Here is a 550,335-nt window from a genome sequence, read left to right as displayed (position 1 = left end):
TTAAGTGTTTTACAATAATGTAACTCACATGAGATGAAATGGAATGGGCTCCGATTGATAGCTTTGTTGTCTGTTCTGTAAATCCACATGTGTGAATATTGATGGCTGGGTAAGCTGTCTTCTTTTCCCTTCACACCTCGGCCTGAGTTGTGGCCTCAAGCTCTCAAGGGTGTTTCATTCTCACAGCAGACAGACACTAACTGTGCACTAGCAAGGCAAGAGAAGCCCAGGGCAAATGTTTTATAATGGTAGATGTGTCAGAGGAGGAACATATTTGTTCCTTTCTTATTATTGTTCAAGTGAATCAGTTTGGCAGAGTGTTGGCAATAGGGTCCGTGTCTCTCTCATTAATGAGGCATTTGTCTTAAATGGAGCACCATATAAGCCTGGAATAAACATTTGGTTTATATACCTAACAGGGCAAAGTAAACTCTCACAAAAAGAAGATAATATCCTCATCCACACAATACAGATATCAGTAAGTTAATCTGCTATTGTCTGATTTTTATCCTATGAACCTCTTTGCCAGAACTTCTGGCATGCAGAAGAAATAAATTTCTGCCAAGACTAGAGGTGCAAGTAGATTTAGAATCCATTTTAACTTTTTGTTTCAAGGGCTAGTCCTACCCTGATTTGTAGATCATGGTAGTGACCTCCAGGCCCATCAGTGTTATATTTCGTATTATAAATTGGAAGAGCCAATTATCACCCTTAAGTTGGTTTTAATAGCATTTGATTCATGTGATTAATTTATATAGAAAACCGGATACTCCAGAAATTAAGAGGACGTGTTTCCATTATAAGTTATCAAGTGATTGCCATGCCTTTCATGATGCTCACAACTGCCCCGTGATGCAGCTAAGCATTCATTAAGGTTTCTTGGAGAGTAAAAGAAGCTATTAAGAGCAGGAAGTAAGAATATGCTCAAAGGAGATCTATAGATCACCATATCTCTTTAGTCTTAGGAAACAAATGTTTTAAACATTTTGTTACTACGAAATAAAACATATACCCTTGGGCATACTAAACAATGTACCCAATATTTATCACAAAGTGGACACAGTGTAACCATTTGGGCCAAGAAAAACATTTCTAGACCCACAGAATAACAGAATAATATTCCTAGATCTTCAAGAGATGTTAAAGAATGGGTAAGGAAATAACGTAGGTTTAACATTTTCCAGTTATCATGTAGACTTGCCTGTTTGCTATGGGTAACATTAACTGCCCCTTAACTCAAAGGTGTAACAAATTAGTCTGTAATTAAACTAGAAGATTTTTGGTAGCAGAACACATTATAGGGGCAAACCTACCTATAGCAGTGTTTTCCAACATAGAAAATAACAATATTTGTGTGGCACACTGGGGTAAACTGGAGGAAATTTGAAGACATCTGTATGGAGCTGGGTGAAGAAATTCATAACATTTTCTTTACATGATACAATTATGATAACAAAATAAAATATAACATTTTGGGCAATACATTAAATTGCATATTAATAACTTTAAATTGAGAAATCTGAATATGCTTTCACCAATATAAGTTTTTATCTGAAGTTTTATGCTTAAAAAGGCTATATATCATTTCTAATTAAAACATTTTAATGACAAATGATCTTTTTATATTCTTAATAGCTGCTGTCAATGAAACTTTTTTGCAAAATTCTATTTTAAATAATAGAGCAGTCTTTTTATTTTCTTGACATATTTATCATTGGAGTTTTATATGAAAATGCATATAGATTCAGAATCCATCTAAATTTTACAGGTCAAGTATGACAAAATAATATTGAAATTGTAAATTGGAAAATACACACACCTTTTAGAGAAGTTACCATCTACCAACTTTACCACAAATTGAGAAAAGTATCTAGTATACACAAAGACTGATATTGGGGTTACCACTTAAAGATACACCTGCCAGAAGTCCCTGAATTACTTTCTCTTGATATCTCCTCCCATGACCAAATTTTGGTGGGTGTGCTATGCTAATTAAGTACTTAGAGTATGAACTCCTCCAGCAGATCCACAGACACTTTTCACATGATGGAAATAGACATGCTTGCAGCAGGTTGCTGAAGTAAATACAGCATCAAGGTGGTGGATACGACTTGGTTGAGTTCCAAGAGCTCAGCAACAAGCTACTCACCTGGCCTTCCCAAGTGATTAGAGACCAAATATCTTGAGGGACATCTTTAATTCTACTGGTTGGGATGCTCTGACCTATAGAAATGGAAGTAAAAGAGTAAAAAAAGCAAAGTCTATACACTGCAAAGGCTTTGAGGTGGATGAATAATTATGAAGGATTTTTGCTGAATGAACTAGATAAACACAAAATCTTGAATTTAATGTAGAATTGAATTGAATTATTAAAATGAAAGCAGTGAGTGCCATAAATTCCACTTGCTAGAAATAATTGATCTTTTCTAATGAAAATGGATAATTAAATGTGGCCATATACAAGTATTTAGGTTCTTTCTTTAACAGGTTCTTTTAAAATATGCATTTACTGAGTAAGTTTCAGAGCATCCCTGCTTCTGCTTGCAGGCAATGCTCTTGCTTCCTCTATGCTCTCAAACATTGCCATTTTCGTATTAAAATCTCAGTGCATAACTGCTGTCTCTGCTCCTGAAGTATGTCTTTCTATGAGAATTATAGACTTTAGTGTTGAAAAGTGACCTTGAATATTATACAGCTCCTTGCTTCTCAAAGTCTTGTCCACATACCAGCATTATAGGCATCACTTGGAAGCTTGTTAGAAATGCAGACCCTCAGCCCCCACCCCAGAACTACTGAATCAGAATCTGCATTGTTAATGAGTCCGTAGTGATTCATACGCAATTAAAGTTTGAGACACACTGATCTACTTAACATGCCTGGTATACATGACACTCCTCTGTGATATTTTTTAACAAGTTGTTAGGCAATTCCTGGTCTCCCAAAGCAACCCATTCTTTGGTTTGGATTGGCTGAAATGGTTACAAAGTCCTTCCTTATAATGATATTATAAAACCTTTCCTCATTACTACCTCCAGTCAAGCATGCTAATTTTGCCCTCTAGTACCACACTGACAAGTCTCAATCTCTTTTATACATGATAGCAATTCATACTTCGAAGGCAGATTGTTATATCTTGCCTAACTTTTTTCTGCTCTAGGTTAAACATCCCCAACCTTTTTAACACTTTGGCATTCTGCTTGCTATTGTCCGGATAGGGTCTTTCAACAGAATTTGTTAAATGTGGCACCCAGAATAGAATATAGTATAGTTGGCCAACTAAAAAAAGATAATTTATTTTTCCAACTTTTTATTTTGAAATAACTTTATATTTACAGAAAATTAAGAAAAAACAGTACACAAAACTTGTGTATACTGTTCATGCAGCTTTCCCAGGGGTTTACATCTTGTGTAACCATATTACTATTAGCTAAACCAAAGCATTAACATTGATACAATATTCTTAACTCATTTATAGACCTTTATATTTTTCCAACTGTTCTATTAGTATATCTTCTTTTATGGTCCAGTATTCAATTAAGACTCCCTATTGCATTTGGTTATTATGTCTCCTCCAAACTGGGATATTTTATCTTTGTCTCTCACAACATTAAAACTTTTGAGGAGTACTATTCAGTTATTTTATATTATGGTCCTTAATTTTGGTTTGTCTGGTGTTTTCTAATGATTAGGCTGGGATTAAACATTTGTAGGAATAAGTGATGTTTTGTCATTTTCATTGACTTGTATCAGGAGGTACATGGTGTCCATATGTCTAATTACTAGTGATGTTATCTCTGATCACTTGGTTAAGATGGTATCATATCAACCAGATTTCTCCACTGTAAAGTTACTATTTGAAAAATAATATTTCGGTGTAAAAATTATTGAAAAACTCATGATGCAGAGAGCCATAATGTAGTAATACTCTCCAAATTTATATTTTTGGAGAAAATGAAAATAATTTTACTTTCATAGACATTTATGTTTGTGATATTCATAACTTCTCATTCCACATGTCAGGAGATTTTTCTGTGAGATTAAGTGAAATAATCCATTTAAGATACTTAGCAGAAGGGTGAGGACAGAGAAATCGCTTCGTTTACTACTATTATTAATGCTATTAACCTATCACTTTCCACTTAATATACTGATATATTTCCATGTCAATAACTGTTCACTGGCATAATTTATAATGGTTGCATAGCTTTCCATTAAATGTGTTAAGTATACTTCAACTTATCAAGTAACGGAAGACACTTAGAGTGTATCTATTTGTTTGGTTACTATACTTTCAGGTAAAGTTGGTTGATTAAATATATGTGTCTCCTTTCATGTCCCACTAAAACCCCTCAAAAACTACAAAGAAGGGATTTTTTTAAGGACATAAACTTATGAAATGGGGAGAACAGGAGTGGAAGCAATCACAAAAAATTATGAAAGCAAAAAAGCAACTAATTTAGCAGACCCAAGAAAATAAAATGTTAATCCAGCAGCAAGGAAAGCCAAGAACTAACCCTTTCTATGCCTCAGAATTCCCCATGACTTAGGAATTAGCAGGCACCAAATAACTTGACATTAGGATGCAAATAGGTTGGAACATAAAAAAAGATTGCTTTAAAGTCTGTTTCAAAAGCAATCTTCCCCAGCTTCCCTCATCACTCTTTATTGCAGAAAACTATTCCTTTGTCACCCAGCAAAGAGACTGAGGGTGTTTTCCCCAGAGACATCAGGCACAGTTAAAGGTGGAGGCTTCACACCCCCGAACCAACTGTAAGAAATTGGTCACCTCGGGGTTGCTTTCTAGCAGGTGCCACTGAGGGATAAATAATAATGGACTGATCCTAACTTCCCCTTTGTTTCTTACCTCCCTCCAGTGAACACAGGGATTAATCTGCTTGTTGTTTAAAATAATATAATCCTTGAAGCTGTTGTAAACAAGTAGAGGAAAGAAGACCTTCAACAATTGTCCCTAATTATGGTTAGAAGAGGGACCAATCCTGATCCCAGTTATGACAGGCAAAAAATTGTACAATCAGTAAAACTGAAAGAGAAAACAAAGGTACTAAAGCAGAAGTGGCCCACGGCACATTACTTTAAAAGTTCTAAATAAGCTTCTGATACTGAAACTCAGGAAATAGCTAACAAAAATCTGGTTTTCTGGCTTCTCTTTATAAACTAGAAAATGTTAGTCTGGAAACAGTGACCCCTACAATTCTCAGACACTGAGACAAAGTATGAATTTCTGCAATTATGTTTATCCCACCTTTTTTTTTTCTTATAATGGAGTTCAGAAATCCTTAACTCTATAAAGGGAAAATAGCAGAGAGAATTGAGGGTTTGGAGCTTCTCTCTTATGCCTGCCTTATTCCACTCAGTTATGGTATCTGCATGTCTCCTGTGAGCATCCGTGTCTCTAGCTCTTTCCTTGGACCCTGCTGTAGACTTGTACCTCTACTGTTCAGACCTAGCCACGCTGCAGCTGTAGCTGTTTACTCACAGCAAGAGAGAGAGGCTAAGACCAGCAAGCCCAGTGGGTACCCCAACTCAAGCAAACATGTATTGGCCAGGTCTGAGTTGTTACATGCCAAGGAGAGGAGCAGGTAGCAAAAGTTTCTTCTAAGCCCATGGACTTGGGAAAGTGATGGACTTGTGGGTGGGGGAGGTGGGTAGGATAAATGGCAGCAGGGTGAGGGGGTCCGTTTAAGGCTACTCAAGTTCTTCTGACTCTCCAGTCAGAATTACTCAATAATTTATGGTAGGGCCATACATACACATGGGGGAAATGTCAGGGTTTGGCGTTAAGAAAGCTAGGAAAGAAATAGGTATGGGAAAGTATTTCATGGGTGCAATGGTTGATGATCCAGCGTCTACTTTCCTAGTGCTCTACAGCTGGAAAAGGCAGAGGCAATGGCTTTAATTTTATTTGCAAGGCTAGTTAAGAGTCGATGGAAGAACTGACACTATTTGATAAACTGTGCCCAAACTCTGGATGAACACTATTTCAAAGAGCATTAAGCACAGATATAAGAGCAGACTCAAAACAGACCACCTGGATTTGATTCTCAGCTCTGCCACTTATTAGCTGGGAACATCCAGACACATTTTGAACATGTCTTTGCTTTGGTTTCCTCATTTACGGAATGAGGGTATAATAGTAATTTACCTGTTGAAGTTATTATACATAACATACTTACAACATTGTCTGGTACAAGTAAATGATAGTTATTTTTATTGAGAAAATAGCACCCTAGTTACATAATAGTTTCTTACACAAGTTTGTCAAATTCTGGAGTAGGGAGGCATCTTGGACAGAGAGATGATTTCAAAGTGTAAAACTGACTAGCTCTGGCACTCAATTCTCACCTCTCTTTCTCCCTTTTTTCCTACTCACTAATTTTTGGTGTGTTCCCCTTCCTCTTTTTTTTCTTTCTCTCATAATTCTATACATTCCCAATTGACTTTTCCCATAAGCCCGTTGAGAGAGCCAGAGCAAGTTTTATTAACTCCAGTTCACTAAAATGCAGGCAAATGAAGTAGTTTATCCACGGCTCACAGGGTGAACTTCACACATCTGACTTGAGAACCTGATCCTTCCTCTTGGAGCAATTTGCTTCTGATTTCTTGGTGGAGAATCAGTAGCGATGGGTTTAAGGGCTCTGGGAAGACTAGAAAGTTGCCCTCTCTAAACACATTTATTGAAAGTGGCACCTTAGAAAAGAAGGGACTATGTAAACTCAGTATTATTAAGTATGCTGGAAAAGTATAAAGTATGAAGAAAGCAGGCATTAGTACGTTTGACATTCAACATCAGTAGAGGTCAGATCATGAGGCACACAGAGAAAATAGTCAAAAGGGGCACTTTTTTATAATGTGCTTGCTACTCCACCTTGCCCACCTCCTGGTATTAGAAATAGCCTTTCTGTGATTATGCCTATGGGTGATTGAGTAGTAACACAATGACTTCATTTCCATTTCCCAGCTTCCTGTGGGAAGGTTTGGATCCAGCCTACAAGAGCCATGATTGTGGGAGTATAATGATAACTGATGTTCATACAGTACTTTACAATTTTCACAAGGATTTCCATCTATTGGCTTCTCACTACACCATTATTACCATTCCCACTTCACAGGCAAGTAAACTGAGTCACAGGTAAGCAAGGCTAACAGAGTTTGCATAGATAATCTCACAGAGCTAACACCAGAACTCAGGTCTGTAGTGCTTCTACCTTCCACTTATGTGGAATGGTTTGATGTTTAATATTTTAAGCAGGTAAGTATTTGAGTCCTCTCTACCCCTTACCAGCACTGTTACCTGGAATAGCTCCTGAATCTTCAGCTTCCTCATGAAACAGAGGAAATAATACTATTTATGAGATTTGAATGGACTAAATTATGTAAAGCACTGAGAACATGGCTTAGCCCATAGTAAGTACTCAATAAAATCTAGCTGTCATTATGATTGGTCTGTCTTCTGCCATTTTCTTTGCTTTGCATTAAAGAGAACTGTCCATGATTTTAGATTACACTCAGAAGCCCTATGTTTCTAGGTTTATGTTATCCTAAAATATTATTACCATTTGTTGCTTTGGTAAGACTAGGAACTTGGAAACTACGTGAGTTAAATGGACAGTATCCCTGGCATTAATGCCCAACGTATTGTAGGACAATCATTTTCAAATGGTTTACTATGCATAATACTTACGTGGATTAAGTATCAAGGTAGTTTAAAATGCAGCTTCCTAAGCATCGCTCCTCCCATTCTGATTCTGGAATGGCCTGAGGCCTAGGAATCTACAAACTTCTACAGGTACCCTTGGAGGTCGTAAGGAGCGCTGTGAAAAGCCTTAACTGGCATTGGCCCTTACCCTACCACTGCTGCTGCTGTTGCTGCTGCTTCACTTTCTTCTTCTCCTCTTCTTCCTCCTGATCTACCTCCCGCTTCTTTTTCTCCACTTCCTCCTCTTCCTTCTTTATTATTGTCATCACCATCATTCTCTTCGTTCTCTTTGTCTTCCCCTCCATTTCTTCTCATTCTTTTCTTTTTTCTCCTTCTTCTTTTTGTAACCATTTCTAATAGACTACTGGAGGTTATTTTCCACTGTTAGGGTAGCTCTATTATTATCTCTTCAGAGAAAATGCCACTGAACCTGGGGGAAAAAAACAGAGTAATGACTCAATGAAAATATGTTTATACATAACTTCCCAGGAGCCAATTAGGAAGATAATCATTAGGTTCAGGTGATCCTTTGCTCATGCATACATCTGTAAGGCTCTGGCCCTCTCACCAAGAGTAAAATAGCCCATTCTTGTTTCCAGAGCTTATTAATGCTGGATTCAAATATAATGCCCTGAAAGTATATTTTAAAACCTTTCCTATGAAGATGCATAACTAGACACAGGATCATTATTCTTACAATCCAATAAAACTTATGTATATCAATCTTTTGCTTCAAGCCAGCCAGGCACTCCAAGAACAATGTTAACAGTTTCTACATCCTGCCCCAACACCCAACCTATTACATCTAGATTCTGGGAACCTAGTCAAGAAAGCCACATGCCAATTATGAAGCTACTTAAACTAATCAATTGTGATCACCAATTTGGATACTATATCTGTATAGCTTCAAAGAAAGTATATGTTTTGTAATCACCGAATTTAAAAAGTATAAATAGGCATTGAAGTAACTTTATCAGTGGTTATCGATTATTACTGCACTTAGTATCTTGAAAACAACACTGATGTCCTGGCCCTAAGCCCACAGATTGTGATTTAATTGGTGTGGCATGGGTCACACCAGGTGATTCTATTGGGCATCATTGATATACATGAATCAAATTTATTTAACAATTGCCTACGCTGTATATCCTTCTGCAAGTCACGGACAGAGATTAACCCTAGAAGTAAAATGAAGCAGAGAATTTTAAGAATACTTTAGTCTCAACTACATGCATATTTTAGGGAAAGTGAAATATTAGTCTAGCATTTCTTCTTAACTATCTCAATTCTCTATTTCATGTTGCTAGGGTATACTTGATCTTGTCAAAATATTTCCAGCATCTAATAACACATAGAACCTTAAGGGCATTCCAAATGAATCACAGCAATATAAGAAACAAAGGAAAAAGCAAATTAAGTTTGGTCAACAATTTCTTTTGGTTGAATCAGAGATGTCACAGAAGCAGCCACAGGGGTTGAGAGTCCACCCCACCTTGCCCCTTATGGAGCTTGTAAAGACTAACTGGACTGACTCACATAAAGGGGCATTCTTTGCACTAGTCTGTGAGTCTAGGTTATGCCTTCACTTCTCATCAAAAATAGGTGCATTGAGATCATGACTTGCTAATAAGCCTCATGTAACAGATTTTTCACTGTATTGGTGATGGAAGTAAGACTCATTTAATTTAGTGTTTGAGAACTTGCTACCTGCCTTGATGTTCTGACACTTAAAGTTTTACTGTTTTCTATGTTTTGATGTTTAAAGAACTTTATAAATTGAATTATTCTCTCATTTTATCTCAAGCTGTACAATTTGCTGGTTTCTGTAATTTTAAATATCCTCTTTCCTTCAAATATTACCACCAAATCATTGTCTATAACAGACAAAAATTATTCTTTATCTTATTTACATTTTTTCTTTATGCCAAAATTTCTGAAAATTTTTTCTCAACTAGAATTATTTTCTCCATCATGTTGTTAATTTCTAAAATATCATTTTTATTTTATAAATGTTCCTTTTAATTTCTTCCTGTTCTTTTCTCATGGTTATAATATCTTCTCATGTCTGAGAATATTAATGCTAGGGGGTTTTATTTGTTTGCTTGTTTTGTTTTATTTATTTTTTTATTTTTTGCTTTTTTTCCTGCAAAAATAAGGTAACCACTTTGGTGTTTTTTCCCCTATGGTTCAGTCCCTTTTCTCATGGTAAAGACATTCCTCAAATTTCCAGTTATCCATGTTGCTAGATCACATTTGAGAGCGAGAAAAGAAAATCCGTAATCATTTAAATGGGAACTGGCAACTGTGAGTTTTGCTGCAGGATGGCCTGGCCAGATAGAAGAGTTGAGAAAACCTCAATGCCAGAGTCTTTAAGTCTTTGCTCTTGGGTTAGTTGGATTCCAGAGAGAAGACTCCCTGACCTGCAATCTTCAGCAAAAAGGGCCAGCCACCAGAGGAAAAGGACAAGAACCCTGAGGACTGCACTCACTGTGCCTCACTTAGTTCTGTGTTTCAGTGTGAAGCCTCCACACTTAACTGTGCCTGGTGTCTCTGGGGAAAACACCTTCAGTCTCTTTGCTGGGTGACAAAGGGATGGTTTTCTGGCAATAAAAAGTGATGAGAGAAGCTGGGGAAGATTGCTTCTGAAATAGACCTTTAAGCAATCTTTTTTATTTTCCCATCTATTTTCATCCCAATTTCAAGCTGTTTGGTGCCTGCCAATTCCTAAGTCATGGAGAATTCTGAGGCATAGAAAGAGTTAGTTCTTGGCTTTCCCTGCTGCTGGATTAACATTTCATTTTCTTGGGTCTGCTAAATTATTTGCTTTTTTGCTTTCATAATTTTTTGTGATTGCTTCCACTCCTGTTCTCCCCATTTCATAAGTTTATGTCCATAAAAAAATCCCTTCTCTGAGTTTTTGAGGGGTTTTAGTGGGGCATGAAAGGAGACACATATATTTAATCAACCAACTTTACCTGAAAGTATAGTAGCCAAACAAATAGATACACTCTAAGTGTCTCCCGTTACTTGATAAGTTGAAGTATACTTAACACATTTAATGGAAAGCTATGCAACCATTATAAATTATGCCAGTGAACAGTTATTGACATGGAAATATATCAGTATATTAAGTGGAAAGTGATAGGTTAATAGCATTAATAATAGTAGCAAACGAAGCGATTTCTCTGTCCTCACCCTTCTGCTAAGTACCTTAAATGGATTATTTCACTTAATCTCACATAAAAATTCTATAAAGAAGCTACTGTTATTGTCCATTTTATAGATGGGGAAACTGGGGTTTAGAGATTAAGCAATTTGCCCAAGGTCACAGTGTTATTGGCCCAGATTTGAGAAGACTATCACTGAACTCTAAATAAAAGAAATAGAACTTACAGGCAGCAATGAATTCTGTTCATAAGCTGTATCAAGCATCAAACGGGTAAGAGAACAACATTGACAAGGATGCATTTGACCAAGCATGGGCTCTGGTGTTCTCCTACTTCTTCGCAGAGATGAGACAGTGGTCAGCAGCTTGTGCAAGTGAGATATCTGACAGGTCTTTAGAGGCCCACAAGAGTGGTCAGGCTTACTTTCTTTCCTGCTTTTCAGGCCGTTTCATTGCCCAGAGATAACTTATTCTACCATGTAAGGTAATAATTCTCCTAGTCAGTAATCCTGACATCCGGGTCTTTGTCTGGGTTCTGGGTCTGGAGATTCTTATTGTAACACACTGATGTGATTTAACTTTATTGTGAGCCTGAATTTTGGGAATTTTCCATTTATATGCATTTAGTGGTTCTCTATAGACAGGTCTGCCACAGCCTGTTTTATACAGTTAATAAGCAAAGTTTGAGGGATATCATTCAATTCATGTAAAATAAAAGGAAACGTTTTTCTGTAACCCGTATAAAATTCTTTTTGAAATTTCAAAAAGTGTGCATCTAGCTGTCCTTAGGATGTGTGTTAGAGTAGCAGACAGTGTTATCGGTTTCACTGTTCTTGCAGTCTGCCCTTTACAGCCTAATGTCCATGATAAAAACATTTACCAATGCCCATGGAGGAAGGAAACTCTTCCTTTTCTTTCTAAAGAAACACCTTGGCCATTGGTCCCCAAAATGAGCATATATACAGACTTAACGATGGTAAATTCAAAACATGCAGAGTGAGACTGGTTGAAGATTAAAAAATAAAGGCAATGTGGTGAAATCCCATCTCTACACAAAATATAAAATTTAGCTGGGCATGGTGGTGTGTACCTGTGGTCCCAGCTACTACACAGGCTGAGGTGGGAGGATGGCATTAAGGCCAGGAGTTCAAGGCAGTAGTGAGCTATGAAAGAAAGAAAAAGAAAGGCTTTATGTAGCAACTTTATCTTCTTGCTCTGCAGAAAAGAACTGGACTCATTGCCCAGACACATAATGGGTCCCTTTTGAATGTATTCTAGACCTCCATGGGCAGTCATCTGAAATGGTTCCTGTTTTTCTAACTTTACCTCTCTTTTCCTCTTCATACAGTTTCTTCATAGATTTTAAAAAATCTTATCTCTTCTCTCAGTGTTCCACTCTTCTATTTTGGGAGCATGCCATGGCTTACTCTGGAATTTTTAAGTTCCCAGTCAGGTCTTGTCCTGTAAATTTCCTCAGTCTTGTGCATTTTTTGCAGATCACTGGCATTCTTTTTTCTGCTGTTTTTGATGCTGGTTTCTGAACAAAAAGAAGCCCAATGTCCATCCCATGGTATGTGTGAATCTGGGTAAACCCGGGGGTAATGGAGGTGAAGTGTTCTACTTAGAACTGCAAAATCATCTTTTTCTTTTGAGGCAGGGTCTTACTCTGGCACCCAGGCTGGAGTGCAGTGGCGGATCTGGGCTCACTGCAGCCTCGACCTCCAGGACTCAAGCAATCCTCACACTTCAGCCTGCTGAGTAGCTGGGACCATAGGCATGTGCCACCACTCCTGGCTAATTTTGTTTATTTTTTGTAGAGACGGGGTCTCTCTATGTTACCCAGGCTGTTCTCAAACTCCTCAGCTCAAGCTCAGACTTCCAAATGATATAGTGACTCTCTTTAAAGTGCTGAGATTACAGGCATCAGCCACCATGCACAGCTGCCAAATAATTTTTAGTGTACAAAAAAAAAAAAAAAATCACAGAACTCCATAGATTACCCTTCTGAGAAAACCCCTCATTTGGTCTACATAAGAATCCTATACTCTTATTGTTAATATAACTTGACTTTATTGTGGTACAAGAACTATTTTTTCATAACCGTGTATTACATTGCAAACTGCTCTACCATTAACATGGCTTTAAGGGATATCATGGCCAATTGTGTCTCTGTAATTTTGGGGCTTTTTTCTGTGTTTGCAGAAAGGAGGGATTGGACAGCCCCATCACTTGTATGTTTGTGGCAAGATGAAATTTTGAGATATTAACCAGGGTTCCCCAAGCTCCTTTCCTACTCAGTCAGCAGCAGGAATTGCTTCAGAGAGGATGCAGGGTTTTAAGCCAAGAACACAAAAGGAAAATAAGCAGTCAGTGCTCAGCTTTTGAATCTCTAAAAATAAAATTTAAATCTCACTGTGGAGATGGAAATCTATAAAGTCAAGGTCATTGATATTCAAGATCCAGTTTCTTTTGAGCAGCAAGAAGCCCAGCCCAAAGGAAGTCAGGCATAAGGTTTGTGCCATAAGCAATGGAATGGAAAGAGAATAGATGAAGAGTCAGGCTGCCGTATCCTAGAGACTGGATAAAGGTTGCCTGGGCTAGAAAAAAAGAGTTACCTTGAAGAAAAAGCATCTGTGGAATATGAGCATGCCACTTCAGTTTCTGTCCTCATCAGACCAACATCTAGAGAAGAAAGAGGGTGACTGAGCTTCCTGTCGTTTGGGGGATTTGGGAGGAAAGGTAGGATCCTAAGTACTCAACAAACAGAAAATCACAAGCACTGGCCAATTAGAAGAGATGCCCAATTCATCCAAATGATCATTCTGGTGCATGTTGGTTAAATTACAGACCTGGAGAGGGCATGAATGCCTGGCTCCCATCAGAGAATTCAGTGTGGCAGCACTCTTGCACAGGTGCTGCACAGCATGGTGGCAAAGGAGGAATGAAACAAAATGAGCCCAGGCGTAAGAAGCCATGAGACACAGCTTTGAGTTTCTCTCAGACTTACAAGTGATACAGTGACAGCTGAAAGCATGCAGGCCCTAGGGGCCTTGGATGTGGCTGAGAGAGCACCAGTGGACTTGAGGAAGCTTAAACCCATGTTAGGACCTCAGGCAGTGGCAGAAGTCATGGGCATAAGGACCAATTTCCAGAGGCTAGGAAGTTAAATAGCAGCTGATGCCAGCAGAAGGCACAGAATAGCCACTGACTACATATACCCAGCACACACACGTGTGCACACACACTCATCCACATACCCATCCACACACTCACACACATCCACACACGTGCCTGCATGAGCCCTCTGTGGAATTTAAATGTTACTCACGGGCAGAAAATAGACAAGGGCAGAACCTTAAAATTGCCTGAGTTTAAAATGAAAATGACTGAGGAATAATTTGACTGGGTTTACTTGGGAACACTTGGTCAAAGCTTCTGATTTTAGAAGGAAACATGAGTTACAATAAAAATTACATTTATTTATAGAAAAGTAAAGTATATGTTACCCCTTGGATGTCTACTCAAGCATGTGGGAGTTGTGTGTATGTAAAATATATCACATATATTTTTAATATATGTGATATCAGCTGAGGTGCCCTGTCAGTGACATTCTAATTAAATTGGCTCTAATGCTGTCCACTGTGTGTTGAAACCCCATGTCCACTCTGATCTTTATGGAAAACATAAGAAGTAAAAACCTGCCCTGCTAGAACAGCTCTGTCTTACATCAGTGATTTTCAAACATTTTGAGAGCTGGAGACATCATTCTGGATGGAACTCTCATAAGTTTAAAAAAAAAAAAGATAAAACCAGGGCCATTCTGGCTGCGCAGAGATGAGGGACAAGAATCAGCTCAGGGCATCTGTCTGGAATATTTTTATGCAACTGAAATGCCCTTATAAAGAAAGGCATTTTGAAAGCTACTGCTCATTGCTATCCTAGGTGAATTCCAGAAAGCGTATTAACATGTCTGGGGGCTATAAATCTTAAAGCCTTAGGTTTGACTCCAAATGGAACAGGAAATCTATGCATAAAATATTTCTAATTATGTCCCTTGAGGTTTTGAGGCTAAGTGTTTGTGATGCTAGATTTAAAGGATAAGTGAAAACAAGTGACCAAATGTTTTGCTCTGGCATTTGAAGACCATCCTGTCAGCTATCCAAAAAGCAACTTGCTATATTTCATTCATTCATTCATTCATTCACTCAACAAATGTATATCGCGCTTTTATCAAGTACTAGGCGCTGTGCTAGCTGCAATGGAAAGAGTTTCCGTGCCCCCTATTGACTGTTATAGCTTTACATGAATTCTTTGAACTATAATGTTTCTGCTGCTTGCTGCCTTTTCAGAACAGAACAAACTGAATGTTTGAATGTATTTCTGTTAGTGTGCAAACTCTTGAAGCTCTTGGTGGGTTTAGTCACTTCCAGGAAGATCAATACAGACACTCTAAATATCTAGAGCATGCCCAGGTTTACCATATTCACGTAAGGGAGGAGTCTGGTCTAGTATACTGGACCGTAAACATCATATCACTGATCAAAAAATGTAGTCAAGCAGAGCTCTTCAAAGGCATTTCTATTTGCTGCCTAACTGGATCATATGCCATTTAAAAAATGCAACCATTCCCCAGACCTAAACTCCCTGGATAAATTGTGAAGAAAAATAGTATCTTTAAAAATACTTAGTGCTTTATTTATTTAGTTTATACACCTAGTTAGATCAATTACTTCTGCTAGGCTTATTATGAAAAGCAACAATCCTCTGCCCTCCCCAGCCTGCCCCATATCCAGCTTCTCCAAGACAATCATCCCACTTTCATAGCTTTCAGCATTTTGCCTCCATATCTCTAAATAATATCATTTTCCTTTTTCTTGATAGTTTTTAGTTTTAGGCATTATGTAGTCTAAAAGCCTCTCTCTCCTTAACCACCAATGCAGTCTTGCCATCCACAGTAACTTATGCCCCTTCATAGTTATATCACAATTCTGCATAGACGCATACCCAGTGTTCACATCAGGGGTCCCCAACCCTAAGACCATGGAACAGTAAAGGTCCGTGACCTGTTAGGAACCAGGTGAGCTGCCAGTAAGGTGAGGTGCCAGTAAGCAAGCATGCCCACCTGAGCTCCGCCTCCTACTGCACATGCGAGGAATCTGGGTTTCATGCTCTTATGAGAATCTAATGTCTGATGATCTGAGATGGAAAAATTTCATTCTGAAACCATCCCCCAACCCTGCACACCATCCAAGGAAAAATTGTCTTCCATGAAATCAGTCCCTGGTGCCAAAAATATTGGGAACCGCTGGTTTACATGATTAGGCTATGTAAAGCCTATTCACTCCTGAGGTATATAATTGACTATGATTGCTTTTTTCTTCTTAAATACTTTGCTATGTGTATTTTTGCTTAGTTTTCTATGTATTTCTCACCAATTCAACCCTAAATTCTCAGCCATTTGTCCAATCTTCTCTCACTATGTTCAAATGCGTTATGTAATCCATCAATGCCATCTTCCTGGGAACATTTTCCACAGCCTGCTGGCCTGGACTGTTTGGACAGGACTCTCTTTATGTCTGTTGCACCTTGGTATGAGAACCCTTCACCATCATCAAGGATTCTCTTACCACTCTCTTAAGATGGATTCAATATTCTGGACCCTATATCCCCTGCCATCTTGGTATTTTCCCTTGTTTTTATGGAGCACTTTTTAAAGTAGATTCCTGAGAAACAGTGTATGTCTGAAAATGCCTGAAATGTACCCCCATATTTGATTTCTCAAAGAACTAAAAATAGAATTACCCTTTGATCCAGCAATCCACTACTGGGTATCTCCCCAAAGGAAAAGAAATCATTTTTATCAAATGCACTTGTATGTTCATCACAGAGCTATTTACAACAGCAAAGTCATGGATTCCACCTAAGTGCCCATCAAGAGATGACGACTGGATTTTAAAAATGTGATATCTATCTATCTATATATCCGTATCTGGAGATAGATATATAGATCATGGAACACTACTCAGCCAAAAAAAAAAATAAAATTATGTCTTTTGCAGCAACATGGGTAGAACTGGACATCATTATTCTTAGTGAAATGACTCAGAAGCAGAAAGTTCAAAACCTCATGTTCTCACAAGTGGGAGCTAAACAATGGGTACACACAGACATACAGAATGAAATAACAGACACTGGAGACTCCAAAAGGTGGGAGGGTGAAAAGGAGGTGAGGGTTGAAATACTACCTATTGGGTACAATGTACATTATTCGGGTGATGGATATTCTAAAAGCCCAGACTTCACTACCAGGCAATATATCTATGTAACACAACTGCACGTGTCCCCCTAAACCCATATAAATAAATAAATAATCCTCATATTTAATTAAGGGATAGGCTAGATATGCAATTCCACATCAGAAATATAATTTTCCCTGAATAATTGCAAACATTGCTCCAATGCCTTAATGCTGACAAATTTTTTGTTGAGAAGTTCATGACTATCTTCTGTATTTTCTTTCTGAAGGCTTTTTAAAAATTAAAAAATGCACTCCTAACATTCTGAAATTTCACAATCACGAGCCTCAGCACAGGTCTATTTTCATCCTCTGTGCCAGACATTTAGGGTATCTTTCAATCTGGAAGCTCATTTTTATTTCTGAGTCCCAGGTAGCTAATCTTAGCAGTCACTCAATAAATGATGATTGAATCAGACTAAACTGAATAAGAGTTCATATAAAGAAAATTCCCTCCTCCTGGGATGTCCTGCTTCTACAGCATCTTCATAAAGTGACATTCTGCCCATCCACCAAGATCTGACCTATGCCCTCCTCGATTCCTCCAATCTTTCCTTGCAGCACTTAATTGCACCTACCATTTGCTCCTGTGATATCTGTTTAATTGCTTATATGAATTCTACGTAATCTTAGACTGTACACTCCTGGAGGGCAGACACCTAGTCTTACACATCTTTGTGTACTATCTACCACCTCCATACTACTTCCAAGAATCTAACCCAGGGCTTAGCACTATGCAGTTCTTAATAAATGTCTGTTGAATGAATAAATAAATAAGTAAAGTAATACATAAAAGAAATTAGAAAACTAGTGCCTTTCAGAAAAAATCCTGTCACACAAACCTGACAAAAACAAGCAATGAGGAAAGGATTCCCTATTTAATAAATGGTGTTGGGAAAATTGGCTAGCCATATGTGGAAAACTGAAACTGGACCCCTTCCTTACACCTTATACAAAAATTAACTCAAGATGGATTAAAGACTTAAACATAAGACCTAAAACCACAAAAACCCTAGAAGAAATCCTAGGCAATACCATTCAGGACATATGCATGGGCAAAGACTTCATGACTAAAACATCAAAAGCAATGGCAACAAAAGCCAAAATTGACAAATGGGATCTAATTCAACTAAAGAGCTTCTGCACAGCAAAAGAAACTATCATCAGAGTGAACAGGCAACCTACAGAATGGGAGAAAATTTTTTCAGTCTATCCATTTGACAAAGGGCTAATATCCAGAATCTATAAAGAACTTAAACAGATTTACAAGAAAAAAACAACAACCCCATCAAAAAGTGGGCAAAGGATGTAAACAGACACTTCTCAAAAGAAGACATTTATGCGGCCAACAAACATGAAAAAAGACTCATCATCACTGGTCATTAGAGAAATGCAAATCAAAACCGCAATGAGATACCATCTCACGCCAGTTAGAATGGCGAGCATTAAAAAGTCAGGAAACAACAGATGCTGGAGAGGATGTGGAGAAATAGGAACACTTTCACACTGTTGGTGGGAATGTAAATTAGTTCCACCATTGTGGAAGACAGTGTGGTGATTCCTCAAGGATGTGGAACCAGAAATACCATTTGACCCAGCAATCCCATTACTGAGTATATACCCAAAAGATTATAAATCATTCTACTATAAAGACATATGTACATGGATGTTTACTGAAGCACTGTTCACAATAGCAGAGACTTGGAACCAACCCAAATGCCCATCAATGATAGACTGGATAAAGAAAATGTGGCACATATACACCATGGAATACTATGCAGCCATAAAAGAGGATAAGTTCATATCCTTTTTCACGGACATGGATGAAGCCGGAAACCATCATTCTCAGCAAACTAACCCAGGAATAGAAAACCAAACACCGCATGTTCTCACTCATAAGTGGGAGTTGAACAATGTGAATACATGGACACAAGGAGGGGAACATCACACACTGGGGCCTGTTGCGGGGTAGGAGGCCAGTGGAGAGATAGCATTAGGATAAATACCTAATGTAGATGACGTGTTGATGGGTGCAGCAAAGCACCATGGCACATGTATACCTAGGTTACAAACCTGCACATTCTGCACAGGTGTCCCAGAACTTAAAGTATAATAATAAAAAAAAAAGAAGAAGAAAGAAAAGAAAAAATCCTGTCACAGAAATTCCGAGTAACTAAGGAATGACTTCAGCTAATGAACAAATATGATCCCTACAGTTAAAAAGAAAAAAAAAAACTGTTTATTTCAGTTAAGGAAGAATGCGTATACAAAAACGGACCTGCAAGGTGTGATGAAAAGTAAATCCTTGAGTCATGTTTCTGAGTCTCAAAACACAGCAGAAACAGCTACTCGAAAATGTCAATTGGATTCTTGTTTTTCTGTTAATTTTCACCACTGTGTGTATAATGCATTGAATTTTGAACTCTTTTGGCATTAACTTAGGCAGAGTTACTAATGTTATTTAAGGAAAGTGTATAAGCAATAAGATTTACAATTGGTCTACAAAATTATTTTCCAGATAAGCTTTATTTTACCTATGTGTAGTGAAATGTAATATAATGCTTCTAGAGAAGACTGTAAGTATTGTAAATTGAATCATAAGGCAATAAAATTTCTTTAAGAAATCAAGAGTGGACTAATATAAAAAAGAAACATGCAGTCTTCAGTATATCACAATAATGTGTCAATGTAGCTACAGGAAGTGTGTCAGGCATTACCATCGAGCACTGATAGAAGAGATCCAGTGTGGTTTTCCTATTGACCTATTGACTGTGACTGCTGTGCTCCTCTCAGTGGAAATGTTTAGCTCAGTCTGCATGTGATAATTGTTTCCAAAGCATGCATGGAATATGATTCGTTGACTTTTTCAGGTAACTAGACTCAATACAAAATGTTGATATATTGATCTAATCAGAATAAATGCTTTGGCATCAAGTAAAAATCTTAAATCTTAAAAGTAATTCTTCAATATACCAAACATCCTTAAGACAAAGATAGACAAAGTAGCATATTTGTTACTCCATATTAAAGCTCTAGCCAGATTGGAAGAAAAAAAAAGAGAAAAATTTAGAAAATGATCTACATGTATCCAGGCCAAAACAACAATACAAGCTGGCCTTGGTTGGTTCTACTGTGCAGGATTTTTGACCTGCAAGACCTGCATAATTTCCTCAAGATTTCTTTCTAACTTATATCCATAGATAAAAATTTTTTGTTTTGCCTAATTCTCCAAATATATCTTTTTCTTTTTCAACTGTTATATAAGACGAGGTCTTAGAGCTATTGTAGCCTATCTATGTGTCGTTCTTAAAACTAGCTCCAAATTAATGAACCCTACTACATGGTAGCCATGTAATCTATGTTACCTCATTAATCCTGATAACATTCCTTTGAAAGGTGTCATCAGACCCATACTACAGACAAGAAAACTGAAACCAGAGAGATCAAATAACCAGTCCAAGGTCTGAAATTAATGAGTTCCTAAGCCTATATTTGAACCTAGGTCCAAAGTCAATTCCCCTTTAAAATGCTACACTGCTACTTTTATGTTATTATTAACACAAAAGAGGTGCTGGTATTGACTGGCAACAGTCCCAGCCCTATGATTTTATTTTCCAGCAGTTCAGTCATCTCATGACACCCTAATATTTGTAATAAAAATAAACACTTCCGTGGCTGTCTGCTAGAGGCAGCGGTGCAGTCTTCGCCATACACATCAAGGCAATTGTTGAGTGTCTGTCCTATACCCGGCCCTGTGCTGAGTCTAGTGGGAGCTACTCAACACTGGAAGACCCAGTTCCCTTCCTTGGTAAATTAAGCTGAACAGAGATTGTTTCGTTTGAAAATTCCTGTATTTCTCAAGTGTTTCACCGGTGGCAATTGGAATGATTTTAGGCGGCTCATTGATCTCTGAATTAAGTAATACTGAATCTCAAAGAGAGATGTATTCCCTGTTCTATCCTTTCAATAACCATCAAAGATAATGACTCAGTTCGGTGCTAATATGCTTTTAAAACTACTGCTAATCTCTTTTGCCAATAAAATGAAAGCAAGCATTTGGCTCAGAACCTTTGGCAAGCAACAGAGAATTTATTTTATTGGCATTTCTATTTATGACAATTGATGCTAATTTTCTATTTGTGATAGTGTTAAAATTTTCCTTTCTAAATGAATTTAGCATAAAAAGTGAGTCAATTAAAATAAAGGTATTTTAAAAATAATAACGCAGGCATATGGCAATAATACATATTAAATAACACAAGGATATGGCAAGAAAGTTCACTCTGTAAGATAAACTGAAACACGACCCAAAGGGAGTAGGCAGGGTCTTAGGAAACCTAGCCTGCATCCCCTCTTGGGACTCGGCTCATCCCAGCTCAATTGTAGGGAAAAGCTGTCTCCAACTTCTGTGAAGAAAGAAAAGTCAAAGATTCTTTTCAATAGAAGAGAAATTGTGCACTAAAAAATCATTCATGTGAGCTTGTTCTCAGTAATTAGATGCTATCATAAATAAGCAGAGTGACCAACAGGTGACTTTTATTTTGGGTAAACTCTAAACGTCTTCTGGAAACAAGAGTTGTTTATACAAGATACAGATAATAAACCTTGGCAACATGGTTCCAATAATTAAAAAGAGTTTCATTTGAAGAGTTCAGACCAGAATAAGCAGGAAATCCATTTGCTACTTAGTTGCAACAGCTAAGGAGGGTCTTACCTCCTGGTTAACATTTCTCCTTTCCTGAGCATGTCTACAACCTTTCTCCTCTCATGAGCATGTCAACAATGCCGAGCTCTGTCCATGCAGGACCTCAGTCCTGCCGTTCCCTCAGCTCCCAACCCTCTCCTTCCTGGCTTTTCGCATAGCTTAACCATCGCCTCCTCACAGAGGCCTCCGTTAAGCAACTTAATTCCATCTTCCCTCCATATTTTTTCTCTTTTGCTGCATACTGTTTTTCTTCGTAGTTTTTACCATAGCTTGGAATTATTTATGTGTTGATTTGTTCTTTTTTTCTGTCTCCTCTTGTATACCTTAAGGTCTCTGATGGCAAACGCTGCATCTATTTAGAGATGATCATATCTCCAGCACCTGGCCCAGGAGGCCTTCAACATGTGTTGCTGAAACAGCAGACAACGAAAAATTCCCTCTGGGTCCAAAACAGAAAATGAAAGTGAGGAACAGGGCTGGGTATAACATGACAGAATAAACTTCCCCTCATTCTCGGTATTTGTAAGACAATAGGGAATAGAGGGGATATCTAATGACCGAAGGATGACCCGAGCCCCCTAAAGACAGTGGATGGAACTTAGCTCCATCTAATACTTGTGACAAAGAAAGAAGGAGCCAATAGGACCAGACGTTGATTTCTTCAAGAAAAGCTAGACACCTAAATGTTTATGTGAATTCTGCTTATTTTTAATGCTGGAAACTAAATCAAAGTGTTTAAAACTTTGTAGGGGCCAATATTTAGTGAGCTAAACATACATATCTGAGCTTTCACATTGTGACCCATGCTATCATGAAAACCTCTATTCCCTTTGCAGGTTTTCCTAGAGGCAAAATCTCTTACAAGTATACAGTTACAGTAATATATAACTACTCCTCAGCACCCACTCCCACCATTTGGAAATCTAGATGGTTTAACATTCAACTTGTCCAAGAACACAAGAATATCAAGACTATTATTCTGAATTCTCTGACTAATCCATGTTGGTTTGATAATCTCCCTTTAATATGCCCAACATATTTCATTCATTAATTTACTTAAACAATTGAGTGCCTACCCTGTACCAGGCACTGGCATAAAATTGTAAGTGATGTGGACATATTCTTGGCCTCCTTGGGCTTCTGTCTCATGAGGGATCTAGAGAGGTAGTGATATAGTCTGGCTGTGTCCCCACCCAAATCTCATCTTGAATTGTAGTTCCCATAATCCCCACTTGTTGTGGGAGGGACCAGGTGGAGATAACTGAATCATGGGGGCAGTTCCCCCATCCTGTTCTCATGATAGTGAGTTCTCACGAGATCTGATGGCTTTATAAGGGGCTTTTGCCCCTTTTGCTTGGCATTTCTCCTTCCTACCATTGTGTGAAGAAGTATGTGTTTGCTTCCCCTTCTGCCATGATTGTAAGTTTCCTGAGGCCTTCCCAACCCTGTGGAACTGTGAGTCAGTTAAATCTCTTTCCTTTATAAATTACCCAGTCTCGAGTATGTCTTTATTAGCAGCATGAGAACAGACTAATGCTGGTAGACAGCAGTTATATTGCTACCACCCAGAGGTTATTAGCACCCTCCCTGATTTCTCCTTCTCCATCGTTCCTCACACCAAATCAATCCTCACATCTGACTAATTCTTAGATCTCTCAAAGCTCCCCATTCTTCTTTGCTTCAGACCCATTTCCATTGCTCTAGCCCAAGTCAACATCACTCTTATTTAAACTACCGAAACAACACTTTAAGTCACCTATCTCTCTTTCTACCCTTTGGCCATCTGCCATGGTCTGCCCTCAACACAACAGTCAGCATAATCCTCTTTAAAAAGGAGCTAAATCATGCCATCCTTCTAGTCAAAACTCTCCAATAACTTTCCATGTCGCTCGGAATACAGCTCTTAGATTGACTAACGAGGCCCTGGATATGGCTACGTTCTCTCCTCGTCTCCTCCCATGTTCCACCTCACCTATGTTGCTCCAGCCACCCTGGCTGCCTTCTCAAATGTACTAAACTCACTCCTACCTCAGTGCCTTCGCCCTTGCTCTTCTCTCTACCTGGCGTAGTCTTCTTCCCACCTGCACACTTTGCACAAGCAAATCTCTTGGCATTCTTGACTCTCTTTTCTCTTCCAATTTGAATTACATTTTTTGAAGGAGTCTGGATGGTCTCTTATCTTCCTCAACCCAGAATGAACCGTCACTGTCCTCCACTTGGAAGCCACCACACCTAACAAAAGGATGGTGTGGGGACACATACCTGACCAAGGCCACATAGGAAGACAGCTGTCATTTTTCCCTATTAGGGGTTTATGACTCATTTGTGCAGCTTGTAATTGGGTTTTAAAACTTAACTCATTTCATTCTTTTTACATTCCTGATTTTGCTTTGGAAAATTAGTGAAGGATGATGTATATTTACATAAAAGGAAATTGTCAGGATAAGTCTTGCTGCTGTCTGACTTCATGGGTTAACAGCTTGCCCAGTCTGTTTTCATATAGAGCAGAGATTGGGAAACTATGGCTCCAGGACCAAATCTGTCCAGTCACCTATTTTTGTATAGCCACAAAGCTAAGAATGGTTGTTACTTTTTAAAATAGTTGAAAAAAAATGAGACTAATAATAATATTTTGTAAGACAGAAAAAGTTAGAAAATTCAAATTTCAATGTTCATAATGAAATTTTATTGGAATGCAGCCACACTCATTTGTTTATATGTTGTCTATGGCTGCTTTTACACTATGCTGGCAGAGTCAAACAGTTGCAAAAGATACCGTATGGCCTGCAAAGTCTAAAATACTTCCTATCTGGCTCTTTACAGAAACTTAGATCTAGAGAAGTCATTACTACACTTTGAGATTTCATGAATCCGTAAAATTTAAGGATGGAGGAGGAGGGTAAACACATAGTTGCCAACTTTCAGGTTTTTGCCAAGGAAAGACACAAACAAATCTTGCCATCTGTCATCACCAACCACAATTTAATAAAAGAAAGAATAGCACAAAAAAGTAAGAATGGATATAATTTCAGAAGAAAAGGGAATCTTACACAGTTAGAAGCTCAGGCCTTTAGCATTAATTCTAACTACTTGGAGTCCAGGGTCCAGTTTTCTCCATGTGTGGGAAATGGGCCTCATTGTGCAACCCTTTTAATCTTTAATGTCCTTGATTTAAACTTTTAAGGGATGTCATAAGAATTTTCAGAATTAATTCTTTTTTAGTATTATTAATTACTTCAATAAGCTGATAAGAGTCTAGGTTCCCCAACTTTCGCACATCATCTTTATCCAGCTCACACCCTCAGATCTCACCCTACTAAAATTGCCCATAACGTGGGAGTGTATGACAGTTTTCGGCATTCAGCATATATTGCTTTTAATTATTTATTACCTTTATTTATGCATTCTAGGTACCAAATTAGTTTTAATGTCCTTGAAGATGGTTTGAAGGTAGAGACTAAATGTGTAAACTTTTTCATGTTTTGGTACCTAATGTGATGCCAAGAATAAAGTGAGTGCTTCTATACTGTATACAGTTTGTCCCCAGGATCGAGCAATATCCTGGCTCCCAACACTGTCCCTTCTGCTTAATCCATGGAAAATGCTAAGAGTGAGAAGTGAATAAAATCATCAGTTCTTTCTCCTTAACAGAAATAAATGTCTGCTTTCTAGGGCTGGTTAGGGTGCTCCCGTCTTGGCAATACGAACATGACTGAAGGCCTCCTTGTGTTAAGGAGATGACCACCCTTTTTATATCATTCATTTCTCTCGTGGTCATATATTGTAATGTAGATCTCAAACTCAGGAGCATTTTGCATGCCAACCATGTGGCACAAAGTTAGGTAAAGTCCCTGTCAAAATGGGGCACTGGATGAATAAAGCCTGTGATCCTCCAGAAATAACATCAAGAGGAAAATTAATATAGTAGTTGAAATGTATAATTTGCTGACTTAGAAAAAAGTGGGCCATGATGGCTTTTAAAAAAATTAAGTATAGTAATTACAGGATTCAGCTGCTTAAGCTTTAATTCAACAGAGGGCCAGAGAGCCCTCAGAACTCCCACGGAGTTTTCTCTCTTTCTCTCTGCTGGAGCTAACCCTGCAGAATGATTAAGAAATAATTTCTGAGTAGCCACATGTAGGCAATCAGACCCAATATAGGAAACACCTGCTTTTACTTAATTCTGGACTGCTTACTAATAGAACATATTTGTCTTGGGACATTGTGTTTGCTTGTGTAATTATGCATAGCACATTTTCGGATTTTACTGCAGATTGGCTCTGAAATCAGTTTTGAGTGTGTCTAGGTAAGCAAGACACAAAAAGCCTCCCTCATCTTCTGTACAAACAGACGTAAGCAGAATAAGGCTCCATCTTCCCTTCTGCCCATACCATACGGTGCAAACAGGAAGCAGTCAGTGAACAGCTTTGGTCTTTCCAGGCTTAGCAACCAGTGTTCTTTAGTTAACAATTCTAGACCCATCCAGCCAAAAGGGGTGGAAAATACACAGGTCAACAGCTAGACAAATAGCGCTGACAAGTAGCCCTGACGCCACTGAAGTAGAAGAGGCTTTGATCCAGTGGGATGATCCTCTTCAAGGGGTTGGAGTTTCAATGTCCTGCATATTAGCTGCACTTTGACAAGGGTTTTCATGACATAACCCAGAAAAAGACTATTATGAGAGTCACAAAAGAATGAGAAGAGTCACTTGAGACCGTGGAGAACATGGACACAGAGAGAAGAATTATAAGGAGAATATGATTAGAAAAGAAATAAAACTCAAATACAGGGAGGGGAACATGACACACTGGGGCCTGTCAGGAGGTTGGAGGGCAAAAGGGAGAGAGCATGAGGACAAATACCTAATGCATGTGGGGCTTAAAACCTAGATGATGGGTTGATAGGTGCAGCAAACCACCATGCACATGTATACCTATGTAACAAACCTGTACATTCTGCACATGTGTCCCAGAACTTAAAGTAAAATAAATAAATAAATTCTAAGTACAAAAAAAAAAAAAAAAACCAACCCTCAAATCTAAAGAATCAGGTTAGAATTAAAAGTGACATTCGATAGCTCTGTTTGCATACTTAAATTGAAATAAGAACAGAGACAATGGAGTGGAAGAAATCATGCTTGCATAAAGTAGCTGCATATTTACAGTAAAAGTATTTTTAGGCTTCAATTATCTCACATTTTCCTCAATTTTATACTTGTTTGAGGTGGACAGAAATATGTGAACATATTAAACATAGTCATGATTTCTGTATAAACTACATGTCCATCGATAGACCACAAATTTTTTAGATAATAGCTTTATTGAGGTATAAGTCACATACTATAAAATTCACCACTTTAAAGTGTATTATTTAGACGGCTAGTTGCATTGTGTGCGACTATCACACACTACCTAATTTTGGAACATTCATCTCCCTCCCCCAAAACCCCATACCCATTAGCAAGCAATCACTCTCCATTGCCTCCTCCTCCAGCTTCTGGCAATACTAGTCTGCTTTCTGTCTAGAGACACTGGAGATATTCCACACAAATGGAATCATACAATATATGGCATTTTATGTCTAGCTTCTTTCACTTAATGCAATGCTTTCAAGATTCCTTCATGCTGTAGCATATTTCATTACTTCATCCCTTTTTATGACTGAATAATGTCCATTTTATGGATATCTCACATATTGTTTACCCATTCATCAGCTGATGAACATTTGAATTGTTTCCACTTTTTGTCTATTACAAGTAATGCTACTATGAACATGTGTAGACAAGTTTTTATCTGGACTTCTTTTTGGTTATCTTGGGTATATAACGGTAGAATTGTCGGATCATATAGCACCTCTATATTTAACTTTTTGAGGAATTTTCTAGAACTGTTTCCACAGCAGCTGCACCATTTTTCATTCGCATCAGGAAGGTAGGAAGGTTCTAATATCTCCACATCCTCACTAACACTGGTCATTGCCCATCTTTTTAATGATAGCCATCCTAGTGAAGTTTTTAGATTAGATAGAATGATTCTGAATGAAACCTCCAGAATGGCCTACCGAGGTAAAACATGCCTGGGTCTCTCATTTTGTTTTATCATCTGATCCGTGTTATTTGAGGGTTTTAGACTAAATTTACTAAATTAATAATATATTTTTTATCTTAACTTGAGGGTAGTTTTCCCTTCTCAACCATTAGTCAGTGAATATCACAGGTTATGTTTTAATACATACCATAGGCACAATACAAGCATGCTTTTATTTGAGAAGTCAAGTTTTGTGCTAAGTGCTGATGTACATCAAGTGATTAAGTCCCAGCTTGAAGTAGATAAGTGCTCCATTTGCCTGAGCATGACCAACGCTGACTGTAACTGCTCACTAACCAAACAGAGCAGCGCAGGTGGACAGCACTAATAATGGCTGATTAAGCCTTTTCCCTATGGAAGTACAATGAAGCAGTATAGCATGGGGTCTTGAAAAGAGCCCTGGCCTAGGAATCAAGGAATCTGGATGCCAGTTCTGTGAATGAACTGTACCCAACCCTGTTCCCCAGCACTGACTCTTCCCAACCAGGTTAGATATATCTGCTGTTTGCTTACCATAGTCTTCATTTACTTACCCTAACAGTGCAAATTTTTACATTATTGCTTTCTTAATTGATTGCTTTTGGCCCCTAGATTCTAAGCTCCATGAGGTCTGGGAACCACTTGTGTTTTGTCTACTATCACTTCTTTGGCACTTTAGCCCAGCACTTTACATCAAGTAGCTAGTCATTAAATATTGTGGAGATCTTGTATAAGCCACTAAACTACAATTTCCACTGAATATTAGTACAACAGGTTATCATTTACTTAAATAGTACCTCTCCTCTACAAATAAAGATTCTTATCTATAAAATGTAAAATAGGCATATTAGTAGTACATGCTTTCTTGGGTTGTTATAAGGACTTTATTAAATATAAATTAATACACTTAAATTGGCAGCATACAGTAAATAATCAATAAATATTCATCATCATTATTATTTTGACTCTCATTCCCAGGTATCCACTTCTCAATAAAAATTTAAAAGGGTTAAATGAGAGTCTCCCTAACGTGCCTTTCTGCACCGATATTCTGATACATTTGCTAGCAAGATGATATGGTTTGGCTCTGTGTCCCCACTAAAATCTCATTTCGAATTGTAATCCCCATGTGTCAAGGGACAAACCTGGTGGGAGGTGATTGGATCATGGGGGCAGTTTCCTCCATGCTGTTCTCATGATAGTGAGGGAGTTCTCACTACCTGATGGTTTTATAAGTGCTCTGCAGTTCCTCCATCCCTGTCTTTCTCTTCCCTGCTGTCTTGTGAAGAAGGTCCTTGCTTCTCCTTTGCCTTCCGTCATGATTGTAAGTTTCCTGAGGCTTCCCCAGCCATGTGAAACTCTGAGTCAATTAAACCTCTTTCGTTTATAAATTACCGAGTCTCAGATGTTTCTTTATAGCAGCATGAAAATGGACTGATACACGTGATAACGTGTATCTAAGATATTTATTATTGTTTCATATCTGGGAAAGGTGGTAAGGTGTCCCAGGTAGACATATGTATACAGCAGCTTGACGACAATGTAAGTGTTGAATTTTATTCATGGAGACAAATTTACATTTGATGGCAGCTATTTTTCTCTAAATCATTTGTAATTTGAAACTCAGCTTCATTTCTCTCTTGTGTAATACATTGATGGTGCACAGTGAATTAGGGCGGATTTGGAAAAGGTCCAGTAAATGTCAAGTGTTCTTTCCAGTGAAATCAAATCCTGTGTGTTGGTTGTTTTTTGATTTACAAAAGGACATTATCATGGAGCATTTCAAATTCTCAAAGTTAACTTTGAGAGCACACAGCTTCTTGGGGAAACCACACTGCAGGGAAAACACAGGTCCTTCCTGGTTTTCCAACTATGCTCTGCAACTCTAAGCTTAATTTCCTGATCTTATCCAGGACATAAACACAATACTAATTCCTGCCCTTCTGAAAGTATTTTCTTAAAAATACTTAACCTCCATTTACAGGAAATGGCTGTTTCACAGATTCAGTCTATTCTGACTGATATAAATTTGTGTTAAAGGACTATTTAAATGGCTTTGTCAGTCATATTTGGATTAGTGGGGTATAGAAGGTGGTACCCCAATTAAATCCCACAGATCGATTTCACCCCCCTCCATCTGTCTCTGCTTCTTCTTTGCCTTCCCTACCCATAACTAAACTCTCCTTCTCTTCCCCTTTATCTTTCTTTCTTTCACCACCTCTGTTCATTTGACTTTCATTTTATCTTCACCTCTTATTCTTTTTATGAACCTCTTGCATCTTTAACTTCTCTATTTTGACGTGAAGACACAGAAACAGATAAAGTGAGTCAGAAGTAAAAAGTGGGAGATGGAGAAGAAAATTTTGGAGGAGGATGTAGAAGCAAAGAAGATGATTATGATTGAACGTGAAGTGAGGGAGAAAACAGGCTACCAAAATACTTTGAGAAACATGCGTGATAGATTTTCTGGGAAGACTAGATCTAAAGGTTTTGTTTTGTTTTGGTTTGGTTTTTGTTTAAGATACCCAGGCTAGATGTGAACACACTTTTACTGACATTGAGAAAAAAAAACTACAGAAAACGTTCTAGTAAAAGAAACATGCTATCTAGCTTTTTAAAAAACGTATCTTCCTTTTGAAATAGATATTATAAACTGTTTTTCTATGTTATTTTTCTCTCACTATTACTCAGGAACTCCTTTGTTCAGTCAAAGATGACAGTATTTACTGTCTGTGACATATTGAAATGGGGCCTCATATAAAGGGTCATTATTTAATTGAATTCAAGGTCCAGGCCCAAGATACATATACAAAAGGTATTTAATAAAAGTCCTGGGTTTTACATAGTTCATTCTTACATGGTATTGTCAGTATACTTGAGATTTTTCTCAGCTAGTTCTACTCAGGTCAAGGAGCATTTAGCCAAAATACCACTGAGCAAATCGCATATTACATGGCTTTGAGCCATTTGCAGCCCAAACATTTAATACCCACAAATCAATCTTGGTTGAAATGACAGAAAGAGGGAATCATTTTTAATTTCCTTTTTCAAATGGCACTTTTACTGTGAAATGTAATACAGTAAAAATTGTCTATTCTTCCAAAAAAGTGCATAAGCATAAATGTATAACCTAATGTATATGGTAAACACCTGGGCAGTCATTAAATAGCTCAAGAAATACAACATTGTTGGCTACAGATTTGTAATGGCCTTGACATCCAATACAGCAAGTGCTCCCAAGTTGTTCTTTGGGAGTATTGTAGTTCTTCTTCACTCCTTGTTATTCCACTTAAATCTTAGGCACAGATTTTCAAGTTCCTAATAAAAATCCTGCTGGGATTTTGATTTTGACTGCATTGGATTTATAGATCAATATGGCAAGAATTTACTTCTTTATAGTATTGAGTCTTCTAATCTATGAACACAGTATATGTATCAATTATTTATTTAGGTCTGTTTTTCTCATAAATTTGTATAATCATCTCTGTATAAGTCTGGCATATCTTTTGGCAGATTTTTTTTCTAAGTATTTGATATTTTATAATAGTGTAAATGTTCTCTTTATTTAAATTTTATTCTTTTTATATTTTGTCATTTACAAATAAAATTGAATTTTGTATTTTTGTATATTTTTTATCCTGCAAATTTGCTCAGCTATCTTTTCAATTATAATAAGGACACTGTGGATTCTTTAGATTTTTAAATACACAAAACCATACATGTACAAATAATGATAATTTTGGCTCTTCATTTTTTATTCTTACACCTTTTCTTTTCTTGCCTTCCAGCACCAGGTAGGGCTTCCAGCACAATGTGAAATGGAAGTGTTGATGGAAGACAACCTGTCTTGAAAGGGAAACTTTCAGTATTTATTTTTTATTCACCAAATTCTTTTTTTTAGCTTTCTTTTCATTAATACATAATAGATGTACATATTTTCAAAGTACATGTGATCATTTAATGCACTCATATAATTTGTAAGGATCAAATCAGTGTAACTGGGATTTTCATCACCTTAAACATTTGTCTTTTCTACTTTCAATATTTTGACCACTGAGCAGAATGTATGTTGTAGGTGTTTAGAGATATTCTTTGTCCAATTGAGGATGTTTATTTTATCCTTAGGTTACCATGAGGGTTTTAAAAAATCATGATGGATATGGAATTTCTCAAGATCTGGAACTAAGTTGCTCATTATTACTGGATTCTCATTGGTTCTAACCTTTTCAGTGAGCAGATCTAGGAAAGGGCACAGCCATATATGTACATAGATCTATATCTATTTCTATATCTATTCATCTGTGTGTGTATATCCATGACTTGAGTTTATAACTGATACCTCCAATTCCAATCCAACATCACAGAATTCCTTCTAGTCTTCATCCTTTCCTTATTTGCAATTCCTTTCTCCAACAAGACTTCTGGACCACATTAGCCACAATATACATACTTGTTTTCTCAGTCATAGAGTACACATAAAGTAATTTTAGAATTTCTAACGCATACAACTGTGAAAAATAAATTCACTAACTAGAGTACTATCTCTATAGTTCATTTTGTCCTTAGCCTTAGAGTTATTAATTATTTTACAAAGTTACTTAGCTTTGTCCTTCTCTCCCCTCCCACCTCCTTGACTGAGATTATATTGTTGATTAGTATTTTAGTTAGGTATATTTGTTCACGTTTTTATTCCATTTGGGGTTGCTTCCACATCTGAGATGAATTTAATTTTTCAAAACTGGAAGTACAATAAGATTTTGAAATAAAATGAGTGTGAAACATGACCATGGTTCTGCAAGTCAGAACTGTATGAAAGAGCACATTCAGAGCAGAGCCACTAGTCACCTTCTGCCCTGCTTCAGTCCCTCGTGCTTGCCACCCTATTCCCACCCACACTTTGTAGTCATTATTTTCTCTTTTATTCTTCCTGGGTTGTTTTTTGTGTTTGTGTGGGTTTTTTTTTTCCACAAACAGGCAGACAAACTAAGATAGCTTACCATAGATATGCTTTCATACTTTGCTTTTTATATACTTAATGGTATCCTGGAAACCACTTTCTATCAATTCATAAATATCTTCCTCATTAATTGTATTACTGCTGTATAGTACTCCATAATTTATCCAACTACTCTTCTTTATGTAGAAACTTATAATACCTCTAATATTTTGCAATGCATGCAATGGAATAATGAATAACCTTCTGAATGTGTATTTGTATTGCTGGAGGTATAGATTTCTAGAATTGGGATTGCCTGATCAAAAGGTAAGTGCCTATACAGCTTTGCTAGAAACAATCAACTTCTCTTAGAATGGTTGTACCAGTTTGCATTTGCACCAACAATTTATAATACTTTTTCCCTACATCTTTGCAAAAGAATGTGTTGTCATACATTTTAACAAGTGTTGATCAGATTGGCAAGAAATGTAATCTCAATGTTTTAATATTTATTTATCTAATTATTAGTGACTTTGAACATCTTTTTATTTGCACAAGAGCTATTTTCATACCATTTTTTTCTGTGAATTGTCTTCCCTGTCTTTTCCTCATTTTCTATTGGTTTTGCCCCTTTGTCCCTCAAGTTTTAAGAGTTCTTTGTACATTAGGGATGTTAGTCCTTGGTCTGTGATATATGTTGAAAATATATTCTATTAGTATATAAGTTGTCTTTTGACTTTGATGTGGTTTTTGCCATGCAATATTCTTTGTTATTGTTGCTATCAAGTTTTTTTAATTGTTTCGTTTATTCCTTCTGTATTTTGAAAAAGTTAGAAAGACTTTTCTCAAACCAACACATCTTCCCCTTCTCTCTGACAACATGGAGAGAAAAGGTAGAAAAATGTATCTTTCCACTGGCCTTCCACAGCTAGTTGGGGAAAATAAAAGATAAAGGGGATCTCGTCTAAAATAGTTGCCTTTGAGCTTTAGTTAAACTAAAAATAATATGTGCTTGACTTACGCATAAACTTAAATTTTGTCCTGGCCCAGTTACTGACTTAAATAAACAGATTCCTGGCTAAAAACACATTTAATGTTTATAACTATTATAGAAGAACACTGTCTCTATGTCTTGCTCCAATACTGAAATAGACAGCAGGTGACAGGGAGACCATAGCTATGATTCATTCACGAGTATTGAGTATTGTGTCTAAAAGTAATTCCTGTGGCAACTCAACCACAGAGTGATTTCACATTTTTAAATAGATGGTAAAGTACATCAGCGTGATTAAACGCACTCCCACGAGAACAAGTGTTTGTTCTCAGTATCATCATGTAGCCTATACAACTCTAATTTGAGAGTCTAGATGTTCAAAAACACCTGTCACAATACATTGAATATGATTATATTTTGTTCAGTGGGATGGTTTGTGAAAAGCTCAGGCTCTTGACTGAAGAATAAAATATGAAGTGATCTCCTTTCTCCAATAGGAATTTGACTGCCAATGTGATTTTTTTTCCTATTGGCTAGGAATTTTTAAAGATTAGAAACCAATAGTTTGCATTTTTAGAAAACTTGATTATTTTATTCCTGTTGGATTATTCCTCAGGTTGTTGACTCTGAGGGGTCAATTACAAACTGACATGAGAATTCCCCTTTTCTCTTACCAATGGAGAAAACAGAATGCATTGAAAGAGAACTGTCAAAAATGATGTACAGATAATGCACACATACGTATATGCATATATACATATGATTTACATCAAATACTGTTTTCTAGTTGGATGATACAATGTGGTCTATTGAAAAGTATCTCTGTAAGGAAGCATCCCATGCCTAATAGAAAGGGAGAAGAGAGAGAGAGGGAGAGAGAGGGAGAGGGAGAAAGAGAGAGAGAGAAATATATATATATGTGTGTATATATATATAATATATATGTGTGTGTATATATATATAATATATATATACACACACATATATATATAATGTTTGTATAAATTGTCCAAGGAAGATACGTGCTTAAGGGACACTAAAATTATTATAAACATGATGTAAATTAAAATGCAAAATGTAAGCATTACATTTTAAAAATAAATTAATATTATATCTACTTTGTTCTATTTCATTATATTTCAGACGTTTTTAGTGTGGTCCTCTTTGGCAGGACCCAAGATCCCGGGCTCAACTTTCCCACTCATTTTCTACTTCCCAGATGAAAAATTAACTAGGTGAAAACAAAAAAAACTATCCTTAATAAATAAATGCTCACACACACACACACACGCACGCACAGAAAACTCTGAGTTTTTAAATGGTAGAATGGATGACTCATATTGAAACCACAGTTATATGTCTTTTATATCAAAAAATATATAAAGGCTAGTCATTACAAAAATTATGGAATTATGGCCAACAATATTGCCAATGCACATATGGATCATCATGCACTATAGCAGTAACCAAACTACCACAATAAATAAACAGATAATGGTAAAGCTAAAATAATGATATATTAGAAAGGAGAGGAAACAAGACCAGCATCTGAAAATCACATATATTCTAAGACAACACTGGTGCTGTATCAATACCAGATTTCCGGTATTCAAATTATGAATATGCCTGAAACATTTCAGAGCACTGTGTGTCAACTGGTCTTCAAAGTAGAATACTGAATTTAAGTCCTTGGTATGCTTAGTTAATGTGCTAATTTATTTTAGGAATAGCATATGTGAATAACTCTAATAGCTTACCCATTAATTTAGTCATAAATAGCCTTTGATTCTATGTAAAAGTAAAAATTTATAGATTTGCATATCTTTTACAGAGACTTGCCTTTTGAGAGAGTTGTGAACTATATTAGTAGTCTGCTTAGGACCTCCAGCTTACCTTAAGAGTCACTGGTGTACAGGACCAAAAGGAAAGTACATAATAGTACATAATATTTTTAAGTACTATAGCTATAAATCTAATATACGCAGATGTTGCAAATTGTTGAGATTCAGTGCTCAGTAAAACTGATAAAAATGACCTTAGGGCCTCTTCTCACAAAATCACATTCCAGAGTTGAGAAGGGCTTTGAGGTCATGGAGATAAGACATTCCTTACAATAGTCCTGCAGCCAGATTAAACAGACTTGGAGATCTTTGTAATTGTGTAGGATCACAATAGCTCCAAGCAATTTGACTGACAGTCACAAACCAGATTGAAGACAGGTCAAATTTGCACAGTTCTATAATTTCCAAACATTGAATCAATAGCTCCCAGACTCATATTCTTCAGATATCAGGTGACAGAGAATAAAATATTTACCAAAATGTTTACCAGAAAATTCACACTGAAGCCATACCTCACCATAAACCTAAGTGGCCCCACTGAGATTACCATAATACTCCTGGATTTCCTCAATCTTCAGCTAAAATTACATTCTCTCTCATCCTTTTACAATTGAATTCCAATTTTAAAAATTAATTTTGCTTGAACTAGCTAAAATATTCATGCAGGTGTGATCAGAGGAGTTTGCATAGCATGAATTGAGATGCCTGGCATTTTTATGTAAAAACGACTGCTACACAAACTGAAGAATTTAGAGTTGTCACAGACACTGAAAACTTTATTAATCTGGAAAGCCAGTTTGCTGCACTACATTTGTTGCCAGTCCATTCCTGACTCCTACCAAATTTTAAAACTGGTTGAGATCAAAAGAATACTTAAAGTGACACACAGAAAATCATTCAAGATCTTGGTCTTATTTCAAACAAAAACAAGATCTCAATTATCCTGTCTTTTGCCTGTTTAATTACCTTTTAATTATTAAGAAGTTATTCTTTCAAATGGAGTCTGTGTGTGTGTGTGTGTGTGTGTGTGTGTGTGTGTGTGATTTGCATATGCATATTGGACTGAATAAGCTTTTAAATTTAGCTTACATTTTTTTCCTACCATTTCTCAGAAGATCAGCTAAAGACACATGCAGGCTCATGCCAGCCTTTATCTGGACAACTATCCACAGCTATTATTTTAGAGTTACGTACATCTTCCAACTTCTAGCTTTTACTCTCTAATGCAAAATAAAATTATTTGCTTCACGGCTGTATACTCTGAATTTGCGACTCTGATTTAGGCAGAAGAATGTCCTTAACTCTACCTGGACTTCAGCAGTATTTGGTACAGCAATAATACACTCAGCCCAACTCCTCTAACTGGGGTCTACAACTCCTGTGCTTTTTCAATATCAAAAGTAGAAAGACCTTTCAGCAGAGGTGAGTGGAGCAAATTGTTTACATGAGCTCCAAAGATAAGATACACACAATTGTGGAACTGCCTGAAAATCTGATGCTATGACTAGATTTAATCTGGAAGGATGGCAAATATATGGTAAGATGCCTCAATTCCTCCCTCCCATGTTTATGGAAGACATCTATAATCCATCACACCATTCTTTCCAATGTCAGCTCTTTGGGGGGCAAGTATTGATTGATTGGTTAACTGATTTTGCTCTTGTGTGTGTTGCTATATTCCCAGGACCTAGAATAGTACCTTGAATATCACATTGTAGGCACTCAATAAATAATTGTTGAATAAATGGAATAAATGACTCAAAAGTTGTTTCAGAATTCTTTGCAACACAACACTCTAGGCAAGCAAGATACAGTGTATTTTCTCTCCTTGGATAAGCCAGCCTCATTGTGAGGAGACAGAGCAAGAAGGCAGCCAATTGTTTCCTCACAAAGCAGGCTCAATATATTTTCTAGCTCTGATCTACCCCATGTAATGGCTTTAGGTCTGACTTGCTCTGAGGAAAATATTAATACTAAGGTTGGTACCTCTAATGTAAGAAGGTATGATACAATTCTAAACAATGTAGGCATGATCAGTATTTTAGATTCCAAATCTAATTACCAAGTGGGTCTGACTTAGAACAATAGAAGTATATACTGTCCTGGTTCTTGAGGCTAGAAGTCTGATATCAAGTGTTGGCAGTATCATACTCTCTCTAGGAGAGAAGGCTTCCTTGCCTTTTTCAGTACATAGCAGCCCAAAGCATTCCTTGGCTTGTGGAAGCATAACTCCAATCTCTGCTCCCATAGCCACATGGCCTTCCCTGTATGGGTCTCTGTGTCCAGTTTCCCTCTCCTTTCTCTTGTACAGACACACTGGACTAGGGGCCACCCTAATTGAGTATTACTTTATCTTAACTTGATTACATCTACAGAGACTCTATTTCCAAATAAGGTCACATTCAGAGGTACCAGGGGTTAGGATGGGAACATGTCTTTTTGGAGGACACCCACTCCAGTCACTGTCCTCATGGATCTTACAACTGAGGGTGACAATACAGATGAGTAAACAGGAAATTACAACTGAGTGATAATGTGTTTTCATAGGGGAAGTAAAAGATACTGTGAGAAAAATAAAAGGAGCTCCTAATCAGATTGCCTGAAGGGCTCAGAATTGCACTGGATGGCAGATAACAGAAATCTGACAATAAATTATATCACATTACATAACAAGAAATTGGAAGCAGGCAGTTTATGTCTGGTGCAACTGTTCCAGGAAGTCATTGAGAATCCAGGGTCCCCCTGATTTCTTTCTCCTCCAGTGTGACTCTTGTTCTCATGGCCACAGAATGTCTGCCAACACCAGACATCACCTCTGCATTACAGATAAGAAGGAAAGGAATGGGGAAAGACACATGTGAACAGAGCCTGACTATATCGGGAAACCAATAGCATCCCACGGGCCACACCTGGTAGGCTTCTCCTTACAGGTCACTGGCCAGGACTGATTCTCATGGCCATTCAGTCTCTCCTGGTTTCCGAGAGACTTAGGAGGTGAGTACAACTGACTGGGCGCATGACTGGTCTGTACAAAATTGGAGTTCTGTTAGTAAAGCAGAAGGGAAGAGGGGATGTAGGTGGGTAACTAGCAGATTCTGCTACAGAAACTGTCCCAATGATGGTGATGTAAAAACTGAAACTCAGAGGAAGAGTCAGTGTCCTCCCAGTGCAGAGGGTTTTTCAGACAAAGGGCAGAGCATTTAGAGAGACTGAGAGGTAAGAAAGAGCCAGGTGAGAAAAGACTTCCAATATAGCTGAACTGCAGCTTGCTATTGGGAAGTTAGGCTGAGATGAAGCAGGGGAGAAAAGGGGTGAAATCCTAAAAGACCCTGTAAGCCATGTGGATCAGTTAGGGCTTTAAGATGCAATTAGGAGCAAATTTTGGCCATTTTAAGCAGAAAATGAGAGTATTAAAATGTTCTTGGGCAGCTCACAGAATTTTCTAGGACTGCCAGGAACGAGGTCCAAATTATGATGCAGAACTGAGACAATGAGGCTGCTGTTGCCACCACAGCTAAGCACTGACCCCGCTTGCACCACACACAGAACACCACTGCTACCAAAACCCTAGCCTCTGAGGGCCCAGGAACTTTCCTGCCCTAGAACTTCCTTGTCATCCACAGAAGCTTGTATCATCTCCATATTCAAAGTCTGAGCAACAGTGTCTAATGATGGGGGGGGGGGGGTGAGGGATGGGGCCTGTTGTGTGCCTAAATTCTAGCCACAAGGAAGTGTGAATATTTGGCATTTATTATTTCTGACATAAAATGTGGCTCTCCTTCTCATCAAGAAACTCCTCCAAACATGGGAAGAGGCCTCAGATGCTGAGCAGCCAGTGGATGACAATGGGCAGGTTTATTCTGAGTGCAGTGGGGTGTCCAGGAAGAGCTCGGAAGGCCATGGAAACTTCCAGGCCCCCTGCTTGTCACATGAGTAACCAGCATTCTAGTAGGGGAGTAACCAGCCTTCTGGACAGATCCTTCTGGCTGCATGGTAAAAAACAGATTCATAGGAAGAAAGTGGAACAGCCAAGGTACTCTATGAGATACCGTCTTGGATATCTCGAGGGACTTATTCTCAGGGAATGCCTTTGAATAATGAGATGGTGTCAACATGGGGACCAGAAACTAAGTCTGGATTATGCCAGACTGCCTTATGGAAAGAGACAAATAACTATGCTATTTAGCCTTTCTGTGCTGATTAATATAATAAGAATAATAATACGTAAAACTGTGTTGTTTTGGTGAGAAGAAGGTAAAAGGAGGTAGGGCCTCCCCTGTTCTCTTGCCCTTTGGTTGGGACTACTGGGCCAAAAGCAACAGGCATGCCATACCTATGGCAAAGCACCTAGTCAGTCTCTCCTCATCTGTCCCTGCCCCCAGAGTGAGCCATGAGTGCAGCTGGCCAGTGGAGGTTCTGTCAGAGAGGCCCCTCATCCCAGTCTGGGGAAAAATGAAGAACCAAGACTGAGTGAGTAACTGCGGATACCCCTGAGATCATGCCTTCCTGGCTTTGCTTCCCGTGGTAGCATCTTCATCGAAAATGAATTAATAAGGAGTTATTACCATGGTACTTTTCTCCCTCAGCACCTGAGGAACTAAAGTCTCTAAATCCCACTAAGATTAAGCCTTAGCTCCGGTTTCAAAGAGACATAAATAATGACAATCTCTGAATGTTGTCCTTTCAGTCTTGCACCAAACGATGAGAAAGAAACCTGGGTATTGACGTTTTAGCAGCTTTCAAGCCCAGCAGCTTTTCCTGTGAAATAGTACAAGGACAGAAAATTGCAAAACAGGCCAGATGCGCCGAGTACCCTGGTGTTGTCAGGGAAAAGAGCCTCTGTGTAGAGGTTTGCAGCAGTATGGGGTTGCCCTATTAAGCACACAGATTATTTTGGCGAAATCACTCAGTCCATGTGTAACAAGCAGGGGGTCTGGAAGTTTCCATGCCCTTCAGTGAAGGGATGTGAATTGGCAATGGTTTGGGGATGGAATAAGAGGCTGCTACAAAAGAGACTACAAAAGAGGGGACCTGTGGCTGGGACTTCAGATCCAAGAGTAGGTGGCAGCTCACCTTCTCAAACTGCAAGAATGACTTGTTGCAGGTCAAGGGTCACCCATGCAGGCAAAGAGTAGACCAGCCATATCACAGAAGAGAGAAATGGGGAGCCAGGGGACAGTCAGTGGATCTAAGACTCCAGTTGCCCTGCCTTAGAAATGCAGATCGTTTCCCTTCATATACCAGGACTCCATTGCTCCATCGTGAGCAGGAAAAGAAAGCCATCCAAAAGCGGCTGTTGAGGCCCTTCTTCACTAGCTGTTGAACATTCAGAAACAAGGCAATTTAAACTAGAAGAAACTGAAAAGCTATTGACCAGCAAATCTTTTCCCTGCTAGCAGGGACCTCTTAAGTAAAATCAGTTCAGCCATCGAAAATAAAGAAGCTGTTGTTTTAGTGCACATTGGAGACTAGAGAAAGTAAGCTTAATATGCAGCTACATTTTCCATTAGAATTATTTTTATTGATTTTTTCATATTTAAGACTTTGTTTATTTTTAGATTACACCAAATTCATTTTCCCCATTTTTATGCTTGTTTGCATGACTTTATTATTTTGTAACAACATTCATTCGAAAAAGTCTCATGGTCATATGATGCCAAGTTCACCTCTTATCTGCCCTCCCAGCAATATTTCTAAAGTGATACTAGGAATTATGAAAATATTTAGGCAGAACTGTGGGCAGGAATTCCTTAAAAAGCTGGAACAGAACAACATCACTCTTTGCCTCGGCCTTTCTTGTTCTTTGCTTTTACACCCAAACACATGAAACATTCTTAAATGTAAGCTGCAAGGAAAATTATAAGCACGTTTCAAATACACCCAGTTCCTTGGCTAGCCACTTCTCTATACTTAGCCTGAAAGAGTAGCCATATGCATATCCCTTAAGACAGTCCTCATGTTCTTAACAAAGTATCTTAACTTTCAATACACTGGAAGAGAATTATGAAATTTGAGACCTTTCTTTTCTCTCATCCTCCCAAACACACACATGTACACAAACACTCTTAAAACATCTCCCTGCACATGCACTTCACAGTCATCTCTACATGAGTTGACAGTTCTTGTCTTAGTACAGCAGGAAATACTTTCAACATCAGTCATGATGTGGATGGCAAAAAAAAAAAAAAAAAAATACAGCGCTATTATCAGAGCCCTTTTAATTAAGTCCAAAGATCTCAGCTAGACATCAATTTTCTGTTTCCTTCAGAGTTGTTGATCTATCTAGTAACTAACTGGTAGATCAATGTGCCAAAAAAAAAAACACACACACACACACACACACAAATTATCACAGTCTTAGCAAATCCAAAAGATTACTTTTAATGTTTCATAAGGCAGAGATAGAGTCTGCTGATAACTTGCAGGGCTTCCTTGGTCTAGGTAGGATGCTTATTATACCAGTTTAATGAGATTTCATCAGGCGATATATAGAAAGATGCAAGGTAGAGAGAAATAGAGATATATGCACGCACACACACACACACACACACACACACAGCTGGGGCATTTCTGGTCTCTCATGTGTGTGTGTGTTGCCATCCAGTTTTTCTTTTATTTTCCTAACTGAGCCATCAACTTTGGTTAACTAGTGACTCTGTTAAGCTTTCTTACACAGTAGTTACTTCTAGGGCTAATTCAGCAACCACTTTCACAATTTGCTTTAACAAAACATTGTTATCAGCAATTACTCTTACCATAGTCACCATGGTATTTTGACCCATAGTGCTTCAACATTCAATAACGATGTCCAGTACTCCTAGGACATTATGTTTGCTCTCAATGTGACTCCTGGGATATTTTAAGACATGTTAACACAAAAATCCCCATGTCCTTTTTGTCTACTCATCATTATCCCATCATTTCTTTTGCAGGTGAGAATATTCATTTTCTCTCACCAATCTGACTTAATTATCCAGGTTGCAAGTGCCGTGTTGGAACATATAATCAAGGGTTCTAAAAAGAGGATCAAGGGAACGAGAGAGGATCAGAGAGTAGGAGGGTAAACAGGCTTGTTGATTTTCCTCATCAAGCAAACCTTGGTAAGAAGACACCTTCAGATATAGAGACTGGGAGGTGATAACTAGGCCAGAGGCAGTGCCATTAAAAAACACATGCTACCCGGAGACACAAACCAAATGTTCAAATATCCATTTTCATGCCCCTGATTCACATGGCTAATTTAAGCATTTCCTTTTAAGCAGAGATATAAGTATATTTCTGGATAATTGATTACTTAAAATCCTTATATATCTTGCTCTTTTTTTAGATAGATTAATATTGTCTAAAAGCTCGCAATTTTCACGATTTATTACAATTTGTTTTGTCAAAATCAAGCATTAGTCCTTTTCTCATACCTTTAAATAAATGAGTGTATTATCTATCCTAAGAAAGTCCCAATAGGGAGTGATAGTATCCGCAAGAAGTAAAAATATTTATTTCATTCTTACTGTGAAAAAAACTTATAGAATTAAAAATAAGTGCATTTCATGCCTCATTTTAAATCACATTAAATTTGTGTGTCTGAAATATTCCACCGACATTGTATGATGCATATTTGATGCAGAATGCATATTGACCAAATTATAGGATTCAGATGTAAAGTGAAAAATACCCAATTATTTGTTTCCAGCCTCCTTGTCACACTCCATTCTTGTTTTTCTGTGCTGTCACTTCTCTGGAACGTCAACAGTCCTTATCATTGGTTATGGTAAAGCCTTACACCCTTTCACTCTTTGCTCTTTCTGTTGGTTAATTATTTGGCTGTGGTTGCAGGTGGTGCTTAATATACCTATACACAGTCTTTAAGAAACCACATTAAATGGATTAACATAAAGTAGAAAGACCATTCTCTCTTGTTTCGAACATCTGAATTTCTTTACTGACTTTTACCTAATGAGAAGTATTTACCACATGCCCTGAGCATGACAGGTGACAATGATATGTAGGAAGGGTCTGCACCCTCCAGAAACCATAAAATGGGCACTGACATTGGAGCTCAAAGCTCAACTCGGCCACTGCATATCTATATAATTAAAAACTAGTCTTAGTCTCTTCACTATTACACAGGAAGAGCACTGGCCAGGTCACAGGATAACTGATAGACTCAATTGAACACATGAAGTGGTGCATAGGGTAGGAGGTGAGAAAAGAAATAAAGTGCTAATTGGGTGTAACTGGGGAGGAGAACAATCATAATAATTAAAGCAGTAGAAAGTGAGCACTGAGGAGGAGCCACATAAAGTAGGAGAGCAGCTGGCAGAGCCCAAATCAGGTCTCCCAGTCATCCAGGAATAGAGGGCATTTGAAAGCCTACGTGCTGACACCTGCTTAGTACAGGCTCTTCCCACGGCACTTGGACACTCATCTCTGTCAAGTCCACTGAAAGCTCAAAGTTCAATGTTGACACAAGAACTCATATCACTGGTAGCTGCTTCTGGATCTGATTATCTAATGTAATTAGTGGACAATCAACTTTGTGACACTAGCTCAACAGAGCTCCTTGAAAGTAGAAACATGCATAGTGAGGATGTTTGGAATGAAGTTGCTGTGAAGTTAGACTTTGAAATATACTCAATCATTCAAAAAATATCTAGTGAGTAACTACCATTGTCCAGGCACTCTTTTTTTTTTTTTTTTTTTTTTTTTGAGATGGAGTCTTGCTATGTTGCCAGTCTGGAGTGCGGTGGCTCAATCTCAGCTCACTGCAACCTCTGCCTCCCAGGTTCAAGTGATTCTCCTGCCTCAACCTCCCCAGTAGCTGGGAGTATAGGCATGCACCACCATGCCCAGCTAATTTTTGTGTTTTGAGTAGGGACGGGGTTTCACCATGTTGGCCAGGATTGTCTTTATCTCTTGGCCTCGTGATCTGCCCTCCTTGGCCTCCCAAAGTGCTGGGATTACAGATGTGAGCCATGGCACCCAGCTGGCACTCTTAAAGAGTAGATAATGTCCCTTGCCTCCATGGGCCTTACAGTCTATGGAGTGGGGTGGGAATTGTAGTAAATTATAGGAAGAAAAATACAGCTGAGGCCTAAAGAAGAGTAATATTTTAACAGGCAAAGGAGGGTGGCAAGAGCACTCCAGGCAGCAGGAGCAGCACACGAAGATCCTCTAAGTTGAGGGAAAGCCGAGCCCTTTGGAAGATCTGTGGGGAGAGGGGATTCTGGGTTTATCAAGAAAAGAAGCTGGAAAATTAAGAAGAGACCAGAACAAGTAGGCAATTTTACGTCATCTTACAGAATTTGCATTTAATCCTAAGAGCTTTGGAAAAACATTAACCATTTCGGTGGGGAAAATACAATGATCAAATTTACAGTAAAGAAAGATGATTCTATCTGTAGGACGGAGCATAACTGTAGGGAAATAAGGCAGGTTGGAACAATTAGCATGCTATTGGGGAGGTTCAGGCAGGGAAATTTGGTGTTCAGGAATATGGTAGTAAAATGGAAACAGGAAGAGTAGAATTGAATACAGAAAATAAGTACAATGTAGAGGCATTCAGAGGAATAATAGTAATCTGTTTTGAATTATTATGAATAAGGAACATAGGGTGTGTTTGGATGACTGGCTTGGGAAAGAGAGGATGTACTCGATTCTAGACAGATTGATTTTATAGTCCCTGCCATATATTGAAGTAGATATGTCTTGTAGACCATTGTCTCAATGGGTCTGCTCCTCCCATGAATAGGCTAAACTGGAGATAGAGAAAGGAAAATTACTGACACTTAATAGAAACTGAGGTTATGGGGATGAATGACATCACCAGGGAAAGTGAGATATGGCCTAGAAATGAACTCTGAGCAAGAATTACATGTAAGAAACTAGCAGAGGACAAGAATTCCATCCAGAAGACAAAGAAAGAGTGGTTTAAAAGGTTGGAGGAAACCCAGATATTGTGGTACCATAGAAACAAAAAGAATAAAGTGCTTTAGGAAGAACAGGGTGGTCTATACTGTTAAGTTTTACAGAGAAGCAACCAGTGACCTTTTGAAGCAGTTTCAGTGAAATGCAACAGGCATAAGCCAAATTAGGGAGAGAATGGATTAGAAAGGATGGTGAGCAAATGGAGATAGCAGGAATAATTCAAGTATTTTGGACATAAAGGTGAAGAAAGAATTAGGGCAGTAGTTATGGAGGGGACAGATTATAGAGCACAGATAGCCAACCAAAGAACAAGATTGTCACTGAAGCTAAAGTTATCGAACCTAATGGATACCTTTCACAGTCTTCTCAGGAGACAGGCTTACAGCCAAATTGGCATGTGGAGAGAAAAGCTCTCAATCAAAGTTTTTTTTTTTTTTAAAGGAGCTCCTCATTAGAAGAAATAATCACTAACACTCACTCATCATAGCATTGTCCTGTGTCCATACAGTCTTGATGTCCATTTCTCATGTGTCACACTGCACAGCTGCTTCTGTCTTTGCATACTGACTGTGAATCTACTAAAAAAAAAACACCCCACAAATAACCATGTCACAGGTAGCTCTTGAGATAACAGCCTTCTTTTAGATCCTTTAAACACAGTTTTGATATTTTCTAGCATTTTAAATAAATATGTTGATATCTAATTTGTAACACAAGAAAGCTAATTTTAAAATTCATTATTGCCTACCCACTCTAAGAGACAATTTGAGCTGAATCATTGAAAAGCTGGATTGTTGCTTGCTTGTGGTCCAATAAGAAACAGATGTATCCTAAGTGAGAATGTATTCATTTACAAAGCAAGCCATGTTTCAGTCTAGTCATAGCCATAACACTTCAGGAACTATCTTTAACATGATCTCTCCCTGGGAGCAAAGCATCTTTTCTCATGAGAAAATCTGTGTAAGAGATTTGGTTTCAAAATGGACTCAAACAACTTTCTCATCTGGAGAACACATGAAAAGGGAAATAAGTGGGAAAATGCTTTTGAAAACTTCCAATAAAGACATATATCTTCTTGTAGTCACAGAAAAGATTAAGTTGGTGGTGTTTAGTAACTAATGGCAAGACCCTATTAGTTAAAAAAATTGCCTACTCATGCCTGCAGGGGAAGTAATAAAGTATTATACCAATAAAAAGTAATAATCAAAATCACTGTGGATCTATAAACCATTATTAAATATCCCTTGACAACTTAAAAAAACTCTAAGTAATTATGAAGCCTCGTTTTAAATTAAAACCTGGCCTTGGTGCCCCACATCACTCTTACATGAGCATGGTAATGAAGGAGATTTATGATGCCTTTGTGTATATTGCTGCAGAGTTAGCTGGCTGGCCACCCTTATGATATAATCTCTTTTCTCTGCAATTTAATTAAAACAGTGAAAGATCTGACCTTTGCTGAAGATTTTCTTATCCATAGCACTAAAAATATCCCCTGGAAGAAATCTGTCAATATGGTCTTTCAAACACAATCCTGCTCATACTGGGGAAGAAGAAAAAGACAATGAGAAATACCAGAATCCAAAAGGTTAACACAGGTTAGTACATGGTTAGTTGCCATGAAACTGAAGTCAGAAGGCTGCCTATAAAAAGGGTAAAAAATGAATTAAAGCCACCTAATTATGTGAAGCAATGAATGAAAATTCCCCATCTAGTATCCAGCTTATAATAAGGATACAATAATGAAAATTGTCTCTTATTCCTCCAGCTCTCTTAGAGGAATTATCCTGATGTCTATTATGCTTTGTATGGTGCTTATAGGCATTAGTGCCTTGATATATAGATACCCATGGGAGTCTTACCTGTTCTCATAACTCCCAGAATTCTATGCATTCTGTAGTAAAATATTTTGCAATGAAGAAAAAAACTCCTCTTTATTGATGATAACAGATCACTACCAACTCTGATCTGGTGATTGTCATGTTCCTGTCTGGTCATAGGATAACTGTCATTTATCTTCATAGCTGTGGTGAGAGAGGAAAGTTCCTCCTTTTCACTGTGTGAACGTGGCCTTCCATTCTGAACTACAATCTGATGGATGAAGAATTGAAGTGCTAGAGAGAAGTAGAGTATAACCCAAGGAAAAATGGAGCCCATGATGGGGAAAAAAATCCTGTTAAACATTCACTAGGAAATGGTTAAAGGCCCAAATTTGAGGTCAGACAGATCTGGGTTCAATTCCTTCACCATCCTAGTCACTATTCCTTGGAAAATACATCAATCACTTCTGAGCTCTTGGCTCAGCCTACAAAATAATAATAGTGTTACTTATTTTGTAAACATGTCAAGATAATAAGTTTTCTATATTATACATTTTATCATTTCATGTTTAATAACAAGTAGAAGAAAATATCAATGGTCAGCAAAAGAAAAAACAACACTAAAGAAACTATGGGTCAAGCTAGTAAGTCATAAATTTCCATTGAAATGTAAATGTAAGTTAGAGCCTATGAACCTCAGGTGTGGGCAAAGGCTATGAGAAACTGTGTTGTATTAATCCTTTTATCTGGAGATGATAGTCAAAATCTTTAACAACCAGTATGGAACAAACATCAACAAATAAGAACGGGTGCTGACCATAGACAAGTAAAATAGCTGTGCCCATGTATACTGGATGTGTATCGGTCATGCACTTTTCCATGCCTAACACTGCACTTTGTACCTACTAAGTTCTCAATTAATATCTATTAGAGTAAATTCACACTGTATTAACCTGGCCATCTCACAAAAGTGAGGTTAATTTAAAAAACACTAAATTAATAATGATTTAGATTTATCATTAATAATAATGATTAATAAGGATTTATCAAAGAATTATTCTGACTTTTTATTTCCAGGAAAGTTTTTCACTTTTCATGGATGAGCTTCATTGTAAGTTGTCTGGCTTCAATCTGATCTTTCGTTGTTTTTTCTTTTAATGAAATAACAATTTGGATACTTTACATGATAGGCTTTTTGTTGATTGATTATAAAAATCGATTTGTATCTTGACTCATTCTAAAAGAATATAAAATAGCTCTATCTTGATTTATAGTTTATGAAGAATTTTATTGGGATTCTTGTGACAACCCTTCAAAAATAAGAGGACAAGCTCAGAGAAGTTAAATGATTTTCCAAAATCAACTAGTGAAGTGCTGAGTCAAGACTCACACCCTAATCCTATGTTTCAAGTTCAGTGTTCTGTTCCCTCTACACCACGCAGCCTCTTGACCGCCTATGTGAACTTCCCACGAGGCCTTATCTGGGGCGGATTCAAGCCTTACTAGCAATTAATTATCCTTAGTGCTGTGTCTACCTTCTTGTACTCCAAACTTCAGAACCTAGGACAGCACCTGCATAGCCACCTGTTTAATAAGTCTGTAGCTGTCAATGTGAGCATGATTTTGAGGACTCCTGCCAGCCTTTTTACATGACCACAACTCTCTGGTTCTGATGAGGAGATTGAATTTCTCTAAGCCTACTCCTCTCTTATACCCAAGGTTGCCATTACCAATGGCTGTGCCTGCCATTATGACTAAGTTTCCCCAACACACTCCAGTTGTCACTCTTACGCACACTTTTAGCATAGCTAATGATTTCATATGACTAGATTAGAGTTGTTGGAAAAGTAAAAGCCAACACAATTTTAATTGTGATTAAACACTATACTTTGCCCTTCTACATCTGTTTTTAAATCAAGTACAAACTTTAATAATACACTCAGCAGAGGCATCTGGAAGATGTGTTGATCCTAGCTGGCAGCAGACACCAGATGGGTTAGTCAATCTGGAACAGATGGTAAATTGATATTAATTAATTATAAGCCTGGACTTTTCCACCATTCATGATTCTCAGTTTCTATGAATGTTCACCATTTTTGGTTAATCTCGGTTTACTAAATTCCTCTTTCTAACCTATGTGATTGTAAGAGAAAAAGAGGAGAAATTTTCTCTCTCACTAGAGAATATGTTGAGCTCTTGAAACACTCTGCAGTTGAAAAATGAACTCCAACGAGCTCATAACATCATGGTAGAGCTGGGAGGCTCATCATTAGCATGATCACAGACCTAGGATTTTTCTATTCCTGCTCTGCCAATTAATGCCACTCTCTTCCCACAATTCTCCTCCCCTACTCTGTACTGTCAATAAAAGTACCTGTGAGAACTCTATGCAAAGAACAACAACCAAGTAAGTGTAAAGTTCACTCCCATCAATAGCTACACACATATCCACTATTCAAACGTAGAGCTCTCTGGAAGGCAAAGATTGAAGTAAACAATTGAGAATTAAGTTCTGAGCAGAACTTCTACCACTTCTTATATTGTAATCTTGGGCTAAATGCATGGAGTAAGAAAATTGAGAGAAGTAAGGAGTGAGCTTTCAGGTTCTGTGGAGCAGCTTCTGATTCATGTTGAGAGAAATGGTCAAAATGTCACAGAGGATAGGCCATGGCACCACTAAGTCTCATGGATTGAAAAGTGAGTGTGGATTAGGGAGTGCTTTCTTACCTGAAGGAACAATACAAACACTCACAAGTCAATGTTGCCCAAGTTGACCAGTCAGATCATCAACTCCTCTTCTTTGAAGTGTGGAAAGAAAGATGGTAAGTCCTCACGTGGAGTGATGTTCAGAGTTCTAGAAAGTTATTACCATCTTTAAAATTCTTATTCAACTCCCTGATGCCTAAGATTCTGCTCATATAATCAGCTTGCAATTTTATTTTAAATATTTTTGGTTAAAATTAAAAAGTAAAGCTAAAAGTAAAAAATCATAGAGCTGATTTGGTGGTCTAAAGAAGAGAGTAACAAGGCAGTGGGTACCAAAAGTGGAAGAAAGGATAGAAGGGAGAGAAGAGACACCCAAATATGAATAGTTCGAACCTGGGACTATTGATGAAAAACATGTTTTGCCTCAGGCTGGCCTTAGAAGTCAGAGAAGATATGGCAGAATCTTCTTGGTAATAGTCATATCAGCTGTTTAATTTATTTGTTGCCTACCCAAAGTGTACTTGTTCCAGGGAGGAAGGGAGAGAGCTCAGAGAATATATAATTCTTCAGCTTCACCCCAGTCAAAAGTTTTTCTTTCTGTATTGAAAATAGACCACTCAGGACTCATGGAAGCATCCTTATTTGTGAACCATTCACCTTACAATTACTGGGGGTGTACAAAGACACACTACAACTAAAAGTTAAGGTTTTCTTTTGATCTCTTAGATTTTGTTGTATTTTTCCCTTTAATTGTACCTAGAGACAACTACAGAAATTAGATTGGTGGTCCCTGAGACCACAGCAGAGTGCCTCTGGACTTCCAGAGAGGTCCAAAAAAATACAATTTGCCTTTACTAAGTTAAACAACAAAATTAATACAGAGTAGATCAGGACAGCTATATAAAAACCCACCCTAATAATAGACAATGTGTTCAAAGGTAGGAGAGAGATAATGAAAAACACTACTGTGTCTAGTCAGTAGTGAGCAAGGTGTGGGGATGTGCACTTGAGCAACAAAGAGAATTTAGGATACTAGTATGGCAACGTACAGCCCCAGAAGCATGGTCCCAGGAAGGGAGGAGTAATCTTTCCCAATGCAGGAGTAACCTCATGCTTCTGAGGAAAAGGTAGCCAAGTCTGAATTCCCAGATCTAGAAACAGTTGTCATCTGCCATTGGAAACTCCTGAGCACACACTCCAGACAGAGACACACCATTTTACTAGGTAGAGTTTTGGCCTCAAATCCATGTGTCATTGTCTACCTTAATGAGCAGAAACAACCAAACCCTGCATGAGCCTAGATGAGAGTTTTTAAAATTGTTATCCTTAGAACACTAAGGTTTCATATAGTTATCTTATGGGGGACTGCCAAGGAAGTTGAGCAGACAGAGCGTCTCCCTCCAGCTGTCTCCTACCCTCCACTGCATCAGCATTTCTACCAAAGCACTTCACTCTTGTCTGAAGATTACACTGGAGTTCTATGTAGGATCTTTTGGGTTGGGGGGGCAGATTCTGCCAGTAAAAAATGTACCAAGATGCACTTACATTGATAACACAGGCCCTTAGAGCCTGCTCCTTGATTCTTCTCCATGTACTCTATCCTGATCCCCAGGTAGCCTCCTGTGAGACGTCCTGGTTATCATATCATATCTATGACATGGACCTCTAAGAGATTATCTAAAGAAAGAGAAGCACAAGGCCAAATAATCTAAGAAAAAAAGCCAATCAAAAATTGTGCATGCTGCGTAAAAGGAAAAGGTTTTATAATTTCTTGACTCTTTCCAACTGAGGCCCACTTGTGGACCTTAACTGGGAGTAGACTCCTTCCCCCCATGGGGCAGTGAAGAGTATGTGAGGGAGCTTTTGGTTGTTGTAAAGATTGGAGAGCATCACTGTAATCTGTAGTAGGGGTCAGAAAAGAAAAACATCCTGTAATATGTGGGGCAGTTCTGCACCACATATTACAGGTTGTGGTTGGACCTCCCCACCCACCACCAGAATGTCCATACCATATGTGTTTAAAAATACAACAGAGCCACGGCCTATTCTGCAACATAGTAAAATAATGGGTAATATTTCCAAGACTCTCCCTCGAGGCTAGACAATGCAGATATGTGTATTTTATATGAATGAGTACATCATACTATCATAGCATAATAACATTTAACATACAATAAAATCACTATTTCGGAATCCCATACTTTCTGATCTTCTGATGCCTTTTCCATTTCCCACATCAGTTATAGTTTCATCATAAATTAATACATAAGCCATCTGATGTTTAGACATTGGTCTCTCATGAGCTTGGGTTAAAGTGAGTTGGTCCATGAGACAAATCTATTCTCAGACACTAACTGAATCAGGCATTAATGCCTATGGAACAAGACTCCTAGACCAAGGATAAGGATAACTCAAGTTTAAACAACTTCAGAGGGCTTTGGATAGCCACTGGCCTCTCCTTGTGACATTTCTCCAGTTAATTTGACCTTCTTTAAGCCATAATTTAAATATTCCTCTTGAAGAAAGTACTTAGATAAGGGCAGATCCAAAATTTTATTCTGGAGTGTGACTTCTGAAATCATGTGAATGAAACTCAATTTCTATTCTGTCATTGCTGTAAATCAGGGTGGCATCACGAAAGGGCACCAAACACATAATGTTAAGCAGAGGACTGGGGTATATGCCATTATACATTAGGAACAAAATGCAGACATTTTTATGTAAGATTTTTCTCCAGCATTCCACTAACCGTTAATAACTTCCTCCCATTGCTTTTATGTAACTTTACTCATGGGAATTTTATACAATGTGACTAACTCATAAAATTTTAATAGAATTGGACATATGGCTAAAAATATCATCTGTTACTGTAATTATTAAGCAACTTTATGCTTCAGAACAGAATCAAGTGAGGTTGGGAAAAACAAGCCCTTAGAGAAAAGTTACTTGCTTGCTAATTCAGTGTGTATGGACAGAGTTGTCCTTAACTCAGTAGTCTAACACAGGTTTGAAGTAAGCATAAGAGACTTAGAGAATTTTAGTCCCTTTTCCTGGGGATTTAGTGTTCTGTGACAAATAGAACTCACATATTTCTTCTTGCATGATAAAAAGTCACCACCAGCATTTAATGATATCCAGAATTTTTAAAAAGAAGCAGCTAAAAAAACCCCTAAGTATTTGCAAAATATACATTGATGAACCTTCTCTTCCCTTATTTTACTATTTGTTTCATCTTATATTTTCAATGTCAAAAAATGCAAAACTTCAAAATAGTGACAGCTTAATAATAACTGCCATTTCTTTAATGCTTAACAAGGCACATTGCCAAATACTTTACATATTGTCCTGTAGCTAGTGAGATGTAACTTTTTTCAGTCTTGAGAAGCTTCCAGATAGTTGTGTCTGAATGGAGGCAGCAGATCCCTTAGAGTAGATCTTCACTGGAGAGGACTCCGTTTCCTTTCTTGGATTTTTGAAGGTATGCAAATGCACCATGAGTAAGTGGTAATCATTGTCTTCGAGGAAGGATGTAACAGAATCTTCTACAACCGAACAAAGTCTTCTCTTCTCAATGTCCTGGCATTAAGAAAAGTTTAGTAAATTTACTCAGAAAATTAAAAATGCTCATTTGGGGAGAAATAAGAACAAGATCCAAACTCTCTCTTTTTGAGGCTCAACTCTACTAAAATTTCAATGATAAATGAAAATGGCACAAACCAAGATATTTATGTAGGAAATGATAGCAAGGACCACAAAAGGCAACTTGGCTTTAAGGAAGAGGGCATAGAATGGAGACCTGGATTTGACACCAGATCTGACCACTTTTGTGCAAACTTGACTTCAGAAGAACTTGTTACTAGTAATTGGATTCAGAAAGCTCCTGGAAAACCCCTTTAGTTTGCACAGCACATGCTCAGCCATCCAGCTCTTTGGACAGACTAAGGAAAAGAGAGGATTGAAGAGGATAATTACAAACTCTTGTCTTGTTTTTTGATGTGTAGATTTAGGTTCCAATAGAGACTCATCACCACAATTATTTCTGTTCTGCTTTTTAAGCCAAATTGAGGCAGATCAAAGGATGCCTGAAGAGTAACTTGGGCTGGCATCTTCTTCCATCAGTAAAGAAATTCATAATGGCAGCAGGGCTGCATTTACAAATGAGCTGATTGAGTAATGCACAACCACAGAGAGTGATGTCCTCATTGATTATGAAGGGAATAGCTCTCCTGGTTGATAATTGTGTATAATTCTCTACATTTTCAAAATTGCATATATTATATATATGCATACACAGACTTACATATGCTACACAAATCCATAATCAGGAGAGGGTAGAGGACCCAGGGACACTCAATATGAGCACATATGAATCCTGGCTCATATTGGATGTAAAAGTTATGTAGGACTCAATTTGCATGCTTCTCTTCTCCTTCCTGTCTTTCCCAGCATGACCCCCTCCCCAAGACTATCAAAAACCACAGCTGTCTAGGGGATGTAGCTCTTCGTGTTTGCTGAGAGGCTATAAAGATACTACTTAGACAATAGGCTCCAACAACCCCGTGAAGATGCCCTGCTCTCTCTACACAGCTGGGCTATGAGACGGCATTCCTGTCACATAGATACAGAGGCCATTAAACTGACTGTGGGTTATTAGTACCACTTAGTCTAAGAACAATGAATTTGAGGCTGTGAATAAGAAAGGAGCTATGTTTTTGAGATGGACTTCATCCTCTAGAAGTCACTTCTATGTAATTTTAGATAGTAATGAAGAGGATAATGCAGCAGTAGACTGGACTTTGTAAGAAATGACATCTGGACATATGTGCTTTCTGGATGCTTTACACTTCTACAAAGCAGAATTCTAGCTTCACAAAGCCAACCACTGGCAAGGGCCATATAAGTATGATCAACAGTTGCCAACACTCCCCTGCTTCTTTCTGTTCTTGGAACAAAGTTCAAAATACCTAACATCCTCTTTTGTGCCCTGCCTTATCTAGGCCCACTTACCTTTCCAGCCTCCTCTGCCTGCAGTTGCCCACCTGCCATACACAAAGAACCCAAGTGGCCCCTAACCAAGTGATCCAAATACTCAATACAATCCCAATACAAATTTCAGCAGAGGGGTGTTGTGTGTGTATGTGTGTGTCTGTGTGTGTGTGTGTGTGTAAACAGACAAATTGATATAGTAATCCAAAATGCATGTGAAATGCAAAGGACTAAGTATAGAAGTCATAGTCAGTCTAGAAGAAGAACTGCAAAATTGGAAGAGGAGTTCTATCCACTGCCAAGGCAAATTATAAAGCTAGAGCAACAGTGTAGTATTGGCATAATCATACACAAGTAGGCTAATAGAATAGAATAGGGAGGCCAGAAGCAGACCCACATATATAAGAATACAAATGACAAAAATCATATAGCAGAGAAGTGGGGATTTGTCATCACAACAATTTATGTTAAATTAATTGCATTACCTATATAGGAAAAACATAAATCTGAACCTCCTACCTGATACTACTAAAAAAATCAACTCCAGATAAATTGTAGATCTAAATATGAAGTGCAAAACAATAAAACTTTCAGAGGAAAACATGAGAGATTATTTTGGAATAAATGAAAGTTTATTAAATAGGATACAAAAGGTACCAGAAATTTTAAAAATAAAAATGAAAAAGTTGTATTTATCTAAAAAACAAAACAAAAAACCAGTGGCCATGAAAAGGTAAGTCATTCAGTGGGAAATGGTATTTGCAACACAGATGTCTGACAAATGGCTCATATTTTTCAAGCATATATAACTCTTATAATCAATAAGGAAAAGACACACAAACCAACAGAAAAAAATAGGCGAAAGAAGCACTTTACAAAAGAGAATATTGAAACATGAAAGTATTCAATCTCATTAGCCAGAAATTGCAAATTAAAAGTACATGTGATATATCTGTACACTCACCAGAGTGAGATAAATTAAAAAGACCAACAATACCATATCCCAATGAGGTTATGTACCACAGGTGGCAATGTAAATAGAAATGACCATGTTAGAAAACTGACGGTATTTACTTAAGTTGATTATATTCCTGTGACACAGTAATTCCATCCCTAGATATATGCCCAACAGGAATGTAAATAGGAATATGTGCATAGGAATAGTCATAGTAGCAGCATTTGTAATAACCCCAAATTAAAAACAATCCCAATGTCTATCAACAGTAGAATGATAAATAAATTGTGCTATATCCCTACAATGGTGCACTATATGCAATGAAGGTGAATGAACTAAAACTACAATGAATCTCTCAAACATAATTGGCGAGAAAGTTGCCAGATGCAACCTTGTACATAGTATACAATTCAATCACTTATAAGAAGTTCTGAAACAGGCAAAACTAATGTATTGGGACAGAGCCAGTATACCATTCATCTCCAGAGGAGCTAATAACTAGAAGAAGGCACAGGGGGACTCTGGGATGCTGGTAATATTCTGTTTCTTGACCTAGGAGTTAGTCACAGAGATACACGTAGTTAATAAAGGATCCTTGAGCTATACATTTTATTTGTGTATTTGTCTTTATGTATGCATGCATGCATGCTTAAATAAAATAATTCACCTTTTAAAAAAGCATTTTGTAGGAATCTTCAAGGCTGCCACTTACCCTCGTCTGAGGGAGGCTTTGATTCCCTTAAAGCTTGACCAGTTGAAGTTGCAGGGAAGTCCTATTTAGAAGATAAAAAATTAAGAGATCCGTGGAAAGTGACAATTGCTTAAGTTGGGTCTTGAGTATATTTCATTACTTTCTATTGTCTCAATATATTAGTCTCTCTAGTTTTGTATGTTTTACATTTTCTATAATAAAAGCATTTTTTTCCTGAAAATCTATGGAAGTTTTGCGTCCAACTCATATCAGCTACTGGGGTCTATTTCTATTCTATTTAGTATGTTAGCCCCCTAAGAAAACATTGTCATCAAAGCTTTTCGCTTACATAGGAAAGCTCTCCTCCTAGTTATTTGAATCTTTGGAAGTTATTTCTTGTGTATTCTGGTTTCTTTTTCTTCCTCTTAAAAAGAAATATGATCGGGATTTCCTCTTGATCAAGACACCTACCAGCCAATTACCTTTCTTCCCACCCTCCTGTCATCACATAATGAATGACCAAATGACAAAAATAAACTCCAATGGAGAACACACATGGAAGTAGATAAAACTAAAAAATACGAGCTGAGAAGAGGAGACATCTATGTCTGGCTAAAGAGAGGCCCCATGCCAGATTAACTGAAAAGGAAATGATTAATTACAGCAATGTAGCAATAGAGATGCCCCAAGCGTTTCAGTGAAATCAAATGACGCAGGTTAGAGTCCAAAATAACAGGACGATTGACTTGGGAGTGGTGAAAACACTTTTAAAAATGTTTATGTCACATAAAAATGGCCCCGTTTTTACAAAAACAACAAAAAAATACTTTAAAAGGTCAATACAGTAAAGCTACAGATAAAAGCTACAGATAATTTTATTTTCTATACACCAAATGTTCTTCCTAAATTGGAGGATAGAAACAGTGCTTTATAAGTCACTGATTTATTTTTTTAAACCATGGAAAAAGTGGTTACCATTCAGGAAGTCACAGATTCCTACATGTAAAAATATCTAACTCTGATCTATTTTTATTTTGGAATTACCATTTTTATATTCGTTTCATAACATTTTTTATGCCATTTTCACTTCTCTTTAAGGTTGAACTTTTGTTCATTTTTTTCTCCTCTTCAGCCTAGATAAAGTGCTGTGCCCTCCCAGGTAAGGAATAGAGTGAAGAGTCCCTTTGTCCTGCAATCTAGTTCTACCGCCATCTTGCCTCTTCACAGAGAGAGAATAAGGAAAAGTGGCTCAGCTTTTTCACTAATTAAATTGCAACTCCCCAGTTGGAAGTTGGGCAGGCTGCAAAAATAAACTCCATTGTAGCTCAGTCCCTTGGAAATTCTAAACCAGTATGTATCCCCACCAACCCAAGCATCATGCTGGGTGTACTGTGAGACTCCAGGCTTGAATCTCAGCAGGAAGGAGGATTAATGGTGTTACACAGGAAGTAGTTTAGAGTCCATGTTTCTTTGCAATGAAGAAATTCATTGAAATTAACCAAGAAAAGCATCAAAATATAAAACATGCCTGTTCTTTCTCTTCAGCAGTGCCTAAACTTATTTTAGGCCAGGAACGGTGTCTCATGCCTGTAATCCCAGCACTTTGGGAGGACAAGGTGGATCACCTGAGGTCAGGAGTTCGAGACCAGGCTGGCCAATATGGCAAAACCTTGTCTCTACTAAAAATATAAAAATTAGTCACTCACGGTGGTGCACACCTGTAATCACAGTTACTTGGGAGGCTGAGGCAGGAGAATCGCTTGAACCTGGGAGGCAGAGGCTGCAGTGAGCGAGATCATGCCCCTGCACTCCAGCCTGGGCAGCAGAACAAGACTCCGTCTCAAAATAACTAACTAACTAACTAACTAACTAAATAAATAAACTTATTCTAATCCCTCGTTGAATGGAGGTAAAGGACAGAGAAGAGTTGGGGATAGCCCAACAAAAGCAATTCCAAGCAAACAGAGGCTGAACCATTCCCCAGATAACAAGAAAAGAACCTCAAGTTTCTCAGAGGCGATGAACTACTTTGTAGCAATGCAGTATAAAAGTAATGGTAACTTGTGGTGGGTAGCTTTCAGTATGTATGAAGGACCCCTCCTTATCCATAACTTTAAAAGAGCCAGAATTTAAAATAAGAGTTATCACTTAAGCTGAGGTTGAGATTTATTTTTTCCTGTAAATGATAGTAAAAGTTTTGATATAAAGACATGGTGGCAAGGAGAGCATGGAATAGCAAGAACAGAATCAGACACTGAGGAACACCATTGGCTTTATGAAAAAGCCTACATGAGAGGCTAAGAATATTGTACACAAAGACTCTTGATATTCTTTAGCAAATCCCTAAAAATGAAGCATATAAAAAGCATACAGAACAGATTACAAATGACAAGCTGGCTATGGCTGAAGTGGAACCAGATGTTAAAGAACTAGAAGACCAACTTCAAGGTGGCCCAATAGAAGAGCGATTCTTCAGGCTGCAAATGAACAAAGTCTGGCAAGAAAAATAATGCAGTGGAAATTATGGGAACCATTAGTATAAGAGTTCCCACCAATCAGTGGGAATGACCAATACAATCATTAAATGATTTTAGCAGGTGGATGGGAACTGATGTAACTAAATATTCTGTTATATTAAAAGTGTGTTGGCCGGGCGCAGTAGCTCACGCCTGTAATCCCAGCACTTTGGGAGGGCAAGGCGGGCGGATCACGAGGTCAGGAGATTGAGACCATCCTGGCTAACACAGTGAAACCCCGTCTCTACTAAAAATACAAAAAAATTAGCCAGGTGTGTTGGTGGGCTCCTGTAGTCTCAGCTAGTTGGGAAGCTGAGGCAGTAAAATCGCTTGAACCCGGGAGGCGGAGGTTGTAGTGAGCCGAGATCGGAGATCGCACCATTGCACTCCAGCCTGGGCGTCAGAGCGAGACTGTCTCAAAAAAAAAAAAGTGTGTCCATGTTATCAATATATTGTAATCAAGAAAACTCATGCAGAAAATATTTAGCAGACTTGTTAAAATAAGTGACTTGTAATACTGTTTTGTAGATCAACTGTTTTTTGTTTTTTTTTACTTTAAGTTCTGGGATATATGTGCAGAACATGCAGGTTAGTTACACAGGTATACATGCGCCATGGTGGTCTGCTGCACCTATCGACCCGTCATCTAGGTTTTAAGCCCCGCATGCATTAGGTAGTTGTCCTAATGCTCTCCCTCCTCTTTCCCTCCACTCCCCAATAGGCCCTGATGTGTGATGTTCCCCTCCCTGTGTCCATGTGTTCTCATTGCTCAACTCCACTTATGAGTGAAAACATGCGGTGTTTGGTTTTCTGTTCCTGTGTTAGAGTGCTGAGAATGATGGTTTCCAGCTTCATCCATGTCCTTGCAAAGAACATGAACTCCTTCTTTTTTATGGCTGCATAGTATTCCATGGTGTATATGTGCCACATTTTCTTTGTCCACTCTATGATTGATGGGCATTTGGGTTGGTTCCAAGTCTCTGCTATTGTAAATAGTGCTGTAATAAACGTAAATGTGCATGTGTCTTTACAGTAGAATTGTCTTGTGGATCAATTTTTGATTTGTATTCACAAAAATTATTTCAAGATAATATTTCTTTGAACAGAGAGGCTGTGGGAAGATTTGAAAATTAATTAAAATAATTGCTACAGATCTTCAATGCAGAGGCCATAATCAAGAAGTGAAGTTTCTTTAGCAGTATTTTCAATGTCCTTTAATTTTTTTATTGTCCTGAAAAAGAAAAGGCCTTTAATTATTATTGTCTAAATAAATTTATAGGTCACTGTTTGAAGTAAAGTAGTAAGAGTGAATATTTTCATATGTGATAAAAAAATACAACTGGCTGGTCATAAAATTTGAAATTAACCTCCTTGGCTGTAATCTTATGTCTATAAAGTAAAATTTAAATGTATAATTGTGTACTGATTACAAAATCCATAATAAATGTCATTTTATTTTAGTCTTTATTTGAATTATTCCATTTACTCTATTTTCATATAGTCTTAATTTTATCATATATTGTTGTTACTCTATTATTTTCAAAAATCTTCAAATTATAATTCATTGTACAGTTGAAGAAATTGGTACTTGAAAGAAATATTTCTTATTGCACAGGGGTAGTTGGAAAAACTTTTTATTGCATTTAAGGAAATTAGCTTTCTGGCCCCTTGGCTTCTAATTTTCTTGATCAACCCTGTTACATCAAGATAGAGGTGGAATTTCTATAAAAGAAGAGACATTAACAGTTCCTGAAGTTTTTCTGGCATATGGATAGGCTTAGACTCAAAACATTTTGGTCATAAGGCTGCAAATTCAAAGTGGAATCACTAAGTAGTTTTTACTAAGTTTCTAATATGATTGCAGGTGGATATCAAAATAAGACAAATGCTGTCCAAGGAAAGAAAACATTGGCAAGCTTTTAAAGAAAGTGTGGATAGAACTTCTGCTTATACAGCACTGTGAAACATCTATTATCATCTATTCTATAGATGAAGAAACCGGTTAGGTTACTTGCCCAAATAACTTTTTTATTTATGGAAAATATTCGTCTTTAGAATTAGCATATTTATTGCAATTTGGGAGACAAATTAGACCTAGAAACGCTGTTTTGTTTTTTTTTAGGGGTGTTAGTGCTGTATTTTTTTTTATTATACTTGAAGTTTTAGAGTACATGTGCACGACGTGCAGGTTAGTTACATATGCATACATGTGCCATGTTGGTGTACTGCACCCAGTAACTCGTCATTTAACATTAGGTATATCTCCAAATGCTATCCCTCCCCCCTCTCCCCACCCCACAACAGGCCCCAGTGTGTGATGCTCCCCTTCCTGTGTCCATGTGTTCTCATTGTTCAATTCCCACCTATGAGTGATAACATGCGGTGTTTGGTTTTTTGTCCTTGCCATAGTTTGCTGAGAATGATGGTTTCCAGCTTCATCCATGTCCCTTCAAAGGACATGAACTCATCCTTTTTTATGGCTACATAGTATTCCATGGTGTATATGTGCCACATTTTCTTAATCCAGTTTATCATTGTTGGACATTTGGCTTGGTTCCAAGTCTTTGCTATTGTGAATAGTGCCGCAATAAACATATGGGTGCATGTGTCTTTATAGCAGCATGATTTATAATCCTTTGGGTATATACCCAGTAATGGGATTGCTGAGTCAAATGGTATTTCTAGTTCTAGATCCCTGAGGAATCGCCACACTGACTTCCACAATGGGTGAACTAGTTTACAGTCCCACCAGCAGTGTAAAAGTGTTCCTATTTCTCCACATCCTCTCCAGCACCTGTTGTTTCCTGACTTTTTAATGATTGCCATTCTAACTGGTGTGAGATGGTATCTCATTGTAGTTTTGATTTGCATTTCTCTGATGGCCAGTGATGATGAGCATTTTTTCATGTGTCTTTTGGCTGCATAAATGTCTTCTTTTGAGAAGTGTCTGTTCATATCCTTTGCCCACTTTTTGATGGGGTTGTTTGTTTTTTTCTTGTAAATTTGTTGGAGTTCATTGTAGATTCTGGATATTAGCCCTTTGTCAGATGAGTAGGTTGCAAAAATTTTCTCCCCTTCTGCAGGTTGCCTGTTCACTCTGATGGTAGTTTCTTTTGCTGTGCAGAAGCTCTTTAGTTTCATTAGATCCCATTTGTCAATTTTGGCTTTTGTTACCCTTGCTTTTGGTGTTTTAGACATGAAGTCCTTGCCCATGCGTATGTCCTAAATGGTATTGCCTAGGTTTTCTTCTAGGGTTTTTATGATTTTAGGTCTAACATTTAAGTCTTTAATCCATGTTGAATTCATTTTTGTATAAGGTGTAAGAAAGGGATCCAATTTCAGCTTTCCACATATGGCTAGCCAATTTTCCCAGCACCATTTATTAAATAGGGAATCCTTTCCCTATTTCTTGTTTTTGTCAGGTTTGTCAAAGATCAGATGGTTGTAGATATGCGACATTATTTCTGAGGGCTCTGTTCTCTTCCATTGGTCTATATCTGTGTTTTGGTACCAGTACCATGCTGTTTTGGTTACTGCAGCTGTGTAGTATAGTTTGAAGTCAGGTAGTATGATGCCTCCAGCTTTGTTCTTTTGGCTTAGGATTGACTTGGCAATGTGGGCTCTTTTTTGGTTCCATATGAACTTTAAAGTAGTTTTTTCCAATTCTGTGAAGAAAGTCATTGGTAGCTTGATGGGGATGGCATTGAATCTATAAATTACCTTGGGCAGTATGGCCGTTTTCTTTAAAAGGATAAACCTCAACTCCAATTAGCTACTTAGCTCTTAGCCATGTAATTGCTATTGCATGTAATTGCATTTTCCCTCTAGAATTCAATATCAGGTTTAAGGCTATGGATCTCTGACTTGAATAAAGTAGCAGTGTATAATAAAATATGTCAAGCAATAAAGATCAAGATAATACAATTGTACCATTTTATTTGTGGTAAATAATTATCTTGTTAACTAGTGATGCACCATTCAGATTTTCCTTCAGTGAAACAATGAACATCTTGTTGTCCTTACTGTTGCGAGTATGTCCGCTGCCACCCTTTCATAGCCAGCCCCTCTGAAACTGTGTTAACCCAGACTCCAGGTCCAAGGCTACATGGCTCACATTCAGTGACTGATGGACATGGGGCTACAAAGGACGAGTTATTTCTTTTGAACTCAAGACCACTATGGAGGACCATTCTTCTTCCAAATTTTTCCTGTGGGCTCAGTTTAGGATGTAGCTACCCAACACTTTCTTTCCCTTCTCCTTTACAGATGTTGATCCCAGAAATTTCTAATAAACACTGTGCAGGAAAAAAAAAAAAAAAAGAAAAAAGAAAAAAGGAAAACATTGGCAAGCTTAGGGTTAAACGAAAATAAAATGAAAATAAAATAAATTTAAAAAAAGAACAGAATCAAACCAGAAATAGTCCTCTTAACCACACCTGCTAAACCTTTTTTAACGAGTTCCCTAGTGTGGAAGAATTGGGTAAAATATATAAATGAACATCAATCCTTTTCTAGACATTATATTTTTCTTTATATGAGCATACCTCTGAGATATTCTGGGTTTGGTTCCAGACCACTGCAATAAACAATTGCAATAATGCAAGTCACAAGAACTTTTGTTTCCAAGTGCATATAAAGTTATATTTGCACTATAGTGTAGTCTACTAGGTGTGCAATAGCATTTTGTCTTAAAAAACTGTGCATGTCTTAATTTTAAAACTACTTTATGCTAAAAAGATGCTAACAATTATCTGAGCCTTCTGTGAGTTGTAATCTTTTTGCTGATGGAGGGTCTTGCCTCCACATTCATGTCTACTGACTGATCAGGGTGGTGGTTGCTGAAGACTGAGGTGGCTGTGGCAATTTTTAAAAATAAGACAACAATGAAGTTTGTCTTATTGACTGACTCTTCCTTTTGTGAAAGATTTGTCTGTACTATGTGATGCTGTTGGATAGCATTTACCCATAGTAGAATTTATTTCAAAATTGGAGTCAATCCTCTCAAACCCTGCTGCTGCTTTATCAACTACATTTCTGTAACCTTCTAAATCCTTTGTTGCCATTTCAACAACTTGGCTAACTGGTGCAAGAGGCCTAGCTTTCAGCCTATCTCAGCTTTCGACACAACTTTCCTCACTAAGCTTAATCATTTCTAGCTTTTGATTTAAGCTAGATCAACATGTGAGTCTTCCTTTCACTTGAACACTTAGAGGTCATTGTTGGGATATTAACTGGCCTAATTTCAATATTGTGTGCCTCAGGGAATAGGGAGACCAGAGGAGAGGGGCGGGTCCTTGGAGCAGTCAGAACACCCACAACATTTATCAGATAAGTTCGCCGCCTCATATGGGAGCAGTTTGTGGCTCCCCCAAAAAATTACAATAGTAGCATCAAAGATCACTGATCACAGATCACTATAACAGATAAAATAATGATGAAAACGTTTTGCAATGTTTTGAAAATTACCAAAATGTTACGCAAAGACAAAGTAAACACATGCTGTTGAAAAAGTGTGCCTATAGACTTGTTCAATGCAGGGTTGCCATAAACCTTCAATTTGTAAAAAATGCAATATCTGCAAAGCACATTAAAGAGAAGCACAATAAAACAAGGTATGCCTGTATAATTAACTGTATGGTAATATATTTATTAACAGTTCCACTCTATAGTGGCTGCTCACATATTCTACGCTACTTTGTTTTGTGCTGTTGGTAGAGGGATGTTTGTCTGTAATTGATGTCAACAACATTTGGATCTAGTTGTACTGGTTCTAGGACTGACATCATCAATAACCTAGGCTTTTCCACCTTTCTGCTCTTCACCATATTGATTTTCATCTTCAAGCTTGTTCACTTATGGTCACAGAGGGTGGTCTCAGTTTCAGATATTGCTTTTGTGTGCAATCACCTCCAAACACAGGAAGGCTAATTTCTCTCCTTATGTGTCCCTTTGTCTCAGAGAAAAACTTTTCTAAGAATCTCCCAGTGACTTTGTCTTACATAATATTAGCCATAACAAAGTCATGTGCTTAAATGTATAACTAATCACCGTCTCGGGAAATGGGATCGTAGCTGTTAAATGCGTAACTATGAAGTTCTAAGAACTTAAATGTGGGTTGTGATAATAGTCATGGAAATAGATGATGGAAAAGAGATATATTTTAAAGAACAATGTCAGATCATGTTGACTACAAAAGTCAGGAATGAAGATGAATCCAATGGCTAGAGCTTAGGTGACAAGAAATGCCTGGCTACTCCTCCCAGAGAAGTGGTGGCCCCAGGGACTGGAGGTGGAGTGGGCTGAAGAGTGTGGCACCAAGTGCAAATAAAAATAAAGTTAACAAAGTCAGGTAGAGTGCCTGGCTGAGGCGTCAACCTGAAAACTTCGGCAGAATGGCCATATCTAGATTAAAAAGTTATGGGTCGGATACCAGAGGCATCAGACAAGGAAAGAGGTTACTGAATGAAAAGGCCTGAGACAACTATAAAATATTAAATAATACAGGACAAAAAAAACTTAAATATGTCAGTAACACAATAAATGTACATGGGCTAAACTCTTTATTTAAAGGTTAGAAGTATAGATTTTTTAAAACTCTTATCTATAAACAATTAGTCAGAGACATAACTAAAAAATAAAACAGGCATAATCATCTCATACTAGTTAAATATCAGTCAAAAAAAAAACTTGTGGAGCAACGTTAATATCTGACAAAATTTACTTTAAGATAAAAAGCATTACTAGGGATAGAAATGGTAACCATGCAATCATAAGAGGATCATTTCATCAGAAAGATATAAAAATTCTTCATTTGTGATAGCTGCAAAAATACAAAATGCAAAAATTGACCAGAGGAAAATGTGTTTTGTTTCTATATACACCAAATAAATCCCATTTTTTCTAAAGTAGAATAAACAGAGATAAATAATGCAATGAACCCATCACTCAGTTTAAGTAATATTCAAAAGGAAATGGACAAATCCACCATTAGAACAGGAAATGTTAAAACACTTCTTTTGGTATAGTCATGTGCCACATAACAGTTCAGTCAAGGACAGACCACATATACAACAGTGGTCCCATAGGATTATGATGGAACTGAAAAATTCTTATTGCCTAGTGAATTGTTACAATTGTCTACAGTATTCAGTACAGTAACATGCTTTGTAGCGTATTGTGTGTAGGTGTGTAGTAGGCTATATTATCTAGGTTTGTATAAGAGGTGTACACCTATGATATACATACAACAACAAAGTCATCTAACAGCACATTTCCCAGAGCATGTCTCTGTTATTAAGTACACAGGACTTTATTTTTCTCACATAAAAAATAGTCCGCAAAGATTTGGAACATTTGAAAAAACACAATTGGCAAGATTGATGTGATAGTTCCACCCTGTAGATTTAACCTTTTTTCTCTCACAGTACTCATAACATAAATCCTGTACTTCAAATCTCTGACTACTTTCTCTTCCATCAAATAAAAATAACACATAATTCTACCCTCTTGCCTTGGCCCACATTGTTGTCCAGCCTCCAAAGGCAAAGAATATCTTGACATGTATTGTCATTTGTTTTTCTCTGGTTGCTTTTGTTTATATTATTATTTGAACTAGGTTGTAAGCTGTCTGATAGCAGAAACAGGATCTCAGGACAGGACTGAGTTCATAGCAGTGTTTCTTTTTTAATTAAAGGATTTTAATTTTTAAAAATTCTTTAATTTTGATTTTTTATTTCTTAAAATTAAAGATTAAAGAAATTGTTTAATTAAAAAACAATGCATGTTCATTGTCACAAATGAACAATTCAAAGATGTATAAAAAAAATTAATGCTTTTCCCCCATCCTACTCTGTTAAGATAATCAAGGTTAGCAAGTTACCTAGTTCTTTCTTTCTTTCTTTCTTTCTTTCTTTCTTTCTTTCTTTCTCTCTCTCTCTCTTTCTTTCTTTTTTCTTCTATCCATCTAAACATTGACCTCTATATGCTTTTGGGGGTGAGGTGGGAGTTTATGTTTTTTACTAAATATTAGATCTACTATATGTATTACTTAGAAACATTTGCAAGCATAAAAGACTATGGAAATTTTTGCCAGATTAATCAATATGACTCCAACTCACTTCTTTAAATATCTACATGGCACTCTATAATATAGATGCCCCATAATTCTTCATCTCTCTTTGATTCATGGTTCATGGCTTTGGGTTGTTTCCAGTTTTTCTGCCATCCAACAAGCTGGTGCTTTTCATTTCTGTGAGTTTAATTGCAAAGAGGAGGACTTGGGGGTCTTTTCTGATTTCTTTTTAAGCTTAAAAAGCTAGTTGTTGGTTGCCTTACTAAAAGGCTACTGTAATTTACATTCCCACGAGCAATATATGGAAGGCCTGCTCCTTGTCTTCAGAGTACTGTAATACCTTTCAATCTTTTTAAATTAGAAATGTAAAAACTGGTATCTCATGTTTGCTTTAGTTTGTATTTCACTAGTTACTAGGAGTTTCAAGCCTTTTCCTATATTGATTTTCACTTATACGTCCTTACCCATGAATTGTTTGTTTTTACTCTTGGCTCATTTTCCTCCTTTTTGCCTCGGAAGTACTTGTTCACAATATATTCTCCTATGTAAGGTGAAGGTGAAAGGGGTTGGCCAGCACAAATCCTCTTTGGCCTGAATTATTTGAGCTCTGCCTTAAACCTCCCTTTTTTCTTTGGCTGTGAAGACATGGTTCCATTTCTCTGGGAAATTGAATGCCCCCATTAAAAAGAAAAAGAAAAGAGAAGAAAGGGGGAAAGAAAGCTCTTACCCACCTCACATAATCCTCTTTGCTATCCACAAAGGCTGCTGCTGCTACACAATTCCCGTGGGATTTCTATTCCAGCAACCAAAGAGCATGGCATAAAACCCACCCACAGAGACCTCACAGTCTGAAGTGCCAGTGTTCAGAAACCATCCGCTTAATGTCGTGCTGCTCTATTGAAAAATGCGGACTCCTTCTGATAGTCTCACTTGAGGGAATAGAAGCCCAAGCGCAGCAGCCCAAATGACAGGGCTCACGCCTTCCCCTCCACCATGCTTTTATCCCACCTTTCTAACACCTCCACCCTCTTAGTCCTTTCCCTGGCCTGCACCCCACCTTTCATATTTCGTAAGAGCGCTTCACTCTCATTCCTGACATTAACGAGCTTCAAGCTGATTTTTGCAAAAAAGAAGAAGAAAATGGAAAAAGAAACCTCATCTTGCAGCCAATATGCCTCCAGCAGGCTTTCCCACAGAGAGAGAAGTGACTCTCCAGGCTGCAGGGAGGCTGACATGCAGGCCAGAAGGCAGCTGTCTGCTTTATTGAAATGCCACCTTGACCATTGTGTGCTTTCTCTGAGGGCCGATTGATATTGTTTGAATGCACGGCCTATGACATGCTTTGTTTCTTATGTCCATTGGTCCTCTCAGCAGGCCAGCTGGAGGGAGGAGAATTCGAATCTTGCTGCCAGTCCTACCTTATCACTCTCCACCCTCTCCCCAGCGCTATCTGGCCCCATCAGCTTTTTCAAAAAGACCTCACCGGCACATCCAGTTCAGCACAGATATTGTCTCTTTTCTCATTTCCCATACACGATGGCAGTTTATCCTGTGAACCTGTCAAAAAAAAGTCCTCCAAAGAATTCCAAGAGGTAACACAGATGTGCTTGCACATTTCCACCCACACAGGAACCAGCTTGAAATGTCAGATGATCACTGTGTTTGAGCAAATATTAATTTCCTCATGAGCAGATTTTAAATTTGCAATCATATCCCAAGGAAATAGTTTGTGCTTAGAATACTTTTTTTTTTAACCTAACGTGTTTTTTTGTTCATCTTAAAGACAGACCACTGCCTAAACAACGTATTCCTCTTCCCCCTTCTCATAGATTTATTGAGGTATAATATAACCATAAAAGTCACCCACTTGAAATGTACAATTTGACAAGATTTGGTAATGGTACACACAGTTGTGCAACTGTCACCACAGTCCACTTTCCCCAAAGTCTCATCATCTCCAAAATTCCCTCTTGCCATTTGCTGTTGATTTCTGCTCCCACCTCAAATCCAGGCAACAAATGATGTGCTTTCTCTATCTGTTGTTTTGCCATTTCTAGAAATTTCGTATAAATGGAATAACACAATATGTAGCCTTTGTGTCTAGTGTGTTTTTGAGGTTCATTCACGTTGTTGCTCATATGAGTATTTTGTTATTTTTTAATAGTCAGCTACCAGTGTGGCCATTGTGGGTAGATCACATTTTGTTTATGCATTCACCAGTTGATGGATCATTGATGTATTTCCAGTTTTTGACTATAGTGTCTCTGCTATGAACATTTCAATATAAGCCTTTGTGTGGACACATGTTTACATTTCTCTTGGGTAAATGTAAAGGAGCCGAACTGCTGGATCAAATGGTTAGCATGTGCTTAGCTTTCTAAAAAGCTGCCAAACTTCAAAATGTTAAAAAATAAAACCATGCCTCATTTTCAAGGTTGTATTGGCCATGAAATCACCCAATCTCAAAGAATAAATAAAAATTTTGAGCATAATTTAGCAAAGATTTTAGACACAGAATCATGAACAATAAAAGTAGTAGAACTTTAGCCGGGCATGGTGGCGGGTGCCTGTAATCCCAGCTACTCAGGAGGCTGATGCAGGAGAATCACTTGAACCTGGGAGGTGGAGGTTGCAGTGAGCCGAGACCCGCCACTGCACTCCAGCCTGGGCAACAGAGTGGGACTCCGTCTCAAAAAAATAATGAAAATAAATAAAATCTAAGGAAAAGGAATATTATTAAATCCTCTTCTGTCACTGCTGAATCTTTAGCCCATAGAGAAGGGCCTTTTTTAGAACTCTGCTGACAAAGGAAAGGCATAGAATCACCACTGGTTCTCAGTTCCTTTGCCTCCACTTTCTGTGCCCTGCTTCTGTGCACTGAGCCTGAAGGGGCCTCTTTCAGAGATCTTAGGCTAAAAGGACCCAGTTGAGGCTGCTCCTGAAGAGGTAAGAGCAGAAGGGTTTTGGGTGCACAGGCCTTGTCAGTCCTACTGCCACCAGCTGGGTGGAAGCTACATCCACAGGCTTCATCAACAGGGCACCTTATGGGTTTCCTCAGCCTCCTTCTAACAGCCTTCTGAATGCCTGGGAAGTGATAGACCAGGATTTCCCTGACCTTGGAGTACCTGAGGATTCTAGATCCCTGGGATCAGAAAAGAAGCTAAACTCTGCCCTGGTGGTTTGGGATGACAAGGCCATGGCACCAGAGAAAGAAGAGATTTTTCCAATTTCATTTCTGCTACCTACAAGTTTTATGATCTTAAGCAAATTATGAACCTTTCTAGTTTTCCATTTTTCCCCATGAGGATAGCTGTGAGGATGAAGTGGGATAATGAGAGGCTGCACATAACACAAGCTCTTTGATGGCAGGAATATTTGTATAGATCCCAAGAACCTAGAACAGTGCCAGGCACGTAGTAGGTATTTCAAAAATGTTCATGGAATGATTGAAGTACTTAGCAGAATTTCTGAAGAGATTCTTGGTTCATTTGTTCAATCTTTTGCGTAATATTTATTGAGCACCTACTAACGTTTTAAAGAGCTAAGCTGAGGCACCAAGTATCAGAGCAGCTGATTAAGACAATTAAGCTCAAATGAAAGTAACAATCAAACCTATAATCCCTTACTATAACAGTATTAGCAAGAGGAAGTTGGAGGAAGCACCAACCCCCTTTCTGTTTCATTTTTCTCTGTGGAATGACACCAGTGAGGGTCAGATGGATCAACACATATGTAGGGAACTGTCTCACTATAAGGGAGTCCTGACCAAAGATTCCTGCCATCTTATGGAACCGGGGGAGGGGAGAGGAAGGGAAAGAGCTAATGTGGGAAAGTACTGAGTCAGAGTGGAGAGGCTTCTCCTCCCACTATGAGGAGGTCTCAGCAGTGGCACCTGAGAAAGTCTCTACTGAAGGACCCCAGTAAAAAGACCTCCACATAGAGGCTTCCTGGGCTAGGAATGCAGATACGTCTAAGAACAAGGCTGGCCAGGGGGCCTGAGGCTTTGACTGCAATTCCCTCAGAGGCTGCAATGCATGGGCCCATACACCAAGCCTGGTGTGGGGAGGGCAGCTTCCATATGAGGCCTGGAAAATCACACACAGGTTTTGTCCAGGAGCCAAACTCCTAAAGATTGCTATTGAAGAGCAGATATGTCCTCTGCCCTCACTAAACTGTGCAAACTATTGAGTAGGCACACCATAACCAAATAAACACACAAATAAATACATAATTGCAAATTATGATGAGGGTGGGGTGAGGGTGGAGGGGATGAAAAACCAGAGCCCTCGGAGAGGATGACAAAACACTCCTGTATTGGCCTGAATGCTCAAGTCAGCACCCACGGAGGGGAAATCCAAGCTAAGACCTGGGGATGAGAAGGAGCCAGCTGCATTCACGTCGGGGAGAAGAGGTTGGGAGAAAAGGGGCACATAAACTAAATATTCACTCTACCCTGTGTTACATCAGGCTGCCACACTTGAGGGGCCAAAGTGACTTACCCTGAGCTTCATCCAAATCTGTGTAATAAGTCATCACTTTGTAACCATTTTTTCTTTGATGTACGAAACCAGATCATCCAGTCGAATCTTACCTGCGGTTAAACAGATCTTGAATACATATGAGTCAGGTGTTCCCAGGATCTCAACAAACTTTTATAAATGGGAATGAACCCACTTTGTGTAGGTCTGTGGAGAGCACCAGAAGAATAGTTTTCGCTGAATGAAACTCCTTAGCATTGTTGAGCCCTTTCTGAATATTAGAGCTGGGAGATGCTGCAGAAATCAGGGGTTACGTTTAACTTTAGGGAGAAAGGATGAGTCTATGACTATTTTCCTCACCTAAATAGGACTCTGAAAATTACCCAGGGTGCTCTGTCCTCCTGGGCCTGTATTTGAAAGCCTCTGATGCAAAGGTTATTGTCAAGAGTGGGGTAGGCTTTCCAGTAATTATGAAAAGCCATTAACACATAGCAAAGAAACACTAGCACTTATTGTAAATCTGAGTTTGTATCAAAATTTTTTAATCCACTCCCTTTCATGATCATTGTTTACTGTCAGTAGAAGGTGCCAATTCATTTCACAGAGCCCTAACACACATCTAAATTCTCAAAACTTTGTTTCTAGAGTTCTTTTTGAACAACATTGGATTGTGCCACTAAACTAGTTATATCCCTGACTTATTATTATTATTATTATTATTATTAATGTTATGTAGAGACAGGGTCTTGCTAAGTTGCCCAGTGTGGTCTTGAACTCCTAGCCTTAAGGGTTCCTCCCACCTTGGCCACCCAAAGTGCTGAGATTACAGAAGTGAGTCATTACACCTGGCGTGTTTTTTTTGTTGTGTTTTGTTTTGTGTTTTAAATGAGAAAATGATGCTGCAAAAGGAGAACGGACTTTGGAGCAAGGCAGGCCCAAATTCTAATCCTGACTCTGTCCCTTCCCAGCGTGTGACTCAGGCAACATCCTTGTTTCCCTGATTCTCAGTTCCTTCACAATTGGATTGGCTGCCTCTCCCAGGGATGTGGTAAAGATGAAAGATAATTCATTCGGAGTACCTAGTACTTCATATGTGTTTAATAAATTGTAGCTACGATTATAATAGGAGTAGATTGCAGTCACCATGCCTGCAACTTAAAGCATACTGAATTCACCACACTTTAAAATTTGAGACACCCAGTTGAATTTTGGGGAGTCCATAAAGTGAATTTCTGGAATTTTGTTCAACTCTCTTCTTACCCTAGATATGTGATTGGGAGAATGCAGCTTGTAAAGAAAAATTCTCTTAAAGGCCCATAGACAGTCTTATTGGCTAGTTAGGCATGGGGTTAGAGAGGCGCTACATCGGGGAGGAGGTATTGTGGAAGTTGGAGGGTCTCAGGAAGGCACAGTTCTCCTTCCATCCCTCCTGAGAATAATGCCACCTTTGTTTCTTCCTGGGTCTTAATTAGAGTCATAAGCTTGTAAAGTGAAACATGGCAGAGTAGTTAAGGGTGCAGACTTATTAACTAAAATGGAGGGGAGAAAATATTGCCTTTGCTACTTTCCGATCATGTGACCTGAAGTAAGTTGCTTATCCAATCTATGTCTCACTTCCTTGCTCGTAAAGAGGAATTTAGAATAATAACATTTTCTATTTCAGATGGTTGTTTTGAGAGCGATTTAAACAGTTAATACATGTGCTTAAAATCGTCAGGCCACAGGTAAGTGATATCATTATCATAGGTGTAAAATTATCTTTCAAAGTGAATCCCAAAATATTCTCCATTGTAATTTTGAAGTTTCTAAATCTGTAATTTAAAGATAAAATACTTTAAATAATCTCTGTCACACATCGTGCAAAAGAGAAACAGCAATTACGATCAGCAAAGAACAGACCCAGTAAATAGCCAAGAGGGCTACAGTCTGAGGAATAGGTCTTTGCAACTGGTGAAGTGACTGATCCATGCTTCCCTGCAGCACAACAACGGAGGTGTCAGGGTTAATTATTGTAAACTATCTAGTGGTTCAAATCCAATTTTAAATGGTCTGGATGTGTATAAGGCTCTGAATTTTAATTTGTCTTTGAAAAAGTACTATCTCAATTTTTAAAATCCCCCTGAGCTCTGTGACTCATACCACCAGAAATCTGACCTTTCAACCAAAGGGGGAAAAATCTAAGTTGTTACCTTGACAACAAAAGGTAAGCAGGATGCTTTGAGCTCTGGCGCTTCTGCTATAAATAATCCATCTTTGGCCAAAGAAATATAACATGAGCATGGAGGGGAATAACCTGGATTGGCTATGGGAACAGTCTGCATTTCAGGAGATCATTTTAATCACAACTTTTAGGAATCATTCCCAGAGGCACTTTTGTGGCAATTAACCAAGAAATCAATAAGAAGGAATGAATTCAATTTCTAAAACGGAATTTACACAAATCAAGACTGATAATGCTTTTTCATGTGAGAAATTTCTCTGTATGTATTTGTACCGTTGTCTAACTTCTGTTGTTTTTCTTTAAAATAATTGTTCTCTGGTTTCCCAACAACCTCTAAACCAGAACAAAGAGATGCTAACAATGAACTTTGGTCCTTTAGCTGTAATTTACACGGTCTTACCCTACACAGTAGCAGGAAAGAAGCAGCAATAAAGTTGGAGGACTTTTATAACGTTGTGGATTTTTTTTTTTAAATAAGAAATCAAAGTCCTCTTTTGGTAGAAAGTCACAATATACTATTGAATTTTTTTAACCCAGCTGTACACATGGATAGATTTAAGATTTATAGTTGTGATTATCCTTTTGCTTGCTGACGTAAATTAGTCTTCTGGGAAGTCCAAGTTATTTCTCAATAAGCTGTAATAGTCTGTGAGTCAGAGTAGGTGCTGCTGATGAGTCTTGCAGGATTTATAGGAAGGCAACTGAGAAATTGAGGGGCACATTCATCCAATGGCCTTTGGAAATAGTGCATAAAAATATTTCCTGAATAAGAGTCTTTGCTCCAGTAGATTCTAGCTGCTTTTCAGTAAATACAATTCACCCAGGAAAATTTCCTAAAGTAACCTTCCAGTTTGATGATATTCTCCACGATTATTAATGTTTCTTATTATTGTAGCAGGGTGAGAATATCTACGCTGAAGCTCTGGTGAGCAAAATAGGATAATGGTTTATTTTTTTCCCACCGATCTTGTTTTGTTCTTAAGTTCCTACTCTTGATGATAGAAGGGGACTGCTCTAGATTAAAAGACACTTAAGAGACATAATAACAAAATGCAGTATGTGGATTAAATCCCCATTCAAACAAGCCATCTGCAGAAAGGCAATCCAAAACAATCAGGGACATTTAATATGAACTGTATATTAGATAATTCTTGAAACAATTGTTAATTGTTTAAGATGTGATAACAGCACTGTGGTAATGGTTAAAATTGCCTATATTTTTTGACATGCACACTGATGTTTGTACGAATAAAATGACATTATGTCTGATATTTGATATTAAATAGTCTATCCAAAAAAGGGGTGGATTATAGAAAAAACAAGACTGAGAAAAATCTAGAATATGAGTGAGGTATATGTGGGGTTTATTATACTATTTAATTTATGTGTATCTTTGAAAACATTCATCATTTTTTACAAGTCTCTTCCAGCCTAAAACTGTCCCTCTCTCCTCTCTCTGATTCTAATCCACTCCTGGCTTGTGTGGTCCACACTGTGGCTCTCAGCCACTGTCACATTGCTCCTCCCATAGCCTTTGTGTTTCTCCTTCATGAGTTAGTAAAACAACAAAACAAAACAAAAAACACATACAAAAAAACAAAGACTATATTCTTTATTTATTTTTTTAGACTTAATCTCGCTCTGTCACCAGGCTGGAGTGCAGTGGTGTGATCTCAGCTCACTGCAACCTCTGCCTCCCGGGTTCAAGTGATTCTCCTGCCTCAGCCTCCTGAGTAGCTGGGACTACAGGCGCCCGCCACCACGCCCGGCTAATTTTTGTATTTTTAGTAGAGACGGGTTTCATCATGTTGGCCAGGATGGTCTCGATCTCTTGATCTCGTGATCTACCTGCCTCGGCCTCCCAAAATGCTGGGATTACAGGCGTGAGCCACTGCACCCATCCACAAAGACTATATTCTATCCACAAGGTTTGAAATATAGTATGATGCTAGCATATTGTGTTATATTTCACCAGCAAGTACTCTCAGCTATTTCTGCATGCCACCACCCCTCTCCTAACCCCTCCTCTCCCAGACATGCAGGAACTTCTAGATCCCAACACTCCAGGGGAAAGTCTTGGAGAATCAGTGGAATAGAAAGGACATTTTATGCTATCCTTCAAGCACCTTTCTTAGCCAATTTTACTCTACTCCTAATTGCTCTGTTGGAGATAGTAGCTCAACACTAGCCTCTGGGCTTCTCTGAGAAGCATGCAATCTTTCCAGAATGACCTAGAGAAAGACAAATCAAGACTTTGGTTCCAAAATCACCCTAGATTTATCTGAGTGCTTCTCTCTCATCCTCCGAAGCTTGGTCCCCAGAGCAGCAGAGAAACGAAGTCCTTCACATCCAACCTCTTGCTCTTGTCTTTCTTTTCCTCCTGGCCCGGTTACCTGGCACAGAAAGCCTTCTCAAAAGGAAATGGCATTGAAAACCATATGAGACTATCCCATTTGAGTATGTGTTCATTGTCTGTTTTCCTCACTAAAATGAAAGTTCTGTGAGTGCAGAAATTTTAATCTGCTTTATTTGCAGTTGTATCTCTAGCACTAAAGCAGTGTTTGATATACAGGAGGTGCTCAATAAATATATATTGAACAGTAAACGAACAATCACTGTATACAGTTTTCCATAGTACTTATTTTAGAAATTGCACATGTATTAGTATAAACTTGATTAATGTTGATTTCTTCCACTAAAACTGTTACCAGTGCATGCCTAGTAAAAATGAACTTGCATGCTTGGTAGACATACAATTTCTGATTCTTTCCCTGAGATTGTGATTCTGTAGGTCTAGGCTGGAGCTTATAAACCTGTATATTTTGCAAGTGCCTCCCACCCTCAATCAGTAGGCCACTTCGGAAAACATGGCTGTAAGACATAAGTCCTAGAAGGGTAGTAGGGCTTATGACTGGAGATATATGGCACATAGTATAACCTCATTAAGTTTTGTTAAATAGATGAATGACTGACAGATAGTGGTCTCTTTGTGACTTGGTATTCTCCTTTTAATAACTAGACAGATCTTTCCTATAAAAATTGGGTGAGTTAACTAATGAAAAACCATCATTTGATTTTCTAGCATCATATTATACTTCAAATCTTGTGGGTAGAATGTAGTCTTTTATTACTACCTCATTAACAAGAAACACGAAATGTGACTATCAAGATATCAGCCATGTTCCTTTCCAAAGCTGAAGTTAAAGTATTTACTAAACCATAACAATTAAATCCTTAGTATTAATATCAGTAATTAAATCTTTAGTATGAATAATCATGAAAGAGGAAGTAAATCTCCTGTCACCTTTTCAGATATTAGGAACACAAACGAAGATTTTTTTCAGTTTTGTTCTGAAAACATGTAGCAGATGAGTAATTAGACATAATACATAATGGCTATCATTTCTCTATTACCATCTTGATATTTCTGTACTTAAGATCCAAGCACTATGACTACATGAGCAGGGAGGCAGCCTGAAACCACAGAACAATCATGGAACTTGGGGACAGAAAATCTGCTTATCACTCATTTGGGTCCTGATTATCATTCATTCTCGGGTCCTGATTATCACTCATTCGGCTGCTAATTGGTTGTATGACCTTTGTCAAGTCTTGTTCCCTCTGCCAGCCTGGTTAGTGGGGGTTGCATTAGTGGATTTCTGAAATGTATCCCAGTTTTTGCATCCTGTAGCTTCTGTATTCATGAGCAAGCCACTGCTGTAGGCACTGGGGCTACCACAGCGAACAGAACAAACACATATCTGTCCTTGGAGAGTTTATATTCTAGCAGGAGGAGACAGACAATAAAAAGCACAGAAGTTAAAATAAATAGACAGATAGATGGGTTCCATGGGGAAATACAAAGCAGGGAAAAGAGTGCAAGGGTGATACCCTTGACTAGGATGGGCAGGGAAATCTCCACTGAGATTTGGGTAAATCAGTTACCCCCTAATAACACATAAGTCACTGGTCAGGTGCATTAAGCAAGACTGTGGCCAGAAGCAGACAATGTAGCTAAAGGCAACTGGGTATAAATACAAATTCCTATAAGAGCCACAGAAAAGTAAGCCAGTCAAGTGCTACCTCTGGAGAAGATGGTAGTTACTCAGCTCCACCCTCATTGCCAGTCTTGCCAGATCTGCTCTGTTCCAAGAGAAAATGAAAGTCTGAATTTTTATATAAAAAGTCCTGATTTTTTTGAAAAATCTTAGCTTATTTGTTTCCTAGGGTTGCCATAACAAAGTACCACAAACTGGGCAGCTTAAAATATCAGATATTTATTCTCTCGCCGTTCTAGAGGTTAGAAGCCCCACATCAAGATGTCTGCAGGACCATGCTTTCTCTAGGACTGTGGGTAGAATCCTTTCTTGCCTTCTAGCTTCTGGCAGTGGTCAACAATCCTTGCCATTCCTCGGTTTGCAGCTGCATGAGTCCAATCTGTGCCTTGGCTGTCACAGAATACTTTTCTGTTGTATGTGTAGGTGTCAGTGCCTCTTCTCTTCTGTTTACAAGAACACCAGTCACGTTGGATGAAAGGCCCTCTGTGCTCCAGTATGACCTCATCTTAATAACTACACCTGCACTGACCCTATTTCTAAATAAGGTCACATTCTGAGGTATTGGGGGCTAAGGACTTCAACGCATATTTTTAGGGGCACAATTCAACCCATAATTGCTATCAGTTAGTTTAAATATTTTTTCATACTGCATTAGTTAACATTACGTAGGACAAACAAATTAAGTACGTGGTTCACAGGTTATTCATTTATGAGTGCTGGACCAGAGGTTAAGGAGCCTGCAAAAATGAATGTAAGCTTGAGGAGGGCAGGCATAACTCTGTCTATTCACCCTTATACCCAGTACCTACCACAGTGCCTGCCCAAGTATTTGCTTATTATTTCTAATAAGTGAATGAATGAATGAATGAATGAATGATACTTCTTTTATATATCCAAATATCTGGAAGGGTATTCTATTGCTAGAGAGAGAACCCAATCTTACTTGTAGTTGATCAAAACTATACTCAAATTTAATCATTTCTGCAGATTTCTACTCAAATTTAAATAGAGCTATATAAAATTATAACCCCCACCCTTAACCCAGCACTCCCTGCCTTGGATCCTACTGTATCATGAGACTTATGCCTGTGTCTGAGATGCCCCCCAGCCACTCTATTGTGTTTGTGCTATTTCCTCTTCTTTGTTTGTTTGTTTTTTGTTTCAGACAGTGTCTCGCTCTATTGCCCAGGCCCAGGCTGGAGTGCAGTGGCACAATCTCTGCTCACTGCAACCTCCACCTCCAGGGTTCAAGCGATTCTCATGCCTCAGCCTCCCAAGTAGCTGGGATTTCAGGTGTGCGCCACCATGGCCAGCTAATTTTTGTATTTTTAGTAGGGACAGCATCTTGCCATGTTTCCCAGCTGGTCTCAAACTTCTGGTCTCAGATGATCTGCCCACCCTGTCCTCCCTAAGTGCTGGAATTATAGGTGTAAGCCACTGTGCACGGCCAGTGCTATTTCTTAAATGTCAATCTTTCTCTTTTTCTGTGGTAGAGATTGTCCGTGGTTTGCCCAATACCCAATCTTCTCTTTTCTTAAACGCAGAAGGATGGGAGTGCTTCAAAAATGAAAAACCCAGGACAATTTGCCCAGCTGAAAAATAACACTTTTCAGCTGATTTTGTCAACAGGAATAGCTAATTAGACATAAGTTGGTAGTCCTGGGGATGAAAATATTGGGGAACAATGAAGGAGAAAGCGTATGGAAAGCTCTTTTTGTCCTGTCCATCTAGCCTGTTTCCTGCTTGAAAGGTGAGCGTGATAAATGGCACAACAGCAGTCATTTTGGGACCATAAGTGATCTTGACAATGGCAGCTACACAGTGTGAGTGGTAAAGCAGAAAGACAGAGAGGTTTGGCTTCCTGGTGCTATCTTGGAGCCACAGTATTCACGTCCAATATCTTCCAGATTTCTTTTCTGTGAGAGGAAAAGCAATCCCTAATTTATTTCAGCCTCAGTGCCAGTAATATTTCTGTTTTCTCCTAGACTCACTCCTGCCCTTTTCAGTTCCACTCTGCATTTTAGGAAATGATGTTTCCCAGGCTCCCTTACCTTCTGCCTTGCAGCAAGATTTAGTGAATGGGTTGGGTACCAGAGAGCAAGAGACAGGGAAAAGCCAGAGCATTTCTTCCCCTTCCTCCCTGCTCCTGAAGAGACTCTGGCAATGGGTACAAGTGCTCGACTCATACACTTTCCCTGCCCTGAGACCAATTCACCCTTCTTTAAATTCTGTATTGGATCAAAACAAGAGTCCAAAGTCCTCATTCCTCCAACATCTTCTGTAGGAAATCTTGGGTGGAACCACTGATAAACTCTCCTATTAAAGCATTCTTCTAGACTTCTAGTGAGACATAGTCTATTCTCTCACTTTATGGCCCTACACCACTCACCTTATAGCCCTTGACCACAAATTTCAGTGCTTGATCGCCTCTACCCACCTTGGTTTTTCTCTCTTAAGAGGATATACCAAGTGGCCCAACAGCTCAGGCTGGGTCTGAACATGATATTTTCTGTAGCAGTAGAGAGATGTTGGCTTTCTTCCCTTGGCATGGCCAGTTGCTCTACTGCAATTCACTAAAGCTCCCTCCCCCTATTTTGGAAGGCATAATCCCTTGCAAGAATAAGCACAAATTTATTTGTAAGGGATCATAATCATGCACGGAGTTTAGAGGATGGGTCAAATTTTTTTTTTTTTATTATTCATTTGAAGGTTACCTTTAGTTTAGAAAGAATTCACCAGGAATGGACACTGAGAAACTCTTTTCCCCTTTGCCACTCTCTGTCCTTTCCTCAGGGCATAAGTGCTTCTCCTTGTGATTAATACCTGTACCCGCCTCTAGTCCAACAATCAAAGATGGATCCTTAAATTCTTCAGCGTGAAACACCTATAAGGTAAACAAACCTCTTTTTGGCTAATATTGATCACTTATAATATAATACAATTGCAAAGTATGCTTGTTCCAAAAGACATCCCTTCCCTTCTAGGGCAATAATGAGGACATTGAAGGTGACAGAAGACTTCATTCTGCTACAGAAAAGAATAAGAAAATGGATTAATTTTATAACAAAGAAAATCAGTAAAATTTAAGTTTCTAAAAGTTTTAGGGAACATGTAATTGGAATAAATAAAGATAGATAAGTCCAAAAGATTTCTAAGAAATAGCCTATATTTAAGGGTTTTTTCCTTTAGTCTTTTTCTATATAATTGTTGTTTTATAAATAATATTTTTAAATTTAGTGTGCCACAATGCTTTTTAAAGAATTTCTATAAAGATAAATAGCTAGCTAGCTAGCTAATGACAGATGGACAGACAAGTAGATAAACCAGCAATACATACCCAAGAATATCAATAATGATTTTGCATCAGAGTCACTAAGTTGCAGAAGAATTATCTATGAAGAATAAAGCATCTCCTTAGATGGTGGCCATGCATTTCAGAGGGCAAAAATAATCATGTGCATATTCTTTCTATAAAAGCAATTATTTTTCTTCAAGTGAAAATTGTTTCAAGGGACATACAAATGCTGTGAACTGAAATGGAAAAACCAATACATTGCTCTGTTCAAAACATCTCTGCTCAGCTCAACGATCTCCCACACTCCTGAATAACATGGTAAACTTTCCAGTTACGTGAAAATAAAAAAAAAAATGAGAGTTGTTTGGAATAATTTCTTACATTTTTGGCATGTTGGTTTTTTAATTACTATGGAACAAAGAAGCATGTTGATGCATCTTTTGACATCCATTCTCATTTATCATGCAGAATTAGGAAGGTGAAAAAGTCTACGTGTCAGTTAGTTTCTTAATGGTTGTTAGAGTTGTTTTGCAATGGCAGGATGATGTGCCCTAAATGACACAATGTTTTTGAAGAAGAAATGCAATTAATTCACTCTTAACTCCCTCTCCCCGCTATCAAAAAATTGTCCTTGTTTGATGAAAATGCTGGGGAACAATGAAGAAGAATGTGTATGATTAAGTCAGTTGGCTAGAGTTCACGACTTGACAAGTTATTTGACTCAGCTCTAAAAGAAACGCACTTCTACTTCTAACATGCATTTGTATTTTGGAAATATGACACACTATTCTCACAGTGAAATAGGATGCTCCTGGGGAAAATGCCCAGCTCTACTTTTTAGACTCCCAAAACATTAGATCTGAAAGGAACCACAGCAATGATTTTCTTTAACCCCTCAATGACATGACGAAGATGAGGATGGAGGTATCCGCCGACTGTTTCCAGTGTGCACACTAGGGTGAGCAATCATCTCGATTTCCCCAGCTCTCTCCTGGTTTTAGCAGTTACAGTCTCATAAGCCAAGAAAATCTTCAGTCTTGGAATGGTTGGATTTCTTAAAAGTAGATCTAGATTTCAGATCTTCTGATTACTAACTCAGTAATGTTTGTTCTACACATCTTTGTTTTTTTAAACTAAGAATCTAGTTTTTCTACTGTTAAAAGACAATTCGTATATATGTTTAAGTACTAATTACATGTTCCTTTCTTATTTAAGCAATGAAATACAAATGCTAGCTTTGGTTTCCCATATTAGACATGACCTAAATATTATTTCACTTCATTTTCTCTCCCATCTCTTTCCTTTTTATGCTTGGAAAGAAGTAGATTTGTGTTGTTATGCATGGCTTAGGCTGATAAATCAAATCAGGAGACGTTTCAAATAAACAAAATGAATTTGAGAGGTTATAAGTGTTTGCAAGTGTCACCGTGGAGACCAGAGAATGGATTGTTGCCATAGAGACTTACATAAACACTCTGACTGTGATTATTTCCATGTGAAATCAGATATAGAGGAGATTTGGGAAGGAGGATACATAAATGGAGCTGGCACTCATTGTAGCTGGAGACGAGTTGTGTCAGAAGGCTGGAGGATGCTAAAGCAAGTTGACAGTGTGAAATGTGTCTGTGCTCATTATTGCTCCATCAATGAGCAGGAAAACACCTTCAGGGAGAACCAAGTTTAGAGGGTCAGGTGGGTGTGCTCCATCAGCTACTAAAATACTATAGGATTGGAGGTGATTCCCATTCACTCTTTCCCTCATTCATTCACATTGGCACCTACCATTGTTATAATAACAAGTTCTATAGCGTTGTGATACAATAATAATGACAGCATGTCTTTATTAAAATGCTTACCACATTACAGAGACTGTGTTAAGCCCTTTGTGAATATTATGTCATAGAAGCTGAACAACACTTATAAGGTAAAGCAAATATTATTCCCATTCTACCAACAAAGAAACTGAAACATAGAGAAGTTAATCACCTTGCCCAGGGGCACACAGCTAAAAAATGGTGAAGCCAGGATTCAAATCAGGTAGTCTGTTGGCAGAGCCCACATTCTTAAATATCACACTCTGATGAGAAGATGAAGTCTTTGTCTCTGAAGTATTTTACATCTAAATTTGGGAGAAAAAAACATAGTAGTGAAGACTAACACTAGGATGACGATATGTAATTCTAGTCATCTATACACATTCTAGCTAGTATTTAATTATAGATTAACATCAACTTGAACCTCATACCCTTCCCTCTTCCTCCTCTACAGATATTATATCACTGAGATTCATATTTACAAAGAACACACTAGCTAGCCAAAAAGAAAAGAAATGCATTAGCATATCAATTAGATTATGGGATATCTGGGAGAGTGAGAGACTCGTGCTTCAACACCTTCCTACTTCAGTGTACACACAATTGTGATCAGCTTTGAATAAATTTTACCCTAAAATGTACATTTGAGCTTTCAGATGAATTGACTCAAGGGTGGGGCCCATTTGCAATAACACTGAGTCTTCCCTATAAGCTGTATATCCTCACAGAACACCTGTGGACAGCATCCCATGGCCAAGCAGTTATAATGATTGCAAAGGTTTAGACATGGGATTCCTGGTTACCGTAGCAGGCTTTGTTTGGGGCCAACCAACCTTTCATGAGAAGGAGTGATATTGAACCCTGCTCAACAGCAGGCATCAAAAGAGTTTATTGTAGTCTTAAAGAATCGCTGTGAGGGGCCTGTAATCCCAGCACTTTAGGAGGCCGAGGCGGGTGGATCATGAGGTCAGGAGTTCAAAATCAGCCTGGCCAAGATAGTGAAACCCCATTTCTACTAAAAATATTTTTAAAAAATTAGCCAGTCATGGTGGTGGGTGCCTGTAATCCCAGCTACTCAGGAGGCAGGAGGCTGAGGCAGAGAATTGCTTAAACCCGGGAGGCAGAGGCTGAGGCAGAGAATTGCTTAAACCCGGGAGGCAGAGGCTGAGGCAGAGAATTGCTTAAACCCGGGAGGCAGAGGATGTAGTGAGCCGAGATCGCGCCACAGCCCTCCAGCCTGGGTGACAGAGCGAAACTGTCTCACACACACACAAAAAAGAATGGCTGTGAGTATCAATAATTTTAGTTAATGTCCTTTGATTCAAATTTTCTGGAAGATTTCTTCACAGATTATTGATACACAGAGGGTCAACCTTCATTTTGCACAGATGAGTACTTGGCAGAGAGTGAAATATATAGAACCATCTTTCTCTGAAAAGAAATAAAAGACAATGTAAAGCCCACTGGTTTGGGACCAAAACAGGACCAAGTTATTATGAATATTAAATTAGAAAACAGGTATAGAGGCTGGCACCAAGCAAATATGCTGCAGCTGGTGGTTCATTTTGTCCACCATATCTAACCCAATGGCTGCTCTGAAGGTGAACAGAATTCCAGACTCGGCTTGTGTAAATCAAATTGCAAGCAGCTAATTTTGTCTTTAAGTCTTTGGATGCTGTCAGTTGTGTAATTGTTTTCCTTTCCATTTTCCTTTTAATTGAAAGTTTGTCGCAAAATATGTGACCACCTCTATCTAGCAAATGCATAGAATTTCATGGCATGATTTTTAATATACTCCACACCTAGCTTCGTCTTACTTTTTTTCTTCAAGATGGGGTCTCACTCTGTTGTCCAGGCTGGAGTGCAGTGGCATGATCTCAGCTCACTGCAGCTTACATCTCCCGGGTTCAAGCGATTCTCCTGCCTCAGCCTCCCGAGTAGTTGGGACTACAGGTGCTCGTGATCATGCTTTGCTAATTTTTGTATTTGTAGAAGGGATGGGGTTTCGCCATGTTGGCCAGCCTGGTCTCAAACTCCCAACCTCAGGTGACCCACCCACCTTGGCCTTCCAAAGTGCTAGAATTACAGGCATGAGCCACTGCACCTGGCCTTACTTTCTAATCCTTATTTTCTCTTTCCCTTTTTAAAAAAACTATTTATTTGTATTCTGTCTCACTGTGTTATATGAATGTTTTTGTATTTAAATCCCTTTTTGGAAAAAAGTTGTCCAACCCCTTGGCTACTCCCATAATATCCTCAACAAAGCACCCTGATGTCCAAGATCCCCTCCTAGTCTTCATACGTCCAGGTTTTGTACTTGAGACTCCCTCAAAACCATTCCCTTTTTTGCCTGAGTTTTAGGCCAGCTGTGATTTTCTTAAATACAATGCATCTTTTATCTTTCAGAGGTTTCTCATTATTTCTAGTCCCTAAGCATCTCCCATTCTGTTTCCCAACACTGATTTGGATTTATTTTACTTTCTATTTGCTTCTGCTATGTCCGAGGGTGGGAGGGAGAGAATGGAGAATGTGCTCTGTCTGCTGTCTTCCTACAATGTCCTCTGCTCCCTTCTTCAGTTCAGATTTGTATTTCCAACAATGTTCTGAACACATACACTCAGATGCCCCACAGGGGCCTCAACTCATAATGTCCAAAAGGAATGCTTCACCTCAACCAGACCTGACTCTGAGTGTATGTATGTCTGTGTGTCAGTGTGTGTGTTTGTGTCAGTGTGTGTGTGTCTGTGTGTGTTTGTGGCTAGGTGTGTATGTGTGTGTGTCTGTGTGTGTGTGTCTGTGTACCTGTGTGTGTCTATGTATATGTGTGTGTGCTCCCTGCATAACCAAGAAGGAAAACATGTTGACATGTTAGATTCTGGTTTTTCCCCCTCTCAAATCTCTTTTACTGAATAAATGTTTAACTATCTGGTTATGCCATTCTAAATATTGAAATTCGTAGTTCTTTGTCATCATTTCATTGCTATAACATAATCCACCTACTGTGCATGACAGAATCCACCTACTATGTACAGGCACCATTCCAGAACCTGAATGGAGCATGTTGACTTCATTCTTATTTTTAAAGTATATTTAATTTAATAGCTACCTCTATAATGTTTACTAGGTGCCAGGAGCTCTATTAAAATTCCATGAAATCCCATTGTAGTAGAAAACACCAATTAGTTACTTGAGTCCTTCAAGACTCAGTTTAGGGCCTCTTGGAACCTCTTCTGAATCTTTGGAAGATTCAGAAGATTCAGGCTGCGCTAAGCCCAACACATCTTGTATAGACCACTACCCCAGCATGTTATGTTTGCCTCTTCCATGGACTGTGAGTTCCCTGAGGTGTGCTCTTCTTTTGATCCCTAGAACACTGCTCAACACCAAATAGGAACTCAGTAAGTGTTGATTGAACACCTGTCAAACTAAGCCAATTTGATCATCTCACTCTGCTGCTTAAAACCCTTCAAAGAGTCACCACTAGTAAAAGCATGAGTCCAATTCCTCAGCATGGCACACAGTACTCTGCAGGCTGGCCCCATCTGTCCTTCTGGCCTCACCTTACCAGGACCCCAGTCCTTCTCCCATTGCTCCAGGCACACCAAACTCTTTCTCACATTCCCAAAGTAATGTTCTCCATAGTTTCTCAAGGCCTAGTATGCAATGCCCTACCTGACTTGTGTGTCTTTAATAAAGTCTTCTATTTTGTTCATGACCAAACTCAAAGATCACATATCCCCACATGTCACATGTTCCCCATAAGACTTGTGACTCTTGTTCCCACATAGTCACTTAGATTCATTTATCACATGATATTGCAATGATTTATTTATTTGTCTCTCACTCTTTCTCTCTCCTCACTCAATAGACCTTGAGTTCTTCAAGGATAAGAATTATATTTTACTCATCTTTGAATTTTCTCTGCTTTCATATGGCACATAATTCCTAGAATATAGCAGATGACCAAGTAATGTTTGATGTAATGAACTTATGAATGAATGGATTTGTGCAGCTCTTCACTGTGCTATATAAAATGACTAGGCCGGGTGCAGTGGCTCACGACTGTAATCCCAGCACTTTGGGAGGCCGAGGCAGGCGGATCATGAGGTCAGATCGAGACCATCCTGGCTAACATGGTGAAACCCTGTCTCTACTAAAAATACAAAAAAATTAGCCAGGCGTGGTGGCGGGCACCTGTAGTCCCAGCTACTTGGGAGGCTCAGGCAGGAGAAGGGTATGAACCCTGGAGGCAGAGCTTGCAGTGAGCCGAGCTCGTGCTACTGCACTCCAGCCTGGGCGACAGAGCAAGACTCTGTCTCAAAAAAAAAAAAAAAAAAAAAAAAGACTAGAGAAAGGTCAAACCTCTGTTTATTTAATGTTTCTTCAGAAGGGAGGATTCAAGGCCTTAATTCTCAAAATTCTCAAATCGGATTGGGTACTTTTATTATCAAGTGCCTCTTCTAAATGAACACATTTGCTTTCTTGGCTAGCCACCCACTCTCCATGTTTGTTACTTTTACAATGTAGAAAATTATGTGTCCTTGGAGTGTTTTTTTCCCACTTCTAGTAGAATCCCATGTCAGAACCATCACCTACTTATTACCTCCTACACAGTCTATACATAAGACATTGTTTGTTTCTTCTAGGCAAATCTCTATTAACCAATTTACAACAGTTTTAGGACGCTGTAGCCTATGTGAAGTCCGTATATTGGTAAAATGAATGTTGCACAGTTTAAAAAACAATAGTCATTTGTAAAGAGACTTTAAGAAAATGTAGCCTATGCTTTTCCTGGGCCTCCTGAACCTCAGGGTGAAAAGGGGTCATGTTAATGATAATAAACTTTCTCTAGTGCTGACCCCCACTAACCATCATAGGACCTCAAACTTTTTGCAAAACTTTCCATTCCATTCGCAGGTATTTCTGGAGGGTCCCCACAGAGCTTTGCAATCAGCCCTGCACTGCCTGCCTGCCTGCAGACTTCTTCCACCCGAGAGAAATTAGCTCTTATCTTTAAAATAAACATAGTTATGAGTGATCCCAGCGGATATTTCTCAAGTGGCTGAGGAGCCTCCCGACATGGAAGTCATCCTAAGCAAAGGGAGAGTCGGGCACCCAAGCTTAGTGTGGTCACTGGGGCGAGTGGGGTGAGTCTGAGGATACTGAACATATTTCAAAATAATAAGTTATTTCAGCATTCATTCAGCATCCACCATTTCTCCTGGCCCCTCCTCACCTCTGCAGTTGCCTGCTGCTGAAGAGGAATGACTTTTGCTGCCCAGGTTGTTGGTCAAAGGGCAGCTATGCCACCTCTAGTGCTCCCAGTGCTACTGGAAAACCTCCATCCATTGGCTCAGCCTCCTGCTGCCTTGAAAGCTTTCCTCACCTGTGAGAGTTACTGGTGCCAGGAGGAGGTGCTGCCTGGTGTGCCCACACATGGCACTGCTGCTGACTGGTCCTAGAGCCACTGCCACCACCAACACTCTCTCCTCTTGCTCCCCATAGGGATGCCATGCAGGACCCCAAGCTGTGTGGAAGGTGTTCCCAATCTCACCAAATATCTTAAGAAACATGAGTTTCATTTTAACTTTCAGACTCTTCTCATATTGTTATTTGAAACCAAGAAAGTCAAGTTTTGGAAATAAGCTAAGTGCTACATGTTCAGTATCCTCAGACTCACCCCACTTGCCCCAGTGACCACACTAAGCTTGTGTGCCCGACTCTCTCTTTGCTTAGGATGCCTTCCATGCCGGGAAGCTCCTCAGCCACTTGAGAAATATCAGCTGGGATCGCTCATAACAATGTTTATCTTAAAGATAATAGCTAAGGTGGAAGAAGTCTGCAGGCAGGCAGTGCAGGGCTGATTGTGAAGCTCTGTGAGTTGGTCACAGCCAGGACTATATCAGTCCTTCTGCTCTTCCACATTCAACATGCAATGTCCACTGCATGGCCCTGGGTTGCTGTTGGAGCTGTGGGCACTGTAACTGCATTCCAGCCACCAGGAAAAAGGAAGGACAAAGAAAGATGTGTCCCTTCTCGAGGACACTTAACATACATAGAATTTACATACATTTCCAGTTAACCTCCCATTGGGCAAAACTTGGCTGCAATGAATGCCACAATTAGCTGCAAAAGAAGCTGGGAAAGTAGTGTCTATTACCAGTATCCCGGTCTCCAGCTAAATCAGCAGTTCTACAAGGAAGAAAACAAGAGTATACATGTGAGGATAGCTGGGAATCTCTGCAAGAAGATATAGGTTTCTTTTGTCCTGCCTTTCTATGGATTTAAAACTAGTACAGGGAGCAGGGATAGATCATTGAATTTCTTGGGTCACACAGACAAATGTGTGACAGGACGACGTACTGAGAATGTGATTCACATTTCATTCTCATACTGTTCATACAGTTCCCTTCCTCATACTGAAAAGGCCACTAAGCCGTGTGTTCCCATGCCTAATTGACTCTTGAGTTTTGAGGCCAAAAGCAGAAGTTGCCAGGTATCTGGCAGATAAAACTGGTTTCTGATTTGTTTTCAAGGCATAAGCTCACGAAGACAATGACAGTGAAGTATCTGAAAGTGGAAGGAAACTTCAAAGTCTGAATAAAGCAAACTTGGGTCCATTTGAGAAGTAGAGGGGCTTTAATACTTCCTGGAGGCTGAAGGGGTCAGGGACTCAGCATTCCAGCAGGGAGTGGAGACCAGGGCCACCATACTCATGCTTGGCACTCTGGGACACCCACATATCCCATATGGGGACGGCCATGTGTTATGGCCCGGGAAGTGGGATATTGGCCTTGAAGCATCTCCCAACCTTGGAAATGGTTCCTATGCCCAAGCTGCCTATTTCTCAGAGAGCATGAGCAAGGGGAACCCAAAACTAGAGCACCCTGCCCCTATATTCTGGATCTACCAGTCAGTTGAGACTGCAATTTAATACTAGGGAAGTAGAGGTGGCCCCCAAAAATGAGACCAAAGATGTATTTCCCACCACCACAGGCAGACAGAAGCTTAGGGAGAATCTTACTTTTCAAACACAATGTTTTAAGCCCACATGTTGGTTAATATTGATTCTTGCTATAAAGGGTAGAGCTCAAGTAGAGCTCAGGCCTCCTGGGTATTAACCTTGTGAAATGTTCTTGCCTAGCTCTGTTGTCTCTGAGGCTCCAAGACGGAAGTGGGAATGATATTGATTACTGAAGAGTGATTTGTCTTCACTCCTCATCTTGCTTCCTTGGCTCTTCATGTGTTCTGTTTTTCTACATGGATGTAATGCCACACAGTCACGTTTTAGGCTGTAAACTCCTTGAGGGCAGGTCTATTCTGTGACATGGATCACAGGTGTGTTACATTGCTTAGAGAGCTGGTCATTTCACTGATGCTTTGTCAGATCATAATGGCTGCTGCAATACGTGAGCCAGGATTTTTTTGTTTGAGCTGAATTACATACAGTACTTAGAAACCAGATCTGGGGCAAAGCTCTCTCTTTGGCAAAGTTGGGGTGCAGATGGAGGGATTGCTCTCTATTGGCTCTCATGATGGTTCTTTCCCTGTATCTGAGGCTTCTAACAGATTTATATGCCAGAACCAAGTCTCCAAGGGAAACCCAAGGTGTTACAGCCAGTGATATTGATGATTTAGTAGGTAATGTTCTTTTTGTACATTTTAAATGAAAACAGTGGGTTATGAGGAACCATCCTTCAGCTGAGTCATAAAAACCAGTTCCTGCCCTCTTGCAGTTAAAAATTCATGAAGCATTTTCCAAAAGGCTGTTTCGAATGAGGCTTGATTATTTTCTTTCTCTCTCTACTTAAATATTATCTATATGTTAAATACTTTTAGAGGTCTTTACTTTTGCCAACGAATTGTAATCCGGTGTTTCTGGATAATCAAGTATTAATGATTATCCTACTTACCATTTAGTTTAGTTAAAGAAAAATATAAGCATCATAGGAAACCAAACAACAACAAAAAAACTGTAAATGTGAGTTAGCTTTGCTGTGCTGTGCTGCAAAGGTTGGAAATCTTTGAAAATTGGCGTGCTGAGGTTGTCTTCCAAAGGTGGATAAACCTAATTGTCAACATGAGGCTGAAGACATTCATCAGCTGCTGTTTTTATTGTCTAGTGATAGTTCCTTCCAGAGGGAACTTTGGTCCAGAGTGTGGGTGTAAGTGAGAGTGGGGTGGCAATTGATCCCCCTGACAATGAAAACTGTTCTGTCTGGTAATTGGCACACATGCCATCGGTTGGTGATGCCTGCACTAGTACCTCATAACTGGGTTTCAAATAACAGGTTTCACAACTGCAGTGTTCTCAAGAGATTTTTTCTTCTACCCTTCTAGGTTCTGTGGCTGTTCTAAGAATTAAATTAACATAAGACAAAGTAACAGGAGAAAAATAATTTTAATTTTGTATGTATCCATGGCAGTCTCACAAATACATGAGACTCCAGGAAGCAGCCAGATGACTGAGACTTATATAGCATTCTGAGCTACAGGAAGGAATAGGGGTTTGGGGATTTGGAGAGCAGGGAGGAAGGTGCAGATAAATTATGGGAAGGTAGAGGTAGGAAAGGTATGGTGAATAAAGGATGCCTTGTAATGTAGATAAAAGTCTCTCAGGTGATAAACTTTTCTCTAAGTAGTTCTTTTCTTGGTACAGTACCTTTACTAATAAAAGTTTTCTTTATAAATATAAATCTCCTTTACAAAAGGGGAAACTTATACTTTCTTTTAGGTAGTTGATGGGGAAATAAAGAGCTTTTCCTTCACTGGTTTGTTCTCAATTTCCTTTACTTCAAAATAGTCAATATGCCAAAGTGGCATATTTGGGGGTAACATGTTCTGAACCCATTCAGTCACATAACTTGCTGCCCTATTGCCATTAAAAATTAGTGAAGCATTCTCAGAAAGGCTCTTGGGAGGCAACACTGGACCCCAGGTTGCTCTGTGCCTTAACCCTTGTAAGCCAAAGTGTCTGAGACAGATCTCAATCAACTTAGAGGTTGATTTTGCCAAGGTTGAGGACACACCCAGGAAAAAGAGACACACGTTATAGTAGGATCTGTGGCCTGTGCTTTTTCCAAAGAGGGTTTTGAGGATTTCAATGTTTAAAGGGCAAAGAGCAGCAGGAGAAGGAGAAAAGGAAAATGGGGGTGGGAGTGGCAGGGGTAGGTAGTGAGGCAAGTGGTCACATTCTTGTGAGGTTGTCTTAGCACTCAATGAGTCCACATGTTACCTGTGAAAGGAGCAGGGAGAGAAGCAGTCAATTATACATTCATCTCGTGCTCAGTAGATCTGCATTTTACATAGGATAAAGTAAGCATAGAGAACAGGAGTTAAATATACATTTATCTCAGGGTAGGTGGAGGGATGATTTCTAGTCTGTCTTCATTCTGTATCTGTGAAGATAAGCTACACATTTACATTATCAAGGTGAGATTCAACAGAACTGTGTTTTAGGGGGCCAATGAGGAATTTCCTTGTGAGTAACTTGTGAGGGAGGCCACCTGGGGAGATGTGTGGCCTTCTATCACTCCAGCTATCTGTTTAGGAACAAAAAGAAGGCAGCTTTTGCATGACTCAGTTTCCAAGCTTAATGTTTTCTGTTAGCATAGTGAGTTTGGAGTCCCAAGATTTTTTTTCCTTTCACCCTCTGATCTCAAAGGTCCTAAATGTGGGGTGTCCTGTGGAGATTCTGAATTTGTCCCTTCCCTTTGCTCATGGAGAAGTTCAGTAAATCCCTGTCTATTTTGTGAGCAGTTCTGACTCCTCCCTCTACAGCAGGCTCATAGGTGATAAAAGCTAATGTCAGTATCGTTAAGAAAACCTAGAATAGTAATACACAATTAATAATGTAATAGTAATAGCAACAATAATAATGCCACTGCCCTTCTGAAACCTCTCAGAAAAGCAAGAACACTTCTTTCCCAGAAGTCTCAAACAATCACCTTAAATCTCATCAAACCAAATTTGACCACAAACCCATTCTAGAGCCAATATCCATGGCCATGAGGTGGGACTATGCTGATTAAGCTGGGCTTGAGCCAGGGCCCCCATGACTAGAACCAGAGGCATTTTGAGCCAAGAGTGTGTAGAGCTTCATTCAAACTTACAAAGACCTTCTAGGGGTAGGGATGCAAACCCAAACAAGAATGGCGTCATTTCCAAGAGAAAAGGGGATGAATGATGGGAAGATAGCCATAAAGTCCATAGCAACTAATACTATTTATTTAGTATTCATTGTATGTTGCCACAGTTTTAAGAAGTTTTTCACTTCATTGTCACAAAGACAATTAAGTTTCTTGGACAGATTCCAAGTTTATGCACATTTTCAGATGAGAATATTAACATTCAGAGAGGCTAAATGACTTGTTAAAGTTATACAGCTAGGAATTGGCAGAGCTAGTATTCAAATCTAGGTGGTCTGACTTCAGAGCTCAAACTCATTCAGCCTCATTCATAATAAAGCATTTTTAAGCTTAGCCAGAGCACGTTGAGGGAGACAGTGTCATCCTGGGCTTAGATCAAGGGACTCAGAGAATCAGATCCAATTAATTAGCACAACTTCCTCCCCACCTGTGGCTCTGTCATAGTCACCTCTCCAGGCAACCATTGGCCCCCCTTCCACTGGGCCCCTCCTACTTGCATTTACACCTCCCCTAGGACCAGAAGAAGGCCTTACAAGGTAAGTATTTCCTGTGAGCAATATCCCCGTGTGATGGAGCAGCCTGCAGGAGGATACTGAAAAGGCTTCAGTTGGCTCACAAGATGGTGGGGGACAAGACTAGATGCCCACCCCGAGCAGTTGCTTTCCCTTGGATGTGATAAGACAAGCTCTGATTACTACACAGAAATAGCTCTTATTACTACATCAGAAATAGGGTATTATGATAATTTCTGAGAATTGTTTTCATTAAAACAAAAAATTATAGCATGTAAGACATTAGCTAATAGCATTTGTAAGGTTGGCACAAGTGATTATTTCTAGTACCAGGAGATAATAGAAGGCTCTTGTAGTGATGACTAGACCACACAAAATATCACATCCACAGTCATGAATAGTATCTTATTCTGCCTGTCATTTCTCAAGTCGTATTTCTCTGCATAATCCAGTTTTTGTCCCTGTTTCTTCCCCGAAGAAGTGAGTGTTGGGAATTAAGCCAAGAATCTGTAGCAGGACAGTTGACATAAACCTGGTGACTACGACTCCTCCTGACAGTGAGATCTTCTCAATCCATCTGATCTATTTGGTGACATTTATTTGGCAGGTTTAAAGGAGTGAAATACAGAGAGCTGTCTGGGTTTTGCAGGAAACTCTTGCCTCTTTATTATTCCTGTGTTCTCAGGTGGTGTCATGATTCATAATTCATTTTAAGCTGAGTATTTGTGGCTCTTATCAAACAAACCTTGTTAATTTCATCAAGTTGGGTCAAGTAAGGATAAAAGGAAGAAACTAAGAGAAAATTTAGTTGGAGCTATAAGCCTATAGACTGTTAGGAGTCATTCAGGAAGTGATAAATGCCAGTTAAAAGGTACTCATATTGTTTTCTGGTCTAAGCTGTGTTCATAAGCATTATAATCATTGGGGTTTTTTTTTTTTTTGGTTTCTTTTTTGTTTGCCAGTTTTATTGCAGTATAATTGATAGATAAAAATTATACATTTTAATTGAGCCGTGTTTAGGCTTCCAGTTTAAAAAATTAAATAAGCAATAAAATGAGTTGTTACAGTATTTTTGAGACCTGTTTAAGGCAAGTTTCAGATGATTATAAATAAGCTTTTTGAGATTTCAGCATTTATTTATTTTGACCCATTTATATGGTTCGGTTATATCTCCACTCAGATCTCATCTTGATTGTAGTTCCCATAATCCCCACGTGTCATGGGAGGGACTAGATGGAGATAACTGAATCATGGGGGCAGTTTCCCCCATCCTGTGATACCCTTGTGATAGTGAGTTAGTTCTCACGAGATATAATGGTTTTATGAGGGGCTTCCCCTTTGCTGGGCACTCATTCTGTCTTTCGCCACCCTGTGAAGAGGTGCCTTCCGCCATGATTGTAAGTTTCCTGAGGCCTTCCCAGCCATTCAGAACTGTGAGTCAATTAAACCTCTCTTATTTATAAATTACCCAGTCTTGGGCATTTTTTCATAGAACCGTGAGAATGGAAGAATACAGCCATTCTATATATATTTGGTGAGTTCTTCCTATGTGTCCAGCACCACGCTAGTGTTGGAAAAGCTGATACATATGATGAAACAGTTCCTACCTGCAGTGGACCTCACTATCTAATAAGAAAGAGAAAAAGAAATAAACATAATAATTTCAAATTTGTAAAGTTCTATAAGGTTTAATAACAGAGTGTCAAGAGACAGACTAACGTGTGAGGGAGGGAGGGAGGAAGGGAGCAGCCTTAGGTAGGGTAATCACGGAAGGCTTCTCTGGGGAGGAGGCTTGTAAATGGAGAAGGAGCTGGAACCATAGGAAGGATGAGAAGCCATGCAAATAGAGAAGAAAACAGTATTCCAGGAAAAGGAAACAGGATGTGAAAAGACCCTGCAGAGGTAAAGAGTCCTTTACTGAGCTAGAGAAGCCTGAATACAGGCACTATATTAGAGAGGGTGATACTGGAAACCAATAATTGAAATATCTATGAAACATTGAAGTGGAAATGTCGAGTAGGCAATTGGATAAAGAGTCTGGAGTCCACAAATAAGTTCAGGGTGATGCACAGTAGAGACCTGTTAGCATGTCCATAAACACTTTAAAACAATGTAGTGAAAGATTGCCCAGGAAAAGAGTACAGAGAAGAAACTCAGATATTGAGCTATCAGTGCAGAAGTAGGAGCCCACAGAAGAGTCAGCCCAGGGGAGAAAAACTGGAGGAACGGCTTCTTTGAGAAGCCAAAGGAAGGGAGAGAGGGACCAGTTCAGAATGGTGGAATGATGAGCACATGCATTTCTCCCCTTTCTATACCAAGACTGTAGCCAAAAAATAGCAATTTTTTTTTAAATTTTCTTTTGAGAATGGCTCTTACTCTGTCTCCCAGGCTGGAGTACAGTGGCGCAATCCTGGCTCACTATAACATTGACCTCCCTGGGCTTAGGTGATCCTGCCACCTCAGCCTCCCTAGTAGCTGGTACTACAGGCATGCACCACCATGCCTAGATAATTTTTGTATTTTTTATACAGATGGGGCTTTGCCATGTTGCCCAGGCTGGTCTGGAATTACTGAGCTCAAGTGATATGCTAGCCTTAGCCTCCCAAAGTACTGGGATTACAGGCATGAGTCACTGTACCCCACTGCAAATAATTTTTTTAAAGACAAAAACCACAACAACAAAGACATCAGGAGACAAGCCATCACAATGGCTTCATGTCAATGATTTCTAGAGGATGGAAAGCAGATGGAAGAGTGATTGAGTGTGACAGAGGAGGCCACAGCTCACAGAACACATAGGGGTGGCAGGCTTAAGGAGAGACCCATTCTGTCCTGTGCAGCCCTGGAGCAGTCCAGAACATGCCACGGGTGAAAGAATAGAAGCAAGACTTGGGCTGGAAACAGGGAGATTGATTGGAAGGGAATGTACAGAACTGTTGGTATACCACCACACTCACCCCCACATTTTGAATTTCTGACACAAAAGAAAAATCCTCCATAGAAACTGAGACCTACACTCTCCAGCTTCTAGAGATTGCCTAGTATAAATAACATCTACCTTCCTAAGAAGCACTTTAATGTAAAATCTATAAATTGGCAAGGCCTACCCATGTACTAACAGCTTTCAATTAACTTTTTAGTGTCTCATTCCTAAAGATAAATAGACAATTTAAGATCACAAGATTTTTTTAAGGAAAGCCTCCTACATAAAAGAAAAAGATCAAGATAAATCAACAGGTAAAGATGACACTGGAGGAAGTGAAAATTTGACATATGGAATAGAAGAGAAACTTCATTAAACTTTCTTTCATGTCTGCAGAGAGATTTAAGAAAATATTGCCTCATAATGCAAGAAAAGTTTGCTCTGAAAAAAGGAACCCTCAAAGCCTAAGAAAGATGTCTTGACTATTAAAATGTGACTTCAAAATAAAAAATTCAACAAAAGGAAAATTCAATGGGAACTGTACTCAGAAAGTAGGACGAAAAGTCAAAGAGATAGAAAATACTTAAAAATAAAAGTTAGAGCAGGCGTAGTGGCATGCACCTGTAATCCCAGCCACTTGGGAGCCTGAGGCAAGAGAATTGCTTGAGCCCAGGAGTTTGAGTCCAGGCTGGGCAACAAAGCAAGACCTCCCCATCTCAAAATAACAAAGTTAGACATGTAGACTGAAAACCAAAGGATATTTCCAAGTGTTCCAACAACTGACTAATGGAAGTTCCAGAAAAAAAAAATGATAGAAAATAAATTATCAAAGAAATAATGCAAGGATATTTCAAACAACTGGGAGGCCTGACTGCAGATTTAAAGGGCCTACTGAGGGCTTATTGTGATGAATGAGAAACAAAGACTCTTGTCTTTGTTTGCACAAGATGTTGCACATCTTGTTGAAATTTAGCATCACTAAGAGTATAAACAAGGTCTGAAATTCTTTCACAATCAGGGTGTAAAGGAAACAACTTACAAAGAATCAAGAATCACCTCTCAGTCAGAGCATGGTGGCTCATGCCTGTAATCCCAGCATTTTGGGAGGCCAAGGCCGGAGGATCACTTGGGCCTAGGAGTTTGAGACCAGCCTGGGCAACATAGTGAGACCCTGTCCCTACAAAAAATTTAAAAATTGGCCAGGCATCCTGGCCCACACCTGGAATCTCAGCACTTTGGGAGGCCAAGGCAGGCGGATCACCTGAGGTCAGGAGTTCAAGACCAGCGTGGCCAACATGGTGAAATCCTGTCTCTACTAAATATACAAAAATTAGCCAGGTGTGGTGGTGCACACCTGTAATCCCAGCTACTTGGGTGGCTGAAGCAGGAGAATCACTTGAACCTCAGAGGCAGAGGTTGCAGTGAGCTGAAATCGTGCCATTGCACTCCAGCCTGGCAATAAGAGCAAAACTCCATCTCAAAAAAAAATTGTTTTTAATTAAAAAATCAGCCAGGATGGTGGTGCACACCTGTAGTCCCAGCTACTCGAGAGGCTGAGGTGGGAGGATTGCTTGAGCCTGGAAGGTTGAGGCTGCAGTGAGCCATGATTGTGCCACTGCACTCCAGCCTGGGTGACAGAGGGAGACCTGGTCTCAAAAAAAAAAAAAAAAAAACAAATAAAAATAGAATCATCTTCTTGCCGACAAAATAGCAACAGTGAGCACTAGAAGACAACAGAGCAATGAGAAATTTTTAGTAGAAATTATTTTCAAACTATAATTCCATGTTCAGCTAACCCTTCATGTGTAAAGATGGAATTAATGAACTTTTATATATGCAAGGACTCAGAAAAATTTACTAACATATAAATTTTGTGCTGTAAGAAAACAAAGAGGTAAGAAACAACAAAAACATAACCTGGAATCCTGAAAGCAACAGCTGTAATGCAGAACTACCAAGGAAAATCTCTGGATTAGAGCTCAGAGAGAAAAAAGAAGGCCCACAGAGGAAAGTCTTCAGTACCAAACTAGACTAATAGTCCCCTGATTGTGTCCCATGAATCCCTGGAGAACACCAATAACTTTTCAGGGAGTCTAAAATCAAAGCTATTTTATAATAATATTAAGACATAATATGCCTTTTTCACTGCTTCGAGATTTGCACTGATGGAGCATAAGCAATGGTGGCCAAAACTGCTGACACTTAGAAAAATTGCAGATACTTTAGCAAACCACGGCATGGTGGTACCAAGCAGTACATGTAGGCTCCAAATTTTCGGACATGCACTTCCATAGAAAAAAACAAAATGCCACTTTTCATTCAGATGGTCATTGATGAAGCAGCAAAAATATTAACTTTATTAATCCTGACTCTTGAATATATTTTTTTTATATTCTCTGTGTCAAAACAAGAAGTGTGCATAAACTTCAGTCTACTCAAATATGTGAGTGTACCCGGGGATAGGCACTTGTGCAATTGTTTGAGTTGTGAGCTGAATTAGATACTTTGGCCACCCTACACCGTTTTTAATTGATTGGACAATTGCTAGACTATGGTTAGTCAAACTTAAAGTGTTAGCAGACATTTCCTAAAATAAATTAAATGAGCCTGTCACTTCCAAGAAAACAATTGACAGTATATATTGTCAATGATAAAATATAAACTTTCAAGCAGAAATTAGAATTTTGGAATATTTGCACCCACCAGCATGAACCTGACAGATTCCTAATACTTAAAGATTTTTCTGATGAGCTCAGTAGTAATAGTAACAAATGTTATCTTTTGATAGTGTAAAATGAAATGTGTCAACATTTGGAGGATCTGCAAATCACATTGAATCGACATTTTCCAAATAACCAATGCATGATGTCACAAAATCATACACGAGCAAAAATCTATTTAAAGTATGAGATAGATTGATGGATTTAAATGTAACAGAGTATGAAAACTGCAACTATATGATGTCAGATTCCATATCACAGGTAACCTTTAAGAAACCGTTACTTGTCCTGTTTCGGTGAAGTATAAAAGAAAAATAGGCTGGGCACGGTGACTCAGGCCTGTAATCCCACCACTTTGGGAGGCTGAGGTGGGCGGATCACGAGGTCAAGAGTTCAAAACCAGTCTGACCAACATGGCGAAACCCCGTCTCTACTAAAAATACAAAAATTAGCCAGGTGTAGTGGTGCGTGCCTGTAATCCCAGCTACTCAGGAGGCTGAGGCAGGAGAATCCCTTGAACCCAGGAGGCAGAGGTTGTAGTGAGCTGAGATCATGCCACTGCACTCCAGCCTGGGCGGCAAAGCAAGACTTCATCAAAGAAAGAAAGAGACAGAGAGAGGAAGGAAGGAAGAGGAAGGAAGGAAGGAGAGAGAGAGAAAGAGAAAGAAAGAAAGAAAAGAAAAGAAAGAAGGAAAGGAGGAAGGAAAGAAAGAAAAGGAATAAAGAAAGAAAGAAAGAGAAAGAAAGGGAAAGAAAGAAAGAAAAAGAAAACCACAGTAGGCATTATTGGCTCTTCAGAGAACAATATTTACAAAGCCACAATAATGTAAACATTTCATTGACTTTCAGTTTTTGGAATCAACTTGTAGGCCTAATTACTCTTACAGAACAAATGGCATATAGTATCAACCTTGTAGATTCAATAAATACAGAAAGCAGAGAATGAGAGGAACCAGTGGAAAAAAGAAAACGTGGGCAGAAGCCTAATTTCCCCACCTTAGCAAAAGTCAAAGAATGTTACCTAAGGTTGATGTAATAAGAATATGACAGTGTTGGCATTTTGCTAAATATTGTAAGGAAACAATAATTGGCACAGCGAATACTGAAAGCATAAGGAAGAGGGAAATGGGAAGAATATAAGGGAGCTAACTTTTCATTTATCATTGTGGAAGCAAAGATAAAATGTAAAAAATCAGTATTTTAAAAATGTTATTTAGAAATATAGAGCTAAGTGAACAAACAGCTTTTTAAAATTAGAAAATATTGCCTCTGGGGAGGAAGAAGAGGCATAGGACATGGTGGCATGAGTTGCCAGGTAAAATATAGGAGACTCAGCTAAATTTGAGTTTTATGTAAATAAACAATTTTTTTTTTTTTTTTTTGAGACGGAGTCTCGCTCTGTCGCCCAGGCTGGAGTGCAGTGGCGTGATCTCAGCTCACTGCAAGCTCCGCCTCCTGGGTTAATGCCATTCTCCTGCCTCAGCCTCTTGAGTAGCTGGGACTACAGGCGCCCGCCACCAAGCCCGGCTAATTTTTTGTATTTTTGGTAGAGACGGGGTTTCACCGTGTTAGCCAGGATGGTCTCAATCTCCTGACCTCGTGATCCTCCCGCCTCGGCCTCCCAAAGTGCTGGGATTACAGGCGTGAGCCACCGCACCTGGCCAAATAAACACTTTTTAAACCTAAGTATGTCCTCAGTGGTACCTACTTTTATTTGTTAAAACCGACAATTGAAGATACTGTTGTTTTGTTATGAGGAGCCCTTTAGTACATTTAAATCTTTTAACTATATGTTAAATAACCATATGTTAAATATTTAAGGTTTTTTTTTTTTTTTTTTTTTTTTAAAGAAAAAGGAGGAGGAGGGCTGGGTGCAGTGGCTCAGGCCTGTAATCCCAGCACTTTGGGAGGCCTAAGCGGGTGAATCACCTGAGGTCAGGAGTTCAAGACTAGCCTGCCCAACATGATGAAATCCCATCTCTGCTAAAAATACAAAAAATTAGCCAGGCGTGGTGGCAGATGCCTGTAATCCCAGTTACTAGGGAGGCTGAAGCAGGAGAATCACTTGAACCTGAGAGGTGGAGGTTACAGTGAGCCGAGATCGTGCCACTGTACTCCAGCTTGGGCGACAAGAGCAAAACTCCGTCTCCAAAAGAAAAAAAAAAGGAGGAGGACAGTGGAACAACACTATCCAAAGGCAGTGAGATGTTGAATAGATGAAGTTGTAGACATGTCTGGTGTATTTGCGACATGGAGATCAATGATGTCTTTGACAAGAAAATTTTACTGGAGTGATGGTGATGCAAGTTGGTCTGCAGAGGATTAATAGGCGAATAGAAGTAAGGAAGGAGAGGTAATTATAGAAGTGGAAAAGAGTAAGGTACAGGTATGGCATTTGAAGAAAATCCATGGATTTCCAGAGTGATGATACATTTTTCTTTCTCTATATTCATCACATTTCTCAAGTAAATCTTTTTTGAGCTGTCCTATTAAATCTGTGCATTATGACAGCTTGGAAATTCTAATCATAATTTGGGATAATACCATGAGAAATGCTCCCCTCCCAAATAATTGAGTAGGTAATGGTCTGACATTTTGATGGAGGGATATTTGTAACAGTATAAATTTTTTTTATAGAAAGAAGGAAGCAAGTAAGAATATAACGTGTGATTTAAATCAGATATGGGGCTGGCATGGGAACTTCTGATCTCATTTCCACTGATAAAAGTTATTAAGCCAAGCTATCTTCTCCTATAAGCACCCAGAACTCGAATTCTCTTATAATTTGAATCTACCCAGTGCTCAAATTAAGCACTTAATTATGTATGGTCTTGGAGAAATACAAATACGACTAAAATATGGAGGCTGCTTCTAAAGAAAGGAAGCTTTCAATACAGTGGCTGGAATATTTGAACTTCCCTGACTACCTGCTGCCTTGTTGGCTTCATGCCAGACTGAAGCCCACCCTTGCTGAGCTCTGTCCCATATCCTCTTCACCCAACTCAGTTACCATCCTTCACTTCACCCAAAAACTACTCTTACTCACAACTCTATTTGAACTGGATTCTTTACCAAAAGATATAAAACCAGTCTGCCTGTTTTCAGCAGATTTTATTAAAATGTCTGAACACATTTTGCTAAAGTTGAAGCAATAGACTACCCCTCCTGCCCCCATTTAAGCTTTCCAAGTACTCTCTGTTCCCCTTCAGTTGTGCTATGATTTGAAAAAGCTATCTAATTTGTATTGCTGGAGTCACATATGTGTATGATGAGCCATTGATGGCCTTGAGATGAGAACTTTTTATTAAAACACTTCAGTTACTATACTTCTGTGAGCAACACAGGAAGAGAAAAAAAAAATCCTATCTTTTCAACTCCCATGGCAACTGACTCATCATTTCCTCTCCAAAGAGGTTAACCTCATCTCATTTCACTGTTCTCCATGTCACTATAGACTCTGCCATCTTTGAAGCGGCAGAAAAACAAAGGGTGGATAACTTTCTCTTCCTTTGTTTTAGAAGTGCTGCTTCCAGGAGTAATCTGATTGTCACTCGGTCACTTGGGCCATGGTTCTTTCTTCCCAAGACCAGTGTCAGCACATTTTCCCCAACAAAACTGTAGATACCTAATTTTTATATTTGCTAATGTTTTTGAAGGGGGGAGCAAAATTATATTGTATATCATGTAGCAAAAGCATCCTTTATATCCATATTGATCCTGTCAACTCCTCCCCTAAAATATCTCCCTGCAGTAGCTTTCATGCTTTCAGCCCTCTCTTTCACTTGGCCTCATTCTTCTCCACCTCTCTAGTAGGGAGGCTCTATCTGTTTTCTCTCCCACCCCTCTGAAAACCCCAGTCAGAGCATGCAATCTACACACAAGGCAAACACTGGTTAAACAGCCAGCAAAAGAAAAACTATTTGTTAGACAAACCAGGTCACCTGGTGTCCTTCAAGCCTTCCAGCGAGTAGCTTCCTTTCAAACCTCCACATAGGTTATCAAGAGCAGTGTCAAGTTCTAGGGATGGGCTCTTTAAAGGGATACAATTACCAGTTAATTTGAAGCATCTAGGAAAGGAGGTGAGTGAATAGTAATTGATAGAGGTATGAAACTACATAGCGATATGTGGATATGATCCTTATATCATACCTATCTGAAAGTAAAAGAATTTTACTTTTCTCATATTTATCTGTTAGAAAAGATAATGTTTGGAAAGCCTTTTGGAAATCAACTTGCTTTGGACATCACTGAAAAGCATGTAGATTAAAAACAACAAACACTAGGCTAGCAAAGTAAATGACCAATTACCTAAAAGCATTTGAAGATGTTATTAAACTTTGGAACATCTCTTGAATTTCTGAATTGATAATATAGTCAGAATTAATGTGCAGATTTGGAGATGTTCAAGCAGTTAAAAATCGTCCTGGACTAACCTCAATCTTGTTTTGCAACATCTGTTTTTTTAAATTAAAAAAAAAAAACAGAAAATGTAACATTGAAACACCGTCTCTTCACTCATACATAAGACCCCCCCACACACACACACCGCTCCCTCAGCTACATGATCTTCTTGTCAGAAATGAAATGAGCTTTGGGATACTGTCTCTGTATCACATCATAAGACATAGAAATATCAAGTTACTCTAATTTGCAGTTTGGGGTTTAAAAAAAATCTCAGGAAGTGATGATCAAAAATCAATATCAAATGACTCAGAGAGGTACTCTGCTGCTGTCATGTCACCCAAAGAGGAAGCACTTCATATTTGGTCAATATGGTAGCAGCATATCACTCTGAATTGTATAGGAAATAGACCACAGAACTTTCATTATAAAGATCTTGCTAAATCAATGACTAACATATGCAGTTAAAACAAATCCAGACTCTGTTCTCTCTTATTTGTATTTTCTCATAAAAGTATGTATGAAGACAATCACAGCAAATGTCAAAATATCACCATTTTTTAAGATTCAGCAGAACTGACTCATAGTGTTCAAAGTTCAGGGATATAGTGAGTTGTTGAGAAAAACCGAAAAACTTAAGAGTCAAAGTCTTGAAACAACACACTTAGAGCCTATTCTAATGGGTAATGCAAACTTTATATCATGCCAATTGTTTGAAGTGGCAGCTTTTATTCTGTTATTAAGTGCATAAATATTTAGAATTGCATGTCTTCTTAGTTAATTGACATTTTATTATTTTGTGAAGTGACAGTTTTTATTCTAAATAATTTTGTTTTTTGTGAAATTTACTTTGATATTAATATAGCCATTCAAACTTTCTTTCGACTCATGTTTCTATGTCATCACTTTTCCATCCTTTTACTTTTAACCATCGCTTTTCATCCTTTTATTTTTGCTCTGTCTTGTAAAGTTCTATAGGTTTTGACAAACATGTCATGTCATGTATCCATCATAATAGTATCACACAGAACAGTTTCACTGCCCTAAAAATTCCCTGCGTTTCACCTCTTCATCCCTGTCTCCTCCCCTGAACCACTTATATTAAAAGTGAGATTCCTTGTATCAATAATAAATAAATAAAAAGTGAATCTAAAAGAATCGATTTCTCATGGACAGCACATAGTTTGATCTTCCTTTTTAAACCTAATCCTGCAATTGCTGGCTTTAATTGGTGTATTTACACCGTTTACATTTAATGTGACTACTGAGATGGTTGGGTTTAAGTCTACCACCTTGTTTTCTATTTGGCCAATCTGTCCTTAGTTTATTTTTTTCTGCCTTTTCATAAATTAATTATTTACATGATTTTATTGTTTCTTCTTTGGTGGCTTATTAGACATAGCTTTGTTTAATGGCTGTTTTAGTATTTATAGTATACCTCTTTATCTTACCATAGTATAGCTTCAAATATATGTCGTATAAGAATCTTATAACAATATATTCCCATTTCTCCCCTCCTAGCCTTATGCTATTGTTGGCTATAAATCTGTTTATACATATTAGCTCCACAATGTGTTGTTTCTATTTTTTTCTTTTAAACAGTTAATTATATTTTTTAAATATTTAAATCATAAGGAAAAAAGTCAGCCCATGTAGTTACTGGTCGTATTGCTTTTCATTTCTTTTTATAATCCCTATCTCCATCTGTTATCATTCTCCTTCTGCCTAAAGGACTCTTTAAAACATTTTTTTTTCCTTATCGCACATTTCTGATGTTTATGGATCCTTTCAGATTTTGTATGTCTGAAACAGTATTTATTTTACCTTTATTTTTATTCTTGCAGTAACTTTTTATTAATGACTTTATTTTTAGAGCAGTTTTAGATTTACAGAAAAAATAAGCAAATAGTACAGAAAGCTCTCATATATCCCCACATATACAGTTTCTCTATTATTAACATCTTACTTTAGGATAGTACCTTTCTTAAAATGAGGAAACCAATGTTGATACACTATTATTAATTAAAATTCATAGTTTATTTAGATTGCTTTAGTTTTTACTTAATGTTCTTCTTCTGTTTCCAGATCTCATCCTTGATACTACATAACTTGTGGTTCTCAGGTTTCCACAAGTTCCTCTAAGCTCTGGTAGTTTCTCAGACTTTTGTTGTTTCTGATGACCTTGACAGTTATGAGGAGTATTGGTCAGCTATGATGTAGGATGCTCCTCTATTGGAAACTGCCTGATATTTTTCTCATGCATAGTATAGAGGTATGGGTTTGAGGGAGAAAAATTACAGAAGTAAAGTGCCCTTTTCATTGTACATACTATCAACAAGATTGATCGCTGATGATGTTGACCTTGATCTCCTGGCTGAAGTAGTTTTTGTCAGGTTTGTCCACTGTGAGGTTACCCTTTTTCCCCCTTTCCCATGTGCTCTTTGGCAAGAAGTCGCAATGCACAGAACATCCCTAAGGAGTGTAGAGTCACGTTTCCTTCCCTGTAGAGTGGAATATCTACATAACTTACTTGAAATTCTTTTGTATGAGAAACTTGTGTCCTCTCTCATTAATTAATTTATGAAATTGTTTATGTGTATCATTATGGTCTCATGAATATCTATTTTATATTTTAGATTATAATCCAATACTACTTTATTTTTTGCTCAAATTGTTCCAGCTTTGGCTACTAAGAGTTCTTTCAGGTGACTCTTGCATTCTTTTAACATACATCAATGTGTTTGTCATTTAAAAAAAAAAAAAAATTTGAGCACTTCTTTGTTTTTGACACTACAAGTTGCTAGGCTGCTCAGGTTCATATTGCATATTTTCTTCCCCAGTCCTAGAAATGGCCATTTCTTTTCTAGACTCAATCCCCTGACCTCCTAAATGATGTTTTTAATTTGCGTACATGAAGGTTTGTTCTTTATGTTTTAAAGCTCTACAGGTTTTGACAAACACATCAGGTCATGTATTCACCATTATAGTATTATACAGAACAGTTTCACTGCCCCAAAAACTCCACTGTGTTTCACCTATTCATTCCTGTCTCTTCCCCTAAACCTCTGGCAACCAGTGAGTTTTTACTGTTTGTATAGTTTTTTCCTTTTCCAGAATGTCACATAATTGAAATTACATAGTATATAGCCATTTCAGACTGATTTCTTTCACTTAGCAATATTATTTAAGCTTTCTCGGCATTGTTTTAGAGCTTGATATCTCATTTCCGAATTATAATGATGAATAATATTCCCTTGTATGCATATACCAGAGTTTATCTGCTCATCTATGGAAGAACATCTTGGTTGCTTCCAGTTTTTGGCAATTATTAGTAAAGTGGCTATGAAGATTCATGTGTGTGTTTTTGTGTAGACAGCTTTTAAATTCAATTGGCTAAATACCTAGCAGTGCAATAGCAGGATCATATGTTAAGACAAAACTATTTTTGGAGGCCGGGCGCGGTGGCTCACGCCTGTAATCCCAGCACTTTGGGAGGCTGAGGCGGGTGGATCACGAGGTCAGGAGATCGAGACCATCCTGGCTAACACAGTGAAACCCCGTCTCTACTAAAAATACAAAAAATTAGCCAGGTGAGGTGGCGGGCGCCTGTAGTCCCAACTACTCAGGAGGCTGAGGCAGAAGAATGGCGTGAACCCCAGGGGGCAGAGCCTGCAGTGAGCCGAGATCGCGCCACTGCACTCCAGCCTGGGCGACAGCAAGACTCAGTCTCAAAAAAAAAAAAAAAAAAAAAAGACAAAACTATTTTTAGTTTTGTAAGAAACTGTCAAATTGCCTTCCAAAGCAGCTTTACCATTTTGCATTCCACTAGCAATGAATGAGAGTTCATATTGTTCCACATCCTCACCAGCATTTGGTATTGTCAGTTTTTTATTTTAGCTATTCTATTGGGTGTGTAGTGGTATCTAATGGCTGTTTTAATTGCAGTCTTTTAATGACAAATGATTTGAACATCTTTTCATATGATTATTTGCCATAAGGCACCAAAGATGTGTGTATTTTCTTTCATGAGATATATGTTCTTATATTTTGCCCATTTAAACTTTTGTTCCATTTTGATTTCTTATTGTTTAATTTTTAAGTGTTATTTATATATTTTAGATACAAGTTATTTATAAGACATATGTTTTACAACTAGTCTATGGCTTGTCTTTTCATTCAATTAACAGTGTCTTTTCCAACAAACTTACGAAAAAAAGCTCATTATCACTGGTCATTAAAGAAGTGCAAATCAAAACCATGATGAGATGCCATCTCACACTAGTTAGAATGGCGATTATTAAAAAGTCAGGAAACAGATGCTGGAGAGGATGTGGAGAAATAGAAACACTTTTACTGTTGGTGGGAGTATAAATTAGTTCAACCATTGTGGAAGACAGTGTGGTGATTCCTCAAGGATCTAGAACCAGAAATAACATTTGACCCAGCAATCCCATACTGGATATATACCCAAAGGATTATCAATCATTCTACTATAAAGACACATGCACACATATATTTATTGCAGCTCTTTTTACAATAGTAAACACTCGGAACCAACCCAAATTCCCATCAATGATAGACTGGATAAAGAAAATGTGGCACATATACACCATGGAATACTATGCAGCCATAAAAAGAATGAGTTCATGTCCTTTGCAGGGACATGAATGAAGCTAGAAACCATCATTCTCAGCAAACTAACACAGGAACAGAAAACCAAGCACCACATGTTCTCACTCATAAGTGGGAGTTGAACAATGAGAACACATGGACACATGGAGGGGAACATCACACACTGGGGCCTGTGGGGCTTGGGGGGCAAGGGGAATAACATTAGGAGAAATATCTAATACATGTGGGGCTTAAACCTAGATGATGGGTTGATGGATGCAGCAAACCACCATGGCACGTGTATACCTATGTAATGAACCTGCACATTCTGCACATGTACCCCAGAACTTAAAGTATAATAAAAAAATAAATAAATAAAGTGTCTTTTACAGAACAGAAATTTTAATTTTAATAAGTCCAACTAATCAATGGTTTTTTTCATAGTCTGTGCTTTTGGTGTATGTAAAAATTTATTGACAAACCCAAAATCACCCAGAATTTCCCCTACATTATCTTCTAGAAGTTTAATGGTTTTAATTTTACATGTATGCCTATGATCCATTTGAGTTTGTTTTTGTTTGTTTGCACTTGGACATCCAATTGTTTCAATACCACTTGTTGAAAAGATTATTCTTTCTCTATTAAATTACCTTTGCTCCTATGTCAAGGATCAGTTGGTTATATTTGTATGAATCTGTTTCTGGGCTCTCTATTCTGTTCTATTGATCTATCTGTCTATTCTTTTGCCAGTACCCAATACCATACTCTCTTGGTCACTGTAGCTTTACAGTGAGTCTTGAAGTGAGGTAATGTCAGTCCTCCACCTTGCTTCTTCTTCAATGTTGTGTTGGCTATTCTGGGTCTTTGCCTTTCCATATAAACTTTAGAATTAGTGTGTCAATGACTAAAAACAGCTTGCTGAGATTTTATTGTGATTGCATTGAGTCTGTAGAGCAAATGGGGAAAAACTGATATCTTGACAACATCGAGTCTTCCAATCCATGAACATGGACTATCTCTCCATTTATTTAGATATTCTTTGTTGTTTTCTATTATTTTTTAGTTGTAGGCATATAGATCCTGTACATATTTTGCTAGATTTATACATATTTCATTTTATGCTCATGTAAATGTTATTGTGTTTTTAATTTCAAATTCCAATTGTTCATTGCTGGTATAAAGAAAAGTAATTACATTTGTATATTAACCTTGATTCCAGCCACATTGTTATAACCACTTATTAGTTCTGGAAGGACTAGAATGACTTGTTGATGATGACTCTTTGGGATTTTTTATATAGATGATCATGTTATCTGAGAACAAGTACAGTTCCTGTACTATCTGTGAAGTGGTATAGTGTTATGTAAGACTGGGATTAGATTAGTTGTAAATTTATATTATAATTTTAAGGAAACCATTAAAACATTAATAAAAAAGAAGTATAATTGATAAGCTGAGAGATAAAAATTGAATTATATAAAATTCTAATCAAAACCACAAAAGATAAAAGGAGATTTAAAAAAATAAGTGCAATGAATAGAAAAGAGTTAAAAATATGGTAGATATTAACCCAACATATCGATAATCACCTTCAATATGAAAGGTCTAAGTACAGCAATTAAAAACCAGAGAGTTTAGGAGTGGATAAAAAAAAACACAACTATGTTGCCCACAGGAAACTCACTTTAAATATAAAGACCCAGATAGACTAAAAGTAAAGTTATGAAGAGAGATATATTGTAACAACACTAAGCAAAATTAAGTAGGAATTGCTATATTAATTTAAAAGAAAGGAGACTTCAGAACAGTTAAGATTATTAATGACAAATGGGGCATTATCTAATGATAAAGAGGTCAATTCTCCAAGAAAATACACCTTGGAAATTGTCTCCAGGAAGTAAGCTGGGGCAACTGTAGAGCTGACTTTCTTTCTCATCTCTCAAAGATCACTGTCTTTTGTTGTCTGATGTCCAAAGTCTAGAAAACCATTGTTTTATATATTTTATCTGGTCTCTTAATTATTTCATGTAGGAGGATAAATCCAATCAGTGTTACTCTATCTTGATTGGAAGCAAGAATCTCATAAGTATTCAGCAAACCAAGCAAACTTTTAATAAGAATCTGCATTTCCACATGGTGGGTATGTCAGCCCTATGGACATGGCCTCATTGCTGGACTTTCCTAGATATGAAATGAAGCAATGATATGGGGAATGCCTTGACAAAGGCATTCTTTCTGTGAGTTTACAGATAGTAGGGCTGCCAGAATCATTATTTGCAAGGAAGGCAAATCCATATACTGAATTGTTTCCATTCCAATAGAAATAAATCTCTGCCTCTCCATGATGGAAGAGGTCTAATCAATGTGCCACCAAGTGATTTGCCAGTTTCTCCAGGTAGTGATGCCATATCAGGGCTGTGCTGGTCTCTGCTGTTGATAGATTAGGCAGTCATTAGTAATGTTAGACAGGTCAGCCTTAGTAAGAAGTCTATACCATTAAGCCCATACATAGCCTCTATCCATATCACCATGACCGCTTATTTCATAAGCCCATTAAGCAGCAACTGAAATGGCCAAGGAATGAGGCTGACTGACATACATGGAGTGTGTCAGTTTTCTTCACTTGATTGTTAAGACCTCCTTTGAAGTGAATGTCCTTTGATAACCATTTACATGGCATACAAATACCTTCACCATCTGTGCCCATTCACTATCTTTAGTCTAACCACATCTCTTCCCTAGACTTCTTTGTCACCAGTTTCTCAACCTTGTTCCTTCTAAGTCACTGACCTTTATCCAAGCAGTTAGCCATTGCCTGTGAATACATTAATTTTTTGTTTCTGGCCATCTCTTACTACTGGAAAAGTGGATAATTGAATTTACTGCTTAAAGTTCTGCCCACTGGGAGGATTTTCCTTTATTATAATCCTGTAGGGTTACCTCTGAGTGTGACTGTAGTATTATAGCTGTCCACTCTTGCATAGTGCCAACATAATGTGCAGACCCATCCATAAGTCAGATTTTTTTTTCTTCTTCAGATAGTTGGTGGTTTGGAACATCCCAGGAGGCCAAAGTCATAACTTGAGGGAGAGATGATGCAACCCTAACCCAGTTTAAAAGGTTCTGAGTCACCTGCTCAGTTTACTTATTGGCTCTGCCCAAGCCTGGTCTTTTATATTTTATTTCCACTTGATTATATATTGCTTCTTGCCCAGTCAACCTTATAGCTAGGTGTGTCGGAAACACCCAGTTCATAATGGAAAGCTGAGAACACATAGTTACCTGACGTCCCATGGTTAGAGATTCTATCTCTCTTCTAAGCTTAGTATAAAGACAGAAGCTGTTTCTCAAAATGGAAATAGTTATCTGAAAAAAAAATGTGCTCCAAAATCCTACAGGTATTCTCTGTGACTTTCCCATTAATGCCTGCCAGAAGATCCACACAGTATCTCTATTTGTCACATACACTTCAAGTATCATTGGATCTGGTGAATCATAAGGTTTTTTATGTGACTCTATATGGATCAAAGAAGCACACTCAAATCTGGCATATAATGCCTCCAAAATACAAAAAGGCCCATCGAGTATTGTACCTTTTTTTCCACTCTATAGTTCTCACATGTCTTCCTAAGTGATTGCTATTTGTTGTGCATCATATTCAATTAACATAGTGTCATCAAAATAGTGAACCAATGTGATGGTTTCTGAAATGCAAAAATGATCAAGATCTCTCCAGACTGTAGTATTGCAGAGAGCAGGAAAACTGACATAGCCCTAAAGCAAGGCTTTGAATATGAACAATACCACACCAGGTAAAAGCAAACTGCTTTGGATGATCCTTGAAAATTGATATGGAGGAAAATATATTTTCCATGTTAAGGCTGGAAAACAAGTACTAGAGACACTATTCACTCTATGCAGTAAAAATATTATATTTGGGATAGCACCTGTGTATTCCCTGGGGTTCTCCAGAGAAACAGAACCAATAGGATTGATTATGGAAATTGGCTCATGAGATTTAATTATGGGTCCCAAAAAGTCCCATAATATGCCATACGCAAGCTGAAGAACCAGGAAAGCCAGTGATGCAATTCAGTATAAATCTGAAAGGCCTGAGGACAAGTGTAACATGGTATAACTCCCAGTTCAAGGCTGAAGGCATAAGAACCAGAAGGAAGGAGGGTGCCACTTGTGTAAGTCCTTGACTCTGAAGGCCCAAGGACCAGCCCAAGGGCAGGAGACAGATGTCCCAGCTCAAGGAGAGAAAGAATTCACCCTTCTTCTGCCTTTTTGTTCTATTTGGCCCTGAACAGATTGGATGAAGTTCACTAACACTGGTGTGGACTATCTTCTTTACTCATTTTATTGATTCAAATGCTAATTTCTGGAAACACCCTCACAGACACACTTAGAAACAATGTTTCACCAGCTGCCTTGACAACTTATAACTCGGAGTAGTTGACATATAAAATTAATCATCTTAAACTGCAATTGTAGTCACTCCCTGATTAAGTTTGCGATAGTCCACAGTCATTCTCTGAGATCCTTTGACTTCCGTGCAGGCCAAACAGGTGAGTCAAATGGGGTTGTGATAGACTACTGTCCTTACTTCTTTCAAGTCTTTAATGGTGGCATTAATCTCAACTATTTGGGGGGTGGGGTACAGTATTGCTTTTGGTTCACAGTCTTGGTAGGAAGTGGAAGAAAGTTCCAAGGTCTGAGATCCAATATGGGAATTCTGCCAATAACAAAGTATGTCTATTCCAATCTACATTCATAAACTGGGCAAATAAACACAATGTAAGTCTTTGAGCCAACTTGAGCTAAGACTCCATCTATTACCTGCAATCATAATCTCTCTGTTTGACAGACAGGCCACAGTGGCATTTTAGGTCCCCAGAAAGTAGACAATTCAGAGTGAGTATCCAAGTAATCTTCTCAAAGATCTGGGTATTTCTTTTTCTCCAGTACAAAATCACCATAGGTCCTCTAAGAAAAGCCTGGAGAAAGATTTACATTTATGTACTTTCAATTCTCAATGAGGCAACAAGACTCAGACCCCTTTTTAATCAAAAAGGATTTGGGGTTTATGAATTGACTTAGATCTGAAAACTGAGTGGAGGCTATGATTCTCCAATGTGGTAACTCAAGTCAGGTTTTTGACAAACATAGCTATAGATTTTTTAATATTATATGGATCAACCAGTACTCTAGTAAATTGCCCATCTGTTTTGTTCTTAGGGGCACTGTGATCAATTAGCTACCACCAAGGATCCTGCAGAATAACACATTCTGATTACCAGGACTTTTTTGCTGTCCTTTGTGGTAGATGCACCCCCCGCCCCCCACCAACCCTTGTGTTTGGCTGTTAAGTGCTGCTGCGGGCCTCTGCTACTCTGGGTGTCATTGTCCTCACTGAAATCAGGAAACTCCTATTTCAAATCAAAACCCCCAATGACAATACTCTGCCTACCAAGGGGGAACAACCCTAGAATTTTCAAGGATGCTGGTACTCTTCTCTCTAGTTTATTTCTCAGTGCCTCAATAAAGGGAGCATCTTCTGGGTAGGGCTGCCAGATTTAGCCAAAAACAAACAAACAAACAAAAACAAAATATTTCCAGTTAAATTTGAACATTGGATAAGTACCAAAATTCAGTATAAGTATGTCCCTGCTCTAGCCCTGAGTTTTCCCCAGGCCAGAGTTAGTTCATAGCTGTCAGGCAGAGTACAGAGAGTAGGGCCAGGAAGCAAGGACCAGGCCTGGCAAGCCTGAAGGTGAGCATCACTGGGTGACCCACATGCTACTGGCCACTGCAAGAAAATTACAAGGAACCAGGAAGAGAAGCCTCCTTACTGTGGTGACCTTCCAGCACTCTATACTGGCAGGCAAAAATCTACTAGCTTACAGGAGTCAGCTCCAGTATCTCCAACAGGGCAATAAAGTGTAGAGTGAGAGCTACAAGGCAGCTGGTTTTAATTAACTGGCACAAGCACAAATGATAAAATTCTGTGCTACTAGCACATGAATACACAAGTCAGTGGTATGGACCAAAATTTCAAAATAGACTCAAAGGCATGTTGGCATTTGGCATACAATGAATTAGGCATTTCAAATAAATGGAGGAATAGTGATTATTCCAAAATTGGAGCCATCAAAAATGAAACAAACTAGGCCCTTACTTTATTTATTTTACTAAAATTATAAGTAGATAAAAATAAATAAATGTTTAAAAAATTAAACTGAAGATGGCCAAATAGGAACAGCTCTGGTCTATAGCTCCCAGTGAGATTGACACAGAAGATGGGTGATTTCTGCATTTCCAACTGAGGTACCTGGTTCATCTCATTGGGACTGGTTGGACAGTGGGTGCAGCCCATGGTGGGCGAGTGGAAGCAGGGCGGGGCATCACCTCACCCGGGAAGCACAGGGGGCCGGGGGATTTCCCTTTCCTAGCCAAGGGAAGCCATGAGTGACTGTACCTGGAGGAACAGTACACTCCTGCCCAAATACTGCACTTTTCCCATGGTCTTCGCAATTGGCAGACCAGGATATCCCCTTCTGTGCCTGGCTTGGCAGGTCCCATACCCATGGAGCCTTGCTCACTGATAGCGCAGCAGTCTGAAATCGACCTGGGACATGGGAGCTTGGGAGGGATGTCCGCCATTGCTGAGGCTTCAGTAGGCAGTTCTGTCCTCACAGTGTAAACAAAGCTGCAGGGAAGCTTGAACTGAGCAGAGCCCACTGTAGCTTAACAAGGCCTACTGCCTCTCTAGATTCCACCTCTGGGGGCAGGGCATATATGAACAAAAGGCAGCAGACAACTTCTCCAGAATTAAACATCCCTGCCCGACAGCTCTGAAGAGAGCAGTAGTTCTCCCAGCACAGCATATGAGCTCCGATAACGGTCAGACTGCCTCCTCAAGTGGGTCCCTGACCCCCGTGTAGCCTGACTGGGAGACACCTCCCAGTAGGGGCTGACAGACACCTCATACAGTCAGGCACCCTTCTGGAATGAAGCCTCCAGAGAAAGGATCAGGCAGAAATATTTGCTGTGCTGCAGCCTCTGCTGGTGAAACCCAGGCAAACAGGGTCTGGAGTGGACCTCCAGCAAACTGCAACAGACCTGCAGCTGAGGGGCCTGTCTGTTAGAAGGAAAACTAACAAACAGAAAGGAATAGCATCAACATCAACAAAGAGGACATCCACACCAAAACCTCATATGTAGGTCACCAACATCAAAGACCAAACGTAGATAAAACCACAAAATGCAGAGAAACCAGAGCAGAAAGTCTAGAAATTCTAAAAACCAGAACGCCTCTTCTCCTCCAAAGGAACACAACTCCTCACCAGCAAGGGAACAAAACTGGACAGAGAATGAGTTTGACGAGTTGACAGAAGTAGGCTTCAGAAGGTTGGTAATAATAAACTTCTCTGAGCTAAAGGAACATTGTTCTAAACCATCTCAAGGAAGCTAAAAATCTTGAAAAAAGGTTAGACGAATGGCTAACTAGAATAACCAGTGTAGAGAAGAGCTTAAATGACCTGATGGAGCTGAAAACCACAGTACGAGAACTTCATAAAGCATACACAAGCTTCAATAGCCTATTCAATCAAGTGGAAGAAAGGATATCAGTGATTGAATATCAAATTAATGAAATGAAGCAAGAAGACAAGATTAGGGATAAAAGAGTGAAAATAAATGAACAAAGCCTCCAAGAAATATGGGACTATGGGAAAAGACCAAATTTACATTTGATTAGTGTACCTGAAAGTCACGGGGGGAATGGAACCAAGTTAGAAAACATTCTTCAGGATATTATCCAGGAAAACTTCCCCAACCTAGCAAGGCAGGCCAACATTCACATTCAGGAAATACAGAGAACATCACAAAGATACTCCTCGAGAAAAGCAACCCCAAGACACATAATTGTCAGATTCACCTAGGTTGAAATGAAGAAAAAAATATTAAGGGCAGCCAGAGAGAAAGGTGGTGTTACCCACAAAGGGAAGCCCATCAGACTAACAGCAGATCTCTCTGCAGAGACCCTACAAGCCAGAAGAGAGTGGGGGCCAATATTTAACATTCTTAAAGAAAAGAATTTTCAACCCAGAATTTCGTATCCAGCCAAACTAAGCTTCATAAGTGAAGGAAAAACAAAATCCTTCACAGACAAGCAAATGCTGAGAGATTTTTGTCACCCCCAGGCCTGCCTTACAAGAGCTCCTGAAGGAAGCATGAAACATGGAAAGGAACAACTGGTACCAGCCACTGCAAAAACATGCCAAATTGTAAAGACCATCGACACTATGAAGAAACTGCATCAATTAATGGATGAAATAACCAGCTAGCATCACAATGAAAGGATCAAATTCACACGTAACAGTATCAACCTTAAATGTAAATGGGCTAAATGCCCCAATTAAGAGACAAAGACTGGCAAATTGGATAAAGAGTCAAGACCCATCTGTGTTCTGCATTCAGGAGACCTATCTCGCATGCAAAGACACACACAGGCTCAAAATAAAGGGATGGAGAAAGATCTACCAAGAAAATAGAAAGCAAGAAAAAGCAGGGGTTGCAATTCTGTTCTCTGATAAAACAGACTTTAAACCAACAAAGATCAAAAGGACAAAGAAGTTCATTACATAATGGTAAAGGGATCAATTCAACAAAAAGAGCGAACTATCCTAAATATATATGCACCCAATAGAGGAGCACCCCGATTCATAAAGCAAGTTCTTAAAGACCTACAAAGAAACTTAGACTCCCACACAATAATAATGGGAGACTTTAACACCCCACTGTCAATATTAGACAGACCAATGAGACAGAAAATTAACAGGGATATCCACGACTTGAACTCAGCTCTGAGCCAAGCAGACCTAATAGACATCTACAGAACTCTCCACCCCAAATCAACAGAATATACATTCTTCTCAGCACCACATCGCACTTATTCTAAAATTGACCACATAATTGGAAGTAAAACACTCCTCAGTAAATCTAAAAGAACAGAAATCACAACAAACTCTATCTCAGACTACAGTGCAATCAAATTAGAACTCAGGATTAAGAATCTCACTCAAAACCACACAGCTACATGGAAACTGAACAACCTGCTCCTGAACGACTACTGGGTAAATAATGAAATGAAGGCAGAAATAAAGATGTTCTTTGGAGCCAATGAGAACAAAGATACAATGTACCAGAATCTCTGGGAAACATTGAAAGCAGTGCGTAGAGGGAAATTTATAGCACTATATGCCCACAGGAGAAAGCAGGAGAGATCTAAAATTGATACCCTAACATCACAATTAAAAGAACTAAAGAAGCAAGAGCAAACAAATTCAAAAGCTAGCAGAAGACAAGAAATAGCTAAGATCAGAGAAGAACTGAAGGAGATGGAGACACAAAAAGCCCTTCAAAAAATCAGTGAATACAGGAGCTGGTTTTTGAAAAGATCAACAAAATAGACTGCTAGCAAGACTAACAAGAAAAGAGAGAAGAATCAAACAGACTCAATAAAAAATGATAAAGTGGATATCACCACCAATCCCACAGAAATACACACTATGATCAGAGAATACTATAAACACCTCTACGCAAATAAACTAGAAAATCTAAAAGAAATGGATAAATTCCTGGACACATACAACCTCCCAAGACTAAACGAGGAAGAAGTTGAATCTCTGAATAGACCAATAACAAGTTCGGAAATTGAGGCAATAATTAACAGCCTACTAACCAAAAAAAGTCCAGGACCAGACCGATTCACAGCTGAATTCTACCAGAGGTACAAAGAGGAGCTGGTATCATTCCTTCTGAAACTATTCTGATTGATAGAAATAGAGGGAATCCTCCCTAACTCATTTTATGAGGCCAGCATCATCCTAATACCAAAGCTTGGCAGAGACACAACAAAAAAAAGAGAATTTTAGGCCAATATCCCTGATGAACATCTATGGGAAAATCCTCAATAAAATACTGGCAAACCGAATCCAGCAGCACATCAAAAAGCTTATCCACCACGATGAAGTTGGCTTCATCCCTGGGATGCAAGGCTGGTTCAACATACACAAATCAGTAGACATAATCCATCACATAAACAGAACCAATGACAAAAACCACATGATTATCTCAATAGATGCAGAAAAGGCCTTTGACAAAATTCAACAGCCTTTCATGCTAAAAACTCTCATAAACTAGTTATCAGTGGAACATACCTCAACATAATAAGAGCTATTTATGACAAACCCACAACCAGTATCATACTGACTGTGTAAAAACTGGGAGCATTCCCTTTGAAAACCAGCACAAGGATGCCCTCTCTCACCACTCCTATTCAACATAGTATTGGAAGTTCTGGCCAGGGCAATCAGGCAAGAGAAAGCAATAAAGGTATTCAAATAAGTAGAGAGGAAGTCAAATTGTCTCTGTTTGCAGATGACATGATTGTATATTTAGAAAACCCCATCGTCTCAGCCCAAAATCTCCTTAAGCTGATAAGCAACTTCAGCAAAATCTCAAGATGCAAAATCAATGTGCAAAAATCACAAGCATTCCTATATACCAATAACAGACAAACAGAGAGCCAAATCATGAGTTAACTCCCATTCTAAATTGCTACTAAGAGAATAAAATAGCTAGGAATCCAACTTACAAGGGATGTGAAGGACCTCTTCAAGGAGAACTACAAACCACTACTCAAAGAAATAAGAGAGGACACAAACAAATGGAAAAACATTCCATGCTCATGGATAGGAAGAATCAGTATTGTAAAAATGGCCTTACTGCCCAAAGTAATCTCCAGATTCAATGCTATCCCCATCAAGCTACCACTCACTTTCTTCACAGAATTGGAAAAAACTACTTTAAACTTCATATGGAAACAAAAAAGAGCCTGCATAGCCAAGACAATCTTGGGCAAGAAGAACAAAGCCAGAGGCATCATGCTACCTGACTTCAAACTTTACTACAAGACTCCAGTAACCAAAACAGCATGGTACTGGTACAAAAACAGATATATAGACCAATGGAACAGAACAGAGGCCTCAGAAATAACACCACACATCTGCCACCATCTGATCTTTGACAAACTTGACACACACAAGCATTGGGGAAAAGATTCCCTATTTAATAAATGGTGTTGGGAAAACTGGCTAACCATAAGCAGAAAACTGAAACTGGACCCCTTCCTTACACCTTACACAAAAATCAACTCAAGATGGATCAAAGACTTAACTGTAAGACCTAGGACCATAAAAATCCTAGAAGAAAACCTGGGCAATACCATTAAGGACATAGGCATGGGCAAAGACTTCATGTCTAAAACACCAAAAGCAATGACAACAAAAGCCAAAATTGACAAATTGGATCTAAGTCAACTAAAGAGCTTCTGCACAGCAAAAGAAACTATCATCAGAGTGAACAGGCAACCTACAGAATGGGAGAAAATTTTTCAATCTATCCTTTTGACAAAGGGCTAATATCCAGAATCCATAAAGAACTTTAAACAAATTTACAAGAAAAAAAACAACCCCAACAAAAAACGGGCAAAGGATATGAACAGACACTTCTCAAAAGAAGACATTTATGCAGCCAACAGACATAAGAAAAAATTCTAATCATCACTGGTCATTAGAAAAATGCAAATCAAAACCACAATGAGATACTATCTCACACCAGTTAGAATTGCGATCATTAAAAAGTCAGGAAACAACAGATACTGGAGAGGTTGTGGAGAAATAAGAGTGCTTTTACACTGTTGGTGGAAGTGTAAATTAGTTCAACCATTGTGGAAGACAGTGTGGCAATTCCTCAAGGATCTAGAACTAGAAATACCATTTGACTCGGCAATCCCATTACTGGGCATATACCCAAAGGCTTATAAATCATCTATGATAAAGACACATGCACACATATGTTTACTGTGGCACTATTCACAATAGCAAAGACTTGTAACCAACCCAAATGTCCATCAGTGATAGACTGGATTAAGAAAATGTAGCACATATACACCATGGAGTACTAGGCAGCCATAAAAAAGGATGAGTTCGGAGGGTGGAGCCAAGATGGCTGAATAGGAACAGCTCCAGTGTACAGCTCCCAGCGTGAGCGACACAGAAGATGGGTGATTTCTGCATTTCCAACTGAGGTACCATGTTCATATCACTGGGGAGTGTCGGACAGTGGGTGCAGGACAGTGGGTGCAGTGCACCCAGCATGAGCCAAAGCAGGGTGAAGCATCGCCTCACCCAGGAAGTGCAAGGGGTCAGGGAATTCCCTTTCCTAGTCAAAGAAAGAGGCGACAGACGGCACCTGGGAAATCGGGTCACTCCCACCCTAATACTGCACTTTTCCAAAGGTCTTAGCAAACGGCACACCAGGAGATTATATCCCACACATGGCTTGAAGGGTCCTACGCCCATGGAGCCTAGCTCATTGCTAGCATAGCAGTCTGAGATCTAACTGCAAGGCGGCAGTGAGGCTGAGGGAGGGGTGCCCGCCATTGCCGAGGCTTGAGTAGGTAAACAAAGCGGCCAGGAAACTCAAACTGGGTGGAGCCCGCTACAGGTCAAGGAGGCCTGCCTGCCTCTGTAGACTCCACCTCTGGGGGCAGGGCATAGCCAAACAAAAGGCACCAGAAACCTCTGCAGACTTAAATGTCCCTGTCTGACAGCTTTGAAGAGAGTGGTCGTTCTCCCAGCATGCAGCTGGAGATCTGAGAACAGACAGACTGCCTCCTCAAGTGAGTAGCGTAACTGGGAGGCACCCCCCAGTAGGGGCAGACTGATACCTCACATGGCTGGGTACTCCTCTGAGACAAAACTTCCAGAGGAACAATCAGGCAGCAACATTTGCTGTTCACCAATATCCGCTGTTCTGCAGCCTCCGCTGCTGATACCCAGGCAAACAGGATCTGGAGTGGACCTCCAGCAAATTCCAACAGACCTGCAGCTGAGGGTCCTGACTGTTAGAAGGAAAACTAACAAACAGAAAGGACATCCACACCAAAACCCTATCTGTACATCTCCATCATCAAAGACCAAAGGTAGATAAAACCACAAAGATGGGGAAAAAACAGGGCAGAAAAACTGGAAACTCTAAAAAGCAGAGCGCCTCTCCTCCTCCAAAGGAATGCAGCTTCTCACTAGCAACAGAACAAAGCTGGACGGAGAATGACTTTGACGAGTTGAGAGAAGAAGGCTTCAGAAGATCAAACTACTCAGAGCTAAAGGAGGAAGTGCGAACCCATGGCAAAGAAGTTAAAAACCTTGAAAAAAAATTAGACAAATGGCTAACTGGAATAACCAATGCAGAGAAGTCCTTAAAGGACCTGATGGAGCTGAAAACCACAGCACGAGAACTATGTGACGAATGCACAAGCCTCGGTAGCTGATTCGATCAACTGGAAGAAAGGGTATCAGTGATGGAAGACCAAATGAATGAAATGAAGCAAGAAGAGAAGTTTAGAGAAAAAAGAATAAATAGAAATGAACAAAGCCTCCAAGAAATATGGGACTATGTGAAAAGACCAAATCTACATCTGACTGGTGTACCTGAAAGTGACGGGGAGAATGGAATCAAGTTGGAAAACACTCTGCAGGATATTATCCAGGAAAACTTCCCCAATCTAGCAAGGCAGGCCAACATTCAAATTCAGGAAATACAGAGAGCACCACAAAGATACTCCTCGAGAAGAGCAACTCCAAGACACATAATTGTCAGATTCACCAAAGTTGAAATGAAAGAAAAAATGTTAAGGGCAGCCAGAGAGAAAGGTCGGGTTACCCACAAAGGGAAGCCCATCAGAATAACAGGGGATCTCTCGGCAGAAACTCTGCAAGCCAGAAGACAGTGGCAGCCAATATTCAACATTCTTAAAGAAAAGAATTTTCAACCCAGAATTTCATATCCAGCCAAACTAAGCTTCAGAAGTGAAGGAGAAGTAAAATACTTTACAGACAAGCAAATACTGAGAGATTTTGTAACCACCAGGCCTGCCTTACAAGAGCTCCTGAAGGAAGCACTAAACATGGAAAGGAACAACTGGTACCAGCCACTGCAAAAACATGCCAAATTGTAAAGACTATCGATGCTAGGAAGAAACTGCATCAACTAACGAGCAAAATAACCAGCTAACATCATAATGACAGGACCAAATTCACACATAACAATATTAACCTTAAATGTAAATGGGCTAAATGCTCCAATTAAAAGACACAGACTGGCAAATTGGATAAATAGTCAAGACCCATCAGTGTGCTGTATTCAGGAAACCCATCTCACGTGCAGACAAACACAGGCTCAAAATAAAGGGATGGAGAAAGATCTATCAAGCAAATGGAAAATGAAAAAAAGGCAGGGGTTTCAATCCTCGTCTCTGATAAAACAGACTTTAAACCAACAAAGATCAAAAGAGACAAGGCCATTACATAATGGTAAAGGGATCAATTCAACAAGAAGAGCTAACTGTCCTAAATATATATGCACCCAATACAGGAGCACCCAGATTCATAAAACAAGTCCTTAGAGACCTACAAAGAAACTTAGACTCCCACACAGTAAAAATGGGAGACTTTAACACACCACTGTCAACATTAGACAGATCAACGAGACAGAAAGTTAACAAGGATATCCAGAAACTGAACTCAGCTCTGCACCAAGCAGACCTAACAGAAATCTACAGAACTGTCCACCCCAAATCAACACACTATACATTCTTTTCAGCACCACACCACACCTATTCCAAAACTGACCACATAGTTGGAAGTAAAGCACTCCTCAGCAAATGTAAAAGAACACAAATTATAACAAACTATCTCTCAGACCACAGTGCAATCAAACTAGAACTCAGGATTAAGAAACTCACTCAAAACCACTCAACTACATGGAAACTGAACAACCTGATCCTGAATGACTACTTGGTACATAACGAAATGAAGGCAGAAATAAAGATGTTCTTTGAAACCAACGAGAATAAAGACACAACATATCAGAATCTCTGGGACACATTCAAAGCAATGTGTAGAGGGAAATTTATAGCACTAAATGCCCACAAGAGAAAGCAGGAAAGATCTAAAATTGACACCCTAACATCACAATTAAAAGAACTAGAAAAGCAAGAGCAAACACATTCAAAAGCTAGCAGAAGGCAAGAAATAACGAAGATCAGAGCAGAACTGAAGGAAATAGAGACACAAAAAACCCTTCAAAAAAATCAGTGAATCCAGGAACTGGTTTTTTGAAAAGATCAACAAAATTGATAGACCACTAGCAAGACTAATAAAGAAGAAACGAGAGAAGAATCAAATAGACGCACTAAAAAATGATAAACGGGATATCACCACAGATCCCACAGAAATACAAGCTACCATCAGAGAATACTATAAACACCTCTACACAAATAAACTAGAAAATCTAGAAGAAATGGATAAATTCCTCGACACATACACCCTCCCAAGACTAAACCAGGAAGAAATTGAATGTCTGAATACATCAATGATTGGCTCTGAAATTGAGGCAATAATTAATAGCTTACCAAGCAAAAAAAGTCCAGGACCAGATGGATTCACAGCCGAATTCTACCAGAGGTACGAGGAGGAGCTAGTACCATTCCTTCTGAAACTATTCCAATCAATAGAAATAGAGAGAATCCTCCCTAACTCATTTATGAGGCCAGCATCATCCTGATACCAAAGCCTGGCAGAGACACAACAAAAAAAGAGAATTTTAGACCAATATCCCTGATGAACATTGATGCAAAAATCCTCAATCAAATACCGGCAAACCGAATCCAGCAGCACATCAAAAAGCTTATCCACCATAATCAAGTGGGCTTCATCCCTGGGATGCAAGGCTGGTTCAGCATATGCAAATCGATAAACGTGATCCAGCATATAAACAGAACCAATGACAAAAACCACATGACTATCTCAATAGATGCAGAAAAGGCCTTTGACAAAATTCAACAACTCTTCATGCTAAAAACTCTCAATAAATTAGGTATTGATGGGAAGTATCTCAAAATAATAACAGCTATCTATGACAAACCCACAGCCAATATCATACTGAATGGGCAAAAACTGGAAGCATTCCCTTTGAAAACTGGCTAAAGACAGGGATGCCTTCTCTCACCACTCCTATTCAACATAGTGTTGGAAGTTCTGGCCAGGGCAATCAGGCAGGAGAAGGAAATAAGGGGTATTCAGTTAGGAAAAGAGGAAGTCAAATTGTCCCTGTTTGCAGATAACATGACTGTATATCTAGAAAACCCCATCGTCTCAGCCCAAAATCTCCTTAAGCTGATAGGCAACTTCAGGAAAGTCTCAGGATACAAAATCAATGTGCAAAAATCACAAGCATTCTTATACACCAATAACAGACAAACAGAGAGCCAAATCATGAGTGAACTCCCATTCACGATTGCTTCAAAGAGAATAAAATACCTAGGAATCCAACTTACAAGGGACGTAAAGGACCTCTTCAAGGAGAACTACAAACCACTGCTCAATGAAATAAAAGAGGATACAAACAAATGGAAGAACATTCCATGCTCATGGGTAGGAAGAATCAGTATCGTGAGAATGGCCATACTGCCCAAGGTAATTTATAGATTCAATGCCATCCGCATCAAGCTACCAGTGACTTTCTTCACAGAATTGGAAAAAACTACTTTAAAGTTCATATGGAACCAAAAAAGAGCCCACATTGCCAAGTCAATCCTAAGCCAAAAGAACAAAGCTGGAGGCATCATGCTACATGACTTCAAACTATACTTACAAGGCTACAGTAACCAAAACAGAGATATATTGTTTGGTATATACTGTTTGGTACTGGTACCAAAACAGAGATATAGACCAATGGAACAGCATAGAGCCCTCAGAAATAATGCCGCATATCTACAACTATCTGATCTTTGACAAACCTGACAAAAACAAGAAATAGGGAAAGGATTCCCTATTTAATAAATGGTGCTGAGAAAACTGGCTAGCCATATGTAGAAAGCTGAAATTGGATCCCTTCCTTACACCTTATACAAAAATTAATTCAAGATGGATTAAAGACTTAAATGTTACACCTAAAACCATAAAAACCCTAGAAGAAAACCTAGGCAATACCATTGAGGACATAGGCATGGGCAAGGACTTCATGTCTAAAACACCAAAAGCAATGGCAACAAAAGCCAAAATTGACAAATGGGAGCTAGTTAAACTAAAGAGCTTCTGCACAGCAAAAGAAACTACCATCCAAGTGAACAGGCAACCTACAAAATGGGAGAAAATTTTTGCAATCTACTCATCTGACAAAGGGCTAATATCCAGAATCTACAATGAACTCAAACAAATTTACAAGAAAAAAACAACCCCATCAAAAAGTGGGCAAAGGATATGAACAGACACTTCTCAAAAGAAGACATTTATGCAGCCAAAAGACACATGAAAAAATGCTCATCATTACTGGCCATCAGAGAAATGCAAATCAAAACCACAATGAGATACCATCTCACACCAGTTAGAATGGCGATCATTAAAAAGTCAGGAAACAACAGGTGCTGGAGAGGATGTGGAGAAATAGGAACACTTTTACACTGTTGGTGGGACTGTAAACTAGTTCACGCATTGTGGAAGTCAGTGTGGCGATTCCTCAGGGATCTAGAACTAGAAATACCATTTGACCCAGCCATCCCATTACTGGGTATATACCCAAAGGATTATAAAACATGCTGCTATAAAGACACATGGACACATATGTTTATTGTGGCACTATTCACTACAGCAAAGACTTGGATCCTACCCAAATGTCCAACAATGATAGACTGGATTAAGAAAATGTGGCACATATACACCATGGAATACTATGCAGCCATAAAAAATGATGAGTTCATGTCCTTTGTAGGGACATGGATGAAGCTGGAAACCATCATTCTCAGCAAACTATCGCAAGGACAAAAAACCAAACACCGCATGTTCTCACTCATAGATGGGTGTTGAACAATGAGAACACATGGACACAGGAAGGGGAACATCACACAACGGGGCCTGTTGTGGGGTGGGGGGAGGGGAGACGGATAGCATTAGGAGATATACCTAATAATGTTAAATGATGAGTTAATGGATGCAGCACACCAACATGGCACATGTATACATATGTAACAAACCTGCACTTTGTGTACACGTACCCTAAAACTTAAAGTATAATAAAAAAAAGGAAAAAAAGGAAAATAAATAAAAAAATTAAAAAGAATGAGTTCATGTCCTTTGCAGGGACATGGATGAAGCTGGAAACCTTCATTCGCAGCAATCTATCACAAGATCAGAAAACCAAACACTCATGCTCTCACTCATAATGAGAGTTGAACAATGAGAACACATGGACACAGGAAGGGGAACATCACACACCGGGGCCTGTTGGGGGTGGGGAGGTAGGGGAGGGATAACATTAGGAGGAATACCTAATGTAGATGATGGGTTGATGGGTGCAGCAAACCACCATGGCACGTGTATACCTATGTAACAAAACTGCATGTTCTGCACATGTAACCCAGAACTTAAAGTATAATAAAAAAATTAAAGTATAAAAACATGACAATATATATGTCCATATATATATGAGGACATATATGTCCTCATATATATATGAGAATATATATGTCCTCATATATGAGGATATATATGTCCATATATATGTATATATGTGTATTATATATATGTTTTTACATATGTATGTAAAATATCAAGAGTAGACAAGTCCTTTTAAATATAATGGAAAATTTAGAAGGCGTTAATAAAACTTTTCATGCACACACACACACAAATCCATAGGGTAAAATATTATAAAAACTCAAGAGAAATGACAACTGAGAAAAATATTTGCAACTTATATCACAGACAAATCAGTAAGAAATTAACAAACTAATAAATTATCAAAATTACATGAATAAGATTTCATAGAACAATACAAATGCCTCTTTAATGTATGAAAAAAATGCTCAATTTCCCTCATAAGGGAAATGCTAATTAAAACCACAATGAAATATACATCTTTGCCTCTCAAACTGAGTACCAAGCAAAAAACTTGATAATACATTGTGATAGTAAGGGTGTGGGGAAACAAGAGCTGTCATACATATTGGGCGGGAGTACAAAATGATACAGTCTTAATCATAAGCAATTCTGCAAAATTATCAAAATTACGTGTACACACACTTACTCAGCACTTGCACATCTATAAATTTTACTATACATGTACTTGCATAGGTGTGAAATGACATATGGGCAAGGATACTCATTGCACTATTGTTTGTGATAGCAAAACATTGAAACTGCTTCCAATCTCCAGGAAGATGGGGCTGGTTAAATGCTTATGATATTTTCATTCAGTGGAATACTATGTGGCTCATAAAAAAAACAAAATGAGGCAGCTCACTTGGAATGTGGAAGGATGTCTGACAGGATTCATGATATACTACCCCAAAATATTTTAAGCTGAAGGAATTTGAGAAAACAGCAGAAGCAGGAAGTTTTCTCTGAACTTTTCCTGCCCTTCTTTCCTGAAGGAGGTCATAAAACTTAGGAAGGATTTTCTGTCCTCCCTCTAAAGCAGGTTATAAGACCCTCAAATGAGAGGTGCCCTCCCTATACCTGGAGGAAAGAAACATCCTTAACTCTGAAGACACGGATATGGCAAAAAGAATCTGAACAAACAGGCCTGCTAAGTTTACCCCAGTTTATTGCCATTAGATCATACTCTTTTCGTCCCATTATAGTTCTTCATAACTATTCACTCTTCAACAAACCTCCCATAAAAAATAGTTAGGTTTAACTATTTCTTTGGGTCACCATTTCCTTGTGAAGGCTCCAATGTCACATGAAGCTTATATTAAATACATTTGTATTATTTTCTCTTGCTAATCTGTCTTTTGTCATATGGTTCTCGGCCATGGACCCAGGATGAGTAGGAGGAAAAATATTTTTCTTCCCCTACATATGTACAAAATCATTGTAAGTGAAAAAACGAAGTGCATAAAGTTTGCGTAGTATTCCACTATTTCCATAAGTGCTTATATATAGCTATATAAGATATACGCTTCAGATTCCCTGAAAAGAGAAACAAGAAATTGGCAATGGTAGTTTTCTCCAAGGAGGTGAACTGTTGACTGGGGCATGGAAGTGGGAGTGAAACATACTTGTCACTGTGTCTATCTTCAGATACTTTTTGAATTTTGTACCATATTACATGTATTACTTATAAAAAAATAAGCATTCTTTATTTTTAAAAATCTAAGATTACGGTATACGGTATACGGTTCACTGCCGCACTTACTGAATTCCATTGCTAATTGGATTTTAAGGAGCACAGTTTTGCAAACAGCCTCCTCCAACGAAGCCCAGTCTGGCAGAGGACATTGGTGAGGTCTTCTGAGCCTAAACAGCCCTCAGCGTCTGATCTGATCTGCAGATACAAAGACGCAAGTGTTTTCTTGCCTTTTGCTTACCATGTTAGCAAGACTCAGGCTGTCAGCAGGCTATGAAACGTATTCATCTTAGAAGGTGCTGCTTTAATTTATGAGCTATGCACTGACACAGGCTCTGTAGGAAGGACATTCCCAGGCCATTATAAATATCATTTTGGCTGCATGATGAGGTCCTGTTTCAGGAAGTATTTCATAAAGAACCCTGACCGCTGCATAATGGCTTTTGCCTCTACTTCTGAACAATGGTTGATATGCAGGAAAAAGATCCACTTTTATTAACCCACAGTCACCAATTACCTTCATTTTATAGGAAATAGGTACAGTGAGGAATCCTTTTATGCCCGACCAACTGTAAGGATCACAGAGAACTTATGTTCAGTACCTTTTTGTTCTTTTGCTTTGGAATTAGAACAGATGAATCTCTCAATATATCGATTCCAGAAAAAAGGTTAATTGACAACAAGATCTTCAAGCTGACTTTTTCACTTGGGCTGGCTCTGATTCCAAGAAAGTTTTCTGAAGTGTATTTTGTTTTCCAGATATTTTTCCTTTTCAAAACAGAATCCCATTCTACTTGCCGGAAAATGTGTTGTATTAAAGAGGATTAATACACATTCAAAGTGCAATCAGACTTTTATCCAGATAATACCTTGCTGTAACAGAAGTCCTTTATGTTAGCCACAGCTCTGAATTGCTGAGACATTCTATTGGATAACACATCTGTGAAGGCTCCAACTTAAATGTCACCTATTTAGCGGGTTTCAGTGGCTCATGCCTGTAATCCCAGCACTTTGGGAGGCTGAGGTAGGCAGATCACTTGAGCTCAGATGTTCCAGACCAGCCTGGGCAACGTGGCGAAACCCCATCACTACAAAAAATTAGCCAGGCATGATGGCATGTGCCTGTAGTCTCAGCTACTCAGGAGCCTGAGGTGGGAGGATCACTTGAGCCTGAGGTTGAGGCTGCAGTGAGCTGTGATTGTGCCACTGCACTCTAGCCTGGATGACCAAGTGAGACCCTGTCTCAAAAAAAAGTCACCTATTCTGCGAAGTATCTACGAGCTCACCCAGGCAGAGTGGAGTCAGTAAAAAGTGAATTAAGCTATGCCCTTAGTTTACTTTTTTAATTAAAATTCTAGGTAGATCAAAATAAATAAATATTTTAAAAATTAAAGTATAAAAACACATGGGAAAGGTATATGTGTGTGTGTGTGTGTGTGTAAAGTATCAGAGTGGACAAGTCTTTTTAAGTGTAATGGAAAATTTAGAAGCAATTAATAAAAATTTTCCCACACTAAAAAAAAATAGCCTCTCCTTATCTGAACTTTCAAAACATGCCCATACCTCAATTAAAATACATATCATATAGAGAGGATTTTAAATGATATGATAAATACAAAGAAATAAATATTTGAGGTGATAAATATGCTACTTAGCCTGATTTGATCATTCTACAAGGTATACATGTCTCGAAACGTCACATTGTACCCACATATATATATACAACTAATATTTTCCAATAAAAAACAAGATAAAACAAGTAGTACATCACATGGCATTATAAGCATTTATTCATACACCCTTTTTGCCTCCTTATTGGACACATCCCCAAATCATACTGTGAATGACTAGGGTACAAATTAGCAACTACACATGCTATTTAACATGATCCTTGGACCACTATAATTATTCTGCAATTAAATGAATGAGTGAATAAATGAAGTGGTACTGGGTCCACTCAGTGTAAGCATTTAAAACAGTGGTCCCCTGGGTGAGCTGGGAAGGGGACACTGAAAATAGACAATCTAATTTTTCCTAAGGCAGCCTGCCAGGCTAGAGAACATGTAGGAGAAGACCGTGAGGGGAACGGCCATCTCCCCATGAGATGTACTGGGCAGAAGGGAATACCTGCTCTCCTACAGGGTAATTGGTGCTCCAGTCAACCTAGAAATCCTATATTCTCTCTTCCTTTTAGTAGAAAGCCTCTCTGCCTGGCTAGAATTTCAACAGGCATATTTCCAACTGGCTTTATAATCGTGACCCAGATATAAATATCATGGCAGGAGCCCATGAGGTGGGAGCACAATTTATCCTATCTGAAAATAGAGGCAGAGAAGCATCAGCCCTAGTATCCCTGATACTAGAGTGAGGTTTCCATAGCAACCAGCTGAGTCACTAATGAAAAAGAACAGTTGCACTATGACTAGGCTGACATTCTGTGACATTCTCTTATTTTACTGTAGCTCTAATGATGTCTTCAGTGGGAATGACAGAGAGAAAAGGTTCTGACCTCTCAATTAAACCTGTAGCTGACTTGACATGCTCTGCCTTTAGCCTAATGAACGTGATTTTCTGTGTGCAAATTCTGCCTTGGAGAAAAGCAACTTTGGAATTTGTCTGAATCATATATTAGACTTGTTGATTCCATTGTTCCTTTAATGTAGTCCCTTCTTTTCCAAATTAAGATGGCAATGAAACAGATGGGTCCCAAAAGCAAAACAGGAAGGGAAAACATTAGTGAAAAGACGTGACAAGGTGATGCTAATCTATCACTGATGACGCAAAATTGAAGAAAACAACCAGAAGTGGTTCTCTCCCTTCTTCAAACAGGATGAACCACAGGTTATAAAGCAAGAAAGGTAGGAATCTGCAAAGATGGAGGGGACCTGCTGAAGACAAGGTCTGAGAGGTCCATGACCCACTGTATTCACTTACTAGTCACCATATTCAGAGCACTGAGCTAGGCACTACAGGGTGTTGCAAAGCAGAATACCTCAAGTCATTTAAAGTCTAAAACTAAAGGAGAGGTGAGATCGATTCGCAATTTTAAAATGCACACAAACTACACATGACCCCTTCTGCTGACAAGAAACATATACAGAAACCAGCACATTGATGATACAAGTTTTAAAAATTCAAATTAATAAAATAAAAAACTGCCACAACTTTGAGCATAGAAATGGAGTTTTAAAATAATCAAGATGGTCATTGAGTTTGTAAAACACTGAGAGTGCTTTACTTATGTTTTAGTTTCGTTTTGCTTTGTTTTGTTTCAAATGTACTTGTTTGCAAACACGTACCAACTTGTTTTAAGCCCAGCATTGGGTTCCTTTCATCTGCACAAGAAGGGCCACGAGGGCTGGTGTTAGCATTTGCTGCAAATTATATGGGAGTTTCTGCATTTGAGTGTAGGCATCTGCATCTCCTTATCAGCAGAAAAGAAGAGAGCTCATTCATTATTAAAACAGCCTTCTAGCTACTCTCTTTCCTCAGCACAACACTGCCAGACAAATTTTCTTAGTCTAAGTAAGACTTGAATCATGTTCTTCCTCTCCTCAAGATCTTAATTTACTGCTTTCTTCATGGCACTCTCCTAGTTAAGAAGAGATGATGGTTCCACATTACAAATCAAACCACACCCAACTCTGCTGCTTGATTTATAATGCCCCCCAACAGCTTCGCCTCAGCATATCTATCCATGCATATTTCCTATGCCTCCCCAGTGGTAGTCCTTCCTTCCTGCCAGACCGTCTCTTTCCTGACCACAAAAAGGCATTATTACTAATTCTCAGCTCCATTGCATTCCACCAGCAGGAATTGCCTTCTTACTACCTAATCAGTCCTGATTCATCCTTGGAGAAAGTGCAAATGCCACTTCCTCCATAAAGGTGTTCTCTGAGGGGCTGCTGCTTGTGTAAACAGGGACTTCCATTCTGTTTGTACTTAACCATTTTCCTAACCTACTCTTATTTTTTATGTTGACTAAATTGTTGACCCCTTGAGATCAGGCTTCCCATTCTTTTCTTCTTTTCATGTATAGATGCCCATAGTACATTTACAGCCAGTCACGTATTAATTCAGTAAGTATCTATGGAACATTCGGCCAGGAGAGATATAAAGACCCATAAGGAGGCTTCACCTGGACGTTTAGAGATTGTAGTTGGGAATGTAGACAGGGGATGACAGGGACAAGGTAGTTCAGAACCAGACAATGTTGACATTTTAAAGCCCCCTCATGATTTTGGCCTTTTAATCTGCTTTGTCAGAGCTTCAGAGTTCCATGGAGGAGGAGAGGGTGGCAGGGGAGGCAGGATGCCTTCTTTATCCTGATCAGAGCTGCTTCATTTTTATCTGCTTCAGGGGTTTAGATTTCTTAGACTTTGGATTAAAACTTCATCTAAAAGGGTACTTTTTGACTGAACAAAGGCTGAAAACCTCTTTTCTGGGTAGTGAAGATCCTTTCGCATTTTTAGGTGTGTAAGAGCAAGCGTGTATCTGATGCTGGGTTGAGACTTAATCCATACCAGAAAGTTGGTGGATTGCTTAAACCCCCGTGACTCTCAAACTGTCATACATTGTTGACAGATGTTCTTTCATCTATTTGTTTGCTATTAAGAGTCAGAAGGCCGGACACGGTGGCTCACGCCTGTAATCTCAGCACTTTGGGAGGCCGAAGCAGGCAGATCACTTGAGGTCAGGAGTTAGAGACCAGCCTGGCCAACATGGTAGAACCTTATCTCTATTAAAAATACAAAAATGAGCTGGGCATAGCAGGGGGTGCCTGTAATCCCAGCTACTTGGGAGGCTAAGGCAGGAGAATCACTTGAACCGGGGAGGCGGAGTTTGCAGTGAGCCAAGATTGCACCACTGCACTCCAGCCTGGGCGACAGAGCGAGACTCCATCTCAAAAAAAAAAAAAAAAAAAGAAGAAGAAGATAAGGGCAGTTGGTTTATATCCTTAATACTGAGGGAGTTTAAGAATATTCTGGCATTATATTTTGCCTCTGATTACTAAGAAATAAAGGTGCTCCTTCTTTGTGTGCATATTTTTTTGTTTTCATGGCAATATTTACTTTTTTTCGTTGTTGGACAGGGGAGTTATTTAAAGGAATGGTCAAAGAAAACTAAAAGGACCAGCTCTCCACCAATAGCTGTAATAACTAAATCTATGCCTATGCAGAATCTTGTGAGAGAAAACCAAGCAGAAGGGACAATGGAAGTTGTATGGAAAGACAATAGCATGGATGAGAAGTCAGCAGTGAAGCAGCTTTTGCTGTTGTGTCAGAGCAGAAAATAGAAGAGTGGGCTGGCACAAGGCAGCAGCTACACTCTGCTCAGACCAACTCTTCTCTGGACATTGCCACTCCAGGAACACAAACCCATGGTGGCCACCTCCTCAGCTGTTGCTTTGACACATTTTAGGATCATGAGTGGAAGGAACTCCCTGAGCATTTCCAGGTACCAAACCAATACAAACAAACTTCATTTTATGGAATTCCTCCCGGCTGAAGTAGACATTCAAAAAACATTCGTAATGTCCCAGCTCTTGGAAGAAACAGATGCAATGAGAGACCTCCCACTCATGGGTCTGTTTCTGCCACAAAGGTATAATGTGTTTGACAATCAAGAAGTATCATGTCAGAGTGGGAAGCACTCATGATGAAAAGTCAAACTGACCTGGGTTCAAATTCTGGCTCAGCTACTTGAAGATAGATGAATAATAAACAGGAATAATTTATATATTTTTTAAAACGAAAGTCTACTGGGAAACCCACTGAATGCAATATTTCTAAGACCCAGATGCCAATCCTATGCCGCTGTTCTTACAAGCCACTTCTCTTTGCACCTGTTGCTGTTTGCTTCCCTCATCCCAAACATACCAGACTGTGCAGGCTCCCCTCCTCTGAGTCCCCATTACACCCTGTCAATTTCCACATCCATCTGCGATTTCCTGGTTTGTGATTCTCAGTTTCTTTTGTCTTACTGCTAACCTAGAAATACTAGAGTTTAGGAAAGTCTCACTTGAAGGGACTAAAAGTCTCAACACAGCACTAAACAAGTCATCCATAGCGACAACACAATCACTGATCCAGTACAATATCTTATGGTGCCTAGAAAAGCACTCACAGCTATTACTTTCTCCTCAGCATTGTTTTACTGTTTATTGCCTGCCTTCCCTCTTATATGTGCACAAAGCACATTTCTCCTGTGAGTCAGTAAACTAGACATCTGATTCGGCAGGGGTTTAACATTGTGCTTCACCTGTTTCATTCCCACAGAGAAGGTGGCACCTGGAGCTCAATCACATTTCCCAGTCTAAGACCTTCTCAATCTAATTCCATCTGACTGACATCATAGTGACAGGCTGTATCCTCAGAGAGAACAACAAAGAAAATCGTACCCTGATCTAAAATCCGTTGCTCACTTGTGAATGTTTCACAGCACCGTGGTTGAGAACCACAAGTTTATGAACTTGTCTGTCTGCCTAACATGACAATAAGATCCTTAATATCCTTAGGAAGAGGACTTGTCTTTTTCACCACTGTGTGTATGCCATGATGCTGGGCAGAGTAGGCACTCAAAAAGATTTATAAAATGAGTTTCAAGAGCAATAAAAATAATAGCATTTAGGTATTCACAGCTTCCCCCAACCATGTCAGCTGGTGAAGAAGGAAATACTCTTTGGTAATCATGGAGCCATGGCCTGGATTACTGTTGTAGATATCAAGGTAATGGAAAGAGTGGCTGAAATGAAAGGATTAGGGAAAAGCTAAATTAGTGTACATTAGAATAGCCTAGAACTCAAAGAAGGGCAATTAATAATAAAGGTGAAATTAAGGAGAGAGAGGGAGTGAGGGAGAAAAGCCAAGAAAAATAGAGATGAAGAAGGGATGGATGAGAAAAGAGACATTTGAGCGGATTCCTTTCTGTAATGAATACAATGAAAATAGAATGAAGGTAAAGAGGATGCTTAAAACATGTAGAGTGTGCCCTATAGCGAGTTTCTCCCCTGTAGCATTTTTCCAAACAACTTCGGTAAAGATTTAAATTAGTTTTTACTACTTTAGGAAAAATATTAAACTGGTATCTCTTTTGAATGAATGCAATGCTGAAACATCATAAGGTAACCCAAGTTTGAGTCACCTTCAACTCAAACCCAAGTTTGTTTGAGTTATAGATGGAACTGGAATAATTTCCTGGGTAAGTGGAGGGTGAATGCTGTCACAGACCAAGCAATCCAATGTGAATTCCTCTGACTTTTTATTGGCCGTGTCTGGTGCTCTCTCATAAGTTTGAACACTGTTATGAATTTGGGGCAATTCTGCATGATGATATTACACAAGGTAGAAACAAGTATATATTCAGAGGAGCAGGATGTAGCCAGCAGAGCTTCATTCTGGTGACTGTTGGAGTTTTCTTGACCTCTGACATTGAATGTCAAGCATTGAGGAGTGGTCCAAGAATCCAGACCTATCATCTGCAATGAGTCTGAGCTCAAAGCCATCTCTAATGTATTCAAATCTGGACCTTATTCCAGCTCCAAACCCTGCAGGGCTCTTCACTTCCGTAGAGATAGGCAGTGCAGGGAGGGCTAGAGGGTCTCATAAACCAATAGCCTAGTCACTGGTGCTTTTAAAAAACACCACAGAGGCTTAGTCTGATTGCTCATTAATACCTCTCCACTTTGACCAGTAGAAACTGCTCCACCCTTCCTCACACAAGCATTCTCTGGGCATCCTTTGTTAAAAATTTTATTTAGTATAACAATACTATTAATTTTCAAAATATTTCATAGTTATTGATGGGGCTTGTGGCAGAATTGAGTTATAAAGAAACACATGTGTTCTGATCTAGGTCCATTCCTCTAAAGATGATCATAGTTACACAGTTAACTGAACCGACCATTGAATGGAGCTAGCATGCTTGATAGGTTTTCTGTTATCAACAATCATTCCAGGAAGCAAAGGGGAAAAGAATCACAAATTTCCAGTAGATTGCTCTCTCACATCTGTCAGGTCTCCATTCATTTGTGATCTCTCTAGAGGGGGTTTTTGACCAAAAATAGCATCTTGTGCCACCTTCTATATCCCTACCCTGTTTTACTTTCCTTTGTAGCTCTTATCACTCTGTCATTATAACGCATGCTTATCCACTTACTTATTGCCTGCCTCCCCAAATGGAATGTGAGTTACATTAGGGTTGGGACTTTACTGATGCACCCTAAAACAGTTTCTAACATATACAAAGTGCTCAATGTGTATCATTAAATATATTGATGTTGAGTGAATAAATAAATTGTCCAATGAAATTAATAGAATGAATGAATGGACACATATAATATGCCAGCAATGGTGGATAAATGGTTTACAAATAATAAACATTTAAATCAAGTTCAACCCCGTCAGGGAAGTGTTGCTTTCATCTGATTGACAGATGTAGAAAATGAGACTCAGAGAGGTAAAATAATTTGCCCAAAATATATGCACACAATAGGTTGCAGAACTAGGATTTGAATGTGGCTCTTTCCGATGACACAATTTGTGCTATTTTTTTTTTTTTTTTTGAGATGGAGTCTCACTGTGTCTCCCAGGCTGGAGTGCAGTGGCACGATCTCGGCTGACTGCAACCTCTGCCTCCTGGGTTCGAGCAATTCTCCTACCTGAGCCTCCCGAGTAGCTGGGATTACAGGCACACACCACCACACCCAGCTAATTTTTGTATTTTTGGTAGAGACGGGGTTTCGCCATGTTGGCCAGGCTGGTCTCGAACTCCTGACCTCAGGTGATCTGCCCACCTCGGCCTCCCAAAGTGCTGAGATTACAGGTGTGAGCTACTGCACCCTGTCCCAACTTGTGCTATTTTTATAACACTCCACTTTGTGCAAAAGCTATAGGTCAGGCTAGTTTAATATCCTTCAAAACTATAATGCTGAAGAGAGTACTTAAAGGAAATGATTTAATGACGCTTTAGTGTTGGACTTGGCATCTCCTGGCCTTTTCTTCCATCTCCTACCTCCTCCCAATTACATCTGACTTGGGCATCAAAACAAGACTCGCCTGGGTCCCTGGGCTGAAAAATAAAGCTTGCTTGTGCTGGTCTCTACACCTTGGGCAGGTTTTCTCTTTCCTCAGGCATGTGAGGAAAGCAGAACAGCCACGAGTCTATCAGAGCTGAGGGAGCTAGCTGTGTGTTTGTCTACCAAGTGTTGGCATTCCTGGGAAGTATGGATGCACAGCATCATGCACAACCTGGTGGGACTCAGTAAGACAAAAGGAAGGAAGGTTAAGTGAGTAACAAGTGTGTTCACAACAAGATAGAAGTAAACCAGGCAGGGAGTCCAGTGTTGACAGGAAGAAGTTACTCGATGACTAATTGGAGAGAAGGACAAAGCTATGATACTGAAGGACAAGAAGGAGCAATGCATGATGTAAGTAACTGTGTGGTTGCTGAGTCTACCCCATAAGGTAGTTGTTTACCTTTTATGGTTTATGTTCTTGGATTGTGCACTGGGTTTGATGACTCAACTGGGTAAGGGCCGGATGGTTTTCTAACATATCTTTTGTCTCCAGAAGGACAGAAATTTGAGCTTTAAGGCATCTTGAGTTACCTTGAAATGTAATTTTTTCTTGTTTTTTTGTTTTATTTTTTATGCTTTGTTATTGAGGCATAATTTACATTAAATGACATGCACAAGCCAGACATGGTGGCTCACACCTGTAATCCCAACACTTTGGGAGGCTGAGGCAGGAGGATTGCTTGAGTTCAGGAGTTCGAGACCAGCCTGAACAACATAGTAAGACCGCGTCTCTACAAAATAAATAAATAAATAAATAAATAGCTAGTGTGATCGTGCATGCCTGTAGTCCCAGACACTTAGGAGGCTAAAGTAGAAGAATGGCTTGAGCCCAAGGAGATCAAGGCTGCAGTGAGCTATGATCATGCCATTGCACTCTAGCCTGGGTGGCAGAGCAACACCCTGTCTCAAAAAAAAAATGACATGCACAGATCATAAATGCACAGTTTGGTGAATGCTGACATAGGCATATCCACATGACTCACACTGCAAACAAGATAGAGAATATTTACATAAATTTAAACAGTTCCCTTGTGCCCCTTCTCAGACAATCCAACTTTCTCAAACAACCACTCTTCTGATTTCCATCATGAGGGATGATTTTTGCCTGTTTTAGAACATCATATAAATGGAATCATATAGTATATTCTTTGTTTCTGGCCTGTTTTGATTATTATAATGTTTTTGAGATCTTCTATGATTTGTCTTCAGTATTTGATTCATTTTTATTGCTACGTAGTATTCCATTGGAAATACACCAAATTTGTTATCCAAACATCACACATTTGCCCACTTTCTAATTGGATTGATTCATTTTGTTCTGTTGGGTTTTGATAGCTTTTTTGTTTATCTTAGGTACTAGTCATTTATTGAACATACGGTCTGCTAATCTTTTCTCCATTGTGTAGCTTGTCTTTCATCTTTTTTCAACATGGGCTTTCACATAGCAATCGTTTTTATTTTGATGAAGTTCAATGCATCAATTTTTCCTTTTATGGATTGTATTTCATGCGTGGAGTCTAAGAACTCTTTGCCTAGCCCTAATTCTCAAATTTTCCTGTGTTTTCCTAAAAGTTTTGTAATTTTACATTTTACATTTATGCTTACAATCCATTTTTGGTTAATTTTTCTTTGAAGCATGAAGTTTTCTTGCCTATGTTCATCTTTTTGGATATGGATGTCCAATTGCTCCAGGATTTGTCAAAAAGACTGCTATCCTCCCACCATTGAATTGTTTTTGTACCTGTGCACCATACGAAACAGCACATTCCTATGGGTTTATTTCTGGGTTCTCTATTATGCTTCATTGTTACATGTGTCTATCTCTCTGCCCATGCCATTCCAAATAAACCATAGAATAGGTTTGTATATTTAATTAATTAATTAATTAATAGTGAAAGAAATTGCATTAAACCTATAGATCAATTTGGAAAGAATTGAAATCTTTATTGGGTCTTCTAATCTAGCTATGTGATATGTCTCTCCATTTATTTAGTTTTTAAAAAATTTAATCTGCATTTTATAATTTTCAAGATATAGATCCTATAAAATTTTTGTCAAATGTATATTTAAATATTTTAATTTTTGGAGGAATTGCAATGGTATTGTATTTTTTCATTTCAGTTTCACATGTTATTGTTAGTATATGAAAATGAGATTTATTTGTGTGTGTTGGTCTTATATGGAGTCATTTCTGAATTCACATTAATTCTAGAAGTATTTTTTGGTACATTTCTTGAAATTTCTACATAAACAACCATATCCTCTGCAAACAGAAATAATTTTATTCTTTTTCAATCTTTAGAATTTTATTTCTTTTTCTCAACTTATTGCAATGACTAGGACCTCTAGTACTATGTTGAGTAAGAATGGACAGAATGAACATCCTTGCCTTGTTACCGATCTTGGGGGAAAAGCGTTTACTCCTTTACTATTAAGTATGATGTCAGCTGTAAGATTTTTGTAGATGCTATCTATCAAAGTGTGGTAATTCTCCTCTATACTAACTGGAAATTTTTATTATGAATGAGCATTGGATTTTTTCAAATGCTTTTACAGTTTTTGTTTTTTGTTTTTTTTTTAAGACGGAGTCTCACTCTGTCACCCAGGCTGGAGTGCAGTGGCACAATCACTGCTCACTTTAGCCTCACTCTTCTGGGCTTAAGCAATCCTCCTACCTCAGACCCTTGAGTACTTGGGGCTACAGGCACGTGCCTCGATGCCCAGCTAATTTTTTAATCATTTGTAGCAATGGAGTCACACTATGTTGCCCAGGTTGATCTTGCACTCCTGGGCTCAAGGGATCTTCCCACCTCGGCCTCCCAAATTGCTAGGGATACTGCACCAGGCTTTCAAATACATTTTCTGCTTCAATTGATATGACCATATAATTTTTCTTGAATGTTATCAACCTTGTTGATATGGTTGATTATACTGATTGATTTGGGAATGAGGAACCAGCCCTGCATACCCAGAATAAGTTCCACATGGTCATGGTGCACAATTCTTTTAAATCATTTTTAGATTTGATTTGCTGGTGTTTTGTTGAGGAAATTTTTGTCTAATTTCATAACAGATATTGTTCTGTTGTTTTCTTTTTTTACTATCTTTGTCTGATTTTGGTATCGGGGCAACACTGGCCAGATAAAATGAGTTGAAAAGTGTTCCTTCTTCTATTTTCTGGAGGATGTGGTTATAAAATTGGAGTTAATTTTTCCTTAAGTATTTGGTAGCATTCTCCAGTTAAATCATCTAGATCTAAAGTTTTGTTTTGTTTTGTTTTGGTGACAGAGTCTCACTCTGTCACCCAGGCTGGAGTGCAGTGGCACAATCTTGGCTCACTGCAATCTCCTCCTTGGGGGTTCAAGTGATCTCGTGCCTCAGCCTCCGGAGTAACTGGGGTTACAAGCACACATCACCATGCCCGGCTAATTTTTATACTTTTAGTAGAGATGGGGTTTAGCCATGTTGACCAGGCTGGTCTCGAACTTCTGGCCTCAAGTGATCCACTGGCCTCTACATCCCAAAGTGCTGGGATTATAGGTGTGAGCCACCGCACCTGACATATATCTAAAGATTTTTTTTCATATTTTTTATTATGAATTCAATTTTTTTAAATGTTGTAGGGCTATTTGTATTACCTATTTTATCTGGATTGAATTTTGGTTGTTTGCGGTATTTCTTTTTTGTTTTCGTTTTTGTTTTTTCTAATTATACAGCTTGTAAGTGGCCCTAACTGACCTTTTTCCAGTTTTATTTTTTAAGTTCCAAGGTACAAGTACAGGATGTGTAGGTTTGTTACATAGGTAAATGTGTGCCACGGTGGTTTGCTGCACCTAACAACCCATCGCCTAGGTATTAAGCCCATCATGCATTAGCTCTTTTCCCTAATGCTCTTCCCATCCTTCGCCCTCCCACAACAGGCCCCAGTGTGTGTCATTCCCCTTCCTATGTCCATGTGTTCTCATTGCTTAGCTCCCACTTACAAGTGAGAACATGTGGGTTTGGTTTTCTGTTTCTGCCTTAGTTTGCTGAGGATAATGGCTTCCAGCTTCATCCATGTCCCAGTTTGTGGTTTTTCAGGAATTGATTGATTTATATTCTAAGTTGTTAAATATATGATCATAAAGTTGGCCACAGAATTCCGTTATTATCTTGTAGGATTTGTAATGATCTAACTTTACTTTCTGCCTTTTCATTTTTGTTAGTCTTGGTGGAGGTTTATCAATTTTATTAATTTTTTTTAAGAATTAGTTATTTTCATTGATTTTCTTTGTCATTTTGCTGCTTTAAATTTTATTTAATTCCACTCTGATCTTTATTATTTTCTTCTTTCTGCTTGTCTGGGGCTTATTTTTCTCTTACTTTTCTAGTTTCTTGAGGTAGGAACTTAAATTATTGATTTGAGACTTTTCCTTGTTTTTAATGTAAGCATTTAGTGCCATAAATTTCCCTCTCAGCACTACTTCAGATAGATCCCACATAATCTCATATGTTGTATTTTCATTTTCACTCATTTCTGTATATTTTTAATTTCCTTTGAGACTCCCTGTTTGACGTATGAAATATTTAGAAGCATGTTATTTAGTTTCCTTATTTTTAGAAATTTTCCTGTCTTCTGTTATTGGTTTCTAGTTTGATTCTATTATCAACATACTCTGTATGATTTTAATTCTTTCAAATTTGTTGGTGTCTGTTTTATGGTCCAGCATACAGTTTGTCTTAGTATATGTTCTGTGTTCTCTTGAAAAGGGTACATAGTTTACTGTTTTGGGATGGAATCTTCATTGTATTATGTTGATGCAAAAGTAATTGCAGTTTTTGCCATATATATATTTTTTGACATTAACATATATGTCATTAGATCCTGTTTGTGTATTGTGTTGTTCAGATCTTCTATATCCTTGCTGATTTTCTTTCTAGTCTTTCTGTCAGTTGCTGAGAGAAGGGTATGGAAGTCTTCAACTATAGTTGTGAGTGTGTCTATTTCTCCTTTCAGTTCTATTGGTTCTTGCCACGTGTATTTTGAAGTACTGTTGCTTGGTATGTAAACATATGACTTTCTAGTGAACTAATTCTTTTATCATTATGTAATGTCTCTCTTTGTTGTTAGCAATTTTCTTGGCTCTGGTGTCTAATTTATCAGATATAAATATAGCCAATTCTGCCTTCTTTGTTAATGTTTGCATGATAATCTTTTTCCATTTTTTTTTTATTTTCAACATACCTATGTCACTAAATTTGATGTGAGTTTCTTATGGACCGCTCACTATATGAGCGGTCCATAAGAAAATAGGTAATACAATCTCACCTTTTGATTGGTATATTTAGACAATGTACATTTAGAGCACTTAGGGCTTCCATTTTACTATTTGTTTTCTGTTCATTTCTCCTTGTTTCATTTCCTCTGTTTATCTTTTATTATCTTCCTATGGGTTACTTCAGAAAAAAAATTAAAATTTAGTCTTGACATATTTACTTCTTTACTGAGATTTTCTACTTTTTCATTTGTTTGAAGTGAATTTGCAATTTATTGTTGAAACATTTTCATGACAGTTGCTTTAAAATACATGTCAAATAATTCCAACACCTGACTCATCTCAGTGTTAGCATTAGTTGATTATCTTTTCCTGTTGAAGTTGTGGATGTTTTAGTTCTTGGTGTAGCCAGTGTTTTTAAATTGTATGTTGGACATTTTGTCTATTTTTTTAGGAGATGCTAGGTCTTATTTAAAGCTATTTTAGCAGGCAGTTACCCTATTTAGGTTTAGCACAGGTCCTGGCTTACTTTTGCAGGCTATGATTCCAACAGCTGTTTAATTTTCAGAGCTTTGGCCTGTTATTTGGTTTGCTTGGCTTACCTGTTGCTACTGGAGCTTCCACTGGTTCCTGCTAGTATTGCTTGAAGAAAGTGGAAGGGGTTTCCCTAGACTAGGCTGCTTCTGTCTCTCCATGGAGGAAGAACTCAGGTCTCAGGGACAAAGAGGCTTTCTGGGGCAAACCATTTGTGTGGCTGGGTCCTTTCTGCTGGTTCTGCCTGCCTGTTCCCATGTGTCCTAGTGGGGAAGGAGTCCCAGGCACGTGGAAGTGGAGGTGGGGAGCTTCCTAGGCCAGGTACCTACTGTGGCATAATCCTCTTACAAATATGCCCCAGTGCTGCCCTGGTGTCCCTGGGCAGGGTCTTGAGCTCAAAGAGGCTTCCAGAGGCCTGGCCAATTGTTATGGCTGCATCCCTCTTGCCAGTTTCTCCCTCTAGCTTAGGTATATTTCGGCACAGGAGAATAGTCACCACCTGGCAGAAAAGGGGAGTGCTTCCTAGACACTTATTGTTAGTAGGGGTTCTAGCTCTATTCCTCTTGCCCTTCGTGTCACCTGGTTTCAGAGGGATATTTTCAGAGAGACTCTCTTTTGATGTGGGAGAGAAATTAGCCAACTTGGGCTATCTTCTATTGTAGGTTGGGGGTCAGGAAATGCCAAGTCTAGGTTGCCTTCTTGTGGCAGCTAGGGCCCATAAGATGCCATTCCGCTGTGCTATTCCTCCTGACTAGTGTCCCACACCAGTTTTCCTTGTTCTTATCACCTTTCAGAGTTCTCTTTCAGCCATCTCTTGAGTAATTTCAAGGGTTTACAGTTCGTTGTAGTTCATGGGGCAGAACAGGAAGAAACAAATTTACAACATCTTGTCCAGAACAGAGGTTCAGTATACTTTTGAAAAACAAATTGTCTTTGGCTCTCAGATGCCTTCTACTGCATTTAGAAACTTAGAAATATTATGGGCCTAGTCATCATTGCAGTAATGATTTTCAGGCACCGCTGCCGTGGGGCAATAACACAGTCCTAAGCTGATGTCTGGATCTATCATGCAAGCAGCTGGTGAGAACAAGGGGTCAAGAGGTGATTATTTTGTAAACAGGATCAAAGTCACTGTAGTACTTCCACATACATAGATATTTTCATGTAAGTGTTGTACATGATATCTTCTTCCTTCTCTTTTCCCATAAGGCTAGTCTTAAAATTAATCTTAACTGGATTTAATATGTCCATAAGACAAAGGAAAGTGAGTATAATGGGACTAATCTGGTGCCCTACCACACGTCTTTATTAAAAATTTTATATTAATTTCCCCAGAAACTGGGTAATGAGCTTCTACACTAAAATGTAGAAAAAGTATCGTAAATCAGAATTATGAATTGAAATAAATGTGATGAAATTTAATGAAGATAATGACAAAATATTGCATTTAGGGACAAAATGTTCATGATTAACTAAAGAAACAGTTTACCAATAGTTTATTTGAAAACCAAATAGAGAACTTCGTTACTATGATCTACAAAACTTTAGTAATCTTAATGTAAATACTGAAGTCAGCAGCAGGAGTTATGGGCCCTTAATGCTCTACTACAGTGTTTCTCAAGTTTTAATGTGCATGCAGATTAGCTGGGTATCTTGTAAAACTTAAGATTCCGATTTAGCATATCTGGAGTAGGGCTTGGGATTCTGCAGTCTAATAAGCTTCGGGCGATGTTGGTTATGTTGGTCAATGGATTACATTTTGAGTAGCAAGGCCCTGCCTTATACGGATCACTTCTAGGGTGAGATATTTATTTATGAGAAAGCATCACATCTTAAGAGAATCACTGAAAAATGAATTTGTTTAGAAAAGGCAAGGCAAGGTAGTAAGAAGCTAGAAATTGCTATGGTATGAATGTTTCTGTCTCCTCAAAAATCGTGTTGAAATCCTAGACCCTAAGGTGATGATATTGGGAGAGTTATGAAGATGGAGCCCTCAGGAACAGGATGACTGCTTCTATTGAAGAGGTCCAACGAAGCTCAATTGTCCCTTGCTCCATGTGAGGACACAATGAGAAGGCACCATCTATGAGAAAGCAGGCCCTCACCAACCACTGAATCTGCTGGTGCCTTGGTCTTGGATTTCCCAGCCTCTAGTACTGTGAGAAATAAGTTCATGTTGTTTATAAGCTACCCAGTTTATAACATTTTTTACAGCAGCCTGAAGGGCTAAAACAGAAACTAAGTTTTAACAGTAACAGTAGAAAGGTCAACCTTTAATTAGCTAAGAATTCTTTCAAATTTATAATATAAACCATCCAAAGAAAAAGAGGCCAACAAGTTAACCAAAAAGAGAAAAAAAATCACAGAAGACCAAACACAGATAACAAACAAACATATGAAGAGATGTTTGACCTCAGCAGTGATCATGGCACACAAATTAAAATAACAATGGGATATTTTTTTCAGCCAGTACATAGGCAAAAGTTTGATAAAATCCAGTGGGAAAATAGTCACCATCATAAATTGTTGGGATATGAATTGCCACAACCTTTTTGAAAAGTCATATAGCATTATCTATTTAAAAAAGTCTTAAGTGCACACATATACTTTGGTTTGTCAATTCTACTTACAGGAGTCTTCTTTAATGAAATAAACTGAGAATTACATATATACATACAAATATGTTTACTGCAAAGCCTTAAAAACAACCTGAATAGCCAGGCACAGTGGCTCACGCCTGTAATCCCAGCACTTTGGGAGGCCGAGACGGGCGGATCACAAGGTCAGGAGATCGAGACCATCCTGGCTAACACGGTGAAACCCCCGTCTCCACTAAAAATACAAAAAATTAGCTGGACGTGGTGGCGGGTGCCTGTAGTCCCAGCTACTCAGGAGGCTGAGGCAGGAGAATGGTGTGAACCCAGGAGGCGGAGCTTGCAGTGAGCCGAGACTGCGCCACTCCACTCCAGCCTGGGCGACAGAGCGAGACTCTGTCTCAAAAAATAAATAAATAAATAAATAAATAAATAAACAATCTGAATACCCATCAACTAATAATTGACTAAACTGTAGCACATGCAATATAAGAGAACTTTCTAATAAATTCCTGCCTCCCAAGGGTGGGATGAGGAATTAGTAAACTCTGCAATAGAATGTTCAATCCGAGGTCATAAGAAATACTGTTTGGGAAATTCTTGCACAGGACATCTTGCAAGACACCAGCCTGCATTATTTCTAAGTTTCCTTCTGACTCTAAAACATAGGTCTACAAATTAGGCAGAGTGACCTTCTTATGGTAAAGGAAAAGAAAAAGAAGAGAGGCAAATTTTTCACTTTATTTATATCTGCTCTCCTCATTTTAGAATTGAGGTTTTGTGAGTAGGTTTAAGGGGTAAAATATTTTCATTAGTATGTATAGAGGCCACAGACTGAAGCTATTTCATTTAGATACATAATAAATTTGGAAAAATGGTTATTGGTTTCTTTATCTCTAATTGTTCAAACAAGATCCGTATTTCAGAAAATGCCTCCTTCATATTCACAGTCACTCGTTGAAAGTGACTAATTTATGACTGGGCAGGGACACAGCGTCAAACACTCTGAGCATATGGATAAGTGACTCGCTGTGTCTAAGATCGATGGAGCCTGACGCCTGCTCCCTTGCCAGGAGCGTGGGCCAGCATAAATGTACTCAGGAAGGGGAGAATGGCATCTCATTATGTACTGGGACGGAGTGAGCAGTGCGCGGCTGGAAGCCTGCATTTCCCTCCATTAGCGGTTTGCAAACTGTAACCCTCCCTCAGAGTTGTTTCTGGGGCTCAGCAAGCATTTATTACAAGTGTTTAAAATATGTTTAAATAATTATTTTTAAAAAACTAATTAAAAACCAGAAAACACATTCAATGGAATATATGCCAAGTTTTAACACACTAGAAACCATTAAATATTAATATATATTCCTATTGATAGGCTGTTTAGAAAAGAATATGAATGTCAATGCATAAGTTTGTATAGAAAATACTGTTTTACCTATTTTGTGATTCATGATTTCATGATCTGTGATTTCTTTTGGAAAAAGCAAATTATGCTAGAATTTTTATAGACCCTTCCCAAAATCACAAGTTAGGGAAAGACAGAAAAGTAAGGGTGAAAGGAACAGAGCCTGAGAAATCGCTGTTAGAATGATTAGTGCATATATTGCCCAAACTTTTAATGGTTTTTATGGCTGTCCTTCAGAACGCCGCACCTTAAAAAAGTCTTTATTAAACTTAGAGCATTTAAGTGTATTTTATTCTTTTCAGAATTGGATAATTTTCTTTTCTTATTCTTTTTTTTTTTTACTGTATTTTTTTGGCTGGGAGGGGGTTGATGCTAGGAGTTGTATTTGAATTGAATTTTTGGTAATAAGGTTTAATATGATTACTTGCTTGACAATGTCTGTTCAAAGGAGGGGGCTCTTCTCAAAACACTCAGTTCTTTCTCTATTATAAACATATTTTGAGACATTAAATGAACTGGGAAAGTTTCCAGGACAAGGTCTGGAGTTTAAGCACATATGTTCAAATTCTAGATCCACTATCTTTAAAGTAAAGCTTAACATGGGCACAATTTCGAAGTTCTGGCTCAGTTTCCCTTTTTGTAAGATGAAGATAATAATAATATTGACACTATCAGGCTCTGGTAAGGACCAATGGACTCAATATATGTAAAATGTTTAACATGGTGTCTAGCACATGATAAGCATTCCACAAATGTTAGTACCATTATTATTTTCGTACAACTTTTTGCCCACATTTACTATGAGAACTGTTAAGTAACAAACAGAAAAATAGAGGGGGAGACTAAAAGAAAAAGGAGATACCGTGTGCATCCATTTATGTCATATACTCGTCAAAAAGACATTTGTATTGTTACTTGATTTTTCAGTAAATCCTGTGAGCTGTCCATTTCAGTAAATCCTGTGAGCTGTCCACTAGTGAGAACCAAGGTATTGAGAAGTTAAGACACCAAACAGCAAGTGGTAGTGGTAGAGGGGGTAGACAGAAACAAGGGCTTTTGACTCCAAGTCCAGTACCCTTTCTTCCATGGTGTTCCTTCTCTCATAGACGCCAAGATTTATTAATGTTAACCATGGGTTGCCAAATTTTTATTCTCTTCATTATTTTTGATAGGTATGGAATTCCAATGACCCCTAGGTCAGTAGTCGCCAATCTTTTTGGGACCAGGGACCAGTTTTGTGGAAGACAATTTTTCCACAGACAAGGGGTGGGAGGAGATGGTTTCGAGATGAAACTGTTCCACCTTGGATGATCAGGCATTAGTTAAGTTCTCATAATGAGTCCACAACCTAGATCCTTGGCATGCACCGTTCCCAATAGGGCTGGTGCTCCTATGAGAACCTAATGCCGATGATGATCTGACAGGGGACAGAGCTCAGGCAGTAATGCTGCCTCACCACTCACCTCCTGCTGCATGGCCCAGGTCCTAACAGGCCAGGGATCAGTATCGGTCCATGGCCAGGGGAGTGGGGACCCCTGACCTAGATGGTAACCACCCGTTCATTCACTCCTCTAATATTTGTTTTGTGTAAATATATATGACATTGGGCGGCACCTAAACTAGGTGGAGCAAAGTAGGAAAGAATTTAGCAAAGATATTGTATCAGGAAAACAAAACAAAATCACTCCAGTTATTTTAACAGACAAAACGTCATATAGGAAGTTGGTGTTAGAGGTCTGAAAAGGCAAGTAGGAACATGGACATAATATGGAGAAAGTGAGTGCAGCCTTCACCTCTAGGGATGGGAGAAACACAGGGAAGAAGCTGGGGTCATTAGAATCCAGAAGTTTAGAGCAGGAGTCTTTTCAAGTTAAACTCAAACTTCCCAGGAGAAGGCAGCTGATTAGTTGGCACTGGTGTTTCTGTGGGTGTATGAGGAGGAGGCTTCTGCAAGGGAGAAAAACAACTGGAAACTGGAACAACGCAGGCTGCCAGGGCGAAAATGCACTGCTGGGTGATGCTGCAGGAACAGGAAACAAAAAGGAAGGACTCGGTCACTTCCCTTTTCTCGAGTTTCCCGTCTCCCTCTAGCACCCTTTGGCAGAGTCTAGCAGGGCACCATCAGGCCAAGCTGAAACGTGGTTTGCAGAGAGCCAGCCCCAGCATCACAGGTGAGTTTGGTACTGAGACAATAGATTAACAACTGGCAGATATATGCACATACTGTTATGGCTAATTGATATTAATATGTAAGTTGTGCTACAGAGGAAGAAACTATTTTTTTTACTGGGAAACTCCTAGACTCCATTATATCTAATCGGACTTTACGTCCTGATTTACTGTTTATCTTATATATTATCTCAGCTTCTTCAGCCCTTCTCCATTCCCACTCACAATGCTCCAGACTAAACCTGTATCATGTCTTAGTTGGCTTATTCCAGTTGATTTCCCCACCTCCAGGTTTACTACCTCCAGCCCATCCTACCTGCCAACAGAACAATTCCTATTACTCCACTCTTAAGGCCCTTAATTAACCTTTAACCTACAGAATAATATCTAAACTTGTTCATAGAATACAGGCTGCCTCTCCTTCCAACCTGCCCACCTCCTACCTCAGATCTCATCTGTACTAAAACTGCTCAAAACCTTTGCTTTAATATTATACCATAGCAAAGTTGAGGGGTAGGCTGGGGAGCTAAGGAAAAGCAATATGTGTTTAGAATGAAAGAATTACCACAATCAAACACATCTATGATTAACTGCACCCAGCATTCTCTTGCTGGCAAAAGCATTAGGGGCTAACAGAAAGAAGGACATTGAGAGAGTTGCCCAGTCACCCAACAACTCATAAAATCTGCCTTTTTTATTTTTTTGGTTCCTAAAGGGGTCTCAGAGTCACTAGAAGTCTCCTCTAGATCTCGCTGTAAGAAATTGAAGCTGACAAAAAGGAAGGAGAAATAAGTGAAAGGAAGTAGAGGAAAGAACCTTAGAGGAGCCAATTTTTCGAAGATTTTAAGCTTTCTAAAAGGCCAATAAAACTTCACATTTTTCTCAGCAAAAATCATGCCAATAAGAAAGCAAGGTAACAGAAGGACTGAACTATATAATTAAAAGAGGTTTCTGTGAACTGATAAAAACTCCCAAAAACAGAACCCAAAAGAGAAAAAGTAGAAAGACCTTAAAAAAATAGCCTGAATATCAACTTTTAATTAAGCTAACTTCTGACCCCAGAGCTCTTAAAAATTTTTTTTATCAAGCCTTATCCAGGCGAAAAGCAAACATTCTTGTTCTTGTCTTTTCCTTGTAGAAATTTGTACCAAGAAGAAGTTGCATTGGGGCGGGGGTCATTGGAGGGTTGTGGGTGGATATTTGTTTAACAGAGGTTTAGGTTAATTAATTACTATTTTAATTTTTCTTTCTCTTTTTTATTGTTTAATGAGTAGACAGTCTTATTTTCAACGTCTCAATTTCTTACAATATCTGCAAGCATCCTGAGATAGATAGATGGGCTTTAAACTGTTTTTAGAGGCACATTGCTGTTTTCACAGTGCCTCTATAGCTTTGTCAATCAAGGAAAATGATGAAAGCAAGTCTTAGTCATTTTAGGAGATGTATTTGCCATAGCTAAAAGCACACCCAGGAGACAGGTCTCTGTCTTTCTCCAAAGATGATTTTGAGGGCTTCAATATTTAAAGGGGCAAGGGCAGGATATTGAGAACTACACAATTTTCATGTGAGAAGGGAGTCAGGGAAAATAGTCATTCATGCCTTTGTCTGGATGAGTGAATCTACATTTTTATATAAGATAACATAGACAATAGTGAGAGGTGACAACGTGCTAGCAGCCCTCACTCACTCTCGGTGCCTCCTCAGCCTTGGCGTGCTTGAGGAGCCCTTCAGCCTGCCACTGCACTGTGGGAGCCCCTCTCTGGGCTGGCCAAGGCTGGGGCCAGCTCCCTCTACTTGCGGGGAGGTGTGGAGGGTGAGGTGCAGGTGGGAACTGGGGCTGCACGTGGAGCTCATCGGCCAGCGCGAGTTCCGGGTGGGCGCAGGCTCGGCAGGCCCTGCTCTCGGAGTGGCCGGCCAGCCGGCACTGTCGGCCCCCGGCAGTGAGGGCTTTAGCACCTGGGCCATCAGCTGTGGAGGATGCGCCAGGTCCCCCAGCACTACTGGCCCGCCCGCGCCACACTTGAATTCTTGCCGCGCCTCAGCCACCTCCCCACAGGGCAGGGCTCGGGACCCGCAGCCTGCCATGCCCAAGCCCCCCTACTGGTGGGCTCCCCAGTGGCCTGAGCCTCCACAACGGGCTTAGCCCCCTGCTCCGCGGCACCCAGTCCCATCAACAGCCCAAGGGCTAAGGAGTGCAGGTGGGTGGCACGGGACTGGTGGGCAGCTCTGCCCATGGCCCTGGCACAGGATCCACTAGGCAAAGCCAGCTGGGCTCCTGAGTCAAGTGGGGACTTGGGGAACTTTTATGTCTAGCAAAAGGATTGTAAATGCACCAATCAGCACTCTGTGTCTAGCTCAAGGTTTGTAAATGCACCAATCAGTGCTCTGTGTCTAGCTAATGTAGTGGGGACTTGGAAACTTTTATGTCTAGCTAAAGGATTGTAAATCCACCAATCAGCACTCTGTGTCTAGGTCAAGGTTTGTAAATGCACCAATCAGCCCTCTGTAAAACGGGCCAATCAGCTCTCTGTAAAATGGGCTAATCAGCAGGATGTGGGTGGAGTCAAATAAGGGAATAAAAGCAGGCTGCCCCAGCCAGCAGCGGCAACCAGCTTGGATCCCCTTCTGCACTGTGGAAGCTTTGTTTTTTAATTCTTTGCAATAAATCTCGCTGCTGCTCACTCTTTGTGTCCATGCTGCCTTTATGATCTGTAACACCACAAAGGTCTGCAGCTTCACTCCTGAAGCCAGCAAGACCACAAACCCACCAGGAGGAATGAATAACTCCAGGCATGCCACCATTATGAACTGTAACACTCACTGCAAAGGTCTGCAGCTTCACTCCTGAAGTCAGCAAGACCACGAACCCACCAGAAGGAAGAAACTCTGGACACATCCGAACATCAGAAGGAACAAACTCCGGACACACCACACCATCTTTAAGAACTGTAACACTCACTGCGAGGGTCTGCGGCTTCATTCTTGAAGTCAGCGAGACCAAGAACCCACCAATTCCAGACAGAATAGTATAGAGGAAACAATCAGATATGCATTGATCTCAGGTGGGCAGAGGGATGACTTTGAGTTCTGTTCTATGTCCCTGCACCTGAGAATATAATCTATCAATTTACATTGCTATGGTGAACTTTAACAGAAATGCTATAGTGTAAAGATCTTGGGATCCACAAGGAAATTCCTTGTGGGCAAAATGTGAAGCAGGCATGTAGCTTTACATCATCTTAGCCATCTTATTTAAAAACCAAAATGAGAGACAGGTTTGCATGACCCAGTTACCAGCTTGACTTATTCCTTTAGCTTAGTGAGTTTGGAGTCCAGATATTTATTTTCCTTTCATAGCTTAAAGAAAGGAAAAATTTGTTAGCCACAAATAGGGAACAATTTACATTTGTGTCCTGCAATATTCTCTAGGGTGTCAGCTTCTCAGCTGAAGATCTATGCACAAAGGCCGACCTTCCTGTGTGTCCCATAGATGGAAAATTAAAATAGACAAAAAAGAGAGTGAGAGAGAGAGGAAGGAAGGGAGAGAGAGAGAGAGATGAAAGAAAAAAGAAAGAAAGAAGAAAGAAAGAAAGAAAGAAAGAAAGAAAGAAAGAAAGAAAGAAAGAAAGAAAGAAAAGAAAAGAAAAAAGAAAACTCAAAGCTGTTCATGAAGGGGAAAATGATAAATAACAAATGGGTCCCTGATTCACAAGAATATAGATTCATAACAAATGATTTAAACTAATTCACATAAATGTCTGTTCTTTCTTTAGGTTTGAAGAATTTACATTTTTAAGAAACTTATGACTAGGAATTAAACCCAGGCTGAAGTGTTGACAGAACCAAATCATAACCACTAGACTACAGGGTGAAATATAGCTTTTGTAAATATTACAGGAAATCCAAAACAGGCATTTGGGAATTTAAAAAGTTTAAATTTTGTCTTAGGTCACTGATATAGTTTGGCTCTGTGTCCCCACCTAAAGCTCATGTTGAATTGTAATCCCCAATGTAGAGGAAGGGACCTAGTGGGAGGTGATTGTATAATGGGATGGATTTCTACCTTGCTATTCTTGTGATGGTGAATGAGTTCTCACAAGATCTAGTTGTTTGAAAATGTGTTGCACTTCCCCCTTTACTCTTTCTCTGCTGTTCTTCCATGTGAAGACAATGGCTGCTTCCCCTTCACCTTCCACCATTATTGTAAGTTCCCTGATTCCTCACCAGCCATGCTTCTGTATAGTCTGTGGAACTGTGAGCCAATTAAAACTCTTTTCTTTATAAATTACCCAGTCTCAGGTAGTTCTTCATACCAATGTGAGAACAGACTAACATAGAAAATTGGTACTGGGAGTAGGACATTGCCATAAAGATACCTGAAAACATGGAAGTGATTTGGAACTGGGTGATAGACAGAAGTTGAAACAGTTTGGAGGGCCCAGAAGAATATAGGAAGATGAATGAAGGCTTGGAAACTTCCTAGAGACTTGTTGTGTCATTGTGACCAAAGTGTTGATAGTGACATGAACAATTAAGTCCAGGCTGAGGAGGTTTCAGATGGAAATGAGAAACTTATTGGGAATTGGAGTAAAGTCAGTCTTGCTATGCTTTAGCAAAGATACTGGTGGCATTTTGCCCAGCTCTAGGGAATCTGTTGAACTTTAAACTTGAGAGAGATGACTTAGGGTATTTGGTGAAAGAAATTTCTAAGCAGCAAAGAATTCAAGATTTGACCTGGCTACTTCTAAAAGCCTATGTTTATATGAATGAACAAAGAGATGATCTGAGACTGGAACTTATACTTAAAAGGGACACAAAGCATAAAATTTTGAAAAATTTGCAGTGTGGCCCTCTGGTAGGGAAGAAAAAACTATTTTTAGGGAAGGAATTCAAGCAGGCTTCAGAAATTTGCATAACTACAGGGAAGGGAGGTACTAATAGCCAAGACCATGAGAAACAGGCCCTGAAGATATTTCAGGGACCATCACAGGAGCCCTCCCAGGCCCAGGTACTTGGAATGCTGCTTCAGAGAGTGAAAACCACAAGCCTTGGTGGTTTCCACATAGTGTTAAGCCTGCAGGTGAACAGAGTGCGGGAGTTGAGGCTTGTGATCCTCTGCCTAGATTTCAGAAAATGATGTATGGAAGAGCCTGGGTGTCCAAGCAGAAGTCTTCTCCAGAAGCAGAGCCCTCATGAAGAACCTCTACTAGGGCAGTGAAGAGGGAAAATGTGGGGTTGGAGCCCACACACAGAGTCCCCACTGTGGCACTGCCAAGTGGAGCTGTGAGAAGAGGGCCATTATCCTCCAGACCTCAGAATGGTAGATCCACCAAGAGCTTCCACTGTGTGCCTGGAAAAGCCACAGACACTCAATGTTAGCTCATGAAAGAAGCCACGGGAGCTATACCTTGCAGAGCCTTGGGAGCCTGCCCCTCGTATCAGCATGGGCTGGATATGAGACGTGAAGCCAAAGAAGATGATTTTGAACCATTAAGATTTAATGACTTCGTGCTGGATTTTGAACTTACATGGGACCTAATAGCTCCTTTGCTTTGGCCAATTTCTCCCTTTTGAAAAGGGAGTATTTACTCATTGCCTGTACACCATATTTACCCAAATGCCTGTATCCCCATTGTATCTTGAAAGTAACTAACCTGTTTTTTTATTTTATAGGCCTATAGGCAAAAGAGACTTTGAGACTTTGGACTTGGACTTTGAGTCAATGCTGAAATGAGTAAATACTTTGGGCTACTGTTGGGAAGCCATGATTGTGTTTTGAAATGTGAGAGGAACATGAGATTTTGTAGGGACCAGGAGTAGAATAAAATTGGCTCTGTGTCCCCACTCAAATCTCATGCTGAGTTGTAATCCCCAGGAACTAGGGACAGGCCATGTTCAGGATGGCAGCTTCATCTTCTGTCTCTGCCAGCCACATGTATAGTAAGAAGCAGAAGAGATGGCACCAATCAGCTGGAAAGCCCATTTGCATAAGAAGATTAGGGTAGGGTTACTAGCCTTCCCCACGTGCTATGTAAATGTCATACCTGATCAAACTGATCTGTGAGCCCTACGTAAATCATACACCACCTCCTCAAACTGGACTATAAAACCTGGTGCATTCGCTGCCCACTGGTCCTTTCTATTTGGAGACCCCTTTCTCTATGGACCCCTTTCTCTGTGGTTTCTCTTTCTCTTCTCTTCTGCCTGTTAAACCTCTACTCTTAAATCCCTCATGTGTGCCTGTGTCCTAAACTTTTCTGGCACATGACAATGAACCCCAGGGTATATATACCCCAGACAATGTAGCCCCTTCACCGCTATTTATTGTTGCCTTTTTAGAGATGAGGTCTTGCTATGTTGCCCAAACTGGAGTGCAGTGACTATAGGCAGGCATAATCCCACTACTGATTGTCACAAAAATTGACCTGCTATTTCCGACCTGGGCTGGTTAATTCCTCCTTAGACAACCTGGTGGTCCCCCACATCACAGAGGTCACCATACTGATGCCAAACTTAGTGCAGACATTTGATTGGCAGAGCATGCTACAGCCCAGATCTCTTGGACTCAAGTGATCCTCCTGCCTTAGCCTCCTGAGTAGCTGGAAGTAGTTCATGACCACTGCACCTGGCAAAATGCTGCTATTTTTATATACTTAGAGACAAAGAAACTAAAGATAGTCAAACATTGATGTTCTTGTCTGAACGTGGATTTAAGTTTCAATTCCTATAAAAGTGTTCCCAGGGACTTTTATAACCGTTTTTCTTTAGTGCCTTATTTACAGGCACAGATATTTATAGAAACCAGATGGTCCAGGATGGTGCCAGAGCTTCTTGATCCCTGACAAGATATCAAAGGGAGAAAGGCCCTCAAACTGGCCCAAACTGGAAGAAACAACCACTAGCTGCCTTTTGATTATTAACATATAATTATAACACTAAAATTCTCTCCTCCTAAAAGAAAATCTTTGTCATTTTGTATACAAAGGTTGTATGAAGATGTATGTTTGTAAATTTGAAACTGCCTTTGGAAAAATCAACAGGGAGATCTGCTGTAGCCAACATCCCCCAACTTTGCCTTTAGCTTTCAAGCTGCCTTAATTATCTTTGGGCTTCAGCCCAAGCAACTATCAGAGACACTTAGGTTATAGTTTAAATGATAATAGCCCTTCCACAAGACTCAATTGCCTCTGTAAATCTAATGAAAGGCCAGCAGGCTAGGGGGAGGAGAGGAGCCTAAATTCTGCTAAGGTGTAGACATCAATAATTGTCAACCATTATTTTGGAAGTCCTGCAGATAACATCACTGTTGTAGAATCTAAGAGTGGCCTTTTGAGATATCTTTTCAGAATTTTTACACATTTGACACTCGTGGCTCCAACTGGACCCACTGACAGATGACTCCTGTGGTCCCACCCAGAATAAATTTAGCACAAGAGAACAGCTTCAACTCCCTACAACTTCATCTCCACCCCAACCAATTAGCAGCAAGCACCCATTTCTAGCTATCTCCACCTTTTCCCCTAAACTACCTTTGAAAAACTCCTAACCTATGAGCCTGAGACAAGATTGATTTGAGTAATAACTCTGTCTCCTGTGTGGAGTGGCCAGCCTTGGGTCAACTAAACTCTTTTGTTACTGTAATGCCATGGTCTTTATTTGTGAAGTGGGCAGGAAGAATCTTTTTGGTGGTAATAAATTGAACCTGTGCATCTGGAGTCCCACACTGCACATGCTAACATTCCTGTTCCTCCTCATACCCAGTCCTCAAAACCTCACACCCTTTATTGCTTGGGAAAAAGGAGTCTTCTGAATAAGAGCTCACTCCTTCACCATTTCTGTCCAGAAATAAAACCTGCTTGGCTTTTGTTCCAATTGGATGGTCTTTCTTTATGATTGATACAAAGTAGGGAAGGAACTCAGTTGACCAGTGAGGAAAGAAGTTCTATTATTGATACAAATGTAAATATCTCTCATCGCTTTTAATACTTTTTTGTCAGAATGAAACTTTCCTCAATAAATTACTCTCTTTAATAATGTTGGTAAAAATACACTTGATTATTACAAGTAAGCATTAAGTTTCACATCATGTAATCACAAAAGTTATCTTTATTTTGTATATATTATTAAAATATGGATAGCATAAGGGTAAATACAATATCTAATAAAAATGATTTTAAAAAAGGGAGTTACCTTTTTCTTTGAGCATTTACTTTGGAAAATTTCTAAAGTCTTCTTCTGCCTCTTTCCAACGTTCATAAATATTTTAAAAGTGAAACGACCCTCTTTTCAGTTTTACAACCCAGGAATATTTCTTCAAGGGTCTAAGAGCCAACTCTCTAAAATGTTATCAAGAGGAAATAGCCCCTATCTCTCAATTTCTTCTGGAGTCAAATGTGTGCCTTGCTCAAGTTGCAAAGCTACTTTCTATCATAAAGATATGAGTTTAATTTTTTTGACAAAGCCAATTAGCACAAACGGTCACCCCAATTACTAGGTAAATTTAGGTGGAACTACATGTGACAAATGGTACTGTCAAGTCCTCTTACTTGAGACTAGTTATGGCTTACCTTGAATACTTGTATGCAATGGATTGTATCTGCTTGACTATATACTAGGGTAAGCTTTCTTTCTGTCTCTGCAATCTCTTTAACAATTGCCTAGACAGAATGTGCTGCTCATCACATTCTGGCTTATGCTTATCCAATAATGAAGCCGTTATTTTTCTCTTCTACCTTTGTGGAGAGGAATTCTGAGTTGGCAGTAGATAGTGCTTTTAATATTTCCCCAGCAATATTCTACATAATTTTATATTTCAAATCTTTTTCCTGGTGAAGATCTTCAATGAATAGGGACAGTATACATTTAAACTATTTTTTTTTTTTTTTTTTTTTGCTGAAATGGGAATACGCAAATATTAGAAAATTGAAAATTTCCATGAGTTAATATAGAACATTATACATTGCATGTTAAAGTCGTACAATATAAAAAGTCACACAACTAGTACATTTAACATTTACAACAGCATTATGTGGAGACATCTCATACATACTATGTCATTTTCTCCATAAAATGAGTTTTTCCTTAACTGTATATAAGTTTATGTTAGCAGTGGCAAATTTGTACAGGCCTGTAGCAACCTCAATTCGAGGTGGCAGAAAGCAGAACGAGGAACTGAGGTAAGTTTTAGAGCAGGAGTGAAAGTTTGTTAAAAAGCTTTAGAGCGGGAATGAAAGGAGGTAAAGTGCTCTTGGAAGAGGGCCAAGCAGGTGACTTGAGTGATCAAGTGTGCAGTTTGACCTTTGACTGACAGTTTTATATGCTGGCATGCTTCTGAGGTCTTGCATCTCCTCTCCCCTTTTCTTTCCTTGGAGAGGGCTGTCTGCAGGCACACAGTGGCCTGCCAGCACTTGGGAGGGCAGCATGCTCAGTGTGTTTACTGGAGTTGTACGCATGCTCACTGGAGACATTCTTCGCTTACCAGTCAAATGTCTCCAGAAGATCATATACCAGTTAAACTCCACCATTTTGTCTCTTAGTGAGCATGCTTGAGCCCAGTTGCCCACTCCTGAGATTTTATAGGAAGGCTGTTGATCACCAGTTTCATGTATTTTTTATCTACTGGGAGATTCCCTTTCACTGGTGCTAGCTGTGATCAATTATAATTTTAGAGAGTGAGTTTAACAGCCTCCTGACCATCACCTGATGGTTGCCTAACATTCCTGGTGTGTTGTAGTGGGGACCCTCTCCTGTCCTGCTCATGTCTGACTAGATTACCTACTGTAACATCCGCATATGCAAAATATCAGGCAAGTCCTTAGTAGACAACATGATCTATACAGAATAACCTAAAACAGCTCTTTCTCTTTTGCTTTTATTTTTTCCTAGTCCCAGGACTATCCTACTCTAAAGATTTAGATACTAGATACAAACTTTCATGCGCATTCGTGTGAAGAGACCACCAAACAGGCTTTGTGTGAGCAACATGGCTGTTTATTTCACCTGGGTGCAGGCGGGCTGAGTCTGAAAAGAGAGTCAGCAAAGGGAGATAAGGGTGGGGCCATTTTATAGGATTTGGGTAGGTAAAGGAAAATTACAGTCAAAGGGGGTTTGTTCTCTGGTGGGCAGGAGTGGGGGTCGCAAGGTGCTCAGTGGGGGTGCTTTTTGAGCCAGGATGAGCCAGGAAAAGGACTTTCACAAGGTAATGTCATCAGTTAAGGCAAGGACCGGCCATTTACACTTCTTTTGTGGTGGAATGTCATCAGTTAAGGTGGCGCAGGGCATATTCACTTCTTTTGTGATTCTTCAGTTACTTCAGGCCATCTGGGCATATATGTGCAAGTCACAGGGGATGTGATGGTTTGGCTTGGGCTCAGAGGCCTGACATTCCTGCCTTCTTATATTAATAAGAAAAATAAAACAAAATAGTGTTGAAGTGTTGGGGCGGCGAAAATTTTTCGGGAGTGGTATGGAGAGAGAATGGGTGATATTTCTCAGGGCTGCTTCAAGCGGGATTAGGGTAGGCATGGGAACCTAGAGTGGGAGAGATTAAGCTGAAGGGAGATCTTGTGGTAAGGGGTGATATTGTGGGGATGTAAGAAGAAACATTTGTCGTATAGAATGATTGGTGAAGGCCTGGATACGGTTTTGGATGAATTGAGAAACTAAATGGAATAACAGAAGGAGAAAAACAGGTATAAAAGTTCTAAGAATTGGGATGACTCAGGATATCTGATTAGAGAGTGCCTAAGGAGATTCAGCATAGTCCTGCCAGCAAAGATTATTTATTTACTTCAAGAGTTAAGAGTGGCAGTTTGGGGATAGCACCAGGAGATATCAGCTGTGATGGCTTGGAAAAACAGTGTAAACCGGCCGTGTAAACAAGAGCAGGGCATGTATGAGTAGTTGAGAATGGTGAATAGGAGTATGACTAGACAGAAGATAGTAGGGATGACAAGTTTTTTGGGGGGCACAGTCTAAGTTGGTCTGGTGTCTGGAGTGAGACTGGGGCCTAATAAAAAGGAGTGTCTATACAGGAGCTTAAATGGGCTGTACCCTGTAGCATTCCGAGGACAGGCCTGAATTGTGAGAAGGGACAGTGGTAAAAGTATTGTCCAGTCCTTTTTAAGTTGGTGGCTGAGCTTGGTGAGGTGCGTTTTTAATAGACCATTAGTCTGTCACTGAATACTAAGAGCCTGAAAAAATGCTTGGCTGATTTGACTAATAAAGGCTGGTCTGTTATCAGACTGTATAGAGGTGGGAAGGCTAAACTGAGTAATTATGTCTGACAGAAGGGAAGAAATGACTGCGGTGGCCTTCTCAGACCCTGTAGGAAAGGCCTCTACCTGTCTAGTGAAAGTGTCTACTTAGACTAAGAGGTATTTTAGTTTTTGTGACTGAGGGCATGTTGAGTAAAGCTAATTTGCCAGTCCTGGGTAGGGGCAAATCTTCAAGCTTGATGTGTAGGGAAGGGAGGGGGCCTGAATAATCGCTGAGGAGTAGTAGAATAGCAGATGGAACACTGAGAAGTTATTTCCTTGAGGATAGATTTCCACGATGGAAAGGAAATGAGAGGTTTTAAGAGGTGGGCTAGTGGTTTGTACTACAGCATAGCCTGCCTTTGCTGGTGTGTGGCGATTAGGCGTGGTGGAACTGCCATCAATAAATCAAGCGCAATCAGGGTGAGGAACAGGAAAGAAGGAAATATGGGGAAATGGGGTGAATGTCAGGTGGATCAGAGAGATACAGTCATGGGGGTCAGGTGTGGTATCAGGAATAATGTGAGAGGCCGGATTGAAGTCCGTGCCAGGAACAATGGTAATTGTGGGAGACTTAACAAAGAGTGAGTACAGCTGAAGGAGCCAGGGAGCAGAACGTATATGCATCAGGTATAAGGAAGAAAATAGATTTCTGAAGTTATGAGAAATGTAGAGAGTGAGTTGAGCATAGTTTGTGATTTTCAGGGCCGCTAAAATATTAGGGCGACAGCAGCCGCTGTACAGAGACATGATGGCTAGGCTGAAACAGTAAGGTCAAGTTGTTCGCACAGAAAGGCTACAGGGTGTGGTCCTCGCTCTTGTGTAAGAATTCTGACCACACTAACCATGCCTAGGAAGGAAAGGAGTTGTTTTGTAAGGGATTGAGGTTTGGGAGATTAATCGGACACGATCAACAGGGAAAGCACATGTGTTTTTATGAGAATTATGCCAAGATAGGTAACAGATGAGGATGAAATTTGGGCTTGACTGAAGTAATGGAGGCTGTCTGTGAAGCCTTGCAGCAGTACAACCCAGGTAATTTGCTAAGCCTAATGGGTGTCAGGTTCAGTCCACGTGAAAGCGAAGAGAGGCTGGGAAGACGGGTGCAAAGATAGTAAAGAAAGCATGTTTGAGATCCAGAACAGAATAATGGATCGTGGAGGGAGGTATTGAGGATAGGAGAGTATATGGGTTTGGCACCATGGGGTGGATAGGCAAAACAATTTGGTTGATAAGGCTTAGATCCTGAACTAACTTGTAAGGCTTGTCTGGTTTTAGGACAGGTAAAATGGGGGAATTGTAAGGAGAGTTTATAGGCTTTCAAAGGCCATGCTGTAGCAGGTGAGTGATAACAAGCTTTGATCCTTTCAAAGCATGCTGTGGGATGGGATATTGGCATTGAGTGGGGTAAAGGTGATTAGGTTTTAATGAGATGGTAAGGGGTGCATGATGAGTCACCAAGGAGGGAGTAGAGGTATCTTATACTTGCGGGTTAAGCTGGGGGAATACAAGAGGAGAACGCAAAGGAGGCTTTGGATTGGGAAGAAGGGCAGCAATGAGATGCAGCTGTAATCCAGGAATAGTCAGGGAAGCAGATAATTTAGTTAAAGTGTCTCGGCCTAATAAGGGAACTGGGCAGGTGGGGATAACTAAAAAAGAGTGCATAAAAGAGTGTTGTCTAAGTTGGCACTAGAGTTGGGGAGTTTTAAGAGGTTTAGAAGCCTGGCCGTCAATACCCACAACAGTTATGGACGCAAGGGAAACAGGCCCTTGAAAAGAAGGTAACGTGGAGTGGGTAGCCTCCGTATTGATTAAGAAGGGGACGGGCTTACTCTCCACTGTGAGAGTTACCTAAAGCTCAGCGTCCGTGATGGTCTACGGGGCTTCGGAGGCGATCGGGCAGCGTCAATCTTGAGCCTCTAAGTTGAGAAGATCTGGGAAGGAGTCAGTCAGAGAGCCTTGGGCCAGAGTTCTACGGGCTCTGGGAGTGGCTGCCAGGTGAGTTGAACAGTCCGATTTCCAGTGGGGTCCCGCACAGATGGGACACAGCTTAGGAGGAATCCTGGGCTGCAGGCATTCCTTGGCCTGGTGGTCAGATTTCTGGCACTTGTAGCAAGATCCTGGGGGAGGAGGTTCTGGAGGAATGCCTGGCCGCTGCGGTTCAGGCGTTTGGAAGTTCTTGTGTGCTGGGGATGTGGCTGGGGTTTGTCTCACAGTGGAGGCAAGGAATTGCAACTTTTTTTTTTTATTATTGTACACCTTGAAGGTGAGGTTAATTAAGTCCTGTTGTGGGGTTTGAGGGCCAGATTCTAATTTTTGGAGTTTTATTTAATGTCGGGAGCAGATTGGGTAATAAAATGTATATTGAGAATAAGATGGCCTTTTGACCTTTTAGGGTCTAGGGTTGTAAAGCATCTCAGGGTTGCTGCTGAACGAACCATGAACTGGGCTGGGTTTTTATATTTGATGAAAAAGAGCCTAAACGCTGTCTGATTTGGGATAAAGAAAAAGCAGCATTAACCTTGATTATGCCTTTGGCTCCAGCCACCTTTTTAAGAGTAAATTGCTGGGCAGGTGGGGGAGGGCTAGTCACAGAACGAAACTGTAAGCCAGACCAGGTGTGAGGAGGGGAGGCGATAAAAAGATTACAGGGTGGAGGGGCGGAGGCTGAGGAAGAATTGGGACCTAGCTTGGGCTGGTGAGGAGGGGAGAGGTCAGATGGGTCTGTAGAAAAGGAAGATTAGAAAGACTCAGCGACGCTTGGGGTTGGGACTGAGGGGACAGGCGGGAGGGAAAGAAGGAAGATTTGGGACGAGTTGCACTGGGCACAGAGACTAGGGAGGGACTGATGTGTAAAAGAATGCCTGGACGTCAGGCACCTCAGACCATTTGCCCATTTTACGACAAGAATTATTTAGATCTTGTAGGATGGAAGAATTGAAACTGCCGTTTTCTGGCTATTTGGAACTACTGTCGAGTTGTATTGGGGTCAAGCGGCATTGCAGAAGAAAATAAGGCATTTAGGTTTCAGGTCAGGTGCGAGTTGAAGAGGTTTTAAGTTTTTGAGAAGACAGGCTAAGGGAGAAGGACGAGGAATGGAAGGTGGAATCTTACCCATAGTGAAGGAGGCAAGCCCAGAGAAAAGAGTAGAGACACAGAGAAGGGGTGGGGGGTTCTAGCCCTCCAGAAAAGCAGAGAAGGGGTTGGGGCATGGAAATAAGGGATTGGGGCACAGAGATAAGAGGTTGGGGTGCAGAAACAAGGGATTGGTTTCATGCGCATCCGTGTGAAGAGACCACCAAACAGGCTTTGTGTGAGCAACATGGCTGTTTATTTCACCTGGGTGCAGGCGGGCTGAGTCTGAAAAGAGTCAGCAAAGGGAGATAAGGGTGGGGCTGTTTTATAGGATTTGGGTAGATAAAGGAAAATTACAGTCAAAGGGGGTTTGTTCTCTGGCGGGCAGGAGTGGGGGGTCACAAGGTGCTCAGTGGGGGTGCTTTTTGAGCCAGGATGAGCCAGGAAAAGGACTTTCACAAGGTAATGTCATCAGTTAAGGCAAGGACCGGCCATTTACACTTCTTTTGTGGTGGAATGTCATCAGTTAAGGTGGGGCAGGGCATATTCACTTCTTTTGTGATTCTTCAGTTACTTCAGGCCATCTGGGCATATACGTGCAAGTCACAGGGGATGCTTGCACAGGGGATGTGATGGCTTGGGCTCAGAGGCCTGACATTCCTGCCTTCTTAATAAGAAAAATAAAACAAAATAGTGTTGAAGCGTTGGAGTGGCGAAAATTTTTCGGGAGTGGTATGGAGAGAGAATGGGCGATGTTTCTCAGGGCTGCTTCAAGCGGGATTAGGGGAGGCGTGGGAACCTAGAGTGGGAGAGATTAAGCTGAAGGGAGATCTTGTGGTAAGGGGTGATATTGTGGGGATGTTAGAAGAAATATTTGTCGTATAGAATGATTGGTGATGGCCTGGATACGGTTTTGGATGAATTGAAAAACTAAATGGGAATAACAGAAGGAGAAAAACATGTATAAAAGGTCTAAGAATTGGGACGACTCAGGATATCTGATTAGAGAGTGCCTAAGGAGATTCAGCATAGTCCTGCCAGCAAAGATTATTTATTTACTTCAAGAGTTAAGAGTGGCAGTTTGGGGATAGCACCAAGAGATATCAGCTGTGATGGCTTGGAGAAACAGTGTAAACTGGCAGTGTAAACAAGAGCAGGGCATGTATGAGTAGTTGAGAACGGTGAATAGGAGTATGACTAGACAGAAGATAGTAGGGATGACAAGTTTTTTGGGGCACAGTCTAAGTTGGTCTGTTGTCGAATGAGACTGGGGCCTAATAAAAAGGAGTGTCTATACAGGAGCTTAAATCGGCTGTACCTTGTAACATTCTGAGGACAGGCCTGAATTCTGAGAAGTGAAATTGGTAAAAGTATTGTCCAGTCCTTTTTAAGTTGGTGGCTGAGCTTGGTGAGGTGTGTTTTTAAAAGACCTTTAGTCCATTCTACTTTTCTTGAAGGCAGAGGACCGTAAGGGATATAAAGGTTTCACTGAATACTAAGAGCTTGAAAAACTGCTTGACTGAATTGACTAATAAAGGCTGGTCTGTTATCAGACTGTATAGATGTGGGAAGGCTAAACTGAGGAATGTATGTCTGACAGAAGGGAAGAAATGACTGCACTGGCCTTCTCAGACCCTGTAGGAAAGGCCTTTACTTATTCAGTGAAAGTGTCTATTTAGACTAAGAGGTATTTTAGTTTCCTGACTCGGGCATGTTGAGTAAAGCTAATTTGCCAGTCCTGGATGGGGGCAAATCCTCCAGCTTGATGTGTAGGGAAGGGAGGGGGCCTGAATAATCGCTGAGGAGTAGTAGAATAGCAGATGGAACACTGAGAAGTTATGTCCTTTGAGGATAGATTTCCATGATGGAAAGGAAATGAGAATTTCTGAGAGGCGGGCTAGTGGCTTGTACTATAGCATAACCTGCTTTTGCTGGTGTGTGGCGATTAGGCGTGGTGGAACAGCCATCAATAAATCAAGCATGATCAGGGTGAGGAACAGGAAAGAAGGAAATATGGGGAAATGGGGTGAATATCAGGTGAATCAGAGAGATACAGTCATGGGGGTCAGGTGTGGTATCAGGAATAATGTGAGAGGCCAGATTGAAGTCCGGGCCAGGAACAATGGTAATTGTGGGACTTAAAGGGTGAATACAGCTGAAGGAGCCGGGGAGCAGAAAGTATATGCATCAGGTACAAGTAAGAACATAGATTTTGGAAGTTATGAGAAATGTAGAGAGTGAGTTGAGCATAGTTTGTGATTTTTAGGGCCTCTAACAGTGTTAAAGCAGTGGCAGCCGCTGCACGCAGACATGAGGGCTAGGCTGAAATAGTAAGGTCAAGTTGTTTGGACAGAAAGGCTACAGGGTGCAGTCCTGGCTCTTGTGTAAGAATTCTGACCGCACTAACCATGCCTAGGAAGCAAAGGAGTTGTTGCTTTGTAGAAGGTGCTGGGGTTTGAGAGATCAGTCGGACACGATTGGCAGGGAGAGCACGTGTGTTTTTATGAGAATTATGCCGAGATAGGTAACAGATGAGGAAGAAATTTGGGCTTGATTGAAGTAATGGGGGCTGTCTGTGAAGCTTTGCGGCAGTACAGCCTAGGTAATTTGCTGAGCTTGATGGGTGTTAGGGTCAGTCCAAGTGAAACTGAAGAGAGGCTGGGATTAAGGGTGCAAAGGAATAGTAAAGAAAGTATGTTTGAGATCTAGAACAGAATAATGGGTTGTAGAGGCAGGTATTGAGGATAGGAGAGTATATATATATCCACCATGGGGTGGATAGGCAAAACAATTTGAGTGATAAGGTGCAGATCCTGAACTAACTTGTAAGGCTTGTCTGGTTTTAGGACAGGTAAAATGGGGGAATTGTAAGGAGAGTTTATAGGCTTTCAAAGGCCATGCTGTAGCAGGTGAGTGATAACAGGTTTTAATCTTTTTAAAGCATGCTGTGGGATGGGATATTGGCGTTGAGTGGGGTAAGGGTGATTAGGTTTTAATGAGATGGTAAGGGGTGAATGATCGGTCGCCAAGGAGGGAGTAGAGGTATCTTATACTTGTGGGTTGAGGTGGGGGGATACAAGAGGAGGACACAAAGGAGGCTTTGGATTGGGAAGAAGGGCAGCAATGAGATATAGCTGTAGTCCAGGAATAGTCTGGGAAGCAGATAATTTAGTTAAAGTGTCTCAGCCTAATAAGGGAACTGGGCAGGTGGGGATAACCAAAAAGAGTGCTTAAAAGAGTATTGTCTAAGTTGGCACTAGAGTTGGGGAGTTTTAAGAGATTTAGAAGCCTGGCCGTCAATACCCACAACAGTTATGGAGGCAAGGGAAACAGGCCCTTGAAAAGAAGGTGATGTGGAGTGGGTAGCCTCCGTATTGATTAAGAAGGGGACGGGTTTACCTTCCACTGTGAGAGTTACCCAAAGCTCCGCGTCCGTGATGGTCTGGGGGCTTCCGAGGCGATTGGGCATTGTCAGTCTTCAGCCGCTAAGCCAAGAAGATCTGGGAAGGAGTCAGTCAGAGAGCCTTGGGCCAGAGTTCCAGGGGCTCTGGGAGTGGCTGCCAGGTGCGTTGAACAGTCCGATTTTCAGTGGGGTCCCACACAGATGGGATGCAGCTTAGGAGGAATCCCAGGCTGCGAGCATTCCTTGGCCCAGTGGCCAGATTTCTGGCATGTATAGCAAGCTCCTGGGGGAGGAGGATCTGGAGGAAGGCCTGGCTGCTGTCCTTCAGGCTTTTGGAAGTTCTTGTGTCTTGGAGATGTGGCTGGGGTTTGTCTTACAGTGGAGGCAAGGAATTGCAACTTTTTTCTGTTATTGTACACCTTGAAGGTGAGGTTAATTAAGTCCTGTTGTGGGGTTTGAGGGCCAGATTCCAATTTTTGGAGTTTTATTTAATGTCGGGAGCAGATTGGGTAATAAAATGTATATTGAGAATAAGACGGCCTTTAGACCGGAAGTAAGGGATTGGGGCGCAGAGATAAGAGGTTGGGGTGTGGAAATAAGCAATTGGGGCACAGAGACAAGAGGTTGGGGTGCAGAAATAAGGGATTGGGGTGCAGAGATAAGAGGTTGGGGTGCAGAAATAAGGGATTGGGGCACAGAGATATAAGAGGTTGGGGCGTGGAAATAAGGGATTGGGGTGCAGAGATACGAGGTTGGGGTGCGGAAATAAGGGATTGGGGCACAGAGATATAAGAAGTCGGGGGTCGCAAGGTGCTCAGTGGGGGTGCTTTTTGAGCCAGGATGAGCCAGGAAAAGGACTTTCACAAGGTAATGTCATCACTTAAGGCAAGGACCGGCCATTTACACTTCTTTTGTGGTGGACTGTCATCAGTTAAGGTGGGGCAGGGCATATTCACTACTTTTGTGATTCTTCAGTTACTTCAGGCCATCTGGGCGTATACATGCAAGTCACAGGGGATGCGATGGCTTGGCTTGGGCTCAGAGGCCTGACACAAACTTCCAAGTATAATTCGAGGACAGAAGCTCTGGTTTTATTGAATTACATGGCACAGCAGAAATCAGTTTTAGGAAAAAACTATATTTCAGAGAGTCTCCAGAATCATCTCATTACACGTTCTACACATGTACCGAAATTTCACAAACACCCCATGTAAACCTAAAAGTATCTGAGACAGGTCTCAATCAATTTAGATGTTTATTTTGCCAAAGTTAAGGACCACGGTCCATGACATACCTCAGGAGATCCTGAGAACATGTGCCCAAGTTGGTTGGGTTATAGCTGGAATTTATACAATTTAGAAAAACAGAAATTGCAGATAAAGACATAAGTCCATACATGTAAGTTATACATTGATTCAACCTGAAAAGGCAGGACATCTCAAAGTGGGGGTGGGGTGGGGAGAGTTAGGGAGGTGGGGGGGGGGTCCAAGATCATAAGTGGATTCAAAAATTTCCCTTTTTTTTTTTCTTCTTCTTTTTTGATGAAGTCTCACTCTGTCACCCAGGCTGGAGTGCAATGGTGTGATCTCAGCCCACTGCAACCTCCGCCTCCTGGGTTTAAGCAAATCTCCTGCCTCAGCCTCAGCTGGGATTACAGGCATGCACCACCACACTCAGCTAATTTTTGTATTTTTAGTAGAGATGGGATTTTGCCATGTTCGCCAGGATGGTCTCAAACTCCTGACCTCAGGTGATCCACCAGCCTTGGCCTCCAAAAGTGCTGGGATTACAGGCGTAAGCCACCATATCCAGTTGGACTCAAAGATTTTCTGATTGGCAATCAGCTGAAAGAGTTAAACTCTTCCTGAATAGGTGAAGTCAGCTTGAGTTAAGGTAGGCGGTTGTGGAAGCCAAAGTTCTTGTCATGTAGATGAAGCTTCCAGGTAGCAGCTTCAAAGAGAATACATGGTAAATGGCTTTCATCTGAAATTACAAGGTGTCAGACTCTTAGTTAAATTTACTCCTGGATGAGGGGAAGACCTAGAAAGGGAAGTGGATTCTCTACAAATGTATATTTTCCACACAAGAGGCCACTTTACAGGGCTTTTAAAAAATATATCAAGGAAATATATTTTAGGGTAAAATACTTTGATTTCCTTTAAGGCCTGTTATCTGTCATGTGATGCTATACCAGAGTAAGTTGAAGTTGATATCTAATTGCTACCAAGAGTCTGTTCTGTTCATCTTAGGATATCTATTTTCATGTTAATACTGGTCAGTTGTGTCTAAATTCCAAAAGGGAGAGGGTATAATGAGGTATGTCCAACCACCACTTCATGACATGGCCTTGAAACTGCCTTTGCAAAAATTATAACCGAGACAATTATTACATTGAGAGAGTCCTGACCTAACTGACTGCATCTCGCTTCTAACCTCTAACCTATCCTTGTTCATTCCTGGGTTAGGCCAAACTAACTTTGGGAGGAACTTAGTTTACGGTTTAGCTTTGAAACAAAGACAATAACAGCCCTTTCTCAAACCAATACCCCTTCCTACCTGGTGACTAGACTGCCTTTGCAGGACTAACAAATTAGACACAAGATTAAAAATTATAGTTTAGGAGTCATGCAGCTGGAGGCTGCAAGATTCTAAACCACCCCAAATTGCTCCTGGGGATAACATAACTATTGTAAAATCTAAGATCAGTGCTTAAAAGATTTTGCAGACCCTGCACACAATGGATCAGCTGGCGATATAGGATTTTTCTCAGCCCTGTCAATGAACTCAGGGAAGGGTCCCCCCATCCACTTGGCCCACTGTGCTCAACCCATTGTGGGAGGGAGCATGTGAGCTAGTAAGTGTGGGATCTGGCTGGCCGCTTCAGGCATCAACACAGGAGTAAGCTCCATCCGGGGCCTGCGGCCAGACCAGGCACGTCACCTCGAGGACAACGCAGTGCCCAGGTAAGGATGCCCACAACCCTGAAGCCCCAGAGGGGTATCACAGAGCTCCTTTGGTTCTGTCACCCATGGATGGCAGTGTGTTAGCAGCTCAACTGGCCCTTTGAATCGTCATTCAGGGCAGCTGCCCTCCACTGGTGAGGGCAAAGGGCCAGTGTGACAGTCTTTCTGAGTACTCTCACTTGGTGTGTCCCAAACCCTTGTCCAGCATACAAGAAGAATGAAGTCGTGAAGATGATTGAAAGATTGTGAAGGTGAACAGTTTTATACAGTGATGAAAATGGCTCTTAGAGAGGGGAGCTGGAGAGAGGGCAGGAAGGGCAGGTCCTTTTCCCCAAAGCCAGGTTGTCTCTCCCCCGAAGTCAGGCCATCTTCTCTACTGACTGAGTCTAGGGTCTTCATAGACACAGGATGGGGAGTGCATACCAATTGGTTTGTAAGTATGCAAAAAAGGTTAAGGTGAAGACACCACTCAAAGGTGGGCATGACAGTGTAGAAAGCCAATTAGGAAAGGGTAGGCATATGTAAAATAGGTGAAGGGCAGGGATCAATCAGAGGAAAGCACACCAAACTGGAAGACAAGTTCTCACTCTTGTCAGGATTTAACTTGTAGCTTGGCTTTCAGGCTGTAAACTGTCTCTGGCTTGGAACTGGGCTTCACCGGGTACCCACTCCTATCTGCCTAGACATTTTGCTGCCTCCTATCATTGTCACTGGCACCACCAGGATTATAAAATTTGCTCATTTTGTCTTGTGGCCCCCACCCAGGAACTGACTCAGCTCAAGAGAACAGCTTCAACTCCCTCTGATTTCATCTCTGACCTGACCAATCAGAACTCCCCACTCCCTGTCCCCCTACCCACCAAATTATCCTTAAAAAACTCTGATCCCTGAATGCTCGGGGAGACTGATTTGAGCAATAATAAAACTCTGATCTCCTACATGGCCAGCTGTAGGTGAATTACTTTTTCTCTATTGCTATACCCCTGTCTTTATAAATTGACTCTGTCTAGGCAGTGGGCAAGATGAACCCTTTAAGCAGTTACAGCCTGAACTCATTTTTCAGGTTTCTTTGTAATCTCCTTGGCTGAAAGGGTGACCCATTCAGTCAAATGAGGGGCTTAGAATTTTAATTTTGGTTTGTACCCATAAATATGTGCAAATATAATGTATTAAACAATTTTCATAAAAATAACAATTAAAATAGTTTTCAAATGACAATATGTAGGATATAATATGTGGTAGTCATGCTTCTTTCCTGCATACCTATCCAAGATATTGATTTTTTTAAGGTTAAGAAAAATGCAGCAAATCTGAAAAAAAAAAACCAAAAAACTGTTTTTTGCTCTGTGCACATTAACTTATATATAGACTCTGCCCTTTAAGGTAAGCCCTGTGAGTTATCTGAAATCTTTTGCTTCTGAATTCTCAGCCTACTTGGCTTATTTTATCTGAAAGTCAAGACCTTGTTAAATATAGGCATAAAGTAAAATATCTTAAACCTTTCAGCAAAGTATGGCTCTCCTTCCTACCCCATCCCACCCTCTGCACTGGTGGCCTCCCTTACAATGTTATATTTGTTTACTTCTGTCAATCAATAAAAATGACAAAAGTATAAATCATTTTAGGTTTATTTGCCAAAGTTAAGGATGTACATGAAGAAGACGGGTCTATGTCTTTCTTCAAAGATGATGTTGAGGGCTCCAAATTTAAAGGGAAAAGGACGGGATATTGAGAAGTACATAATTTTCATGTAAGAGGGGGTAGGGAAAAATTATTGATTCCTTTGTCTGGCTCAGTGAATCTGCATTTTTTTGACATAAAATGGCATAGACAAATGGAGCAGAGAAAAAATTCGGGGAATCTGCATTTTTCACATAAGATAACAGATAAAATGGGGCAGGGGGACAATCAGATATGCATTTGTGTCTAGTGGGCAGGGGGCTGACTGCACCTGTAAATATAAGCTATCAATTTACATTGCTATGGTGAAATCTTAACAGAAATCCCTTAGGGTAAAGATCTTGGCGCTTACCAGGAATTTGCCTGTGGGCAAAAAAATACACGGAAAGGAATTTCCATGTAACTTTTCATATTGTAGCAAACTTATTTAGGAACCAAAAGGGGAGGGAGTTCCCAGCTTGACTTTTTGTTTAGCTTAGTGATTTTGGGGCCCCAAGATTTAGTTTCATAACTTGATCACTTTGAAACTAATATGTAATTGAAATATTTATTATTTGTGTATTCACTTTTTTCCACTGACTAGAATGTAAATATTATGAGGGTAGATATTTTTGTCTATTTCTTTCATTAACATCTGGCAGATAAGTTGTATTCAATACATGTTTATGAAGTAAACTTCTAGAATAGCATGAGTTCAATGAATGCTACTTGAATTTGAATATCAATTAAAATTGTGCCAGATCTTCAAACCATTATCCATTTATATGGAGTGTTCTTATAATGATTACTTAATTTTACTGGATGGAACTTCAATAGATGTTTTTTTTTATTGAAAGAAAAAAGCCATACACATAACCTCATACCAAGGTCTCTGAAAGAAAGTTTGTAACCTCTGAACAACTTTACAGAGGTGTCTACTTGACAACACAGCACACTCCATTTTTTAACCAGTTATGTTGGTAATGTCGATCCTAGAACATGCCAAGCTATTAATTACAACTTTTCCTCATGGCAATAAATTCTCACATCAGCCTTCAGGGATGAAAGAGGGAAGCAACCATGGGCTTAGCCAGGTCAAGTGCTAGAGGTGGGATTAGCATGGCAATGGATTCAGAGACGTTAGATTTAGAAGCCTGTAGAGCATGTTAGGAATAGACTCCCTAGGACATTCAAGCAAAAGCTGAGGGCCAGCTTTTTGAGATATTAGATAAACGGGAGTGTTTTCAGACAGGAAGAAAGCGTGAGGACAAACTAGAAGAGAAGGAATTCTAAATAGTTTCCTCTACCAGTTCATACCCACTATAAAATCTATTTCCACCATAAAAATCTAAATACACATGTGAGCTTTAATTAGAGTAAAAACTATAGTCTCCCTATAATTTAATATTATAGTTATACTCATGAAGCCTGTTTATTCTTGATTTTTAGCAGACACATACTTTTGGCGAAAAGCGGTTAATACTGAGCTTGAAGAAAATTAACTCCATTAGAAATCTTCATCAGGCTTTAGTACTAAGTCAGGACTTCCTTAACCGGGCTTTGTGCTATAGAGTCTGTGAATACAAAATTAGGGCTTACTTTCTTCCCATTTTCAGTCTAATTAGTAGAGACTATCCTCTTGCTTTGCCAATAATTGTATTTTGATGCTAGCAATCAACCTTTAAGCTATCCCTTCTAGATGTGTTAAATTCATGAACTAATTAAGGTATGCTTTCCTTTTTTTTTTTTTTCCCTATAAAATGCTTAAAGGTTGGAATGGTCAATGGGGTGAAGAAGCCAGGGCATACCCTGAAAGACCTACTAGAAAATGACTATGCCAAGTGCTTAGCTATGTGCTCGACTTTAGTTATTTCCTTTAATTTCCACACCGTAATTAATAGATAAAAATAAAACTCCAATAAAATGAAGCAGCTCATTCAGGGATCATTCACTAATTAAGTGATTGAAGAAGAATGAAACCAGGCTCAAAACCAAAAACTCATATTTATTCTGTTGTATTCTGTCCTGTTCTATCCTATTCTATTTGATTCCATTCTATTTTTGGTTTTGTCAAATTGTACTTAATTTTGTTCCCCATCACATTACTGTAATTTTAAGATGTCTTTGCAGACAGTGATATTTAAAACTACAAATGGTGCTTTGATCAAATCTAGATAGTTTGTTAGTATAATAATGGAAAGAGAATTGGTACATTTGAGTTATTCTTTCCACTGTGTTATGCTGCTTGTTATTGTCCTAGAATTTTGCTACAGAATATTCAACCCTGTAAGATTAGATGGCTAAAGTATTGATATAATTTTTAATGATTTCTCACATATGACTGACAGAAGTTTCTAAATAATGATTGCATTTTTGTTTCTTTGCTTTGTTTTGGTTTGGTTTGTTTAAATTCTGGCTTATAAATCACTCAGCCTGGAGACAAGTTCATTTAAAGCCAGATAATTCCCTTTGACTATTTTTTCCTCTTACACATAAGTTTAAATATACTTGATTTACTCCATAAATTTAAATATAATCAACTCTGGAAGTTCATTTTGCTTAATAGGAGAAAAACCTGTAGATTATTTCTGTTCTATGTGTCTTTTGTTAACATTGCACCATTTGTCCCAAGCAGTGGTCTATTCCTTACTTCTTTTTTTTTATTTGAATAAGCATAAAAAATTAACTGACATCTAAAAGTTTTACATTTAAAAACAGCATTAAGTATCTGTATCACAAAATAGGAATTTGTTTAAAGCCTTCTCTTGACATTCCCAGTGGAAAAAAAAAATGTCTAAATTGATCAAACCATGACCCTAGGTATATTCTCTATTCCACATAGCTCAATGTCAATTAAAAACTAAATCATGCCTTTATTTTTTGGGTTTTAAATCTAAAATACAAGTATATTAATGTCTTGATTGTTTTTAAAAATACAGAAAAACATGGTAAAAATAAAACATTGCTGTATAGGCAAGTGTTTAATATTTTAAATCGCCATGATTTACATGTAATAAGAAATGCCCATCTTTCTATATCAATACATACAAAAACAAAACAACTAAAAATCCTCAATTTTATTGCTGAATTTTATGGTATGGCTTAATTATACTAAATAACTTATTACTAGACATTTGGATTGTTTACATTTTAGGGGCATCAATAGTAAATTGTAGTCAAAATTCTTTTTTACAGTCCAATCTTAATTTGATTGAGGTTCTAAAAATCAACTGTAAAAGTGTACTATCTCAGTTACAAGTCTGTACTGTTCAAGTTTTTAAAACACGTTATTAAACTACTGTCTAGACATGCCATACCAATTTATATTGCAAACTTTAATGTATAGCCATCTATTTTCCTAAATTGTAGAAAAAGCTTGATATTACCATTTAAAATAATGTTTGGCTATCTATTGAGTCAAGAATAGTACTACACTTTTACTTTACTTGGCATATTTAAATTCTAATAAGACTAATCATGTTTTTGCATACTTTTCATACAGTGCTTTCTTATTGTGCTTAACCAAAGTGTTTTAAGAACCCTTGCATGCTGGTTCACCAGAGTTCTTTCTGATAGAAAAATAAACTGGCCTGGTGTGGTGGCTTATGCTTGTAATACCATAACTTTGGAAGGCTGAGGTGGGCAGAATCTTAAGAAATAAAGTGTGAAAATGTATAGTCATATCCAAAGTAAAATTCAAATAGAATTGATCTCTAACATTTTTTTCCTCTTTGACAAACAAATTCTGTATTGCCTAAAACAAATTGTCTTGCCAGAAACAAATTTCAAAAGAAATATTTCAACCATGTTGTCCAACTGCCATAACATTTTTAAAGCACAAAATTTATTAAACAGATCAAGATAAATGAAACTCAGATTTATAAAAAAATTTACAATAACTTAGAAAAAACATCCTACTCCTCTGCCTGCTTCTGAACTATTCTAAAACTTTCCAAGTTAATGGAGTATCTTATGCTCTCTCAAAATGAGGAGCAGTTACTAAGTCACATAATTTCTAAGCTCTCCCTTCTTTCCTATGAAACATTGGTTTCACACTGAACACTTACCCAAACATCTCTATTTCATCAGAAAGCTTTTGTCAACAGAAAATGGACCAAAACATTTTGTTGCTTTTGACAACAAAAGAGTTATAAATCTCATTTTACTACCATACTTAAGTAAAAATTGTAATTTTATTCTATTTTAACTCAATTGCTTATTGCCCTCAGATTTTAAAAAATTAATAGATGAGAAAATATTGTTTTAAAAAGTAACAACATATGGTTGTAGCTGTGGCATAGCAAAAAAACAGGCCCACTCAAGGTCTGCTCTGAATGTAGTACTGCTGGCCTCTGTTATAACAACCCAAAATGGGAAATCAAAGGTTGATGCCTCTGCTGGTCTGCTGTCATATTGTCCCTGACCCAGGCAGTAAGTACTGTGATTTTGGTCAGCTTTATGCTTTCAGCAGAACAAAAAGGCTCTTATTCATAATAGTGCCTGGCCACTAACCTGTTGGATCAGTCTGACTGGGTGAGGGTCAGCTCTCCCATCTCTGTAAATTACATATTATTTTTATTGTTCTGCCTGGGAGCTTGTAACATTTTCTCTTTGTCCTTGGCATTTTGTAGCTACAGCCGGATAGGACTAGATTTGCCCTTTCTTACCAAGCTGCCTGGAACTCTGTGAACATTTTCGATTTTCTGATTCTTAGTGCAAGGAAATTTTATGCTAACGTGTGTGTGTGTGTGTGTGTGTGTGTGTGTGTTTTGTCTCATCTCCTCTATATCTATGTTTATTTTTTTTTCATTTTCTGAACCTTATTATTCACATGAGAGTTTTCCTGGATCTAGAAATGAAACATAAGTCTGAGGACCGTGTGCTAGGTAAATACTTCCCATATGTTGTATGAGCAGCAGTCCTACTTAATGAAACCTCTGGATTCTTAACTTTTTCCCCTGGATTTCTAGGTCTGTGTATATTCGTTATAACTTTTCAGATGTTTCTTTCACTTGGTTGTCCAGATCACCAATTCAGGTCTTAACATTGAACATCCTTTTATTTTTTTCCTATTCATCTACTAAAACGTTTGAATATTACTATATCTTAGTGACACAAAAATATTTGTGTGCTAGAATACATTTTCATGAAGTACTCGTTGTGTTATTGTTGTTTGCATTGAAGTTGATATCTACTCTCATGAATTGGTATTTCTCTAAGAATAGTCTGTTTCTGCACTTCTGTGTTTTCTTCTCCATGCTAGGTCCAGGGTGCATGCTAGTGTTTATTCATTGGCCTCAGCTACTCATTGAAGGTCATATCTAGTTGTCAGGCATCCTAGGCCATAGTAACTCTCCCAGGCAACTGTCTGTGTTGTGGTCTTTTTTCCTATGAGCCTGTGGTGTCCCAGCCACCAAGTTGGAAGTAGTGGCTCCAGGAAAAAATACGTTTCCACATCCACTGATTCAGTGGCAGGGGTAGTAGGAATAAAAGCTCATTTAGTTTCTCCTGCTTTCCTCAGCTGGCCCTCCACCATAGTATCTCCCTGGTGGGGCTACACTTCCACTGCAGGATGTATGTGGATTTACCCATGTGGAATACCCTGCAGGATGATGTGTTTTTTGAGATGGAGTCTCCCTTTGCCACCCAGGCAGACCACAGGTGATCAGCCCACCTTGGCCTCCGAAAGTGCTGGGATTACAGGAAAGAGCTGCCACATTCTGCCTTAACTTTATCTCTTGAGATATCAATACTTTTCTTTTTCAAACCTAATAGTTAATGACAAACATCCAATGCCTAACATTTAGAGTTGGAGAAGATACACTAATGAGCTAATATGTGCCCTAAGTCTACCAATTAAAGAGCCTGTTCTATAATTAGCATGGTATCATCTAATATTTTGTCTACACATACTTAACAAAGGTATAATATACATAACATATTAAAACGTGTTTTGGTATAATTTGGTTATTTCCATTGGGTGAAAATATATGAAAACAGAGTCTATTGTGAGACATTTAATCTTAAGGCTTTTCCCCATATTTGGCTTTCATAATACAGTAACAGCTAAGTAATACTGATTACATAATGTCACACTAGAATACTGCTTTAGATACATATTCTGCATTTTTAAGATAACCTATTATGCAGGTGTTTTAATTTTGTTTTATAAAGTTTGTCTTGATTCAAAGTTTAGGCTGTTTCCCACAGAATAAATTAATAATTACATATATATATTTTAGAGATTTCTGTTATTCAAAAATTATTTAAAATAATATAGGAAATGGCATTATAAAATATAATTTGTTCATATTTTAATTAATGCAAATACATACCTCTCTCAAAGCAAATGACTAATTATTTGCAAATTAAATATGTGACTCTTCCTCACAAAGATAAATTATTATCTACTATTTGTATTCTCACATCATCCAAAGCCTGCAAGCTCATAGCTACTCTTTGTAATACAAAGCTGTTCATAGCTGACTGGAGTTAGGGAAGGTGTTACATTTCATAAAGGCAAATAAAACTTAAATAGTTTAATAATATGTGGATATGTGTGTGCATATATATGTATACATATATGACAAGATATAAACTTATCACAAAATTGATGATGCTAATCTAGATTTTCACTTTACTGCTTTGCATTCTTAAAGCAAATCATCATAAAATGAATGATTAAAAAATTCATTACAGCATCATGGAAATATGTATAGGTCTAAAATGTAATTAACATGTTTTGCTTTCAATGTTTATGTGCAAATTAATATATATGATCACTGAGAGATTATTTCAATACAATAAATAAAATCCACATAGAGGCATCAAAACTTAGAGATAGCTCCTTAATTTTGAGAGATTGTTGTCTCAGATATAAAGCATTAGTTATGAAATGTGGGCTTATTAATTTATGATACCTGCAAATAAATATGTAGCCAGTAACGTTTTCTTCCTAATTTTATTTATTCATTTTTCAAATGCCTTATGAAACTTCTGTATTTATTTTAATTTAATTTTTGATGTGTCAAAAGTGTAGTCTCAGAAAATTTCACCTAAGACCCTGGCATAGTCGTTCATACCTGTAATCCCAGTACTTCGTGAGGCTGAGGCTGGAGAAGTACTTGAAGCCAGGAGACCAGCCTGGGCAACAAAGAGAGATCCTCATCTCTACAAAAATTAAAAAAAAAAAAAAATCCAGGCATAGTGGTGCATACTTGTTTTCCCAGCTACTTTTGGGGCTGATGCTGGAACCTTGAGCCAAAACTTGGCGGCTGCAGTGAACTATGATTGTGCCACTGTAATTCAGCCTGAGCAACAAGTGGGACACTGTCTCTAAAAAACAAAGAAAAAGGAAAGAAAATTTATCTATATTGACTTTAATGACTTTGTGCTGTTTGTAAAGACAGTTTTAATTAGATATCGAGATTCATATAACAATTTATATGAGGCATCACAATCCATCAGTGTTACATCTCTCTGCCCTTAGCTATTGCTTGCACTGAACTTAAATATATTTTTCAGTATATTTGGATAACAATTACTATTGCAAAAGAATGAACATTGGGGTTTAGCCCAAGCAAAATCAGTATGTATAGAGCCAATGAAGGCATTGTATTTGCTTTATGCCAATTTTTTCATGACAGTTATACCAACTGGGAACTTGAAGTAGACTTTTAGTCTTTTACTACTTTAGGAGAATATTTATTTGATTTATAGCCAAAATGTGAAGATGGAATTGTTTTCTCCAAAAAACATGCACTCCATTTAAAGTGTTTCTCCATCATCAAATATACCTTGTAATAAAATGAAAGTGTATATTTATTTTTACAAATCTCACATTTTGCATAGTTTGAAGTGTAATATGACTTGCACTAATCTTGGTAGCTCTTGAACAATACATGCTCAAATGGTAAAAATTTGTTTAACTAAATGGCACATAGGCAAAGAATAAAACTGCTGTCAAGGATACAATATAGTTACATTAGGCATCTACACCTTGAGAAGGGAGTATACCTACCAAGACAAATTAATCTCTTGGGAATTATAAAGCCACGCTTTACATTACAGCAAAAATATCAATGAAGCAAAGTGATCTACCCTGAAAGTTATTAGAGAAGCCTGAGAGGAAGTGAAATGTAAGAGAATAAACCTTACAAGAGAATGTCAATTCAGAACCCTGCCAAAACTAATGATGATGCCCATTTGAATTATGTCTTGAATATTATAGAGCATGGGTGTACTCTTTATCAGATTAGATTTCATGCAATCCTGGCCCAGTTATAGTCTAGTTTCTCCCTGCTCCATATTGATCCCCTTTACAGGTGTCTTATGTTTAAGACACCTAACTGTAGTTTACAGCTGAGGCTGTAATGTGCCTCACATTACAGTGATGTGGGGCTGGGACTCTGCATATTACAACTGTCTTTACCAAATGACTTCCAGGTAGTATTTGCTAAAACCTGTCACAGAGTCAGATTGGAAGGCAGGAGGAGGGGGAAAGTCTTCTGCCTTACCATATGCTTGAAGTTTCTGGCAGACCCGCCTGAGCAATGATGCTTCATCACAACAGTGCTCCCCAAACCAGCCTTACTACTGAATCCCATAAGAGATACTAGCAGCAGTTGAATTGTTCTGCTTTCTAAGAGACCTGGGTGCATGTCCCTTAATTCTGATATACTGAAATTTCACCTTTGTTTCCTCAGTCCTAGGGACAGAGGCTAATTGTACAGTTATTACTTCTGGGTTATCTCAATGCTCTTTTTGTGTTCTTCCATCTGTCAAATTCTGATGTTACAAATCCTTATATCAAATTCACTTTGCTAAAATATCCAGTGAACTTTAGAGTAGCCTAACCATACCGATAAAGATAACCTGGTGACTAATGATCTCCACATATTCAATTAAATATCCCAAGTATTTATGGTTCAAAAGTAAGATATACTGTCAGTACCCCAGCTGTAAAGCCACTACCATTTTTACAGCTTGGGAAACAAAGTGGCTGCCCAAATGTGTTCTATGTGGTTTAATTTATTATCCTCCTTCCTACCAGACAGAATCACTGAACAACTTCAATTCCCAATTAATGATGATCAGTTGTTTTTATTTCAGAAATATTCTGTTTGTTTAGGTTTATTTCACTCTTTGTAATTTATTGCCTTAGTGATAATTCAAGCTTTTATTGTTCAGAAATAAGACAGTGTCAGTGCCTCAGCTGTAAACTACTGTTAGGTGTCTTAAACATATATAAATATAAGTAATAAGATTACTCTAGGGAGATAGCTGGAATAAAAATAGAAGCGTGGGGACAAGTAATAGGAACATTAGATGTAGAATAGTTTGGTTGGAAAATAATGCTTATTATCAGCATTATTTATGCTTAATGATAATAGAGCTAAGAATGGAAGCTGCCACACCTTACAGTATATTTAATGGTGGATTTGCATTTCTCAAATTGATTCAGTAGACATAGAAAATACACTAAATAGCACAGGCATCTCAACATCTCTCTCAGAAACTGAATAATATAGTAAATAGACAATAAAAATAAGGTTTGCATCTGTTGTGGAACAAGGGAAGAATGCTATTTATATTTATAGTGGATGCTGCGGACACAGTCAAGTCTCCCATTCAAAGACGGAAACACTCAGGGTCCAGCTGTTAGGATTGTTGGCTCCAGACTCCACAGACCTGACTGTTGCTGCTGTTTCCACAGCCAAGGGAGATCCTTCACCCAAAGTCACAAAATGACTTTGGTGCTATGTCAATACTAAGGACCAGTCACAGTGGTTCAATTCAGAGGTCTCTGGGAGACATCAAAGCTTCAGAGCCTCACACTTTCTCAGTGGAGGATCCCATTGTATTTGCATCACAGTCAAACTTCTCCCTCTGCCTGAGCTTGGGTCCTAATATTTTTCTTTCTTACAGGTGTTAGTCCAGATAGCATCGGGCTAACTGGATCTGAATGTCAAACACTAACTCAGAATATATTTCCCAGGTAACCATACCTAAAAGATACTGAGACGGGGTGGTCATAAGAACAAGACCCCAAAGTATGACTTTGTAACTGGAGCAACTTTAAAACTGGCAGTGAGGATCCTTTCATCAGGTGAAGGTAGAACACTATAGTTCAGGCCATCCCATAGTAGGGTGACTGTTAACATTTTCATTGCTGCTAAATTGCGTTGATAGAAGTGGAAAAGAATAGCTGAGGGGTGGGATATCTCAAGTGCTTGAACAATTGGGAAAAGTGTTCATTGTAAGGTCTGAAGGATCAGAGATGGCTCTAGCTGGGAGCTGTCAAGGTACCGAAGGAAAACAATGAAAAGTACAGTGTAATTGAGATTTAAAAGCCAAATGTGAAAGCCAGAGGGCATCCTTGGTAACTCATATAGAAACTTTCATCTACTGTATTATAATGCAGAGAAAAAGGAAGGATCAGCGTATAGGTATAACAGAGCTGAGAAGAAGGTTGAATCATCAAAACAAGCAGGCCAACTATAACAATGTCGGGGTCCTAATGCTAGGTGTGGTTCTGAGATTTGGGATGGGAAAAAACTAGGTTTTTCCCTTGGAATTACTGAATCCCTGAATTTCCTCTGGGCCTGCAAATGTGGTCCACTCCTTATAAAAATGTAGGGCTTTTCTCTTGATTGAAGATAATGCAGAAACTTGTGCATTACAAGGTAATAGATGTCCCCCTTGCCCTCATCTCTCCTCCTGGCGGCCGGGCCATTAACTACAGTTAAATCACAATATCACCCTACTGTGGAACTGCTAGATAGAGAAAAGTAACCATGCCAGGAACACACTGCAGGACCCAGTTAACATTGATAAGTAGGTGGCCAGAATAACAGGAATGTGGGGGGTAGAGCAGAACATAAAGAACATAAAGTTGGATAAAGCAGAACATAAAGTTGGATAAAGGAAAGTGCAATGGACCAATGTGCATTTTCCCCCAAATCCAAATGCTGAAATTTTATCCCAATACAATGATATTTGGAGGTGAGACATATTGAAAGTAATCAGGTCATGAGGATGGAGCCCTCATAAACCTGATTAGTGCCCTAATAAGAGGACAGAAAGCTAGCTTGCTCTCTTTCTTCCATGTAAGGATGTAACATAACTCCAGCAGTTTGTAACCTGGAGGAAGGTCTTCTCCCAAACCCAACCTTGTTGGCAGCCTGATCTCTGACTTCCAGATTCCAGAACTGAGAGAAATAAATTTCTGCTGTTTATAAACCACCCAGAATATTGTACTTTGTTATAGTAGCCCAAACTGACTAAGACAGTTTCACAATATGAAAGCACGCCCCAATGACAGAATTTAACGTAATAACGAAACCTCAGGAGCCAATGCAAATATGCTATCAGCTGGCTTTTGAACGCTTGGAGATAGTGATTATCTACACTAAAGTGACACAGATTTGTCAAAACTACCATGGCAGAGAGTAGAAGAAGTGATCAAACAATTCAAGAAAGTGGAATGCTACAGAAGACCAGAAAATTAATCAAGAGACTATGTTCCATGGTAGGGCCTGCAGGACAAAATCCTTACCGAAATAATTAGTAAATCACAACTGAAACAGGCACTAACATCACCCACATACTCATTAGTGGCTCTGCTCTGTATGTGAGGGCTGAAGATATGAGATGCTGTTGCTGAATTGGATTTTCTGATAGCAATGGAAAAAGATTTATGAAATCATAGAGGTCAAGAGGTGGTGATTAATCATCAGAAGTAAGGTGAGTAAAATTATTTTAATGAGTAGAAGAATCTGATTGACATCCAGGGGTGCTTGACCTGCAAAGAGTTGCCAGGATGGTTAAAAAAACATAGCAACACTAGGACAAGAATGATCATTCAACAAAGGTTGTACTCCATCTATAAGAAGAAATCAAGGATACTGGTCAAGAGGTTGAATGCAACTTCCACAATTAAAAACAATCACAACTTGCCCAATGTTTAAACTTAAGGCAGTTTTCAGATTCAGAACCCCGTGACTAGAAGAGAGTTCAGCTCTCCAGGAGAAGGGATTCTACAATGTCATAGCAGGTGAATATGGAAATAACAACATAATTATTTCCCAAAGGGAAATATGGCTATTACAAGAGTATCTGTAGGTAAAGAAAGGTACTCGCACTTAAAAAAAAAATCCAAAATGAAAAAACCAACTGTCATCCAGGCTGGAGTGCAGTGACATTATCATAGTTAACTGTAGCTTCAAACTTCAGGGCTCAAGCAATTCTCCTGCCTCAGTCTCCTGAGTACCTGGGATCATAGGCCTGCATCACTGTGCCTACCTAATGTGTTAAATTGGAGGTCTTGCTTTAATGCCCAGGCTGGTCTCGAACTTCTGGGCTCAAGTGATACTCCAGAGCACTTCGGCCTCCCAAATTTCAGGGATTACAGACATTCAGACATTTTGAGGACTGCAGGCTAGAGGGCTCTCAATTGGATATTATTACATAGGATATGAAACATCATGGTCCCAATTAGAAGAGTATTTAGTTTCCTATGGCTACTGCAGCAAATTATCAAAATAAGTGGTGGTTTAAAACAAAGCAAATTTATTATCTTACAGTTCTGGAGGACAGAAGACTGAAATCAGTCTCACTTGGCTAAAAATCAAGGCTAGAGCAGGGCTGTTTATTTTTGAAGGCTTCAGGGAGAATCCATTTCCTCACCCTTTTCAGGTTCTAGAGGCCACCTGTGTGATAATTCTTGACTCATGACCTCACGATTCCATCTTTAAACCCAGCAACATGTGGCTTAATTTTCACAGCAAATTACTCTGACCTTGCTCCATAACATCCTTATATCTTCTTCCTTGACTCTGATTCACTCTCTCTCTTTTCTACTTCCTTTAATTACAATGAGCTCAACTAGAAATTTCAAGATAATTTCTCCATTGGAAAACTGGTTGATTAGCAACCTTAATTTTATCAGCAACCTTAATTCACTACTGCCATGTAACAACATATTCACATGTTCTGGAGATTATGTTATCATACTCTCCAATGGAGAAATAGATTTATGAAATGATAAATCTATGATGTCCTTAGGGTACCATTGTTCTGTTCTGTATTCCACATAGCTGTAATATATGGGTCTAGTAATAAAGTGATACCCATCTCTGGCCTGGCTCATCATGAGCCCAGTAGGTTGATAGAACCACCCAGTGGTCATTTTCTTGGTCTCCCAGGAGATACTATAATTTTCTAGAACCACCATGTCAGTTTCCTGACCTGTGAATAAAGAGCTAACACAGTGGGGAAAGCCAGGTTGAAGTCACTGAAACTACCCAAGCCACTGTCCAAGAGAGTAGATCCAAAATCATATTACCTCCAAGATAAATCATATTACCTCTGCATGTCACTATCCTTAAAGAACCACAGTGTTCAGTGATGGTGAACATTTAATTGTATTACCATTTAATTCACTCTTCTGGCCCCTACAAGTCAGATGCTGGAAGATGATACGGTACTACACAAACTCAACCAAGTGGAAGTCCTAATATTTTCCTTCTGTATGAGAAAAAAGAAACAAAAGCACTTTAAACTCATGTGAGACAGACAGCAATGTATACTGATAATATACAGGAGATAGTTGGAAGGGAGGACATAATAAACGTTTCGTATAACCACCATGACAGTTTCTTGACCTGTGAATAAAAAGCTAACGCAGTGGGGAAAGCCAGGTTGAAGTCACTGAAACTACCCAAGCCGCTGTCCAAGAGAGTATATCCAAAATCAGATTACCTCCAAGGGAAATGGCTCTGCATGTCACTATCCTTAAAGACCCACAGAGTTCAGTGATGGTGAATATTTAATTGTATCACCATTTATTTCACTCTTCTGGCCCATACAAGTCAGATGCTAGAAGATGATAGGGTACTACACAAATGCAACCAAGTGGAAGTCCTAACATTTTCCTTCTGTGTGAGAAAGAAGAAACAAAAGCACTTTGAACTCATGTGAGACAGACAGCAATGTATATTGATAATATTGCCTCAGAGCTATGTTAACTTTCTCACCTTCCACAATAGTATAGTTCTATAGGAACTGCACCAGCTGTTCAGTCCACAGAATAACCTAATGGTATACCACTTTCATCATGTTGTATTATTTAGACCAGATGGTCAATATATGGTAAGAATATTAAAGGTCTTGACAAGATATAAGTGCTCTAGAGATTGAGAGATAAACAACCCTAAAAAGATTTGGAAGCTCAGTGAAGTTTTTAGAGTGTCAAGGGTCTTGGCTATGTTGAAAACATCTCTCCAAATAAAAGCCAAATTATTGCATTCTCAAGTATTTTATTCCCCTTCAAATAAAACCAGCTATTCCATCTCAAATTTACCTCCACCTCAAATTTACCTCCATCTCAGATGTTCCTCCATCTTAAGTTTCTCTCCTCTAGGTAGGGAGGACAATTTTTGGTATATCTCTTCAGATGGGGCTGCAGCTTATTACATTACTGGGAATTCTGCTCCAACCCAGTTACTGAGTGACAAAGAAGGCTGCCCTCTTTGAGTGAGGCAAAAGCACTTTGTAGCAGGTCCAGGCTGAAATTCAAGCACATTGCCTTTTTAGTCCAACAACCTAGTGAACTCTATTGTAAGTATGGTATCTGTGGTAGGATATGATAGCATCGATGGCAAAAGCCAATAGAAGAATCACTGTGAAGAGCCTAGTGTGTTCTGGAACAAGGTCCTACCATCTGCCTCTTTAAAAAATGTATCATCTGAAAAATAGAAGGAGAGACAGGGACCTTTTAGGAGCTTCACTTCAGAAAAAAAAAATCGAGTAAAAGAGATCAGATTTACCCTTTGATTTTATGAAACAACAACAAAATAGACAAAGAAATGGTTTTCAAGAAGTAGACATCAAGGAATAATTCATTAGAGAAGGGAAGCAAATAAGGGGAATCCTGTTATTGCCTTGAGAGGGTTTCTATGCATGTTCATACAAAGGCTTGTACATGAAACTTTTTAGTAGCTTTATTTGCAATAGCCAGTTAGTGGAAACAACCTAAATGTCAATCAAAAGAACAAATGAACAAATTGTCTTATACCCATATAATGGAATACCACTTGACAATAAAAAATTGATACACAATGTAACATGAATGAATTTCAGTATAACTATGCTGAGTGAAAGGAGACAAAAGAGGAAAATATAATCTATGACCTCATTTACATAAAATTCGAAAACTGCAAACTAATCTATGGTGACAGAAAGCAGATCAGTGGTTTCTTAAAGATGAGGGAGGTAGGAAAAGACAGGAAACAAGGATTATAAGGGAGTATGAGGAAAATTTGAAGGTAAATTTGAAGGAAAATTGGAGGTAAATCTCTTGGCTGTGGTGACAGTTTTTATTTATAGATTTTAATATTTATTTCTAGAAAACCAAATACAATTAAATTTGCCTATTTAGTCTGTATTTGTAACTACTTTTACTAAATTTATATGTTTCTAAAAATAAAAAGGCCGCTGTTTATTCAACATTATAACCCAAAATGAGTGCCACCAAGGCATCGCTTCCTTGTTGACCGTATCTATTTATAAGGACTGGGTGCTTACTCTCTTTGAAAGATTTGACTGATAACACACATGAAGGTATTGACTGTAATGGCTTTTTTTTAGACAATAAGTGTTTTCATAGGGCTCCCCAGACTTCTATCCTGTAATAGCTTTAGTAGGTTTATTTGTAAGAGTGGTAGTATAACAAGTCATTGCATCTCCAGCACTCCAGGATTGGTTTATGAATATGGCACTGAGATTTTCATGATCTCCTCCCTGATCCTTTTCAAAGTGTCAGAAGCTACTGAATGAAGTATTCTCCTCCAAATTATTATAAGTAAATTCTTTGTAGGTCCTGGATAGGTGGTAGTGGTAGCATTTATGCTGTGGAGAGGAGAAGGGAGCTTGGGTAGGACTTACCTGCTTTTCACCTGTCTTCTTAGTACTCTTTTCTCCTGATGGCTAGTGGCTTGACAGTTAATCTGTTCTATCATAAATGGGATGATGGCCAAAACCATTCACTCTGGCTTCTTGGAATTGTTCAAAGTTACATCTGATGCATACATGATATCTTAGGGGAATAAATTTGTTTTCTTTAAAAAATTAAAATATTCTCAAAGAATAATTTGCAAACAGAGTTGGCCACCTGCTTTATATTTTCCTCCCTACCACAATCACAAAAACAGAAGTTTGGCCTCACATTATAATAATTTTATGCAAGTACCAGGTGACTTGACTTCAACCTTTGTACAGCATATAAAAATTACTACTCTTCCATCACTTGTGATGGTGATGTTTCTTCAACAGAATCAAGGAACAAACAAAATGTCACATGATTCTAGATAAAATATTTAAAATCTTTATGCTTTTATCAAATCACTTTTGGTTACTCTCCTGTTTATTAGAATTCAAAATTTCATACATGGTAACAGTGCTATAGAGGTAATAATATTATGTTAGAATATTTCCAAAAGAAAATTGTATACCAACTACAAATTTGAGAGTAAACCCATGAAAATAGACAAGATCTCATCCCAAAATATCACAGGACTTCTTTAATAATATACCTAAAATCTCATAAGCAGTCTTGAAAATTTAAGGGAGGATATTGTTACCTTAAAATGGAAATAAAAAATTATGTTTGTGTATGTGTGTGTATATTAGAAACAATAAACTGATATGATAACATGTATGCATATATGCATGCATATATATGTATTGTGTATGTATTATATTTTGTCTCAATTTTTTTAACAAAAGGAAAAAAGAAAAATATAAACAGCAAAATTGAAATGATTGAAGACAAACAGCAAGCTGGAAGGCAAGTCCACAAACATTTTTATAGTCAGAAGGAAGTAGTTAAGCTAGGGAAAATACTTATAAAAGAAAATGCTGAGTGATATAAAATAGTTAAAAGGCCAAATTAACAAAATAAACTAATAGCCAAACAAATGAGAGAAAAAAATAGGAATATTTGGATTAAAAATGACACATTAGTTCCAGAACTAACAAAAGATAAAAGTCTTCCAATTCAAAGAGCTCAAAGAGTGCCAAACAGAATAAATGAGAAAAATGAATAACTATACTCTTAAGATGGAAAATTTAAAAGCTAAACTGTAAAAAGATTCCAGAAAGTGTGTAGCCTGCAGAGGAATCTTATTCACATCACACATTTCAATAGTAACTTTGAAAATACCTATTTCTAATTTGATTGAGTCACTCACTAAATACGAGAAGAGAAATGAGGAATACATGTAAAATAATAATGAAAATTAATTTTCAACCTAGTTTTTTTGTATGCCAAACTTTTATTGAAATGAGAAAGTCAGTAAAGATACTATCAGACACACAGGCCTTACTATGTTTAGTGAAAAAAGATCTGCTTTTTGAAATGCAAAGCACAATTAGAGGCAGTACTCTGAAAGGAAGAGAAATAATTAATGGAAGATTCTATAAGAGATATGAACAGTCAGTATTAGAAAGAAAATATAAAATATTATGAAAAGGAACAAAAAATATCAGGCTGAGAAAATACATACAATTTCACATGCCATCAAACATCTTATATCTAAAATATACAAGGAATTCCTGCATTTCAAAAAATTCCAGTAAATATAATATCGATACTACATTTCAATCCCAATAAAATATAGAAATATTTCTCTTTTTTTGCTGAAGAGAAAACAGAAATGAGAATGACTATATGAGTTTTTCAGAGTTACACTTTCAGCAAGTGATTTGGGAAAGGCTATTTAGACATCAGAATTAATGTTTTCCACAAAAGCAGAGAAGCAGGGGATTTTGTACCACTCTTAGGACCCAAGTACAATGACCCTTTTGCATAAATTAGGATGGTTTTATTTGTCACTTAAGACTTGCTAAGATTAAGTAAGTTTATTTCTGCTTGTTGACAGAGCTTAGGAAAATGAATATAAGAGAAATGGACAATCCACTGTGCAACTCAAGGATTTCCCTGGATTTTGTTTGCAGGAATCTTCATTGATCCATTCATTAAGAATTTATTGAATGTCTTATTTGGGCCAAATCAATATTCCCATTGTGAAGCATAAATGTAAGTGATACAAAACTCATGCCTGGGGGTAGGAGAGGAAAACTGATGATGACTTCAAAAAGACGGTGAAAGATATCCAACTTCATCTTGCAGGATGATGAATAGGCTTCTATGTGAACAAATCAGCAGTAGCATATGGAAAGATATGGAAGCCTTAGTGAATGAGAAATGCTAATTAGAAAAAATCCACATAATATATAACTGATTGTCCTACAACTTAAAAAACTATGTAAAGATAAAAATTTTAATAGAGTTTTTAATATAGTAATTGTTTCTTCAGTAAGGTAGTCTTCTTATGAACATATCTCTTGGCAAGATTCAAAGAAATAATTGAAGCAATGTCAGGATAAAAAAAAGCCATCATAATACTAGAATATTAGTGAGGACAGTAGCCAGTAAAGGACAGACGAGTGGCGATATCTAAGGTATAGAGGTGAATATGAAAAATAAACTAAGAGAATCCTTAATGCAACATATGCAAAACAGAACGTCAATAAAAATAACAATTTTCACTAACCACACAGCAGAAGAAAAGCTATACTAAAGTACTTATTATCAATAAGGCCACAATAGTTATTTTCAAAGTTAATATGATCTTATTAAATTTCTCAATTAAAAACAAACACTCATTATTGAGACATAAGAAGGAAGTTCTGATACGAGCTACAATATGGATGCACCTTGAAAACATGCCAAGTAAAATCAGGCAGAAAGGAGAAATTATGATTCCACTTATACGACATATCTTTTTTTTTTTTTCTTTGAGACAGTGTCTCAGTCTGTCACCCAGACTAGAGTGAAGTGGCAAGATTATGGCTCACTACAACCTCAACCCCTTGCCTCAAATGATCCTCCCACCTCACCCCCTGAGTAGCTGAGACCACAGGCATTTGCCACCCTGCCCAGCTAATTAAAAAAAATCTCTTGTAGACATATAGACTCATTATGTTGCCTGAATTGGTCTCAGACTCCTAGCCTCAAACGATTCTCCTGTCTCAGTCTCCCAAAGTGCTGGGATTTTAGACATGAGCTATTGTGCAGGGCACTGAAATATCTAAAGTAGGCAAACTTATGGAGACAGAAACTATATTAGTTACCAAGGTTCGAGAGAGAAGGGGGAAAGAAAACTTACTGCCTACTTTGTACAGATTTTCTGTTTGAGGCGATGAAAAAATTATAGAAATAGTGGTGATGATTGCACAATACTACAAATGTAATTAATGGCACTCAGTTGCACACTTAAAACTGGTAAAATTGGAAATTTTTATGTTATATATAGTTGACTGTAATTTTTCAAAAAGCCAGACAACTGGGTAAAAACACAATCATAACAGAAATAACTTCAGCTACTTTTAAGAAACTATGGCTTCAATAAAGTCTACAGAATGGTTGACTGTAAGAAATATTTAAATTACACCATGAAAATGCTAACAACAAAAATAAAAGACATGGTTATTTCATGAGAGATCAAAAGGTAATTAAAATGGACAGTTACATCTTATTTCTAAAAGGATCAATATTTTATAAGGTTCTAATAGTAAAAAAGTGCATATTTCATTCTATAAATTTTTTAAATAAAGCAAATGCCTAAAGTATACAAAATATTAAATTTTATTTTTCTTTCCAATTTTTATGTTAGGCTAAGGGGTTATGTGTGCAGGTTTGTTATATTGGTAAATTGCATGTCACAGGGGTTTGGTCTACAGATAATTTTGTAACTCAGGTAATCTGCATATACCCAATAGGTACTTTTTCAATTCTCACCGTCCTCTCACCCTCCATCTTCAAGTAGGCTCTAGTTCCTATTGTTCTATTTTTGTGTCTATATATACTCAATGTTTAGTTCCATTTATACGTGAGAATATGAAGTATTTGATTTTCTATTCCTGCTTTAATTAGGTTAGGATAATGGCCTTCAGCTACATCCATGTTGCTGCAAAGACATGATTTCATTCTTACGGCCGTGCAGGATTCCATGAAGTATATGTACCACATTTTCTTAATCCATTCCATCTATGTTGGACATCTGGGTTGATTCCATGTCTTTGCTATTGTGAATAGTACTGCTATGAACTTATGAGTGCATGTGTCTTTATGGTAGAACGATTTATATTCCTTTGGGTATATACCCAGTAATGGGATTGCTAGGTCAAACGGTAGTTCTGTTTTAATTTCTTTGAAAAATCATTAAACTGCTTTTCATGGTGACTGAACTAATGTACATTCTACCAGCAGTGTGTAAGTGTCCCCTTTTCTCCACAACCTCACTAGCATCTGTTATTTTTTGACTTTTTAATAATAGTCATTCTGACTGGTATGAGATGGTATCTCATGTGGTTTTGATTTGCTTTTCCCTACTGATTAATAATTGAGCATTTTTTCATATGCTTATTGGTCACATGTATGTCTTCTTTCAAGAAATGTCTGTTCATGTCTTTTGCCCACTTTTTAATGGGATTGTTAATTTTTTGTTTGGTAAATTGTTTAAGTTTCTTACAGATGCTAGATATTAGACTTTTGTCACATGCATAGTTTTCAAATATTTTCTACCATCCTGTCAGCTGTCTGTTTACTTTGTTGATAGTTTATTTTGCTGTGTAGAAGCTCTTTAGTTTAATTAGGTCCTGCTTGTCAATTTTCATTTTTGTTGCAATTTCTTTTGAAGTCTTCCTCACTAAGTCTTTGCCAGTTTGTTAAAGGTTTGTTTTTTTAAATTTTAATTTTAATTTTAATTTCCAGGGCACATATGCAGGATGTGCAGGTTTGTTACATAGGTAAACATGTGCCATGGTGGTTTGCTGCACCTATGAACCCATCACCTAAGGGTTAAGCCCGACATGCATTAGCTATTTTTCCTAATGCTCTCACTCCCACTGCCCCACCTGCTGACAGGCTCCAGTTTGTGATGTTCCCCTCCCTGTGTCCATGTGTTCTCACCATTCACCTCCCACTTATAAGCGAGAACATGCAGTGTTTGCTTTTCTGTTGCTGCGTTAATTTGCTGAGGATAATGGCTTCCAGTTCGATTCGTGTCCCTGCAAAGGACATAATTTCATTCCTTTTTATGGCTGCATAGTATTCCATGGTGTATATGTGCCACATTTTCTTTATCCAGTCTATCATTGATGGGCATTTGGATTGATTCCATGTCTTTGCTATTATGAATAGTGCTACAATGAATATACCCTAGCATGTATACCCAAAGGAATATAAACCATTCTATTACAAGGGTTTTTAACATTAAGGGGTGTTGAATTTTATTGAAATTTTATTGAAAACCTTTTCAGCATCTTTTGAGATAATCATGTGGTTTTTGTTTTTATTCTGTTTATGTGATGAATCATATGTATTGATTTGCATATGTTGAACCAACTTTGAATTTCAGGAATAAATCCTGCTTGATTGCGGTGGATTAGCTTTTTGATGTGTTGCTGGATTTGGTTTGCTACTATTTTGTTGAGGATTTTTGCATCAATGTTCATCAAGGATATTGGCCTGAAGTTTACTTTCTTTGTTGTATTTCTGCCGGGTTTTGGTATCAGGATGATGTTGGCCTCATAGAATGAGTTAGAGAGGAGTTTCTCCTTTTCAATATTTTGGAGTCGTTTCAGGAGGAATAGTACCAGCTCTTCTTTATACATCTGGCAGAATTTGGCTGTAAATCCTTCTGGTTCTCAGCTTTTTCCGGTTGGTATGATTTTTATTAGTGATTCAGTTTTGGAGATTGTTACTGGTGTGTTCAGGGATTCAATTTCTTCCTGGCTCAATCTTGTAAAGATGTATGTTTCCAGAAATTTGTCCATTTCTAGGTTTTCTAGTTTGTGTGCATAGAGAACATGCTTATAGTCATCTCTTAAGATTTTTTGTGTTTCTGGGGGTCAGTGGTAATTTTCCTTTAGTCATTTCTTTTAATGTTTTTATTTTTCAAAATTTTTGTGGGTACATAGTCACTGTATGTATTTTTGAGGTACATAAGATGGTGTGATACAGGCATACAATGTGAAATAAGCACATCAGGTAGAATAGAGTATCCATCCCCTCCAGCATTTATCCTTTGAGTTACGAGCAATCCAATTACATTTGTAAGTCATTTAAAATTATATAATTTGGTTATTATTTACTGTAATCACTTTATTGTGCTATAAAATAGTAGGTGTCATTCACTCTTTCTATTTCTTTGTACCCATTAATCATCCCCCCCTCCCACACAATGCCCCATTTCCCCTCCCAACCTCTGGTAACCATTCTTCCACTCTGTATGTCCATGACTACAATTGTTTTGACTTTTAGAACTCACAAATAAGTGAGAACATGAAATGTTTGTCTTTCTGTGTGAAATGTTGCTTATTTCACTAAACATAATGACCTTCAGTTCCATCTTGTTGTTGCAAATGACTGGATCTCATTCTTATCAATAGCCAAATAGTACTCCATCATGTGTATGTGTAATTTCTTTATCCATTCATCTGTTGATGGACACTTAGGTTGCTTCCAAATCTTAGCTATCGTAAACAGTGCTGCAACAATGTCATTTCTGATTGTGTTATTTGAATCTTCTCTATTTTTTTCTTTATTAGTCCAGCTAATTATCTGCTTATCTTAATACTTCTTTCAAATAAGAAAGTAAGAATTTGTTGATCTTTTGTAGGGTATTTTGTATCTCCATTTCATTTCAATTTTGGTTATTGTCTTCTGCTAGCTTTGAGGTTGCTTTGCTCTTGTTTCTCTGGTTTCTCTAGGTGCAACGTTAGGTTGTTAATTTGAGATCTTTCAATTTTTTTGTTATGAGGGTGTAGTGCTACAAACTTCCTCCGTAACACTGCATTAGCTGTGTCCCAGAAAACCTGGTATGTTATATCTTTGTTCTCATTAGTCTTAAAAATTTTTTTGATTTTTACCTTAATTTTATTATCTACCCAAAAGTCATTCAGGAGCAGATTGTTTAATTTCCATGTAGTTGTATGGTTTAAGCAATTTTCTTAGTACTGTTTTCTATTTTTGTTGTGCTGTGGTCTGACAGTGTGGTTGGTATGATTTTGATTTTTCAGAATTTGCTGAGAATTGTTTTATGGTCAACCATGTGTTCAGTTTTAGAGTAAATGTCATGTGCAAATGAAAAGAATGTATATTCTGTTGTTTTTGGATGGAGAGTTTTATAGATGTCTGTTAGATTCATTTGGTCAAGTGTCAAGTGCAGGTCCAGAATATCTTTGTTAGTTTTCTGCCTTGATGATCTCTCTAATACTGTCAGTGGAATGTTGAAGTCTCCAACTATTATGATATGGTTATATAAAGCTCTTTATAGGCCTCTAACAACTTGCTTTATGAATCTGAGTACTCCTGTGTTGAGTGATCATATATTTAGGCAAGTTAGGTCTTCTTGTTGAATTGAGTCCTTTACCATTACATAATGATTTTCTTTGTCTCTTTTGATTTTTGTTGGTTTAAAATATGTTTTGTATAAAATTAGAATAGCAACCCATGCTTTTTTTCTGTTTCCTGTTTATGTGGCAGATTTTTTTCCATCCCTTTACTTTGAGCCTATGAGCATTGCATGTGAGATTGGTCTCTTGAAGACACCATACCATTGGGTCTTTCTTCTTTATCCAGTTTGCCACTTGTGTCTTTTAATTGGGACATTTAGCCTGTTTACATTCAAGGTTAGTATTGCTATGTGTGGATTTGGTCCTGTCATTGCATTGTTAGCTGATTATTATGCAGACTTGTTTGTGTGGTTGCTTTATAGTTTCACAGGTCTGTGTGCTTAATGTGTTTTTGTAGTGGCCAGTATTGGTCTTTTCTTTCTATGTTTAGCACTCCTTCAATACCTCTTGTAAGGTAGGTCTGGTGGTAATAAGTTCTTTTAGCATTTGTTTGTTTGAGAAAGGATTGTATTTCTTTTTTTTTTTTAAAGCTTAGTTTGGCTAGATATGAAATTATTGATTGGAAATTCTTTTCTTTAAGAACACTGAATATAGGCTCTCAATCTTCTCTGGCTCATAGGGTTTCTTCTTAGAGATTTGCTGTTAGCCTGATGGGATTCCCTTTGTAGGTGACCTGCATCTTCTCTCTAGCTGCCTAAGAAAAAAATTTCAGAAGAATTTAGTGTAGTTTAATGGTGTTTATAAAGTCTACAGTAGTGTACAGTAATGCCCTAGGCCTTCACTTTACTCACCACCAACTCACTGACTCACCCAGAGGAACTTCTAGTTCTGAGAGCTCCATGTCTTACCTGTATAGCCATTGTAAGTGGCAATACAGGTGTACCATTTTTTTTATCTCTTATTCTAGTTTTACTGTAACTTTCCTGTGTTTATTTACGTTTAAATATACAAATATTTACCATGTTGCTTGAGATGCTTACAGTATTCAGTACAGTAACCTGCTGTACAGGTTTGTCTAGGAGAAATATGCTACACCATATAGCTTAGGTGTGCTGCAGAAAGCTATGCCATCTAGGTTTGCGTAGGTGCTCTCTGATGTTTGAACAATGACAACAGTGCCTTACAATGCATTTCTCAGAATTTGTTTTCAGGTTTCCATGTGCAACACTGAAAAATACTTTAAATATTTTATTTTTTACATTATTATTATTACTATTATTATTATTAGAGACAGGATCTTGCTCTGTCACCCAGGGTGAAGTGCAGTGGCACAATAATGGCTCACCGCAGCCTTGACTTCTCAGAGATCAAGTCATCCTCTCACTTCAGCCTCTTGATTAGCTAGGACTGCAGGCACATGCCACCACAACTGGCTTTTTTTTTTTAAACCTTTTATAGAGATATGGTATTGCTATGTTGCCCCAGCTAGTCTTGAATTCCTGATCTCAAGTGATCCTCCCTCCTTGGCCTCCCAAAGTGTTGGGATTACAGGCATGAGCCACTGTTCCCAGAACCAGAATGTATTTCTATTGATGAGTGATATAGTGTTCTGTAAAAGAATGGTATAAAAGATAAAATATCATACATCTGTATAGGGCACTGAATGTTTTCATTGTTTATATCCTTATTCTGTCTCCTTTTTTCTATTTTAAATTTTTTTATTTTTACTTGTTACACTTTTTTGTTAAAAACTGAAACATAAGCACACATTAGCATTAGCCTCTGCCTACACAAGGTCAGGATCATCGATATCACTGTCTTCCATTTCCACATGTTGTCTCACTGGAAGGTCTTCTGGGGCAGTAACACACATGGATCTGTCATCTCTCATAACAATTCCTTCTTCTGAAATACTCCTGAAGGACCTGCTTGGGGCTATTTCACGGATAATTTTTTTAATAAGTAGAAGGAGTATACTCTAAAATAAGGACAACATATATAATATAGTAAATACATAAAGCCGGTTACCTAGTCACTTATTATCATTATCAAGTATTTTGCACTACACATAATTGTATGTGCTATACTCTTACATGACTTGCAGTATAATAGGTTTGTTACACCAAGATCACCATAAGCAGGTGGGTAATGCTGCATGCTATAATTAAGTTGACTAAGGCATCACTAGGCAAAAGTTATGGAACCACAAATGTATATGCTGTCTGTCATTGATGGAAATGTTATTCGGCTTATGACTGTAGTTTATTTATGATATGATATTATGTGCAAACATCGAGTGTTTTACTTCTTTAATTATGACCTTTAAGCAAACTACATTTTTCTATCTATTCTTAATATTATTGGTAGGTCTTCAAGTAACATTTTCACCATAAGTAAGGAGATTGAGAATTCTTACCTTTATTCCTCTTCAGAGATTATTCAATATGTGCACTATTAAGTAGGATGCTACCTGAGTTTATTTTGTTGTTGTTGTTTAAAAAGAGAGAGAGAATTTTTGTTCTTTAAAAGAGAATTTATACACATAATTATAAATATGCCTATCTCTAGCAAGTGAGTACAATTTCAAGATCAGTGGAAACTCATTTTACTAGAATTACAGAAAGAAAAAAAACTGTTTTTACAGCAATGGAAGCACAAAGGGAACATTTAGAGGAAGCGAAATTTGTAAGATGTGAACCTATAAAATGACTGCTTTAATCTTTATTATAATAATCATTGAATGATTTTACTTTTTTCTCACAGGTCTTACGGGCAATATTTTGGTTACAATTGTACGTTTCATATTTTTTTAAAGTCAAAAGAGCCCAAAATAGTATTGTGGCATTAGTAATTGGCCAAGTAAATTATACATTGATTTATATTACATTTTGTGTAATATAGAAGATGAAATTGCTGCCTTTTCTAGTTTGAATTAGCTAATTTTTACCCCAGTTTTTTTTCTTCAGCAATACTTTCTGTTTTTCTTTTGTACACTCGATCAGCACAATAGTTATTCTTGCATCATTCTTTTCAGTTACTTTTTGCTACAGATATTACAGCTATACGTGACTTGAAAAATCTCTCTATCAGTGTACACATCAGTAACTCCCAAATGCAAATGTCTGGAACCAAGCTAATCAAGATTAATGCATTCACTTAACATATGGTTACAATGTTATTAAAATGCAAATGATTGGTTTCTGCTAATTGTTCAACATCAGAAACAATCAGAGGACTTTTTTCAATTCTAATGGCCTTTGTAGAGTTTACCTCAAGAGATTAACATAAAAGACAAATATGTAAATTTGCCTCACCTCAGGAGAGACAATCAACTTGAAAGAAAAGTGGAATAATGATTATATATTTATAGTAACAGGAAGAACACTTTTAGTACTATAATTTGCTCATGAATTGTTTTGCACCCAATTTAACTAGACTCCATATAATTACATTTACTGGAATAGCTATTCAAATATAATGGGATTTGGAGCTTTACTTTGAGACAATCTATCTAGTCGAGTAAATAAAGTGATCCACTGTAGAGGAATAAATAATGTATATTATAACAGTAGAAATATCAAGGAAGTTTTAAATTGTAAATTAATAAGACAATTTGACACGTATTTATTGGGCAGTTACTATGTGCTAAAACTATTCTGGGTATTTGCACTATATCACAAAACAAATATCCTTGATTTCACACAGTTTATATTTGTTGATGGCTGTTGCGAAACCCTGGTTCTTGTCTTCTTAATTTAAATAATTTAAACAGGAGATAATACAGCAAAAGAGATACAGCATAGAGCATATTATTGCAAAAGAGAAAGAATAGTTTTAAAATTAGGAGCAGAATAGACAGTAAACCCTGAGAGAGGATTCAGGGAGGACTGCTCATGAGGATGAGACTGCAAAGACTGGCCCTAGAGAGATTCCCTTTATGGGAGTCTTATATGATTATTCATAAGAGGGTGGGAAGAGGTGTTATTAGTAAGCATGTTCTGGGTGGTGTTCTGGGTGAACATGCACAGTAGCTGCACATGTTTGTTCCTACATCACATGCTTCATTTGCATCTTAAATCTCTACCTAGGCACGTGTTTTTTACTAGTATAATGAGCAAAGGGTCAGTCGGAGGACAGGTAAAATAAAAATGCACATGCTTTCTATGCAGAAATTCCCTACTGAAGATAGCTTTGCTTGAATGTACTTGATTGCAATGCGAATGCTGGGGCTTATTGTGTTGATGGTGAGGTCACCCAGGTTGCCACATCCTAAGGACGTGACTACTTCCTTGACTATCTTTCCTGCTTCATATTAATAGGGAGAAACAATTAATAATAAAGGTAATAAATAAGTAGTTTATATAAAATTTAAAATCATAATGTCATGTGTATTAATCATTTTACAATTTTCTGTATTTCATTATGCTTTGCTGTCTTGGGGCCTTAGACACCAGGAGAGGGACTCTCTCTTCTTCCCAGGGTTATCTAGTTTTGAGAGATAGCAAACAACTTGCCCAGTAGTGAGTGGTTTTTATATGCAAACTAACTGATTCAGACCCCATATTTTGAACCACTTTCTCTATCTGGCTCTTACACTTCAGGAGACAATATTCCTCTACCATAACTGTCCCAGGCACTGATAACACATTACTAGAGACAGTCCCTATATCCCAGAGTCTGCTGAAATTATTCAAACCAGCCAATCTTAAATCTGCTTGCCATGCCTTTCCCCTGAAAATGACAACAAAGGCTCCAACTCATGCCTTTTTCTTGTTCTTATTGCCTCTCGACTAACCCTGGTACCTCTCCTTGTCACTCTGAGTGATGTGGTGTGCCTCCTTCTCTTGGGATCTGCACCAGATTATCTTTTCCATGCCAGTTGTCTCCTGTTATCTTGGTCTTATCATACCTGAATAAAAACAAAATCCCAGATACATTTTAAAACACAATGGAATAAGATAAATCTAGAGCAATGTCAGGAGAATCAGGAATGTGTAAGGTGGTAGAATTTTATTATGTTGCTTTGTATTGACCTATTTGAGAAGATGATTTTTTAACAAAAACTTTTTAGAAAGTTAAATGCATCATCCATGTGGCTATTTGGAGGAAGGGAGTTCCAGTCAGAAGAGATAGCAGTGCAAGACACCGAAGGTAGTATCTTATCTTATATGTTCCAGAAAGAACAAATGGGCCAGGATAACTGGAGTGGAGTAAAAATGCGGCAGGCAGCAGGAGATAATAAGTTGGAGGTGAAAGAAGGCAGATCATGTAAGATTTTATAGTCTTTTTACTGACCTTGACTTCTGCTGGGGGTAAATTGGGGAGATATTGTAAGTTTAATATTAAAGGACTTTCTGCCTCTATTAATGAATAGATTAAGATGGGGATGATGGGGCAAACATAGAAGCAGAGAATCCAGTTAAGGAGTCATTAAATTAACCCAGGTGATAGATGATGGTAGCTCTCATCAGAATAGAAACAGGGAAGCAGAGGTGATTTAAAATACATTAAACAATTTGAAGTGAAAGCCAAAGTGTTTCATTCATTCATTCTTTCACTCCATAGTCATTTATTGAATTATTCTTTGCATGTGTTTTGTTTCTCTGGTAAGCAGACGTAAAATGTAGTGAGATGTGCAAGAGATTTATTGGGATAAATTCTTGCGAACAATGAAAGGAAGAGGGAATGGGGATAAACAAGGAGAGCTTCAGACCAGAATGCAGGTCTGAAACCTGTGCCAGGACAAAAGGAAAGAGGATTACATAGGAAGAGCCATGCGCTGCAGTAGAGTTCTGAGAAAGTCTTGGTTGGAGAGTTGCCTCCAGTGGAACCCAGAGTGAAAATTGCGCATTAGCGGTGTAGCGTGCAATCTCTCCTAGATTACAAAGTTTCAAGTATTGGAAAATAATATAATCACATCCAAACTCCCAATCTTTTCTTCTCTAGCCTAAATTCTCAGTTTATTTAACTATTTACTAAAAATGGCATCTTAATTCCAATTAATCTCTTCATGAAACAACACAGTATGTATGAGGTCCATATTGAAAGTTGCTGTTCCTTAGTAAACTCCATGCTGTAGATGTATTCAAACCATTAAAAGACACAGTGGGGGCCAGGAGCTGTGGCTCACACTGGTAATCCCAGCACTTTGGGAGGCCAAGGTGGGCGGATTCATGAGGTCAGGAGTTCGAGACCAGCCTGGCCAACATGGTGAAACCCTGTCTCTACTAAAAATACAAAAATTAGCTGTGCGTGGTGGCAGGTGTCTGTAATCCCAGCTACTTGGGAGGCTGAGGCAGGAGAATCGTTTGAACCTGGGAGGCAGAGGTTGCAGTGAGCTGAGATCACACCATTGCACTCCAGCCTGGGCGACAGAGTGAGACTCCATCTCAAAAAAAAAAAAAAAAAAAAAGACACAGTGGAACTGCTATATCTTTGTATAGGAGACTGTTTATCTGTTGTCATAGATGAAGTTTGGTTTTTTGGGAGAAAAGATTTTGTGAAGTTTGGGAGAGAAGATATATAATCCTGTGTCTATATTTTGGCTTCACATAATTCAAACACATTGTTACATAGTGTTTTTAGATTATGTTCCTCTTGATCTGTACACATTGGTATCTAAATAAAATTAAAATGACTAAGATTTTATGAGTGACAGGCAGTTAAAATTAGGGATCACAGGCTGACTAGAAATATATCTTCATATGTAAATCAATAACTTGTGAGTTGTCCTAGTGGAAGAAATAAAAACCCAAGACATATAATTAAGAATATACACATTATATTGAACTGACTTTGCCATTTCTTTACCACTTGAGTTTGTGAAATGATGTGATGCCATTCTGAGTTTTTATTAACAAATAATATTGATTAAAACATGCTCAACTTATCCCTTGTTTGCTACATTAAGAAAGGACTAATGTCTGTGTGTTTTGGGCAAAATTTAATGTTTGAAGTTAATCAATATAATCTCAAAATCAAATATATTTTATCTGTAAACTGTAACACTAAACATATATTATACTTATAATTACCAAAATAATGGATCTTTATCAACCCTTCTAATTTCAAAGACATGTAAGTATAGTTTTTAAATCTATATGCTGAATACATCTGAATTTCTATTTGAAAAATTTCTGTTATTGCTATCTATCTGATCATATAGTTTCCTTTTCTAAAGCTGTAATACTCTTTCATGTCACAAGTCTTTGAGATTTTTTTCGTCTGCATCCAAAACAGATGCTATCAAATGGCTTAGAGATCAAAGTAAATGGCCGTGGATACACACAGAAAGAGAATTCCTCCTAATAAGGTAGTATAATTCCCGTGGGAACATCTGTTCTGAAAATAATTTTGGCAGTATCTAATAGATGCACTATAGAACAAAATAAGATGCCACTTCAGAAAAGAAAATATTAAAATAAAGATGATAGCGTTTACTCCATAGGCATACATGAATGAGCAGTATTCCTAAACCACTACATATATGTTCAAAAGGAAACTTTTTATATTTTAGAGTAAAATACGTTTATAATTAAAATAATATATAAAGAAAAATCACACCTTTGTGACCACAATAATGATTTATAACTTTAAGTTGTTTTACTAAAACTCCATTTTATTAATACACATACTATCCTTATTTTTAAGAAAATCATTTAGATTTTTTGCTTTTATAAAAAATTTTCATAATCACAAGAACATTAACAATTTAATATATTTGGGGTTTATAACAAGATCAAATTATATTGGTTTTATTACGATATGTGTGTAGAAAACATTTTATATCTTGTTGATATAAAGCACATTTTAAAGACTTTTTGGTCACTTTCAATATTTATTTTAAGCTTGGGCCTGGCCAATTACTTAATATATTTTATTTTTAAAACTCAATACTTTTTTATTCTTACCAGGTTTTGCTTAGGAAAGCACTTAAATGTCTTCTTAAAATTATAAAAATAGAACAAATACAAATAAAAATAAAAATTAAAAAGCAATATGCAAGGAATAGCCAAGATAAAACAGAAATAATACTTTTGTAATGTCGATTTTGTTATTAAAGCAAAAAAAAAAACACAGTGAGCTAAAATAAGATGTGGCACATACTGAGAATTTAAAATAAAAATAAAAAAATTATGTAGTCAGAACATTTAAAAATCAAAGTGAGTTACTATTCTTAAACCATGTAAACATATATGTAAATATATGTTAATTAAATGTAAAATATAAATGTAATATCAAACAAAACTGAAATGTAAAATATAAATTTGAGTATATAAAATATAAAAGAAATATGCCATGTGTTTTTTCTCATTTTCTCATTATCTTTTACTTTCTGTCTAAAACCTTAGGGATGATTCATCTTCATTATACCTATTTTACAGATGAAATAGCTGCATTTTAAAGAGGATAAGTGTAAAATTCATGTTAACACAGAAAATAAATTGTGAATTCAGAATTTTAAACTAACTTTGACCATAGTCAGTATATGCTATCAAATGGCTTAAAGATCAAAGTACCTGGCCTTGGAATACAGACAGAAAGAGAATTCCAGCGGTTTCTTAATTCTTTGAACTTCTTTTTATTTAATAAAATGTTTTATTTTTTCCTTACATTTTAATGAAGGCTAACTGACAACTTAAGTAATAACATATCTGTGTCTATCTATTTTTCACGTATATCTGAAAGACATTGATTTTCATGACTGAGCTAACATTGTGCTACAATTTTTGGTGAATAATCCATGAGTGAATATAGTTCACATCTTTACTTTTAAACTACACTGTAACGGCTTTGAGAACTAAAAAGACCAAATTTAAAACAGGCTTTGATTGTTGGAGCTGGCACAATATTTTCCTGGAACAGGTGGGACACTTGAAATCAGCATACAGTTTTATAGTGAAATTGTGCCATACAGTTCTACAACGATAAGAAGTGCTATCACAAGCACAGCACACATTCGAATATGAAGACATTACTTATGTAATGTCTTCATATTCTCTAGAAAAATCTACACAGAAATCAAAATTCCAACCAATTGCTGACTTGTTGGGATGAAATTAAAATGACAGACTTAAATAAATTAAATGTTAAACATAACCTCATAAAGAAATTAATTCATTGAACTCACATGAAGAATCATCTTAACTCTAAAAATAAATCACACTTAACCTTTCTGTGTTTTTTACTAGGATTCCATGACACATGTTCTGATTGACACATTATTTAATTGTTTAAATATTTCAAAGTAAATTTTATCCCAGAGCCATACAAGAATATATTACAAGAATATTCAAATTTTCTATGGTTCTATTTAAATTTGCATTTTAATTTTTCTGCTAATCTAACATCCTTAACAGAGACTCACATATCACAAAAACATACGTACTTCATTCTGTTTACCTAGACTGTTACCATAAAAATTTTAATATATACATAACTCATTATATTTATTGTATATAACATATTTAGTTTGGACACAACATAAAAGAAAATTCAGTTCACTTATTCCATATAGAAGCATTATTTCTAATGAAGGCTGAATAGCTTCAAGGCTGACAGTAGTTCAAGTAGAGCATAATGGGAAATCTGTAGCCCATGGGTTAAAAATATGCCCTCTCTCTAGCTTGAGTCACATAAATCTATAGCAAAAAGTAATAATTAGTTGTATACATCTAGATATCAGACATTTTCAAATAAAATACAGATTTTTGGAAAGTGTGAACTGTGTGACAGCATTCTCATTCTCATCCCTCATTCTCATTTTGGAAACGTGTTGGAACTGAGTGTTGGTTACTTCATTTGTATGAATAAGTGCTCTCCAGTTGTCACCCTATGGATTCCTTTATGAACTTACTCTATTCTATAGGCATTTGGAACAGTGATCTGTAAAATGAATATAAGCTTTAGAATACCTAAGTTATACAGCACGCTTGATTATAAGCATGCTTCAACAAAAGCAAATTGGTTTTACTAAATAATACTATCTCATTATTTTAAACAAATTGATAAACTTCATTAGCTTTATAGCTTTGTTTGATATTAATATAGCTATTCTTGCTAATTTTAGAAATTAATATTTATTTTTAGCCTATGTAAGTCATTGAATTTAAAGTGAGTTTCTTGTAAACATCATATATACTAAAGCCAATTTTTAAAAATCCTTTCTGCTAATTTTTTCTTTTTGTGTGGCATTTATACCATTTATACTTATGGTAATCATCACAACATTAAGAATTAAGTATACTATTTTATCATTTGCTTTCTGTTTTTCTCTGTTTCTCATTTCTCTTTCTCTTTTCTTGCTTTTCTGTGGGTTGCTTGAACATTTTTTAAGATTCCTTTTTTATTTCCTTATAAAATTTTTGAGTTAATCTCTTCGTAGAGTTCTTTTAGTAATTCTCTGGTATTACAACATACGAATTGGGCTTATTACAGTCTACTTGTATCAGGATTTGCCATTTCAAATGAAACGTGAAAACCTGACTTCCATTTATGTCCTTTCACCTTCCAAACTTTTAAATACAATTACCTTGGGTATCAGATGATGTTATAATTTAGATTTAAATCATTATATATGATTTAGAAAATGCATAAGGAAGATAATCTATTGTGTGCACTCTAATTTTTTCTCATTCTATTGTTTGTCATCCCTTCTGATAATGTAAGACTTCCTTCTTTAAAACATTTTTTTTTTCTGTTTGAAGAACTTCCTTACCCATTCTTTAAAGGTAGGTTTGGTTACATCAAATTCGATTAGGTTTATTTCATTTATTTTTTTCCCTTTCATTTCTGAAGGATAGTTTAACAGATACAGAATGTATGGTTGGTAGTTCTTTACTTTTAGCACTTAAAACATGCTCTACCACTGCTGACTGATCTCCGTAATTTCAAAAGAGAAATCTGCTGTCCTTTGAGCCACTTAAATTGATATTTAACTCTAGATAAAATGTTGGGTTTTTTGGTTGTTTTCAATTTTTTCTTTGATTTTTAGTTTTGAGAAGTTTAATTATGGTATTTGTGAATGCGAACTTTAGGGGATTTTTCTCATTTGCAGTCCATTCAGCTTCTTAAAACTGTGATTTTATGTATTGTGCCAAATTTGAGATATTTTCAGTGATTATCCCTTCCAATACTCTTCCTGACTTACTTGTTTCCTCTTCTACTTCTGTGACTTGAGTAGTACAAACATTGTATCTTTGTCATTATCCCCTAGGTTCCTGGAATTCCTGAGACTCCGCTTATTCCAGTTTTTGAAAATTTTTGTTTTTGTAATTTTTAGTTCTATAATTTATAAAAATAATACATTTTTTCCCAGAAGTTTCTAGATTTTTCACTTGTTTCAATAGAATCTATAACATCTTGGTGAATAATTTTTATGGTACTTGCTTTAATGGCCTTATCTGATCATTCTAACCTCTGATTAATCTCAATGTTGGCAGCAATTGATTGCCTTTTCTAATTCAAGTTCTAGTGTTCCTGGGTTTTGGTATGATGGATGATTTTCAGTTATACCCTGAACATTTTAGCTATGATGTTTGGAGTTTTTAGTCCTATCTATTCATTTATTTTAAAATCTCAGCAGTCATTCATCCTGCTAAGTTTTTTCACTCAGGTCATTGCCTATTTCTGTGGGGTATTGTTACATTTCAGAGTCTGCATTGTATTAGTTTGACCTGGGTAATTTATGTTCTACTACTTGTCCCTGTCCATCCTGGTTGAGAGAGCAGAAGCTTCTCCAGACCAGACCAGCCATTGGGTCTAAGAGGAGTAAGAGTCTTTAGCAAGCAAAAATGAGAAGTGCTTTCTTAGCTGTTGCTTTTAGTGGCAGGATACACCCTTGCCTGTGGGAGACAAAGAACTTCTTATGATCTGGACCTTTGCAGAGATGAGATCATTCTTGCTTATGCCTTGGATGTACAGTGTCACTGAATGAGAGAGAGGAGTCTTACATGTGACAGGAAAAGAGAATGCTTCACTGGCTGCTTATTGTCAGCAAAGCATGCAATCAGTCTTCCTTGCTAATTCTTCCAGGCTAACCTGATGTTATTGTCAGGACATCTGTCTGTACAGCACAGAAATGAGCTACCTAGACTACATTCTGTTGCTAGATTACATTTCAGAGAATGGTAGGACTACATCACCTTCTTCCATTGGCCATACTAACCTTCAGAAAGTAGAAAATATTTCAAGATGCCTTGCTTTGATTTTGTCCCTCCAGTATTTGAGTCTCTCATCAATTTTCTGTCCTCTCTTCACTTTTCAGAATTCTCCTTTGGTTATCTCTTGAATTATTTCTATGGATTATAGGTGTACTTAGAAATGAGGAGCATGGAAAAATGAGTCTGTGTCATCTTGGATGGACCAAATATAGCATTGTTTGTATATCCTTTAAAAACCAACTTTTAACATGTTTGTTTTGTTTTGTTTTTCACCTGGTTTTTCAAAATACGAACTATAGTCATAATTGATTTATAGAAAACCTAGATTTAAATATATTTGACAATATAATTATAATGATGCTGGATACCCATTAATTGTTTTTGGGGTATTATTTCCTATTTTGGTTATTTTGAGTTTTTAAGGGGGTTAATCCATTACATAAATGTGAGAAGCATTACTTGATACATTAGATTCATTAAGACATTGACTTTCTTAAGATATTAAATGATATTACAGTAAGACTTTGCTGACCTGAGAGACATTTAATCTCTTTAAGGTGACTCGACATTACTTCTCCATTCTACCATGCATACATTTTACAGCTGAACTCTCAAAAATCAATAATGCTTTTCTCATTTCAAGTGTCTTGTGAGTCATATTACTGGAACCATCTCTTATATATAATACAATGTTTAACCTTACTAGCCATGCTATATATAGTTTTTGTTATCCATTTTTCATACAGGGTCAAAAAGGTTAAATAAGCTCTTGTGGTTGAAGAGAGACTGATGCACATTTCTTTCATTTTATTCCTCCTACTTCTCCCTTAATACATTTTTATGAATAAATCTGTACAGAAAATTTTTAAACCAAAGTTTGTGATTATCCCATCTTAGGAAACTTGAAAAGGATAATCAATATTCTACTTGTAAACTCTATGACTATTACAATGATAAGAAAGTAGAAACAACCACTTTTACTTATAATAGATGTCTACTATTATGTCTTACTTGCTAGTATTCAGTAATCTCCATTTTCTAAGCATGATCACATAAAGGTAAGCAGTATAGAAAGGTTTTTCATCAACTGTATGATATTGTCTCATCTTCAGAGTCAGAGGAGGCTAATGTTAATTTTGGATTAAACAGCAGTTTCAGTGTGAGCTCTTCCTATTTACTTTAATTTAAGCAAAGCTTAGATTAACTGATGTTCTGTATGGCTTCTGCAACACATACTTAATGAGCTGTCTAGTAGTAGCTTTCCTTCTGTTACACCTATGTTATTTTCTCCTATTAGTTCAGTTGAATGCTTACCAAAAATTAGTTGTGTTCGTTCTCAAACCTGGCTATAAAAGTTATACTTTTTATTTGCCATTATGTATTTTATATAAATAGCAAATTCATAATCTATGTATACAAATAGAATACTTTGACAATGTAAAAAATTGTTAATACTGGTTATATATTTATAAATTTAGTCAATAAAATTGCTACTAAATTAGGTATTTGTAAGGGAATATTAAAATATGGGAGAAGGTAATATAAGTCTATAGGATTATGTTCCTGATTGGCTTCATAGATGTCTTTAAAATGTTTATTTATACTTTGAGGTATTAACATTGAAATTGGAAATCAGGCTTTGCATTTCTTGTGTAGTTTAAACTCAAAAAATGGAGTACACAAACCAATGAACCTTGTCCTAAAAGAAATAATTTTTAGTTAAAACACAGTATCTATTTATTGTGCATTCTTATTAAAAATATCCCATTTAACTATTTTCTTCCATTAATCAAATTTGAAAACAGGACTTTTATTATATTTTATTTGGATTTTCACTGGCATTATTGCTTAATATGTAATAAACTTTCTATACATATAAATTTGATTTCTATTAATTCTATAATAATGGTCACAGAACAATATTTATCTATTGTTTAGATATACAATGGTTCCTTAAATCTTATGTTCTGCATTCTAATACTGGACTGAAATAAAGAGCACATTCCAAAATGTGGAATTACTGCATCAAAAAGCACATCTATTTTTGAAGTTCTAATACCTATTGCCAGACTAATATTCAGAAAGCATATATCAGTCTATACTGAAAGTAGTTTATAAATATAGAGATTTGGAGTTGGTATCTAACAACTTGGCCGATATGATTGGTCTTCCTTATGGTTTTCTGATTTGTATCAAGCCCAGGCATATTATTGAACCTCAAGACAATTAGTCACATTTCCTAAGCTCCTCTGATGTTGACCTAAACCAGAGATTTGCTTCTCTCTAGTTCCCATCTCTGTAGCCTTTATGGGTACTGAAATTTATTCCTATCCATCCAAACTACCTATTTCCCATACCTAGTCTTAGATTTATGGTCCACTGTTATGCTGATTATAGTTTCCATATCATAAAAATGATTTGTAAATCATATTTCAGATTCTAAACTGCTGCCTTCCTCACATTGCAGGTACAAACATCTTTAAGCATTAATTATGACCCATTTTTACACCATGTGTAAACCTACTACATCCTTCATATGCCATAACTTTTTCAAATCTCCAATTTTCCCAACATCAATCTCTGTCAAGTTCATTTCTTGAAACGTTCCTGGGTCACTCTTCTACTCTTCTCCTTCTTTTCCTTCTTTTTTTTTTCTTTTTTTTTTTGACAGATTCTTACTATGTAGCTCAATCTGGAGTGCAATGGTGCGATCTTGGCTCACTGCAACCTCCACCTCCAGGGTTCAAGCCATTTTCCTGCCTTAGCCTCCCAAGTAGCTGGGATTACAGGTGCCTGCCACAACGCCCAGCTAATCTTTGTGTTTTCAGTAGAGAGGCAGTTTCACCACGTTGGCCATGCTGGTCTCGAATTCCTGACCTCAAGTAATCCGCCAGCCTTGGCCTCCCAAAGTTCTGGGATTACAGGCACCGAGTCACTGCACAGGCCAGATCTCCCTCTTTATGTTATCTCTCAACAGGAGTTCCACCTTTCTCCTAACAAGGCTTAACCATAGATCAATTGTAAAACTTCACAAACATGCAAATTTAACAGTTTTCAAGTATGCATATAAATCCATCACGTACAAAACAGATGTTGGAATTAAATAATCAAAAAAAGAGGCTGGTTTCACTGTTATAACAGTTCATGACTTATTAGGTAATAATTTTACTGATTTTTTCTCATACTGATTTTAGTATTTTTAGAGGATCAAAGCCTCACATAAGATAGACAATAGTAGGTGAAATTTTCAGAGCTAGAAAAGATTACTCTATAATTAGAAATGTGCAGTGGATTTTAAAACATAACAAAGAACGTGTGAACAGTAAATTACAAGAAAAAAATAGGTTTCTTTTTCATTTCCCCACAGGCCTGTTGATTCAGCCTCTTAAATTAGCATTGTTGATATATGAAAATATTTCCTTATTCAAAGAATCTTTCCTAATCAGCTGAAGGATAATGTCAGAATCACTGCTCCAAAATATTGGCCAGAGTCTTTCACAAGTACATTCTTTCAGTTTTCAGCCTACAGAGTTTAGCAAACTGCTTCAAATCAACAATGAAAGAAGTAAGGACAACAACAAAAAAAGTATGCATCATAACCTACCTTCATAACCTGAAGTTAAAATGAGTCTCTTATTTACAATTCCCCATGGACCCACCCTCACTTACCATTTTGGTTTTCCAGTGTCATTTATCCTTAATTTTACTCATTTCATATGAGGATTTTAGAAATTCTTCATATCAACGCTTTTCTGTCTCTTTCCTGTTAAGTACTATGTGCCATGCAATTCATTCATGTATTTGACACTTGCTCATTTACTCTACAAATATTTTTGAATGTTTTCTATGCAGTAGACTCTATTCCAAACAAAGAGAAAAGAGTGATTATCAAGAACAGTATTTCTTGCTCTCCTGCTGCTTCTATTACGAAGTGTGAATAAAAATAACAACAGAAGATAAAATCAAATAGTTAAAGCTACCATGTAGAAAATTAAAACAGGGTATAGGCTGAAAGTGACTAGGTGGTTGATTTTGATTGTTGTAAAGAACTCTCTCAAGTGGTAATATTTAAGCAGAAATATGAAAAAGAAAAAGGGTTTGGCCTGAAAACGTAAAGGAAAAGAACATTCTTGGGAAAGGAAAGTTTATGTTTAGTGAATAGGCCATACGTTTCCCCAAAGCTTGGTTAAGTTAATGAAAGCAAAGAAAGCCAGTTTAGCAGAAGCATAATGGTTGAAAAAAAGAGTGATGGAAATTTAGAGTCTAGTTGGTAGGCATGGGCTGGGTCATGGAGAGTTTGAAAACTCAGCGAAGAATCCTGAACTTTTACTGCAGTGTAAAGGGGAACCAACAGAAGGTTTTAATTATGGGAAGGAGTGACATAATATGAGTTCTGTTTTACATAGAATTTTGACAGCTAGCTAGTGAATTATTTGTAGGGAGGGGAGCCAGGCTGGTGTGAAAGGAGTACAAATTAATATTTTGGATGAGATATTGTCCATTCACAGTTGGAAGAATAACATATACAATACATTTCATGACTTGCAGGATTTTACAGTCCATTCAGGGTGTTTGACTATCTCTCTATGACAACTACCTATGCAAACCTTTTTGGTTTAAAAGAGCCATTTCTCCCTCCATGCCTTCCTGGTTCCACTCCACACGCTGTTACTTCTCCCCGCACCTGCTTTGTAAGTCAGTTCAAGGGGTCAATCTCCTGTCTTAAGTTTCCGTAGCATTTTATGTCCATCACTCACATGAAACTAAGCACAATTTTCCTTAAAGAATATCTCATTAAAATACTAATTATAAATATTCTTAAGAAAAAAATCAGAAACACTCTTGCTTTTCCACAGACTCACAAAGATGCGTTGCAGATAATCATGCTTTACTAATGAATGTTCAGCAAATGAAGGGCATGGTTACAGTGGCAAGAGTTGCAATACAAGATGGCAGTTAAAAGCTGAGTGTGTAGTAGGAGGAAGAGTCCATGACCTGCAGGAGAGCACCATCTCCTCTTGGGGCCAAAAGACAAGGCATTCTATTACTTGGTATATCTTGCCTGAAGTTAGAGAGACTCCAACAGTTGGAGAAGGCTGGTGTGATAATGTTGGCGAATGTTTTACCATGGCCATCCCAAGTGATCGCTTCTTTCCTCTCCGACTTCCATTGCTCACTCCACCCCAGTTGCATTTGCTTCTTTCCTATTCCTTAAACATGTCAAGCATTTTCCATATCTTTGCACTGACTGCTCTCTGATGATTTTACCAAGAAGTGCATTTATCTGTTCTCTCACCTTATTCAGTTTGCTGCACAAAAGTCATCTCGTCAGAAAGATCATCCCTGCTTATATGTATAAAATACCTTATTCTATCCATAATCCCTCATCTTATTTTTTCCACCCTAGAACTTGACATATTTAATTTTTGTTTGTTTATCTGTTTCCACTAGCATGTAAGTTTTATGATATCGATGGCTTTGCCTTGTCTCTTCAACCTATACAACGCCTATTTTATTGTACATACAATACTCTTAATATTTGCTGAATGAGTGGCTGAGTGGATGGATGCATAAAGGTGACCTCTGTGTAACACTCTAAAGATTTAATGAGAGTTTGGGACAAAGAAAGGATAAAAGGAAATTCTAGACAAAATTATAAGCATCTTTATAAGCATATTCAGGGCACTCCAGAGTGTTCATTGTGTATAAATAAGGCGCCAGGGTAGGGGGGGATTACAAGAGATAAAAATGTATCAGAATTAGATAAATAATGTGCTAATATGCTTTGGTTTCAAGCTGAAAATAATTCACTAAAATTCACTAAATTGGTGTACTGAAGTGACATCAGGTTTATATTTCAGAAAGAACCATCTGCATCATCGTGGAAACTAGCAACTTGATTTAAAATTGATCAAATTCAGTGGTAATTGGCTCACTTTAATTGTTCACTACAATACAAGTGTATGGAGCCACCTTTTTCTGTTCAATTTCCACAGATGGCATTCTGCTCTCATAAATCACTTTTTAAAGAAATAATTACAAAGGCTCTATCACTCATTAGAGTAGTGTCAGCTGCCTGGTCAATAGACAATATACTCCAGAGAAACAACTCACTGTAGAAATGCATGTTCAAGAAATGATCTGATATATTCTTATAAAAATTGTGAGTTTTCCTAAATATTGGATAATGGCTGTCAACAAATCTGATATAATTGCTTTAGATTAATGCTTTTCAGAAAAATCATTTTTTCTTGGATGGTTTTATTGAAAATAAAGTAAATTGATATGCTTGCAATATATTTTTCACAGTATTTTCATTAACTTTTGTTACAAAGCTATCGGACATGACAAAATTTGCTCTATTTTCAGATGAAATTAACTTGAATTTGTATGTACAGAGGGAAATTAAGGTTGACTTTGAAATTTATTAATTTTATTGTATCAATTTAATGTTTACTTAGAAATATATATTAAACTTATTAAAATTTAACAAATATGTAACATCTAATAATTCACAGCAAAATAATTGTTCCAAAATTCTTATATCACATGGAAAATAATCCATATAATTTTGATAAAGGTCATTTATTATTATATAAATCTGAATTATATTTAAAATAATAGAGAAAAACTAATCAACTTGAGGAAGAAAATAATCAGTAAGAAGTGATTTGAAATAAGTCATGGTTATCCACCTCTATCAAGAACTATAAAAATTACTTATAAATCTCTGTGATTTTCTTTTGTAAAACATAGGAAGTTATAAAACAAACTCCCTTTCAACTTTATAGCCCTTCAGACATTGAAATAATGGTCATTCTTTTTCCAAATTATCTCTATAATTCCTTCAACATAATTTGTGTGAAGTCATTTTCAAATTAGTGTCATCCTAAATGCTATATTGATAATTCTTAACACATCACATTAAGAACTGAGAAATACCTGGCACAAGTCTGACAAATGGGCAGCCTTCTCTGAATTAATTTTGAATGATTTTTTAGCAGCCATAAAATAATTAGAAATTGTAGTCAATTCAACCCTCTAAGTGTTTTTTACATAGATTTGCCAGATAATATACAGAATGCCCAGTTGAATTTGAGTTGTATAAAAACAATAATCTTTATATGAGCATGTCCCAGCTATTGCATGGCACATTCTTATACTAAAAGTCTTATTTTTTTATCTAAAAATCAAATTTAATTTGACATTCTGTATTTTTATTTTTTAAATCTGAAAACCCTATTTCACATGATTTACACTGAGTTCTCTCCAATCTTGTATTTACCTATATTAATAACCTAAGTGCTAAATTTTTACTTTTTTTCAATTATATTACTATAGGTTCTTTATTAGTAGATTACAATATCCTGGCAGGCTGAAACTGTGTTTTACTCCTTTGTACATTCATCAAACTACCACACACAGTATCTTAGTAGTAACAGTTAACACTCCAATAAATATTTGCTCATTAAAATGAGATAAAAACAATACAAGTTTAAATCATTCATATATTGACTATACATGCTGTTTTCAAATACAATGAATCTTATAGAGTTCTAGAGAAGGGTTGCTTTTGAGGGGCTGCCAGCTTTAAGTAGTGCGGTAGGTTTTAGAAGAACTGTTGAAGGCAGTTTCAAGTTTCAGTAAGAACAGGAAATGATTATACTAGAGGCAATCAGGAAAAACAGACAAGTGGATTGTTATTGATGAATAGCAGTTTGCTTATGTACTGATAAGGGCACTAGACCAGCACTCATACTGTTTGTGTTTCTAGTACTCACTGCACAATGACGTAGAATATTTCATGTACTCTACGTGGTCCTTAAACTTGTCCTTTAAAAATAAGAGGAGCCAATAAGATGATCACTCAGGTCCCTTTAATTTCTGCTTTGAATATTTTCAGCTATGAATAGAAACCACTATACTTGGCAAGACTGACTTGAAAAAACATGACTGATATGATTTACCTAGATGAAAGAGTTGAGAGCAGCTTTGGGGCTCTGAGCAAGTAGCTGGGAGGAATTCTAAGAATGAGAGCTTGGCAAAAATAGGGGCTGTGTATTTTATGAAGAAATAAAAAATACACTTTGCATTAGTAAACATTGATTCTTGTCTGTTCTTTTAGTACGACACGCTTCAATCTGGTAGCCAAATGTGGTTACTGAGCATTTGAAATGTGGCTCCTCTGAATTAAAATGTGACTTGAGTGCAAAATAAACATCAGATTTCATAGGCAGTATCAATAAATGAATGTAAAACATCTCATTAATAATTTTAATATAAAGTTCATGCAGAAGCCATAACCTTTGGATATATTATTTAGTATACTATGTTACCAAATTTATTTGATTGGTTTCCTTTTACTTTTTTTTAGTTTTGATATAAGAATATTTTAAATTATTTATGTCATTTTCATTGTATTTCAATACACTGTTTTAGTAGTGTTAAAATTAATTTTGAATATTATAGCTGTAATGAAAATTCTATTTTTACTTGTTTTAACACTTAGGAAGAATTTTTATTTCCTATTTTGAGTTGTTTTGTTTGTTTAGTTTTTTTTTTTTAAAAGAAGCACAGCAGGAACAAATATGAAAACTAACTATATAATAATAAATTTATTTCTAGAGAATATTTCTCATATTTATGAATAAATACTAATGATAATTTGAAATTTTTTTCAATACAGTCATTCACTGGAAATATATTAAGCTAAATAAAAAATGAGAAAAATATATGTTAGCTATTTTAACTCTTCATAATTTGCATTTTGTATTTGTTCCTCTGACCAAAACATTTATATAATGCAGTTTAAATTATCATGCTAGACTAAAATGAACATTGATTCATGTTTTCTTTATAATGTTGTTGACACATGAGTACTGAAAAATCAAGTATGAATTCTACTAATGAAAGTATTTCTTTTAGTTAATGTAAGTTTCCTCACTAATCTTTTTAACATTCCCGGGGAAGAATGACAGCAATGATTATTTACTAACTGGCATGTATTAACTATTTCATTTTCTACAAACTAAATTCCTACAAATTCCTACAAATCACTAGTTTCTATTTTGCAATTGTAGACAGATTTTGTGACCACAGTGCTAGGTGCAAGTAACTTTTATACATAGAGGATCAAAATTAAATCCATCTTGTCTCACCTTCCAGTTTGCTTCAGTCATTGAGAAAATTAATAAGTCACTTATTATTTTCCAAATCCATCTACTGTACTGTTTATCTCATTTGGCCCATAAACCCAGGGGTAATAGCTGTACTATTAAAAAAGGAGTTAATCTTTATCTATGCTTGGTATTGACTTAATTGTTTTCTTTTATGTGTTTATTAATATGATCTTCCCAACACTTCTATCAGGTACACATTTTTATCTTCATATTATAGAAAAGAAACCAGGGCACAGGAAGTTTTAGTGCCTTCTCTCTCATTTTAAAGTCAGAATTCACAGAAGTAAATTTGAACATGGGAATTTGTCTGAAATTCCATGATCTTAATCACTTTGTTACACTGATTCTTGGAAATACAAATATTACTTGATATGTCCCTACAATTTTTCTAATGGCTTAAATATCCATGAATATTTTATAATTATTAATAATTAAAATGAATTAGTTGAAATGCTTAGTAATTATTAGTAAATGCTAATTAACTTCTATATAGTTTAAATCAGAGGGATCATATTCATTTTATAGATATTTCATTCAATGACAAATATACAGAGAATATTTTCATTTCTTGAATGATGTGCAGGACAAATAACATCAGCACTTGTTACTATACCAGTAATAAACTTGGATATTTCTGTCTAATTAGAAGAACATTTATCACACAATGATTCTTTTGTAGTATACTACCAGTTATTGTTATTTTTCAGTGTATCATATGACATTAAGTGATTTCTTACTGTAATTTGAATATATAGGCCTACAATGTGTTAAATATTATGTTCTTTCCTCCATTACCTTTTCCCTTTCCTTTCCATGTTAACATAATTAGAAGTTATTTTATAGCTCTGTCAGAATTGTTAAAATATTTAGAGCTTTAAAATATTAATCAGAAATCATTACATGTTCATTTAAAGACTTTCTGTCTAAGTGACAGGAAGGGAAATGAAAAATGAAATATCTCCCATAAAGCAATTGAAAGAAAATAAAACTGTCTATAAAATATACATTAAATGAAATGAATCCCCATGGTCTTCTGGACTTGAACTCACCACACTTCTTCATGATGAACATTATTTTGTCTTTTTAAGTTAAAATTGTATAGTTTTTAAGTCCAGAGTTTTAACTTAGTTTAAAATTTATCTTTACAATTAATCAACTTCAAGCACTAAATTTATGACGCATTGAAAACTTTACTCTCACGTCAAAACTGTGTATGGATAAACCCTGCTATAAAGATTATTCATGTATATTGATATGGTTATTTGGCTTTAATTCCCAATTCAAATACATTTTTTCATTAGAGAAATTTTATGTCTCTATAATTTCTTTCCTAGTAATCATATTCAACTATCATGGTTGTTAGCATGCCCTAACATTTATTAATAACTACTTTCATTTCATATGAAGAATGGATAATCTTAATATGTATTCCTTCCTTTGTATAAGGGCTTGCCATTTGTGATATTTTTATTTCAAAACAAATGCTAGAAGGGAAAAGAGCAAACAATTTGATTGCCAATTTGTTCCATAAATTTCTACATCTCTCAGCATTCCCTCTTCACAAATAAGCTCTCCTAGGTAGAAGGATATTGCTATTGTTGGAATGTTTGGGTCCTCACAAAATTCTTATGTTAAAATCCTAACCCCCAAGATGATTGTCTTAAGATGTAGGACTTTCGCAAGCTATTATTTTATGAGGGAAATACTGCCCTTATAAAAAATGCGCCTTTTACCACACAAGCATGCAGCCAGAAGACACTGTCTATGAGTGACAGGCTCTCGTCGAACACCAAATCTGTCAGTACCTTAACCTTGGACATTGCAGCCTCCAGAACTAACAGAAATAAATGTTTATAAGCTATCTAGTTTATGATACTTTGTTATAGCAGCCTGGACAGACTAACACAGAACTATACTTACAAGATGGTAAAAGGGAAACAATTTACCCACGTTCAACAATTGCAAGTGGATATATAATGACTTAAATGTAGAAATAACTGTCTTTGATTTTTCTATTTACCACACTACATTTCAGCAATCCAACCTATCTCCACTAAGGCCATGAAACCAGGAGCTTGGATGATCATTATCTCAAAATAGAGTTTAGGCTCTTTCTCTTCCCATTTGTGCCCCTTGAGAAGAAGAATGAATGTTTGCCAAGACCAAGACCAAATGTAAAAGTGAAGCATGAAGTGAGAGAGTGGAAATGTCAGTATCATGAATTTGTATTTATCAGTCACTATAAACATTAGACTTGGATACACCAAAATCAATCCCCATCTCTCCCTTTTATCAGTTTCTAAACTGTTTCCACCACACATACTCTTCAGAATGGTCTCTATATTCGCTTCTCTGGACACTCTGTTCAAGGGATAGCTACTCTATTTGTTTGTTTTTAACTTTCCCCCAGCCTTATTGGAATATAATTGATATACAATAATCTGCCCGTGTAAAGTGCACAATGTGAAAGATGTGTACTAGAGTGGATCAATCAACACTATCAAGGTATCAAATACATGAATCTTCCTCACAAGTTTCCTCAAGCTCCTACAGTCGTAATTTCTTCCTCTTACACTTGCATCTCCCAAGAAACTGCTGATCTGCTTTCTGTCAATTAATTGCTTTATTATATTTTATTTTACTTTTTTTTTGTAGCCTTTGTATGACTACACCTTGGAGTAAGTCATTGCAACTTACAGACATTCTCTCTACGTTCTCTTTGTCCTGAATTTTTAAAAAATTGTCCCTTTCATTTGTTTAACAGTGTCCTCTGAAAAATCTCCTGTTTATTTTGATGTCTTTGTATTTTTAAGCAAAGAGAATTTTTTTAGATCCAAAGTGAGCGAGGAAAAATGTACCCTCTTTCAGCTTGTTCTTGAAATTTCTCTCTGAGAGTTTGGTATTGATGGCTTCCCTGTCTCACACACAGATGCAGGTGTCCTGATGCTTAACTCATCCAATGTGTATTCCCTTCCTCTCATGACCTAGCTCTTAGACAATGAGAATAGGTGGCAACCATAACAAAGACTATGTTTCATTTATGTCTTGCTGCTAAGCCTCTTCCTTTCTCTGGTTCACTTCCTATTATTTGTAGGGACAGTGCTTTCTGGGATGCAAAGTAGCTTTACCAGTCTTCCCTTATTCACTGTCTATTCATTTGAGCTGTGAATCACTCATTAGTCATCAGTGCACTTTTTAATGTTTATAAATTTTATGGTTAGGGGAAACCAGTCTGAAATTGTAAGAAGGTAACTGTCACTCGGTCCTCAGGTGGTACATTTTGTATGTTTGATATATCTTCTCCCCACTCTGGATATTTTAGAAGTACCATACACTGTGTCACGTATCGCTGTTCAAATAACATTTGAAAGATGAAATCTTAAAAACAACATTGTATACTATTATTTTGGGTGGATGTGGGCAATTTGATAGTTCCCTCACTCTTTCTAGTGCTAAAAGGAATGTGTTGGAAAGTGGTTTCCATAAGCCACAGATGTTTGATTCAAATATCCACTTCAGTCATTACTGTTTATACTACATGTGCACACATTACACTTGGTAAGTTTCACCTCACATAATCACAGAAATTGAGTATCTTATATAAATATAAATATCATATATATGTATAATAAGCACAATTTTAATTTAAAATGCATCCTAACAAGCATCTAATGATTAATAACTTTCAAATGTTTTCTTGATGGCAGAAAATATTTCAATTACTTCAAATAAAACACAACAATTTACTTATATATTAAAACATATTTTAATTTTTATGAGATTATAAAAGATAGTGAAAGGGTTCTTGCATAGCCTAAATATAACCTAAATTTCCCAAAGAGTAATTAGTTCTATTACATGCCCTAAAAAGAGGGGTGTACTCACACAAGATTTTAGATCTCTTTGAGCATGAAACTCATTTGAATTAATAAAGGAACAATTGTTCCTCTCTGTTGCTAAATGTATTGCCTAATTAGAGAATGAATAAAATGTCATAGCAAAGACAGTGATATTTGTTTAACAAGAAATCATTAACATGTCTGTTCCAATTGGACTCAGAAAAGTCTATGGAATTGAATTTGTTTGGTAATCTATCAACTATGCCAATTCAGTTTAATTCACATACCAAGTGAAAAAAAGCCACACATTATCGCCTAAAAATATATAACTACCAAAAACAATAGGTAAGACAAAACTTTACAAAATAATTACATTTTGTTCACATCTCATTCCTATGGAGATAGTTAGCTGGGCAGTCATTTATAAGAAGAGGTTTGCTTATAAATTTTTGTATATTTAAGGCCTAGATTAATTATTACAACTCTTAGCTATTTTCTCTGATTCAGATCAGTGATTACTTATGAAATTGTTATCAGTAGAATATGCGATCATTTATTTTTACCACAAAACTTGAACATTTACTTTAAATTATTTTTAAGAATTGATGGTGGATGTAAATGCCATTATGATTTTACTTCTTTTTTCCAGTATTTACTTTGTTTCCCCAATTAAACCTAACCAGAAGATCAGACAAGTCTTAGGTAGGGTTACAGGGATAAAGTGTTTTTTAGTAAGCCTATAATTTTCTTCTCATCCTTAAAAACCAGATACCTTTCCCGGCCTCTTCCTCCATGTTAGTAGCCTGGGATCATCAGGCTGCTCTCTTTCCTCAAGGCTCTTTCTTATGTTTCCCACACTTATGTGTCCTGTCTGCTGCAACATTTGCTCAGTATATTTCAGGATTTTTTCAACTAGCCAACTAATAGATTCTTTCTCTGTCTCCTTTATATTTATATTTTGCATTGTCTCACAATTCTTCGTTTCTTACACTACCACTGCCAACATTAAAGGTTTTCTGTGTTAACACAATTTTAGCATCTTTTTCTTTTTCCTTCCATTTTTCTTCCTTTTTATTTTTTTAATTTTTTTCATAGATCTTCAAAATCTGCATCTAATGAACAGTGTAATGTGGGAGTTTCAGGTACTACAACCAAAACCATCAATACATATTTTAGAGCCAGAAATTGCCAGTGGAATTGAAACATTCATTGAAAACATATGACTATTCCACATTTGCAAACATTATAATAGATGAGTATTTCTGAATGGAATAAACAAAGTGTGACAATAGCCTCTATAAGTGGTTTTGCACTTCCCATTTTACAAAGTTCTTTCTTGTGCTTGTTGTTGTTCATTGCTCTTTTTTTACAAAGGTTATTATTGCAATTTAAGGACCACTTCAGTGTTTTATCTGGTAGCATCATCATTCAGAAGTCTTCCTTAACTCTAAGTACAAGACAAAGCCTTCCTATATCACATAAATTGAGGTGAAATTTCTGGCTTTATTAATTTTATTTCCAGTGTTCGAGAAACTCAGTTAAGTTCACGTAAGAGTTAAAATAATATTACCATTATGGAAGTATTCATTGGCATCACAACTCAGTCAGGAAATATAGACACAAATCAATATTTTTCAGATAATCCCATACACATTCGGCAAAATCAAATTTACAAATTGAGAAGTTTGGGTGAAAACACCTCCAATTTTTGTGAACATAGTTCTCATAAATTTTACAATCCACTCGAATGAAGGCAATGCATACACAGATAAGTACGATATAACAGACACTATGAAAATCCCTGCAATGGAGGCATCAACAAGGTAAGATGAGAGTGAAGATGATAGAGAAATTGATTTTTTTCCTTAGTAAATCAACTATATTTTCTGAGTCAGCAAACAAAACAGATCCATACAGAAGAAGGTATGCCACGTGGCACAATAAACTCACTGCTTAGTGAAGGTTAAGAGCAATAAGCAGGAACAGTTCATGGAGAGAAAGCAATTATGAGTGAAGAAAATAAGGGTTAATGAAAGAAATGTTTCAGAAGAACTATGATGTGCGAATACTGTTTAAACTGAAAATGTTAAAAACAACAAGAACAAATCTAATTGTTTATAGAGTTTCTATCAAGCATGTTGTTACATTGTATTGTTGTATTACCATGATCAGGTATTAATTCATTTAAAAATGTTGAAAACAGAGAAGCTACATAAAAATTAAACTGTATTTTAAATGTATTTATAAACTCTAGTAGGTTTGATAGCTTCAATTGTTAGGAACAGGCCCCCCAAAATCTGGCCATAAACTGGCCCCAAAACTGGCCATAAACAAAATCTCTGCAGCACTGTGACATGTTCATGATGGCCATAACATCCAGGCTGGAAGGTTGTGGGTTTACTGGAATGAGGGCAAAGAACACCCGGACTGCCCAGGGCGGAAGACCACTTAAAGGCGTTCTTAAACCATAAACAATAGCATAAGAGATCTGTGCCTTAAAAGCATGTTCCTGCTGCAGATAACTAGCCAGACCCACCCCTTTATTTCAGCCCATCCCTTCGTTTCCCATAAGGGATACTTTTAGTTAATTGAATATCTATAGAAACAATGCTAATGACTGGCTTGCTGTTAATAAATACGTGGGTAAATCTCTGTTTGGCGCTCTTAGCTCTGAAGGCTGTGAGAACCCTGATTTCCCACTTCACACCTCTATATTTCTGTGTGTGTGTCTTTAATTCCTCTAGCGCCACTGGGTTAGGGTCTCCCCGACCTAGCTGGTCTCGGCATTCAATGAATTTATGAAATAAGAAAGATGGAAAATAAAGTTGATACTTTTATATAAATGCCTTCCACATATTTCTAAGAACTGTGTAGATGATGTAAAAATCAAGTGTCATTTACATTTAATATATTCTTGTCATTTCTCTGTAAATTTCAGAGTTTGGCAGAGGGGCCACCATATGGCTGGGTATTCAGGTATTCCTTGATTACCATCTTTATAACATTATCTTTTATTTTAATTTCAGTAGTTTTATTAGGAAAAGCAGTTTTTAGTGACATGGATGAATTGAACAGTGGTGAAGTCTGAAATTTTAGTGTACCCATCACCTGAGCAGTGTACACAGTACCCAATATGTAGTTTCTCAGCCCTCACCTCACTCCCCAACTCTACCCCATATAACATTTTCTTAATGCTATTTTCTCCACTACTTGGCTCTAAAATCCAAAAGTTACTTGCCTCTTCCAACATATTTCTCCATGCTATTTCACCTACTAAATTAAAAAATGAAATGTTAAACTAGAAATGTTATTCTAAACAATATATAATTTTATTTTGACAATCTATTTATATTTATTTTATATTTATTTTTGCAGGGAATATTGAGATGATTTAAATACAATGGTTTTTGCCTGAATCAGGAAGTTATTCTTTTTCAGCATTATTCTTCAATATGTGTTTAGATTATAGAACTTTTTAAAATTTGGCTTATTTATTCTTTATGAAAAAAGAGAATTAGTTTCAAGAAAATTTAAAAAAATTTTTCTTTCAAGGTACGTTTAAAGAATTCCTTTCTCTTATGAAAGGAAATTGATTGCATTTTTTAGTTTTTTTAGTGTATAAGTTTAAATTGTGCAACATGATGTTGTGATATAGATATACACAGTGAAGTGATTACTTCAGTCAAAGAAATTATCTCATTCTCTCACATAGGTGCTTTTCTCCTGTGTGTATGTGGTAAGAGTACCTTAAAGTTGCAGTTATATAGAATAAAAGTAATTTTTACATACAGAAACGTATGGAGGAAAAAAAATATACATGTACTTACCATCTAATGTCCATATGTTATATAGCATTCAGTGTTTCCTAACTTTATGCTTTCAAGATCTACCTATGCTGATATGTTTTGTGCTTTTACAATGTGTTTCTATTTAAATACTAAAAAAGAAAGGTAAACTAGGTCATCCAATTCATGTTTCACTATCAGTACTATACCACATTTAATCTTGAAAATAACATATAACTTGGGGGGACGGGGGAGGGATAGCATTAGGAGATATACCTAATGCTAAATGACGAGTTAATGGGTGCAGCACACCAACATGGCACATGTATACATATGTAACAAACCTGCACGTTGTGCACATGTACCCTAAAACTTAAAGTATAATAATAAAATTAAATAACATATAACAATATAACAAGTATTTAATTGCTAATATTGTACATACAACAAGGAGAAAATGCCTTTTCTATTCATTTTAAGGCTTTCCTAAAGTATAATGCAGGGATTTTCTTTCCTCACATCTTACCCAAGTTCTGTTGACCATTGCTGTGATTTGAAAGTTTGTCCTTTCCAAAATCAATGTTGATCAATGTTGAAAATCAGTTGCCACTGTGATGGTATTGGGAGGTGGGGCCTTTAAGATGTGCGTAGGTCATGAGGGCTTGACCCTCATGAATGAACTAACATCTTTACAGTGGGAATAGATACCTTATATCAGGAGTGGGTTTACCCGCTCATGCCCTCTCACACTCTCTCTTTGCCCTTCTGCCATGAGATGCCTTCTGCCAAGTTATGATGCAGCAAGAAGGTACTCGCCAGATGCTAGCTCATTGATCTTGGGTTTCCCAGTCTCCAGAACACTGAGCTAACAATGTTCTGTTCATTGTAAGTTACCCAGTCTTTTGTATTCTGTTATAGCAGCACAAAATGGACTAAGACAACTGCCGTATTTATAATTTCCCCCCTTGGTAATGCACAGTACAGAATATTTTTTAATCAGAGTACGGATTTGCAAAGATGTAATATGAAATGTCTCTCTTACATCCTAAACATGAAGATTTCATGTACTCGTAAATGTTTTTTTCCCAATATTCTGAAGCAGGTAGAATACTCCAGTTTTAATTGTGAATGATCACACAATTAATAGCATGTAACCCCATCAGAAAATGCTCATAAGATCCACAGGCAACACAAGGATCAAGCAAAGCTTTACTGAGGAAATGATATTAGAAATTTAAATCTATATTATCATATACTCAGATTCCTTATTTATTTATTTATTATTATTATACTTTAAGTTTTAGGGTACATGTGCACAATGTGCAGGTTAGTTACATACGTATACATGTGCCATGCTGGTGTGCTGCACCCACCAACTCATCATCTAGCATTAGGTATATCTCCCAATGCTATCCCTCCCCCCTCCCCCCACCCCACAACAGACCCCAGAGTGTGATGTTCCCCTTCCTGTGTCCATGTGTTCCCATTGTTCAATTCCCACCTATGAGTGAGAATATGCAGTGTTTGGTTTTTTGTTCTTGTGATAGTTTACTGAGAATGATGATTTCCAATTTCATCCATGTCCCTACAAAGGACATGAACTCATCATTTTTTATGGCTGCATAGTATTCCATGGTGTATATGTGCCACATTTTCTTAATCCAGTCTATCGTTATTGGACATTTGGGTTGGTTCCAAGTCTTTGCTATTGTGAATAGTGCCGCAATAAACATACGTGTGCATGTGTCTTTATAGCAGCATGATTTATAGTCCTTTGGGTATATACCCAGTAATGGGATGGCTGGGTCAAATGGTATTTCTAGTTCTAGATCCCTGAGGAATCGCCACACTGACTTCCACAATGGTTGAACTAGTTTACAGTCCCACCAACAGTGTACAAGTGTTCCTATTTCTCCACATCCTCCCCAGCACCTGTTGTTTCCTGACTTTTTAATGATTGCCATTCTAACTGGTGTGAGATGGTATCTCATTGCGGTTTTGATATGCATTTCTCTGATGGCCAGTGATGGTGAGCATTTTTTCATGTGTTTTTTGGCTTCATAAATGTCTTCTTTTGAGAAGTGTCTGTTCATGTCCTTCGCCCACTTTTTGATGGGTTTGTTTGTTTTTTTCTTGTAAATTTGTTTGAGTTCATTGTAGATTCTGGATATTAGCCCTTTGTCAGATTAGTAGGTTGCGAAAATTTTCTCCCATTGTGTAGGTTGCCTGTTCACTCTGATGGTAGTTTCTTTTGCTGTGCAGAAGCTCTTTAGTTTAATTAGATCCCATTTGTCAATTTTGGCTTTGGTTGCCATTGCTTTTGGTGTTTTAGACATGAAGTCTTTGCCCATGCCTATGTCCTGAATGGTAATGCCTAGGTTTTCTTCTAGGGTTTTTATGGTTTTAGGTCTAACGTTTAATTCTTTACTCCATCTTGAATTGATTTTTGTATAAGGTGTAAGGAAGGGATCCAGTTTCAGCTTTCTACATATGGCTAGCCAGTTTTCTCAGCACCATTTATTAAATAGGGAATCCTTTCACCATTGCTTGTTTTTCTCAGGTTTGTCAAAGATCAGGTAGTTGTAGATATGTGGCGTTATTTCTGAGGGCTCTGTTCTGTTCCTTTGAGCTATATCTCTTTTTTTGGTACCAGTACCATGCTGTTTTGGTTACTGTAGCCTTGTAGTATAGTTTGAAGTCAGGTAGTGTGATGCCTCCAGCTTTGTTCTTTTGGCTTAGGATTGACTTGGCAATGTGGGCTCTTTTTTGGTTCCATATGAACTTTAAAGTAGTTTTTTCCAATTCTGTGAAGAAAGTCATTGGTAGCTTGATGGGGATGGCATTGAATGTGTAAATTACCTTGGGCAGTATGGCCATTTTCACGATATTGATTCTTCCTACCCATGAGCATGGAATGTTCTTCTATTTGTTTATATCCTCTTTTATTTCCTTGAGCAGTGGTTTGTAGTTCTCCTTGAAGAGGTCCTTCACATCCCTTGTAAGTTGGATTCCTAGGTATTTGATTCTCTTTGAAGCAATTGTGAATGGGAGTTCACTCATGATTTGGCTCTCTGTTTGTCTGTTGTTGGTGCATAAGAATGCTTGTGATTTTTGTACATTGATTTTGTATCCTGAGACTTTGCTGAAGTTGCTTATCAGCTTAAGGAGATTTTGGGCTGAGACAATGGGGTTTTCTAGATATACAATCATGTCATCTGCAAACAGGGACAATTTGACTTCCTCTTTTCCTAATTGAATACCCTTTATTTCCTTCTCCTGCCTAATTGCCCTGGCTAGAACTTCCAACACTATGTTGAATAGGAGTGGTGAGAGAAGGCATCCCTGTCTTGTGCCAGTTTTCAAAGAGAATGCTTCCAGTTTTTGCCCATTCAGTATGTTATTGGCTGTGGGTTTGTCATAGATAGCTCTTATTATTTTGAGATATGTCCCATCAATACCTAATTTATTGAGAGTTTTTAGCATGAAGGGCTGTTGAATTTTGTCAAAGGCCTTTTCTGCATCTATTGATAATCATGTGGTTTTTGTCTTTGGTTCTGTTTATATGCTGGATTACATTTATTGATTTGCGTATGTTGAACCAGCCTTGCATCCCAGGGATGAAGCCCACTTGATCATGGTGGATAAGCTTTTTGATGTGCTGCTGGATTCGATTTGCCAGTATTTTATTGAGGATTTTTGCATTGGTATTCATCAGGGATATTTGTCTAAAATTCTCTTTTTTGGTTGTGTCTCTGCCTGGCTTTGGTATCAGGATGATGCTGGCCTCATTAAATGAGTTAGGGAGGATTCCCTCTTTTTCTGTTGATTGGAATAGTTTCAGAAGGAATGGTACCAGTTCCTCCTTGTACCTCTGGTAGAATTCGGCTGTGAATCCATCTGGTCCTGGACTCTTTTTGGTTGGTAAGCTATTGATTATTGCCACAATTTCAGCTCCTGTTATTGGTCTATTCAGAGATTCAACTTCTTCCTGGTTTAGTGTTGGGAGAGTGTATGTGTTGAGAAATTTATCCATTTCTTCTAGATTTTCTAGTTTATTTGCGTAGAGGTGTTTGTAGTATTCTCTGATGGTAGTTTGTATTTCTGTGGGATTGGTGGTGATATCCCCTTTATCATTTTTTATTGCGTCTATTTGATTCTTCTCTCTTTTTTTCTTTATTAGTCTTGCTAGCAGTCTATCAATTTTGTTGATCCTTTCAAAAAACCAGCTCCTGGATTCATTAATTTTTTGAAGGGTTTTTTGTGTCTCTATTTCCTTCAGTTCTGCTGTGATTTTAGTTATTTCTTGCCTTCTGCTAGCTTTTGAATGTGTTTGCTCTTGCTTTTCTAGTTCTTTTAATTGTGATGTTAGTGTGTCAATTTTGGATCTTTCCTGCTTTCTCTTGTGGGCATTTAGTGCTATAAATTTCCCTCTACACACTGCTTTGAATGCGTCCCAGAGATTCTGGTATGTTGTGTCTTTGTTCTCATTGGTTTCAAAGAACATCTTTATTTCTGCCTTCATTTTGTTATGTACCCAGTAGTCATTCAGGAGCAGGTTGTTCAGTTTCCATGTAGTTGAGTGGTTTTGAGTGAGATTCTTAATGCTGAGTTCTAGTTTGATTGCACTGTGGTCTGAGAGATAGTTTGTTATAATTTCTGTTCTTTTACATTTGCTGAGGAGAGCTTTACTTCCCAGTATGTGGTCAATTTTGGAATAGGTGTGGTGTGGTGCTGAAAAAAATGTATATTCTGTTGATTTGGGGTGGAGAGTTCTGTAGATGTCTATTAGGTCTGCTTGGTGCAGAGCTGAGTTCAATTCCTGGGTATCCTTGTTGACTTTCTGTCTCGTTGATCTGTCTAATGTTGACAGTGGGGTGTTAAAGTCTCCCATTATTAATGTATGGGAGTCTAAGTCTCTTTGTAGGTCACTCAGGACTTGCTTTATGAATGTGGGTGCTCCTGTATTGGATGCATATATATTTAGGATAGTTAGCTCTTCTTGTTGAATTGATCCCTTTACCATTATGTAATGGCCTTCTTTGTCTCTTTTGGTCTTTGTTGGTTTAAAGTCTGTTTTGTCAGAGACTAGGATTGCAACCCCTGCCTTTTTTTGTTTTCCATTTGCTTGGTAGATCTTCCTCCATCCTTTTATTTTGAGCCTATGTGTGTCTCTGCACGTGAGATGGGTTTCCTGAATACAGCACACTGATGGGTCTTGACTCTTTATCCAATTTGCCAGTCTGTGTCTTTTAATTGGAGCATTTAGTCCATTGACATTTAAAGTTAACATTGTTGTGTGTGAATTTGATCCTGTCATTATGACGTTAGCTGGTTATTTTGCTTGTTAGTTCATACAGTTTCTTCCTAGTCTCAACGGTCTTTACATTTTGGCATGATTTTGCAGCGGCTGGTACCGGTTGTTCCTTTCCATGTTTAGCGATTCCTTCAGGAGCTCTTTTAGGGCAGGCCTGGTGGTGACAAAATCTCTCAGCATTTGCTTGTCTGTAAAGGATTTTATTTCTCCTTCACTTATGAAGCTTAGTTTGGCTGGATATGAAATTCTGGGTTGAAAATTCTTTTCTTTAAGAATGTTAAATATTGGCCCCCACTCTCTTCTGGCTTGTAGAGTTTCTGCCGAGAGATCCGCTGTTAGTCTGATGGGCTTCTCTTTGTGGGTAACCCAACCTTTCTCTCTGGCTGCCCTTAACATTTTTTCCTTCATTTCAACTTTGGTGAATCTGACAATTATGTGTCTTGGAGTTGCTCTTCTCGAGGAGTATCTTTGTGGCATTCTCTGTATTTCCTGAATCTGAATGTTGGCCTGCCTTGCTAGGTTGGGGAAGTTCTCCTGGATAATATCTTGCAGAGTGTCTTCTAACTTGGTTCCATTCTCCCCGTCACTTTCAGGTACACCAATCAGACGTAGATTTGGTCTTTTCACATAGTCCCATATTTCTTGGAGGCTTTGCTCATTTCTTTTTATTCTTTTTTCTCTAAACTTCCTTTCTCGCTTCATTTCATTCACTTCATCTTCCATCACTGATACCCTTTCTTCCAGTTGATTGCATTGGCTCCTGAGGCTTCTGCATTCTTCACGTAGTTCTTGAGCCTTGGTTTTCAGCTCCATTAGCTCCTTTAAGCACTTCTCTGTATTGGTTGTTCTAGTTATACATTCTTCTAAACTTTTTTCAAAGTTTTCAACTTCTTTGCCTTTGGTTTGAATGTCCTCCCGTAGCTCAGAGTAATTTGATCGTCTGAAGCCTTCTTCTCTCAGCTTGTCAAAGTCATTCTCCGTCCAGCTTTGTTCCGTTGCTGGTGAGGAACTGCATTCCTTTGGAGGAGGAGAGGTGCTCTGTTTTTTAGAGTTTCCAGTTTTTCTGCTCTGGTTTTTCCCCATCTTTGTGGTTTTATCTACTTTTGGTCTTTAATGATGGTGATGTACAGATGGGTTTTTGGTGTGGATGTCCTTTCTGTTTGTTAGTTTTCCTTCTAACAGACAGGACCCTCAGCTGCAGGTCTGCTGGAGTACCCGGCCATGTGAGGTGTCAGTCTGCCCCTGCTTGGGGGTGCCTCCCAGTTAGGCTGCTCGGGGGTCAGGGGTCAGGGACCCACTTAGGAGGCAGTCTGCCCGTTCTCAGATCTCCAGCTGTGTGCTGGGAGAACCACTGCTCTCTTCAAAGCTGTCAGACAGGGACATTTAAGTCTGCAGAGGTTACTGCTGTCTTTTTGTTTGTCTGTGCCTGCCCCTAGAGGTGGAGCCTACAGAGGCAGGCAGGCCTCCTTGAGCTGTGGTGGGCTCCACCCAGTTCGAGCTTCCTGGCTGCTTTGTTTACCTAAGCAAGCCTGGGCAATGGCGGGCGCCCCTCCCCCAGCCTCGCTGCCGCCTTGCAGTTTGATCTCAGACTGCTGTGCTAGCAATCAGTGAGACTCCATGGGCATAGGACCCTCGGATGCCATGTGCAGGATATAATCTCCTGGTGCACCGTTTTTTGAGCCTGTCAGAAAAGCGCAGTATTCGGGTGGGAGTGACCCTATTTTCCAGGTGCCGTCTGTCACCCCTTTCTTTGACTAGGAAAGGGAACTCCCTGACCCCTTGTGCTTCCTGAGTGAGGCAATGCCTCGCCCTGCTTCAGCTTGTGCACGGTGCGCGCACCCACTGACCTGCGCCCACTGTCTGGCACTCCCTAGTGAGATGAACCCGGTACCTCAGATGGAAATGCAGAAATCACCCGTCTTCTGCATTACTCATGCTGGGAGCTGTAGACTGGAGCTGTTCCTATTCGGCCATCTTGGCTCCTCCTCTGATGACAGATTCTTCTAGACTCAGATTCTTACAAAGGTCAGATGGATCATGTAAATGAATGGATGACGCAGTGATACTTAAGGCAACTTAGAGTGCTGGAAATTAAGATCTAAAACATAACAGAGACTCTCATCAGCTTTGGATTTTTAAAATGTCATGAGTATTAGGGCCCTATTTTGCCCGGTATTTGAATTTTTCAAGACAAATTTGACATATTAATGTGTACATGATATACTGTAAATTACATGTTGGTAGTTAATTCAAACTAAACCAAACTACAAGGCAATAGAGTATATCTCTAGGTCAAGTAAAATCTATTGGTTTGGGTCTTCTCTTGTAAGGAAAGATTGAAATTGGACTCCACAATGATGTGCCAGGAGATAATTTCAAGCCAAAAAATATGCAGTATGGCTAGACATGAAAAATTATACCAAACATTAGAGTTACTGAAAGATTAGAAAAGACAGAATAATGTCAAGAAAATACAAAATGCAATTAGAGGGCAGTTGTGGTGGCTCACACCTGTAATCCTAGCACTTTTGAAGGCTGAGGCAGGTGGATTGCTTGAGCCCAGGAGTTCAAGACCAGCCTCAGCAATCTGGTGAAACCCTGTCTGCACTAAAAATACAAAATTTAGGTGGGCACAATGGTGCACACCTATAATTCCAGTTACTTGGGAGGCCAAGGCACAAGAATCCCTTTAACCCAGGAGGCAGAGGTTGCAGTGAGCCAAGATCACACCACTGCACTCCAGCCTGGATGACAGAGTGAGACCTGGTCTCAAAAAAAAAAAAAGCAGTTGGAGAGAACAGAGCCAAATCATTCAAGTTACTTTAGGCTACAATGAGAAATGTTTTAAATTAATCATAAACATTGCATTGCATCTTAAAAAAATCTTTATGATATATTCATGAGAATCGATATTTACATCAATTGACATTTATGGGTGAAAACAATATATAATATAAATATTTTTAAATGTATTCACCCAAAATAAAACTTGTATTTATCCAATAAAGTAAATTATTATAAATTGGTATATAATTAACTAAGTATAATTCAGATGATATAAAACATAGATATAATTTATAAACATTTAAGTTTAGATTATATCGGTGTCTAGAAAGTGTTTGAAATTATTATTTTTGTCTTCCTCACAAACATAATCATCACTAGCAACAAATGCATAACACATATAGGACAAATTAAAATTTAAAATAACGTGTTTTAAATCACTTGATTTTCAATTCATAGTAAAGAATTACTTTTTATACCACTTTTCAATTATTACTTACAATTTTTTAAAATTAGTCCATATGAAATTAGCAGATTGACACTTTTCAAAGAGAGAATATATTTATTGTTCTTATTTGAAAACTCAGCACTTAAGACAATAAAAAGGCTTTAAACAATTTCATTTCCAACTTCCAATGCATCGGTAAACTTAAAAACATTCACTATTTCCTCAGAGTAATCACTTTGAAATGATACCACTACTTCAATATATTTCTTGATTTCCTTAAAATATATTAATTATTCTCATTTCTTCTGTACGATCAGTTGATTATTATTCTGTTCAAAAAGCCGGTCTTTGGTTTTACTTCTAAATTCTAGTGGTTATTTATTTTTTGAGTTTGTTATAGCAGATTACTTCTAACTTTCATCTTTGTTGATCCCTGCTTTATTTATAATATTGTTTACTATCATATATTACTTATTTTAATTTCTTAGTTCTTTTAGTGTCTAGCTTAATAACAAAAGTATGCTTTCACAAATAAAATTTTCTCAATAGTATAATTTTTTCCTTTGAGTACAGCTTTGAGCATTTTAGGTCTTGTGAAATTGTTATTGTTGTTAATAGATAAATTGTTTGTTTTTAGTTAAAGTTTGATGTACTTTTGGGTCCAATATGTGTTTTGCAGGCTTGGGACAAATATATAGTTGAATAGGTTTACTTTTTGTTTGTTTTATTGCTCTTCTAGTTTGTATTAATTATTACCTTGTTTAATTGTAAAGTCACATAATGTGGTCTGTGAGACACTTTTTAAGCATTGATTAAGGTTTATTTTGTGGTACATGGAATATTAATTGCTTTTATTGTTCCATGATAAAAAGTTAAGTCTTGTTATATGATTTTAAGTATATTCATGCACCCACACACACACACACACACACACACGTACATTTATGTCCCATGAGGATATAGAAAATCAGTCAGACCTTTTCTCTCTTTCTAGAGGTTACACTCTACTTGTTGGATAACTTTGCAGTCAGCTCATAGTTAAGAACCTAATAGATAACACTTACACAGTTCTATAACCTATTATTATATCTGCTTATAAAGTTCTCTAATCTATTTTTTTTAGCAACTCCTACTTTACACCAAGGTTCAAACAGTTCAGTAAAACATTTCAGGTGACAAAAGGTGGGTTGTATATTAGGAAATAGGCATTGTTCTCTTAAGTTTGGACATGTATTTGAGTATAAGCAGTGACATTTGCTTCCAAATAGATATTAAATATCTTCTGAGTCTGTGCTGTTGAAAAAAATTGTTTTATTGAATTGGGAATTGGTGTATTAATTTCCAGTCCAGGGCAATTAAATTTGACCATGTACAATTGTAACTCTACCCTCTGTCTCCAAACCCTATCTCTGATTTAACCCTTGTTAAGGATGCAACTCTATTGCTGCTACTACAACAGCAATCTCTACTGCTATGACAGCAACTACAACTACCATTATTACTACACACACACACACACACACACACACACACAATAGTTTTGGCTTAAAATTGATTGGAATAACTTTTTCTTTTCATTTTGATCATTGTTTTTATGATAAGCAATCTAAAACTACTTTGCTATTTACCTCAATTAGAGAAATTATCTTTTTAATGCTGTAAATGTAATAGTTTGAGTCGGTGCTACCACTTCATTAGCTTTTTTGATACCATATAATAATATAATCATGGCAGAAAAACTCAGCGACAATGTATTTGAAGTTATGCAAATAAAGCATTTGTTAAAGCGTGTATGTGGGTAAATTTCTAGAATTAGTGGATTTTATTATATTGGTAGTAGTATTCAGCTGTCTGTGAAAAAAGGGTAATAAATGTGACCTTGTATACATGTTCCAAAGCTCTAGTTTTTTTTCTTTTTTTTTTTTTTTTTTTCTTTTTAGACAGAGTCTTGCTCTGTCGCCCAGGCTGGAGTGCAGCGGCGCGATCTCGGCTCACTGCAAGCTCCACCTCCCGGGTTCACGCCATTCTCCTGCCTCAGGCTCCCGAGTAGCGGGGACTACAGGCGCCCGCGACCACGCCCGGCTAATTTTTTGTATTTTTAGTAGAGACGGGGTTTAACCATGTTAACTAGGATGGTGTCAATCTCCTGACCTTGTGATCCACCTGCCTCGGCCTCCCAAAGTGCTGTGATTACAGGTGTGAGCCACTGCGCCTGGCCACCAAAGCTCTGGTCTTACTAAAACCTGTATATAAGATTGGCTTTGTAATGTGTCTGTTCTCAGTTTTACTTCCATCCTTGTTTAGTCATCTCAATACTTTCCACACTCCTTGAATTTGCCTTTGTCTTGATTTTGAAACAGGTATGCTAACATTGATGTAGAGAGTTTTACTATATAGTTCTGTTCCAGAGATAGAAACCTACTCAAGGCCTCCTACTCTGTGCCATGCAGATTTATACTCTCAGATCCCAAGTGTAGTTTGCTAACAGTCATTCCACTGTGATCTTTTTTCCAACCACAGTTGCTGAGGTCTTGGTTGAGCAAAAAAGGATCACTGCTGTTATTAATTTGTAGTTGTGTTATGTTTTACTTATCCACTCCTCTAAGAGAGATGTTGACAAAAATCTAAAGTTGGCCTCTGGCATCTGACACTTTAAGAATTATATGGCTGGCCGGGCGTGGTGGCTCACGCCTGTAATCCCAGCACTTTGGGAGGCCAAGGCGGGCAGATCATGAGGTCAGGAGTTCGAGACCAGCCTGGCCAACATGGTGAAACCCCGTCTCTACTAAAAATACAAAAACTTAGCTGGGCGTAGTGGCAGCTCCTGTAATCCCAGCTACTCGGGAGGCTGAAGCAAGAGAGTCACTTGAACCCGGGAGGCAGAGGTTGCAGTGAGCTGAGATCGCACCACTGCACTCCAGCCCTGGTGACAGAGTAAGACTCTGTCTAAATCAATCAATCAATCAATCAATCAAAGAATTATATGGCTAAGGTCTGCACTTGAAATGATGCCACTCACAGTACAATTACTATCAGAGATAATGACTGACATAGTTTTTATGACTCTGTATACACACGCAAACACACACACACACCCCTGGGTGTGAATTCTGACTTCTTGCTATTTATTTTGTTAGGTGTTAGACATGAAAAAATATAGTTATTTGGCCAAGGCCATAAAGTCTGTAAGTGGTAGAGCCAAGTTTCACACCCAATTATGGTGGTCCCCAAGTCTTTGCTCTTTGTTTGAAAACACACTGCTTTACTCTAATTTTATGTTGTTTACTTTCCTTCTGCTGAATCCATCTAATAGTTTCCAAATGGCGTTATAATAAACTCCAAAATATTTAACAAAGCCCACAAGACCCCATATGCTTCTTTCTGGATCTAGTTCCCTGGTCTCATTGCATAAATTCCTCCCCATCACTTTCTCTGCTCAGCCACATTGGATTGCATTCTGTTTTTTGAGTGTTCCACACTTTTGCCTGTGTCAGAAGATTTGCACGTGCAGTTTCTTTGTTTGAGAATTATTTGTCTCTCAGCAGGGTTTTCTGTCCTAGCTCAACCTTTTAAACTCTTACCTTATGATAATTCTTCTTTCAAGTCTCAGTGAAACTTGCCAGAAGGCATTGTTTGTTCCTGTCCTGGCTGTGGGCTCACCACTTTTACATGCTTGTGTGATAAATGATTCACCTTCATTTAATATTGTGGGTATATGCCTAGCACTTAGGTGAGTCTTAGTACATTTCTTTAATTCTAAGAAAAACACTTCTTTTACATTTAAGATACATGGAATTAGACTACTATTTACAACTGGTGTGCACCTGTATAGAGGGAGTTGGTTTAATGATAGTGGTGGCAATTATTTTCCTAAAATGCGATGATCAAATAGTCCTGTCTTATATTTTGAGAGATTTTAGAATTAAAAGAAAAACCTGCAGTGATATTTTGCAAATAGCACTAAGCAGTCTTCATATATCTTATGAGCTTGTTATCAGCACTATAGACCTTCAGTAAATGAAGAAACTGTAGCCAGGGTGGATGGTGCTAAATATATAACTCGGTGGGAGAATGAACAAATAAATACATCAAGTCCTTTATGCGACTGAACCACCCCTCTGTGACTATTAGCTTGTGCTTGCATATGTCACATAATTCTTGTCGCAGTGCCTTTTACCTCCTCAAATGTCAGTGTCCCTGGTCTTGATGCGGTTTTTATTTGCTAATCTGACCCTCTTATGCTTAGTAGCTCTTAGAAGCCTTCTTTCAAGTCGGCCTGTGGAAGCCTTCTGCTGCCCTCTGCTGGCAGCAAATAATGGTTGGGATTAGTTCAGATTCCAGTACTGTCTCAGGACTATTGGGGAAAAAACAAAACAAAGCAAGAAGATACCACCCAGCCAGTCACAGCACTGAAAATATTGTGTCTGATCAGGAAAGAAAGCACTGTATATGTCATATGATTTATTAATTCTATGTTGCTTCTCTTTCTTTGAACAAATACATTTGTACCCTGCACCGACTTAGAGTACAATTTGCACCGACTTAGAGTACAATTAGCGTATACAAGAAGCAAGAAATGGACGCCATTTAAAGAGTGGAGAGTGAATAGCCTGTCTTTCACTTTTGCCTATGCTATCTCTGTGAAATAAAGCTTCTGAACAACGTACTAAAAGTAAGGGAACATTTTACTCTAAGTTTCAATCTGTGTCACAATCTTTTGGTCTAATATACTCTGTCAGAAATTACACATAATTCAGTAAATCTGCTTGATAGAGCAATAAGTAAATGTAGCCGGTGTTTCCATGAGATGGTGGGTTCCTGCTCTGCTGACTGAATGTGTCCTGTTTTGCCGCCCATATGTTCTGCATTGCCAACCACATCGACTACGTTCCTGAAATATGCCCTGTAATCTACAATGGTCCTTCTGTCCCCAAGCTAATGTGAAGAATAATACATTGATTATGCTGGTCAGTTTCACTCTTCTGCCACTCTTCTTTCCATACACAATATTGGGTGGTGGCACACAATTGTTTTCTAATTCTTTTCGATTTGCCTAGATTTTCTAAATTTTCTGTAGCAAAGAGTCTTACATTTGTGGTCAGAAGAAAATATAAATTCCATAACAAAACATGTTTATTCTAAAAGTAAACACAATTAATTAATTAATTGAAACCCATGTGAAGCTGGAAAGGTGGACACCTGCTCTGCCAGGTATGTCCTCACTATGACACTAATGAAAGCCTCAGTTTTTTTTTTTTTTTTCAGTTTTTAAATGGGGATGATTTAGTATCCCTAACCTTATGAGAATGATGGGAGGCCATGTCTATCTTCCTTATGTTTGTGAAATTTAGCTTCAAAGTTGCATACAGATAAATGTCCACTTTTTGATTAATAGTTGTAGGAATTATGAAAAATGCATAGGGTTGTAATAATTACCACCAGAATAAAGATACAGAGCAGTTTCATTGCCCTCTGGAATTTTTTATTATTATCCCTTTATAGTCGTCTCCCGAACCCAGCCTTACCTCTGGCAACAATTGATCTGTTTTTGCCCTAAGTAGCTGCCCCTTTTCCAGAATGCCATACGAATAAAATTACAAAGTATGAATCTAGCATTTTTTAATTTAGAATGATGCATTGGAAATTTATACATGTAGTTGTATACATCAATCATTGGAAGTTTATACATGTAGTTGTATACATCAATCTTTACTTTCTTTTTATTACCAAGCAGCATTTCAGTGTACGAATGTACCATACGTTGTATATCCATTCACAAGGTTGTTTTCAGTTGTTGATGATTATGAACAACCTTGCTATAAATAACTATTGTAGGCTTTGTGTGAATATAAGTTTCTATTTCCTTTGTCTAAATACCTAGGAGTAGGATGAGTTGTTCATGTAAATGCACTTTTAAGTCTATAATTAATTGTGAAAGGCTTTATCAAAGTGTATAGTAGCATTTTGTGTTTTCATAAGAAATATGAGTTTTGATTGCTCCATATCCTTGTCAGTACTTACTATCATCACACATAAAAATACATTGTTCTTGCTGGGTGCGGTGGCTCACACCTGTAATCCCAGCACTTTGGGAGGCCAAGGCAGGTCAATCACCTGAGGTCAGGAGTTAAGAGGCCAGCCTGGCCAACATGGTGAAACCCATTTCTACTAAAAATACAAAAATTAGTCATGCATGATGGTGCATGCCTGTAATCCCAGCTACTTGGGGGCTGAGGTAAGAGAATCACTTGAACTTGGGAAGTGGAGATTGCAGTGACCCGAGATCGTATCACTGCCCTCTAGCCTGGGCGAGAGAGTGAGACTTCATCTCAAAAACAACAACAACACATACATTGTTCTGGCCATTCTAGTAGGTGTATAATGACATCACATTACAGTTTTGATTACTATTTTCCTAGTTACCAATGATGATACAAATTTCATGTGCTTATTTGCCATCTTTATAATTTTCTTAGGTATAGTGTCTATTTAAATTTTTGGTCCAATATTTATGGATTGTTTTCTAATTGTTGGGTTTTGATTTTTTTATATATTTGGATACACATACTTGTCTTTTTGTACTCTTAGAGTTGTTTTTGCATAGCAAAAGTTCTTCATAATCATAGAAGTCCATTTAATAATGTGGTCTTTGGGATTTTGCTTTGGGTATCTTATCTAAGATAACTTTGCTAAAAAAACTCACAAGAGTTTTTACCAATTTTTCTTCTAAAAGTTTTACACTTTTACATTCTACATGTTGCTTCATAATGCATTTCTTTTTTCATTTTTAATTTTTTTGTGGATATGTAGTAGGTATATATATTTATGGAGTATATGAGATGCTTTGATACAGTCATGCAACCTGAAATAAACACATCATGGAGAACTGGGTATCCGTTCCCTCAAACATTTATCCTTTGAGTTACAAACACTCCAGTTACATTCTTTATGTTATTTTAAAATGTTATTTAAGATATTAGGGTGATGCAATAGTAATTGTGGGTTTTGCCGTTACTTTCAGCAGCAAAAGCACAATTACTTTAGCACCAACATAATATTATTGGCTATAGTGACCCTATTGTGCTATCAAATAGTTGATCTTATTTATTCTTCCTATTTTTTTGTATCCATTAACCGTCCCTACCTCCCCCACCCCAGATCCCCACTACCCTTCCTAGCCTCTGGTAACCATCCTCCTACTCTCTATGCCCGTTATTTCAATTGTGTTGATTTTTGGACCCCACAAATAAGTGAGAACATGCAGTGTTTGTCTTTCTGTGCCTGGCTTATTTGACTTAGCATAATGATATCCAATTCTATCCATGTTACTTCAGATAACTGGATCTCATTCTTTTTTATGGCTGAATAATACAAAATTGTGTATACGTACCACATTTAATTGATCTATTCATCTGTCGATGGACGCTTAGATTGCTTCCAAATCTTAGCTATTGTGAGCAGTGGTGCAACAAACAGTGCAGCTATCCCTTCGATATACTGATTTGCTTTCTTTTGGGGACATACCCAGAAGTGGGATGGCTGGATCACATGCTAGCTCAGTTTCCAACTGTTCTCCATAGTGACTGTACTAATCAACATGCCCACCAAGAGTGTACAAGGGTTCCCTTTTCTCCATATTCTCACCAGCATTTTTTATTGCCTGTTTTTTGGATATAAGCCATTTTAAATGGTGTGAGATAACATCTCATTATAGCCTTGATTTGCATTTATCTGATGAGGGTGATATATTTTCAAGTAATTATCATATAAATTGTGAAGTGTGCATCAACTTTCATATTTTTGATATTTGTATGTACAAACATCACAGTCCATTTTTGAATGCAGTGGTCTATTCATTGAATTTTCTTTTCATATTTGTCAAAAATTAACTGATCATCTTTGTTTGGATCTATTTCCAGGCCCTCTATTCTGTCATATTTACCTGTGACTTGATAATTGTAGCATTATTGTAGGTTTTCAAATCAGAAAATATGAGTCCTGAAAATGTGCACTTCCTTTATTCTGAGGATTGTATTCCCTTTGCTTTTCCATATACATTTTAGAAACAGCTTATCAATATCTGCAAAATATCCTACTGAGATTTGATTAGGGTTGTGTATAGAATTGTCATAGACCATATAGACAATAGTGTGCTGTCTGTATCTCTTGTTATTTTGTTTAATTGATAGCTCTAGAACTTGTGAGATGCGGAACTAGTCTTTACAATTCAAATTGAAGTTAGTATGCTCTGCTCTTTGTGCCACCCTGTGCACATGCTATTTAGGGGTTAGTATTGGATTTGGACAATGGCTATCAGGGATCAGCAATTTTTGTGGGTAAAGGACTATATAATATCTTAGGTTTTGTGACTCACATGTGGTCCATGTTGCATATTAATTGTCTGTTTGCAAACTTGCTGGATTGCTTGCTTGTTTTACAGCCTTTTAAAAAATGTAGAAAACATTATTAGCTTATGAGCTGTACAAGTCTGTCCATGGGCTGGATAATTCTGTGGGATGTCGTATTTTAAACATGGTTCATAGAATACTTAGCTCTCAAGCCTTTGCAATGCTTCTTTGAGGCTGTTGTGTGAATGGCAAGTTCAAGAGTAAGTCTGAGATTCTTATGGGTTCACACAGAAAATTGCAGGATCAAAGGATCAAGTTTTCCTCTCACCAGTTTTTCCTTGACAACCTCCAGAAGCCAAGGGCCACTTACTTTGATTTCTTTAGTTCAAAACAAAGATTTCTCTGAGTCTTAATTCCTTTACGTCCACTTCATTGCAAATTTCCAGAGGATTGTAGTTTTACTCTGAGCAAAGTAGCAAGAGAAAAGAGGGAGAAAAATAGCAGGACTCTTCCCACACATTTTGGACAATATAGACTCCTCTACCTGGTCCTTCTGGCCAGAGATGCAGTTGTTCTGTATCAGGTGTTAGCTGTCTGCAGCAAGACTTTAGCAGTGCAGTTTAATAAATGATGTTGTCCTTGGAGTAGGACAGGGAGAAAAAAACATTTTACCCTAAACTCTCCAGATTATTGTTTAAATTGCAGTTTCTGTTGTGCACATATACTTCAAAGTTCCTTGAGTTTAGCCATACTTAGGAGATACATGATGGGAAAAAATGGGAAATTCACCAGCATGCAGGTCTTTCTTCAGTTTTCACTTTTTGTCCCAGTCTGCTTGCTATTATTAGCTTTCCAGAATCCAGGTTTTTTGTTGCGAAGAGTAGGACTAATAGGCTGGAGTGAGCTTGCTCCATCTTTGCTGACAATAGAACTCTCTGTATACATTTTTGAGGTCTTTTTTAGATGTTTCATATGTGTGATTTGTATGCTTACATCTTGAAGATTCTTTCATTTTGAAATATGAAGACCGACATGAGAGAACTGAATTGACTAAATATCTTGGGAACCATGTATTTTATCAGGAGATATATGTGTATATATATATATATATATATGGCTCACAACTCCAAAATGGACTTAATATTAAGCTTTTTATTAAAAACTTAACTTTATAAAAAATATATATATACAAAAGAAAATTGCCAAAAGTTCTGGCACTATTTTGGAGCCATAAATCATAACTGTAAGGAAATGGAAGATAATTTAAAACTGAATTTTGTCACATCTACTAGGAAAAAATGATCCTCGGATCATATGCATTTAACAAACACACACATCCTTTCCCATTTGATTCCACAGAACACAACAAAACTGGAAGTCGATCATGAAAAATGATGACACCCAAAAATCTGGTACTGTAGTTTCAATAGTTTTTGCATTGTCACCCTTTCTAAGAAATGGGACCATGGCACACACATTCATCAATAGAAGAAATTTTTTCTGGTATCAAACTGAATGGAGCATGAATAAATATAACTGTCAGATATCAGGAAGGCTATGGAATGTTAACTCATAAAACTGTCAACATGAGCAACACTTTATGAAAACATATATCTCAACATTTTACAGCACACTATTTCTACAATATTTAACAGATAACAGAGGATTTCTACGACCTTTGTGGTTGACATTTTCAAATGTTTGTTTATAGAATCACAGATTTAAATGTATCTTCATTACATGTAATTGGATAATCACATGGTTCGTTAATACAGACAAGGAGGAACAGTTCAACAGTCAACGTAAATATTAAGATATACACAAAGATACAAGGCCTTGGAACATGTAAAGGAAAATGGGTACTCATGCTGCATACGAAATGACAATCTTAATTACACAAGGAAAAATAATGCAGGTGCATTTATTTATGTAGTCACACACACACAAAAAAACCTTTGGCCTATGGAATAAATAACATGAAGAGAAATAGAAATTTACACAGTGCCAGAGTAGCCTTCCTGAGAATTCACATATCTCTTGAGGTCTAAAAATGAGTTGCTTTCAGTAGAAAACTGATGTCTCCCTCCATGTTTTGGAATACTCTTTGGTCACTAACACTTTGAAGTTATTATGTTCGTTTTATAATTAGAGAAAAAAAATCTGGAATGAGAAGTGGGTACAATAAAATTCAAACTATGTAATTCTAATATGGGTCTTTAAATAACAATGAAATACAAACTTATTCTATTAAATTTCTCTATAAAATAAAATTATCTTTCTTGGGGTAGACTATGAAAAACTGACAACATTCTTCAAATTACAAATGAAAGAAAGGAATTCATTTATTAACTAAACATTTATTGAGCTTGTATTATTGCATCTAGTAAGAAGTCAGTCATTGTTGTCTTAAAATGGTTTGTTGCCTTTATAAAAATATAAATATGCAATAATTCCTTAATGGCCAGACTAATTGTCTATGTTATAAAGTGAGATTGCATAGAAAACAGACCTAATGTGCTTAAGCCTGTATCTCTGCATGAAGTGATTGGAAGGAACAAGAATGTTGTTGTCATTTGCCTTTGGCAAGGTATTATGAATAAGAAATGAGCACAGGTAGGAGCTGATTGGGTTTTAAACAATAATCAAATGGAATACATAGAAACTTCAATGTTCAAAGGCATGGCAACTGAAAAGGATGAGTCCTGCTGGGCCCAATTACAAACACTGTCTAAAATGGTTTTGAGTAACAATACCCAGTGAATCAGACCGTTCTCATGCTGCTAATAAAGACATACCTGAGACTGGGTAATTTATAAAGAAAAAGAAGTTGAATGGGCTCACAGTTGCACATGGCTGGGGAGGCCTCACAATCATGGCAGAAGGCAAAGGAGGAGCAAAGGCATGTCTTACATGGCAGCAGGCAATAGAATGTGTGCAAGGGAACTGCTCTTTAGAAAACCATCAGATCTCATGAGACTTATTCACTATCAAAAGAACACCATGGGAAAGACCCACCCCCAGGATTCAATCATCTCCCACCAGGTTCCTCCCACAACACATGGAAATTTTGTGAGCTACAATTCAAGATGAGACTTGGGTGGGGACACAGCCAAACCATAGCAACCAATAAAACATTTCAGTTGAAGAAAGTGTTTCAACTATAGGACAAAGTGAGATGAGTCTGAAAGTTGCTGCGGTTATTTGTAAAAAAGAAAGATAAGTAGATGATAGTGACTTTGTGGATAGGAAAAAAGTCTGGAGATAGAAACAGGCTGATGGAATTACATGGAAGCAGACCCTAGAAGCTCACTGACACTTTTAGGCAATTATATTTACCAAAGAAAGAATCATAAAACTAGGACTAAAATAACCTTAGGCAATTCAAGCAGGAAAACACCACTTGGGCCTACGCTTGCATGTAGAAAAAACAGCCTGAAAAACTGTAGATCTGTGGAAAAATCGTAGCACACCAAAAAAGGGCTGTTACCAAACATTCACTTTACATGTAGCCAGGGTGGATAATGGATGTAAAATGACTTCCAGGGAACAAAATCAGGGTCTGAGGAACAAAATCAGGGTCTGATCAAGAACTTCTCCACTTACTTAAAGAAAGGAACCTTACCAAGGTGGTCAACTCCTTTTTAAGGGGAGTTTTAATTGCAAAAATCCTGGTCCTGTTCCATATTTTATAAGATTTGTGTGTGAGGGTTTTTGTCTTTTTATTTCACAGTTTCATCAGATTTTAGGGAAATAAAGAGCTTGCTTGAAGAACTTCAAGTCCAGATATACTGAGGAATTCTGTCTCATTTGTTTAACTCTTCTGTTCAACCTGGACCAGTCATTCTCTCAAAGTACGCATGACAACAAGTGGTACACATGTTGTTAAAAAAAAAAAAAAGAGGGACTTTGCAAGGATTGCCATCAACTTAGGCAACCTGATGATTTAATATTCTTGGTTGACTTTGGGAGTCATGTTCCAAAGACAACAGAACCTCTGTTGGTCTGGGTTTCTGAGTAAACAAGTGAGGCAGATGCATCTTGATTATCATGTCCATAACCATCTGGGTTTCAGGCACCATTAAACTGAGCCATAGAGATTTGAAGCATAGAGCAATGAAAATAACCATAACTCATAAACATGCTTCCACATTTTGTATACTCCTATTTGTTTTGTTTTTTTTACAATCAATTAATTTTTTTAAATGAGGCAAAGCATTTGTCTGAGGAAAACCTCAGGAGTATTTAAACTATGTTGCTATCTGGAATAACTGAAGAGAGACTTAGAAGACTTGGCATTACAAAGCTAAAAGAAAAACAAAATATGTAACTAATTCCTATTTTCCTTTAAATAAATAATGTCTAAATATTATATCTTGATGTCTTGAACTCTAATCTACTATGATTTCTTTTTTTTTCTTTTAGATGGAGTCTTGCTCTATCACCCAGGCTGGAGTGCAGTGGCACAGATCTTGGCTCACTGCAGCTTCTGCCTCCTGGGTTCAAGCAGTTCTCCTGCCTCAGCCTCCCAAGTAGCTGGGACTACAGGCACCCGCCACCATGCCCAGCTAATTTTTGTATTTTTAGTAGAGATGGGGTTTCACCATGTTGGCCAGCCTGGTCTCGATCTCCAGGCCTTGTGATCTGCCCATCTTGGCCTCCCAAGATTTCTTTTATAAAAAAGAAAGCATAACATAAAAATAAAACTCAATTATGTTTTTATTGCACTCAATTAGAGTGTTGTGCAATAGTAATATATATATTTTTAAATCAACTGAAAATCAGGACATTTTCTACACTAGTGGAATATTTCAGATAAATTAGTTTCTTCATTAATTGCAATGTCATCAGTAACAAAATTATTATTTTAGAAAATCATTTTTCCAATTTTTAGTGAATAATGAATTTGATGTATACAAATTTTAAACACTTGTGTATTAGTTTCCCAGAGCCGTTATTACAAAGCTATACATTATACACCAGATACCTCAACCGCCTTCTCCTCAGTCACCTACATTAGCCGAGACATGAACTACGGCTGAACTATCCTCTATCTTCACGCTAATGGGGCTTCGATATTCGAGGACCACAGACTAGAAGGCATAAAATGACAGAAATTTGTATTCTCACAATTCTGAAGGCTGTAAGTCCAATGTCAAAATGTTGACAAGGCCAACCTGTAAGGGAGACTCCTTTCTAGCTGCCTAGCTTCTGGTGGTGGCTGGCAAACGGTTGGCATTTTTTGCCTTGCAGCTGCAGCACCTCAGTCACTACTGCTGTCATCACACGTATTCCCTTCTTGCCTGTCACTCTGTCCTTATAAAAGGACGCCAGTCACATTGGGTTTGTGGCCTACCCTACTCACATATGGCCTCATCTCACCTTAACTGATTACATCTTCAATGACACTATTTCCAAATAAGCTCGTATTCTAAAATACTGGGAATTAGGACTTCAATATACCTTTTGGAGGCAAAATTTAACCCATAAAAGCTTGCTATGTTTTTAAATTAATAGATATACACAAGAAAAAGCATAATGACTTGGTTTGAGTTATGTTAGCTTACAATGTTATTTCTCCATGTGTTTTGATAATGACCGGAAACCAAGCTGGAAAATCCATTGTAGAAGTTTAGAATACAAGTCTCAGAAAGTATTGTTTTATATCTCAACTGAAATGTCCTTTCCCTGTTACATCACCCCACCAAAATTCAATATGAACCACAGTACTGTAAAATCTAAAACTTATAATTAAAAGAGACAAAATTCACATTTTAAGCAACATCACATTGTCACCACTGAAACTCTATAAGCAGATAAGTAGGGCTGATAGGAGGACAGATTGAATAATTAGCATATTTAAACCCATACACTCACATGACTTTAAATCGTTAATAAGTAAACAGGGAGTGAGACCTCTACTACAACATGCCAATTCTTTTATGTTCTGTTTATATGAATCTATTACACATCATAAATATAACTTATAGCTCTGTTTTTTTATGAGTAAATGCAGTTAAACAATGGGCCAATTCTATCAAACAGTATGTGGTTCAATAGCATAATAGTAATAATATGGTAATGTAATAATATAATATTAATAGTTACCATTAAATTATTATATTAATGACATAATGGTAATTATAGTTGTTTGCATGCACAGATATAAATATATGTACTAATTTTATTTTCTATTCTCTATTACTTGTTTTACTAAAAAACATTTTTTCTGAGAAAAAAAGCAATGAATCTTTTTTATCTATCTACCCATCCAGTATCTATTTATTTTGCAAAGAAAGGAATAAATGCCTTAGGGTAATTGTGGATAGAAATTCTTAAGGTAGCTTGCTACATGGAATGGCATAGTTTTTAATTTTGATTTTTTAAAAATTTCAGTTCAACATAGATATAATATTTAGTTCTGGTCTTAAAATAACTCAAGCCCACTATTTTTATTCCAGTATGTTTCCATTATATTATAAACAAAGAAGAGCTCATCTGTCCTTTCAGGTAGTACCTCAGAAACCATAGAAACCGCCTGTTTATATCACCTTGTCTTTCCTTCCTCTTCATAAACTTTTCCAACAGAGTGAAGGTACATTTTAGTTTTATTAGGCCATAAAACTTGGTGCAATACATTTTTCATCCTTTTACGAATTGTCTTGAGAACATTTTAATTGTGTTTCATTGTGCCTTGGTGTCAGATATGTTCTTTTATGACCTACTCTTCAAACCTCACTCATTACTCTTCTCAGTTTCTCTGCTAATGAGCAACATTGTGTTTCATAAGATCTCTTGTCAGTTCTAAAGCTGTAAACTTCTCCATGTGAGTATTTGTGCTTATGTGTCTTTGTGTTTTAACTGCATATTTTCAATCTTGCTCTTCTAATTTTCCTCACTCAGTTACAAACATCCATAAAATACCTTCTCATATTTTACTCTGACACATTTTTCTTGTTTATTTTCCCATGACTAAAAAACTACTGTACAGACATTTTGAAAAGTTATTTTCAATGAAAATAATCAATATTAATTTACACAAATTAAAGAAAATGTTATAATTATTTGATGGTTAACATCATAGAATTTTTGTTATTCCTGATAGAAAGCAAATCCAAATACAGCTCCATGCAGTCCACTGGTAGCTGGATATGGAAGTAGTGTTGTTAGGAAAGAGGGTGCAGTTTAATGGTGCTTGGGAAAGAAACTGAGGACAGACTATAGCTAAAGCTCTGAAAAGCAACCCTTCTATAGAAAAGAGTCTTTTCTATAGGGTTTCTATATGATTCTTTGGTAAATATAATTGCCTTAAAGTGTCAGTGAACTTCTACGGTCTGCTTCCATACAATTCCATCTGCCTGTTTCTATCTCCAAATGTTTTTTCTATTCACAAAGTTACTATCATCCACTTATCTTTCTAAAGGGTTGCTTATGCAGAACATGAAAATTTATCAACAGTAAAAAACTAAAGCTATGCTATTTTCGTGGTTGTTTTTGTTATTGATATTTTTTTGTTCCCGTTCCCTCTACATTAAGCTTGCAGAGGTTTATGAAGTTTTTTTACCCTCCCCTTTTACCTACAAAATTGATTCTATGGAGAGGAACCTGTGACTTCAGGAAGGGGACCCTTTTGGAAGGGAAGCACTGACTGAAGAAGATGTTCCCATAGTCCTCCAGAAGAGACAAAGAACTCTGGAAACAGTGAGTAGCAGTCCTGAGCAACATAGGAACTCTCCCATCCCCAGGATGGAAATATACATGATCAACTTAAGAGGAAGCAAGCAGTTGGGTCCTGCTCCAGATAGGAATTGTATAGCAATTGCCTATTGACTCTGATGTCTGAAACTGAGGCTTCAGTGTGGCAAAAAAGCCAGGAGGACTGATAAGAGAGAAAATGGAAGGAAGGGAAAGAATGTAATTAAGAACATAGTTTATCCCTGATTTCAATGGAAATTAAGAAAAAAATAATAAAATAAAAATTGGGATTTTTCTCTGTTTCCTTACTTTATGTATGATCTGCATGTACACCTATATCTATATTTCTACCTTTCTATATCTAAATTTATATTTATAAATTCTATCTAATTTTGTGTGTGCGTGTGTTTACCTTATTACCGATATAGTCCTGATATAATTTTTCTTTTTTTTTTTTTGAGACAGAGTCTTTCTCTGTTGCCCAGGCTGGAGTGCAGTGGCATGATCTCAGCTCACTGCAACCTCCGCCTCCTGGGTTCAAGCAATTCTCCTGCCTCAGCCTCCCTAGTAGCTGAGATTACAGGAATGTGCCACCATGCCCAACTAATTTTTGTATTTTCAGTAGAGATGATGTTTCACCATGTTGGCCAGGCTGGTCTCGAACTCCTGACCTCAAGCAATCCACCTGCCTTGACCTCCCAAAGTGCTGGGATTCCTGATATCGTCTTAAAAATATGGGCAGACTGTGCAGAGCAATGAAAGCATGGTAGAAAAGGCATGATTACATGCAACTGATCACAGGGAGAACTTGATAGGTGCATAGACAAAATTAATCTACTTTGTTGGCAACTCTTGTTTTCCTTTCAGTAATAATCACTTAAGTGTTTAATCTTTTTTCTTTAAGATCTATGGAGAATATGAAGTTGTTTAATATAGTTGTTGCTTTTTTTCTACTTACTCATTAACAAGAATTCTATTAAATACAGAAAGGCTTTTCTGAAGAAAGGATTTAAATTACACTAAAATGTATTTCAGTTTTCTTGAAAAATACCACACCAAAGTGACATTTTTCCTAGAGGAAAATAAAACCTGAGGTTTTACCTTTACTTTTAAAGTATTTTCTTAGTAACGTTTTTGTGAATATGCTGCTAACTACACTCGTGGCTATAACATCACAACTCTTATTTTTTCAAAGAAATTGTTTATTCACTGGGAATATTTATATTTATTTTATTTTAGATTTCTTAACTATTTGTAGTTTAAGTAGAAGGCCACAGGATATATGAAGTTGCCTTTATATTTTTCATTCAGTTTTTAAAAATGCTTCTGAAGAATATGTTTTATAAAGGTATTTTACTTCATACCATGGTCTTTTCCTCCAAATACTGGAGATCTAATTGCTGCTTCTGATCACAGAAGTTCAAAGAGGTGGGTGGTTATGATTGTTGCACCTTCTCCCATTGTGACAAGCCCCTCCTCCTCCAGTTGAAGTGACTTTCAGGGTCATTAAAATGCCAGCATCTTTCCTCCTTGCTTCATTTTTCTCTTTTTTCCTCTTTTAGGAGCTAGGCATTAAGGACTAAGACATACAAAACAAATGTATGTGTGAAGAAAGTGAGAAAGTGATCATGCATGACCAGGGAAAGCTGCAGGCTCAGAAAAGACTGAGAGTACTTTAAGTTTAAGTTTGCACTTCAGCCTGATGCTTGGCACACAGTCTACAACAACAAAAAGATAAATAAGTACAAACAAAAACAAAAACACTGAACCCAGGGGTAGCATGAAAATTTGATTTCCAGACTTAGCCCATGATTTGATTAAAATATCCAGTTGTTAACAAAAAAAAACCATGTATAAACAAATAGGAAACTCAGCCCATTCAAAGAAAGAATAAATAAATAAATAAATAGAAACTGTCTCTGAAAAAAGATCTGACTGCAGAACTACTGAACGATACTTTAACTCTCTTAAAGATGCTCCGGAAACTAAATATGTAGAGAAAGTCAAGAAAATGCAGTATGAACAACAGAAAAATATCAATAAACACAAAACCTAAAAAAAAAAGAAATTTTGGAGCTGAAAAGTACGATAATCAAAATAAAAAATATACAAGAGCAATTCAAAGGCAAATCTGAATAGGCAGAAAAAAGAATCTAATTTACTTGTGGGATACCATCAAGCTGACCAACATATTCACTGCGGGAATCCCAGAAGAGAAGGAGAGAAGGCAGAGAAAATATTTGAAGATGTAATGGCTGAGAACTTTTTAAATTTGATGAATGACATGAATATAAACATCCACAAAGCTCAGCAGAGTCCAAGTAAGATGAACCAAGAGATCCACACTCAGAAACATAATCAAATTTTTGAAAGATAAAGACAGACTCTTGAAAGCAACAGAGAAAAGTGACTCATCATATACAGTAAAATTATCAGCAGATTTCTCATCAGAAACTTGAGGCCAGAAGGCAGTGAGTCAATATATTGAAAGGGCTAAGAGAAAAAACAAAACAAAACAAAACAAATATAACTAAGAATCCTACATCCAGCAAAAGTGCCTTTCAAAAGGGAGGGAGAAATTAACACATTTCCAGATAAAGAAAAGCTGAGGTTAATCATCACTAGACCTACCTTGCAAGAAATGCTTAATGAAATCCTGCAGGGTGAAAAAAAAAGAACACTAGAGAGTAAATCAAAGGAATATGGAGAAATAGTATCTCAATAAAGGTAAATCTATGGGCAATTATAAAAGCTAACATAATTGTAACAATAGTTTATACCTCTACTACATGATTTAAGAGGTTAACTCATTTAAAGAAAACAATTATTAGACTAAGTGCTAATAGAAATGTAACTTTGGTTTGTAACTCCAAATTTTGTTTTCCACATAATTTAGAAACTAATGTATTTTTTTAAAGTTATTAGTTGATCTTGGGGGGCACATAATATATAAAGGTATAATCTTATGATGTCAAATACTAAGAAGGCGGGACATGGAGGCTCACACCTATAATCCCAGCACTTTTGGAGGTCAAGGTGGGAAGATGCTTGAGCTCAGGAGTTTGAAACTAGCCTAGGCAACATAGTGAGACTCTGTCTTTACAATTTTTTTTAATTTAATAAATTAGCCATGTGTGGTGGTTCATGCCGTAGTTCTAGCTACACAAGAGGCTGAGGTAGTTGTATCGCTTGAGCCTGAGAGGTTGAAGCTGCAATGAGCCATTATTGCACCACTGCGCTCCAGCCTGGGCTACAGAGCAAAACCCTGTCTTAAAACAAAACAAAACAAACAAACAACAAAACAACTACGAGGTGTGGGGATAGAGCTATAAAGGAAGGAGAGCTTGTGTACATTACTAAAGTTAAGCTGGTGTAAATTCAAATTAGAGTATGATAACTTGAGAATTTTATATACAATTTTCACAGTAACCACAAAGTAAATAGCTTAGAAGATATGCAAAAGGAAACGAGAAATTTAAACATTTCCCTACCAAAAAATCAAGTAAACACAAAAGAGAACAGTAATGCAAAAAAAAAAAGGTACAAAAAAGCTATAAGGCATTTATAAAACAAATGACAAAAATAACATTAGTATGTCCTTTCTTATCAGTAATTTCCCTAAGTGTCAATTGATTAAACTTTCAAATCAAAAGACAAATTGGCACAATGGATTAAAAGCCACCTGGACCAACTATATGATATCTACAAGAGACTCACTTTTGAGCCAAAGACATAGAGATTGAAGATGAAAGGAGAAAAAAGATGATATTTCATGCAAATAAATCCCAAAAGAGAGCAGGAGTGGCTGTTCTATGACAAGAATTATAAATTTTAAATAAAAAAATTATATGTGGGAAAAGGAAATCATACATTAATAAAAGTTTCAATGCACCCAGAAGATACAACAATTATAAGCATGCACCTAATAACAGACCATCAAAATATTTGAAACTAGAGCTGACAGAATTGAGATGAAAAACAGGTAGTTCTATGATAATAGATGGAAACTATAATGCCCTCCCCCCAATAATATATAGACAAACCATACAGATCATAAGTACGGAAATGGAGGACTTAACACAATATACCAACTAAATCTAACAGACTTATAGAGAACACTCTACCCTGCAGCAGTAGCACACATATCTTCTCAAAGGCACACAAGACATTTTTCAGGATAGACCTGAAATTAGGCCACAAATTAAATCTCAATACATTTCCAAGATAGATATCACACTAAGTATCTTCTCTGACCAAAATGTGAGAAAGTTACAAATCAGTAACAGAGATAAAATGAAAATTTACAAAATTGTGGAAATTAACAACAGAACATTAACCAATGTAAATCACAAGGAAAATTAGAAAATGTAAAATGACAGAAAGCAAAAACAAAATAGAACAGAACATATGAAACAGCAAAAGCAGTGCTAAAGGGAGAAACTTACAAGTACAGAAGCTTATATTAAAAAGAGCAAGAAACGCCAGGGGAGATGGCTCACGCCTGTAATCTTAGCACTTTGGGAGGCCAAGGCAGAGGTTGCAGTGAGCTGAAATCACACCACTGCACTCCAGCCTGGGCGACGGAGCAAGACTCCATCTAAAAAAAAAAAAAAGAAACTAGAAAAAGAAAAGTATATCTAAACCTAAAACCAGAAGGAAGAAAATAATTAAGATTAGAGTAGAGGTAAATAAAATAAAGAGTAGAAAACAATAGAGAAAAGTAAATGAAATCAAAAGTTGGCTCTTTAAAAAAAAATCAACAAAGCTGACAAAACTTTAGTTATGTGGACTAAGAAAAAAGAAAGAAGACTCAAATTAATAAAATCAGAAATGTAAGTGAGGACATTACTTCCATTTTCACAAAAATAATGATAAGAGGATACTATGAAAAATAGTATGCCAACAATTTTTGACAAGGATGTCAAGATCATCCAATGGAAAAACGATAGTCTTTTCAACAAAAGATACTGGGCTAATTGGATATCCACATGCAAAGTAGCAAATTTGAATGTTCACCTAACACCATATGCAACAATTAATTTAAAATAGATCAAAGACCTAAATGTAAGATCTAAAACTCTAAAAATCTTAGGGAAAAAAAAGGAGAAGCTCATAATATTGGCGTTGTCAATGATTTCTTGAAAACCATAGGCACAGGCAACATAAGAAAAAAATAAGTTTCACTTTATGAAAATTAAATTTTGTGCATCAGAAGACAATATCAGTATCAAAAGGCAACTCACAGGATGGGAGAAATTATTTGCAAATCATATCTTAATCATAATTGATTAATATGCAAAAACATGTATGGAATCCCTACAACTCAACAGCAGAAAAAGAACTGTTTAAAAATAAAAACTTAAAAAGACATTTCTTCAAAGAAGATATACAAATGACCAGTAAGCACAAGAGAAGATGCTTAACATCACTAATTAGCAGGGAAATGTACATCAAAATTTACAATGAGATAGCACCTCAAACCCATTAGAATAGTTAGTATTTAAAAAAAAAAAAGAAACCCGGAAAACATATCCCAGAATATAACAAGCATTGGTGAGGATAGAAGAAACTGGAACCAGAAAAAAAGAAAAGAAAAGAAAAGAAAAGAAAAAAACAGAAAATAACAAACATTGGTGAGGAAATAAGAAACTGGAACACGTGTGCATTGCTGGTGGGAACGTAACATGGTACAGCTTCTATGGACAGTAGTATACTGATTTCTCAAAAATTTCAAAATTGAATTACTATGATTACTGTATGATTCAACAATTCCGCGTTTGGGTATATACCAAAAAGAATTGAAAGCAGAGTCTCAAAGAGATATCTGTACACCCATGTTCCTAGCACTATTATCCACGATACGCGAAATATGAAAGCAACGCAAGCATTCAGCAATGGATAAACAGAAAAGCAAAATGTGGTATATACATAAAATGGACTGTTAGTCAACCTTAAAAAGAAAGGAATTCTCCAATATGCTACAGCATGGATGAAGTTCAAGGACATTGTTCTAAGAGGAATAAGCCAGTCACAAAAAGACGAATACTATATGATTCTACTTTTATGAGTTACCTTGATTATTCAAAATCATGTACTTAGAAAGTAACATGGTGATTGCCACTTGGGGGTGGGAGAAATGGGAATTTTTTAGTGGGCACTGAGTTTCAGTTTTCCAAGATGAAAACGGTAATGGAGATGTATGGTGTTGACGGTTGCATAACATTATGAATGTATTTAAGACCCCAGAATGGTGTACTTAAAAGTGGTTAAGATGGCAAATTTTATGTTATGTACATTTTACCACAATAAAAATAGTATAAAAACAATTTCATTTTAAAACATATTTTAGATCTTGCCTGGTGTGGTGGCTCACGCCTGTAATCCCAGCATCTTGGGAGGCCAAGGCGGGTGGATCACTTGAGGTCAGGAGTTCAAGACCAGCCTGGCCAACAAGATGAAACCCAGTCTCTACTGAAAATACAAAAATTAGCTGGATGTGGTGTTGTTACCCTGTAATCCCAGCTACTTGGGAAGCTGAAGCAGAAGAATCGCTTGAACATGGGAGGTGGAGGTTGCAGTGAGCCAAGATTGCACCACTGCATTACAGCTTGGGCTACAGGGCAAGACTCTATCTCAAAGAAAAAAAAATATATATATATATATATAAAATATATATTATATATTATATTTATATACTATACATAATATATATTATATTTATATTATACATTATATATTATACATAATATATTTACATACTATAATACAACATTTACATATTATACATAATATATATTTACATATACATAATATATTTACATATTATACATAATATACATATTTACATATTATACATAATATATACAATTATACATAATATATATTTACATATTATACATAATTTATATTTTACATATTATACATAATTTATATTTTACATATTATACATAATTTATATTTTACATATTATACTTAATTTATATTATACATATTATACATAATACATATTATACATAATTTATATTATACATATACATAATACATATTATATATAATTATACATATTATACAAAATATATATTATACATATTATATATATTATAAAATATATATAATACAATATATAATATGTATAATATATATAATATGTATAATATATATAATATATAAGATATTACATATTATATACCATATATAATATATAATATACAAAATATATATAATATATACATAATTTATATTTTACATATTATACATAATTTATATTTTACATATTATACTTAATTTATATTATACATATTATACATAATACATATTATACATAATTTATATTATACATATACATAATACATATTATATATAATTATACATATTATACAAAATATATATTATACATATTATATATTATATAATATATATAATATAATATATAATATGTATAATATATATAATATGTATAATATATATAATATATAATATATTACATATTATATACCATATATAATATATAATATACAAAATATATATAATATATACTATATAATATTTAAGATATATAATATGTAATATATATAATATATAATATATAATATAATATGTATCTAATATATTATATATTATATATAATATATATGTTATACATAATATATAATATATAATATGTTATACATAATATATAATGTATATTATACATAATATATTATATATTATACATAATATATAATATATATTATACATAACATATAATATATATTATACATAACATATAATATATAATATACTATACATAACATATAATATATAATATACATAACATATAATATATATTATACATAACATAATATATATTATACATAATACATATTATACATAATACATAATATATGATATATTATACATAATATATGATATATTATACATAATATATGATATATTATACATAATATATGATATATTATACATAATATATGATATATTATACATAATATATGATATATTATACATAATATATGATATATTATACATAATATATGATATATTATACATAATATATGATATATTATACATAATATATGATATATTATACATAATATATGATATATTATACATAATATATGATATATTATACATAATATATGATATATTATACATAATATATGATATATTATACATAATATATGATATATTATACATAATATGTGATATATTATACATAATATATGATATATTATACATAATATATGATATATTATACATAATATATGATATATTATACATAATATATCATATTATACATAATATATGATATATTATACATAATATATGATATATTATACATAATATATAATATATAATGTAATATACATAATATATAATATACAATATACATAATATATAATATATAATATACATAATATATAATATATAATATATTATACATAATATATAAGATATAATATATAATATATATTATATATTATACATATACATAATATATAATATATCATACATAACATATATAATATATATTATACATAATATATATAATACATATTATACATATTATACATAATATATAATATATAATATACATAACATATATAATATATATCATACATAATATATATAATATATAATACATAACATATAATATATACATAATATATATAATATATAATACATAATATATAATATATAATATATTATACATAATATATATCATATATATCATATATATAATATATATCATATATCATATATATGATGTATATATATTATATATTATATATATTACATATTATATATAATATATAATATATATACATTACATACATACATTATGTATATACACATATATAATATATTATGTATTATATATTACATATATTATGTATAACATATATTCTGTATATTATGTATAACATATATTCCGTATATTATGTATAACATATATTCCGTCTATTATGTATAACATATATTCCGTCTATTATGTATAACATATATTCCGTATATTATGTATAACATATATTCCATATATTATGTATAATATATCAAATATATTCAATATACAATTACATAATATATAATTATATATTATACACACTATATAACATATACAGTGTGTATATAACTATATATACACACTATATAACATATACAGTGTGTATATAACTATATATACACACTATATAACATATACAGTGTGTATATAACTATATATACACACTATATAACATATACAGTGTGTATATAACTATATATACACACTATATAACATATACAGTGTGTATATAACTATATATACACACTATATAACATATACAGTGTGTATATAACTATATATACACACTATATAACATATACAGTGTGTATATAACTATATATACACACTATATAACATATACAGTGTGTATATAACTATATATACACACTATATAACATATACAGTGTGTATATAACTATATATACACACTATATAACATATACAGTGTGTATATAACTATATATACACACTATATAACATATACAGTGTGTATATAACTATATATACACACTATATAACATATACAGTGTGTATATAACTATATATACACACTATATAACATATACAGTGTGTATATAACTATATATACACACTATATAACATATACAGTGTGTATATAACTATATATACACACTATATAACATATACAGTGTGTATATAACTATATATACACACTATATAACATATACAGTGTGTATATAACTATATATACACACTATATAACATATATAGTGTGTATATAACTATATATACACACTATATAACATATATAGTGTGTATATAATTATATATTATATACACTATATAACATATATAGTGTATATAATATATAATTATATACACTATATAACATATATAGTGTGTATATAACTATATATACACACTAAATTATATAGTGTATATATAACTATATGTACACTATATAACAGTGTATATATAACTATATGTACACTATAGAACATAATGTATATATAACAACTATATACACACTATAGTACATAGTGTATATATAAGAACTATATACACACTGTAGAACAGTGTGTATATATAACCATATACACACTATAGAACATAGTGTGCATATATAACCATATACACACTATAGAACATAGTGTGCATATATAACCATATGCACACACTGTAGAACATAGTGTGCATACATAACCATATGCACACACTGTAGAACATAGTGTGCATACATAACCATATACACACACTGTAGAACATAGTGTGCATACATAACCATATACACACACTGTAGAACATAGTGTGCATACATAACCATATACACTCACTGTAGAACATAGTGTGCATACATAACCATATACACTCACTGTAGAACATAGTGTGCATACATAACCATATACACACACTGTAGAACATAGTGTGCATACATAACCATATACACACACTGTAGAACATAGTGTGCATACATAACCATATACACACACTGTAGAACATAGTGTGCATACATAACCATATACACACACTGTAGAACATAGTGTGCATACATAACCATATACACACACTGTAGAACATAGTGTGCATATATAACCATATACACACACTGTAGAACATAGTGTGCATATATAACCATATACACACACTGTAGAACATAGTGTGCATATATAACCATATACACACACTGTAGAACATAGTGTGCATATATAACCATATACACACACTGTAGAACATAGTGTGCATATATAACCATATACACACACTGTAGAACATAGTGTGCATATATAACCATATACACACACTGTAGAACATAGTGTGCATATATAACCATATACACACACTGTAGAACATAGTGTGCATATATAACCATATACACACACTGTAGAACATAGTGTGCATATATAACCATATACACACACTGTAGAACATAGTGTGCATATATAACCATATACACACACTGTAGAACATAGTGTGCATATATAACCATATACACACAGTAGAACATAGTCTGTATATATAACCATATACACACAGTAGAACATAGTCTGTATATATAACCATATACACTCTATATAACATATAGTGTATATACATGTTATATAGTGTATAATATATATTAGATCTCTTACAAGATTTGGTGATTAAGTGTATCACTTGGGATAAATATATTCATGGTACTATACCTTTGCTGTTAAAACAAAATCAAAGTTTATGGCATTTCCTTTAATGTTTAGTTAACTATATAATATTTCTCTTTATATTATTTAACAATAACATAAAAATTCACTTTAAATTCACTGGGTTGCATAATTTACACATGTAGAGAACTTCTTTTAATCATCATTTATTGTGCACATACCATAGACAGACACTAATCCTGGTATGGAGAATACTGCCAGGAACAAACCCAATTTCCTACTACAATGGAACTTGCATTCTAAGGGAAAAGAAGTGGTGATAATTGTCAGACACATGAGTAATATGTCAGCTAAATATATTAATATATGTACGTTATACAAAATATATACAATATAGCTACTGTAATGTCACAGTTGAACACATTACTCAGGTGTTGGTGAGGCTGGTAAAACTTACTTGTCCTGCCAGTCATGTAAAAGTATAGCATATTTAGTTACACACAGTACATAATACTTGATAATAAATATACACAGTGTATTACTGGTTTACATATTTATTATACTATATATTTTATCATTAGTTTAGAGTGTACTCCTTCTAGTTACATATATTTTTAAAAAGGTAACTATAAAAATGCTCCAGGAAGGTCCTTCAGCAGGTCTTCCAGAAGAAGGCATTATTATCATAGGAGATGACAGCTCCACGAGTGTTATTACCCTTGAAGATCTTCCAATGGGACAAGATGTGGAAGTGATATAACAATCACATTAATTCAACAGCGATATTAATAATACTGATCCTGTGTAAGCCCAGGCTGTGTTTTTGTCTTCGTTTTTAACAAAAAACTGTAACAAGTTAAAAATAAAAACTAAAAAATTTTAACAATGGAATAAAACTAATAGAATAATGATGGAAAAATAATTTTGTACAGCTTTACAATATGTTTATGTTTTAAGCTAAGTATTGTTTCAAAAGAGCCAAAAAATTAGAAAATTTAAGAGTTTATAAAGTCAAAAAGTTAAAGTAAGCCAGTTAATTTATTATTTAAGAAATAATATATATATATTTTTAAATTTAGTGTGTCCCACTTACACAATGTTTATAAAGTCTACAGTAGTGTACAGTTAATGTGCCAGGTCTTCACATTCACTCACCACTCACTCACTGACTCACTCAAAGCAACATCCAGTCCTGCAAGCTCCATTCATGGTAAGTGCCCTGTAGAGGTATATTTTTCTAATCTTTTATAATGTACTTTTACTGTGTCTTTCTATGTTTAGATATGTTTAGATACACAAACACTTGCCATTGTGTTACAATTGCCTGCAGTACAACAACATGTTGTACAGGTTTGTAGCCTAGAAGCAACCAGCTGTACCATAGAGCCTAGGTGTGTAGTAGACTACAGCTAGGTTTATGTAAGTGCACTCTGTGATGTTCACACAACAATGAAATCACCAAATGATGCATTTCTCATAATGTAGCCCCATCATTAAGTGATGCATGCCTGTATATTGAACATGTGTGAGGAGCAGAAAGAGGCTATCTGTAAAGAGTAAGGAATATGGAGAGTGTCAGGCAGATAAGATCAGAAGGTACAGAGAAGTGAATGATGAGGACAATATGATTTAGATGAAGGATTCTGACTTTTATTTGGAATGATGTGGAAAGTCATTAGCCATTAATGTTTTTGACCAGAAGAACTGTCCGACTACCACGATGAGAATAGACTAAGAAGCGCCAAAGGAGAAAACAGGGAATCAGTTGAAGTTAACTGTCATAGTCAAAATATGAGATCAGAGGATTTAGACTGCAGTTGTGGTGGTGGTAGAGAAGGTAAGAAGCAGCCAGTCAGATTTTGTAACCAAATTGAAGATATAGCCAATGGAATTTTTTGGTGCCTTGAGTGTGCGGTGTAAGAGAGTTAGAGGAGCCAGGATAACAACTTTGTATTTTATTTAAGAAACTCGAGGGTGGTTGCCCACATCATAGATGAAGAATGGTCAATGGTTTAATTTCTCTTAAAAAATTCAAGGAGAAAATTATTGTTACTGTACATAAATTCAAATACTTAAAATGATAAAAATCTGATTATATTCCATGTTGGAAAAATTTTTAACAGGAAGAAATTTCAATTGCATTTTTTTAAGGATCAGTTTAAATGACTCATGAGGAAAATAGACCATTAGTATCTTTTTACTTGATATTCTACAGGAAAAATAAATGTATTGGGAATTCAGGCACATATGCAACAATATTGCTTAAACTGCTCTGAAATTATTTTGCCAATCAAACAAAATTACTCAACAATTTATAGTCACTGATGGGTAGTTAAATCAGAACAGATGCATCATTCTGGAAACATAATCTACATTGCCTCTTATCCGAAGGATGTACATAATAATTGATAGACCAGATTTGCATAATGAGAAGATCAAGATGTATAAGAAGAAATAATTATTTTTGATGATGTTGGTAACTTCAATTTAATTATAAGCCATTTAGATTAGTAATATATATCCATGTTTCTAAGAACATAATGTCTAAAATGAACCCCAAATGAATTTAAATTCGTTATAAAGCATTACATCTATTGTTTAAAGATAGTTCAAGTTAGCATAACCACAAAGAATGTGATAGGTGACTTAAAACTATTATCTTTTTTAATATTATTGTTAGCCTTTAAATTTGATATTTCTTATTGAATCATACACTCAATGCCTGACAGTAATATTATTGAAACATTTAACTTGTTTTATAAATAGAAATACAAATTACAAAGGATGTCACAAATAGTACTAAACTGTATGGATTACTTGCAAGGAGTGTTTTCTTTTAAAGAATTACAATAGGAAATGTTTATGCATACGTACACACAACATTGTAATTTTAGCACATGATTTTTTTTTAAGCCCAGTGTCTTGAAAGATGGAATATCACAATACGTTGGTTTGTAACAATAATTAATTGTTCTTCTTCCTTTTTGTAAAAGCAGAATGTCAGAAAGTAATTATTCATTTATGGTTTCTTATAGTGTATAGAATTATTATCTAATATTGATTATTGACATGAAACTGTGTTTTCTGCAAGGTTTAGAGTAGACAAATATGAAACACTTGATCTGGGAACCACATCAAAAAAAAGAATTTACTTTAGCATAGAACATGTAGAAAGTGGGCTTGATATATTGTATGTATATATATATATACACACACACACATATACATATATACACAAATGTGTATATATTATGTATGTGTATATACATATACGTGTATATATGTGTATATACATATACGTGTATATATGTGTATATACATATACATGTATGTGTATATACATGTATATATGTGTATATACATGTATATGTGTATATGTGTATATACATGTATATGTGTATATGTGTATATATACATACATGTGTATATGTGTATATATACATATATGTGTATATGTGTATATATGTGTATATGTATATATACATATGTGTATATGTGTATATATATATGTGTATGTGTATATACATATATGTGTATGTGTGTATATATACATGTATATATACATGTGTGTGTATACATGTATGTGTGTATATACATGTATGTATGTATACATATGTGTATGTATGTATACATGTATATGTATATGTATATATACATATATATGTATATATACATATATGTGTATGTATATATACATATATATGTATATATACATATATGTGTATGTATATATACATATATATGTATATATACATATATGTGTATGTATATATACATATATATGTATATATACATATACATATATATGTGTATGTATATATGTGTATGTATATATACATATATGTGTATGTATATATACATATATATGTATATATACATATGTGTATGTATGTATACATACATATATATGTGTATGTATGTATATATACATATATGTGTATGTATGTATACATACATATATATGTGTATGTATGTATATATACATATATATGTGTATGTATTATATATATAATTTTTGTATATATATACACATGTGTGTATATATGTAATACACATTTATGTGTGTATATATACAAAAATTATATATATACAATACTACATGTATAATACCATTTTTTCAGTATTGCTAATTCTGGTCTTATGAAAATGAGTCAAGGCATAAAAAACTTTTTAAAAATTTATAATGGTTTTCTTTAAATTTGTATGCTGCATTCAACAAATATTTTTAAAGCACCTTATTTTAAACACATTTCTTCACTGAATATTTGATAACAAAAGAAGCAAACAAAAAATTGCTACTGGCAATGAGGGGCCAGGCAAAAATGTAAGTTTTAGGTTTATAACCGAGAGAAAGAAAACCTTTTCTCTGCCATATTGCACTTCAGTGTTTACAAACGTCATTGTTTGTTATTATTTTAAAGAAAGGCTAAATTTGGTCATCAATGAAAACTATTTTGAAGGCTTGTGCTTTCCTATGCTAAAACTTTTACCAAATATATTAAGTAGACACAAAATCAACATATGTGAAGCAAATAAATGCAGATGAAATCACTGATGGATACAGATACAGGAAATATATTTAGTGAGAAGACTGATAAAACTCCTAACATTTTAGCAAATTATATTCTGCTAATATTGAGAAAATGTATCCCATGAAGTTGTGGTGGAGGCGAAAGGTCACTTTGTTCTTTATGCGGGTTCAGAATTCATGCTGAATAAATACCTAAAGGAATATATATAAATTCCTTTGGAAGAGAAACAAAAGCTAGTAAATGTAATGTATAATATTCATTAGTCAAGATAACACTGTGTTTCAAATCTTCTGTCATTTTATTTGATTTTTATTTACTGGTCCTATCAATTTTTGTTAAAAGAGTGATGAAATTCTAACTAATTGTGGACTAATAATTAAGGACTTTTTTCAGTTCTGTCTGTTTTGATTTTATGTTATTAGATATATACACATTGAATTGATTCTTTTAGCATCGTAAAATAGCATTTGTATCTCTGGTAATATTTCCTGTCTTGAATCCTATTTTCTCTTTTATTAACGTTGCTACTTCAGCTTTCTTATGATTAGTGTTTATGCAATAGTAGTTTTTATTGTTTTACTTTGAACCAGCCTATATTCTTTATATTTAAAGCATGCTTCTTTTTGACAGCTTAGAGTTAGATCTAGATGCTTTTTCATCTATTCTGACAAGCAAAATAGAGTGTTTAGAATATTTAAATTTAACGTAATTTTCAAAATTATAGAATTTAAATCTACCATCTTAACATTTGTTTTCTATTTGGCACATTTGTTCTTTGTTTCTTTCTTCTTTTTTCTACTCTCCTTTGGATTATGAGTATTTATTATTACTTTATTTTTTCCTTACTAGATTACTAGCTACATGTCTTTGCTTAAATTTTAAGTGGTTACACTTTACAATATGCATTTTAAAATAGCATATTCTACTTTCAAATAATACTAAACCTCTTCATGTAATGCAAACATTCAACAGTTCTTTTTTTCAGCTTTATTTAAGTATAACTGATATGTCAAAAAACTGTACATATTTAATATATACAATTTAATAAATTTGGACATGTGTATACACTTGTGATCCCATCATCAAAATCACAGTAGTAAACATATCCATCTTCTCTCAGTTTCCTGTGCCCCATTCATTTTTTGTTTGTTTGTTTGTAGTCAGAAACAAGAGATCCACCCTCAAATAATATTTAAGTGTACAACAGCATGTTGTTAACTATAAAATAATGTTGTAAGGCAGATTTCTAGAGTTTATCTTGTATAACTGTAACTTTATACTCATTAAACCATAGCTCCCCCTTTCCCTTCCCTAATCCCCTGGCAAACACCATTTTATTTTCTGCTTCTATGTATTGGCTATTCAGATACCTCATGGAAGTGGATTCATGTAGAATTTGTTCTTTTTGTGACTGACACTTCACTTAGCATGTCCCTCAGGTCCATCCATGTTGTCACAAATGGCAAGATTCCCTTATTTTTTAGACTGAATAATATTTCAGTTTTATATGTGTGTGTGTATGTCTCTATATATAAAAATGTGTGTGTGTATGTATATATATATAGACGTACACACACATATATAGACATACATACATATATATACACACATACACACACACACAAACACACACACACATTTTTATCCATTTTATCCATTTCTTCATCAGTAAACATTTGGGTTATCTCCAAATATTGGCTATCATAAATAATGCTGCTAGGAACATGGGAGTGTGATACTTTTTCATTGGTATGGTTTTTTCCCACAAAACCTGGAGTTACCACAAAAGTGGCAACAGGAGAGTTCCCACAAGGAAGTGCCCCAAACTGTCCCGAGATGATTGGTTGGGATGTCAAAGAAAGAAGCACAGAATGCCAGAATGCCAGGGTAATCAGTCACTAGTATTTATTAGGGGAACTTACTTACAGAGAGCTACAGCAACCCTCAAGATGGACAGTGAGAGAATGGAGTATTCTACTTATGTAAGTCCACAGTGAGTAGGGTAGGGTATAGAGTTTTTGGGAGGGTTTAAGGAATTTGGATCAGGCCTAGGGCCAGTTTCCTTCAGTGTACCTTTATCAATGCCTGGGGATGTGCAATGCCTGGGGATGTGCAAGGCCGGGGTTTGGGTTTAAGCCTGCTGGGAAAAACCTGAAGCTGAGTCACAGATAGAAAGCAGGGGGAGCTGAGGAATCCTCCAGCATTGGCAATAATTTCATGTATTTGACACCAAAATCACAGGCAGCAAAAGTAGAAAAGTATAACTGAATCAAACTAAAAACTTATACACAGCAAATAAAAAGAGAGAATCAACAGGGTGAAAAGATAACATATACAATGGGAGAAAGCATTTGCAAATCATATATCTGATGAATTAATTTTCAAAATACACAAAGAATCCTTACAACTCAATAGCAATATAAAAAACCCAATTAAAAAATGCGCAAATGACTTGAGTAGATATTTTTCCAAAGAAGACACACAAAGGGCAAACAGGTATATGAAAAGTTCTCAACATCACTAATCATTGGGGAAATGCAATGAAAACCACAAAGCGGAGCCAAGCATGGTGGCTCATGCCTCTAATCCCAGAGACATGGGAGGCTGAGGCGGGAGAATCTCTTGAACACAGGAGTTCAATGCTTTAGTGAGTTATGATTACACTACTGCACTCCAGCCTAAATTACACAGTGAAACTTTGCCAAAAAAACCCACAAATAAACAAAGAAAACATGAAAATGATGTATCACCTCACCTCTATTAAGATGGTTATTATAAAAACTACGTAAAAACAAGTATTGGTGAAGCTGTGGAGAAATTGAAATCCTCGTCCACTTTTGTTGGATGATATGGTTTGGCTGTGTCCCCACTGAAAATCTCATCTAGAATTGTAGTTCCCATAATCCCCATACTCCCCACATGCCAAGGGCGGGACCAGGTGGAGGTAACTGGATAATGGGGACGGTTTTTCCCATGCTGTTTTCATAATGGGTGCATCTCATGAGATCTGATGGTTTTATAAGCATCTGGCATTTCCCCTGATGGCACTTATTCCATCCTGCCACCCTGTGAAGAAGGTACCTGCCTCTCCTTTGCCTTCCACCATGATTGTAAGTTTCCTGAGGCCACCCCAGCAATGCAGAACTGTGAGCCAATTAAACCTCTTTCCTTTCTAAATTACCCAGGCTTGAGTATTTTTTCATAGCAGTGTGACAGCGGACTAACACGGTGGAAATGTAAAATGGTGCAGCCAATATGGGAAAAACTAAAAATAGAACTATCATATGATCCAGTAATCCCGCTTCTGGGTGTTTATCCAAAGGAATTCAAATCAGGATCTTCACAAGACATAGCAGTGTTGTTTAAAAAACCCATTATGCATTGTTATTATTGCTTTAAACATTCTTTTAAATAGAACATGAGAAAGCAAAAGTCTTCACTATTAACCCATATATTTCCCATTTTTAGAGGTGCTTATGTCCGTTTGTAGATCCAATTTTCCCTATGACATATATTGTTCTACAGCAGGGACTTCCATTAACGTTTCCTCCACTATTGGTATGGTGGGAAATAATTAAGCTAATTACATTTAAAATGTCTTTGATGCACCTTATTTTTTTTAAAAAGTACTATAGTTGGATATAGGAATTTAGGTTGATGGGAGTATTTCAGTGCTTTAAACATGCCATTCCAATGTCCATCAGATCCCATTATTTTGGATAAGAAATTAGTTGTAGCTCTGATCATTATTCTATAATCTTTTTTCTCAGGTTGCTATTTTTTTCTCTTTATCAGTGTTTTTCAGAAATTTAATTATAAAGTGCCTTTGTATAATTTCATACTTCCCCTGCCCCAGCTCCATGGTTTGTTAAGCTTTTTGGATCTGCAGCCTGTTATATTTCATCAGTTTTGGAAATCTACAGACACTTTTTTTTTTTTTTCAAATGGATCTCCCAACTTCATTTTTCTTATGGTACTCTAATTACATCATTTTAGATGGCTTGTTTTTACAAGTTACAAAGGACACCTTATTTTTTCAGCCAGTTAAAATTATTATTCAGAGCTTCCCATTATATATTTTCTATTGGAGTGTTTTGAAGTTAATTGATCTTTCTCTTTGTATTGTCTAATATGCTGTATCAATCAGCTGTCTGTTTCTATACCTAAATATCTGAGACTGCGTAAAGGAAAGAGATTGATTTAGCTCATGATTGTAGTGACTGGAAAGTCCAAGAGCATAGCACTGGCATCTGCTGAGCTTCTGGTAGGGGCCACATGCTGCATCACAGCATGGCCAAGAAGCAGAAAGGTAAGTGGGCATGTGAAAAGAGAGACCAAAGATGAGAAGTGCTCTTGCTTTATAACAAACAGCTTTCATAAAAATTAAACTATTCCAGTGATAACTAGTCCACTCTCAAGAGACGAAGAACTCACTTAGTACTGCAAGAATGACACTAAGCCACCCATGAGGGTGGATACCCCGTAACCCAAATGCCTCTCATTAGGCCTCACCTCTTAAAAGTTCCAGCTCCCAACATTGCTGCACTGGAAGTTAAGATTCCAACCTCAGTTTTGTCAGGAACGTTCAAACTGCAGCATATGCTAATAAATGTATCTGGTGAATTTTTGATTTGTGATACTATAATTTTCAGGTCTATAATTTCCACTTGGTTAATTTTTATATCTTTTGGTTTCAGACCTCATTATGTTAATGTTATCTTTTAAATCCTTAACCATATTTACAATAGATGTTTTAATGTCTTTGCCTGCTTCTTCTCTCTTTTTCCATTCACTAAATAGTTCTATTGCTGGACATTGTGAATTACTTGCTATTGAGTGTCTGTATTTTGTTAACTTTCTCTTTAAATGTTTAAATTTTGTTTTAGTGGGCAGTTAATTTACTTGTTTTTAATATTTGCAAGGCTATATCTTACATTAGATTTTATTTTCACGCTCATTTGCACCTATGACTCAGGTGTTGTTCTTCTAGGGCCTCTACTAGATGCTAGAGGTATTTAGAAACATTTCCCATTTTTGGCTGCTGGTAGCTTGAATGTTTCCCAGTCCTATAAGCAAACTGATAATACTTCATCTTACATCTCCTTAATAATTTTTTTCCCCAGCCTTATGGTATTTTTTTTTCTCTGACTTTAAAGTTTAAAATCCAAAGTATTAAGCAGACATCTGGGCAGATGTCTGCAACAATTTCCCTGCATAGCTTTCTCCTTTTCAGGAATATGTTGCTCGAATAACAGACATTCCAGAGTCCCTAAGTTCTGATCTCTTTCTCTCAGCTCAGAGAAATCACTGTGCTTTGTTTGGATGTGTCCCTTACTCCTCCATTCCAGTTTGTGAAAGCTTCTCTAGATACAAAGCCAAACAATTTGGATTGGATAAATAGTGTCCCCCAAAAAAATATGTCCATCTGTGTCTTTGCTCAGTCTGCTGAAACAAAATGCTGCAGCAGGAATTTATTTATCACAGTTTAGAAGACTGGGAAATCTAAGATCAAGAAGCTTGCTGACTTGTTTTCCAGTGAGAAATCTCTTCCTGGCTCGTAGACAACTGCCTCTTCCTCTATCCTCAAATGACAGAGAGAGAGAGAAAGAGACAGAGAAAGAGATATTGTGATTGAGCTCTCTGGTGTCTGTTCTTAAAAGGACATTAATCCTATTGTATCAAGGTCCCACCCCCATGAGCTAATTTAACCTAATTACCTCAAAAAGGCTCTGTCTCCAAATACAGTCACATATGAATTTGGTGGGCAGGGGAAGGACACAGTCAGTCTATAACAACCTATAACCTTAGAGTGTGGCTTTACTTGAAAATAGGGTATTTCCAGAAGTAATTAGTAAGATTCAGTTGCATCGGGCAACAGATGACCCTAAATTCAATATGACCAATGTCTTCATAAGGTGAAGAGAGGACGAACAGAGACACAAACATACACACAGAGAAGCTGGAGGCAGAAACTGGAATTCGGCTGCTACAAGCCAAGGAATGCCAAGGACAGCCAGCAACCAACAGTAACCAGGAATATCTGGGAACAAAAGAGAGAAAGAGGCAATGGAGGGTTCTTTATGCTCCTGGGCTTACAGCCTCCAAAACTCTGAGAGAATAATTCACTGTTGTTTTATGTCACCCAGTTTGTGGTAATCATCTCATTTTTTTAACATTGACCAGAATGCTGCACAAATATCCAAGATCTGACAAAAAATTGTTTTATATGTTTTGTACAGTTTTCTTTTGGCTTGCAGGAAGAGGACAAATCTGATTCAAGTTACTCCATAGTGGCTGGAGACAGAAGTCTCACTGTGCCCAATTTAAATCTGAACCGGATATACAAGTATCTTCTCGCCAGCAGTCTATAAGAAATATTTTCTCACACTTCAGTTGACATTGTGTATATCATCTTTATTAACTATCGCTAATGAAATATATGAGAAATTTAATCTTACTGTTTTATTTGGCATTTTCAGTATCACCAAAGAGATAGAATATATTTTTATATGCTTGTCATTTATGCTTTCTTACTGTGTATCATCTGTTGACATAATTAGTTCATCATTTTCTGCCTTATTACAATTCTTCCCATTGATCATTAAAATTGTTTAATATTAAGAAAATTTTTATGCTATGTGTATATTTTTCCTGGCATTTTAAAGTTATAAAATAAACAAAAGTGTTAATTTGATTAAGATTTCTTAATCTCATTATTTTTTGCTTATAAGATTTATGCCTTGATTAGGAAAGCATTATCTTTTTCATTAATTAATTAATTTATTTTTGAGATGGAGTCTTGCTCCGTTGCCACTCAGGCTGGAGTTCAGTGGCGTGGATCTTGGCTTACTGCAACCTCCATCTCCTGAGTTCAAGCGATTCTTCTGCCTCAGCCTCCTGAGTACCTGGGGTTACTGGCATGCATGCCACCATGCCTGGCCAATTTTCTTGTATTTTTAGTAGAGACAGGGTTTCACCATGTTAGCCAGGCTGGTCTCAGATTCCTGAACTCAGGTGATCTGCCCTCTTCAGCCTCCCAGATTGCTGGGATTACAGGCATGAGCCACCCCACCCAGCCTAGAAAAGCATTCTCATTTAAAAATTATCTTCTGTGTTTTCTATGTAACCTTTACATTAAATTTTACTTTTAAAACTTTGATACTGTTCAAAATTATATGATATGAAAAGCAAAAATGCATTTATCTGTTTATTTCAAAATTAAATAACCAGTTTCCCCAACCTAATTTTTTGAAAAATCTTTTTTTTTTTGCCCTCTGATCTTGTATTACACCCCTAACATAACAAATTTCATACATAGCTCTTTTACATTAATTCCAGAGGTGTTGAACTGTATACAGGGTAGGTTATGATTTCCAAAATACATGCTGAAAGAGCATGCCAATATTTGAGAGTATTTTTTATTTCCTCTGGATAGACTTATAATATTCATAGTTTAAGTAATACAATGTTAATATTCATCAAATATATCATATATAGCCAAATTAGCCCTAGAGTATAGTAACAATACACACGTCTATTAGAAATATGTAAGTTTCTGTTTATCCATAACTTCACCAACACAGGCTGGTCAATCATTAGGCAGCAATTGTCTAGTGTTTTAACTGGCACTGGTTTCATTAACTGGCTTTATTATTGATGAAGCCATATACTTTATCAGCTTGAGAAAAATATTTGATTATTTTGTTTTGAATATTTTGACCATTTTTTATATTTCTGTTATTTCTATATGTCTGTTATCCTTCTCATTGATTTATAGAACATTTATGTATTAAGAAATATTAATATATGAACATTTATATATAAGAATATTAACCTTTTATTGTTATATATAAGGTAATTATGTTGCCATGTAATTTATTAGTGGCTTAATTTAGTTTACTGTATCATTATTCTGCACACCTTTATTTTGCATATAGTAGAAATAATCATGCTTTTGCATGCTTGTACAGTAATCTTCTCTTTGCTAGAGTTTGCCCTCGCTATCAGCTCACCCTTAATGGATCCACACAGTAATTATGTGGTATAGAACTAGATGCCCTCGGCACAAATTCAATGTCATATAGAGCCCAGAATGAGTACAATGTCCATTCAAATTTTCAGGAAAGGTAAATTTACAACAGAATGGAGCCCATGAGGAAACGGCAAACCATGTTCTTTAATTGCCAAGGTCTTTTTTCCTTTTAAATGAAGACAGAGAAAGCCACTGTATAGAGACCACCTAGGCCTTGAGAAAGACAGAGACAGATAGAGATAGTTATTTTCTCACATTTAAATTTCTCTTAAGGTGTTTCTCTTATTCCTGTATCTCATTTTTATGCGATTTCTCATTATCTTTTTACTTACTTTGGTCTGTTTTAATTTTTTTTCCTAATTAATGTTGCCTATTTTTCAAATGCATTTTTAGCACTGTGCTTCGTTTGAACAAAATAAATATTATATGAAGTGACCTTCAGATTTTATTTAAAAGATATGCTTCAAATAACACTTATTTCCATACACTTTGTCATATCTATTTCAATTTTCTTTTGTTGCTTTACACTTAGAAATCCTCAGTATTAATGATATCTCTTAGTCACTAACCATATAAATTCGTGAATAACATATCTGAAATCTCAACAAACGACTATGGTATTTATTTTTTCTTAATCATTATGCAGATGTATATGCCTTTTTGAGGGGAAAAAAAGGTAGAAGAAAGACAAACAGATCCAGAGTATCTTAATGTGTATATATTTAATATTTGCACATTGTATTGTAAAATATAATGTATATATGGAAAGGAATATCAAGTATAAATGTATGGATTAAATTAATTATTATAAAGTTGCATTTAGAGATTTTATGTAATTTTAAGTGTTCCCACAACAAAAAATATATATAATGTGAGGTAATGTGTATTTTCATTAGCTCAATTTAGCCATTCCACACTGCATACATATTTTGAACCATTTGTACACAATAAATATATATATTTTTAAAAAATTACATTATAATTTTATTTTTTTAATTTGAAAATTTAGTGGGGCTGTATGTTTTGTAGCTATAGTCACAGCCACCAAAGCCTTTCTAAAGTTTGTGCTTGACCTGAGTGAATTTAACCAAGCAATTTGGGAACTGAATTTGGGCTCTGTGCTATAGGACTTGGTACTACCACTGGGGCAGGCCATGAACTCTGCACCTCCACTGGGAAAATTTTACATATATATATTTGAAATGTATATAAAGGTGTTGTAGAGACTAACTAGTGGTGGGCTGATGACGTCTGGCTAAAATAGAAATAAACATAAATACGGAATAATAATCAAGTGGCAATAGTGAAATCACCCCAAACTTGTTTGCAAAGAATTTATTCTATGCTATGTGGTAAGAGTTCAATAAACTGCCTCCATCACTTTCTACCCCACACCCAAAGGAAGTGAGACATTGTTGCGACTGTGTGTCATTTATATTGAGCTTCAAAAGAGAAGAAAATTGTCTCTGTGTTCCTGTCTAGACATCCATAGGTAAAGGAGAATAATTATTTAAATTATGATATAATTTACATAATTATATAATAATTAGATGTGGAAACTAACGAGGTACTTTCTTGACATACAGCAGTCAAAACTTTGTTGAACTAGCATTTTGTGACTTAAATACTCTGATTGTTTAAAAAAAAACAGGGAAGCTGGAAATTGGAATGAGAAAGGGGTTTATGAGAGATCCCATTAGGTCCTTACAGCATATTTTCCTCTAACCCACGTTTTTACCTCTCAGCACACTCTGACCCAGAGACATTCACTGGAAAGTGGGGAAGAGTTGGGGGATGGGAGTGATGGGCAAATGTTTCCCACAGCTTGTTTCTGTCATTGTATTATAAATAAGAGCCTGTCATGAGGACCATTAAGCAGATAACAATGAAGGAAGATGGAGACTTGTGCCACTTAGTTCCTAAGCAACAGAAGCCCATCAGTCATGTCACCTCTGTACCAGATGCAGCTCTGCAGATCAGGCAATCTGTGCAGAGAACCACACAGGTGCATGGAAAATTGCAGGATCAAAACTGCTCTTAGTTTTAACATTGGTTCCCAAGTATGAATCTGATAGAAATTTCCCTGAAGCTTCAGGAAGGTAATATTACCAGGAGATGCTTGGCCTGTTTATCAGACCTATCTCCGCCCATTCAAACTCACACAGAATGAAATCTTGTCCCTCCAGCAATCTTCTGCCTACAGACAAGGGAAGTCATCAGTGCCTTGCCTAAAATGACCTGTTCTGTTTGTGTGATGGATTATGTTTATTGATTTGCATATGTTGAACCAGCCTTGCATCCCAGGGGTGAAGGTGACTTGATCATGGTGGATAAGCTTTTAATGTGCTGCTGGATTTGGTCCGCCAGTATTTTACTGGGGATTTTCACGTTGATGTTCATCAGGGATATTGGCCTGAAATTTTCTTTTTCTGTTGTGTCTCTGCCAGATTTTGGTATCAGGATGATGCTGACATAATAAAATGAGTTAGGGAGGAGTCCCTCTTTTTCTATTGTTTGGAATAGTTTCAGAAGGAATGGTACCAGTTCCTCTTTGTACCTCTACCTCTCTTTGTACCTCTACCTCTCTTTGTAGGTCTCTAAGAACTTACTTTATGAATCTGGGTGCTCCTGTATTGGTGCATATATATTTAGGATAGTTAGCTCCTCTTGTTGCAATGATCCATTTACCATTATGTAATGCCCTTTTTTGTCTTTTTTGATCTTTGTTGCTTTAAAGTCTGTTTTATCAGAGACTAGGATTGCAACCCCTGCCTTTTTTTTTTTTTTTTTTTTGCTTTCCATTTGACTGGTAAATCTTCCTCCATCCCTTTATTTTGAGACTATGTGTATCTTTGCACGTGAGATGTGTCTCCTGAATACAGCACACTGATGGATCTTGACTCTATATCCAATTTGCCAGTCTGTGCCTTTTAATTAGGGCATTTAGCCAGCTTACATTTAAAGTTAACATTGTTATGTGTGAATTTGATCCTGTCATTATGATGCTAGCTAGTTATTTTGCCTGTTAGTTGATGCAGTTTCTTCATAGTGTCTATGGTCTTTACATTTTGGTTTGTTTTTGCAGAGGCTGGTACCGGTTTTTCCTTTTCATATTTAGTACTTCCTTCAGGAGCTCTTGTAAGGCAGGTCTGGTGGTAACAAAATCCCTCAGCATTTGCTTGTCTGTAAAGGATTTTATTTCCTCTTCACTTATGAAGCTTAGGTATGAAATTCTGGGTTGAAAATTCTTTTCTTTAAGAATGTTGAATATTGGCCCCCACTCTCTTCTGGCTTTCAGGGTTTCTGCAGAGAGATCCACTGTTAGTCTGATGGGCTTCCCTGTGTTGCTTTTACACTGTTGGTGGGAGTGTAATTAGCTCAATCATCGTGGAAGACAGTGTGGCGATTCCTCAAGGATCTAGAGCTAGAAATACCATTTGACCCAGAAATCCCATTGCTGGGTATACACCCAAAGGATTATAAATCATTCTACTAAAAAGACACATGCACACGTACGTTTATTGCAGCACTATTCACAATAGCAAAGACTTGGAACCAACCCAAATGCCATCAATGTTAGACTGGATAAAGAAAATGTGACAAATATGCACCATGGAATACTATGCAGCCACAAAAAAGAATGAGTTCATGTCCTTTGCAGGGATCCAGATTTAGCTGGAAACCATCATTTTCAGCAAACTAACACAGGAAAAGAAAACCAAACACCGCATGTTCTCACTCATAAGTGGGTGTTTAACAATGAGAACATATGAGCACAGGGAGGGGAACATCACACACTGGGGGCCTTTTGGGGGTCAGGGCAAGAGGAGAAAGCATTAGCAGAAATACCTAATGTAGACGACCGGTTGATGGGTGCAGCAAACCACCATGGCACGTGTGTACCTATGTAACAAATCGGCACGTCCTGCACATGTATCACAGAAGTTACAGTATAATAAAAAATAAAAAATATGGAAACTGTCAAAAAATATATATAGGTATAAACATAAATATGGATGTTAATGTATGTATATGTAGGCTCAAACACTCTCATGTATACATACGTAAATACATGCATGTATATATTTAGCACCATGCATTAAATTGCCTGGGATCATTGGCATCCCAATAGCAATGAGTCTTTCTAAGGCCCAGGTCTTGGCTTCTAAGTTCCATTTTCCACTTAAGAGAACCAGAAGTAACTGATTCCAGGACTAAGTAGGAAAGTATAAGATAAACTTGAACACCTTGTAGTGCCAAAGTGCTCAAAGAATGTTGAGGACTTGTCGAAAGATCACAGAAATCAACATAAATGGAACTCCCAATGGTCAAACTGGATTAACCTAAGTATCAAAGTTAAAAAAAAACCTCAAATTGTATAATAAATTATACAATTTTTTAGTTCATCTGGATGAATACGCAAATTGTATAATTTTTTAGTATCTTTCCAGATGAACTAAAAATCATTCTACCACTTAATTAAAATTTCCTAAGGTATTTTATTGGAATGTCCTTAAATTGATCAATAACTTTTTGAAGAAAAGACTAAAAGTCTTCTCAAAATTAAATTATTTCTTTAAGGAAAATGATATATATTTTCAAATATTTGCAACTATATTTTAATTTCTAAGCAAAGTTGTACAGTTTTTTTGTGTGTGTGTTTTTTCTTGCACATTTATTTTTTTGAGACTCCTCTTAAACTTTCAGATTTAAAAAAAACATTTTCCCATACAATATTTTAAAGTGTTATTACTATTAGGGTAGAATTATGTTGCTCACCAAAATTCATTTTGTCATATTTTTGGACAAACAGACTATTTTTCCAGACACACTTCCAGTCCTATAAAATAAACACTACCCAAGCATGCCCACTATTGCTCAGAGGCTTTACTTAATGCTTAGAATTTTCCATGTGACCATGCAGGCTCAATTATATATTCCGTTCTCCTTCAATCCAATGTTATTTTTCTCTATTATTTTGTGTTTACATTATGACTGCATTGTATTTAACATTTAGAGAATTTTAAAATGAGAGGAATAATGAAAATCCTGTGAATTGCTAATTTTAGTGTACGTGACTCTGTTTCTTCATGAAGAATGTCAGATATTGGTTCTTAGTAATTTTATAAGGTGTTAAGGAAATGTACATTTTTATAAGTAATTACAATGTGTGTTATAAACATATTCTAAAAATTTTAAAATGTATTTAAACATACATATTCATACAAATAAATTATATAAAATTATCATTGTCTGTCTCTACATCCTAATGCTCTATGTATTTCTCATAAAATATAGTAAACTATGTTCTCTGTTATTCTATGTAAAATAGGAATTGTGAAAAAAATATTTATCTTCAAATCTGTTGTTTGCCTTTATTTAGTACAACCATCTGTTGTTTGCCTTTATTTAGTACATCCCATGTATCTATCCCAATACTTAGCATATAATAATCACTGGAGTCCTTCCTCCAGAATTCTAACTGTGGTTATTTACCTGTGTGTAACCAGTACATTTTTAACTTCCCCAAGTCTCAATTTCTTTTGGAAAATAAAGATTAAAATTCATTATCCTGAGTGATTGTGGGGATCAAATGAGATATTATTGAAAATTATAAGGGCCCCCAATACTCTTTCCAGCCTCCTGTAACCATTCTTGTACCCTCTATGCCCATGAGTTCCCCAGAAATACATACACCTACTATGTAACCACAAAATTTTTAACTATAAAAATAAAAAATATAGAAAAGTGCTAGGAATAGAGCTTGCATATGCAAAGCTGTAACTGCTATTGCCCATGGTTGCTGCTATCATTATTAACATTATTTTTTGCCTGATATTAAATCATTTTATGCATGGAATACTGGGTGAAACTATGTTTTTGTTTTACTATTATTTTTTATGTTTGCATGACATTTGATTTAAGACCTTGTATTAGTCTGTTGTCATGCCACTGATAAAGACATACCCAAAACTGGGCAATTTACAAAACAAAGAGGTTTAATGGACTTACAGTTCCACATGGTTGGGGAAGCCTCACAATAATAGCAGAAGGCAAGGAGGAGCAAGTCATGTCTTACATGAATGGCAGCAGGAAAAGAGAAAGAAAAGGTTTGTTCAGGGAAACACCACCACATAAAGCCATCAGATCTTGTGAGACTTATTCACTATCATGAGAACAGTATGGGAAAGACCCTCCCCCATGATTCAATTATCTCCCACTGGGTCCCTACCACAACACATGGGAATTCAAGATGAGATTTGGGTGGGGACACAGCCAAACCATATTATTCTGCCCCTTGCCTCTCCCAAATCTTATGTCATCACAATTCAAAATCAATCATGCCTTCACAACAGTCTCCCAATGTCTTAACTTATTTGAGCATTAATTCAAAAGTCCACAGTCCAAAGTCTAAGTTGTGACAAGGCAAGTCTCTTCTGTCTATGAGCCTGTAAAGTCAAAAGTAAATTAGTTACTTCCTAAATACAATGGGAGTATGGCCATTGGTCAAATAAAGCCATTCCAAATGAGAGAAATTGGCCAAGATAAAGGGGTTGCAGGCCCCATGCAAGTCCGAAATCCAGCGGGACAGTCAAATCTTAAAGCTACAAAATGGTGTCCTTTGACTTTATGTCTCACATTCAGGTCATGCTGATGCAAGAGGTGGGTTCCCATGGTCTTGAACAGCTCCACCCCTGTGGCTTTGCAGGGAACAGCCTCCCTCCCAGCTGCTTTCACAGGCTGGTGTTGAGTGTCTGTGGCTTTTCCAGGCACATGGTGCAAGCTGTCAGTGTATATACCATTCTGGGGTCTGGAAGACAGTGGCCCTCTTCTCACAGATCCACTAGGCAGTGTCCCAGTAGGTACTCTGTGTGGGACCTCCAAACCTACATTTCCCTTCTGCACTGCCCAAGCAGAGGTTCTCCATAAAGGGCCCCACTTCTGCAGCAAATTTCTGCCTGGACATCCAGGTTTTTCCATACATCCTCTGAAATCTAGGTGGAGGTTCCCAAACCCCAATATTTGACTTCTATGCACTGACATGCTGGACACCATGTGGAAGCCTCCAAGACTTGAGGCTTGTACCCTCTGAGCCATGGTCTGAAGTCTATGTTGGCCTCTTTGAGCCATGGCTGCAGCAGCTGGGACACTGGGCACCAAGCACCTAGGCTCCACATGGCACAGGATCCTGGTCCCAGCTCAAGAATCTACTTTTTCTACCTAGGCCTCTGGGCCTGTGATGGGAGGGGATGCCCAGAAGATTTCTGACATTCCCTGAAGACATTTTCCCAATTTTCTTGGGGATTAACATTGGGCTCCTCATTACTTATGCAAATATCTGCAGCCTGCTTGAATTTCTGCTCAGAAAATGGGATTTTCTTTTCTATCTCATTGTCTGGCTTCAAATTTTCTGAACTTCTATGCTCTGCTTCCCTTATAAACGGAATGTCTTTAACAGCACCTGAGTCACCTCTTGAATGCTTTGCTGCTTAGAAATTTCTTCTGCCAGATAACCTAAATTACCTCTCTCAAGTTCAAAGTTTCACAAATCTCTAGGGCAGGGGCAAAATGCCGCCAGTCTTGTTGCTAAAACATAACAAGAGTCCCATCCCCTTTGCTCCAGTTATCAAAATGTTCCTCATTTCCATCTGAGACCACCTCAGCCTGGACTTTATGGTCCGTATCCCTATCAGCATTAGGGCAAAGCCATTCAACAAGTCTTTAGGGACTTCCCACATTTTCCTGTCTTCTTCTGAGCCCTCCAATCTGTTCCAATCTCTGTCAATTGTCCACTTCCAAAGTCACTTCCACATTTTTGGGTATCTTTTCAGCAGTGTCTCACTCTGCTGTTACCAATTTACCATATCAGTTTGTTTTCACGCTGCCAATAAAAAAATACCTGAGAATGGGCAATTTAAAAAAGAAAGAGCTTTCATGGACTTAGAGCTCCACGTGGCTGGAGAAGCCTCACAGTCATGGTGGAAGGCAAGGAGGAGCAAGTCACTTCTTACATGGATGGCAGCAGGCAAAGAGAGAGAATTGAGCTTGTGCAGGGAATCTCTGCCTTATAAATCAATCAGATCTTGTGAGACTTATTCACTGTCATGAGAAAAACACAAGAAAGACTACTCCCCATGATTCAGTTACCTTTCACCAGGTCCATCCCACATCTGAGAATTCAAGATGAGATTTGGGTGGGGACACAGCCAAACCATATCAGACCTACATGTATACATACATAATATTAATATTATGTTTTAGAGATTATTAATATTTTTATATTTTCATTTCTAGGTTTTACAAAATTTCTCTTCTAATGAATTGAACAATTTTTCCCATTTTCTTAAACTCTAACAAATTACTACTTCATTGCCGGTTTTAATGAATTAAAGCAATATAAAAATATATAACTATCACACATTGTTGTAAATATGCAATAGACATTTATTATACATACCTATTTTATTCTTGTTTTGTTTCTACATAGGCAAAAGAAACAAGAAAACAATCCATATAAAAAATCTGCAGCATCTAATAATATTTTTGCTTTTGTGAAGAAAACTAAGACTATTTACATGTACAAATTCTAATGAAAGGACAGTCTTTTTAAAGAAGTGAGATTACTTTGATCATCTCACAATTCCTCTATCACATATGCTTAACAATATTCTATTCCATCATATTATTCATTTCTAAGTAAAATCTGAGGAAGCAACATAGAAAATATTTTAAAAAATAGATTTCACTTTTTAGAGCAGTTATAGGTTCACTGCAATACGAAGCAGAAAGTACAGACAGTTCACTAATTTCCCCTCTCCCTTCCCCTCCAGCCTTTCTCACTATCAACATTCACGCCAGAGTGATGCACTTGTTACAAATATAACACACATTTGTTACTTATGTTAAAAATACACAACACCCGGAGTGTACCATAATATAAACTATAGACTGCAGGTAATGATACACTTGTGTATGTAATGTTGTGTATGTTACAAAAGAACAAACATATCATTACCTGCAGTCCACAGTTTATATTATGGTACACTCCAGGTGATGTGTATTCTGTGGGTTATGACAAATGTTTAATGACATGTAACCCCCATTATAAAATCACGCAGAATATTTCCACAGTGCTAAAATTCCTCTGTGCACTGTGTATCACTCGCTTCCCTCTAACTCCTTGCAGCTATCATTTTTTTTCACATTGGCTTCTTTCACTTAGTAATATGCATTTAAATTTCCTCCATGTCTTTTCGTGACTTGATAGCTTATTTCTTTTTAGTGCTGAATAATACTCCATTTTCTGAATGAACAGTTTATTGTACATGTACCAACTCAACATCTAGGTTGCTTCTTAAGTTTTGGCAGTTATGAATAAAGTTTGTATAAACATCTGTGTGCAAGTTTTTGTGGAAACATAAATGTTCCACCTATTTAGGTAAATATCAAGGAGTGTGATTCCTGGATAATTAGTAAGAATATGTTTACTTTTGTAAGAGACTGCCAAAGTGTCTTCAAAAGTGGCTGTAATATTTTGCATTCCCACCAGCAATGATTGTGAGTTTCTGTTCCTCCCCATCTTTGCCAGCATTTGAAGTTCTCAGCGTTTTGAATTTTTGCCATTCTTATAGTTGTAATAGTAGTATCTCCTGCTTTAATTTTCAATTATTAAATAAATGAAATGAAAATATGGAGCAATTTTACTGTGCTTACTTGCCATCTGTACATCTTCTTTGGTGAGGTGTCCAAGTCCTTTGCCAATTTTTAAATTGGGTTGCTCATTTTCTTATTGATAGTGCTTTGTATATTTTAGAAAATAGTCCTTTATCAGACATGCATTTTCAAAATATTTTGTTTCACTCTGTGGCTTGTCTTCACATTTTCCTGAGGGTATCTTTCACAGAACTGGAGTTTTAATTTTAATGAAGTCTAGCTTATCTAATGTTTCTTTCATGGATTGTGCCTTTGTCTACTCCTTTACTAACGGCATTTGTTTTTGATTACTGTAGCTTTATTGTGAGTCTTGAAGTTGGATAGTATCTGTCTTTCAAATGTATCTCTCTCCTTCACTACTATGTTTTCTATTCTGGGTGTTTTGTTGGTGCATGCAGAGTTAGATTGTCAGTATCCACAAAATAACTTGCTATGACTTTGATTGGGATCGCATTGACTCTATAGATCAAGTTAGAAATAAGTGTTATTTTGATAATATTGAGTCTTCCTATACACTAACATAAAATACCTCTGCATTTATTTAGTTATTCTTTGATATGTTTTCTCACAGTTTTATAGTTTACTTCATGTGTATCTTGCATACAGAGTTTGATTTGTAATGAGTATTTCATTTTTGTGTGTAAATAGCATTGTGTAAATGGTATTTTACCCTCACATTCCACTTGTTCATTTCTAGTATAGTGGAAAGTAACTGGCTTTTGTATATTAACCTTGTATCCTAAAACCTCCCCGTTGATTTCTTCAGATTTTCTACATAGATAATCACATCACCTGCAAACAAAGACAGTTTTCTTTCTTCCAAGTCTGTATACCTTTTGTTCTTTTTCTTCCTTTTCTTGTTAGATAGCTAATACTTCTAGTAGTTATTGAAAAGAAATGGTAAGAAGGGGTATCTTTGCCTCTTTCCTGATCTTAGCAGGAAAGCTATGAGTTTCTCACTACTAACTATAATATTAGTTGTAGGTGTTTTGCAGATGTTTGATATGGTGTTTCCCCACCCAAATCTCATGTTAAATTATAATCCTCGATGTTGGAGGAGACATCCAGTGTGAGGTGATTGGATCATGGGGGCAGATATTCCACTTGTCATGATCATGGCTGTCATGATAGTGAGTGAGTTCTCACAAGATCTGGTTGTTTAAAAGTGTGTAGCACTTCCCCCTTCACTTGCTTCCTCCTTCTCCAGCCACATAAGATGTGCCTTTTTTCACTTCACCTTCTAATACGATTGTAAGTTTCCTGAGGCCTCCCCAGCCACACTTCCTGTACAGCCTGAAGAACTGTGAATCAATTAAAACTCTTTCCTTTATAAATTGCCCTGTCTTGGGTAGTTCTTCATAGTAATGTGAGAATGGACAAATGCAAGTTGAAGAACATTGTATTAGTATATATCTATTTCTAGTTTGCTAGGTGTTCTTATTATTAACTAATGTTGAAATCTTTCAGATATTTTTCTGCATCTATAGATAAGAATTATCAGTTTTTCCTGTTTTTTGGTGTGTTCCTGTAATAGTTTAGATTAACTGATTTTTGAATATTCAACCACCTTGTATGTCTGAAATAAATTTCACTTCATCATGGTATGTAATTCATTTTATACATTGTTGAATTTGATCTTCTAATTTTTTGGACAACTTTTGCATCTATATTCATGAGATATACTGATCTGTAGTTTTCTTATAATACTTTTGTCTAGTTTTGGTTACTAGGGTAATGCTGGCCTCAGAATTAGTAAGCATTCATTTGGCTTCTATCTTCTGGAATAAATTGTAAAGAATTGGTATAATTTTTATCTTAAGTGTTTATTATAATTCGCTAGTGAACCCCTCAGGATGGTACTTCTGGAAGATTGCTAATTGTTGATTAAATTTAGTTAATAGTTACAGACTTTTTAAAATTTTCTATTTCTTCTTGTGTATTTTTGTACATTGTGTTTTTCAAAGAATAGGTCCATTTTGTCTAGATTCTAAAATTTGTGGGCACCTAGTTGTTTATAATATTATTCTATTACCCTTCTTTCAATATCCATGGGATCTGTAGTGATGTATCTTATTTCATGTTTAATATTAGTCACTTGTGTCTTCTCTATGTTTTTTCACAGTTAGCCTGGCAGGAGGCTTATTGACTTTATTGATCTTTGCAAAAACCAGCTTTTTGTTTTGTTGATTTTCCCTATCAATTTTTGATTTCAATTTAATTTTGCTGTCTTTGAATTAAATTTGCTATCTTTTTCTAGTTTCCTATGCTGCAAGAATACATTGTTGATTTTATTTTTTCTTTAATATATGCATTTGATGCTATAGATTTTCCTCTAAGCATCGCTTTTGCTACATCACTCAAAACCTGTAAAATTTTACTTTGATTTTCATTTAGTTCAAAATATTTAAGTCTCTCTTGAGTTTCTGTTTTGATCTATGTGCAATTTAGAAGGGCGTTGTGTGCTTTCTAAGTATTTGGGGATGTTCCAGTTATCTTTCTGTTATTGATTTCTTGTTTAATTCCATTGTGATCTGAAAACATACACCGCATGATTTTTTTCTTTTAAATTTGTTACGGTTTTCTTTATGGCCTAGAATGTGGCCTATCTTGGTGAAAGTTCCACGTAAGTTAGAGAAGAATGTGTGTCCCACTGTTATTCCATTAAGTAATCTGTAGATTTCAACTATATCTGGTACTGATTTTCTAGCTGATGGCTGTTTCTATTTTTTAGAAAAGGGTGTTGAATTCTCCAATAATGAATTCATCCATTTCTCCTTGTAGCTCTACCAGATTTCACCTCATGCATTTTTACTCTCTGTTAGGTGCATGCACATGAATGATTGTTGTCTTCTAGGAGAATTTACCCTTTTATTATGATATATCCCTTTTCCTTATTCTGAAGTGTAATCTGCCTGAAATTAATAAAACTTCTTCTGCTTTATTTTTAGTAATAGTACGGTACATCTTTCTATATGTATTTTTAATCTGTATGTGTCTTTATATTTAAAGAAGATTTCCTGAAGAAAATATATTATCTTCTTTTTGAGCCACTCTGACAATCTGTTTTTTAATTGGTGCCATTAATTTTGGGAAACTTTTAGACCTTATTGCTTCCAAAATTTCTTCTCTGTTTTTCTCTATTCCCATCATGCATATGTTACACTTTTCATAGTCAACACACAACTTTTTTTGGCATTTTTAAAATTTAATTTTAATTTTAAGTTCAAGGATACATGTGCAGGTTTCTTACACAGGTAAACATGTGTCATGGTGGTTTTCTGCACCTATCAACCCATCACCTAGGTATTAAGCCCTGCATGCATTAGCTATTTATCTTAATGCTTTCCCTCCCTCTGCCCCCCTCAAAAAAGGCCACTGTGTGAGTGTTGTTTCTGTCCCTGTGTCCATGTGTTCTCATTGTTCAGCTCCCAGTTTTAAGTGAGAACATGTGGTGTTTGGCTTTCTGTTCCTGTGTTAGTTTGCTGAGGAAAATGGCTTCCAGCTTCATCCATGTCCCTGCAAAATACATGAGCTCATTCCTTTTTATGACTACATAGTATTCCGTAGTGTATATGTACCACATTTTATTTATCCAGTCTATAATTGGTGAGCATGGGGGTTAATTCCATGTCTTTGCTATTGTTAATAGAGCTGCAGTTATCATACATGTGCATGTATCTATATAAGAGAATGATTTCTATTTCTTTGGATATATACCCAGTAATGGGATTGCTGGGTCAAATGGTGTTTCTGGTTCTAGATCTTAGAGGAATTATCACACTGTGTTCCACAATGGTTGATCTAATTTACATTCCCACCAATAGTGTAAAAGTCTTTCTATTTCTCCACAGCCTCACTAGCATCTCTCGTTTCTTGACTTTTTAATAATCACAACTCTGACTGACATGAGATGGTATCTCATTGTGGTTTTGATTTGCATTTCTCTGATGATCAGTGATGTTGAGCTTTTTTTCATATGTTTGTTGGCTGCATAAACGTCTTCTTTTGAGAAGTGTCTGTTCCTGTCCTTTGCCCACTTTTTGATGGGGTTGTTTATTTCTTGTAAATTTGTTTAAGTTCCTGGTAGATTCTGAACATTAGACCTTTGCATGTGTCTTTATATTTGAAGAGAATTTCTTGCAGAAAATGTAGCATCTTCTTTCTGAGCTGCTCTTATAACCTCTTTTAATTGGTGCCATTAATTTTTGGAATTTTTCAGACATTATTGCTTCAAATATTTCTTCGTTTTTCTTTTTTCCCATTTTATATATATGTTACATTTTTCATAGTCATCCCACAATTCTTGACTATTCCATTCTGATTTTTTTAGTATTTTTTCCTTCTCTGTTTTGGAGGTTTCCATTGACACATGCTCAAGTTTATATTTTTACTCTTAGCAGTGTCTAGTCTACTAATGAACCCATCAAAGGCATTCTTCATTTGTTACATTCTTTTTAATTCTTCTTACTTCTATTTAATTCTTCCTTAGAATTTCCATCTCTCTTATTGCACTACCCCTATGTTTTGCGTGCTGTCTACTTTTTCTGTAGAGCCTTTGGCACATTAATACTAGTTATTTAAATTCTCAGTCTGATAATTCCAACATTCCTGCCATATCTGTGTCTGGTTCTAATGTTTGCTCTTTCTCTTCATACTGTGTGTGTGTGTGTGTGCATGTTTACCTTTTATTATGCCTTGTAATTTTTGGTTAAAGGTTGAAAATGATATACCACATAAAACAAACTCTGCTGGATAGGGCTTTAGTCATGTGGTGGTAAGGTGTGAGGGCAGGGGAAGCATTCTATAGTCCTATGATTGGGACTCAGGCTTTTAATCAGCCTGTACAATCACCACTCAATCCTCCACCCAGCCCAACCCTAGTCTTAGGTGAAAAAGGATGTCTAGTAGGGATGGGAGTTGGGTATTTCCCGTCTCCCACATGACAAGCTAGAGCAGGCTAGCATAGAGTATTTCCCTTCTGCTAAGTTGGTCAAGTTCTGATAAAACCTCAGTATCTTGGGATTTGGTAAAATAGTTTCTTTTGAGGGTAGACTGTGTTAAGAATAGGATACTTTGGGCATATTTTGAAATGTCCGCATTTCCTCTCCCTCCACAGGAAACATGAGGAGATTTTTCTCTGATCTTCACTGTGAGAACACGGTAGGGCTCCCGGAGGTAAAGCTTACAAAAGTGTCCTCTTCCATGAATGGATCCCCCTGGAGATTTTGACTCTCACACTTGTCCACAGTGAACTTCTAGAAATTTATCAATTACAGTTTTGGTTTTCCTACTCCAGTATTGGTTCCTATGAAGGTTTCTACTTATAGGATTTGCTCTGGTAAATTGCTATTCCCTTTGCCTGCTTGTCTGTCTTTCCAATATTTGTGGCAGCAGTTTGCCCTGTGACTTGAATTCACTGATAGGTTTTTAAAAAGTTGTTGATTTTTTATTTGTTTAGTCTTTCACTATTTAGGACAGAGTAATGAATGCCAAGCTCTTTACATGCTGAACTAAAAACTGGAAGTCTAATTTTTCTTAACGAATCTCTAGAGTGTGTATGTATTTCCTGAAGGAATTTACAATGTAGAAGTCATTGAACATATCTTTAAAATATATGTTTTCTATCACACATTCTTAGAAAATAATACATGTTGTCATAGTCCATTTTGTTCTGCGATAACAAAATACTTCAGACTTGGTAATTCATAAATTAAAAAAGCTTATTTCTTACAGCTATGGAGACTGGAAAGTTCAAGATCAAGGTGCTGTTACACTGTTTTTTTATGAACAGTCTCCGCTTCTCAGATGCTGCAATGAACACTGCATCCTTCAGAAGAGAGGAACGCTGTTCTCACAAGACAGAGGAATGCGAGAGCAAGAGAGGGTTCAACTGGCCCTTTTATGAGGGCACAAATCCCACCCAGGACAGTAGAGCCCACATGGCTTAATCACTTCTTTAAGGATCCCACCTGTCGATACTGTCACAATGACAATACACTTCAACATGACTTTTAAAGGAGACAGTCAAACCATAGCACACACACACAATAATTCTCAGTAAGGCACAGCAAAAAATACATCAATATTCTTAAAATTACTGCAGCATCTTTAAAAGCTATCACCTTACTCTGTTACAAGTATAATCAGAAGAAAATATTTTAAAAATATGAACCTTGAGATTTAAAACTATCAACGTTTCAAAATTTTGATTCCAGTATTCCCAACTCCCATGTACCTAACCTGAGTATAATTGTTCTGATTTTTTCTTTTTTCTTTTTTTTTTTTTTGAGATGGAGTCTCATTCCATCACCCAGGCTTGAGTGCAATGGCACGATCTCAGCTCACTGCAGCCTCCACCTCCTGGGCTCAAGCAATTCTCCTGCCTCAGCCTCCCGAGTAGCTGGGACTACAGGTGCGTGCCACCACCCCCGGCTAATTTTTTGTATTTTTAGTAGAGACGGGGTTTCACCATGTTAGCCAGATGGTCTCGATCTCCTGACCTCGTGATCCTCCTGCCTTGGCCTCCCAAAGTGCTGGGATTACAGGCGTGAGCCACCGCGCCCGGCCAATTGTTCTGATTTTAATGCATAGGAGTTTGAACATCGGCACATAGACACACAAACACACACACAAAGAGATTTTCAATATTTGTTGAGTTTTAAACATGGATTATTTTAATGAAAGTTTGATGTTAAAGATACTACGTAATTTTAGAATGATAAATCAAAACTAATTTACATGTCTTACTTAATTTTAAATGCAGCTCTATAATTATATGCTATGAATTTGAAATATCCAGCAAATTAATGCCACCTTCCATGTATCTAATTAAATGATTAGGTAATAGCACTTTCTAAGTGATAATGTGGAAAGAGTATAGCAAATTGGATTCATTTGAGAAGAGAATGGTAACAATTATTGATCTGTTCCACACACTACTTCAACAATGTAACCAGAGTTACATTGAAAAAACAAGTTAGGCAATAATTATTATCTTTAGCCTATATGCAAACAATTTAACTCATCAAATCCCTGCTTTAAAAAGGGTGATTTACTGAAGCTATATTAGATGAAGCATCCTCTCTTCCTGTCTGTTATAAATAATGTTGCTTTTTCACAGGTTTTTTTCTTCACTGACTTTTTTTATTCCTCTTCTACTTTTGATTAGATTGTCTTTTATTCTGTTATGTATACAGTCAGCCCTTCATATTCCTGGCTTCTTCATCTGAGAATCCAACCAAACACAATAAAAATATAAGGAAAAAATAAAAATGAAAAAGAACAATACTACAATAAAAATAATACCAATAAAATCAATACCACATCATAACTATGTATGTAGCATTTACATTGCATTTGGTATTATAAGTAATCCAGAGATTACTTAAAGTAAATGGGAAGATTATGCAGTTTATATGCAAATACTATAGCATTTTATAAAAAGGACTTGAGCATCTGTGGATTTTGGTATCCACAAGAGTTCTGGAACTAATCCCACATGGGTGCTGAGGGATGGCTATATCTTTCTGACTACTTAGCATCTGTTTATTCATAACGTCTGTTTCCTTATAAATTTATCTTACCTTGGTTCCTCATGGGATTAACTTTAGCATTTGTAGGGTTGGGGTGTTGTTTTTATTTTTTCCTATTCATTATCTTCTGTTCAGCTCCTATTACAAAACATCATTTGTGTTTCCCAGTTTACATTTATGAGCCCCAAAATGTAATTCTCCCAGCTGAACCTTCGCTTTCAGTTACACTATATATATATATTTTAGTGTACAGTTTGTTCTTCAATTACAATTCAAGTTTGGTCTAAACAGCTTTATTCACAGTCATCATGGCATTGACTCCTCATGTAAGAGATTATGTATGCCTGGTGGGTTTAACTAAGGTTTTCACAGGGGAAATGGAGGAAAGTAGAGAGGACAACAGTAGTAATGATGCATCACTGGCAAAGTTTGCTGTTGGACTTAAAATGGGGAATTTATATATAGGATGTGCCAAGGATAAGCCTCAGTTTTCCTTCTTTCCAATTACCCCATAGATAGAAATCCATCCCATTTGCTGGAAACTCAGGCAGAAGACCAGATTTGAAATGGGAGGTTGAAACAAAAGGTTGTGTTGTAATTATTAAGTATATGATTCTATTAAACATCCAGATTAACCTGCCAAGCAGATATTCAAGTAAGAATTTCAGATATGTATTTGGTGTCAAGCATGTAAAATTATAATATATAATCATAGAAAGAAATACAAAAAGTACACTAGAATTTAAGAAGTGAAAAAGGAAGCCATAAGGGATGCTTAATTTCTATAAATGTCTATAAATTTTGAAACTTATAGAAAAGAAGCATACAGAACAAGAGATAAAGGCTAAATACTCATTGAATTCCTATGAAAGCCAAGAATGCAAGTAAGCTTTCTGGGATTAAAACTTCTGGTCAGGCGTGGTGGCTCATGCCTGTAATCCCAGCGTTTTGGGAGACTGAGACAGGTGGATCACCTGAGGTCAGGAGTTCAAGACCAGTCTGGCCAACATGACAAAACCCTATCTCTACAAAAAATACAAAATATTAGCCTGGTATGGTGGCAGGTGCCTGTAATCCCAGCTACTCAGGAGGCTGAGGCAGGAGAATCACTTGAACCCAGGAGGTGGAAGTTGCAGTGAGCGGAGATCACGCCATTGCACTCCAGGGCGAAACTACATCTCAAAAAAAAAAAAAAATACTTCTGAAATTTACAATGCAAATTTTTATACAATATTTTTCATTAGAATTGGTAACATGGTGGTCATTGATGATCATTTACTAAGTAGATTTTTGGAGTAGAAAGATGAAAATCAGATTATATCATGTTAAAAAGTGAACTAAAAGTAAGAAATAAGTAAACTAAAAGTAGAGATAACACAGGAATGCAATATGTCTAAATTTTTTGCTGAAAAGGGGAGCAGAGATATAGGATTATATGTGTTATAATGCTTTGGGCTGCTATTAACAAAAAGACCAACTAAAAGAAGCTTAAATATTAAGAAAACTTTAAAAAGCTTAAGTACTAAGGTTAACATTACTATGAAAACAGTAATCTCAGAAGGAAAGTGTCTGTAAATTGATAAATCAGTGGCTCAACTATTAGAAATTAGTTCTTACACTCTGTGCCCAGTTAATAACAGCATGTAAACTATTTTTTCTGTCTGCAGAAGGGATGTGGCAGCTTAAGAGTATACTGCAGCCTCATAGAACCAGATGTCTCCTGATTCTCTTTCAGAGAAGGAGGTAAATTTTTCCAGATCTCCTAGGGTAAACTTTCCCTTTTGTTCTATTGACTAGACCTGAATTATTTGTCAACTTCTAATCTGTCAAAAGAAAGAGAAGTGCTCTGATTGCCAAATTATTTATTTATTTATTATTTTTCTTTGTAGGGCTGCCTGTTAATTGATAGCACACTGTGATGCCAAAAAAAAAATGCATACACTTGATTTTTCTATTAACTCACTCAAGGTTCTGGGGATATTTAGAGGGCAATTCCCTGCCATAATACAGCATATTTTAAAAAGGTAATACAGGTAATATTTTTGAAAATAAAAATAATTTCAGTTTTTAAATTGCCATGGAGAAAAATAAAACATTATTATGTGATAGACAGCTCCCAGAGTAGAAGACAGAGTTCGCTTTAGTTGGAATTGTTTGAAAGGCCTCACTAATGAGGTTGTGGCTCCCCCGACAATCCCAAGAATGAAAATAAAGGAAAATATTGAGTTCCTTCCAAAGAAATTTCAGGCACCTAGCTAGCCTTGAGAAATAAATGATCAAATTAATTAGCAAGAAGGTAACAGTAGCTCAAAACAATGGCCAAGGACTCAAAGGCACATTTTCTCACATCCAGACCTGCTTATTCACATGTATTGTTTCTTGAACAATAAATATATAATATTACAAGTAATGGTTATTGCCTTTTAATTATGGCGTTAGCCACTAGTCAAAGCATCTTGGAAGATAATGGAAGTGCTATAATTTTAAATAATTTAAAATAAAAAATATGTATATGGAGACTGGGGGATAACGTTGTAAAGTAAAATAGAAGAGAACAATAAACAGATAAATTTCTTCACTTTTCAGTCTGGAAACAAACCATATATTACTTAAATTTAATGAGTTAGTAGAAACGATGTTACATATGATATTTAAGGTCATTGAGATTACTAATAAAACAGCTGAAAATAATAATGTCACTTATATTAGTCGTTGGCAATGAAGCATTGTATGTTTCTGAGGAATTCTACTTTGAGGTAAATTTTGTGTCTTTCGCAACAGGACATTAAAAGACATTGCTGGCTGGGTGCGTTGGCTCTCACCTGTAATTGTAGCACTCTGGGAGGCCAAGGCAGGTGGATTGCTTGAGTCCAAGATTTTGAGACCAGCCTGGGCAAAACAGTGAAATCCCATCTCTACTACAAAGAAAAAAAAAAGTAGCCTGTCGTGGTGGTGGGCACCTGTAATCTGAGGTACTCAGAGGCTGAGGTGGGAGAATCACCTGAGCCCAGGGATTCGAGGCTGCAATGGGACAAGATCTCCCCACTGCACTGCAGCCTAGGTGACACAGCGAGACCCTGTCTCAAAAAAAAAAAAAAAAAAAGAGAAAGTGCTTAAAGTTGGTAATAAGAAAAAGAGGGCTGGGTGCAGTGGCTCACACCTATAATCCCAACACTTTGGGAGGCCGAGGCAAGTGGATCACAAGGTTAGGATTTAGGATTTCAAGACCAGGCTGGCCAACATGGCGAAACCCTGTCTCTACTAAATATACGAAAAATTAGCTGGGTATGGTGGCATGCACTTGTAATCCCAGCTACTTGGGAGGCTGAGGCAGGAGAATCGCTTGAACCTGGGAGGTGGAGGTTGCAGTGAGCTGAGATCACACCATTGCACTCCAGCCTGGGCAACAGGAGTGCAACTGTGTCTCAAAAAAAAAGAAGAAGAAAAAGAGGTGTTCATTTACTGAATCATGAGTGAGAAGATGACTTTAAGGTATTAGAGAAGTAGACTCTGTTTTTCCATTTTTTGCACTCATATTGTTTGAAATGGTTATGCAAAAACATACAAACAATGCATAGGCAAACACAGGGAGCAGTGACGAGAAAGAGAAGTATAATTTGTAGTAAATTAATTATAATTTAACTTACTACCTTTGAAGAGTTTAAATTGTTCTTTACCCTGATGGAAATACCCTTTTTATTTCCCCAAGAGTTGTCTGCATGTCCCGTGTGTGTATCTTGTGGATACGACTCTCTCTAACATCACTGAACCTCTGGCTAGGCAAAGGTTGTCAGTTCATGGATACAAACAGGGATGAGAACATTGAAACTCTATCTTCTTTGCTGGCTTAAGCAACATCATTGCCAGAAATATAATTAGGTATCAACTTAATAAAGCAACATTTATCGTTTATACAAGAGAATAGAAGTTTCATATTTAAATCAGGCAAGGTGCTGCTGCTCCACATCTTCAGTGAAAATTAATTAATGCATAAATGCATGCTATATAATTTTTGCTGTAAGAACTTATACATTCTAACAAGTATTCTCTGTTAATAGGCTAAATATCCTAAGCTAAGAGTGAAATTATGTGAACCTGTATGTCTGATGATACTCACTATTTCCTCAGGTGGGCCTGAATAGGATTTCCAACAGGCATATTTTAATCTTAATAGCTTTGTTTTTTGTCTTAGAATCTTTCTCCTTATCATCATTACAATATAAATTTTTTAACATATATATGCACATTCCTTTGATCATTATATTTTAATAGAAATGTTTAATAGCTTTTGAACTTAGCTCAGATTTTCTTTGTCAAATGCAAGTTTATAACAACTTCTAAAGAAACTTTTTTTATTAGAGAGGAAACCCTTTTTTAAAAAGAAAGCATGAATAAATTTATTCACACTTCTCAAGAAGGTCTTTTAGCATGTCTAAACATTATGTTTTGTGTAGGAAAAGCACACTCCACATCAAATAAAGAATTATCAATTGTGTTTTCTGCACGTTCATGTTATAAGGATCAAAAATGGTACTCTATTTGTTGTCTCAAATGCAAGAAAATCTAGTTAAATTTATTTTATGAAAGTGCTATTCTTTTCATAAAGATTACAAAACAAATCCCAGTCCTGGGATAAGGGAATCAGACACTTTAAACCAGAGCACTCTCAGTTATAACATTAGTGACAATCACACTTCATTTTGCAATAAAATATTCTGCAATGTCTAATAAACTATGCAAACTCGATTCAGATATTAACATTTTTCAGGATGCCTTCAGATAAATAGGCCCATGCAGGGACACTTGCAGCATATTTTTTATAAATATCCTTAGCAGTTGTAACTCGGAGTAGCTGAATATCAGTGCCCTGTTGAGTTATATTTTACAGTGCAGAGATAGCTAAAATTTTCAAATCAGAACTTAGTAATTATGTTGTGCATCAAATCCATACTTTCAAAATTGACCAAACTGACTCAGGAAATAGTCAATTTTGCATTTGTATAACAGAATACCACAAACTACGTAATTTACAAAGAAAAGATATTTTTTTCTCATAGTTCTGCAGGCTGGGAAGTTCAATATTAAGGTGCTGGCATCTGATAAGGGCCTTCTTGTTGCATCATCCCGTGGTGGAAGATGTAAGAAAAAGACAGCATGAGAGAGTGAGAAGAAGGGATCAAAACTCATTCCTTTATGATAAACCCACTTCTGCAAAAACAGCATTAGTTCTTTCATGAGGGCAGAGCCTTCATGATCTATCACCCCTTAAATGTCTCACCTCTCAACACTATTTCCTTGGAAATTAAGTTTCCAACACATGAACTTTGGAGGATACATTTAAACCATAGCATAGGTCAAAGGAGAAAAAAAAATGTAAGAGCAACCCCTCCATCCATGAGATACACACACACACACACACACACACACACACACACACACGGAGAGAGAGAGAGAGAGAGAATGATAATTTAGGAAGCAGTAGACAGGGAAGCAGTAGAGAGGGATACTTAGTACCTTCAACATTATTTGACTCTTGGAAAAACTTTTTCTCTGGCTGTATGGCTTCTAGTCAGTGCTGAAGTACTTTGTCAAGTGTGTATTATTACTTCCTACATTTTGGGTTTGTTTCTTCATTCCAATTAAATACATTTTATTAAATTTGGCTGTTTCTATAGAGGTTTCACGTTGCTTTCATTCTCATTCTGGCTTAGTTTGTACAGAGATTGTTTTTCTTTTATTAATTTCAGCTATTTCCTAAAAAGTACCCTGAGAAACAGGCTAGGAGTATACATTACAGCAAATGGTACATTGAACTTTGTTGTTTTCCTAAGAATGCTCTTACTAACATTGTTAGCTCCCTTTCCCATTAAGAAACTTCACTTGCCTCTGATTGAAAATACCATAAAATCGTGGCATGGTGGATCATACCTGTAATCTCAGCTACTCTGGATGCTGAAGCAGGAGAATCACTTGAGCCCAGGAGTTTGAGACTGTAGTGAGCTATGACAATGCCACTGCACTCCAGCCTGAGTGACAGACATAGATCTCATTCCCCACAAAAAAATAGAAAAGGAAAGAGAAAAAGTTCTCACCTCTCAACACTATCTCATTGGAAATTAAGCTTCCAACACAAGAACTTTGCAGAATACAAGCCATGCTCCATGAAATGTAGCTTCCAAGTACAGAAGCATGGCACCAAATTGAAGAAGGACGCTGAGAGCTAGGTCACACTTCTACAGATCTCAGTTAATGTACAGAAACCCCTAATTCTTTAATTATCAGCAGGATTATGGCTGGGTGTTGTGACTGACACCTTTAATCCAAGCACTTCGGAAGGCCAAGGTGGGAGGATCACTTGAGCTCAGGAGCTCCAGACAAGCCAGAGCAACATAATGAAACCTCATCTGTACTAAAACAGAAAAATTAAAAATAAAAAAAATTAGACAGGAGTGATGGCACATGCCTGTAGTCCCAGCTACTCGGGAAGCTGAGGTGAGAGGATGCTTGAGCCTGGGAGATCAAGGCTGCAGTGAATAGTGATCACATCACTGTTCTCTAGCCTGAGTGATAGAGCAAGATCCTGTAGCCACCAAAAAAAAAAAAAAAAAAAAAAAAAAAATCAGGATTTTACAGAAAAAGAATATCTTCCCTTCCAATTTCAAAAGGTAGTCTTCTTTCACTATCTATTGGCGCTTGGTACCAGGACCCCCCATGGATACTAAAATCCATGTATACTCAAGTCTGTAATGTAAAATGGCATCATATTTGCCTACACCATGCATATCACATCCTTCTGTACACTTTAAGTAATTTCTAGATTACTTATAATTCTTAATATAATGCCTACACGTCATTTCATTCATGTAAATTCAATGTAGTACTCCACATGCAGCAAATTCAAATTTTGCTTTTTGGAATTTTGTGGATATTTTTCTGAGTATATTTGACCCACAGTTGATTGAATCCATGGATACAGAACCCATGGGTAAGTAAGGTCCACTGTACTGGTATACATGGAGGAAATATATTATTTCCAGAGAGTCAATCAGCTCTCTGTCAGCTAAAAAAAAAATTAAAAAGTGATAGTAACAAACAATCTTTGGTCTATAGAGATTCAGTAGCAGGCCAGCAAACTTCTGGTATGGTGAAGTTTCTAAAGTCGTGTTGCAAAGTGGTAGCTTACTTGATCAGTGTTATTAAGCCTTTGTTTTGTTGTCCCCATTTTTTTTTAATTTGGTGGAAAGTCTAAGTTAAATATAGATGAAGAAGAAATTCAGAGGAAGAAATGACTCTAGCTCATCACTACCAACACAGAAAAGCAAAGAAATTCTTCAGAAGTATTTTTTAGCTCTTTTTGATATAAATAATCTTAAGTAGATGCATTATTATCATTGTCTAGTTTTGATTTTTTTTTTTTTTTTTTTTTGAGACAGAGTTTCACTCTTGTGGCCCCAGGCTGGAGTGCAATGGTGCAATCTTGGCTCACGGCAGCCTCCGCCTCCCGGATTCAAGCAATTCTCCTGCTTCAGCCTCCTGAGTAGCTGGGATTACAGGCGCCCATCACCACGCCCGGCTAATTTTTCGTATTTTTTTTTAGTAGAGATGGTGTTTTGCCATGTTGGCCAGGCTGGTCTCGAACTCCTTGCTCAGGTGATCTGCCTGCTTCAGCCTCCCAAAATGTAGGACACTGTGCCTGGCTCATTGTCTATTTTTGATGTCCTTCTTTCCTGTATTTATTGAAATTAAATTTATTTTTCAAAAAGCCCATGAATTTCTGAACTTTTAAGGCATAGAAATGGAAATGCTGAAACTTTCCTCTGGTGTTTAAAGATATATGTGTTGCTCTATGGAGCAGCAACCAGGAACTACTCACACTCAAGTTAAAAAGTGATGTGCAGAAATGAAACATCCTCTGTTTTACTTTTCAGAACATTTGGCATGCTATATCACTCAACTGAGAATTCTTTCATTACATTCTCCATATTCTGTGAAATAAAATTTTAAAAAAATTTTAAATATTCTTGTATTCACCTAAATTCAATTCAAATGCAATCTGTATCATATATTAGATTCAATAATCTCTCCAACAGTATTCTCACCCTCTCTCTTACTGCTATTGTTTGAATATTTTACCCTTCAAACCTCAAGTTAAAACTTGATCCCCAGTGTTGCAGGTGGTGCCTAATGGGAGTTGTTAATTGGAGTTGTTTGGGTCGGGGGGCTGATCTTTAATGAATGGTTTTGTATGTCATCAGAATAATGAGTTCTCTGCTCTATTAGTTCCTGCAATGGTTCCCCAGAGAGCTGGTGGCTAAAAAGAGCCTGACACCTCCCTCCCTCTCTCTCTTGCATTCTCTCTCCATGTGATCTCAGCTGACACTGGCTCTCCTTCTCTTTCTTCCATGAGTGGAAGCAGCCTGAGGCCCTTGGCAACATGCTTCTCGTATAGCCTGCCAAACCATAGGTCGATAAACATCTTTTTAAAATAGATTTCCCAGTCTCAAACAAAAACATTGGCTATATTAAAATCACATTTTGTATCAAAGTCATTGCTATTATATTCATAGTTGCTGAGCATTTCATTGTTGTGAAATTCCTGTCTCAATTATAAAACTAGTCACAGTATTTCCTTTATGCATCCAGGACCACTGTTTCCCTCAGAGAATTCAATGGGTCACGTTAATTATAGTTTGTAAGTTGAAACATTGCCACAACTAACCTACAGCATTTGTAAAACATTGTCATCTAATAAAGAACAATTAAAGCAATGAGTACAAATGCACTATTAAGTTTCATAAAGGTTTCATAGCAATAACACGTAGGTGAAGTACAAAGACCTACTAAGAAAGGAATTTTTCTGTCTCTAATTTAAGATTAATAGCATTGATTTTCTCTGCTTACGGAAATAAATCCACATATGTAAATTATCCAAAAATATAATTCCCATCTCCCTAAACTAGTATCCTATTTTCTCTTAACATTTTAAATAATGTTGAGAAAAATTAATATCATATCAATAGAGAAATAATTACATAAAAATCTTCTTTCCTTGTGCTATTTCAAAACTCATTGTAGTCTAGTAGGAATTGTTAGCGAGTGTCTTAGTCTGAGCTCTTGTAACAAAATGCTATAGACTGGGTGATATGGTTTGGCTGTGTCCCCACCCACAATCTCGTCTTGAATTGTAATCCGAATTGTAATCCACACATTCTGAGGGCAGGACCTCATGGGAGGTGATTAGATCATGGGTGTGGTTCCTCCATACTGTTCTCATGATAGTGAGTGAGTTCTCACAAGATCTGGTGGTTTTATAAGGGGCTTTTTCCCGCTTCGCTTGGCACTTCTCCTTCCCGCCACCATGTGAAGAATGAAGTGATTGCTTCCCCTTCCGCCATGATTTTAAGTTTCCTGAGGCCTCCCCAGCCCTGCAGAACTGTGAGTCAATTAAACTTCTTTCCTTTATAAGTTACCCAGTCTCAGGTATTTCTTCATAGCAGCATGAGGACAGACTAATACACTGGGTTACATAAACGACAGAAATTTATTTTTCACGGTTTTGGAGGCTGGGAAGTGAGGGAAAATAAGGTTTCTGGTGAGGGTATGTTTCTTGGTTCATAGTTGGTGGTCTTCTCGATGTGTCCTCACACGGTGGAAGGAGCAAGGGAGTACTCCCCTATTTCTTATTATAAAATCACTAATCTCACTCATGAGGTTACATTCACCCTTATGATTTCATCACCTCCTGAAGGCTTCAACTCCAAATCACATAGAATTAAGTTTCTAGGTATACATTGGTGGATGGGGGTAGACACAAACATTCAAACTATGAGAGTATATTTGATGCACTTTATGATCTCATCTGCAAACATAAATAAATACATGAACAAATAAATAAATAAATAGTGATTGTAACCAGGTAGGCAAAATACATTGCACATTTGGATATATTCCTTGAGTATTATAAAACACAGCTTATTAACGTATTTAAATCTTATTGAATGTTTTCCTATGGGTGTACATTTACTACCATTGTGATAAGCCATGGCTAAAAATAATGTCTGGCCAGTTCTATGGTCTAGTACAATTTTTGTTTTTGTTTTGCTCATCTTTAAGCACGGCCTATTTTTATTATTATTATTATTATGGTAAAAACACAACATGAGACATATCCCTTTCGCAATTTTTAACTGCACAATACAGTATTGTTAACTACGAGAACAGCGCTGTACAGCTGACCTCTATAATTCATTCATCTTGCATAACTGAAACAACATATCTGTTGAACAGGAATTCCCAACTACCCATAGCGTCAATCCCCTAGCAACTGCCATTCTACTCTTTGTTTCTATGAGTTTGACTATTTCAGATACCTCACATCAGTTAAATCATCTGCTATTTGTCTCAAGTGACCAGATTATTTCATTAGGATAATGCTTAGGTTCAATCATCTTGTCATATATGGCAGAATTTCCTTCTTCCTAAAGAATGAAAATATTTTATTGTATGTACATACAAAATTTTCTCTTAAATTCATCCATGATGGATATTTGTTTTTTTCCCATAACTTGGCTATTGCGAATAATGCTGCAATCAACATGTGAGTGCAGGTATCTCTTTGAGATTCTTATTTCCATTCTTTTGGACATACACCCGGAAATGGCATTGCTAGATCACATAGTAGTTCTATTTTTTTTCTTTTGAGGAATCTCAATTCTGTTTTCCATGGTGGCTGTTGCATTTTAAATTTCCACCAGCAGTGTACAACACCTGAAATTTCATCTCGTTCTTGACAACACTTTTTTTGTTTTAGTTTTTATTATATTTACTATAATGCAATATATCCTTGTGGATTTGATTTCCTTTTCTTTCATGACTGGTAATATTGAGCATCTTTTCATATGCCTGCTGGCAATTTCTATGTCTTCTTTCAAGAAATGTCTACTCAAGTCCTTTGGCCATTTTTAATTGGGTTATTTTTCTTTTTGGCTATTGAGTTGTAGAAGTTCCTTATATTTTTGAATATTAAAATCTTATTAGATATATGACTTGCAAATATTTTCTTCCATTCTCTAGGTGGCCTTTACACTCTGTTTATTGTTTCCTTTGGATGCAGAACCTTTCCACTTTGATGTAGTTTCAATTGTCCAATTTTGCTTTTGTTGCTTCTGCTTTTGATGTCACATACAAAAAAATCATTGCCAAGACCAATGTCAAAGAGTTTTCTCCTCATGTTTTCTTTCAGGAGTTTTTCCATTTCAAGCTTTATGTTTGAGTCTTTAGTCCATTTTGAGTTGATTTTTGTGTGTGGTATAACAGTTTTCCCAGCACCATTTTTTAAAGAGACTATTCTTTCTCCATTTTGCATTCTTGGCAGCCTTGTTGAAGAACACTTGGCCATAAATGCATGTTACCATTTGGGGTCTTTTGTGCTTTGATATGAATTATAAAATTATTTCTATTTTTGTAAAAAAAAAAGTGTCATTGGGATTTTGATAGGGATTGCATTGAATCTGTAGATAGCTTTGAATAGAGGATAAATTATAAGGCTGAGAATAAAGTAGAGTTTCAAAAAATATGGTAAGTTACAAGCTTTAAACTTTTAGAATGCAATTTCATCCAGGTATCTCCAGCAAAGTGGTTCCCATCAGACAAGGGCAATTCAGCAGAGCAGGGTGAAGCTGTGAGCCATGGTCAGCTAATTCACAGTGCAGGAATATGCATGTGCAAGTCCAGTCAATATCAATGTCCATCTTGAACTAGTACAAAGGATAGGATTGCAACAATTATGTACAATCAGAGGTCTTAAGAAATAACAAATATATTTACTAATTTATAGGATGCAAGCAAACAAGAGGCCCAGGAGAAGAAGACAGTAATCCAGAAGAATCCACACAACTCTCCAGATATTTTCCACATCACATACATGTCAGTTGCTGAAAATGCAAGACGCAGTCCCTAAATGAGGATTACAAAGATCTAACGGGAAGAACTGTAGGTTATGAAACACGTTTATTTTTTATCCATATATTTACACAATTCATGTAAAATTTTCCCAGGAACGGTGTCTTATATTAAGTTGGCGCAAAAGTAACTGTGGTTCTGCTGTTACTTTCAATGGCGAAACCCGCAATTACTTTTGCACCAACCTTAATTTATAGGTACTAGGTTCACTTATCATATGCAATTCTAAACTAGGGACACATGACCAAAAGCATCCCTTGCATAATGATTCATCTCTGAGCCATTAGTTTGTGTATCAGAACTTCTATTATTAACATACATGAAGATACGACTATGTCATCTGCTTTCTTTCTTTTTTAGTGAGAAAGGAATCACAGAGCAAATTAACTTCTTTGCAACCAACTGCACACCTAAAACAGAAGAGATACATCTATATATCTATCTATATCTATATCCATCAGCGGCAGAATGTGTAGCTAAACTCTGGTATTTCAGTACATTATAAAAGTAGCCAGCCATTGGAAATAAAAAGAACTTTGCACACAATCACATAGCTAAGTCTGTAAATTTGAACAAATGAAGTAAGAAAGTTCCAAAATGAAGGAAACAGAACTATACAGAATAGCAAAGAAATGAGTATCACAAAAGCCAGAGTTATGGCTACTTCTGAAAAGGAGAGTGTAAAAAATGATTAGAGATGAGTTCACAGACCCTCCCGGGGAACTGGCCACATTCTGTCTCTTGATGGGTGATGCTGTAACACACTGTGGTTTAGAGTCATTTTTATCCTGAACATACATGTTTTTGCACTTTCTGTAAGTATATTCTCACAAGAAAACATAGTAAGCAAAATTCCTTCTGAAAAAGGAAAATTATAAGAGCCAAAAGCCTTCCAGGATGTTTGTTCCCTACTTCCTTCATCAACAATATTTCTTGGAGATTAACACTGTTAACAGGACTGTTGCACTTCCTTCAAAGCACCTTGAAAGTTTCACAACTTCATGAAGTTTCACAACTTAATGCTCCTCCTAAGGGAACTATTTTATTTTATTTTATTTTTAACTTTTATTTGAAATTCAGGGATGCATGTACAGGTTTGTTATATAAGTAAACTTGTGTCATGGGGGTTTATTGTACAGATTATTTCATCACCCAGGTATTAAGCCTGATACCCATTAGTTATATTTCCTGATCCTCTTGCTCCTCTCACTCTCCACCCTCCAACAGGTCCCAGTGTATGTTGTTTAAGGGAACTATATTAAATGATAACAAACACTACATAAATATGTCTTCTACATTTCTAGTTTTTAAAGTATCATTTTGTGCCTTAAATAATAACAGTAGCAAGCAAGCTCATAATGTTAAATGGTACTAGTATCTATCAACAGTGAGAAAACTACCTCACTTACAAGAAAGGGACATGACATTATTCTTAATCCAGGAACTTGTCTTCTTTTATTCCCCCTGAAATGTGCCTTTATTCTTTTTTACCATTTGAATAGGCTGAAATTATAAATGCAGAGTGAAATATGTAAGTCCAAGCATATCATTAATTTTGTGAAATAATATATTCAACTATAAGACATGTATCTTCCTTGATCAGTAGGCTTATGACTGTTTAACAACATGAAGTTGATCACATTCACATTCACTCACTTTCTTTAGTGAGAGAGCTTTAGAAGGTCAAATTCTAATTACATTGGAAAAAACAGCTGGCCCAACGCCTCACAGCACTGTGTCTATTTTACTTTCAAAAATACTCATTTGAGGCTACAACCTTTCCCCCTTGAGTGTAAAAAAAAATCTGGTGACAAAAAATTGTCTCACATTTTGTCACATTTCTAATGGATAAAAAAAAGTACTATTTCAGAAATAATATTGTTTTCTGAGAAAAAAATGCTCAACATCACTCATCATCAGCAAAATGAAAATAGAAACTACAATGAGACACCACCTCACACCAGTCAGAACAGCTCCAATTAAAAAGTCAAAACACAACACATGTTGGCAAGGCTGCAGAGAAAAGGGGACACTTGAGACACTGCTGGTGGGAATGTAAATTAGTTCAGTCACTGCGGAAAGCAGTTTGAAGATTTCTCAGAGAACTTAAAACACAAGTACCATTCAACCCAGCAATCTCATTACTGGGCATATACCCAAAGAAATATAAATCATTCTACTAAAAGACACGTGCATGCGTATGTTCTTTGTAGCACTGTTCACAATAGCAAAGCCGTGGAATCAACTTAGATTTCCATCAATGGTGGATTGAATAAAGAAAATGTGATGTACACATACACACACACACACACACACACACACACACACACACACACACCCCATGAAATACTATGCAGCCATAAAAAAGAATGAAATTTTGCCCTTTGAACCAACACATGGACATAGCTGGAGGCCACTAGCCTAAGCAAATTAACACAGGAACAGAAAACCAAATGCTGCATATTCTCACTTATAAGTGGGAGCTAAACAATATGCACTCACGGACATGGAGATGGCAACAATAGACACTGGAGATGACTAGAGGGCAGAGGAGGGGTGTACAGGTAGAAAAACTAACTATTGAATACTATGCTCAGTACCTGGGGGCTGGATCAATCATACCCCAAACCTCAGCATCATGCAACATGCCCATGTCACAAACCTGGATGTGTACTCCCAGAACTTAAAGTTGAAAGTGTTAAAAAAAAAAAAAGAAAGAAAGAAAGAAAGAAAGAAAGAAAGAAAGAAAGAAAGAAAAACATCTTTTTCCCACAGTGTTTTACACTTTTTTTTTACACAGTGTCTCACACTGTACTTTTTTTTTTTTTACAATGTCTTAGTTATGGCTGCTATACCAAATACTACAGACTGGGTGACTTAAAACAAGACTATTTTTCACAGTTCTGGAAAATGTGAAGATCAAGATGCCAGACGATTTGCTTCCTGGCTCTTGTCCTGGTTTGCAGACAGATGCCTTCTTGTATCCTCACATGGTGAAGAAAGAGATTATCTCTCACCTCTTTTTTTTAATAAGGGCATTATTCCCCTTCATGAGAGCTCCAGCCTCAGAAACTTATTACCTACTGAAGGCCACATTTTGAAATACCAACATATTTGAAATTAAGCCTTCAATATATGAATTTTTGGGGGACACACTCATTCAGTACATAGCATATAATAACCTCTGTTATGGTTTCAGAAAAGAAATGAAAACTTACGGAATTCCAAATATACTGTTAAAAATTAGCTATTACAGCTATTTTTCACAATTAAATATTTTTACTTAAATTAGACTCAATGTTCCATCTGATAGTTTTAAGAGGAAGAAAACAGCATCCTTTACAATGCAACATTTTTTTTGGAGTGGTCATTTTTTGATGGGTACAATTGCTTTAAAATAACTTTTTGACAAAATTAAAAATAAATTTCGTAGCAGATCTCAAGAAGCCCTTTATATTTTTTATCTTTCTTTCAGGTTCTAAAAGGGTTTTTGTTGTTGTTTGTTTTTTGTTTGTTTTGGTTTCTGTACAGTTGACCCTTGAACAACACAGATTTGAAATACTTAAGTCCACTTACAGGAAGATTGTTTTCAACCAAACTGAAAATCAAAAATACAATCTTGGTAGGATATAAAGCCCACATATACAAAGAACTGACGTTTTATCCCTGCAGGGGACCCCGCAGTGAGTCCTGTGGAACCTGAGTATGCTCAGATTTTTGTATCTGTGGGCATTCCCGGAACCAATCCCCGGCATGAGCGACTGCAATTTTAAAATCACATTTAAAGATAAAACATTGATTTTATATTATGTTTCCATAATAGCCCAAAACTTCTGAGAGCACTCCTTAAGGGTAAAAAATTTTGACTTCACAGGAAAAACAAAAAAAACAAAATATTTGTGTGTTAGGCCATTCTTGCATTGCTATAAAGAAATATCCAAAGCTGGATAATTTATAAAGAAAAGAGGTTTAATTGGCTCATGGTTCTGCAGGCTGTACAGGAAACATGACACCAGTATCTGCTTGGCTTCCGGCGAGGACACAGGAAGCGTAAAATCAGAGCGGAAGGTAAAGGGAGAGCCCAAACCTCACAAGGCACGAGTGAGTGCAAGAGAGAGAGAGAGCAGGAGGTGCTATACGGTTTCAAATGACCAGAACTCACTATCGCAAGGACAGCACCAAGCCACGAAGGACCCACTCCCATGACCCAAACACCTCCCACCAGGCGCCACCTCCAACATCAGGGATTACACTTCAACCTGCGATTCAGGGGACAAATATCCAAACAATAGCAATTGGCAACTTCATATTTAGAAGTTACTGGCATTATTATCATCTAAATCTGTTTCACTTCTTGGAAAACCAGATGTATTTTACATAGGGAGAAAAAGTAATATGGGAAGTAGAAATCTGAATAAAGAATGGACTTCAGTTAACGTGAATGTATCAATATTTGTTAACTTTAACATATTTGCTATACTAATGGGAATGGTACTGATAGGATAAACTGGATATGAGGTATGTGGGAAATCTCTGTGCTGTCTTCTCACTTTTCTGTAAATCTAAAACAGTCTATTAAAAAATACCATTGGTGGTGGCTGTACCCCCAACTCAATCAATAAAGTCATTTAAAAATATGTAATATACATTGGGATTTAGCCATCGTGGTCTTTCTCCATTATAAGCCCTCTTACACCATGCAGAGACATACTGTACTTGATCTATACTGAAGTGGTTGTTATCCAGGATATGGAGACAACTTAAATAAATTTGTAGGTGGGGATATGCCTTCCAAGAATTTTTGGCCTGGAGGCAAGAGGGGAAAAATTAAAAGTCTCATCCCCCTAAAAAAAAATTGCTATGCACTTCTTAGTGTCATTTTGTGAATTAAATACAGCTTGTCTGATTTAAAAAAAAATTAACAATTGATGTTGATATCTAGACTCATGAAAAATATAACATCGAAAAATTACTGTAACAATAAACCTGACAATTTTGTTTACCTTAAAGAATGCTATGGCTGATAGAAACAAAAAGTGTAACTAGCTAAGTAGATATACAAAATATTTTATTTTACCTATACTTCTGAATGTCAACTAACAGGTACTGCTATAGATGTTTTTACAAATGTTTGCCTAAAGATATTTTTGTACCTTTTATAGTTCTCTTTTATTTGTAACCAAGTATCTTGTGCTTGTCAGCTCTATGATTTGATTTTTAAAAATATATTAAATTATGAATCCATAAATATGTAGAACAGAAAAATATATTAACTCACTTGATATGTGTAGGAAGACAACATTACTCTTAGTAAGACAAGTGCTTTTTGATAAAAAATAGGCAAGTATTGTGTAAGTGGGAAAGCTTTAAACAAATAAATTTATAGGAAATTAGAGTTTCCCAAAAGTTGGCATCAAAGAATAGAGTTTCAGGGCACTGAACCAGAGGGAATTTAGAGAACTGAGTTTTGGGTAGAGAGAGAATCCAGCAAGGTTATGGCAGGAAATAAGCACCATATCCCCCATGAGAAACCCCCTGTGTCAAGGAGCACCAGACAGAATTCTAAGATAGGACTTCCAATTTTGAGTCATGCCCTTTGCTACTCTGTGCAGAACTACGTCTGTGTAATTAGGAATTTTCACTAAAACCTGCCATACTCAACAGCTGTGTGTTATGGATATGCTGTTTTAGGTATGGGAGGTAAAGAGACAGTGGCTTTACCAGGGGATTGGGACAGCAGCTGTAGCAGCAGAGAACAATTAGAATCCACAAGACAGTAGGCAAACAAGCCGCAGGATGGGTTTTGACAGAAGCAGCTGTTAAGTAAATTGTCTTCCAAGAGTTTCCAGATTGCCTGGAAAATTTACAAGCTCAAATAGGGTGCAAAGAACATCAAGAACAGGGAATGTGTTAATCTGACTACCCAGGCTTGGGAGGTCCTGGAAATTGTAATGTAATCATTGAAATAAAGGAAGACCCACGTGATTTGAAACTCACAGGTTAAAACTACAATGTGAAAAATGCAATCTAGGCAACCTTCAATTATACAGACCTCATGGTGAGAGGTGACATGGTGAGAGGAGCAGCCGGCCGGCCCTGCGGGCCCCAGGCAATGATGGGCTTAGCACCCGGGCCAGCGGCTGCGGTCCCCCAGCAGTGCCAGCCCACCGGTGCTGCGCTTGATTTCTCACTGGGCCTTAGCTGCCTTCCCGCCGAGCAGGGCTTGGGACCTGCAGCCCGCCATGCCTGAGCCTCCCACCCGCTCCATGGGCTCCTGTGCGGCCCGAGCCTCCCCGATGAGCACCGCCCCCTGCTCCAAGGCGCCCAGTCCCATCGACCACCCAAGGGCTGAGGAGTGCGGGCGCACGGCGCGGGACTGGCAGGCAGCTCCACCTGCAGCCCCCATGCGGGATCCACCAGGTGAAGCCAGCTGGGCTCCTGAGTCTGGTGGGGCCTTGGAGAACCTTTATGTCTAGCTCAGGGATTGTAAATACACCAATGGGCACTCTGTATCTAGCTCAAGGTTTGTAAATACACCAATCAGCACCCTGTGTCTAGCTCAGGGTTTGTGAATGCACCAATCAACACTCTGTATCTAGCTATTCTGGTGGGGCCTTGGAGAACCTTTGTGTGGACACTCTGTATCTAGCTAATCTGGTGGTGATGTGGAGAACCTTTATGTCTAGCTCAGGGATTGTAAACACACCAATCAGCGCCCTGTCAAAACAGACCACTGGGCTCTACCAATCAGCAGGATGTGGGTGGGGCCAGATAAGAGAATAAAAGCAGGCTGCCCCAGCCAGCAGTTGCAAACCGTTAGGGTCTCCATCCACAATGTGGAAGCTTTGTTCTTTGGCTCTTTGCAATAAATCTTGCTACTGCTCACTGTTTGGGTCCGCACTGCTTTCATGAGCTGTAAGAGTCACCACCAAGGTCTGCAGCTTCACTCCTGAAGCCAGCGAGACCACAAGCCCACCGGGAGGAAGGGACAACTCCAGACCCGCCGCCTTAAGAGCTATAACACTCACGGCGAAGGTCTGCAGTTTCACTCCTGAGCCAGTGAGACTACGAACCCACCAGAAGGAAGAAACTCCGAACACATCCGAACATCAGAAGGAACAATCTCCAGACGCACCACCTTAAGAGCTGTAACACTCACCACGAGGGTCCGCGGCTTCATTCTTGAAGTCAGTGAGACCAAGAACCCACCAATTCCAGACACAATGGGACAAATAACAGTATATGATTAAGCATGCAAGGATCATTATGAAAAACATCACTCACCATGCTTTTGGTTTGGAAGTTTACAGCTTCAAAGCATTTATTTCTTCACTCATAGTTCCTCCTCTCATTTTCCTGAAAGAGAAAAGAAAACTAATATTTATCATGCTTTATGATGACATTAGAAAGAACTAGGCATTGTTATTCATTCAAAGTGTGCTACGTTTTTCGTTTTTTTTGTGTAGACATTCATCTCATTAGTTAACAGAAATTTCCATTATTCACATTGTCCCAGTAAATCTTTTTTTGTCCTATATCTTTCAACACAGTCTCAGAAAACTTAGAGTAAATTATAAAAAGGATTATGATATATGTATACTATAATACATAGACAATTCATATGCAATAAGACATCTATTGGTCCAGATTTGGGAGGATCCTGTGGCCCACACCAAAGTAACAGGTATGATATTCAGATAACATTATTTCATTTTATTTGGGGGTGTGGATTTAGAATGCCTACAGCCTAGTATATTATATAATTCTACATTTGTTTGCTTCATTTTCTCTATTTTGCATGTAGTTCCCCTAAAACATAAACAATGATTCTTAAAGCAATTCAGGCCAAGACTGGATTGGAATTCTTGCCAGCATAAGCACTCTGCACATATATTTAACTACTTTCTTCTTTCAACATTAAGTTCATAGCTTAATGCATTTCGGCTGCCTTATATATCACTTCCAGAAACTTATGTCAAATATAAATAACTCTATTCCCACATAAGGATGTTTGTGTTTAAACAAGTATGCTTTATCCATTATAGCAAGGTCAAAAACAATTATGGAAAACAATCGATCAAAGTTACCATAAAAGTTTAAGGTTACCAAATGTGAAAATTCTGTGAAAAAATATAAATTATTGTGTATTTGCTGGAGGCCTGAGATTAAAGAAGTCTTCCATTTTAAGCCCACATCTTATTAAATAAGTACACTTTAGCCCATTTAACAATAAAATTTGTGACCTCCTTTGCAATAGGTAAAATCCAATTTCCTTTTCAGTCAATGAAGTATTATACCAAATGTCTTTCTTCCCACTTGGTTGCTCTCTTTTACGACTCTGAGTTCATAAAGTAATTCCCTAGCCTGAGAAGAAAATAAACAAGTAAATGACGGCACTTAAGGAACCCTAGGCATTGCACCTAGGATAATCTGCAATCTAACATTTACCAAGCAATAGTAAGTTACAAAACATTTGCGCAACTTGCTCCTGGAGGGAGTTGAGAGCTAATTTGAATCCACTTTGTCTCATAAAGGAAACATCGTGTTCATAAAACCACAGAAACGTTAGAAAAACAGCTGTTTCCTTTCAAAATAGAGCAGCCACATCAGGTGTAAATTTCACCAAGGGTATGGCTTAATCAAATATTCCATATTATACAAAATACAATCCAATCTGAAGTTTCAAAACAAACAAATCATTATTTATATTTTCCTATCACAATAAAACTTGTTACATGTTCTCAAAAAAATGCCATTTTTAAGTTACTTACTTTGAAAGTGAAAGCTCACTTATCTAATATTATAAAATTTAAAATATAATTAAAAATTGATTAGGAGACAATGAAAATATATCAGTAAAAATAGCTGACAATAAATTTACAACCCCCTCAAAAAATTACCATCTTAGAAATTTTAGTTCGGAATTTCTTCTGTCGACTTACGTAAAGGTTGGAATTAACTAAAAGAAAAGGTGCCTGTTTCTCTATGTATTTTCAGTATTAATAAAACCACAAATGAATGTATATATTTTTTATTAAAGGTAAACGAAATAGAGTGTCAAGTTATACAATTGATTTTATATGTTATTTGTTATCGTGATTCAGCAAATAAGAAATTAATGCTTGGGAATGACTGTGTAAACAAACAAAAATTAACTAAATGCTGAAGCAGGTTATTAATTGAGAAATTCACAGTACGTTAATAATGGCTGGCTCCGTTGTCAAATATTGAAAATATGTTTGGTGAGATAACTTAAGCCTGATTTTGACAGACCAATAAAAGTATATAAATTAGGAAATGCTTGCATATAGCTATCTGGATTAAAAGGAAGAACAAAAAGGCTATCAAGAGAAAGAATAAAAAGAACATTCAAATAGATATTGTTACTACTAAACCTTGTCATTCTTAAAGATTGTAGCAAAATACATTCATTCTTGACTTTTACCTATCTAAGTGAGCAACAAATATTGCCACCTTCATTTTCAAAACAGATATGAAATCCAGTGATTTCTTAGGTCTTCCCTTATCACTACTTTACTGTAAGCCATTGTCTTTTCTCAACAGGATTGCTGCAGTGCTCTTCAAATGAACTCTCTATCCCTTCCCTTACTTGTTCATATACTACTCTCAATGCAGTCGCCCAATTTGTTTTTTTAAAACATAAGTCAAATTGCCATTTCAGAAACTTCCATTATCTCTCCTTTTCACTTAGATTGAAGTAAAGCACTTAGTGTGGGCCACAGGATCCTCCCGAATCTGGACCACCACTACTTCTCCGATCTCAAATCCTACCCTTTGGCTAATTTAATCCACAATAACGATCTGCAGTCCTGGCAAACATGGCATGCTTTTCCCTCAGAGAGTTTCCACTTGCTGTTCCCTCTTCCTGGAAGGTTATTTCCCAGGATATTTATGTGGCTTGCTTTCTAACATCTTTCAAGTTTAAATATCATCTTTTCCACGATGTTCATTCTACCACCTATTTAAAATGCAATTCCATCCATCAACACCTAGGAATTTCTGCTTTATTTTTCTTCGTAGCATTTCACAACACGTCAGTGCACTTCCATGCACTTTCCTGTTAATGAACGTGAATAGTTAGAGGTAGAATTTCAACAAGCACACCTTGTGACTCACTCTCCTTGGGGGGAGGACAAGAAGGGGATGCTGCTATGACAAGGGGCAGGAAGCCCAGCAGCCCCTGCGGAAAGGCAAGACAGATGCGGCTTCGAAGCCAAGAAGTCCCCAAAACTGAATAAAGAGTATCAAAAATGAGAAACATGCTATTTGCTATTCAACATAGACCTCTGATTGAGCAAACAACATTAGAAGCTCCTCTGGTGGAAATTAAGTGGGCAGCTATTCTTAAAGAGAGTAAACGCAAAGCCAGCTTGCTGTAGTATGAAGTCACTCTCTCCCTCGGTACCCTCTGATCGCTCCCTTTCCTCTGCATGGATCTCAGCTGCTTTAAAAATAAAGGAGATTAGGCATGTTAAGATTAGCCTGAAGCTGCCTCCTTACATACTTTAAGTTCAGACTAAAGGTTTCTTTCTACATAGAAAACTGTAACCTAATAGGATGTGTAAGCAGACTGTAATCTACTCTTGTACCAATCAGTTTCAGGCAATCACAGACTGGCTAACTGTATAAACTGTGTTCAAATAAGGCAAATTCAGAGCTGTAACCAATCCAGCTGTTTTCTGCACCTCTCTTCCCTTTTCTGTATGTCACTTTTCTTTTTCTGTCCATAAATATTATCTGACCACTTGGCAGCCCCAGAGTCATGCTGAGCCTATTCTGGCTACTGGATTTGTGAATCGTACTTTGCTCAATTAAACTCCATTAAATTGAATTTATCTTAAGTTTTCCTTTCAACAATCCATAGCCAAGATCTCCCTGTCCCTAAAGAACACTGAGAGCCATAGGCACCCTCTGGTTATATGTATGGGAACTTTGAAAAGGCAGGGATTCCAACTTTTATGTGTCTCTTGGATTCAGGTTATGTATTCACCTTCTTACCAGGTCTCAGGAGAAAAGAGAATGTTAGGAATAGACTAGCAAAAGCATTGAGGACTGCAGGACAACGCTGCAGTAGTCTGTGAAAGCAGAGATAAAAGGCCAAAGAGGGGGAAAACTATGTTTCCTTCCCATTATTTCTCTCCGGCCTTTGACATCCTTCTTCCTGCACTGCTCAGCATCCTGGCCATGGGATAACATGTTGCTGCAGAGTCAACTCATGCATGTGTTAAACAACTTGGTCAGTGTTCAAATTTTGGGGGCAAAAGTTACCAAATTCAATTAATACAATTTTTACTAGTGAAGAGAAGTCAAAATGGTCTTCTTGATGGGGACCCGGGAACATTAGTACTTTAGTGTATGTCATTGCTGGGGGTGTCATTGTTACATTGTTACATTTTTACATTGTTGTATTTCCCATCCATTATGTGTAAGAGACAATAAATTCTTTCAGTTCAAGGAATGCCACATCTAAGCATGTAGAGAAGCAATCTCTGTCCCCTCCGGATTGGTCCAGCAGAAACAACACAGAATCCAGGTAGAAGAAAGAACTCAGCTCTAGTTAAAAAATGTAACTGCTGCCCAAACTCAGAGAAACCATTTCCAGCTGAGTAGCGCCACCTGCCGGACTCTGCCCCCAAGTGCACAATGTTAAAAACAAACCAAAAAGGGCCGCTGGTCAGCGGCTTTCCTAACACTGAATTCCTGACTCACAGAGCCCATTTAGTCACGAGTCAATTCCTACTCAACAACTAACAAAGAAAGGGCCCCGTGATCCTCTCTGGAAAATGGAAATGCTGTATTCAAGAGCCCACTATATTGTGGCCCTAGCGTCATCTCAGTTTTACATAAAAAAATGTCAGTTGACATCTTTGGGGAAACTTGACCCCTCACTCCACTTTCTGAAGCAAAAGCTTTAGCTCCATGGGGCCTTCCATCTACAGTTGCTTTTAAATGACTGGGCCTGGGAACTGATTCTGCTGGACCAGCCTGGAGGGGACAGAGATCATCTCTTTACATGCCTAGATGTGTCATTCCCTGAATTGGGAGAATTTATTGTCTCTTATACATAATGATGGGAAACGCAACAATGTAAACCTCATAACAATGACACCCCCAGCCATGACACACACAAAAGTACTTTCAATATGCCTCGGTCCCCACCAAGAAGATCCGCTCTTGTTATGCCAAGAGCTGCTGGTGTCATGCGGGTGGTAGCAGCAATCCAGCCCCAGCAATAGCTCTGGAAGGCCGCCTGTGCCGAAAGCCAGTGGGCACAGTGGGATGAGTTAGAAGTCCTTGCCTCAGGCAAGGCTCCTGAGGAGCTGGAAGGTTAGATTACTAACACATGGAGCTGTGTTCAATGGCACAGCCATCCCGTCTACCACTTGGAAGCCCACAGACTACCAGTTTAAAGTTCGCCATGGTGAGGACTGAGCAGCCTGGGTCTCTCACACAGGTGCTCACAGTGGGGGCAGATGAAACTCTTCTCTAATGACACCAGCTGGAGCCAATGTGATCGAGCTTGTGCTGTCCATTTTGCTATAATTGCTTCCCACATCCATCATCAAAATGGATGCACCAGCACCTCCCCCTCACAGACTGGGCACAAAGGAAAGGTCTTTTATGTTTCTGATGCAAAAGCCACCACTATGTGGCCGACTTGTGGCTCCTGCAAAATGTTAGCCTGTTTGTCTTACGGTAAGAGAGGCCATATCGCATGGGCATTGTTTTCACCCATGGCTGCTGAGGACATCAGATCTGACTACATCAGATCTTTGACAGTTTTTGGGTCTGGTCATTGTCCATACTTTCCAGCTAATGGTTTTCTGTTCTAATCCTATCTTTCAACTCTTACAATACTGTAGCCCTTAACTAAACTCTTTCATGTTTTCTGCTTTCCAGATCATAAACCATCTGAAAATGGTGCACAATTTGTCAAAAAGTCTACTCAACAATGGAACAATAATCAAGGTATTTGGTGGACATGTCACATGCCCCACTGTCCATGGGCATTTGATCTTGTTGAGCAATGAAAGAAATCCCTCAGAAATTGACTCAAAATATTTCTGTTTTCCCTTTCTCACACTCTCCTGGGCCACACACTTTATAATAAAGCAGGTGGTCACTGAATGTGACTGTCCTTACAAAGAGGAGAACTTCTCTTGGTTGCTTTCTGGGTAATAATTCCAGTAAAGGATTATCTAGAACATTTTGAAGATTCAGTATTTTTTCCTACCATTCCTGGGCATAATAATTTTTGCTTTCCCCTAACCTCAACCTCAGGCAAACTTGGTAGGTGCACCCTCCAGGTGACAGCTCAGATAAAAGGGGTCTTGGAGGATTGAAACTAAATTCTGGAATGTTAGGATGACTTGACGTAGATCAAATAAGCAATGACTACCTGAGTGACTCACTAATCTCTGTAGCCCCCTATACTGTCCCTTGTAAGTCAAGGTAGGGGATTACATAGGTGTCTGGAAATTTTTTAAAAATGTCTTATCCCATTATATCTGATTCTTAAGATCTCAATGTGAATAGGGATGACTGTAGAAAAGATGATGTTATAGCTGCTGGAATGGAATACACCATTTTTGGAGAGAAAAGATGATGTTATAGCTGCTGGAATGGAATACACCATTTTTGGAGCTATGGAGGGAGAGCCAGAACCCTGGTGTCAGGAGAAGAAACATGTTAGTCCCCAAAATATGCAAAAAAGAGGATGCAATTCGTGTTCTCCTTGCCAGATGGATGCAGCACCATTTCAGCACCATGCCATGACAAAACAATCCTGTGGTCCTCCTTAGCCAGGCAGCAGCTGCAGCTGGCAACCTCACCCCCTATCAGACTTGTCATTGCCGTCCATGTGCTAGAAAAACACAAAAGTACTTTTGGACAGGCCATCAGTACCCTGCTGTACCTGATGCCTTCTCAGAGGCAGCTCCTGGGTGTGGACTCCCTCATATGTTTTCAAACACTTGGACTGACCCAACTTTGTTTGCATCCGTCTCACTGATGCAAAGACATCTGCTTCTCCTAAGGCTCACTTGGCCTTGAATTGTGCCAGGTATGGCATTCAAGGCTAATTGGTGACACTGCCCATGTGACTTGACCAAACCAATGCAACAGGGGTTCAAATCAAGTTTAACAGCAAGTCTCAAACTGGAGTGACCCATGCCTTTTTGGGTTATATGTTTGTATATAGAGCGAGGGGGGCAAGGGCAGTGTTCACTGGGGATGGGAGCTGCTTGTTGGCTCGTCTTTTGTCCCTTGTAATTATTGATATTGTTGGCAAATATATCAAGATCCGGAGATTACTCTAAACTCCCTCCTTGGGTCATAATGAGTAGACTGGCCTCAATCTATATCTTGATTATCTGGAGTAGGACCTACTGTTACCCCTGGGACTTATAATAGTTGAGTGGGAATGTGTGGGCAGGAGAAGAGGTATGTATAACTGAGGCGAGTGCTGCTGCTTGTAATCCTGTTGATAGTAGACTTAATTAAATTCAGTATGAAACAAACTGGTCCCAGGCTTCGCATGCTGCTCCGACCTGAGAGGTTGAGGCATTATCATTACTATTCCCATGTTGCTAATATGTAAATGTACGTGTGTGTGTGTGTGTGTGTGTGTGTGTGTGTGTGTGTGTGTTGTTTTTACTTACATGCTTGTAGGATTCTCTTTTTTCCTTGAATTTTCAAAATTCACAGTATTTATTACATCGCTTTAGGATATTTTCTCCTACATTAACAAATATTTTCCTCTCCAAATTCAGGCGTCTAAGTTTTCTGTTATAAAATTTGAGTTTTGTTCCAGTCCCAATTTGTCTGCCCCTTTCTTGCGGAATCTCTTGATCCACTTTGTACACTTAGAGTTACCATCATGCACCATGTAATGACAGTTTGGTCCATCTGTGTTATTGCCCCTGAAGACCTCTAGTGGGACAAGATGTGCTGGTGAAAGATGGTGATATTGATCATCCTGGTCTAGGCTAATGTGCATATTCATGTCTTAGTTTTTAACAGAAAAGTTTAATAAGTAAAAAGAAATCAAATAGAAAGAAGCGTATAGAATAAGAGTACAAAAAATACTATGCATCTCTTCAGTGTGTTGGTGTTTTAAGCTGTGTCACTGCAAAAAAGAGAGAAAAAGTGTTTAAAAATAAAAACTTTCGAATTTAAAAGTTACAATAAGCTAGGGCTAACTTATTATGGAAGAAAAAATATTTTTAAAAAATTTAGTATCGCCCAAGTACAGTGTTTATAAAGTCTATGGTAGTGTAATCTAGACCTTCACTTTCACTCATCACTCAGTTGCTGATTCACCGAGACAACTTCCAGTCTTGCAAGCTCCATTTGTACAAAATGCCCTGTTCAGGTGCATTTTAAAAAATCTCTTATGTCTTATTTGTACTGTACTCTTTCTATGTTTAGATAAACAAATACTAACCATTTTGTTACAACTGCCTACAGTGTTCAGTACAGTAACACGTTGTCCATATTTGTAGCCTAGGACCCTAAGTGTGTAGTAGGTTAGATCTAGGTTAGGATCTCAGTGTGAATAGGGATGACTGTAGAAAAGACGGTGTTACAGCTGCTGGGATGGAACACACGAGTTTTGGAGCCGTGGAGGGAGAGCCAAAATCCTGGTGTCAGGCTTGTGCAAGTACATTCTGATGTTTGCACAACAACAAAATTGCCTAACAACACATTTCTCAAAATGTATCCCTAAGGGACAGATGACTGAACTTATTTTATTATTTTTCTCTTTTTCCTATAGTTCTGCACAGAGTAGGAAACCTTTGAGTTTGAACTCAATGCCTGCCGCTAACAACTTACATTTCTTCAATATTAACTTGTATTCTTACTACTCTTGACCCAGATTTAAATCTACTATTACATTTAGCTTTTATTAACGTATATAATATATCTCATAGGTTTTGGGGGATGGTTAAATAATTAATAGACCTAAAGGTATTTTAATGGTAACTATTTTAATTTTCATCATTAATGGTACTTTTAAATTTCTATTTTATATTACAAATTCTTCCCATGTGTATATCTTTCACTCAGTAAATGAATTCATACTTCCAATTTTTTTTCTTGTTTTTGCAATACACATTTACTTGATTTTGATAGTAAGGAAAAAAGGAAAGGCTTTGAGAGTTCTATTTGTCATCCTTTAAATGATCTTTCTCTGCAGTAAAAATCCTGGCTTCACTTTAATCTACTTTGTTATCTGTATTATGTTTTATGATCTGAAATCAATATGTTTCTCTTTCTAGAATAAAAGAAAAACAGGTCAAGTGTGGTATTTGTGTATGAACCATGTTTGTGGAGTCAAGTGCATTAACTACAGAGGACATCTATTTATCATTTAGATTTCAAATTGGACCCAATCTTTCCAGAAAAACCTAACTGACTCACCCAAATGAGACGTCTGCCCCTAATAAATGCCTTTGTAACACTGTGTTTGCACCCCTGGAACCTTCCCGATGGGCTATTGGAATTGTTTGATTGCTCACATTCTATACTAGGAATTATGCCGGGAGGACAAGAACTGTGTTTTGTGCAACATTCTATCCCTGTGCCCAGCACATGGACTGGGGTTTTGTGAGCCCTCAGTGCACATTGTCAAAATGAATGGAACTGATTTGAATGGAATGACATCTGTTTGATGCAGCAGCTGAGAGGGCTGAGGAGAAAGTCTTAGATAAGGGCAATCTGAGCAGAGAAATTTTACATCATTGTCATCGTGTGTTTGGTAAGGGTGTAGTGATGAGACCAGATTTCCCCTGGAAGTTTTGTTTGACCTGACCTCTGCACAGGAAGACTGGAACACACTCCACACTTCAGAGTGCATGTTCCTCTCTGCCTTTAGGTGGACCTCACCTTTAGCCTGCCTTCACTCCTGCAAATAGCGGGTTCGGGAGGTGATGCCATGATCTCATTTATTTCGAACTTTATGGACGTTGTTGTTTTTGGTGTTACTTAACTCTTCCCTATCTTCCTCTATCAAAGTAACCAATACAACAACCCAGATCCTTCCATGTCGCACATCTTTTCTCATTATTAATACATATCAGATACAAATAATTTTATGAATACATGGACTTTGACATTTTCTGATTTATAAAAATTCTAACAATAATCATATTGTAGGCACATATCCCTATGTGGCTTTTATCATTTAAAAATACATTGCGTTTGTAAATTCTGTTCTTTTTCATGCTTGCAAACTGGCCAATTCTTTTTTGTGCTTATTTTTCTTGTTCCTTGATAATAGATCCAATAGGAATTAGTGCACACTACTCATATCCCACTTTCCACCCTGTCTCTAAAGCTGCAAAGCAATGGAGAGGGGCAATAAAAAGTTAATAAATATAATATGATTGACACCACCAGCAATAGTTCACATTAATCTCTACTGTCTATTCTGTACCAATGATCTTTTGGTTAATGTTAGTATCATAGAACTCATTGTTCTATATTCACTATTTGCTAAGGCAAATATTTTTCATCATATTTTGTTGTATATTATTTTGACAATCTTTCAACATATGTCATCCATATGAAATGTTAAATTATGAGTTAATTTACAATGTGATATGCTAAGTAGAATAGGAGCAAATGGATTTACTGATGTTAATGTGTTTACCGATTTATATAGTTTGGATATTTGTCCCTGCCCAAGTCTCATGTTGAATTGTGATTCCCAATGCTAGAGGTGGGGCCTGGTGGGAGGTGACTGGATCATGGTGGCAAATTCCTCATGGTTTGGTGCTTTCTTTGCAATAGTGAGTGAGTTCTTGCAATATCTGGTCATTTAAAATTGTGTGGCACCTCCTCCCTACTCTCTCTCTCTTGCTCTTGCTTTTATCATGCAATGTTCCCGCTTTTGCATTGCCTTCTACCATGACTGTAAGCTCCCTGAGACCGCCTTAGAAGTGGAGCAGATGCTGGCACCATGCTTCCCGTACAGCCTGCAGAACCATGAGCCAATTAAACCTCTTTTCTTATAAATTACCCAGTCTCAGGTATTTATTTATAGCAATGCAAGAATGGCCTAACACACCAATTATTTACTATTTTACATACATTAAACATTTCCTTCAAAAAATATGGTATGGATTTTCACTTGCTCAGCTCTTCAGTGAAGACTTTCCATCAGATTCAATACTTTTTTAAAAGTTCAGTACCTTACATGGATAAAACTAGAGGACATTATGCTAAGTGAAATAGGCCTGGCACAGAAAGTCAAACGTGGCATGTTCTCCCTCATTTTTGGAAGCCAAAATATATATATATATATATATATATATATATATATATATATATATTATATATATTTAACTCATGGAGATACAGAATAGAATGATAGCAGAAACTGGGCAGAATAGTGGGTAGGGGGAGTGGGGATGGTCAGTCAGTACAAAAATACAGTTAAAATAATAAGATCTAGTATTTGATAACACAACAAGGTGATGGCAGTCATCAATAATTTACTGTACATTTTAAAATAACTAAAAAAGTATAATTGGAATGTTTATAACAAAAAGAAATGATAAATGCTTGAGGTGATGAATACATCATTGACTCTGATGTGATAATTACACACTGTATGACTGTATCAAAATATCTCATGTATCCCATAAATATATACACCTATTGTGTGCCCATACAAATTAAAAATTAAAATTAAATCAAGTCCAGTACCTTTATTACTAAATTTAACTCTAAATATTTTGGAAATTATTTGTAATTTTGGGGTGTGATTCTTTTTCCATTTCACATGACATGGTCATCTTCAATATAAAAAATTGTAGTGTATGTATATTTGACTGTATTTTTCATTCATCCTACAAAATACAAATAAAAATTATAATCTTTTAGAGTAGTTTAACAGAAAATGGATATTCCAAAAAGCAAATTAACTTATCATCAACAATAAATGATTGTATCTTTTATATTTGAGCGTTTTTTAAACCACTTATTTTTAATTTTTTTTATTTTTAATTTTTGTGGGTACATAGTAGGTGTACATATTTGTGGAGCTCAGGAGATGTTTTGATATGCCATGCAATGTGAAAAACCACCTATTTTATTTTACCATCTTATTTCAGTCAAAAAAAATTTCCAAAGAAATCATAAAAAATTATAACCTAACAAATTCTAGGTTTTCCCTGATTTACACAAAAATTAGTATTTGAATTTTAGTATTGTGCTATATAGGGTTTTCCTCAACAAATATTTCCTTTCTTTTCCATGGGATGGCATGTACTTTCTTGTTCCTTTGACTTTGTCTTGGCAATGAGATGTGATTAGATACAATTCAAGCAGAGTCTTTCAATTGGATTGCGTGGCAGTCTGCCTTGTCCTCTTGCATGTGTGGGCAAGAATACACTGCCCCTTTAACTGGGCTGAGTGCACGTGTTGTAGACCTGAATCCAATCCATAGTCTAAAGCAGAGCCACCAGGCTGACCACCAGACAAGACGCACTAAACTGCAATTAGGCCTCATATCTGTGAGTGGGTATACAAGTCAGGATTCTTGAGAGAAACAGAACCAATGGGATATCTGTCTGTCTATCTATGTATCTATCTATCCGTCTCTATCTATCTCTATCTATCTCTATCATCTATCTCTCTATCTATCTATTTATCTATCATCTACCTCTCTGTATTTATGTATCTATGTATCTATCTACCTATCATCTCTATCATCTACCTATCTCTGTGTATGTATGTATGTATCAATCTATCTACATATCTCTCTATATATTTTTTCTCATAGTTTATTGTATAGTATTAGAAATAGATATAATAGATATTAGAACTAGATAGATAGGCATATAGAGACATAGACACCAGAAAGACAGAGAGAGGTATCTAGGTATAAAGATAAATTTATTTTAAGGAATTTACTTATGAATTGGCATATGAGATTGGGAAGGCTGGCAAGTCCGAAATGTGTAGCAAAGGCCAGCAGGCTGGAAAATCAGATGGGACTTCTATTGTAGCTGTAAGGCATATTCCTTCTTTGGGAAACCTCAGTCTTTGCTCCTACAAGTGCGCAGTAACCAAAGCAGCATGGTACTGGTACCAAAACAGAGATATAGACAATTGGAACACAACAGAGCCCTCAGAAATAAAACCACACATCTACAACCATCTGATCTTTGAAAAAACTGACAAAAACAAGAAATGGGGAAATGATTCCCTATTTAATAAATGGTGCTGGGAAAACTGGCTAGCCATATGTAGAAAGCTGAAACTGGATCCCTTCCTTATACCTTATATAAAAATTAATTCAAGATGGATTAAAGACTTAAATGTTAGACCTAAAATCATAAAAACACTAGAAGAAAACCTAGGCATTACCATTCAGGACATAGGCATGGGCAAGGACTTCATGTCTAAAACACCAAAAGCAATGGCAACAAAAGCCAAAATTCACAAATGGGATCTAATTAAACTAAAGAGCTTCTGCACAGCAAAAGAAACTACCATCAGAGTGAACAGGCAACCTACAGAATGGGAGAAAATTTTTAAAATCTACCCATCTGACAAATGGCTAATATCCAGAATCTACAAAGAACTTAAACAAATTTACAAGAAAAAATCAAACAACCCCATCAAAAGGTGGGTGAAATATATGAACAGACACTTCTCAAAAGAAGACATTTATGCAGCCAACAGACTCATGAAAAAATGCTCATCATCCCTGGCCATCAGAGAAATGCAAATCGAAACCGCAATGAGATACCATCTCACTCCAGTTAGAATGGTGATCATTAGCAAGTTAGGAAACAACAGGTGCTGGAGAGGATGTGGAGAAACAGGAACACTTTTACACTGTTGGTGGGACTGTAAACTAGTTCAACCATTGTGGAAGACAGTGTGGGGATTCCTCAAGGATCTAGAACTAGAAATACCATTTGGCCCAGCCATCTCATTACTGGGGATATACCCAAAGGATTATAAATCATGCTGCTATAAAGACACAAGCACTCGTATGTTTATTGTGGCACTATTCACAATAGCAAAGACTTGGAACCAACCTAAATGTCCGTCAATGATAGGCTGGATTAAGAAAACGTGGCACATATACACCATGGAATACTATGCAGCCATAAAAAAGGATGAGTTCATGTCCTTTGTAGGGACATGGATGAAGCTGGAAACCATCATTCTGAGCAAACTATCGCAAGGACAAAAAACCAAACACCGCATGTTCTCACTCATAGGTGGGAACTGAACAATGAGAACACTTGGACACAGGATGGGGGAACATCACACACCGGAGCCTGTCGTGGGGTGGGGGGAGGGGGGGAGGGATAGCATTAGGAGATATACCTAATGTAAATGATGAGTTAATGGGTGCAGCACACCAACATGGCACATGTATAAATATGTAACAAACCTGCAAGTTGTGCACATGTACCCTAGAACTTACAGTATAATAAAAAAAAAAAGACAAAAGTCTTCCAATAATTGGATAAGGCCCACCCACATTATGGAGGACAATCTGCTTTACTCAAAGTCAGCTGATGATTGTAAATGTTAATCACATCAACAAATAACTTCGCAGCAAACCTAAACCCATGTTGACCAAATTAACCATGGTCTAGCATGTTAATACATAAAATTAACCATCACAACAGCAAAATAAACATGGTTGGTGAAAGCCACTGATGTTTGGAACAGGTTTTAATGAAGCATTATTGTTGCATTAAGAGCTTAATTTAAATGTTTAGATTTATAATATGCGATATATTTCTTCTATTTAATTAAGATTTCTATTAAGAATGACTCCTGGACTTTGGTAAGCTCCCTTTAAGCATCTATTAATGAATCACAATTTTTTTACCATTAATTTGATGATATAACATATTTTAATTTTTATACATGACTCTAACCTTCCATCAAAAAACTCAGATTGTAATTATTCTGACAGTCTACTGACATCATTTGGTAACAATTTATTTCAAATTTTGATACATATCTATAAGTAAAATGATTTATGATTTCCCAGTTTTAGGGATATGAGCTGTATGTAGTATAAAGTTTTTCAATCCATGTAAAATGAATGTCCCTGTGGATAGTTAAGAAACATTTATTTTTCCAAGATTAGATAAAATTCAGCTGTGAAATCGTTATTTATAAGTTAACATTAACTTACCTATGAGTATGTTATGAGTGTATTAACACGTTATACTCTTTCTTTAACAACTTGTTAATTTTCTGCTGGGTAAGTGTAAGGTTTTACTAGGTCTTAACTTTGTTTCCAGAATTTCACATGCAGCAAATTAGATTCATAAATTTGATCTGTCATTTCTCTGCCTGTGGCTATAGTATTATTTATTGTTCCTAATGTAATATATTTTATATTAATTTTAGCTTTTATTTTTAATGAACTTTCCTTCAGTTAATTTTGGTTTACAATGAGCTTTTTAATGTAAGAGTGGAAACTTAATGTAATGGCACATTATTTTATTTTTTTTCAGAATCATTTTTCCCGTTTCTATTCTTATACATGTAATAAGATGCATCCCTGCCCTTGTCCTGTGATTTTCAGTGCCTCTTGATAAGTAACGTGGCCACTGCCCACATTGTCAGACCTGGCTATGTGATTTGGTTGCTCAATGACATCTGAGTAGAAATGTGTAAGAAAATGCTGTTAACGAAGTTGTGTGGTTATTGCTTTTTGCTTGGCTTCTCCAGATAGTGACTGAGTCTCAATTTGAGTCTTAGACCTCAGCCCTGTTTGCCTGGAGAAGAGCCACAGCCAATGCAGCCCTCGTATGACATAAGCAAGAAAGTAAATCTTGGCTATTGTAAGTCACAATCATGTTAGGCTTATTTTTTAGGGCAGCAAAGCTGGTTAAAACAAGATAATGAAGACTTTCCCCAATTATTATTTTCAGTCAATTTTGAATATAAAGGTTTTTTGTTGTTGTTGTTTTGTTTCTTTCTTTCTTTTTGACGGAGTCTCCTTCTGTCGCTTAGGCTGGAGTGTGGTGGCACAATCTCGGCTCACTGCAACCTCTGCCTCCCACGTTCAAGGGATTCTCCTGCCTCAGCCTCTCGAGTAGCTGGGATTACAGGCACCTGCCACCATGCCCAGCTAGTTTTTGTATTTTTAGTGGAGACGGGGATTCACCATGTTGTCAGGCTGATCTCAAACTCCTGACCTCAGGTGATCTGTCCGCCTTGGCCTCTGAAAGTGCTGGGAATACAGGCATGAGCCACCACGCCCTGCCAATGTTGAATATAAAGGTATTTAAACATTTTCAAGTAAGTGGTTCATTAGTTCATTATTAAGGTATACTCCTTTTCATTGACTTTCCTAAAGATTGTAACTTCAGAAGTATTTCCTTTTTTATTCAGAAGCTAAACATTATTATGAAAGTGTTTCTTATTTTGAAGTAGTTTGAATTTTTATAATTTATTTCTAAGTTTATTGAATTTATGGCAATGGTTATAACCTTTGAAATATGTACTTTAAAAAACTTTAAGGCTTTACTTATAGCCAAGTACATGATCAGTTTTGTAAGTATTCCTCAGATACCAATAAATTATATGTATTCAATATTCATAGAATGCAAATCAGATATTTATGTCGGACTGTAGTTTATTACAGTATTCTGTTCCTATATGTTCTCATTTATTTAATTCTAGTAGGCCTTTCTAATTTTCAAAAAGATATATTACATTCCCTGAGTATAACTCTATTTTATTAAGCTCTCCCTGCATCTCTAATAGATCAGGCTTTATGTTGAGAATGCTAAGTGGTTTGGTGCTTACAGTTTTATGAGGAACATGTCTTTCAAGCAAATTGTCTTATATCATTACACAACATAATATTTTACCTAACTTAAGAGCTTTTAACCTTAAAAGAACATTTTTATTTCTCTTTGCTCTAGTTTGCCTGTCATATCTTGTTTCTAAAATGATTATGTACTATTTATAATCATTTATTTTCTTGTCCTCACTATGTAAATACTCCTGTCAACAAGTTTTGCTACGCCTGATAGTACAAAATTTCAAGCATACTATCATTACATTAAGTATATATAAAGTTTCATTTGTCACTTCATTTTTCTTCTTTCATTTTATCTCCCCATTCAAGTGCCTATTTTGAGTCATTTATTGTTGGTTAGGGCATTTTATGAAGATTTTCCTTAGATGAGGAAATGAAAACTGGATATTCCCAGTTTTACTTTCAACCTAACAGATAAATGATAGTTTATCTGCCTATAAAATTCTATAGTTCTTTTTAAACTACCAATTTTAATACACTTCTTTGAAATAGAAGAAAATTTGGAAGCTTCTAATTTTAAAAATCCTTGAAATTCAAAAATGATGGGAGAGTGCCAGTCTATTTTCCCCCTCCACCAAGACACACACACACGAACACAAACACACTCAAAATTCATCCTTTCTTTTTTCCTGGGTACATACCTGCTGAGCTAGAGTCTAATTTCCTAGCTCTTCTAGTAATGAGTCTAGAAGAAATGCACCAAGTTTCTGCCAATGGAATGTGAATGAAAAGTTGAGATGAACAATCTCTATTTTACATGCTTTCAAAAACAATGGTCAACTGTGATTTTTTTTTTTTTCCTTTCACCACAAGCCAGAGCAGAGTGGCAAGCAGCCTGATGGGGACAGCATCACTGAGGATGATATTAACCACAATATAGCAAAACCCAGCTTCCTAATTTATCTCATGAAGCAGAATTCCTATGACAAATTACACCAGTCATACTGATATGTGAGAGAGGAATAAATGTGTTACTTCGCTTCTCTGCTTTGCTTTGGGGTAGGGAAGGGAATAGTATAGCTTCTTCCTGGTGGTTCTCAAATTGTGGTTTGTGGACACCTGAGGGTCCTGAAGCCACTCTCAGTATGTTACCACAGTTTCAGTACTGGCACCAAACTGTACAGTAATTATTGTTCACTGTCTTGTACGTTTCACACACACAAAAGGGACAGTTTCATTTAAGAATGTCCTTGAGGAAACAGTAATAATTATGAATGTTATAAATCTTTGACGCTTGTGTGTATGTCTGTCTTTATGTTCAGTGTGGAGACATCAGAACTATGCATAAGACTTATTTACTTTGTACATACATGATGTAATTGTTGTCTCCAGGAAATCCCTTTGTATGATTCAGCTGTAAGCTGAACTAGCTGCTTTTTTCATGAAGCACAATTTTACTTAAAAGAATGACTGAAAGACAAATGATGGTTATTCAAACTTGAATATTTGGCCAAAAGGAAACTACTGACAGTACTTGCTGAGGATGATATAATCTGAACTTTCAGGGAAAATCCAAATTTTGGAAACCTTATGTCCTCAGTGAGAGCTGACAGCATCCCAATACCCAAAGATTCTTCAGAAATGAATGAAAGTTGTATGTGTATGTGTGTGTGTGTGCATGCGTGTGTATCTGCATGCGTGTGTATCTGCATTTTGATATTGTATAACGAAATGTATAATTATTTGGAAGATCCACAGTTAAGCACTATTTTCCAAATGATCAATGAATCGTATTACATATCCATACATGAATAAATGATCTATTCAAAATGCAAGATAGACCAATGGATTTCAATGTAAAAGTACAAAAAGTTTATTGATAAAATTTAGACTCTACATAGCAACTAACCTATAAGAAACCATCACTCATCTAATTTCGGAACAGTTGCAAAAAAAAAAAAAAAAGAAAATCAACAGTTATTTGAATGAAATTTAGAAAACACCTTCCTTTTAAAAATATTTATCTATATGAAGTCAGATTATTTTATTTTTTATTTTTATTTTTATTTTTTTGAGACAGTCTTGCTCTGTCGCCCAGGCTAGAGTGCAGTGGCGCAATCTCGGCTCACTGCAAGCTCCGCCTCCCGGGTTAACATCATTCTCCTGCCTCAGCCTCCCGAGTAGCTGGGACTACAGGCGCCCGCCACTGCACCCGGCTAATTTTTTGTATTTTTAGTAGAGACGGGGTTTCACCGTGGTCTCGACCTCCTGACCTCGTGATCCGCGCTCCTCGGCCTCCCAAAGTGCTGGGATTACAGGCGTGAGCCACTGCGCCCAGCCTGAAGTCAGATTATTTTAAATGCTTCACCCAAAACAATGGTTCATAACAGATTAAATGCAGGTGCACACATGAAATCCAGCATCGTCTTCTGATAAGCCAGCCATTAACGAGTTTTGCAAAATTATAAAATGATATCACTTTTCTCACTAACATGACAGGGGAAATATAGATTTCTTCATTTTTTTGTTAAAATATAATTTTTATGTCAATGTGTACCAGATATATTATTTTAATAAATACACTTATGTTTTAAATTCTCCATTTTAATTTCTGATACAGTAAATATAAAGCACACAAATAAAAGCTCTTTTGGATCATTAGAGTCTAAAGAGTTCTTGAAACCTAAACCATGAGTTTACCAACACCAAAATGTTTGATAACTGCTGGCCTCATCTTCACCTAAAATAATACCAAGGCATTTTCAAGATGTGTCTAGGTGTGTTCCACTTTTATTTACTAGTTTGAGAAGTTCATGGGCTATTTGATTATTGCCACTATACCATCTGTTCTCTTTTTACTTCACAAAACTCCATTTACCCTTCGTTAATTCCATTTTCTATTTCTTTTATTTTTGATGATTTGACATATTTGTCATTAACAGTATGGCATTTCAATATTTATTATTCAGTGATCATGTTTTCAGCATATTTATTGATTTATTATGACATGAGAAACTGATTTAGTTGCAGAGTGTACACTTCTGTTCTAAATAAATTTTCTTCATTTTGTTTTTGATTTAGTGGGCTTGTTGGTTGATTTTCTAAGTTGTCACTTGTCTGCTCTGTCATCTGTCTGCCCAAGAATTTCTACTGAACTTGAATCTTCCTATATCTGTATTGCACTTGCTTTTTCTTTTTTCAGTTAATGAATTTTTCTCAGGTAAATTGGTACTTTACCTACTCCTGGCTCAATGCACCCTGGTGGTTCAGTTTAAAGTCTTGATATTCCATTGAGAGGGAGCATTTCCTTGTGTGTTAGAAGTTCTGCTCCTGGGGGCAGTGATGTTCCAATCTTGCCAGTGTCAATATTCATCTCATTTACGGCTCCAGAGGAAATCTCTACTCCCACCTTTCCTCATTCTTCATCATCTCACTCTTGCCCTCAGATACTGTTAACAATTCAGCCCAGAGTATTTCCAGAGCTGAAAAGACACAATGAGACTTCTTAAGAGGATAATTTAGGTCACGGAAAGGTGCTGTACTTTTTTCTCACATGGGAGCCAAGCCTCCTCAGAGAACCATGGAATTATGATCTTCGCCTCAGGCCACCCTCTCGCGGGTCCTGGGCTCATGCATGTACTACGTGAGAAGAAATTGAGTCTTTGGTTTGTTCTTGGATCTGCCTGTGATTCCTGAAATGGGACTTTATATCTTTACCACAAGCTGTTCCTACTTCTGTGCCTCAGCCACACCTTTGCTTGGGAGAACACTACATCATCTCTTATCTATAATCCTGAAACCCTCAGAAGTTTGAAAACTAAATTTCTTTAGCAGCAAAGCCTGATCTAGTGAGAATATGTATGGATCTCAGTGCACAATTATGCATGTGTTTGATGGCAGGGTCATGTGCCAGTCTTTCTCACTATGGTTTTATGCAATGTAAATTATATGCATTATATTGCTTTTCTAACATTTAAGAAATTCAGATTTTTACAAACATACCTGACCCCATCTGGTGCAGTGCCTCTGTACTTGAATCTTTCCAAATTCTGTTGTTCTTTTTGGTGTTATGACTTCTTTATCATCACTGTCCTCAGCCACACATGCTTAGAGAGTATATGCCCTCCTTGCAACAAGACTAAGCTTTAATTGGCCTTTGTTGCCCACAACATTTATTTTAAATCTTCAGTTTCCTAGTTTTAAATCTTCTGTTTTGCGATTTTAAGTCTTCGGTTTGCTAGTTAGAGTTGAGAAACTGTTTCCTTTTAAAGCCATTAAAATCCCTCAATTACATGGACTTGCCTATTATGTTTTACTCTACTTTCAAACTAGTGTGAATTGCTCTCTCCTCAGCCTCTGAGAACTTTCCCACACTGCTTGCCATTTGGCCCCTAAGCCAATGGCATGTCTTAGGTTTGTATTCGTGAACAAGCTCTTCTTCCAATTATAATTTCACACAATGTCTCCATCATAAGTTAACAGGATTGGGGTGGAGGGAAACTTTGCTTCTTGTTACTCAGGTGCTCAAGCTGAAAGAGCAGTGCAATCTTGAACACTACCAGTTGCCAGGGAAACAAGGGGACTCTGCAGGGGCTCTCACCACTGGGTGATTAAACACTCTGGTTGGCTCACAACAGATTGGCCCGAATTAGTTAGTCTCATGGCCCCACCAAAGTCCAACAGCAAAGAGCAATGCAACGTTTTCCCAGAAAAGAGGCAACCAGAAATATTAGATGGAAAGCATTAATGAATACCTCAGGGTGTAAGCCAAATAAATCCTACAATTATACACGTCACCGAATTGATGAGGAAGGACTTTTAACTATGAACCTCTTACAAACATCTGTGAATCTGAAACCACATACAGTCAGCATAATAATTTGTATACCATCAAAACTCATACTATGTCACAGATATTTATTAAATAATTTATGTGAAGTATGATTATACAGTTAATATGATAAATCAGCATCCTAATTTTGAATTATTAGATAAAAGTCTTTACAACAAAATGTAAGCAACTAGGTGGAATTTTTCTAATTCATGTAATTTCTGCTAATGATGTTGGTGAATGCTGTGAGACATCTGTTGTTCACAAGTTCCAACTACCCATTGGGTCACTTGTAAATTTTCACACAGATTATAAACTATATTATTAAAGGATATTGTCTAGGAGGATAAACAATTTAACCGAACAAGTTAATATTATTTTAATCAGAAAATTATATTATTTATTATCTACATTAAGACTCAAATTATTACCCTAAAAAAAACCCTTGCATTAAAGCGAACATTGCAAGTACTGCATAGGATCTTCATTTGAATGATTAAATAAATAAAGTTGCAAGCTTCCACTTGCGATGTCTTAAATAAATCAGTTGAAGCACTTAATTGTTCTTATATTGTGAATTTCCTCATGAAAACGAATCAAGCACCTTCATTATATTATGAATTTTTTTCTTTAATTCTCAGCATTTTTTTCAGCTCATCTTATGTAAGTTATTGCTCACTTACTTCTGAATGGCTTATGCTTAATATGGTCCATCAGTATCAAAACCAGTTTCTAGAAATGGCATGATGTATCAGTATAATTTTTTTCTACAGGATCAACAATCTGGCAAAACATATATTATTTGTCTTAATCTAAGAATACAGTTATAACATATTTTTCTTAGAAATCTGGAAGAAAATGAATAGTTTCAACATTATAAACGTAATCACATTCCATTATCCCCAATTATATAGCAAGGACATTGCATTGATAACTATATTTAAAATTGATTGCATGGTAATTTCAAACTACTATTAATAGAAATAATACTTTTTAGTCTGTTGTTTTCTAAAGATGAAACTTATTTCTAAAAGTTAACACATTTTAAAAATATAATCACATAATCTGATTTATGAAATATACTAATTTAAAAAATCACCGACATATGATGAACATGTCAACCAAACTCCTGAAAATATAATTACTTCCTCAAACTCCCTCACATGAATAACAAATCTCCCCACAAGTTGACCCCCAGTTAACTATCCATGTTACCTTGTATCTGTAATGCACTGTGTACCTGCATCAATTTCTTATTTTTACTAGCCTTCACGACTTCATTTATTCTTTTGTACTTTGTATGTTGCTCAGGTTACAATAGCATTGGCATATGTTATTTCCTCTGCATGAAACTTCCCCTGCCACTCTTTTCTTGGTTAAATTTTAGCAGACAATTTGCTGCTTTTTCCATTTATTCATTCCCACTCCTTTGTACAAAATTGTTCCAGAATCCTGGCAGAAATCTCTTTTCTACTTATCTTCACTCTATGTGGTTTAAGTGGGGCTGCACTCTACTCCAGGGAAGAGCACGTGTCCCTGAACTGAGCAGTCATCATGCTTGCATCCCTGCAGTCTCTGCAAAGATTGTTGCAGGGGTGGGAACATGACCCAATTTGGTCCAATTAGAATGATTTCCAGAAATGATAGGAGAGTGTCTAGGACTCAGAACCATGACAGTTACACTTGAGCAGCCAGAGGGTCAACGGGAGCAGAAGGGCTGCCTGGGAAGGAAGCCAACACAGAGAAGAGCAGATGGAAGGAGTGGAAACAGTCAGCCCTAATGCTCATGTTTGGGCCACAGATCCAAGAAGCCAAACCTGGTCTCATATTGTTCTCACACTTTTATCTCTAGTGCCTCTAGCATATACTGGGCATTTAATATACTTGTATTAATTTAACGAATGAATAACATCATTAAAATATTTACATATTTGAATATATGTGCTTTGTATTGACATCCTCCACAGTCTGAATTATTAATCATTTTCTCATTCATTGATGAAATTTCATTGAGAGACTACTGTGTGCTTGGCAATTAGCATGTCATTGTGATGCAACATAAACCAATATAAGAAATTTATTCTGCTCCCAAAGACCATAGGAAGCTTCCCTTCTTGGCCAAATTCCAATCAGCCTCTTTTGAACTTTTCTCAATACACGCTGATGTTTGGGCTTCTGTGTCTATCTCTTCATTGTCCAGTTTTAGCAAGGATCCTGCTAAGTCAGAGTTACTAGAATTCCCTGCCCTCAATATCTGATCACCCTCAACATTTGATCAGGTCCTTATCTTCCACCATCCCCTGGGTGATGTCTGCCTGCCCTGGCCTCCCTTCAGAAAAGATTCTGTTATGTTGGATTAGCCAGAATCTCTCCAAAGCTCTGATGTTTCCTTTTAGTAATTTTCGATTCCCTTTGCAGTGGTCTTTACATCTATCATGATGGTCCTGAATAAAGTCTGCCAAGGGGGGCGGATCACCTGAGGTCAGGAGTTCGAGATCAGCATAACCAACATGGTGAAAACCCATCTCTACCAAAATACAAAAAATTAGCAGAGCGTAGTGGCACATGCCTGTAATCCCAGCTACTGGGGAGGCTGAGGTGGGAGATCGCTTGAACCCGGGAGGCGGAGGTTGCAGTGAGATCTTGCCACTGCCCTCCAGCCTCGGTGACAGAGTGAGACTGTCTCAAAAAAAAAAAAAAAAAAAAAAAAAAAAAGGTGTCATGGCTCACTTTTTCTCCAACAATAGTCAAGGAAGACAGAGTGGGGAAGTCACTGAAAAGAAGGTGAGTGCTGCAAGAAACCACACAATGTCATGGAGGAGAATATGAATCTGGTCTGGGAAGAGAAGAAAAAGGAGTTAGGAAGAACTTTCCTGAAGAAGAGGAATTCAAATTAAAACTTGAGATGAAGGGGCCGGGCGCGGTGGCTCACGCCTGTAATCCCAGCACTTTGGGAGGCCGAGGCCAGTGGATAATGAGGTCAGGAGATCCAGACCATCCTGGCTAACACGGTGAAACCCCGTCTCTACTAAAAATACAAACAAAATTAGCGGGGCATGGTGGTGGGCGCCTGTAGTCCCAGCTACTCGGGAGGCTGAGGCAGGAGAATGGCGTGAACCCGGGAGTCGGAGCTTGCAGTGAGCCGAGATCGCGCCACTGCACTCCAGCCTGGGCAACAGAGCCAGACTCCGTCTCAAAAAACAAAAAACAAAACAAAACAAACTTGAGATGAAGGGATGGGAGGGAGTAGGGCAAAGAAAAAAGACTCGTCTTTGAGTTGTTCCACTGAAAGGCCCGAAGAAGGCTGACTGCAGAGGAGAAAAACAAGGTGAGAGGGATTTAAGAGGCCAATGGAAGACTGGGAGAAATTAGCACATGCAGGGGATTTTAGGATACAATAAGTTTTCTGAACTTTTTCCTAAATGTGAAAGAATTTTATAAATTAGTTCAAGCAGGCTAAGTAGCTTATCAAAAAAAAATTTTTTTAAGGACAACTTTTGGGCAGAGTGAATTAATGAGTAAACCTGAGTGGAGAATGCAGCATATTTTGGGAATCCTGTCAGGAAGTTATATGCCAGTTATTTAGACTGTACTGGTGGTTTATTGCAATGGCTTAGCAAACAGATGACATTTCAGTGAAGCTAACATAAATGAATGTTTCTGAGAGTATTTTTTAAGAAGAATGTACTTTTAGTAGAATGTAAGAACTTGGCACTTGATAAGCTACATGGAGTGAGGAAAATCGAGACAAATATTCCCAGATTTCAAGTATAAACACCTATGTCCAATTAACTGAAAAAAGAAAGACTGGCATACAAGGGAAGGGAGTCATGGGGGAATCACAATTTTAGAATTATTCTTTAAAATTGGCACTGAGAAAGCTATTTTAACTCTTGAAGGCCTAAAAAAAATAATAGTTGAAGCAACTCAAATGTCTGTTGAATGGCTTGCGTTCAAAATTTTGTAAACTACTACACAATTTACATAATCTATCACAAATTTTATCCTATTGACAAAGCACAAAATTGAAATTCTAAAATTATATTCCATCCGTATTAAATGTATTTGCCTGACACAGTAAAATATGTTACCTTGTTCTCGAGCATTTAATACGTGCCAAGGTTGAAGGCAGGAAGGAGGCATGATCCAAGCAAAAAACAATAAGAAAATAAATTGCTATGAGATATAAAACAAATACATATTTTGTATATATATGTGTGTGTGTGTGTGTATGTGTGTATATATATATATTTTTTTAAAAAGTTGTTTTCTTTTTTTTAAGAGATGAAGTCGTACTCTGTCACACAGGCTGGAGAATAGTGGCATGATCATAGTTCACTGTAGCCTTGAACTTCTGGGCTCAAGTGGCCCTCCTGATTCTGCTTCCAAAGTAGCTAGGACTTCAGGCATGTGCGACTCTGCATGGCCAATTTGTTTATTTTTTTTATTTGTAGAGATGGAGTCTTGCTCTATTGCCCAAGCTGATCTCTAACTCCTAGCCTCAAACAATCTTGCCACCTTGGCCTCCCAAAGTTCTGGGATTATAGGTATAAGCCATCATGCCCAGCCATTTATACATATCATAAATACAGAATCTAAAGTGTAAGTGGACATTTTGATTTGTAGTGATAAAAAGTACTGAGTTATTTTACCCCCAAACAATAAGCTGTCTTAAAACTCATCAAAAGCAGAAGCTTGCAGTGAAAACTACTAGCAAAGTTTCTAATTGTGGTTCAAAAGGCAAAACGTTGACCTGTTATTTGTGCTTCTTTTTCACAGAAATGTCATAAAATCAGTCTTGGGGAATAATAAACTGTGGACCTCCCAAAGTGGCCAATATTTTATGTGCTCACTTTACTTCAAATCTTTGTGAAAATTCTGCCTTCTGCTTCATACCATATTTATGTTATATGTAAAATTATAGACAGCTTATTACTTCATTTTCTTGGTCATTCTGCTATTTCTCTGCTGCTTATCAAGTTTGCCAGTCAGCTTCTACCTCAAGGCCTATGTACCTACTGTTTTCTTGAGCCTGGAATATTCTATGCCTAGATCTAAGCATAGCTCATACTCCTATGGTATTCAAATTCCTGCTCAAATGTCAGCAACCAGAGAGCACCTCGCCACTGATCACACTATATAAATTAACAGTCTCCTTCCCTCAAGCAATTCTAATACCCATCCCCTCCTTTCTTCCCTTCATAGCACTTTTCATCAGATATACACTTACTCATTAGCATGTTGTCTGTTTGCCCTTCCAGGTTGTAAGCAACATAAGAGCAAGGACTTTGTTGTTGTTTTTGTTGTTTTTGAGACAGAGTTTTGCTCTTTCACCCAGGCTGGAGTGTAGTGGCGCGATCTCGGCTCACTGCAACCTCTGCCCTCCAGGTTCAAGTGATTCCCTTGCCTCAGCCCCTCGGGTAGCTGGGATTACAGGCACGTGCCACCATGCCCTGCTAATTTTTGTATTTTTAGTAGAGACGGGGTTTCACCATGTTGGCCAGGCTGGTCCTGAACTCTTGATCTCAGGTGATCCACCCGCCTTGGCCTCCCACAGTGGTGGTGTTATTTTAAGCTCTGTATGTCTAGCCTATTGCATAGTGAGTAATCAATAAAATTTGTTGAATTCATAATTAAATCATCTAATTCATCCTGTATATTTACATGTACTGAGTGTTCTATAACAGACTCCTGTATGGTCTGTGTATATTGATTTGATAAGCAAGGATGGACATAAGGAAAGGAAAATGAGTTTGGAGAAATCAACTGATGCCCGGTACTGCTGAAATTTTAACTTAGGTTAAAGACTGTTGTTGGTTTATACATAAAAAAAGGTTTGGACTAGTAAATAATATGATAAAATACCTTGAACTTGACTTTTCATATATGCATCTTTAGAAGATTAGTATTTTAGTATGCTCTACAAAGGAACACATTGGCTTTGAGTCACATGTGTCTCACCTTCCTGTTTTGGTCACTGCTCTCTCTCTCTGCTCCTGAAACAGTGGCAGGTACATAGTAGGAACAGAGACATTATTGCTGGAACAATGAATAAATGAATGAACAAATTCGTGAATGAACTAATTGAGTGACAGTTGTTATTACTGTATCCGGAATTTATCAATTTCTTTCTTTGGCTTATCAATAATTGTATCCCCTTTCATCTGAACTTATGCCTTTTCAGTACCCTGATGCTCATCTCTTTGCAATTACCAAATCAATAACTGAACAGAGATCTGAAGTCCAGAGATACTAGAAATTATTCTAAAGGCGGTGACTGTGCTAGGTAGTTATTACTAAGAGAGACAACCTCTAAATAACTTAAACTGATTATTGTGAATATCTAGGAACATTCTCTTAAAATGTGCAGGGCATTTTCAAGCCACATTGGGAAGTATACACAATCAGTTTTAGTCATCTTGAAAGCCTGCGTGGTTGGAGTATTAGTTTTGTTTTAAGAATTTTGCTTATCCCTATAATCTCTAGAGATACAAAAAACAAAAACAAACCAAAAACAGTAATAGACTTAATCCACATGAAGGGGCAGGCTTTTAAAGTTATAATATTTACATTTGGGGCACTTCTAGTCTAAACCTCTAAGAATCATATGCATTTCAGTAAAATCCTTCATTGCAAGAGCCAGATAAATTGTTCTGCTTCTCTAAATGCCCTCCGCTGGAGTGGCCAGCAAGACATCTGGAAATGTTAGCAGGTTATTAAAGAAAGCCTAAATTCACTCAGGATTCCTCCCAGGGCCCATTTCCTGACTCCATTCCGTCAACAGTGTGCCATTCCAGTTGCAATCAGGAAATTTTTCTTGTATGGGCAATGGTGCTTTCCAGCAAGAACACCTTTAAAACACATGAAAAAATATACAGAGGAAGAAACTCTAGAGGCCAAGGAGAAATTTAAAGAAACAGAACTCACAGCCTGTTGCTTCTGCTAGACAGTCTTTAGTTGTAATGTAGACATCTGTGTTTTGACTGAGATTCTGGTTCTTCATCCTTGATACCTATTCAAGTTTTTTTTTTTTAAAAAACTTTCTCTTTTAATCCACACACATATTCCCACCCCACTCACTATGGTCTCTTTCTTTTAGTTCTTCTCTCTTCTTCAATATTAAGATAAATATCTTTCATTGCTTTATTCACATTAGTGCCTAAAGATAATAGCCTCAATACCCCTTACTTAACAGGGAAATTTTCTGCTTGGTATTACTCAAACTAAAAGTTTGAAGCTTTAAACTCTAACAGTGGAATTTGTGAAATGATCCAAGAAATAGTTAAGAAGTGAGCACGCATTTTGGTTATTCAAAAGGCGACCATCCTCTATTTTTAAAAACTTATGGGTTGCTCAACAGGGCACAGAAATGAGCTAGTTTGAGTAGACTCCCTTCTGCCTGCAGTTGTACAAATTTGACATTTTTAAAAATAATGATTTTTACATAGAAACAAATTGAATCAATGAAAACCCATAAATCTGTAACGATACTCAAAAAAGAAAGAACAGAAGAAAAAATTGAAGAAACTAAAGGAGTAGAACAAAATTCAATTATTATATAAGGCATCTATAAACCAAGACTCTAAATATTTTAACTAAGGGCTAAATCATCAGTAGATCCGTGGATTATGTCTTTCTTTTCACTGCACCTCCAATTTTCCTGGAATTCCTGTGGAGTCTATCTTCAAACTACATCCAAAATCCAAATTCAGCTACAAATCACCACATCCATGTACAGCCGCAGTCATGTCTGCAATCCCTCTGCAGCTGTCTAACCGCTCTCCATGGACTCCCACACCTGGCCTATTTAAAGGCGATTTGCAACACAGCAACCAGAGTGCTATTACCTAATCCAGGGCAATCAGTGTTACAAAGCATCTGATGACTCCCCATTTAACTAAAAATAAAGTCTCAGTTCCTTACAGTGGTCTCTGAACCCTGAACATCTGAGACAGGTCTCAGTTTATTTTGCCAAGATTGAAGATGCATGCCTGTGACACAGCCCAAGGACTCAAGGACTGTGAAGACATGTGCCCAAGGTGGTCAGAGCACAGTTTGGCTTTATACATTTTAGGGAGACGTGAGACATCAATCAACATGTTCAAGATGAACATTGATTCCTTCAGAAAAGGCAGGACAACTTGAAGTGGGGAGGGGGCTTCCAGGTCATAGGCGGATAAGAGACAAATGGTTGCATTGTTTTTAGTTTCTGATTAGCCTCTCCAAAGGAGGCCACCAGATATGCATTTATCTCAGTGAGCAGAGGGGTGACTTGGAATAGAATGGGAGGCAGGTTTGCCTTAAGCAGTTCCCAGTTTGACTTTTCCCTTTAGCTTAGTGATTTTGGGGGCTTGAAGATTTATTTTCCTTTCACAAGTCTACGCAGAATTTAAATGACCCAGCTTCTATCTCTACCATCTCCATCTCTCTCTCTCTCTATCTCTATCTCCATCTATCTACCTCTATTTCTATCTCTAGCTCTCTCTATCTCTGTCTCTATCTCATCTTAGCTCATCTTATCTATCTCTATCTATCCATCTCTAGCTCATCTGCACTGTATCTCCCCTCAATCTCCATTTCAGACCTCATCTCACTCCCTTGTTCACCTGCTGCAGCCACACTGGGCCCTTTGCTGTTCACAAGGCACCTAGGTTCACCCCTGCCAGTGGCATTGGCTCTGGTTACTTCCTCTACTTGCTCCTCCCCAGAAATTGACTTGCCTGATCTCTTCACTTCCTTATAATCTTTGCTCTAATCTCATCTCTGTCATGAGACCTATACTGACCAACCTATTTACTGCAACCTGTCTCTTCCCACTTTTCTATATTCCTGACTCCCATTATCCCATCATTGTTTTCTTTATTCCATAGCATCTATAGCTTTATAACATAATTTATTGGTTTATTCTGCTAATTGTTGTTAATTGTGCCCATTATGATGTGAAATTCACATGGGCAATGATCTTTGATTTATTCAGTGCTTTGTAGGCACGTAATAAATAGTTGTTATTGCTGTTGAGGCATTTATCCTGCCTTTCTATTAGGAACTTCAGTTTGAGCACATTACTTAATAGCCCCAATTGACAAAAGAAAGTTCTCCTTTTCAGAAGAATTTTAGCATAAAAGCAATGGTAGAGTTAGAAAAGAAATATTTCATGAAGTCTAATGATATATTGACTAGACAAAGATATGAACAATCATTTGCTTAGTAAGTTAAATGGCTGATGGGAAGTGGAAATTCGTATGGTATCAAAATAACCTCACACATGACTACAAGGGGGAAAAGCACAACTATAAAATACAGGGATGAGTCTGCCATCAAATTAGTAGTTAATTTGAGAAGGTTTTATATGTCTTCTGAATAAGGTGGTCAGATTTAGCAAGTAGAAACATGGAGCACTCAACTAAATGTGAATTTCAGCTAAACAACATAATTTTAGTATAATTATGTTCTACACAATATTAGAAAGTCCTGGATTTTATCTGGAAGACCTACACCTGAAATGCTACAATTTGTGATACGTAACATCACGTGCAATGTATTCTAGTCAAACACATTTAGCTTGAACCTATACAAGCTTTAAAATTACCCTGTTTAAAGAATATTCAGGAGATAAGATTAAAATGTTCAATAACAACATAAGGGAGAAACCAGATAAAAAAGGTGAGACTGAGACGTGCTTCAGGACAAACTGTCTGCTCTCTCCAACAAATCAGTAAAATATTAACGGGAATGTGCAGGACTAAAAGACCTAAATGGACAAACAGAATATACATAAGCAGTTTTCATTTTTACCCTGGTTCCAAGAAAATGTATGTTTTGATATTTGGGGAAATTTAAATAATCATTGCTCATTCAGTGAAATAAAATATATTACCAGATACTAAAATCTGAAATGCATAGACAGTCACTAAAAATGTTCCTCGTTATTTAGCATAGGAAGACAATTATGGCCCCAATATTAAAAAAAAAATAAATCTTATATTTTTCTTTAAATCAAAAAGATATTTATTTACCTAGTGGATAAAGAATCCTCATAAATACTGACTTTAAACTCATTAAATCTTGATAATGTTGTTGTAGAACTACCATATGATCCAGCAATCCTACTACTGGGTATATACCCAAATGAAATAAAATCAGGACATCAAATTGGTTTTGGACTCATTTGATCTTCTCAGCCTTGGTTTGCTTTGTTCCCCTTACTAAGAAAAGTCAGTGGACTTCGATAGACCCCTCATTCTGTCAAATGAATGCTGGGTTAGATTAGCACTTTCTTATATAGGACACCAGATTCTTAACTATATGTATATGAGGGTAATCATGGAGGCCATTGTGTTGGTATCAGAATTTGAAACTCCTTAATTGATATAGTGCAGGTAACTAAAATGTTAACTTCATTGATATTAAGATTATTGCTAATTATTTTCCTTGAGGTTTACTGTTTCCTGTTTTATGTCCATCAGTTTTTAAAGCTTTTATAACTTAAAGTATTAAACAATTAAGAAGCAAAACCGTAAACTGCTGCAGCTCAAGAAATGGGTTTATGTTTTTAATTTTATACAGAAAGTGGTATAAATTGCTTTGGTAACCAGTGCTGTTACTTCTTCTGTTTTGTTTTTATGCAGAATTAAATTTTACAAGGAAGAGATAGCTGGCCACGTACGCATCTACAGCACAGAGAGAAGTATTTATCAGCAGAACTATACAAATAGTAAATGAGGACACTCTGATGTCATTGCTAAATTGTGCCAGTGTCTAGCAGAGAGTGGATGGATGCAACCTCTTTAACTTCCAGTTGACGAAGTTCCAATGCCAGCCTGTAAAAGCAACCAGAAGTAGGGCTGTACCCTGCAAAGTCACAGGGGTGGAGCTGCCCAAGACCATGAAAACCCACGGCTTGCATCAGCGTGACCTGGATGTGAAACATGGAGTCAAAGGTGATGATCATTTTGGAGATTTAAGATTTGACTGTATTGCTGGATTTGGAACTTGCACGGGGCCTATCGCCCGAAGAGATACTTTATGAATCAGAGAATGGTTAATAGCAACAAGAGGGAGATTTGTTTAGAATGACTTGCAGATTTTAACCATATTATCAGAATGTATAAAAGACTTTTTTTCACATTAAGCTGTTTAACTTAGCAGAGAAAATGAAAAGTTTAATTTTACACGATTAATCACTTTTTCACTCTTCCTTTTGATAACACTATCTGCAAATAAATTATATTACTTAAGAAACAAATCAGCAGAGATGAGTTTTTTTTTTTACTATCTGATTATTATTTTTTTAAAGAAGTCTCATGTAAATCCTGGTCTCTCTGCAGATGCACATGAAAGTAAATTGTCTAAACTTCTATGTATAAATAAGATTAATTGAAATCAAAATTTTTGTGTAAACTGGCCTTGTTTCATTATATATTAATTGATGCTTTGTTACAGAATGGGTAATATGTAAATAAACCACCAAGTTTTGGAAAAAAAATGTACATTTTTAAGAACCTAAGGGAACTTCATTATTTTATTTCCAATTATGCAGCATTTTAGATTACATTGAAATGAGAAATTATTTTTTCAAATTATTTCTCGAAGACTTCATTCACTCTAATGTACATGTCAACTTAAACAACTATAATTCTATTTAGGCTTTATGCTATATTCCATCTCCAGCTAGGCATGTGCCTAGCACAATCCCATTAGTAAATTCTCCAATTACTAAAAATGGGCATTCTCATGAGGATAGTATTTGCTTAAAAATATGCATCATAAGTCCCCAGAGATTCTAACTCAATGACTTTTAAAAAATAGTTCTTATTAAATTTCACTGCCAGAAATAATTTGAAAGACACACTCAAAAATAACACCAGCGATGTAAGCCTTAGTATATTCACCGCAGCATGAATTGTTAACAATTCTTAACTATTTAAAACAAAATCTGACAACAATGAGGAGTCAAATAAATTATTTGGGGTCTATTTGAAAAACACACTATGTTTAGGGGGAATGAAATGTAACTACAGTGCTGACCTAGAGAGCATTATGAGATAAGATATATTAAGTGAACAGTACAGGGTTCTTAATTTTAATATGATCATTTTTGCATTAAGAAAAATACATCCATGTCCTTTTTAGTGAATGTGCAAAAATGTAGTATAATGACAGCTTACAAGAAAGTACAAACAGTGATTATCTTTGGGGTAAAGGATGGGAGTCTGATAAGAGGGTCAGGAGATATTTACCCTGCAAATACATCTAGCACTTGTATTGCTTTCATTAAAAGATTAGCAAGGGTAATTATATTACAAGAGTCAGAAAATTTTCCAAAATAGGGAAAAGCAAGAAAAAAAAAAAAAAAAGATGATGAGGAGGTTGGGAATGTATACATGAGCCTATTTTTTTTTTTTTTTTTGAGATGGAATTTTGCTTTTGTCACCCAGGCTAGAGTGCAATGGCGTGATCCCGGCTCACTGATACCTCAGCCTCCCTGGTTCAAGCGATTCTCCTGCCTCAGCCTCCCAAGTAGCTGGGATTACAGGTGCGTGCCACCAAGCCTGGCTAATTTTTATATTTTTAGTAGAGACAGGGTTTCACTATGTTGGCCAGGCTGGTTTAGAACTCCTGACCTCAAGTGATCCACTCGCCTCAGTCTCCCAAAGTGCTAGGATTACAGACATGAGCCACCATGCCAGGCTGAGCTTTTTTTTTTTTTTTTTTTTTTTTTGACAGGGTCTCACTCTGTTGCCAGGCTAGAGTGCCATGGCAGGATCTCGGCTCACTGCAACCTCCACCTCCCGGGTTCAAGTGATTCTCCTTCCTCAGCCTCCCGAGTAGCTGGGACTACAGGCATGTGCCACCACGCCTGGTTAATTTTTGTATTTTTAGTAGAGACAGGGTTTCACCATGTTGGACAGGATGGTCTCGATCTCCTGACCTCGTGATGCGCCTACCTCGGCCTCCCAAAGTGCTGGTATTACAGGCATGAGCCACCGTGCCTGGCCCAAGCCTATTTTTTAAAGGTACTAAAAATGTTCTGTTGTTTAACATGAATGGAAATTACAAAACTATTGTTTTACAGCTATTCTTAAAAATGTAAAAACATTTTTATACATTCTTCTCTATGACATATTTTACAAACTGAACTTTTATAAAATGAAAACTTTTACCAAGTAAGATAATGTTTCACCTGCATATACATGTGCTATTATAAAACATCTTTGACTAAATTTTCTGTTCTCAAAATGTTAGCAGTGACATTCCTCTTGATTTTATTTTTTAAGTTAATTCATTATAAATTCTGCATCTGTACTCCCAGATATATAATTCCATCAATGAAACAATATTATTCTTTATTCTTTAAAATATGGTTCACTGTGAAATGTAAGTATTATAAGCTGACAAAATTCTAAGATAAACTTCAAATACAGACATATATTTCTTGCCTCCTCTTACATGTCATTTTTCTTTCTGTGCTTTGAGACTTACTTTTTCAAAATTCTTTTCCTTAGTCATATATTCATTAAAATTTAAATTCCATTATGGGTTTGATGCTAAGCTTTTTAGTTAACTTATGGTTCTCACCACATTCAGAATTTCAGAACTTATTCTGAGCCCTAGTTATTGCCCTCTCATTCAAGTTATCTGGAAACACTATTAAAACACTTAATTTGGCCGGGCGCGGTGGCTCACGCCTGTAATCGCAGCCTGGGCGACAGAGCAAGACTCCGTCTCAAAAAATATATATAAATAAATAAAACATTTAATTTTCTTTCCTCATTTACTGTTCCTGGCCTCAAGTTAAGTATTTCTGTGTATCCTGGATCCCGTCATAGCATCCAACCCTTTAAAAAATATCTTATTAAAAAATATTCGAACTTACTGAGGGAAAATTTTACTATTAAAATTACAAAGGATAAGAGAGAACATTTCATTTGTTTTGAAAGACCTACTTCATGGCAAAAAGTACTTACTCACGTGTACACCGATATTATATGTTCACTATATTCTAGTACCTTGTTGACCATAAAGGAAACTACATTTCCAAGTCTCCTTTACAGATTAGTTGGAGTCTGTAACTGAGCTTTGTCAAGGGAATGTGGTCAGATGTGACATACCACTTGCAAATATAGTTCTTAAAAAAATGCAATCTTCTCTTTCCCTGTCATGCAACCAAGGAAGTTACTTCTTGTAGCTGTCACAGATACTTATAAAAAAAAAAAAAACAGAAATTTGGATCTTGGAGCCACTGACTGGACAAGAGTGGTGAGGAAGATCTGGCTTTCCGATTTTACACAGAGAGGTGAGTGAGACATATACCTTTTTTTTTTTTTTCTTTACTAGGCCACCGATATTCCAGGTGTGACTTGTTATCTCTATAGAACCCACTTTCCTTTGTCCTACAGGATTATGTATCTTGTAAAAAAAAAAAGTTGCCAAAAGCAAAGAAATGAAAACAAAACTTTGAAATGTGAGGACCAACAAGGAAACTGATTTCAGGAGGTTAAGACTTAAGGTGATAATTTTATGCAGAAGTAAATATTTAGTAAAGCTTTTACCTGCAGTAGCCTAGAAAAATTTGCAAGAGCAGAAGATTTCATGAAATAATTGCCTAATTCGCCCATGTACGTGAAAGAAAATTCAGTGCCCAGAAACGTGGTGATTTTTAGGACAGGAAAAACTCAATGCTTTTAGAACCCAAACAGTGAAGGATTGGATTCAAAAAGACATTGATAACAAAGGCTCAGTAAATAATAATGTGACTTAGGGTAAAGATCAGATTTAGGGTGAGATTGTCTACCTATAGTTTTTCTACTGCTTCCAGATGGTTTCCATTTAATTGAGGTAAAAACACATAAAAGTGAGAAAAGTAATAACTAAAGTAGTTTTTTAGAAACTTTAAAAAAGCAAAAAAAGGTGACAAGTATTCCCATAAACCTCAAGATCCAGGAAGGCTGGCCACTCTCAGCAACTACCCAATGTAATATCAGCAATTCTATGGGATGAAACAGAGGTCTGTGAAACCTCAGATCAGTCTGAAGTGCACAGAACCCAGAAATTCCTAACAAAGAGAGAAGTTTTCATCCAGAATGGAGACTTGGTGGGATGACTTGAAGACAAAAGCTGAAATGGGGAAGAATGGGGTGAGGGCTGCAGGGTTGCAGGAAGTTCCAATGATGCTGGCATAGCCTGGGAAGAAATAGCACGTGAAATTCTGCAGCCTAAGCTCCGATTCAGAGCAGAGATTTATAAGGAGGAGAAATCACTGGGAGGAGAATCAAATTGTGAAGTACAGTGAATCCAAGAGCAAAAGTAAAGATGAGGTCCAAATATACGATGGAAAGAGGAATAGAAAGAAGGATCCCACAAAATAAAGAGGAGCCATATTTTTAAACAATTTTTTGGAAACAGGAAAGTAGAGAACCTTAGATTCTTGAAGATAGAAAATGTATAGTGGTGCACCCACCAACCATCTGCATAGAAGCCTCCCTTTAAAGGGGCAGAACAGCCATTGTGTTCAAACACAAGGCATGAATTAAGTGCAATGAAAGCTTATCCATATACAACCAAAGGTAAAAAGGAGAATTCACTTACTGACATCCCAACAGACATGAAGACACTAGAAAGACATGGTCAGAAAAGAAGTAAACCAAAAGTTTAATACTACAAAATGAGCTAAAAGAAATCAAGAAAACAATTGGAGATGTAAAAGAACAGCATCACCAGAATCAGAGCAACTCAGGTATGAATGATTAGACAAAAATGAAAATGCAAAAAGGGAAACTGACAAAGGGAAAGAAGTAGAACTCAGTTAAAAAAATAATAGAGAGAGAAATTTAAAAAATTACTGAAGGAAAGAAAACTAAGTTGAAAGTAACACAAGAGTGAACAGAGATAAAACAGATTTGAGAGAAAACAGAAGCTGCAGGAGGCAGTCAAAGAATTTCAACAATGGAATCAACACAGAAGAAAACTGAAGCAATGGAAAAGAACAAAGACTGAAACCTGTAATTAAAATCAACTTCCTCCAATTAAAAGTTTATTGGAACCTAAATATTTAAAAGAAGTAACACGTATTTAGGAAAATCATCCCATAACAATGAAAACTTAGATGTGTTCTTATAGAACTACTAGACTTCAAAACAAAACAAAACAAAACAAAACAAAACAGGAAAATATCACTAGACATCCAGGCAATAAAGCTCACATTATTTCTATGGGATGTAAAAATCAAGTTGATAATGAGATGTCTCAAGTCATCTGCAAATACAAAAAGAGAAATCGGAAGGCGGTTACTTAAGCCATGAAACACCTCTTACACACATGTGCTTAAAGACAGTCCTTTTAGGAATTATACTTGATAGAGAGGTTCACAACTTTCTCATATATTTTTCCTGTAAGATTAATGTCATGATTTTAAACTAGTTCCAAGTACACAATATACTGATTCCTTTTCATGCACTAGGATTATTCCATTTTTACAGCTAGATCATTTAATGTATCTCGCAGCTATAAGATTCTGGAAAAATAAAAACTTTTTTATCCCAGATTATCTATCTCTAAAACACTTATAACATGTTAGTATAGCATTGGGAATCATAATTATTAGAACTTCAAGGCCCTGAAAGCCCCTCTAGAAATAATGGTGCTTAATTACAAAGCCTCATGATATTAATTTTTGTGTAATTTGTATGAAAATACATTCCCTCTAAGAGACCCTTAGGGAGTGGAAGGAGGACCTGGGCTAAATAACCTTAATTCTGCTGGAAAAATGTTTCTAATATAATTAATATACTAAAGCTCTCCTCTGTTCTGCACAAGGCAATTACAACAGTTCCCTAACACATGGGGTGGCAGCCTCCCTCTCCCGTTTATAATCCCATCCACTTTCAATGGTCACTTCATCCATATTTATCCTTTAAATGATAGAAGGTAAAAAGGGAATGCTACGCTGGGTGCGGTGGCTCACGCCTGTAACCCCAGCTCTTTGGGAGGCAAAGGCAGGTGGATCACGAGGTCAGGAGATGGAGACCATCCTGGCTAACACAGTGAAACCCCATCTCTACTAAAAATACAAAAAATTAGCCGGGCGTGGTGGCGGGCGCCTGTAGTCCCAGCTACTCAGGAGGCTGAGGCAGGAGAATTGCTTGAACCTGGGAGGCGGAGCTTGCAATGAGCCGAGATCGCGCCACTGCACTCCAGCCTGGGCGACAGAGAAACTCCATCTCAAAAAAAAAAAAAAAAAAGGCGGCAACGTAATTTTTTTGAAACTGTCAATAGCCAATCGATTAGGAAAAGAGTTTTATCAGGGAAAAACTGTAGACAAGATTAATTTTTTTTATTCTGATAAAACATTGATTCTTAGGATGATGGGTAGTCAAGAAAACAAAATATTTTAAAATACAAATAGCCACTAAATTTTAGTTTTTAATGGCCAGAGAAAAAAATTTGTCTCTACTAATTTGGTTTCAATAATTACTATTATAATAAGGAATATATAAAACCAGCAAAACGTGAGATCATTGATTTGGGGAAATGCACTTTTCAAGAGCAATTTATATAGTAATGGAAGAATATCCTTGTTTGTTCAATAAAACATGAACATAAAGAAAGCTTTTAATGACGTCTGTAGGGAAAATGATACAAAAAATTCAATTAAAGAAAACCAACAGTAAGTAAAATAATATATGTGAAATGACTTGCGGTCTTAAAAATATACAACTTATACCAAAAGTAAAATTTATATTCAAGGTTTTTCAGCGAACGAAATGTTTTAAAATACGCTCCCCCCCGCCACAGGCTCCCCCTGCCCCCACCAGCCAGCTTAGCAATATAAACCTTGGATTTCTTGGTAAGTAGAAACTAGGTAAACTGAATAAAAATGTAGTATATCAATGTATTAAAGTGATACAGGGTTAGAATTTTAAATATTATACATATATTTAAATATATTTTATTATATAAATTAAATGTATACAACATGATTTTGTATATACATGGTGAAATGATTACTACAGTCAAAGAAATTAAAATATTAATCACCTTCTATAGTTACCTTTCGTGTGTATGTATGTGTGGTAGGGGGTTGGGGGTGGAAGGTAAGGGAACCTAAAATCTACTCTTAGCAAATTTTCAGTAGACAATACAATATTACTAATGACAGTTCCCATTCTGTATAATTTCTGCTATTCTGTCCATCCTAAAACAAAACAAAACACTAAGACTATTATAACAATATTAAATAAAATATGAAAATACCTATCAACCTCTGCTATCACTCTAACAAAGTGAAATGAACTTGGTACATTGTACATAATATTTACATATTAATATAACACATAATATATTGTATATAGTACTAATTTTACATATTATATTTATAACTCATACCATGTGTCCAACTAGTACTTATTTTCATGTAGAATGAGGAAAATTTTACAGATTCTTACTCCTATCTACCAAGAGTGAAGTTTTATCAAAAGTCATAGTTTTCAAAATCAAAAAAGATCGATTTAAAGTTGAATGAAAGAAAATCATTATAAAATAATTTTTATGTACAAACAAATACATTTATGCAGTACAATTTATGCAAATAAGCAGGATGTTTGCATCAAGAAAAAAGTTAAGAGTAAACCTTGTCTGATTGCTGGAAAAATTTATCATGGAAATTACTCAGGAAATAAATAAATTTAGATTTGTCTAAAAGCCTCTGATAAATGTTTTTTTTCAAAGCTTGTCTACAATTGCATACACCAGTTTTATCCTAAAATTTCTGTGGCAATTAAAGAGTTTCACTAAAGGTTTGTAAATCCATGCTTGCAAATTTGCTTGAAACAAGTAAACCAGACAGGTGGAAAAATTTAAAGTGGCAGTTTTAATTAACAAGTACGTAGCTTCTAGCCACAGTTTACCACTTATTAAAGTTGACTACTCAAAGGAAAAACATAAATGGGAGCTACATTTCCAGAGAATATAAATATGAGAGAAAGAAAGCTCATAGTTGGTGGGCTGAGAAGCAGAATAGAATTTGAGGGAAAAAAAATAGTAGAATAGAATTTGAGAAAAAATAAAAAAATTAAAGGTAAAAATACACAATATACTTATTATGTTGATATTGATAAGGTGAAACAGATCAATAGCCCCATGCCAAAAAAAAAAAAATGCCCTTGTCTCTACCTACATCTAGAGACTATCATTAAAATACAGAACAGTTTATGGAACTCAACATGATATTGTGATATATCACCTGAGTATAAAGCCCAGAAATTATCATAAAATATATAGAACTGACAATACTTGTATGCATGCAAACATCTCTCTCATTCTATCTTGTAAAGTATTGAATTTTTGTCATAATATAAGGATATTGTTTCATTTTACATGTCATTGCTGGTTACTTTACAACTTTTGTTAAAAAATAAAAAGAAAGAATGTTTCAAAATAGTGAATACATAGTAAAGCAGGCTGAGGGAGGTTCATATGCCACAGTCCCTAGCAACATTGTATATTTTACCTGCTTTGGGTAACCTTTGTTTTCGTGAAGCTAGACTGATGGTTGCATGAGTCCAAAATCCATTGTATAGGTTTTCACTGTGTGGGTCTTGATTAGAAATTGCTCTCACAGACATTCCACAGCATCAGCAGATACAGCACTCTGAAAGTTTGGGATTTGGGGACAGAATTAGGAGAATGCTGTTGGCTGTGTAGGACCATGCTACTGAGAGGAGAGAGCCTCCCTGAAGTCAGAGTTGTGACCGCGCCTTTGAAGAAGTCTGGAATTTGCAAACTTTGATTATGAAAGCAGCATTAAAGCACGAGGATCTGGGAATAGTGCCCACAGAGCATATGATGCCACAGCCATGCTCAGTATATGCCCATTTTACTCATGTTTTAATGGAATTTCTAGCTTGAGAACACATCCTAGGGGAGACATGATTTTTGTATATAAGTCAAAATTTCAGAGATGTAAATGTGAAACCAAATCATTTATGGATTCACCATTCACTGACATATTTAAAAAATCAAGAAACTTCCTAAGCAATGGGACTACGTTACCAATACTCTTTGAAATTTTGTTGGTTCTAAGAGAAATTAGTCTCTGAAACAAGGCTTGGTCCTCTTCAAACAGGGAATGGAAGCTATTATATGCTGCCCAGATACCCCGGCCAAAATGATGTCCAGTTCCCCCAACTGCTGGGAGTGCTGCCATCAGACTGCTCTCAGTTACTATCCCACCTTTTAATTTTTTATTATTTATTTATTTATTTATTTTTGAGATGGAGTTTTACTCTTGTTGCCCAGGCTAGAGTGCAATGGCGCGATCTTGGCTCACTGCAACCTCCACCTCCCAGGTTCAAGTGATTCTCCTGACTCAGCCTCCCTAGTAGCTGGGATTAAACGTGCTAGCCACCATGCCCAGCTAACTTTTGTGTTTTTAGTAGAGATGGGGTTTCACCATGTTGACCAGGCTGATCTCGAACTCCTGACCTTAAGTGATCTGCCTACCTCGACCTACCAACGTTCTGGGATTACACGCATGAGCTACCGCGCCTGGCCTATTATCCTTCTTTTACCAGCCCCTTTGTCAGCCTGTGTCCAGCAACTAACTAGTCATAAGCTATGTGTCTTGATCCCAAGCGAGTATCAGTTTAATTTCTTTGTTAACGAGTTTCCAGACCCCTAGTTCCCATCATAGGCCATTATTGAAGACCATCTCAGCTTTGCAGTGCCTGTAAAGTCAGCTGGGGTTTTGTTGTCACTACATGGCAGCCCAACTTCTCCTAGGTCCCTCTCCTGTTTCCTTATTTTTCTGTTCATGGGTATTCATTCTTAGTCAAAGCTCTGCACACTGATATTTATCTCCAACTCTGCTTCTCAGGGAACCCTACCTGTGACAAACCCAGTTTATCTATGTAATGGTTAATTTTATGTGTCAACTTGATTGGACTAAGGAATGCCCAGATAGTTGCAAAAAACATTATCTCAAGGTGTGTCTGTAAGGGTTAGCATTGGAATTGGTGAACTGAGTAAGACAGAAGGTCCTCCCTAATATAAACTGGAATTATCCAATCCTTTGATGGCCTGAATAGATCAAAAAAGTGGAGGAAGGGTGAATTCTCTCTCTCTTCTTGAGCTGGGATATCCATCTTCTCCTGCCCTCAGACATCAGAGTTCCCGATTCTCAGACATTCAGCAATGAACTTGTAGTTTCACAATTGGCTCTTCTGGTTCTCAGATCTTCATATTTGGACTGGAACCGACACCACTGGTTTTCTTGAGCTTCCAACTTGAAGAGAGCAGACTGTGGGAATTCACAGCTGTCATAATAGCAACAGCTAATCCCTCATAATAAATGTTTTGCTATATTATCTATACCTATGTCTGCATTCATATCTATATCTATTTCATTTGTTCTTTTTCTCTGGAGAATCTTAATACAGTTATCATACTCTGTACAGTTGGTAAAATAGAGGATAGGGAAGTAAGTCTGTGTCACTTTTGTTGTCTGCTCTGAGAACACACTCCTCAGGATGCTTTCTGCTGTAATGAGGAGAAGTGAAAATCCCATCACGAATGGCGATCTTGTGAGCCATCTGAAACTTCACTTTCCCCCCTCCCCACCAAGAAAAGTATTATGTTACAGCTTACAACAACAACAAAAAATTAATGCAACAGGGTAGCACAAACACTTTAGAATTACTTTGAAATTTAAGAGGAACCATAGTTGTAAATGCTGCTGAGAAACCCGAGAAAATTGGTGGGAGAGAAGTACAGCAGAGACTTTGCCAAGAGCATAAATCTATGAACTAAAAAAAATCCCTAAGAGTGATTATAGAATAAATTTTTATGTAAAATAAAACAATATCAAGTACTCAGATTTTAGGAAAAAGAGTGTGATTTATTTTCTCTGAGGGAAATAGCTTTTCACGGCATTCAGTATTGTAAATATATAAAACTTTCTGCACAAATTAATTGCTCCCTGGATATGGGGTTTCACAATACTCTGGCATGATATGTTTTATATTCCCTCAGAGTATTTCTGTGAAGGAGAAATATATTCAGTGTGGCAGAAAGTTGTATTCAAAAGATTTTCTCAATGGGCTGATGATTGTGGTTGAGAGAAGCCTCAGAAGGTAGGGAGAAGGCATTGCCCTGGGTCATCAACATTCAAAATGTTCATAATTTGAAACGTGGGATTTTAAAAGCCATGCTTCCAATTCAAGAATAAAAAGTTAAAACAGAAAAGTGGGAGAAGACTCGTATTGTTAAGGATATCCTTGTGTGTATCACCATATGAGCTTTTAAAACATGATTAAAGCTACCTTCATGGTAATTGCTGTAGGCCACAAAAGTTTTAGTCACAGTTCTGAATTTTAGAAACTTAATAATGGCTAATGTGTATTGGCACGTTACACATTAGCCATCACTAGAGTGACCAGCTGCCTCAGTTTGCTCATGACTGAGGGGTTTCCTAGGCATGGGACTCCTAGTGTTAAAACTGGGAAAGTCACAAGCAAACTGGGATAATTGATCACTCTAATTGGCACTTACCATTTCCTAGGTATTTAATATATCTCTCCATTATTTAATACTCCCATAAACTCCACATGGCAGGTTCTACAAGGATTCTAACCCAGAGAACTGAAACCTCCTAGGGGCTGAATTTTTTTCCTCATGATTCCACATGACTTTTCATTCCCTTAAAGTTTTGGTTTGAATAAATGGGAAGGACGTGGCACTCCTTTGTCTTAGCTACCAGGACTAATGCTGTTCTAATTTCCTTCCAAATGTGAATGAAAACATAAAAAAAAAAAAAAAGCAAAACAGGTGAGGGCAAAATACACAAGAAGGCTAGTCTAGGAGAGCATCTACTGATATAGATTACAGATTGCATTAATCAGGTTTCTCCAAAAAGACAGAAACAACAGCATATAGATGCATGCTTAAGAGGAAACTTATTATGGGAATTGGCTCATTAGATTATGGAAGCTGGCAGGTCTTGGGATATTCTTTCTGAAAACTGGAGAATCAGGAAAGCTGGGATATAATTTATTCTGAGTCTGAACAGGCTGGATAATATGCACTTGCATTGTGGGGAGCAATGTGGTTTACTGACTTCACCAATTCAAATGTTAATTTCTCCCAGAAACACTTTCACAAACATATCCTGAATGTTTTACCAGCTATCAAGGTATACCTTAGGCCAGTCAAGTTGACACATAAAACGGATGATCACAAGTCCACCTTTTGTCAACTTAGCACCCATATGCATCTCTTTAAACTGTGCTTAATTTTCAAATAAAGACAATATCAGGGTCATGATTCCACCTAGCATGATACAACTATCCTGCATATGACCTACAACACACCAACCTCTTCCTTAAGTCCCTGACCGTTGTTTAATCTTCTTTGAATGTACCATAAGTTCAATACTATGTTGTAATCATAATAATGCTTAAATTGATTTATATATCTACAATGGACTACTATTCAGGTATTAAAAAGCTATGAAAAAAAGAATTAAAACCAGCCAGGCATGGTGGGTCATGCCTGTAATCCCAGCACTTTGGGAGGTCGACGCAAGAGGATCACTTGTGTTCAGGAGTTCGAGACAAGCCTAAGCAAAATAGTGAGACCTCGTCTCTACAAAAAATCAAAAATTAGCCGGCATGGTGACATGTGCCTGTGGTCCCCGATACTCGAGAGACTGAGCTGGAAGGATCGCTTCAGTCCAGGAGGTCAAGGCTGTAGTCAGCCGTGATTGCACCACTGCACTCAGCTTGGGTGACAGAGTGAAACCCTATAAAACAAAAAAACAAACAAAAAAATAAAATCCTGTCACTTGTGACAAATGGATGAATTTGGAGGATATTATGTTAATTGAAATTAACCAGGCACAGAAAAACAAATACTGCATGTTCTCACCCCCCTTTTAGATATGGACTCTAAAAAAGTTGATCTCATAGAGGTAGAGTAGAATAGTGGCTACCAGGGGCTGGGGTAGTTGGGAGTGGGGTGGTTGGGAAGATATTGGCCAAAAGATACAACATTTCAGTTAGGAGGAATAAGTTCAAGAGATCTATTTTACAACATAGGGACTATAGTTAATAATATATTGTATTCTTGAAAAGTGCTAAGAGAGTAGACGTGAAGTGTTCCTTACAAAACAAAAATGATGACTATGTGAGGTAATACATTGTCAATTAGCCGGATTTAGTAAATTCACAATGTATGTATACTTCAAAATATCATGCTGTACACAGTAAATACAAATAAATTTTGTTGATGTATAAAAAGAAAACAATTTTTTGATGCTTATGTAAAAAATAATAAATAAATAAAGTCAATACATCTTATGTTGCACCATGAAGGAATAGGAGAGAAAAGAAAACAAAAATATTTGCTTAATATAAGTGTAAATACACACAAACATTTTCATAAGAACATATGGAGGAAATACTCATGACAATTACAGTATTCATTTCTGAGATAACTGGTATTTATAACTACCTTATTTTACTATCCACTCTGTATTTATTGTGACTTCACCAAGCACCTAAGCAGGTCATGGTTTCTTCACCTTGTGGGGTAACCCAAATCCTTATTCCTGAAATGTGTGGACTATTAGGAAGTAATTTCTGCCTTGACTGGGTGGTTGTGGTTTTCTATGGACCATAATCACAAGGCATGATAATACTAAGACTCCTCGAAAAATCTGTATTGCAGACATATTTATTTTTTACCTCCATTGTGAGTAATAGTTCAATTTTCCTTTGATGGTCAAGATTAATCACTCCAGCCAAAACTATAAATCACTTCTGAAGTTAACCTGGTGGCAGTCTTAACTTGCCATTCAGTGGAATCACTGTTGTGTCTTTTGGTGGAAACACTCCTCCCTTTGGAACTAAAACCTTTGGACCCTCAGAACCTAACGTCATGAGAGGAGGAAGCAAAAGTTGTGATAGTGGGTTACTTCAGATAATGGTAACATCACTCCCATTTCCACGTCTTAATTCCTCGACCCATGAATTCTAGCTATTGGAGAGGCAGCATCATATATTGGACACTGACTCAGAGCATACGCTATCTTCTAAACAATCTTAACCCAGCCCTACAAGGGATTGTCACCTAGCTAACACTGTAACATTGCTTAGTCAAATCAGCTGCTTTAGGATGGTGGGTAATATGGTAAGACCACTGAATTCCATGAGCATAGGCCCATTGCTGCATTTTGTTAGTTATTCAGTGAGTCTCATGATGAAAAACTATTCTGAGGAGAATACCATGATGGTGGATAAGGCATCCTGGAGGTAAACAAATGGTATTGTTGAAAGAACTATTGCATGTATTGAGACAAATCAATATCCAAAGTAGTTGTCAGATTGCTGCCCCTTCCATGATGAAAGCAGTCCATTCTAATCAATTTGACACCAGGTAGCTGGCTGATTATCCCACCGAATGGTTTCATACTGGAGGCTCAGGGTTGATTTCCACTGCTGGAAGATTGAGCACTCAGCAGTGGCCATAGCCTGGCCATTATTGGTGAGTGGTATTCCACATTGTTGAGCCCATGCCTAACCTCCATCCCTGCCACCATGGCTATTTTGTTCATGAACCCATTGGGTTGTGACAGAGGTGGCTGGGGAAAGAGTGTGTCTGATATCCACATAACAGGTCATTCTATCTAGGAGATTATTAAATTGTCAACTTTTTAATATATTTTTCAATCATATTCCTCCCAAGTCCCTGACCATCCAGCCAAATCATTGGCTAATACCCATGAACTGGAATATAATCTCATGCCTAAACATTTCACCTTCAAGGCAAAGGGCACAACCAGGTGCACTGCCTGAAGTTCTGCCCTCTGGGAAGATTTCCCTTCACCACTGTCCTTCAGGGATATCCCAGAGAAGGGATTACATCTGTCCACTTTCAGAGTGGTGCCCACATATCAGGCAGAACCATCTGCAAACCAAGCCCAAGTCTTCTTTTTCTATGTCAATTGATCATACACAACTCCCCATGAGGCTACAGGTGCAGGCTGGGAGAGAGCAGGCTGTGCAGCAGAAGTGGGTACTATGGGCAAGTGGGCCACTTCTGCATGTAGCTGACCTGTGCCTTTTGAGTCTATTCAGGCTCATTCATTTGAAGATGAAGTATTGTTGTGTGTGCCCAACTATATGACTTGGTGGGTCAGATAATGCCAGTTTATGATGGGTGGCACAGGTCCCATGGTAACTTGGTGGCCTGTGATCAAAGCACTCAGTTTCTATTAAGTGTCTATAGCAGGCCAAGAGCCATTTCTCAAAAGCAGAATAATTATCTGCATATGAGGTTAGAATTCTTGCCCCAATATCGTAAAGGCCCAAAGTTCAGTTCACCATGGGGGCCTGAAAAAGTCTCCAAACAGCATCCCCAACTACAACTACTCTAGGTAGACACAGGACCTCAGATTTACTTACCTAGAGCAGAAGCTGGAGGATGCCGTAAACCAATAAAAACATTAAAGTAGAAATTTTCATGAATTACTAGAAGCCAACTATCAGCTAACACGAGAATGAGAACCTTCTGGGGGCCACAGTCATAGCCTCCATCTCCCAGACACTTTCACGGCCTTTTATTCTAGGCACTCTGCCAGGTTCTCATTGTGAAGCTCAACCTTAACCCCTATGACTGTGTTAGGTGGACAGAAAGTTTAGTTACTGTGACGTTCACCCTGACATTCCATTCTTCTGAAAAAAAAAAAAAAAAGATTTGTTTAATCTCAGGAAAGTCATAATCAGAAGCCAATTAGAAAATCCCATTCTAGCTGGTCCACAGGAATTCTGGCCCACCGGCCTCCTCACTCCAGCCCCATTCCAGCCTCCCTGTCTTAACTAAAAAGAAAATAAGGAACATAATTACAAGAATACAGATGGAGAAAAATTAAAATATAGCTGCTGCAGCTGAGGAAGGATTAGGAGGCAGGGGAACAAACCCCTATTACTGGAGAAGGGACAGAAACACTTAAGAAGGCCACAGCTCCAAGACACAGGACCCGGTGCACTCCCAAAACTGAGAGTTAATCCAAAAGATTAGAGAATGCCCTCTCTTCTGTACATGATATGGCCACGCTCATAAGACTTCATTAGTAGTAGCAATGATGAGGAGAAGTGCAAACGGAACCCCATAGTCAAGAAGTGAGACACAAACAAGGTCAGCATAGAAATGTGAAGTCTTTAGAGCCCATAGCTACAACAAATGTCAAACACAGAGCGACCTATTGCAAGATAAACTTAAATCCTCAAATTTAAGGCCTACTTACCTCAATATTTAATGCTTTGTTTAACATGTTTAGCTTTCAACGACAACAAAAAGATACAAAGCACATCAAAAGCCCAATGAAAACTGAAGAGACAAAGCAGTGATGTGAACCAGACTCAGAAAAGATATAGGGGTTGGAATTAGCATTCAGAGGTTTAAAAATAAATACCGTTACTACATTAAAGTCTCCACAGGTGTGAACTGTGCACGATCAGATGTGCATTGACAGCAGAGAGACAGAAACCATAATAAAGATTCAGAGGGAATCACTAGCAATGAAAAGCACAGTAACAAAAATAAAGAATCCCTTGGAAGGTCTCATTAGTAGACTTAATACATTCAAGGAAAGAATCAATCAACTTGAAGATGGGGCAGTACAAATTGCCCAGACTAAGATGTAAAAAGAAAAAGGAATGACACAAAAAAAGAGAGAGAACATAATTTCCAAGAACTGTAGGGCAATAGCAAAAGGTACAACATACATGTCATTGGAATGCCAGAAGAAGGAGAAAAACAGAAAGGGGCAGAAAAAGTATTTAAAGAAATAAAAGCCAAAGATTTTCCAAAATTAATAACAGACCCCAAGCCACAAACCCAAGAGTTTCAGAGAAAACAAAACAGAAAATAAACAAAAACAAAGTAAAAAAAGAAATTACTTAGACATACCACATATACATTGCCAAAAACCAAAGACAAAGAGAAATTTTGAAAGCAGTCAGAGAAGGAAGCACCTAACCTAAGGAGAAACAACAATAAAAGTGACCAGAAACAACGTAAACAAGAAGACAATGAAGTAAAATCTTTACAGCGTTTAAGAAAAACTGTCATATCTGAATTGTATACGTTGAGGCCAGTGGATCAACTGAGGTCAGGAGTTCAAGACCAGCCTGGCCAACATGGCGAAACCCTGACCCTACTAAAAATACAAAAATTAGCTGGGCGTGGTGGCGTGTGCCTGTAGTCCCAGCTTACTCTAAAGGCTGAGGCAGGAGAATTGCTTGAACTTGTGAGGTGGAGGTTGCAGTGAGCCGAGATTGCAGCACTGCACTCCAGCCTGGCGACAGAGTGAGACTCCATCTCAAAAAAAAAAAAAAAAAAAAGTGAGGGAGAAATAAAAGCTCATTCAGAAAATGATCCAGAGAAACAGAAACAGAGGGACCCCATTGCAAGCAGAACTGCACTACAATAAATTTTAAAAGAACAAAGAAGAAGTTCAGGCAGAAGAAGATTAATATTGGTCAGAAACTTAAATTTACTTTTTAAAAAAATGTCAGAAAAGAGTAAATGAGAGTAAAACAAAATGTTTATTTTTCTTATTTTTAATTTATCTAAAGATGAATGTCTGTGAAAAGCCATACTAGAAATATAGTGCATGGTACAGAATATGTAAAAGTAAGATGAGTGACAACAACATCACATGGTACTGGAGGGAGAAATTGAAAATATTTTGTTATAAGTAACTGTTCTACATGTTAATTGATAAAGTATTATTTGAAGGTATATTATTTTATTGTTTATTATAAATCTTAAACCAATCACTAGAAATGTTTAGAAAATAAATGTCATATTAAATAAGACATGATAATAATAATAGCCATTACTTTATAATAAACAAACAGAGCAAAATAGAATAAAGTAAAATACTCCTTTAAGATCAGAGAAGGCAGAAGATGGAGGAAGGAAAGAAATTAAAAATGTAACCAATATTTATCAGTTACAGATATGAATGATATTATTTCACCTATATTGATCATCTCTTTACTATGAATGGTGTAAATATACCTATTAAAAGAAATAAATACTCAAAGTGGATCAAAAAATAAGCTCATATATAACTTGTCTATAGGAAACCAACATAAAATACAAACTCTTAGGTAGAGTAAAAACAAGTGAATGGAGAAAAATATACCATGCTAACACAAATCAAAAGAAAGTTGGAATAGCTAAATTAATTCAGATATATCAATCTTCAGAACAAGCAAAATTATCAGGGATAAAGAGGGGCATCACATAATGATAAAGACATCAGTTCTCCAAAAAGACATAACAATTCTTAATGTGCATGTGCCTAACTACTGAGCATCAAAATGCCTGAGGTAAAAACAGGTGGAACTTCAAAGAGTAATGCATAAATCTGGGGCTGGGCGCAGTGGCTCACACCCGTAATCCCAGTACTTTGGGAGGCCGAGGTGGGCAGATCACCAGGTCAGGAGATCGAAACCATCCCGGCTAATGTGGTGAAACCCCATCTCTACTAAAAATACAAAAAATTAGCTGGGCATGGTGGCGGGCACCTGTAGTCCCAGCTACTCGGGAAGCTGAGGCAGGAGAATGGCATGAACTGGGGAGGTGGAGCTTGCAGTGAGCCGAGATGGCGCCACTGCACTCCAGCCTGGGCAACAGAGTGAGACTCCGTCTCAAACAAAACAAAACAAAAACATAAATCTACTATTGTAGCTGGAGACTTTAACACCTCTTGTTCAGTAATTGATAAAATATGCCCGTAGAACAATTAGTAAGGGCATAGTTAACTTGAACGGCAAAATGAATCAACTTGATCTAATTGACATTATAGAATATTTCCCCAACAGCAGAATTCACATTTTCTCAAACTCTCATGAAACAATTGCCAAGATAGAGCATATTCTTGACCACAAAATATAACTTTCTGAATAGAAATTATGCAAAGTATGTTCTCAAAGAACAATGAAATACTCTGTTCAATGAAATAACTAGTTAAATTAATAACAGAATTGGAAAATCCCAAAATATTTGGAAATTAAACATCACACTTGTAAATAATATATGAGTCAAAAAAGTCTCAATAGTAATTTAAACTATTTTGAACAAAGAAAAAATGAGAATATAATTTATCAAAATTAAGAGATACAAATGCAAATTAGAGGCAAAGGTAAACATTAAATCTATATATTAGAAAGTGAGAAATCTAAAATCAGTAATTTAAAAAATCAATAACAAAATTTAATTTAAATTCAAACCAAGCACATGAGAGAAATGCTATAAATGTGAGCTGAAATTAATAAAATTCAAAACATAGAAAAGTAGAAATAACAAAACCAAATGTGCATTCCTTGAAAATATTGATAAAATTGATAAGCCTCTAGACAAAATAACCAAGGAACTGAGAAAACAAATTACCAATATCAGAACTTGAACTGGGGTCATGACTACTCACCCATGGACATTAACAGGCTAATAAGGGAATACTTTGAACAACTTTATCCTCATAAATTTGATAATTTAGATAAAATAGGGCAATTTTTTGAAAGATGTAAACTACCAAAATTTATACGAGGAGAAACAGATAATATTGAATAGCCACATAACTAATTTTTAAAGTTGAATTTGCTGTTAAAAACTTTCCAATAAGGTAAAATGCCAGTGCTAAGTTTCACTGGTGAATTCTATCAATCCTTAAAGAATAAATCATACCACTTTTATATAATAGCTGCCGGAAAAATGGAAAAGGAGGGAACAGTGTCTAACTCATTCTATGAGGACAGTATTATCCTTATACCAAAACCAGTCAAACATCGAAGAAATCCATAAACAAATGCCTTTTATGAACATAGATTTAAAACTCCTCAAGAAAATCTTAGCATATGAAATCTGGCAGTATTTTTCATATATATATATATGTATACAAAACATATATGTATACAAAATATATACATATAACTATATATAAATATATAACTATATATAAATATATACCTATATATAAATACATAACTATATATAAATATATACCTATATATAAATATATAACTATATATATAACTATATATATATAAAACTATATATATATAAAACTATATATATATATAACACAGATGGAGTTTATCCTAGGAATACACAAGAATACAAGGTAACTTCTTTCACCAAGGAAAGAAGATATACAGAAAATCTACAGGTTACATATTGAATGGTGAGAGACTAAATGCTTTACTCCCAGCATAAAAAACAAGACAAGGATTTCCCCTTCCCCCACTTCTATTCAACAATACATGGAAAATCCTAATTAGTAAAATAAGGCAAGGGGAATAAATACAAAGCATAAAGTTGAAAAGGGTAGAAATAAACTTGTCTTTTTTCACGGACAACATCATTATTTATTTTTAAAAAAACCTCCTAGAATTAAAATGTGAGTTTAGTTTACAAAACCAACATTAAAAAATTTGTTGTTTTCCTACATACTAGCAAAAAACAATGGAAATTTTAAACCAATAAAAATATTACTTATAATGGCACCAAAAAGGAGAATTACTTAAATATAATCTAACAAAATATGAGTGTGCCCTCTATGCAGAAAATTACAAAACACTGGTGAATAAAATAAATAAAAACTCAATAAATGGAGGGATATTCATATTCATAGATTTGAATACAATGTAGTTACATTTACTGATATTAATTATAGCGCAATAAAAAAGTAGTGGGAAAGAGTTATAAATTGAGATCTCCCGGTTTTTGGGATAGCACAGGAGGTTAAAAAGCACCACATTAAAGAGATCGAAGTTAAACACTCAAATATATTTATTTTACATATATTTTATTTCTTTCTAAAACCTCCACATTATATGGATCAACGTACTCAAATAACAGAGCTATAAGGAGCTTCTCTTTCTGCTCAAACTGTACTTAACTCTGTAGCAGTGGTTAAAAATTGCATGCATTAGTGATACACCCAGTTTACAGTCCTTTTTTGTTTGTTTATTTGATTTTTGCTGTGATTTGAATGTGTCCCCCAAAGTTTATTTGTTGAAAACTTAATCCACAACACAACATGATTAATGGGTGAGACCTTTAAGAAGTGATTAGGTCATGAGGGTTCTACCCTCATGTAGGTTCATTATTACAAGAGTGACTTCCTAAGAAAAGATTAACTTCAGTTCCCTTCCTCTCCTTCTCTCTCATCTACTCTCTCACTCTCTTGCCTTCTGCCATGGGATGATGTAGCAAGAAGACCCAGACACAGTACCTCAACCTTGGAATTCCCAGCCTCCAGAACAATAAAAAAAAAAATTTCTATTCTTGTAAACCATCCAGTCTCTGGTATTCTGTTATAGCAACACAAAATCAACTAAAATAGTTTTGGTTAGGTCCTAAGCCAATTTACAAATTAAAAGGTTATTTTCACTTTTTTTTTAAAGTTGAGAAACTTTACATAGAAATTTAATTTCTAGCTTTAATTCTTTTAGGCAATTCTTGTGACGCTGGATCCTCATTCCTAATAGCAGCAATCAGCTCCATCTGGAGGAAAAAAATAATTGTCTTCCCTCTAGGCAAAGTCTGTGCCTGCTAGTTCAAAATTGGCTTGAATTGACTCATTTATTTATTTTTTTTCCTGGCATTGGGGGGCGTTTGAATATGCTCCCTTTGTACTACGTTTTGCACATGGACTCGATAACTATGTCAATGTGCATTACTTGGATACCAACACACATTTCTTGACTAAAAATCCATCCCCAAGAAATTAAAACAACAAGCTTTGAATCTGGTCATATGTAAAAATCAGGAAGTCACTATACTTTACTAGCACTTCAGAAAAAAAAATTTCTAGCATGGTAAAGTTTCAAGCTGAAACATTGCAAGTTTTCAAATTTTTAACTGTTTCTGAGTTGCAACTTGATTTCATACATTTCTGAATTAAATTTCAGTATTAAAATATTGTAAAAGTTAATAAATACGTAACATTCTATTTATTGAAAATGATTTCTGATTAATTTCTCTGTGGTATAATAAACTTAAGAAAAGTCAGTATTCTAAAATAATTTTATATTATGTTTGTGTTTTTTAAAAACTGTGCCCTAATTAAAAACAGTGAAAAATAGCTGTGATGAATATTTGGTATAAAATGATACCAGTGACATTGCCCACTATCAAATTGAGAATGTCATCATGTTTGGCAGCAAATTGGCCCAATTCTGTATGTCATGCCAGTAATGTACCAATTAAAATCTCATGTGATTGGACATAAAATATTGAATGATAGACATTGGAGACTAAGAAGGGTAGGAGTGTGGGATGGAAATGAGAGATGAGAAATTACATAATGGATACAACACTCATTATTCAGGTGATGGTTTCACTAAAGGCCTGGACTTAACCGTATGACACATTATATCCATGTAACAAAACTGCACTTGTACCCCTTCAATTTTACACAAGTCAAAAATATAAAGTCTCATGTGGTGATGGCTTGTTAAGGAACACCTGGTCTGTCTTATGCAACATTCATTCAAGTAACATTTGATTGAAAATCTACTACATAATAGACATTTGAATAAGCCCAGGAGAGAGAAAAATGAGTAGGACAGATTATGGCTTCTCAGTTGCCCACAGTTAGTAGTTAAAACTGCGACTTCATAATTCCAAGCTATTAAGTATTTTACATTCTAACTTCTCAACTTTCAAGCTTTGGTGTTGATATTGATGAAGCGTTGTTATAGTGTATATTCAACTGCCGTTTCTTCAAAGACAACTCAAAGGCTATAATCCTTTGTAAGCCTCAAAGCTGATGCTTTGAAGTGAAGAATCAGTGACTTGAAAATGGAGTTATATATGTTATTTTAAAAAAATAATATTATTTCCAACTAGATTATTTCAAATGTTTACATAACAAGATGCTGGGGAGCAGAATAAAAAAACAAAAACAAAACCTGATTCTTCACCCTCAATGAGAACCAAAATGTAGATGTTTGTTTCTAATATTACTATTCTAATTTTAAATTTCTAACCTAAATATTAATAAGAAAACATATAAATAAAATGAGTAACCATGGGCTAGAGAAAAGTAGAATTTTATGAAATCATAACTATAGTAAGTTAAATTTTAAGGACCAAAACTTGTACTAAACAATAAAGGCTCTATCCAGACTATAAAATTATGTCTTTTTTGCCAGGGTTCATCTCAAGTCCTGATTCTGCTTGTAATTTGTATAACAGAGGATACCAAGTTTAATGAATTCAGAGGAATGAGTATGTGTGTTTGGGGAGAGAGTTTCTGTTACATAGATCTTAAGTTTTAGTTCTTCTAAAAATTCTGTCTTCATCAAAATTAATAAATAAGAATTAAGGATACCTGGTGAAATTCAAGTACTACTTTCAAGGAAGAATAAGTCCTATCAAATACAAATAAAATAGCCACTTCCTTAGAGTTCACAAGTCTTTACCTGTCTTCTTGTGTAAGGATATTGCAAAGGAAAAGTGTAGGATGACAATCATATGATGCTTTTGTATTTGTTGAACTCAGTTCAGACACCTGGATTTCTTTCAATAATTTTATGAACACTGTGGCTGACAGGTTAAGATTTTTAAATCTTGTGATTCTGTTAAAGTCAGTCATTCTGAGAACAAAATTAATTTCAGAATTAACTATTGTTAGGGAATGTGCATTTCTAGAAGAGCATCACACTTTACTCCTCAGAAAGGTCATGACAAGTAGGAGTAAGGTGATTATTCAGCTGTGCCAAGTGCCTTTCCTGGAAAAAAATATATTAGAAGCTAAAGAAAGCAGTGTGAAGCCCTATTCCTGCTACTCTCCAAACTTCCAATTTTCTTTATGATTTCATATGTTCACAGAATAAAAGCAAAGAGAGAATCCATTTTACTCTATTTCCACTTAAATGGGACCTTTTGAGATTAAACATCATTAAAAATTTCTCGAGCAAAACTGGAATGTGGAACTCTTGGTTTTATTTCTCTTCTTTAAAGTTACAACTCATGGCAAGCTAAACTTCATGATTCCTTCAAATGCTGAGAAAGTCACTTAACTATGTTGTATCTAAACTTGTAGACAGATTTGAGAAAAGCAATTTCAGATGTCAAAATGAGAAAGCACTGAGGAGGAAAAAAGCAATCTTTTAAAATGCAATCTCTATGTTCTGATGCATTATTATCCCCTGTAAGGCTACCCTTTGACGTACATATCATTTCTAGGGTAGTCAATTAAAATATTAAAAGACCCTGGGGCCACATTATGAATTATAATTATTTGAGCAATCTGGTGCTCAGGTAGATAAATGGCTGTGTCAGAAAAAAATAGTTTCAAAATAATTATGCTAGTACAGGAAGAAGTCAAAGTATGTTTCTCTTGTTGAACTCAACACGGCAATGTAATTTCTTATACACCTCTTCTTTCTATGTCAGCTCTTTGAGTCACAGGCTGCTAACTTTTAACTTTTTTCAGAGGAACTCTGCAGATAAGCATACTTATTCCTATTTAAATTGCACCACAGATAAGAATCCCAGTCTATAAAAACAATCTGCCCATAAATGCTTAACACACACGGCTTTAGAAAAGCTTCAAAGCATTTTCTCCTGCTGCCAGAGTCGACCATAACTTTTCCAATGTGACCCTTTCCAAATCTGATAGCATTTTCTGTGTTGTGCCGTGCCAGCAGGCACATGGACCCAATTTGCAATTAGTGGACACTCTGTCTTTGAGGTTTATAAGCATCACTTTAGTACAAGATCTTACCAGCAACAATGAATATCTCATCTTTCCGGCAATTCCTAAGCATCTACATAGAAACACTACATTTGGAAGTTAAGAGATACTTTCCCAGTTAAACATGAGCACTTTAAATCCAAGAATTCAATAAAGAGGCTAGACCAGGCTGGGCAAGATAGCAAGACCCTGTCTCAAAAACAAAAAAATTAGACTGGCATGGTGGTGGTGCATGACTGCAGTCCCAGCTATTCAGGAGGCTGAGGTTGAAGGATTGCTTGAGCCCAGGAATTTGAGACTGCAATGAGCTGTCATAGCACTACTCTACTCCAGTCTGGGCAACATAGTGAGCCTCTATCTCTAACAAAAAAAAAAATCAATTAAAAAATTCAATAAAAAGAGGAAATTTAATATTCTTTATCACAGTCTCAATACACAACGTATACTAATTCAGTATAAGGTGTAAACACTAGTAAAGCCAGTGGTAGACACTCAAGCAGTTTGATGAATAGCAAATACTTTTTCTGTAGAAAAGAATGAAGTGACTGTAATTAAATTTTGAGGAATATATGAAAATATTTTAGGCTTAACATGCAAAGTGTAATGCCCAAGTCTTCCTATCCACTTCTCCAACAAATATTTATTAAAACATACTATTTCATAAGAACTAAATTAGTCCCTGAAATATATACCAATTTTACAAGTGATTCAAATCTTGAAATAATTGCCTGTGAAATTATAATTTAGCTTTAGCTTGAATTAATTTTATAATAAGCATAAGTATTTCTGCATCTTTAATAATTCATTGTACGACAATTAATTCTAATATATATTATGGCTATGGATAAAATTTGATAGCATTTTCTATGTTTATATCTATGTAGATATAAACTTTAATAAAATTGTACATATATGTAATATAATGTATTTGGACGTATGACATTTTCCCAGTATCTTATGAAATATTTTGTAACCCTATTAGATAAATAGACAAACCAGTTTCTTAAATGTTAATAAGAATTACATAGTATATATATATATATATATATATATATTTTTTTTTTTTTTTTTTTTTTTTTTTTCTGAGACTGAGTCTCACTCTGTCGCCCAGGCTGGAGTGCAGTGGCGTGATTTTGGCTCACTGCAAGCTCCGCCTCCCTGGTTCATGCCATTCTCCTGCCTCAGCCTCCCGAGTAGCTGGGACTACAGGCGCCCACTACCACGCCCGGCTAATTTTTTGTATTTTTAGTAGAGACGGGGTTTCACCGTGTTAGCCAGGATGGTCTCCGTCTCCTGACCTCGTGATCCGCCCACCTCAGCCTTCCAAAGTGCTGGGCTAACTATAAAATTTTTAAAAAGAAGTTAAATAGCCATTGTTGACTAAATTGATAGACTTTTCTTGCAAGCGGATGCTAATTATGTAAGTTCTGATATTGTAAAGAACATATTTTTTCAGTAATTTATAACACAGCCAGGATGTTACTTCAGTAGCTAATGTCTTTGAATACTATACAGAAATAAAAGAGGATGCACTCTTTATGGGGCTTCAGTTAATCTGAACACACCTGGAGACAACAGATTCAGCTTGCTAAAAAGCCTTTGTTCGCAGGCTCGTGTCTCCTGCTGGAGTCCCTGCCTCCTTGCAGAGCTTGCGCTAATGACTCTCCACCTCTGACATCTGTGGTGGCCTGAGTGCACTTCCAGAGATACACACCCAAATCAGGTAACTTGACCCTATATCCTTTTAACACTACTGACACAATAAATTCTCTGGTGCTACAATTTATCTGGACAAGAAAATAAATACGTGGTATATAAACTCATACTCCTTGAGAACAAGAAGCAAGAAAATGCTACATAAACTTCCTGTTTCTGTTTTCTGCCCTATGGTTCAAAGTGGATGAACACCTTTGTACTTAAAAGATTATGGACATGCGATGACCACAAGTGTCATTTCCCAAGCCTCTGTCTTCTGCCAAGAACCTGAGAACTCTAAACAGATGCTGCCCACAACTAATTATTATACATTAATTTCTTTCTTTCTTTCTTTCTTTCTTTTTTTTTGAGATGGAGTCTCGCTCTGTTGCCAGGCTGGAGTGCAGTGGCACAATCTTGGCTCACTGCAACCTCTGCCTCCCAGGTTCAAGCGATTCTCCTGCCTCAGCTTCCTGAGTAGCTGGGACTACAGTCGCACACCAACACGCCCAGATAATTTTTGTATTTTTAGTAGAGACGAGGTTTCACCATGTTGGCCAGGATGATCTCGATCTCTTGACCTCATGATCCACCTGCCTCAGCCTCCTAAAGTGTTGGGATTACAGGCGTGAGCCACCACACCCAGCTATACATTAATTTCTGTTGGAGAGTGCACATAATATAAATTTCTGCTTTATTGAAACACAATTGGAAACATAAGAATATACAAAGTAAAATGAAAGAAAACACACCTCGGAAAACAAAAGAATCACTGATTATGGTGGATATTCTCTCTTGGTCTCTAAAATACTAGTAAAATTACTGAAAATATGTATTTATTCAATTTAATAAATATACATACAGGAATATATTTAATGAGCAAGTTGAATTTATTACACTGATTCTTAAAAAATTAAAACTCAAACTTTGGAAGTGGTTATTTCAAATATAAAAGTGATTTAGATGTACAAATTCAAATGTTTTTGTTAGCTTCAAGAACATGAAGCCTGGACAACATGGTGAAACTCTGACTCTACAAAAAATACAAAAATGAGTTGGGTGTGGTGGTACATCCCTGTGGTCCCAGCTACTCAGGAGGCTGAGGTGGGAGGGTCACTTCGAGGAAGGTAGAGCTGTGATCATGCCACGACACTCTGCACTCCAGCCTGTGTGACAGAGCAAGACCCTGTCTCAAAAAATAAAAATAAAAATAAAAATCTGAAACAATTTCTGCAGCATCACTGTTGTAATATTGTGGTACTTTATGGATGTATATAGCCCCTGGTAATTTCAGAAGTGACTGGAATCCTACAACTTTTAAAAGGTTTCTTTGGATGTTTGTTTTAGAGAGAAAAAAGAATCAGTGCCACTATCAAGTACTACCATTATGCTTCCATAAGTGACTGCAATCACTAATGGGCATGACTCCAGAAACATAACATTTCTCCTAAGTACATGTGGACCCTCCCCAGGGATTTCAAATCTGCTCAGGACTTAGAAAGTGGCATTAATGAAATGTCCCATTCAGCCAGAAAGTCCAATACAGTGTTTATAAAGATCATAGGATATAATCAGTATATATCATAGGGTCATAGGATAGATCAGTGTACAATACAGTGTGTATAGGAGAAGTCGTTTACATGAGTCCCCCCAAAGCCCACTTTTGCCACTTATAAATTCTATAATCTTAGGTATCTGATATTTAGTTTTCTTATCAGTTAAGTAGGCATAATTATGTTGCCTATTTTAACATTATGTGGTAATGAATCTGAAAATGTATAAAGATGTGTGTCGATTTTTAAACAATTCCTTTTACCCTCAGATATGTATCTGTACTATATATCTACACAAATCTGTATCGGTACGGACACTATGAAAAGGGATGTTCCCAAACTATCCCTTATACAGTGCTTGTACTCAAATTTTGTGAATGAATTAGAAAGAGTTGATTTTCTGCACTCTGGCTATTCTGCTCCAGATGAGGAAGTATCTATTTCTCATGCTCAGAGGGAAGGTCTGTCTCTTTTGAAGTTAAAGCACAAGTTAGCACTGTGTTAACAGCTGCACAGCAAGAAGACCTAAGTGAAGCTTGGTGACCACTGCCCCATTGCCAGGACCGGGACAGAGCAGTTTCAGGGAGACAGAGGAGTCTCCCACAAGAGAGAAATTCTTATGCATGCCCATTTATTTTCTCTTTCATGTGTCTTTTGCCTCCTGAAATAAACTTGTAAAATGTTTGCATGCCATTTTTGGAGAGTATCCAGGTTAGAGAAGATACAGAAAATATTTTCTCTTCAACATCAGCAATGTAATAATATACACGTAAGTGAAAATCAGCTAAAAGCTAGAGAAACACTTCATTTCACTTCTTGTCAGAAAGATAATCGTTTATAAATTGTTTACTGTTTCTGAACTAGGGGAAAAACATAAGAGCTTTTTACCAACTTCTCTTACAGTATTAGAATGCATTATGTCCTAACTCGATCCCTGACTTTCTTTGACCTTTCTTTGATGCTTAGACAATGGGAGATAAAAACAAAACAATAATGGATGCTGTTGCTTCATTATCTGGGAAACTAACTTTGATTAGTTATTTATACACATGCACACAAATAAATACATGCAGGGTGAAACTCATTTCAAGTAGATAATGCATGTGTAAGACTGCATATTTCAAAATATATTTGGAGCAAAAATAATTTCTATGAAGTGACATACAATAGAATTTCAAAATTACACAATTTTTAAAGTAGCATAACTATCAACTTAATATTTTATTTTAAATTATGTCAAGCATCACTATATATTTTGGGTTCATTTTAACAAATATTCAAAATTTAACCACTTTTTGATAAAATATAATATTACAGCCAAATTCTGGTATATATTCTAATAATCTAATACAAAGCTAAAGGAGTATAAGATTCCATGATAGGTAAAAGCGAAGTAAAATTGTCCTCTCTATGATCAAGAGAAAATTGAATGACTTATGAAAGTATTGCATTAGGAGTAATTGCTGGCAAAATTGTGCACTCAGCGAGATTAGCATAATTATTATAATAGATTGCATAATTGCTACCATATTATTCTATTCCCAACCAAAAACTTATTTTTCAGTTCACCAGAGGAATTTACTTCACTGCAAATTCAGCATGTGTTTTAGAAAAGAAATGTGCAGATAGGAACCATTTATATTAATGTAGTGACATTAAATTTGGGGGAACATTATATGTTGATAATTCTGATTATTTTCTATTATTCCTTTTAGCTATTGTCAATTAAATCTCAAAATTTTATAGATGATCATAAAAGCTATAGAAAAAGTTTATTAAAATTGTGATTTCTGCCTCCAGAAGTGTCTTTCAAAAATATTTTTAAAAATTAAAATCTCTGATTTTGCACACAATTTTAATAGCTCAATGGATATTTCTTTACTTATGGAAGGAAGGCTGAGTATTGTTTTTATTTATATGGTTTCATAACTTAATATAAATCATAAAGAGTAAAAATATAATTTTTACCATGTTTCCTAGCCTTCTTGCCTCACTTGGAGACATTCAATATTCTGGACGTGGAATTTCCAGGGAGCATAGAGAGTAAGATGGTCAAGGTGGTTCAAAACCTGGCCCACTTTTCCTCCATTCCTTCTTCCTTACTACTGGAGACTTTGACAGCCAGGTGTTTAGAGTGGCTGTGTTAGGATAAAAGGAGCCTTGAATTCTAGGACGTAACTACTGGAAGAGAGAGCAGACAAGAAATATCTGCGTTGGGCTTGGTGCAAGCAAGTTGGAAAGTTTAATATATATTGTGTTGTGTGATCAAGATATTAGAGCAGTTAGCCTACCCAGATTAATACAGCACTGAAAGCAGTGTTAAGATGCTTTCTAATATTTGTTAAAATATAACCCAAAATATATAGTGATGCTTGACATAATTTAAAATAAAACATAGATGTATAGATATATAGAGATATTAAATATATATACACACATAACTATTAACAATATTTTCTACATCTTTAATATATACATTAAAATAAAGATATATTAAAGTTGAGCATTAAAATATATTTAACATTTTTAACATTAAAGAGATTAAAGTATGTTTTAGCTTTGTTAGCAGAAATAAAAAAATAAAATGATAGTACAACAGCCTTATAGTGACATCTACTGAACAACCAAATTCTTCCTTCAGTAATAAATATAAAAGGAGAAAGTATTTCTGTTTGTATAAGAGAACAAAAATGAATCTTCCTGAGTTTCCATATAGAATTAAAATATTAGCTTTGAAATTAGACAATCAAGTATTTCTTAGTTAAATGTAACAGTACAACTAGTTTAACAAGGAGACTGTGTTGACATATCATGTTATATAAATTATTGCCAAAGCATGATGCCACTCTTTTGTACTCATGATTTCTTCCAATTCTACAAGTTTAGTCTAAAGGAATATAGCTTTAAGTATTTTTTTTAAAAAAGGGTTTTATATGCCAGAAGGTGCTGAAAATGAGCAATGGATATATAGAACACGCCAAAAAGTTTAGAAAATGAATAAGACATATAAATCACATTTATGAGAGCAAGCAGGGTTAGAAAAATTCTGTTGGGAAAAACGGAGAGCAGCAAAGTTTAAATAAAAGTTTATAAAGAAATTTAAAAAAACTATTTGGAGACATTTAAAAAGAAGTTAAAAACTGTTAAGAAAGGATACGTTTTATTTAAATTAATGCCAGATAAAATATATGGCATGGTCAATGATCAGTAGAAAAACATTAAATATTTTTATTGCTATCAAAATATACAGATTAAAATCTTTAAAAATATTCATTAAACAATTCTCTAAATATATAGATATTAAAACCTTTAAAAAATTCGTTAAATATATAAATATATATTAAATAATTCATTAAATATATATTAAAATATTAAAACCTTTAAAAATATTAATTAAATAATTCTCTAAATATATAAATATTACATCGTATATTATTACATTATTATTAATATATTATAATATAGATGTATATTCTCTCAGGAGGCAAATATATTTTAGTTTAGCAGGCAATGAAGCTAAGATGACAATACGCTGAAGTCGCTGGTCTCATATTACAAAGGCAGAACAAGGTCATAAAACTTGGACATTGAGCATCAACCCTAATGACCTTTATAATACACAGCTCCCATTTAGGGGGAAAAGTGTGTTATTTAAAGGCTGACTTCACTTATTACAACACTTGGCATGTGTCAAAAACAGGGTCATTAGAATTCACCACTTAAAATAGTATATCATGACCTTGAGGCAGTCATCTACAGTCTTTCCTTGGAAAATAGATTTGTCAAGTTATTTAAAAATTTTCTTTTATGTTTATTTGATATTTTTCTGTATATAATATGATTTCAAATATTGAAAGCCATTTTAGATCATTCTGTTGGTACATTTTAGTTTTTGTATATAACTTTAAACTATGAAAACAATTATGTAAATATCCAGCCAAATTCTAGTTATGATGCTTTTAACACTCTCGTTAATAAAGAACAGATGGTTGTAAGAAAAACTTTGTATCAATAGTATCAAAGTCTTAATGACACAGAAGGATTTTAAAAATTTTGTTTGAAGGTAAGTAGAAAGAGAATTGACCTTGACATACAGTTCTTAACCACTCAAAAGACATAAATATAGATGCTCTAATGATCTGAGAAGCTGCTACAGTTGGATTTGTGTTGATAGAATTGGAGCATAGTTTTACAAATTCTGACACCATTTGTTAAAATTAATTTTCAGTTTTGTTACTGCCAAGAGGATCAAATCCTTGACTATTTCATTATATGTTAGTTAAAATTAAATGTGTTCTTTTCTTTTCGTCAGCAAACAAGTTTCTAAGCAGTGTCTCCAATAAAGTTGATTTGTGAGGATTACTCTTCTTCTTGGCCTAAATTCCCTTCTCAAGTTCCCTGTGTGTTTTCAGGAACAGACTGGATGCAAAATAAATGTTTATGATGATGTTGATGATGATGGTAATGATGATATATGAAAACTGATGACTACTGCTGTGAGGAATCATTACACATACACTGAAATCTAAAGAAAATCCAATGGAAGTTAGAAAGAGAAGATTACAAAATATCTCTTCTAAGTCAGCAAAGATAAAATAACGTTCTTTCAAGGCATATCATTGCATGCTTGCTTCTCACTAACTTTATTTTATATTTTTTAAACCTATTTTAACAAAACATATTCCTCTGATTTTAAACTTTTAACTTAAATGTTATAAATGCGAAAGTATCTGATTACTCCACTTGTTCAAGAAATATCTTAATTCAGTAGTCCTAGCTGTGTTTTATGAGAATCTTGCCTGTCTCCATTTATGCCAAGAAGATAAAAAACACCTCATTAAAACATATGTAATTGTAAATCTAATTTCTAAAACATGCATGAGTGACTGAGAGACTAAATAAATGGATAAGTTAATTAATAAATGTGCACCTCTCAATGCACTAAAATTGAGAAAAATGGATTGTCACATTATCAAATAGAAATGATATGGTGATGGGATTCCAAAAAGGAGTGATGTATTTTTTGCAGGAAGTTAACTTTCTGCTAACTTTGTTAACAAAATTAGGAATACTGGAATACTCATTTATGATGGTTAATTTTATATATCAACTTGGCTGGGCTAAGGGAAGCTCAGATAGCTGGTAAGACATTATTTCTGGTTGTATCTGTGAGTGTTTCTAGAAGGGATTGAGGATTTTTGCATTGTTGTTCATCAGGAATGTTAGCCTGAAGTTTTCTTTTTTGTTGTATCTCTGCCAGGTTTTGGTATCAGAATGATGCTGACCTCTAAAATGAATTAGGGAGGAGTCCCTCCTTTTCAATTGTTTGGAATAGTTCCAGAAGAAATAGTACCCGCCTTCGATAAAATTCAACATCCCTTTATGTGAAAAACTCTCGATAAAGTAGGTATTGAAGGAACACACCTCAAAATAATAAGAGCCATTTATGACAAACCTACAGCCAATATCAGACTGAATGGGCAAAAGCTTGTGCCCATGAAATGGCACAAGACAAGGATGCCCTCTCTCACCACTCCAATTCAACATAGTATTGGAGGTTCTGGCCAGAGCAATCAGGCAAAAGAAAGAAATAAAGGGCATCCAAATGGAAAGAGAGGAAGTCAAATTGTCTTTGTTTGAAGATTACATGATCCTATATCTACAAAACCTCATCATCTCAGCCCAAAAGCTTCTTAAGCTGATAAGCAACTTCAGCAAAGTCTCAGGATACAAAAATCAGTGTGCGAAAATCACAAGCACTCCTACACACCGACAGCAGACAAGCAGAGAGCCAAATCATGAACAAACTCCCATTCACAATTGCTATGAAGACAGTGAAATACCTAGGAATACAGCTAACAAGGGAAATGAAGGACCTCTTCAAGAAGTACTATAAACAACTGGCTAAGGAAATCAGACATGACACAAACAAATGAAAAAACATTCCAAGCTCATGGGTAGGAAAAATCAATATATTGAAAATAGCCATACTGCCCAAAGTAATTTACAGATTCAATGCTATTCCTATTAAGCTACCGTTGACATTCTTCACAGAATTAGAAAAAAATTATTTCAAAATTCATATGGAACTGAAAAAGAGCTCCTATAGCCAAGACAATCATAAGCAAAAAGAATAAAGCTGGAGGAATTATGCTACAAACCATACTACAAAGCTACAGTAACCAAAACAGCTTGGTACTGGTACAAAAACAGACACGTGGAACAATGGAACAGAATAGAGAACTCAGAAATAAGACTGCACATCTAAAACTATCTGATCTTTGACAAACATGACAAAAACAAGCAATGGGGAAAGGATTCCCTATTTAATAAATGGTGCTGGGAGAACTGGCTAGCTATATGGGGAATACCGAAACTGGACCTTTTCCTTACTACACCTTATACAAAAATTAACTCCAGATGGATTAAAGACTTAAATGTAAAAGCCAAAACTGTAAAAACCCTAGAAGAAAATCTAGGTAATACCATTCAGGAAATAGGCAAAGGCAAAGATTTCATGACGAAATCACCAAAAGCAATTGCAATAAAAGCAAAACTTGACAAATGGGATCTAATTAAACTAAAGAGCTTCTGCACAGCAAAAGAAACTATCATCAGAGTTAACAGACAACCTACAGAGTGAGAGAAAAATTTTGCCATCTATTCATCTGACAAAGTCTAATATCCAGAATACACAGGAACTTAAACAAATTTATAAGGAAAAACCACCCCATTAAAAAGTGGGCAAAGAACACCAACAAACACTTCCAAAGAGAAGACATTAATGCAGCCAAAAAACATATGAAAAAAAGCTCAACATCACTGATCATTAGAGGAATGCAAATCAAAATCACAGTGAGATACCATCTTGCACTTGTCAGAATAGTAATTATTAAAAAGTCAAGAAACAACAGATGCTGGTGAGGTTGCAGAGAAAGAGGAATGCTTTTACATTGTTAGTGTAAAAATGACTGTGGAAGACATTGTGGAGATTCCTTAAAGATTTAGAACTGGAATACCATTTGACCCAGCAATCTTATTACTGAGTATATACCCAAGGGAATATAAATCATTCTATTATAAAGATACATGCACATCTGTGTTCACTGCAGCACTATTTACAATAGCAAAGACATGGAATCAACCCAAATACCCATCAATGATACATTGGATAAAGAAAATGTGGTATATATACACCATGAAGTATTATGCAGCCATAAAAAAATAATGAGATCATGTCCTTTGCAGGGACATGAATGGACCTGGAAGCTATTATCCTCAGCAAACTAACACAGGAACAGAAAACCAAACACTGCGTGTTCTCACCTATAAGTGGGAGCTGAACAATGTAAACACATGGACACAGAAAGGGGAACAACACACACTGGGGTCTGTGGAGGGGGTGCGGAGGGAGAGCATTAGAAAAAATAGCTAATGCATGTTGGGCTTAATACCTAGGTGATGGTTTGACAGGTACAGCAAACCACCATGGCACACATTTACCTATGTAATAAACCTGCACATCCTGCACATGTACCCTGGAACTTAACATAAAAGTAAAACACAATTTAACAATAACATGCATATTTTTAATCACAGTGATGATTTCTGAAATGTCCTGTATGAGGCTTGTCTTTGGTTCTGCTCTTTAACGTACTACAATAGTCATCATAATGGTTTAGAGAAAATACTTTCCACTACAACTTCTGGCATCTCTTCTCAGGACTCATCTTTCATTTCTTAAGCTTTATTATTTGATGCCATTTCTTATATTTGTCATTCTTTATTACAACATATAATATGTTAGAATCATCTATGAGTTGAGGAGAACTAGGGGAAGTTCCAACTGAGTGGAACATACCATGATCTACTTAACTTACCTATTATTCTTTGGGGTACATGTATTATTTGACTTTCTCTTTTCTTTGGTTGAGTTTCTTTATGCCATATATTAGCAATAGTTACCCAATGGCTTTAATATCCAAATTCTGTGGTGGCAAACTATCTCTGGTACACCCATTTCTTATTCCACCCCCCCAAAAGAATAGTTCATTCTTGCACACACACAGTTTTATACACTTGATAGAGTATCAGCGAATCTTTCAACTCTATCATCAGATATGGCTAAAGAAATTAAACCTAAACTCAGTCTACATCTGTATTCACTTTTTTTGGATGCCAGAGTACACAGATTATCCAAGCAACATTCCTCTTAACAACAAGGGGAAGCGACTAAAATGTTAGAGAGTGGGACTCAGGGTTCAGATGGGAAGAGGAACACAGTTATAGCTACTTAGCACAAACCTAGATTTTTATATTTTATCTTAATAAGAACTGGTTGTGTGGATTTCTCTTTTAACAAACAAATAGAACCAACTTACATTTCACAACAGATTATGTACATAGTTTTAATAGTGTTTTTCACATCAGTTAAATTAAAATTGCATACTCCTCTTTGAAGTTCTGATTACTGAGACATGCACAGAATTTTTTCCCCTGGAACTACAGTTATAGAAGATAGAATAGAATAGAGCTTCCTAATAGAAGATATTCCAACCTGCCTATAACGAGCCTTACATTTGACAAATATCTGCTGTTTGATTAAGCTACCATGAGCAAGGATATTTTGTTTAGCATAGTATTTCCTAAGGATTTCAAACCACTATTGATTAAACTTTAGTATTTAAATAACCTTCAACATTCCTTTCAAATGAGAAGCAATTCTAAAACCTTTTGTAATTTTGCACTTTATAGAATGGAAATGGTAACTTCACGTCACCAAAGAGTGGCAGAAGAGAAAAAATCTAGACTTTTAGATCTCAAATCCTGCCTTTCTTGCCTTTAAAATATGTCCAATGTGAGAAAGAGATGTGTTTCTCATGGAAGGATGCCAGCAGGGAGCATGTCTTCCTTCAGCAGTAAGAGGTCAGAGTGGTTTATGGTTTTCACAGGCTGAATTCAGATGAGGCAGTTGGTCTGGATTCAGCTTTGTTTCTAAAAGCTCAGAGATGTTTTGTACTTATCCTTTGTTTTCTGCCTCTCTGGTTTCCATGGAAATGCAGGACTCTTGGAAAAAGCAAAGTCATGTACCTCATGCACAGGCAATGTGTGTTATTTCTGGAGTCAACTGAGTAGTGAATATGTCCCAAGATGTCAATGTGAACAGGTCCTGGAAGGGGCAGGAGGGATGCGGAAGGTACCATATCCAATTGTCTTATCATAGACCTTCATGTCCAGATAAGTTACAGGTTATCTGTCCTTCTACAGGAAATACAAGATTTATCTTGGTAAACATTAATCTAGACAGAAAAGAGAAGAAAATATAAGACGGAGAAAAAAATTAAGCAAGATTTTTTTGGCTTACAAAATGTGTATTAAATATATTCTCAGGAGCTACGGAAATGACCCTTTTACTTAAGCTGGGATTTAAATAAAGTATAAACTTTAGATAAACTTTTCCACCAGAATATATAATTATATAAAGAAATTGCCTTAGTTGGATTAACACCTCTCCTCCTCCACACACCTATTTTCAAGATAAAAATCAAATTTGAATAATAATTTAAGGGAGAAAAAATGTTTTTAAAAGGAGAAACACATAAATAAAAATCTAACAATCTTCTTATATAATGGGAAACCAATTTTTCCTTTCTCTGCATTACATATGCTGATTCTTGAGGAAGAATTTATTTTAGTACCTTTTTCTCAATTTTTATTTTTGGTTTGTTACAGTTCTCTATCACAACCAAGTTTATTACTATCATTAATAGAATTTATTAAATTCCATATAAATTCTTGGCTTTTAAGAGATACTTGGATATAAAATGTTACTTACATAATAATATGATTATTATAGAGTTAAATTAATACCCTTCTTTGTACAAAATAATGTGCAAAGAACTATGTAAAGTAATTTTTTTAAAGTATTCTTTCTCTAAATGTGATTACTATCTAATTTATTTAATAAATCATAAGCATAGGAAATAATAAAGAGCATACAAAGTGCTTTTGGATAAACCAATGAGTATGTACTGGAAAAAAATTATTCTACTGAAGGTTGCCATGTAGAAACTTATATTCAGTAGAACAGATAACCAAATGATTTAGACAAGAAAACCATGCAATTTGGCCCACACACGTAAGACAAAAATACATTTTTACACAAATAACTTTAAAAACTTTGTTTTGTATTTCCAGGGAATGGGAAAGCAAAAGTTGCAAATGAAGAAGAAATAAAGAAAATAATTCAGGCCCCAAGAGAAAGGAAAAAAAGAAAACTTTTATTATGAACTAAAGTTTAGTTTAAACATAATGACAAAATGAGGAAATAAAATTGTAACAAAGAACCAATTTTAATACTTAATTGTTTTAACAAGAGAATAAATAAATATGCCACTGGAGAAGAAATAGCACAGTCAGAATTATATAAAATAAGCTTGACATAGTGAAAAGTTATAATGAACATATCCTCATGAAAACTATGGAAAGATTAATACATTTCAGCTAAGAATAGCTTTCAAGATTAGTTTTAAGTATTTTCATCTTTATAATGTACTTAATAAATGCATTCTCTTGATCCCGTATATCAGACAAAATGCACTTCTTTTTACTATATATATTTAAGCTGTACAACATGATGTTCTGATACACATATGAAGAAAAAATAATTACTACAGTCAAGCAAATTAACCTATTCATCACCTTTTATATTTACCTTTGTGTGTGTGTGTGTCTGTGTGTAGTAAGAGCACTTAACATCTATTCTTTCTGCAAATTTTCAAAATACAATATTAATAACTATAGCTCTCATGTACTCTTTGATGTACTTCCTTTTTCCTTCCCATTGCTGCCCCTGGTAATTTACTCTTTCTTTCAATGTATCTGACTTAAAGGAATCTAAAAAAGTTGCACCCACAGAAGCAGAAAGTAGAATAGTTGTTTCCAGGTCTGGGGTCATGGGGTGGAGGGTGGTATTGGTCAAAGGATAAAAAAATTCAGTTAGGAGGAATAAATCCAAGGGATCCAATGAACAACATGGTGATTATAGTTAATAACAGTGGACTGTATTGAAATTTGCTAGGAGTGTAGCTCTTGATTGTTCTGACCACACACACAAAAATAAATATGTGAGGTAAAGTTTGTGTTAGATTTCACCATTCCACAATATATACATATTTTGAAACATGTACACTATTAATATATACAAATTTTATGTGTGAATTAAAAAATCATTTTTAAAAAATGTGCTTGTTTATTTAAAATATAGGACTACATCGCAAGTGTCTAGAAACAGAATAAAAACAATGTTGTGATCCAGAAGACGGCAGTGTCCATTACTAACCGTGGCTCTTGCAATTCAATATCATGGAGGTTATTTGGGACCAAAGCTGAATAAAGGGATTCTTATGTCTAGGCATCATTGTTTTCTAAGTCCTCTGGTCAGATTTAATGACATAGCAGTAACTGGAAAATGTTCCATTCTGTAGGTATTGTTGTTTTGATAATTCAGTAATCAGCTGATGAAACTACTCTTATAAGTGTCGACTATTTCCATTCTTACTTTGGGTAAAATGCTTCTGTTTGTACTCCTATGACATCTTCTCCTATATTTCACAATTTATTTATCCATTGACCATCCATATACCTAACTGATAACTAATAACTTAGACAAAAAGAATGACACTTTTAGAAATTAAAAAAGGCTTTCCTTGAGATGCAAATCTTTCTGATTGGTATATTCATTCAGCTTAAATTTTTCCAGTGTTCCCTACTCTATACATTTTGAAAATGTGACATGCGTGTATATTCTTAACATTTACTTCATGCACCTGCTTGGTTACATAACTCAGGTAATAACTTGAGTTTGGCCAGTCTTATGCTTAGTGAACTCATGTTAGCTCCCAGTGATCATTTTTCTCTTGGTAAGTATTGCAATACTTAGAAATAATTTATTTATTAACTTGCTTAGAAATTTTGTCCAAAAATGATGAAACCGTTTTTACAACTTTCTGACATGTCTTCCAACTTTTACAAATCAAATATTACTGATAGTGGCTTAGTGATCAGAGAACTAGATGACTAGAACAGGACTCTGAACTTGACAATAGAGCTCAGGGGCTCACTCTTCTCACTCTAATGTCCCCGCGGGTTTGTAGGTTTTTCATAAATGTATCACAGCCCTGGAAAGATTCAAAGGTGGTCAGCAACCCTCCTAGGAAAAAAAGCATGGGGAAGTGGAGGAGAAAGAAATCTATGAAATTTGAAAAAGCCCCATAGGTGTGATTGAGCACAGGGCCTAATTGCTCAACAACCTAATATCTCAGACTGCAAAATTCAGTGACCTATCTCTGGAGTTCATTTAGTTTCTCAACATCAAGTGACATTAGGTGCGATATGATCAAACCTGTCTCATCTGTCATCTGTCAGGTCTTTGGAGCTATTAAGGTCAGACAATAAGGTGGACGAAAGAGTACCAATAGAACTGCCAATAACTCTGTCTATACACACTAGAAAAATGTTGTTTGAAGTGTAAATTAAAATACCCCCCATGGAACTATGAATAAACCTACATCATCCATTTTACCTTCATTACAACATTGAGTCACAGGACTGAGAATCTTAAGTTACAAGATAATTCTTTTGCTACAGATTGTGCCATTTGAGATTTTATGGTACCTAAGTTTTATTTTCATCTTTGATTTTACTTTATTTTGACCAGGGGCAGCTCTTGCCTAGAACTAACCTTTGGCTTTAGTGACATTAAATGGCTCAGAGTGTTACCCAAAGCAGAGATATAAGAAAACCCAAGGAAAGAAATGAAGAGAATCTTCAGGCTTCCTTCAAACTTATCTCCTATTTTGTATCTGGGTAAGAAACAATGTAGAAATCCAGGAATAATAAGTATGCATTTTGCAAGCTTGCCTCTGGGCAATCTCTCCCTGGAAACTGGCAGTTGTTGCATTAGTCTGTTCTCATGCTGCTATAAAGAACTGCCCGAGACTGGGTGATATGGTTTGGCTGTGTCCCCACCCAAATATCATCTTGAATTGTACTCCCATAATTCCCACATGTGTGGGAGAGACCCAGTGGGAGATAATTGAATCATGGGGGCGGTTTCCTCCATACTTTTTTTTGTGGTAGTGAATAAATCTCACAAAAATCTGATGGTTTTATAAGGGGTTTCCCCTTTCACTTGGTTCTCATTCTCTCTTGCTTGCTACCATGTAAGACATGCCTTTCACCTTCTACCAGTTTCCCCAGCCACATGCAACTGTGAGTCCAGTAAACCTTGTTTTCTTTATAAATTACCCAGCCTCGGGTATGTCTTGATCAGCAGTGTGAAAACAAACTAATATATTGGGTAATTTATAAAGGAAACAGGCTTAATTGACTCACAGTTCTGTAGGACTGGGGAGGCCTCTGGAAACTTACAATCATGGCAGAAAGGGAAGCAAACATGTCCTTCTTCACATCATGGCAGGAGAGAGAAATGAGTGCTGAGCAAAGAGAGAAGCCCCTTATAAAACCATTATATCCCATGAGAACTCACTATCACGAGAACAGCATGGCAGAAACTGCCCCCACGATTCAATTATCTGCACCTAGTCCTGCCCTTGACAAGTGGGGATTATTATAATTCAAGGTGAGATTTGGGTGGGGACACAGAGCCAAACCATGTCAGTGGTGAACCAGAAGCAGAGAGTGAAGAATGACCCTTTACTTCTTTAAGCCTCTGTTATATCACATGGACATGAAAAAAAAATTCATCTACTCCATCAGTTTGGGGAGTGTTTCCGATATTTAAATTGCAAAGTATGCATTCTTAATCATAGTCTGGCTACCAGGGAATTAAATGCAAGACTAAGCCTTCAATAATATTTTGTCTGGATCATACATGCTAGCTTCCTTATCTGGGCTTGCCAAGCACAAAATCAAAAACAAAAGGAAAAGAACAAGAGAAAGTGTATTACCTCTATAAACATTGGGTTTTTTGTGTGAGAACAAAGCCATTTGTGTGAAGGCAGAAGTGAGTTCCAGGTTACCACATACTTGGATTTTCGTGGTGCCTTCCTTACACTACTCTTCTTGCCTAGAGCGACCATGAGTGATGATAGCCCTGATATCAGAACCTCGGAACACAGCCAACTACGGCCATTCTTACCTGGCACTCTAGTAGTGACTTGCAAATTTACTCAAGATTTAGAGTCTGTAAAATCAGAAGAACTATCTTTCAAAATACTTTTCCCAAAGCAAGAGTGAAAATCGGGGAATGACAGTGGCCTACTGCAATATTGATTGTTGTTACAAGTGGAGGTAGGAGATAAAACATAAAAAATTACTAAAGAAAAGAGAAATTTTAGGGAAACTATTGCACTCATTTCTTTTAAACATCTTTAGCTGAGTCACTTCCCCTCCTAATATTAGACCAAGAACCGTACTGAGCAGATTACAAAGATAGTTTATTTCACCCAAGCATGAGAAGTGGCAGATAACAAGCTCCCGGCACTCTGTGTGTCTGCAAGGAGATGCACACATTTGCTTATCATTCTATATAGATCTACAAGACTACTACGATGTGGAGAAATAACTCTTAATTTTAAGCTTTCATACTAAAGCAAACCCCACACACTGTGTATGGTTTCCTGTATACACCAAGTCTCATTTTCCTGCCTGTCCAGGGCTGTCTTTCCTGACACTATTCTCCCTAAGACTTTATATTAATTTTCATTCAGCTAACTCTTATTCACCCTCTGAGATTCAGTTCAGGTGTCTCCTCCCCAGGAAACTTCATGAATTCCTGGGGAGTGTCTGTAAATGCATAGAATTGGGTCTGTGCTTCCAACATTTACACATATGTGAACATTACTACTATCACCTCTCCATTCAAATGCTAATTCTTTGAGTATAGGGATGAAGTCAAACCAATTCATATATCCTCAGTGTCTTGGACATTCCCTGGTACACAGTAAGTATGGAACTATTTTTGGGTTTTAATTTTCTGAATCAGTATTTGTTTTACCATGTCAAATGCAATGATAAGTGCAATTTGAAAAATTCCAACATTGACTGCCCCTTAAACATTATCATCCACAAATAGAAGATGCAATTTTCTTGTTTCCTTTTTTCAGCTAATGTGGTAACTCATGTAATAGACATTTATTGATGCCTAGAAATTTCTTTAAAAAATGGAGAAAACAGGATTGGCAGAATTACTCAAAATTCTCAAATCATTCTGGAGATTATCATTTCTCAACAATTCTACTCCTAAGACCTACGGTTCTCATTTGTATATACTTGTTACAAGTCTCTCTCTTCATTTTTGATGACTTTAAAAAATATATAGACTAATCATTGAGCAACATGAGTCGATGCCTTTCCTACAGATTCTTCTTCAGCAAGTTCAAAGGTACAAGTCTGGTCAAGTTAGGACTTCCCTAGTCTGGCCTTAATCAATTCTAGGATGGATACTAGTATTTAGGAATCAAACCAGTTCCTTTTTTCCAAATATTTTATAGTAAATTCTATTTCATAGAAGGTCAGGAAATTAGCATATTGTATAAATCATTCCTTCTAGGACTCTCAAACCTGATGAAGAAATCGGATTTCCCATGATCAATATAAACAAAATAAATCTGTGGACTCCATTTAATATTTATGGAGTTAAAATGTCTTTGGCTAATTCCAGGATCTGTATTTCTGGGGGAAAAAAAGGTTCTTTCCCGATTCTGATGCAGGTCAGGTCTGAGAAGCCTTGTTCTAGTCTAATTATTTCACTTTGCAAATGAGGATATATAAATGGAAAAATGCTAAACTGGCAAGACTGAGTACCTACAGCAATTCAGTGGCAGAAATGGAACCCATGACTTCTGATTCCTAGTCCAGTATTCCCTCATACACCCTCCTCAGTCAATAATATAACTTTCTTAAAAGAAGGGGAAGTGGGCTTGGATTTAAAAAAAAAAGAATAAAAGAGGATAAAAACAAGGAAAACCCTACTCTATTCATTATAATTTATTGGTGAAGTGAACCTTATTAAGAATATATTTTACTCCATATCTTGCTTGGTAGTATGTAGTCGTTAAATCCCATTTCTCCTATATTTTTCCTATACTAATTATAAATTATTTATTATTGTCATTATTATTTGAGACAGAGTCTTGCTCTATTGCTTAGGCTGGAGTGCAGTGGCATGATCTCAGCTCACTGCAGCGTCTGCCTCCCAAGTTCAGGTGATTCTCATGCCTCAGCCTCCTGGGTAGCTGGGATTACAGACACGCACCACCACGCCAGGACAATTTTTGTATTTTTTAGTAAAGACGGGGTTTTGCCATGTTGGCCAGGCTGATCTGGAACTCCTGACCTCCAGTGATCTGCCCACCTCGACCTCCCAAAGTGCTGGGATTACAGGCATGAGCCACCACACCCAGCCCTATAAATCATTTATCTATATACATCACATTCTTTATCTTGGCTCTGGATCAATATCTTTAGAGTTTTCCTTTGTGGGTGGTTTTGAGGATCTGGTGATCTGGTGATAAACTACCCATGTCAGTTTCTAACATCATTCTTGACCTTATAGACTGACTTGTCTCCTGATTTCCTTCATTTCCCTGCCTTCTTTTTCTGCTTACTGATCTGTGCAATTGGAAGTGCTGAGAAGGAGATTGACAAAGAAATGTGCATGTGAAATGCAGGCATGGGGAGGCAGGAGCAGTGTTGAATGATGCACTCTAAAGAGCATGGATCATGCAAGTCTGCAGAGTAAATGCAAAGATATTACATCAACTGACTATACAATACCAACCATACCTCAGAGCAGGCCAAGGCATGTATTACAGCCTGTTTCACTAATTCTTAAGGGATCCTGGTTTATGTATAACCAGAGGTCTGCACAGCCTGGACAATGTCAGAAGGTTGGTTAATTTCATGTGTCAACTTAACCAGGCCATGGGGTGCCCAGGTATTTGGTCAAACATTGTCCTGGAGTGCCTGTGAGAACGTTTCTGTACGAGAAGAACATTTGAATCAGTACAATGAGTAAAGCAGATTGCCCTCCCTCATGTGGGTGGGCCTCCCCCAGTCAAACTGAAGATGTAAAGAGAACAAAAAGCTAAGTAAGTGGAAATTCTTCCTGCCTGACTACCTTAGCTGGTACATCATTTTTTTTCCTGCCTTCAAACTCAAACCGAAACATAGCCTCTTCTTGCATCTTGAAACTGCCAGTTTTCAGGCTGGAACTACAGCAGAGGCTCTCCTGGGTCTCCAGCTTGCCTCCATCATCCCATGAGCCAACTCTTTACATATATATATGTCAATGATTGACTAATAGAATCAGAAAGACAAGCCATTACATGCTCTGCATTTATATATAGGAGATTTTCAGCATATGTCTCAAAACTTGAAATATTCAATTATTAAAATGCTAAATTCTTTCTCTGTATATTTATAGCACTTAAAAATTGTTTTAGGCTGGGCATGGTGGCTCACACCTGTAATCCCAGCACTTTGGGAAGCCGAGGCAGGTGGATCACCTGAGGTCAGGAGTTTAAGACCAGCCTGGCCAACATAGCAAAACCCCGTCTCTACTAAGAATACAAAAATTAGCTGGGCGTGGTGGCATGTTCCTGTAATCCCAGCTACCTGGGAGGCTTAGGCAGGAGAATTGCTTGAACCTGTGAGGTGGAAGCTGCAGTGAGCTGAGATTGCACCACGGCACTCCAGCCTGGGCAACAGAGTGAGACTCTGTCCCCCCAAAAAATTGTTTAAAATCACTTATTAAATTTTTCTTAATATTCATACCCTTCTTCTACACAGAAGTATATTTCTGGGAGCAGGCACCAAGTTTTACCTATTCCTTAAATAAGCCTGCCATGTTTACACAGACATTGTTTATAGAAGATTCTTGGTTATTATTGTTTGCATGATTATTGAATAACTCTTGCCTTCAAGCTGGTTTTGTGATTTGTACTCTAATTATTGTTTATAAAACTCATAGTCAAAAAACTAGTGTGCTTCCTCAGGCTGTGGATACAAAACATATTTTATTGATCTGATTGATTCTTTCTTCTCCAACTGTTGCATTAGGAAATCCAGCATACCCCTTATAGCAAAGCATCAGTAAAGATTATATCTACTCACTTGTGTAAAAGAATACTTATTCCTCATGTATTCTGTATCCCAGGGATAGGTAGTTCAAGAAAAATAGGTCAAATACATTACACTAATAGGAGACTTGGGAACCTGAGTTTCTTCTCAGAGTCAGTATTTGACTTCCATTCTGAAAGTCACCCCATGTTTCAACACAGCTGCTGAAGCTCCTATCCTCATGTTTATTTCTCAGGCCAAAAGAATAAATTTCAAAAATCTTCTATTAAATGAATGAATTCCTTTTATAGCATTTCCAGATGTCTCATAAATCTTATCTCTCTAGATTTTATTTTCCAGAATTTAGTGATGTGGCCACACTTAGCTTCAAGGAGGATAAGGAATATAATCTTTTATTCTGGATAGCAGCAGGACTCCACAAATCAAAGTTCTGCTATTAGAGAAGAAAACAAGACTTCATAGTAGTCTGTGACTTACCAGTCCTCAACTATGTCTGTGAATCTGTCAAACACATGCTTCACTTGCTTTCACAGAGCATTCCATAATCATCCATGATGCCTTCCTCTCTTGTTTTGAATTCCTCCTTGTCAAAATATAATGCCCTGGAAATCACTCCTGGGCACCATCATTTCCAACGCAATGTGCCATCAGAATGTGAACCTCAGTGTCTAGCCTAAGACTGTTCGAAACAGATATTCCCAAAGCCCCCATTTTCAAAGTTCCAGAGCAGATCTTAATTTTAGGCTGCATCGGGATGAGTGGTTTCAGTCCTAACTTAATATAGCTGTTTTAATCTGGACACAAAGGCAACCTGTTTATGCTCAAGCTCTTGGAGATTTCTTATGCAGCGTTTCTTTCCTTTCTGACTTTGACACTTTTCTTTTAAAAGGCTCCACTAGAGCTCAAGAAATTGAATACTGCACAGAGGTCAGGTTCCTATTTCACTCTTCTCCTCAAACCTCCTTTCTCCAAAACAGAGCACAACTCAAGCATGCCAACTCTGAGAGATGGGAGTAGGAGCTGACTCTTCTTCAGGTTCTGGAGAGAAGCCCACTGTGAGCCTTTCCTGATTATTTTCTCTGGGTTACAAAAGGGCAAGTGATTCCTTCTGCACCAAATTTGCTTCTCCTCATAATGCTCTCTTACAGGTCATAAAAGCAAACTTTGAAAGCAAAGATATTCCACTACTAAGAGTTCAGACATCATATTGGTAGGAGATTGTCATATGATTAGACTAGATTTTAGAGGCACATATAAACAATACATTCTGTTTATGAAAACACTTAGGTAGTTACAGAAACATAAAAATAAATGTGAAAGCCTGAGGTTATGTTTGTTTTTCTATGTTCAACTTTTAAATGATTAAATTTAATCTCATGAACAATTTATCATATATTAATTGTTATATTCCTTAATCATTTTAATATATACATGTTAGTGTGGATAGAATAACCCACTTATTAATTATTTCAGAGAAACCTATCAATTTACTTGGTTCCTTAAAGCCAAATTTTAAACACAAACTTATATAAACAAAAGGCTCACAAAGGGGAATAGAGATAGCAAGAAAAATATTTCAGAAGCAGTTTAACTTCTATGCTTAAGGGAAAACATGTTGGGGTTGGATCAGCTGTTCAAATGGTGTCTCAAACCCTCACATTCTCTATGATTCTGGAAAAGTTAATTAACCCCTTTGTGTTTCTCTCAATCTAAGAAGTGGAAATAATAACACTATGTAGCTCTTGAATTATTATACATCAATATCTTAAAACAGCACCTGGGGCACATTAAGTGTTGTATAAGTATTAGCTATTATCGTGATTAACTTGAAAACAATTGGGACACAATAAAAAAAATTCCCAACTGACGCTTGATGGCAGAAAACTTTAGCCAACTTTTTTATTTGCATAGAAGATATCAGTGTAACCCCATTAGAATTCTACTTCCACCAGTGATAAAAAGGATAATAGCTACTCACCCCCTCAAATAAAAGCCTATGAAAACATGAAGAAACAAACAGTTATCATAATCAAATACCTTTTCTGTGCCCAGCATTTAGAGCCACAACTCCATGGCCTACTATTCACAATGTGATTTATATGAGTTGAATGCCATGGGTACCACTAACATAGAACCCAGGGTGATAGGTAGCCCTTGGAATTGTATGACACAAGAGTCATGGCATGATGCTAGCAATGTACATTATGCTACAAGTTTACTTGTGAGAAAACCTGCTTACCAAGACTAAGGAACTTGCCCAGTGGAATTTTTTCTTTTAGACAGAGTCTTGCTCTCTTCCCTAGGCTGGAGTGCAATGGCGCAATCTCAACTTACTGCAAACTCTGCCTCCTGGGTTCAAGCAATTCTCCTGCCTCAGCCTCTGGAGTAGCTGGGATTACAGGTGTGCACCACCACGCCTGGCTAATTTTTGTATTTTTAGTAGAGACGAGGTTTCACCATATTGGCCAGGCTGGTCTCAAACTCCTGACCTCAGGTGATCTGTCCGCCTTGGCATCCCAAAGTGCAGGGATTACAGGCATCAGCCACCGCGCCCAACCCCAATTTAATATTTTAATTCAACAGCACCATCTCTTCATACTCTCATGGCATCATTCTACTAATATCAGCTATAACAAGTCTATACTTATAGACTCCAAAATTTAATAGCATATTAAAAACAAGAGCTTATCATTGCTTTTTTTTATGTTAAGAGTTCATGGTGAGGCCAGATTAGGTCTCAAGAACTCCTGAGAACATATACAAGACCAAGATAAACCTACTACTCTTGTTGGTTATGCAAAGTTCTTTCAGAAGTTACTTGGACATACTGAGAGAGAAAAACAGTAATCGTGAGTAATTACGGGACCAAAGCTTCTCACCTTGGGCACTGGGCATGGGAAACACCTCCAGGACCTCAGGGAAAGCAATTTAAGGAAAAAGAGGGGTAGCTTTGGATTTCAGCTTCTTTTCAAAAATGGTCATTCTTACCATCTAGGTCTTTTGTGTATGTCTTTTGATTTCTTTTGAAGTCTATTTTCCCTTATTTTCTGATGTTCCCAACTGGCACTTGTGATTAATGAGCAAATCACATGGCTACTGAGTAGGAAGACCCTAATACATCATATTTTGTGCTAAATTCTGGGTGGAGAGAAGAGAACAGAGTCACTTTATCTAAATGTAAAGTAGTGTCAAATTGTATAAAGAAAAGTTAAGAAAATATGAGCCTTACAAGCATTAATATTTGAATTTTTCAGCCCCTTGTATGAGTCAGCATAGGCTACATCATGTTATAAAAAGAAAATATTCCCCAGATCTCAGTGGCTTAACCCAAGGAAGGTTTGTTTGGGGCACATTCAAACTCTTCTTTGGCCCAGGCAATATGTCATAGATTCAGACCTTCCAGCCTCAATGCAATGATTCAAGTGAATAGAGACTCCAACTTCCTATAGTTGCAACATCTGGAATTTGTTGCTGCCTGGATCAACGGCAGCAGAGAAAATAAGTACTGTACAGCCCCAATGCTGGAATTAAATGTTCAGACCAGAAATGTGACAGGACATCTATTCATAACCCACTAGTCATTGTTAGCTACCAGGTTTTGTATAATCATGACGCAATTGGAAAAGGTGACCTGGCTCCTTTCCCAGAGCAGGAGGATAACAAGGTGGGAGTAAGCACGACAGGTGTCTGCTCACACCCTTTTATGATCATGGATTAATTAAACATTTCTTCAGGTTGAACTTGGAGAACAGAAATTGGAAAAATGTTGCTTTCAGAACAATTTTAATGTGAATATGCAGGACTATCATAATTCTATTAAAGAAGAACTGAAGTTTATATACAGTGCTATTAATTTATCTGTGTATATAGAGTTTTTGCTTTTTAAATTCATCTTTTAAAAAATTTTTATTTTCCTAATTCTCTTCTGTGATATTTTTCTTTTTAAGCTCAAGTGAGGTATATCCATTTACCTATCTGAAAGTTACAGTAAAACTCGTTGTTGTTGTTGTTGTTGTTGTTGTTGTTGTTGTTGTTGTTGTTGAGATGGAGTCTCACTGTGTTACCCTGACTGGAATGCAATGCCATGATCTTGGCTCACTGAAACCTCCACCACATGGTTCAATTGATTCTCTTCCCTCAGTCTTCCAAGTAGCTGGGACTACAGGAGCGTGCCACTACGCCTGGCTAATTTTTGTATTTTTACTGGAGACAGGGTTTCACCATATTGGCCAGGCCGGTCTCAAACTCCTGATCTCAGGTGATCTGCCTGCCTCAGCCTCCCAAAGTGCTGGGATTACAGGCAGGAACCACCATGCCCAACCACTAAAACTCTTCTTAATATGTTTGTATTCTGCCTCAAATCAATATTTTTAAGTGTGCTCTTGCCTATTTTACAGAAAAAAGAAGTTGCTTCATAATGAGTGATGATATGTGTATATGTATATCTGGAACAAAATCTATATTTAGTAATTTATTTCTAATTTCTTTTTATTTGCTCTCAAATTTCTATGGGAAACTGTACCAGTTCCTATCTGGTGATATATGATCATCTATTAAAATTATGTTCATGATGATCATTAACTGTATATATGTTGTTTCTGGAAATATATATTTTTGGGTTTAAGACGTATATTTGACTGAATGAAAAGCAGAAAGCTGTGAAAGTATTTTGCGCAATGTGATAAAACTATTCTCATTGCTTCTAATAAATTCCATCCATTAGGAAAAACCAGAAGGCTAAGAAGTCTGGCCTTCACTGCAGTGAAAAGACGTGAAGCTCCAACAATTGACAGGAACAGAATGCAAATGATTGAAAGTCCATGCAAATTGAAAGTTGCTCCTGGACAGGCAGAATTCAAAGCTAACTGGACAAAATCTTATGTGGTGGCAGGATCAGGCATGATAGCAGGGTTCTCATCCACTATCCTTAATGTTCCCATCCATTACACCATGGAATACTATGTAGCCATTAAAAAAGAATGAGATCATGTCCTTTGAAACAACATGGATGGAGCAGGAGGCCATTATCCTAAGCGAATTAATGCAAGGACAGAAAACCAAATACCATCTATTCTCACTTACAAGTGGAAGCTAAACATTGTGAACACACAGACATGAAGAACAGAACAACAGACACCGGGGCCTACTGGAGGTTGGAAGGAGGGAGAAGAAACTACCTGTTGGATACTATGCTTATTACCTAGGTGATGAAATAATCTGTACACAAAACACCTGTGACACACAATTTCTCTATACAACAAACCTGCAAATGTACCGCTGAAGCTAAAATAAAAGTCTAAAAGAAAATGATGAGTTAATGGGTGCAGCACACCAACATGGCACATGTATACGTATGTAACGAACCTGCACGTTGTGCACACGTACCCTAAAACTTAAAGTATAATTTTAAAAAAAGAAAGATTCCCATCTGCGATGGAGAAAATGTGTTATGTACACTAACAATACTCTGCTTTAATATCTTGATTTTAATATAGAAGAAAAATGAGAAAATCTCAAGTATAATAAGGCTTCATAAAAAAATGAACTATTTCCAAGCTATAGGTTCTAAGACAATTTTAAAATTTAATGACATATTTTAGATACTCTGTAACCTAGAGTACGTAATAATGACGAAAAACATGTCTTCAGTTCTTGATACAATTGATCTTTACCTTATTTATGTCCATTCTAAAAAGGTGAAATTGTTTAACTTGTTGATTAAAATAACTTTATTGTACACAGGCACATGATAAGATAAACACTATGAAATGTATTTATGTAAAGACAGTATTTAAAAGTGATTCCTTCTTTTTCTAAGACAAATGTTAATGTCAATTTATATAAAATTGAACATCATCGAAATAACATTTTCTCAGGTAATTTACCTAAAACTTTCAGATGCCACAAATAACTGTAATGGCTTATATACGGAGAGATAATTAGCAGGATAGTACTTATCAGAGCAAATATTGTCCATGATGTTGGGAGATACATTCTAGAATGCTTTAGGGGGCATTCTGATAAACTAGCCAGAAATATAAATTTTAATATTGACCAAATGGCCACAAGATGGCAGCATCACATAAATGACAATACAAATGAAATAAAATTAATTTTAGTTGTACGAATACTGCTTTTATATATACCTTAATTTCATCTGATCAAAAGAAACAATAGCAAAATAAATAGTCTCTTCAGTAAAACCTGAGAGGCATGGATGAGTAAGGACCATTGTACATTTTGAAGTGAAAATAGTTTATTTAACTATAATTTCAGGAACATAGTCCCCTAAAAGGTAATTTTACAAAGAGGCCTAAAGAATTTCCCTTCCTTAAATAAAAGAGAAACATCAAAGTGAAAATTGAGTAGGTAAGTTACATGGACAAATCATTCATTTACACCCACAAGTACAAGCATAGTACACAGGGAACTATAAATGAAGTGTGAGAATTTCTACATCAGCACATGCAAATGATATCATCATTATATATGGACACTTTCAATCACTTTGAAATTATATAGGAATTTATCTGAATCAGTTAAAAAAAGTATCACGATGTATCAGATCAATGTCAATGCTGTTAGGATTTCTGAACAATTTTGTGACTATAAAGTAGATTGCATTAAAAATTTTTAAACCTGAATTTTAGCAGAAGATAATTTTGACTACAAACATATTCTAATATATTTTAACCAAAAGACTTGAAACAGTTTACTGTGAGAGGAAATACTTGAAAATATTATACATTACTGATTCTAATTAGCCTGATTGTGTGAAATTGTGCATGCTTCTTCCTCTTTATATTTCAGCAGTGAAAATCCAAACATCAGCCCATCTGAGTAGAAGTCACTCATTCGTATAACTGAGATGCTTTGATTTCAGAGACATTTTGATTTCAATCCCTATGATTCAAAATCTCTCTAAATGTATGGTCAATTTTCCTAACTTTATAATCAGAATCTCAAATAGCAAAGAAACATTAATGTTGGATATATGATTGCCATTTGTGTTTCTTGAAATTATTTATAGGTAACTGAATAAAACTATTAAAAATGTCTGAATTTAATTTAAATATATACTGGCCCTGGGACACAAATGGAAAAATTTAAATAAAGTATGCACACTATTGTATTACAGTAAGTCATCAATTTGCTTCCTTTTTAAAATATTTAAAATAAAATGTGCACAATAGTTATAATAAGCCTGACAATAAATTTTCAAGTTTGATTTTTCTTTGTCCAAAATTTTATATATAACAGGAATTTTTATTGAATGTCAAGCTAATTGATTTTATATTATATTACATTATATGAAGTTGCATTGTGTTATTATATTATACCATAATATATTCCAATATTATTTTTATTGTCATGTTACTAGCATCACACAGCATTGCTTTCTACTTTTTATCTCCCCACTGCTTTGTTGGTTATTCCTCTCCATTTATTGTTGACTCTGGCAACCTTTTATCTACCCCCAACTTTGTCCTTTTTTTTTTTTTTTTTTCTTTTTGAGACAGAGTCTTGCTCTCTTGCCCAGGCTGGAGTGCAGTGGCACAATCTCAGCTCACTGCAACCTCTGCCTCCCTGGTTTAAGCAATTCTCCTGCCTCAGCCTCTAGAGTAGCTGGGATTACAGGCACCCGTCACCATGCCCAGCTAATTTTTTTTTGTATTTTTGGAAGAGATGGGGTTTCACCATGTTGAGCAGGTTGGTCTCCAACTCCTGACCGCAGGTGATTCGCCCACTTTGGCTTCCCAAAGTGCTGGGATTACAGGCATAAGCCACCGCACCTGGCCAATTTTGCCATTTTTTTAAAAAAGATGATTACAACATCTAAAATATTTAGAAGGAAAGAATCTCTCTAATAAGATTTTTAGCACTATAATGTATTTAACAGGCAAGTGATTTACTGCGATGTCCCTACAAGAGGGAGAGGGAGAGGAACGGTGGGGGAAGGGGGGCAGGGGACCAGCGGGTAGGGGAGAGAAAGACAGAGCTCTCTGGTATCTCTTCTTATAAGGGCACTAATGATGTCACTGGGGCTCTACCCTTATGACTTTACCTAAATCCAATTAGTTCTAAAAATCCACCACATTGTAGGTTGGAGCTTCAGCCTATAAATTGTGGGATGGTGGGGTAGGTGTGTAGGACACAATCAATGAAAAGCACTCATCACCTCTTACAACTCTTCTTTCTCTTCTTTGTACCCCAAGCAAGATGCAGTCTACAGTTCAGCTGCTTTGTCAGCAGTTTCCAAAATATGTCTCCCTCTCTATCCCATGCTCTACCCCGCCTTTGAGTGTGAATTTGCTCACTCAGCCTGAAATTCTTTATTCCCACCCCTGTGACTTTCTAACTTTAGGCCAATCCCCAGGGCTCAGCCCAGTGATCCTCTCTTTCGCTGCACACTAATCATTCTCTACATTTTCTGCTCCAGCACTGTGTAGATGCCTAGCATAACACACTGGCCAGCACTACAATCATCTCTCTCTCTCTCTTTTTTTTCTCTTTGAGATGGAGCCTCACTCTGTCACCAAGACTGGAGTGCAGTGGCGCGATCTTGGCTCGCTGCAACCTCCACCTCCTGGGTTCAAGCAATTCTCCTACCTCAGCCTCCCAAGTAGCTGGAATTACAGGCGCATGCCACTGCACCTGCCTGATATTTGTATTTTCAGTAGAGACGGGGTTTCACCATGTTGCACCGGTGGGTCTCAAATTCCTGACCTCAAGTGATCCACTCACCTGGGCCTCCCAAACTGCTGGGATTACAGGCATGAGCCACTGCACTCGGCCTAAAATCATCTCTTATTTGTTGCCTATCCTCCACAGGGTACTAAGGTCCGTGAGGAGATGGGCATGTCTTGTATTTCATGACTGTCAGAGCAGGGTTGTTGAATGAGAGATCTGGATAATAAAGGGCCTGAACAGAAATGACAGCAGCCTCCTTTCCTTGCAGCATTTCCTGTATTAGCCAATATGACAGGAATCTGTCAGTACACCACCATTCTCAGCCAGCCAAGAGCTGAACCTAGGCAGTGGAGGCATATGACTGTATTTCAGAAATTGCTTTACTATTTTGTTGTATATTGTTGCTCTTATTATAGAAACATTAAAAAGGAAAAAGGAGATAAGATGAAATGCCTGCAGCTGTTTTATGCTTTTCTTTGCAATGCAGTGTTGCAGATAAGCCTAAACTCAAATTGCCTTGACCATGGTAGAAAGCTCAGTCAACAGTAATACAAGGAATGGAAAGTAATATTTGCAGCATGTTGAGGAAAGGGACACGTAAAACTTTCTGGCATCATCTCAAGGCTATACTTTTACTCCTAGGCTTCATTGCCATGTGAAGTTACTCCTCATAAAGATGGCTGTGAAGACAGAGCATAGGGCCCCTTGAAAGTAAGCCTTGACCTTTGCCCTGTGATATTTGAAACTTTAATGTACATGAAAGAAGTTGGAAAAAGTCTACCACACTTCAAAGCTAAAAGGGATTGGTCCAGCAACTTAAATTCATCTTTAGTGCAACGGCCCCATTTCTGGGGAAAGCCACATAAAATATCAGTGAAGTTTGCAAAAGTAAAACAGATAGAGAATTGATCACAAAAGAGAGGCTGGAAAGCCTGTGTAGGCTTCCATGCAATGATGTAGAAAGGTTATATGCTGGTGGTCAAAGCAGCATTTCTAATTTATAATGACTCTAGAGACATATTTTAATTAATTTATTTTTTTTTTTTGAGATGGAGTTTCGCTCTTGTCGCCCAGGCTGGAGTGCAGTGGCGCCATCTTCGCTCACTGCAACCTCCACCTCTTGCGTTCAAGGGATTCTCCTGCCTCAGCCTCCCGAGTAGCTGAGGTTACAGGCACCCGCCATCACACCTGACTAATTTTTTGTATTTTTAGTAGAGATGGGGTTTCGCCATGTTGGCCAGGCTGGTCTTGAACTCCTGACCTCAAGTGATCCGCCTTCCTTGGCCTCCCAAAGTGCTGAAATTACTGGAATTACAGACGTGAGCTGCCTCACCCAGCCTTATTTTTATTTTTGAAAATCATAATGTAGAGTGTGCTGTGCCTACAAACAGCTGTTTATAGAGAGATGTTTCTGCTGCTGTGAGCAGCTGCTCACAGGATCATGAGCTGGGACCATGTAGACTATAAGAATGATGTGAAGGCAGGATGAGCTCCGTGGAGGAAGAGTGACAAGAACAGAACTAGTGTGGCTCAAACTAGACCATCGATTTACTCCACTTGTGTCATTTAATGCTGAGCAGTCCAGAGTTTTAGAGATATATTTTTTTAAAATAGAAATATCTTCTATAATCATGGCATGTCTTTCAGTTCTGAATAGATTGCCCTTTCTGAGCCAAAGAATAGCTATCCAGCTTTGAGAGAAAGCATGAACTCTGACCCAAAGGATAGTTCTCAAACATCAGGGAGATATGCAGATCCTGGGGAAGAATCTACATTTCTTCCCTAATGCCCTAGGCTGAGATGAGAATGGAGGGATGTTTCCTCTTTATCCCTTTCTTTCTTCAACCTGGACTCAGCAGACTCTAGGAATGTAAAATGCCTGCCTAAGTGGCAGGTTGACCCTGTCTTCTGCTACAGACTATGTCCTTGTAATCCGGCAAGGGGGCTGGTATAGCAAGGGCGGGTCTCCTGTATTGAGGTCTGAGGGCTCAGCAAAGCAGAAGTAACTTAGAGACAGACATAAGTTTCTCTATGCTATAATTCTGTTTCTCAACAATTGACAAAGTTTTAGAAACAGTATATCTGGACTCATTTGTGCTGTAGGGAATGGGAGGAGGAGAAGAGCAGGTATCATTTCTGCATTGGACCTCAGCAGTCAAGGGGTGAGTTGTACCTCCTCTGGTCAAACTTGGGGAGCCAGCTGCAGCCAGAGGGAGTGTCCGTGATCTGGTGACTACAGAGAGAAATCATGGGCAGTGCAGAGCATCAACCTGTGCTCCAGAGACAAACATCGGCTCAGGCCCAGGCAGCACCTCGATTTAATTTAAGAAAGTTTGTGGGAGACTGAAAGATCTGCCAAAGTTTTCACATCTACGTCATGACTGTTCTAGAACAAGTAGTAAGTTCACTTAATCTATATTCAATCACTAAAACCACACACACAAGATTTTACACATAGAAGTGAATATATATGCTATTTATATAACTTGCAAAAAGTGAAAAAGAACATCCATGTGACTACCATTCATCCTACGAAAAAGAATATCTCCACACACTTTGAAGTATCTGATTCCATTCCAATCACATCTGTTTCCTTCTCCCCAATAAAAATACTTTCAATGATTCCTTTACCTCTACAATCATCTCTCATTTATAGAGAATATATGACTTCTCATATTCTTCACTTCAATATGTGGTAATCAAGATATGTTTCATTTTGCTTTTCCCTGATTTTTGTCACATGTCAATTAAAATTTCCATCTAAGAACTTGACATAAAATCCAATTCAAAGGTAAAAAAGAGGACAATATCTCCAACCTATGAAAGAGCAGCACACTGTTTTTTTGTTTGTTTGTTTTTTGTTTTTTTTTGAGACAGAGTCTCGCTCTGTCGCCCAGGCTGGAGGGCAGTGGCGTGATCTTGGCTCACTGCAAGCTCTGCCTCCCGGGTTCACGTCATTCTCCTGCCTCAGCCTCCTGAGTAGCTGGGACTACAGGCGCCCACCACCATGCCTGGCTAATTTTTTGTTTTTTGTTTTTTTTTTGTATTTTTAGTAGAGACGGGGTTTCACCTTGTTAGCCAGAATGGTCTCGATCTCCTGACCTCGTGATCTGCCCACCTCAGCCTAGAGCACACTCTTTTTTACTGTATCTTTTCCTTGCATGCCTTCAAAATCATGAAAGCGAATTTTATTTTCAAATGTATTCTGATTATACTTTCCACAGTGTTTATATTACTTGATTAAGGAAAGCAAAGCTATATTTTTTTATCTACTACTTAATTCTCTTTCATTGGTCCCTAAAGCCCCTGGTCCTTTTCAAAAGGTTCTTTCATCAGATTCAGAAAGTAGAAAGAAATTGGCAGCTGAAGGAGATGGTGGCAGGGGAAGATGGAAATGAGAATAAAAAAATTAGCCAGCTCAATTTCAATGATCTTCTCACATGCTGTTCATTCTTTCATTTACAAAAGTTTATTTAGATTCTGCCATGTGCCTGAAATTCCGTGTGTTAGTGGAGACTTATAAAGCATAGTGTAGTCCCATCGGACTAAATTCCCTAACAAGAAATGGATGATGAAAAAGCTGTAGTGTCTTGAAAAAGATCCATAATGATGTATATTGATCTTCATGTACTACCCCAAATCTAGAAGTGAATACTATCGTAGGCTGAACTATTTCACCCCAAAATTCTGATAGCCCCTCAGAATATAAATTTAGTTAAGTTATATTCTACTAACTAGAGATTAGCTCTTTAAAGGGGGTGATTAAGTTAAAATGAGGTCATTAGGATGGGCTCTAATACAGTATGACTGATGTCTTTATAAGAAGAGGAGGAGATACCAGGGATGCACTCAGATAGAGAAACAACCATGTGAGGACATGATGAGAAGACGACCGGCGACAGAGCGAGATCTCAAAAACAAAAGAAGCCGGCCATCTGCAAGCTAAGTGGGGAGAATCCTCAGTTGAAAGCAACCCTGCCAGTACCTTGCTCTTGAAACTCCAACTTCCAGAACGATGAGAAAAAAAATTTCTCTTGTTTAAGCCATTTGTACGGTCTGTGGCATTTTGTTATGGCAACCCTAGCAAACTAATATAAATACCTAAGGTGAGAGCAATTTCAGAAATACTTTATATACTTTGGATTATTGCCAACTAATTTAAAAATGTATACTTGTTACGCATTTTGTAAATCCTCTATTTACATTACCCTCCATGCATTCACATTTTGCATTTTTGAGTATAGTTGTAATTCAGCTGCATGCACACCAGGTGGCAAGCATGTTCTGAGTCTCCATTCCTCATTTGCAAAGGATGAACTCTGTTCTAAAACCAGATGACCATAACGCACTTTTAACACTTTGTGTGTTCTACCAAAGCATGGGCAGAAACTTAACTTGTGGGGACAATAATGTGGATATGTGCATCAGGAATGAGATTCTGCCTCAAATGAGTCTTCCAATTCCACTGTCAGACGCAATAGGATTCTCTTTGTTCTCTAAAGGATCTATTTACTATGCAATGTTAAGTCCGCTAACTATGCAATTCAAAGTCAGCTTTTAAAAACACTTTTGTAGTTGCAAACCCATCTATTTTTCAATCTTGATATTTTAACACATTCCATTGAAAAGCAATCATCATATATTTTTATATCTTGAAATACAAAATTCATTATCTGCATTAACATAATACTTAATATTTTATGGGTAATTTTTGGTAGTAGTGGTTGAAAATGGCAATAGTACAGCAACAAATTCACCCATCTTCTTGATTTTGACCCAGGATATTAACTTTTTTCTCTAACTCATAATGTTTTTGCAACCAGAATTTTAAAGAATGTATACTGACTTTCTTTTCAGCTTTTTAAAGAATGAACAATACAAAATGCATTGGTATCTGCATTATCAATATTGTTTATCAATCAAGTTGTCATCAGAAATTATTATTATTATTATTGTTACTATTTAGAGACAGTCTCACTCTGTCATCCAGGCTATAGTGCAGCGGCATAATCATAGCTTACTCACTGTAGCCTCAAACTCCTGGGCTCAAGCCATCCTCCTGCCCCAGCCTCCCAAGTAGCTATAACTAAGAGCACACACCACTACACTCAGCTAATTTATTTTTATTTTTAATTTTTGTGGAGACGTGGTCTCAATATGTTTTCCAGGATGGTGTGGAACTCCTGGCGTCAAGTGATTCTCCCACCTTGGCACCCCAAAGTGCTGGGATTACAAGTGTGAGCCACCACACCAGACCAGAGTGTTTTTTAGAAACAATTTTATCTGTTGGCATAAATTTCAAGGAATATGCAACTTTCTCAGATATGAATTCTCATAGAGTTACATACTAGTGTACATGAAGCTATTCTGGATAGTCATCATCCATATTTATCCATATTTTCCGAGGGAAGGGAAGGGGGGAGAGAGAGAAAGAGAGAGACAGAGAGGGTGGGGGATGTGCATATAGTAAGCTTAGTAGAGTCAGTAAGGCGGGCCAGTAATGAAGTGTTAGTGGAAAAAGTAGGAAATGTTATATTAGAGAAGAAAACTAAACACATTGCTTATTGCCATTGTGGTCTCCCTAATAAAAAGAGTAGCACTTATTAAAGCTGTAATTCAGAAATTACAGCTACAGTTGGAAATTGTTAGTGTTTTGCTTATTCTTCTTTAAGATACTAAAGGCAATTCTCTTAGAAGAGAGTGATTCTACTGGGATTTACCCACAGGAAAGGGGATATAGAAATTAAGATAGCCTTGTTCATAAGTGAGTGGAAGTTAGAGCTCCACTTTTCAGGAGAGAAGACCAGCTCTTTGCATTCAAGGGCCTAAAGGAGAAGTAGTAGGACACTGAGGGAGACTGAGAGTCCTTGATGGTCCCTGCCTACAAACTGCAGAGTCCAGGAATCATCTGAATCAGAGAAGGCATTGAGTCCTTTATACCAGGAAAAAAATGGCTAAGTACAAATATCTCACCAATGCCAAGAACAGAGGCCACTCCAACTCCAAATGCTGAAAGCTGACTCAGGTAGAAGAACATCATTCTGTTGTTGATTCTTTGGCTGTTTCTATCCTTCAGATGATCAGTGGCTAATATTCTAGTTGAATATTTACATATTATTTTATGCTTCAGTGGAATTTAATTCATTCACGTGTAGGGAACTATGTTAAATTAATAGCTTTGCATGAATCTAGGTCATAATTCAGAGCCAAGCACTCAGGGTAAAGTGAATATTATCTCCTCATATTGTAGTAAACTTTCAGGTGAACAAAACTTTAGAGTTTAGTAAGAAAAAGTAGGAATTGCAGCCTCCACTCTACCTACTTGATGCCCATCCACACAGGGTTGTTGAACATTTGCTCTGTATGATGCACTGAGCTAATATTTTGGACCAAATTGCTAGGGATTCTCTCTCTCTCTCTCTCTCTCTCTCTCTCTCGTGTGTGTGTGTGTGTGTGTGTGTGTGTGTGTGTGTATGTGTGTGGGTGATGGGTCATTTGCCAATTTAGTGTTTCTTTTAAAATCATATAATAGTAATAGTTATACTAAAGGGGAAATACATGGGCACATGCTTAAAAGAAAATGAAAAACCCATATACACATCAGCTCAGATTTTTGCTTTTCTACCTTTTTGCAGAAAAAAATACAGTGCCACATTCCCAATAAGAAAGGCTACCAACAAAGAAAAAAAGACTTGGTATCTAGCATTATCCAATATCAGAATTTGTTTTGCTGGATAAAAAAATTAGGATTATAGTGGTGGGTAAGCTACTGAGTTTTGCAGTGTTCTGAGAATTTCTAGGCATTATCAGATTAATTCCTAAGAAAGACCTTATGGAATATGCATTGTCATCTCTATTTTATAAATAAAGCAGGAAGGTTAAATATGTCCAATGTCACAAAATTAGTCACAGAACTAGAATTCAATAAGCCCATGCTCTTTCTCTGGTTAAACCAAGGGTCTTTCAATGCCATGAACAATGCTTGCAAACCAAATGTAGTATTTGGTCCCACAAATTACTGTATCTGCTTACTGTCAGATATAATAAACATATTATCATAACTCTAGATACTACTTTAACCTATTTGGTTTGTGCTTTATTGACAGCATCAACTCTAAAACATAATCTCTTCTTGAAAATATGTGAAATTTACCTACAGCCATCTGACCTTTGACAAAGTAGACAAAAATAAGCAATAGGAAAAGGACTCCCTATTCAAAAAATGGTGCAAGGATAGTTGGCTAGCCATATGCAGAAGAATCAAACTGGACACCTTCCTCTCACCATATGCAAAAATTAACTCAAAATTTAAAAGATTTAAATGTAAAACCTCAAGCTATAAGAATCCTAGAAGAAAACCTAGGAAACACCATTCTGAACATTGACCTCAGAAAAGAATTTATGAGTAAGTCCTCAAAAGCAATTGCAACCAAAACAGAAATTGGTAGGTGGGACCTAATGAAACTAAATAGTTTTTGCACAGCCAGTGAAACTATCAACAGAGTAAACACATAACCTATGGAATGGGAGAATATATTCCCAAACCATACATTTGACAAAGGTCTAATATCCAGAATCTATAAGGAATTTAACAAGCAAAAAAAAATAACCCACTTAAAAATGGGTAAAAGACATGAACAGTCATTTCTCGAAAGAAGACACAAAAGTGGCCTACAAACATGAAAAAAATGCTCATGTCACTAATCATCAGAGAAATGCAAATGAAAACCACAATGAGATACCATCTCACAGCAGTAAGAATGGCTACAATTAAAACGTCAAAACACAACAGGTGCTGGTGAGGCTGCTGAGAAAGGGGAACACTTACACATTGTTGGTGGGAATCCAAATTAATTCAGCCACTGTGGGAAGCAGTTTGGAGATTTCTCAAAAAACTTAAACTAGAACTACCATTTGACCTAGCAATCGCATTACTGGGTTTATATACAAAAGAAAGCAAATCATTCTCCCAAAAAGACACAGGCAGTCATATGTTCATTGCAACACAATTCCACAATAGCAAAGGCATGAAATCATCCTAGGTGTCTATAAATGGTGAAATGTATAAAGAAAATGTGGTACATATACACCATGGAATACCACGTGGTTCTAAGAGAATGAAATCATGTCCTTTGCAACAACATAGATGCAGCTGGAGGCTATTACTCTAAGTGAATTAGCACAGGAAAGAAAAAAAAAACAAATACCACATGTTCTCACTTGTAAGTGGGAGCTAAATATTGGGTACTCAGGGACATAAAGATGGTAACAACAGAAATGGGAAATACTAGAAAGGGGAGGGAGTAAGGGAAGAAAAGGTTGAAAAAGTGTTGAGTACTATGCTCACTACCTGGGTGATGGGATCATTTGATCACCCCAAACTTCAGTATCATGCAGCACACCCAGGTAACAAACCTGCACATGCACCCCCTGAATCTAAAATAAAAGCTGAAAAAGAAGAAAATAGGTGTGAAACAGATTATAATTTCTTATGGCAACAGACAATCTCATTAAACATCAGATCCAATAACTCATTTTTAAAATTCTAATTAGGTATTAATCTACACACTTTAGAAAGAGGCCAGGAAATTAAATTAGTTTTAAAATTTAATAACGAAATAATTATAAATAGTATGTGAACTCTATTTTGCAAACAAAATAAAATTATCATTTTATTCAAATGGTAATACCACTTGTGATTGTCAAATAAATGTTTCTTCTCAGTGACATTACCATTTGAATCAAAATGATTATTCAGTGAATTCGCAATCTTCACTCAGTCTCCATTTTTAGTTTGTTGGATTAAAAAAATGCTTCAGGGCTTTAAATCCTTCCAATGTAGTAGACATCAATGTTTTTTCAGTATAATAAGATTTTTCATTATAGATGTTACTTCACTATTTCACCTAACTTTAAAATTAATGTCGAATATGAGTATATATATATATAAATAATTATTTATGCTAGGACTTAACTACTTCTGAAGTATTTTTTTTTCCTACAATAAAATAAAACTGCTTCCCATGGAAGAACTTGTCCTGTGATTCTCTATGAATGATAGAATGAACATACATGTACTAGCATCAGGAAAAACTCAAATTGCCAATGAATTAACTCGTTGAACTCATTGTTCTGTGTTGTTTTTCTTGGACAGACAGTGTATGTTTCTACCTTAAACTATGTCATGTGGTCAGAACAACACATGAAAATAAAGATCTAGTCTAAGGCCCAGCCTATAAAACATCAGAAAATAAAACAATATGGATGAATGTAATTCAAAAGTTTCTATAAAATTTGTTTCATCTCTGTAATTCTCTTTCATTTTATTTGCTTTTTAGAAATTTCAAGTTAAGGAAATTCAGTTGTACTTGTTTCTGGCATGTGGGCATTCCTCTAAAGATGTGATAAACAGAAAAACAAAGTCTGCCATAACCATTCAAAGCAGGAAAGGGCAACCTCGAAAAACATACTTATAATGATATTGATGCATATTTTAATAGAAAAATAAAACTTATTTTAGGTAAATCTCTATTCTGTTCTAAAAAATTCCCTGTTTGTGAACCCTTGAATATTTAAAAACATTTAAGAAATTGACCCCTCCATTTATATTTTAATAAGAACCTTATGGCTTATATTTATATCATCTGTTCATTAAATAGGTCATCACTTTTAAGAAGCCAAATATTTCAGTTACTCCTGGCTGCAGAGCAGTCATTTTAAGTCTATAAAAGAAAATACAGGAAAAAAAAAAAAGAATTAGTATCTCTGGGTGTCAAGATTAACTTAAAGTTTCTCCCTAGACATCAACTTATGTCAACAGATCTTCTTCCCTTCCTTCAATACAAGCAGTAAGAAGAATTTCATGAGCTAGGTAAATAAACACAATTCCAAGTAAATCTCCCAACCTGATCAAATTAAGGCTGTCCTCAAGCAGCCTGCACTTGGACAGACCAGAACTTTCACCTGCTGCACAAAATATAGATTTGGGGATGTGTATTCATAAGGACACAATTTTATAAGAGGATACAAAATAAAAGCAAATAATTCATATTTAAATTAGTAAATGGGTACACAAAACGTAAATTATTTTGGAATTGAAATTAAATAAGGACAAAATACCACAAAGGCCAGAGTTTCCTTTTTGTAGAGGTCATATTAGCTTCCTTGGCAACTACACTTAATCTTAAAGGGACCTTGGGGAGAGTTGAGGGTGATCATTTAAGAAGCCAATGCCACCTACACAGATGATATCAAGTGATGCAGGTTTTTTGTAAGTTGCAGATGAGATGTGTGACATGGGAGCTTCATAATTATAGGCCTATAAATTTATTACCCCTAGAGATGTAAAAAAATGGATTAAAACTCTTCAAATTCCTTCACACCCTTCCCTATTGTTGGAGACACAGACAAAGCAATGATGACTTATAATGACAAGGTGTTTATTAAGAAGAGAGAGAATGGTGGTATAAAGTTAGATATGGTAAGTGTGGAGCAAGTATAGCTTAAGCTCTATGGGCATAATTATCTTAATTGAGCAATGCACTAGAAAATGATTATCTAATTCACTGGTTCTTAGCCATGGTTACACATTAAAATCACCTGGAATGATTTTTTTTAAGAAAACACTCAAGCCTGAGCCCAAGTCTGAGCACAAGTACTGAGGCTTCTGACTAATTTATTGTCAGTTGAAGCCTGATGTGGCTTGTCTCTGTGTCCCCACCCAAATCTCATGTTGAATTGTAATTCCCAATGTTGGGGGAGAAACCTGGTTGGAGGTGATGTGATCTTGAGGATGGATTTCCCCCTTGGCTGTTCTCATGATAATGAGAGCATTCTCAGGAAATCTATTGTTTTAAAGTGTGTGGCACTTTCCCTTTTGCTCACCCTTTCTTCCTCCTGCTCCACTATGTGAAGATTGTACCTGCTTCTCATTCACCTTCAGCCATGACTGTAAGTTTGCTGAGGCCTCCCCAGCCATCCCTCCTGTACAGTCTGTGGAACTGTGAGTCCATTAAACTTCTTTTCTTTATAAATTACCCAGTCTCAGGTAGTTCTTTATGGCAGTGTGAGAATGGACTAATAGAAAGCCTAATATTCAATGTGTAAATTACCCACTCCCCACACCTGGTGTTTGTAATGGACAGCTAGGAATAAGAATCACTGCTCTTAATTTCGATAAACTGTTCAAGTCATAATATTGCTCCAATTTGTAGGGAAAATTTACAAGGTTTGATTTATCTTCTTGATTGCTACAGAATATTTTTCACTCATTTAGATTGACCATGTATCCGTGTGGCTTACCTAAAAGATGTTGAAAGTATATCAAGCCCAACAGGAAGGAAGAATTAGGAATATAAATGATGGTTTATAGATGAGGCAGTTGATTGTTTCATTTACCTTTGTGAAGAGTGATGAAGGAATGGAGACGTTACTTTAACTTAATAGAGACACATTTTGTTTAATTATAAATTATGTGTCTTATGGAAGAAAGATAAATTAGAAAACCAAAAGAATTTTTGCCAGTATTGAAACTCAATTGAAGAGATAGTTATGAAGTAACCTGGGCAAATGATTTAGGACAATAGAATCATTTTTTTAGAAAAATGTTTTTATATCTTTAACTATTATAGGTGTTCTTTGGCATGGTGGAGGAATATACTGATCACAGTGAAGATCCCAGGATGATATTAAGGGTTTCCTGACAAAAACTCTTGTCACAATAGCCCATTTTCTTGGTGATTTATGAGATTATAGAAGTTGTTGCTCCCTAATGTCATTTGACCTTGTACAGGGTCAGGTCATCTCTTTCATTGTCTAATTACTCTTAACTACATTTTTTTGTCATTTTTGTTGCAATGTTTTGAACAATCTGAAGATGGAAAAAATAAATTTAGAATTTCAGGGAAGACATCTTTGGCAAGATGGGCATTGTATAAATATATGTAGTGTGTGTGATTTTAGAAAATAAAACTTTTCACCAATGGTGGAGGGAATCTCCCAAAGTACAGTGAGTAGAATTTGAATTTAACATCATACTTTTGTTTTCCTTGATGAAAATCTAGACTTATCCAACTTAAGTCTCAGGAATTAAAACCTTTACTGTATGTTTACTCTGTCTTGCAAATCATTGTTGCACTTTTTAAAACTTTGAAATAATTTATTTTTATTCATCAGGTGCAGATGAGGTGATGTAATTGCAGAATTTATTGATAAACTATTGAAATAGCAGCTTTGCTCCAATAACCTTCAACATTTCTTAGAGTTATGTTTTGCTTTATGCTAGTATGTAGGTTTTCAAAATCGCTAACACTTTTGTTGTTTGCGTGTGATTTCTAGGCCAATGGATCTGCTAAAAAAGCTTTCCAGACTTCCATTTTTTTCAAGTACCTTTACGATTTCATTTTTAAATGTTTATTTTGAATTAAGATGTGGGTAAAAAATTTAACCTCTATTTCCCACTGATAATGACATGACAATATTTCATAGACTAAATTACCTGTCTATTGATCTATTGTTAACTTCTAGGGGAGCCATTAAGCTGTAAATTTATTTCTTTTTTGTATAAAAGACTTATAATCACTATAGTTTCATGTTCTAATTTTGTAACTACTAATTTCACATTTTACTACTTTCTCATGATTTTGTGATTATTTTAGTACTTACTGTTTACAAATGACCTCTTGAAGATAGAGATCAATTGAGGAGAACTGATAACACAATTTTGGATTTTCTTACCTAAAAAAAAGCTATTTTCTGTTTATTTCCTTAACTATTCAAATATATCTTAGGTGTCAAGTAGGTTTTACCCATATCTCATTAGACTTATTTTTTATTTATTACATTTCTGTCCTTATTGCATATAAAATGATAATTTACATTATATTACTGGTTAATTATTCCTAAAAATAGTACAATTAATCTTTATTTTTTACATCTATCTTGCTAGTTTTTCTCATTGGTCATAATTGTACTTTGTAGTTCTGATAGTAACTATGTTACTCAGGCCCATTTATCTAGTGACACGAAAGGCTGCCAGTTTTGAGTGGGTTTTATGCGCAAGCTGCTCTGCCACTTGGGCTATATGACCCAGCAGATCCAATGATACTTGAGTTGTCAGTGGGAGATAGGGATTGCTGTTTGGAGCCTTTGGCAGGCCCCCATAGGTGAATCACAGTGGAGTCCTCTAGGATTATGAAGTAAGGTCCTGCCATCTTCTGCAGATAACTACTCTCCTTTTGAGAGACAGCTCTTGGCCTATTACTGGGCCTTGGTAGAAACTGAACATTTGACTATGAGTCAACAAGCTACCATGCAACCTGAACTGCATATCAGGAACTGGGTTCTTTCTCTACCAACCAAGCCATAAAGTTGGGCATTCACAGCAGCATTCCATCAACAAATGGAAGCGATATATATGTGATCGGGCTTGAGCTGGTCTTGAAGGCACAATTAAGTTACATGAGGAAGAGGGCCAAATGCCCGTGGTCCCCACCCATCCTGCCTTCTCTCCCCCAGCCTGTGCCACTGACCTCATGGAGCATTCCCTTTCATCAGTTGACAGAGGAAGAGAAGACTAGGGCCTGGTTTACAGAGAGTTCTGCACAATATGCAGTCACCATCTGAAGGTGCACAGCTGCAGCACTACAGCCCCTTTCTAGGACATCCCTGAAGGACAGCATTGAAGGGAAATCTTTCCAATGGGCAGAACTTCAAGCAGGGCACCTTGTTGTACACTTTGCTTAGAAGGAGAAATGGCCAGATGTGTGATTATATACTGACTTATGGGCTGTAGCCAATGGTTTGGCTGGGTGAGCAGGGACTTAGAAGAAGCATGATTTAAAAATTGGTGACAAGCCGGGCGCGGTGGGTCACGCTTGTAATCCCAGAACTTTGGGAGGCCAAGGCGGGCAGGTCATGAGTTCAGGAGATCGAGAGCATCGTGGCCAACATGGTGAAACCCTGTCTCTACTAAAATACAAAAAATTAGCTAGGCGTGGTAGTGTATGCCTGTAGTCCCAGCTACTCAGGAGGCTGAGGCAGAGGAATCAGGGAATTGCTTGAACCCGGGAGGCAGAGATTGCAGCGAGCCGAGATCGCGCCACTGCACTCCAGCCTGGTGACAGAGTGAGACTCCGTCTCAAAATTAAAAAAAAAAGGAAAAAAGAAAAAGAAAAAAAAATTGGTGACAAAGAAATTTGGGGAAGAGGTATGTGGATGGGCAAAGTTCTCCAAAAGCCTGTGTATGCACTGAATCAACATTCAATATATGGTACCATTTCTCCCATAGCCAGGATTCATGGGTCGAGGAATCAAAAGATGGAAGTGGAAGTGGCACCACTAATCACCCCTAGTGACTTACTAGCGAAATTTTTGCTTCCTGTTCCTGTGACATTACATTCTGCTGGCCTAGCAGTCTTAGTTGCAGAGGGAGGAATGCTGCCACCAGGAGACACAACAATGATTCCATTAAACTGGAAGTTAAGATTGCCACCTGGACACTTTGGGCTCCTTCCACCTTTAAGTCAACAGGCTAAGAAGGGAGTTACAGTGTTGGCTGGGGTGACTGAGTAGGACTATCAAGATGAAGTCAGTCCGCTACTCCACAATGGAGGTAAGAAAGAGTATGTGTGGAATACAGGAAATCTCTTAGGGCATCTTTTAGTATTACCGTGCCCTGTGATTAAGATCAATGGGAAACTACAAGAACCCAAACCAGGCAGGATGACAAATGGACCAGACCCTTCAGAAATGAAGGATTGGGCCACTCTACCAGGTAAAAAATCATTGCCTGCTGAGGTGCTTTCTGAAAGCAAAGGGAATACAGAATGGGTAGAAGATAGTAGTCATCAATACCAGCTACGACCATGTGACCAGCTGCAGAGAGGAGGACTGTAATTGTCATGAGTATTTCCTCCTTATTTTGTTAAAAATATGTTTGTGCATGTATACACTTGCACTGAGAAAACAGCTTTATTTTCTTTCTTTTTCCTTTATCATTTGACAGAAGATTTGTTGACTTCATATCAGCATTTAAGTGTTGTTAACTTTATGTAATAGCATCTAGGTTAGGGATTAGTGAGCTTCTGGTTGTAGGAAAGATAGCTGTGTTATATTAGGCATAATTATGACCTTATTATTGTCTTCATTTGGAGATTATGTATGATTCTGGGAGATGTTTATGGGTTCAAATTCATAAGGGGTGGACTTGTGATAGTTAATATTAAGTGTCAACTTGATCGAATTGAAGGATGCAAAGTATTGTTCCTGGGTGTATCTGTGAGGTTGTTGCCAGAGAAGATTAACATTTGAGTCAGTGGACTGAGAGAGGCAAACACCCTCAATTTCAGTGGGCACCATCCAGTCAGCTGCCAGTGTGGCTAGTAAAAGCAGGCAGAAGAAAGTGAAATGAGCAGACCTGTTGAGTCTTCCTGCCTTCATCTTTCTACTGTGCTGGATTTCTCCTGCCCTCAAACATCAGACTCCAAGTTCTTCGGCTTTTGGACCCTTGGACTTACACCAGTGGTTTGCCAGGGGCTCTAGGGCCTTCAGACACAGACTGAAGGCTGCACTGTCGGCTTCCCTACTTTTGAGGTTTTGGGACTTGGACTGAGCCACTACTGGCTCCTTGCTCCTCAGCTTGCAGATGACCTATTGAAGGACTTCACCTTGTGATCGTGTGACTCAATTTTCCTTAATAAACTCCCTTTCATATATACATATTTTCTATGATTTCTCTCCCTCTAGAGAACCCTGACTACCACGTCACCTTCTCCTCTGCAGTACATTTTTTTAGGAGTTTACAGGTATAAAATAAAAGCAGATGCAGTCAATAAGTTGGATTATTTTTTCTAATACTGTACTTCTGATTTTTTTTGCTACCTTGCATTGGCTTTTACTTCCAATAAATATTAAATAATAAAGCTAATAATAAATAATAATAAAGCTAGTAAGCATTGCTTTATTGATAGTGGTTTTATATGTAAATGCATGTGTGTGTGTGTGTGAGAGAGAGAGAGAGAAAGAGAATGAGAGATTAGGTAGAGAAAGAAAGAGGACTTACATTGAATATTATCAAAAAAATTTTGACTTTCTTTTTCTTTATTTTTTTAACAGCATGAACTCCTCTGGAGAAAGCAGGTTCTCATTTGTGCCATTATCTATCTTCCATTGGTTAGAAGATAACGAGAATCAAAAATCATAATCTAATTTCTCATAATATAGAACACAACCTTGAATAAAATAGACATTCATTATTTGGGAGGTATAATTGAATTCCTGTTGTGTCACACATAGAAAATACTTCTTTAGATGTAGCCCCAAATAAGCAGCTTTTGCAAAATTGTTGTTTTTGTTAAAAGAGAATAACAGATTCCAAAGGCTTAATGGATCCGTAAGATTATACAATCTAGAAGAAAACAAAACACCATTATAACACCAGAATGATGTTAAACTTCATTTTGAAATTAGATATATATGTTTTCCACATTCTTTCTAAGCATTTCAAGTTGCCACAGCTATCGGGAATCACTTCATGCCACAGTGTTTATAAACATGATGTTATTCAACAGTTTGAGCAGGCCGCTGAAAGTGTGCATTGTTATACAGCATCTCCATGGCCACTGTAGTCAAATGGAGGAGAACTATACTTACTGAAAACTGACCCATATTTGCAATAATGCTGGACATTTACAATTCTGGAAATCTACAATTCTAGAAAAATCACTAGAGTGAATTTTCCTTGCTTATCTTCACGACAATAACCACAAAATTCACAGCAGTGTATTAATTCAAAGAGACGATACTAATGCTGCCCCTGTGGCTTTTTCCAACTACTCAGGTGTTCTTTTAAGCCATCCACAATCTTCTAATGACATTACCTTAAGATGGTGCATTTCAAAGGTACTATAGCTATAGCTAATGGTAACAAATCCCTACATATGAGGCTGCCAATGTAATATGAGAATTCCAGAATTTGAACAGAGTCATTTGAAGCCTAGAAATTGCTACCTACAAAAATAGTTCACATTACATTCCTTTTGGTTAAATTCTTATAGTGTATGTGCTTAACTCTTACTGAAACATATCTTTCTAGAGGCAAAATAAAGGAGACTGAAAATGGGGAGGCAGAGCACAAAGGATAAAAAAGTATAATCTTAGTACTACTTTTAAATATGAGCAACTTTGTTTTAACTCAAGTGCATTGCCATGAAGGTACTGAACGAATCCCATGTCCCTTATTTGCACAGGCTTCTTTCAAAATTCAGGAAGAAGCCAGATGCAGTGGCTCATGCCTGTAATCCCAGAACTATGGCAAGCCATGGCGAGCAAATCACCTGAGGTCAGGAGTTCAAGACCAGCTGGGCATAGTGGCATGCACCTGTAATCCCAGATACTCGGGAGGCTGAGGCAGGAGACTCGCTTGAACCCAGGAGGCAGACGGTGCAGTGAGCCAAGATCACACCACTGCACTTCAGCCTGGGCTACAGAGTGAGACTCTGTCTCAAACAAAAGAAAAAAGAAAATTCCAGGAAGAGACTGGAAGAGTGTGATATGGACATAAAATGTGTCAGGGTAGAGTATTTTAACTGCACTTGGCTACCTCTACTGTCTCCTCTCATCTGACCACCCCCACGTGCTTACATGTTTCCCCTCTTGCCTGCTGCTGTTGCCATGTCCATACGTATTACTGAAATCCAATAAAGAAGAGGGTGACTGGGGGCACACTTAGTTTGAATTTAGTGGAATATATTTACAGGATTCATAGTCACTTTGAGTATTATGAATTTACTACTAGCCTTCCCAGTGAGTCAAGGGCTTCCAAAAATATGTCTATACTTCTTGCGCCAACTCACTTTGCATAGTGACATGCAGGTCCTGGCCCAGAAGAAGAACTGTGAACTGAAACACTCCCTGCAGCCCCTCGCACCGAATGTGTGGGAACAGCAAGGGAGCAGCAAGACTTGGAATAAATAGAACCAGAAGGTAGCCTGAAGAAGACTCTTCTCATCCTCAGCAATGTAAAAATGTATGGTGGATTTGTTTCCCAACAAAATCTAATCAAACAGAAGCTCACTCCTCTTAGAAATATATTTTGAAATAGGTGTATAAAAATATTTTTATGGCAATCTTGCAAAACAGAATTAATTGTAATTCTGGTAAGGAACTGCAAAACCTGCAATGCACGTGAAAACAGCTCACACATGAAAAAACCCATTTAGATTTTCTCTCAAATGGGCAATCCTAAAATTACACATGACATTACTATTAAAGAGGAGTGAAGGTGAAAGAAAATGTTCCAAACTAACAATAATAAAAAATAAATCCTGATCATAGGAAAAGGTTTTAAAGGAGAATCGAGCCAAAGTATTAGGAGAAAACAAAGGTCAAACAGTAATTAATAAAAATATTGTAATGCTTTTCCAGATTTAGTGATTTTTTTTGGCAGCTTTTCACAAATTGCAATTTTTATTCCTTGTCTCATTGTGAATAAATACTCCTCCCCTTACTGTATTCTTTTCCTTGAAGAGAATTTCTAAACTCATAAAAGTTGTAAAGCTCCACAAATTCTGAATCTACCCGTGTGTTAGTTGTAGTGTTGGTATCATTATTTTATAAATAGAAAATTCATTTCTGACAATGAGAACTATAAATTTGGAGCTCTGGATTTTTTTTTTTTTTTTTTTTTTTTTTTGAGACAGAGTCTCACTCTGTCGCCCAGGCTGGAGTGCAGTGGCTCTATCCCGGCTCACTGCAATCTCTGCCTCCTGGGTTCATGCCATTCTCCTGCCTCAGCCTCCTGAGCAGCTGGGACTACAGGTGGCCGCCACCAAGCCCGGCTAATTTTTTTGTTTGTTGGTTTTGTATTTTTAGTAGAGACGGGGTTTCACCGTGTTAGCCAGGATGGTCTCGATCTCCTGACCTCATGATCCACCTGCCTCGGCCTCCCGAAGTGCTGGGATTACAGGCGTGAGCCATCACACCTGGCTGGAGCTCTGGATTTTAAAACAGTATTCTACTTAAAAAGAAGTGACTTTTATAAGGAAATTAAAAATCCCAAATTAAAATGCTATTGTGGTAAGTAATTTTTGTGTTTCTGGAATGATTTCATTTAGACTGCTTAAGTGATGCCAACTGAGATAAAAAGGGAAGATGGCGATAACTCCAAGCAAATGTTATCAGAAATTTATTCTTCAAGGCTATAAGTTGTAGCCTTGAATAGTAATGTGACTAAATGATTTTTAGTTACTTAAGAATCTCATCTTGAAGCCAGGGCCTCTGCATCTTGAGTTGAAGGAAGAACAAATACTTCTAGGCATGATTTTCCCTGGCTTCAGTAATATGCATCTTTATTTAAACCCAATGAAACTAAAAAAAAAAAAATGTTATCAGAAGGGAGGATGGGGTAAGCCAAGAGCTGGTGAAAAATATGTACACCATTGTCCCAAATCCCCTGTATATGAGTAGGGAGTGCTAGGTATGTGAGAGGGGAGACTCCTCCAGGAGGAGAAATATGCAAGATTTGCCAGAAAAGTTTTCCGAGGGAGAGTTTCCCAACTGGGAAACCATATAAACCTCAACCCCAAGGCTACAGGAAGGAGAGACCAAAAAGCTCAAAGGATCTTTGTGAAAGAAAAATTGTCTTTGGTTGGGACAATCTAGAATTTTTGCAAGTTGAAATAATGGCAACTTTACTAGTGCATAAATTTGACAACCATAGAATATCCCATGGAAAATAGGATTCCCTAATATTTACAACCCAGAGAATTTAGGTGAATTGAAGTTATAGATATATTCCTGAAGACGGCACAGGTTGAAACCACATATGATATACAAAGACAGTTATCGGTACATTCCTGTCCCCAGTCCATCCAGATGCCAATAAGCCCACATCTACTCATCTTGTTTTATGTTTGAAAAACTACAACCAAAATATGGAGCTCTAACAGGGCCATATCCACAAAGATACCTAGAAGGAATTTATGTTGTGTTTCTTTGTTGTACGTTTTTGAGAACTTATTCTGCTAAAGGACCTAACAACCACTTCAGAAAATAAAACACTGAGTAATATACAACTGTAGCACTTGTGTTTACTACCTAATAACTTTGGTAGGACATGACAACCATACACAAAATATATGCTATAAGGAAGAGTGTGATTAATACATGATTGCATAGAACCATACAAAATTGCCAACATTCAAGTGTTTTGGACCTCCAGAAATGGGAATTTGACTTTCAAGGTGATACAAGTTGAACACATTCTGCAACGTTTTCATTCCTATAAAATCGGTTGCAACGACAGTGAATTCTAAAACCACCTACATATGGTTACTTCTCCATATGTTTGTGGAGACACAAACTAGTAAACAAGAAGTGAAATGTGCGTGCGATAGAAAATACAGAATCAGGAAACAAAACCTCAGAACTAAGAGCCGGGTATAGCCACTAAGAGTGAGCACAGCAGCTCAATGGAGAGGACACAGATGTGGGGAAATAGGACAGACCCCCAGGTCAGACAAGTGACTGATAGCTTCAGCCCTTGGTCCAGGCAGAAGTAGCAAGGAATCTGCTTGCACCAGGATAAAACCTGTGTTGGACATACAGGATGGTGTGTCCCTGATGTGTGGTAAACGACGGAAATATCAAGATCACTCACATCCAGAAAAATAGCTACTAAGGTATTTCATTTGTGGTATATTCTCACACTAACCTATCTCAGCTGAATATGTTGAGAGTAAAATGGACTCACTACATTTCCATGGGCTGATACACAAGAGGTAGCAGAGACAATTTCACCAGCACTCTCAACTACAAAGATATGGGTGTGTGATCAAGAATCGACGATAATTACGCAAAGATAAAATGGTAAACAGGGTCAAAAAGCTCAATGAGCAGGAGAACCCATATCTCTAAAAAATTCAATAGAACGAACAAAATAGGACATTGAGTTAAGAATAATTAATATCTTTAGGAAGATAAGTGAGGATTTCACATTTATGAAACAAGATCAGTCTGCCAACTAAAAATAATGTAGGTATTGTATATCAACATTTATATATACACATGCATTCCTGATAACTTTTTGAAGCTTAAGGGATGGTACAAATAAGTGGATAAAAACAAAGAAAAAATTACCACCTGGAAGATCATGCTGAGTAGTTTTCCCAGGATACAAAACTATCAGTAATACAAAACTGATAGAGAAGAAAAAGTAAAAAGAAAAAAATGAGTGAGATAAAACATGCTCAGACATTCTGGCAACTTTATCCTTGCAAAATTAAAGAAGAGAAAGAGCAACGGATTGACATTAGAAAAATAATAATAGGTAAGAATTAAGAAGAACTAATACCTGAGTATTTAGATTGAAACATCTGCTAAGGGCCAGGTAAGATATGAAAATAAAAACAACTAGAGCCTTGACAGATACTTAAGGATGAAGAAAAGGGGGAGGAAAAGGAAACCTAGGAGCTTCCAAGGGGAGGAAAAAAGTCCCCGCAATGAAGCAAAAGCTAGACCGACAAAGGTCTCCTTTTCAGTAATACTGTATAGAAAAGACAACAGTGGAATATCTTGAAATACTTGAGTTTAAAACATGTTTTTGAATAAATCTTATCCAGAATTTTATACCTAGTCAATTTTGGACAATTCAAGTCTGGCAAAAAAGAAGCTATCCAGAAAGAAGCTATAAAAATCATAAACCTGTGCATCCAAAACATAACATAATCTCAAAACATGCAAAATAGAAAGAAATAAAATTAGAATGAAACACTGAAAAATGAACAATCATTGCGAATGTTTTTACATATAGCTCTAGGAGAAGACAATTAAGTATAAGACTATGCAGAATTTAATAAATATAGTTTAAAAAGCATTACATATGTATTAAAATTCTCAAAGGAAATATTCACAGAAAGATTATGTAATTGGTCAAAAAGAAAATTTTAATATATCCCTCAAAATGACACATTTAAGTCATGTTCACTGACCACAGTGACATGAATTTAGAAATGGAGTTAGAAAAATAATAACAAAAAAGCCATATAGTTCAGAATTTCAAAAATACACTTCTAAATCACTCCTGACTTAAAAGTTCACTAAAAATGGAAATTTACAAGTTATCTAGAAGAGATAATATGAAATTATTATATTTATCAAAATTTCTAGATTAAAAACAGGAACATTTATAGCTTTTAATTTAATAAAATAGAAAAAAAGAAAGTGCAATGAATACAGCATAATTAATAGATATGTAAAAATAGGCCAGCCGTGGTGGCTCATGCCTGTAATCCCAGCACTTTGGCAGGCTGAGGTGGGTGGATCACTTGAGGTCAGGAGTTGGAGACCAGCCAGGCCAATATGGTGAAACCCCGTCTCTACTAAAAATTCAAAAATTAGCCAGGAGTGGTGGCGGGCACCTGTACTCCCAGCTACTTGGGAGGCTGAGGCAGGAGAATCACCTGAACCCAGGAGGCAGAGGTTGCAGTGAGCTGAGATCGAACCACTGTACTCCAGCCTGAGCGATGGAGTGAGACTCCATCTCAAAAAGAAGAGAGTAAAAATATATTTAAAATATGGAAAAATAAAATAAATACATTAACAAAATAAAAAGTTTGTCCAAATAAACCAGTATGTGGGGTAGACCTTTGAATACAATCAAGAACAACTGAGAGAAGTAAAAAAATAACATCTTGAGTAAATAATAAAACATAACGACAAATAAAAATATTTTAAATAAAAAGAAAACCAGATAATGCAATATAGAAATGTTTGAAAATATAGATGAAATGACTAAAAATGAACATACAAACTTCTAAATTTGGAATGACAATACACACACACAAACATACACACACACACACACACAAACCCTGGTTAAAAAAATAGTGATAAAATAGCAACCCTAAAATAGTAGAAGGTAATAATATTTTTAAATTTTATTTTGAAATAATTTAAGCTTTCGGAAAAATTGCAAAACCAATACATAAAATTCTCATATGCCCTTCATCTGGCTCCCCCTAATGTTAACATCTTGCCTAACATAATAACATAATTAAAGCTAAATAATTAACATGGATAAAACAACATTAACTACACCAAATACTTTATTTGGATTTCCCCAGTTTTTCCACTTTGTTGCTTCGAGGATCCAAAAAAAAAAAAAATTACACGTTGCATTTAGTTGTCATGTTTTCTTAATCTTCTCCAATTTGTGACAGTGCTTCTGTCTGTCCTTTTATTTCATGACCTTGACACTTCTGAAAAGTTCCAGTACACTATTTTGTAGAATGTCTCTCAATTTGGGTTAGTCATGTTTTTTCAAGCCTCAATTGAGGCTAAGCATTTTTGGCAAGAATGTCACAGAAATAATTTGCTCTTCTCAGTGCATCTGTTAGGGAATATGCGATGCTGATATTGATGGCGTTAACCTTGACCGCTTGGTTAAGGTGTCTGCTGGGTTTCTCTACTGGAAATTACTAATTTTATCTCTCTAATTAGTAAATACCCTGATTTTTTTTTTTTTTTTTTTTAGTGATTTTGCTTATTCATTTTACTATTCTTGGTAGAACTTGCCTGCAAGAATTTCATCTTTTGTTAATGGCAATTTTCCATTTTCTACGTTTCTATATTTATCAATGGAAGTTTTTCTGTAAGGAAGAGCTGTCCTTTCTTCCTCATTTATGTAAATATTTACTTTGATTAGTATGAACTTGTGGATGCTCATTTTATTCTGTGGATTTTATCCGATATTATTGATTTTGTTGTTTACATTGTTCCAGCTTTGGCCATTAGGAGCTTTTCTCAGGTTGGCTCTTGTACCCTTTCAACATTCCCCTTCCTTACTTTCCAGAACAACATTTTATTCCAGGTTCATCTTGTATTTAACCCACCCCAGCCCTGGAGTTAACCAATCCTCCAAGCAACTCTGGTTGTTTTCATTGAAGAATTATATTTAGAAACCAAGATCTGAGCTCTAGGTATGCATATTTCTAGTGGAGTGTCATTGTATCTAGAGCTCAGCAGACACAGCAAGGAGACATATGTGTCCATATCAACCAATGCAGACACGGAACTGTCTATCCACCTATTGTGTCGGGAGTTGGTTCTTGATGATAGGTTCGTGGTCTCACTGACTTCAAAAATGAAGCCACAGACCTTCACGGTGAGTGTTACAGCTCTTAAAGATGGCACAGACCCAAAGAGTGAGCCGTACCAAGGTTTACTGTGAAGAGCAAAAGGACAAAGCTTCCACAGCCTGGAAGGTGACCTGAGCTAGTTGCCGCTGCTGGCTGGGGTGGCCAGCGTTTATTCCCTTATTGTCCCCTCCCATGTTCCGTTTCTGTCCTATCAGACTGGCCTTTTTTCAATCCTCCCCGTGATTGGCTACTTTTAGAATCCCGCTGATTGGTGCATTTTACAGAGCACTGATTGGTGCATTTTACAGAGCACTGATTAATGCGTTTTACAATCCTCTTGTAAGACAGGAAAAGTTCCCCAATTCCCCACTCGGCCCAGGAAGTCCAGCTGGCCTCACCTCTCATTATCATCTCTCTCTCCATCTATCCATCCATCTACCTTTAAAAAACATGATGCTTATAATGATACCTCTTTTAATGAAACATCTGTGTCTATTCCTAAATGACAAGATCCATTCATTCTAGCCTTTCTCCTTTTCTTATTTGTGCCTCTTCTAACAGTGAGAAAATGGCTCTCATTGAACACAATATATTCACTTAATTGTCCATTCTTATTATACACAAAAAGTAGTTTCAGAATTGCTGACTCATATTGCTGAAAAAAACAGATTTATTAACTTGAGTATAGATTTTGTGTCAGTATTTTTTTTCCTTCAGCCTTAGAGTATCCCATCAAAATAGAGATTTCCAAAGTTACTTGATTTATTTTCTTCCTGATATGATTTGGCTGTGTGCCCACCCAAATCTCATCTTGAATTCCCACGTGTTGTGGGAGAAATCCTGTGGGAGGTAATTGCATCACTGGGACAGGTCTTTCCCATGCTGTTCTCGTGATAGTGAATAAGTCTCACGAGATCTGATGGTTTTAAAAAGAGGAGTTCCCCTAGAAAAGTTCTCTCTTCTCTTGCCTGCCACCATGTGAGACGTACCTTTCACCTTCCACCATGATTGTGAGGCCTCCCCAGCCACATGGGACAGTAAGTCCATTAAACCTCCTTCTTTTGTAAATTTCCCAGTTGTGGGTATGTCTTTTATCAGCAGTGTGAAAACGGACTAATACACTTCCCCACCCTCAATGTGTCTATGTTTCCTTCTTTTTTTTTTTCTTTGAGACGGAGTTTCACTCTTGTTGCCCAGGCTGGAGTAAAATGGTGCAATCTTGGCTCACTGCAACCTCCGCCTCCCAGCTTCAAGAGATTCTCCTGCCTCAGCCTCCTGAGTAGCTAGGATTACAGGTGCCCACCACCACGCCCTGCTAATTTTTTATATTTTTAGTAGAGACAGGGTTTCACCATGGCTAGGCTGGTCTCAAACTCCTGACTTCAGATGATCCACCCACCTCAGCCTCCCCAGGTGCTGGGATTACAGGTGTGAGCCACTGCCCCTGGCTTATGTTTCTTTATATGTCATATTCTTGTATTCTAGTTAGCATTTCTCCCAAATTCTGGTTAATTATTTAAAATTTACTTACAGTAAACAATTCACTCTGTGTAGTATTGTATTGTTTTTGACAAATGTATAGAATTGCATCTGCCATCAGAGTTGTACTACAAAACAATTCTATCACCACAAATATTTTCTTCTACTGCTCAGTTTTAATCAAGCTCTCCTTCCACCCTGAGAAACCAGTGATCTTTTTTCTATACCTATATTTTTGCCTTTTCTGTAAGGTTATACACACACACACTCATGTATGTAAAACATATAAAATTTGAACAAGTACTATGTAACTCTTGAATCTGCTTCTTTCATATAGCAAAATGAATTTAAGATTAATCTTCTGATAAGTCAATAATTCTCTTCATAACTGAATAGCATTTTATTGTATAGATGTTTATTGTATAAATACAATACAATGTTTATACAATAAATATCTATAGTTTATTTATCCATATACCAAACATTTGGCATCTTTGTCATACACAATTTTTGATGACTATGAATATTGCTGCTATAAACGTGTGCAGGACTTTTTGTGTGAATATAAGTTTTTATTTTACTTTGGTAAACATTAAGTGATTTCTAGGCCATATGACAAGGGTATTTTTAACTTTATGATAAATTACTATATTGTTTTCCATAATGGTGAGTCATTATGCATTGCCAGCAAGAGTATATGAGAGGTGCTTTGCACCCTAACCATCACTTCCTATTTTCAGTATTTTTTTTGTTTATTTGTTTTTCGAGACGGAGTTTCGCTCTGTCGTCTAGACTGGAGTGCAGTGGCACAATCTCGGCTCACTGCAAACTCCGCCTCCCCAGGTTCAAGCGATTCTCCTGCTTCAGTCTCCCGAGTACCTGGGATTATAGATGCCCGCCACCACACCCAGCTAATTTTTGTATTTTTAGTAGAGATGAGGTTTTGCCATGTTGGCCAGGCTAGTCTTGAACTCCTGACCTCAGATGATCCACCCACCTTGGCCTCCCAAAGTGCTGGGATTACAGGTGTGAGCCACCGCGCCTGGCCTGTCAGTATGTTTTAATCAAACATTCTATTCTATTGAGTGAGTCTTGGACCATCACTGTGATTTTAATTTGTACTTACCCAAATGATTGTGAGCATTTCTTATTTCTTTCTTTCTTTTTTTTTTTTGAGACGGAGTTTCACTAGGTCGTCAGGCCGGAGTGCAATGGCGGATCTCGGCTCACTGCAACCTCCGCCTCCTGGGATCAATAAATTCTCCTGCCTCAGCCTCTTGAGTAGCTGGGACTATAGGCAGGCGCCACCATGCCCAGCTAATTTTTGTATTTTTAATAGAGACGGGGTTTCACCATGTTGGCCAGGATGGTCTCAGTCTCTTGACCTCGTGATCCGCCCGCCTCAGCCTCCCAAAGTGCTGGGATTACAGGTATGAACCACCGCGTTCGGCCTTGAGCATTTCTTATATGCATATTTGGCATCAGTATACCTTATTTACTGAAATGCTTGTTTAAATAGTTTGTTCATTTTTTAATCGGGATTTTAAAATTATTGTTATGTTTTGGGTGTTCTTTTTTTCTGATAAAGGTCCTTTGTGAGAAAGGCAATTTCAAAATCTAAATCTGTTCATGGCTTGTTTTTTATTCTCTTAACAATATTTTTTATATAGCAAAGGTATTAATTTTCATGTACATCCATATCCATGCTGTTTTTATCTAAGAGAAAGGTGAGTAACGTCTAAAATATCTCATCTAAAGTTCCTAGTTACTGACTTTCAAAGAAAAAATACCCAGAAAAAGACCACTGACTTTTTTTGAGTTGGTGAAAAGAAGCATTTTGTGTAGAAAGATAACTGAAAACATACACATTATCTTTTCCGGAGGAAGTAACTAATGCTGGGAGGATACAACTAATGTTCATACAGACCATATCTACGGTGAGTTGGACTTTTAAGAAGAGGAGGTGACATTTTATTTAATCATAGAAAATATTTTATTCCCTTTGCATCCAAAAGTGACACAAGTCCAAGTTGATGTCCATGACTTCATAAGTAACCATTTAAACTTGGACAAAGAGAATGTAACACATGAGATAATTTAGGTATATTCATACTTTTGCAAATGGAATAAGAATGACTTTCTGCTGTCTTGTAACTTTTAGTTCCACTGCTACAAAGAGAAAGCTGAGCTGTACATTTAAAATTTAATAGCAACACGGCATTTCTCATGTTTTCAAAGAACATGAAAGATATTTCCATACTCTGAATACAAATCAAGATTGCCTACATTCTAAATTTTTGCAAGAAGACATCTGGTATTTGAAATGCATTTTTCCAAAATAGCCAGTAGATGGCATAAATACCCCTATATCCCACATGTGAATTAGCATTCATATCCATGGGAAGGATGCTGTAGCTCTCCAGACAGAAGGAGGAGGGAGAGAGTACATTGTCAGACATTGCTGAAAAAACTGCTATAGGTCTTGATTTGGAACTGGGCCTCAACATTTCTAAAGAGAAATGCCTGTTGATCTACTTGTTATTGGACACTTCAGAGCTTTTATAGGAATGGAATTAAAAGTTACTTGTATATGTATGTGTGTGTGCATATACGTATATGCGCATATATGTATATGTGTGTATATGTATGCATATATATGCACACATACATATATACACATATTACTAGAAATTTGATTATTCTTAAATACACATAATTTAAACACACAGAAATAAAAAATATGACATAGTCCCACTAAAATCATGGACATTATTTGCTGAACGCCTGCAAATAACCACAGAACAAATATCTGACTTGAAGAACAAATCCCTGTTTGGCCCAAGGAGATATTCTGGATTCATAATGATTTCCTGCATAAGAAATGACAAACCAGAACACATAATTTTAGCCAGCCTCCTTTACTGTTGTTTCCCTTAATCATATAGCTCCATTGACTTCTCATTATCTAAATATCTGAATTTCTCAATATTTCTGTAGTTGTAGCTCTCTGTCATACCGTATAATCTTTTTAAAAAATGTTTATACTCAATTGATAATAGAGGCATGGTCCCTATGGGAGAACACTCTTTCCATGTGTAATAAAAATGCACACACACACACACAAATCACAATCACAAACACAAACACAGAAAGAAATAGACCAGCCATTGGATCACTTCTGTATCATTTAGGGTGTCCTAGATAACAAAGATTTGAGCAAGAGGAGGTTTATTTTGTCTACAGTGAAAAGCCCAGACATTGACTCTTCGTGGATTGATTCAGTGTTTAATGATGTTGTCAAGACTGGTGTCCTTCCTATCTGCCTCTGTTCCATCCAACTTATAAGCAACTCTCCTTGTGGTCACAGGTGGATGTAGTTTCTCCACATTCCACCTGTCCATGCAGCTGACTTTCCAATTGTGTGTCCCCTCCCATTAATGATGAAACATTTCTGATAAAGCCCTCAGGAGTTACCACTTTATATCTAGTTGTTCAAGCTTATGTAAGAGTACCTAAATCATCTCTGGCAAGGACTTTTGGCATGGGCATTACTAAGATTTGCTTAAACTAGATAATACTTCTCTCCTGGTTGTGGGATGGAGTCCTGCAGCACCTCATCTCATCACAGGTAGACAGAATCAGGGCACAGAAGAAGAGCAAGCAGCGTAGTTGGGTGAGAGACCACAGATGACAACTTTTTTATGTTCTGTTCTCCTACCACCGCTTTAATGAGTTCTTCCCTGACCATGCAAATGCATCCCATCCCGGTTCCCATCACACCTTCCATCATGCTTCTGCATATTTACCTACCTCTTTTACTCAAATAACATATTCTCTTTCAAGAATATTTTGTTTATTATATCTTTATCCCATTTCCTTTTAGAAAGTAAGCCCTTTCTGGAGCAAAAATACTGTCTGTCTGCTCATGACCATGTTCCCAGTACCTAGGAGCATTCTTCACACACACTAAAGGTAATTAAGAAATAATGGGACAGACATGGTGGCTCATGTCTGTAATCATAGCACTTAAGGAGGCCAAGGCAGGGGAATCTTTTGAAGCCAGGTGTTTGAGACCAGCCTAGGCAACATAGCAAGACCTCATTTCTGTGAAAAAAAGACAAAAACAAAAATCAACTGGGCATTATGGGGCATACCTGCTGCCCCAGCTACTCAGGAGGCCAAGGTGGGAGGATGGGCTTAAGTCTAGGATTTCAAAGTTGCAGTGAGTTATGATTGTGCCACTGTATGACAGTCTGGGTGACAGAGTGAGACCTTGTCTGTAAAAAAATTTTTTTAATTAAATAAAAATTAGAAACTCATTCATTAAATACATACATACACCCATGTACACAAGCACACACACATGCAGAGAGAGAGAGGACAGAAAGAATGAGAGAGAGAGAGAGAGAGAAACTGCTAATGAGGGGAAAATGTGGGCTTTTTCTAGCCCATGGCTTTCCCATTCAAGCACAGCTGATAAGATGCCCAAGAGAGCATTTATTAGTAATGGAAAATGGAGTAATCATAAGTATTTGCAGAATAAATATAAGAAAAACTGGTGAACTTGTAAAAGAAACTATGACTATTAACATGTAATCTAATTTTAATTCTATAAATAAATTACAATATTATATGCTGAAGTAAAGGGGGATTTTCAGACTTCTTTTGAGCAATGTTTGAGGGTGGGAAATGCCCTGGAGGCCTGTATTAGGAAAGTGTTATTTCTCACTCATACAGGAAAAAAACAGTGGATTTTACAAATAATAAAGTTAAAGTGAACTGAAATATCAGGAAGAACAATTGTATATATGGCCCGTTGGCTTTCTGCTGAGAAACATAACTAGGTAGTTTTCATTAGACACACCGAAGTTCAGTTAAAAAAAATCAAATGTTTTCATATTTTACATGATTTCTGTTTTACTAATACAAGAAATATTTTGTAAGCACAGTATGCAGAGGCAACAGAAAGGTGTTTTAAATGGTCTTTCATGATATTCTAGCCAATAATGAGAAATATGTGTTGCTTTTAAGGTGAATTGGGTGGATTGGTCATTCCTAGTTTAATGTTTAACTGTTTGATCAATGAAAACAGTGAAATAACCTGGAGAGGGGTTGCTCCTAGGATTTTGTCTCAGGCTATAACCTTGACTTTTTCTTCCTCAATATTTTAATAAAAGAAGATATAAAAATATTTATCATATTTAAGTTATATGTGATTTTTTTTACAGATAAAAATGATTATAAATAGAACTTCAGGATCTGGATAAATGAATAAAAATTTAATTAACCAAAAATAAGATTTAAGTAATACTCTTTATTCTAAAACTCAATTGCTTATGTGTAGGACTAGAGATGGTATGGGTTGGCCTAGTACATGACGAACTGCCTTCTGCATTTCCTTAAATATTAAACTCATAGTAGTGAGGTGGCTAGAAAAAGAGAAGCCAATATGGTAAAACCCTATCTCTACCAAAAATACAAAAATCAGCCGGATGTGGTGGTGGGCGCCTGTAGTGCCAGATACTTGGGAGGCTGAGGCAGGAGAATCGCTTGAACCTGGGAGATGGAGGTTGCAGTGAGCCAAGATCATGCCACTGCATTCCAGCCTGGGCTGCAGAGCAAGACTCCATTTCAAAAAAAAGAAAAGAGAAGCCATTGTGTATCCAATTATGAATAAAATCTATCTAAGAGTCAATGGTTGTTTTCTATTCTGTTCAGGTCACAGTATATGGAATATTACAAAAAGAGCAAAGGTGTGCTAGATTATGTGACAGCCAAATAATTTTGTATAGAGCACAATTAATGTTTCTTTCACAGATGTTGCAGTTACACATCTGAAGGTGGTATTACACGTATATATCCCGGCCCACATGCTCTCTTTACAATGTCAAATGCTCTCTCCCCCATCAAGGAATAGGATCTATGTTGCTTCCCACTGAAACTAAGTGAATCTTTGTAAATACCTTGACCAAGAGTTCAAGTGATGCTTTATAACTTCAGAGGCTACATCATAATATGTCTTCCATCTCTCTCTTTTTTTTTTTCTCTCTCTCTCTGGATATGTGCTTTGGGAATGTTAAACTGACACATAAGAAGAAACACTACCTTGAAGTCTTTCCGCTGGAGAGACCACCTGGGAAGCCTCCATAGAGATAAAGAAGATTTAGGGAGGTCCAGGGAGGTTCAGCTGGGTTATCCCCAGCTATTCAAGCCCTCCCAGGCCAGATATGTGACGGAAAATCTTACAAGATGATTCCATGCTAAACCATTTTCTGACTGCAGTTTCACAAGAGGCACTAAGCCAAATCTGCTTAGCCAAGCTTCTACCAAATTGATGTCTGATAGAAGAGAAGCAAACTGTGAGAGCTAATAGAGTAGGCAGAATAATGTCTCCTCCAAAGGTATCTACATCCTCATTCCTGGAAGCTATGGCTATGTTAGGTTACAGAGCAAATGGAAATAAAGGCTGCAGATAGAATTAAGATTCCAGCTCCCCTTAACATGGGAAGATTATATGGATTATCTGAGTGAGTCCAATGTAGTCGCAAAGGCCCTTACAAGTGGAAAAGGGAAGTAGGCAAATAAAGATGTGACCACCCAAGAAAGACACAGTGTTGCTTACTTAGAAAATGGGAAAAGGCCACTAACCAAGGAATATAGTGACCTCTAGGAGCTGGAAAGGGCGAGGAAATGGATTCTGTCCAGAGCCTCCAGAAAGGAATGCAGCCTTTCTAATGTCTTAATATTAGCTCAATGAGACAAATGTCAGACTTCTACAGAATTGTAAGACAGATTGTAAATTTGTATTATTTAAGCCTCTAGGTTTGTGGTTATTTGTTACAGCAGCATTAACAACTAATACAGATTAAAATTATTATTTTTACTTTAAGGTATTACATTGCAGCTGGTTTGTTATACATCATTAGATAATAACTGGAACGGAAAAGCAGTTTTTGTCTGTCATTAGATAGTGAACTTTTTGAGCGGAGTCATATTTGTATCCTGTTGGCCTGGTGCTGAATTTAAAAGATATAATGCATATAATTAATGCTGAATGAATAAGTAAATATCAACAATGATCAAATTATTGTATTAGAGTTCTCCAGAGGGACAGAACTAATAAGATGTATATATACATGAAAGGGAGTTTATTGAAAAGAATTGGCTCACACGATCACAAGGCGAAGTGCCATGATAGTCTGTCTGCAAGCTGAGGAAGAAAGCCAGTAGTGCCTCAGTCTGTGTCGAAAAGCTTCAAAAGCAGGGAAGCTGACAGTGCAGCCTTCAGGTTGTGGGCCCTGGCAACCACCGGTGTAAGTCTAATAGTCCAAAGGCCAAAGAACTTGGAGTCTAATGTCACAGGGCAAGAGTAACGGATGGAAGCATCCATCATGGGAGAAAGATGAAAGCCAGAAAATTCAGCAAGCCAGCTCATCCCACCTTCTTCCACCAGCTTTGTTCTAGCCCAGCTGGCAGCTGATTGAGAGAGGGCTTTCCTCCACCAGTCTACTGACTCAAATGTTAATCTCCTCTGGCAATACCCTCACAGACACAACCAGAAACAATACAAGCTATCTAGGCATCCTTCAATCCAATCAAGTTGACACTTAATATTAGCCATCACAAGTCCACTCCTCATCTACTTGAACCCATACACATCTCTTGAAATTATACTTAATCTCCAAATAAAGACAATAATAAGGTCATAATTATGCCTAACATAATACAGCTATCCTTTGTACAACCAGAAGCACACTAATTCTTAACCTAAATGCTCTTATATAAAATTAACAACACTTAAATGCTGATATGAAAATAAATCTTATATCACATGATAAAGGAAGAAGAAAAGAAATAAAATGAAGATATTTTCTTAGTACAAGTATATACATGCACAAACCTATTCTTAACAAAATGAGGAGGAAATACTCATGACAATTACAGTCCTCGTTTCTGCAGCTGGTCATGTGGTAGTAGCTGGTATTGATAATTACCTTTTCTTACTACCCATTCTGTATTTCTATTGCCTTCAGCAAGCACCTCAGCAGGTTGTGATTTTTTTACATGGTGGAGTGACCTGAACCTTCACTCCTGAAGGGTCTGGGCCATTTGTAGTCCTGCCTGATTTGGGTTGTTGTAGTTTCCATTGACCTTAATCACAGGGCATGGTAATACTAAGAGATGTCCTAAGGGGTCTCCCGTATTCCACACATACTCTTCCTTAGCATGTATGTATTCCATACATCCTACTTCATAATGGAGTAGTAGTCTGATTTCATCTTGATAGTTTGAGTCAATCACCCCATCTAGCACTGTCACTCCTTTCTTAGCCTGTTTACTTAGAGGCAGAAGGAGCTCAAGGTGGCCAGGTGACAATCTTAACTTTCATTTTGATGAAATTATTGCTGTGTCTTCTGGTGGCAGCATTCCTCCCTCTAGAACTAAGACTTCTAGGCCAGCAGAACATAATGTTGTGTGAACAGAAAGCAAAAATGTTGCTAGTGGGTCACTAGGGGTGATGGCGAGTGGTGCCACGTCCACTTCCACCCTTGATTATTGGATCCATGTACCCTGGCTATGGGAGAAAGAGTACCATATATTGAACTCTAATTCAGAGCATACACAAGCTTCTGGAGAATTTTACCCTAGCCCTGCAAAGTATTGTCACCTCATTGGCATTGTAATTGTGACTATAAAAGGCCATTTTGTTATTCTATCAATCCAGCTGTTACAGGATGTTGGGGAACATGGTAAGACCAGTGAATTCCATGAGTATGAGCCCACTGCTGCACTTCTTTAGGTGAATCATGGCAGAGATTCCTACGATTTTGGACTAAGGCTCTATCATCTTCTGCAGATAACTACTCTCCTTAATAGAGACATTACAGGATCTTGGCCCATTACAGGATCTTGGTAGAAACTAAGTGTTTAACTACGGGTCACCAAGTTACCAAGCAACCTGAACTGCCTACCATGAGCTGGGTGCTTTCTGACTCATCTACCCATAAAGTTGGACATATACAACAGCATTCCATCATCAAATGGAAGTGGTACATAAATTATTGGGATCAAGCAGGTCCTGAAGCCACAAATAAGTTACATGAAGAGTGGCTCAAATGCCCATGGTCCCTACTCCTGCCACCCTGACTTCTCTCTCCCATCCTGCACATGTGACCTCATACATAATTCCTTATAATCAGTTGATGGAGGAAGAGAAGACTGGGGCCTGGCTTACAGATGGTTCTGCATGATATGCAGGCACCACCCAAAAGTGGACAGTTGCAGCACTACAGCCCCTTTCTAGACATCCCTGAGGACAGTGGCGAAGGGAAATCTTCCCAATGGGCAGAACTTAGAGCAGTGCACCTGGTTGTGCCTTTTGCTTGGGAAAAAAATGGCCAGATGTGCGATTATATACTGTTTCATGGATGGTACAATGGTTTGTCATGGTCAAGGACTTGGTAGGATCTTGGTAGGCTTGCTCCTACCAAGTCCTTACAATGGCCAAGGACTTGGTAGGAACATGATTGGAAAATTGGTGACAAGAAAATTTGGAGAAGAGGTATGTGGATGGACTTCTATGAGTGGTCGAAAACCGTGAAGATATTTGTGTTTCACATGAATGCTCACCAAAGGATGACATAAGCAGAGGAGGATTTTAATAATCAAATGGATAGGATGACTCGCTTTATGGACACCATTCAGCTTCTGTCCCCAGTGACTCCTGTCATTGCCCAATGGGCTCATGAATAATGGTGAAGGAACTTGAAATAATAGATTAGGCATGCTTGAGGAAACTAGGGTTGCTTGCTTATGAGGAAACAAGAACCAGGAGACCTTGATAGATATCATCAACTAGTTGAAGTTCTGTCGTATGGAGAGGATTCATGGATGTTTTGTACCAAGATGGATAAGATGAATAGATGTGGTGGCAAGACTGATTTTATTAGAAGATACAGAAAATGTACTTATAATCAAAGTTTCCTGAATTGGCGTTGAGAACCCTTAAGGTGTAGGCACACATTTATTGCTGGAGATTTTCTAAGGCTTAAAAAAAAAAAAAAGGTTTCCATAATCTTGTGTTTTACAGAAGTGCCCTTTTAAAACATAATATCAAATTCATTATTTGCATGTAAGTCCAAATCTAAATACTGTTATTTTCTCTTGGGTAATATGGTATTTAGACTTAAGCCTACAGGGCAAATCTTATACTGCGATTAGTGGTTTTCAAAGTCTTTCAATAAATCACGCACATAGAAAATAAACATTTTCTATGATCTTTCAGGTAAAACAAGGATATATATGGAGCTTAGTTTAAAAATTATTTTTTCTTTATAAGGAAAAATCAAATGTAAAAGATTAGAAAAGATATTAATGTTTTATTAGTATAAAACATCCAAATAAATCCTCATCAAAATCTTGACAGAAATGTGAACCTGAATCTATGAACATAACTTTTGTTCAAAGCGTTACATTTGCAGCAGGTATATACAATTCCGAGGCAAGACTGACTAGAAATAATGATTTCTTCAATTTCTGGATGGCACCAAAAAGAAGTTATTCTGCATAAATAGGTAATAACATTTTTAAAATCTATCTTTTACTCTTTCAAAATTAACAATAGCTGAAATTACATTTAATGAACTCAGCATCTCCCCATTTTCTTTTACTGGCACAAAGAGTATTGAAAATTTTCATAATAGTCATTAATTTTAAATCAAAAATATTTGAAATAGTAGTTACCTTAAAATAATGACTGATTATTATAATGACTAGCCCAATAATGACTCATTAATGGGCTAGGTGAGCACTATTAGTACAGTTACCTTGCAGTCTGCTAGATTTCACTGAAAGGCTCCATCTGCTTTCATTGGAGAGAAGTGTCTGTCATCAATTCCAGGATTTTGTTTGGAGCTGTACCTCCACGCTATAGACTGGATGTTTGTATTCCCTCCAAATTCATACATTAAAACTCCAATCCCCAATGTGATGATATTAGGAGGTGGGGCTTTTAGGAGGTCATTAGGTAATGAGAGTGAACCCTTCATTGTAACAATTAGTGTCTTTATAAAAGAGACCCCAGAGAGTTGTCTCGTACTCTCACCATGTGAAGACTCAGGGTGAAGATGGTCATCCATGAATCAGAAAACAGGTCCTCCTCACCAGACACCAAATTTGCCAGTGCATTGATTTGGACTTTCCAGCCTCCAAAACTGTGAGAAATAAAATTCTGTTGTTGATGATCCACCCAGTCTATGGCACACTGTTGTATCATCCTAAATGAACTAAGACATCTCAGAATGGCCAGGAGATTTTCCCAAATTTCCTTCTGACTGGCTCTACCTTGAGTTGTGTACCTTAATCCCTGGACACCTGGAATACAATATCTTCCAATAGCTCCATGAGTTCCTTACACCTAATTGGCAACCATACATTCTGCAGCTGGCTGTAGAGATGGCCAGCTGGTAGTGCACAACTTGGCAAGGCTCTGTATATGGCTAAACAGCAGCAGGTTCTTGATAACATGTACGGGAAGTACCATTAGGTTGGTTTCTACTTAGATGCTCCTTTGAGAATCCCTGGATGGGGTCCCCATAGCTGGAAGTGACCAGTCCTGTTGACTCGAGCTCCTCCAGCTCTCATCTAACCATCTAAAAGCTAGAATGTATCAAATATTGCCAATGTAGCCAGTGGTATAAACCATTCAGAGCACATTGATTGGGAAGCTCTACCATCAACCAGAAAGTAGATGCTTATCGAATATATTTGTGGAGTTCTTAAAACCATCTCTATCTTCTAGCCCTCACTACTCATTGAAAATTCTCTCTTCACTTGCTTCCTTAATGCCTAGAATTCCTGTTAGTAAAGGAGTTAGGAAAAGGAGATGAGAGAAGGGAACTTAAGTTAATTGAAAGCTGCTGCATGTGAAATAACTTCGGCAATGAACTGAAGATTTAGCTCCCCACAAAGTTCAAATATTGAAATCTTAACCTCAAAGTTATGCTATTAGACAGTGGAAACTTTGGTAGGAGATTAGATCATAAGAGTAGAGCTATTATGATTGACATTAGTGTTTTTATAAAAGACAACATAGAAAGCTAGTAGCTCCTTCCACCACATGGGGATTCAGTGAGAAGCCACAATCTATAAACCACACAGCAGGCCCTCAGGAGACAACAAATCTGCTGGTGCCTTGATCATGAGCCTCCCAGCCTCCACAACTGTGAGAAATAAATTACATTGTTTATAAGCTATCCAGTGTATGGTATTTCATTGTAGCAGATATGGGCTAAGTCAATTTTATTTATGTACATCGTTATAACATCTCTATGACATAAACGTTCATAAAGACTTTCCACATATAAAGGAAATAAAATTTATAAAGATTGATTCACTGATTGTGCAGCTTGCAAACAACATAGGTAAGATGTAAATGTAGGTTAAAACGCCAAATTCAATGATTAGTTTTCTCGATGTGTGCTGCCTCTATGAACTTTAATGAGCACAAGAAAGTTGTGTTCACTAAACTTTTTTTTAACGTAAAGTGTGCATAAACATTTCTTCAGGATATAAATATGTAGCATTTCTCTAGTGCTTCATATGTAGAAAGTTGGAGGCCATTAATTTTACTATAACATCAAAAACAATCCAGATAAGCTGCACAACATTTCTTAAACTCAACAGAAACCTACATGAAGTCAACTCCAAAAAATGAAGGACACTTCAAGGAGACACTTGCTGCCACTGCTCTCATCCCATGAAGAATGGAAAAAGGGCAGTCTGTCTCAGAAAGGGATAAGGAGAAACTTGCCAAATGTTTACAGAACAATGAATGGCTGATGTGACAGATCAGAATTCTGAGGCAGCCCAGCCACAAAGTGAGGTGCCCACCCGCCAACTCTTTCCCATAGGTTTTCCCTGAGGCCTGGCAGAAGTAGGCCAAACCCAAGGGCTACAAAAAAGGGTTGAGATAGAGCATCCCTGAGCAGTGCAAGGGGAGTCTTTATATGGAGCAGCCACCCTCAGAAGGGGCAGGGGAGGGCAGAGTTTCATTGTAAAAAGAAAGAGAAGTCCTACAAGACAGGTATCAGAATTCAGTAGATAATTTGAGCCTATAGGAGAAAAAAGAGCATTGAAAGAACCTGTGAAGTGTGCATGTAGATAAAGAAAAGTTAGTAGATGTATGAACTAAAATTGGTTTCTAGAGTTTATATGGAGTATGATAGCAGAGAAGCAGTAGAGTTTACTGAGTACAGCTAGACTCAGAAACTAGACTGCTTTGGCTCAAAGCCAATCACTACTTCGTGGTCTCTAATGTGAATTTGGCAACATGATTCAACTTGCCTGCTTCAAGATTTTCATCTGTAAAATGAGAGCAATGATAGAGTATGTCTTATAAGGTCATCGTGAGAATCACATAATCGTGTTCACAGAAAACACTTAAAACAGTACCTGGAACATGTTCTGCAATTTTACTGAGGTTTATGGAGGGAAGACATCAAGGTACTTACACTGTTTCATCTATTGTACTCTTGTCACCAATCCTGCAGGGCTTTTTGAAGCTCTGCATATCCAGTATACACTGTGACCACCAGGGTTGCACACACGCTATTCCTATCTGTCGTGATTGTGTTCTTAGTCCTTCTCTTCTCTGGGTAACGGGACCGGTTTCATGAACATGAGAACTGTGAATCATATGTAGCCCCAGGCACAGAACGGCCCCAAAACTTGATTCAATGTTCTGCTGCTGCTTTCTTCAAATCCACAAGAATTTTTTAACAAGGGACTCCACATTTTCACTTTTCACCAGGCCCCACAAATTATATAGCCAGTCCTGCTGGCCAGCTTCCTCATCTCAAGTCTTGGCATAGATGCTACGCCTTCTAGGTAGACCTTTCTAAAACTAGGTTAATTGCCACGGTTCTATTCTCTATTAGAATTTTTCACTTTCCCTATTATAGTACACACTACACTCTTAAAAACATTTATCTCTGTGAGATATTAAAAGCTCCATAAAATCAGGAACATGGTCATTCTTGCTCAATATTTTTCCCCCAGCATTTTTCCTGGGCTATGACAATATGTACTCAGCAACTATATGTTGAATGAATGAATGAATATGTTTATCTTGAGAATAAGAAAATCTCTAAAAACCACTGCCTCATGATTCTATCTTACAGATAAATCATGCCAATTTCCCAAAATGGAATGAATCCATGCCAAGTAGAAGAGTCTTGAAGGCAAGGGATCTGACACCCCACTGAGAAGCAATGGAATTCTCCCAGAGGACCAGCAGCAAGTTTCCACTGTGAGAGGGAAGAGTGAATTAAGAGTGGTGTATCTGTGGAAGGCCGAGGCGGGCAGATCACGAGGTCAGGAGATCGAGACCATCCTGGCCAACATGGTGAAACCCCGTCTCTACTAAAAATACAAAAATTAGCTGGGTGTGGTGGCACGTGCCTGTAATCCCAGCTACTCGGGAGACCGAGGCAGGAGAATCACTTGAACCCGGGAGGCGGAGTTTGCATTTAGCCAAGATTGCACCACTGCACTCCAGCCTGGTGACAAAGCGAGACTCTATCTTAAAAAAAAAAAAAATGCACCTGGACATTTTATACTCAATAGTTGTGATGTTTGTTGATAGAGATTAGAATTCCTACCAGCTATGTACTAATAGTTGTCAATTACTGACACTTGTAGAAAGTAAGCAGAGATTGCCAGAGAGTAGGAGACAATAAATGCAAGAGGTTTACAAAGAATCACTGTCCCAAGAATCCTCTCTGCCCAGCTCTCAAGGAGATCTGTTTAGCAGGTACAGTTACACATAGTATTTTAACTTGGTAGTTTAGCAAGAAGACTACAATTAGTGTAGTTGTTTGTTTTCTTGTTTTTGAGACAAGGTCTCACTCTGTTGCCCAAGCTGGAGTGCAGTGGCACCATCATAGCTCACTGTAGCTTTGAATTCCGGGACCCAAGTGAGCCTCCTCAATCAGCCTCCTAAGTTGCTGGGACTACAGTCACATGACACCATGCGCAGCTAACTAGACTGAATAAGTATGTTCTGTGAGAAAATTGTTCTTAGGTTCTTACCATACGTATTAGTCCATTTTCACAATGCTGAAAAAGACATAACCGAGACTGGGAAGAAAAAGAGGTTTATTTGGATTTGTAGTTCCATGTGGCTGGGGAGGCCTCAGAATCATGGGTGGGAGGCAAAAGACACTTCTTACATGGTGCCAGCAAGAGAAAATGAGGAAGATGCAAAAGTGGAAACCCCTGATAAAACCATCAGATCTCATGAGACTTAATCACTACCACAAGAGCAGTATGGGGGAAACCACCCCCATGATTCAAATTATCTCCCACCAGGTCCCTCCCACAACACATGGGAATTATGGGAGTACAATTCAAGATGAGATTTGGGTGGGGACAGAGAGCCAAACCATACCAGCATATTTTTATGTGTATCTTCTTTCTAAACTGGCCACAAATTTAAGCTGCTTTAGGATAAACAGGTCTGTGATCACCTCTTTACCCTCAGTGAATTAGAAATAATTCATAAAGCACTACTTAATAGTTAAAGGATGCTGTCAACACCAGAACTGGGCTCTAGTGTAATTTCTACTAATTAGTTGCGTTACTTTGGGCAAGTCATTTAATCTTTCTACCCTTCAATATTTTCAAAATAAAGCTTGGACGGTTTCTATATTCCCTCTTAGCTGTAAAGTTCTTAATTAAGAGAGAGGAAAAAATAAAAGAAAAAATACCTTGGAGGTAGAGGTAATCAAAATTCATGTAAAGATGATATTGTTTTGAGATGGAAACAGAATATTGAAATAGAGTCAAAAGAACAGAATCTGTACATATGTGAAACTGTACAAATTGCACCAAGATTGTTCCCAGAGAGTGTGCCTTCTGTAGAGGGCTAAGTCATAGTTAGGGATACAGTTTAAAGGGGAAAACACAAACAAGGGAGAGCACTCTTGGAAGATATAATTGTGCAGAAGGAAAGGCAGGCTCTATCATTGCACATCATAAATGCAAATCAGTAGAGAAGTTATGTAAATGAAAAACGTGTCACTTTTATTTGGCTTTTCCATGCATCTCAGGGTTTGACTAGAAATGTTTCATTCACTAAAAGTAGAGGCATTTCTGTCAAAGGGCTTCCTTAAATGTTTTGTCACACTCAACAGCAATTTCGTTCAAAAAATACTTTTAATTTTTTGAAAAGCCACCTCTTATGGAAAATGTGTTTAGCCAGAGCAATTCCTCCTCTTTTCGTCACCTTTCTGTTGCTATGCTTTTGAGAGTAGGGTTTAATGGTATCCATCTTAGGGGCATGGACTTACATGAGCAGGCAGTAGGTTTTCTGTAGCACAGCTGGGGACACCCTGAATCATAGTGACATGAGTCAGAAAAGATACAAATTAATATATGGTTTGAATCCCCTAAGTTGGGGGGTGTGGAAGGAGGAGGAGTATATGTTCTTTAGGTTTAATATTCTCATAAAGCAGAAAACAGAGATACAGGTAGGGATTGAAGGGTTTTTTTGTTGTTGTTGTTTCCTGATAACTGAAAGGAAATATGGGTAACACAGACCTAATGGTTTGTGTGTTTCAAGAAACAGGAATTTATATTCCAGACTATGACATGAGACATCAGAGAGATAAATCCTTGACAAGGCATAGAGTGCTTCCCATAAAGATCAGGACATGACTAATAAAAAGGAGGTTTATTGATCTTATCAAAGGTCTTAGACCTGAGACTTGTGGGCTAGAGAAAAACAAACAATGTTACAAGTGGAAAACCAGACACTATAATTGTGTATAGGAACTGCCAGGACCTCTCAACACTTAACCTGAATTGGTGTGGCATCCCTTCTACTTATTTCTATTGATTAAAGAAAGTCCTTGGCCCAGCTCAGACTCAGTTCCCATTTATAGACAGGAAAAGTAAGGTTTTGGAAAAGATAAATATTACACTAAAGGTTGCGTTGATGATAAATACTGTAATGGGATTTCAGCGCAAATTTCTCTAATTTTTTATCTCATGCACATTTCACCTTAGCATGGTTCCTTTGTTAAGCTCATCAAAGCATTTGGCCGAGGCGGGCAGATCACGAGGTCAACAGATCGAGACCGTACTGGCCAACATGGTGAAACCCTGTCTCTACTAAAAATACAAAAATTAGCTGGGCATGGTGGCACGTGCCTGTAGTCCCAGCTACTCGGGAGGATGAGGCAGGAGAATTGCTTGAACCTGGGAGGCGGAGGTTGCAGTGAGCCCAGATCACACCACTGCACTCCAGCCTGGCGGCAGAGCGAGACTCCATCTAAAAAAAAAAATTATTATATTACTGGGTAAAGATTAAAATACTAGTTAGATAATTATACAATTAGATGTGGGCAGCTTATAAATATTATAACTCAGTTGTTCTTAGAATTTTTGGTCTGTTATTCAACTGTTTTATTAATAGCTCAATATTTTATTAATTACATCAGGCCATTCAAGGTCTTATAAAACCAAGGTAAATTTTCAAATATATTTTATATTTGATCACATATGCATTTTTTGATGTTAAATTAGCTTTATGCTTTTGGAAAAATAGAGATAAAACTGTATTAAATCCTCAAAAATCAAATAGTAACAAAATTCATAGCGTTTAATATATATCCTGTGACTATAGTACACTATAATATAATATACTGCAAAACTTTTCCTTAATTTCTATATAATTTCTATCCATTTCTGTAACTGGACTGTTTGTAAAAACAATTGTCAGAGTTATCATTTTTCATGTTTTATTTCAGGATTTTTCTCAGATACAGTTGAGAAAATTTTTCTCAAAGTTTATATTTTCCAAAATTATGTATCTTATAACTGCTGAATTGTTAAAAAGCAGATACAGTGGCCTCTGATTCTTTGCCTTCCATTCCTAAGATTGAATTGTGCTGTGTCTCAAAGTCACAATCAAGCATTCCCAAGTCATATAAGGATGATACTTCACACTTTGACAATTTCCTCTTTCTAGAAAGGCAACTGAATGAATATAGTAGAAGGATAGGAGGGAATAAATGCATAAGCATACCCAGAATGGGAGAAGACAGCAGCAGGCAGGGGAAAATGGTTAGGGAAGCATTGAGTGACCAACCACTGTTCAGATGAATGCAGACACAACAGAAGACTGCATAGGAGGGAGAAGCTTTTTCTCAGAGATGGAAAAGCCTCAAAGTATCTCCAGCCTGAGAGTGAGCAGCATACAGGAGTGAATGATTAGGTTTTGTGTCCCCACCCAAGTCTCATGTTGAATTGTAATTCTCATAATCTCCGTGTGTCAAGGGAGAGATCAGGTGGAGGTAAGTGAATCATGGGGTTGGTTTTTCCATACTATTCTTGTGATAGTGAGTGAGTTCTTATGAGATCTGATGGTTTTATAAGTGGATTTTTCCCCTTTGATCAGCACTTTTTCTGCCTGCCGCCTTGTGAAGAAGGTGCCTTGCTTTCCCTTAGCCTTCTGCCATGACTGTAAGTTTCCTGAGGACTCCCCAGCCATGCTGAACTGTGAGTCAATTAAGCCTCTTTCCTTTACAAATAAGCCAGTTCAGGCAGTTCTTTATAGCAGTGTGAGAATGGACTAATATAGGGAGTAACAAGTTTGTCTCTGTAGCCTCTGCTCCCATTCTGGTCTGAGTTTCAACACAAGTGGAAGAGCAGATTCCTTAGGGTAAAACCAGATAACCCATCCCAAATTCTCCAGGCACCAAAAATCTGTTTGGGAAAGGAAAAGCCTCTTGGAAGAGATTATGTGAGCATTTGTAATCGGGAAAAATGACTCATTTTTACCTCGGAGAATTTTCATTTAGTTAGTTGATTATTGCTTTCTCTCCTCTCTGTTCCCCCTTTCTAGAATTAATATTAAACAAACATTGCAGCTTCTGTATACCTCATCTAGATTTTCTCTTTCTTTTTTTCTTATGTGTGTTTTTCTTTTGGGGTTTATTTGCTTTAATTACTTTTTTACTGACTTCTAGGCAAATTACTCAATCCATCTTCATGATGATTGTATTAATTCATTCTCGCACTGCTATACAGAACTGCCCAAAACTGTGTAATTTATTAAGGAAAGAGGTTTAATTGACTCACAGTTCCACATGGCTATGGAGGCCTCAGGAAACTTACAATCATGGTGGAAGGGGAGCAAACATGTCCTTCTTCACATGGTAGCAGGAGAGAGAAGTGCCAAGTGAAGGGGGAAAAGCCCCTTATAAAACCATCAGAGCTTGTGAGAATTCACTTACTATCATGAGACTGCATGGGGCTAACTGCCCCTAGGATTCAATTACCTCCCACTGGGTCTCTCCCATGACACATGGGGATTATGGGAACTACAATTCAAGATGGGATTTGAGTGGGGACACAGGCAAACCATATCAATTATTAATACTTCTACCACATCAATTTTGATATTCAGTGTTTCACTCAGTTATTACGGTTGTTGTTCTTAAAGTATAAAGAATCTTTGATTTCTACAATTATTTGTTAGCAACTTTTCTCATTTTAGAACTATGATATATCCTATAACTTCTTCTAGCATAAGGAACTTTTTTTAAGTTTGTTACTGCCTCTTCCAGTAGCTCTTTTTTGCCTTTATGTTGTTACTTATTCTTCTTCAAATAGTGTTTGGCCTTTGAGGACCCGTTAATATGCATATGTGAAAGTCCAAATCAGTATTGGCAGATGGTACAGGTTTCCTCAGCTGCTGCAACGCTCAATGTTACCTGATGGTCAACCCAGCTGCTGGTTTCAGATCCTGCTGTAGTGAGTAGCCTGGGGTGTGTCTGGTTGTAATGCCTCTGAGGATTGGCTTTTGGTGAGGAGGTGCTCCTTGTTTATTGTGGCAGAAGAATAATGAGAACCTTACTCTTTTTCTCCTCCTGGGATCAATTTCTCATGTTGGAAAAAGCAAGTTACTCCACTTCATTTATAGACCTGTAGTTGTAGCTTTACCTTGGGGGAAAACACTGATGCTTGGCTGAGACTGAATACTGAAACAGCGATTCTGAAATCTTCTGTCAAAATCTCTCTCTCTCTGGTGTATGGGATGCTCTACCCTAGGTCATGCTGTCTCTGATTTGGGGGTTCTCCCCTATGTATGTACATATCTCATATCTGTCTGCGGGTTGCAGTTTCAGCAACTTAATTCTGTTTTCTTTCTATTTTTTGGACAGCTTCCTGTTTCAGGTACACCAGTGGTACCCATAAAGGTTTCCTAGTGGCCATTGATTATCTCTTGTGTTTTTGTTTTGTTTTGTTTTTTCCTTGAGATAGAGTCTCTCTTTTGCCCAGGATTCAGTGCAGAGGTGTGCTCTCAGCTCACTGCAACCTTCCATCTCCCAGGTTCAAGCAATTCTCCTGACCCAGTCTTCCGAGTAGCTGGGACTACGGGCACGCACCACCACACTGAGATAATTTTTGTATTAGTATTTATTTATTTATTTTAGTAGAGATTGGATCTTGCCATATTGTCCAGGCTGGTCTCAAACCCTGACCTCAAGTGATCTACCCACCTTGGCCTCCCAAAGTGCTGGGATTACAGACCTGAGCCAACATGCCCAGCTTATCTCCTGCTTTTATACTTCATTCATTTTCACTGGATTTTGGCAGTGAAGAAAAACACTCATCAGCTTTTCTAAACCTGAAGTCCAAAGTCTTTCTCTAAAATTTATACTCAACTGCCTCTACTCTAATGGGAACCAAACAAAATAGTAATTATAGAAAAAAACACACATTCTATTATTGAATATGAGAATTATGATGGATGTGCTCTTGGTTTTCAACTATATAATTAGGTAATATGTTGAATGGAGATGGTTGTAATGAGAGTTTACAGCAGAAAACAGGAGGTAGATTAACAAGATATTTAAAAATAGTCTTTTTTGGATAAAACATATTAGGGCACACCATCACAGCTCAAAATTATGGGCCCTTAAGGAAAATAAAAATAAGAATATTGCATCACAGCATCTCCAATCACCCAAAAAAAGTCAAATAATGAGATTTTCCACTTTCTCCACAAAGAAAACCTCTTATGAGTCCAAAAACTCTCATTTTACAGTTCATTGTGAATTATAGCATTTCAAAATACAGTGAGTTAATATCTTACATCTTTTCAAGTGTATTTATTTTTAAGTTTATTTATTTCTGAATCATGGTAACTCCTATGCTCCCCTTTAATGCTCCTCTCTGTCTCTCCCTCTTTTTCTTAAGCCGACTTTGAAGTTTATTAAAATAAAGCATTAGCAAACAATATGCAAAAACAAAGTTCTTTAGAGTTACGGCTTTGAAAAGTACAATATAATAAAAACAAATATAGTTTTAGAAGTACCAAAGTAACAGAACTGAAGAATGTTGCTGGAATTTCATTTTCTACAGCATAAATGAAAGCAGAATAAGTACAAATAAGAAGGATGCCTACAGTGCAGACTTCCGCTTGGTCTTCATTATCTGCCTATGAAATATTTTCTTAGGTGAATGTATTTAGGAAGATACAAACATTCAGTTTTCATGATTATAATACTCTGTAATTTTAAAATAAGTGAATTTCAAATTATTACTTAAACCAACCAGGTTAAAAAAGAAAATCACTTGCTTACCCATGATCTTCAAGAGTCTTGACAGTTAAAATACTTTATGAATAAATCAAAGTTACATCATCTCCAAAGGTATTAGAAGGGACAATCTGACACTAAAAGATTTCTTTTTTACAAAGATCTTGAGATTCTTTGGCCTCACTGGTAGTTTGTAATAGTGAACACCAACTTTTATTAAGAAGGTACTATTAACGGGGGAAAACTCTACCTTTACACAAAGTTCGGAACTTTAACATCTTCAAATAAGCCCATAAAGGATAATGATTTATGATGATTTTAAAACTTTTAAGAACTGAGTAATTTGGACAAGAACCATATCAACCTTTTTCATTCTGCCATGAATGATTGAAGAATTCTGCTCTGGGACTCGATCTTTTTAACAAAATAACTCCTCCCATTTTACAGCAATTGCTACTAGCAAATATTATAGCCCGCACTCTTACTTCAAAACAAAAAAGAAAATTGATGTGTGAGATTTCCTTTTACTTGATTTCTTAAACCATCCAATTTTAGGGTGTGACTTCAATTATAATACAGTTGTATTTCAGGAGATAAGATCCAATATAACAATGGATTGATACATACTGTTATCTCCTGTAATTAGGACACACTAAACTGTGATCCAGTGAATTCCAAGGAACTGTCCAAATTTCTTTCCAGTAGGTAGTATTCTTCGTTACGCCAAAGTATGTTGAATTCTCACTTTTGATATATGCATCTTTTTTGAAAAGAAAAACTCCCAAGAGCCTCATTTGTATCAATGAGAAAAATGTTGCTTCTCTGGGGGAAACAGGGATCAAATCTGAGATTATCCCCCCAAGAGCTACCTTAATAATATTTGAGACCACATATCAACCACCACTTGGAAAAACTTCCTTGCATAAAAATCACCAAACACTTCTTAAACTACCAGGCTATCTAATACCTTAAAAGATACCTGCTTCTCTGCATGTGAAATGGGTTTCCTGAATACAAAACACTGATGGGTCTTGGCTCTTTATCCAATTTGCCAGTCTGTATCTTTTAATTGGAGCATTTAGTCCATATACATTTAAAGTTAATATTGTTATGTGTGAATTTGAACCCGTCATTATGATGTTAGCTGGTGATTTTGCTCGTTAGTTGATGCAGTTTCTTCCTAGTCTCTATGGTCTTTACATTTTGGCATGATTTTGCAGCAGCTGGTACCAATTGTTCCTTTCCATGTTTAGTGCTTCCTTCAGGAGCTCTTTTAGGGCAGGCCTGGTGGTGACAAAATCTCTCAGCATTTGCTTGTCTGTAAAGTATTTTATTTCTCCTTCACTTAGGAAGCTTAGTTTGGCTGGATATGAAATTCTGGGCTGAAAATTCTTTTCTTTAAGAATGTTGAATATTGGCCCCCACTCTCTTCTGGCTTGTAGAGTTTCTGCCGAGAGATCTGCTGTTATCCTGATGGGCTTCCCTTTGTGGGTAACCCGACCTTTCTCTCTGGCTGCCCTTAACATTTTTCCCTTCATTTCAACTTTGGTGAATCTGACAATTATGTGTCTTGGAGTTGCTCTTCTCAAGGAGTATCTTTGAAAACTGGCACAAGACAGGGATGCCCTCTCTCACCACTCCTATTCAACATAGTGTTGGAAGTTCTGGCCAGGGCAATTAGGCAGGAGAAGGAAATAAAGGGTTTTCAATTAGGAAAAGAGGAAGTCAAATTGTCCCTGTTTGCAGATGACATGATTGTATATCTAGAAAACCCCATTTTCTCAGCCCAAAATCTCCTTAAGCTGATAAGCAACTTCAACAAAGTCTCAGTATACAAAATCAATGTACAAAAATCACAAGCATTCTTATACACCAATAACAGACAAACAGAGAGCCAAATCATGAGTGAACTCCCATTCACCATTGCTTCAAAGAGAATAATATACCTAGGAATCCACCTTACAAGGGACGTGAAGGACCTCTTCAAGGAGAACTACAAACCACTCCTCAAGGAAATAAAAGAGGATACAAACAAATGGAAGAACATTCCATGCTCATGGGTAGGAAGAATCAATATGGTGAAAATGGCCATACTGCCCAAGGTAATTTATAGATTCAATGCCATCCCCATCAAGCTACCAATGACTTTCTTCACAGAATTGGAAAAAACTACTTTAAAGTTCATATGGAACCAAAAAAGAGCCCACATCACCAAGTCAATCCTAAGCCAAAAGAACATAGCTGGAGGCATCATGCTACCTGACTTCAAACTATACCACAAGGCTACAGTAACCAAAACAGCATGGTACTGGTACCAAAACAGAGATATAGATCAATGGAACAGAACAGAGCCCTCAGAAGTAACACCGCATATCTACAACTATCTGATCTTTGACAAACCTGAGAAAAACCAGCAATGGGGAAAGGATTCCCTATTTAATAAATGGTGCTGAGAAAACTGGCTAGCCATATGTAGAAAGCTGAAACTGGATCCCTTCCTTACACCTTATACAAAAATTAATTCAAGATGCATTAAAGACTTAAACATTAGATGTGAAAACATAAAAACCCTAGAAGAAAACCTAGCCACTACCATTCAGGACATAGGCACGGGCAAGGACTTCATGTCTAAAACACCAAAAGCAATGGCAACAAAAGACAAAATTGACAAATGGGACCTAATTAAACTAAAGAGCTTCTGCACAGCAAAAGAAACTACCATCAGAGTGAACAGGCAACCCACAAAATGGGAGAAAATTTTCACAACCTACTCATCTGACAAAGGGCTAATATCCAGAATCTACAATGAACTCAAACAAATTTACAAGAAAAAAACAACCCCATCAAAAAGTGGGCGAAGGACATGAACAGACACTTCTCAAAAGAAGACATTTATGCAGCCAAAAAACACATGAAAAAATGCTCACCATCACTGGCCATCAGAGAAATACAAATCAAAACCACAATGAGATATCATCTCACACCCGTTAGAATGGCAATCATTAAAAAGTCAGGAAACAACAGGTGCTGGAGAGGATGTGGAGAAATAGGAACACTTTTACACTGTTGGTGGGACTGTAAACGAGTTCACGCATTGTGGAAGTCAGTGTGGCGATTCCTCAGGGATCTAGAACTAGAAATACCATTTGACCCAGCCATCCCATTACTGGGTATATACCCAAAGGACTATAAATCATGCTGCTATAAAGACACATGCACACGTATGTTTATTGCGGCACTATTCACAATAGCAAAGACTTGGAACCAACCGGAATGTCCAATAATGATAGACTGGATTAAGAAAATGTGGCACATATACACCATGGAATACTATGCAGCCATAAAAAATGATGAGTTCATGTCCTTTGTAGGGACATGGATGAAACTGGAAATCATCATTCTTAGTAAACTGTCACAAGAACAAAAAACCAAACACTGCATATTCTCCCTCATAGGTGGCAATTGAACAATGAGAACACATGGACACAGGAAGGGGAACATCACACTCTGGGGACTGTTGTGGGGTGGGGGGAGGGGGGAGGGATAACATTGGGAGATATACCTAATGCTAGATGACGGGTTAGTGGGTGCAGCACACCAGCATGGCAGATGTATGCATATGTAACTAACCTGCACATTGTGCACATGTACCCTAAAACTTAAAGTATAATAAAAATAAATAAATAAATAAATAAAATTTTTAAATGCAAAAAAAAAAAAATACTTGCTTCTCCAGCTAGTGGTTGTAACAATTACACACATTTATATTCATACCCATCCTCTCTTTTTTGGATGCAGTGATGTTGGCTTCTGTATTTCACTATTGACCAAATTACCAGTATTTACTTCAGAAAGTTGATATGAACTGAATGTAGATTTCTAATTTATTTTTTGGTAAAATCTAAATTGTTTTTATCAATCAGGATTTACAATAGATTTTTTTCAAGTTTCTGTACCTTATTTTCAGACGTCTCTGCCAGATTATTTTTACCTCCACACCAACTCATTTTGGCTGGGATTCTCAGAGTGAATATACTCTGAATATAATACCTATGACTACCTCTATTTTCTGCATTTAATGCTTTATCTCTTTATTTTCTACCATGTTGAGAATTATGATATCATTTTTCAAATGTGTATTCTTCTTTGCACTTTTTTGTTTGTATTAGATATTTTTAATGTTGCTATTCTTTCTTCCCCACTGCTTTTTTTCTCAGATGAGTGAAAGGAGCCTTTAGAGGAAGCACAATTGTACTACAGTCCAAAAGATGTCATCCTAAACACCAGCATCAGCACCCTGGCCACACGGAACTATTCTGCTCACTGACCCAGTTCTCTTGGGTTATAATTTATTGGTGACCTTAATAGGACCAACCTTTATATTTTCATCACCCAACTCACTAAGGTATCTTAACCTACCGCCACTTTTCTCCAAATTGAAGCCAAAGCACAGCATCTTTTATTTACTGGCTAACAATAGATGGTATGGTATTCCGTAGACTCCTGCTATCAGAGTCTGCATTCACAGCAATTATCTTTACCAAAAATTTCATTTTCTGCATTTTCCCTTGTGTAATGTGCTGGCAATTGTGTGTGGTTGGGTTCTCTATCCAAATGGCTTTCAAGCTGAACACAGACCTCAAATTCACTTAAGCATCTGGACAGCATGGGAATTATCCATTACTTAGGGGAATCTCACATGCCGCATTTCTATTAGTGAGATAGCATGTCCTTCCCAATCTTAGAAAAAAATGATTTAAAGTCGCTATGCATATGAGCTCAAAACAAATAGCATTTTGAATTCCACAAATATATTAATGTATCCTGAAATCTTTCAGCTTCTTCCAGTGTAGTCAGAGCAGTGAAAATTGAATTAAGATCTCTCTAATTGAGGTATATTTATTTCACTTAGATATCCATGTGTCTCTTCCTTTTCCATTGTATTCTTTTTTTTTTTTTTTTTGGCTGGCACAAAGGATATGTATGTGTTATTGAGATTAAGAAGAAAAAAGTATTCTATAATGTTTATAATGCCCAAAATTATAGAAGTTAAATGATCAGGAAAATAAACTGTTCTTTATGCAAAAATTACCAAATAAATTAACATGAAATATTCATATTTTACGTCCTCTAAGCCAAGGAATGAAAAAAAATAGGATGATAAAAATGTGTTAAAAATAAGCTTACATTTTCATGGTAAAAATATTGTCTGTTGAACAGATATTTTGGGGAAAAGCAGAGGTGGAAATATTAAAGACACATTCATGCACTCTCCTCAGTATAAAAGAGACACATTTTTATTCTTACAAAATGGAAAGAACTTATATCTATATATGAAACCTCACTATTCTGACTTAACCTAAAATTACATTTACACGTCTCCTTATATATGGGGTTTTTATTTTGCAGAATGTTTTATATCTTTTCTTTATTCCATTTAGAAGAAAATGTGAAACACTTCTCATGACATTATTCTTTTATAAATGGATACAGACCATTTTATTTTACTGAGCAGTTTTAATTTATGTCTTTTAAATTTTCTACTGGTGGATATTTACATTTGAGAAAGAGATTTCTAGTTGTCCCCGGGGACTGTTCCCCCATTATCCCATAGAAATGAGAGTTTTATTTGCATATCCCCATGTCTTGGCCCCTTCCTGAGTCCTGTGATGTCGTGTGGAATTGACCATGTAGGTGAGCACAACCTCCTAGAGAGTTTGGAGGGGCAGTCTGAACAGAGCTTGAAATCCTGGAAAAATTGTGGAGCAGGGTCATTATATCAGAACTTCATCATTTATTTCTAAACTAAACATAACTTAAGAATGTCCCAGCTAAAATTTTAACAGGAACTCCATCTATCAAGTTACAAGGTATCCATCCAATCCAACACGGATGGCAGTTAGGAGAGTCCAGCTTCCTCTCTATCTCTGTTTCTACAGGCAGTTCTGTTCCTCTTAGTTTTACTTGCTTTCAGGAATTCTACTATGAAAACAATGACTCACTCTTGCCTCCTTCTGTCACTCATAGGAGATCCTCACGTCATGTGCCTCTTCACATTTTATAGTCACCTCTGTCTCTTATGAGAAAGGATAGGTCTTCCTCTGTAGGTACCCAGCCTTCTCAGCAGAGGCTGTTGGTACAACACAGCTTTTCACTCAACTTCTGGGAAGGGTCAGTGAAAATTCAGCAAAGTGTCCTGAGATGATGGGTAGTAGAGATCTTTTATGCATTATTCAAAGACTTGATTTCAAACAGGTTCATGTACAGATTCCCTCTATATTCAAAGCAACAATCCCTCTCAATATTCAGGAAATATAGCTTTGCCTAACAGAGCTACCAGAGTATTTCTGGAGATTCTCTACAAAAGACCTTACTTTTCACTTGATTTTACCTGTACCCATCTCCAGTCCATTGGTAACATTATATTTTTGCACTCTATTTTTGGATACTTTCAAGTTCTTCCCACTGGTCTTTTGTGACTTCAGTATAAATGAGAATTATACTTGGATATCTGCTTAGGCAACCTTAGTATTCTACAAGGGTTCAAGGAGTTTACATCCCCATCCCCCTCAAAAAGAGAAATTTGAGAGACACAGCTGTATCAACAAGTCACATCTTTGGATCAGTGTAAAGATATCCCTATCTTTAGCACTGTGCCTTACACATTACCAGGGTGTGAACATAATGTAACTTCATTTATTTCTAAACTAAACATAACTTAAGAGTCTGAATTCATAACTTGATCTGAGTTAAGCAACATAAATTAGAGTATTCCATCTAAAGCAGGTTTTCTCTGCCTAGTCCTGTTTATGAAAAAATAGGATGATGAAAACATGTTAAAATAAGCTTACATTTTCATGGTAAAACTATTTTCTGTGGGACTGATATTTGGGGGAAAAGCAGAGGTGGAAATATTAAAGACACACTCATGGACTATCCTCAGTATAAAAGAGACACATTTTTATTCTTACAAAATGGAAAGAATTTATGTCTATATATGAAACCTCACTATTCTGACTTAACCTACAATTACATTTACACCTCTCTCTATATATTGTGGTTTTATATCTTTCCTTTATCCCATTTAGAAGAAAATGTGAAACATTTCCCATGATATTACTCCTTTATAAATGGATACAGACTATTTTATTCTACTGATCAGTTATTAATTTTGGTCTTTTAAATTTTCTACTGGTGGATATTTACATTTGAGAAAGAGATTTCTAGTGGTCCCCAGGAACTGTTCCCCCACTAACCTACAGGAACGAGTTTTATTTGCATATTCTCATGACTTGGCCCCTGACCATGACTTGATGGTCATGGCTGAAAGTCCTAATATTATATATTGTCTTTTGATCACTTAAGAAATAGGACTCAGGAGTTAAGCCTTGGCCTGTCAACTACAAAGATTACATTTCACAATTTTTTTTTGTAGCTGAGAGTTTGTAAATGTAGCTAAGGGCTTGAATAAATTTGGGCTAAAGGAGCAGAAGTAAATTGTGTGATTCCTCGTCCAACTACTTTCAGATAAGGTCCCATATTGATATCAACCAGCAGTATCAGCTTCATTTCATCCATAATGATTTCACTTTTCTCCTCTATTAGGCTTCTGGTCTGAACACTTGATTCTTCATCCCATTCTGAAGACAATTTATAGAGCAATCCCATTCCCATTTTTTTCCATGCTGTGTCATATCATACTTGAAGGTGTTCCCTGCTTTCAAAATTGCACAGAAGAAAAGTAGTATTCTCTATGTGGAGACCTCAGCTTTCAGAAATCACCCCTTTCTGTTTCTTAATTTTTTGTCCTCTCTATATTTTGATGGTCTGAAGGACAAAGATGCTACCCTGCTCCCACTCATGCTTCTAAAACTATCTGTTCTCTCACCTTGGAGCTTGATAATAACACATTTAATATATGGCTGGTGGAAAGAGAACAGAAGGAGGACAGAGACATCAGTTCGTTAGAGTTACATATGTTTCCTCATTTTTAAAAATTCACATTTCATGAAGTGTCATTGACCTAGCATTTCAGAGTCCCACTTTTTCTCTCCCAGAAGTCCATATATGGAGTGATTTTGAGGGAGTAAAAATGTTTTTTAATTTCTCAAGTTGTTAGATTTCCACAGATTATTTCATTATGCCAATGAGAAACAATGTGACATGAAAAAAAGAAGAAAGAAAGAAAGAAGGAAGGAAGGAAGGAAGGAAAGAAAGGAAGGAAGGAAAGAAAGAAAGACAAAGAAAGAAAGAAAGAAAGAAAGAGAAAGAAAGAAAGAAAGAAGGGAAGGAAGGAAGGAAGGAAGGGAGAAAGAGAGAGACAGAGAGAAAGAGGAAGGGAGAGGAGAAAGAAAAGAAAGGAATAAATGTACCCACTCTACACCTAGCCACTGGATAAAGAAAAGCTATTCTGTTCGCTTTCTTCCACCACTTTGCTATGTACAACCCTCCCCTTCTTCCCCATTTTATAGCAAAGACAGAGGTGGAAGGAAAAAGCCAAAGGAGAACCTGCTTGATCAGGGAATGGAGAAAGAGACTCTTGAGAGTTAGAATATTAGAGGCTCCTGAACATCACTGATATGAAAACATTTGAGAGCAAAGTAAGATGGTAAGAATTATTAGGCTAATTATTCATTTATCTTGCACATTTATATTCAATGATCCAAGTTAAACAGAACAGTAACTTTTTATTATTTTGGGGGGATTCAGTGATAATTCTTCAAATGGGAATCAAAACAGAGACTGGAAATTATGTGCCTGAGACTTATATGGACTGTGGAGGATTTCTATTTGGAATTTGGGTATGAATGTGCAACATTCAGCTCTACTTTCTCAGATGAAGATTGTATTAGTCTGTTTTCATGCTGCTGATAAAGACATACCCAAGACTGGGCAATTTGCAAAAAAAGAAGTTTAATAGACTCACAGTTCCACATGGCTGGGGAGGCCTCATAATCACGGCAGAATGTTAAAGACACATCTTCCATGGCGGCAGACAAAAGAAGAGAACTTGCTCAGGGAAACTCCCCTTTATAAAACCACCAGATCTCAGATTTAGTCACTATCATGAGAATAGCACAGGAAAGACCTGCCCTATGATTCAATTATCTCCCACTGGGTCCCTCCCATGCTTCCTGGGAATTGTGAGGGCTACAATGCAAGATGATATTTGGTGGGGACACAGCCAAATCATATCATCTGGCACCTCCCAAATCTCATATCCTCACATTTCAAAACCAAAGATGTCTTCCTAACAGTGCCCCAAAGTCTTAACTCATTTCTGTATTAACTCAAAAGTTGACAGTCCAAAGTGTCATCTGAGCCAAGGCAAGTCCCTTTTGCCTATGAGCCTGTAAAATCAAAAGCAAGTTATCTACTTCCTAGATACAATGTGGGTACAGGTATTGGATAGATATGCCCATTCGAAATGAGGGAAATCAACCAAAACAAAGGGGCTAAAGGCCCCACACAAGTCCAAAATCCAGTGGGGCAGTCAAATCTTAAAGCTCCAAAATGATCTCATTTGACTCCATGTGTCACATCCAAGTCATGCTGGTGGAAGACGCAGGTTCCCATGGTTTTGGGTGGCTTTACCCCAGTGGCTTTGCAGGGTACAATCTCCCTCCTGGCTGCTTTCACGGGCTGGCATTCAGTGTATGCAGCTTTTCCAGGCACACAGTGCAAGCTGTAAGTGCATCTACCATTCTGATGTCTGAAGGATATTGGCCCTCTTCTCACAGTTCCATTAGACAGCTCCCCACTCAGGACTCTGTATGGGGGCTTCATTTTCATTCTGCACTGCCTTAGCAGAGGTTCTCCAGGAGTGCCCTACCCTGCAGTAAACTTCTGCCTGGATATCCAGGCATTTCCAAACATCCTCTGAAATCTAGGCAGAGATTTCCAAACCTTAATTCTTGACTTCTATCCACCCGCGGAAGTCCACACATGGAAGTTGCCAAGGCTTGGGGCTTGCACTCTCTGAAGCCATGGCCCCAGCTCTACATTAGCTCCTTTCAGCCATGGCTGGGGTGGTTGGGATGCAGGGCACCACATCTCCAGGCTACACACAGCAAAGGGACCCTGAGCCCAGGCCCATCAAACCATTTTTTCCTCCTAGGCCTCTGGGCCTGTGATGGGAGGGGCTGCCGTGAAGACCTCTGACATGCCCTGGAGATATTTTCCTCATTGTCTTGGGGATTAACATTCAGCTCCTCATTACTTATTCAAATTTCTGCAGCTGGCTTGAATTTCTCTTCAAAAAAATTTGATTTTATTTTATATTGGATTATCAGGCTTCAAATTTTTTGGACTTTTATGCTTTGCTTCCCTCATAAATCTGAATGCCTTTAACAGCACCCAGGTCACATCTTGAATGCTTTGCTGCTTCAAAATTTCTTCTACCAGATACCCTAAGTTATCTCTCTCAAGTTCAAAGTTCCACAAATCTCCAGGGTGGGACAAAATGCTGCCAGTCTCTTTGCTGAAACATAACAAGAGTCATCTTTGCTCCAGTTCCTAACAAGTTCCTCATTTCCATCTGAGACCATTTCAGCCTGGACTTTATGTCAATATCACTATCAGCATTTTGTGCAAATCCATTCAACAGGTTTCTAGGAAGTTCCAAACTTTCCCACATTTTTCTCTCTTCTTCTGAGCCACCCAAACTGTTCCAATCTCTGCCTGTTACCTAGTTCCAAAGTTGCTTCTACATGTTTGGGTATCTTTTCAGTGGTACTTCACCCCTGGTACCAATTTATTGTATTAGTTTGTTTTCACTCTGCTGATACACACCCAAAAACGGGCAATTTACAAAAGAAAGAGGTTTATTGGATTTACAGTTCCACATGGTTGGAGAGGTCTCATGGTCATGGCAGAAGGTGAAAACCACGTCTCCTATGGCGGCACACAAGAGAAGAGAACTTGTGCAGGGAAACTTCCCTTTATAAACCATCAGATCTCAAGAGACTTATTCACTCTGATGAGAATACCATGAGAAAGACCTGCCCCCATGATTCAATTATCTCCCACTGTGTTCCACCCATGACACATGGAAATTGTGGGAGCTACAATGCAAGATGAGATTTGGGCGTGGAAACAGCCAAACAATATCAAAGATCATTGTCTTAAACCTTAGCTAGCTAGTTTAAAAACATATTTTGTCTTGCCACTTGCTATCTCTTCTGTATTCACCTTCTACCTTCCTCTAAGCTTTATCATCTCCAGATTATTGCTGTAGATTGGTAACTGGCCTCCCTGTTCCACGTCGCTTCTGCCCTTGCTTATTAAAATGTAGTCTTCAAAACTGACAATTTTTTTTAATACATAAACCAAATCCTGTTTGGAATCCAGGAAATTTGTACAGTAGCTTCCCACCTCCTTCAGAAAAGGATCCCAAATCCTTGCAGTGACTCATGAGACCCTGCCTAGTTTACAGATGGCATCTATGGGCTTTTCTCCCACCACTCTGATTCTCGCACGCTCCTCTTCATCCACACTGGAGTTTTTGCAGTTTCACTGCACCTCAAGAATGCAACAGCCCTGAGGACTTTGGGATTGCTTTTTTTTTCATTCTGGAATTTATATTCACTATGCACCCAAGTTGCCACAGGACTCATTCTTTTATTTTTTTCAAGCCCCTGTTTACATGTAAAACTTTAAAGATGTCTATTCTGCATGTTCAATTTGAAATAAGAAGCTTCCTTTCTTCCTGTATTCTTAATTCTGAATTCCCAATTTTATAGTTTTCTTCATAGTTTTTATCACTATCTGACATATTATGTTGGTGCTTAGTTATTTTCTTGACAGTGAGAATGTAAGCTTTACAAATCTTGCTTTCTACTACATCTACTGTGGCTAAAAATGCCTGACACTCAAGAAATATTCATTGAATGAGTGAATGAACAAATGCTGTATCCTGAGAAAAGAGTGCAAATTAGTGAGAGGGGCAATCCAGTTTGAGCCATTAGCATTTGGAAAATATTGTAGTATATAGATGAATACCAGGAAGATGGTGGCAAGGGTGGCATAGTTTCTGAAACTTCTTAAAATTAAAATAGGCATTGCAAGGAATATAGCAAAACCAAAAACTCAAAAGACAGTATCTCTGACAAAACTTGATGACAATATGTGAGTAGGCAGGGCAGAGCAGGGCAGTTACAAGCCCTAGGTGCTGTGAACATGAGGTGTCTAATGGGTGTGAGAAGAGAAGCCCTCTTTTGCTAAGTGTGCACAGACATCTCTGAGAACTGGCTCATAATAATGGCTGGGGGTCATGAGAATCCAGTTGGCAAATGGAATGGAAGGGGATCCTAGTAAGTTTAGAAAGCCCTCTGTGCTCTGTGCACTTTTGAAACTCACAGTCTGAAGCTTTCTTCCAGAATAGTGCTCAACACTGAAGGGAGAATGATTTGAAATATCCAGAATAAAGGAAATACAAGATGAAGACAAAAGTGAGAAAGGATGCAGAGAAGGCAGATCTCAGGAAGCAGGGAGAATTTTTTTTTCTGTTTTTGATCATTTAATGAAAACTATAGAAGAGGGTTTTAGAGCAACGGAGATGGAAAAATTGTCTTGCCCCTTCCCATGTTTCTAAAGGTACAGAAAAATTTATTTCACTTAAAATTTTTAAGAAAAGTATTACAATCAGAATCTATATACAAACACTAGGTGTAACATATCAAAATGAAAACACTTTTACAAAAGAAACTCACGTAATATTAAAAATGGTAACCTAAATTTTTAAATGAGCAATTGATAGTAAGAAGATGAGAGCCAAGAGAAAATCACACAAATCAGAATTATTTTTACAAATTAAAAATGGGATCATTGGTCTAAATGATGACTTGAAAAGAGGGGGTACACAAATAAAGAAAAAAAGGAAAGAACAAAATTTTAAGAAGTCAAGAAAAAGCTAGAAAAAACATAATACAGGAGCAAACAAACATAATGGACACTGTTTCAATAGTTACCTGAGATAGAATAATTTTTAAAGTTTAAAAATAAATGAGAGGAGGCTAGGTGTGGGGGCTCACGCTGCACTTTGGGAGGCTGAGGTATGTGGATAGCTTGAACCCAGGAGTTCGAGACCAGCCTGGCGAACACGGTGAAACCCCATCTCTACTAAAAACACAGAAATTAGCTGGGCGTAATGGCACACTCCAGTAATTCCAGCTACTCGGGAGGCTGAGACAGGAGAATTGCTTAAACCTGGGAGGCAGAGGTTGCAGTGAGCTGAGATCACATAACTGCACTCCAACCTGGGTGACAGGCATGAAACCCTGTCTCAAAATAAATAAATAAGTAAATAAATAAATAAATAAATAAAATTAACAAATAAATAAATAAAAATAAATGAGAGGTATAAAAATGTATTCAAGATAAAGTGATACTATGGAAGACTGACAAAATAATCTAATATATATTTAATAAAAGTCCCCAAAAGATAAAACCAAAACATTAGAACAGACTCATACTAAAACTATTGGTCAGTGAAATATTCTTAAAATAACAAAAATAAGCACTAAATAATCTGAATATTTAAAATACAGACTGTATAACTAAAATATTCTGAAACTTTTGAAAGTAAAATAATTAGACATTTTTAAAAAATTAATTGAAGATACAAATAAATAGGGAGATATATTTGTGTACATGGCCAGGAAGACTCAATTTTGTCATTATCAGTTCTTCCCAACTACAGGAAGGCAGACTCAAGGCAATCCCAATACAAATTTCAGCAAGGTATTTTGTGGCTATAGAGAAGCTAATTCTAAAGTTTATATGGAGTACAGCATGGTGGCTCATGCCTGTAATCCCAGCACTTTTGGAGGTCCAGGCAGGGGGATCACCTGAGGTCACGAGTTCAAGACCAGCCTGGCCAACATGGAGAAATCCCATCTCTACTAAAAATACAAAAATTAACCGGGCATGGTGGCGCATGCCTGTAGTCCCAGCTACTTGGGAGGCTGAGGTAGGAGAATTGCTTCAACCCAGAAGGTCGAGGTTGCAGTGAGCTAAGATCAAGTCATCACATTCCAGCCTAGGCAAAAAAGTAAGACTCTGTCTCAACAAATAAATAAATAAAGCTTATGTGGAAATAAAAGACCTAGAATAGCTTACCCCATATTGAAGAAAAACAAAAGGAAAGAATTGACATTACTCAACTTTAAAACCTACTATAAATCTGCAAAAATCAAGACAGAATGATATTAGTGAAAGAACAGGCAAACAGATCAATAGAAGAGAACAAAGAGCCCAGAAACGAAATCACACAAATACAGTTAATTCATCATAGACAATAGAGCACAGGCAATTCAATGAAGAAATGAGGATTTTTTCAACAAGTGATGCCAGAAAAACAGAATATCCACATGCAAAATAAAAAATATAGACACAGATGTTATACCTTTCACAAAAATAACTCAAAATTCTTCAAATACTCAAATGTAAAATGCAAAGCTAAAAAACTTCTAGATGACAATATTGAAAAAATCTGTGACCTTGGGTTTGCTACTGCATTTTCAGATACAACATAAAAAGCTCAAACAATGAATGAGAAATTGACAAGTTGGACTTCATTAAAATTAAAACTTCTGTTCCAAAAAAGATACCCTTAAGAGAATAAAAAGACAAGCCACAGACTCAGAGAAGATCTTTGCAAAACACATACCTGATAAAGGACAGTTATACAAAATCTACAAAGAAATCTTAAAATTCAACAATAAGAAAAAAAAACAGTTTTAAACAGACAAAAGATCTGGGCTGGGGGCGGTGGCTCACTTCTGTAATCCCAGCACTTTGGGAGGCCGAGGGGTGCAGATCACGAGGTCAGGAGATTCAGACCATACTGGCCAACATGGTGAAATCACATCTCTACTAAAAATTCAAAAATTATCTGGGTGTGGTGGCATTACCTGTAATCCCAGCTACTTGAGAGGCTGAGGGCCGGGAGGCAGAGATTGCAGTGAGCCAAGATCTTGCCAACTGCACTGCAGCCTGGTGACAGAGTGAGACTCTATCAAAAAAAAAAAATTTGAACAAAAACCTTGCCAAAGAAATTATATAAATCTCTAGCAAGCATATGAGAAGATGCTCAAGGCCATGTGTCATTAGTGAATTGCAAACCAAAACAACAATGAAATACTACAGTGAACCTATTGGAATGGTCAAAATCCAAAACACTGACAACCTGAACTGCTGGCGATGATGTGTAATGATAGGAGCTCTGTTTCATTGTTGGTGGGAATGCAAAATGGTATAGCTAATTTGGAAGAAAGTTTGGCAATTTCTTACAAAAGTAAACATCTTATCATTTGATCCAACAAGTGAGCTTTTTTTGTATTTATGCAAATCAGTTAAAAACTTACGTCCACACAAAAGTCTGCACACAAATGTTTACAGCAGCTTTACCCATATTTGCCTGAACCTGGATAAAACCAAGATATCTTTCAGTCAGTGAATGGATACATAATCTGTAATACAACCAGACAATGGAATATATCTATCACAAAAAGAAATCAAAGATGAAGATATGTGTAACAGGAAAGGACCATATATGCAAAGTGACCCCTAAATGCCAAAGGTGCCAAGATACCAAAGAAGAAGGCAGATGAATCCAGTTGTTTGGTATTGGTTGATTTATTAAGTGAAATTGCAGGCAGAAGCATGGTATTGAGCAGCTGCAAGACAAGTAGATCCCTGCACTGTTACTTCCCAGACCCAGGGCTTATATACCATAAGGAAAGGATATATGTACTCTAGCACGACAATTAAAGGCACTCTTCAGAACAAGCAAGAATACTATGTTTGTCATGGTCTATAATTTTGCAATAAATTTGAGGTTACTTTGTTCTTACACTAGCACAGTAAATAAAGTAGGAATCAGGCGGCATTCATGGGACCGGGGCTAGTCAGAGTTTAACATAGCTGATTAGCATTCAAGATGAAGTTACTTTAGTCTCCACAGCAGGAAAGGCATGGAGAAAACTTAAATGCATAATGCTAAATGAAAGAAGTCAATCTGAAAAGGCTACATACTGAATGATTCCAACTACATGACATTCTGAAAAAGGCAAAACTATGGACACAGCAAAAAGATCAGTGGTTGTCATAATCAATTTTTCCGGGAGTTAGAGGGGAGAGAGGGATGAATACACAGAGCACAGAGGGTTATTAGGACAGAGACACTCTTTTATATGATGCTGCAGTGGTTGATGTATGCTTTTGGTATGGACAAACCCATCAAGAGTGAAGTCTAATGTGAGCTACGGTCTTTAGTGTGAAAATAATTTATCAATATTTGTTCAATTATAACAACTGTAACACTGCAAGATGTTAATAAAACAGAAAATAAGGAGGGAGCCTGTGAAAGGGTAGACGGGCGTTCTCTGTACTTTCCTCTCAATTTTTCTGTTAGCTTAAAACTGCTCAAAAACTAATGAATTACTTGAAAAACATAAAAATAAAAATTACAGACATCAAAAAAATAAAAATCATTGTGTATCCAAGCAAAAACGTCTAAGATGTTCAGATTATCATAAGGTTCTAACAGCAACTCTCTATCCATAAAGTAATAATATGCGAAAAAATGTGAGTAAAAGATTTTTATACCTAGCCAAACTTATCTTTAATTAGAAGGCCATGAAAAGAAACATGTTTGAAAGTGGAAGAACTCAGAGAATACTATTTCCAGGAGACTTTCCGATGAATTTGCTAGACAAAAACAAGCTTCATGTAACTAAAATGGTTGAGATGCATCTACACAAAAACTGATGAATTATTTCTTAGGCAGTGGTGTATTGAGGGGAGCACAAATAGCAGAAATTGCTCACTCTAGTACAGGGGTGTATTTTATCACTGTAATTGTTCCAAATTGCCAGTTCATGGTGTTAATACAAATCATACTGATCATAGGCAATTTTATTATTGTTTATATTCTCTACAAATAATGCATTGCCTTCTTATCTATATGCAGGACAGATCATCACCACCAGCCCACTTTGACACACCATATAAATTAGGCAGTATTTTGTTGAGTTGAAAATGAAACAGGAAGAAATCTTAAGAGAAATATAAAATACACACATCCTAAGGAGAAATTTTCCCTTCATTTTTGAGCACTGCTCTAAAAAATTCAGCTTCCTATTTTGAGTAGTTCATGACTGTATTCGTCAGTTCTCACACTACTGTAAAGAAATACCTGAGACTGGGTAATTTATAAAGAAAAAAAGGTTTAATTGGCTCATAGTTCTGCAGGCTTTACAGGAAGTATGGCAGCTTCTGCTTCTGGGGAGTCCTCAGGAAGTTTCCAATCATGGAAGAAAGGGAAGGCAAAGCAATACTCCTCATAGCAGGAGAAGGAGCGAGAGAGACAGTGGGGAGGTGCTGCACACTTTTAAACAACCAGATCTCATGAGAACTCACTCATTTTCATGAGAGCAACACCAAGGGGATGGTGCTAACCCATTCATGAGAAACCGCTCCCATGATCCAATCACCTCCCACCAGTCCCCACCTCCAACACTGGGAATTACAATTCAACATGAGATTTGGGTGGGGACACATATTCAAACCATATCAATGATAAATCTTTTAAAAATGGAGGCTGAAGAATGCACCCTTTATGTTGCAAAACTGTCACCGTCAGGACCCGTTGTCTTTTCAGTAGAATGAAGCCTGCATAAAGACAGAAACTTCTCATAAATTGAACCACTCCTGATAAGAACAAGTAAGATTCTTATTCAAAATCCAAAAACCATGAACAAGATTTTACCTGAAGAAAGTAGAGAATTGAAGTGGGAAAAAATGATTTCTTGTTTATAGATTTCAAGAAACATTTTTACTTATTGTACAGAGCAATTGCACAATGAAATGGATCATTCTTTATTATCTTCCCAGGATGGTTTCTCAATTGCCCAAGATGAACACACACACACACACACACACACACACACACACACACACACACACACACAGAAAGAGAGACAAACACACAGTGGAAGACACTACTGAACCAGGCATCATGTCACTCCTGTGTTTTGTTCTCAAATCTGTTACTAACTGGTTGTGTACCCTTAGGCCATTAAGTATAACATTGGAGTTTAGTTTCATCATTTATAACATAAATGAGGTTTGGAATACATGATTTCTAACATCTCTATGTGAGCTAAGCAGGAGTAATTGAATGGGAATCATGGTAAAAACAAGAATGAGTGAACAGAAAATCAGGCAAGTGAGTAAGATACAGTTATCAGGAATTGGAGTTGATCACATGATCCATGTAGAAATCTGTAATTGCCCTCTTTACATCTTTGAGCTTAGTTATAAAATGGGAACAAGTTACTTCACAAAGTTATTGTTATTGTGCAATAAGTTACATGACATTTCCCTGTAAAACATTAGGTGTATACTGAGATCATTAAACTGGATAGATATGAAACATTTTTAATGCTTCTGGGCTGCTTTTCATATATGCTGAATTTGAAGCTTTAAAGTTTAGAAGTATGTGGAGTTTCAACCTTTGGAATCTAGTTAGATAAACAAACCTCTCCAGTACTGTATCATTTCACTCAGTTAAGAACCTCTAATTACCTTCCTGCATTCTCCCTTCCCTCTCCCACCCAAAATCAATCTTTTTTTTTTTTCTCCAAAGGAAATCAGGTTTCTAGTTCAAATTACGCCTCTGGCATCACCAATTACAACCAGAAATAATTTCCTTATTATTGTGGTAAACTTGGATGGACTATGTAAAAATTATGAGTTCCCCTTATCCTGGCCCAAAGGAGTATTTCATCATTTCTTATGAATCACGATAACTTTCAAATGGAAAACAAAACCACCTAAATGTTTTGCCACTTAGTAATTAAACAGGGAAAAGCTAGTGGACAAAGAATCTACACTAAGTCAACTTGCAGGGAAATGAAGGCCATGGCCATATTTTATCTTGGTTATCAACCTTTGAGGCTCACGGCATAGCATGTTAACTGAAGAGGCTAATGTGCACAGTGAGAAGGTGGTAGGGTAGATATGAGAAAAGTAAGAAAAAGTAGTATTATCAAGTGTTTTAACTAGTCAAGTCTTACTAGGGACTACCACATTTATGTTCTTTCTGGCAGAACTACAGTTAACTGAAATGTAGCTCTGGTTTCCGCAGCTGAATGTAAGTTATATTTAATGGGCTAGGAACTGGACTCTGTTAATCATCGTGGAAATGAGATGCATGCAATTGCCATTCCAAATCTATGACCCAGTCACTGATGTATCTTTTAAATCTGATGCACAAAGACAAACTTAAATTTGAAATATGCCTTCAATGGGAAATATGTTTTCAGAGGGGATATATGAATATGCATATGTGGAAAGGAGAAAAGATAAAGGATTATTATAAGGCTTAAAGCATGTTAATATAGATATTTTTCAAATACCTTCAAATTATGCAGATTTGGTTCATAACAATTAGAATTTACATTAGTTAACAAATTGTTCCCACATAGGAGCTTTGAACTAGGAACTCTCAAATGTATTTCTTTTAGCCAATCTGTTTTATGAAGTGATGTCCACAGACTCTCTACCTCATTATGTGCTATGGACTGAATTGTGTTTCACCCTAAATTTATATGTTGAAGCCCTTACTCCTACTATGATTGTATTTGGAGCTGGGGCCATTGGGAAGTAATTAAGTTTAGGTGAGGCAGTGAGGCTGGAGCCCCCAAGCTGGGATTAGTGCCCTTATAAGAAGAGACACCACACAGCTTGCCTTCTTCCTCTGTCTTTGCCCTGTGAGGACACAGCAATAAGGTGGTCTTCCCTTTGCAAGCCTGGGAGAAAGCGCTCACTACCAAACCAAACCAGTCTCCCATAGCCCCATCTTCAAACATTTCTAAAATAAAAAATAAGGCTTCTGAAATATTTGGCATTCAGCAGCCGTTGTGTAATACTCAAATGGATATAAATGTGCTGTGGGGATTTTGAAAACAAAAAGGAAAAACTCACTAACAACTTTACAGTAACATCCCATCCTGAAATGTGCCCGAAAAAAATAGTCCAATACAAGAAGACAACCTGCAATGCTGGTGATAGTATAGAACTTTTGACTTCAGTCTTAAGATTTCATAATTAGTTCTGTGAGCTGCTGGCACTTTGATACCACTACATTTGGTGACATAATTCAGACAGTTTTTTAAACAAGCATATGATGAAAGGTCAAAAGATGAAAGAATCAGCAAAAATACACTGCGGAATTTCAGCAGTTTTTCAGATTTTAAATTGTTCTTAATTATTTTGTAATATAGTAAGATCCCATGGTAACAAAAATTTTAAAAGGCATAATTCTAATCTATACATGACAGCTTAAAATCAGCCTTTCCCCCTTATGTTCCTAGTAATTTAGAAAAAAATATGCAGATTCAAAGGTTGGCAAAACTAGAGATGGATTCCAAGTCGAGTTTCTACAGGAGATGTATGGTAGGAAGCGGAGAGCAGCTGCGGAGAAAGACCAGTGCTAACAGGTCTCTAACGAATTAACAAGACTATATTCCCTGAAGGTGAAGCAGCACAGTGTAAAAGCTATGTGTTGTGTCTACAAAATGGATATAGGAAGTGGATCCCTAGAGCTGTTATATTTTACAAATGCATAGAGGCTCATACTATACAAAGAATGACATAAGCAAGCCATATTTTTAGACTGCAACCTATCTGTTCAGCAGCTGGAAAGAAGAGGTCCTTTGTTTATGAACATCAGTTAGCCTGAAATACTTCCTTGCCCCTTACTCTATCACAAGACCCTGCAAGAAATAGCTTCTCTAGGAAACCCAGTCCTTTCAATAATGAATAATTGAGAGGAGCCAATTAAATATCAATATAAGAGTGTCATATGAATAAAGAAAGCAGAAGAACATGATTAGTAACAGACAAGAAACTGCTCACCACATAAATGTTGTCATGTAAGAAAGGACAATTGAAATCACAGGGTTTTTTTTAGTGAAATATAAAGCAATTAATTATAAAAAGTAAGAATACAAAGCAGAAATCTAAGAACTTATATGAGTTCGAAGACAGCAGATAGCTGAAATTGAGCTCACAGAACTCCATTCTGAAAAAAAAAAGAAGACAATGTAAAATTGCCACAGAAAGGAAGTAAAATTGAAGAAAACATAGTTGAAAAAATATTAAGAAAGGATAATAAGAGATTCAGAAGCTGGGAATGAGACAAGTAAACAAAATGTGTTGGAAATAAATACTTTTTAAAAACAATTAAGAAAAAATAATAGAAACAAAGCACAAATTTGATTAAATATATGCATAGCTGGAGTTTCTGAAGTGGAATTCAACTATTATAATAAATAATTATAATTTAGGAACATTTTCTAAAATTAAAGATGCCACAAAACTCCTCCAAAGAGCATCCACTATACCAGGAAATATCTACCCACATTTGTCAACACTGGAATATACATTACTTAAGTTGCAGAACTTAAAAATTAAAAAAAAATTCCTATAGTCACTTTTAAAAGGAAAATGGCATCAGGCTCTAGTCACTCCATAGTAGTCAAGAACAGATGACAATGGAGTGATAGTTACAAGATCCTGAAAAAAAGACAGTGTAAGCCAAGGACAAACTTAACAGTCCTCAAAAACAAATGTTTTAGTTGGATAGTTTTGAGCATGCAAACTTTTTATCTGGGGAAAACTACTGAAGAAAAACCTTAGTCAATTCAAATATGACTGGTGAAACTATAAGAAAACTTAGTGCCAATAAATCTGCACTATGCAAATGTTAAAGGAAGTTCTTCTAGCAGAAGAAAAATAACACCAGATGGAATCTTGGAAAAAAATAGCTCCAAATATGGGATATTTGAAGGTAAGAATGAAAGAGATTTTTAAAAATTTTATTTGAAGAAAAATTGGAGGAAAAATAATAATGTATTGTTGGATATATAACATGTGTAGAACTAAAATATAAAATACAATTTATACAAGAATAAAAGGGAATAAATGAAAGTATAAGTTCTTATATTATATAGGAAGAGCTATGTTACTATTTGAAGTCAGATTATAATGAGAGAAGATGGACATTATTAACCCAAGAGCAGCCACTAAAATTTAAAATTTAGTAGAAGGTTAACAGGCAATTGGAGATAAAACTATATACTCAATATTTTTGTCTAAAGAAAACAAAAAATTGGGGAAAAAGGAAAATCAGCAGATAGAAAACAAATAACCAGATGATTCTTTAAAATCCAACCATACAGTACATTAAGTGTAAATGAAACAAATACTCTAATTAGAAGAGCTTTTCAAAAAGAAAATTTGACTTTGTGCTGTCTAAAAGAATATCATTTTAATTTAGAGATTAAGATAGGCTAAAGTAAAAAGAAAGCAAGATGATATAATAGTACAAAATTATTCATAATAAACTGGATAGCTGTATTAATGCCTGGAAAAAGAGACTCTAAACATAATATCACAGATTATAAAGGAAATTTCATAATAATAGGTTAATTATTTATCAAGAAGATATAATAATCCTAAATGTTTATAACATTTGTAACAGAGTTTCTAAATATATAAAGTTAAAAAAATGACAGAATTGAAAATACAACAGACAAATTTACAATTTTAGGTGGGGATATTAAACACTCCTCAGTAATTCATTGTCTATAGGTAATAATGATATAGAAGACTTAACATAGTCGGTTAACTTGCTTTAAATGACATTTATAGAACACGCAACAACTGCAGAACAAATATTATTTTCAAGTGCACATGGTACATTCACCAAGAGAGATAATAATTAGTAATCAGGTGAGTTTCAATATAAAAGTTTGATATTGCATACATGTTCTCTTATAATAATGAAATTCATTTCATAATGATATTTGGAAAATCTGTAGTATTGGGATGTTAACATACTTCCAAATAAAATAGAAAATAAAAGAAATAGCATGGGACATTTTAAAATATTTTGAACTAAATAAAATTAAAAGGCAACTTATTAATAATTGTGGAGTATAGTGGTTTGCTATACAATTTTAGCTTTGAATTATTATACTGGGAAAAAAAAGGTCTAATATTATAATCTAAGTTGCTCTCCTCAGAAACCCAAAATATAAGACCAAATTATGTCTAACGTAAGTAGATGAAAAGAAAATATAATAAAATTAAAGTCAATGAAAGAGAAAAAAATAGAAATGTCAATAAAATAAAAATTGATGCTTTGAATTGAATAAGAAAATTGATACATCTTTGTATATCAATAAAGAATAAAAGAGAAAATATAAATGACTGATTCAGAAATAATAGAGGGGATATGGCTAAAGACATTAAATGAATTATAAAGGTTTAAGATGACCAACTTTATGACAATAAAAAATGCACATATTCATTACCACTCAGCATATGAGGTAAAGTTGTAATATAAAATTGGATGTCTAATTTTATTATCTATGTTCTTAATTTTTATATGAATTGCTGCCAATTTTATTGCTTTCTTTTAAATATTTCAAAAACTATAACTTATAGGATTGCCAATAAGTAGAAAACTTAGATACTACCTTTTCCCATCCTTTATTTTATTTCAGTGTAAACATGGCTTTTATTTAACTATTTATATTTTCTTTAATACAATTTTTAAGAAATTGTACAGGTTTCATAACATTTTATTGTCATCCTGTGCTTAGATTTTTCTGCCAGAATGGAAAAAAAAAAAACATATCAATGGGCTAAAGAGAGAGGGAAAGTGAGTAGAAGGGACAGCATGTAAGAATGATCTAATATTAGAAATATATGCATTTTTACCTAAGAAATTTATTGTTAAATCTATGATTATATATTAAAAGAGGTCTCTGATGATAGTCTGTTTAACCCATGATGGTATCCAAAATGTAGTAACAAATTTATTTTATAAAGACCATGTGACTCATTTCAGTGGTGCCATTAAAATCATTGATTTTTAGAACACATAAATGAATGGATAGTTTGTGGCCCATTTTATCATGACTTCAATTGATTAATTTATTGACTACCTTTCTCCTCTGGGCAGAAATATTCTTATCTATCTCCTATCTGTCACTCAATAAACTAACCAGGACTAATAAGTACCCCTCACATCTGAATATTTAATTAGAACAAGAATAAATAACTGAGAGAAAGTGTTAATACACTGAGAAAGAAGTCCAGTCAGTTTGATCATCTACCTTCCTTACACTGCAGAGTGTGTTAGTTCAAAACTCCACTTGAGCATCTCCCACATGCTGGGATAGGTACCATCATGCAGATGCTTCCCAAAATTAGCTAGTAGGCGAATTTTTTTTTTACCAACAACTTAGTCACAACGTATGATAAAACGCCCAGGTATTCTAAAATGCCACACATGTTGAGGCATTCCTTTCAAGAAAGGCATCAGAACATCTTTGTGCAGGGATTGTTGTTTAGGTGTGACCTCTGATGAAGTTCAGGTCTATCCAACAAGGAGTAATGAAGAAACAGGGAGTAGGAGGTAAAACAGTACAATATAAATAAGCATGGAAAACAGTGAATAGCAGGTGTTTTGTGATTAGTATATTAATACACGGGCAACACAGAGGGTAGTTTCAGTGAAGAGGTATTTTGACATCAAATGCAGAGCACCTTTATCATTATGCTGATGAGTTTAGAAAAGATTAAATTGCAATTATGGTTGGGATCTTCCACAACAGTTCAATTGAGAATGAAGATCTTAAAGGTCATTATCATGGCTGGAAGGAACAGAAGATAACAGACAACAAGGGAAAATTTCATTTTGAAATGGTGTGGGGAAATCCATATTTTATGTCAGAGTTTTTAGTTGTTCAAATTAAACCTTGAAAAAATTTGAAATATGTATTCACTTGTAAATTTAGAACATCTATATAAGACCCCATAGAAAAGCTAAGTGTTATTCATCCATAAAAAAAGGATGGAATTCTGTCATTTGCGGCAGCATGAATGGAACTGGAGTTCATTATAATAAGTGAAATAAGCCAGGCACAGAAAAATAAATATTGCACTTCTCACTCATTTGTGGGAGCTAAAAAGTGTATTTCAATAGGCAAAGAGCAGAATGGTGGTTACTAGAGGCTGGAAATAAAAGAGAGGAGGAGGGAGATGAAGAAAATTTGTTCAATGGGTACAAAAATACAGCTAGATAAAAGGAATAGGTTCTAGTATTTGATAACATAGTAGGAAAATTATAGTTAACCACAATTTATTGTATATTTTTAAATAGACAAGAAGAATGGTAATGTTCTCAACACAAAGATAAAATTAATGTTTGAGGTTACGGATGTCCCCATTATCCTGATTTGATCACTACACATTGTATACATGTACCAAAATATCACATGTATCCTAAAATAATTACAACTATGATATAGCAATTAAAAAGCTAAGTGATAAATAAAATTTTGATAAAATATTTTAATACAAGTAATTAGCTGAAGTGTTGATATCTTATATAGATAGGCATGTGTGTATATTTAAGTATGTGTGCACATGTATTATGTTGACGCAAAACATAAAAATTGTGGGTTTTGCCATTGGAAGTGATAGCAAAAACCACTATGACTTTTACACAAACTTAGTATGTAGAAAGTTTAAAGTAAACAACCCAATAGGAAAATAAACAAAGATTCTTGATATGGTTTGGCTGTGTCCACACATAAAATCTCATCTTAAATTGTAATCCCCCAAATCCCCACATTTAGAAACCATGTGGTGGTAATTGAATCATGGGGGCAGTTTCCCCCATGCTGTTCTTGTGATAGTGAGTGAGTTCTCACGAGATCTGATGATTTTGTAAGTGTTTGGTAGTTCCTCCTGCGTTCATTCTCCTTCCTGTCACCTTGTGAAGAAGGTTCCTTGCTTCCCCTCACCCTTCTGCCATGATTCTAAGTTTTCTGAGGCCTCCCCAGCTAGGCTGAACTGTGAATCAATTTAACCTCTTTCCTTTATAGATTACCCAGTCTTGGGCAGTTCTTTACAGCAGTATGAAAACAGACTAATACAACTCTGAATAGGTAATTCACAGAAAAATAAATACAAATAACAGAAATATTCATAAAAACATGTTTAACTTTTCTAGTAATAAGTTGCAAATAGAAAAGAACATAAACCATTATTTTTGCTATTTAATTGTTAAAACTGAAAATGTCTGAAATAGTGCAATGTTGGTGAGGTCTTGGGAAACCAGACATGCTCTAGCACTCTGCAGTGGGTAAGAAGACAGGCTCTGAAATTATTATGATGAGGATTCAAACTATTTTCTAGCTGAGTCACTTTGGGTAATCTGCCTATCAGATCTTAGCCCTCAGTATTTCCTCTTTCTGAAATTCACTCACTCAGTCATCACCATGGTTCTCTACCTCACTTGATGTAGTTTGCTACTAAAATACTAGCATATTATAACTGTCAACCTGATCACATGTTTAAAGTAGCAACACCAAATTTTATATTATTACCCATCATTCCTTACTCTATCTAAATTTACCTGTTAATTTTAGATAACCAAGAAAATGTATTTATTTTAACTACTTATCTCCTCTGGTAGATTATAAACTCCATGACCTTGGGGCTTATCCATGTCTTCGTTCACCAAACAAAATAGTAAACATAGCAGAGCAGACATTCAATAGCTATATACTTTTTAAAGAATATCTGACCTGTTATTATCAAATAATCAGTGAGAGAGTTTAAGTTGGAGTGAGATTATCATATATCCAAAAGCTATTTTTGAATAAATGAATACATGAGTAATAAACAGCTGGGGGCCTAATTTTTCTCATTCATAAAATCAGGATAATAACAACTGCTTGCTGTGGTCATTTTGAAGGTGTTTACATATGATTCAATGTCTAGCACAGTTTTTGCACATAGCTATCACTAAACATGTAATTGAAATTTTTATTTCTTATTGCTTTTCTACAATTTCAGTGATTTTCCTTTTTGAATAATCGAATTAGTGAAAATAATTTATTTTAATGCTTCCTTAGGACTGCTTTCTTTCTAAATGTATCTTGTTTAGGTCTTCTGATTGCATATATCATTGTTTTCAATATTTATTTTTTATATTGCTGTAGGTTAATAAAGGTTTTAAATTGCAGTGGGTCTTCATTAGGAAATTACATTGAAAAATATTTTGGGTAGCAGAGTTTATGAGGACTAAGCTCTGATTTTTATCTTGCCCAAATTCCTGCCTAAGGGGTCTGGAGAGTCACGTCCTAGAAATCATAAATTCTCATCAGGTTGGTTATGTAACCCTGTATATTGTGACTTACTTTCCAACGTGACTCTGACATAACATTACGAGACAAGGAAGAAAATAAAAATATTTTACCCCAAAACATGTATCTTTGCCGTATCTTGAAATGCCCTGCAAAGCTATACTTTGTAGGGGAAAATTTGCATCTGTGAAGAATCTCTATGAACATAGCTAGATCTTTTTCCTTCGGGCCCTCTCAATCCTAAAGAGATTAACTAAAAATCTAGCACCTTAAAGATCCAAATACAAAACATTTGTCATCTACTGTCTCTAAGGGCAGCCACTATAAGACTTCAAAAGAACCTTGGTGTCCACAATCTTTTATTTTAACCTGAATATTTCCTTTCTATCCATCCTAGGTCTTTGGACAACTCAACCGTCAACCAGAAAATATTTAAATTTACCTATAGCCTGGAAGCATTCCCCCCTCCCCAGCCCCTGCTTTGAGTTGTCCCACCTTTCTGAACCAAGCCAATGTACTTCTTAGATGTATTTGACTGATGTCTCATACCTGTCTAAAATGTATAAAACCAAGCTGCGCCCCAACCACCTTGGGCACATGTTCTCAGGACTTCCTGAGAGCTGTGTCATGGGCCATGGTCACTCGTATTTGGCTCAGAATACATCCTTCAAGTATTTTATAGAGTTTGACTCTTCTCATTGACATTTAAAATACTATTGAATAATGATCTTTAATCACCATTGTTATGATGATTAACAATTGCAGTAACTGAAGGATACAGACTGTCTGCATCAATAGTACAAACATTCTTTGATAGAATTATTTTCTGCCAAAGATTATGTTCATTTATTACAAAGTACATAGGACAGGAGGTTTACAAAATGTAAAATTTAAGAAAGGTTGCTATATCTGATCTTGATACATTATTAGATATTTTCAGTGTTCCTGGTAATATTTTGTTGTTGTTCTTTCAAATTTGCTGTCATGGGAAAATGATCATAATACCAATATTTTTTGTTTTATTCAAGAGATTGGGAACTGTCTGAGGACAGCTGCACACTTCTACTCATGTGATTGATTTCAACGCAACTCAGATAGTGGTTAAGGAAATTTAAGAATTATGATCTCATAGCTAGAGGATATTTGACTTTACATTGCTCTGTGTTCCAGTAAATGAACCCTGAGAATTAGGCCACCCTAGAGAGGCTTTATAACCTCAGGCTGACTCTGATTTTGGAAAGCCATTTACTTTCAGTGTTCTCATGTATAAAATGTGGACTGCTTGGATAATCATCACTTCTTATCTAGATCTATGATCCATTCCTTTATAACTTGCTTTTATGACTCCATGAGTGGGACAGCCAGTTCTGCATAACCATCTGCAAATCCTTGCTGAAACTCTGGGAATTTCCTTGAGTGACTGATTAAGATATACAGTCAAAGGAAGAATATTTTATAAAAGCAGTTTTGGTAATCTTGAAAAATTTTGTGTCAGTATAGAGAAATATATATTGCACCTCTAAGGAACAGTTGAAAATGTACTTCTTTAATATTTTCCTATAGGTCATATCACATTAGTCAGAATTATTCTCTCCTGTGAATTCCTACAGTATTTTAACATACGCATCAGTCATATGAAATGTTAAGGACAGGGATTTATTTTTCACTTAATCCTGATTATGTCTGATCAACCTTTGTTTATAAACATATTTTGTGAGAATTTGAAATACTCAAAGTCAAAAATTGAAAAGGTGTTTTTTTGAAGAAAATATGGACCCAATGCATAAATTTTATCAAAATCTTAATGTAATCATATCTCCTAAAGCCTGGAATTAAATGTCTGTCTTTCATTGTTCAAAAACTAAAGCTTATTTTCAAAATAGTTTCTGATGACTCTGACAGGAAACATTTGCCTGAACATGTTAATTATTTTATTAACACTTGTTAAAATGTTATGACAAAGAGCAGGTTAGGAAACTATTATGAGTGAAATCATTTCAGTTGCAATTGTTTGCAGATTAATTTTACCAAGAGATGTTGGCACCCCAGAACATATTTTTCTCATTACCATGGGGAGGAGTGAACAGTAGCAAACTTTAGTTCATAAGCAAGGACCACAGGACAAGAAGCTTTTAACAAATAACATAGATCTGATGGGCAGAGCTTAAATAAATAAGAAGAAAAAGGATGTCTTGAATTTTGGAGGAGGAAATTTTTCCACACTGAGCAAGCAAATTAATTGAGATACAGGTGAAGAAGCTCTCCTCTGGTGAGTTCCATATTCAGGAAAGGACAGGGTTCCCTAGAATGACATCTTTGGTCAAGAAATGCTAGAGAGTTCTGTTCTCAAGTCCCAGGCATTTTTCCACTCTCTCTCCTATATTTTCTTTCCATTTTCCAATGAGCAAGTTCTTAAAGATGTATTTTTTAGCAAGGAATGCAGTTTTTATTTTTTCTGATTACTGTGAAGACTAAAGTTTGAGAATTGTAGGAGAGTCTTACAGAGCTATTAGCCTCTTTGATGTCTTGCAAGATTAAGTTTTTGTTCACATCTCAAATACTAATCTTTTTTTCCCTTTTATTAGAATTACCCATACTTGCATCAAATCTTCCTTTTGACTAAAGCTGCATACATGAAAAGAGAGAACATTTTGGGGGGAAAAATTTAGTTGTTCCTCAAAATATTGGTGTTTGCAATGCAATGAATAGGCAATTGCCTAGTAATACATATTGTTAATGAGGTTTTAGCTTTTATTTATACCTCAATTTATTTGGGTGATTTAAAAATTCAGGGCTTTTATCTCTTTGATCATATCATGTTTATATCCCAAAATATATATTTCTTTATTTCTATCTTATCATCACTTTCACGTAACATATCTGTTCTCTATTTAGACACTATTACCATTTTGTATACGTCTTTTTGGTAAAAAAAAAAAAAAAAAAAAAAAAAAGATCAAAAACTGAGTAAATAGGATTCCCAAGGTGAGATCAGATTAAATAATACCATTTTACCCTGAAGTCTAGAAGTCATTTGAATCTTCCTCCATATTCTATATATTTATTAACTGATAAGAAGCAAATACTACAATATGTCACTCTTATTCACAAGTCTCACTTATTCACGTGTCTCACTTGAAATAGTGTAGATAATTTAAAATAACAAATATTGGAAGGCTGAGGCAGGCAGATCACAAGGTCAGGAGTTTGAGATCAGCCTGGCCAGCATGGTGAAACCATGTCTCTACTAAAAATACAAAAAATTAGCCAGGCATGGTGGTTTTCTCCTGTAATCCCAGCTACTCAGGAGGCTGAGGCAGGAGAATTGCTTGAACCCGGAAGGCGGAGGTTGTGGTGAGCCGAGAACAAGCCATTGCACTCCAGCCTGGGCAACAGAGCAAGATTCCATCTCAAAAAAAAAGAACAAATAATCTTGAAATAATTTACATTCATCTTTGTTGGGTGTGATAAGTTTTGTAATACTTAAGTACAAGTTTCTGTCTTACTAGTTGATTTTTTTTGTATTCTAATATTAAAAAGTACTTGTTAATGTGTATTAAGGTTAAGCAGCTAGGTTAACAAAAGCCAATCTGTACTGAATTAATATTACATACCCTTCAACAGTTAACCGACTAATTAATCTCATATGTTAGAAGCCTCTGGTCTAGAATAGAAATAAGGCATCATATGTTTCTTGCTCTTTCCAATTCATGCTCTCATCCTTTAAGTAGACTCTCATTTCTTTAAGGAAAATTTTTCCAATTTCCCAAACTATTACTCAATGATACAGACAGTACTCTGAACCTCTCTTCCACATTATAGATACCTTTTGAGAGTACGTATTCATGAATGCAAGTACCACGATGAAGGTGCTATGGTTTGGATATTTGTTTCCTTCAAATCTCATATTGAAATTTGGTCCCAGTGTTGGTGGTGGGGTCTGATGGAAGGTTTTTGGGTCATGGAGTTGGGTCCCTCCTAAAAAGATTAATGCCCTCCCTCGGGGTGAGTGAATTCGCACTCTATAAGTGGCCTCCAGAGTTGGTTGTTTAAAAGAGAGCCTGGCATCTCCTCCATCTCTCATTTGCTTCCTCTCTGGCTGTGTGGTCTCTGCACACTCAGGCTCCACTTCACTTTCTGCCATGAGTGGAAGCAGCCTGAGGCCCTCACCAAATGCAGATGCCTAATCTTGAACTTTTCTACCTATCAGAATTGTGAGTCCAATAAACTTTTTTCTATATAAATTATCCAGACACAAGTATTCTTTTATAGCAACACAGAATGGACTAAGACAATGGGAATTTTGTCTGCCTACTTTAGTACTAGATTCAGGAACAGTTCCTGGCAAACAGTAGATGCTCAATAATTATCTGTTAAATGACATTAAGTCAGGCAATATTTAAATCTTCTTCTAGACTATTGGAACAATAGAGACGTGATCACCTTTTTGTTGTCTAGTGCTATGCTTAATGTGGGGTATGGAACATGGTAGGTGCCCAATAGATATTTCTTTTTATGAGCTTATTACTGTATTACAAAGAATGTTGCAGCATTATAAGCATTCAGTTAAAATGGAAATTGTGGGATTCCTAAAATCAAGATACTTTTAAATGTAGGATGTAATTAAAAAGATGATTAATTTTTACAAAGCTGAGATAAGAATCATACCCAGGATAGGATGTAAAATAAAAGAGAGCTGAACTGTGTGAGCTACACAGCGTTGTAGTATGTTTCTTTAATTTAGGATGAGATCCTCAATAGCTCTGCCCCTCAGGACCATTTAGTACTTTATTTTTTCTTATCTCTGCTGCTTCACATAGATGTAATATTTAAGTAAAAATCACGGTTCAATGAATACTTTTAAGAGCTGAACTGTTTAAAATAAATTATCTCACTTTGTTTCAAAAACATTTCACTATAAATATGTTATGTATTAAAATCAATAACAAAATTAAAACAGACTAACATCATAGGAATACTATTTTATATGTGATTGGTTAAAAGGCACTTTTAAATAAATATTACTTCATGATAAAAGGTGATATTTTTCTAATTACTTAAATCCCAAAATCTTTAAAATTATTATCTAAACCTGATCATATAGGAAGATCTTGATTGGAATTAATGTTCAAACCTTTTTGGGGTTTGGTCAGTATACTAGGCTGTGAGCTTACTTATCTCATAGTTGTCATATTTATGACTATCTAGGTACAGTACACACTAATGCCATAAGCAATCTGGCTATATTTTTGCATAATTTTTTCAGTTGAAAGAGAAAGAAAGGAAAGAGAAAGTTGGTATAATATTTCCTGTGAGGCATAAAATATATTTCTGCTTATACTGAGTGGCATAGGCTTTTTTGTGTTTAATTTTTTCTTATCATTTATTTCTATAAGTAGCCCACGTACATCACTGTAGTGACCAGTTACTGGGATAGTAAATGGTGAAGGATGAGCATGTTTAGGGAGAGAAAATGAGTTTAGTTTTGAAAATGTTTAACATGTCTGTGAAATATTCAAAGGGAAATTTCTAACAGACATTAAGATATCTCATTCTGGAAATACAGTTGGCATTCTGTGTTGGAGATACAAATTTCAGATCACTTGAGATCATGAAACAACAGAAAAGATGGAAAAGAGAGATATGGTGTTAGAAGAAGGGGAGTAGTTATATGTGTTGAATGCTACTGAAAGTTCAGATCTTTTTTTTTAATTTTATTATTATTATACTTTAAGTTTTAGGGTACATGTGCACAATGTGCAGGTTTGTTACATATGTACACATGTGCCATGTTGGTGTGCTGCACCCATTAACTCATCATTTAACATTACGTATATCTCCTAATGCTATCCCTCCCCACTCCCCCCACCCCACAACAGTCCCTGGAGTGTGATGTTCCCCTTCCTGTGTCCATGTGTTCTCACTGTTCAATTCCCATCTATGAGTGAGAGCATGAGGTGTTTGGTTTTTTGTCCTTGCGATAGTTTGCTGAGAATGATGGTTTCCAGTTTCATCCATGTCCCTACAAAGGACATGAACTCATAAAAACCCTAGAAGAAAGCCTAGGCAATACCATGCAGGACATAGGCATGAGCAAGAACTTCATGTCTAAAACACCAAAAGCAATGGCAACAAAAGCCAAAATTGACAAATGGGATCTAATTAAACTAAAGAGCTTCTGCACAGCAAAAGAAACTACCATCAGAGTGAACAGGTAACCTACAGAATGGGAGAAAATTATCACAACCTACTCATCTGACAAAGGGCTAATATCCAGAATCTACAATGAACTCAAACAAATTTACAAGAAAAAAACAAACAACCCCATCAAAAAGTGGGCGAAGGATATGAACAGACACTTCTCAAAAGAAAGTTCAGATCTTTAAAGTGCTTAGTATTGTTCTTGGCATGTGAAGAATGGTCAGTAAATATCAATTATGATAATGACCCTGATGATTCTACAGCCAAGAAAGAAGAGGGCATAAGATGTCCACTATATTTCTTCTGACATTATCTTCAAAATCTCAATTATGCATAGGTGAGAACACAGCTGTTTATAACCATCCCCTCTCTCTCTTCCTTTATTCCTTCTTCTTTCCAGAATTCTCTCCTTCCTTCTTTCCTCCCCTCTTTGCTTCCTCTTTTCTTTATTTCTTTCATTTTCTTCTAATCATTTCTTCTCCTTTTAAACAACTTGGTTTCCTAATTTGTTTACCATGTCACTGATTTTGCTGTCTATGGAATAAATTCTAAACCCCCTGTGTATGAATGTTATTTAGTTTAGTCATTGAAATTTATTCTCCTTAAAATATTTCCATGTTTGTCTTATTTTCTTATATGTTTAAATTTCTACTAATTTCTTTATATAAAATCTGTTATCTAATTATTGTATCTTATACCTGCTTTATCACACACTCTTTCTTGCATTTAATTAAAAATTGAATGTGGTGCTTTCCAAAATTTTCCTCTGATTTTGGTAATCCTTTTCCCTCTGAAATTGATTCTTCATCTTTGCAATTTGAGTGCATTCTTTATCTTGGCATGCTGAATGCAATATTCATTTTCTTTTATATGACAGTATAATCTAGAACCTTTCTAATCCTATTTATTTTTGAATGTGGAACTATAATCAAGTATAGTTTTTGCCAGCAAACAGTGAGTAAGTTTGCTTTGCTTTTCCTTTTACTGTCCATAAGTGTGCTATAAGAAACCTCTTCTCAGATAATAAATAGGGACGCACTCCTAAGAACAACCTCAAGCTCAATTTCAAGCTCCTATCTCCTTTATATGCCTCTCTTGGACAGAGGAAAGATTTTCCTATGTTCTTACTTGCTGCCTGGTGGTCATAGTACTTTTTGCATAGTAAGCTGAAGCCAGTTACTCTATCCCTTGCCAGAAGTCTCCAGTGAATATCATAAAATACTATAAACCACCCTGTTTATTGCTTCTTGCTTTTCATTCCTTCCTAGTCTTATAATTATCAATGAGGCAACCTCTTACTGCCTGTCCCTTTCCTTTTCTTACTATTTTTCACTGATGATCCTTTGCCCCTGGTTTGTATTTTATGGTTATTTCATGGGTTGTTGAGAATAAGGATTAAGTATTACCACATAGCAATAATCATAACAGAAGGGCTGTGTGTATATATATACGGTGTGTATCAGGTTTGTTTTGGGGGTTTTTCTTTTGCTCGATGTATTCAGTTACTTATATGATTATGAGAATCATCTCTAAAGTCTACGACAGCCATGAGAATCACTTCTTATTGAAACCTTGAAGCACATGGGCATGATCTTTAAAGATTCTAACAGATCTAATTATTTTCACATAATGTTTTGTACTTTTCAACTCCATTTTCTAGGTCCTAAATTATTTTCAAGCTGAGCAAGAGCATCATCAACATACTCAAGGTATGGATTAAAGAGATCATTTTCAAGTTCACTCTATTTTATCTTCCTTTTATAATATTCATGTTCCTTCTGACAAATCTATTCGTTTTCACATTTATAAATTTCCCTAATTTTTAGTCTTTAAACTTTCTAATCACTATTTGCATATTAAAGAATACATTCAGTTCAATATTTTAGGTATATTAGCTCTTGATTAATGCTATTTTAACAAAAAATTGCTGAGTTACACATTTTGCAAAGAAAATAATAATTAGTTTTTCCCTATTGCAGTTATACAAAATTTTGCTCTTCTGTATTGGAATTAATGTAGTGCGATGCTTTTCTACTCTTGTTTGCTCAAGTAATAATACTTTCCAGTCATGGCTACAATGTTAGATCCAAAGGGTTGACACAAACTCTAAATCAGAAACATCAAAGACCTTCCCAACAATATTTGAATCTGGATTATAATAAGTGTTACTTTTTTCTCTTTTCAGGTGAAAATTTCCAAGCATGTGAACCTCAGCTTACAAGTAGCTATAACTTCTGTTATGAAAATAGATTTGACATCTTTCTTCCCGGCAGTTGCTTAAGACAAGAATATTTATTTTATAACCAAGCAAATTTGAAGTGACCATTGTTCCTTTTAACAAAAGAATTCTGTAGAATATAGTTTTAAAAACTATACTTTATTGAACCAAGGATATTAGATGTTTCAGATTTTCTTATTTTTAGAAGGATCCACCTAGGATTTTTTTACCCTTATTTTTATTTAAAGAAACAAAAATTTATTGATGCACCAATGCATATAAATAACTCCAACATTTAAGGTCTACATAAAAAACTTTCAATTCAGTGATGTGTGGATTGAAAATCTGCAGATTTTTCTCAGATATGTCCCTTGATAATTGGCCAATTAATTTTTTAAAAAAGCTAAGAGTATGGGCTAAAAATTCTAAAGCCACTATATATGTATACCAGAATTGAACAATTAAGTTAAAAAATGGCAGAGAGTGGGAAACAGATTTCTCACTGTTGGAGTTGGAGGTTACAGATAAACAAGGGAGAATACTAGAATGACAGATTTAAGTTGGGTACATCAGTATGAACTCATGTTCATATAAATACAGATAGTTACATATAGAAGTATTTATGGAGACATGTATACACACTGGTTAGTATACACACATATATTGCCTTGCTCTGTCAGCTGACTCTTATCAATAATGATATTCCCAGTAAGCACCCCTGCTGCTCAGATCATTGTTCCTAATACCACCTTCCAATAAAAGAGACCAAGTCTCCTTGGAGACATGACTGATTCTATGACTAAGAAAGAAACTATACAAGATGAGCCTGGGGCACCTTGTATTACCAGAAAACATACACCTTGTATACTCTAAACAAACAAATACATTGAAAAACCATGATAGGGATTATGTCAAAAGGACACTGACATTGATTGTACTATTTCCCAATAACCAAAGCTGAAACAATTTCAACAACAAAATAAAGTAGTATTGCATTATAACCCAATGTATAAAATAAATATCCATGGATCCATACTAATGTAAGTAAAGATAAAATACATGAATACATAGTATAGACAGACAAATATCCCATGCAGAAAATTTCTGAAAAAATTACTGTGGATATTCCTACCTCAGGGAGGTGGAGAATATGCCCTACTCTAAGGTGTGGGCTGAACATGGTTACTTTCTTCTAAAGATTATGGTGTAAAAATGTGGGTAAGAAACATAGGTTCACAATGGATAAATCTTAAACACACTACTTCAGCCTGTGATCAAGGTTAACATCAACAGTGATAACTATTGTTGAAAGTATGTGTCCTTGAAACATTTTGATAATAATGAAATTTATTTTTGTGGTCTTCCCCAAAACACATAACATTAGTCTAATCATGAGAAAAACATTATACAAATCTTAATTGAGAGGTATTCTACAAACTGTGTAGCCAGTATTCCTAAATACAATCAAGGTCATCAAAAAGCAGAAATATCTGAAAAATTGTCATAGTCAAGTAGAACCTAAGGAAACATGATAAACATGATATGGTATCCTGGATATGATCCTAGAACAGATAAAGGACATTAGACAGAAACTAAAACAATATGAATAATCAATGGTAGTTAGTCAATAATAATCTATCAATATTGGTTCATTAATTTTGACAAACGTAGCATACTACAGTACAATGTTAATAATAGATGAAACATATGTAATATATGGAAACTCTCTGTACTGTTTTTTCATTTTTTTCTATAAACCTAAAACTATTATAAAATTTTTAAGTTTCTTTTTAGTCATGGAGTTTATTGAAGCTGGACCCCTTCCTTACACAATATATCTTATTTAATTTTTCTTTAACTTTTCATTTTTTGTAGCAACATATTAGGCATACATGTTTATGGGGTACATGAGAAATTTTGATAAAGGCATGCAATGTGAAATAAATATGTCATGGAGAATGGGTATAAAAAATACCACATACAGAAGTCAACTCATGATGGATTAAAGACTTAAAAGTAAAGCCTAAAACTATAAAAACCCTGGAAGGTAACCTAGGAAATATCATTCTGAACATTGAACCTGACTTCATGACAAAGACATCAAGAGGAATTGCAACAAAAACAAAATAGACAAAAGGAACCTAATTAAACTAAAGTGTTTCTGCATAACAAAAGAAGCTATCAATAGGATAAACAGACAACATATAGATTAGAAGAAAATATTTGCAAAATATGCATCTGACAAAGGTCTAATATTTAAAATCTATCAGGAACTTAAACAAATTAACAAGCAAAAAGCAAACAATTCCACTAAAAAGTAGGCAAAGACATGAAGAGGGTCTTTGCAAAAGAAGACATACATGTGGCCAAACAAGCCTATAAAAAATGCTCAAAATCAGCCAGGCGCAGTGGCTCACACCTGTAATCCCAGCACTTTGGGAGGCCAAGGCGGGTGGATCATGAGGTCAGGAGATTGAGACTATCCTGGCTAACAAGGTGAAACTCTGTCTCTACTAAAAATACAAAAAAAATTAGCCAGGCATGGTCGTGGGCACCTGTAATCCCAGCTACTTGGGAGGCTGAGGTAGGAGAATGGCATGAACCTGGGAGGCAGAGCTTGCAGTGAGCCGAGATCATGCCACTGCACTCCAGCCTGGGGGACAGAGCGAGACTGTCTCAAAAAAAAAAAAAAAAATGCTCAAAATCACTAATCATTATAGAAATGGAAATCAAAGCCACATGAGATACAGCCTCACAACAGTCAGAATGGCTATTATTAAAACGTCAAAAAAACACAGATGCTGGTGATGCTGTGGAGAAAAGGGAACACTCATACACTGCTGGTGGGAATGCAAATTAGTTCAACCACTGTGGAAAGAAGTCTGGTGATTTTTCAAATAATTTAAAACACAAGTACTATTTGACCTAACGATTCCATTATTGGGTATATACCTAAAAGAAAATAAATCAGTTTACCATAGAGGCACAGGCACATGTTTGTTACCTCCCACAGGGTCTGTCCCACAACACGTGGTGACTATGGGAGTTATAATTCAAGATAAGATTTGGCTGGGGACACAGACAAAGCATATCATTCCACCACTGGCCCCTCCCAAATCTTATATTCTCACATTTCAAAACCAATCATGCCTTCCCAATAGTCCCCCAAAGTCTCGACTCATTTCAGCTCAACTCAAAATCCAAGTCCAAAGTCTCATCTGAGACAAGGCAAGGTCCTTCCACCTATGAGCCTGTCAAACCAAAAGCGAGTTAGTTACTTCCTAGATATAATGGGGATACAGGCATTGGGTAAATACATTCATTTCAAATGGGATAAATTAGCCAAAACAAAGAGGCTACAGGCCCCATGCAAGTCTGAAATCTAATAGGGCAGTCATTAAAGCTTAAGGTTTCAAAATGATCTCCTTTGACTTCATGCCTCCCATCCAGGGCACATTTATGTGAGAGGTGGTCTCCCATGGCCTTGGGAAGCTTTTCCTCTGTGGCTTTGCAGGGTATAGCCCCCCTCCTGGCTGTCTTCATGGGATGATGTGGAGTGTCTGCAGCTTTTCCAGGTGCACAGTGCAAGCTGTAGGTAAATCTGTCATTCTGGGGACTGGAGGATGGTGGCCCTCTTCTCACAGCTCCACTAGGAAGTGCCCCAGTGGAGACTCTGTGTAGGAGCTCCAAACCTACATTTCCTTTCCACCCTGTCCTAGCAGAGGATCTCCATGAGGGCCTCGCCCCTGCAACAAACTTCTTCCTGGACATCCAGGCATTTCCATACATCCTCTGAAATCTAGGTGGAGGTTCCCAAACCTCAATTCTTGACTTCAGTGTACCTGCAGGCTCAACACCACATGGAAGCTTCCAAGGCTTGGGGCTTGCACCCTCTGAAGCCATGGCCTGAGCTGTACTGTGGCCCCTTTTAGCCATGGCTAGGGAGGCTTAAATGCATTGCATCAAGTCTCTAGGCTGCACACAGCAAAGGGGCCCTGGACCAGGCCCAGGAAACTGTTTTCCCCTTTTAGGCCTCAGGGTCTGTGATTGAAGGGGCTGCCTTGAAGGTTTCTGACATGCCCTGGAGATACTGTCCCCATTGTCTTGATGCTTAACATTCCTCTCCTTATTACTTACATAAATTTCTGCAGCAGGCTTGAATTTCTTCCCAAAAAGTGGGTTTTTCTTTTCTATTGCATCATCAGGTTGCAAAGTTTTCAAACTTTTATGCTCTGCTTCCTCTTGAACACTTTGCTACTTAGAAATTTCTTTCATAGGATATCTTAAATCATTTCTGTCAAGTTCAACTTCCATAGATCTCTTTGGCAGGAGTGAAATGCCACCAGTCTCTTTGCATAACAAGAGTCAGCTTTGCTTCAGTTCCCAACAAGTTCCTCATCTCCATCTGAGGCCACCTCAGCCTGGACCTTATTGTCCATATCACTATCAGCATTTTGGTCAATGCCATTCAACAAGTCTCTAGGAAGTTCCAAACTTTTCCACATTTTTCTCTCTTCTTCTGAGTCCTCTAAATTGTTCCAATCTCTGCCCATTACCCAGTTCCAAAGTTGCTTCCAAATTTTGGGTATTCCTTAGCAGCTTCCCACTACCCGGTAACAATTTACTGTATTAGTCCATTCTCACACTGCTAATAGATTACCCTTGACTAGGTAATCTATATAGGAAAGAGGTTTAATAGACTCATAGTTCTTTATGGCTGGGGAGTCCCAGGAAACCTATAATCATGGCAGAAGTGGGAGCAAACATGTCCCTCTTCACATGGCAGCAGCAGGTAAAAGAGAGTGTACAGAGGAACTGCCCCTTATGAAACCATCAGATCTCATAAGAACTCACTTACTATAATGAGAACAGCATGGCAAACCCACCCCCATGATTCAATCACCACCCAACGGGTCCCTCCCATGACACATGGGGATTATGGGAGCTATAATTCAAGGTGAAATTTGGGTGGAGACACAGCCAAATCATATCAAATAACTCATAAGGAACAATTATAACAATATACTCTAATAAAAGTTATGTGAATGTGGTCTCTGTCTCTCCTCTCTCTCTCTCTCAAAACATCTTATTCTACTGTACAGTGAGTAATAGAAATTATGAAAAGCATAACTGTGGATAAGAGGGGGCTACTTTATGCTCCTGTAGGGACTGGGTTTAGAATGAAGTATCCTATTTGAGGATCAATCTGTTTAATTAGGGACTCCTGCTACTATTTACTTTTCTCCTGTCTTATTTTCCAAATGCTGGAGAATCTTCCCTTATTCCAGACAAATGGATGCCTCTGTCCCAATAGGGATGTATTCTTAACTTTCATCAACTATCGTCTATGGTTCAGATCCATTTGCTTGTCTATACTCCTGCAAGAATCGTATTATGCATAACCTTGAATTGATTATGAAAACATTGAATATCAAAGTAGGAAAATCCTTACCTCCAACTAAAAAGAGGTTTCTTTTAGTCTTCATCTATAATTTTTATTTGTTTGTTTGTCCTTTTTTATGACTTGTTTTTTGGTTTGATTGAATAAATATTTGTATGAGTTGCATAATTATAAATGAGTTAGATACAAAATATATAAATATGTATGTTTAGAAATGAATTAAAGGAGAGTATCTTTGGCATCTATCAGAGGATATGCTTTTTTTAACAAAACTTTATCATATTGGAAAATAGACATTTATATGATATATGTATATAAGGGGATTTGAGCTTCTGTTCACTAACTAGTCGTCAAAATATACGATGTTTTACAATTTTAGAGTGTTGAAATACTTTAGCTTAAAAATTCTTTTACAAATATACCACATAATTTAAATTCATTCAATTGCCTCTGTCTCACAACAGACATTAGCTCTCACTCATTTGAACTATGGAGGTCAATTTGAAGTAGTAAGAAGTATGATATTAGACAACTTTTAAGTGAAGTTGTATAATTTTAAGTAATTCAGTATAAATTATTAAAACAGTATTCCTTAAAAAATTCATTATATTTTTGAAAGTAACATTTAATCTAATTATTGTATGTTAATAGTTTGAGTGTGTAAAATAATTAAGAAAACTATAAACTAGATAAAATGATAATCAGAATTTGAAGAACTATCATTTGTTGATGTTAATGATTTTTTAAATTAATAAATTTTTTTTAGCTGTTTCCAATCTACAGAAAAATGGAGCAGAAAGTATACAGAGTTCTCATATACCCCTCAACCTTCTTACATACAGTTTCCCCTACTATCTTGCTTTAATTTGGAACATTTAATATAATTGATGAGTCAACATTGAGTCATCACTCTTAACTAAAGTCCATAGTTGACATTATGGCTCACTCTGTGTTGTACATTCTATGTGTTTTGACAAATGCATAATGACATGTATCATCCATTAGAGTATCATATAAAATAGTGTCACGTCACTGCCCTAAAGATCCCCTGGGCTCCAACTATTCATCTATCACTCCCTCTACCGAACCCATGGCAATTACTGAAATTTTTACTCTTTCTCCTTTTTCCTTTACAGAATATCATATAGTGAGAATAATACAGTATGTAGCCCTTTCAGATTGGCTTTGTTCACTTAGCAATATGCATTTAAGTTTCCTCCATATTCTTTTATGACTTGATAGTTCATGTCTTTGTATTGCTGAATAATATTCCATTGTATGGGTGCATCACATCTCATCCATCTGTACATATGTATATGTAACTTGTTACTTCATTTTAATGTACATCAGATGGCTTGATTTTTGCCCACAGATTCCTGAGTGATTCAGTTTGTGAAGTTTATTATGTCACCTAGTTCACTGATCTTTTCTCTGACAGTGTCTAATCTGCTTTTAAGACCAGACAGTGAATATTTGATCTTAAATAATTTAATTTTGAGATTTTAAATTTAAAATTTTTAAGAGTTTCCATTTCTTTTTATATTTTCATGATTTTATTTTAATTCTTGAGCATGTTTATAAGCTGAATTTATGTTTTGTCTACTACTTCCATCTCTGTCATTTATGCATCTGTTTCTATTTATGTAGTTTCTCCTAGTTATGGTACTGTATTACTGTTTCTTTTTAAATCTGGTAAATTGCTTGTGCTCCAGTAATTTAATACAACTTCAACTCGTTGTATTTTTTATTTGTTTGTCAACATCTCAGCTTGGCATTCCTTTAGGTGAAAAATTTAATTCTGTACACATACATGATAGCCTGTCATAGATTTTTCTTTCTTTTTCCTTCTTATTTTTTTGGTGTATTTTTTTCTAACAGTCAATTTGTCAGTTGTTCTCTTTGATGGATTATTCTTTTTGTAGAAAGTCTAAAAACACTTTTCCTAGCCCCAGACCCTGAAGATAATCTATATTTTTCCGAATATTTTAGGATTTAAATTTAACACTTTTGGATGTGACTTGTTTTGAGTTCATTTATTTAAAGTCTGATACTTAGGCAAATGTTCATTTTTTTGCATATGGGTGTTCAGTTCTTCATTATCATTTGTTGGAAATGCTATCTTCCCTCCATTTAATTGCTTTTGTGTCTTTGTAAAATATGAATTGGGCATAATTCTGTGGGTCTATTTCTGGATCCAGTTCTATTCTATTGTTCTATGTGTCTATCACCCTGCCAAAAAAAAAAGTCCTGGATTTCTACTTATCTAAAATTCAAAATTCTAGATCCTTGCTTTTGCTGAATTTGATGATCAGATGGTACTTAAAGATATTTTGATTAGACAAATTATATGTTTTTATCAATTACCCTATGCACCCCATTATAGCTGGCAATTCTTTTTGTTTGTTTCATTGTGTGCTTAAATGTTTTTCCTAGCTACTATTATCCGAAACTTCTTTAATGTGAATTAGACATGGACTTTTCATTTTCTTTTTCACACATAGTTGTTTCCTGATATCTGGTTTAGAAATAATATTAAGATGCCAAATCTCAAGGAGGTGAAGAAAGGGTCTATATGAGTAATTACATTAGCTGTAATATTTTTGTTTAGTAGATTTTGTTAGTGGTTATTTCATGTTTTGTTTGGGGCATTTTTTACTTTGGTTTTATAAAAAGTAACAAATAGTTTCATCATTGTTTCATGTAACATGGAGGTAGGACTTGAAAAAGTAATTCAGCTATTCTTATTATGCATTAATTGTTCAAATGAACCAGTGTGGGATGTTAACACTATCAATTAATTGGTGTGATTAGGCTTGCCATTTTATTTTTATAAATTGTGTGTTTTTTCTGAATGCGCTTGAGTCTAAGAGTGGGAAAAAATAATTTTCTACTTTGGACTAATCTGTAAAGGTTTTTGAAAGTCTGTATTAATAACTTGTTGAATTCATGATATTCTGCCTATGGCACAAATTGTAAACTTTTGCTTTTCTAAAATAAAGTAATTCACCACCTGCAAGAAAAAAATATGGTAAGAAAAAACAGGGGGACACATGCCTTGGGAATGAAAGGGATTTCTCATTACAGCCTGGCAAGGTTGGAAATCTCACTTTCTACTTGGCTTTTTCTGGCTGGTTGGGATGGGAGTGAAACAGGGTTTATTTCTGTGGTGATCGGCCTGGTTAGATTTGTTAGTGTCTAAAAGTTCTCTTTCTAGGCTCTCCTTTTGTAGTAGTCCATTGCCACACTGCTAATAAAGACATACCTGAGACTGAGTAATTTATAAAGGAAAGAGGTTTAATGGATCACAGTTCCACATGGCTGGATAGGCCTCACAATCTTAACAGAAGATGAAGGAAGAACAAAGGGACATCTTACATGGCAGCAGGCAAGAGGACATGTGCAGGGGAACTGCCCTTTATAAAACTATCGGATCTCATGACACTTATTCACTACCATGAGAACAGCATGGGGAAAACTCACCTCCATGATTCAATTACCTCCCACCAAGTCCCTCCCATGACACGTGGAGATTATTACAATTCAACGTGAGATTTGGGTGGGGACACAGAGCCAAACCATATCACGTTTTATGGTCCATTGCTAAGGAGGAGAGTAGGATTTTGCTGAGGCTTTTCTTGTCTGTGACTATTGGTGTTTTTGGATTGCTGGTTTCTTTAGAATATATGAGACAAAAGAAGTGCTATGCAATTCACCACCATGTTGTTCCTCATAATTGAGGTCCCAAGTTAGCCTGCTTTCTTCCCTCTACCTTTTAGAATCTTCTTGAGTGTGCACGTGTGGGTGTATCAAATATATATACTTTTCCCTATTCCTCCCACTAGGTACAAATAAAAACCATATATAGACAACTAAAATCTCCATATGGTTTTTAGTCATATATATATAGTTTTTAGTTGTACCTAGTGGGAGGAATAGGGAAAAATATGTCTACTCTGTTTTCTCAGAAATAGAAATCTTTAGCTCTCATTCTGAAACAGAAATATCAGGTGACATTATACATCTTTACAGGGTTGAATTGTCTATGTATTTTTAAATTATTGTGCTTTGTCCAGCATATCAGTGTATCTTAATATGAGAATTTGCAAATAATTCTTCAGTCTGGTATGTTACTTAAAACATCACAGTGAAATCTCAGGAAATATTTGGATACATTTTGCCTCTATTTGTATAAATTTATTACTTAAGTCATCTGTCCCATTTCCCATTTATCACCATTAGCTAACACAATGCCTAGCTAGTAGTAGACATTTAGTAAATATTTCTTGAATAAATAGTGAAAGAATAAATGCTTACATCAAAACAGTGGCACCTAGCCCCACGACTGCCTCTAAAATCAATTATTCATTGTGTTAAGTAAGTGATTGTTTCCTTTTGCATTTTTCCTGATCATCTGACATTCAGATAAAGCATAATTAGTATTTAAAATTAAGTAAAGAGCTAATGGACATCTAGCACATATTTTATAGATCAAACTACAATGTCAGCATCTTGGAGGTGCCAGTGTTTGCTCTTTCTACTTGCCATTTCCATGCATCTCTCCAGTTTCTATGTAAGTATTTAATTAGACAGATCCTAGAACTTCACTGCTCTGTCAAAAACTTTCCATTTTCCATGTAACTTCCATGATGCCAGACAATCTCACTTTCTGACTTTCAAAGTTCTTCAAATTCCAGCCCGCAATACTTTTGTGCTTTTCCTTAGGCTAATCTCCTGCACAAGTTAATGCTAAGTACATTGTTCCCCAAATCAAAATAGATGCCAACTCCAAATACGAGATCTCATCAGCTTCTGACAAAAAATATAGTCTCACTTCCTCTTTGTGTCAAAACGATTGTGAGGACCTATCACTCCAGTTTCTATAATTTAGCAGTCTCCTTTATAAAATTATTCCCCAGAAATTCTTAAGCATTTCCTAGGAGTCTCTTTCACAAATATGTTGACCCAATTATATCAATTTATTCTGCTCCAGCTTTCTTATATACACCTTGCCAAAATATCCATGGTGCTACTACTATTCCGAAGACCCCTGTTTTGCTGGACACAGCTTTTCTCAGCTTTCAACTTCTACTGCCACCTCCTGTCCCACAAAGGTGCATGACATAGGGGAAAATACATGATTTTCCCTATCATCAGTTATCTCCAAGCAGTTGTCCTTCCTTTTAAAAACTGTCCATAATATAACTGAAACCAAGTAGTATCTTTAATAATGTTTCACCAAAATATCATGGATGGTTTACATATTGTTTCTCTAGCTAACTCTGCACTAAGAATTTTTTAGGAGGCTAACCCTATGCCTCAGTTTTGTCTGCAGGCTCATATCCATGGAGAACTTCCTCAATTCTTTTGGAAACAAGATCTCACTACATTGTCAAGGCTGGAGTGCAGTGGCTATTCACAGTTGTGATCATAGTACCATAGCTCACTGCAGCCTCAAACTCTTGGCCTCAAGCAATCCCATTATGGTTTGGTTTGGCTGTGTTCCAACCCAAATCTCATCTTGAACTGTAGCTCCCATAATTTCCATGTGTCATGGGAGGTACCCAGTGGGAGGTAGTTGAATCATGGGGGTTGGTCTTTCCTGTGCTGTTCTCCTGATAGTGAATAAATCTCATGAGATGTAATGGCTTTATAATGGGGAATTCCCATGCACATGCTCTCTTGCCTACTGCCATGTAAGACATGACTTTGCTCCTCCTTCACCTTCCACCATGATTGTGAAGCCTCCCCAGTCGTGTAGAGCTGTGAGTCTATTAAATCTCATTTTTTAAATAAATTACCCAGTCTTGAGTATGTCTTTATTAGTGGCATGAGGACAGACTAAAACACACCTCAACCTCCTGAGCAGCAGTGACTAAGCTTCCTCATCTTGACTAAAATTGATTTAAGCCTCTTCATACTTCAGATATAGTGCACTTTAAATATTCTGGGACCTAGAAAAGGGGATATTTGGAAGGGAGAAGATTTTAATAATAAGAGAGAAATAAACTCTCTTATAAGAGAAATATAGTTGTGTATTTTATGTTTAATGAAATAATTAAGATATATAAGGTCAGTAAATTCAGAGGAACATGTAGCATGTGCCATTCAGTCAGACATTGAAAGAGAAAATAACTTTAAAATTTTTAGTTGCTTTTCCAAAAGCCAAATTAAAGTGTGTACACAGTTGGAGGTTAGGGGATCTAACTGAAATGGTAGTCACTAAATCTAGTTGTTTCAATTACAAAATAAAATTTCAACAAGGCCTCATGCACAGAGAAAATACAGAAATGAGGCAAATAATTATTTGTAACAGGCTGAATCTGAATAGATTTATTCTTTTATTTTTAAAAATATTTTATTTAGAGATTTTTTCATACAGAGAAAAGTTGCAAGGACATTACATTTATAGCATTAAGAACATCACAGATTGATTGACATATTGTTAATATTTTACCCAATTTTCTTTATCATTTGACATATTTCCATTTTTAATTTATGCATATATTTATAAATGTGGATACAAGTATATATATTTATACATATTTACACACAAGTGTATATACAAGTATGTATATATGTATATAGACATATATATATTCCTTTATTGATCTGTCATGATGGAAGACCCAGGTAAGTGTCTTGGAGTTGTTTAAGCAGAATACTCTAGGAGATCTTATTTAAAATAATTTGGGCAATCAGTTCATAGTGTTTACAGATCCTGTGTGCTCTGTGAATCAGGTTCATGCTCTTTGCCTATCGTGTTTTCTACTGGCACCATTATGTACAGCTCAGGTAGTCCAAGGGTTTGTGAGTTTTGCATCACATTTTCTTTCCTTCTAGTCAACAAGACAGTATAGGTTGGGAAGGGAGACTCACAGGGTTATATGTTTTGGCTGTGTCCCCACCCAAATCTCATCTTGAATTGTAGTTCCCATTATCCCTGCAGGTTGTGGGAGAGACCCAGTGGAGGTAAATGAATCATGGGGGCAGTTACTCCTATGCTGCTGTTCTCATGATAGTGAGTGAGTGAGCTCTCATGAGATCTGATGGTTTTATAACAAGCCTTTCCCTCTTTGCTTGGCATTTCTCCTTCCTGCCATCATGTGAAGAAGGACATGTTTGCTTCCCCTTCCACCATGATTGTAAGTTTCATGAGGCCTCCCCAGCCCTTTGGAACTGTCAGTCAATTAAATCTATTTTCTTTATAAATCACCCAGTCTTGGACAGTTCTTTATAGCAGCATGAGAATGAACTAATACACAGTGGTATGTTAGGGAAAGAAAGAAAGAATTATTTTTTCTATCTTCACGCATATCCACCTTATTATTTTCCATTTCTTACTCCAGAATGAAGCTTTCCCAGGAGGACTAAAAATAAATCTGACCAGTTCCTTGAAGAATCACAGCCCACTTCTACCTATGAAGCAGATTTTTTTTTGCCCTAGGAAGCTAACCTAAAAATATTCTGACATTGGCATATTTTCTAAAGTACACATTTCTGTTTGATCCATAGTTAATGTATTACACTTGCAGAGTCAGTATCTGCTTTTAATTACTGATCAGAATTCTGGAAAGAACAAATGGAATTGAAATCAGAGACTGTGGTTTAAAATCTGATATTGTGTTTAATTATGTTAAATTAATGTAGAGTTTCCTCAACCTAGTTGATTATTTGATTGGCAAAATGGAATTATAATAAGTTGAAAATGGATGTATAGGAAACCGTGAATGCTCAGAATGATAAAGACTCAATTATTTCTTTTGGCAATCTCTTTATACATTAGTCCCAAGCCAAAATATAAGTCTATGTTTCAAAGCTTCATGGATTTGCATTTTAATTTTTTTCAAAAAAATATGCACTCCATCTGGTATAGCGTTGTCAAATAAGGTATTTCCTTCAACATTCAAGATGTAGCAAACTGCATAGTTACAACTATTGCAGTTTTTCTTTTTACTTAAGAATGCATTTAAGCCTCTCATGTCAGGGACAGAAATGTCATAAAATATCTTGACATCGTAAACTGGAAAGTTGTAACACCAGTTACTAACCATAATCTTTTTTTAACACCATTTACTAGCTATAACTTTTGTTTTGAGCTCAATATATTTACTTGTCACATCTTCAACCCACCCTTTAGAATTTGAAATATGAAGTCAAAAATTATTTAAAAGTTAATTCTGAATCCATGATTTGCACACATTTTCAGCACATAGATGCAATACAATACATCATTATCAGTGTGATTTTAAAGACAATGAGGTCTTCTCATCCTGTTTCATCTACTCCTGTAATTCAAAAAAGAAAACTTAATGGTTTAAGTTGCAAATTGAGTTCATCTGCAATAGGATGGAGGCTTTGGTCACCTTCAAATGTTAAAAATGTATCTACTCTTTTTTTTCTCAACTAAACTGTTAGACTTAAGAATTGGCCTACAGTCTAACCCACATGCTAGTCAGGAATGTTTTTAAATGACTGTGGAGTTGTAAACATGACCAGGTTGAAAGCAGTAAAATGACTGGACAAGAACCTAAATATGACTACTGGGTAAAGAAATTGTTAAATCTAATTGATAATGGAAATGTTACATTTCATATGTGTGAAATGTACAGAATTTAACAAAAATCAGGTAGATAAAATGTGATCACTTGGAGTCTCCTGTTGATTTATTGACAGCTGGAAGAACATGTTACTTTCCTTCCTGGGTCTTAGATTATAGAGAATATCAACTCTGGCTTACAGGAACAACAACAGCAAAAATTTATGGGAAGAACTGTCCCAGCTTTGCTCAGCCACAAACTCTCTCTTCCATATGGAGATAAGGTTTGGGGACAAAACCCATGTTTTCTCTGGAAGCATGTTTCTTCTGGACTCTACCTTTTCAAATTGATCTACCTGAAGCGAAGATGCATCCTCTTAGATGTGGCAAGACTCCACCTCCCAAAAATAACCCCAAGGTCATCCAATTTGCTAATAATTGGTTAGATACCTCTGTTTAATTCAGAAGCAAATTACTAGCAACCCCTACTTCATGCATATAGATCCAGAATCTTGTTCTCTTTGCTATTTCTATATGCCTCTGCTCTTTTTTTTCTTACCTAGCATCACAGTAGAGTAGAAATAATCACGCATTTAATACATTGCCTAAACAGCAAATACAGTTTTCAAAATATATTTTTTCAATAGTTGGCAAAAAAATGTCATCTTACTCAGAGATTTTCTGCCCCTACACAGCCTGCATTTTAAGATGGTTTTGAAATCAATGTAAACTATGTAAAATAAATATTTAGGTGAAGATTTTTGTAAAGGACAAATCCATGTAAAATATCAGTATTATCCAGCCAATTGTCAGTTCTAACTGCATGCCAGCGTATTGCCTCCAGGCACACACTCATTGCCATATGAATTCTTTGGTTGGTTGGAATTGTATATAGAGTCAATAAATTGCACCCCTCTCCCTCAAAGTTTAAAACCTTTGAGAGAGAGACAGAAGTCAGTTAGGTGTAGATCAAAATGACAGCTCTGTTAATCACACAAAACTTAGGAAAATGTAGACCTATAAGAGGAATGGGCTCACTAAGACTTTACCTCTGAGAGCCAATGAATTGTAGGTCATTAGGTGCAGAAAATATGCATTCCTTCTGGAATTTTCACTTATTTTAAATACGAAGAATGGGGCAGAACATGCTCAGGTATTTCTTCCAAAATATTGGTATGCCACCTCTACAACCTTTAAAGACGTGTAATCTTCAGTAAGTCACATATCTTGAACTTCATTCACTTACCTGGAGAAAGTTCTTGCAACAAATCCATAGCTATTAAATAAGTTACCATAAAAAGTTTTTCAGGTAAAAAATGCCTAGGATACCTTCCAAATGGTAATTTTTGTAATTTCTTATGAACTTACATTATTTGAACTCCTTTCTCTCCCAGTAAAAGAGACTCAGAAAGCCCAGTCTTTAGGAATTGATGTGACATTGAGCCTACAACACTCCATTTTTGTCCTGTGCCATTTCATTATTTATTTATTTACTTATTTAATTTTTGGCTTGGTGACTTTTCACGTTAACATTTTATACATTCGTGCTTCATTTGCCTATACTCTCATTTCCTCCCTCCTTTAAAGTCCTTATAATTAATTAGTTCATGATTGTGCATTATATGTCCATTTATATGAAGTTACTAATCTTGGTGGATTTCACATCATAGGAATTCATTTAGATTATTTAGCAAATAATTCACGCTTAACAACAAAAAATGTGGAAAACTGAAGAAATTAAGTTAAAGTATTCATGAATTTTTTGAGATGATTTAGGGAAAAAATTTCTTTCACCAGTTTATTGGGCATTGGTATTACTAACACAAAAAACATGGAGATAACAGAAAAGCTTGTAATTACATACTTTCCTCTATCTGAGTATGGATTACATTACTTATACAGAAATAATTGTGATAAGGCAGATTAATAACTTTAACAAATAGAAATGATTATGTGGCCCCTAAACAGTCAGAAGATAATATTAGAAGATTACTGTGGAGTACATAAGCAAGAGAAGACATGCTAATCTTGCAAGTAAGATTTCTAATCACAAGAATGCTTTTGTAACATTTGAAACATGATTAACCAATTATGTACTGTATATGATTGTATAGGTAAATATTTATGAAACTTTTAAATTTCTGTGTAAATATCATTTTCTCACAGGCATACAATAAAAAGTTGGAATTAAAAGTGGGCAACAAACAATTTTCTTATTCTGTTTGTTTGATGTAAATAACACAGTTTCATTAGTGAACTGTCACTGCCCACAACTAATTTTGGAGCAAAAAAAACCTATTTTGGTAGTCATTTGTCTATTATAAAAGTAAAAAGTATATGCTGTGGAATGAGCAATTATTTGCTAGGTGGTAATAATTGTTCACATTTATTGAGTCAATGATACAGGCCCTCTTCGAAACTCTTTATAGGCCTCAACTTATTAATTCTCACAATGATCTGCCAGCCTTACTCTTCCCCTGGATAAAAGAAACAAAAGAGGTAGAGGGGCACCTACTATACCTTTGAAATAAGGAAATTAAATCCTTTCTGGATTTAAGCAGCTCACAGTATAGAGAAAAGAAAAATAAATAAATTTATGATTTCAATTTAGAGGAATAAATATTACGATTCAGAACTATTCCAGATATTGTCTCAGTACTGAAGACAAGAAGGAAAGTTTCTTCCTGAACCAACACATCATGTGGAAGAGGGTCAAACCCAACTTGCTGGAAACCTGCTAAACTGTTTCTACAGTTGGCCCAAGTTCTAGCAATATTATAGCATCTGAACACCCTGTAAGTTTATTTCCTTTTCAGAAACATTTACATCCATCTCTGATTTTTATTCCTGAACTGTTTACTTCCTTACCCACACAAACACAAAGGTTTCTTTCTTCCTTGTCCACTTTTATGTAATCAACAGTGGCAGGAACTTTTTCATCACTTGAAATCATGACTTAGGATATTTAGTCAAACTATACATCAAAATGGATTCATCATATATTTGTCTTCAAAGAATTTCCTGATAAATTCCAATTAATTTTGATTTATATCTCTGCCTCCAGAAAACCAATAACCATCTTTTATTATTGGCCTTTTTTTTTTTTGATGGAGTTTCACTCTTGTTGCCCAGGCTGGAGTGCAATGGTGTGATCTCAGCTCACCGCAACCTCTGCCTCTTGGGTTCAAGTGATTCTCCTGCCTCAGCCTCCTGAGTAGCTGGGATTACAGGCAAGTGCCACCACGCTGGGCTAATTTTGTATTTTTAGTAGAGATGGGGGTTTCTCCATGTTGGCCAGGCTGGTTTCGAACTCCCGACCTCAGGTGATCCACCCACCTCGGCCTCCCAAAGTGCTGGGATTACAGGTGTGAGCCACCGCGCTCAGCCTATTTTTGGCCATTCTTTTTTTTTTTTTTTTTTGAGACGGAGTCTTGCTTTGTCACCCAGGCTGGAGTGTATTTTTGGCCATTCTTATCATCTCCCTTTAACTCTTCTTCTGAAGAAAGGGAGAAAAAAAAGAGATGAAGAGAACTGGCCTTGTCTGCTCCTGAAATATAAAGTGAAGACTATAGGTTCAAATGACTTTAGTTGCCTCTAAATGGTTTCCCACTTATTTGTTCATAGATACCAAAAGAAATAGGTTAAAAATTTAGGTCAATGGATAAGCACATTTAACATGAACATTTTTAAATAACCAAAATAAAATTATTCATACTTCTATGCATTTATTTTTATGTATTTTCTCCTAGCCTTTACCAGCTTAGTAGGAATTGAGTAACTGTAAACCTCAAATCTACGAGCAATGCCAACTTGTCATTAGTGCCTCAGAAACTAATGGTTTCTAAAGAGAGAAAATGGTACTTTAATGAATTTTATTATCTCTGCTACCTTCAGCTTATGCAAGAGGCCTTTACAACTTGCTTGAGAAAAAAAATTAAGTAGCTACAAATATCAAAAATAGCAGCTCTCTCTATGCCATTCGTATTTCAAAACTGTATCAAACACCTTTTAAAATGTTTTATTTCTAGAATTTGGTTCTGTTAGTTCATACGAGTTTTTTTTTCTAAAATAATGACTGATGATTATGAAGATTAAAGGGTATTTTTCTAAAATAATGACTGATGATTATGAAGATTAAAGGGTATAATGTAAGTTTTTGTGAAAGTGCCCAAGAATGATTTCTAAATAAAATTATCACGATTCTTGATTTTTAAGTGAGTGTAACATTCAATGCAAATAGTACAATCAAAGCTTTAGAAGTCATTTTTTTCTCTTAACTGTAAATATTCATGTACATATAGAAAAGCATTGAGATAACCAACTCATGCTTAACTGACCAGTCGAAAACTCTTTTTACCTGTGATGCACAGAGAAGTGAATATAAGCACATCTTGTGAATACTCACCTATGCAGGTGGACTAAACAATAGGATACGTTAAATTCTCCTTTAGTAATAAATAATAGCTTTATGAATGTTGTGTTTGAATACAATTACTTAAGGAGAAGAAATAATGAAATCAGTTCATTAGAAAAGATAGCCATAGAAAAATGTAATGAATTTAAATGACCCTAAATAAAGATGTTGTAATTATATAACTTGAATTCTTTTTTTTTTTCCAGTGCAAGTGAAATTTCTGTCCACAGCAATTATGTTGTCATGCTTTTCTATGTGTTTTGAGCTTTTTTGTGTATTTTCAGCCTATCTCCTGTAGTTGTTTTTTTTTTGGGCGGGGGGGGGGGTTGGTTCTTTTTTCTGCCTAGACTCCATTCTTTCTCATGGAAAATCTGTTCTCTGACTTTTAGAAAATTATCCCTTCCCCATTACCCATTTTACTTATGGTCTTATAGGGAGTTGTTATTATATCGTCATACATGACTCTTTCACCTCTGGAAAGAGGAGAAATCTGGAAAGAGTGATTTGTCTAGGAGCAGGGATTCAAATCAAGTCAGTCCTTCAGCATGTTTTTCTGGAATTTTTCACATGAGAGAAGGCTATTTTCCAGAAGGCAAAGTTGGAAATAAACAAACTCCTATCTCCTATCAGCTATTGTTCTGGTAATTTGCAGAAAGTAGATTTGATATTGTAGTAGTTGGTATAGGAAGATATCCCATAAATAGGATAACTTGATTCTGACCCTCCCAGGACAGCACACATTGCATGTATTAATATTTGCGAGTGTTAATTTTGTCATGTATTAATACAATGAACCCTGTAAAACTGAGTATGAACAAGAACCAGCTATAGAAGAGGAAGCTGTTGAGTTACTTCTCAGATTTTCTGGACTGACCAGAGATTCTTGAGTTCGGTGACCTTACCAGCTTGGTCAAACTTCCTTCAATCTCATCCAAGTCATCTGGTCAGTGTTTCTGCAGGGTTCAGAAGTACCAAGAGCACTGTATAAATCTTCTCATCTGTACCTATGTCCTTGAGGCTAGGGAAACCATGGATTGCCTGTTCTAATATTTATGTGGCAATGATAACATTGTATGCAAAACAACTTTCTACTGAAGAGAATAAGGCCAATATCAAAGAGAGGAAAAGCTGAGTGATGGAGGGTCCTGGCCAAGCTCAAGTCACTGTTAGCAGTGTCTGCAGTTGTTTCTGGAGCTGCTTTTTTCCTCATCTTTCTTACGGTTGAGTACTTTAGCTATTCCTTTCAGTGAATAGCACTACAATCTTCCAAGATAATTTTCTTTTGTGCTAAGTTTGAGTTGTATATATGTAAAAATCAAGAGTTCTGATTGATACAGAAACTGTCCATAGAGCTTGACACACTGTAGATGATATACTCTAGAATATGACAATAGAGACAAGACAATAAGTCTCCAAGGATCCATGCATTCTGGGTTGGTAAAGAATTATTTTGGGTAGGCAAAAGCAATAATGTTAGTTACATTATGAGGATCCATACATTTCCGGCCAGTAAAGAGCTATTTTGGGTAGGCAAAAGCAATGAAATTAGTTAAATTATGACATATTAGCCCTTAGTACCCTAGATACAGATTGGCACAAAAATATATGTTTTAGGTAGCCCATTAAAAATATGTCAACTATGTACTGACTGCTTCTTGGTTAGGTAAGGCACTATTAAAGTGAAACACATTTGAGCCAGAGCTTGTCCATCCCAAGAAAGGTCAGGGACAGCTGACCAGATAGAAAAGAGCAGCTAGATGGTCGCTCATTCAGCCTGATTAAGACCATAATTTAAAAAAAATGATTTACAGCCAGGTGCAGTGGCTCACACCTGTAATCCCAGCACTTTGGGAGGCTGAGGTGGGTGAATCACGAGGTCAGGAGTTTGAGACCAGCCTGGCCAACATGGCAAAACCTTGTTTCTACTAAAAATACAAAGATTAGCCAGGTGTGGTGGTGGGTGCCTGTAATCCCAACTACTCGGGTGGCTGAGGCAGGAGAATCGCTTGAACCCAGAAGACGGAGGTTGCAGTGAGCCAAGATCACACCATTGCACTCCAGCCTGGGCAACAAGAGCAAAACTCCATCTCAAAAATTAAAAATAAATAAAAATAAAAAATAAAAATTGATTTAAAAGATTAGTTATAAAAAAAGTTATGTATATATCTTTGATGTACTTTTCCTGAGATCTAATGAGATTTGAAATATTTTGTATTTAAATTAGCTATTTATATTTGTTTTTTTCTCTTGTAGGTTATCTGTTAACATAATTTCCAGTTTTCTATAGTATCTTAGAGAGAGTGAATAGAGTTATTTCTCTAAAAAGTTTGTGAAAAAGAGTGAAATTTTTAAAAAGTAGCTGAGGAGTACATGTAAATGAAAAAAGTATTTTTTTCAGTTGGCTTTATTTTTGTTTTTAACATAAATTTGAGGATATCCAAGGGCCAATGAATAGCTCCAAATATAGTATAAAATATGGTTATGTAGGTGTTGGGAATAAAAATTGATAGTAAAAGTTTCTGAAGAAAACAAGACAAAGGAACATGAAAACATAGATTAAGATAATTATTTCCTAATCTTCAATTCCCCAAAGTTCTGATAAAATTATATAGAATTTTAATTCCATAATGTTACTTTTCTCAAAATACGTTTCCTATTTTTAAATAATTTTATGTAAAATTTACAAGTCTCCACATTATGAAGCTTGACTTAGACTTATCATCATTTAAAGATATCTCAGTTTATCAAACTTATTTTTATTTGTGGTTCACTTTTGCATTTTCATAATGTGTATGAAATCATTTCCTCAATTAGATTTTTAGAAAAGTTGATGCCTGGATAATGTACTTCCTGAGTGCTTCTGTATCTTAGTATCTTTTTATTTTGAATTTGCAGTTGAATAATATGAATCTAAATATAGAAATTTAGATGAAAATATCATAAAAATGGCCATACTGCCCAAAGTAATTTATAGATTCAATGCTATCCACATCAAGCTACCATTGATTTTCTTCATAGAATTAGAAAAAACTACTTTGAATTTCACAGGGAACCAAAAAAGAGCCTGTATAGCCAAGACAATCCTAAGCAAAAAGAACAATGCTGGAGGCATTACACTACCTGACTTTGAACTATACTACAAGGCTACAGTAACCAAAACAGCATGGTATTGGTACCAAAACAGATATATAGACCAATGGAACAGAACGGAGGCCTCAGAAATAATGCCACACACCTACAACCATCTGATCTTTGACAAACCTGACACACGCAAGCAATGGGGAAAAGATTCCCGAATGGTTTTGGGAAAACTGGCTTGCCATATGCAAAAAACTGAAACTGGAACCTTTCTTTACACCTTATACAATAATTAACTCAAGATGGATTAAAGACTTACATGTAAGACCTAACACCATAAAAACCCTAGAAGAAATCCTAGGCAATACCATTCAGGACATAGGCAAGGGAAAAGAGTTCATGACTAAAACACCAAAAGCAATGGTAACAAAAGCCAGAATTGACAAATGGGATCTAATTAAACTAAAGAGCTTCTGCACAGCAAAAGAAACTATCATCAGAGTGAACAGGCAACCTACAGAATGGGAGAAAATTTTTGCAATATATACATCTGACAAAGGGCTAATATCCAGAATCTACAAAGCACTTAAACAAATTTACAAGAAATAAACAACCCCATCAAAAAGGGGATGAAGAATGTGAACAGACACTTCTCAAAATAAGACATTTATGTGGCCAACAAATATATGAGAAAAAGCTCATCATCAGTGTTCATTAGAGAAATGCAAATCAAAACCACAGTGAGAAACCATCTCACACCAGTTAGAATGACGATGATTAAAAAGTCAGGAAACAACAGATGCTGGAGAGGATGTGGAGAAATAGGAACGCTTTTACACTGTTGGTGGGAGTATAAATTAGTTCAACCATTGTGGAAGACAGTGTGGCAATTCCGCAAGGATTTAGAACAAAAATACCATGTGACCCAGCAATCCCATTACTGGGTATACGCCCAAAAGTTTATAAATCATTCTACTATAAAGACACATGCACACATATGTTTATTGCAGTGCTGTTCACAATAGCAAAGACTTGGAACTCACCCAAATCCCCATGAATGATAGACTGGATAAATAAAATGTGGCACATGTACACCATGGAATACTAGGCAGCCATAAGAAAGGATGAGTTCATGGGACATGGATGAAGCTGGAAACCATCATTCTCAGCAAACTAACACAAGAACAGAAAAACCAAACACTGCATGTTCTCACTCATAAGTGGGAGTTGAACAATGAGAACACATGGACACAGGGAGGCGAACATCACACACTGTTCCTATTGGGGGTTGGGGGTGCTAGGGGAGGGAATAGCATTAGGAGAAATCCCTAATGTAGATGACAGGTTGATGGGTGCAGCAAACCACCATGGCACGTTTATACCTATGTAACAATCCTGCACGTTCTGCACATGTATCCCAGAACTTAAAGTATAATTAAAAAATAAATTAAATAAATAAATGAAAAGAAACAGGACAAAGCAAAAGTATCATGGCATAAAAAAAGAAATTTTAATGAAAATAAGTCTTTTTAAAATTTTCACAATCTCGATCCATTGCCTCATATCAAAGCCAAAATAATGTAGACAGTGTGTTCTAAATTTTCTTTCTTTACAGATGAAGAAACTGAGGATCAAAATGCTTAAATTATTAATAATTACCTAACCTACCAGCTTTTACAATATTTAAAACAACCTATAGCCCGGCTACAGAATTTAATTACACCACTAGGCACACCAAAGTGAAAGCCTCAGCCTCTACTTATTGTATTTTAGTGAATATAAAGACAACTCAAGAAAGTTTATTTAAACACATACTTATCCCTGATATGTTGGTCTTTTCTGATGCCAAAAGACAAGTCATATTCGGCTTTTCTGTTTTGCTTTGAAATCAATCATTTAGCCTAGCTCAAGGCAGCCTGCTTTTGAAATGGAAATTATCAACCTAATTGCTTATCTAGTTACTCTACTTAGAAAACACATTATTTTAGACATATCTACCAAAGTATAGCTTATCTTTAAACATAAATGGACAGTACTCACATATATTTTCCTCATTTCATGCCACTGCTTCTCCGCAATAGAACATAGCACTCTTTAACATCTTACTTTAAGTTACACATAAATAGAAATGATATATATGTTGCTTGCCTTTTGTAATACAGCAGATGACGCATATTAGTTGGGTTTTGAATTCATAGCAATAGCAGCATGAATAAAACACATCTTTTAGAGTCTTAGATGAATAATGTATTCTAATATCTGGAAAATTTTCCAAATGTATGTTAATAAAGTTAGTTTCTCAACATTGCCAGTGAAGAGTCCTTCCCCTTCAATGAATGTCATTAACTACCATCCATTCAATATTCAGTTTATAAAAAAATAAACTACTCAGATACAAAGTAATCATTTAAACTGGAAATTTTTAATAATTTTAAATCTAATACAATCTTTTTATCAAGAGTTTCTGTTTACAAATACCATTTAACTTAAAGATCAAAATTAATAGGAAACCACTTCAAACTCAATTTTGTTTATTAAACAGTGCAGTGAATACAGAAGGACTTCCAAAGACCTCATAATATAACATATTACGTTTTCAGGCAAAAACACAGAAGAGTTAATTGCCCAACTTTAATAGCGTGATGAGTGAATGTGTTTCAAATTACTTGGTGTAATTTGTGCTAATGTAACAGTTTTTGGCCTTTTCTATTACATTTTAAATGTAAGTTTAGATTCTGAAAGTGTGGGTATCTACATATAATATACACATATGTATACATTTCAGTGCATGCATATATGTATGGATATGTATATGTATGTATGTATCTGAAAGCATAACAAAGCGTAAAAGGAGTGTCTTTGAAAATTGCTCTGTAGGCACCAGAAGAGACAGATTGATAACAGGACAGATATCCACAGTAAATCAATGTCTGGAACTGTAGCCAAAAGACTGGTCTAATAATTGTGGTGGCATTGCATCATTGCTGGAACTGCTGCTGGAAGTACAGGATGCTGTTGCAATAGTGTCTCAGTTATTTCAAGTGGTACATTAGTATGTTTTACAATGCTATAAAGGAATACTTGAAGGTGGGTAATTTATTTAAAAGGAGGTTTATTTGTCTCACAGCTCTGCAGGCTATACGAGAAGCACGGTACCAGCATTGGCTTTCTAATGAGACTTCAAGAAGCTTCCTTCCAATCATGGTGGAAAGTGAAGGGGTATGTCACATGGTGAGAGAGGGAGTAAGAGAGAAAGGAAGGAGGTCCCAGGCCCTTTTAACCAACGAGCTCTCTCATCTAATTTCCAATGATACCAGAAACCTGAATTCAAGAGCATCTGTTTATGGCTGATTTAAAGTTATGAAACTCACCATTGCAAACTTCTAACTGAGACAGTGAAAAACGTATGACCTAAATGACTCCATCTTGCTTCTAACCTCCAAACTGTCCTTGTTTATTCTTGTGCTTTGGAAGGAACTTAGTTTATAGTTCAGCTCTGAAACAAATATGATAACAGTTCTTTCCCAAAACAAACCTTTTTACTGCCTGTGGACTAGACTGCCTAAACCCACAAGATTAGAAGTTACGGTAATTTTACTAAATAATTCAGGATGTAGCTATTTTCATTAAACCAATATCAATGTTATTAAAGATTACACAAGCAAAGATCGTTCTGTCTTGGGCTGGGTTTTCAGTTTTGTAACCCCTGTGCCAAATTTTGACAACTTATAGTATTTGGCAGGGATACATATGAAATTACTTGATTAATAAATGCAAACAAAAATGTATGCTGGTAATTCTTAAGACATTTCTAGTATTATTTTACCCATAATTTTAAAGCTTGCTTATTTATTAAAGATTTTACTTAAGTAACATAAACTTGAAAAAGCATTTGACTAGTCTTTCCTTTTTCTGATAAAGTATTTGATTTAAGCACTTATATTTTTCTTTAAGCCAATTAATTAATGCTTATATATATATATATTTTAAGTAGTGAAACATTGTGTATACAACGCATAAATATATAGATGTTTTAGGCATGCTGATAGAAGTACATCTTATAGATTCATAAAGACCTCTTCTTTTTGCATCTTAGACTATCAGATTCTTGAAAACCTGTTTCACAACCCTAGGCAGTTGTCAGCTAAATAGTCTTAAATTTGCATATTGAAAGAAACAACTCAGGTGAAAATCAAATAGCAAAATTTACGTCATAAAGTACAGAGAAAAAAAGTCTGGTGGTGCTAGAGGGAGATTAAAGAGGGATACAAAATCAAACATAAAATTATAGAAATTTATCATAGGATTGTGTAAGGAGATCAATTTTATTTACATAAGGACTACCTATCTTTTATCTGGATCTCTGAGCTCTGGGCAGAACCCAGACTGAATCCTGGGTCTCCAAAAAGGGAGAATTATTTTGAGGTTAGACCACATGATGCTTTTACAGTGCACTTAAATTTTTTTTTCTGACAAAGGCATTTCTAAGTGTCTAAACTACTGTCTTCTTTAAAAACCCTAGAGTAGCCTCTGTTGCAATAGTTATTAAAGAAGAAAACAGAATTCAGTCAACGGAGAAGAAAACAAACTTTTGCTCAAAAGGAAGACAAGGTCCTAGGAGAGAAAAAAACAAACATGAAGGTCTTTTAAATACAAACATGCACAGATACACACACACACACACACACACACACACACACACACATCTTGGATGTTAGCTTTTAATTAAGCTGACTTTTAACCATTGAGCTCCTTTTTTTTAAAAACGTCTTTTAAAACCTCATTACTATATTTCAGCTAGGACAAATTGCTGCTATTTCAGAAGTACCAAGTATCAAACCAAAAAGGGCTTGATTTAGGAATCAAAGCCAGGCTGTTTTGGTGGAACAGAGGGAAGGCAGAACCTTAGCTATCGAACTGCAGTGTGGGGTGACAGCCATTCCTTTCAGTTTGGTCTGGCTAGCAAAAAGGTGGCCTTGTTATATAAATAAAACCCCTTTAGAAGTCAAAATAAAAAATATGTCCTCTTTTCTTTTTCGCCCAGCACACCACCTACCACCCTTTATTGTGTGTGTGTGTTTGCGTGTGTGTGTGTGTGTGTGTGTGAGAGAGAGAGAGAGAGAGAATTTATCCACTTCAGAGGTCTTGTTCCTCATAATTTGGAACTTTCTTTTCCTTTATTTGGATTTGATCAAATTGGATAGAGTTAATCAAACCCAATGGGAAAAAGACAAAAACAGCAAAAACAGAAACAAACAAACAACAACAAAAAAAGCAGTTAAGCAAAACAAACAGTGGCACAACTTACATGATCACTGAACACTCCAATGGTAAGAGGAAATTAAGATCAGCTGGTTGTTAATCTCAACTTTAGCCAAGACAAACCCTAATTCAGTTTCTTACCTAGGGATGGGACCCAGGCTGTAGACAGCTCTCCACCATCCTAGAAGTGGAGGAAAAAAAAAAAAAAACCTCATCTTCCCTGTTGGAAGTGAGCTCAAACTCCATAATGGAGTTACCTGCCTTCTTTCTTCATGGAAACAGAAAATCTTGCCTTCCTTTTGGAAACAAGTTAAACTCCAAAAAAAAAAAAAAAAAAAAAAAGAGGAATTGTACAGCAAAGTAAACATTAGGTCTCGACCAAATTTTGGGATTTCATGGATTCTCTGGAGTGGGTGCTCTCAGACCTTGGCAAACTGTCCTATTGGTTTGAGCCATATGGTTAACTCATGCTGGTACCAAGCACTGACAGGAGATTTGTCAAAGGTCAGGGGCATCTCCACTCAGGATCCCTTCATAGTTATCAAAATGTGAACCCCAAAGATCTGAGACAGGTCTCAGTTAACTTATAAAATTTATTTTGCCAAGGTTGAGAATGCATGCCCATGACACAGCCTTGAGATTCTGATGACATGTGCCCAAGGTGGTCAGAGCACAGTTTGGTTTAAAACATTCTAGGGAGACATGAGACATCAATCGCCATATGCAAGATGAACTTTGGTTTGGTCTGGAAAGGCAGGACAACTCGAAGCAAAGGTGGGAAGACTCAAAGTGGGGAGGGGGCTTCCAGGTGATAGGTAGAAAAGAGACAAATGATTGAATTATTTTAAGTTTCTGATTAGCCTCTCCAAAGGAGACCATCAGATATACATTGATCTCAGTGAGCAGAGGGGTGACTTTGAATAGAAGGGGAGGCAGGTTGGTCCTAAGCAGTTCCCAGCTTGACTTTTCCCTTTTAGTCATTTGGGGACATGAAGACTCATTTTCCTTTCAGAATACAACAATTCCTTATCCGTAGTTCCCCAAAGTCTTACCTCTTCCCTGCGTTAACTCAAAAGACCATAGTTCAAAGTCTCATCTGAGACTCAAGACAAGTTCCTACCACCTATGAAACTGTATTTTTTTTTTTTTAGTTATTTACTTAAGATACAATGGTGGTACAGATATTGGATAAACATTCCCATTTCAAAAGGGAGAAATCAGCATATAAAAAGGGAGAATAGGCCCCACATAAGTCCAAAACACTGCATGACAGACATTAAACCTTCAAGCTCCAAAATAATCCTTGACTCCATGTCCAACATCCAGGGCACATTGGTGCAAGGGGTGGGCTCCCAAGGCCTTGTGCACCTCCGTCCCTGTGGCTTTGCAGGGTGGCTTTGTAGGGTGCACCTCCATCCCTGTGGCTGCTCTCACAGGTTAGAGTTGAATGCCTGTGGCTTTTCTAGGTTCAAGGTGCAAGCAGCTGGTGGCTCTACCATTCTTAGGTCTGGAGGAGGGTGGCAGCATGATTCCCACAACTCCACTAGTCAATGCCCTGGTGGAAACTCTGTGTGGGGGCTCCAATCCCCTCTTTCTCATTGGCACTGCCCTCTTAGAGTCTCTCTGTAGGAGCTCTGCACCTGTGGCAGGCTTTTGCCTGGGCACTTAGACTTTCCCGTACATCTGAAATCAAGGAGTAGGCTGCTAAGCCTCCATCACTCTTGCATTCTGCACACCTGCAGACTTAACACTACACCATGTAGAAGCCACAAAGGCTTATGGTTTGTGCCCTCTGTAGCATCATCCCAAACTATAGTTGGGGAGCTTTGAGCCATGGCTGGAGCTAGAGATGCAGACATATGGGGAGCAGTGTCTCAAGGCTGTAAAGACAACAGGGCCTTGGGCCTGGCCCCTGAAAAACATTATTTCCTCCTAAGCCTCTGGGCCTGTGATGGAAGGGGCTGCCTCAAAGACTTCGAAATGCCTTTGAGGCCTTTTTCTCATTGTCTTGGCTATTAGCACTTGGATTCCTGTTATTCATGCTAATTTCCCTAGCAAGTGTTTGCTCTATGGCCTGCTTGAATTCATCTACTGAAAATGGTTTTTCCTTCTATACCACATGGCTAAGTGGTAAATGTTCCAAATTTTTGTGCTTTGCTTCCCTTTAATTGTAAGTTCCAACTTTAAGTCATTCCTTTGCTCCCACATCTGATAATAGGTTGTTAGAAACAGCAACATCACATCTTGAATGCTTTGCTGCTCAGAAATTTATTCTGCCAGATGTCTGAGGGTATTACTCTTAGGTTCAACCTTCTGCAAATCTCTAGGGCATGAACACAGTGCAGCCAAGTTTTTGCTAAGGTGTAAAAAGGCTGACCTTTACTCCAGTTCTCAGTTACTTTTTCATTTCCATCTGAGACTTCATCACACTGGAGTTCATTGCCCATATTTCTTTCAGCATTTTGGCCACAATCATTTAACCAGTCTCTAAGAACTTCCAGACTTTTCCTCATCTTCCTTCTTCAGAGCCCTCTAAACTCTTCCGACCTCTACCCATTACCCAGTTCCATAGCTGCTTCCACATTTTCAGGTATCTTTATAGCAATGCCCCACTTTTCAACATCAATTTTCTAGCTACTATTAACTGAAACATGTTTAATATGTATTATACCTAGAATGTTCGTTTTCTTCCTCATACATAGTTGCTTCCTGGTATCTGGTTTAGAAATAATATTAAAATGTCAAATGTCAAGGAATTGAAGGAAGGGCCTATATGAGTAGTTAAATTAGCTGTATTGTTTTTGTTTTGTGGATTTTGTTAGTAATTTTTTTGTGTGTTTTGCTTTGGGACCTTTTTTATTTTGGTTTTGCAAAAAGTAACTTAAATAGTTTTATAATTGCTTCATATAACATGGAGGTAGAACAGGAAAAAATACATTCAGCTATTCTTATTATGCATTAAGTGTTCAAATAAACCAGTGTGAGATAATAACACTGTCAATTAATTGGTGGGATTAGCCTTGCCATTTTATTTTTATAAATGTGTATTTTTTCTGAATGTGTCTGAGTCTAAGAGTGGACAAAAAGTAATTTTCTACTTTGCACTAATTTATAAAGGTATTTGAAAGTCTGTATTACTAATTTGTTAAATTCGTGATATTCTGCCTATGACATAAATTGTAAACTTTTGTTTTTCTAAAAAAAGGAATTGACCACTTGTAAAAGAAATAATGCCCTATGCTGATGAAAATTCAAACAATGTTATGATACTCAAGTATAGAAATTGGGCACAGGATATATTCTGATTAAAATTCCTCAAAGATCAACTTGAAGGATAGCTTTTGACTCTCCTTCATGCATATACCCCTTTTCATATTTCTCCTTCTCAAAGAAATATTTTTTCTATCATAGCATGACTACCCATTATGTAACCAAAAGCACACAGCTTCACTTGAAAAAGACAACCCAAATATCATCAATTACTCTTTTACTCTTTATACTTCCAAATCTAAAATCTTGATTTACTGAATGTTTTATTCCCTGGAACTCATCAAATTTGGTCTCTGTGCTTTATTATTTCTGAGCGAAATCATAAGGCTATTTACATGTACATGAAATGTGCAACTGGTCCCAGAGCTATCAATGGTATCTAAACCTTTGTTCCTACATGATTCATCCCATGAGTCTTTCGCCTCTTGTAAAAAACACAGCTCTTGCCTTTTGCTACTTTCTGTGGTTTTTAAAATTTGTTTTTGATTCCCACTAATTTCTGAGGATTCTAATCATTCATAAGACTTGCCAGCACATGTTTGCACAAACTCCATTTTGTAGCAGCAACCTTATTTTCCTCTGATAGGCAGAATTGTTTACCCAAATATTCATTGTAGGCCACTTTAAAAAATATGTTGTCTAGGTGAATCAGAAGCTTAAATTGTTCTGGTTGCAATGTTAACTCTTACTTAAATAAAAGCACTGTTTTTCACCAGGTAGAAATATTTTTTTCCTTTGGACATGGAATCTCTAATTAAGATTCCCGGAGATTAAGAAATCTTTTTCAAGTGGGAAAGTATATGTAATAAAAGAGAAATATTGTTCCTTGACTTTAAGCATACACAGCACTCTATAGGATAGCCTCCCAGTTTCATATAGTTGAATTGTCCAGATAGCTCTGCACCTGAATCTTCTTGGGCCATCCCACTTTTCTATATATCATGAACTACTTTCATTTAATGAATTACATTATAAGATCAATGAAGAGTTGCATGGGTATCAGACTTTTTCTTATTATTTTGTTTGAAAGTGAGTTTCTTGGCTAATAGCAAGATTGTGTGGGAAGTTCTGAAGAAAAAATATATGTGTGTATGTATATATATGTTGAGTATATATAAATTAAGTTAATGGAAGGAAGAAAAATATTGTACAGAATGAAGAATGCTGTAAATATTCATATGTAGCAAAAAATATTAAAATAGATGGAACAGAACCTATGAATGTTGGAAAGGAATACTTAGAGATAATGGAGATGATATTGTTTTCTAAATGTGTTCACATGAAAAAAGCAACAATGAAAATATAATAAACTATCACACTTAGATATTTGTTGCTAGCCATAGTTCCTTCACTCCATGACTTTGTTGCCAACAATAGTCTACATTTTTTATGGCCTAACCTTCATTATAAACATCCCAGCATTTATTAGGGCCATGTATGTTTGTAAATAATATAATATCTAAACATTTTATTGCAATTGAAACATATAAATAAATGAGGAAAATATGTATAATAATTTAAGATAACAGACTAAATGTCTCTAACCTTATAAACATAAGGTTTATCTTTATCTCAAGAATATAGCAATACTACTATGGAAACAGAGGCTAGCATAAACATTATCCTATCATAAATTGCAGGTGTATTCTAAGTCTTCTAGTGGTTACATTTAAAAACATGCAAGGAAATTGGCAATAATATGTTCAGAATGGTATTCTTATTCTGAAGGTTACGTCTATCCACTGAAAGGTTACTTCCATTCAGTGGATAGAATTTTAGTGTTCCAAATTATGACCATTTCCTGCAGAAGGTTTTTATTTTTTCTGTAGCAGCTACTTTTAGAAGATAAGTCTATTCCATAGTTAATTTCCTGTTGTTTTTTGTTATGCTTCTAGTAATGTGTTTCTGTGCTCTAATAGGCAAAAGATAGTGTTACAAAATAAATGTAATGCACATTTTCCATTTTTCAAAGCCTTTTCTTTGAAAGCATGAAAAGTTTTGAGTTTAAAATTGTAAGTTATGTAAATTACATTCAAACAAATGATTGTTTAGAAAGTTTAAGGTCCTTAGCCGTGTGCTAGTTCCACTGAAAGATAAACATAAGCATAACCAACTTCCTCTTAAAAGCTTAAGGGGAATACAGCCAGGAGCAGTGGCTCAGGCCTGTAATCCCAGCACTTTGGGAGGCAAGGCGGGCAGATCATGAGGTCAGGTGTCCGAGACTAGCCTGACCAACATGGTGAAACCCCGTCTCTACTAAAAATGCAAAAATTAGCCAGGCGTGGTGGTGCGTGCCTGTAGTCCCAGATACTTGGGAGGCTGAAACAGGAGAATCTTTTGAACCTGGGAGGCAGAGGTTGCAGTGAGCCGAGATCACACCACTGCACTCCAGCCTGGGTGACAGAGTGAGACTCCATCTCTAAATAAATAAATAAATAAATAAATAAACTTAAGGGGGAATATTCACTTTTAGGGCCATTGAAAAGTATATAGAGAACTGAATACAAGGCAGAATTCAAATTGCATTGCAAAGAACAAAGTGTATATGATGAGGTAAGTCATGGTAGAAATACTTTTTGAACAATGAAGAGGATTTTTATAGGTAAACATGTATGAGGGGAAAGGCATTTAACAAAAAAAATATATGTATATGAGCAAAAATTTAGAGGCTGGAAAATTTGAGACACCGTTAGTGAAATACATTGACTTCAACTTGTATAGATTACATCAATATTTTAAAAGAGCTGAATAATGAGAACGCATGGCCGCATGGGAGGAGCAACACACATTGGGGCCTGTTGGAGGGTGGGGGATGAAAGGCAGAAGAGCATCAGGAAGAATAGCTAATGGATGTTGGGCTTGAAACCTAGGTGATGGGATGATCTGTGCAGCAAACCACCATGGCACATGTTTACCTATGTAACAAACCTGCACATTTTGCACATGTACCCCTGAACTTAAAAGTTCAAAAATTTTTAAAAAATAAAAAATTTAAAAACGTGTAGCCAGCTATAATGTGGGGAAGGTGTGTTGTGCCGGTTCATTTAAAATCTTGAAAAATTAAGATTGTGAAATATATAACTAATGAATTAGGCAATGAAAACGATTAGCACTGTGCTTAAGAAAGATTGATCTGGTAACACCATAATACATAAAAGTAGCTGAAGTATTGACAGATATGAAGTCAACAGTTGGACATTATTTCAGTAATCCTAGCTTATATGAGGAATCCTACAAATGTAGCATTAAATGTAGAGACAGAAAGAAGAAAATAATATTGAAGAAAACGAAGAACGCAAAATCAAAATAGAAAAGGACAAATGTTGTTGCTCATAAAATTAGGTGAGAAAAATAACACAAAAATGACTAAAGCCTTATATTTAGCTATTAGAAGATTCATGCTTCATTACTAAGAGTTATTGAAGGCATGATTTAGAGCCATGTCTCAGAGAGAGCCTAATGGATAACCTGTAAGTGTTGATGACTTTTGTCCAATAGTTCTGCATGACTGTTGCAATATTAAATGACATAAATACACGAATAGTGTAATTTTCTTAAAAACTTTGATAAAAATTTGAGTGATAGTTCCCTATTTATAAAAAAATTGATAATTGGTCTATGGGAATTAAAATCACTTCTTTATATGTCATGCCTTTAGGTTGTTTTAAACTTTATGCTTTACTATAATTTCACAAATATAAGCTATACATTTACAGCACACACACATTATTTAAGAGAATAGGAGATGGCAAAGCACAATGTGTTTACATAAATATGTTGAGGGGTGATGTCAGCAAGAATGTCAAAATAGAAGTTTTCTAGCTCTACTCTTTCCCACCAAATCCCATCTAGAAATTATCGATAAGCAGGAATACCTTTGTAAATATCCCAAAACTTGAGAGTGAGGCTGAGACACCCTTTTTGACCATATAATGAGAAAAGCCATGCTTAAAGATCTTCCCCCATCCTAGTGGCAACAGCAAGTCAATGATTCCCTTCAGAGGGAGCATATGGTTCCACCCACCCCCAGTGGCTAGTCTGCCAAGTCTTGGTGCTCTGCTTAAGCCTACCCTAGGCTGGGATGCAAGCCCAAGTCCACACATATCTGGAGTAAAGCCTCTGGTCCTGCTCACTCTGTGAGGTCACATAGCAATTCCAGAAACCTCACCAAGCCTGAGAGCCCATCAAGTGGCCCTGCCCAGCTACACATGGCAAGCAACGGTACTGTCCTACCAGAAAAGATAACCTACAACCCTGTCCAATTAGAATAAGTTATAGAGTCCAGCCAACAGAATTATCTGATGACAGAGTCCAGTGAGTGTTCTCACTGGAACAAAGGAACACAGTATGCAGTACCATTTAACATCAGACAGGAAGCAACCAATCCCAACTAGACAACCTGGCACCAAGGTCTACCTGTGTACAGTTGCTTCCAGTAGGCTCATCCATAACATCAGGATAAACTAAATAGTACAGATATATCACCACCAAAGAATACCTGCAAAGGCCAGAAATAATGGCCATTTCCTCAAATGTGAAGGCATCAATGCAAAGACACAAGGCTTAAGAAGAATTACGAAAATATGACACACCAAAAGATACTAATAAAGCTCCAATAATAGACATGGAAGAAATGGAGATCTATGAAATGATGGACAAATTATTCAGAATAATACTCAAAGAACTTCAGAAAACTCAAATAAAAATACAGATACAAAATTAAATAAATTTTTGATTACAATTTATGACTAAAATAATTTTTACAAAGAAATAAAAACAATTAAAAAACACAGTTAGAGATCCTAGAGATAAAGAATACAATAACTGAACTAGAAAATTCAATAGTAAACTTCAAAGGCAGAGTTGATCATGCAAAAGAAAATAAATAAACTCAAACATATTACATTAGAAATTATTCAATTAGAGGAGCAAAAAATAAATAAATAAAAAGGAAAAAAAATAAAGGTCTATGCAAATTATGGGACACCGTCAAGCAAAACAACTTTGACATAACAGGAGTTTCAAAAGAAAAGATAAATTAAAAGGCCAAGAAAATGTATTTAATAAAATAATGGCTGAAAATTTTGCAGATTGGAGATAAGACAACAACATCCAGGTCAAGGAAGTTCAAAGGATGTCAGATAAATTCAGCCCAAAAAGGAGTTCACCAAGACACATAATCATATTATGAAAAATCAAAGACGAAGAAAGAACACAAAAGCAGCAAGAAAAAATAAATATATTCCATTCAATGAAGACCCAGTATGACATTCAGTGAATTTCTTAGCAGAAACCCTGCAGTCCAGGAGATATGGGATGATATATTCAAAGTGCTGAAGGAAAGACTGTCAACAAAGACTATTTTACCAGCAAAGCTATAATTCAGAAATGAGGTATAAATAAATACTTTCCCCACCCACCCCCTAAAAAACTAAGGGTAATTATCCCTAGAGCTACTTTATAGAAATTGCTAATGGAAATTATTTAAGCTGAAACAAAATCCTGTAACTAATTCTGAAGAAAAAGGAAAAAATTCAATGGTATAAGTAATGTTTAGTCATATTCAGAATTCTCACACTGTAAATATAGTGTGTAAAGCAATATTATCCCCACTATAAGGGTTATATTACTTGGATATTTGTTACCTCCAAATTTCATGTTGAAATTTGATCCCCAGTGTTGGAGATGGGGCTGGGTGGGAGGTATTTGGGTCATGGGGCGTGGATTTCTCATTAAAGGGTTGGTGCTGTCCTTGTGGTAATAAATGAGATCTCACTCTATTAGTTCCCAAGAGATCTGATTATTGAAAAGAGCCTGGCACCTTCCTCCCCTCTCTTTGTTTCCTCCTTCTTCTCTCCATATAAGGGCTGCTCCCTCTTGCCTTCTGCCACAAGTGGAGTCTTTGTGAAGCCCTCCTCAAAAGCAGATTCTGGTGCAATGCTTTTGTACAGCCTGCAAAACCATGATACGAATAAACCCTTTTTCTTTAGAAATTTCCTAGCCTCAGGTATTCCTTTATAGCAACACAAAATGGACTGAGACAGAGGGCTAAAAATCAAAACTATTAAAACAAAACTATTAAAGCCAAAACAACTGTATCTACAATCAACTGTTAAGGGATATAAGTTATGAAAATGTAAACATTGACACCAAAATTTTAAAAGGTGGGAGAAAGTGAAAGTGTAGTTTTTATATGTGATGAAAATTGTTATCAACTTAAATAGCCTGTTATAAGAACAAGATGTTTTATGGAAGCCTCATGATAACCAAATATTAAAAACCAATAGTAGTTACCACAAAGTGAAAAAGAAAGGATTAAAAGCTTATCACCACAGAAAACCACCAAATCATAAAAGAAGACAGCAAGAGAGGGCCAGGCACCGTGGCTCACGCCTGTAATCCCAGCACTTTGGGAGGCCAAAGTGGGTGGATCACCTGAGGTCTGGAGTTCGAGACCAGCCTGGCCAACATAGTGAAACCCCATCTCTACTAAAAATACAAAAAATTAGCCAGGCATGGTGGCAGGCGCCTGTAATCCCAGCTACTTGGGAGGCTGAGGCAGGAGAATCGCTTGAACCCTGGGGACAGAGGTTTCAGTGAGCCGAGGTGGTGCCATTGCACTCCAGCCTGCGCAACAAGAGTGAAACTCTGTCTCAAATAAAAAAAGAAAAGGAAGACAGCAAGAGAGAAACAAAAAAACAAGACTTACAAAACAATCAGAACACAGATCACAAAATGGCAGTATCAAATCTTTATTTATTAATAACTACCTTTACTATAAATGGATGAAATGACTCAATAAAAAGACATAGACTGGCTGAATGGATGCAAAACAACAACAGCAACTACAACAAAAGAATATGATTCAATAATATTCTTCCTAAAGACTGAATGTGAAAGGACTGAAAAGGTATTTCACACAAATGGACACCAAAATAGAGCAGGAGTAGCTATACTTGTATCAGACAAAATGGATTTTAAGTCGAAAATTATATAAAAGAGGCAAAGAAGTTTATTATATAATGATAAAGGGATTAGTTCTCAAGAGGACGTAATTATAAATATATATGTACAACAAAATTAAAATACCTATATACATGAGGCAATTATTAAATAATCTGAGAAGATATATAGACTATAACACTCCAATAGTAGAGGACCTCAGCACTCCACTTTGAACAATAGACAATCTAGATAGAAAATTAATAGAGAAATATTGGACCTGAATTACATTCTAGACCAAATGAACCCAACAGACATTTACAAAACATTCCATCCAATAGCAGCACATTCTTCTCAAGTATGAACAGAACATTATCCAGAATAGATCATAAGTTAGGCTACACAACAAATCTTAACAAATTTAAAGACTGAAGTTACATCAAGTAACATTTTGACTCACAATGGCATGAGACTAAAAATCAATAACCAGAGAAATCCTGGCAAATACACAAATATATAGAAATTAAACAACACAGTCCTCGAAAACGGGCTCCGAAGAAATTTTTTAAAAAATAAAAATGCCTTGAGACAAGGGAAAATGGAAACACATCTACCAAAACTTATGAGATGTAATAGAAGCAGTCGTAAGAGGAAAATGTATGGTGATAAATGCTATATTTTCTTTAAAAAGAGAAAAATCTCAATCTGATGTTATAGCTCAACGAACTAGACAAACAAGAACAAGCTAAGCCCAAAGGTAGCAGAAGAAAGAAAATAACGAAGATCAGAGCATCAACAAATGAAATAGAGACTAGAAAAACAAACAAAAATCAATAAAATTAAGAGCTGGTTTTTTTTAAAAGACAAGCAAAATTGACAAACCTTTAGCCAGACTAGGGAAAAAAGAGAGAAGTCTCAAAATAACATAATTAGAAAGGAAAGAGAAGATATTACAATTGATACCACAGAAATACAAAGGATTATAAGAAACTACTTTGAAAAATTACATGCCAACAAATTGGATGATGTAGAATATATGAATAAATTTCTAGGCATATACAACCCACCAAGACTGAATCATGAAAAAAAAACCCAGAAATCTGAACTGAATATGATTAAGGAAATTGAATCAGTAAAAGAAGTCTCCTTAAAAAAAAAAAAAGCCCAGTAGCTGAAGACTTCACTGCTGAATTCTGCCAAACATTTAAAGAAGTACTAATACCATTTCTTCTCAATACTTCCAAAAAATTAAAGTGAAGAGAACACTTCCAAACACGTTTTAGGAGGCCAGCATTACCTTCATACCAGAGCTAGACAAGAACACAAGAAAATTACAAGGCAACATCGCTGATGAACACAGATACCAAAATCCTCAACAAAATATTAGTAACCAAATTCAACAATGCAGTAAAAAATCATTCAATTCACCACGATCAAGTGGATTTGTCCTTGGGATGTAAGGATGATTCAACATATGCAAATCAATAAATGTGATAGACCACATAATAAATACAACTACTCTTAACAGATTAGGTATAGAGGAAATGTACCTTAACACAACAGAATCTGCATATGACAAACACATAGTTAACATCATTCTCAACAATAAAAAGTTGAAAGCTTTTCTCCTAAAATAAAGGCCAAGGTGAGGACACCTATTCTCACCGTGTCTTTTTAACACAGTACTGGAAGTCCTGGCCAGAGCAATTAGGCAAGAAAAAGAAATGAAAGTCATTCTACTAGGAAAAGGAGGAATGAAATCATCTCTATTTGCTACTGACATGATTTTACATATAGAAACCTATAAAGACTTTAACAAAAAACAGAACTGATAAATTCAGTTAAGTTGAAGGATATAAAATCAACATACATAAATTAGTAGTTGTATTTATTAAAACAAACTATCCAAAAAAGAAATTAAATCCCATTTACCAAAGCAACATCAACAATGTAATATGTAAAAATAAATTTAACCAAGGAGGTAAATAATTTGTATATTTAAAATCATAAAACATTAATGAAAAAAATTAGAAAAAACACACAAATAAGTTGAAAGATATTTTATGCTCATGGTTTGGAAGAATTAATATTGTGAAAATTTCTGTACTACTCAAAGTGAACTACAGATTCAATGCAACCCCTATCAAAATTCCAATGTTATTTATCAGAGAAACAAAAAAAACCTTAAATTTATTAGAAAACCACACAAAAAAAGTCAATAGCCAAGTCCATTTTGAGCAAAAGGAACAAATTTGTCAGATGAAGACATGGGCAAAGTACCTGAACAGACATTTTTCAAAAGAAGATACACAAATGACCAACAGATACATAAAAATGAAAAAAAAAAGCTCAAATCACTAATTACCAGGGAAATGCAAATTAAATCCACAATGAGGTACTATTTTATACCCGTTGCAATGTCTTTTACCATAGAATAAAAGAGCAAGTGTTGGTGAGGAAAAAGGGAACATTTGTATGTCGTTGGTGGGGATGTAAATGGGAGTACTGCCATAAAGAAAATTATATGGAGGACCCTCAGAAAGCTAAAAATAGAACTACAGTGTGATCTAGGAATCCCACTTTTGGATATATAACCAAAGGAATTGAAATCAATACATCAAAATGCTTTTTGTGCTCCCATTTTTTGGGAGCACAGAAGTCAGGTATGGATTCAACCTGTGTCTATCGATGGCTGAATAGATTTAAAAACTGGTATATATATATGCAAAGGAATACTATTCAATCTCAAAAAAGAAAGAAATCCTGTCATTTGCAACAACATAGATTGAACTAGAGGATATTATGTAAATAAGAACTAGTGAAATATGCCAGGCACAGAAAGGCAAATACCACATGATCTCATTTTTAGTGGAATCTACAAAAGTTGAATTCATAGAAGTAGAAAGTAGGATTATGGCTACTAGAGGCTGGAGAGTGGAGAGGGAGGAAATGGGGAGTTGTTGATCAAAGGGTACAAAGTTTCAGATAGACAGAAGGAATGCAATTTGAGATCTATTGCACAGCAAGGTGACTATTGTCAATAATAATGGACTTTATATTTCAAAATACTAAAAGAGTAAATTTTAAATGTTTTGCCATAAAAAATATAGGCAAATAAGGTCATGAATATTTTAATTACCTTGATCTAATCATTCCTCATTGTATACGTATATCAAAACATCACATTTTAGCACATAAATGTAAATAATTATAATTTGTCCATCAAAGATAATATTAATAAAAAATAAATAAAATCACTAGATATGTTTAGATTGATTAAAAATACACAAATTATCTTCCAAAACATTTTTCATTTTCAAAAGCAATGAACAAAAGTTTCCATTGCTTTGAATTCTCACCAGCCCTTTTTGTCTGAATTCTTAATTTAAGTCATTCTAGTATATGTGCATGGCATATACTTGTGTTTACATTTTTCAAGTAACAAGTGATGTAGAATAACTTTTCTAAATGTTAGTTTTCCATCTGTTTCTCATCTTATAAAATGTGTGTGTTCAAGTCCTCTGCTCATTTTTTAAAATGGGGTATTTCTCGAATTATTACTTAGTTGTGATCATTTTATTTGTATTATGAATACAAGTCTCCAATATTAAATACTTGTTTTAAAATATTTCCCTGAGTATTTTACTGCTATATTCATTTTCTTAACAATCCTTTTGAAAGTATGGAAGGTCAGAATTTTGTTGAAGTACAAATTGGCATTACAATTTCCTTCATGTTTCACTTTAGTGACCTATCTGAGAAATCTTCGGCTAATCAAGGGTTGCAAAGATTTTCTCATACATTTCTTTACATAAGTTTTATAGCTTTAGATTCCATAATATATTTTGCTTAGATGTATAATATATTTTCAGTTAATTTTTTATATAACACATGACTATGAATCAGTGTTCTTTTTTTGAAAATATATATCTAGTTTTCAGACATTATTTATTGAAAATATTATACTTCCTTCTTGAACTACACTGGCAACTGGTCAAAAAACAATTGACAAATATCTGTGGGTATATTCCTAGAATCTACATGCTATTGCATGAATCTAAATCTATCATTAGCCAATACCACATCTTTTGATTATTGAAGCTTTTCAAACTCTGAATTTTAGAAGTATGAATCTTCCAAATATGTTCATTTTCACATTTTATTTGTCCATACAGCTCCTTTGCTTTTCATATACATTTAGAATTAATTTCTGAAATTCTACACAAACAAAAAGAGTCTGCTGATTTGGGGTTTGGAAGGTATTGAATCTCTATGTAAATATAGGAAGCTGGCCTCTTAAGTGAAATTGAGTCTTCTAATCCATTAACACAATATCTACCTCTATATATGTCTCCATTTGTGTAGGTCTGCTTCACTGTCTCATCAATATTTTCTCGTTTTCAACATACACATTCTGCATACGATATGTTAGATTTTTCTCTAAGTATTACATATTTATTGATGCCATTATTGGTGGCATTATTTTAAAATATCAATTTGCTATCATTGATTGTTAACCTATAGGAATAAAATTTATTTTTTTTAATTTTCCATTTGTACCCTCCAATCATGCTAGCTTATTCTAATTCTAGAACTCTCAAATAAATACTTTGGTACATTTCATATAAACTAACATATACCTATAACATACAAAATAAGACATTTCTGCAGCCAACAAACATATGAGAAAAAGCTCAACACGAATGAATATCAAAGAAATGCAAATCAAACCCACAATGAGATACCATCTCATGTCAGTTAGAATGGCGATTATTGAAAAGTCAGGAAACAAAAGATACTAGTGAGGCTGTGGAGAAATAGGAACACTTTCACACTGTTGGTGGGAATGTAAATTAGTTCAACTACTGTGGAAGACAGTATGGTGATTCCCTAATGATCCAGAACCAGAAATACCATTTGACCCAGCAATCCCATTACGGGGTATATACCCAAAGGAATATAAATTATTCTACTGTAAAGACACATGCACACATATATATATTGCAGCACTACTTACAATAGCAAAGACATGAAACCAATCCACATGCCCATCAATCATAGACTAGATAAAGAAAATGTGGCACATATACACCATGGAATGCTAGGCAGCCATAAAAAGGAATGAGACCATGTCCTTTGCAGGGACATGGAAAAACCTGGAAGCCATCATCTTTAGCAAACCAACACAGGAACAGAAAACCAAATACCACATGTTATCACTTGTAAGTGGGAGTTGAACAATTAAAACACATGGACACACAGAGAGAAACAACACACACCAGGGCCTGTTGCAGGGGTGGGGGGTGAGGAGAGGGCACTTACAGGATGGGTCAATAGGTGCAGCAAACTACCACGGCACGTGTATACCTATGTAACAAAGCTGCACATTCTGCACATGTATCCCATTTTTTTTTGTAGAAGAAATTTTAAAAAGACTATTTTATTTCTGTGTTTCCAGTATACATGAAAATTTCTTTATCTTGCTTTATTGCAATGACTAGCTCCTTCACTGTGATGCTGAATAGCCATAGTGAGAGTAAACTTACTTGCAGCACTTCTTTTAAAATTTCATTTTGGGCAGACAGCTGTAAAGAAATTATTTCAGCATTTGTTTTTCTTTTTTAAAAAGTCTGTATTTAGACCTCATATTTGAAAAAAAAAATCACAGTATTCTAGGTTGACAATTTTTTTTCACTACTTTGAAGAAATCACACTTCCTTTTCTTGGCTGGTACAGTCTCTGATAGAAATCTGATGTAGAATATATTTCATATTTTTAATGCAATGTGACATTTCTCTCTGCTTACATTTGCAAAAGGATATTACCCTTCTGCCAGGCTGATATCATTGGGAGATTGATTCAATCTATTCAATAGTGGAGCTAGATTTGGTTTTGTTGTTGCTCTCATTATTTTCAGTAAACTATAAGTTTTAAACTCTTCTACTGTAAACTGCCACTACCTAGTTTTTTATATTGATGCAGAATCATGGGCTCAAGAATCAGATAAATTTTGCTTCAACTTGTTTTTCCAAATTAATGGATCTCTTCCCAGTGTGTGTATGAAAATGTTTGATGCTCCTTTCCCAGTGGCTTAAGGGTTTTGTTTCATGTGAAAGATTTCGGGCAGGAGAATCAGAATTTCCTGACTCTTCTGCAGTGGCAGCCAATGACCATCTGTTTGCCTCATTCACCTATAGATGAAGTGATCTGTCTACAGTTACTTACCTTGCTCCCAGTCTCTCTTATGAACATCTCACTGAGGTTTGTTTAAAAAAACTTACAAGCAATTGTGGTATCTTCTTGTATCTGGGCTTTCAGTTACTCTAAACAGATATATTAATATTTGCTGTAATGGGTTGAATGGTGGTGGCTGAAAACATATCCAAATCCTAACTTCCAGGACCTGTGAATGTGACATTATTTAGAAAAAGGGGTTTTAGCAGATATAAATAAGTTATGAGTATTTATATGAAGATCATCTTAGATTTTCTGAATGGGTCTTTAAGACAGATGTCCTTGTAAGAGAAATGCTGAAAGAATTTAGGATGGACAAAAGAAAAGAAGACATGAACACAAAGAGAAAGTAACTGAAGACAGAGACAAAGCTTGGAGTAGTGCAATTACAGTCAAGAAATGCCTGGAACCTACCAGAAGTTAGGAGAGAGACATAGAACATTCCTCCTCAGACCCTCATGAAACCAACCCTGCTGATGCCTTGATTTCACACTTCAGATCCCCAGAACTCTAAAAGAAAAAAAGTTTTAAGTTTTAAGCCACTCATTGTATAGTATATTATTACAATAGCCTTAGGAAACTAGTACACTTGCCCACATATGGCCTTTAGGAATTCACAATTATTTAAGCTGATTTCTTTTCACATGCTTCAATGGAGGCCACCTCTTTTCCTTGTACTCTGCTAAATGTACCCTGTCTCACCTAAGAGAGGCTTGTCACTATTTGAAATTCTGTTTACTTGGTTGATTTTTAACATCAATTCTTTGATGGATCAAAGGCAAGTTATGATTTTAGCAGCTTATCTGCAATTTTCTCTTTATTTGAGTAGAAGTGGTCTCCATTTAAAAGAGGATATTGATATAACACATCCTAAGAGCAATGCCTCTTTTAATGATACCTCCATGAATAATCTGTAAAATACTCTTCAGCCAAAGAGAATAGCCATGACAGATTGTAGGTATGAATGGAAATGAATAAAAAAATAGAATATTTTATTATGCCTTCTACACTGTAAATCCAAGTACACCAAACTTGAGAGGAAAGAAAGTAGATGATGTGGGCTGCTCTCAGAAGAAACCCTGAATGGTGGCTGTGAGCAAGTGGCTGCCTTTAATATAGACATGTCCTTCACTTATGGACTGCAAATAGTGAATTTATTACTTTGTATTCTATTGCACTGCCTCTCATTAAGTTGGAATTTATTATAAGATAAAAACTAAATATGAAATAAACAATACAAGCTAGTAGGTAACATTTCTACCAGTGAAATTGAATTCCTAGTATCCCCTTTCTGTAACTGATAAAACCAAGTGATCTCTGGGCTGTGTGAGCAGCCTCCAGGGTGTATAGGCTAGAGAGCTGAGCTCTCAGGAGAGGAGCCACATAGCCAGTGACTTTAATAGCCTTTAGTGTCGTGAAAGCACTGGACTCCCAGAAGAGCCTCTGGTAATGAATCCTACAGTACAATACTCAAAATGGATTTCATTTCTTCACAGAAACAGAAAGATGTGAAATAATTAGACCACAAAAATACCTTTGCCATTATTTATAGATATTAAGAACAATGCTGAAGTCAAGCAAGTAAATAAATAGGCTATGATTCTCTGCCTGTTTAGAATCATCTTAACCTTGTGGCTAACAGTGTAACTTGTATCTGTATGTCATCTTTGGCCATATTTGTACACTTGTATAAAAAAATCAGCAGATGTATCATAGACTGCCTGCAGGGGCATTAATTTTCTTTCAAAATAAGTTTTAGTCTATCTCCTATTTCCCAATATCAACTTACAAATTAGATTTAAACAGTGAGAAATGGAAATACAAAAATAATTATTTGAAATTAATATGTACTGGTTGCCTCCATAAAAAGTAATCAAATTTAATAAATTTTTTTATGAAAGTGAGGACTGGAATATTAATAGTCACTTGGGAGCATCAAAAAGCACATTTTTTTCACTATTAAAAACATTTAAATATTCCAAAAATGAGAATTCATTTCAGGAAAAGTTATGTAAAGGCACAAATGAATTTTGTTACTGGGGGATAAAATAAATTACCAGAGAATATTAAAATTTTCTCTTTTGTTATATAAGTTAAATAAGCAAAGCACCAACAAAATCTGAGCTATAACCTAGGGCAAACACAAGGCATTTGAATACTGGGTCAATGAGCTTAGTGAGATATACAAAATACTGCACTGCATTTTACACTTGAGCAAATTGAAGGCAGCACTCTAATACAATCATCAGCTACGTGTCTTTGTAAGATTTTTCTCACTTCCTCTTCTATTTTAATTGTTCTTCTTTTTTCCCTTAAATGACATCCACAGACATTGCTTGTATCATCATTATAACCAAAATTTGAAACAAATCCAGGCTCACAGACTTTAGAACCAATCTTTGTCAGAGTAAACAGAGGTGGTGAGGTAGCAAAAATAGTCATCTTGTAGGTCTTACACCTAAGAATAGAGATGATCTAGGCTGAATTATAAGGTTTCATTGTGTTGCTTCAAACTCTCCTTTTAATACTTGTTTTCTTCCCCCTGTCACCTCTCATCCCTGGCCCAATCTAGCACCCTGATGTTAAACCATTTCACATTTAAATACCTTTCATAGTCTTTATTAATATCAAGTGACTCTCAATAAAACAGGTTGAAAAAGATACTTCATTTCTTAATTGTAGTAATAAGTATTTGATTATAAAGATGTAAGCATGAAATTGTACTATACTAATTTAATATACAAATAAAAAATCTCACTTTTAAAATTTCAGCAATTGGAAGTTTTGAAAATAAGAGCCATATAGATGTAATGAATGTGTTACCTTATATCACCTACATTTATTCCTCAACTTACAAAAGCAATCTTGTTCTCTCTTTTACAAAGTATCTTCTCATATGACAAAGAATAAAATATCACCAAGACCCAGATGTTCTTTCAAGTGTTTCAAGACATTAATGGAAATATGACTTACTTGCCTGTCTTAAGTCATATAATTATATTAGATAATAGAAGTATTCCAGCTAAAAGCATTTAAATGGAGCAGAAGCTGCTTTTTTCATGTGTCATTTGAACATATAAACTATTTCAGAAAAATGCTAATCGGCTCTCCTCTCATACTTACTGCCAAACACATTCACAATGATTCTTTAGGTTTTTGGGTAAAGTCAATTTCTCAGAGATAGAGGTAGGTTTCTTGACACTATAATTTTCTCAGTAGTACAATTAAGAGAAATGGTTGGTAACAAAGATTTTTCTAGAGTGACCGGAAAAACAGAGAGATGTCAGATTGATGCTGTGGAATATTGGCTGAGAAAGTGAAACATGGTCATGTGTACTTTGAGGGTGAACTTTAACTAACAAGAAATATTGGCAAGCCCCTACATCATGGCTCTGTTTCAGGGAAATGGATGTGCCATCTGCAAGGCTAAACTGAAACGACAAGCCTTTGAGGCAGAGAGAGTAAATGTTCAATCCATTTGGCAGATAATGCAGGTCGTGGAATGGTTTATTTAGCTCCAGTTTCACATAAACAATACACGAACAGAAGCAATGAACCACTGCTAAATTCAATAGGAAATTCCATTTGAGCTTATTTCTACACTCAGTCTTCAAATGGTCACCATTCTCTCACTCCAGCTCTTTGTCACGTTGGTTTCCACCAAGGCTGCCTATGTATTTTGGTAATTTAGTTAGCAGAATCTATTTTAGTGATATATATTTTCATTCATAGAATAACCTGAAGCTTTAGCATTGTAAAACATAATGAATTATATATATATATATATATATATATATATATAAAATATAGGTGTATGTATATGGTCATATACATATGTATATATTGTGTATGTGTGTGTGTATATATATAATTCATTATATATATGAAGTATTATGTAAAGATAAAAATACAAAGAATGCTTTTTGTATTTTTGGGAAAAAAATAGTCAACTTATATCCTATCACGGTAAAAATGTACTTTCCTAACATTTCATGGCCATGCGCACATAGCAAACTTAAATAGACCCTCAATGCCCTCAGCAACTAATCATCCATAGACAGCAGCCATGCATGTCTTCTACCTTTGATCCTTAAGTAAAATTTGACTTTGCATTGGTTAGTGTAATGAAATACTAGGTTCCAGTTCTGCTTGACTTCTTGTATCTATTTTATAGATTTTCATGCTATTCTGGAGAGCAAAGGGATATTTTCCTTTTCAATTTTGATGAAAAAATCTGAACTGTATTTCACCTTCATTTTCTTCGTGAAGGTCAGAGAAAAATATGATAGAGTATTAAGGTTTAAGTTCTTCTCCCAGTCTCTTGTGACCCAAAGCAATAAATTCACTTTAACATCTTAAATAAAATTGTTTTTTCTCTATGTGCCAGAATACTTTAAATAGATTATAAGAAAGCAATATCTGATTGAGTACAAAAGGCTTTGTTTACCTCTACTGAAATGCAAAAATTCAAATAGTGTTGCTCAGTTTCCCTTTTATTTTGACAAGCTATTTTGAAAGAGTTTACTTCCCTTTTCCTGTAATTATTTCATTTTGTCTTTCCTTTAATATGGAGTATTATCAAATAATAAGACACAAACTCCTCAATTTATTGCTTATCCATTCTGCCTAATTTTAGCAGCAAAATCAATAATGTGTAGGTATAATCACCTCACACACACACACGCACACACTGTTTTGTATTATGTAATGTTTTGTATCATATTGTATAAATGACATGCATTATAATTTGATTCAATGTGAAATCAGTAAAATGGTCTTTTGAGAATGCTGCTATGGATCTATGTATGAGAGAAATGGGTATATCCAGCTACTCTTTACATTTTTACCTATCAGAAAACAATGATCCAAATATAATTAATATAATTGATTCTGCATTGCTACAGGTTAAATTCATCTTTTGGTTCCATTATTCTCTTATGGTGTGTCCTCAGCTGATTGACTGTCTCAGACTCTTGGTTACATCATACAGATCCCCACCCCTCCACCAGGACTAAATGACTTATTCCCCACATCCAGGGAATGCTGCAGCAGATTGTCCTCAGCTGTCATCTTCTCCAGGACTTGTCCTCTATTGAAGAGGGCTCTCGTGTCCAAGTTCATATGCCCCATCCAGGAGGCAACCCACATGTAATGACTGGCTAAGGTGAGGGTATAAAACCCTGCTACCCTCACCCAAACTCCAGAGAACTCTGAAGAGAGACTGATTCTAGTTTCAGAGCTCCCCATGAGTAATCTAGAGCTTTTTTTTGTGATGACATCGAAGTCCAAATTCCCCTTCTGCCACACTCTACTTTCTTCCCTTCCCTCAAGGAGTGTTGACACTGAGAATACTGCTAAGTAGGTTTTCTGCACACTAACGTAGATCGCAAGGGGACCTGAGCTGCCAGGATTTATATCAGGATGGGTTCAAGAAAGCAGATGTTAAAATGAGACACTGGAGCTGGATTATCCACTGCTCAGTTAGTGATGAGGACATGACTACTAGCTAAAGATAAAATACAGCACTTAATCTAAGAGCTCTAATAAGCAGACATTCTCAAATTAGGCAAGTCTACTATGCTGAGGTTAACGCTGGGACAGAAAAGATTGTATCCTGATACAAGGGACGATGACATATGGATTAATGTACTTGAAAATCTCTCATCCCATAATTTCATCCTGTTGAAAGATAATGAGTGCCCCTCTTCTCTGAGGATGATGCAGAGGACCTTGTCTTGCAATAAAACAAGAGTCTCCTCAGTATCTGCTCACACATTTCTCCTTGTGGTTGTGACACACCAAGGATTAGGAAGCACTGGACCTACCTGTAGAGAAAAGCAACTATACTCAGAAGGAGCTGTAGGATCAAAACAATATGTGCTAGCAGGAGAATGGCAATGTTTGGGGGGCTGGATCAAGAGGTTGCTAAATCAGGAAGGTGTGGAAAATTGTTCAAGGGAGAGTTTATCCGGGGATATAAAATCTCCTGGCAAGGACTTTGAGAAATGAAGTAAATATGCTATTAGAACAGATCAAAGAAGCTTGGATAAAAGGATGACATACACAAATGAAGAATAAGTGTCTGAGTTGTTACGGTAGACAGTAGAAGACAGGGGTCAAAAGATCCAGAGAAGTACAAATTATAGAGATTTTATTCTATATAAGGCCAGGAAATCTACTAGGTGACTATAGTCCCTAGGATGGGCCACAGGTTATTTTATTTACCAAAGCAATAAGGAATTCACTAGTGAGTTGGCACCAGTACCACTGGGAAACTTAGTGTGGTTGTCACCTATAGGACAGGTGTGACCAGGGGAGATAATGTAGATAAATGAGCACCCCAACCATAGCAACAAGGAAGATAAAAGATAACTAGGAGGCTAATGGCAGTTGCTTCTGAAAAAAAAAGTTACAAACACTTGCCCAATTTCTGGATCTGGAGCAATTTTTAGACCTAAAATCCATTATGTGAGGGAGATGCTATGTATCCAGGCAGAAAGATCCTGCAACTCCCTAAGAAGTACATAGGCCAATAATGCCCCAGTCTTTTCCCAAAGGTACCTATGGTCATATACTTGGATAATAGTACAGAAAGGGAAAGAAAATATTCAGATATTTTAAGGACTATTGGACATGTTCTTGAGTTGCTATAGATTCTCTTGGATCTAAAGTGTCACCATGAACTCCCTGTTAGAGTGAACAAGCAATTAATAAAGTCTTAATGCAAATCCAGCTCAGTGTGGTCTACTGGGCTGATGGGTAAAGTCAGTGGTCACTTCTCTCACTGCCAATGGATTGTTGGAATGGGTTTACTGGGGAGTTGGCAGAATTCCCATATTGGCTTATGGCCAGTAGGGTATGAGTTTCTTATTAGAAAAAAGCTAAATTAAAGCCCCACACTCTGAGAAAGAGAGTAAATAAAGTCAGTAACACATCCCACTCACTGGAGTAGCAGATATTAGCAACAACCTGTATTAGTTATCTATTTCCTCACTGCAAACTTTTGTACCATTATGTCTTCCTGGAAAATCACATTTCTTCCATTTCTCCTCATAAAGTACTACTAATGTCTCAAACTTAGTACATTCCTCACTTCTTCCAAAAGCTGTGAAACACTGTGACCCACTTATAAAGCTATCATATACCTTACTCTGTGGTACTCACCTTTCACACGTGTTTGTTTGATTAATATACGCTCTTATATACTAGAATATAAGTTTCATCATGTCTATATTTCAGAATCTGGAAATCTCCCTATAATTCTAATAAAGAGAATTTACATTGTTGTATAATTTGATATATTTTATAGAAAAAAAGATGCTATTGTACACCAAAAACTTGTAGATTTCATAGTACTTTTCTTTTCTGTTCTGTTCTTTTTTTTTTTTTTTTTTTTTTTTTTGAGACAGAATTTCAATCTTGTCACCCCGGCTGGAGTGCAATGGCATGATCTTGGCTCACTGCAACCTCCACCTCCTGGGTTCAAGCCATTCTCCTGCCTCAGCCTCCCGAGTAGCTGGGATTACAGATGCCCACCACCATGCCTGGCTAATTTTTGTATTTTTAGTAGAGACAGCGTTTCACCATGTTGGCCAGGCTGGTCTCCAACTCCTGACCTCAGGTGATCCACTCACCACAGCCTTCCAAACTGTTGGGATTACAGGCATGAGCCACCACACCCAGCTCATAGTACTTTCTTAGGAGAAAAAAAATGTGTTACAATACCCATCTTTGAAAGAGAAAAGAAAAGTGGGCTTTAAACTGCTCAAGAATATACCCTTGAGAAAATTAAATAAAGGTAAAATTAAATATTATATAAAATCTTATAATGGAAATCTACATATGTATCTGAATGGATAAATGAAATATAATATACTTAATATTCTAGTGGAAAATGATGTGAACTTCCATAAGAGTGCAAAAAGAAGGGTGTAACTCTGCTTTAGCCCTGGGTGTTGGCCCAGGAAGAGTTTTGATAAGAAAACAACTGAGTTTTTAAGGATGACAGAGATTTTACCCAGAAAATATAAAGGGAAGAGCAGAATAAGTATCATTTATTTAGCACAGAATTTTAATTGCTTTAAATACATAATCATATTTATCAGACACAAGTCTGTAAGTTAAGTTCTAAACTCCTACTTTATAGAGAAAGTAGGGAGTGTTTTAATATTTATTATTATGCAATAGGTACAATGTCAGCTTTATGTATGTTCTGTTTAACACTCAATGCAAGAATGTAGATTATATTATGCCATTTTACATTTAAAAAAGCATAAGTTAAAAAGAATATTAATTTGCTGAAAGTCACAGACCAAAAATAATAGTAGAGACAGAATTTGAACCCAAACCTGTTTATTCTTAAAGTTTATTTCTGCTCCACTAATGTGGGAAAAGTCCCTTCAAGTTCAGAAAAAAAAATCACCATGTGAATTTAAGTAGTTATAAACAAGTTTGACAGAACATACAATTTATATTGAACATACATTATTCTACCTGCTGTATACAAGAGTCTTTGTATAAACAAAATGTTTTCTAAAGGGGTCCATAGAAATTGACTATATAGTATTGCTTGGAAAAATATACATTATAATGGGAAAATGATGAAAAAATAGATTATTTAAAGAGTCTTTCTACATTTCACTTTGTATAAGTCTTCAATTATGAAGGTCATAGAGATAGGAGGTAATAAAAATGAAATGGAGAGAAAGATTAGAAATAGATTCATATAAGAAAATTATCCAGATATTTTTCTGAAATATATTTAAGTTATTTTAATGTCTTAGTTTTTATATAATGCATAAAATCTTTTAAAGAGTAATGTGCATAATAATGTATCCAGTAAATTGTGTTACTTTTAAAGAACATTTTTAATTTTAAATGTTCATTAACATTACAAGAGTTTATCTTGTCAGAGTCATTGATAACATGGCCCATTGTCTTATTCTAATCCAAGCAGTTAAAATGCAGGGTGAATGAAATAACCTAATACTTAAGAACCCAGGATCTGGAATCCCATAATGATTTATTTATGAGCCATCTGGCTGTATAAACATGATAGTATGGTCAAATGTGCTTTATACACTTGGAAAGAATTATTCAAAAAGTAATAATTAGATTTTATGAGTGAAATCTCAAGGCAAACTAAAAGATTTAGGTAAAAGACTTTTCTCACAAGGAAAAGAATTGTATAAAAATATATTTTCTATAATAGAATGCTATTTATGTATATATAATAGAATATTATCCTATTCTGTGTCTCAGTTTCTCTATCTACTTCTCTCTCTACCACAAACACACACACACTTATTACACAAATTTACACCTTAGCAAGGGAGACTTACAGTATTATATCTAGGAGATTATGAATGCAAACAGACACAGTGAGTATGACTTTCACATCCTGGGGTCATAAAGGATGACAGGGTAACCCAAGGGAGTATTGCCTTCCATTTATTTTATTACCACCATTAATCAATTTTTACCTCCCCATCTGTCACATGTCTTTTGAGGATGTGCACAAATGGATGTTATACGTAGGAGGTGGTGGAGAATGGTATAAAACCGTTTCTGTCTCTAAGGCACAAATTATTATTTTAAGTACTGCTTATATGAGAGTACAATAAATTTTGCCATGTGTTGCTATCTAAGGACCAATTTAAATTTGAAGTAATATATGCTATTATATTTTCCTCTAAAACAACATTCACACACATATGTAATTGTTTTAACTTTTTGTTTTCCTTTGAACTCACTTTTCATTTATTTACTTTCAAACTTGGGTCCTTGCAGATAGGAAGCTAGTAATAAAACAGCGAAGCTATGCATTTTTATTATTTATATCCAAGGCATTCTAATTTTCTTCTAAGTCATGTTTCAAATTCTTACCAACACTTTTTTTTTTTTTTTTTTTTTTTTTGAGACGGAGTCTCGCTCTGTCGCCCAGGCTGGAGTGCAGTGGCGCGATCTCGGCTCACTGCAAGCTCCGCCTCCCGGGTTCACGCCATTCTCCTGCCTCAGCCTCCCGAGTAGCTGGGATTACAGGCGCCCACCACCACGCCCGGCTAACTTTTGTATTTTTAGTAGAGACAGGGTTTCACGGTGTTAGCCAGGATGGTCTCGATCTCCTGACCTCATGATCCACCCGCCTCGGCCTCCCAAAGTGCTGGGATTACAGGCGTGAGCCATCACGCCCGGCCACCAACACTTTTTAAAAGAAGTAGAAGGCATATAAATTATAACAAGCTCAAAGTCTTTTTCATAATAAAAAAATGACACTCTCGACTACAGCCAGAAATGAAAATGAAAATTATTCCATAATTTGTATTCAATTCATAACCCAGGGCAACTAAAATTAAAAGCAAAATTTGAACCAACTTGAGGACATTATGGATACAAATGTGCTAAGTTGGAATTGTATCATATCATCCCATACCATATCATTACATTGGTTGTTTGCTGCACAATTTATGATGGCATTCACATTTACTATAGTTTAAATGGTGTCTCCAACCACCACAGAGTTGTGTAACATGGCAGACTTGACATTTATATGTTAGGATGTCAATTGTATCTACAATAATGAAAGACAAAACTTATTAAAGTCCATGGAAATTTCAGACACTTGGGCTTCGTACAATAACAATTACAAATACCATTTATCTTTGTTGTCATATTAATAACCTATCTTTTATTGTTATGCAAATGAATAATTTTATCATCAATTGAATAATGTAAACTCAGATAATCTGGACAACTAAATAAATATATAGAGAGAAAATAAATTTTGATTCACATCTATGGGGAGAAAATGGGTTTTATGCCCAGGAAGCACTTGGAGGAAAAAAGCACTCAAATATTTGCAAGTATAAAATCATGGAACCAACCTAAATGCCCATCAATCAATGAGAGGATAAAAAACTGTGGTATATAGATATATGATGGAATACTACTCAGCCCTAAAAAGGAACAAATTAAAGGCATTTGCAGTGACCTGTATAAGATTGGAGACTATTATTCTAAGTGAAGTAACTCAGGAATGAAAAACCAAACATTTTATGTTCTCACTGATATGTGGGAGCTAAGCTATGCGGACACAAAGGCATAAGAATGATACGACGGACTTTGGGGACATGGGGGTAAGAATGGGAGGGGATGAGGGATAAAAGACTACAAATAGGGTGCAGTGTATACTGCTCTGGTGATGGGTGCACCAAAATCTCACAAATCACCACTAAAGAACTTATTGATGTAACCAAACACTACCTGTACCCCAATAACCTATTGAAAAAAATATTTGCAAGTATTTAGCATGTTCCTAAAGCACTCTTATGGTTTAAATATTTTATATGAATACACATATATGCAATTCATATCTAACAATGAATTATACAGGATATAATGCAGAAATGTACCAGTAATATGCTATTTTTGAAGTTATTTTCTCTTTTTTGGAGAAAAGACATACACATTTATCTAACATGTATATAAAGGAGTCTTGAGAATGAAAGAATGAAGACCCAACTGCTCAATGAGTTACAGAAACTCGTTTTTTTTTTTTTTCTCAACTTCTATCTTAGATTCTGGAAATACACATGAAGATTTGTTAACTGGGTATATTACATAATGCTGAAGTTTGGGATCCAAATAATCACTCAAGTACTGAGCAAGGTACCCAACATTTAGAGTTTTAGCCCTTGACCCCCTCCCTCCCTTTCCCCTCCAGTAGTCTCCAGGGCCTATTTAGATTTTTAGCCCTTGCCCCCTCTCCCTTCCTTCCCCCTCTGGTAGTCCCCAGGGTCTATTGTTTCCATCTTTATGTCCATGAGTACCCAATGTATAGCTTTCACTTGTAAGTAAGGACATGTACTCAGTGTTTGTGTTTCTGCATTGATTCACTTGGAGTAATGACCTTCAGCTGCATCCACGTTGCTGCAAAGGACATAATTTCATTCTCCTTTATGGCTATGTAGTATTCCATGGTGTCTATGTGCCACATTTTCTTTATCCAATCCACCATTGATGGGCACCTAGGATGATTCCATTTCTTTGCTATTATGAATAGTGCTACAATGAAAATATGAGTTCATGTGTCTTTTTGGTAGAACAATTTGTTTTCTTTTGATAAGTACACAGTAATAGGATTGCTGGGTTGAATGAGTTCTAAGATCTTTGAGAAATCTCCAAACTGCTTTCCACAATATCTGAACTAATTTACATTCCCACCAACAACGTATAAGCATTTCCTTTTCTCTATAGTCTCACCAACATCTGTTGTTCTTTGATTTATTAATAATAGTCATTTTGACTGGTGTGAGATGGTATCTCATTGTGGTTTTGATGTATCTCTTTTATGACAAGTTATGTGGAGATTTTTCTATGTTTGTTGGCTGCTTGTATGTCTTACTTTGAGAAGTGTCTGTTCATGTCTTTTCCCCACTTTCTTAATGTGGTTATTTGCTTTCTGCTTGATTATTTCTTTAAGTTCCTCATAGATTCTGCTGGTAAGAACTGCCTTCTTTAGTATGTCAGTTTCATATTTTAACTCCAGAATTCCTGCTTGATTCCTTTTAATTATTTCAATATTTTTATTAAATGTATCGAATATGCTTCTAAATTCCTTCTCTGTGTTATCTTGAATTTCGTTGAGTTTCCATTTTGAATTCAGTCTGAAAGGTCGCATGTCTGTGTCTCTCCAGCATTGTTCACTGGTTCCTTATTTGGTTTGTTTGGTGAGGTCAAGTTTTCCTGAATGGTCTTAATGCTTGTGGATGTTTCTTGGTGCCTGAGCATTGAAGAGTTAGGCATTTATTGTCTTTGCAGTCTAGGCTTATTTGTACACGTCCTTTTTGGGAAAACTTTCCAAGTATTTGAAGCAACTTAGGTGTTATGATTTAAGTTTTGGTCACTGCAGACATATCTGCATTAGGGGGGACTCTGAACCCAATAATGTTGTGGTTCTTTTAGACTCATAGAGTTACCACTTTGGTGGTTTTGAATAAGATCTGGGAGAATTCTCTAGATTACCGGATGAAGACTCTTGTTCTTTTCTTTCAGTTTCTCCTGAGAAAACAGAATTTTGCTCTCTGTGCTAAGCTTCCTGAAGCTGAAAGAGTGGTGACACAAGCACCCCTGAGGCCACTATCACTACAACTCTGCTGGGTCAGACCTGAAGCAAGCACAGCACTGGTTCTCATGCAAGGCATGCAGTAGGCACTGCCTGGCTATTGCCTATGTTCACTCAGAGCCCTAGTGCTCTACAATTAGCAGATGGCAAAGCCAGCCAGGCTTCTGTCTTTCCTTTCATGGCAGCAAGATACCCCTGTCCCCATATGTGAGCTAGGGCCTAGAGTCAGAAACCTTAGGAATCTACCTGGTGCTCTATTCTACTGTGGCTGAGCTGGCACCCACGCCATAGACAAAGTCCTTCCCACTCTTTCTTTCCCTTTCCACAATCAGAGGAGTCTCTCCTCATGGCCACCACAACCCCAGGTCCACAGCAATTACTGCTTGGCTACTGCTGATGTTCACTGAAGGACCAAAAGCTCTTCAGTCAGTTTGCAGTAAATGTCAGGAGGCCTGAGAGTCTCCCTCTGGGTAACTGGGCTCCCATCTGACCCTGATCAGGTACAGAAATATCATCTAAGAGCAAAGGCCTGGAATTGGGGACCCTAAAAGCCTCCTTGGTGGTCTCCCCCACTGTGGCCAAGCTGTTACCCAAGCTGATTTTTGGTTCTCATGAAGGTGCTTTTTGGGTTGATGAGTGTTCAAATTGGTCTTCCTTTGGGATGGATGATCAGTATAGACTTCCATTCAGCCATCTTGCTCCCCATCATCCCAATTTTTATTTTAGATATGAGGGTACATGTGTAGGTCTGTTACATGGGTATATTGCGTTATTATATTAGTCCATTCTCATGCTGCTAATAAAGACACACCCAAGACTGGGTAATTTATAAAGGAAAGAGGTTAGTTGACTCACAGTTCAGCATGGCTGGGGAGGTATCAGGAAATGTATAATCATGGCAGAAGGCACCTCTTCACAGAGTGGCAGGAGAGAGAATCAGTGCCAAGTGAAGGGGGAAGCCCCTTATAAAACCATCAGATCTCATGAGAATTCGCCCACTATCATGAGAACAGTATAGGGGGAAACTGCCCCCATGATTCAATTACCTCTCGCCAGGTCTCTCCCACAACATGTGGGGATTATGGGGTTACAATGTAAAATGAGAGTTGGGTGAGGGCACAAAGCCAAACCATGTCAGTTATGCTGAATTTTTGCGTACAGATCCTCTCACCCAGGTAGTGGGCATGATACTTAGAAAGAGTACTTATGAAAAACAAACAAACAAAAAAACACCTAAATCTTAATAAGAACAGTTAGCTTTGCAGCATTATCTCACCCTAGTCTGATTCCTCTTTCTGGAGCTATGTGGTATCCCTATAGCTTCATAACTATTGTAGCTCTGAAAATCAGCAGCCTATCAGGTATTGAAAGGGACAACTTGTGTATCGCAAAGAGACTCATCTTCATAAAATTATTATTTGCCTTTTGGAAGCTTTCTGAAAACTTCATTTCTCAAGTCTTATCTTTTTTGGACCCTAATCAGAGCTTGTTTTGCATGTACAACAATATCCCTAGGCTGTTTGCTGAAACCAATCAGCAACCATTATTTAACATGGTGGTTGCCTGAGGTGGCATTACCCATTGTTGTTAACAAGAGGCTTACCAAAAAACTTAGAGTAACTAAAAACATAAATAATCTGTCTACAGCAGACTTTAAATGCCACTAATATATGTCTGGGAATCTAGAATGCCACACACATGTGCGATACTCTGGCATACCCAAGAAAGATCTGGGAAAGCCAAAATGATTTACCTTTGAATAACCTTGCTGTGCTGTGTCAGAAAGAAGCAAAAGATAAAGTAGAGATATAAACTGTCCCAATGTAGTTTTTAAAGCATTCCATAACACACAAACAAAGGACTTCAGAATAGAATGGTAGACATATTTGTTCAAAGGACATAAGAAAATTTCTGTAAGCTAAGATAACCAATCATAAAATTCAGTAGCTGCACACAACAAAGAATATAGATTTTACAGCATGTGTCCCAGAAAGTTATTAAAAAAGCAACAAAAGTAAGCTTTGGGGAGAGAGATATCTTATTTCCAGAGCTGACACATTATATTATGTAAAATATCCAGTTCAAAATAAGAAATTATGACACTTAAAGAAACAGATATGTATGGCCCATACACAGAAAAAAAGTCAATGGAAACAGTCTATAAGAAATACAGATGTTAGACTTACTAGACAAGGAGTTTAAATCAGCTGTTGTAAATATGTTCAAAGAACTAAATGTTATCATGACTAAAGAATTAAAGAAAAGTATAAGAACAATGTCTCATCAAATAGAAAATATCAATAAATAGAAATTACTTTTAAAAATAATATTCTCGGGCTCAAATGTACAAAAGCGCAAATAAAAAATCTGAAAATAACAAAAAATGAAGCGTGTTTAACACATTCAAAGTGGCAGTAGAAAGAATTAGCAAACTTAGAGATAGATCAAGAGAAATTATTCAATATAAGAAATAGAAAGAAAAAAGAATGAAGAAAAATGGACAAAACTTTGGAGACCTGTGAAAAAACATTATTCATATGAATGTACGCATAATGGGATTCTCATTATGGATAAAACAAAATAAAATTGGCAAAAAGATACTTAAAGCAATACTGATGAAAACTTCTCCAACTTGATGAAATACACTAATTTCAACATCTTAGAAGCTTAATAAGCATCAGGTAGGAGAAACTCAGAAATTCAAACCTAGACACATCATAGTCAAACTGTTGGGAACCAAAGACAAAGCTTCAAAGCAGAAAGAGAAAAGATACTCATCATGCACTCAGAGTCCTCATTAACACTAACAGTTGATTTTTATCAGCAACTATGGAATCCAGAAGACAGACAACACATCTGAAGAGCTAAAAGAAAAAGTTGGTTAAACTAGAATCTATAAACTGCAAATCTATTTGATAAATTAAAGGGTAGTTAGGACATTCCAAGAAAAACAAAAGCATAAAGAATTTATTTCTCATAGACCTATTCTACAAAAATTAATAAAGGATGCATTCAACTGAAAAAAAGACATCTGAAAGTAACTTGATTCCACACAAAGAGCATTGATAAAGTTAACTATACAGGTGAATATACAAGGCAGTATAAAAGTTTTTCTAAATTTGTAACTCTTTTTCTATCTAATTTAAGAGACAATCCAATGAGGTAGTAATTATTAAACTGTATTGATGGACCTATAATATATAAAGACATGAGTTGTGTGGCAATTTTAGCACTAAGGAGAGGGGAGTGATCTAAGCTATATTAGGGCAGAAATTTTATATATTATTGCAAACCAGTTTGTATTAATCTGAAATAGATTTGAAGTTTTCAGTTAAGATGTTAATTAGAATCCTCAGGACACCCACTAAGAAAATACCTCACAAATTATTATGAAAACAACAAGGGAATTAAAATAGCATACTAGAAAATATATTTAACACAAATACAGCATTAGTGGAGAAATAGGAGAACAAAAACAAAACAAGACATATGGAAAATGAATAACAAAATAGAAGACGTATGTCTCATATGGTTTGGCTGTGTCCCCACTCAAATTTCATCTTGAGTTATAGCTCCCATAATTCTAACGTAGTGTGGGAGGGACCCAGCAGGAGGTAATTGAATCATGGGGTGGGTCTTTCTCATGCTGTTCTTGTGACAGTGAAAAGTCTCATGAGATCTGATGGTTTTATAAAGGGTAGTTCCCTTGCACACGCTCCCTTGCCTGCCATGTAAGATGTCCCTTTCCTCTTCCTTTGTCTTCTGCCATGGTTGTGAGGCCTCCCCTAGTCATGTGGAGCTGTGAGTCAATTAAGTCTCTTTCCTTTATAAACTACCCAGTCTCAGGCACATTTTTATTCACAGCATAAAAACAAAATAATACAGCAAATTGGTACTGGGAGTGAGGTGCTGCTGTAAAGATATCCAAAAATGTGGAAGCAACTTTGGAACTGAGTAACAGGAAGTGGTTGGAACAGTTTGGAGGGCTCAGAAGGAGATAAGAAAATGTGGGAAAGTTTGGCACTTCCCAGAGACTTGTTGAATGGCTTTGACCAAAATGGTGTTAGTGATATGGACAATAAAGTCCAGGCAGAGGTGGTCTCAGATGGAGATGAGGAACTTGCTAGGAACTGGAGTTAAGGTCATTCTTACTATGTAAAGAGACTGGTGGCATTTTGCCCCTGCCCTAGAGATCTGTGGAACTTTGAACTTGAGAGAAATGATTTAGGTATCTAGAGAAGAAATTTTTAAGTGGCAAGTCATTCAAGAGGAAGCAGAGTATAAAATTGTGGACATTTTGCAGCCTGATGATGTGATAGAAAAAAAATCTATTTTGGGGGGAGAAATTCAAGCTGGCTGCAAAAACTTGCATAAGTAACAAGGAGCCAAATGTTAATCACTATGACAATGGGGAAAATGTCTCCAGGGTATGTCAAAGAACTTCACTGCACCCCTTCCCATCACAGGCCTGGAGGCCTAGGAGGGAAACATGGTTTCATGGGTTGGGTCCATGGCTTCCCTGCTCTATGCACCCTCAGGACACGGTGCCCTGCATCCCAGCTGCTTCAGCTTCAGTTGTTAATAAAAGGGGGCAATGTCCAGCTCAGACCATTGCTTCAGAGGGTGCAAACCCCAAGCCTTGGTGGCTTACACGTGGTGTTGTATCTGTGGGTGAAGAGAAGTCAATAATTGAGGTTTGAAAACTTCCACCTAGACTACACAGAATGGATGGAAATGCCTGGATATCCAGGCAGAGGTTTGCTACAAGTCTGAGCCCTCATGGAAAACCTTTGCTAGGGCAGTGTAGAAAGTAAATGTGGGGTTGAAGCCCCCATACAGAGTCCCCAAAGGGGCACTGCCTACTGCAGCTGTGAGAAGAGGGCCACTGTCCTCTAGACCTCAGAACGGTAGATCCACTGACAGTTTGAACTATGCACTGGAAAAGCTACAGACACTCATCACCAGCCTGTGAAAGAAGCCAGGAGAGGAGCTGTACCATGAAAAGCCACAAGGGCAGAGCTTCCCAAGTCCATGGGAGCCCATCTCTTGCATCAGCATGACCTGGATGTGAGACATGAAGTCAAATAACTTTAAAGTTTTAATGACTGCCCCATTGGATTTCAGACTTGCATGGGACCTGTATAGTGGCTTTTCTTTGGCAAATTTCTCCAATTTGGAATAGGTGTATTTGTCCAATACCTGTACCCTCATTGCATCTTGGAAGTAACTAATTTACTTTTGATTTTGCAGGCTCATAAGCAAAAGAAACTTGCCTTGTCTCAGATAAGACTTTGGACTTGAACTTTTGGGTTAATGCTGGAATGAATTAAGACTCTGGGGGACTGTTGGAAGGGCATGATTGTGTTTTTAAATGTGAGGACATTAGATTTGTGAGGTAGCAAGAGCAGAATAATAGGGTTGGCTCTGTGATCCCACCCAAATCTCACCTTGAATTTTAATTTGATTGAATTTTAATAATCCTCATCTGTAAAGGGCAGGGCCAGGTAGAGATAATTGAATCATGGGGGCATGATTCCCCATACTGTTCTCATCATAGTGAATAAGTCTCATGAGATCTAATAGTTTTATAAATGGGAGTTCCCCTGCACAAGTTCTCCTGCCTGCCACCATGTAAGATGTGACTTTGTTTCTCCTTTGCCTTCCACCATGATCGTGAGGCCTCCCAACCAGGTTGAACTGTGAGTCCATTAAACCTCTTTTCTTTATAAATTACCCAGTCTTTGGTATGTCTTTATTATCAGCATGAAAACAGACTAATACAATATCCTAACTTATCAATAATTACATTAATTGTAAATAGACAACGTTTAAATCAAAAAGCAGGAATTAGCAGAATGGATTAAAAAAAAAAACTGTTAGCCAGGCACAGTGGCTCATGCCTGTAATCTCAGCATTTTGGGAGGCCAAGGCAGGTGGATCACCTAAGGTCAGGGGTTCAAGACCAGCCTGACCAACATGGTGAAACCCTGTCTCTACTAAAAATACAAAAATTAGCTGAGCATGGTGGTGGGCGCCTGGAATCCCAGCTCCTTGGGTGGCTGAAGCAGGAGAATTTCTTGAACCCAGGAGGTGGAGGTGGCAGTGAGCCAAGATGATGCCATTGCACTCCAGCCTGGGTGACAAACTGAGACTCTGTCTCAAAAAAAAAAAAAGAAAATTCAACTATATACTATCTCTCAGAGATACACTTTAGATTGAGAGATAAAAATAGGTTGAAGTGAATGGATAAAAAAGATATTCCATGTAAATTATAATCAAAAGAATAGCCATACTAATAATAGACAAAATAAACTTTCAGATAAAAATTATGACTAGAGACAAAGAAGAAGACTTAAAAATAATAAGAGTCAATCCATCAGACAGGCATAATAATTATAACATATATGAACCTACAAACTGATCCACATAACATATAAAGCAAAATCTGAGAAACTGAAGAAACAAATGGGTAATTCAACAACAATATTTGGAAATTTAAATACTCCACTTTCAATAAGAAATAGATAAATGAGGCAGAAAATGCAAAAGGGAATAAAAGACTTGAACAACACTATAATCTGTAATATAGAGACCTAACAGACACCTATGGAACATTTCAGCCAACAACGGAATATACTGTTATGGTTTTGCTGTGTCCCCACCCAAAGTTCTTGAACTGTATCTCCCGGAATTCCCACATGTTGTGGGAGGGACCCAGGGGGAGATAATTGAATCATGGGGTCCAGTCTTTTCTGTGCTATTCTTGTGACAGTTAATAAGTCTCATGAGATCTACTGGGTTTATCAGGGGTTTCTGCCTTTGCTTCTTCCTCATTTTTCTCTTGCTGCTGCCATGTAAGAAGTACTTTTCACCCCCTTCCATGATTCTGAGACTTCATCAGCCATGTGGAACTCTAAGTTCAATTAAACTTCTTTTTCTTGCCAGTCTTGGGTATGTCTTTATCAGCAGTGTGAAAATGCACTAATACATATACGTTCTTTTTCTTTTTCTTTTTTTTGTTTTTCTTTGGAGACAGAGTCTCACTCTGTTGCCCCGACTGGAGGGCAGTGACATTATCTTGGCTAACTGCAACCTCAAACTCTGCCTCCTGGGTTCTGGAGATTCTCATACCTCAGCTTCCCAAGTAGCTGGGACTACAGGTGTGCACCACCACGTGTGGGTAATTTTTTTTGTATTTTTAGTAGAGACATGGCCAGGCTGGTCTCAAACTCCTGACCTCAGGTGATATGCCCACCTCAGCCTCTCAAAATGCTGCGATTACAGGCATGAGCCACCATGCCCAGCCAGCCCACATTCTTTTTTTTGGTTTTGAGTTTAAATGCATTTTATTTTTAGACAACCTACATGACACGTTTTTCTTAAAAACAACGCATCCACTCCATGCACCCACAGTCAAAATAAATGAAGAGCTCAAGATGACACCCGTTCTTAAGTGCACAGGAAACATACTCCAGAATAGAACATATGTGGAGTGGGACCAAAATGGCTGACTAGAAGCAGTGGTGATTGGAGGCTCCCACAGAAAAGAACCAAACAAGTGTGCAAATCCTGCATAGGCAACCAAAGTGTCCAGGTCCTGACATCAGGACTGACTAGGCAGCTGGCATGACCCATGGAGAGGATGGAAGAGCAGGGTGGTGCTGTGACCCAACTGAGAGCCACATGGGGCAGGGACGCCTTGACCCTTAGCCAAGGGAAGCAGTGAGTGAGCATGCTACCGAGCCTGGAAAACCATGTGTTTTTTTCTCAGAACTGTGCAACCCATGGATTGGAAGATTCCACATGTGAGCTAGAACCAGAAATACCATTTGACCCAGCAACCTCATTACTGGGTACATACCCAAAGGATTATAAATCATTCTACTATAAAGACACATGCACACGTATGTTTATTGCAGCACTACTCACAATAGCAAAGACATGGAACCAACCCAAATGCCCATCAGTTATAGATGGGATAAAGAAAATGTAGTCCACATACATCATGGAGTACTATGCAGCCCTAAAAAGGATTGAGATCACGTCCTTTGCAAAGACATGGATGAAATTGGAAGACATTATCCTCAGCAAACTAATACGGGAACCAAAAACCAAACACCACATGTTCTCACTCATATGTTGGAGCTGAACACTGAGAACACATGGACGCAGACAGTGGAACAACATACACCAGGGCCTGTCACAGGGGTGCAAGGGATAGGAGAGCATCGGGAAAATAGCTAATGCATGTGGGGTTTAATACCTCGGTGATGGGTTGATTGCTGCAGCAAACCACCATGCCACACATTTACCTATGTAAAAAACCCACACACTCTGCACATGGATCCCAGAACTTGCAGTAAAATTTTTTTAAAAAGAAAAGAACATATGTTATACCATAACGCAATACTCAATGAATTTTAAAATACTGAAATAATACAAAGTATCTTGTTCAATCACAATAAAATTATATTTGAAATTAATAACAAAGGAAATTTGGGGAAATAAAAATTATGGGGAAATTAATCAACACACTCTAAATAACTAATAAGTCAAAATATAAAGTACCAGAGAAATTAAAAAATACTTGAGATGAATGAAAATGTAATACAACATGACAAAATTTATAGTACTTAAAGTAGTGCTTAAAGGAAAATGTATAATCGTAAATGCCTGCATTAAATAAAAAGATCTCTAATCCAAACCCAATTTTTGACCCAATGAAAGTAGAAAAAGTAGAGGAAATTTAACTCAAAGGAGGCCAAAGAAAATAATTAATATAGACCAAAGAGGAAATAAATGAAACAGAAAATTATAAACAATAGAGAAAATGAACAAAACCAAAAGTTGTTTCTTTGAAAAGATCAGCAACTGGCTCTGCACTTTCAGCTTAATTTCTACTTGCGAAATAGACTCTTTGGATTTCTACTTCAATAATTTTATGTGTGATCTAGCAGGTGAGAAAATATGTTCTTAGCCTTGGGGCCCTATCTAGCACTCTTGAAACCATATGGCAGAGTAAATTCAAGGCAGTGTAATTATAGACACTAAAAAAAGATTTTGGGTAGACTGATTTTATTGATATCCTTAGGATCCAAGTTACCAGAAAAATGTATTCTAAATATGTAAAATAATTCTTAAGGGAAGGAATTTGTTGTAGGAACAGCGCTGTGTGTTTCTTCCCATAGATAGAGGTGCTAATGTGGGAGGAGGTATGCAAATGGACAGAATTAGCTGGCTTGCACAGCAGCTGGGAGGTAAAAGAAATAAAATTTTACAAAATTTTCCAGAATTTTCTGTCAAATCTGAACAATAGCAGTCATATGTTTTTTTTTCCCAAAATAATGGCCATTTTTTTATTCAACAAGCTTACCATTATTACATCTATCCTTTTATTTTCATTTTCCATAAATAGGATTTTTATCAATTTAATGATGAGAAAAACATATGTTTCCTGGGTCTCATTATTCTATCCATAGTAGATTAGAGCTATAAGCTACCTACAATGATTGAATAATTATTATCAAAAATATACTAATTGTATTAGATCAGTTACCAGGTAGTAAACAATCTGGGCAGGCAATTCCTTTTAATGATATCTTCAACACATAGAGTGCATGAAATATAGTAGGCACCCAATAAATATTGTTTTAATAAAGGGATGGAACAATATAGGTTCAATATGTCTGGCTTAATGAGCAGGTGGTATTTAAATAAATATCAAAGAAATGATTAAAATTATTATCTAAAAGTATGAAACACTTCAATGGGATGCAATATCCAAAAATTTGTTAGGTATATGTGCTTACAATTCTGTGCATTGTGTTGTACTACATATACATTGCTACATACCATAACACTTATTATCACAGTGACTTAGAATAACATTTGTCTATAAACAGAATAAAATTTGTAAACTTAATATTTGATTTTTAATAAAGAATTGTCTTTGAATTTGTAAATTTAATAAATTTCATATCAAATAATAACAATAAAACTCAACATAACCTTTTTTTTTGAAATAGCAGCTTTCAATTTTTTCATTAAAAGCAGGTGATTTGAGTCATTAAAAATAAATTTAAAACGAGAAATTCTATTCCTTAAGATTTAATTACTAAAACCCAAAGTATAATCATTTTACTTAAAGATTCCTAGCATAGAAGGTGGCAATAAATAGATCTAAAAGATGAGTATGTGTAACTTTATCTTAAGAGCTGGAAAATACGATTCACACTGTTCTCTCTTTTCCTGGATGTTGGATGCCAAGGGCAGTGCTCCTATCAGCGTGGTCTTACAGAATGTTACAGGAGGAATACCATGTTAATGGCTTCAGCATGTGATGTGATCCGTCAACAACTAAAATATGGCTTCAGAATTATGAAAAAAACTGCATATCAACATTGAGTAACCATAGTGTCGAACAGATATTTTTTGTTAAATACATCAATTATCAGATAAGAAGTATCACTCCCTTAGGGCCAGAATATTAGGAAAAGGGTCCTAGTCATGATAATCCTATTACATAATTAAAAGTTTAAAATCAACTGCAATGAGTTGTTGAACTTATTCAAGTCTGGTATATAAGTACTTAAATACTTATCTAGCATTAACTTTTAAAAGTCTAAGAAAAACTGGACTCGTGGATTCTAATCTCTCTTTGTATTAATGAGGATACTGTGGGGCAGTTCTTAAGATCAGTTTTCTACATTATGATTACACTTCGGAGTAACAAATATTTTTTTCAATAATGGAAAACCTTCTAATATACTTTATATCAACAGTGTAAAACTGTTTCTCTAATTTTCAACATAACATCTTATGCAATCTTCACTCCAAAAATATGTGGAGGCACTAATTTTGACTTCTTCCCTTTTTGTGTTTCACTTTACTCTCAGAGCTGTTACTTTAAAATGCCATTAGAAATACAATAGCAACATTTCAGACAACCTAAAGAGAGAGAGTACTATGAAGCTCCTCAGATTAAAAAATGGAAATGCTAAAATACTACCAGTAGGATTTTCGCTAAGAAGTGGCTACAGCAGTGGCACTGAGTTATACATTCCTGCTTTCATGGCTAAGTCCTTCAAGTATTTGCTCAAGTGATACCTGGCTCAATGGGGTCTATAACAACCATGCAATGCAAAAGTGCACTCTACCTTGGACATTCCAATCTCCCTTATCATGTTTTTTATCTTTCCAATTTCTTTTCAATAGTTTTCAATTTCTAACATAGTATATGTTTTACTTATTTATTGTTTGTTGTCTACGGTCTATACAAATAGAATATAAGTTAGCTCTGTTCAGAAAGATTTTTATTTTGTTCACTGATACCTCAAGCACCTAGGACAAAGCCTGGCACACAATAGGTACACGGTAAATATTTGCTGAAAAGATGCATAAAAGATCACAAAAGTTTATGTAAGCATATCTCCCAAACAAAAATCTAGTTAACAGACAACCTCCCTAATTATAAACAAATAGCTTTTAAATAGGTTTGAAAATTGTAGCAAAGCATGGCTGCTTATGGTCCCAAATCATGAACGCTCCTAATTTTTTTGAAATTAAATAGTAATAACAAATAGAATAACTTGAAAACACATTTATACAAAACCAGAAAGGGAAATTTTTCTCTGTGTCCACTGGTCTATACATATTTGTCAGTGGAATAAGAGCCCACCTCACTGCCACGGGCAAGATTTGGGGGAGGAGGGTGAAAAACTTGGGGGAGAAATTCCATTTTTTTAAATTGACCTCCATTTTCACATTTTAGCATGACTTGGGCAAGGATTTTCTTCTTGGGCTATGTACCAATAAAACAACCCACTAACTCTGAGGTCGCTTGAAGGAGTAAGAATCGCATTGGGGATTGAACTATCACTAGCTACTCTTTCTCACATTTGTGGGTTTCTTTTTCCTCCTTTGGCAGTAAAATTCTGAATGGGTTGAGAATCACTTTACATACTTTAGACTTCATGTTTTAGTAAGGAAGATAAAAAGATAATTTACAATTCATGCTTCCTGAATTTGGACTCCAGCCTTAAGTTTTTTTTCTCTTCACGGCATCCTTCCTCCTAATGCTTGGCTTATCTGCTTACTTCTTGGATTCTGCCTCTGAGGAGCCCTTGCAATGGGGCAGAGTACTCTGCTCCTGATTTTAGGCTCTTGATCCCTAACAAAGTGGGCACTTTGCTCTGTTTTGGTAAGGGGTGCCATTTAGAGTTGGCAGATGATTTTTAAAGGGCCAGAGAGTAAATATGTTTTGTTTGTTTGCTTTGAGACAGAGTCTCGCTCTGTCACCCAAGCTGGAGTGCAGTGGCGCGATCTCGGCTCACTGCAAGCTCCGCCTCCCGGGTTCACGCCATTCTCCTGTCTCAGTCTCCCGAGTAGCTGGGATTACAGGTGTCCGCCACCACGCCGGCTAATTTTTTGTATTTTTAGTAGAGACGGGGTTTCACCGTGTTAGCCAGGATGGTCTCAATCTCCTGACCTCGTGATCCGTCCGCCTCGGCCTCCCAAAGTGCTGGAATTACAGGCATGAGCCACCACACCCGGCCCAGAGAGTAAATATTTTAGGCTCTGAGGGCCATATGGTCTCTGTCACAACTCAATTCTAGCATGAAAGCACCAAAGCAGCCACAGATAATGTGTAAAGAATGGGTGTGGATATGTTCCACTAAAACAATATAACTTTACTCCAAAAATAGGTGGCCAGTTGGATTTAGCCCCCTTCTCAGTCTTTAGTATAGGGCAGAGAATGTGACTTCTCCCATCCTGCTGAGTGCACCACTATGTCCATCTCAGGCTTCCTGGAATGTGGATGGGAGGCAAAAGGGCCACCTTGGCTTTCATATGAGCTTGTATGAGGCCCTCAGGCCTAGGAAACTATGACTCCAATGATGAGTTTGGCTTTTTAAGAATGGGGCCTGATGAAATCCAGGCAATATGGTGTTGGTCTCTCTGTTCAGCTATTAGAGAAGTGAACATATTTTTTAATTTGTTTCCTTTGCTTCATTTGTACGGAAATCACTGTTTTTCAATTTTTTGGCACTCAAACAAAAGCTGATAAAATTTCTCTATCCTAATGAGTTTAATCATTTCTACTTTTTTATATTTATTAAAGATCCTTTTCATAGTTATTAAATGTGCTTTTGAAAACATTTTAACAAGTATGTAATAAGCAAGCATCAATATGTAGATTATTATTTTAGGTTAATATCAAATTATATAAAACATTCAGCTATGAGAGTACAAAGGTATCCCTAAATTTACATTGTTTCCCAAATTCTGAGATGTATGTGTGTATTTTTTTAATGGTGTTAATATCATCAGCTTACTTGCTCTTCGTTCTAAAACTGAAATAATTGTAAAAAAAACAAAAACAAAAACAAAAAAATCTCTTATTGTTCCTGAATCTTAAGCATCAAATAGCCATGTTTGACTGGTTTACTTTGGTGTCTTCCTTGAATTATGTCTGTTTATTTCAGGAGTTAGCTCCCTACATTGAAGCATGTCCTTCTATTGCAGGAACTAATTAACAGAAAGAGGTAGGTAAAAATTACAAAATCTTAAGTTCTTAAAAATGTTGTCTTTTAAAAGTCTAGCCTTAATATGGTCTGAATTGGGATTTATTAAATCAATTTCATAGGAGGGAATCGGATATTTATTCATGCTCTACATTAATTCTTAACTCAGAAATATTCCATACATTTTAGTTGTCATTGCTAATGCATGCCCCTTCCGTTGTCCAACTACCTTCCATCCTATAGAAAAAAATACTGTCAACCTATCAACTTCTATGTTCACTGGGAGTTTTTACTCACAATTGAATGGATACAGCCTAATTCAGAATAAGTTAAGCAAAATAGAAATTAGGGGAGGGAGACTCATGAAACTGAAAAGGCCAGAGGTAAAACTGATTTTATGTGTAGTTTGATACCAGAATTTTCGTGATATCAATAGAACTCTTTCTCTGTATATATTTCATATAGTCCTTCAATCATGTATAAAGACTTTCAGCTGCAAGTATAAGCATATTTACTCTACAGTGGTTTAATCACTAAAGACAACAAATTATATCTCATGTGACAACATGATGGTTAAAAGTAAGAGGCCAATGACATTAATTCAAAAGCCAAAAAATGTCAAGGCCACTAGTGTTTTTATGCTTTTGGTCCTTCCCATATAAAATCAAGGTGGGAGCCAAGCTCCAGTTATTATACCTGTATACGAGGAAAACAAAACGGGAGGACAGAAATGCTTAGTGACATGAGTTCTGTTCAACAAGAATATAAAAGCTTTCTCAGAACCCCCTAGCAATTATATTAACATGTAGTTGTCTAGAAGCATGTCAGATAGCTTTACGTAATGATAAGAAACATTATGCAAGCGTTTGGCTTTTCAGTCTCTTTAAGGAAAGAGGGGGCTTGGAAATGGGTGTGTAATTAGCCAAATAACAGTATATATCAAAGGCTCTACAAATACGGTAGACAAGTTGTTCATTGACAGCCAACAATCACATTATACCAGATGAGATGGGAAGAAAAACTCTTCCTTACCAACGCAGACAGAAAAAGTCTAAAAGGTTACTGATCAATCTTGTTTCATTTGTCTATCTCTGAACTTATCACTGTATTCAGAATAATGGGGTATACCAATAAGGGTCAACTTAAGGTCAGCTC

The 550,335-nt window shown here is 36.7% G+C and overlaps 1 protein-coding gene, 1 long non-coding RNA gene and 1 other non-coding gene across 3 annotated transcripts; all 3 read right to left on the bottom strand.

Moving 5' to 3' along the window:
• Window positions 1-2,087: 2,087 nt before the first annotated feature.
• On the bottom strand, window positions 2,088-8,147 carry LOC129397740 (zinc finger and BTB domain-containing protein 47-like). Its single transcript, XM_055112183.2, has 2 exons — window positions 7,866-8,147; window positions 2,088-2,223 (listed from the first exon to the last, which is right to left on the bottom strand). The coding sequence occupies exons 1-2, from the start codon at window positions 8,066-8,068 to the stop codon at window positions 2,202-2,204; spliced, it is 225 nt and encodes a 74-aa protein (XP_054968158.1). The 5' UTR covers window positions 8,069-8,147; the 3' UTR covers window positions 2,088-2,201.
• Window positions 8,148-83,276: 75,129 nt separating this feature from the next.
• LOC134730421 (uncharacterized) lies at window positions 83,277-523,046 on the bottom strand. Its single transcript, XR_010112180.1, has 3 exons — window positions 522,949-523,046; window positions 309,385-309,456; window positions 83,277-83,559 (listed from the first exon to the last, which is right to left on the bottom strand). It is a non-coding gene; the product is annotated as an uncharacterized LOC134730421 (long non-coding RNA).
• On the bottom strand, window positions 470,405-470,478 carry LOC112439954 (small nucleolar RNA SNORD81). Its single transcript, XR_003028172.2, has one exon. It is a non-coding gene; the product is annotated as a small nucleolar RNA SNORD81 (small nucleolar RNA).
• Window positions 523,047-550,335: the final 27,289 nt, after the last annotated feature.

The sequence above is a fragment of the Pan paniscus genome, chromosome 4 (assembly GCF_029289425.2).
Source record: "Pan paniscus chromosome 4, NHGRI_mPanPan1-v2.0_pri, whole genome shotgun sequence".
NCBI lineage: Eukaryota > Metazoa > Chordata > Mammalia > Primates > Hominidae > Pan > Pan paniscus.
The sequence above is the reverse complement of the archived record's forward strand: the minus strand, read 5'-3'. Positions and strand labels throughout refer to the sequence as shown.

Excerpts from the sequence above, each read along its gene's own strand:
- LOC129397740 (XM_055112183.2), bottom strand. The coding sequence starts at position 8,068 with ATGGTTACAAAAAGAAGAAGGAGAAAAAAGAAAAGAATGAGAAGAAAT. Across the intron at positions 2,224-7,865 it reads ACAGCAGCAGCAGTGGTAGG|GTCAGAGCATCCCAACCAGT; the intron begins GTAAGGGCCAAT and ends CCATTTCTATAG.